The sequence below is a fragment of the Canis lupus genome, chromosome 1 (assembly GCF_011100685.1).
Source record: "Canis lupus familiaris isolate Mischka breed German Shepherd chromosome 1, alternate assembly UU_Cfam_GSD_1.0, whole genome shotgun sequence".
Taxonomy (NCBI): domain Eukaryota; kingdom Metazoa; phylum Chordata; class Mammalia; order Carnivora; family Canidae; genus Canis; species Canis lupus.
In genome coordinates this window covers 99,385,880-99,897,443 of record NC_049222.1, presented here as the reverse complement: position 1 = coordinate 99,897,443, position 511,564 = coordinate 99,385,880, and the positions used below count along the sequence as shown (strand labels likewise).

Below are 511,564 nucleotides of genomic sequence, written 5' to 3'. Positions count from 1 at the left end.
CATCACCCCTAAAACATTTCTTGTACACCTTTAAAGGCCAACCTTCCCTGCCCCCAGCACCAGGCAACCACCAATCTTTGTGTCACTGAGTTTGCATTTCACTTCACTATTTGTGTCACTTCGCTATTAGTTTCCAAAATTTCATATAAATGCAATTATTTAGTGTGTGATACTCATTTATGACTCGCTTTTTATTCAAAATGACTTTGAAATTCATCTGTGTTGTTGCATATGTCAGTAGTCACTGCTCTTTATTGCTGAAGAGCACGACAGTAGTCATTTATGGATAGACCATATTTTAGACATTTATTCACTTGATGGACATGAGGTCTATTTTCAGTTTGAGACTATTATGAATAAAACTATCAACAAGCATGTACAAATCCATATGGACATAAGTTTTCATTTCTCTTGGGTTGAATATGGGAGTGGAATGGCTGGGTTGTATGGTAGCTGTGTATTTTAACTGTTCAAGAATTTGAAAACTGATTTCCAAAGTGTATGTGTTATTTCAAATTTCCACTTGCTGCAAAGGATTTCCAGTTGCTCCACATCTTCCAACACTTGTTGCTGCCAATCATTTTAATTTTAGTCTTTTTAATGAATGCATAGAGGTATCATTGTATTTTAATTAGCATTTCTTTGATGGCTAATGTTGAAAATCCTTTTTCCTTCTTGGCCATGTCACATCTTTCACGAACAATTTGTCTGAGTTTGTTACCATTTTTTATTGGATTACTTGCCTTCTTACAATTTGGTTGTAAATTTGTATTTTCAGAATACAAATCTTTTGTCAGATATCTACTGCAAATATTCTCTCCCATTCTGTATCTTACCTTTTCATTTTCTTAGCAGTGCCAAGAGTTTTTAATTTTGAAAAGCCAAATTTAACTTTTTTTTTTTTTTTTACTTCATTATTTGACCTATTTAAGAAATCTCTTCCTATGGTTCTGGTACATTTTAAATGATTGCTCTGTAATGATATTTACAATTTATCTTATAGCTATCAATCTTTTTAATTTCCTATTCAATTTTGGTCAACTCTGTCTTGCCGTAAAATCATTCATTCTAGGTAGTATTCTTTTTGATCCTATTAATTGATCCAATATCACTTGTGGTTCTTCTTACTCATTACAAATCTTATGTAAATTTTCTATCTCTCTACCTTACTTTAAGTTCATGTGGAGTATCTACTGGGGTTTTTAAATATTTTTCTACTGTAAAAGAGAAAAGATGGATTACTTTACAGAGAACGACAAATATATGATTTCACTCACATATGGAATTTAAGAAACAAAACAGATGAACATAAGGGAAGAAAAGAGACAGAAGTGAACTATAAAAGACTCTTAACTATAGAACAAATTGAGAGTTGAGGAGGGATGTGGGTAGAGGATGGGATAAATGGGTGATGGGCATTAAGGAGGGCACTTGTTCTGTTGAGCACTGGGTGTATAAGTGATGAATCACTAAATTCTACCCCTGAAACCAATATTGCATTATATGTTAACGAACTATAAATAAAAATTTGGGGAAAAAAAGATGGATTACTTTACACATCTTGATGCCTGAATAAATTTAGGCATGCTTTCAGATACAAGATAAACTTAGAATACAATGGCTTATACAAAACCTTTTATTTCGATCACCAAGCAAAAGTCTGGAGGTAACTTGCTATTAGTGTTGACTAAATACTGTCATGACCAGTGTTTCTTTCTCCTACAGTTGAGAAGGTTCCCACTCTCCCAGGCATCATGTGCAAGGCAGGAAGAAGGGTAAATTGATAGCATCAGTTAAAACTACCCCTTTTCTTAGGAAAGCAAAGGTTTTCCCAGAATGCATCTACCAGTGTTTTGATTGTCCTGACCTGAGTCAGTCACCTGGCCACTACCAACTTCAAAAGATGCTAACAAAGTAGTGAGGGAGAAGCACTGGACTTGCTCTGTAAACCAACATGTCTACAATTGTGAAAGTGGCTATCCATGCCCAAGGGAAAAAAAAAATTACTTTCCCAAAAGATATACAACATACACCAAAAAAGACATTTAAAAATGTTATTCCATGAGGTTAACTCAAACTAGAAATTCAGAAACTGTAAAAAAAAAAAAACACATTTAAACATGTAAAAAATAAAATTATGTGAATGGGAAAATATATACAAAGTTAAGAGTCAAGCAATAGTTTTCTTAAAGGACTTATTACCTTTAGCATAAAAAAATAAACCTGTCGCAAATTGACAACAATCCAAAAAGAAAGATGGTTTATAACGTTTATAAAGGCAACTTAGCTAATTAAATGGCCAAGAAACATTTAAAGAGGTATATTAGTATGTAAATTAAAGTAAGTTATCACTTTGAAATCAGAAAACTTCTCAGAGTTAGAGTAACCATTGTTTTTAGTAGAGGGGAAGGGTGGCTTTATATACTGATGTTGGGAAATATGAAATGCTACTCTTATTTATTCCATAGACATCTGACAATTTCTATCAAAATAAGAAAACACAATTCAATCCATCAGTCTGCCAGAAGTAGCTTACAGAAAGAGGAAAAGCTCCAATAGGTAATGGCATGGTTATGACTGCCTATTAGCCCATTACACTATCCCACCTCTTGAGGGTGGTTATGGACCATTTTCTCTAATGACAAAAATGTGAACAGTGGCAGAGAGGGCTGAACAAACTATGACCTGTCCACACCACAGACTTTTTTTCAGCTAGTTAAGTTATTCTTGAGTGCAAAAGATGCAAAACCGTGTAATATAACTCCAGCTTAAGACAATGAAATCACACTCATGTGCGCACATATATTATTAATGATTAAGTAAAAAGAAAACTATGAAGTTGACTACCACTGCTTATTTAGTGACAGACTGTTGGTGCCTGGAGTTGCTATAACTGGACAAAGTGCAGGATTCAAGAGATAAAATATAAGTCATACTTACATGTGTGTTTCAATGTTATTTAATTAAAAGAAAGGTTTTTGTGGGCATTTCTGTCAGTGAGTTGGCACTGCCCTCTGTTGGGTGGGGGCTCCTATCCTGGGTACTGTCCTTTCCTACCTCTACGTTACTTCTACCATGTTGGGGGTCCAGTCCTCACAAGGGAGGGAAAAGGCCTTTTCAGCCTGTACCTTGCTGCTATGGCAGTGCCATGTTTACCCATGCACAGCCCATCTCATCTCATTCACATGCTGGCCTCAGTCCGCTACAGTGTTTCAGTCCCATGCTGAAACTGTCATCTGCATTTTGGGAAATAAGGACAGCATAAAGGCCTTGAAAGTGGTGGAAGAAAAGGTAGAAGCCTTCAAATTTCATTTCCCTTGAATTGTAATATTTTTCTAAATAATAGAAAATTAGGGGATCCCTGGGTGGCTCGTTAGTTTATCACCTGCCTTTGGCCCAGGGCACGATCCTGGAGCCCTGGATCGAGTCCCGCGTCGGGCTCCTGGCATGAAGCCTGCTTCTCCCTCCTCCTGTGTCTCTGCCTCTCTCTCTCTGTCTATCATGAATAAATAAATCTTTAAAAAAAATAGAAAATTAGCTGTCTTACTCATAGAATCTGGTTGCTTTTTGCCAATATTGCTGATAAACAAATGGAGCAAAATGTTAACAGATGAATTTGGGTAAAGGGTTACTATGTAATTTTTCTGCCCTTCCTATTATCGAAACACTGTTCTATATGTTTGAAACCATTCCTAAATAAAAAGTTAAGAAAAAAAAAAAAGGCAATTATTGGGCTGGCCTATTATCCCAACTGGTTTAAGACATGGACATGAAACTTAACCAATGAACAAAATGAAATTTATTCCTTATAAAATGCTTCTATGGGAAAAGCTCTTCCAGTTTCCTCCTGATATTAATTTTATGGCATTTTAAGAAAATGATGTATCCTCATAAAAGTTATTCTCCTCCATTTTTATGATGTCTGGTAAGATATAAACTGTACACAAAGACTTTTTAAAATACAACTCGGGGCACCTGGATGGCTCAGCTGGTTAAGCATCTGCCTTCAGCACAGGTCACGATCCCAGGGTCTCTGGGATCGAGCCCTACATCAGGCTCCCTGCTTAGCGAGGAGCCTGCTTCTCCCTCTCCCTCTGCTGCTCTCTCTCAAATAAAACAAAAACTCTCTTAAAAAAATAAAGAAATAAAATACAACAACTCTGTCAAAGGAGTAACTTGTTCAAACTCAGAGAAGTGTTTATCATTTTCAGGAAATACAATTTCACTCATGCAAATACTGAAAATTGATTTCTGAATGAAGCTATTTCCACATGAAATACATTTGCAACAGAGATTTTGTAACTTCCATGTGGTTCTCCAGTAATTGCTTTTATAGGTTTCTCTCTCTAAAATGAGTTTCTGAGGAAAAATCAACTTCTGATCTGTTATTTCTCTCATATAGGAATTTGCTCTTCAAAAAGTTAACTTTTCACTTTAAGGATGATTTTTTAGTTATTGTATACATAAGTTTTCTTTCCAGCATGAATTCTCTGCTATTCTCTGTAATGATGTAATGATTTGTAAATGAAGCCCTACTCACATTTAGTAAGACAGAAAATTACTCTCTCCTATGAATTATCTGATGCATGATTAAATGTTGGGTTGAATGAGTTTTCTTACTTTTTTTTAACTCACAGAATGAAAGGTTTTAAAAATTACTTTTTAATTTAAAAATTTAGATTATAAAATTGTTTTTAAAAAGCTTTGCTATAAATATAAATGAACTGTATTATAGTAGTGGCATAAAAAGATATGTCTATTTCACACTACTCTCCCTGGTAAGGTCCTTACTGCACATGCCTTCAATTTTTACCAACCTTGGAATTCCATCTAAGTAAGATTTAGCTCTCCCATTTAACACCTAACTGTCCATCATCCATTCCCAAATCAATTCCCAGTCCCTCTTCAAATATGTGGAGGCCAGTAAAAGGAAGTCTTCCTTTCTCCTAGATGTTACTACCCTGTTGACAAAAGGTAATGTTTCTTCTTTTTTCAGCTCAATAATGTAGAACTGTATTTTTTTAAATGTGCCTGGGGAGGTGCCTAGGTGGCTCAGTTGGCTGAGTGTCTGAGTCTCTGCCTGCAACTCATGTCATGATCTCAGGGTCCTGGGATCGAGTCCTGCTCAGTGGGGAGGCTACTTCTCCCTCTCCCTCTGCTGCTCCTTCTGTTTGTGCTCTCTCTCAAAATAAATAAATAAGGGACCCCTGGTGGCTCAGTGGTTGAGCATCTGTCTTTGGCTCAGGGAGTGATTTTGCGGTCCCAGGATGGAATCCCGCATTGGGATCCCCAATGGTGCGCTCTGCCTACATCTCTGCCTCTCTTTCTCTGTGTCTCTCATGAACAAATAAATAAAATCTTAAAAAAAAAAAAAAAAAATTTTTTTTTTTTTAAAGTAAGTAACGGGATCCCTGGGTGGCGCAGCGGTTTGGCGCCTGCCTTTGGCCCAGGGCGCGATCCCGGAGACCCGGGATTGAGTCCCACATCGGGTTCCCGGTGCATGGAGCCTGCTTCTCCCTCTGCCTGTGTCTCTGCCTCTCTCTCTCTCTCTCTGTGTGACTATCATAAATAAATAAAAATTAAGAAAAAAAATTAAAAAAAAAATTAAGTAACGTGTCTGGGAATAAAAAGGTTGAGAATCACTATCTCAATAATCCTTTTAATTAATCTTTGAAATCCTTATTCTCAAACCCCTGGGCTGTTAGACCAGTTTTCATTAACTTCACTTCCTATTTACCATCCAAAGGGGGAAAAAAACATACTATTAAAAAAGAAACACAAGAGTCTCTTAGTCAATCTCTTTTTGCTAAAGTCTGGCAACTACCATAATAAAATTTGACACTACCAAAAAAAGGTAATTTCCCCTTATGTATCAAAGTTCACAAAATCTGAAACAAACAGTAAATGTCTTAACTTTTACCACCAAAAGAAATGGGAATAGTGTCACAAATCAGAACACTTTCATTTTTTAGTTTGGAAAGTTTTGGTAATTAAAACTAAAAATGGTGGAAGAAAATATTAAATATATTTAATTTTGTGATGGCACTGAGAGCTACCAAGAAGTAAGAAACTACAGGAATAAGATTAAAGATAAGACATAACCTCTGGGGATGCCTGGGTGGCTCAATGGTTGAGCATCTGCCTTCGGCTCAGGGCATGATACTGGGGTCCTGAGATCAAGTCCTGCATCGGGCTCCCTGCAGGGAGTCTGCTTCTCCCTTTGCCTCTGTCTCTAGCTCTGTCTCTCATGAATAAATAAAATCTTAAAAAAAAAAAAAAAAAGACAGACCTCTGGAATTTAGGGCTATTTATTAAAAAGAGGTGTTTGCAGGGATGCCTGGGTGACTTGGTTAAATGTCTGCTTTTGGTTCAGGCCGTGGTCCCAGGGTCCCTGGATCGAGCCCCGAGTTGGGCTCTCTGCTAAGCGGGGAATCTGCTTCTCTTTCTCCCGGTCTGCTGCTTGGCCTACTTGTACTCTCTCTGCCTCTCTCTTTCTCTCTCTCTCTGTCAAATAAATAAATATGATCTTCAAAAAAAAAAAAGTGTGCTCATTTTTAAAGCAAATACTGGGCAAGAAAGGTTAAAGTTTTTGACAAGCTTATGGGGCCTCTTAGACAAATTAAGTTCCTTCCCAGAATGAGATATCTGGCAAAGTCCACGTCTCTAGGGTATCCCCTAGAAATAAGAGTGAAAAACACCAGACAAGCCATCATGGAGACTGGAGCCCAGTTTTACACACTGTCACTACAAGACTGGAGAAAAACAAGCAGGGGTGCTCATGCTCTCACCTAGCCACCTGTTAAGAGTGAAAAGCAAATCTCTGGAAGAAGATATCAACCAGACCATCTCAGTATCTCTACAATTGTTAGTTTATAGTATCTGGTCATTGATTTAAAATCATCAGGTATAAGAGAAGATAAGCATCACTAAATCTGAAATAACTAATGGAGAAAAGTTAATGGGGATGTAAATAATAGGGTTATTTCTAGACAAGCAGAGCAAGGTAATGAAGCTGAAGAATACATAGATAATATCAAGAAATTTCCAAAAATGTGAAGAAAAAAAAAACTTACTAAACTAAGGATTTAAAAAACACTCCAAACCCCAAACAAATACATAGAAAATCATACCTAGGCATTTCAATGTGTGATTTTTGGCAGCCTAAGACATGAATTTTTTTAAAAGATTTTGTTTATTCATGAGAGACACAGAGAGAGGCAGAGACGAAGGCAGAGGGAGAAGCAGGCTGCCTGCAGGACCCCAGGATCACGACCTGAGCCAAAGGCAGATGCTCAACCACTGAGCCATCCAGGTGCCTGATAAGACTAAATTTTGAAGGAGCTAGAGAAAAGGGGGTAAAAGCACATTACCTTCAAAGGTAATTACATTGAAAGCTTATTTTCCAACAAAACAGTGAAACACAGACTTTAACAAAATATATTCAAGATACTAACAGAAAAGAACTGTGTGCTTAGGATCTTATATTGAGTAAAAATATCTTTCAAAAATGAAAGCAAAATAAAGACATCTTCCAAAGAACAAAATTTGTCACTAGGAAGCACACACTAAAAAAAAAATTGCTAACGGGTCTTCTTCAGTCAGTAGAAAAAAAAAATATTCTAGAATGAAACTTGAAGGAAAAGAAGGAATAAAAAAGTAATAAAAAGGGTAAGTATGAGGATTAATCTAGATGAATATCGACTCTGAGACAATAACCACGACATCAACTACATAAAAATCCAAATGCATAACATTAACACCATGTAACTCAAGAGGGAAATAAAGGAGCTACTTTAGTAGCTGCTCACCTCGTCCAGAGAGTGATATGGGTACTAATTTATATCAGCCTTCAATAAGTGAAGTATACGTACGGTATTAACTTCTGATGTAGTAAATCTTAAGGCAAAAAATTATCAGTATCAATAAAAATGGACATTTCATGATGATTAGGGTTCAAGTAACCAGGAAGAGTTCTAAATTTGAATGTATGTAAAAACAAAGACTCAAAATATAGAAAACTAAAAAGGAGAGACAATTTCATGAATATTCTGGAAGATAAAACACTTCTTTTAGAATCTGATGGAATAAATCTGTAAGAATAGAAAGAGGGTTCAAAACACAGTAAGATTAATTTGTAGAGTCTGAGAGGGGACAGGAAGAGTACTCTTCCAAATGTGCAATTCTGTCTTCTAAGAAGACAAACTCAAAGGCAAACAGTAGTGTCCAAAGATAATGTAGCATGTGATGACTATGTAGAGAATGTATTAACAAAATTAGAAGGAAAGAATTCTAGGTTTTGAAACCCATTTTCTTAATTTGTCTCTTTTCCAAACAGAAATCAGTAAAAATTACAGATTTCTGTGGATGAGGCTAAGACTTTTATATCTGTGACCCAAGGCTTAGTCGCATGGTCTCAGGGCCAGTTCTAAGGTAACAAATAAATAGTCTGTAGAGCTGCTGCTTACCTCATTGGTCACTTTGGGGATGGATATAAGCTGGCAGAACTTTATGCCTCTTAGGTGTGAGTTACCTGTGCCATGGCAGGGAATTATTAAGTAAGGAAACATACTGGATAACTAAAGAGGCCTGTTAATGTTCAAGTAAGCCTGTGGTTCTAATTTGCCAATCTCAAAGTCAAATAAAAAAAAATGTTTATCCGAATTTCTACACACTGATACTGTAAAAAATAAATAATAGTGACTTCCTGAAGGAAAAAAGGAGGTCCTTCCTTTGTGTCTTTTATGTCAATTTTCACAAAAACTTCTGATTTCTCTTAGTTACAGGCTTGAATTGTCTATACTTTTGCCCTCATTTCAGCATCCTTAGACAATGAAAAATTTTCTTAGCACTCTACTCATTAAGAAATTACTTTGGTCAATAGGGAATACAGCCCTGAATTTATAAAGCTTTTTATCCATAACATGAAACAAAGTCTACCAAGTCCTCTGCTGGCATATTTACTATTATTTGCAGGAGTCCAGTAATTAACTATGGCCCAAACACATTGTTTAAGCACTTTCTTCAGTGTCTTCCTCCATACATGTAATTAGACACCAGTTCTGTGATCCAGACATTCACGCTTCTGACCAGAGATATGGTGGCTTGGTCACCTCCTGCTTCATAGTGAAGCAGTAGCCTCTCACTACTTTGTATCCCCACACCATGACTGCGGCACCGAGCACTCTACTTCCCCAGAATCAGATTTCTGACATACACTGAGCTGTGGCCTCCAGTGTAAGGTTTTCCTAAAGTCATTGCCTTTATAGGGTTTCTGTCTGGCATGAATTTTCTGGTGTTTAATAAGATTTGATCTGATGGTGAAGGCTTTTCCACACTCAGCACATATAAATGGTTTCTCTCCAGTGTGAATTCGATGATGTTCATGAAGTTGTGACTTCTTAATGAAGGCCTTCCCACAGTCACTGCATTCATAGGGTTTCTCTCCAGTATGAATTCTTCGATGCCTATTTAAGTGTGATTTCTGGATAAAGGATTTCCCACATTCTGTACAAATATAGGGCTTCTCTCCTGTATGAATTCTCTGATGCATAATTAGCGTTGATTTCCTTGCAAAGGCTTTCCCACATTCGCTGCACTCATAGTGTCTCTCTCCGGTATGAGACTGCTGATGTATATGGAGACCTGACTTCCGAGTAAAGGCTTTTCCACAGTCACTACATTTATAGGGTTTCTCCCCAGTATGAATTTTCTGGTGTGTAAAGAGATTCGATCTGTCAGTGAAGGCCTTTCCACACTCTGCACATCTGTAGGGTTTCTCTCCTGTGTGAATTTGCTGATGCACATGGAGTTGTGACTTCTTTGTGAAGGATTTCCCACAGTCACTGCACTCATAGGGTTTCTCTCCAGTATGAATTCTCTCATGGGTAATAAAGTGTGACTTGTGGAAGAAGGCTTTCCCACACTCAGTACATACATAGGGCTTTTCTCCTCTGTGAATTCTCTGATGCATACTTAGTGTTGACTTCTGGATGAAGGCTTTCCCACATTCACTGCATTCATAATGTCTCTCTCCAGTGTGGCATTTCTGATGTATCCTGAGCCGTGACTTCCAGGTGAATGATTTTCCGCAATCACTGCATTTATAGGGTTTCTCTCCAGTATGAATTTTTTGGTGTTTAATTAGATTTGACCTGTCAGTAAAGGCCTTTGCACATTCAGTACATATATAAGGTCTCTCTCCAGTATGAATTTTCTGGTGTATAATGAGATTTGTCTTGTGAGTGAAGACCTTCCCACATTCTGTACATATAAAGGGATTCTCTCCTGTGTGAATTCGCTGATGCACATGGAGTTGTGACTTCTTTATAAAGGATTTTCCACAGTCACTGCACTTGTAAGGTTTCTCTCCAGTATGAATTCTCTCATGTGTAATAAAATGTGACTTCCGGATAAAGGCTTTCCCACATTCAGTACACACATACGGTTTTTCTCCTGTGTGAATTTTCTGATGCATACTCAGAGTTGATTTCCTTGTGAAGGCTTTTCCACATTCAGTACATTCAAAGTGTTTCTCTCCAGTATGGATTTTTTTATGTACATTGAGATTTGAATTCTGAGAGACATTTTCCCCACATTCGCTGTATTCATAGGGTTTTTCTCCAATATGAATTCCCTGGCATCTGAACAGATCTGACTTCTGGATAAAGGCTTTTCCATATTCACTGCATTTACAGTGATTCTCCTCAGTGTGAGTTTTCTCAGGATTTGACTTGAGGGAAAAGTCCTTTTCATATTCAGTGCATGTGCAGGGTTTCCCTCCTACAGAAGCCTTTTGAGCAACAGCAAGTTGGAGCTTCTGACTGAAGACTGTCTCACATTTGCTGCATTGATGCTGTTTCTCTTCAGTATAAATACTCTGGCATGCAAAGAGGTGTGACTTCCTGGTGAAAATTTTTACATAATCAGAAAATAAACTGAGATTCTCCCCAGTACGAATTTTTTGATGTTGAATGAGAGCTTGCTCATGACTCAGAAGTTTCTTACACTGGTTATATTCACAAGCATGTGTTTCTGTATGAGAATCCATATGAGTAAAAATATTACCACATCCAATAATCTTATCAAGATTTTCTGCTGCATTGTTTCTATAATCACATAAGCTTACAATAGGCTTCAAACTCCTTCCAAATGAGTCATAGTTCTGGAGTTTTTTTCTCGCAGGAACAAGGTATGTGTTTACATGATCAATTTTCTGAGTGCTTTTATATTCACAGTCTCTCTCATTAAATAGTGTTCCCTTGTTGATAAACGTGACATGATCTGCACTTGTGTTCTGGTTTTCCTCACATCTCCTTATCTGTTTATCATCTTGCCACAATTCTTCTAAAATGGAATATGGGTCACCGCTTGTGAAAAGATTAATTCTCTCAAACTGGATGGAAACTTCTTCAGACATTCCATGCTGTGAAGTTTCAAAACCAATATCTCCATCTAAGAAAGAAGGAAAAAATAAAATGTACAATGAACAGTTAAGAGAACACAAAAGGCAGAATACATATAGTTAATTAAGGAATAGAGAGAACTGTAAGAGACTTTATATAACAAATATATGTAAAAACATGTATGAGTAGTAATAAATTCATATATAAAATATAGCAATAAAATGAATACTTATCTCACGTTTACTAAATAAGAAGCAGTAGCATTTAGATATGCCAGGCATTGCTCTAAGTTCTATAACTAATTCATTTAATCATCACAACCCCTGCTCTTCGTATCAGTACTGTCTGTATTTTACAGATGAGGAAACTAAGCCACAGAAGAGTCAGGTATTTGCCAAATACCAAATGTTTAGAGAAGATTTAAAGTAAAGCCGCATCAGCTCTATGTATGTAGCAGAACTACATAGTAAGCTGTCAGAGGAACAAAGTAACAAACTGTGTGGCTTAAAAGAAGTATGTGGAGCTTCTGGGTTGGTGAACACATGGATATTTGGAGACAGCAGCATGCCTGGAGAGGGCATGAAAGCTGGCCCTATGCATCTTTTCCATCTGGCTCTTCCTAAGTTTTTATCCTTTTTATAATACCTGGTGATCTAAAAGAGCTCATCATTCACCTGTCAGAGATTCCTGACTATCAGTGCATCCCATGGGGAAAATGCACCACCCCTGCACAATCAGACTCTTGTGTATACACTGTGCTCTCAGCAATGCCGTCCAGCCTGGCCTAGCGGTCCGATACCTTCTGCTCATGGACCAGCTATGAAAAGGGACAGAGCCCCAAAACAAGCTAGACAAGTCGCAGACAAACAGACCTGGCCAGTAACCAGAGAGAAAAACAAAGAGTCAAAAGTTAAAAAAGAGAGAGAGAGAGACAGCAAAAGTGAAGTCTCAAGGCCTCTTGGAGATCACTCCAGGAGTCATGAAAATATATGATTAGGCTTAACCCATGGGTTTCTACTGCTGAATTCCCAACACTAATAGGGAAGAAACCTTTCAGCATCTCTGAGCAAGGCTTTCCTAGTATGGGTTTATCGGACTGTTGAAACCTCCAAGCTCACTCTTAGGTAAGGTCAGAAGAACACACAGCAGGGTCTTGGGAAAAGAGGCTCTAAACAGTGTTAACCTTAAAAATAAAACTGTGGGGATGCCTAGGTGGCTCAGCGGTTAAACCTCTGCCTTTGGCTCAGGGCATGATCCCGCGGTCCCCGGATCGAGTTCCTCATGGGGCTCCCTGCATGGAGCCTGCTTCTCTCTCTGCCTCTGTCTCTGCCTCTCTCTTTCATGAATAAATAAATAAAATCTAAAAAAAAAAAAAAAAAAAAAGTATGTGAGTCTATATTCTTGTTATCTTTATTATTCTTAATCCTTCAACCACTAATTCATCTATTTTCGCTTCCTCATCAATCACTGTGTCCTAAATATCAATTGATTCATGTAGAGTAAAGCTATTTTTTTAAAGATGTATTTATTTGAGGGGATCCCTGGGTGGCTCAGCGGTTCAGTGCCTGCCTTTGGCCCAGGGTGTGATCCTGGAGGCTCGGGATCAAGTCCCGCGTCAGGCTCCCGGCGTGGAGCCTGCTTCTCCCTCTGCCTGTGTCTCTGCTTCTATCATGAATAAATAAATAAAATCTTTTAAAAAATAATAAATAAAAATATATTTGAGAAAGAGCACACATCTGTGAGTGGCGATGGGGGAAGTAACAAAGGTGGAGGGAGAGGAACAAGCTAACTCCACACCAAGTGCAGAGCCTGAAGCAGGGCTCAATCTAATGACCCCAGATCATGTCTTCAGCTGAAATCAAGAGTCAGTTGCTGAACCAACTGAGCCACCGAGCACCCCTAGAGTAAAACTATTATAGCTTCATTCATTCTGACTTAGCCAACTGACAAAAAATGTCTATGATTCAATCCTTTGTTCTAGTTTGGGGTGCAGAGATATATGTGCTCAACAGGAGGCATGTAACAAGAGAAAGGAATAGCTGCCTGATTCAGGGCCTGAAAGTCTTCCATCAGAACCTGTCCTCTCTCTTCAGCAGTATGAAGTTTGTAACCAAATTCATGGCTGCCCCTGAACAACAGCCTCATTTATGGTGAGGTGAAGCCAAGTAATTCAGTTCTTACCAGTCAAATGGGAGTAAAAATTATGTTTGTTGTGACAAAGCCCATGTCTTAAGGATATAGGCGTGTGTCCACAACCCTCTTCTCTTCCTGCTGACTGTATTCCAGACTGTGGCACCCAGCTCTGTGGCTGGTAATGTCATAAGCACAGTTTAGAAATCTATGGCCCCCAGACTAAATCCAGGCCTCCACCCAAAAGCTAGAAATGGATTTTACATTTTTGAATGGTTAAAAAAAAAAATAAAAGAATTACATGACACATGAAAAATACATGAAATCCAAATTTCATATATTTAATAAATATATAATAAAGTTTTTATTGTTCTTTTATTTTATTACTCATTCATTGATGTAGTACCTATAGCTGTTTTGGGGCAACAACAGCAAAACCAAGTAGTAATGACAGCAATCATATGGCTCACAAAGCCTGAAATAATGACGTCCGAGCCTTTACAGAAAATGTTTGCCAACCTCTGCTCTAGGGGATGGCCGTGTAATGACTTGGAAGCTGTCATGTGATGCTGGGCCAATGTTTATGTTCACTATGTTTATGTTCACTATTTCTTGGGGTCTCTTGGTGATAGGAGCTTGGCTTTCTCCAATACACTATTCTTGCCCAGAATAAGATCATTAATATTCCAAATTCTGGAAGAGCATATAAGACATAGTAACTTCTCAGTAAATATTTATATAAAAAATAGATACTATTATCTTATTCTACTAGAGTTCTTGAATATAGACACAGTCTAACCTCATATGCATTTTCTTCTGCCTCCAGGGCCCTGTCATGTCCCAGGACATATTCTTTAGATGCTATTTTATATTTTTACTCACACACATTAATGGCTTTTATTAATCCTAAGAACATCTAATAATGGAATCCTGAACATGGATTTTGATCTTTGGCAATCTTTCATATTCTTTAGCTTACAAACCTATTATTATTTTTTTTTACAAACCTATTATTACATCTGACAACATTTACATTACTATCAACAATGTTCAGTGTAAAAATTTATTTACGTACTAAAAAGTTTAATTATTCCTGTTACCACTGATTCAACTGCTATTTCAGTAAAATAAAGCATCATAATTTCAGGTCAATAAAATGTGAATATGCAAACTATCTTCCCACTTGTCACTAAAGTCTCTTTTATTGCTAAATCTAAACATATACAGTTGACCCTTAAACAACACAGGTTTGTACTGCATGGGTCCACTTATGCATGGATTTTTTTCAAAAAACACAGTAAAGTACTATAAATTTATTTTCCTTATGATTTTCTAATTACATTTTCTTTTCTCTAGCTTAATTTGTTGTAAGAATACTGCATGTAATACATCTAACATGCAAAATATGTGTTAAATGACTGTTTATGTTACCAATAAGGCTGCTGGTTAACAGAAGACTATTAGTAGCTAGGTTTTGGGGCAAAGTTACATGTGGATTCATAACTATATGAAGGGTCATATAGCCTCACGCTGTCCATGGATCAACTATATTTTTTTCCCCATTCAGCTATTTTTTCTGATCCTCTGTTCCTATTCAAAATTCATTACTCTTTCACAGATCATCTGGGGTCCTTCTTTTCTTTAACTCAAAAACAAAGACCAGATATTCTGAGCCACTCATATTCATACTTAACTGGCACATATGTGCACTGTAACCAACGCTTAATGCACAATGGCTGACATTTTAAACATTTCATGCAGTTATTTTTCCTTTCCTAATATAATTATTGGCCCTTAGAATTGTTCCTAGCAGAAAAAATTTTTACATTGCTCACAAAGAGAAAAATAACCTTCTCAGCTCATCACATAAATTCAAGAATTTAATTTTGTTAAATAATTCTCTACAGAAACATTTAAATGAAAAACGGGGAGAAGATTCAGTTATCACATAATTTAATGTAGTTTTGTCTGTTTCTGTGGACTGCTGAATTAGAAAAGGAAAAAGCCATGTATGCTGTACTGGTCATGTACACACTCAAGGGGAAGTGAAGACTAAACAAAAGAATAAGTATCTGAATAGGCAGACAGATTGCAAAACAAATAGATGCAGGGGGATCATTAAAAAACATTAGAACAGGGCAGCCTGGATGGCTCGGTGGTTTAGCACTGCCTTCAGCCCAAGGCATGATCGTGGAGACCCTGGGTAGAGTCCCACGTCAGGCTCCCTGCATGGAGCCTGCTTCTCCCTCTGCCTGTGTCTCTGCCTCCCAATCTCTTTCCCTCTCTCTTATGAATAAAATCTTAAAAAAAAAAAAATTAGAACAAAGTAAACATAATCATGGGCACTAAACACAGACAATATGAATTGCAAATATGAGGCAATATGAATTGCAAACTACTTTCTTTAGTTTACAAACCCACTGAGAGAAATATTTTTCAGGTGTTATATAATAGGCAGTACATTTAGTGTGGCTCCATATAGCTATGACAGGATAAACACGGTGTTTTTGTTTTATTTATTTATTTATTTATTTATTTATTTATTTATTTATTTATTTAGAAAGCGTGAGTACAAGCGGGGAGGGGGCAGAGGGGAAGGGACAGGTACGAGGAGACTTGGTGCTGAGCATGGAGACTGATGTGGGGCTCAATCATGACCTGTGCCAAAATCAACAGTCAGAAGCTCAGCCAACTGAGCCACCTAGGCACTCCAAACATGGTGTTTTAAGCAGTGAAATCTATTAGTAGCACCTAAGATAAACTAGTGAAAAAAGCAGGGTGGGGAGGATTAGCCCATCCAAATAGGGTTAGAATAACCTAAAAGCATGAGAAAATATAGACATGGTTTTGAGTAATATCACAGGAAAGTAAGAGGAAGAGGGCATCCAAATTATATTTTTTAGAAGATAAACGTTACTATAAAGGGCAGAAAGAATTATTTGAGAAGATGAGCCATAGGGAAAATAAAAAACTGCCAAGAGAACCTGACAAAATTTTGAAAAGAGAGTGCTCTGCTTTTAGCATGCTGTACTATACCTGCTCTTCCTTCACATAACTGGCCACCTGAGGGGCCCTTATATGCAAAAGCTATCACTCATTACCCTGAGTATTCTATACAAGGGCCAATGGCTGATTGAGACACACACCAATGGTGACACCGTATTTGTTTCCCTGAGCTAAGCCTAATGCTGGTCACAAGTTATGTGGGAACTGAGACACTTAATTCAATCTGAGACACACATCTGTCCCTAAATGCTAATAACTTTCAAGTGGGATGGTTATATATATGATAGAGGCTTATAGGACTTATGAAATGCAGCATAAAGCAGTTCAGCTCAAAGTATGTAGTCATCAGCAGGCAGGGGAGCCTGATATTAAGAGAAGAAAAAGACTCCTGTGGTGGTAGGGACCGTCTAGACATCCTACTCACTGAACCATCTGTTAAGTCATCTGTAGAGGAAGAATGGACCCCCACTCCAATTTGGTTCAGATGTCAAGAGTGATTATGCAACACACACACCAATAAGGTATGAAACCATTTGTTACTTAGTAACGAAATTTTTTTTTTTTTTTTTTTTTTTTTTAGTAATGAAACTTTCAAGGGAGAGCTCCCAAGCAGGCTCAAAGTAGATTGAGAGAGAGGAAAAGGACTGGGTTTTTTAATGGTGTTTGCAGAGTGAGGCCAGGCTGACTGCTCCTATGCAGCTTCCCATCAGCACCAAGGGAGGGAGCACTTGGGCTTTCTTATTGGTTTGCCTAGATGTGAGACTGAAGGATGAGACTTAGAGGATGTCAGCAGTCAAACATGGAAAATGAACTCAGATGTGACACCTAAAGCAAAGCTACAAAACCCAAATCGGGGCATCCCAGGTGTCTCAGCAGTTTAGCACCGCCTTCAGCCCAGGGCGTGATCCTGGAGACCCAGGATCAAGTCCCACGTCAGGCTCCCTGCATGAAGCCTGCTTCTCCCTCTGCCTCTCTTTCTCTCTCTCTCTCTAATAATAAATAAAATCTTAAAAAAAAAATCAACAAGTAGAACCAAAGCTAAAAAGCTTCTGCAACAGTAAAAGAAATAGACAACAAAATGAAAATACATGGAATGGGAGAAGATATTTACAAACCATATACCTGATAAGAGGTTAATATCCAAAATATATCTTAAAAACTCACACCTCAAGAGCAAAAAATCAAATAACCCAATTAAAAAATGGGCAAAGGACAAGAATTCTCTATCCAGCAAGGCTATTGTTGAAAATAGAAAGAGGACTAAAGAGGTTCCTAGACAAACAAAAACTGAAGGAGTTCATAACCACTAAACCAGTTGTGCAAGAAATATTAAAGGAGACTCTCAGAACACCTGGGTGGCTCATTAAGCGTCTGCCTTTAGCTCAGGGTGTAATCCTGGAGTCCTGGGATTGAGTCCCGCATTGGGCTCCCTGAATGGAGCCTGACTTCTCCCTCTGCCTCTGTCTCTGCCTCTGCATCTCTCCTGAATAGATAAATAAAATCTTTAAAAAAAAAAAAAAAAAAAAACACTCTCAGTGGAAAGAAGAGGCCAAAAGTGACAAAGACTAGGAAGGAACATAGAAAATCTCCAGAAATAACAACAAAACAAATAATAAAATGCCACTAAATACATATATATCAATAATCACTCTGAATGTAAATGGAATAAACTCTCCAATCAAAAGATACAGGGTGTCATAATGGATAAAAAGCAAGACCCATCTATATGTTGCCTATGAGAGACTCATTTTAGACCTAAAGACACCTGCAGATTGAGAGTGAGGGGATGGAGAACCATTAACCATGTGAATAAATGTCTAAAGAAAGCCAGAGTAGCAGTACTTAAAGCAGACAAACTAGATTTTAAACCAAAGACTAGGGGCACCCAGGTGGCTCAATCAGTTAAGTGTCCAACTCCTGATTTCAGCTCAAGTCATGATCTCAGGGTTGTAAGACTGAGTCCTTCATTTGGCTCATGTGCTGGGCATGGAGCCTGCTTGGGATTCCTCTCACCTTCTGTCCACTAAAAACGTAAAATAAAATACAAACCAAAGACAATAACAAGAGATGAAGAAGAAGAATACCATATCATAATTAAGGGGTCTATCCATCACAAGATCATGTAATACTTATGCCCCCAACCTGGGAGAATACCCTTGGCACCTGAGTGGCTCCAGTCGTTAAGCATCTGCCTTGGGGTCGGGTAGTGATCTCAGGTCCTGGGATGGAGTCCCACATCAGGCTCCCTGTTCAGCAGGGAGTCTGCTTCTCCCTCTCCCTCTGCCCTTTCACTTCCCTCCACTAGTGCTCGCTCTCTCTTGCACTCTCTCTCTCTCTCAAATAAAGAAAAAAATAAAATCTAAAAAGAAAGAAAGAAAGAAGAAAGAGAGAGAGAGAGAGAGAGAGAAAGAAAGAAAGAAAGAAAGAAAGAAAGAAAGAAAGAAAGAAAGAAAAAAGAAAGAAAGAAAGAAAGAAGAAATAGGTGATGGGGATTAAGGAGTGCTCTTGTGGTGAGCACTGGGTGCTAAATAAATGTTGACTATATTGTACTGCTGAAGTAATATGACACTGTAGGTTAACTACTGGAATTTAAATAAACACTGAAAAAATATAAATAAATATCATCTAAATCAGAAAATAAATGGGTGAAGGACCTGAGTGGATATTTCTCCAAAGAAGATATGTAAAAAGGCTGACTGGTACATGAAAAGATGCTCAATCACCATTAGGGGAATGTGAATTAAAACTACAAGAGGGGATCCCTGGGTGGCTCAGCGGTTTGGCGCCTGTCTTTGGCCCAGGACGCGATCCTGGAGTCCCGGGATCGAGTCCCACGTCGGGCTCCCAGCATGCAGCCTGCTTCTCCCTCCTCCTGTGTCTCTGCCTCTCTCTCTCTCATAAAAAAAAAATAAATAAATATTAAAAAAAAATACTACTATGAGAGGGCAGCCCCAGTGGCGCAATGGTTTAGTGCCGCCTGCGCCGCCTGCAGCGTGATCCTGGAGACCCTGGATCGAATCCCACATCAGGCTCTCTGTATGATGCCTGCTTCTCCCTCTGCCTGTGTCTCTGCCTCTCTGTCTAAATAAATAAATAAATAAGTAAATAAGTAAATAAGTAAATAAATATCTTAAAAAAAAAATTGGGATCCCTGGGTGGCGCAGCGGTTTGGCGCCTGCCTTTGGCCCAGGGCGCGATCCTGGAGACCCGGGATCGAATCCCACATCGGGCTCCCGGTGTATGGAGCCTGCTTCTCCCTCTGTCTGTGTCTCTGCCTCTCTCTCTCTCTCACTGTGTGCTTATCATAAATAAAATAAAATTAAAAAAAAAAAAAAAAAAAAAAAAAAAAAAAAAACTACTATGAGAGGTGGGGTGCCTGAGTGGCTCAGTGGTTGAGCGTCTGCCTTGGGCTCAGGGTGTGATCCAGGGATCTGGGATGGAGTCCCACAGCAGGCTCCTTGCAGGAACCCTGCTTCTCCCTCTGCCTATGTCTCTGCCTCTCTCTGTGTCTCTCATGAATAAATAAATTTTAAAAATCTTAAAAAAAAAATACAATGAGAGGGGCGCCTAGGTGGCTCAGTGGTTGAGGGTCTGCCTTTGGCTCAGGGCTTGATCCCAGACTCCCAGGATCAAGTCCCACATTAGGCTCCCTGCACAGAGCCTGCTTCTCCCTCTGCCTGTGTCTCTGCCTCTCTGTGTCTCTCATGAATAAATAAAATCTTAAAAAAAAAAAAACTACAATGAGATACCACCTCATGCCTGTTAGAAATTTCCATCTTCAAAAAGACAAAAAGATAAATAAATTTAAAAAAAAAGACAAAAGATAACAAATGCTGGCATGGATATGTAGAAAAGGGAATTCTTATGTACCATTGGTGGGATTGTAAACTGGAGTAGCCACTATATATAGAGGATCATCAATAATTAAAAATAGAACTACTATATGATCTAGCAATTCCACTTCTGGGAATATATCCAAAGGAAAAAAAATGCTAATTTGAAAAGATATTTGCAACCCCACATTCACTATAGATATATTTGTAATAGTCAAGACATGGTAACTTAAGTGTCCATCAATGAACGAATGAATAGATAAAGTTGTAATGTATATATACAATGGAATATTATTCAGCCATAAAAAAATAAGGAAATCCTACCATTTGCAACAACGTGGGTGGATCCTGAAAACATTATGCTAAGTGAGATTAAGTCAGCGAAAGACAAATACTACATAGTCTCACTTACATGTGTAATCTAAAAAAAAAAACAAAAAACAAATTGGGCAGCCCGGGTGGCTCAGCAGTTTGGTACCACCTTCAGTCCAGGGCATAATCCTGGAGACCTGGGACTGAGTCCCATATCAGGCTCCCTGCGTGGAGCCTGCTTCTCCCTCTGCCTGTGTCTCTGCGTCTTTCTGTGTCTCTCATGAATAAATAAATAAAATCTTAAAAAAATAAATAAATAAAAATTAATAATAAAAAACTCAAATTCATAAAAAAGGAGATCAGACTTGTGGTTACCAGAGGCAGAGGGCCTCGGAGAGAAAGTGGAGGGAGGTGGTCAAAGGTACAAGCCCCCAGCTATAAGTGCTAGGGATATTATGCACAGCACAGTGACTAGAGCTAACATTGCTGTACAGCATATAGAAAAGCTGTTAAGAGTAGATCCTAAATTCTCATCAAAAAGAAAAAACAATTTCCCCCTTTTTTCTTTTTTTTTAATTGTATCTGTATGAGAAGATGGATTTATCTGAGCCTATGGTGGTAATCATTTCATAATATATGCAAATCAAATCATGTAGTATGCCTTAAATTTATACAGTGATATTTATCAGTTATTTCTCAATAAAACTGGAAAGAGTAATAAAGTCAGAATCTATTACTAGATACATGATGAGATTTTCAAAATATTTTACTAGAGAAACACAAAGTAGTAATTTAGAAATTATAATCTATTGGATTGGCCAAATTATTAGAAATTATTAGAAACAGAGGCAGGGATACAGAAAAACTGATATTCTTGTATTGTATTATAGAAGGACATATCTAATCTAGAAAATAATGTGGTCATACTCCATCAAATAAAATATTATAACCCAATTATAGGCAATCCTATTACTCTTTCCAAAGAAATTCTCATCCCCAAAGAATAGTTCATGAAGAAATTTATTACAATACTAATTGTAATAGTGGGAAGCTGGGCAAGTAAAATGTGATATATATCCAAAGTATGGAAGGATATGCATCAGTTAGGAGCAATGAATTTTTCTAAAAAACACTTTGCAACATGAATCAATTTGGTGCTAAGAGGAAAAAAATAAACTGAGTAGGACATACAGCATAGTACCATTTCTACAAATTAAAAAGTATCAACAATTTAAATTTTACAAATACCCTACAAATTCAAGGATAGATAGCAAGCATATCAACTACATGAGAGCAGTTACCTCTAAGGATAACAACAAACATGAGGAGTGAGAGTTAAAAGGGAAAAACAAAAAAACAAAATGGGGGGTTAAATACATTATGATAAAATTAAATAAAAACTAAGGAATACAATCAACTCAATTTCCTGTTAACAAAGTACAACTTTTTGTAAAATGTCAAAGTAAATTAGTTAGAAAGATCAACTCAGTGTTGTATTACACTAGCCAAAAAAAAAGAAAATGTCAGAACACATAACTACTAGTGTCCTATTTAGCAAAAAGCTGCCTCCTACATGTAGTAATGGTACCCTCAAAGTTGACAGAGGAGAGGCATGGGAGATAATAAAGGAAGGCTATCTCTAAATGGCAATTCTGAAACACTCAGGGAAAGAGAGAAAATGAAAAACAACTTACAAGAATATGTCCCACAGTAATTTTTTAAAATGGTGAAACATGGGGATCCCTGGGTGGCGCAGCGGTTTGGCGCCTGCCTTTGGCCCAGGGCACGATCCGGGAGACCCTGGATCGAATCCCACGTCAGGCTCCCGGTGCATGGAGCCTGCTTCTCCCTCTGCCTGTGTCTCTGCCTCTCTCTCTCTCTCTGTGTGACTATCATAAATAAATAAATAAAAATTAAAAAGAAAAAATAAAATAAAAAATAAAATAAAATGGTGAAACAATTAGTTTCTGAATGTGTAAGAAAAGGATTGAAGACCTTGATATGATGAAAGTAAAAAGAATAAAAATGCTAGAGAAAGGGAGAAGAAGCATAAAGCAGGATCCTAGATCCAAAGTACCAGTAATTACAGCACATTCCCTCCTACAAAGATAAAGACACTAATCCAGGAAGAGGCCTTGTGTGGGGAGGGCCTTCAGATGTCCAGGGGAGTAGACCAACTAGTTACCAAAGCAGCACATCAACAGTGCTTCACAGCTGAAGCCTCTGCCAGTCCAGGGGAGGTTCACTCACACTGCTTCCCCCTCTCCTGGTTTTTTCCTACTCACCATGATGACTGTGACTGCAGATGTCACCAGCCAGCATACGTAGCACCTCTTGCTCCAAGTTGAAAATGACTTCTGGTTTGGGAACTTGACACCCTATTAACAGGAAATGGTAGAAGACTTGGTTTCAGAGGCCATTCAGTGAGACATTCATTTACTTTTCAGAAAAGTTCATGCAGAACAAAGGTATATTTCATAATACCCCAAAGGGATAATTTTTTTCCCAAAGGGATAATTAATAACATAGGACAAAATGACAAAACTATTACACATTTCAGATGTCCTGCAGTCTTTAGAACTCCCACATACCTCAGAAATCCCAAATAATTAAAAAAAATTCCACTGAGAATGAAAATATACTCAAACAGCCCAGCCTTATTCCCAGTGGAGCTGTGCTTACCCACTGAGATCAAGTTGAAATAGTTTTCCAGCATTACATCCCTGTATAGGCTTTTCTGAGCAAGGTCCAATTGTTGCCATTCCTCCCTGCTGAAGTCTACTGTTACATCCTTGAATGACACTGATCCCTGAAAAACACATTCCTATTCAATGTGAAGGATGAGGATTGAAGAATGGAAATAAGATATTTAGGAACTTACTTTTAATGATTTTTAACATATTACAACAAATAAGGTCCTCACTAAACACATATTATTATTTTGAAGGAAAAAATAAATCATTAAAAATATGCCATTCTTTCTGTGGTACTGATGATATTCTGGGTAGTTTTGGTCTTGTTTTCACTGGTGTGCTGGTTTCAAAGAAATAAGCTGTGAAAATTCATAACTGTAAATCTATGATTTGTGCATTTTCTAGGCCATGTCATTAACACTTTGTGTGAACAATAAAATATATTCTGCCATTCATTTTGAATAAGTCCATTCTTTCTTTAAAAAAGATTTTAGGGCAGCCCTGGTGGCACAGCGGTACGCCGCCTGCAGCCCAGGGTGTGATCCTGGAGACCCGGGATCGAGTCCCACATCAGGCTCTCTGTATGGTGCCTGCTTCTCCCTCTGCCTGTGTCTCTGCCTCTCTCTCTCTCTCTGTCTCTACGAATAAATAAATAATCTTTTAAAAAATAAATAAATAAAATAAAATAAAAAAGATTTTAAAAAAGGTTTTTTCTCCCAAAACAGTGTGGTACTAGCATAAAGAGAAACATATACATCAATGGAATGTAACTGAGAATCCACATGTAAACCCTCATATTCATAGTCAATTGATGTTTAACAAGGGTGTCAGAACAATTTAAAATTAAAAAAAAAAAAGTTTTTAACAAACAGTGCTGGGACAAGTGGATATCCACAGGTAAAAGGATGAAGTTGGACCACTACTTCATATCATAAAAAAATTAGCTTAGGGCTCAGCCATCTGGGTGGCTCAGTCAGTTAAGTATCTGCCTTCGGCTCAGGTCATGTCCTGCTTTCTGCTCAGTGGGGAACCTGTTGCTCCCTCTCCTCCCGGCTTGTGCTCTGTCACTATCTTTGACTTTGGCTCTCATATAAATAAGTAAAATCTTAAAAAAAAATTAGCTCAAAGTGGATCAAAGGCCTAAATGTTCTCATCTTTAGCCAAATTTTTTTTTCTTTAGCCAAATTTACAATTAAATAAAAGAGTAAATCTTTTTGACACTGGATTTGACAATAACTCCTTAGACATAAAAATCAAAAGCACAAGCAAAGAAAAAAAAAATAAACTGGACTTCATTAAAATTAAAACCTTTAAAAAAAATTAAAACCTTTGTGCTTAAAAAGACTATCATGAAAAGAGTGAAAGGACAACCCAAAAACTGGGATATGAGTTTTATAAATTATATGTCCAAAAGGGACTTGTATCTAGACTATATAAAGAACTCTTATAACTCAATAAAAAATAAATAATCCAATTAAAATGGGTAAAGGATCTGAATATACATTTCTTCAAAGATATGCAAATGGCCAAAATGCACATGGAAATATCCTCAATATCTTTAGTCATAAGGGATACAGAAATCCAAATTCATTGAAGTGACTATAATAAAAAAGATGCTCAAATTCATTGAGGTGACTATAATAAAAAAGATGCTCAATATTGTTTGTCATCAGGGAAAAATACCCCCTAGGATGGCTTCAATAAAAATTACATAATAATAAACATCAGTGAGGAAGTAGAAAAACTGGAATCTTCATGTGCCGATGGTAAAAATGTAAAATGGAACGCCACTTTGCACAACAGTGGCAATTCCTCAAAAAGTTAAACAGAGTTATAATATGACCCAAGAGATCCACTTCTAGGCATATACCCTATAGAAATGAAAACATCTGTCCACATAAAGCTTGCACATGAATGTTCATAATAGCATTATTCATAATATTAAAAAATAGAACAACCTAATGTCTGTGAACTAATTATGGCTAAAAAGAAATGTGCTATATCCATACAACAGAATGTCATTCAGCCATAAAAAGGAATGAAGTACTGATATATGCTACAGTGTGGACGAATCTTGAAGTAAAAGTCACAAAAAGCCAGATATTCTATGATTCCATTAATATAAAATGTTTAGAACAGGAGTACTTATTATTATAGAAATATTAGTAACTGTCTAGGGATAGGAGGAAGGGGAGGTTAGCGGAAATATTCTAAAACTGATGTTGGTTACACAACTCTGTGAATATACTAAAAACCAATGAACATATACTTTAAATGGACGAACTGTATGGTATATAAAAAGGGCTCTTTGAGGCACTGCCATCTCCAGATGGGACACAAGAGCTTTTGGGAGTCCGGTGTTTCTTCCAAGCATAACTATAAATGCCAGATGAATACTGAAATCATCTGTTTTAAAGTACAAGAAAGCTATTAGGGGCTAAGACTCTGGAGAGAACATTAAAAATTTAAGCTGATGTATGTAGCCACTTTTATACAGGAAGTATTTATCAATTCTAGGTGTTAGCAAAGATAAGAATCCACCTTTGAACCAGTAGAAGGCTGTAGCTGGATGATAGAGAAACCAGGACTCAAACACACACCAGTTTTCCCCTTGAGACATCTGCCAAATTCTAGGGCTACATGGGCAAAAGACTAAAAACCAGATAGCATCTGAAAAAGCAAAGCAAAATTTCAGTAGTCTGGAAAGAAAACATAGTTGGGCATCTGCCAGGAGGGTGTACAAAGGACAAACCGGGCTCTCAGCAGAAAATCCTGGATGGTCAAGATGAACCAGAGGTTAAGGCTTCAACTCAGCCTTGATCCAACACTGTGCCTGACTGGATAAAGGTGCCAAGAAAAAGATGAATCCTCTGTTGAGAAAAATTACCATCATCCAGATCCTTTACAATGCTTCATACCCTGTTTCTCTCTCTCTCTCTCTCTCTCTCTCTCTCACACACACACACACACTCTCTCTCTCTCTCTCTCACTCTCCTAGGTATACCAAAGATAGGTTTAAATGGCCAAAATCAGGTAAAAAAAATATTCAATAAAAATGGTCCAACAGGCAACTGGAGATAGATAAAAAGATGGAGAATTTCATCAAAGAATTAGGATTTATAATATAGAATCAAGGGACGCCTGGGTGGCTTAGCAGTTGAGCATATTGTTTTCAGCTCGGAGCGTGATCCCAGGGTCCCAGGATCAAGTCCTACATTAGGCTCCCTGCATGAAGCCTGCTTCTCCCTCTGCCTATGTATCTGCCCACCCCCATCTCTCTCTCTCTCATGAATAAATAAAATCTTAAAAAAAAAAAAAACAGAATCAAATGAAAATTCAAGTTAAAACATTTAATACATTAAATCAAGAACTGAGATAGGTATAACAGCAGAATACAGAATTAATAAAATAGAAGACAAGAAAATGGAAGCTATCCAAACTGAATCACAGAGATTTTTTTAATGAAAATAAACACAAAATCATGTGACATGTGTCAAATATATGACACAGTGAAAAGGAATAATATATTGTAGTCTGAAAAGACTAGGGGGGAGAGTGTGAGGCAAAAGCAGTATTTGAGAGTATCAGTGAACAACATCAACCCAAAGATTCAAGAAGCTCCTCAAATCCAACTTTATAAAACTGTAAATACTGACTGCAAAAAAACAGTAATAGTAATATCTAGCAATTTTTAAAACATAGTAGAATTTAAATGCATGAAAATACTAATGCAAAAGTGAGATAGTAAATGAAATTAAGGTGATTTAGAATCCTAGAATTATTGAGAAAGGAGTATACATAATAATGTGTTAAAGAGGGATGCCTGGGTGGCTCAATGGTTGAGCATCTGCCTTTGGCTCAGGTTGTGATCCTGAGACACAGGGATCGAGTCGCATATAGGGCAGCGAGTCTGCCTCTCCCTCTGCCTATGTCTCTGCCTCTCTTTCTGTGTCTTTCATGAATAAATATATCTTAAAAAAAATAATGATTTAAAGATGAATATTATATCTATGCTAACAAATAAAAGAATGTATATAATGAGCAAGTTAACTAAGGAAAAGTAGAATTTTGAATAACTTAAAAGAAGATCAAGAAAGGAATGGGGAAATAATATTAAATTAATGGTTCAAATGCAAAACTAATAATAAGTATATATAAATGCAAGTATATCAGCCATTACATTAAACATAAATGTACTAAACATTCAAGATAAAGCAAAGATTGAATAAATCCCACTTAATCATGGTGAATGAGCCCTTGAGTGTATTGTTGAATGCAATTTGGTAATATTTTGCTGAGGATTTCTGCATCTATGTTCATCAAAGTTATTGGCCTAAAGTTTTCCTTTTTGTAGTGTCTTTGGTTTTAGTAGCAAGGTAATGCTGTCCTTTTAGGATGTGTTTGGAAGCTTTCCTTCCTCTTCTGTTTTTTGGTATAGTTGGAGAAGAGTAGGTATTAACTCTTTTAAATGTTTGCTAGAATTCACATGTGGTCCCAGATTTTTGTCTCTTGGGAGTTTTTTTCATTATCAGTTCAATTTCATTACTAGTAATTGAAATTTTACTGTTTTAGATTTCAGGGGCAAGACAAGGCTATTCACTTTCACCACTTCTATTCAACATAGTATGGAAGTCCAGGACATAGCAATTAGAAAGAAAAAAGAAAAGGCATCCAAACGATAAGGAAGAAATAAAACTGTCACTATTTGCAGATGACATGGTACTATACATAGAAAACCCTAAAGACTCCACCAAAAAAAATATTAGAAATAAATTCAGTAAAGCAGGTACAAAATTAATATACAAAAAGTACAGATATTGGTTATGTTTCTCTACACTAACAACTATCAGAAAGAAAAATTAATGGGCAGCCCCGGTGGCTCAGCGGTTTAGCGCCACTTTCAGCCCAAGGCCTGATCCTGGAGACCTGGGATCGAAACCTGCGTCAAGCTCCCTACATGGAGCCTGCTTCTCCCTCTGCCTGTGTCTCTGCCTCTCTCTCTCTCCGTGTCTCTCATGAATAAATAAAATCTAGAAAGAAAGAAAGAAAGAAAGAAAGAAAGAAAGAAAGAAAGAAAGAAAGAAAGAAAGAAAGAGAAAGATAAAGAAATTACTTACAATTGCATCAAAAAGAATAAAATGTCTAAAAAAATGAATAAAATGTCTAGGAATAGGAATAAACTTAACAGAAGAAGTGAAAGACCTGTACCCTGAAAACTATAGAACATTGATGAAAGAAAGACACTGAAGACAACACAAATAGAAAAACATACCATGCTCATGGATTGGAAGAATATTGTTCAAATTCCATATTACCCAAAGCAATCAGTAGATTCAATGTAATTTCTATTAAAATGTCAAAAGTATTTTTCACAGATCTACAATAAGACCAAAATTTTTATGGAACCACAAAATATCCTGAATAGTAAAAGCAATCAAAGAACGAAGGTGGGAGGTATTACAATCCAATATTTTAAGAGATACTACAAATCTGTAGTAATCAAAACAGTTCAATAGTAGCACAAAAATAGACACATAGGTCAATGAAACAGAAAGAGAACCCAGAAATAAACCCATGATTATATGGTTAATTAATCTATAACAAAAGGGACAAGAATATACAATAGGGAAAAGCCAGTCTCTTCAATAAACAGTGTTGGAAAAACAGGACAGCTACATGCAAAAGAATGAAACTGGACCATACTCTTACACCATACACAAAAACAAATTCAAAATGTATTAAAGACCTGAATGTGAGACCTTAAACCATAAAACTCCTAGAAGAGAACATAGGCAATAATCTTTTTGACAATGGCTTTACCAACACTTTAGATATGTCTCCTTAGGCAAAGGAAACAAAAGCAAAAATAAACTATTAGGACTACAACAAAATAAAAAAGTTCTACACAGGGAAGGAAAGATCAACAAAATGAAAAGGTAACCTAGTGAATGAGAGAAGATATTTGCAAACGGTATATCCAATAAGGGGTTAATATCCAAAATATATAAAGAACTTAGACAACTCAACACCAAAAAAACCCAAATAATGATTAAAAATAGAGGACCGGAATACACATTTTTCCAAAAAAGATATACATAGTCAACAGCATAAAAAAAAGGTCAACATAACTAATCATGAGGGAAATAAAAACCAAAACTATAATGACTTATCATCTCATACCTGTCAGAATGGCTAGTATCAAAAAGAAGAAATAACAAGTGTTGATGAGGATGTGCACTGTTGGTGAGAATGCAAACTGATGGAGCCACTCCAGGAAACAGTATGGGGGCAGCCCAGGTGGCTCGGGGGTTTAGCACTCCCCTCAGCCCAGGGCATGATCGTGGAGACCCGGGATCAAGTCCCACGTCAGGCTCCCTGCATGGAGCCTGCTTCTCCCTCTGCCTGTGTCTCTGCCTCTCTATCTCTCTGTGTCTCTCATGAATAAACAAACAGAATCTTTAAAGAAAAGAAAAAGAAAACAGTATGGAGGTTCCTCAAAAGAATAAAAACAGGAATACCATATAATCCAGTCACCCACTGAGTATTTACCCAAAGAAAACAAAAACACTAATTCAGAAAGATACATGTACCCCTATGTTTACTGCAGCATTATTTACAACAGTCAAGTTAGAGATGCAATCCCAGTGTCCATATCGATAAATGAATGAGTAAAGATGTAGTGGGGCACCTGGGTGGCTTAGTAAGTTGAGCTTTCGACTTTTGGTTTCAGCTTGGGTCATGACCTCAGTGTCATGAGATTGAGCCCTGTGTTGGGCTCCCTGGTCAGCAGGGAGTCTGCTTGGGAATTTCCTTCTCCCTCTCTTTCTGCCCCTCCCCAGGCTCACACATATTCTCTCTATATATAAAAAATAAATGAACATGGGAATCCATGGGTGGCTCAGCAGTTTAGCACCTGCCTTGGACTCAGAGTGTGATCCTAGAGTCCTGGGATCGAGTCCCACATCGGGCTCCCTGCATGGAGCCTGCTTCTCCCTCTGCCTGTGTCTCTGCCTCTCTCTCTGTCTCTCATGAATAAATAAATAAAATCTTTAAAAAATAAATAAATGAAAAAAGTCTTTTAAAAACTTGTTAAAAAATATATATATATATAATATAACATATAATGGAATATCACTCAGAAACCAAAAAGAATAAGATCTTGCCATTTGTGACAACATGGATGGACCTAGAGGGTATTCTACTAAGTGAAACAAGTCAGAGAAAAACAAATACCATTTGCAATCTAAAAAACAAAACAAAGCAGAAATAAACCCATAAATACGGAGAACTAATGGTTGACAGAGGGTAGGGGTAGAATGGGTGAAGGGGGGTGGGAGGTACAGACTTCCAGTTATGGAATGAGTAAGTCATGAGGATAAAAAGTACAGCATAGGGAATAGAGCCAATAGTATCATGACAGCGTTATATGGTGACAGATGGTAGCTACATTTGTGGTAAGCATACCACAATGTATAGCCTTGTCAAATCACTGTGTTGTACAGCTGAAGCCAATGTAATATTGTGTGTCAATAAAAAAATAAAATAACGCATGCTTGGGTGGCTCCACGGTTGAGCACCTGCCTTTGGCCCAGGGCATCATCCTGGAGTCCAGGATCGAGTCCTGCATTGGGCTACCTGCATGGAGTCTGCTTCTCCCTCTGTCTGGTCTCTCTCTCTCTCTCTCTCTCTGTCTCTCATGAGTAAATAAATAAAATGTTTAAAAAATAAAATAAAATAAAATAAAATAAAATAAAATAAAATAAAATAAAATCAAAGATTGAGACTTCTCGTTCTTAGAAATAAATAAAAGGAGTACGTGCTATTTTTCCTGCTATTTACCCAAAACCTAGAAAAAAACATAAAACATTTATCCACATCCTTGGTTTCCTCTCGACAGCTTTCTTGACAGTGAAACTAATTTTGGCATCTTTTGGAATCTTGATAGCCTGAAAATTGCCCAAGTCATCAAGTCTGGTTCCTTTTTTGTTTAACAGCTGTCTTCTCAATCCATCTTAACAGTCACCTATCACTATAATCAGGAAGAAGAAACTTGGCTACATCTTTAATCTTTTGCTTGGAAATCTCTTCAGAGAAAAATCCACGTTCACTACTATAAATGTTTTCCACATAACTCCAGGACAAACACATCTAGGCTTTCTGCCACTGCACAACAGAGTTGTGACATGTTTCCAGTGACATGCTCCTCAGTTCCTTGCAGCCATCACCAGCAGCACCTGGAATACTCACTTCTACCAAGAATTTGTTTATAACACTTTAGGTATTCTCTAAAACAACACAGGTTTCTCCTACTGTGCTCCTCACCTCTTTCTGAGTCCTCCAGCAGAGTGGTTAACATATTTCTACTACCAGTCCATTTAGGGAAGCCTAGGCTCTTGCTATCCTGTTCTTCAAAATTCTTACAGTTTCTGCCCACTACTGAATTCCAAATCTACTTCCTAATCTACTTCCACATTTTTAGGTGTTTATTACAGTAGCAACCCACTACCAGGGACCAAAATCTGCAATGGTTTCCTACTGCTGCAGCAATATACCACAAATTTAAAACAACACAAATTTATTATCTCATGGTTTTGAAGGCCAGAAGTTCAATATGGATCTTACTGGGCTAAAATCAAGATGTTGGGATCCCTGGGTGGCGCAGCGGTTTGGCGCCTGCCTTTGGCCCAGGGCGCGATCCTGGAGACCCGGGATCGAATCCCACGTCGGGCTCCTGGTGCATGGAGCCTGCTTCTCCCTCTGCCTATGTCTCTGCCTCTCTCTCTCTCTCTCTCTCTCTCTCTGTGTGACTATCATAATAAATTAAAAATAAATAAATAAATAAATAAAATAAAATAAATAAAATAAAATAAATAAAATAAAATAATAAAATAAAATAAATATAAAATAAAATAAATATAAAATAAATAAAATAAATAAAATAAAATAAAATAAAACAAAACAAAACAAAATAAAATAAAATAAAATCAAGATGTTTGCAGTGCTCATTCCTCCTGGACACTCAAAGGGAGAATTCGTTTCCTTGACCTACACAACTTCTAGGGGCTCATGGCCTCGTCCTCTATCTTCAAAGCCAGCCAAGTGTCATCTTCCAATCTCTCCCTGCCTCCTGCCTCCCTCTCTCACTTATAAGGACCCATGTGACTACACAGGGCCCACCCAGAAAACCCAGTATAATCTCCCTAATTAAAAATCCTTAATTTAGGGATGCCTGGGTGGCTCAGCGGTTGAGCATCTGCCTTCAGCTCAGGGCGTGATCCCGGGTCCTGGGATTGAGTCCCACATTGGGCTTCCAGCGAGGAGCCCACTTCTCCCTCTGCCTATGTCTCTACTTCTCTCTTATGAAAAAAAAAAAAATTTCCTTAATTTAGCCACATCTGTAGAGTCCTTCTGCCATGTGAGGCAACATATTCACACTTTCCAGTGGACATCTTTGGGGGCAATTATTCTTATTACCACATCTAGTAAGAGAAAATGAGATGGTAAAAGTAAAAACAATGGCTTCAAAATCGTGAGTAAAAGTGATTTACAATCTAGAATTTACACCCAACCCAACTATAAAGTTACTGAGTGTAAAATAAAGACATTTCCAGATAGGCAAGGTCTCAAAAAATTGACTTCCTCCACACACTTTATAGAGAGCTACTGTACGACAGGCTCTAAAAATGAAAGAATAAATCAAGAAGGAGCCTAAAACAAGAGATCCAACACTTAAGCGACATGAGAGGAATTCCTAGGACTATGCCAAAGGGAAGCCCCAAGTCAGTAGCTGAGTATCAAACTTTGAGCAGGTCAAAGACTATGAGTGAAGTTTCTTTAGAGATGAAATGAAGAGCCTATATTCTAAAGCCAAATTCCTTGGCTTCCACCTGACTTCAACACTTACTAGTGGTGCAATCTTGGGCAAGTTACTTACCCTTTCTGTGGATGTTTCCTCCTCTGTAAAGTGAGGATAATGATTATAGATACCTCATAGGAGTTGTAATTAAATTAGTTAATAGAGAGAGTGCTTATAGTGCCTGGTAAACAGCAAGCAGTATAATAAGGCTTGTGATTACCATTACTGTTATTATCTAATATATTTTAACATATTGAAAAGATTTTTCTATACCTGGGAAGATTTATGGAATTAATCATTTTATAATCACAAGGTACACATATGTAGAAAATGAAACAAACAATTAAACCAAACAATTACTGATTACAGGCAAAACAAAAAGTAGTGCACAAAAGGTAAAGTAAATGGCTCACCTGTGAATATAATTAAAATACTCTTCATAATAAATACAGCCTATTGACTTACCTAAAACTATGGCATTCCTATCATAAGGGGACATAAGAAATGTGCATGTGAATGTTGAGGGACTAAGTGTCTCAAAGGTAGTTAAATTCTTATTTTCCAGTCAGTAGATACTGCCTAAACCTGAAAGCCAAGAAGTACCAATATAAATATATGAAAGTCAGTACTAAAATACACAGTTCAATTGAGTTCACAGAGCTAGAATTTGAGAGCTAAGCAAATACAAGCCTAATTTCATGATATTCAAAATGAAATACCTACTTTTAAAAGTTAAAATCCAAGGAACACAGAGGTAAATATAATTGAAAAAAATGTGTAAGAGTATGCTTAATATAAAATAAGTACTTCTTTAAAAAAAAGAATCAGTGGAAAAAAAAAAAAAAAAAGAATCAGTGAACTGACTTCCATTCCTGGAAAGATGGGAATAGATGTACTTGTCCCTTCTCAACCCACTAAGTACATCTAAAAACCACAGACATCATCCATAAACCAAATATGAGAAGACTCTGTAAGCTGAAGAAAACATGGTGAACTGGCTAAGGACCTCAGGAACCAAGTAACTACACAGCATGAGTTCCTGAAACTGCTTCATACAGCCTTACAGATGCTAGGAAAGCCTACAACCAGCCACCAACAAGAGAACACAGAGAGCTCAAAGAAAAATATACTCTCTCTGGCTAAAAGACCAGCAAAGGGGCAACCTAGAAATGCAGAAAACTTTTATGCAGAACATACTCCAGCCAGACACAACAAATTAAAAAAAGAAACTTTGGGCCTAATCCCACACCCATTAGCAAAGAACCAGTGAGTAGCCTAGATTCCCACTCTTGCCTAGCTAAAGACAGAGATGCTCCTTTCACACTCCAGAGGTTGGTGTGGGAAAAAGCCAGGTGGGGAGTTGGAACTTTCATCCATACACAGTAGTAATAAAATTAGATCAGTATCCCTCATAAATATGAAATAAAAATACTTAACAAAGTATTAGCACATACAAATACACAGAAAGAAGTATATGCCATGAGCAAATAGGATTTATTCAAAGGTTGCAAGGCTGGCTCAAGATGTGAAAATGTAATCAATCAATATAATCCATCACAGCAGTAGGCTAAAGAACCAAAGAAACAAAATACCATATCAATTGATGCAGAAAAACCACCTAACAAAATTCAACACTCATTCATCATAAAGCCTCAAAACTCTGCTTTATAAGGTAGTCCCTGGACAAGGACCAATGACATCCTGTGAGAATGCCAATCCTATTAAATAAGAATCTGAAGTCATATGAAGTGTGAGAAGCACTGCTTTCTAAGAACAGAAAACCTGTCAGTGCACTTCTACTAACAGAGCTGTTGCTGAAGACACAGTTCTGTCTCCATCCACCTGAAGAGCTGTCAAAATTTTTCTCAAATATCAAGAACCAGGATATCTTTACTACAGATGAAATAAATTACTTATCAACAATATGAACCAGCATCTCATTTCCATTATTGCTAGGTCTTTCAGGAAGATCAGAGATAATCTTTCAGTTCAAAGTTCACAGCTGCATAAAACCACACAAGTCACATGTTTCTACACTCCAAGCTTGACCTGGACTTAATAGTCACTTCATTTTTGTTCCCTGATCTTAGTTTTTATTTATTTATGCTTCTGTGTCTTACTATGTAGATTATTAAATGGTTCCTAAAATCCACTAGAAAATAAAGCAACAAATAAATATATGAAGAAATAAGAACTCACCAGGGACTTAGTCATTTCTGGCTCTTCTGGGAAAGAGGCAGAGATCTGAGAAAAGAGATAGAGGGACAGATGAGAAAAGGAAGTGTGCCACACATGGACACATACATCACTTAGCATCCATGTATCTGACCCAAAAACTTACTTCTAGAACTGTATCATAAAAAAAATCATCCTGTATTGCACAAAAATTTAATTGCAGATGTCTTACCACAGCATGGCTAATAACAAAATATAAAAGCCAGAACATCTTAATATCCAATAATTGTAGACTGCTTAATTTATAGGCTATCCTGAGAACATAAAGTTATATAAAATTAAATTACAGTAGAAAAACATGTTAAACTGACAAGTAAAATGATGTACGAAACAGTATGTTTCCATTTTCACTGAATATTGTGTGTACATACACATGCACACATACATGCGTATACAGGTATATGAAAATATTCACGCACAAAAAAGAAAATTAACTGGAAGGAAATATACTACCATATTTACGGATATATTATTTGGGTGATGGTAAAATTACAGGTAATTTTTATATTCTTCTTATTTGCTAGTAAAAAACAAAGTAACTTTTTAAAGACTATAATGAGTTTGCTCTGAGCTTCTGTGAATAGCCCATCCCAACTAGTGAGAACATTCACAGGAAAGACCAAAGAGAGAGCCTACAGCTTTTTCACTTTTCTCCTTTGCTTACAGTTTTTTTTTTTTTTTAAGATTTTATGTATTTATTCATGAGAGATAGAGAAAGAGGCACAGGCAAAGGAAGAAGCAGACTCCCTGTGGAGAGCCCGATGAGGGACTGGATCCCAGGACCCCAGGATCACGCCCTGAGTCAAAGGCAGACACTCAACTACTGAGCCACCCAGAAGTCCCTTGCTTACAGTTCTTAAAAGGGTACCTTCAACTGAAACTTTTTCTTGGCTACAATGTGGTAAGTGGATTTGGTTCTAGTTAATAACAAACCTTAAAAGCTGATCTGAGTCACTTATTTTCCAATATTTTTACTTTTTTTTTTTTTTTTTGAAATATTTTATTTATTTATTTAGGATAGTCACAGAATGAGAGAGAGAGAGGCAGAGACACAGGCAGAGGGAGAAGCAGGCTCCATGCACCGGGAGCCCGACGTGGGATTCGATCCCGGGTCTCCAGGATCGCGCCCTGGGCCAAAGGCAGGCGCCAAACCGCTGCGCCACCCAGGGATCCCTATTTTTACTTTTTTATTTAAAAATCTTTGTTTTGGGACACCTGGGTGGCTCAGCAGCTGAGTGTCTGCCTTTAGCCCAGGGCATGGGCTGAGACACTCTGCGCCTCTCTCTGTGTCTCTCATGAATAAATAAATGAAATCTTAAAAATAAACAAACAAACAGAATAGAATAGAATAAAAATCTTTCCTTCTCTCTCTCTCCCTTCTTTTTTTTTAGTAGGCTCCACAACCCACATGGAGTCCAATGGTAGGGCGTGATATCAAGGTCTGAGCTGAGATCAAGAGCCAGATGCTTAACTGACTGAGCCAGCCAGGCACTGGCTAAATTTTTTTAAAGTCTATGCCCAAGGGACGTCAGGGTGGCTCAGCGGTTGAGCATCTGCCTTCGGCTCAGGATGTGATCCTGGAGTTCCAGGATCAGGTCCTGAATCAGACTCCCTGGGAGGAGCCTGCTTCTCCCTCTGCCTGCGTCTCTGCCTCTGTGTGTCTCTTATGAGTAAGTAAATAAAATCTTTAAAAAAATGTCTATGCCCAATGTGGGGCTCAAACTCAGGACCCCTAGATACTGACTGAGCCAACCAGGTGCCTCTTTCCAAAATTTTAATGAGTTTTCTAACACAAAGAAGAGTTAAATGATTAGTTCAAAAAACACATACATACCTCCCACCTAATTTCAACAGTTAGTATTTTGCCATATTTGCTTAATTTTTCTATATACACATAAAGTCACAAGTAGATGTATGTATGTGTACACATTTTTTACTGAATCATTTGAAAGTTGCAGATGTCATGACACTTCATGACTAAATACTTTACATAAATCTCTGAAAAGATCATTATACCTGAGAAAATAACTAGTAATTCTATATCATTTTAATTTTCTGCTCATATTCAAAATACCCCAATTATCTCAGAAAGACCTTTTCTTGCTGTTGTGTTTGGAAGCAGGCTTTAATCAAAACTCACACACTAGTCATTTTACTATTAGTCATTGGCTATTTTATCTTAGACCTGCCCTACAATATTTTTTTATGACAGATCATTAAGATTTACTTTTGCTTTTATCTTTTATATTAGAGGTATTCCTATTAAACACTTTTTTCTTTTTTAATATTTTATTTATTTATTCATTCATGAGAAAGAGAGAGGCAGAGACATAGGCAAAGGGAGAAGCAGGCTCCCTGTAGGGAGCCCAATGCAGTACTTGATCCCAGGACCCCAGGATCACTCCCTGAGCCGAAGGCAGACACTCAAACACTGAGCCACCCAGGTGCCCCTAGTCACTAACATAAACATTTTAGTTACTTCTTTGTTAATTTTCAAACTATGCATAATGTAGATAAAATACATAAATATTAGGTATCTAGAACTTCTCCCTTCTTCACACACATGTGCATCTGTCATTCAGATCAAGATAGGGAACATTTCCAAAACCTTTGGAAAGTGTTAGAGATTCAAATTATTATTTTTGAAACCTATAAAGCATTTCTGCTGTCTTTCCTATATAGCTATTCCAAACACTTCATAAAGGAGTTTCTCTTTTCCTCTTTTTATAATATTCCAGCTAATAAACGAAGGAATGGTAGAAATGAAAATGTCCATCTCGCATCCCTAATGAAGTAGTGGGCCTAGGAAACAATCAACAACTGCTCACATCACACACAGAAAAGACAACCAGACATTGTGTGCTTCTTGATGGAAGTACACACCACCACTTAAGAAGTAGTCTTATCTCAAAATAAAAAAGGAACCGGAGTCTGACTAAGCCTCTAAATCTACCTACCAATCCAATCTACATGAAATGGTATTTTTAAATTATAATCTTTTAAGGTATGATAATAGCACAGCAGCTATTTTTAATTAAAGTACTTATTTTTAGGTTTATATATTGAAATATTTATAAGTGAAATGACATGTTTGAGATTTGCTTTAAAATAATCCAGAAGAGAGCAGCCCGGGTGGCCCAATGGTTTAGCACTGCCTTCAGCCCAGGGTGTGACCCTGGAGACCTGGGATCAAGTCCCACGTCAGGCTCCCTGCATGGAGCCTGCTTCTCCCTCTGTGTCTGCCTGTCTCTCTCTGTGCCTCTCATGAATAAATAAATAAAATCTTTAAAAGATAATAATAGGGGATCCCTGGGTGGCTCAGAGGTTTAGCACCTGCCTTCAGCCCAGGACATGATCCTGGAGACCCCAGATCGAGTCCCACATCGGGCTCCCTGCATGGAGCCTGCTTCTCCCTCTGCCTGTGTCTCTGCCTCTCTCTCTCTCTCTCTCTCTCTCTCATTCTATGTCTCTCATGAATAATAATAAATAAATAAAATTTTTAAAAAAATAAAATAAAATAAAATAATAATAATAATCCAGAAGAGAAATGATATGGGGAAAGGAAGGTGTAGATGACAAATGACTAGGTATGACTTGGTAAGTGTGGAATTATCACATTGACGCCCACTGACCTGAAGTCAGTGGATTCTTCAGAGATTCTTGAAGGCTCACTGAATGCTCTAACATCAAGGCTCTGTGGAAACACAAATGGATCCTGCAAAGAGAGCACCACATGGTGACAGCCACTCAGCTGTCCTCCCAAGAGCCTCATACAGTGTGGAACAGGTGGCACACGGGACAATAAGAAGTACAGAGCCAAAGCAATGGATGTTTAAATCCCAGCTCTTACATCTTCTAGCTGTGACAATCTGGAGAACTCACTTCTGTTCCAGTTTCTCCATCTTCATACTTTCTAAACAAACTTATACTTAAAAAGCACTCAGCCCACGTGCAGCACATAAATTCTTATTATACATTAGCTACTGCTATTATTGCAGTATCAGCAATCCACGCAGAATGCATTTTACTATATCAGAGGTCATCGGACTTTAGAGTCTGCTCAAGTCATCACCTAGTTCCTCACTCCCACTCCTCAATGTGCTCCACTGTCCGCTGCTCCACAGTGACCTTCCTCAGAAGCCATTATTCACACCTCAGAATCACTGGTTCCCTCATCTTGCTGCCCACAGACCCCGAATCACTCATTCTACAGTTCCTGATCACAGAGCCTCCAATGGCCCTGGCTCTCCACCAATCAATCCCATGCCCTATAAAGGAAAAAAACTCATTTATGTGTTCTATTCTCAATATTTCTGGTCACCAAATGTGTATGTGTTGGAAGTTGGCAGAGAAAGGGACCTCCACGCTATGCAATTCTGCAACACCAGCACAGTGTCCTACAATTTAACTCAATTCTGACATCAACACCTTGGAGTTAGCATCAGATCACACAGGTTGAGGGCTCAGTCCTACAAGAGTACTCCCTACTCCAGCTTCAGATGCCAATCTGAAGTCTAGGTTGTTATTTGTACTTTATCAATTGGCTAAATCAGAGGTTCCCTGGACCCCCAGCTTGTGGGGGGTTCCACTAATTTGCTAGAGCAGCTCACAGAACTCAGGATAACATTTAACTTACTGGATTAACAATTTATTATAAAAGAACATACCTCGGGAACAACCAGATGGAAGAAACGCATAGGGCAAGGTATATGGGAAAGGGTGCCCCTCTCTCCCATGTGCTCAACCCAGAAACTCTCCAAACTCTACGTTTTGGGGGCTTTATGGAAGCTTTATTCATACAGATGATTAATTAAATAACTGGCCATTGGTGATGGACTCAACCTCCATCCAGGGGATGGGTTTCAAGTTCCAACCCTCTAATCACATGGTTAGTTCCTTTCTCAACCAGCCGCCATCTAGTGGCTATCTGAGGGCTTTCCAAAAATTACTTCATTAACATAAACTCAGGTGTGGTTCAAAGGAATTTATTATGAATAATAAAAACATTCATTCACATTCATTTCTCTGGAGTTATTCCAGGAGCCAGGAACAAAAGGTGCTCCTATAGCTCTTACCATTTAGGAAATTACAAAGGTTTTAGGAGCTCTGTGCTGTGAACCACAGACGAAGTTTAAAATATCTATTTCTTATTATATCACAATATGGGATAACTGTGATCCCATATTATATCACAATGGGAGCATAGGCTCCCATTACTGGCCTCCACACTTTTATCACTACCCACCATGCATCTCCATCAACCATCCTAAGAGTCCCAATCCCAGACACACCTGCACCTACAACAGGCCCAAGAAAGCACTCAAACACACTTACCATCACTCACACACCACTAGGCCTATACCATTAGCCTTCCTCACAAACTTACACACACATGTACACACACACACACACACACACACAAACATATAAGGAACCCAATGAATGTACAAATCTGGGGATATTCTTGAATTTTATTATTTTTTTTTAAATAAAGATTTTATTTATTTATTCACGAGAGACACAGAGAGAGAGAGAAAGGCAGAGACACAGGCAGGAGAAGCAGGCTCCATGCAGGGGGCCCGATGTGGGACTCGATCCCAGGTCTCCAGGGTCACGCCCTGGGCTGAAGGCAGCACTAAACCACTGGCCACTCAGGCTGCCCCCTATTCTTGAATTTTATTTTATTTTATTTTTTTATTCTTAAATTTTAAAGACAAATTAAAAAATTGAAAACACATAAATCTAATGTGCATGTGAAATAATAGGTCATCTACAGAGAAAATTTTCCAAAAATCAAGATTCTTCACCTGCAGTAATGAAAATTAAGTATCAGAAATATCATCTAAAAGATCATTTCTCTGTTAGGGCCAGAGAAAGAAACAAAGTGCTTTTCAAAAAGCACTTACAAAAACAAACAAACAAACAAACAAAAAAACCAAAAAGCACTTGCAGACTATCTCTATCTGAGGAAAATATAAAGTATTACAAATATATATAAAATGAATCAGATAAGAAATCCCAAATAGAAAAATACTGTTTGGGGCACATGGGTGGCTCAGTCAGTTAAGTGTATGCCTTCAGCTCAGGTCATGATCCGGTAAGATAAAAGCACTGCGGGGGGGGGGAGTGAGGGGGTTGGGGGGTGGGGGGGGTGTCTTCTGGGATGAAGCCTGGTGGGAAGGGCTCTCTGCGAGAGTCTGCTCCTCCCTCAGCCCCCTCCCCCCACTTCTACTCTCTCAAATAACACTTAAAAAAGAAAAAAGTTAACAATTATTTTTCAAGAAATATAATTATAAAAAAGGACGATGACAGTGATGCAATGAGGCCATTAAAGGAAAATTAATAATACCCTAGGAGAAAATATTTCTAATTACCTCAGGAAAAGACAGATGTTATGTAGAGTGTAAGATGAAAACAATAAACAGAAATTTCATGAATTTTCTGAAAGTAGAAAGTATGAAAAAGAAAAGGAAATGTAGAAAATAATGACTTAAATAGTGAACATTAAAATGGAAGATACAGGGATGCATGGGTGGCTCAGCGGTTGAGCGTCTGCCTTCAGCTCAGGGCGTGTCCCAAAGTCCCAGGATAGATTCCCACATTGGGTTCTTCGCAGGGAGCCTGCATCTTCCTCTGCCTGTGTCTCTGCCTCTCTCTCTGCATGTCTCTCATGAATAAATAAAATCTTTAAAAATAATAATAAAATAAAATGGAAGATACAAAATCAGGTAAACCATTACAACATTAAACTGAAGAGAGAAAATGATCCTACTGACAAACAGAGACTATATGTTGGATTTGGAAAAACCAAAATGTATCTATTTATTTACAGGTAGTTAACATAAACAATGAGACAAATATGAATACAAAATAAAGCCCTGGGCAAGATTACATTATCAAAATGAGATAAAAACAAAAGAAGGACGGCAATATGAGTATCAAAGTGAAATTCGAAGTTAATGTGCTTTTTTGTTGAAAAGAGGGATTCTATAATAATAGCATTTGATAAATGAAAAAAAATGATACAAAATACATTAACCATTACATGTACGTATGCCTGCACCCAAAATACATACCTGAACCCAAAACACATATGAATAAAACTAGCAAAAAACAAAACACCCATAGATCTATAAAGTGAACCTTCAGTGAGAGATTGTTGTTTTTTAGAATACAATAAATCAAGTGGACCAAAAACTAAAAAAGAGGAAAAAGATTTAAAACTACAAGTAGACTATTTAATATACATAGAGAACTCGGCAACATACAAACAAAATACACTCTTTCTCTTATATCCATTGAACAAAGTTTACTGTATAAGTCAAAGAAAATCTTGATACATTTTTAAATATTGATACTTTACAGGCTACATTTTGCTACAACACAGTCAACTTGAAAATAAAACAGATCTTAATACTTTGGAAATGAAGAAAGTCTCCTAAATAACTCAGGATCAAAAAACATCAAATTTAAATTAGACACCTGATAGGGGTGCTGACAGGCTCAGTCTGAAGAGCATGATCTTGGGGTTGTGACTTCAAGCCCCATGTTGGGTGCAAAGATTACTTTAAAAAAGAAAAAGAAGGGACGCCTGGTGGCTCCCGGGTTGAGTGTCTGCCTTTGGCTCAGGGCGAGATCGTGGAGTACCGGGATCAAGTCCACCCACATCAGGCTTCCTGCATGGAGCCTGCTTCTCCCTCTGCCATCTCTCTTTCTGTGTCTCTCATAAAGAAAGAAAAGAAAGGAAAAGAAAAAAAAAAAGGAAGAAAAGAAAAGGCACCAGTTAAGCCTCCCACTCTTGATTTTGGCTCAGGTCATGATCTCAGGGTTGTGGGAGAGGGAAGTCTGCCACCCCCTTCTCACACTCTCTCTCTCTAAATCTTCAAAAAAAACATAAAAAAACTATACACTTCATAAATTGATATAAAGGAAATTTTATACTCCTATAAGTATGCAGCATAAAACTGAAAAAATAAGGGGAAGAATGACAATTTACATCAAAAAGTGAAAAAATAAGAGAAAGTATCTTTTAAAAAGGGAGAGACTAAATTAGTATAAAAACAGTAGAGATGGGGCACATAGGTAGCTCAGTCATTTGGGTGTGCGGCTCCTGATTTCTGCCAGGGTCATGATCTCAGGGTCCTGGGATGGGGCCTCCCCTGGGACTCCTTAGAGTAGCGCGCCTGAAATTCTCTCCCTCTCCCTCTGCCCCTCCTACCCCTCTTGTGGACACCTGCTCTCTCTCTAAACAGATAAATCTTTAAGAAGAAAAAAGAAGTAGAGATTATAAAGACAACCATGGTCCTTTAAACTGGTCCATACTTTAAATGTACTTTTAAATGGTCCATAAAATAAAATTTGAGACGTTTAATAATAAAAAAAAGAAAGAAAAACATATTATGAGTAGCAAAGTAGCTCCTAATCTGGGTAACAGATCAAAATGAGGTAAATGAAAATTTATGCTTCATGGCAATAATTTTTAAATCTCTAGCAAAATATAGCACAAATAAATCATAAATATTCCTAAACCAAAAAGCCTAAAAAACAGAGGATATCAATTAATGTCTAACATCACTCATCCCTCAGACTCCCCACTATTCAGTCTCCACAGTTATCCACTCCCACTGACCCTACAAACCCCGCCCCGCCCCCGCCGACCGACCGACGGAGACCCCGGGGACGCGGGCCTGCCCCAGCCGACCGACCGACGGAGACCCCGGGGACCCGGGCCTGCCCCCGCCGACCAACCGACGGAGACCCCGAGGACCCCGACTCGCCCCCGCTGACGGAGACCCCATGGGCTCCATTATTTCATCCACTGCCGGCTCTCATCACTGACCCGATGCTAATCACAGACATCAGACACGTTTCTCCGCTCAGCTCCCGACGTTCCCACCGCTGTACTCACCTGCCCCTCACCCACGCTCTCTTAGGACCGTGGCCATTTACCTCAGGCAGTGACTAAACCTGGCCGACTTCCTTTCTCGCTCTCTCTCAGTCCCTGCGGGACTCCTTCAGCTGCCGCCTGGGTGTGCGCATGCTCCGCAGCTGCTGCTTGGCGGGAGGTCTCCCCACTCAACATGGCTCTCTGCTAAAATCGGCCCCCTCCAAATGGCTGACTCAGCCCAACATGGCGGCAATCGTCAGCCAGGCCTGCGGGCGGCCATGTTGAAGTGACGTGAGACTTCGTCGCTCAGAGCCGTCAGGCGGCTAGCGGCGGCCCGGCTCTGGCAGTAAGCCAGAAAACCGGAGCCTCTTCCTCAGAGCTGCCTAAGGCCTTTCTGCGTGCGCGTCTGCGCGCAGCACCATTTGAGCCAATCAGCAATTACAGAACACCCCAAAACAGTAGGGTACGCATTCTATTCAAGCACCTTTGGAGCGTTTATCGCGGTTTATTTTAACTTGGGCCATAAAACAAATCTTACAAAATTTAAGAACTGAAATCGTACAGGCTCTGTTCTCTGGACACAGTGGCATCAGTAGAAATTGGGAACTAAAAGACAACGGGAAGTTAACGCTTGTAAATTAACACAGTTCTAAGTAACCCATAGACCAAAAGAAGAAGTCTCAAGAATTTTAGAATACACTGAAATGAATGAAAATAAAAACGCAGTATCTCAAAATGTGTAGGTTGTAGCTAAGGCAGTGGTGAGAGGAAATTCTGTACCAGGGAAAATTGCAAAGGTTTACATTACATAGGAACAAAATTCTCGAATCAACTGCCTACACTCCCACCTCAATAAACTAAAAAAGGAAGAGCAATAAACCTGTAGTAAGAAGGAAGGAAATAATAAAAAGTAGAAACAAACAAAAAAAAAGTAGAAACAATGAAATTGAAAAACAGTAGAAAACAAGGTGGGCGGGGGTTGAGGGGGGGTGACTGGGTGACCCGCACTGAGGAGGGCCCTTGATGGGGGATGAGCGCTGGGTGTTATACATGTTGGGAAATCGAACTTCAATAAAAAACAAATGAAAAAAAAAGTTGAAATGAGTATGTAGAAGAGGTATGTGCCCTCCTGTTTTCATTTCAGCATTATTCACAACAGCCAAAAATAAACAACCAAAGTGTTCATCAACACACAAATGGATGAAGAAATGAGGTACATATACGCAGTGGAATATTTCGCCACAACAAAAGGAAATGCCATTTGCAACAATATGGCTGGGACTTATTTAAATCAGAGAAAGACAAGTAGTGTATGTTCTCACTTTTATTTGGAATCCAAGAAATGAAAAAACAAAAACGAACCTGAAATCAAAGATACAGAGAATAGATTGGTGGTTGCCAAAGGTTGGGAGAGGAGGGTGCTGAAGATTCTCAAAAGGTGCCTACTTCCATTTATAAATAAACCTGGAGCTAAAATGCACAGCATGGTGACTATAGTTAATAATACAGTAGTGCATATTTGAAAGTTACTAGGAGAATAGAACTTAGAAGTTCTCAATTGTAAAAAATAAAATAAAATTGTAACTCTGTGGTGATATGTTAGACTTATAATGGTGATTACTTTGCAATATATGCTATAGCAAATAATGTTATGCACTTGAAACTAGTTATATGTCCATTATATTTCAATTAAAAATGTAATGATGTGAGATAATGGATATGTTAACTAACCTTATTTTTGAAATGGTTTTATTTATGTTTAAGATATTATTCATTCATTCATGAGACACAGAGACATTGGCAGAGGGAGAAGCAGGCTCCATGCAGGGAGCCCAATGCAGGACTCTGGGATCACAGCTTGAGCCGAAGACAGACACTCAACCACTCAGCCACCCAGGCATCACGTGATGGCTTTATGATATATATGTGCACTAAATCATCACATTGTACATTTTAAACTTACACAACATTATATGTCAATTAGATCTCAGTAAAGCTGGAGGATGGATTCAAACTCAAAAACAGTTACTAAAAAATGATACAAATAGATTAAAAGTAATAGAGAAAGCTATAGCACACTAAATAACACTAAAAGAAAACTAGGACGCTTGGGTGGCTCAGTGATGGATCATCTGCCTTCCACCCAGGGCATGATCCCAGGGTCCTGGGATTGATTTCCACATCAGGCTCCCTGCATTACCTTTTGCTTTGCCAATGGATTTCAGGATGCTTTAGCAAGGACATGCAGTGAAAAAGGAAAACCAGCAGGCCTTGTCATCCTTGAGGAAGTGGGACAGAAAAGGAGCATTTAGAGAACATCTACTTGAGGAAGACCAAAATCTCCTAGGAAGCTATGGGACAGAACATCTTGTGACTTGATTTTGCAAACTGGAGATAATGAAACAAAGTTTATCTTTAAAAAATAAAGGATTACATTTGCAACTTTGCAGTATTTCTTGGAGATGACAATGATTAGGCTCTATCATCTAACAATGATTTCCTTGTTATGGAAAATCTTAAATACACATGTCACAAGCACACTACAAAGGCACACACACAGAGTCCACTTTATCCAGTCCTCAGGCAAGATTAACATAATTGTAAACTCAATGATATTTCACTACATGTTTAACTTGGCTCCTTACATGTCTCATCAAGCAAAGCACAAGATAAAGTCACACGACAAACAAGATAGAACAAAAGGTAGAAGGTTAATGAACCACATGTGAAGTCAGTCTGTGAGTGAGCAGTTGAAGGAAGGCCTCAGTCCAGTCTAGGTCAGCCCTCGGCACACACTGCTTACGTTCATGCAGTGGAGGATCTTTTCTGTTCTGAGATCAGTTCAGCAGAGCCTTCCGTGGCAGCTGCCTTTTAGATACGGTCAGATGTGAAAGAGTCAGCGTCTGGAAAGTTTGACAGTTTGCTGCAAAAATCTTATTTTTTTTTTAAGATTTATTTAAGCAACCTCTACATCCGTCATGGGCTCAAGCTCACAACACTGAAATCAAGAGTCTCATGCTCCACCAACTGAGACAGTCAGGCACTCCCAAATACCCCCCATTTATTTATTTATTTATTTATTTATTTATTTATTATTTTTTAAAGATTTTGTTTATTTATTCATAGAGATACAGAGAGAGAGAGAGAGAGAGAGAGGCAGAGACACAGACAAAGGGAGAAGCAGGCTCCGTGCAGGGGGCCCGATGTGGGACTTGATCCCGGGTCTCCAGGATCATATCCCGGGCTGCAGGCAGTGCCAAACCGCTGGGCCACTCAGGTTGCCCTGGGCCTCCCACCTGGGTTGCCCAATCGCCCCCTTTTAAAGGACTTAATTAGTCTTGGACTTTTACAGACACCCTCTGGTTCTGCTGATTATCAGTCAGCCTGTGCTGGTTTGGATGACATCTGGTCTGAGCCGCAGTGTCTTTGGCCGCTTGCATCATTGCTTGACATGAGTGACCATCTTGCTCTCTACAGAACACAAAATAGAAGAGTTTCAGGAACTTCCATATATCACCAGCTTCAACCGTCGTCAGTTTGTGTGATTGTTGTGTATTGGGTAAAATTTTCTCCATGAGATTGGATAACTAGAGTCTAGAGAGGCTCATTCAGTGGTTTACATTTTTGGCAGTTTCCAGCAATGAATCAAGGAACTTCCTCATACACATGGATGTGGTCAGGAAGCGAGCATTCTGGCGGTAGGAGTACTGGGTTGAAGTGTTTTCAAGATGCTGATGAATGTAATGAACCTGACTTTTCCATGAACAGTATGAGAAACTGCCTACCATGCTAGCCACTGTGTTGCAAGGGGTATGTCTGTGCACACTTTTACATTCTTGGATTGCCCTGTCAGAGCACATAAATTGGCTGGATCACAGAACCAGAGAATGGGTCCCTGGGGTGGGAGACACAACGTTTTTTTTTTTTGTTTGTTTGTTTGTTTGTTTTAAGATTGTATTTATTTATTTGAGATAGAGAGCACACAAAAGGTAGGGAGAGGCAGAGAGGGAGGGAGAAGCAGACTTCCTACTGAGTAGGGAGCCTGACATGGGACCCCGAGATCATGACCTGAACTGAAGTCAAGTGTTTAACTGACTGAGGCACCCAGGTGCCATGAGACATCTTTTTACTGTAACCCTTTCTTTCTACTTTGTAAATTTTGTGGCTGTGCTTGTGAATCTGTATGTTTTACTATGCATTTATTATTCAAAAAGATAAAGTATTTGACCAATCTAATGGGTTGTATCTCATTATAATTTGCATTTCTTAATGGCTTTTGAGTTTGAACATCTTTTGTATGTATTTATTAACCATTTATATTTCTGTTTCTGTTGATTGCATTTCCTTGGCCTATTATTTTGTGTGTTTTTTAAAGATTTTATTTATTTTGGGGGGAGAGAGAGAGAGAGCACAAGCCGGCGGGGAGGAGGAGCAGAGGGAGAAGCAGACTACTAGGACCCTGAGATCATGACCTGAGCTGAAGGTAGACCCTTAACTGACTGAGCCACTCAGGCACCCCTGTGGGGTTTATTTTTTTATTGAATGATAGAAACACATATTTTGAATAATCACTCACCTTCCTTACTTTGAATTAATTCCAGGTGTTTTCTCCTATGTGGTCAGTCATCTTATTTTATTGAAAGTTTTTTCACCTGGATTTAATCTTTTTCATTGTTGTTGGTATATAGAACTCAATGCGGGATCCTTGGGCGGCGCAGCAGTTTGGCGCCTGCCTTTGGCCCAGGGCGTGATCCTGGAGACCCGGGATCGAATCCCATGTTGGGCTCCCGGTGCATGAAGCCTGCTTATGTCTCTGCCTCTCTCTCTCTCTCTCTCTCTGTGTGACTATCATAAATAAATAAAAATAAAAAAAAAGAACTCAATGCATTTTTTAATAGAGGAAGGTGAGTTTGTTTCTCTAATATTAACAAAAATTTTATAAGAAAAATTACTAGAATAATGCATGGAGTGGTATAGGCATCTCTACTTCTGTTAGGTCAAAAGAAAGGAAGGAAGGCAAGAACAGAAAGGAAACAAACCTTCAAAGAAATTTGCTTTTTGGTCTACAGTCAATATGAAGAGGTGACCTTTGGAGCCACAAAGAAAGATTAAATCATAGTTGATTATGCTTGTTCCTCAAGGAGTCAGTCTAACTGAGCAGTAGTAAGCAACAACTCAAATGTCCACATAGAGCATCAGGTCCCTAAACAAGGCCTTCTTCCAGTTCCTCTGGTTCTTCCACCAAAGACATGTCTATCAGGGAAATCCTAGAAAATGTCCCCACCGTTTGAGGATGAGAACATCCACACATGTCAAGAGCAGAGGATTACTGGAAAGAAATGGGGAGTATTCCTTGCTAAAGATGCTAAGACTGCAAAACGATGGTGTTCTTTTGTTTCTGCCTTGGCAGTGGGCTGATGCTGAAGTCAACTGGGATATAGTAATTCTGGTTTGAACATGGAGCATCCTTGAGGTTAAACAAGTACCCAGCTTTGTGTGGGTTGGTGAGGCAGCAAAGGTCAGGCTGATGCGGGCTGGCTGGGTCCACAGACCCAGAGGGGATCTCACAGGACCTGCCAAGAGGGTGCTTGGCTTTGTGCAGTATAGAAATTGAATGTGAGCTGAGAGGATGTGAGAGCAGAGTTTATGGAAGACCTAGAGGGAACAGATACACAGAGGGTCCAGGAGACTCAGAAAGGAAAGAAGAGTGAGTCTCCTCTTTGCTTGGTGTCTGGGGTTTTCCTTGAGGGTTGAGGTCTGGTGCATGTGTCCTCTCAGGTATCCAGGAACAAAGATAAGTGTTTAGGTGTCCTCCATAAGTCACTTGTACTCCAGAACCAGGGGTCTCAAGGATTCAGTGGTCTTGGTATGATGACCCAGTGACTCCACTAGGTCACTCCTTAGGTATTATCTATTGTGCTGGAAGACTTCAAAGAAATAATTCCTTGACCTTTATAAGGAGGAAATGCATTATCTGTACTATAAGGCATGTGCAAGGTGAGGGTGCAGGTCCCAGCCGTACAGCATTCCAGGAAAGACAGGACTATGTATGGAGCCAGTGAAAAGACCAGTGGCACCAGGGGCTGGGGGACAGAGAGGGACGAAAATGTGGGACACATAGGGTTTCTAGGGAATGAAAATATGTGATGCCATGATGATGCAAACATGTCCTTGTACATTTGTCCAGACCCACAGCATATCTACCACTGAGAGTGAATCTGTGGACTCTGGGTGATGATTATGATGTGTCTGTGGAGGTTTGCCAGTTGTAACAAACGTACCATCTGATGTACCATCTGGTAGGAAATGTGCTAGCTGAGGAGGCTGTGAGTGGGGGGACGAGGTATATGGGAAATCTCTGCACTTTCCCCTCAACTTTTCTATAATCCTAAAACTGCTCTAAAAAAGTCTTAATAAAAAACTAAAAATTGGGGTACATGGGTGGCTGAGTCAGCCAAGCCATATCTACCTTCAGCTCACATCGTGATTCCGGGGTCCTGGGGTTGAGTCTCAGACCAGGCTCCATGCTCAGCAGGGAGTCTGCTTCTTTCTCTCCCTCTGCCCCTCCTCCTGCTCATGCTCTCTCTCTCTCTCTCAAATAAATATGTTTTAAAAACTATTAAAGATTACCACAAACTGAATAATATTTTTTAAAGAAAATAATTACCACAAACTGAGTGGCTTAAACAACAGAAACTTACTGTCTTTCAGTCTGGACACCAGAAGCCCAAAATCAAGGTGTTGACGGGGTTGGTTTCTCCTGTAGGCTCGAGGGAGGATCTGTGCTTTGCTTCCCTCCTGGCTTCTGGTGGTTTGCTGGCTATCGTTGGGCTTCCTTGTTTGTAAATCTCTGCCTTCCTTGTTACATAGTGTGTTTCCCTATGTCCAGTTTCCCCTTTTCAGAAGGACGACAGCCATATTGGATCAGGGGTGTACCTTACTGCAACATGACCTCATTTTAACTAATCACATTTGCAGTGACTATTTCTGGATAAGATCACATTCTGAGGTATTGGGGGTTAGAACTCAATGTACATAAATAAAAGAGTATCACTCGGCCATAACAAGAATGAAGCTTTGCCATTTCCAACAGCCTGGATGGACTTAGGGGGTATGATGCCAAGTGGGATAAGTCACACAAAGAAAGACAAATACCATATGATTTCACTCATATGTGGAATCTAGAAAGCAAAACAAATGAACAATCAAAAGAAAAACAGACTCATAGATACAGGAAACAAACATTGGTGAACAGAGTGGGGTGAGATAAGGGGGGGGTGGAATCAAGTGGCACAAGCCTCTAGTTATAAATAAGTCATGGGGTTGGAAAGAACAACACAGTGAACACAGTCAGTAATACTGTAACTTTGGTGATATCTGGCAGCTAAACTTCTCATAGGGATCATTTCATAATGTACAACAATATTGAATCACTATGATGAGTGCCTGAAACTCATAGGCTATTGTATGTCAATTATACTTTGAAAAAATGGAAAATAAAAAATAAAGAATATACTTTGATTGAAAAAAAAGAATATACTTGGCTGGCAATGGAATGTTGGAAAATGTGAGAAATAGAGGTAAGCTTCATAGTTCTGAAAACATCAAAGAATGGATGGAGTTATGAGTAATAGAATGGATAGTTATAGACCCGTAAAGGGGAATCTGTACAATGAGGCAATTACATGGACATTAAAAAAATTAAAACTAGGGTCTTCTCTGTCTTATCTAGATATTCTAGCAAAAACCTACTACAACAGATTACCTAAAGTAAGTACACTACTGATTTTCTTATCTTTGCTAGTCTAGTATTGCCTTACTGTTATTATGATTGTTGAATTACTATTCAGATGATACAGATAATGGGTTACATACAACATTGATCTATAATGTGTTTCAAAGAAAGTGAAAAATATTTAAAATTCTGAAAAATATAATAGAAAAAGAAATGAGGATGAAAACCAAATGTATATTTCTTACTATAAATTACAATATCACACCTCAGAATGGGAGAAAAATTTATCTCATATGTCTTAAAAGGGGCTTGTATCCAGAATACATAAAGTACTGCTACAACTCAACAATAAAAAGACAACCCAATTTAAAATGAGCAAAAGATGAACAGACATTTCTCCAAATAAGATACAAAATGACCAACAAGCACATGAGAAGGTGCTTAATATCATTAGTTATCAGGAAAATGCAACCAAGATCACCATGAGGTCCCCCTTCCCTTCTAGGACAGCTGAGACCCAAAGACAGGGAACAGGTTGTGTTGGCAAAGATGTGGCGAAGCTGGAACCATAGATGACGTTAGGGGAATAGAAAATGGTGCAGCTGCTTGGGAAAACAGTTTTGGACATTTCTCAAAAATTGAAGCACAGGGGCACTTGGGTGGCTCTGTCGGTGATGCGGGTGCAGCACCTGCCTTTGGTTCAGGTCATGATCCTGGAGTCCTGGTAGGGCTCCCTGCGCAGCGGGGACTCTGTTTCTTCCTCTGCGCCCCCCCCCCCACGTGGTTGCTCCTGTGCTCGCCATCTCTAACTCTCAAATAAGTAAAATCTTTTAAAAAATTAAAAAATGAAGACACCTCACAGGAAGGGACCCGACTGATGGTCCGGAGAGAGAAGGATAAATGAAAATTTAAGACACATGACTCCCTCTCCAATGGTCAGACTAATGGGAAGGGTGGGAGGAAGAGGGACCAATGCCAAAATTCCTAGATCTCGGTCCCAAGTGTGGGCTCAGCAGCAGTGCCCAAGCCGACCTCACTCCGCCTCCCGTAGAGGCTGGAAAGGAAGGGGCACAGGCTCCACCCCCGGATGGGATGGTGCCCCTTTTACAACCCAAGGGCACCTTATCTGGACAGGGCCCTGGCCCTCACAGGGCAGGAGGATGCCTGCTGGAACCATTCACTGACCGAGCTGCTTCATGGAATGTGTGTGAGCACAGGCAAACAGGGCAGCCACTCCCTGCAGGAGAAGGAGCACAAAAGGCAGAGCTGCCAGCCTTGACCAGAGTCCTAGAACTTTCTGGGGAGAAAAACATAAACATTTTTACTGGCTCTAAGGAGGCTTGGAAAGAGAGGATTCCTGGCCTCCAGTAACAGGACACAAACACACTTAGGACATTTTAAATCAGCAGGTGGTCCTTCTTCTGTGAGTCAAGGTAGCTCATCCAGGACACCAAGGGATGGACTCCCAGGAAGGCAGGAACCAGAGGAACGGCAGATTTGGATCCGGGTAGCCTGAATCCTTCAGAAAGACTCGTCAGAAGGAAGGCTCATGATACTGCATGGGATGAAGAAAGAGCCTGAGGAAGGGGGTTTACGGTAGCCCTGCTTTATCATAGACCGTGACACTCATGGGCTGTCCTGCTGCCCAAGCTCTGGCGTGCCCCAACCCAAGGCCGCGCGGGAGGGAACCAGCCAGAGCATGACTGACAGATGTGAACTGTGTGCTTGAAACAGTCCTGAAAAAAAAAAAAAAAAAAAAAAAAGAAACAGTCCTGAGCCTAAAAGATGTCCCTGTCACAGGGGAACCTTCCTACTGAGGATGACGAACAGACCGGCCAGACGCCAAGGATAATGGGGCAGCCCAGGGTCTTTGCTGGGTTTGGGACCCCCTCTCGGGGTTGGTGGGGTCCCACCACGTGCACAGAAGACGCCTCTGATGTCGCAAAACTTCTATGAAAAGAAGTAATTCCTGGGGCTCCTGGGTGGCTTGGTGGTGGAGTGTCTGCCTTTAGCTCAGGGCATGACCCCAGGGTCCTGGGATGGAGTCCCACATCGGGCTCCCCACAGGGAGCCTTCTTCTCCCTCTGCCTGTGTCTCTGCCTCTCTCTCTGTGTCTCTCACAAATAAATAAATAAAATATTAAAAAAAGAAATAATTACTGAGTTTGGACCACCAACACTGTGGAGAGTGATAACAGCCCTTCCTTCACTTGTGTCCGAAGTGACTCAACAAGTGAGGAAAGCTCAGCAACTCACGTCCTCTGCATGCGTCTGGAAGCCCCATCAGCTGGCAACATCATTGAGGTGACTTGCACCCTGAAGAGGCCTTCGGCCCAAATGTCAGGAAACCCACTCGAAATGGGATCAAGTATCATCTCCTCCAAATATGGGTTGTTCCCCAAAGTGGGCGTCACTGAGCCTGCAGGGGACACACTCTCAGACCATGTAACGGGCCCCGCGCTCATGTGGGTACAGTGGAAACCAAGCAAACAGTATATACAGCGATGGTACCAGGTGCTGCTTGGCTACAGTCTGCTCTTCCCAGCAAGGAGCCCTCCCATTCTTCCCGTCCCTCCAGTCCGGGGATAAGGTGTTTCTAAAAGCCCAGAAGAAATGAGGACCTGACCATCAGGGGGCAGAAGAGTGGACAGGACCCCAAGATGTGTCACTGACCATGTACATCTGTTAAACGTGCAGGTGTGACATTCTGGGCCCCGAGCACCAGGGTGAACAGAGCACCGCCTGAAGGGGAGAAGCCTGTGGCCGCTCTTCTGGAAGTCACTGGACGGCCACCGTCCTGTAGGCCTCTGGGAAGACAGAACACCTACCTCTCCTCTGTTGTGCCCCTGACCTAGAGAAACATCATGGACAGTCCGCCTGGTGGCTCCTCATCCAGAGCCCTTGTTTCTTTCTTACCCTGGAGCTCGCAAATGGCTGGAAGGAGAAATTAAACTCCTCCCCTTGGATCCTGGTTCAATCACCCCCCAGACAGGGGTGTGTTTCATTCTAGGGGGAGAGAGACCCCCTGGACACAGACAGCTGTGGTTTCTTCTGCTTGTGGTCAGTGTAGCTCCCCGAGATGACTCACGTGCTTTGGGACTTCCCAGGAGTAGTCCATGGCATTTCTTTGTGTGCATCTGCTTCCCTGGTGAGGGTTGCAGCTCACCAATTTGCCAGTGTGGGACCCAAGGAATTTAACAAAAATCCCCTACCCCTGGACAAGCAGAGCAGGACTAACTCCATTTTGTGCTACACCCGCCATCTCATGTATAACCCCCACATGACCTGCTTATTGCTTAAGGCACTCCCCCACCCTAGTCAAGCTGCTGAGCATACCCTTACCGGAAACCGGCTCATATAGGAATGCGGAACCCCTAACCACCAAAGAATGTAAACCCCACCTTTTGCCCGCCAAATCTGTGCGCCAATTCTGACCAGAGTGATAGGCTAGTTCAAATGGTCACTATAGGGTAAATTGTTATAAAACTGCTATGCCTCTTAACCTCGGGGTCCAAGTCCCTGCTCTGCTGTGTCGGGTATACTTGGACCCAAACTCAAGTTTGCAAATAAACCCTCGTGCGCTTGCATCAGTGTTGGCTCCTTGGTGGTTTCTTGGATACGCAATCTTGGGCACAACAGCCAGCTCCCAGGTTAGAGCTGCAGTGATACATCAGCACAGGTGGACGTAAGTACAGAGAAAACCAGGCTGCAAGCCACTCAGCTGCCAGATGTCTACACCGCCACTCCTCACGTCTCCAAGGCGACTGGGACTGGTTTGCTGACCGAGTCTATGGGACACCTGCTGGTACTGGATCCGTTTTAGAAGGATGATAACCCTGGGCTCATATGTACTGTGACTGTTCTGGGAACAGCCCGGGGATAAGGTTAGTGACCTCACACACGGGAATGGCTCTAGGACCCCCTGCACTGGAACAAAGGACCAGAAGTTACACCCTGAGTGGTGTTGACTCCTTGTACTGCAGAGTCACTCCGCACCCTACCAGTTCCCAAGGATGGACCCGCACCCATAGTTCATACAAACGCAGTGAAGGACTGATGGGGATCTGTGACAGCTGCCCTGTGAGGGCACACCCGCTTTAAGCCTGCCCTGTGTCTGCCGCAGAGCCAACCCTGGGACCCTGTGGACCACTGGCCTTGAGGAAACAAGGGACCAGAGTTTCAGAAGATAAGGCCTGACAGTACTCAGAAGCTACCCCAGTGATCTGGTGTCCCCAAAGTGAGACAGCGGGCAGCTGATTCCTGGCAGCACAGAGGAACTTGGAAGCCCTGAAGGACAGATGACTGGCTAACCCCCGTGCCCCTGCTCACAGCTTTGACCCAGGCCCCCGCCTGCTGGATGGGGAGGGTGGTGGCCTTGCAGACATCTGTCTTCTCTCTTCCCCAGTTGCTGGCTTCCTAAATAAAATGATCTCTCTTTTTCCCCCAATGCTTGAATCTTGATAATTTCTGAGAGGTGCTCTGCTGATCCCAGGTTGGAACCGGAGCTGCAGGGCCATAGAGACAATTCTCAACTTTTCACGCTGGTGGGCCCTGCTCCTGGGCTGCCAGCCAAGGTCAGGATAACTTCCCCAAACCTCAGAGCAGGGCTGTTTCTGCCCCAAGCACACGCTGCATCCGTGTTGGTAGCAGATAACCTACAAGAAACATGTCAAATAAAGATAAGAGTAAACGTCTGGGTTCCATTCCTGTGTCTCCAAAGCCCGCAGCCTTGCATATACTAGAAGTATAAGATAAAGTCTGAATTTTCTGAAATGTTCTTCATCAGGGTGACTTGTGACTCTTAGCTTAGGCTCTGCTCACAACCAGCTAGGGGAGGGCTGTGGAGCGTCTACACTGGCAGGTGGCCTTCATGGGTGCAAGAGGCTCAGAGACAGTGGCCTTGAGTCACAGGAGAGGATGATGTTAAGGCTGTCAGCACAAGGTGACATCAGAGTCGCGTTCTTTGTCCTGCTGAGGGAGACTGTCTGAAGCCCAGGAGCCTCTACACCCTGCCCGTCCTGGGGTGTCAGCCATGAGCTCTCAGGAAGTTCAGTGAGACCCACGGACAGACACAGAGACAGAGAGAGACGGAGTTGGGAACGAGGTTCCTTTTTGTTGTGATGGGAGGTGGGAGAAGCCATGGTGAGGCCCCAGAAGCAAGCCAGGCTGAGCCCAGCCCAGAGCCGTCCTACATCAATAGAAGCCCGTGGAGAGCCATAGAACTCCCCAATTGCCATGCTTCCTCCATGGCGCCCGAAGGGCAGGCTTGGAGTTTTCTAAGAGATCGTCTTGCCTGCGACTCCCAGCCTGGGGAGGAGCCCCTTTTCCTGCTCGCCCACTTGAAGGTCTACAGGGTCTGAGCTCAGGCATCCTGGGTTTCTGCAGCTTGTCCCATCCCTTTCCATAAGCGCATTTTGTGGTAAAGCACCGATCTCAGGATAACCAAGCGGGTCCTCCTGGTTTGCCTGGACAGGTGGTGGCAAAGTGTGGGTCCTTGACGGGGAACCCACGTGACCTGGAAGGTGCAGGCCATCCCATCTGAGTTTTGGGTGCTGGCATTTCCTGCAGTGCACAGGAGTGATGGGACATTGCCTCTGCGCTCATGAGCCCGGGGCTTCTACGGTTTTGTTTGCAGTGTGATTTCATTAAATCAACTAGGTAATGGATAGTGACCTAGAATATGTTGCCAAGGCTTAGTTAGGACAGCGTGTGCACCGCTCTGTAGAAAGGTGCCCAAGGAGACTGTAGCTTGTCCCTTCCGTGGTACAAGAACCCTGTTAGTTCTGGAGAAAGCGGTGATGCTCAGGGTGGGGGTGGGTGTGCTTCTTATAGGGACTCCTCACATGTCACTCTGCAATCCCAAGCTTATGAGGGTCAAGGGAGCTGGTGGTCTCCAGCGACACCAAGCTGGCCACAAGACCAGAGAAAGACCCCGCCCACTCCCTCCCCCATCAGGCTCCTCTGTTTCTGGAGATCTTGCTTAATTGTAATCAGTGACCATTTGGGCTGCTTGTTTTTCTCTTCCTCAGCTTTAAATTCCGGCTCTTAAGTTTATGATCACCGATAAAAGAGCGAGCCCTTGAAACTCTAGGTCCCCACCGTGGACCGCAGTGAACATGGAACCCCAGGCAAGCTCGCTGCTTCCTGGGATGTGCGGCTCATACACTTTTTTCTCACTGTGCCTGATGTTTATCGCTGAGTGTCCTGCAATTTTAAGAGCCACATAAGCTGGTCCAGTCACGACACTGGTTATGGACAGGCTGGGACCAGTATTTCTAATTTATGTAACCGTTAACTTCACGGATATAATTGTCTTGCACTTGGAATGTTTGACAGTTGTTTTAGGAGGTGTGAGAGGCTCCAGCAAAGGCACAGCAGATGCTTCTGCCAATTTCTCTTGCCTCCAGCCAGAGGTTCTCTGCTTCCAAAAGCCCCTGTGATTAGACTGGGGCCTAATAGATAAATCAGGAGCATCTATAACCTTAGGGCCTATAGCTCTAATCACATCTGCAGTTTCTGTGGCATCTACTATATTTGTAGGTTCCAGGGTTAAGGTGTAGGTAGGTATCTTTGGGGGCTAGTCTACCTATCCCACTAGGGATAGAATTTCTCCTGTTTCCTCACAGAAAATGATGTTTTGGCTCTTACATTTAGTCCTCTAAATATATTTTTATTGTGGCAAAATACACGAGTCTGTTATGTTTATATTTTGATGCATTTTGAGTTAATTTTTGCATATGGAGAGGTATAGGCTGAGGTTCTGTGTGTGCATGTCTACTACATCAATCTGCTTGTTCCAATACCATTTTGGGAAAAGATTATCCTTTTCCTAATGATGTCTTTGGCATCATTAAAAAAAAATATATATATAGATTTTTTTCTGGATTCTCTGTTCCAATGATCTATTTATATCTTTATGCCAATACCATAGTTTTAATTATTATAGTTTTCAATTAGCAATAATTGTGCGCTTCAGATAAACCTCATTGGCTACAATACTTCCACTGTGCGAAGCTAATTATTAGAGTCTTGTAATCAGATTATTTAAGTCCTCTAACTTTTTACTTCTCTTTCAAAGTTTATTTGGCTTTTAAATCCTTTGCATTTCCACATAATTTTTATTTTTTTTTAAAGATCTTATGTATTTATTCATAAGAGACAGAGAGAGAGAGAGAGGCAGAGACACAGGCAGAGGGAGCAGGCTCCATGCAGGGAGCCTGACGTGGGACTCGATTTCACATCTCCAGGATCAGGCCCTGGGCTGCAGGCGGTTCTAAACCGCTGAGCCACCTGGGCTGCCCGCCACATAATTTTTAAATAAGCCTGCTAATGCCTATAGAAAAAAACCCTGCTGGGATTTTAAAGAACTTTTAATTTAAATTTCAGTAGTTAACATACACTGTAATATTAGTTTCAGGCGTACGGCATAGTGATTCATCACTTACATACATCACCTGGTGCTCATCACAGCAGGTGCATTCCTTCAGCCCCATCACCTGTTCTCCTGCCCGCCACGGCCCTCCCCTCTGGCACACTGTATTCTCTGTAGTTAAGTCTATTTATCTGTTTCTTTTTTCCATTTGCTCGATTGTTTTGTTTCTTAAATTCCACATAAGTGAAATCATACGGTATTTGAATTTCTTTATTTCACTTACCATAATATTTTGCTGGGATTTTGATTGAGATTACATTGAATCTATATATCAGTTGGGGAGAATTCTGAGTTTTGGGTCTGGAGATCCATGACTTTGTTACGAACTGAATTGTTCCTTCAAAATTCATGTTGCAGCCCTAATGAACATGCTTTGTCCTCTTTGGTCTGCGACAGTTTCTCAGACATTCCTTGTTTTTGATGACCTTGATGGTTCTGAGTCAGGTACTGTGTGGAACGTCTCTCAATTTGGGTTTGTCTGAGGTGTTCCTCATGGTTAGACTGGGTGACTGGTTATCGGGGGCCACATTTATAGTCATTTATAGAAGTATGGACTCATGGAAGTTTATTTTATTCTTTGGATTTTAATCCAATACTTAATTATTTTTTTGTTCAAACCATTCCGGCTTTGGCCAGCGGGAGCTCTTTCAGGCTGGCTTCTCTCCCTTTGACAGTAAAAGGATCTTAAAATTGTGGTAACGGATACCTAAAATTTACCAACCACTTTTACTGGAACAGTTTAGAAGTACTAACGATATTCACAGGTGTGACCTTTAGAACTTCTTCCTCTTGCAAACCTGTCCTGTCCGGTGGAACAATCCCCCTCCCCGTCCTGCTGCAGCCATGGTTGGACTTGACCTCATTCAATGAGCTTGGCTCCTCTGGAGACCTCAGAAGTGGAATACTGGAACACTTGTCTCTTTGGCTTGTTCTAGTCACCGTAACGTCCTGCAGGCTCATCCTTCTTTTTAGACACTGGATGCTATTCAACTGCACGTGTATACTAGATAATAACGCTGCAGTTAACCTGGGTGTGCTGAATACCTCCTTCAAGACCCAGCCTTCAGTTCTCTGGGGTATTGGTTCAGGTAACTGGATTATCTGTTTTTTTTTTTTTTTTTTAAGGATTTTATTTATTTATTCATGAGACACACACACACACACACACACACACAGAGAGAGAGAGAGAGAGAGAGAGAGAGGCAGAGACATAGGCAGAGGGAGAAGCAGGCTCCATTCAGGGAGTCTGATGTGGGGCTCGATCCCAGGTCTCCAGGATCAGGCCCTGGGCTGCAGGCGGCGCTAAACTGCTGAGCCACCTGGGCTGGCCATCTGTTAAGTTTTTGAGGGACTTCCGTACTCCGTTTCCCACAGTGACCACATTTTATATTCTCACCAACCGTGCACAGGAGTTCCAATTTCTCTGATCCTGGCCAACACTTGTTCTTTTGTTTTTTTTCTCTCCAACTCTGTGGAGTTGAAATACATTTATTGCAGCAGGCAGAGACGCGCCCGTTCAGCTCCCCTCCAGGAGACCTGGGTGCAGGAGGACAGCTGGTGGACAGCCTCCTACCACTGTACTTTTTCAAATCCAACTGAGGTGTCTGTGTGGTGGCTGCGCTGTGCCCCACTGGCATCTGGCCACGGACTGACCAAGGTGGGTGTGACAAGCCAGGTCATGTCTGCCCAGCTCTGGATTCTTCCTATGAGGAACCCCTGACCAAGACGTTCCCAGGGCTGCCCTACAGTCTGGGCTTTTTCTAAAAACGTCTCTGTCCACGTGTGCCAGACCCACATGCACGTCCCACCCATCCCCACCTTTACCCATCATCTGTGTTCCCCCAATAAACTCCTGCAGCTGATTCTGTCTTGGCATCTGCTTCTCTGAAAGAGGATTTGGGGAAGAAGTGAAATTAAATGTTCAGCAGTGTCTCAACAAAGAAGTCACTATGAAGTTTTTGTGTTCTTTAAAGATTACACATTCCAAGTTTCATTCGACTATGGAAGGATATATTATTTCTAACACATTTATTGTCTGAGAGAAAATTTATTTATTGTTCTAATTTACTGAAGCTTAACGTATTCCATCAAATTACCCAGGAAAATCCAGGTAGCAGATATTTAACACATTCCTTCAAGACATCTCAAACAAATTTTAAAATGCCACAGAATGATAAATATCTGCCATTGAAATCACTTCCATGCTGTGCAAGTGCAGAAGTGAGCGGAGGTGCGGCCTGCCCCCAACCTGGCTGCGCGGGATACAGGCACTTGTGTATGTGAGGTGCCAAGTCACCCGAGGAATCAGTCCCATTTCCACTGTGTACCCAAAGTAGCAAATCATACATGCACCTGAAAAGAACACCTTCCGTGTGTGCCGGGGATAGGCTGACTCCACCACGAGGATGATGACCGTTAGAAGTCTGCCGTCGTCGGTAATACAGAAACATACACAGTCTTCATGTTCAAAGCCTTCATGGGGATTTCTTCTGTAATTTCTAGAATAGAAAGAGGATTAAACAAAATTAATTTTCTACCTATTCTGTATGAATATTGAAAATCCGTTGACTGCCTGTGTGTGGAATTTGGCCTTTTCGGGCTGTGGGGGAGACCCGCTAGGCTTCTGGGACTTCCTGAGCGATGGGAGTACTTTGCTACAGGGGTTGCTGAATGTCCCTGAGGGTTTCTGTTGGTGAGGTGACTCCAGGTGGAGGCAGCCACGCCACAAAGACGAGCTACATGATGTACGGGTGGAAGCTTTCACTCACATGCTATCAGCCGACATGGCATAACTTTGTGGGCAATGACCCAATGGTGCCTATGTAATGAAGCCTCACTGCAAATGCTGGACCCCCAGCCCCAGGGGAGCTGCCTGGTTGGTAACACAGCATGGGCACCACTGTTCATGCTTTGGAGCCAGGAGGAGGGAACACTGCTCATGGCTCCCTAGGAGATGACAGCTTGAAGCTGCGTGTTTGGACCCCTCCCAGATTCTGTACCTTTTCCTATAACAAATGTGGCCCTAAGTGCAATAGTTTCCATGAGTTCTGTAAATCTTGCTAGTATATTATCAAGCCCAAGGGTGATTCTGGAAAACCCTCCGAACTTATAGTTGGTGACAGAAGTGACAAGGTCTTATGTGGCCTCTTCCCTGCGTTTGTCAAAGTCGCCTAACTCCCTACAGTTTGGGTGAGAAGTCTTGGGCTGACCTTCTGGAATAAAGCCCCTCAACCCAATAGCCCTGTGCACTGACCCAGACATCCACACCCCCGCCCCAAACAGGTGTTTTCCTCATCGTTCTCCAGAGATTAACTCCTTACAGCAGGAGGAATTGCCGTGTAGGTCTACAAAGTACGAGAACACGATAAGCCTGTAACATCTTACGAGGACCAAACACATAAAACAGAGGGCGCCTGGGGGGGCTCAGTTGGTTTGGCGTCTCCCTTGTTTCAGGTCATGATCTTAGGGTCCTGGGATAGGGCCCTGCATGGGGCTCCCTGTTCAGCGGGGAGTCTGCTTCTCCCTCTCCCTCTCCTCATGCTCTTGCTTTCTCTCAAAATATTTTTTTTTCTTTCTCTCAAATAAAATCTTAAAAACACACGAAATAGATGAAAACTCAGAGAGAGAGAGAGGAAAGAAAAAACTTAAAGTGCTCTTCACCCACTGGGGGGCATTTTGCTTCTAGCAGATCTGAATTCAAAGGGAAGGACCAATGTCCCAGCAGGAATGCTGGACATCTGTCCTGAAGCTGCCTCCTCATAGATGACTACAGGGTCTGAGATGATACCGAGCATCTTGTGGAACAAGAAGGAAACCATTATATGATCCTTGCAATTTACCAAATTAGCACTATTTTACAAAAGACAACTTTGAGAGGAAAAACACAATGAAAATGAGGCAGGGCAGAGACACTGGGTTGCACAGAGCCCCAGGCTTCTCGGTGACCTTGGGTGGGCCACTGAGCTTTCGTGGTCTCACGGATGCAACTTGCCTCACCAACCTCAGGGCATTGCTCTGTGAGTCACAGGTCGAATTCCCACAAGTGTGGCTCTGCCCTGGTCAGTGTTGGCCAGGTGCCTGCATGTGCACAGAACCAGAGACGATGCCTCTCCATGTCTACAGCGTGGCTGCACCTGGGACTGGTGCACTTGGGGATAAGGAAGAGGTAAGAGTCTCAAAGTTTCACCTGCGTGGAACAAGACAGGACGCTGAGCTTTACTACCAACCACACAGAAGAACCAGGTATGTCGGAGGCAAAGTGGAAGGAGCCTGTTGATGGCAGGACAGTCTGTGGGCATCACCAGAGGCAGACAAGGGCCAGAACAGACAGGATCTCATGCGTCAAGTGACAATCTGACGCATTAGCTAATGGTGAGCCCCAGGGGACTCTGAGTGAGGACACTGTCACGGGAGGAATGCACAGGAGGACAGCTCTGGTGGAGACGGAGGATGGGACCCTAAGCCAGGGAGGGCTGAGGACACAGGGAACCCTGACAGCAAACTGGAGGTAGAGAGGAACCCAGGTGCAGAGGAGGCTCCAGTCCTCAACAATGTAGCAGAAAACTTTTAAGTGTAATAGAAAACTAAGACAGACAGACAGACAGACAGAAAGAAAGAAAGAAAGAAAGAGAAAAGGAAGGAAGGAAAGAAAAGAAAAGAAAAGAAAAAAAAAAGAAAAGAAAAGAAAAGAAAAACCGAGCAAGGAAAGAAAAATGAGGAAAATCTTTAGGCCAAAAATCATGAATTCCAAGAGGTACCTGAACATTTTGGTTTTCTGGCTGTCCTGGTGGCCCAAAACTTTGGCCCTAAAGGTATCAAAGTGAGACAAGAAAAAGCCTGGGGTCTATGGCTTGGGAAGTCCAATGAACTGGATCCACTACCTGCCCCTCTTGCCCCCTGAATAAGGAGCCCATGGCCAGAGTGCTTTCAAACAGATCCTTCTGTTTGAAAGATAGTCAAGAAGATGCAGTGGGTCTAATCACAGCCTTCCAGAGGATATGCCCACGTTCCTCCTGTGACCACAGAGGCAGAGGTCAGGGGGACAGGGTCACAAGTCCAGGACACTTGGAACCACCAAAGTGTGAAGAGGCCAAGGCCAAATTCTGCCCTGGAGCCTCAAAAACAATGCGGCCCTGCTGACACTAGGCCTCTGGCCTCCAGAACCGAGGACACTCGGTTTCACGGCCCCTGCTTATGGTGATGTGTTGGGGCCGGTCTCAGCAAACCGTATGAGAACCTGCCTCACTCTGCCTGGCTGTGGGGCCGGGACAGACAGGACACAGCCCCGTGAGGCTCTGGTCCTCCTCTATCCAAACACCCCCGTGGCCCCAAGTAACTGAAGTGAAATTGGCCTGCACTGACAGTGTCCCCAGACAACAGAAATGTTCCTTTAAATGGGGTTTAAACAGAAACACCACAAACCGCTGTTGTCAGGACTCTAGAAACAACCAAAGTTACACAGCAACCATTCGAATCCGCATTGAGAAGGCAACCTGCAGGGACAGGTCTGTGGTTGTCACACGTGTGCCTGGCCGCCAGGCCCTCATGTCCTCATGTCCTGAGGTCCCCATGGGCTCAGGAGGAACTGAGCAAAGTCACCCTGGGTCCTAACCCGATCAGGGGCTGCCTGCGGAGCTCACATGGGGTGCTTGTCTCCACTCTGGAACTCACTCAGGGAGGAAAAGCGCAGCATTGCTTGAAAACGCCGTTGGGCAAAGTCCACAGCTGCCAGGGTGCGAGGTTGCCGCTGCAGCCTGTGACAGCTGACTGCAGGCTCACAGCCTGGCTGGAAAGCCTCCAGGATGGCATCTCCTGGAACAGCCACCCAGCTCTGAAAACCAGGCGTTCTGTGCCATTCAGGAAGCTGTACGTGTGCCCAGGGCAGGATGCACGCACACAAGGGGCCCAGGAAGACGCCAAGCTTTCAGCTATGAAAATAATAGCTTTTCTAGCCAAATGTGCCTAATGATCAGAGCAGGAGCAGCTTGGTGGAGCCAAGGGCAGTGAAGACACTCTGAATAACCAAAGCACAGGGAGTCCACACCCCGGGAGGGCCTTGGGCCAGGATGCAAGGACACAACGGGAATGCAGAGCTGCGTGCTACCCCGTGTCTGCTTTGCAACTCCACTTTTTCTTTTCCACAGGACTTAAAAAACAAATACATAAGACACAATTAAAAATTTATGTTTTGAGGCACACAAAGCAGGTTCTGCAGAGTATAAATGGGAGCAGAACTGTACAGGCACAGAGATTCTGCAAATGAAGTCAAACGGTCAAACTGGTGTTGACTCAAACCAGATGGCTGCTAATTCAGGATGTTATCTGTAATCCCCATGGGAAATACTTAAGAACATAGCAAAAAAGAAACACACAAAAGGAAGAGGGAAGGGACTCAAGACAGGGGCTCTCTGAGGAGGAACAAAGGGCCCTTTTACCGAAACACGTACACCTGGGCACAAACCAAAGACAGGACGGAACGCACAGAGGTGTCAGATGCCATCAGAGCATCCAGCTGACCGCAGGTTGCGAGGCTGAGTTGTGGTGACAGAAGCAAGTGATGGGCACACAGAAGAGCTGTCTGGGGAAAGGGTCCCAGTGGCAGCCACACCATGTGGAGTGCCTGATGTGCACCCGGGAGGAAGGGAGGGAACGGGCTGCTGACGATGGGGCAGTGAGACCTGAGTGGGTTTGGGGAGAGGTGCAACAGTCCTTCCCAGGCGACTGGGCCGGGCTCTCCACTCTGATGTGCTTGCTGCGAAAAGCCTTTGTGCGTGCTTTTCACGCTATGGAGGCACAATGCCAGTTACCAGCTTCCCACCAACTGCTGTACTGTCATCATTCTAAAAGAGTGATCTTAGAACCAGCAAATCGTACTAATTTATCAAGAAGCATGTGTTTTTAATAACTACCAACATAATTTTAAGGTTTTCTTTCTTTTTTTTAAGATTTTAATTATTTATTCATGAGATACAGAGGAGAGAGAGAGAGAGAGAGAGAGAGAGAGAGAGGGGCAGAGACACAGGCAGAGGGAGAACGTGGAGCAGGGAGCCCAATGTGGGACTTAATTCCAGGACTCCAGGATCAGGCCCTGGGCCGAAGGCGGCGCCAAACCGCCAAGCCACCCAGGGATCCCTTAAGGTTATTTTCTTTCTTTCTTTCTTTTTTTTTTTTTTTTTTTAATTTTTATTTATTTATGATAGTCACAGAGAGAGAGAGAGGCAGAGACACAGTCAGAGGGAGAAGCAGGCTCCATGCACCGGGAGCCCGATGTGGGATTCGATCCCGGGTCTCCAGGATCGCGCCCTGGGCCAAAGGCAGGCGCCAAACCGCTGCGCCACCCAGGGATCCCCTTTTAGGTTATTTTCAAAGCAAAAAGCAATCATCCTTCTAATTATTATTCTAACGCTCTAGTTGGCAGATTTCTGGAGAAAGAGCCAAAGGAAAAAAATTTTAAAAAAGACAATAGAAAACAAGGAATAAAGCAGATGTAGCAGGTACTGTGATCTCACCATGTGTCTGAGTCTCGTTCAGAAACAGCTTGAGCTTCCTGCTGCGAAGACCAAACACCTTGGCTGCTTCATACAGGAGGCCCTGGTGGGTAAGTCCATTCTGCCCAGGCGGGTTTTCCAGCAGGAGTGTGCCCACTGTTCCCTTCACACACTCTGCGCAAGAGAGCACCACTGGGTCAGCTTCTGAGAGCTGGGTGCCCCGCCACCCCAGCTGCAGGCCACGTGCAGGGCAGAGGCTCCCAGAGCCAGCAGGGCCTGGGAGCTGGTGTCCAGTCTGCAAGGGGGCGGCGGGGGGAGGGGGCAGCGGAATTAGCAACAGGTCTGAACACTTGTGGCTGGGGAAGAGCTACTCCATGAGCACATGCAGTACACGATGAGTGCCCAGAGCCCAAGGGAGACTACACATCCATCTAGCCTGCTGACCGGAGCACAGATGTGCACAACAGATTTCAGGATGCTTCCCAGAAAAAAATAAGGCAAAATTAAGCATTTCAGTGGCTCTGCATTTAATACCACTTCATTTAGCAGTAACACTCCCTGACTGTGCAGATGGAGGGATTTCCACACAAACACACCATGAGAAACAAGCCCGTTTGTGCCCCCGGGGAGCATAGGAGCGCACCTTATGCTGTGGGAGAGGTGGACTGAGAAAGGAAGTCCTGCCACCCAGCACCCCACGACCCCACAACCCGCCAACTGCCTGCGCAGCTGTTGGCAGCTGGGGGGGAGGGCCCACCTTGCGGGCCTGCGTTCAGGAGCTGTAGGTTGATGTAACGGCAGAGTGCAGTGCTGGGGCCGTCCACTACAGCGGGGGCTGACCCTGCCGCCACGCGAAGTGTTTTTCCACTAATACTCAGTAAATCAGTCTGGTTTTGTATTTCTAGAAGTAACAACAAAAACAGCAATGACAAATCACTCAGGGTATATAATGCAGAGCTGAAGTCATTCACTTATTAAACTATACTTTTGCAGTGATGTTTTCTACCTAATTTCTCTTTGTCAAAGAGAAATAGGATAAAATGACATGCAAATAGCAGGAAATTTGAATGTTGCAAAACAGACTGCATAATAACTTAAAAGCATATGGCAGATTGTTTTTTCTCCTTTAGTATGTTCTCTGATATTATAGATCCTCTTAAAATCTCCTACATGCTAAACTTCACTGTGAAAAAAGGCATTATAATAAAAAAATGATAATTACAGTCAGAAGAGAATAATTTTGACCCATAAACACATGTGAAAAATAGGACATACAAACACACACAGATCTCATTTATCTAAAACTGAACACTGCTTAGGGTGATAAACATGGGTGGGCTGAATGGGACGAGCCACACAGCTGGGGCAGGTCCCCGGGGAGTAGGGGTGTAGGGCATCTGCTCCGGACCCACACCCGTGGCTCCCTTAGTTGCCCTGGGCCTGGTCACAGAGGTAACAACATCTGGCACCTCAGGCCTGCCCTATTCTCTGCCTGTCTGGCAGCTCCACCTTTAGGCTATGTAGAAGTTCCTGAAAATGAGCATCTGGATTCTTACTAAAGAGCAGGTACTCATCTCCCATAGCTGCCATTAGGAACCACAACCCTGGGGCTCACGACATCAGGCAACTAGTCTCAGAGGCGAGACATCAAAATTGAGGTGTTCCGTGGGCCCTGGCCCCTTGGAAGCCCACGGGGTGGCCCTGCCCCTTGTGTCCCTACTTCCTGGAGGCTCCCAGCCTTCTGTTTGCACCTCCCCAATTTCAGCTCTGCCTTTGTCATCACATGGCCCTGACCCCAGTGCTCCTGGCGACACCCTCTTACCTCATCACGCTGGCAATGACCTTGTCCCCAAAGATCACATTTGGTAGAATGCAAGGGACGAACTAACAGGTCTCTCTCCTAATTTAGCTTGTCCTACTGATGATCTGGGTCTCGCAAGACACAGGCACTAGTGCTTAGTGAGGTCAAGGCACAGCAGGGAGTGGGCAGGATGGGAGGGTCCATCTCCTGAGGGCTGCAGGGACTAGGGCGGGTCTGCAGGTTGAGGAGTCACCATCCCAGTTGGGCTGCTGAGGGCCAGGCCTGCTCGGATGTGGGAGGAGGCATGGCTGTGGGGCCACCGCATGTCCCAGGACAGCTGACCCTTTCCACATACCCACTGCACCATGGAGGACAGCCAGCTCAGAATTCCGTACACCAAAAATACTAGTAATGATGCTCTTCAGCTTTAAAACATCCAACCTGTTATCGCCTTTTGGGTTTTCCAGAAGCAATACTCCACCTAAAGAACCACAAGTATGAGTGAAACTGAGGGAAAAACAAAAGTTAAATTTGAAAGAGAACTCCAGGACAACCCAGCACCTGTATGTCCTCTCTGGTCAATGTCTGCTTCTGTCCCTTCCCCATCATCTGTGAGTGGTGAGAGTTCATTGTGTACCCTGGACACCCCCAGGGCTGGAAATGGTTTGCAAGGACCTGCCTTGTAGCTCACGCTTTTATCCTTTCCACAGGATCTTTCACAGAGCAGAATTTTAAATTTTAAGGAAGTTCAATTTATTGACCTTTTTCCTTTTAGGGGCGTAGCTCCAGGGCTTCACTTGCATACCGACACCAAAGGCTCTGGTACCACAAAATGAAAAGATGCCTCAACTCACCTGCGTTTGCTCCTTTCTAGAAGTTGCAGGCAACATGTGGGCAGGCAACATGTTGGCCTATTTCCGGGTTCTCCCCACCGAGGACATGGGCCTGTGCTTGCACTACGCTCACGCCACCATCATCTGAGACATCCTGAAACTTGGTGCAGCAGTTTCTCCCATTCTTGTCTTACTTTTCAAAGTTGTTTTAGCTATTTTATTTCCTTTTTTTTTCCAGAGACATTTTAGGATATTTTCTGTGTCTACAAAAAATGTTGCTGAGGTTTGATCAGAATTGAGTTAAACCTGTGTATTAATTTGGGGAGAACTGATGTGTTTATTACTACATTGACTCTTACAATCTGTGAATACAGCATGTCTGTTTTTCCATCAGTAATTTATAGATTTGGGCAAACAAGTCCTGTACATGTTTTACCGGATTTACACTTAAGTGTCTCTTTTTTGAGCAACTGTAAATGGTATCACACTTTAAATATCATTCTGTTTGTTGCTAGTGTACAAAAATTGAATTGACTTTTGTATGTTTAACTTTGAAAACAAATCCCACCAATTAATGCACGAACCCAGAAGGTATATACAACACCAAAAATACTTTAAAACAATAAATTTAAAGATCATTTGTAGTTTTTTTTTCTCACAATGTGAGTGCTTTCAGCCTAAAGGTCAATTACAAACCAGATCACGTGAAGGCAGCACCTGTAAGGATCCTGGGAAAATACCGTTGCTAGAGTGGGGCCCAGCAGTCCTGGCAGTCGGCAGATGGGGACATAGGCCCCATCTGTCCTGTTGCTGCTCCTGCTGCTGCCCTGTAACTGAGGGTGACACAGAACCCTGGCCTGTGGACACCACGATGCACACCCACTGCCCGTCCAATCACCTCCTTCCACAGGATCGCGGACACAGCATGGAACCATAGTAACAGTCTAGGGACCATTGTCACGGGCCCGAAGTAAACACTACCACCAGGTGCTACCTGGTGACAGTGCTGGTGGGCAATCCAGTGCAGGGGTCCCAGGACATACACGTTAATCTGCAAAGTCATTGGGAGTGTCTCCATAGACCATCATGTTCTCTTCATACAGGGCCAATCTTATTTCATCCCTTCCAATCTCTATGCCCTTTCTTTTCTTGCTTTAGTCCAGGGTAATGCAGAGTCAGAGCAGTGAGAATAGGCACCCTTGCCCTGATCTTGGATAGAAAACATTCAATCTCTTCCCTTTAAGTATAATGTCACCGGCAGGCTTATGTGTAGATGTCCACATTTTTCTCCATGTTTTTCTTAGTTGTTTCTTTAAAATCATGAATGGATGTTGAATTTTGTCAAATGCTTTTTCTGTAACAATTGATATTTTAACCTGTTAATATGGTGGATTCATGTGACTGGTGTTTGGATGCTGAGCCAGTCTTATATCCTTTGAATAAACCCCACCTATCAAAATTCTCTGTATTTATAGCTGTATTCTATTTCATAATGTTTTGTATTATCTATATCTGGCTTTGGTCTCAATGCTACCTTAATAAAGTGAGTTGGTGTTTTTTTCCTCTTCTTTTTTCCAGAAGAATCTGTGTAGAATTGGTGTTAATTTTTTTCCAGTCTGGTTGAATTCTCTAGCAAAATCCTTTGTGTCCAACTTTAAGAAATTTTAAAAAATGATACTTTTATTTTTCTCCTCAGATCATCCTCCCCCTCCCTTTTAAAAAGATTTATTTATTTATTCATGAGAGACACAGACTGAGAGAGAGGCAGAGACATCGTCAGAGGGAGAAGCAGGCTCCTCGCAGGGAGCCCAATGAGGCACTCGATCCTGGATCCCAGGATCACGACCTAAGCTGAAGGCAGGTGCCCAACCACTGAGCCACTGGGAGTCCATTTCCTCCCTTTTCTAAGACAAACTTACCATGAACTTTGTTTCTCAAGTCCATGTTTATCTATATACAACAAATAAATGAATTCACACATGAATGCTGCCCCACTGTATGACTAACTGTGAAACTTGCTTCTTTCATTAGAAATATTTTTGAAATAGAAAAACTTACAGATATAGTACATTCAACTAGTATGTAGTACTCACTTTCTGATGGACGTGTGCACTACGCAACATTCTCAGTGATGGTCTTAGACTCAACCAGATAAGCGAACTTTCTGTTGAGCTTCTATTTTTATTATTATTTTTAATTATTTATTTATTCATGAGAGAGACAGAGAGAGAGAGAGAGATAGGGGCAGAGACATAGGCAGAGGGAGAAGCAGGTTCACCGTGGGGCCCAATGTAGGACTCAATCCCGGATCTCAGGATCATGACCTGAGCCGAAGGCAGCTGTCCAACTGCTTAGCCACGCAGGCATCCCTCTGGAGAGCTTTTAAATTACAAATTCAATCTCCTTAATAGCTAAGAGCTGCTGAAATGATCTATTTTATATTGGGTGAGTTGAGGTGGTTTGTGCTTTTGAAGAATTGGCTCATTTCACTCAAGTTGTCAAATTTATGTGTGGAGAGCTCTCCCTGGGATTCACGTATCTGATTTCTGCAGTCTGTACTGATATCTGGTCTTTGCTCATGTTGGTAAATAGTGTCTTTTAAAGCAATCTCACCAGATGCTTATTAATTTTGTTATTGATTCTATTTTTTCAAAGAACCACACGGTTTCATTGATTTTCTCTACTGTTCTCTTTTTCAATTGTATGGATTCCTGCTCTTATTGTTTTTTAAAGATTTATGGGGCACCTGTGTGGCTTAGTCAGTGAAGCATCTGCCTTCGGCTCAGGTCATGATCTCAGGGTCCTGGGATCCCTGCTCAGTGGGGAGTCTGCTTCTCCTTCTGACTTTCCCCCTTCTTGTGCTCCCTCTCACTCTCTCATTAATAAATAAAATCTATTTTAGAGAGAGAGCAGGTGTGAGGGGGAAGGGGCAGAGACACAGGGAAAGAAGCAGATTCTGCTGAGGATAGAGCCCAACATGGGGCTCGATCCCACGACTCTTGAGATCAAGACCTGAGTCAAAAATAAGAGTCAGATGCTTAATTGATGGAAATAACCAGGTGCCCCTTCTTGCTTTCTTTGATTAACATTTGTATGGTATGTCTTTTCAATTTACTCATACTGTTACATTTGAAGACTTCTTTATATACGGCATATAGTTGGTAACGTATTTTATCCTAAGTCTGCCAATCTCTATTAATTGGTTTATTCAGAACCATTTACCTTTAGTGTAATTATTATTATTTAAAAGTAACCTCTATGCCCAAGGTGGGACTTGAACTAACAGCCTGGAGAGGAAGAGTCACATATTCCCCCTGACTGGGCCAGCCAGGTCCTTCTCCTATTTAGTGTAATTACTGATGGTAAGCTTAAGCTCTCTCTGTCCTATTTTCTGCTTTTGTTGTTTTCTTTTTCTAACCTTCCTATGGGTTATGGGAACATATTTTAGAATTCCATTTTATTTCTGTAGTGTTTCTGTGTGAATCTCCAGGAACAGGCTTAGTGGTGGCACCAGGTGTTACCTCATATACACACAACAACTGGCCTGCTGTCGGCATTTGGCCAGTTTGAGGGAAGCACAGAAACCTGACCTATTTTCACATCACTTTGCTCTTTCCTACTTTTAATTTTCTTAAATGTTTTTTGTGTATACACAAAAATATAGTTTTTGTTATAACCACCAAATAATTTAGAAAATTCAAGGGGGAAATCCTGTTGAATTTACCTATATTTTGACTTTTTCTATTGTTTCTTCTGTCCTGATGTCCCCACATTTCTTCTTTTGTCTTTTTTTTTTTTTAAAGATTTTATTTATGAGAAACACAGAGAGAGAGAGAGAGAGGCAAAGACACAGGCAGAGGGAGAAGCAGGCTCCGTGCGGGAAGCCCGATGTGGGACTCGATCCCAGGACCCTGGGATCACACTCCGAGCCAAAGGCAGATGCTCAACCGCTGAGCTACCCAGGTGTCCCAGTCTTTTCTTTGTTTTAAGAATTTCCTCTACCGGGATCCCTGGGTGGCGCAGCGGTTTGGCGCCTGCCTTTGGCCCAGGGAGCGATCCTGGAGACCCAGGATCGAGTCCCACGTTGGGCTCCCGGTGCACGGAGCCTGCTTCTCCCTCTGCCTGTGTCTCTGCCTCTCTCTCCCTCTGTGTGACTATCATAAATTAAAAAAAAAAATTTTAAGAGAAAAAAAAAAAAGAATTTCCTCTACCTATTCTTTCAGGTTAAGTCATACTAGTAAAGAGTTTAGTCTCCCTTCATTTGGGGATGTCTTGATTCACCATGAAAAGTATTTTTCTTGATACCAAATTCTGGGTCAAAAGCACTCTTCTTCCAGCATTATTCTGCCTTCTAGCCTCCAGGGTTTCTGATGAGATCCAATAGTGTTCTAATTGTTTCCCCCTGTTAGGTTAGGGGAGCATATTTCTCTTGCTGCTTTCAGCATGTCTTCTTTCTCTTCAGTTTTCAGGGCTTTGAGTACACCATGTATTGATGTGAATTCTTTTGGGTTTATGGGGCATAGGCTTCTTGAATCTATAGGTGCTCATGTACTGCCAAACTTAGGAAGTTTTCAGCCATTATTTCTCTGAATACTTGTTCAGTCCTGTCGTTCCTTCTAGTTCTCCCAAAATTCAGTGACAGAATATTAAACTTCTGTTAATAGCCCACTGAACCTTCAGACTGTTCATTTTATTCAAATTTTTTAAAAAAATTCTCTTCTGTCCAGAATAGTAGTTTCTATTGCTCTATCTTCCAGTCAATGCGAACACAATTCTGTCATTGTAACCATCCACTGTGTTTTGTATTCTAGTCTTGTATTTATCAGTTTTAAATTTTTCATTGGATTCTTGATATCCATTCCTTTGCTGAGACTTCCTATTCTCATTTATTTCTTTTGTGTTTATAATTGCCCCATGGAAAACTTTTATTATGCTGCTTTATGCTCTGCGAGATTAAAAAAAATTTTTTTTTAAGTAGGCTCCATCCTGGGGAGCCAAACATGGGGCTTGAACTCCCTATCCTGAGATCAAGACCTGACCTGAGATCAAGAGTTGGATGCTTAACAGACTGAGCCACCCAGGTAACCCTCTGTCAGATAACTTTAATATTTCTGTCATATTGGTGTTCATATGTATTGTCTTTTTTCATTCAGCTAAAGATCTTCCCCATTGTTGATATGATGACTAATTTTCAATTAAAACTTGGATGTGAAAAAAAACCCCATACTTGGATGTGTCAGGTCCTGAGACTCTGGTTCTTATTTAAGTCATCTATTTTAGATGACTTTGTTCGACAACACACTGGCAGGGGGAAAAGGCACTGGTGGGAGAAGTCTAAGCTCCCAGTTCAGCTGCAGGGTCACAGAGGTCAGGATTCCTCAACACTGCAGGGGTAAGGGGCAAGATGAGAGAGTTCCTACACTCCTGTAAGCCTCAACGGGTACCTCCCTGGCCTCCAAGAGGAGGGGTGACTTATTACTGCTCCTGTGGCCTCATAGATACCTCAGCGGCATGGTGGGACTATGTGGCTTCATTACCCCTGGGTGTTGGTGAGGGGAGGAATGCCTTGTTACTACTGCCTGGTAGGAATGGAAGTTCAGGCTCCCACATGATCTTACTCATAGTACTGGGCAGAGGGGCTTCTTACTGCCTAAGGAGGGTAAACGTCCCAGCTCACTGTGTTTGTTTCTCTGACACCACGATGGTGGTAGCCGTCTGAGGCTCTGACAAAAGTCTAGGCTTCCCACTTGGTCTTTGCTGGTGGGAATGCCAGTGGGGCCATAGTTTCTTCTGTTGTGTTCGGTTGGAGTAGAACAGATACTGTCTAGAAGTTTTCTGTCTTGCTAGGGGGCACCTTTCCTGGTCCTCCGTCTAAAGAGGAATTTTGTTTGAGCGTTTTGTCTGCACTAGGCATTTCCAGGTTGCTGGCTCCTTTAGCTCCAAGTCTGGGATACATGAGGCAAAAAGAAAAATCAGCCTTCTTCCCTCCCCCTTGAAAAGTCCTCTGACATTTGTTTTTATATATCCTACCCAGGGTGTTTGGTTGTATGCTGAGGGAAGAATAGGGAAAAGTATGTCTTTTCTTATCTTCCTGGAAGTGCAAGTCCAATCATTTACTTTTGTGGATTCCTTCCGATGGCAATTAGACAGAAAGTTATATGATTTTACTAATTCTCTTATAATAGCCTCAAAGACATTCAAAGGTTTAACTAAAAAGTAAAGTACAAGCCATGGATTCATTTACTCTTACCTTGCTCGCTGCCATTTGCATAAATGTTAAGATTGACATATGCACAAACAGGACCAGGCAGGGAGGATCCTCTGGTGAGTGTAATTTCCAGGGCAGAACCCTTTAACTGAGCACATGAGAGTATGTGACTGAGTAATTGGAGCATCGACCACAGTGTCACCAAGAGTTCCATACAATTCTGAGAGCATATTCACTCTCATCATGAAATAGGCAAAGCTATGACTTTTCCCTTTGTTTCTCTTTGCACCTTGTTCTTTTAAAAATACACAAAACAGAAAATGAAACCATCTTGTACCTTGCCCCACTGAAAAGCCCAACAGTGACACCCAGCCCCTGCCTGTTGGTATAATCTGCCCCCCAGAAAGGAGTGAGACAAGGGGTAAATGATGGAGTCAATGAATGATACAGAAAAGAACTCCCTCCCTTGTTATAAATGACCTATTTCTGAATTATGGCCAGTATCTTCCATGTCTTGGTATTAGATTTTCATAGTTGCATCTAAAATGTGCCAATAGGAAATGGAACTGTAATTTTATGTACGACCTACTACCAGAAAAGTTAATTGCTCAAGTCAACTGCTATTTGCTTTTAAGTCAGCCACAGGATCCACAATAGTAACGTCTCTGGTTTTAGGTAAAGCAGGCCCATGGCCCCTGGTCCCCTGACAGTATTCCCCAGGAGAACAGCTCCATCATCCCTGCCTCTACTCCCTGACACCCCTCCCGGGCCCCACCTGTACCCCAGCACAGAGGATGACACCAATCAATACTGGGGGGAGAATATCAAAGGGTCACCCCATCAACAATATAAAATCTAACCTTAAGTCTCTTCACAGCTCAACAGAACCCAGAACTCACCTGCATTTCTTCTTGAATAATGATTTTATCAGACACTGGAACTGGATACGGTTTCAAGGGAGCTTTTATGGTGGCAAATATGAACTCCATGTGGCTTTCGATAACATTATTCAGATACTTCCCTTCAGACTTTGCTTTATAATAAACTGTTATTTCATCAGTCGGAACCAGATTGCACTAAAAGCACATACAGAAAAATTTAAAGGGAAACACATTTGTTAATCAAAATGTATAGTGCTGAACAGAGCTGACACTCCTGTGCTCCTGCCCAATGTTCCTCGGAAACAAAGGAGTGACTGAGCAAAAAAGCACTCCCCACTCCCGAAGCTCTGAGCTGAGGCAGAGCTTACATGCATCCTGTCACCAGCTGGAGTGGACTCCTGCGACCTGGAACTGCAGGTCTCAGACACCCAGCCTGAGGAGGACGGGTGGCAGGTGCAGGAGCCCCTCCTCAGGGTTGAGGGGTGGGAGCTGCTGGCTCCCTCTCCTGGTGGGCAGGCAAGAGGCCTGTGCACCTGCCCTGGCTCCCAGCTCCCTTGTGAGGAAGAACCACCCTTTTGTCCAGATCCAACAATGTCTCCCTGAGCTAGGAGCCCTTCCTCAGATACCCACTGCCATCTCCAACATTCTGTGCCTTTCAGGAGGCACATCCAGATGATGATTCTGTAGAAACCCTGAAGAACTGACAGAGGTGGACAAGGCATAGGTTGGCTGAAAGCTCCTGGTCAGAGAAACAAAAAAGCCACGTCCAGTTTGCGGTGAATGAGAAGGGGGTGGAAGGGGCCTACTTTTCCTGCAGAGCACAATGGGAACGGACCGCAGATGAGTGGCTAATTTTCATTACTCAATTACAATGGTTTATACTACCTGCCTCTCCTGTCCTCCCCCACAACCAAAAAACCAAACAAAACTCCCAATTAGCTTGTTTTTAACGGGACAAACTCACCTTTTTGCGAAGTTTCTGGATGCGATTGATGACCTCCCGAGCCACTCCTTCATCTACCATTGACTGGTCGGGGGTGACATCTAAGAGAACCAAAGCCTGTAGGAATTAACAGTGCACAGCATGACAATCAAACAAGGAGGAATGGTTCTCTTAAACTCAGCAAAATGGTCTAGGAGTTAAATTCTGAGAAGTATGTCATGTAACACTATTTATTCATCCACATGAGCAAAGGAGATAGTTAAACTAGTTTTATTATGGTTCAGGTGCTTCTTTGTAAAGAGTTATTTCTTCCACCAGGACTGGTCCAGCGCCTCCTTTTCTTTGCAGGTGCCACTCAAGGAGATGTGGGAGTGAGTCTCCTGTGGAACTGCTCATCTGTGTGATGAGGAGTCCAGCAGTCACTGCCCTTGCAGGAAGTGGGGTCAAGGGCTGCACGGCTTGTCACGCTGGGCTTGATGGTCCATCAGTGTGAATCAAGACATGGTTCTACAAGGACTACAACAAGTTTGACAGGACTTAAAACACATCTTCTTGACTTTGCCTACTTCCTACGCCATCTGTGGTGAAATATGTCGATGACGATGTGGTATCACAGCTGGCACAGAGAAGGATACACTTGTAAATCAAGCACCAGTCCCACAGACGTTTCTGAGAAAACTTTATCAGGAAGGTAAACAACTTGATCCACTTCACGGCAGCAAGGTAGGACAGAGCCCCCCCCAGCCTTTAGAACATGAACCATGTCAGCAATCTCAGAAGACTAGGATACTTCTTTCAGTGACTCTTCATGCTGGCCGCCATCAGGGTATGTACACATTCTCCTGGCCTCCTCTCCTAGCTTCTTCCCTGGTGGCTCCTCATGTTGTCTGCTCACATGGAGCTTGGCCTACATCTAATTCAAGCCACTGTGAAAGGCTTGAGCAGTCTGAGGAGGCTGGCCTTCCTCACATGGTAATCGCCATGCCCCCTGCACATGGCCTGTTACCCACAGAGGGGCTTCCACAAGCTCCCCAACTCCCACCCTGCAGATCTTATGAACTGTCTGCCCAGAGAAGGCTGGTCAAGAGCAGAGAGAGATACTCTGACCCATCACAACAAAAAGCGCTGGCCCTAGAATCCAGAACTGCTGCACACCCTCCTCTAGGGCATCCTTCCTTCGCCTGTCTCCACGCCAGGATTTGGAAAGGAGCTCTTTGCTCAGTTCTACCAGATAACCTGTGAGGCACAAGAGTAAGAACTAGCTTACTTCACTGTCTCTATAACTGGCTCATTCCTTGAAGGGTAGGGTTACATCTTGTTCATTTCTGTAGGGCCCAACACATGGAACAATTACAGGCAGAAGTCATAAAATGTCTATTTACACACATGTTAAAAATGTGCACATGTTAAGAGCAAACAATGAAGTAATTTGACAAAGCCCATCTAAAATGAATACCTGGTTTATTTACTCTGAGATAAGCTGTCAACACTCAGGAAAGGCACAGGTAAATACTTTTTCCTCTTCTGTTACCTTCTGGTAAAGAAACGGGGTAGGAAGGAGACATACCTGGGCATCTGAGTGTGCTTCATACTGCGTCGTCCCTCCTGTTTTCTGATCAAAGGTGTACATGAGGCGGATGTCCTCTTCATGCAGCTCATGGCCTTCGACAACAATGGTCCCTGTCGGAGAAGCAAATGCCACTGTCAGCCAGTCCCTCTGTGTCCTCCTCCTCACACCAACCACCTGCAGTACCATCATCCCAAATTTTAAAACTTCACCACATCAAGTTGTAGAGACTTGGAGGGGTCATGTTCTCCCGACTCACGTCATCATTGCAGTCAAGGATGCAACAGACTTCCTACACTTCCGCATACTGCCTTGAAGACAATTAAATCATTGCTAACATCTACCCATGTAAACAGGCACCCAGGTCCAAAGGCATATGCCCCAAGATGATGTGTCCCCACATCATAAACACAGAGTAGAATGATGCACGGAAGAAGGCAGGCTTAACAGTCCAGGAGGACCCAGGCTCTCCCCTCACTGGCTGTAGGACCTTGGTGCTCCACTGTCTGCTGAGCAGAGTGGGGAACAGGATGAAGTAAGCAGTGTCAAGGTCTGGGTGCCATCCTCCCACAACAGGCAGAATGCATGAAGAGTGGGAGATGGCAATTTTCCCAGATTTCAGGGAAGCCTGCTGCAGTCACCCACAATGATCTTGGTCCCTGAGCACTGGGCTGTCATTTTGACTACGTCACTCTGTTCTGAAAACTACTCTGCTTTTCATCAGCGTAGAAATCCATTCAGAAAGTAGTTTAGAGGGACACCTGGGTAGCTCAGTGGTTGAGCATCTGCCTTTGGCTCAGGATATGACCCTGGGGTCCTGGGATGGAGTCCTACATCAGGCTCCCCACAGGGATCTGCTTCTCCCTCTACCTGTGTCTCTGCCTTTCTTTCTGTGTCTCTTATGAATAAATAAAATCTTAAAAACAAAAACAAAAAAAGTAATGACTCAACTTTTAGTCACTAGCTTATATTTTATAAAAAAAGAATATGGGGCCTCTACGGGACATTTATCCCAATTCCCCATAAGCATTCATCTGAATTCTGAGTCCTTCCATCTTTCCTCATGACTTTTAATTTCAGAAGGAGCCCAGGCAATCAAACACCTCGTGCCCCAAGATGGCTGCACGAGGTCAAGCAGCCATAGCAAGACGCGAGTTCTACTCGTGGCAGAGCTGAGAATTCCTGGGCACCTGCAAAGTCCCTCGAAGGAAAGGACAGGGGCGAAGTCCCCTTTGCTAACCTCCTTCTGTTGTCCTAGACTTTTCCTTCGGGGCACGTAACAAAACTACCATTGTTTCCACAAATCATCAATGGGGGGTTAGGACGATGTCTGTCGCACTCATTTCTGGGTTCCCAATGCCAGCCAAACATGAGGGCTTTACAAAGTATTTGCTAAATTAGTCTAAATCCAGTCTTGCTCAAATAAGAGACCAAACTATGAATTCTTGATGTCTTAGAGAAATCATGATAAGTTCTGTACAGTTCTCCCTAGAAGCAGCTCCAAACCTATTGCTAAGTTCCTTTCTCAAAATCTACTTTATCTTTTCTGTCAAATGTATTCCGGTCTTCATTCACACATTTCTAAAAACCATCATGTTTTTTCTTCACAAGCAATGACTTTGATACCAGGGGCTCTGCTCTCCCTCTCACTAGGGTAGTTTCTAGGCTTCTATGAGCAGGTGCAGGTTCAGTGTAACCGAAGGTCGACCCACCTGGTTCAGTCATTCTACCTAGAAATTCAGCCCAAAGGAATTGATTCCACAGAACAGTGATGTGTGAAAATGCTCACTGCCGTACTACTGCCAATAGTAGAAGAATGGAAACAATCCAAAGAGCAAACATGCATCCCCACGAAGGAAAACCATTGCAATAGTTCTCAAAAGAGCTCTTTACAGACTAATGATGCATATAGAGTAAAAATTGTAAAATAATAAAGTGAATGTGGAATATAAAAATATAAGCATGAAAAACATATTTACAATTACAGTGTGGTCTCCACTTTGTGAAGCTGTGCTTAGTGACTGTCTGCATACCAGAATTTTTATGTTGCCCAGCACCAGCAGAGAGTAGGCACTCAGTCTGCAGTAAATGGATGGGTGATGGCTCAGGGATCATTTTCAGCCTTTCCTTTTTCTACATTATCAAAATTACGTTATAAACTTTTTTATAACCAGAAGGGGCTGTGACAATGTAGGTCAAGCAGGAGCCCAGGGGTGAGGTACGCCAGGTGGGGGCCACGGATGGTGCGGGCAGAGCAGACACCCACCACTCTCCTGGAAGCACTCCAGCTCCTCACTGCTCAGCTGCTTGATGGCCGCCATGACTGCCCGGAAGGCTCCCTTCAGACGCTTCCCTAGGACCATGTGATCAGGTTCTGCCCTGAGGCGAATGCCATACTTGTTTTTATCTGTAGACAAGGTAACCTCTCGAACATTCAATTCCTGTAATTGGTAGCCAAGATGAAACAGCAAGTGGGAGATGAAAACACACGTCCACAAAAACTTGCATGCAAACGTTGCTGAAAACATTAGTCACAACAGTCAAAAAGTGGAACCACCCTAACGTCCACCAACTGGGAAAGTATAAACAACATGTCATCTATCCACACAAGGGAATATTACTTAGCAAAATAAAGGACTGAGGCTCCGACACAGGCTATACCATGAATGACCCTTGGTGTCACGTGAAGGAAGCCAGCCTCAAAAGACCACTTGCTGTCGGGTTCTGTTTACATGTAATATCCAGAGCATGTGGTTTCCAGGGCATGGAGGGCTCTTGAAGGCAAAAATGGCATGTGAATGCTAATGGGTACTGGGCTTCTTTTTGGGGTGATGACAATATCATAAAATTTTAATGGCTGTACAACTCTATAAATAAATAAATTAAAGATATTTCTTGTCCCAGGACACCTGGGTGGCTCAGTGGTTGAGTGTTTGCCTTTGGCTCAGGGCATGATCCTATGGTCCTGAGATCGAGTCCGACATGAGGCTCCCTGTAGGGAGCCTGCTTCTCCCTCTGCCTGTCTCTCTGCCTCTCTGTGTGTCTCTCATGAATAAATAAAATCTTAAAAAAAAAAAATCTTTCTTGTCCAGAGCATTCAAGACAATTGAGCAAAACTCAATTAAGAAGATTCTAGACTTAGAGGAGCGCCTGGGTGGCTCAGTTGGTTAAGGGTCTGACTCTTGGTTTTGGCTCAAGTCCTGATCTCAGAGTCGTGAGATCCAGCCCTGTGTCAGACTCCACACTCAGCGGGGAGTCTGCCTGAGACTCTCTTTCCCTCCTTCACCCTCTAAGTAAATAAAATCTTAATAACAAAAATGAAACACTGCCAGGTCAAAAAATGCAAGTTGAAGACTATAAACATGGCCCTTTTTAGCACAAAGACAATGGCATGTGCACACATGTATATGTGTGTGTGTGTGTGTGTGTATGCACAGCACTCCAACAGCCTGGTGGGGAACGCCTCATGAACATCCCCAGGCTGGGTAGGTGGGAAGGGACTCACCCTGTACCCGATGCCAGAGTGTGAGCTGCTCACAACCAACGCATGCCCACTTGTTACTTGATGATTTGAAGGAATAGTTTTTTGGGTAATTATCAAAGGGTACTTTGGAGAAGGTAAGTGGATGAAGATGCTCAGTGACCCAACCAAGGTAAAGAAATCCACTGATCTTGGAATTGCTTTTAGACAATTACGATTACATTGTAAAAATGCAAAACCCCATGCTGACTCTGAGCAACGTGTGAGATTCCGTGGACGGTTAGGTACGTGGAGCTGCTGATGTATGGGAGGAAGAGTGCCAGCCCTGATGATCTTCTCAAAGACAGACATCTATTCAGATGAAACAGATGAACCAGCACTCTTACCTCAATGATATACTTCTCCAGAGACCTGATCTCATGAAGAGCTTCCGGATCCTGATGGATAACCACGATTTCTTTCAAAGGATACTAGGAGGAAGGGGACAAGGAGTTTACCAAGCAGCCAACCCTTGAAACTGCATGAAAGGAAAATGTTACATGTTTTATTCAAATCTCAAGCTCCAGACTGCTCAGGCTTACCCAGCACTAAGTCTTTCACACCCTATAGTGGAACAAAAACCAATGTCCTTCCTGGAAGTGCTCTCTTTTAAGAAAATATTCCAAAGGTCTAATTATTTGGGCCTGTGCACAGAAAATATGATAAGGCGTCAAACCTTTATTGGAATGGTTCTGCGGTCTCGAATCACTCGTCCCAGTTCAATCACAGACTGCATCCGAGACACTGCGCTCTCCGTGCTCTTGTCAATCAGCTCCTCTCTGGTGGCAGAGTTGGGGTGTGAGGGAGTCCCCAGGGGAGGCCAGTGACAGGCCTCCAGTGACAGTATCAGTGACAGGCATACAGAGTGAGGAGGGGAGGCTGGTGGGGAGGCTGATTCTTACCGAACGTGGGGCAGCATGAGGTAGTGGATGCTCTGTGTGTCCTTGTCCTGGACAGAAACAGGGTCGATAAGCAGCTTTAGATTCTGGTACATCAACTCGGTGAGGAAAGGTGTATAGGGGGCCTGCACGAGGACAGAGGGAGGCATGTCATTCACACACAGCCATTGCTAACTGACCTCAGGGAGAGGAAAACAGCAGCTCTGCACGCACGCGTGGGGACGTGCCTGTATTCCACACGCCATCGGGAGACAAATGGCCTTTCTGACCTTGGTGGGAGGGACCCTGTGTGGCACAGCAGCAGAGGTACAGCCGGGGCCCCAGTGCATCCCTCAGGGAATCTGTAATCAAAACAGGAGCCCGGCCATGACCAAACATCCTCACACCTTAGAAACCTTGTCGCCGAGCTGGGGAAATGCTTCCTAGGGTGAAGGGGAGTGAGGTCAGATTCCTGCTCGTGTGTGTTCAGGGAGCGAAGGGAAGGATCATGCCATCAGGCTGGAGCAGCAGTGACAGGACACAGGGAACCCAAACTGGCACCTTCACTTGTGTATCACTGAGTATTTCAATTGGTAGGAACACGTTCCAAGTAAAACATCATTTGTGATGTGTTTGTTTGGTTAGCTACACTTTCAGGAGCTTCCCTGTTACATCAGCAGGAGCCGCATAAAGACGAGGCACATGCTCATAGGGAGCTGTGGCTCTGCCATCTCAAGGCCAGCACGCTGGCCCTAAGTGCTCTATAGTGGTGGACAGGAAGAGCCAGCTCTGGCAGCACATCTCTCTTAGCCCTTGCTGACATAGAGGAGACACAAGATTTCTGGATGGGGCTAGAGATTTAGGTTGTTTGATGATTCCCTCTACGTCTGGGTCTGTGAGATGAGCCCAGACTAGCCTCAGACCGAGGGCACTGCCACAACGGCTTACCATCAGTCTGCACAGAGACAGCAGGACACTGAACAAGGTCTCCAGGGCCGTAACACAGTCCTCCACCCCGTTTTCACCCTAGTGAAGGAGACCGTGAGAATCTGGTCAGGTGAATGAAGAGCAGTGGCCCAGAGAGCACAAGGCACAGGCTGGCAGAGGTGGATAGGCAGGAGGCTGGCGTGGGCCCTGCGCTCCCCACCTCTGAGGGCCTGGAGGCTGTGCACATACAACACATGCAGAAGGTTACAAACAGGAAGTTTAAATTACTTTTAGAGAAGATTTCTTATTTTAAAAAAAACATATATACTGTGTGTTTTTAAGAAATAATGACACTAATTCATCGTAGGAAAAACACTAGTAAAGGTTATAAATTACAGAAGTCAACCATAGTGAAGTTCCAGACACAGGTGATGTGAACCGTGTAGAGAGAGGAGTGAGCCCCTCTGCACATGGGTGTGTGGTGTGATCAATTTTAACAAAAATGAAATCACTATTTTGTGAAGGGCTTTCGTCATTCACCCATTGGGAGTAGACTGGCAGGCAGGGGCTCCATCACTTGGCCCGTCCCCAGAGGGCAACTGTCCGCACATACTGGCCCTCTAGAGGATGACACAAGGGGCCCCTCCTGAGATCACAGCCAGCCCTGCTGACATCTGTATGAGTTTACATGAGTTTCTTCTGTGTTTTAAAAGAATTTGTGGAGCTGAGTCCTGTATGGCCCTGAGACTCTCACTCCAGCAGGACATGTCCTGAGCTGTCTTGAAGGTTTGCAAGTGGACTTCTAGAACTTACAGGCTCCTATCTATCAAATGGTGATAAATACAGCTTATGTATAATGTGAAAAGGAGAAGGAGAAAGAGCTTCAGAACGCAGAGCATTTGGAAGGCCTCCGTTCTCTCAACAGTCACCCTCCCACAGTCCTGCCGCTCCCAGCAGCAGCCTTTGGGCACTCACCTTCAACCTTCTGCGGTTCATCCTGACGTACCAGTTGGTGAGGACATCCACAAACTTGACCAGGCGAGGTACCACGGTATACAGCCTGTAGGCTGAGAACAATGACCAGGCGGTGAGAACAGCTGAGCATATTGGGGCAGCAAGGGCCCTGCCACCGCAGGGGAGGCAGGAAGAATCAAAGCCACACCGCACTGACGGCATTGCCCAAGGTGTGCTATGTGGCTATCAGGGTGTCCAGGCATGCACACCACCACCCTGTGAGTGCCTACAGGCTCCCGTGATCAATGAGGAAAACAGAAGCCCAGGACCCAGGGTGGGGAGGCTCAGGCTGCATGCCGCACGGCTCCCTGTGGCCCCGTTTCCTGGTGTGGTGCGGGGAGGCAGCACCACCAAAGCCTGATTTCCTTGCACTGGGCTGCCCTGAATATCTGTGAGGACATGCTAAATGCATTGACACCCCTGAGGCTGAAGCACAGCACAGGCCAGGGCTTTCCAAGCAGAGCCACTTTGTCAATGTGAGGATAGTCCGGCTGACCCATGGGGCAGGTGGACCCCAACCCCCTCCAGAGAAAGCCCGGCCCAGCTGTCAGCAGAATGGGCTCCCCAGAGGCTATAGAACAGGAAAGACAGCTGGGATGGGTGGTAGAGGACAGACGTGAGGGCTTCTGAGGAACCCAGGGGGTGATCAGGAAGGGGTGCTCAGCCAGTCTTGTTGAAGCTGTGGGCCTATTTTTAGGATTCCCCATCCACCTCTCTGTTAACTGATACTCCCCATTACATACACACTGCAAAACCAAGAGTGAGACCAACAATTACAAACAAATATAACTTGTATTGATAAGTGTTCAGTGACCAGGCCTCTGGTCCAGACCTCCATGACGAGAAGCCACCAAGGCAGAGGGCAGCTCACCAAGACCAGAATTGAGGCGCCAGCGGCCTGGCCTCAAGGAGACAGGTGACTTCCAGGGCTCATCATGCCCCTCACCTTCTAGGAGGCCAGAACTCCCTGTGCTTAGGTGTCGACCCTTGGAGGGCACACCGAGGCCTCACAGCATGGCTGCTGGGCTCCCTGATGAGAACTGCAGACCCCCAGGTCCTCAGAACCCTGAGGGCTTGAGGGACAGAGCTGGCAGACCATGGCACCGGGAACCCTGCAGAGGCCGTGGACACAACGGCTGCTTGACCTCTGGTTCCCAGGGAGACAGACCCCAGCCGGCACACACGAGCTCAGGCATGGCTAGGCCCTGCTGTCCCCAGGTGTCCTTGGATAGTACCCACCGTAAGGAACAGATTAGGTGGGTTAGAACCATGGAAGCCCATGTGGTGCCTGTGGCAGGCAGGGTGAGGCTGAGACCAGTGTGTTTCTGCAAGTCTTAACAAAAATAACATTTGAAATGTTGAAAGAAACAACCAATAACCTACTGCTCTATATGTCTCAAAATGTCTATAAAACTTCCTGTTTTAAAAAAAAACAACATGGATAAATATGAAAGGGCAATCAGAGGAGAGCTCTTCTTTCCAGGAGGACAGCCCAGGAGTCATACCTGCCATTTCCGTCTCAAAGAACCCAACCAGCGACTGCATGCAGGACAGGACCCACCGGTCTGTGACGTTAGCGCTTTCTCTAGCTGTGTTCTCGTTGTAGATGAATTCCATTTCTTCTTCCTGGAAAGTGACAATTATTGCATCGATCTGCACACTTAGGGGAAAATACCGTATAGAAATGAACACTTCACGTCACCCAAAAGTAGGCCCCCAGAGCAATCCACAAGACCTTGGACCTCACTGGCAATTTAAATTTCTAATTCTCAGCAACGCTTTCTAAATAAGCTTTAAACAGGATATTAAGTCCCCAGTTAATGAATTGCATTTTTACTGAACTAAATAGAATTTAGGAAAAAATTATTTCTCTGTACCAGTGATTACAAGTTGAGAAATACTCCAAAATCTTTTAAATGCAGGGTTTAGTCACTTTAAACCTGATGAAGGAAAGCTAGTAAGGCTGCTAGGATGGGATGATTGCCTATAGACTGAACACACACACTTGGAATTAAGGTCTCTGCTAAAATTGTCCATTTTACCCAGAATGCTCTGTCGGACTGGCATTTCCTTTACAAAACCCTCCTTGGGCTGAAGGTGTGCCTCACGTCCCCTCATGCAGCAGCAATGCCAGGCTGGCGGGACTGCAGCCCTGATCCAAGCGTGCTGATGGAGCTGGCCTCTGGCCCCCACACCCCTGCTTGTGCTCCCAAGCCCCACATGAACAGAGGCCCACTTGGCCAGGAGGTGGCAACAACAGAGGCAGGAGCGATACCAGGGCCCAGGGAGAAGCCTGCGGTGGGAGAGGAGCAGATATATTCACAGCTTAGGCTTCCAGCCAATTTCTGGAAAGGAATAACGTTGCATGATGTAAGGGATGCGTGGTACTGGGGTCTGACCCCAGGGGAGCCCTGAGAGCAGAGGCAGGGCAGCCTCCCAGGCCAGGACTCAAGTGCACACACACCACAACCCCCGTTTCCCTAATAACCAGTGGAACGTCTCTCACTTTCAGAGTCTGGACCGAGATGCCCCCTCAGAGCCCTGCGTGCAGCAGCCTCACCCTACCCCCACCAGCCCTGGCTCCATGACGGGAGGCAAGTGGGGCAATGAACGAACCTCCAATGCGGCTCTTCTGTAGGGGATGCATGACAGCCCCCAGTGGCTCTGATCCCTACCCACAGGGACTGCTTGTCGCGCCCCCATGGAGCAATGACCTGAGCAAACCCACTTGACCCACACCTTCTGCAGCCTCAGCACGTTCTGGATGAAGAAACGGTAGGCATTGTACCAAGGGAGCAGCACATCCTTCAGGACATCACGCACACCCTCCTCCTTAAATCGCAGGTTTTCTGCTCTCACCACTGGGGAGTTGATCAGATATAATCTGAATGAGGAGAAACGTTAAATAGAAGAGGAATATACAGATTAAAACAAGTACTATTACTAGACTTGTTGATACTGAAAACACCAAAATCAGCATTTTTTTAATATAAAAGGAGAGAATTATGAATACTCTTCTTATGGTCAATGTAAAACTGACAGAACTCTTACTCTGTGCAAGAGACCAGCGGATACTAAGGGGAGACCTAACCCCATATGGATGGGGCCCTCGAGCAACCAGGAAGCAGGCCCTGTGCTCGTATGCATGCGGGCCTTGGGTGGACCAAGAGGGAGCAGTGCGGCCCCCCTCCCAGGACGCCATGCACAGGCACGGGATTCACAGAAGAGCAGCCACCAGTGGGCTCCCAGAAGGAAGAGGTGGGGATGTTGCCAGACATCCTATGGACAGTCCCACTGCGAAGACTTCTCTGGCTCAGGTTGCCGGTGTGCCAGGGGTGGTCTAATAGCTAACTGGGGGGTCGGACACCCCGTGAACTACTCCGGGGCAGCCTGAATGTGCTCAGGCATAGCCCCTGGGTGTGGGTCTTGTGTCTGCCACAGGACAATGCGGAATGAGACCGTGGTGGCTCCTTTCCCCACACTTTGTGGGCATGACCAGGACTAACATTTCAACAATGGCTCACGTTTCTCTAAAAGCATTTCAGGGGCAGCCCCGGTGGCTCAGTGATTTAGCACCGCCTTCCGCCCAGGGAATGATCGTGGAGACCCAGGATCGAGTCCCTCGTCGGGCTCCTTGCATGGGGCCTGCTTCTCCCTCTGCCTGTGCCTCTGCCCCCCTCTCTCTCTTTGTCTTTCATGATTAAATAAATAAAATCTTTTTTTTTTTTTTTAAAAAAAAAAAGCGTTTCAGTATTAATGTTTAATTGCTCTAGCATAAATATGCTCACAGGGCTCTTTTGAGGAGTATGTACAGAAATGAAATAAATGGACGAGATGGCGAGCTGGGGCAGGAGTGAGGCAGAGGCCCAAGTAGCCAGCCTGGGAACAGCACAGGTCTTGGTCCTCACAACACCTCTGGGCTTCCAAGCACTCGTTAGTGAGAAACTGCCTTGTGGGTTTGGAGCCAACACCACACCAATGTAACCATCCCCATAACAGACACAGAGCTTGAAAGAGCTAAGAATACTTAGCTCTTAGTTCCAAATCTATGGAACACGATTAACAGGAACAGGTGATGCTTACATAAAAAGGATATGAGACACAAGGCAGAGGGCTGGCATTACCTGAGGGCGTCAGCACCGTATTTATGGATGATTGAAAGTGGATCCGGATAATTCTTTTTTCGTTTGCTCATCTTCTGACCATCACTTGAAAAACAAAAGAGAGATGCTGATTGTCTCTTTATATATGGTCCCAGGTTATGTGCAGATTGGGACACAGAATTGCTAGTGGGATCAGACACAGCAACACCCAAGCTTCTCTCTGAACCCCGTGGTGATTCAGCTAAGAACACAGGTTCAGCAGCTATTTCAGAGAAATGAAAACTCACATCAATGCAAAAACTTGTGACGGGAGCTCACAGCTCTATTCACGGTCTGGGCAGTGAGGAGGGATGGAGGACACAGCATCTGGAACCATCCCCAGAGGATCCCACTGAGTGGGAAAGCCCGTCCCTAAGGTCACAGGTCACATACGTGAAATGACAGAACTAGGAGAGAGGGAGCAGGTAGCGGCTGCCAGAGACCAGGGTGACGAAGGACCATACCAGGAACCTGGACCTTGCTGGTAAATACAAGCCAACATGGCAGCACATGAGGATGTGCAAGTGGGCAGTGTCAGGAGGACTGGGGCCGGACAGCCTGGCCCAGTGCTGAACACCGGATTTGAAAAAACCTGATGTTCGGGGCAACCTGAGCAGGCACAGCACACAAGGGCTGTCATGGTCTCCTAGCTGCATGCAAACCTAAATTCAATAACATTTTCAATGAAAAAAAAAAAAAACGCCACAGAGCAGACTGTAGAGCCAGACTCTCTGGGTATGAAACACGAATTTACCATCGTTTGCTGTGTGACTTTGATCAAGATGCTTAATTTTTCTGTCCCTCAAATTCCTCAGATGTCAAACTTGGGCAAGAAAAGAATCCACCTCAACAGTTGTGGGGCTTTGATGAGAAAAGATGCACATCTGCTACAGGGCCTACACGGTGTCGGGGCCATCACCCCTCGGACAGGATATGAGGCATGGTACTCACAGCAATGTCTTTTCTTATTAATTTCTGTTTTTACCATTAAGACTATAGGCAATAGAAGAAAAAAAAAAGACTCCCCATAATCCTGGAGAGCTCTGGAAGCCAGGGCTACAGGCACCCATGTACTTGGTCCAATTCTCAACGACCACTGTAACTTTATCACCAGCACTACCACAGGATGCACACCTGCCCCGCCCCTGTTAGCCTAGCTGTCCAACCGCCCCTCCCCTGGGGATGAGAAGTGAGTGGCATGGGGTATGCTGGAGAGGGAGCACAGAGACATAGTGATGGCAGAGTTAGGGCGAGCCCAAGTGCCCGTGTGCACAGAGAGTGGCTGCCAGAGCAGAGGGGGCTGGGCTGGGACCAGGACCAGCCTCTACACAACGTGCACCTGCCTTGCCAGGACCAGCCCGTTCACAATCACGTTCCTGAAAGGCGGCTGTCCAAAGAGAGCAGTGGCCAGCACCAGCAAGGTGTAAAACCTGGAAAAATCCAAAGAAACATATCAGTGACAAGAGAAAGGGAACTTAAGCATTCCTAGGTTTATTTACTGGACTGAATTTCTTTCTTTCTTTCTTTCTTTCTTTCTTTCTTTCTTTCTTTCTTTCTTTCTTTCTTTCTTTCTTTCTTTCTTTCTTATTTATTTATTTATTTTATTTATGATAGTCACACACAGAGAGAGAGAGAGAGAGAGGCAAAGACATAGGCAGAGGGAGAAGCAGGCTCCATGCAGGGAGCCTGATGTGGGACTCAATCCCGGGTCTCCAGGATCGTGCCCTGGGCCAAAGGCAGGCGCCAAATCGCTGCGCCACCCAGGGATCCCTGGACTGAATTTCTACTTCAGATTGGTTACACTTAATTATCCTTTATAGCAAAGGTTCTTAATCTGGTAACACATCAGAATCACCCAGGTGTGCTGAAAAATCACACAGGACCAACCACAAACCAGTCAGGTTAGAAAAAAATAAAATGTATTTAAAGCAAATGAAGGCCTGGAGTGAGATACTGGCCCCAGCAGCTGAGGACAGTACTGCCTCCTCGCCAGCACTGGCTGGCGGCCACAAGGCAGACCAGGGACAGGACTGGGCGGCCGGTCAGGACCTCCAGCTACACTGGGCTGGAAATGCAGAGACACATGTGACCTCAGCACAAGGTCACATGGGACAGTTTGATGACAAAACATGCAGAAGATGTTCTCACGTTGGACATCAGAAGGCCTGAGTCTGCAGGAGCACAGATGATGTCTCTGCTGTTGCCTTGCTAGCTAGCCTGTTCCCTTGAATCTACCACAGCCCTACAGCCACCCCAGGACGTGGATGGACCGAATAGGTGGGACAGGCAGCCCAAGTGTGATGGAAGGGGAGGGAGGCAGCGAGCACACAGCGACCATGTGAGGATGGTGAATGGCTGGCAGCCATCACCAGTCCTCAGACAGCTTAGGGGCAAGGCATCTGGCCTCCCCTAAGAAGGGTTTTGGACCTGTTCCTAAAAGAAAAATGGGGTGGACACTGAAAATAACACCTTCTGGAACATTAAGGCTGGAATTCAATCAATTTGGGATGTCCACAGCAGGGTGTAAGGAGACAACGACAACATTCCTCAGATACTTCTGCAACATCACTAATGACGGCATAGTTAGAACTAATGACCAGCTGAGCTTCTCATCCACAAGGAGAAAGTACCTCACCTTCCACCTCAGAAAATGAGGGCATCGCTTTCACCAGGCACGAGACAAACCAACGCCAAAACCCTCCCCACTGTAGTGTGTCCTTCTTCCCCAGCCCGGAATTTTTGGAATGGTAATTTTATAAGGTTATCTTTAACATCGGAGTACAATTCCAGTGAACCCTTAGGTCAGCATCCAAACCACTGGACATTAAGTACTCATTAAATATTTGCAAATGACTTAAACAGGTTAAGAACGCACACTGGTCTGTATCACTTAATCTTCAAGGATATGAAATCTATTCCAAAATCTCAATAAAATAATGCAAACTCTGAAACCACAGCTTCACTGTAGTGAGAGATCCCAACCCCAAAAAATCTTGAACAGTGCATGGGGCGGTGAGGGGCAGAGGGCAGGAGCAGAACCTGTCTTGTTTGACACAATCTCTGCAGCACCCAGCTGATAAACGCCAGGTGCTCAGGGCGAAATCGAATCAGTAGAATGACTAAAGGAACAAGGAACGTACCATCCTCTGGTCTGGTCAATGCCTTCAGCGATGAAGTCTGCAGGGAACGCATCATCAAACTCCCTTTTGTTTTCAAAAGGATAATGAACTTGAGCATAGGGCATGCTGCCACTCTCGAACCAACAGTCAAACACTTCGGAGATGCGCCGCAACACTCCTTTCCCGCAGTGAGAAGGGATGGTCAGGTGGTCAATACTGAGAACGAAGCAAAGACACTTCTATGAATTTTAACCACAGAAGATCTTATAGTTTAATAGCCGAGAAGAAACACAGCCCGACAAGATGACATACACATCTGCAAACGGGCGTGCTGGTAGCCCCACAGGTCTTTAGAGGTACTGGGAGGGCTCCCCTGGGGTTCAGACCCATGTTGCCCCACAGTTGACTCTAGCACAGAGCCCACCTCCCCAGCAGTGCAGGAGCCATCAGCAGGCAATTAAGGGGATGAGTGGTTGACTTCTGCACACAGCACTGCCACCTGCTCCAGAGACCATGTCGGCACTCTCTGAAGGGCAGGACAGGTGTGACCCCAGCGCTCACAAACTGACCTCTCTCTGTGGAGATCAGAGACCTTTGCTCCCGTCAGTTCTTCCAGTTCTGCCACCGACCCGATGCAGACTACCTGTCAGGGCAAAGTTGAAGGGGAAGGGAACCTCAGAGCCAAAGACCACACAGCTTCTGTCTATGCAACACTCATGCTCGGCTCGGAAACCTCTGACCTTCAGGACAGGTGTCACCAATGTGGCTCACACTCACCTGAGACTGCAGGTCACCGAAGGGGTGAGTGGGCTCCACTATTCCACACCTGCCACTGTCTTAGGAGTCCCTACTCAGAGAGGACCTCACGACATCTCCAGACGCATACCTGCTGAGAGCTTACTAGGCTCAAATCTCTGCCCAGTGTAACCAGGGTAAGTGAGATGCCTAGACTGTGACTCTGAGACATCTCACCGTCTTCCTGGCACATGAATTTGGCTCTTTAATCTGGAATCTTTCCAAATCAAAGCTAGAACTAAATGACTGTGCATGGACTGGATCAAACCAGTGAGATCACAAGACATCACTCAGGGTTACGCCCAGGCAAGAAGGCTGCCCTCTGTGCAGCTGGGGCCCGACAGGGTTGACATGCTGGCAGCCTGAGTAGGAGCTGCGGTGGGTTCTTGCCCAGGGCGCCTGCCAGCTCAAGAACATAACATCCTCAGCCCTTCCTCTTCAGTCCTGAAAGGTCTGACTCCGCAGATTCCCGGCCATCCTCCATGTCCCTGTGCCCTAAGTGTGTCCGTGCTGGACAGAGGCTGCATGGCGTACATCTAGACCCATACACGTATTTATACACACAACCACTTGATTTTACAAATTCAAGGTTGGCAATGCTTTGGTAATGTTTTTTATCTGCTACAAGGAGGGTTTCACATGATATGACTCAGTGCAGGTCTGATCATCAGTTCCTCACAACGAGAGAAAACGGGGTGAGCAACAGAAGAAAAACAATTCAACCTGTGGATTTCCCTGAGAAAAATACAAACTGCATTCTTTTGGAGGGAGATTTACAAAAGTTATATTTAATGAAAATAAAGTAAACTTAAACCCCCAAATAAATTCTTATTTATACAATTCTAGGGAGAAATAAAGAGAAACAGATGAAATAAGAAAGGAGCAAAGAAAGAACTAATCCACATGCACTAACGAAGTGCTTTAGCCAAAATCAACACAAGAACGCATGGCCTCTGTCTCACCTCCTCGAAGTCATCGCTGACCCACAGGGGGATGGGCGTGCCCCAGTATCTGTTTCTGGAAACTGCCCAGTCACGTGCATCTTTCAGCCAATTTCCAAATCGCTTTTCTCGCACGAACTCTGGGACCCTGCAATAAACAGGTCAGACGGCCACCCCGAGACGTTAGTAAGTAAACCTGTGGAGATCCACATGACTCTCTGTGTACGCTCTGTGGGCTGACGCTGCCCTGGATGCTGTGCTCACTCCTGCGGAGACAGCACAGAAAGCTCACAGCGCTGCCTCTATCTGAATTCACCTGCTCTGGAACAAGAACCCCACAGCACACATGCTCCCCTGTACTGCTCCCTGGTGAGGGGATGGCTTCAGCCCTTGGCCAGTCACTGCGATCCAGCCAGCTGCCTCATGCAGACTCGTCTTTCAGGGCATCCACACAACACTGCTTTCATGGACGCTCATGAGTAGGGCTTCTGTCCCTACATGACAGGCTGGGCTATGAGTGGTGGTTGGTGGCTGCCTCCTCAGGTTCCCGGGTGGTCCACGTGGTAGCCTTCACCCTGTAGCCCCCTTCCCTCCATGCCCCTCCCCCAAGGTTTCGAGTGCCTGGGACTAGTCACAGCTTATCCTGTGAGGTTCAGCTCTGCAGGAAATCCTTCCAAGCAGCAGCTGAGGTCGGGCACCCCAGCTGTGCCCCGAATTATAAAGGTCAGTTTATGGGTCTGCACCATCACAAGGCCACAGCCTAATAGTCTACCTCCTGCACTTCACACAGTAGGGCAACTGAAGAACTTCCAAGGAATAAAAAATGAAAAACTGTTTTCTTGAGCAATCAGGATCAATCTGCTGGAAAGTATAGAAAACCTATAGCTCATGGGGCACCTGGGTGGCTCAGTTGGTTAAGTTTCCGACTCCTGATTTCAGTACAGGTTGTGATCTCAGGGTTGTGAGAGGGAGCCCCGTGTCGGGCTGGGCGCTCAGTCTGTGCAGTCTGCTTAAGATTACCTCCCTGTCCTCCCTTCCTCATGCTTACTCTTTCTCAAAACAGACAAAAAGAAAGAAAGCTATAGTTCATAATCCTTTCCTTTTATTGCCCCCAGATTCTCCCTATTCTTCGAAAACGAATACAGTGTTTAAGTCAGGCTGGGTTCTTGTGGAAGTAGGAAGCAGTGATTGAAACTGTCTTCTGTGATATGCAGCTTCAGCCCTGCAGGCTGGAGTAACCCCTCCCTGCGGGTCACATCCTAGCTGAGAGAGGCTCCTGTGCCCGCAGTGCCCATCAGCATGGTCTACGACTCAGCACACATCAAAAGCAGGAAGTACAAATGGCTTCTGTAGGTATAATAAAAAATGAACATTTATCCTGAAAATGACAGTTATTTAAAGCTAACAGAAAACAGAAATCCTCCCTCCGCAGGCCTTATCATAGGAAGGATGCTACTTCTCTTATGTAATATTTAAATTATTTTGTGGTCCCGAAAACACAGAATAAAAAATAGCTTTATAGCACACAATGGAAGATGGCTATTATAGTTATTATGAGCTTGCAAGTGTAAGCCAGTGCCCCCTAAGCAGGGGACAGGACACTGAAGACACACATCTTGCTGCTCACCAGTAACACAGGTCGTTGTTCTGCAGGAGTTGGTCCACCATGTGCTCCACGCGCACGAACCAGCTAGGCACAGCCTTGTAAATCAGGGGAGTATCTGACCTGGAGGAGCAGAAGTGCAGGGCACGGCTGGTCAGACGGAGGCACAAGGGCACTCATGGCAACACCAACTTTTAGTTTCTTACTGATGCCACCGCCACGACCACCACCTCTTTGGCCTTCTGCTAATACTCTTTTTCTTTTCCTTTTTTTTTTTTTTTAATTTGCTAATATTAATGCCTGTGTCCTTGGCACTGGTCATCTTCCTCCATAACACCAAGGTAAAAACCATAAAAAAACAAGAAAGGAAGTATAGTTCTGCTGGCGTATGACAGGTGTCTAAGAAATGACGTCAGCGGGATCCCTGGGTGGCGCAGCGGTTTGGCGCCTGCCTTTGGCCCAGGGCGTGATCCTGGAGACACGGGATCGAATCCCATATCGGGCTCCCGATGCATGGAGCCTGCTTCTCCCTCTGCCTGTGTCTCTGCCTCTCTCTCTCTCTCTGTGACTATCATAAGTAAATAAATAAAAATTTAAAAAAAAAAAAAAAAAAAAAAAAAAAAAAAAAAGAAATGACGTCAGCATCAGCAATGAGGCAATGTGGGAAGAAGCTTGATACCACCGAGCATTCCACTTCCATGCCTGTTGGCATGGCAAGGTCTTGGAATCTAACCTGTGTCATGTTCTCTCTCTTGCCAGGTTCTAGCACAAAATTTTAGAGATGTCTCATCCTAAAGAAATGTGGCCCCAACATAAAACATTTGTACATGTTGACACTTCTCAGACAAGTGTTGAGGAAAACAGTAACCGTACATTCATGGACTCAAGAGGGCAGGCTGCCAACACTAGCCCTACAGGGTACAAATGGGAGGGGAACCACAGACGGACAGAAGGGGCACATGCACTATGTGTCCCCTACAGGCTGCAAGCTCGAGCTGGGGGTCTTCCCTTTGTCTCACCTCCAGCAGAACGGGTAGCTGTGAGTGAGGGTGCTGGCAATGAGAAGCCGGCCTCTTTCCTTCAGGGTCCTGATTATGTTTTTGTCAGCATCCTGTTAAAAAAAAAAAAATCTAGCCATTAAAATATCCTGCGATACTTAGTAACACAAGATAATTAAGTGTATCATTGCAATCTGATATTCTGATGTCTCTACCATAAATAAAAGGTAGAAATCATACATGGATTATAAAATACTCAGTCTACTTAGGCACACACTAAGTTTTGGTGTTGAATAAGCACTTCCATACCATGTGAGGTAGTGAGGTCTTCCAGCAGCGATGGCCCTGAAGCCACAGAAGCTGCTTCAGTGCCTGGTTTCACAGATTCCTGCCTGTGAAACTACAGCATGCTCCTCTGAAGACACTAGACCCTTCAGGATAATACCTATCTTTTCTGGTTATATGAGCCAAGGCAAAACAAACAAAAGAAAAACAACTTCTTAGGAAAAAAAAATACAGATACTGGAATCTACTTAATAAAAAGCTGATTAAAGAAAGACACGTGATGACAGAGACACATACCTTCACATACTGTCCCATGAAATCTGTCACTTCTGCTGTGAAACAGCCTGAGGCATCCACAGGGCAAACAGGGGGAGAGTCTTTCTGAATGATGTTGAAGTCCATACAGACCCGATAGTCGTCCTGGGGAGAAAGGGAATGAGATAGGAGTGTGGGTGGTGATAGATTTACAAGAAAATGCTTCAGTATTCTGACACAGAACTGTAATCAACTTTAATTATCCTCTTAGCTGAAGTTAATTCAGGATCATTTGGACAATCCTGGAGCCTTACAGTTGGACAGGGATTACATCATCTCCCTAGCCATTACCTCACAGACCCCTATATACAGCAGGGCATCCATTAAGGGAGGAGTAAGATGACACACATGTATCCGTGGTGAACACAGACACAAAAATGCTCAATATTCACAAACTCCACTCAACACTATAGTAAAAGAATCATTCAGCACAATCAAGTGGGATTCAATCTGGGGATGCAAGAATGGTTCAGTATCCACGAATCAATCAACATGATATATACCTCATTAACAAAATGAAAGGTAAAAACCATATGATCCCCTCAATAGATACAGAAAAAGCATTCCACAAAATTCAACACCCACCTGTGAAAAAAACAAAGTGGGTTGAGAGGGAACATACCTCAACATAACTGAGGCCATATATGAAAAATCCACACACAACTAACATTATACTAAAATGGTGAAAAACTGACAGCTCTTCCTAAGATCAGAAACAAGACAAGGATGTCCATCCACTTCCACCACTTCTATTCATCACAGAACTGAAGTCCTAGCCACAGAAGCCAGACAACAAGAAATGAGATATCCATATTGGTAAGAAAGAAGTTAAACTGCCACTTGGCAGATGACATGATGACTACAGAAAACTCTAAAGACTCCACCAGGGCAGCCCTGGTGGTGCAGCGGTTTAGCGCTGCCTGCAGCCCGGGGTTTGATCCTGGGGACCCTGGATCGAGTCCCACATCAGGCTCCCTGCATGGAGCTTGCTTCTCCCTCTGCCTGTGCCTGTGCCCCCCCCCCCCTCTCTCTCTCTGTGTCTCTATGAATAAATAAATAAAATCATTAAAAAAAAAAAAAGACTCCACCAAAAAAACTATTAGAATGAAATCAGTAAAGTTGCAGGATGCAGAATTAATATACCTATTCTATCTAAATCAACCTAACGACAGCCTTAATTTCTCATTACTATTTTTCGACTCCCGATCAGCACCCTTGATAGCACTCACAACATGACTTTTACCACTCATGTTAATAGCAAGCCAATTCCACCTATCAAAAGAACCTTTAACTCGAAAATCTGATATTTCTATACACTAATAATGTAGTAGAAAAATTAGGAAGGCAATCCCATTTATAATTGTACCAAAGGTAACAAAATACCTACAAATAAACAACCAAGGAGGTGAAAGACCTGTACTCTGAAAACTCTATGTTATTGATAAAAGAAATTAAAGATAACACAAAGAAATCAAAGAAATGGAAAGACATTCCATACTCATAGACTGAAAGAACGAAATAGTTAAAACGTCCATACTACCTAAAGCAATCTACAGAGTTAATGCAATGCCTATCAAAACATCAACAGCGTTTTTCATAGAACTAGAACAAATAATATTAAAATTTGCTTGAACCACAAAAGATATCAAATAGCCAAGGAAATCTTGAGAAAGAACAAAGCTGGAAGTGTCACAACCCCAGATTTCAAGGTATTCTACAAAGTCGTACTAATCAAAACAGCATGGTACAGGCACAAAAATAGACTCAGATCCAGGCAACAGAATAGAGAGCCCAGAAACAAAGCTGTGCTTATATGGTCAATTAATCTATGACAAAGCAGGAAGAAATATACGAAAGGGAAAAGCCAGTCTCTTCAATAAATGGTATTGGGAAAACATGACAGCCACATGCAGAAGAGAGTGAAACCGGACCACTTTCTTACACTATGCACAAAAGTAAAGTCAAAATGTATTTAAGACCTAAAGGTGAGACCTGAAACCATAAAACTCCTAAAAGAAAAAGACCGTAATCTCTTGAACAACAGCCATGGCAACATATATACAGCTATGTCTCCCCGGTCAAGGGATTCAAAAGCAAGGAAACCATAAATAAAATAAAAGGCAGCCTACTCAATGGGAAGACATATTTGCAAATAACATATCTGATTAAGGGTTAGTATCTAAAATATATAAAGAACTTATATAACTCAATTCCATAAAAGCAAACAATCCTATTAAAAAATGAAGACCTGAAGAAACATTTTTCCAAAGAAGACATTCAGATGCCAACAGACATGTAAAAATGTGCTCAACATCACTCATTAGGGAAATGCAAATCTGAATCATAATGAGGTATCACCTTACACCTCTCAGGATGGCTAGAATTAAGATGATAAGAAATGATAAGTGCTAGGGAGGATGAGGAGAAAAAGAAACCGTTGTGCACTGTTGGTGGGAATGTAAATTGATGCGACCATTCAAGAAATCACCATGGAGATTCCTCAAAAAATTAAAAACAGAAATATCATGCAGTCTAGCAAATCCAGTCCTATTCACCTGAAGGAAATGAAAATACTAGTTAAAAATGTATATTTCACCCCCATGTTTACTGCAGCATGATTTACAATAGCCACGATACGGAAGCAGCCCACATGTCCAACAGATGAATGGATAAAGAAGATGTAGTGTATATGTACAATGGAATATTACTCAGCCATCAAAAGGAATGAGACCTCGCCATACCTGACAACACGGATGGAACCAGAGGGTTATGTTAAATGAAATAAATCAAACACAAATATCATGATTTCACTCACATGTGAAGCCTAAAAAACCAAAAAAAAAAAAAAAAAAAAGAGCATATCCAGTATATGCCAAATTCATTTTAATAGGAAAACCTAATTCACAATCAAAACCAGGAAGTTTTCTTTTTATTATTTACTACCAGTGTAGTTATGAATGACTAACATCTGGCTAGTACAGTATTATCAAGAATGCTTCCATCACTTGAACACTGGACAGGTATTAGGCGATACCAAGGAAGAGTTCACTTTATTGGGTACAACAATGGCAAGGTGCCAGTATTAAAAATAAAAGTCCTAACCAGGCATAGATGTGTACGGAAGCACCTGCAGATGAAGACTGTGATGTTGAGGATTTGTTTCAAAACCCTCAGACCAAGATGGAGAAGGTGTGGGAGGAAGAGGAGAAGGAAGACAGAAGAATCAGAATTCCCAAATGCTGATAATTAGTGCAGGTGGAAGATGTGAACCTAAGATTTATTCCAGTATCTCTTTACTTCTGTGTATATTTAAAGATATTCATATTAAAAATCTCTGCAGAGGTTACATATGAAAGCAAAATGATGGAGTTAGTCGGTCCCCGGTGGATGTTTTAGTCACATACAAATTACATCCAAAGGATTGCATTTTTAGAAAAATTACTCTGGGTAAAATTTAAACTTAACCACACCACCCAGCTCTGAGGGGTCAAGCTCTGCCCTGTCAGCAAAGTATTTACTTGCGAACACAGTGCAGGTGTGCAACTCTCCACACACTGACTTTGTGGTGACAGCGTGACTTGACACCCTTTCCAGAGCTTACAGAACCACACGCTGAAGAGAGCAGAGTGCAGCTGAGGAAGTGGTGATAGAAGGAAGACACAGAGTGCCTTTCAGGGAGACACCCGGGACTGGACTCACTATTCTGAGAGCTTAGCTCAGGTGAAAACACACTGCACACAGAGGTTTGATATTGGGGGCAGTGGGCCTGCAGAGCTGGACCCCACAGTGTGCCCATAATGAGGAGCATGAGACACACACACACACACACGACTCAGGCCATGACCCTCCCTTCCCACAGACATGCCTGCAAAACTTCTACTCACAGCCCCGAAGTAAGGAGCCTGGTGTACCACTCCGGTGCCCTCCTCCTCCCGCACGTAGCTGTCAGCAAGCACCGTGAAAGCACCATTCTCCTTGAGCTGGAATAGACACAAGAGCAGGCAAAATCAATGAAACACCAGCACATCTTATATTAATTTCGTAACAGTGTTTGGCAAGAATCTAAAAAAAAATTTTTTTTAAAATTTTATTTAAGTAAATCTCTGCACCCAACGTGGGGCTCGAATTCTTGACCCCAAGGTCAAGAACCACCTGGCTCTAACCACTGAACAAGCGAGGTGTCCCTGACAAAATTTTTAACAGGCAAAATTATTTTCAGAAACAAGACAGAATAATTTGGTTTGGGAAGAAATATACTAAGTCTTTTCTATGATAATTATCTGAAGACTTGCAGAGAAAAAGTTCTAACTTCTTAGTCACAAAACAGGGCTTTTGGGATGCCTGAGTAGCTTAGCAGTTGAGCGACTGCCTTTGGCTCAGGGCATGATCCTGGAGTTCCGGGACTGAGTTCCACATCGGGCTCCCTGCATGGAGCCTGTTTCTCCCTCTGCCTGTGTCTCTCATGAATAAATAAAATCTTAAAAAATAAAACAAAACAAAACAACAAAAAAAGGCAAAACGGGGCTTTTCCTGACTTCTCTCAACCTCCCCTACACCCGGTGTGCAGCTTCTCATGCACAACTCCAGGGTGCCCTTAGTCACCTTCCTGTCAGCCCCACTATAAGGCAAACCAAGGGCACTAGAGTGACAAGTTCTAGCTAAAGGTGCTCCATGTGCTGTGGTACGGAGGAAGCACTATTTCTACATAAAATGCTGCAGACCTACTTCTACCTTTACCTCTTCCTTTCTCTTTCCACACACGGGTTCAGCCAAATCCATCCTTCACTTTCTTGTCTTTCTGCCTTTGTAAAAAGTACTTTCAGAAATGATGTTCACACTTAATCACATCTAATCCGGTGATCTTGTGAAAAAGGCACCAGTATTCCAATGATCCAAAAATACTGAATCAAACTCAGAACAAAGATGAAATGGTTTGTCCAAATCACACAACTAACAGTGACAAACACTGGGCTTGAGTCAAGGTCTCCTGGCTCTAATACAATGTCATCTTCATCTATGTTACAGCTCTTCAATTCTTTAGCAGTTGTCTAAAACCAAACTTGGAAAAGTAGCCACGAATGTCTCACTGTTGTAACCTACACCACCTGGAAATATTGTTGCCTGAAAGGTATGTCTTCAAGCATTCAAACATGGAGTGGGAGCATGTGTGCCCTTGGAGTCTGAGGAACAAGTAGGAAGTGTTTCTAGTGGATGTAGATGAACCCCCGTGGCGTCCTGCCTCTCTGTCCAGCTCCAGACACTGCCCTGCCAAGGCCGAGCAGTCAGCAGTCACAGCACCTGCTCTCACAGCTCCCACCTGATAGTTCAGAACACACGTATCTTAGGTTTACACCACACCACTTTGCCTACGACAAAGATTTTCTAGCACCTGCCTAAAATGCTGAAGGCCCCAGAAATTCAGGAAGCTACTGAATGGAGTATGTGGCAGGTGCACATTCCAGACACACCTCTAAGCCCCAAGTTCCTGTCTGGAGTGTCTGGGTGGTGCATGTGCTGAGAGCACAGAGCTCTCTGGGTTCTCAACAGGGTCTGTGGTCAGAAAGATCAAGAGCCACAGATTTAGTGAGAGAGTTTAAGACAAAACAAATCCAACCTAAAACAAAATATGTTAAAATATGCAACAGAAGAACATAATAATGATATTTTTCAGGAGAAACCAGAGGCATTACAAAAGATGTTTTTTCAGATGGTCTGTGAGTTCAGCCTTGAGAATGGGTTGTACTTGAGCACATCTGATGTAACAAAGGTGAGGGATCTTTTTAAACAAGAGGAAAACTTAATGAAATCAAAGGCAGGGAGGGAAGAAAAAGGAAGGGCCAGTTTGACAGAAGCAAAGGGTACGTTTGCAGCAACATCAGAGGATGTGGTTCGGAAGCAGGTCGGCTACAAGGAGAACACTTAAGAGCAGGGGGTGGCAAGTGGCGGCAGGCTCTCAGGGAGCAGAAACCCACAGATGACCCTTGAACAACGTGGGATGCGGATCTACTTAAACACATTGTTCTAAGAGTGGATGGCAAAAGCCACAAGGCATTTGTTTATAACTGCCCAGCCCAGGCTTCAGGGAACCAGAATGAAGGCAACGAATGCAGAGGTCACACCTGCTGCCCGGAGTACTTGGGGAGCCTGCCGAGGCTGTCAGCAGCCCCGGGGCCCTGAGGCCAGGCAGTGTTGAAGGTCCTGTAGTGACAGGGCGGTGGGTCCAGCACCTGCAAGAGGCTAGGCTACAGAACGGGCCCTCAGGGCAGGCACAGCCTTGTGCAGGGAGACCCACATCCCTGGCACCCCTGCTTCCGAGTTCTCTGGGACCTGGACTCTGGGGCTGCATTGGGGGAGCCTGGCACAGGCTCCTCCCTAGCGGGTGCTCCACCCCATATGTGGCCACAGCTGCTGAGCCAAGGCCTCCAGGATGTGAGACACTGCCTTCCCAACAGTCACCCGTTCTCGCTGGGTGCACCAACATGGGGATTATTTTTTCTTTTCTCGTGAAGAAGCTTTTATTCCTAGTTTCCCAAGAGACTTAAACACAGGGGAGCTGAGTTTTATTAACAGACTTTTTAGTACTTGCTGAGATGCTGCCTTTCTCCTTTTGCCTATTTAAGTAGTGAACTGCATCACACATCCCCAAATATGATTCTGTAAACATTCCTACTTCTCTACATCATGCTGCAGTTCTAGCGTACACCATATTCGACTGAGCAATTGTTCTAGGAAGTGCTACGTCTATACTTGTAAGTTAATTGATATTTGTGCACAAATGCTAACTTTTTCAGGCTTATGTATCATTGTTCTGCTAACCTCATACTATATAAAAGCTGGCTTTCTCTATTCTAGGACAGAATAAAAAATGGACATGGTTTTTAAGAAAGATGTGTTTGGGCTTTGGACTTTTGTGTCTTTTTGTGGAGAAAAACTTTTATACATACTTAATGGTTGGGAAAACAGAGTGTTCAGAACTGCTTAAAACACCAAGAAGTTTTTTCAACAAATATATGTATACCACTGAAAATATTACTTCGTGTTTTCTCTTCATGATTTTTTTAATAATACTTTTTGTCTTGTTTACTTTAACAGTATAGCATATAACACATATAAAATATAAAATGTGTTAACCGCTTGTGTTATTGGCAAGGCTTCCAGTCAAGAGTAGGGTGTTTGTAGCTATGTGTGGGGGAGTCAAAAGTCACTGTAGGTGAGGCTGGTGCCTCTGATCCCCCCATGTTGTTCAAGGGCCAACTGCAACTGGGAGATGAGAAACATGGGAAAACACTCAAAGTGAACAAAAATGAAGAGACAGATGTCAGCAGTGTTGTGGACAGAGTCCAAATGGCAGAGGTCACTGCAATAACCAAACTCCATCCTTGAATAGACAGGGATCAATGGGAAATTCCTGATGACCCTAATCTTTTGGTGGTGGTGGTGGGGCTTGCAACTGCAGCCATGGATTCTCTGTTATCAGAAAATGAAAACTGCCCAAAACAGCTTTGTGAGTCTTAAGAAAACTAAGTTACCACATGTATGAGCTTTGCCTTCATGCCTAGATCTAAAAACCCACCTCATCAGTCTCCTTAAAATGAACTGTTTATTGTTACACACAGGTTTTATTCTTAGCACTACCTTAAACTTATAAAACAAACCAAAAATCCCAATAAATTTGGATGATATGTAGACTATAAACAGTAAAAATATACAAACTTAAGTGTTTCCTTTTATAATTTGAGAAAAGTATTAAAATCATTCTGATAGGATTATTAAAACAAGAGAGCAACACAAGCACAGTTTAAACTTTGTTACTACTCAGACTCTGCGTGCAGACAGCAACGCAGTGACCCCCACTGCAGTAGTCAGTGACCCTGACCCAGGTAGGCAGCACCTGCACAGCACGGTCCTAAGCTTACCTGCACAAAGTAGTCAAACAGCGGCCTGTACTTCTTGCCTTTGAGATAGCTACCGGGAAATCTAGAAAAAGGAGAAAGGCAAACTCATAATTAGACTAAAATCCTCAAAGAAATGAAACTGCAGGCACATCAGGTTACAACTGGCTCCTGGTTTATTTGTTTCTTTGTTGTTAATGCTGAAATGTATGAGCTGAACCCACTCAGTAACATCAACTGAACTTGAACAACAGAGCTTACAGGGAATAAAGTCTCACCTTTCAAAGTTAACACACGCATGTACACAAATCAATCTGTATATTCACCTTTCGAGGATCTCGTAGTCTGTCTCCACCTTATAGAGGGCTAGTAATCTGGCTTCCATCAAGATGAGTAACTTTCCTCTGGTGACATCTACAAGAGCAAGGGAAGAAGTGGACTTCAGTGACATTCAGACTGGCTGGGTCTAGACACGCACCAGTACGCTCCTCCTCATGGGGTCCTGTGTTGCTGCACCCGTGTGCTCAGGGCACCAGTGCACACTGCTTGCCAGATGCAAAAATGCCAAAAACAGCACATGCACTTAACTGAACTTCTCTCCATTTTATGGAAACTTATTTTCTCCAACCAAAGGTAATATATGTGAAGGCTTAAAATTTGTAACATTAATAAACAAAAAACTCCTTGAGTAAAAGTCTTAGCTAATCTCTCTTCCCCGCAGGACACTACCATCTGAATGTCGCCCCTCCAGATATTTTTCTAAGTGTACACTACCAGACATCTTAGGTGAATGGCTACTTTAAAAAAAATTATGGGATACAATTCAGTACAGTTTTCATTTTGTCTACACATACTATATTGTGAACATCTTTCCATATGTTAGCACAGATTGCCCTTCCTCATTTTTCTAAATAGCCACCTGGTACTCCATTCTAAGGAAGTACACATCATTTTTAACATATCACCTAATACTAGACACTGAAGTTATTTTCAGATTGTTACTACTGTGAATAACATTGCACGTATATTTGTACCCTTACTAGAGTATTTCTGGAGGATGCTATCCTGGGAACAGAAAAGCTAGAATAAATGTAGACACATTTACAATTTAATAGCAAATGATGACTCACCTTACAAATACAGACTATTTTAAAGTCCTACCTGTAAAGTATGATACACCCAAGGATTTTTTTCCCCAGGTTTTTATTTAAGTAATGTCTACACCCAACTTGGGGCTTGAACTCATGACCCCGAGATCAATAATTGCACGCTCTTCCAACTGAGCCAGCCAGGCGCCTCTGATATAACCAAGGATTTGTTAAAGTCTGTGACATATGCTCAGTTCACTATAAGAAACATCAGTATCTATAGATCACTGTGAAGGCCTTTGCAATTCACTGAAAAGTTACTATGAACAACACTGTCACCCACTAGCACCAGCAACACCAGTGTCTGTCAGCAGAGTCAACATTTTCTGTATAAAACTTAGGACACATGGTCCAGCAAGTAGGCGAGTCGCATGTAGGCAGAGGAAGGACAGTATTGAACTGTCTGCCTGATGGCCCCCCAGGCTATAGGCTCACTAGAGAAGGGCCATATCCCCAGGGATACACCGGGATCTCCCCCTGCCTGGAGAGGCTTTGTGCCCACGGCTGAGAGCACGAGAAGCTAGCTGCTGGTCCTATCAGCATCCAGGCCACTGCTAAGTAATAAAAACACATGGTTTCCAGGCCTGCACCTCCAGGGTTCCTTTCCCCATAAGCTGTTGTAAATCATGTAAATCATGTCACCTATCTTGTATGGTTGTGTCTTTCTGGCTACAATTTTCCCTTCTTTTCCCTGGCTTTTCCTCCTTTCATCAACTATCTAAACCTGAAGGTCTTTTTTCATATAAATCTCTATGGAAAGAGCTTCATCAGGACTTTGGTGAACTCTCTCCAGTTCTGGTACCAGATTTATAGTAACTATGTATTTCAGTCTTAGTCCTCCTTCCTGGCATGGCTCCTAAAACCCTTGTTATTTCCTAAGTGATAACTGCCATTAAGGTGTCCTTTGTCATACGGATGAGGGGACTTTTGAAAAGCCCCCAGTTCACCTAAGGGTGGAGTTTAATCACCAACAGCCAGAGATTTAACGTAATTAAGTCATGAAGTAACATCACTTAGTGAGGGCAACCCACTCCAGCTCCATGGTAGGAAGAAGCTCTTGTGCTCAGGACCCTTCTAGACCTCACCCCATGTACCTCACTGGATGATTCCTGTGTATCCTTTATATCCTTTCACAATAAACCACTACAATGTTTCCCGAGATTTTTTTAATGTTTGTAAACATTTTATTTATTTATTCATGAGAGACACAGAGAGAGAGGCAGAGACACAGCCAGGGGGAGAAGCAGGTTCCCTATGGGGAGCCTGATGCAGGACTCAATCCAAGGACCCCAGGATCACGACTTGAGCCAAAGGCAGGCACTCAACCACTGAGCCACCCAGGTGCCTTTGTTTCCCTGAGTTATGAGCCTGTCTAGCAAATTAATCCAAATCAAGGAGAGATCATGGTAATATTAGAAGCACAGAACTTGCAACTGGCATCTGCAGTGAGGCTGTGGGGGGATGCCATGTAGGCCTGAACCCTTAACCAGTGTGATCTGATGCTATCTCCAGGTAGCTAGTGTCTGAATGACGTTAACTGGTTGGTGGTAATGAAAAAATACACATCAGAGATTCCTAGCAATGATGAGACACCACCTCTATCAATCTCCAGATCCTCATCTGCTAATAGGGGCATGATGTGTAAAAGTATTAAAACCTGGAAATTACAAGGACCATTTATTTATATCTACTATTTTAATTTTTACGTGCATTTCTTTTTCAGGTTATTTTAAAGATTATTCTTCTGTTTAAGTCTAACACTTTTTCAAAAACTTCTATTTTTACTCCAAAAGAAATGTAAGCTTTGATTCTATCCCAAAATAAGTTAAAATGATCTCCTCCATATCCATCATAAACAATCAGGCCCACACTTACCTTTAATCTTCACATACTGCATTTCTGGATTAACACACAGGGCCAGGTTACTAGGCAGAGTCCAAGGAGTGGTTGTCCAGGCCACCAAAGACACATTTTCGTCTTCCTCCAAAGGGAAAGTTATAAACACTGAAGGGTCTTGAACATCCTGAAATAAAATGATATAAGATACTGTTTTACAAAATCCGTAACAGTAAGATACCGAAGAAAAGAACTGATCCTAAAGAATAAATAGATTTCCAGAATAAAAACCAGTTGCCATATTTATAAAAAGAAAATATAAATTCCAAATACTTTTTTTATATTTTTATATATTTTTTATTATTTTTAAATTTATTTCTTTATTCATGAGAGACACAGAAAGAGGCAGAGAGACACAGGTAGAGACACAGGCAGAGGGAGAAGCAGGCTCCATGTAAGAAGCCTAACGCAGGACTTGATCCCGGGACTGCAGGATCACGCCCTGGGCCGAAGGCAGGCACTAAACTGCTGAGCCACCCAAGGATCCCTATTTTTTTTAATATTTTTAAAAAATGTTTTAACAATGACCTTACCTTACCTTAGTCATCACAAGTAAAACACTTTAAGTATATTAAGAGGAATACGGATTACAGGTTTCACTATTATAATGATCTATTTTTATAATAAATCCATAATAGGTTAGGTCAAAAATAATTGTTTTAGAAGACAGAGTTATTCTTTATTCCAAACTATAAAGATGAGTCATTTTAAAACACCATGTACTTAAGTTGCAATATGCCAATATTAATTCAGTTCATTAAGTAAAAAATTGGTTCCACCTCTATGGTAACACGAAAATATCAAGGATTTAAAAATATTTAATAAATAGCTCCAGAGTAGAAAAGCTTATCTTCTGATTCCAACAAACTAACTGCATTCTAAATAAAGTGCCCTGAGAAATATGAGCTCTATAAGCTTCACCTCATTCACATGTGAACTGTCAAACAAACCTGAAGGAAGTGCCGGCCTGCATGCCTCGAGGGCCAGTGTCATGAATCAGACACCATGGCACTGTTCTAAAGCTGCAGATGGAGCATCCAAGCAAAACACATACCCTATGATTCTCTTTTGCTGAAAATGACATTACTAGGACCATTAACAGATTAATAGTCTACAGATTAGATGGTACAACCTACAGATTAGATGGTAATATTTTATCAATGTTGATTCTCTAATTTCAATTATTTAAGAATATGGATTTTAAGAAATATATACTTAAACCTTTACAGGAAAAGGGACATCATATCCTCAACCTGCTCTCCAAGGGCCCTGGGCTCCCACCATGCCCTGGAGAGCGGAGAACACAGACAAGGTGGAAGAGGGTGACTATCATGAAAGGTAAACATTCCTATAAGTCTAAAATTATGTCAGAAGTAAAAACAAAAACAAACCTTCGCTGCAACCAACACAGAATGTAGAATGGCTAGAGACAGGAGGCAGAAAACGCTAAGTGGGGCAAGATTACAGAGTAACCAGATCTGTCTGGCAGGAGCACAGATCAGGACACCCAGCTTGGAGAAGTGCGCTGGTACCTCTGAGAGTGGGAGAAGGCAAACCATGGTGCCTGGGCCAACCCAGATGGTCACCTGTGTTCTCACACCCCAGGAGCTAGGAATGGTTTTGACAAGAGTTGAATACTTGCAACAGAGATCATCCGCCCACAAGGCCTGAAGTACTATCTGGCACTTCACAGTTTGCCCACCCCAATACTAGAGCTCAATGTTAAGTACACACTATGACCCAGTAATTCCACTCCTGGGCATGTAACCCATAGAAGAAATGTGCATGAATGCTCCCCAAAGACAACTTCTAGAATGTTCACAGTAGCACTACTGATAAGATTCCCAAACTGGAAATTACCTAAATGCCCATCAATGGTACTGTGGGTAAATTAAGGGCTAGGCAGTATTAAAATGATGATTTACAAGTACACACAACACAGATGACTTTTCACAAATATAATCTTGAACAAGAGAAGCCAGACACAAAAAAGAATGTAAGGTACAAGTCATTTATATATAGTACAATGTCTAAAAATTTACACAACATAAAAAAAATTTTTTTAAACACAATTGGTTTACCTTGTGGAACAGCTGGAAGTACTCTATCCTGTAAGTCAGTTTACCTCTGCACAGCTTGCTCATCCCAAGAGAATGTACTTGTTTACTTACAGAAGAGTCTGCCCCCTGTGAACTCTAGAAGCTCACAAGCTAGTATGGGGATCTAACGTAGAAATCTAGAAGCCAAAGAACACTTCAGCAGAAGTACACAAGGGTTAAGCTAAAATGTTCTTAGCAACACTGTCTGCCCCCAGTAAGAAAAAGGGCTATACCCTTCAAAACAACTCACACGGTCTATCAAAAGAAGGAAGACAATGGGGACGCCTGGGTGGCTCAGCAGTTGAGCATCTTGCCTTCAGCTCAGGGTGTGATCCTGGAGTCCTGGATTGAGTCCACATCGGTCTCCCTGCATGGAGCCTGCTTCTCCCTCTGCCTGTGTCTCTGCCTGTCTCTCTGTGTCTCTCATGAATAAATAAATAAGGGTCTTAAAGAAAAAAAGAAGACATTGCAATCTATTTGTTCTACAAAACACTACATAGCAGATAAAAATAAACTTTTTTTTAAAAAGATTTATTTATTTATTTATGATAGACATAAAGAGAGAGAGAGAGAGAGAGAGAGAGGCAGAGACACAGGAGGAGGGAGAAGCAGGCTCCATGCTGGGAGCCCGACGTGGGACTCGATCCCGGGACTCCAGGATCGTGCCCCGGGCCAAAGGCAGGCGCTAAACTGCTGAGCCACACAGGGATCCCCGATAAAAATTAACTTAAAGCTACATGTATCAGACAAAGAATCTTTAAAACATACTATTTCCTATGAAAGGCAAGGTACAGAGTGAGTACTATGGATGAGATTAAAGATAGGCCTAAGAATGCTACGCACTGTTTGTGAATATATAGGCAGACAGTAAACGTATAAAAATGAGAATGGAAAGAAATATCAAATTCACAGTGGTTCCTCTCAGGTTGTGAGGAAGGACGTGGGGAAGAGAAAGGTGCTATAAATCTGTAAATTGTGGACTACTCACTTGCACAGAAGCTAGAATAAAAGATCCGTAGCTACACACAACACGGATGGCTGTCACAAACATCATGCTGAGAGAGAAAAGCCAGACACAACAAATGCCATTGTCAACACTGACCTCTCTTAAAGATGCACATGCTGAATGAAGGACACCAACAAACACAAGATGAAGTACAAATCTACAAAACACTGAGGACTACAGAGACATAATTAGCAAAATTCACTGTAGGAAACTCTAGAAGATAAAACCTGTTTCCTAAACAATGATTTGCATGGAAAGAAAAAGGGGGAAAGAGAGGAAGTCGAGACCATAGATGAAAACAGAAAGACATTTGCTTTCATGCATGGACCTTCCTTAGATCCCAATGAAAACGACCTCAGGGCAGCCTGGGTGGCTCAGCGGTTTAGTGCTGCCTTTGGCTCGTGGCCTGGTCCAGGAGACCCAGGATCAAGTCCCACATCGGGCTCCCTGCATGGAGCCTGCTTCTCTCTGCCTGTGTCTCTGCCTCTCTCTCTCTCTCTCTCTCTCTGTGTCTCTCATGAATAAATAAATAAAATCTTTTAAAAAAAGAAAACAACATCAAAGAACCGAAGGAAAAAGGTATTTGAGAGACAACGAAATATAAACACTGATGACATCTAGGAATTAAACCTTTAGAATATTACATATCAAGGATGACTGAGAACTTTTTTTTTATAATGGTAATGTTAAAAAATAAACATTTCTTGTGTTTTAAACAATGTACAAAAAAAACAAATTTCAGACAAATGAGTGTCCTTTAAAAACAATGAGGACCAGCTCAAGTCTGAGGAATGACCTCCTGAATATACACCCATGGTTCAGACTCAACTTATTGCCGTTATGCCTGTGGAGAGAAGATAAAGCAGTGAGTGTGCTTTGGTGATAAGACCCATCTAAACTCTATCAGAGCAGTGATGTGGTGACTCCCTTCATCCGAAAAAAGATCCTAATACTATCAACCAAGAACAAATCAGATTTGCTTCCAAATTCAACAAATGAATAACACGAAATCTCAGACAAGGCATTCTCATCCAAGCCAAGAACTCTTTCAAAAGCAGTGACTGGAGGGAAACAGGGCAGAGGCACAAAGATACAGTGGAAGCAAGCAGAGTCTGTCACATGAGGACACAACACTCCCAATCCCACAGGGGAAAGAATCCCTCACTTTCACTCTGCATACAGCCTCAGCTCAGTGACCAGTACATTAGCAGCACTCCATAAGAATCGTCAACCTGACAGATTCCCCAGGCTAACATTTCTCACTGGGACTAGTTCCTGGGATTACAACCCTTCGACTTCCCTGTGCATAAGTTAACACCCAATGACATCACACGCACCTTGTAGTTCTGGTGAGACTCGAAGTTGGACAGTGGAGTGTTGCACGCGGTGGAGAAAGGCATGACTTTCACGCCTCTATATACAAGGCCTTTGTCATAGAGCTGTTTGAAGACCCACCTAGCAATGAAAGACACCATTTTACAACGATACAACCAAAATCCCATCTCCCCAAACTCATTTATGCCAGTTTGTCTACATTCTATCAGCTAACCATGTCTCTCAACTGGCTACCAGCTGGTAAATTAGGACAGAATCGTATCAAATATTGTGTACATTAAAAGTGGTAATAACTGTACATGGAAAGATGTTCATGACTTGAGTTGTGTGAGAAAAGCAATTGACACCATATTGTACACTGAGGTACTCAATGGGTAAAACTGTACATATCCATATACTTATTACATTTTTTAGAGATGCTGAAAAAGATTTTTACCAATTGTTAACTATGGTTGGGATTTCAGAGTTTTTGCTTTTCTTAATAGTTTTCTGGTGTATTGCTTAAATTTTACTATAATAGATAGTTTTATAAGGCAATTTAAAAAGCATAAACCAATTGGGATTAGGGTATTTCTATAGTTAGTTAAAAACTTTTATTAAACATTAACCATGTTGTTTTATGCTAAATGTACCAAGGTGCTGATATGGCAATGGTAACAGTTATCCTGGGGTTTCCTGTGGGGAATACTCACCAGTCCCAGCTGGATGTCAGGAAGCATTGGTGGGAACCCTTAATTCTGCCTTTATGCATAATTTTTATAATCCAATTCCTATGTGCTTGGTATAATAAATGAATTAAAACGTTCTCATTTGCTAAAATACATTTTTATGGGAAAATGTGCATATTTTTTCATAGTATTGTTTGGCTTTAAATAAAGATTAAAAATGTTTTATATAAAGTTTCCCAAGTTTATAATTTTTTTCATTGAGGCAAAATTAACATGTAGCATCATATTAGATTCAGGCATACAATGTGAGGATTTGATATTAGAACACACTGCAAAGTCATCACCATAGTAAGTTTAGTTACTGTCTACCACCAAGGTCACAGTAACTTTGTTTTATAATGAGAACTTCAAGACTCATGAAGCACTACTATATTACTGACTATAGTCACCATGCTGTATGCTACATCTCCATGGTTTATTTTGTATCTGAAAGTCTGTACTTCTCAACCCCTTCTACCCACTGCCCACAGCCAATCCCTCTTCCCTCTGGCAAACACCATTCTGCTATGTCTGAGTTTTGTTTTTTTAGATTCCACATGTAAGTGAAATCATATGGTATTTGTCTTTGTGACTTAGGTCCCTTAGTGTAATACCTTCACGGTCCACCTATGTTGTCACAAATAGCAAGAATTACTCTTTATTATGGCTTGAGGATATTTTATATAGTTTACACACACATCTTTTTCTTTTTAGAGGGAAAGGATGGGGGGTTGAAAGAGAATCTTAAACAGGCTGTACTCAGTGTGGAGCCTGATGTGGGGCTTGATCTCACAACCCTGAGGTCATGACCTAAGCCAAAATCAAAAGTCAGACCCTTAATTGACTGAGCCACCATAACCTTCTCTCCCATATCTTTTAAAAAATATTTTCTTTTATTTGAGAGAGAGGAGAGACAGAAAACGAACACCCTTGCGAGCAGAGTGTCAGAGGGGGGAAGAGAGAGAGAGTTTCAAGCAGACTCTACCAGAGTCCGACTCAGGGCTCGAGCTCACTGACTCAGATCATGACCTGAGCCATAATCAACAGTTTGACACTTAACTGACTGAGCCACGCAGGCACCCCCTCACCCCACTTCTTTTTTATCTATTTATCCATCAACGCACTCTTAGACATCATTTCCTGGCTACTGTACAGAACACTGTGATGAACATAATGGCACATATACCTTTTTGAATTTGTGTTTTCTTTCTTTTTTTGGAAAAATACCCAGAAGTACAATTACTGACCACGATATTTCTAATTTTTTTGAGGACCCTCCATACTATTTTCCATAGTATCTATACCAATCTGCATTCTCACCCACAGTTCATCATTCCTTTTTCTCCACATCCTCACCAACACTTGTCATTTGTCTTTTCGGATAGAAGCCATTCTGACAAATATAAGGTAATATTTCATTGTGGTTTTGATTTACATATATATATTTTTTGGATTTATATTTTCCTCATGATTAGTGATGTTAAGTATTTTTTCAGGTTTGTTGGCATTTGCATGTCTTCTCTGGAAAAATATATCTTCAGGTCCTCAGCCCATTAACTCAGATTTTCTTGTGCTACTGAGTTTTTTTTTTTTTTTTTAATTTTTATTTATTTATGATAGTCACAGAGAGAGAGGGAGAGAGAGAGAGAGAGAGAGAGAGAGAGAGAGGCAGAGACACAGGCAGAGGGAGAAGCAGGCTCCATGCACCGGGAGCCCGACGTGGGATTCGATCCCGGGTCTCCAGGATCGCGCCCTGGGCCAAAGGCAGGCGCTAAACCGCTGTGCCACCCAGGGATCCCCTGCTACTGAGTTTTATAAGTTCTTTACGTACTTTGGATATTAATCCTTTACCAAATACAAATTACAAATTTATTTTCTCCCATTCAAGGCGTTGTCATTTCATTTTATTGATGGCTTCTTTTGCTGTATAGAAGCTCTTTCGTTTGATGTAATTTCATTTGGTTTTTGCTTTGACTGCCAGTCTTTTGGAGTCATATCCAAAATGATTGCTAGGATGGATGCATAGTTTACTGCCTAAGGTTTCTTCTACGGTTTCAGGTCTTATATTCAAATCTTTAATCCATCTGAGTTAATTTTATCATTTTAAAAAAAATTTTTTTAAGATTTATTTATTTATGATAGACATAGAAAGAGAGAGAGAGGCAGAGACACAGGAGGGAGAAGCAGGCTCCATGCCAGGAGCCTGGTGCGGGACTCAATCCCGGGACTCCAGGATCGCGCCCTGGGCCAAAGGCAGGCGCTAAACCGCTGAGCCACCCAGGGATCCCCTGAGTTAATTTTATGTATAAGACACTAGTCTAGATTCATTCTTTTGCATGTGGCTGTCCAGCTTTCCCAGCTCCATTTATTAAAGCGATTGTCCATTCTCCATTGTACATTCTTGGCTCTTTTGTCATAGATTAATTAACCATGTAAGCCTGGGTTAATTTCTGGGTTTTCTATTCTGTTCCATTTATATGTCTGATTTTACACCAATAGTGTACTGTTTTGATTACTATAGCTTTGTAAAATAGTTTGAAATAAAAAAGCAGGACACCTTTAGCTTTGTTCTTCTTTCTCAAGATGGCTTTTGCTTTTTGGCGTCTTTGTGGTTCCATAGAAATTTGGGGATTGGGATTTTTTTCTTGGTGGCTATAAAGGTTTAACAATATGATTTCTATTTTAAAAGAGCCACCTCTTAGTTTCAATGATCTTTTCTACTCTTTTTAGTTTTTATTTCATTTACTTCTGCATTTTTTTTTTTTTAAGATTTTAGTTATTTATGAGAGACAGAGAGAGAGAGAGGCAGAGACACAGGCAGAGGGAGAAGCAGGCTCCATGCAGGGAGCCTGATGCGGGACTTGATCCCAGGACCCCGGGACCAAGCCCCAAGCTGAAGGTAGACGCTCAACCACTGAGCCACCCAGGTGTACCTTCTGCACTTATCTTTATTCTTTCTTTCTTCCTACTAATGTTTGGCGTTCTGTTCTACTTTCCAGTTCTTGTAAGTGTAAAGTTAGATTGAGAGTTTTCTTGTTTGTTAAATAGGCCTGTATCACTACCAGTTTTCCTCTCAGAATTGCTTTTGCTATTTCCCATAGATTAGTTATGTTGTATTTCCATTCTCATTTCTCTCAAAGTGTTTTTTAATTTCTCCTTTTAATTTTCTAATTTCTTCATTGACCCACTGGTTGCTTAGTAACACATTAATCTCCACATATTTGTGGCTTTTCCAGTCTTTTTCTCTTGTAATGGATTTTTTAGTTCTATACCACATGGTCAGAAAACAGGCTTGATGTGATTTTAATATTCTTTTTTTAAAAAGATTTTATTTATTTATTCATGACAGACACAGAGAGAGAGAGAGAGAGGCAGAGACACAGGCAGAGGGAGAAGCAGGCTCCATGCAGAGAGCCCGAAGTGGGACTCGATCCCGGGTCTCCAGGATCACGCCCTGGGCTGAAGGCTGTGCTAAACCGCTGGGCCACCGGGCTGCCCTGATTTTAATATTCTTAAATTTATTAAGACCTGTTTTGTGAGTATCATGTGATCTATCCTGGAAAAGTTTCCATGCGCAATTAAGAATGTGTGTTCTGTTGTTTGTTCTATATATATCTGTTAAGTCCACTTGGTCTGCTGTGTCGTTTAAGTCTAATGTTTCCTTATTGGATTTGTTTGGAAATAATTGGGTTATTAGAGTCCCATACTATTGCTGCATTGTTAATTTCTACCTTTAGGTCTGACAATATTCATACTATATATTTAGATGCTCCTCTTCTGGCTCTATAAACATTTGTCATTGTTAGATCTTCTTGTTAGATTGGTGCTTTTCTCATACGGTGCCATTGTCTCTTATTACACAGTCTTTTTTAAGTCTTTTTCTGGTATGTATAGCTACCCCAACTTTCTTTTGGTTTCCATTTGCATGGAACATCTTTTTTCATCCCTTCACTTTCAGTCTGTTTCCTTACATGTGAGGTGAGGTGAGTCTCTCTCTCTCTTTTTTTAAAGATTATTTATTCATGAGAGAGACAGAGAGAGGCACAGACATAGGTAGAGGGAGAAGCAGACTCCCTGCAGGGAGCCTGATGTGGGACTTGATTCCAGTACCCCGGGATCTTGGCCTGAGCCAAAGGCAGACACTTGACCACTGAGCCACCCAGGCATCCCTGAGGTGAGTTGTAGGCAATATATAGATAGGTCTTATTTTTTTTAATACATTCAGCCACTCTGTTTTTAGATTGATGATTTTAGTCCATTTACATTTAATTACTGATAGGTATGTGCTTACTGTCATTTTGTTGTTTTCCAGCTTTTTGTAGTTCTATTGTTCCTTTCTTCTTGTCTCTCTTCCTTTATGATTGATGACTTTCTTTAGTATTATGCTTAAGATTCTTCTTTGATCTTTTTTGTATTTGCTATAGGTTTTTGCTTTGTGAATACCATGAGGCTCACATGTAATAGCTTATATATGTAGTGGTCTATTTTAAGTTGATAATAACCTCAGTTTGAACGCATTCTAAAACTACATTTTCACTCTTCCCACTGCACATGTTGTATGTTTTTGATGTCACATTTTACATCTTTTTATTTTGTGTATTGCCTAATTATTTATGTTTTACTTTTGTCTTTTAACCTTCACACTAGCCTCATTTAAGCACTCAACAGCCCTAATCCAGAGCATTAATAGTACTTTTTTCTCCCCAGGTGTTTAATCCGAATCCTAGTTTTTAGAGTTTCTCTAATCATGAGAATTCTGGCTGCTCAGTGAATGAGAAGCCCCCTCTCCAAAGTCTCTGGCATGTCAAGTCATAGGGTCAGAGAACTGCCCACCAAGGTATCTAGCTCCTCAAAGGCAAAGGACTTGTGCCAACCATGTACAATAGATCAGATCTTGACTGACAGAAATGTAAGCAGGTAGACAGGAAGGCAGTAAGAGCCACAAGAGCCTACAATGCAGCACCAAGTGCACTGTAACAAACAGCTTTGCAACTCACCTGTCATTATGCATAATTTAATAAAAGTAGAACTTCCTTAAGGCCTGAGGTATGTACTTAGGGCACTCTGAAATCATAATAATAGTGCCCATTTGTCCAGTAAGGATATGTAATGATTCTCATTCTGTTTTAGGATTCTCATTCAGCTATTAGGACTTTGGAATTGCAACACTTGTTTTATAATAGTAAAAAGAGGGGGATCCCTAGGTGGCTGAGTGGTTTAGGCCCTGCCTTTGGCCCAGGGCCTGGTCCTGAAGTCCCGGGATCGGGTCCCGTGTCGGGCTCCCCACATGGAGCCTGCTTCTCCCTCTGCCTGTGTCTCTGCCTCTTTCTCTCTCTGTGTCTCTCATGAATAAATAAATAAAATCTTAAAAAAAAAAAAATAGTAAAAAGAAGTAACGTTCATTCTAAAAGTGCTATGCAAGTGATTACACTATACAACTTATCTCAGTATAAAATTCACGTACACAATCTCTTAGACTTAATTATTTAAAAAACAAAACAGGGTTCCCTGGGTGGCGCAGCGGTTTGGCGCCTGCCTTTGGCCTGGGGTGCGATCCTGGAGACCCGGGATCGAATCCCACATTGGGCTCCCGGTGCATGGAGCCTGCTTCTCCCTCTGCCTATGTCTCTGCCTCTCTCTCTCTCACTGTGTGACTATCATAAATAAATAAATAAAAATTAAAAAACAAAACAAAACAAAAACAAACAGAAAACTACTTCTGAAACTTACTTTCCAAAATTTGGTTCTAATTTGGCAAAAACAAACAAACCTTTAATTGACATCAGGCCATTTACATTCTTTATCAGCTTGGCATGAACAATTGTGTGTTATGATTGAAAAATTCTAATGTATTTGATTACAGGTTGCTGCTTAACCTGTTGGAGCCATTATATACCACAGAATATTATGTGTATCCTATTATCTTAGCAGAATCCAAACTTTACTGAGTTAAAAAAAAAATCTAGAGGCTGAAAGAGATAAACAGTTGGTACACAGAGGGTTCTTAGGATAGTGAAAATACTCTGTATGATGCTAGAATGATGCCTATATGTCATCCACCCAAACTCAAAGAATGCACAACACCCAGAGTGAACCTTAATGCAAACTATGGAGTTTGGGTGGTGGTGATGTGTCAATGCATGTTCACCAATGGCAACAAATGTCCCACTCTGGTGGGGATGTTTGTAGTGGAGGAGGCTGTACATGTATAGGTGCAAGGGAATATGGGAAATCTCTGTACCTTCCTCTCAATTTTGCTGTGAAATTAAAAGTGCTCTAAAAAAATAAAATAAAGCTTTAAAAACAAACAAAAATCAGCCCCAAAATTTTAAATAAATAATTGTGAATCTGAAAGAATGATTCATGCTAGACAATCTCTGTGCTAAGCAATAAACAGAATATTCATTATATTTACACTTCAAGTAAACCTACCAGACAGATTCCATGAATTGTGGATACAGAGTTTTGTAGTCATTGTCAAAGTCAATCCATCGGCCAAGTCTGGTAACAGTGGACTTTAAAAATATGAATATTGGAGTTATTAGAAAATGATAATTGTTACTGTGCATCAGTGTATTTCATTTCTATCATCACCACATACAATGATTTTGGGAAAACAAAATAACCAATGTTTCAATTAAATCTATATTGTAAACAGCATACTACGTAAGATTAAGAAACAGTTTTCTTGGCATTCATTCTACATGCAGATGATGTTACTTACAAATATTAATATTTCTTCATAAAAGTCTACCCAAACTACCATTTGGCAAATAGCATAGGTATAATTGTTGCTGGCAAGAATCATCATGGATGCTAAAATTCATAAAGAAAAGTATAAGAAATAGGATATTTGTAAAGACTTTCCCCATAGCATACTTAATTAGAAAGGAAAAATTACAAACTAACAATGGAGAAACCTAGCATATTAATCTTAGTGAAGAAAATTATTATCACGAATGAGGCAGGCCTCCTGGGAACAGCAGACCAAGAAGGGCATGATGTCACTTCTGAGCATTCTTTTTTTTTTTTTTTTTTAATTTTTATTTATTTATGATAGTCACAGAGAGAGAGAGAGAGAGGCAGAGGGAGAAGCAGGCTCCATGCACCGGGAGCCCGACGTGGGATTCGATCCCGGGTCTCCAGGATCATGCCCTGGGCCAAAGGCAGGCGCCAAACCGCTGCACCACCCAGGGATCCCACTTCTGAGCATTCTTGTCAAAAATGCATACATAGGGCAGCCCAGGTGGCTCAGCGGTTTGGTGCCGCCTTCAGCCCAGCGCCTGATTCTGGAGACCCGGGATCAAGTCCCACGTCAGGCTCCCTGCATGGAGGCTGCTTCTCCCTCTGCCTGTGTCTCTGCCTCTCTCTCTCTCTGTGTCTCTCATGAATAAATAAATAAGTCTTTAAAAGAAAAAAATGCATACATAACCTAACATAATCATGAGAAGACATCTGACTTTGGGGGACTTGCTACAAAATAACTGGTCTGTACTCTTTAAAGTGACAAGGTCAGGTGCCTGGTTGGTTCAGTGGGAAGAGCATGTGATCCTTGATCTTGGGAGTTGTGAGCTCGAACCTCATGTTGGGTGTAGAGATTAAGTAAGTAAATAACACTTAAAAAAATAATAAAAAGACACAAAAGTGACAAGGACTGAGGGAATCCTTCAGATTGAAGTAAAATAAAGAGGAATAACAACTACATGCAACGTGTGTTCTTAGACCAGGATCTGGATCAGAAATTATTTTGGAACAAGGGGGTTAAATCTGAAGAAGGTCTATTACATTGTATCTGTTAATTTCTTGCTTTTGAAAATTATGATTATTGAAGGTGTTAGAATTTGGGACGTAAGAGAGGAGTATAGAGGAATTCTGTTTCTGAAATTTTCTAATAAGTCTGAATTATTTCAAAATGAAAAGTTAAAAAAATTTTTTTAAGGGACGCCTGGGTGGCTTAGTGGTTGAGCATCTGTGTTTGGCTCAGGGCGTGATCCTGGGTCTGGGGATTGAGTCCCACATCAGGCTCCTTATGATAAGCCTGCTTCTCCCTCTGTCTATGTCTCTGCCTCTCTCTCTGTGTCTCTCATGAATAAATGAATCTTAAAAAAAAAATTTTCTTTAAGAAAAAAAAAAAAGCCACATGCATATTACATTCATTAGATTTTTTTCCCCCTGACAACCAGGCAAGAAAGTCTGACTGAACAAAGTTAGGTTAAAAAATGTTACTTTTAATAAAAAAATTTAAAAATTAAAGTTAGGGAGAGAATTGAGGAGTTCTGATTTTCAGGTTGATGAAATCAGATTTTATTTATCAAGGAAGAGAAGCTACTCAAAATTCTGAGCAGAGAAGACCATGATGAGCAGGCTCACGGGGGAGAGAACCTGGCAGGCTGAGTGCAAAAAACCAGAACACGAGCCCCATCGGAAGATGGTTAAATGCAGGAAGGCAGGTAGGAGGCCAGGGATTAGGCTGGAGGAATGCAATGACCAGATAAGACCCTGAAGAAGAAAGACTTGATAGGATATGGCACTTGATTTGATCGTGAGGATAATATGTGCAGCCTAGGAGACTACTACTGTCGGCAGAACAGGGAAATCTGAATAACAACAAATTTGAGAAGACAAAGTGGTAAGAGAGTGAGAGTCAGACATGTTTTTAAGATCTACAGACACACTAGCTGGAGAACCAGGGAGGAAAGGGGTCCCCTGCTCCTCTACCCTTTAGAACAAGAGAGGCTGGAGCTCTGTCAGCCATTCACAGGACTTATGAACAGCAGCAGGTAGGATGAGAGTCAAATTAATAGTACACTGAAGCCAAACTGGAATTGTTTTTAACACCTGAATTTTTTTACTGTGACATTCAAGTTAATTTACTTTCTAGGACAGCCTGATTCCTGTCATACACAGTGAGTAGGTGGAGACTAAACACTGAAGAAAGTCGAGCATATAGAAACCAGAAGAGAGGGTGCAGTTTAACCTAACAGCTTAATAGGGTTGGAGGTGGAAGCAAAAATACTTCTTTAAAGAGGATGGTCAATCCTCTTATGTCACAACCTCATACAAACAGCCATACTTTTGGACATATCTCATAAAAAGCACCAAAGGAGTGCAAACCTTTTCAATTCCCATTTAAAAATTAAAGTTTTCGTTCATCTTACTGAAAATAACCCAACATACCTTCCACTCAGTAGAATATCTCATCACAATTGCTCGGCACTGATTGTTATACTCTACAATCCCCATTTTGGCTACATCTTCTGGTCCTCTGATTCCCAGTGTCTTATCAATTTCATATTCCTGAAAATTTGCAATAAGATTGTTAATATCCCTGCCCTATAAAATAAATGCAATTCAGCAACTCTAGAAAATAACACAGATTTTAAAAAATTCGGTCTAAAAAAATCTATAGAGAAAGCAAACTATAAATAGTATTGTAGAAACAAAGTACATTATAGAAAAAATTCACCATACTTTAATATACTATATGATAAAATCCAATGGTTATTAAAAAATCAGATTATTATAAGGCTGGTGACCCAAACATACCACAGGTAAGCCATGACAATCCCATCCAAATCTTCTGTCAACGTGAAACCCACTCTGGTGAGCATATCTGGTAACTATATCTTTAATTGTCCCTGCAAGTATATGTCCATAGTGAGGCAGTCCAGTTGCAAAAGGAGGCCCATCATAGAATGTAAATCTAAGAGAGATAATAAAAATGTGTTAAATTAATTTAAAACAGCAAAAATTTAGGACATTTTTCTATAGACAGCTCCTATCACAGTCTTCAGGGAGAAGAAAAGCAGCAAGACCAGAAAATTCACAGACGTGAATGGTTAGTTATTTACTGAAAGGTTCTGCCTTCAAAAAAGCTAGTTATGGTGGAGCTGGGATGACTTCCAATCAGGCTACCCACACTTTGTTTATGAGTTACATGACATAAAGGGGGTTATTCATCCCGATCCTGAGTTACCTCATCAGTAAAACAGGAACAAGCACCTATCTCATAGTTTTTGAACACAGAGACATATGAAGAAAACAATAAAGAAATGACTGGTTTTTAAGTGAATGGAGACTACAAAGGCAGGATGTACTCCAACAGGAAGCTAAGACCAGTCTAGTGCTTAAATGAGGGTGGTAACAATGAGAAAAGAGTGATTAAAAAAAAAACCTCTATTTAGACCTAAGAGAGCAGCATCTACTCTCATTTAAAACTTATCCACTGGGGATCCCTGGGTGGCTCAGCGATTTAGCACCTGCCTTTGGTTCAGGGCATGATCCTGGAGTCCCAGGATCGTGTCCCATGTCAGGCTCCCTGCATGGAGCCTCCTTCTCCCTCCTCCTGTGTCTCTGCCTCTCTCTCTCATAAATAAATAAATAAATCTTTAAAAAATAAAATAAATAAATAAAAAAATTAGAAACTCATCCATTCAACACATAACTACTGCTGCAAGTACCTGCTACATAGAGAGCTAGGTGACTGGGAGCACAAGGAAGGATAACGTTTCTGCCTTCATGAACTCAGTCTAAGAAATGACTGTTTTTAAGGATTCTACCATTACGAAAGAAATTCACATACTTTGGCTTATGTTTAGATTGCGTTAAGCATTCTTGAAAACAATTAAATTCGGACCAGAACTGCAAGATTTTCTCTTCTTCAGCAGGAAAATTGATGTTTTCTGGAACTTGCTGAACCATTTTGTTGTTGCTGCAAGAGAAAATCAAGTGTATTACTTTCAACAGAGAAGTCTAGGAATAGCAGAGGGGTATATGTTAAAATGAGGGTTGGTATTACTATCCATGACACTACAGGATACTGTAAAATAAACATTATAGCTTTTTTGAAATACAGTACACAAACCAATTCTGTGGGTGCAACCATGAGCATGCTTTAATTCCAGAACATCTTCACCAATGCCCTGCCTGCTCTACTCCAAAAGCCCGGATATGTTTGTTAGTAGTCATTCCCTACTCCCTTCTTGCCCAGCTCCCTGGCAACCATTAATCTGCTTTCTGCTCTGAGTTTTCCTATTCAGGACATTTCATATAAATGGAATCATGTGTCTAGCTTCTCAGAATTGTGTTTTCAAAGTTCATCTATGTTGTAACATGTCTTCATACTTCATTACTTTTTATGGCTGAATAAGTATTTCATTGTACACATATGCTGCAGTGTTTATCCATTCATCAGTTCGTGGACATTAGAAATGTTTCCACTTTCCGGCTACAATGAACATGCCTGCTATTAACATTCAGCTGTAAGTTTTTGTGTGGACATGTTTTCAGTTCTCTTGGGTATATACCCAGGAGTGGAATCGCTGGATCATATGGTAACTGTTTAACTTTTGAGAAACTACCAAAAAAATGGGGATCCCTGGGTGGCTCAGTGGTTTAGTGCCTGCCTTTGGCCCGGACGTGATCTTGGAGTTCAGGATTGACTCCCACATCAGGCTCCCTGCATGGAGCTTACTTCTCCCTCTGGCTGTGTCTCTGCCTCTCTCCCTCCCTCTCTCTCTCTCATGAATAAATAAATTAAAATCTAAAAAAAAAAAAAAAAGAGAGAGAGAGAGAAACTACCAAAAAATGTTTTCTAAAGCTGCTGCTCATATTACTTTCTTCCAGCAGTGAATACATATTTCAGTTTTCAGACTCCTGGGTGGCTCAGTGGTTGAGTGTCTGCCTTCGGCTCAGGGCGTGATTCCGGGGTCCTGGGATTGAGTCCCTCATCGGGCTCCCTGCATGGAGCCTGTTTCTCCCTCTGCCTGTGTCTCTGCCTGTCTCGCTGTGTCTCTAATGAATAAATAAAATCTTAAAAAAAAAAAAAAGTATTTCATTTTTTCTACATCCTCACTCCTGACTATCCATTTTTGGATTATAGGAAATTCTAGTGGGTATGAAGTGGTATCTCGTTATGATTTTGATTTATATTTCCTTAATAATTAGTGATGTTGACCACATTTTCATATGCTTATTGGCAATATTTGTATCTTACTTGGAGACATTACCATTTGTCCTTTGTCCAATGTTTAAACTGGGTTCATACTTCAATGTCTAAGTATAATATTATAATATAATATTAAGTTCTTTTGTTTTATTTTTTAAAGATTTTTTATTTATTTACGACAGAGAGAGAGAGAGAGAGAGGCAGAGACACAGACAGAGGGAGAAGCAGGCTGCGTGCCGGAAGCCCGACGTGGGACTCAATCCCTGGTCTCCAGGATCACGCCCTGGGCCAAAAAACAGTGCTAAACCACTGGGCCACCAGGGCTGCCCTGGGTTGTCTTTAAATTGTTGAGTTCTAAGAGTTCTTCATATATTCTAGACGAAAGTCCCTAATTGTTACAGAATTTGCATAAAACTTTCTCCCTTTCTATGGGTTGTCTTTTTTTTTTTTTTTTTTTTTTTTTTTTTAAAGATTTTATTGGGCAGCCCTGGTGGCTCAGCGGTTTAGTGCCACCTTCAGCCCGGGGCCTGATCCTGGAGACCTGGGATCGAGTCCCGCTTCAGACTCCCTGCATGGAGTCTGCTTCTCCCTCTGCCTCTCTCTCCTCTCTGTGTATTCTCATGAACAAATAAATAAAATCTTAAAAAAAATAAAGATTTTATTTATTCACTTGAGAGAGCGTAAGCAGGGGGAGGGGCAGAGAAAGAGGAGCAGCAGTCTCCCAGCAGAGCAGGGAGCTCACCATGGGGCTTGATCCCAGGACCCTAAGATAACAACCTGAGCTAAAGGCAGACGCTGAACCAAATGAGCCACCCAGGTGCCCCAGTACTTTCTGATTATTGTAAAACTTGTTTTAAAATCATATTCTCCACTTATTTCTTAAGTATAATATAACATTAAAAAATTGTAGATAATATACTTCTAAGAAGAAACAAAAAAATCTTGTAAGTTCTATGTAAGCACACTAAAAATTCATTAATAACCTGAAAAAGTAAATCTCATTGTAGGTAAGAATTCTTACCCACACTCACAGGACAGAAAACACTTCTGTTGAGATAACGTCATTTCTTTTAGGAGAACAAGTAAAATCTAAAAAAAATTTAAAGCTAAAAAGATGAAGACTTCTATAGGCAAGTAATTGCCAGCTCATTCCAATTTTCTCTTTTATCCCTTTTATTGCTTACTCATGCTTTTTACAAAAGACAAGCTGTATACATTCTGGATTTAGTCCCAGTGAGAGAAGTCTTATAGTGGCTTTTTAGAGTCTTAATAACCATTGCAGAAACACTTTATCAATCTGGGGCTTAATTTTATAGTGAGCATCCTACAGCCCATTCCTCCTCAAAGCCTATTTATTCTTACATAATAATTCTAATAAGGTTGGTGACCAGGTTTCTAAGCCAACATCAGATTAAAAGGGGACAAGACTGTAATAAGAAAATAACAGAGAAACTAGAGAATCTTAAAAACTCAAGAACTTTAACAGTCCAGGAACAAAGGGACCTATATACTTAAATTCTGAAAACATCAAAACCTAAGCACAGTAACTGATCCACGCCATCCAAAAAAAACCTTTTAAATATATAAAATTTTTAATTTTTAAGCTTTTTTTTTTTTTTTTAAACCAGCAGTGTCTCTCCTTTTCCTTCATTTATTTTTGAGATGTGACGCTGTCTTTTGGTTTATATTAGGAAAGAAAAATAAGAAAAGAACATGGGGGCCATTTAATGAATCCAGGCATCCATTTCTGACTAAGTGTGTCATTAACTGGTATTAAATAGGAGTTGAACGGCATTTTGGATCTTCAGATCTTGTTACAATGTCTGGCCTTTCATGGATGGAAAGGGTACTAGTCTGTGCACTTAATGATTTATGAGGGGTCCACCTGAAACTGAAGGAGCTTCATCTGAAGATTAACATCTTTGGGAACCAACACATTTCTGTCACTTCTCACTCGTCAAGGCCAGTTCTATGGGTACTGACTGCAGCAGAATCACCAGAACCACCTTGGACTGAGAAGTAAGAAGCTGCATTTTAACAAGATTCTAGAGGGTTAGCATGCACATTAAAGTTTGTAAGTCATACTCTTGAACTGTTCTGTTATTCAGGATAACGTACCTGAAATTAATTAATTAGTTTTTGAGAAAATGAGATTTAAGCTTTGGGTGAAGATGGCTCATAAATTTTACAAACTTTCTAGGGAGCTTCTATTCCCCAAAGTATTTTTTTTTAAGTTTTATTTATTTATTCATGAGAGACACACAGAGAAGAGAGGCAGACTCCATGCAGAGAGCCCGATATGGGACTCAATCCCAGGACCCCAGGATCACACGCCAGGCCGAAGACAGGCACTCAACTGCTGAACCACCCAGGCATCCCTATTCCCCAAAGTATTAAGGACCACTGCATTATTATGCCAAACACAAACTCAACATAATGGCACAGAGGACCATGTATCAGTGACCGGGCTATGGCGGCTGCTGAGGAGAAACAGCCCCCATGCATAAATCACAGGATTGCTCTGGCCCTTCACATCCACTGGAGAGCTGTACCTGCAAACAGCATCCAGTATCCACAGGGCATGGGGTGTGGGGAGCAGGAGGGAGATTAGTAACCAGGCTGTGCTAAGGGTAGCAGTCTCCTCTTACCACAATCCTCACCCGCCAATCTTCTGTATTCCAGACTCTCCCAGATCTCCCTAGTGTCAACCTTCTACTTAGAAATTTCTAGATACCCTCCTTGATTTTTACTTGTGTTTACGTCAATAGATCTTAAAAATGCATACAAAAATATCTTTAAAATAAATATCCATGGGGTGCCTTGGGTGGCTCAGTCAGTTAAGCACCTGACTCTTGATTTCAGCTCAGGTAATGATCTCAGGGTCTGAGATCATGCCCTTCAGCGGGCTCCATGCTGGGCATGGAGCCTCCATAAGATTCTCTCTCTCCCTCTCCCTGTTTCTCCCCTGCGCTCTCATCTTCTAAAAACATAACAAAATACAATACAAATTTAAGCTCCTCCTTGCCACAATTGCTTCCGTGTGCACTAGCAGTTCCACTATTCCTTCCCATTATCTGAAATCTGAGTCCCCCTAATAGTACCAGATAATTTCCACATCCAATTGATCACCAAGGTCATGTCAATCTGACCTTTAATTCTATTTCTGTTCTCTCTACTGCCCAGGTCTTCATAATATGTCACATTAAGTCAAACTGAACCCCAGAGGCAGGTCTATCTCTAGCCTTTTCTCAGTGTAGTCATATCCTTTTAACATATACCCTGCAGATATACTTACACAAATGTATAAAATATGCACAAAGATGTTAACTGAAGCATTGTTCCTACAAATAAATATGTGAAAACAACTTAAATATCCATGAATAAGTAAAAGAAGAGACTTAAAACATAAATATGTAAATAACACCCATGTTTAAGTAATTTTGTATTTGAATTTAGAAGGCTACACCTACCAAACTACTATGGGAGTGGAGTACGGCATCAAAAAACGGGTCTTTACTTATTACCTCATACCACTCTTCTTCTTCTTCTTCTTTTTTGATATATATTCGCTTTATTACAAAACTTTTAAAATAAAGAGAAAAGTAAATACGGTATACCTGACATACCACCTTCCTAATGGAGCTCTGAAAGTATCATTTTCGTATTAAAAAAAACTCAGTCACTCCTCTCTCCCCAAAAATATTATGCACAGACTTTTCCTCCTGACTTTTCCTCTTACAAAACTCCAGCTCCAGGTACATCTGTCTCGGACGCGGCTGGGAAACAAAACCCCTTTCCTGATCTGCTCTCCTGCATCTGGACCTCTCTCCACGCACTCCAGCGCCACCTTGCTGAAATGTCGCTGAAAGGATGCTCGCTCCTCCTCAGAATAGCCCTCCCTGAGTCTGTTTCTCTTACACACTGTGGTCTGCTCCACACTCTCCAGGATCTCCAGCTGCAAGCCCGGTGCCCGCAGAAGCGCCTGCAGAAGCACGTGTACCGTCAGGGTTCAGTGTTTGTCTGAAGGAATCGCTGGGCCAGCGCCCTTATTTCCATCAGTGATACTGACTCTTGATTTCAGTTCACGTCATGATCTCGAGGTGGTGAGGTCAGGCTCCCCGCTTATGCGGAGCCGGCTTTAGACTCTCTTCATCTCCACCCCCGCGTCCCTTCCCCGGTCGTTGGGGCTCTCTCAAATAAATAAATCTTAAAAAACAAAATCAAATTCCAAAGCCAATGCTGGAAGGGTTGTGCCGGGAGGAGCCCGTGAAGTAGACTAGACTGAAAAGGGAGGAGTACCACCACGCGTTCCCGCAAGCCACTTCGCCCGGCCTCCCAACGTAGCAAACTACCACATCGGATTCTCGCAGCCAGCCGGCCCCCCCCCGGCAGGCGCGGCGGGGCGGCGGTGCTGAAGGGGCCCGCGGGCAGGGCAGGGGGAGTGACCTGGGGCGACCCCGCGGGCAGGGCACGGGGTTGGAGTACGTGGGGCGACGCCGCGGAGAGGGCCGGGTGACCTGGGGGCGTCCCCGCGGGCAGGGGTACCGAAGAGGACCGCGCGCAGGGCGTAGGTACCTGAAGGGCCCGGGTGCGGGCGCGCCAAGAAAGAACCGCGTGCACGCCGCGTCGGGCGTCCGGAGGTGATGCAACGCTCTGACAGCGCCCGGCAGGGAGGAGAGGCTGGTCTGCGCCGGCCAACCAGCGTGCGCCGCCCGCCACCCATCAACAAGCCGAATGCCGATTGGTTGTACGGGCCCCGGCCACGCCCACCCTGACGCGCGCGACGGTACGCTCTGGGAAGGCGGCCGTGCGCTCCAGCGGAACGGCAGTCTGTGGGCGGTGTCGGGCTCGGGGCTGGGGACTGTGCGTATTCAGGCATGGAAATCGGGCGGCTGTGCCGTGCAGCCCCGACCTGCGTGACCATTGAAGGGTTCAGGGTTGCGGGGCCACCTGCGACGGGCCACTGGTACTGCGGGGAGGGGGCACCTGCGGGCGGGTTACCGGCACAGCCCTCGAGGGGCCCCGCAGCCCTCCGGAGTCCCTGCGTCCTCCTGTACAGCCATGGTTCACGAGCCTCACGCACACAGTAACACAATAGAAGGGAAGGAAATGCTTCTTGTTGACCAGGTTTAGTTATCCCTGTCTTAACATTTCCTGTGATGAAAATATGTATTTGCTGCTTTATCGATCTGCTCGTTTAGTTTATTGTCAGTGCCATGGGTCTGCTGGCACTGGATCTGCTAGTTCAAAACCAAAGGGAAGCTGGAGCGGAAGGGCAGTGGGCTTCAGGCTTTGGCACCAGAGACTGAAGGAGAGGGGAGGCCTTACAAATGCAGAGCAATCCTGCAGCAGCTTCCTGCATCCCTGGGCGAGTTTGTGCAAGCATTTGTTCACAGTCCCACTCCAGGATGAGAGTTGGGGTCTCGTGGCCTTGCTCAAGGGGGAAACTCTAGTCAGGAACTCAGCTGGGCACCTACATCTACTAGTGTTTCTTCAGCTTATTAACCAGAAGGACTCCACTCTGTGTTGTTCATTTTTATCATCTGTCCAGCCATTCCAGATTAGAGCAGGAAAGAAGGCTCCTGGATAGATGCCTTGAGGAGAAAAGGTGGGGATGACAGTTCTGATAATTTGAAAGTTGGATTGAGAAACAACTTTATGGCACTGTTGAAAAGTGATAAGGCTAAATCCAGAAGTTGAGCGAGTGTGTGTGTGGGAGGGAGATTCTAGGAAAAAAGTTAAATGTGGTCAACATCCACAACTCAGATCAGAGTCGAATCTCAATTGTTAGAGTAGGAAGTCAATAGGTAATGGGGTACCTGGGTGATGGGCATTAAGGAGAGCACGTGATGTTATGAGTGCTGGCTGTTATATGCAAGTGTTGCTTGTCTGAAATGTCTTGCATTTCAGTTAGTTGTTCATCAGGACACAAGTACAGAACTCAGGCTGATTTGTATTCAACTTCTTTAAAAAAAAAAGGCAAAATGGAGGTAAAGTATATTCTATACAATCAGAAATAAGTATGTCAAGTAGTCTATAATTCACACAAAGCTGAACTGGCAAACAAAAGTGCTCTTACTCATACATTTAAAAAGACTATGTAAAACCTGCGTTAGAAGATACCCAGTAGTTAATGAGAAATTAACTAGATGATGATATATAGAGATATATATATATATATAGAGAGAGATGATATATAAAAAATATTTTGGGGGATTATCTTATGCTTTGTTGAAAAAAAATTCAGGTTATTTTTTGAAAAATTACTTAGGAAGAGATACAAAGGAAATCTACAGAAAAAGACAATGATATCCATCAAGCACATTTTAATACTCCTTCACTATGAATTCTTTCTCACTTAAAATTATTTTCTGCATCACCCAATTTCCATAGGCGAGGCTTCTTCACATTCATATCAAAACCAATGCTGACATTTATTATTTTGGTTTCACTCTCCTTTTGGCATCTTTATGTTTCTTCCGACAGTCCTATAAAAACATCAAGCCTTTGTTAAAAATAAATGTGAATCATTTTCAAGGTGTTCAGTAGCTATAAAAATAAAATTCAGGTTATTCAATGTTAGAATTATGTAAACCACTATGGGAGTGCTCACTTTGAACAGAGTATTCAAACTTTCTAAATGTCTGCCATGGAAACTGTATTTTAGTCTTCCAAAAATCTCGTGATTTACTGATACTTAAGTGTGGCTGGAGCTCGGGTCCCTAAGTTGGCTGTTCTGCAGGCTGCTAACCTGCACCAGGTGTGTCGTGACCTAAACAGTGCCCCTCTGTGCGCTGGAACTGAGCATTTAAGTCATGGTCTCAGGTACTACCCTTTGTGTCTGAAATATTACACCAGGCAAATACTAACAAAATAGCACATTTTAGGAGACAGTCAATACAGAGATAGTTACTCACCATTCGCAAGTTGTTTGTTCTAGTCTCCCAAGAATTCCTGCTAATATTACTTCCCACTCCTCTCCAGAATAAATCAGAACCTACAAGCAGGAGATTAATGCCTTTAAAATGGATGATACACTAGCGCTGGCATTATCAAGGGCTTCAATTCTAGTTAACACCATTTCCCCCCCTAATTTGTTAGTTTTAAGAATATATATCCATTTTTTTACAAAATGAAAATAGAGAGGGACACCAGGATGGCTCAGTGGTTGAGCATCTGCCTTCGGCTCAGGGCATGATTCTGGGGTCCTGGGATCAAGTCCCGCATCAGGCTCCCTATGGGGAGCCTGTTTCTCCCTCTGCCTATGTCTCTGCCTCTCTCATGAATAAAAAAATAAAATCAAAATGAAAAGAAGAACCAAAATGAAAATATAGAACTTCTAGGATTTTACTGTTTATGTATTACTATTATGTATCTTGGTTTCTGTTTGTGCTAGGCTTTAAGAAAAGAATTCACCAAGAGCCTGAACTTTCAGGGTCCTAAAAACAGTTTTGCAGGTCTGGAATCTAAGCAAGTTCCCATAACAAAGAAGCCCTTGTTGATGATAATTGATGGGGGAACAGAGGACTAGCTGAGGACAAAGCACAAGTCCCAGGCAGCACATAGACAAATCCTTGCAACAGGCAGAGGGACATTCCTCTATGGACTCAACTGTCTTGATGTTAATACTTTGCTGAGGGCAGAAGGCAATCTTAGCCCGACCCCCAGGATCCTGTTAGTATACTTTAACTATACTAACTACTTTAACTATAAAGGAGTATAAAAACTCCTTTATAAATTTCCTTTATCTCTAACCTCCCAAGATACATGTTGGTGATCGTCCCCCAAGCACATGGCCCACCCATATACATCTGAAAGGTCTCATGACTCAGGTTTTATTAGACGGAGGTAAGTGACCTCTTCCTAACAATAGCTATCCTGCCTCAAGGTCCTGGAAACCTGGCTTCCAAAATTCCTTACAGAGTATGCTATTTCCAAACCCCTCCCAACTCCCAGGTATATAATTAGCCACCCCTCACAGGCCCAGGGCAGCAGCTCTTCCTGCCCATGGGTCCTGTCCCCATATTTAATAAGGCCACCATTTCATATCAAAGACATCTCAAGAATTCTTTCTTGGTCGCCAACTCTGGACTTCACCCCACTAAATCTCACCTATATTCCAAAATTTCATCAATAACGAACGAGGGAGGGAGGTGTGAGTGGGAGCTCTGTCTTCCAGGGCTTAACAAGTCCATCAGCATCAGCCTAACAGGGACCGCTAAACCACACGGCATTGCAAAGGGTCACAATTTTTGCCAAATGCTTCTTTCCTGGATGTGTGTTTCTGTATTGGAATGTGTAGTGGTGAGAGCTGTACTGTTTCCTGTTTTATACCATTTAATGGAGAAATGGACTTACCACCAAGTCTTTCATCATTCTTAGAAAAAAAGAAAAATCTAGTGCTCTCTTTTTCAGGTAATGATACTTCTCTGAAGCAAAAGAGGAGAGAGAGAAACAGATACTGGTTAGTTTATTTCAGTATTTCAGATGAAATGTTTCCACTGCAAATATAAGTGAACCATTCCTTAAATAGATCTCATCTCTATTTGCTCATTTTGGTTTAAAGTGACTCTGCCTTGTCTCCATTCAGGATTCCTCTCTTGTATCTGAAACTCTGGTAACAAAGACTGTTTGAAGTCCCACACTGGTTGCGACGGTCTCAACCCACTATTGCTACCCCAACCAGCCAGTGTTTCCTGTGGGATGGCTCCGGGGTCCTCCTTCCAGACCAGGGACTTCATACCCCCCAATCCAGTGCTACCCAGTTTGAAGGAAGAGGAAACATGCTTCCCATCACAAAAAAGGCTAGAGAACTCTAAAGGAGCCGAGAAGGAAATTACGTTGTCTTGTGGATCCTTCCATCAGCAGGTCTGAGGCTTTCTGCAGAAAGAAACTGCTTACCTGGACTTCCTGCCTTCTGTTTCTTCAGCAACATCCTCCTCTCCGGAGCTGCTGTCTTGGAAATGAGAGGCTCCCTGCCAGACAACCTTCCCGGTTTTCACTGCCTCGGCTCTGTAGGTATCTGTGTTGTCATGGCAACAGAAGGGGACAGGGCTGTAGCCACACACACTCATTTGGTCACTTTCACCATGCACATATATCTCTAAGTGTCCAGGATCTTAACCATTAATTTAAAATAGGTAGCATCTTTTTAGATTTTTAAATACGAATTGAGAGAAGGTGTCCTATATTTGGCATTGCCAGGGTGATCTGATAAGGAATATGATAATACTATAAAAAGACATAAAAACCAAAGGTTTATAAACAGGCAACATAATTTAAAAGAAGGAACCCAAAGAGTAGCACTTGTGCTAGCAAGAGAAGCTTAAAATAGAGCACAATGCAGTGAACACAGGTTTCCCTCCTGTATTCATCACTGAGGAAAGGAATGTATGTTTACACTTTCTGGAGCTGCTGAAAGTTGTGCACAGTGCCCCAGGTTCCCCAAGCACCAAAGTCATACCTCCTAGGTCACGGAGGGGTCTCATCGCTCATTCCAAGGCCAGTTTCTCTCACCTGGCTCTCGGCTGCAGGAATTACCGTCAATATCACAGCAGCTCCACTCAAGAGTTTGCAACTGACCCTGGTCCTCAAACGGACAACATGGGCCAAAGCATGCTGTCAACAGAGCATACGGTGACTGTACCACCGTATCTTATTTACAACTAATTTTGAAAAACTGGACCACTGTACCTCCTGTTGGAGGAGCACAGAACTGACATGAAGTACTGAGTGCTGATCTTCACATACACCGTGTGTATGTGAGCATGTACTCTTCTGGAGTTTACAGTGAACTTCCAGGAACGCTCTTTCCACTGTGAACACCAGAGGAGGAACAGTGGTCTCTCTTACCAGGGGAGACTGTCCCTAAGTAACAGGCATTGCTAACTTTGGCTCATGTTGGCCTTTACAGGTAAACTTCCTGAAATGGAATGCAAAATTGTATGTTTGTTGTTTTCTTCAGGTTCTGGCCCACTTCCATGGAGAATGTCTGAAACAACTGGCATATGGATGACAAAGTAGACCCGTCTAGAGCCAAGGAGTGTGTTTCCTCCTTTCCCTACCAGATGGCACTGGCTTCCCACAGGTCCTGGCTTTTCTAACTGCAAGTAAGCCATGAAGCTATTTAGATGAAGGGCATACTATATACTCTTGGGGATTGTTTCTACTCAGAAGAAGGCAGGCTGCACGTTACTCTCTGGCTTCCCTTGGTGTCACACTGAGCTCCTGCTATGTTGTTTTTGGCCATATGACACCGAATCTTATATTGTTCATCTGATGGAAGAAAAAAATTCCTCCCTCTGCTAATGTTGCACCATTACACTTAACGTAGAATCAATCACGTTCAAGCTGCCTGAAGGGAAAGTGTTAAAAAAAAATTAAAAAGTACCTTCTTTTACATCTTTAACATCTGAATCGAAAAAGGAGAAGGTGAAGCTGCTAGGCTGCTCAGCCCCAGTCGTCAGAGTGGTGGGGTTATGGACTTCCACTTTCTCACCATCACGAGTCTCATTAGAGGGTGTGTTGTCTGTTGTTTCACTGGAAACTTTTGTAGCTTGAAATATTTCTTTTAAGTCCGCAGCAATGCTATAATACATCTCCTTAGACACCTCAGGCAGCTTCTCGGCCTCCTCCCTTTGCTTCCTCCGTTTTGCTTTACTGCAGTGACATTTACAGACACATCACAAATAGACCATCAGTTGCCAGAAATTACAAGAAATTACCTTGGAAAACAAATCTCATTCTTTCAACAACCAAGAGGATTCACATATAAGACTCTATTCATAAAAGCAGAAACTGACCAATAAGCTTTTAATACACAAAACTATGCCAAGCAACTCCAAACATTATACACAAATCAAATCATCCTTTCCTCTGCACTACATTCCAGAAATCACACCTGAGATATTAGCTTTAAGCAACAAAATCACTTAACTACAACATGCCTGTTACTCACTACAAAACAAACATGCTTAAACCGTTAACTTCTAAGTTCTAAAATGCTGTTTTACAAAATTGGTGTAAAAAGATTGTCATAATTAAATTTCAAAAATGAATTATAAACATGCTAAGTCTATCTTGATATGAAATGCTGTTGTTACTATATTCCTGCTCTGCATTTATTTTCTTTGATCTCAGACAAAACCTTACATAGCTGTTTCCAACAATGAGTTTTGAGCTATTAAAAGATTAAAATCCGGGCAGCCTGGGTGGCTCAGCAGTTTAGCACTGCCTTCAGCCCAGGGCCTGATCCTGGAGACCCGGGATCGAGTCCCACGTCAGGCTCCCTGCATGAAGCCTGCTTCTCCCTCTGCCTGTGTCTCTGCCTGTCTTTCATGAATAAAATCTTAAAAAAATTAAAATCCTTTTTCCTATTATAGTCCACTCCACATATCATGAATAATACTGGGCCAAAATTCTAACTGTATTACCTAGAATAGTAAGTGAACAAGATGTCCTAAATGGTTATCTTATTGGGAGAGACTATCATGGAAAGAAATTATTTTTTTTAAAAAAAGATTTTACTTATTTATTCATGAGAGACACAGAGAGAGAGAGAGGCAGAGACACAGGCAGAGGGAGAAACAAGGCTCCATGCAGGAAGCCCGACCTGGGACTCGATCCTGGATCTCCAGGATCACACCCTGGCTGAAGGTGGCGCTAAACCAATGAGCTACCTGGGCTGCCCTGGAAAGAAATTTTTAATACTTCATTTAAAACACCAACCTGCTAGGATTTAAGACAGAGATGCCCATGAAACTGAGCTCTATGAAAAATGGTGTACTTTAGGCAGTTCCATGAGATTATCCTTGAACTACTATGTGGTGGTTTTAAAAGTGGTCCGAAGACCCTTTGATCCTTTTTCCTTAAGATGTGGAATTCCGCCATTCCCTAACATGGGCTGGGCTTCATGGACCTTGAGGAACGCAATGAGGCAGATGTGAAGGGTGTGTGACTACTGAGGGTCACAGAAGGCACCACAGCATTCTTGTGCTCTCCCCTGCACATCGCCGGCTTTGGGGGGAGCCCCTGCCATGCTGGAAGAGCATGCAAGTGCCCACACGTAAGGCAAGCACCTGAGGCCTCCAGCCAACAGACATGTGGGTGGGTCATCCTGCAGGAAGTCTTCTGAGAGCGTGAGCCACAACTACCCAGTGAAGCACCCCTAAATTCCTGACCCACAGAAAATAGGACCTAAAAGGACACTAAGGTAAATGCTGTTGGAACCCAGATGGAAGGGATCCTTGCTCTGCTACGGCACAAAGCTGGACAGCACTGTGTCGCCTCCATTAAAGGAGAACTTGGGAAATGCCTACAAATAGGGAATGAGCTAGGAAGACGTCTGGGAGGGTCTGAAGGTATCTGCTGGTTTCTTCTTGCTGCCTGTGGTACAAAGTGGGCAGACAGTGAAACTAAAGACTTTCTTATAGGAGCTTGGACCTCATGGTTTGGGAGACCCCTAATTTCTAGAAGGCAAATGACATGAAATCTAAGTAATGGCTTCTAAGCAAAGATTCAATCTAAGACACAGGAAAACATGGTCTAAAGCAGGTGCTGGCGGGATCCCTGGGTGGCGCAGCGGTTTGGCGCCTGCCTTTGGCCCAGGGCGCAATCCTGGAGACCCGGGATCGAATCCCACATCGGGCTCCCAGTGCATGGAGCCTGCTTCTCCCTCTGCCTGTGTCTCTCTGCCTCTCTCTCTCTCTGTGACTATCATGAATAAATAAATAAAATCTTTAAAAAAAAAAAAAATAAAAATAAAGCAGGTGCTGGCAAACTATGCCCAAGAACCAGATCCAGGCTGCTGCCTAACTATATGTGGACTGCAGATTAAGAATATCTTTTATGCTTTGAAATGGCTGGAAAAATAAAAACACGATTTTGTGACATGGATAGATTATGTGAGTGTAAACGCGTCTGGCTAATACTTTTATTAGAACACAGCCTCCTTCACTTTGCTTCTGATCAGCTGTGGCCATTTCCTTTCATGAAGGCAGAGCAGAGTCACCACAACAGACAAAATGCTTCCTGTCTGATCTGTAACAGAGAAATCTATAGACCCCAGTCTAAATAGAAAGGAAATTCCTTTGTTAAGACCCTCGTCATAGCTCAAAAACCTCAACCATCTGACCAATAAAACTCCTAAAGACTTTACAGGTGGCGTCTCAGCAGAAGCCCACAGTAAAATAGCTTCTCTCAGAAATGACTGGTGGCTGTGGTTTCTGCCTCATGAGAGTAAACCTCAAGAAGATTCACAGGAGGCCCTCCAATAGTTTAAGAGAAATAGGTTAGCGGAAACACCAGCTTGGATCAACAGGTATAAAGGCATTCTACAGTGGTGAGGCTTTTGGATTCCCACATTTCTACAAGCAAAGAGCAGGCTGAGAAAAATCACTAAGTCACCAACACATGCCACCATTCACTAAAACAAAAGGATGATTCAGAAGGCAGAGTCAAGAACCACAGAGAATTATTACCAGGCCTGTGGTTCTAGCCAAAAACTGCTCACACTTCCCGGTCTGGACCTTAGAGTTGCTGTGGGCCAGTGACCCCCATGCCTCCTGCTTCCCTCAGGTGAACAGCGGGGCTGACAGCAGCCATCCTGAGCCTGTGCCACCACTGTATGTTTGTGGAGGGAAAGGTGTGACTTGTCCCTGTAAGCTCACAGTCCTTTTGTCTCTCATCAGAAGAGCTGTACTAAAGGAGCCATGACCATTGGGCCTCATCTGCCTCTAGATCTGATTTGGATGAGAGGACCCCAGACTGTGAACAGATACTGTACAAGTGAGGCTTCTGGGGCCTCAGGGAGGGGTGAGTGTATCCTGCATGTGGCAAGAATGTATACACAATCTGTGGCCGGCCAATGGGCAGATTATGGCAGTCTCAAGTATGTCCACAAATTCCTCATTACTTCTCCCCTTAAGAGGTGTAGTTTCCAAGCCCCCCACCCCCATCACAGTATATGGGCTGGAGTTGGTGACTTGTTTCAAGAAAACTGAATAAGGCAGATTGTCAAGACTGAAGGCTATGGCCTCCTCCTTCTCTTTGGGTCATCTGCTCTGGGAGACACCAATCCCAAACAGCCTTCACTTAGTTCTCCGAATGGCAGCATTCACTGTAAATACAACGCAGTCAGCAGAACTAAAAGGTTACTATCAATACATTACGGTTAACTCAACTCAAGCTTTGTTCTCACTTTCCCATTTTCTTCACCAAATGTCTTTTTTATTCCAGGTTCTAACTCAGGATACCGCATGGTCCTTAGTGATTTTAATGGTAGGAAAATAAAGGCACTAAACCAGGCAGAGTAGTGGTTGCTCCAAGTATTCGCAGTTTTTAACAAACTGATAGTGTGACAGCAGATGCGCAGGAAACAGCAGCTCTATCACACTACAGCAGAGTAGGCGACTGAATCGCTGCCCCCAGAAAGATATGTCCAGGCCCTAATTTCTAAAACCTGTGAATATTCCCTTATTTGGAAAAAGGTCTTTGTAGAGTTATTAACTACCTCACAAAGAGGAGATTTTCCAGGATTATCCCTAAGTGCAATCACAAGTGTCCCCATAATAGACACAAAGATGAAAGACACAGAACAGGAGGCCATGGCAGCCGCAGTGAAGGGATGCCATGGACTGCTGGCGGTCAGTGGAGGCCAGGAGTGAGGTGGGACACAGATGTTTGCCCCCGGCCTCCTAAGAGAACACAGTTCTTCTAATACCCTTGATCTCAGGCTCCTAGTCTCCAGAAATGCGAGAAGATACCTTCTGTGGTTTTCAGCAAGTCTATGGTGATGTGTTACCACAGACAAGAGACAGTAATACAAGATGGGGACACCACACGGGCCCAGGAACATGTGTCACTTATATGCAGGAGATCCCTTTGTTTAAAGGGAAGCCTTTTTCCACCATGACAATAGTTTCACTCTAACTTTTCCCTCCCTGGTCCTAAACTAGATACGATGCGGACCAATGGGTGGAGATGGGTTACTGTCTATTTCTCTCCTTGTCTGAAATGAGATTAGTTTCTATGATCCTGCTACAGAGAGAAGTACCTGATTTACCTTTCCTTTGGTTTATCATTGCTCTTCCTCTCGTAAGTGGAGTGGTCATGCCTTGTTGGATCATAACGTACGACGTCCCTGTGTACATAACGGACATGAATAAGTTGGCAGAGAGAAATCAGAACATAATGCAAAAAAATTAATAGCAAGTTATAATTCTACATTGGGACAATTCCAGTTTTTTTTTTTTTTTTTACAATTCCAGTTTTTGAGCAAGACAAAACCACATACTCAAAGAAGAGTATCAGAATCTTATCAGAAAGTCGTATCTTAAGTTACCTAGTTTGGAGTTTCTCTGAATCTTTTTTTAACATTAAAAATTATTTCACACATACTAAAATACAGATAAAGCTGGATTTGCATAAAATATTTTATATTTTATAATTAATTAAATTAAAATTAATTATAAAATATAATTAAACATAAATTAAATTTAATTTAATTATATTTTAAGTATTTTAGTAGTGAAAATAGGGGGAAGTGAGTAAAAGTATAGAAAAGTGGGGGTGCCTGGCTGGCTCAGTCTGTAATGCACATGACTCTTAATCTCCAGATAGTGAGTTTATGTTCCCTGTTGGGCGAAGAGCTTAAAGAAAAGCAAACAAAGCCCCCCCCCCCAAAACAAAAAAACCAGAGAAGTGATCACATGTTGGTGACTGGAGAAGCCGGTGTACCAGGGTTTTAATACAACAGTTTCTACAAATTTTGCGTTTAAAATTTTCTGTGATGATAAGTTACATTTATATAGCTTTACAGTTAATATTGAAACCACTGCCCAGCTGCTTCACTTGAAAGCAATGCCGCTCTGATATCTAAGCACAAAAATAGAGAAAAAATTTTAGTTTCTTGAAGTGAGCCACTGGGTCAACGATAAGTATATTTTTGAGGGTCTGATACATTTTGCCAACTGCCCTCCCTAGGATGTTAAAATGGCCTCATTTTTTTTTTTTAATGGCCTAGTTTTAAACTGAGTTCAATTAGGCATTTATGTCCAAGGAAAATAGGGTGTAACAGACAAGAACATAAACCACACCTAAATTTCTTGGCAGCTACTGATCCTTTGTGCATAGAGTTGCTCAAGGTGGTGTGCAAAACACTCTGCACGACGTTCAGGGCTTTGAGCTTCTCTGCAGCAAGCTCCTCTTCCTCGGCTGTTTTCTTCTCATTTACCTCTTAGAGGAAAAGGGACATTTAGTAATCTCTTGGCAAACAACTTGAGGAACCTCAATCATCAATTATCAAGTATCAAACATGGGCAAAGCACGTTCAGACAGGAGAAAAATCCAAACCCATTTTCCTAAGCTTCCCAACCCCATGACCCTCAGCGCCACAGGGAATCCAGAAGTCACATGACCAACAAATGAAAAGTCCCATTTCCACCTGTAATTATGAAAACAATCTGCATTTGATGGCTTTCAGTGACAAGTTAAAGTTTTTAAGGTAAAGATCCATAATGTAACATAGCAAGATGCCAATCACAAAACCATGGAGATTACAGACTCTGACTTTCTAACACTCTAAAAACCTATTTTATATTACATGTCAACTTAAAAATGGAAGATAGTGATGGATGGCAACTCTCCTAACACGTTGTGAGACAGTTCCTCGGCCTTTGATTCAGTAATAAATGCTGCAGGAAGAGCTATGTGTCCTACACACGCAGGGCATCATGGACCCAAACGCTGTTACACTGTTATCTTCAACGACAAGAAACGCAAACATCATACAACAAACACAGCTAGTCTGGATTACAGACCAAAATACAGAGAAGCCTGGAAGATCCCTGAACTCACTGCAGAAGATAAGCAACTAAGTAGATACCTGAATAAAACACTAGTTTAAGTAAGTTCTCTATAGAAATCCCCCACGTGTCTAAGGATTCAAAGGAGGTAGACACTATGTTCAATTGCATCAAGAAATGCTTTATAAACCAGGTGTAGTCTAAGGCAGGAAAGAAAAGTGGATCCCTTGAGGGGGTGTCTGCCAGGTGTAGGAAACAAAATGAACACATACATTGAAGAAAATGCAGTGTTGATAGTATATTAGGTTGAATCACGTGAATGTGCTAATATGCGACAACTTTCACTTTGAAAAATGGCAATTTTCGGGGATCCCTGGGTGGCGCAGCGGTTTAGCGCCTGCCTTTGGCCCAGGGTGCGATCCTGGAGACCCGGGATCGAATCCCACGTCGGGCTTCCGGTGCATGGAGCCTGCTTTTCCCTCTGCCTGTGTCTCTGCCTCTCTCTCTCTCTGTGTGACTATCATAAATAAATAAAAATTAAAAAAAAAAAAGGAAAAATGGCAATTTTCATTTTGACCTGTGTCACTTGCCTGCAGAAGAGTCATTGTGATTCACAAAAAATTAAGCCTGAAAAGTTGGGAGGGAATGAAATAAAAGGTCCTCTGACTGTGCTAAGGATGGATGTGCCACCAGCAGAAACAGGGGGGTCTGAGCTGCTGGAGAGAGAACCACAGGTGGCTTGCATAGCATTACTGCGGGCAGGGACACCAGTGAGAAACGTCCATCAGGCGCTGGGAACAGAACAGTCTGGAGCAGAGGAGACCCACATGTGGAAACAACTCATGGACAAGGAGAGGCTGAAGCCACAGGGAACCTAAGGACCTCAGGAAGCATCTTAACCTAGAAGCAAAGGGAATGAGGAGGAAAATGAGGGGAGTTAGGCTGCAACAGGAGCAGGGGGAAGAGAACATCTCAAAGTGGTCAATAGCAACAGAAGCAACAGAAGCCACAGGCAGGCTGCAGAGGTGGAAGCCTGCGGTAACGCCAGGGCTCTTGACAAACCAGGCATCCACAGCTGTGAGGGAACACAGATCCAAGAGGCCAAAGCTCAGAAGGCAATCTCCAGTCACAGCACCCAAAGCAGCTATTCCATGGCTCAGAAACACAAGTTGGTGTGGTGTGGACCCTGGAAAAATTACTCTCTGAACCTTGGTTTTCAGAGACATAGACTACATAGAATACTCACCTCAAAGAATCAGAGTGTGCATTTTCAATAAAAAGCCACCGCTTCTGAATTACATGTACTTTATGCTTTAATTTCAAGTTTAGAATGAAAAAGATGGGAGTGGCAACTAGAAAGCTGGCAGGGTGGAAGGAATGGCTTTTCTGGGGACCCAAGACCTAACTGTGTTCCGGGAAGAAGGGCAGCACAAGCCTCACGGTTCCAGGTCTTGAGTGCAGTTTCTTGTCAACCACCTGACTTCACAGGGACCCCCAGCTCTGACATCAGGACTGTTGGGACAGTGAGATATTTACCTTCCTGCTCCTCTTCACTGTCACTCTCCAGAAATCGGGAGTCCATGCGGAATCTGTGGTCGGTGCCGAAGTGAGACTGCAAGTCCATGAGCTACACAGACACACAAACAGCTCAGCTGGGAGCCATGTTCCCATGACCATGCTCTTACACAAGACCCTGCATGTGCCCCTCCCACACCCTGGAGTCCCGGACAGCAGCTCTACCCGGGTGGATCCAGCGCACCACAAACAAGGACATGTTGCAGGTGGGATTATCTGGTCTTCACTAACCTTCTGCCCAGCTCTGCCCTCAAACTGAGGTTTAATTTGGAACCTGTGACTATCATCTTCGGATCCAGATTGTTCATCCTCGCTGCTATCAAACAGCCTCCCAGCTGCTCTGCTTATGGACTCCTGGAACAGAGATGCACATAGTGGACACACACAGGAGTGCTCATTAACAACTGAGGCAATCTGCAATCTTCCTCTCCCATTTAAGAACCAGTAACCAGGATGCATCTCCCAGGAAAGGGTAGATGGTTAGTATAGAAACTCCTAACTCAAGCACATTGGCATGGCCTCTTGGGTCACTAAGCGGGGAGCTCTGAGGACAGCTGGATTGGGGGTGGGGGGGGGCACTGTCTGCAGGGTTTCACTAGTAGTGATGCTGCCTGGCAGATTATGTGAGGGGAGATTCATATGGGGGGGAAGTCTCCAAGGCCCCAGGTGTTGGTGCGAATGGTGGTCGGAGGTGCCCTGGGGGCTCAGGAGGACCTCATGTTGAATGTGGCCGTTGTCAGGAGGCCCTGGTAGCCAAGAGTGGTGGAATGCCCACAAGGACGTCCTCAGCTACCTACCTCCATGGGCTCCTCACCCAGATGGCTTTGCTCCTCTGTGTCACTGTCAGAGTCAAAAATGATGTGTGTTGGCTTATTCTCTGGATGACCATCCTAGAGGAGTGGACAAAGGTATCAAACCATAAGACAGCCCCTTGTCTCCTTTCCTGGCCAAGGCCCTGTCTCATTCCTTAGTGTGAATGCCACCACCCACTTGTTTCCTAAGATGGAAAATTAAGACTTCTTGCCCAGTTGGTCCTCAAGTTAGTTCCAAGTGTGGACCTTCCTGGTACCTTTTAAGTCTATTCCCACTGTCACTGCCTTGGTTCTGGCTCATGACCTCCCCTGTTGTTAGGGCCTGAACCATTTTTCCCAGGTCGAGGCTGGCTACTGTTTTCTGTGAGGGACCAGAGAGAAAATATTTTGGGTTTTGTAGGCTACATATAATCCTGGTCTTATATTTTCTTCTTTAAAATGCTTTATAAACATAGAAAGCATTCTTGGCTTGGAGGCTATACCACAACGGGCCCTGGGCTGGATGCCTATGAGCTGTAGTGTGTGGATTTCTGTTTCAATATATACATACGAATCTTCACTCCCTTCTTTCCACAGCCACAGAACAAAGTCCCACATCCAGAGCCTTCCCACCACTTGCCCTGCTCTTCACTCCAGCATCCTCGTCCCCGTACATCTCAGTTACACTGACTGCAAACTCTCCTTTGTACAAACTGCCCCCGTCTTCCCCCGAATGTCTTTCCTTTCCTTTCCTTTCCCACCCTTCTGCCTCCATCAGCCAGTTCCCATAGATCCCTCTACCTTAGACTCTGTTCAGGCTGAGGGAGCCCCCTACCACTCCTCCCAGCTGACTTGCTGGGGTGCATGGGCACTCTTCTCTCTGGCTCCCATGGGCCTGAACTGCGGCTCTGTGCCCACAACACCATGAGCCAATGGCTGCCAGAGGCAGGGACCTCAATCCTCATTCCACAGGCCTAGCACTGCTATGATGGCCGGGACTTCACAGACATGGTTGTTGAAAGAATGGGTAAAGTCAGCATAGAGAATCTTAGCAGAATATATATGTGAATTCTGACACATTAGGACACGTCACAGAATTACACCAGTTATAGCTTCCAAAGGAAAAGAAATCACAAATAAAACCTTAAAATGTTTTCAGTGAACAGAATTCAATCTTGATTTCTCTGGTATAAAGATACAAGGTGACAAAAGCTTCTGACTCAAGGAACACAGCATGAGAAGGGTGGGTGCTGGGATGCCTCCACAGGAAGGAAGGGTGGACTTGTGGTGCCCAGACCAGGAGCGCACTCACCAAGTCCGCCAGCGCATTATGAACCAGCTTCTTCCGCACTTCCTTAGCTTTCTGCCTTGCGTCCAAGGCTGCCAAACGCTTCTGATTGTCTTCAGCATGCTTCTCCTTAGCATCAACACTGGACCAACTGTTCACACCAAGAGGGAAGCTGGCATTGCTTTCCTGAGCGTCTCTTTTGGAAGAGTCCCCTGGTGCTTTCCCAGTCGCTGGCTGGCCACTCTGTCCGGAGCCCTCTCCAGCCTCCCTGGTCCTGTGGCAGCAGTCTTCATCAAAGCCTACCGTGGGGATCTTTGTACCAATACTTAAGGATCTCTCATCTTTTAATGGCAACAGACTAGAAATAGGATTTCTACGTTCCACTTCCAAACTGCTAGGGGACACCATCTTGTGATCCTGGCTCTTGAAAGCAGACTGTCTCTTTCGAGGCTGAGTTTGGTTTGGGTCATTTGTCTTCCTTGCATGTTGGAGAAGAGTTATTTTGCTTGATGAGCCATAGGCAGGTGGACACCCCTTCTCCACAGACATGCTGCCGGGACCAAGTTTCAAGGAATTCTGATCTGTATTTACATTGTCAGAGGCAACATTCTCTTTTAAGGGTTTTCTTACTGATTCTTTTCCATAGAGACAGCCCACCCCCTTGAAAGCCTGGAATTTTGGCTTTAAGTTGTTTTCCTTTGATTTCTGTTTTTCACAAGTATTCTCTTCTCCTTCTAAAAGGGCAGCCACAATCTCCTCGGGACGGATACACGGCCGGGCTCTGTGCAGGCCACCTGGAGTCCTGTCAGCCTTGGTGGTGGTTTCCTGGCCACTGCTCTCAGGATCTTCTGGAGACTGAAGGTCACCACAAGCCAGCTGTTCCAGATCAGCTAACGTGAGCTGCACACGGAGGCAGTTTTTCATCATGGCGTCATACTCCTCATCTCCCGAAGACTCAGAGAATTCTGACTCAGAACCTGCATCTTCCCTGCTGCTACAGTGGGGTATAACCCTGGCACCAATGGCTTGCTCTGGGTTAGTCTTCCTTTTTTGTGCTTTAACACAATGATCCGAAAGCTCACAGTTTCTTCTATTTTTCAAAAATGTTTTCTTGCATGCAGACCTTTCCATCTGTGAAAACTCTGTGTTTTTGATCTTACCAGCCTTTTTCTTTGCTGTGACAATCTCATCTGTATCTCCTGAATCATAGTTGATTTCATTTCCTAGGACATTACCTTCCCCATCCTGGCAGGAGACGCCACTGATGCCTAACGCTGTTACAGAAGGCAGCTTTTGGACACCTGACTTGAAGTCCCCTCGTACGACTTCAAATGGCTCATCTGCAGAGTCACCCACTGAGGACCATGTGGTTTTCCCCAGGCTTTCCTCCCGAGCAATCACTAGTCTTATCTCCTCTTCAGAATCAGTATCGTCATCAGACATATGATCTCTGCTCCTGGCAGCTCCCATGCCAGAGGTCTGAACAAATACGTTTTTAAGTTTCTGGCAGTGAGAAGCAGGGGGATGGGGTGACTGAGTAGTGATAGGTTTACAGGGCACTTCCTGTGCTGCCTCTTGCTGTGTGGGATGTGGACTCCTCCGGACCGTGTGGGGTCTGGCTCTCACAGCTGGAGATGCAGCAGGTGCCTCATTCTGCACTTTGACTCTCTTCTGGGGGGGGCTGTGAACAGCACAGAACTCCCCTCGTTGCTTCTTATTCATAGGGTTATCCCCGCCTTCCAGTTCCCAGGTGAGGCTGGAGACAGGGGTGGCATGTGTGACATCCTCTGCAATCTTCTTTAGGTTGTGGCAGTATTTCGATGGGTCATACTTCATGATGTTACCACAAGTCAAGGAATAAAACAGAAGCACCAGATTTTAGGAAAACCCATCACTGTGGTGAAGTACAAGGAGGAGTCTGATCTTGAGCAGCTCCCTTACTTGGCCTGCCCACCCTTTCTCAAGCAATATGGGCACTTCCCTGGGTGACCTCAGGTCTGTGAAACTGGCATGTCCAGAGTTGAAACCGAGCAACATCATGGTTCACCCGCAGGAAAAGGAAACCTGTTCAGGTTATATTCCAGGCACAGGGGCCACAAGCAGTTCTCTGTGAACCTGTACTGATACCATAAAGCAGAGCAAGGGGCATGAGCAGGGCACAGCTGGGTGTTGCACATCCTTCACTCCAACTGTGCTTGGCCATTCCTGCCTCCTCAGTACTGGCTCATTCTAGCTCTGATTCTCCCAGCTCAGTAACATCCATTCCATATTCTGGTCACTCTCCGCATTTTGTAGGTTTTTTTTTTTTTTTAAGATTTTATTTATTTATTCATGAGAGACACAGAAAGAGAGGCAGAGACACAGGCAGAGGGAGAAGCAGGCTCCATGCAGGGAGCCTGACGTGGGACTTGATCCCGGGTCTCCAGAGCCACAGGCAAAGGGAAAAGCAGGCTCCATGCAGGGAGCCTGACGTGGGACTTGATCCCGGGTCTCCAGGATCCAGCCCTGGGCTGAAGGCGGCGCTAAACTGCTGAGCCCCATTTTGTAGATATTTATTAGAAAGCTAGTAATTCTCTTCCAGGCCTGTTTTGTTGCTAACATTGTCCAGAAAAATTCTAGTTAACGTCAAAGTGTTGTGAGGACAGCTAGCATTTGCTGATTTTCTAAAACATGAATAGGCAAGCATATGGTGCTTTGGGAGATCACTCCTAATGACAACTAAATTAGCCTTTGGTAACTACTGAAGGCACACCAAATATGTGAGATGTGCCAGGCGGTGTCTCTTGTTGCCCAACTTCACACTCTCCTTGAATGTCCTCCTCTTGCTGTTGGTGGCTGCTACACAGGGAAGGCTGAGAAGATGTCAGCTTTCCTTGACATTAGGGGCCCTGGCAGGGGAGCAGGAACAGGTGTGGCCAGGCCTCCAGGGGCCCCAGGTAGCACAGCAGCTGTGAGTAATGAGGACATACCTCTGGTTCTCTGGGTGGTAGTGGTCTGCTGCAGTGGACACCCTGACCATCAGCTGCTTGCTCCTTCAGCACCTGTTTATCCCAGTTGTATATACCACATCCCCTCTGGAATATCTGGAGCTGCTTTTGCTTCCCTGACTGGCACACAAGGTTACAGCTCTATCCACAAGTCTGTGATGCTAGGAATTCAAGGTCCTGGACAATCTGACTTCATTTCCTCAAGGGAACAGGTATCCTCATTTGCGCATCCAGGGTACACATGACTTCAACTCACCATTCTCCTGCCCATCTATCTACATGTTCCTACCTACCACCTTCCCTCTGCCTGGTCTTCTTCCTATCACATTCTGCTATGCAAACCATACCTCCTCCAATGCCTTCTTTCACTACAGCCGAGCTGCCTCACCCTTCTGTAGTACCGACGGAATGGCCCTGAATCATGTCAAACGAGTTAACAGGTTCAAGTGCTTTGACAAATGTCACTTATGTCACTCACTAGTATAAAACCTCTTTACACTCTCACTTGCCTCTCATTATTTCACACTGGTAAGCAGGTAGGTCTTATCTTGCCTAGAGATGTAGAACATAAAAATTTAAGCATCTAAAATTTACTGACAGAGGCAGTGAAATTCTAATGGGATGAAGTGAACTTCTGTAAGTATCCGCTGCTGTGGTAAATAATAGTTACTTTGAAAGGCCAACCGAAAGGATATTTTACGCTTATGTTGATTCTTTAGATGAAGGACAGGTAAGACTCTTCCAAATTTACTCACAACCCAATTCTAAAAGAAAAAAAAAAGAATACATTTACTATGTATGTCAGAAATGGAAAAAAATAACTGCATTGCATAAACATAACTTTAAAAATCAAACTTACAGTAAGTCATGATTACTGTTGGGTTTTGTCTTTGATGATGAAACATGAGTTTTCAAAAAGAGTGTATGAGTAAAGAAAAACAAGGACAAGTGGGGCAGCTATGAGTCTCATATAAATCATGTAGAACGCAACAAAAACACCAATCATTAAAAGTTGTAGCCTCACCACATATGTCCCTTGGGAGACCCACCTTCACTTAGATTTTGATTTCTTCCTGTAAGATGAGGGAGAACTGTGCTTACTGGAGACTTGTAAACACACTCTGAAAACCATAGAGCACTGCCTGGGTTGTGCTTCAAAGCAAGGGAAAAAGCAACTGCTCTAGACACAGCACCCATGGTCACACAGACTGAGGACTTGGTTCCTGGGCTACTCAGGCTGCCAGTAGAGACTCACTTTGTGCCCTGGCACTTCTGTTCCTGGCACAGCTTTCATATGGAAATCCACCACTTTCATCTTTTCCAAAAAGCTGGTATTGTCTATTGTTGATTTCTCTTTCTTTGCTTTTGCTTCTTCTCTTTCTTGGGCCAATCTGAATAAATATAAATAAATAAAAGAGTTGAAAGCTAACCATGCTCTCAACAACGGGTTTTTTTTTTTTTTTCTTTTTTTTTTAAAATCCTGTAAAGCTGTTTGACTTCATAGTGATTATTCAGGACCTCTCAATTTTCCCCTTCCATCCTCAATCGCTCCACTCTTTATGAGAAAGAGTTGCCTTTCAGAACCCAATCTGCCAAGTCCTGATTATTTCCACCTTCTAAATGGAAAGAATGTAGAATGCCATCTCAAGCTTCCAATTCAAACTCCCCCAACTTATTCAGGCCTGGGCAGCTACACTGACCATCCTCATGGGCTTCTTTGCCTCTGGTCTGTCTCCTTTATGTTCCACCTTCCAGAATGACAGAGTCATGCTTTTTTTTTTTTTTTTTTTTTTAAAGATTTTATTTATTTATTCATGATAGTCACACAGAGAGAGACAGAGAGGCAGAGACACAGGCAGAGGGAGAAGCAGGCTCCATGCAGGGAGCCCGACATGGGATTCGATCTCGGGTCTCCAGGATCGCACCCCGGGCCAAAGGCAGGCGCCAAACCGCTGCGCCACCCAGGGATCCCAGAGTCATGCTTTTTAAGCATGCATGCCCAGATATTCCCAAGCAGCAGCACTACATGCTCACCCTGCTCAGAACTAGGGCTCTACCTCCTGCAGAGTAGGCACTGAATTGCTAATGGATAAAGTCCCATCACTACCTTGTTCACAGAGGCCCTGAGCTGAAAAGCCATGTCAGATTCTCACCGTCCTTCAAACTATGCCTTCCGTAGTCTACTTCCCATTTCCTGGTCCTAGAACAACTTAATCAACTATTCTGGTTACGCCAGCTATACATCCCTAAACTGGTTCCTATTTGGAAAGTTCCCAAACCCACAGAATCTCTCTCCTTGAGAATAGTATCTCTCAGGATCTTAATATGCTCTAATGGTTATTACAATACCTTATTATTATTTTTTTTTATGATAGTCTCAGAGAGAGAGAGAGAGAGAGGGGCAGAGACATAGGCAGAGGGAGAAGCAGGCTCCCTGCACCGGGAGCCCGATGTGGGATTCGATCCCCGGTCTTCAGGATCGCGCCCTGGGCCAAAGGCAGGCGCCAAACTGCTGCGCCACCCAGGGATCCCTACAATACCTTATTTTTAAGTCACTTGCAAAATTAACCTTATGCCTCTCATACAGGGACTTCCTATTATCTTTGTGTCTTTGTATGATTGTATCATAAACAGCCAAAATCAACAGAAGTGATTTGGTAGCGTCTACTAAAATTCTAAATGTACATAAGCCTATGATATAGCAACTCCTCTGTGGACATAAACCCAAAACCCCCTTGCACTATGTAAGACCATCCTCAAGGTTCATCTATTATGAGAAGTGGAAAAGTCTAAATGTCCATCATCAGAGGGGGACAACCCTGTGGTATAGTCTATTTTCTAAAACAGTGCTAAATCATTACAAAAAAGGGGGATCATCTACAGCCTCACAGAAGGTTGTGTTTACAAAGATAAAGTAGGTAAATATAAATATACCCTAAGTTGAAACATATGTTGGGGCTCCTGGGTGGCTCAGTGAGTTAAGCATCTGACTTTGGCTCAGGTCGTGATCTCAAGGCCCTGGGATTGAGTCCCGAGTTGGACTCCCTGCTCAGTGGGGAGTCTGCTCCTCTCTCTCTGCCTTCTGCTACCCTTACCTGTGTATTCTGTGTCAAATGAATAAATAAAATCTTAAAAAAAAACCCCAAAAAACAACATATGTAAACATACTGCATTTTTTTGTGCATCTGGGGTTGTAGGGAGTCACAGTTGAAAGGGATTTTAGGGCAGCCTGGGTGGCTCAGTGGTTTAGCACCGCCTTCAGCCCAGGGTGTGATCCTGGAGACCTGGGATCGAGTCCCATGTCGGGCTCCCTGCATGGAGCCTGCTTCTCCCTCTGCCTGTGTCTGTGCCTCTCTGTCTCTCATGAATAAATAAATCAAATCTTAAAAAAAAAAAAAAGGGATTTTAGCTCTACTTGTAATGTTTGAATGTTAAGATTGCAGTAACACACTACTTGATAGTTTCAAATCAATTATGTAAATGTATAAAACCACTTACAATATAATGAAATAGGGTTTAAATTCATGCAGAACATATCTTACCTGTGCAAAAAACTTTCTTTTGCCAGTTGAATTTGTAGTGTTCCACCTTTCCATTTTGTTTTATTTAAAATAGACATACCTATAAAGCACAGAATTATTACCCAAATACACAGTGATGCAGAAATATATGGCAGGATGTGCCTTTTCTAATTAGCTAGTACCAAAAAAGCACACTTGTTTATCACAAAGAGGCACAGAAGAGATACAGCAAACAGGACCAAGGAAGAAAAGGCCTAGATCCTGGTGTCAGCTCTGTGACCCACCAAGGAGTCCTTAAGTTCTCTATCAACCAGTGTTCCTGGAAGAACTGAATAAAGCAAACATGTAAAACATAGAGCGAAATTTATCATTCTTCCACAAAGATATGCTAGGAACCTCAGGTGAATGACATTTATTTGACATTTCATCGTTATCACTCCTACTAAAACTATAAAACATGAATTAATTTTAGAGAGTGAATCAGAAAACACTGAAATCCTGTAGAACTTCATTGTCTCACGCTAATTATTGCTATGTAACTTGCAAATAAATTAGCTGCAGACGACTAAACTGGGTTTCAACTGCTACGCCCCAAAAGCTGATTCTTATTACCTACCATCAACTTCATTAATAATAACCACAAACAGAAGTTTCTATGTTTTCGGTACTACACTAAGCACAAATGTTTTACTCAATTTAAACTTTATGGTGATGACATCAGCAGTATCTCTGTCACATTTCAGATAAGTAAACTGGGGCTTCTAGGTTAAACAATTTGTCACAAGTCACATAGCAGAGCTGTTCTTAACCACCACTTATTTCTCACTAAGTAAGAGGATACATCAAAAATTTTTTTTTTTTTTTTTGGCAAATGAGAACACAGAAGGCTGATGGCTCTCTTTCTCCATTAGCATGTTTTCTTTTCAGTGTCTTGACTTTGCAGCCTCTAATAAGTCGCACACATTACTGATAGAGATTTCATAATTTTAAGAATATGGTCTTACAAGGGCATGCTGTAAAGCCCCCCTAAGGATGATTAATGACAAGAATATGCTGCCTGAGAAATGAACACACCAGGAAAGGAAGAGATTGGCATAATATTCAATGTTTAACAGTTTCTATGAACATGTGTTCTCTTGTCTAAAATATCTGAGAATACCATGTTTGAGCAATGATCTGCCATATATCTGCTGCCGCCAAATGGGATGGACCTAAATCTGCTGAGTTGTAGGATGTTGGGATTCTCTTGACCATGGCTATTCCTCTGGATGTTTCTCAAGTGGTGGTTAAGGTTTAGATTTAGTACCAAAGTTATTCTAAGTTATACAGTGACATCAACTGGCAAATAGAAAGAATAGAACAATCTTACTTACATTTGTTCAGGTTTTCTTCTGCCACTCTGATGTTGATATATGCAAAGACTTTCTGTGGGTTTCCTTAAAAAAAAAAAAAAAAGGATTAAACTTTTACCCGCAGAACAATGTAAAAATGATTAAGTTTTTAACTTAGAACGATGATCTTTGGAATCTCACTTTTTTCAAAGAAAAATCTTGTTTTTCATTGGATACAAAGATTGCATTTTTGTATGCACATATCAAAATATTTCAAAAGAAAAAGAAGGGTTAAGCAGTTAAAGTTTCAATTGTATGTTACAGTCTAACAGGACACCTGGTAAATATTAGAATTTTAGCTTTGTAAATGGAAAGCTGCATGTTTCAGAAAGCAGATGTTTTGCAATTTAGAATGCCTTTTGACTTCAGAAATGTAAACCTGGGCCAGTTCCACATTTTATATCACACCTTCGCAGCAGGGGCTGTACACACACCACTCCGTCCTAGGGCTTCCCTACTCTATGACACATCAGAGGGATTGAACAGGCCTTAAGGACCCACGAGGACGAGTTACCTTGGTCATCTCTCCGAGTGATCATCTCCACCTCGGAAACGTCCCCGAATCTGCTGAACCGGTCCCGAAGGTCCGCGGAGGTCACGTCCCGGCCGAGGCCGCCCACGAACAGGCGCTTTACCGCGTCGTCTGCCTTCATATCCTGCCGGGAAAACACGTCTCCACCCACTCGAAACGGTCTCCTACTTCTTGTCACTTCCGCAGCAAACCCCTGCTCCTTTCCCCGCACCTCCAGATCACATGGGTCGCCAGGACCTGGGTCTCCCTCCGAATTTTATCCGGGGACACTCTGCTCAGGCCCTGAGTCCGTGTCCTGGGAACGCACTTCGTAACCGCAGTCGTACACCCGCGCAGACGCGGACACACTTCCCCGCCACTGATGTGTGCAGCTGTTAGTGTTTTCCCTTCATTCGTTCGCCCACTTGGAGCGCAACCGGTGGAGACGAGACGTGGCCTGGGCACCGACCGGTGCTCCTCCGTCCGTGACGGGCACACGGGGGAAGCAGGTCCCGCGCGGCCACACCGCGGGCGTCTGCCGAGCGAGGCGAGGACAGGCCGTTTTTCCACAGCTCGCGCGGCGGCGGCTCAGGTAGGGTGAATCCGCGCTCAAGCACACCGTGACCACCCACTCTGATCTCAGAGCCCGGCAGGCTGCACCGGGAAGGGTGCTGGAAAGCCCTTCTGGGGTTAGAGGGCACGGACCCTGCCCTCCCCGACGACTGCCAGACCCCCACCGCACCACGCGCGACTCCGAACAGCGCCCAGAGCCGCGCTAGAGCTCGGGGCGTGAGCTACCGCCCCCAGCTTTCCAGGGGCCTCCCCCCGCCCTTCCCTCCCAAAGACCCAGAGACGACCCCGCCCCCTCCCGCACCCCAAGTCCACTTCACCACCGCGCGGTCCACGCCCCACGGTGCTCAGGTCCCTAACTTCTAGTCACGTGGCCCAATAGGCGCCGTCTGTCTTCCTTCCTCCCGGATTTCCAATCCAGCTTCCCAGGGTTCCGCTACCGTACTCAGTTCCCGCGTACTCTTCGTTTGCGGCCCTCTGGAGTGCCGTGAGGCCGCCATCATCCTGCCCTCAATGTCCTCAGGACTCCAAACCGAAAATCCCTAATTCCTACTATTCAACCATCGCCTCGGATTCTTTGATTCCTGGACCAGCATGGCGAAAGTGAAGGAGCGGACGGAAAAGCTCGAGGCTCCGGGTCACGTGGTCCCGGAAGCTCCGCTCGCCCTTGCGACTCGCCCGGGCGGCTCCACAGTCCACTCGGAGAGGGGGAGGCTGCCGCGCCCTCGGGCTTCGTGTGGGAGCCAGCCCTTTATGTGCGGGGGCAGGGACGGCTGGGGCCGGCTGAGGCGAGGAGGGCAGCGAGGGCGGCAAGCCCGAGATTCTGCGCGCGCGAACCTGGCACGCCTGGGGCTCCCGCCGCCCCGCCCCCGCCCCCCCCGCCGAGCTTCGGGATGGTTCGAGCCGGCGGCGCGCGAGGCTTGAAGCGCTGGGTACGCCCGCGTCTCTCAGGCCGCAGCTACTTAGTGCCGCTCCATGGACGCCCAGAGGGCGGAGGTCTGCGCCCTGGAGGCCGAGATCGCGGCCCTGCGGCGGGCGTGCGAGGAGCCGCGGGCGGCGGGGGAAGACGCTGGGCTTGTGCAGTACGTGCCCGCGGGCACTGGGGGCGGGCGAAGGTCTGCGGGCGGCGCACCCGTCGCCGTCTCCCCGGCGCCGCCGTAGCCGAGGGTCGAGCTGGCAAAGGAAAGCGGAGCCTTGGCCGGTTCTTCCCAGGCCCTGGCGGGCGGAGGCGCGGAGGAATAACTGAGAAAACAGGGTGGGAGACTGCAGGACCGCGGCGGGGGCGGTGCGGGCGTGTGTGTGGAGGGGGCCGCCCGCGGGTGTGTGTGTGTAGGCCCCACCCCAGGAGATGCCGCGGCCCTTCGGGCATCACCTCTTACCGCCTAACACACCTGAGGAAGGTACCGTGTGACCTGTTAGGAGTAAGAAGTCCGGCTTAGGGGAGGCCGGTTGCCTGCGCGCAGTCTGGGGAGATCAGGTCGCAGAGGGTTTGGAACCTGGGAACCTAACTTGGAAGCCCAGCCCCCTTCCTGGAGGGTCCGTGAGTGTCAGGATGCACCTGCTTTCTCTAACTTGCAAACGGTTGGAAGGAAACTGATCTTCGTTTTCTCAGTGGACCCTGATTTGATAGGTGTAGAGACCTCCTCCTGAGCCAACTCAGAGAGGGCCACAGAAAGCGGGGAGGAGGACGAGTGCGGCCGGAAGTGCTCAGGTGCAGGGTGGGATGGGGACAGTGAAGGTAGCCGGAACTGGGCAAAGGGAGAGGAGAGCCCGTGACCCGGGACACCTGTGTTCTTTGGCGGTGCGAGGTGCGAGCGGGGTGCCAATGAGCTGAGGCCCCTTGCTGCGCTGGGGTGCTCCCCAGTTGGAAGCGTTACTGTTACCTGGCAGTTACGTAGAAATAGAAATCCTGGGCCCACCCCACCTGATGAGTCCTGTGCTTTTTAACACCCCACCCCCCGCACGCATGCGCGCGCGCACACACACACACGCGCGCACACACACACACACACAGTTTTATGCATATTTGAAAGTTTGTGAAGCAGCTAGACTCCTGGCCACAAGATTGTCAGTGTTAGCCCAGTGAGGTGTGTAGACCACTCATGCAATATGCCTTCTCAAACATCCAGTCGGGAAGGGAAGACAGATCCAGATTGTGGGAGATACTACATGTTCAGGATTTTGGTTATTTTTTTTTATTATTTTATTTGATAGAGAAAGAGCATGAGCTGGGGGGGGGGGAGCGGCAGGCAGAGGCAGAGGGACAAGCGGGCCACAGTGGGTGTACCATTTTACATTCCCACCAACAGTGCGTGGGGGTTCCATGTTTTCGACATTCTCCCCAATATTGTTTTTTTCCTGGTTTTCTTTTTTGATAGTAGTTATTCTAATAGGTGTGAGGTCCATTCTCTAATGATTAGTGATACTGAACATCTGTGTTTATTGGCTATCGTTTCGTACCGGTCACAGCCTCTCTGTAGTAATGCTATTGATTAGAAATGCCTGGAGCCAGTGAGCTTCCCAGAGACCTTTCTCCTTTCCAAACCTGTAGTGATTGGACTGAACCTTGTGCTTCTTAGGATTGCAAGATACCCTTCCGCAAGAACCTTTAGAAAACTTTGAAGAAAAAAAATAGTTTATTATTAATGATACTGGAGTGTACAAGACATGCCATGGGGGCCACACAACCAGGTTATTGGTGCAGACAGAACAAGATAATAGGGATGCGGTTCTGCTTTTACTGGCGTTGAGGGTGGGGGGCCTAGAGTTTCAAGGGCTCAGACTTTATTGGTGAACTTAAACATAAGAGTAGGACTATAAGCACAGGAAGAGAAAAAAACAAGTGGCCCAAATGGTCAGTTATTGAAATTAACCAAGATCTCTAAAGGAATTTTCAGTGTGGGAAGGCAACCTGGCTTTTGAGACCTGTGGCTGGCGCTATTTATTGGCAATAGCAGATGCCTCTGCAATCAGAGTTTGTCAGGTAGTTGCTTCAGGATAAGAAAAGCCAACTGTCAGGTCCTACATTGTCATTCTTATATCCTCTTTGGGGGAATGTCTGTTCAAGTCTTTTGCCCACTTTCAAACAGGTTGGTTTTTGTTGCTTTAGAAGTACTTGATATATTTGGAAATTAAAACCATATCAGATACATGATTAGCAAATAGGAGATTTTCTCATTCTGTGAATTGCTTTTTTTACTCTCTTGATAGTGACATGTTGTAAAATTTTTAAAACGTTCATGAAGTCCAATTTGTCTATTCTTTCTTTTGTTACATCTGCCTTTGCTGCTTATATCCAAGAAATCATTACCCAAAGCCCATGTTATGAAACTTCTGTCCAATATTTTGTTCTAAGAGTTTGTTTTAGGTTTTACATTTAGATGTTTGATCCAATGTGATATTAGGGAAGGGTCCAAATTCATACTTTTGCATATAGATATTCAGTTTTTCCAGCACCATTGGAATGGTATTAGTAAGCTTGTCAAAAATCATGTGATCTGGGGCACCTGGGTGACTCAGTGGTTGAGTGTGTCTGCCTTTGGCTCAGGGTGTGATCCCTGAGTCCCAGGATCGAGTCCCACATCGGGCTTCCTGTATGGAGCCTGCTTCCCTCTCTGCCTCTCTCTCTGTGTCTCTCATGAATAAATAAAATCTTTTTTAAAAAATCATGTGATCATATATGTGAGGGTTTATTTGTAGGTTCTTTTATTTCTAACCCATTCATTCATCTGTCTTTATGCTAATACTACTACACTGTTTTGATTAGCTCTCAGTTTTGAAGTCAGGAAGTACGAGTCCTCCAGTTTTGTTCTTAATCAAGATTATTTTGGCTATTTGGGATCCCTTGAAATTCCATCTGAATTTTATGATGGGTTTTTCTTTTCTGCAAAAATTCTCATTGGGAATTTGGTAGGGATTGCATTGAGTCTATAGATTGCTTGTGGGTAATACTGATATTTTATTACCTATTTATATTGTCTTCTAATTCATTAAACTAAGATGTGTTTTTATTTATGTGAAACGATTTTTTCAGTGATGTTTTGTGATTTTTTTTTTTTTTTTAAGATTTTATTTATTCATGACAGACACACAGAGAGAGGCAGAGATACGGGCAGAGGGAGAAGCAGGCTCCATGCAGGGAGCCTGTTGTGGGACTTGATCCTGGGTCTCCAGGATCACACCCCCGGCTGAAGGCAGCGCCAAACTGCTGGGCCACCGGGGCTGCCCTGTTTTGTGATTTTCATTGTACAAATATTTTACCTTCCTAAGGTAAATTCTCTTTTTTATTAAAGATTTTATTTATTTTGAGAGAGAAAGAGCGCCAGTAGAGGGGAGGGGGACAGGGAGAAGCAGACTCCCTGCTGAGCAGGGAGCCTGATGTGGGACTTGATCCCAGGATTCTGAGATCGTGACCTGAGCCAAAGGCAGCTGGTAAATTCCTTTTTAAGGTTAATTCCTAAGTAAGGTTTTTGATGCTGTTGTAAATGGAATTGTTTTTGTAATTTGCCTTTCAGATTGTTCATTGTTGGTTTATAGAAATGCATCTGAGTTTTGCGTGGTGACTTTATATCCTGATACTTAGCTGAATTCATTTATTGTAGCATTTTTTTGTGTGTGTATGGAATCTTTAGGCTTTTGAACATATAAGATATTATCTGTAAACAGAGATAATTTTACTTCCTTTCCAATTTGGATGTCTTTTATTTCTGTTTCTTGCCTAATTGCTCTATCTAGGATTTCCAGAACCATGTTTTAGTGGTGAAAGTGGACATCCTTATCTTTTTTGCTATATGGCTTTTATTATTTTAAGATAATTTCCTTCTGTTCCTAGTTTTTGAGTATATTATCATTGAAATGTGTTAAATTTTGTCAAATGCTTTTTATCCATTAATTGAGATAACCGTGTCTTTTTTCTCCCCTTCTTTCTGTTAATGTATATTACATTGATCTATTTTCCTATGTGGAACCATCTTTGCATTACAGAAATAAATCTCGTTTGGTCATGATGTGTAATCTCTTTTATATGCTGCTGCTTTTGATTTACTGCTTCTGTTAAGGGTTTTTACATTAATGTTCATAAGTAATTTTGGTCTGTAGTTTTCTTGGAATGTCTTTGTCTGACTTTGGTATCAAGGTTGTGCTGGCCTAATAAATGAGTTACAAATTGTTCCTTCCCCAACTTTTTGAAGAAGTTTGGAAAGGATTGGTTAGTGTTTATTTAAATGTATAATACAATTAACTCATGTAGTTATCAGGTCTAGAACTTTTCTTTTTTGGAGATTTTTTGATTATGGATTCAGTCAGACTAATTATAAGTATTCATATTTCTTATCTCATGATTTAATCTTGGTAGGGTTTGTGTTTCTAGGAATTTAGCCATTTCATGTAGGTTATCCAATGTATTGGCATATAGTTATTCATAATACTCCCATAATCCTTTTTATTTTTGTAGAATTGGTGATGTCTCTATTTTCATTTCTGATTTTAGTAATTTGAGTCTATTTTTGTTTTGTTTTCTTTTTAAGTAAACTCTACACCCAGCATGGGGCTCGAACTCATGACCCCAAGATCAAGAGTCCCATGCTCTACCACCTGAGCCAGTGAGGTGCCCATTATCACTCTTTTTTAGTCCCATCTAGGTTAAGTTTTGTCAGTTTTACTGATCCTTTCAAAGAGCCAACCTTTGGTTTCATTCATTTTCTCTGTTTTTCTGTTATCTTTCATTTCTCTCTGCTCTAACTTTTATTATCTTTTTCTTTCTGTTATCTTTGGTTTAGTTCATTTTTTTTTCAGTTGTAATATTAGGTTGTTGATTTGGGATTTTGTTCTTTAAGTGTTTGCGTTACAAATGCCACTGCTCCCCTATCACCATCTGTTCCGTCCCCCAGCATCTTTTCCCATGTCTCTTAAATTCTGATATTTTGTATTTTCATTTTTGTCTTCAAGTATTTTCTCATTTCCCTTGTGGTTTCATCTTGAGTCTTTTGATTGTTTAAAAGTATGTTAACTTCCACAATTTTGTGAATTTTTCAGTTTCCCTTCTGTTATTGATAATCTATCCTTATACCATTGTGGTTGGAGAAGATACTTTGTATGATAACTATATTTTAAAATACGTAGAGATTTATTTTGCTACCCAGTCCTGGAAAATGTCCCACATGCACTTGAGAAGAATTTATTTGTCTGTTAGATTTGTCTGTTGTGTAGAATGTTCTGTATACATCTATTAGGTCTAATTGGCTTATTGTGTTATTTCACTACTCTCCTTAACTCTCTGTAGTTGTTCTGTACATTATTGTAAGTGGGATATTGAAGTCTCCAATTATTATTTTAGTTTTTATTGAGGTATAGTTGACATATAAGATTATCTTAGTTTCAGGTGTACAATATAATGATTTGATATTTGTACAAATTGCAAAATGATATGACACTAAGTCTGGTTAATGTCCATACACACATAGTTACAAGTTTTTTTTTATATGAAATTTTAAGATTTACTATTTTATCAGCCTTCAGATATCAGTACACTATTAAGTATAGTCATTATGCTGTACAGTACATCCCCAGGCTTTTAAAATTTTATAAATGGAAATTTGTACCCTTTGACCACCTTCACCCATTTTCCCAAACCCCTCATCCTTGCCCCTGGCAACCATCAGTCTACTCTATTTCTATGAGTTCGGGATTTTTAAGATTCCACATATCAGTGGGATCATATGTTTGTCTATCTTGATATGACTTAATTCATTTAACATAATGCCCTCAGGGTCCATCCATGTAGTCACAAATGGAAAGATTTGCTTATGTGGCTGAATATTTCAGTTTTATGATATCCACTACATCTTTGTTCATTTATCTGCTGACAGTTAAGTTCTCAATACTTCTGCAGTGAACATGAGGATGCATATTATCTTACTGAGTTAGTGTTTTAGTTTCATTCAGGTAAGTACCCAGAAGTGGAATTGCTGTCTCACATGGTTAGTTCTATTTTTAATTTTTTGAGGAAACTTCATACTGTTTTCTATATTGGTGACACCACTTTATATTACTATCAACAATGCAAAAAGATTCGCTTGTGTCCACATTCTCACTAACTCTTTATTTCTTGTGTTTATGATAATCCATTTTGACAAGTGTGAGGAGATATACCTCATTGTGGTTTTGATTTGCATTTTTGTCATGATTAGTGATGTTGAAAACCTTTTGTATGTACCTCTTTGCCAGATGTATATCTTCTTTGGAAAAATACCTATTCAGATTCTCTGCCCCGACCGCACCCCCTCTTATTTTTTAGAGAGGGAGAGAATGTATAGTGCATGTGTGAGGGGGGAGTGTAGGGAGGGGCAGGAGGAGATGGAGAAGAGAGACTCTTAAGCAGTGTGGAACTGGACGCCACGTCAATCTCTTCACCCTGAAATCATAACCTGGACCAAAATCAAGAGGCAGACACTTAACTGAGCCACCCAGGCATCCCATCTGTCCATTTTTTTTTTAATGTTTATTTATTTATGATATTCACAGAGAGAGAGGCAGAGACACAGGCAGAGGGAGAAGCAGGCTCCATGCACCGGAAGCCCGATGTGGGATTCGATCCCGGGTCTCCAGGATCGCGCCCAGGGCCAAAGGCAGGCGCCAAACCCCTGCGCCACCCAGGGATCCCCCATCTGTCCATTTTTTAATCAGATTTTTTTTCTTTTACTACTGAGTTATGTGAATTCTTTATATTTTTTGGATATTAACTCCTTGGCAGATAACATGACTTGCAAATATTTTCTCCCATTCCATAGTTAGCCTTTATTTTACTGATTTCCTTTGCTGTAGAGGAATTGTTCAGTTGATGTAGTCCCACATGTTGATTTCTGCTTTTGTTGTATTTTCTTTTGATATGTAATCCAAAAAGTCCGTGCCAAGACAGATACAGAGAGTTTACTGCCATTACTTTCTTTTAGGAGTTTCATAGTTTCTGGTCTTATGTTCAAGTCTTTAGTGCATTTTGAGTTAATTTTTGTATGTAGTGTAAGATAGTGGTCCAGTTTCATTCTTTTGTATTGGCTACCCAGTTTTCCTACTTTTGTTGAAGAAACCATTCTTTTCCTGTTGTGTATTCTTGGCTCCTTTGTTGTAAATTAATTGACTCTATATGAATGCATTTATTTCTGGATTCTTTATTCTGTTCCGTTGATCTTTGTGTCTGTTTTTATGCCAATAATATATGTGTATATATGTATATATTATATATATGTACATATATATAAACACATTTTTTAGTATCACGTTATTTTGACTATAGCTTTGTAATATAGCGTGAGATCAGGAAGTGTGATGCCTCTAGCATTGCTTTTTTTTTTTTTTTTAAGATTTTATTTATTCATTCATGAGAGAGACAGAGAGAGAGAGAGGCAGAGACACACAGGCAGAGGGAGAAGCAGGCTTCATGCAGGGAGCCTGATGTGGGACTTGATCCCAGGACTCCAGGATCATGCCCTGGGCCAAAGGCAGGCGCTAAACCGCTGAGCCACCCAGGGATCCCCTGGCATTTTACTTTGTCAAAATAGTTTGAGCTATTTGGATTCTTTGTACTTCTATAAACACGTTAGAATTGTCTTTTCTATGTCTTTTGAAAAATTCCATTGGCATTTTGATGGGGATTACATTGAACTTGTAGATTGCTTTGGGTAGTATAGACATTTTAGTGATATTACTTATTCCAGTCCATTAATATGGATATCTTTACATTTATTTGTGCCTTCAGTTTCTTTCATCAATGTCTTACAGTTTTCAGGGTACAGATTTTCACTTCTTTGGTTAAATTTATTCCTAGGTATGTTGTTATTCTTGATGCAATTATAAATGGGATTGTTTTCTGAATTTCTCTTTCTGATGGTTATTAGTATATAGAAACACAACAGACTTCTGTGTATTGCTTTTAATAACTTTACTGAATGTGTTTATTCTAACTTTTTTTTTTGGAGATTCTTTCGGGTTTTCTGTATAGAATATCATGTTATCTTCAAATAGTGACAGTTTTACTTTTCCAGTTGGATTTCTTTTATTTTTCTTTCCTGATTGCTCTGACTTCTACTGACTACTACTTCTACTGACTTCAACTTCTATGTTGAACAAAAGTGGCAAGAATGGGCATCCTCGCCTTGATCTTGGAAGAAAAGTTTTCAGCTTTTTGAGTGTGATGTTAACTGTTGCTTTGTCATATATGGCCTTTATTAAGTTAAAGTATACTCCCTCTGTGCCTACTATTGAGAGGTTTTACCATAAATGGATGTTGAATTTTGTCATAATGCTTTTTCAGCATCAATTGAGATGATCGTATGATTATTATCCTTAAGTTTGTTATATATCAGCTTGTTTGTTGTGAATGTTGAACCATCTTTGCATTCCTGGACTAAATTCCACTTGATCAGGGACACCTGGGTGGCTCAGCTGTCGAGCATCTGCCTTTGGCTCAGGGCATAATCCTGGGGTCCTGGAATCGAGTCCTACATTGGACTCCCTACAGGGAGCCTGCTTCTCTCTCTGCCTATGTCGCTGCCTCTCTCTTTGTGTCTCTCATGAATAAATAAATTTTTTAATAAATAAATTTCATTTGATCATGGTGTGTGATCCTTTTAACGTTGAACTCAGTTTGCTAATATTTTGTTGGGCATTTTTGCGTCTGTGCTCATCAGGGATACTGGCTTGTAATTTTCTTACAGTTTTCATGTCTGGTTTTGATATGAGGGTAATCCTATCCTCGTAAGATGAGTTTGTAAGCGTTTGTTCCTCTTCTGTTATTTGAAAGAGTTTGGGAAGGGTCAGTGTTAATTTTCTTAAAAATTATTGGTTGAATTCCCCAGTGAAGCTGTCGAGTTTTAGACCTTACTTTGTAGGTAGAGTTTGATTACTAACTAAATGTTCTGTTAATTGGTCTATTTACTTTTTTTTTGTTTTTTTTCTTTAAAGATTTTATTTACTTATTTGAGAGAGCGAGAACTCTAGTGAGCAAGAGAGTGAGCATGAGCAGGGGTGCGAGGCAGAGGCAGGGGGAGAGGGAGAGGGAGAAGCAGACTCCCTGGACCTTGACTTAGGGCTTGATACCAGGACCCTCAGATCACAACCCAAATTGAAGGCAGACACTTAACTGAGCCACCCAGACACCTCTATGTGCATTTTCTGTTCTCTATGATTTGGTCTTGGGAGTTGTATGTTCCGGGGAATTTTCTTCTGGGTTGGCCAATATGTTGGTGTATTATTTTTTTATAGTGTTACTATCTTTGGTATTTCTGTAGTGTCAGTTGTAACATCTCCTTTAATTTATGATTTTATTTGCATTCTCTCTTAGTAATTCTAGATAATTTTTTATGTATTTTTTCAAAAATCAAGCTTTCAACCTTTTTTTTTTTTTTTTTTTTGAGTCTGTTTGTCACCATTCCATTCTGCCTCCCCCTCCACCTCTCTGGCCAGCAGCCTGGATCTTTGTTATATCATTCCTTCTAACTTTGGGCTTCATTCATCTACTTTGTCTAGTTTCTTGAGGTATAAAATCAGGTTGTTTATTTGAGATTCTTGTTTCTTAATTAAGGTAGGTGTTTACTGCTATGAACTTTCCTCTTAGGACTGTTTTTGCTGCAGCCCATGAGTTTTTTTATGCTGTATTTTCATTTCTCTCAAGGTTTTTTGGACTTCACTTTTGATTTTTTTTCTTTGACCCATTGGTTGCTCAGTGTAGTATATTGTTTAATCCCCATGTATTTGTGAATTGTCCAGTGTTCTGCTTGTGATTTCTAGGTTCAAGCATTGTGTTTGAAAAAGTTGGTTGATATGATCTCAGTCTTAAATTAGTTAAGTCATGTTTTATGTTTAACATATGACCTCTCTTGGAGAATGTTCCATTTCTGCTTGAAAAGAACTAGGTGGAGGGCAGCCTGGGTGACTCAGCGGTTTAGCACCGCCTTCAGCCCAGGCTGTGATCCTGGAGACTTGGGATCAAGTCCCATGTCGGGCTCCTTGCATGGAGCCTGCTTCTCCCTCTGCCTGTGTCCCTGCCCCTCTCTCTCTCTCTCTCTCTCTCTCTCTCTGTGTGTCTCTCATGAATAAATAAATAAAATCCTAAAAAAAAAAAAGAAGGAACTAGGTGGAATGTTCTGTATATTTTGTATTTATGGCTATATGTTAATTTGAATATTTTAATTTGATAACTTCAAATGCATTGTAAAGCTCTGTTTTTACTCTTCTATCGCACATTTCATGTTTTTGATATTTATTTTATTATTTTTAAGATTTAAAAATCTTAAAGGAATTCCCTTTAACATTTCTTGTAAGGCCAGTCTGGTGGTGAATTCCTTTAACTTGTCTAAAAAAAGCTCTCTTTTAGTTCTGAAAGACAACTTGGCCAGAATGAGTATTGTTAATTGGTATTTTTTCACTCTCATTATTTTATATATATCATACCACTTTCTTCTAGCCTACAATGTTTTTGCTGAAGTCTGCTTATAGTCTTATGGGGTTCCCTAGTACGAAACAAGTTTTCTTTCTTTTGCTGCTTTGAAGATTCTGTCCTTTAACATCTGATACTTTGTAAAATGTCTTGGTATGGGTTTTTGGGTTCATCTAATTTGGTTTACTTAGGCTTACTAGATCTGGATCCCTCTTTCTTTCTCCAGAGAAAAGAAAGGTAAATTTTCAGTTCTTCAAATAAATTTTCTGCCTCTTTCTCTCTCCTTCTTCTAGGACCCCTAAACTCAAATGTTCGTTTGTTTTTTGTGCATAACCCCACTAAGCTACCTTCTTTTTGTTTTATTCTTTTTACTTTTTTGCTGCTCTATTTGGATGATATCCACAGCTCTGTCTTCAAGTTTACTGATACTTCTTTATCTAGTCTGATGTTAAACTTCTCTGTTGAATAATGTAGTACATTTATTGTAGTCAAGCTGCTCTGCAACTTCTATTTAGTATCTTATGCTTTCTCCCTCTTGTTGAAATTCTCACTGTTTGACCAATCTCCGTTTCATTTAGATCTGTTTCTGAGATTTTGTCTTATTTTTTCATTTTGAACATATTTTTCTGTTTCATTTTCTATGACTGCTGGTTTCTTTGCCCTAGATAAAAGAGCCATATTTTTGCAGTTTTTGTAGGTGTGGCTTCATGTAATAGATGAGCTTTTTTTTCAGTCCTGCTCTTGGTCTTGGTTGTCTCTCAAACCTTTGTGATTGTCTTAGCAGTCTATTCTATTCTTAGTGATTATCAAGAACTCAAGGTATGACAAGATTTGTCAGTGTCTGAAAGTGGGGACAGTCAGCTGCCAGATTCAGGCTGATTTGAACCAGACTTTCAGGCAGCAACTTTTAAAGTATGTGAATATGCCTCTTTCAGAGGAAGGACAAGGAACTGGGTGGGTGTTTCTATGTACTGAGTATTAATGATATGATAGCCAGGCAAGAAATGTTTGTTTACTACTTCCTTGGTCACCATAACAAATGCAATAGTAGTGAAAAAGTTTGAGATACTGTGATAATTACCAAAATGTGATACAGAGACACAAAATGTGCAAATACTGTTGGAAAAGATGGGACCATTAAACTTGTTCAACACGGGGTTGCCACAAATCTTTAGTAAAAAAATGTAATATTTGGGAAGCACAACAAAGCAAAGCACAGTTGGATGAGGTATACATACGATTGTTGCTTCACAGTTTTTTGTTTGTTTTTTGCACTTTGATTATATAGGCCCACTGTCTTCTGTCATCCAAAATTTCTTTTTTTTTAATTTAATATTTTATTTATTTGAGGGGGAGAGAGCACAAGCAGAGGGAGAATGAGAGGAAGAGGCAGACTCCCTGCTGAGCAGAGAACCTGATGCAGGACTTGATCCCAAGACCTAAGATCATGACCTGAGCCAAAGGCAGATGCTTCACTGACTTGAGCCCCCTAGGAACCCCTGATCCAAAATTTCTGAGAGGAGGTCTCCTATGTTATTGAGGAACCATTGTATGTGATGGTTTGCTTTTTTCTTGATGCTTTCAAGGTTTGTCTTTATGCGTGGCTTTTGAAAATTTGACTACATCTGGTGTGAGTCTCTTTGAGTTCATTCTGGAGTTTGTTGAATGTCTTGTATTTTCATATTAATGTCATTCATAAAATTTGGGAAGTTTTCAATCATTATTTCTTCTGTTGGTCTAACTCTTTCTGTCTTCTGGGGACTCCTATGTTGCGTATGTTGGTTCTTTTGTTGGTGTCCCATACAATCCTTTATTTATTTATTTTTTTTAAATTTTTATTTATTTATGATAGTCACACAGAGAGAGAGAGAGAGAGAGGCAGAGACACAGGCAGAGGGAGAAGCAGGCTCCATGCACCGGGAGCCCGACGTGGGACTCGATCCCGGGTCTCCAGGATCGCGCCCTGGGCCAAAGGCAGGCGATAAACCGCTGCACCACCCAGGGATCCCCAATCCTTTATACTTTGTTCCTCTCTTCAGTCTTTTTTCTTTCTGGACCTCAGCCTCAATAATGTCTGTTGTCTTATCTTCAGAATCACTGATTCCTCTGCCTGCTTACATGTGCCTTTGAATCACTCTAGTGAATTTTTCATTTTAGTTATTGTGCCTTTCGGCTCCAGAATTCCTTTTTGGTTTCTTTTTAGGATTTTAAAAATCTCTTTATTGAACTTTCCATTTGGTTCACACATCATTTTCTTAATTTTCTTCATATCCTCTATCTTTGAGTATTTTCAGGACTGTTGTCTTAAAGTCGTTGTATAATATATCTGCCATTAAGTCTTTCTCAGGGACAAATCTTGTTAAAGTTTTTTTTTTGAAGGTCATACTTTGTTTCTTTGGATGCCTTGTAATTTTGTTGTTGTTGAGCACTGGACATTTTAATCTAATAAGGTGGTGACTTTGGAAATCTGATTTCCCACCCCATCCCTATGGCTTGCTGTTTTAGTGGTTTTTGTTTGCTTGCTTGTTTAGCTTTGTTAATTTTTAGGCTGTGTGCTGAAGATAAGCCTGAGGTGCAAACTTAATTGTCTTCTTAGGTCTTTTCTGAGCCTTTCCTTGGGCATGTGTAGTCACTTTCAAGTTTTCCTTATATATTAGTCAATTTTGAATGTCTTAATCTTTAATGTGTGACTTAAATGGGGAAAAGCCAACAATAAGGGGGGGAGAAAACAGCAGTGGTTCTTTAACTCTCCTGGATCTCACCTTAGATGGAGTGGAGTAACAAAGGGAAAAGCAGCAGCATCAAGGCTATCTCTTTGTACCTTTCTGGTCAGAAGCGGCAATCAGCACAGATACCCAGTATTTGGTGGACAGAGTCTGTTTTTGCCTCTTGCTTTTCTAAAGCATGTGCACCCTGCTTCAGGAACATGTACACAGCTTTGCGCCTGTTGTTGGAGTGAGGGATACATAGCTACTACTGTGCTAAGAGCTGAAATTGCCCAAAAGTCACTGCAGTTAACTTCAAGCCTTCCCCTGGAAGTTGTAGGCCTTCAGCAGACTCCACAGGTTTACAAATTTGATCATACAGATTTTGTCAGTGTAATTATTGTTTAGGTGAGGTAGCGGATTCCTGGTGCTCCCTTCTCCACCAGCTTCCCAGAATCCTAGATCATTGATTTTTAAAATCAGGTCTTTTGTAGATCTCTTTTAACAGAGAAAATTTCCTTGTGGAACTCTTAATTTTGACCAAGAAAAATTATGCTAAGTTGAAATTAACAAATGATAAAACTGGGATGCCTGGGTGGCTCAGCGGTTGAGCGTCTGCCTTGAGCTCAGGGCATGATCCCAGGATCTGGGATCGAGTCCCACATCGGGCTCCCTGCGAGGAGCCTGCTTCTCCTTCTGCCTCTCTCTCCTGTCTCTCTGTGTCTCTCATGAATAAATAAAGTAAATCTTTAAAAAAATGATAAAACTACAAAGCCAATAATGCATGTAACTCCAAATCATTGAAACTCATGACATTAATTGAAGTGCAGTAATGATATTTTGCTCAGAGTAAATCACTGCTATGAGAATATGCAGTTTGTCTATTTTTGGTGTATGGTAAAATATATATAACATAAAACTTATTGTTCTAGCCTTTTTAAAGTATGCAATTCAGTTGCACTAATAAGTTCTTTCACATTGTCATGCATCCAACACCACTGTCCATCTCTAGAACTTTTTCATCATCCCAAAGTGAAACTCTGTATTTAAACAATAACTCCCCATTCTTTCCTTTCTCAGCCATATTCTTTTTTATGGATTCTATGTATCTATCTTTCAATGTGATACTTTAATTCTTTTATCAGTTTGCTCTGTCAGAAATACCTTGAAGTTTTTTTCATTTATAGTTTTCTGTGATACTTGGTATTTACTTGGCAGGAATTTATCATTTGTACATGAAGACTGCTTCTTGGTTTCATTTATTTTCTCAGCTTGAAGTAATTTTTTTTAAAAGGATTTTATTTATTTAGAGAGCACACATGCAAGTGTAGGGAGGGGCAGAGGAAGAAGGAGAGAGAGAATCCTAAGCAGACTCCTTGCTTATTAGCAAGGAGCCTGATGTGGGGCTCAATCACCTGACCCTGAGATCTTGACCTGAGCGAAAATCAAGAGGCGGATGCTTAACTGAGCCACCCAGGCATCTCTTAAAGTAATTTTTATTTTTATTTTTATTTTTATTTTTATTTTTTTAAAGATTTTATTTATTCATGAGAGACACAGAGAGAGAGAGAGAAGCAGAGACACAGGCAGAGGGAGAAGCAGGCTCAATGCAGGGAGTCCGACGTGGGACTCGATCCTGGGACTCCAGGATCATGCCCTGGGCTGAAGGCAGGTGCTAAACTGCTGCCCCCAGTGCCACCGAGGCTGCCCCAGAGTACTCTTGATATACTTTATTTTACAGTTGTTTGTAATAGGTAGAAATATAGTGATATAATTAAGTTAGCTTTGTGTTAATTTGAGATTAAAGATTACACTGTTAATAGCTACTTTGGTTTTGAGAAAAATGAGATAGTTTTTGTGGGAAGAGAGTAAGAAAATGGAAATGGTTTAAGAAATTTGTAGTTATTAGGTAAAGTATTTGTTAGTGGTTTCTTCATTGGAGTAATTATTTACTCTATTTGCTTTTTAGAAAATCACTTCGAGAAATATATCCATCAGATTCTGAAGGATGGGCCTCTTCGAAAGATCTGCAAAGTCATCTTGAACATTTAGAATCAGAACTTCTTTTTCTAAGCACACTTACTGGTATCAATATAAGAAATTACTCTATGAAGACAGAGGACTTAACAAGCACTGAGAAGACAGAAAAGAGTAAGCATTAATTTTAATTTAGAAGTGATATTAAAGCTTACGTTATGCATAGGAAACTGGTTGTCATGACATTAAATCAGAATTCTGCAAGGTAAGGTTACCTGGGGGGCTCAGTCAGTGTCCGACTCTTTATTTTGCCCCAGGTGGTTATGATCTCAGGGTAGTGGGATTATTCCCTGTGTTGGGCCCTGTGCTCTGTGGGGAGTCTGCTTGGGATTCTCTCTCCCCCTCTCCCCCATGGGTTCTCTCTCTTAAAAATGAATATATCTTAAAAAATAAAATTCTTTAAGGTAACTATTTGTGTGGTTGTGGTAAACTTGTTTTGTCAAGTATCTTTTTAACATTATGGTGTGCATTATACTGTTCTAAAGCTGTCTGAGGAAGATACTAAGAAAGACACAGGCTTTGTCATTGTGTCTTAATAGTCAAGTAATAGAAATAATTACTGGAAATTGAAAGAAGAACAGCACCATTAATTTGTAAATCTTAGGAGTTCACCACTGATAATGAGAGCTGCCTCATCTATTGTGCTCTTAGTCTCATTGACTAAGTTTTATTGCCAAGGATCTGTGATGCACTAACTCATAAAGGGAAGCTAATTCAGCTGTGCATTGGAATTTGGGAGCTTTGGACAAGAGTATCATCTTTTAAAGAAGGTATCACTTTTGGGGGGGCCTGGGTGACTCAGTTGTTTAAGCATCTGCTTCCGACCTCAGGTTATGATCCTGGGGTCCTGGGATTGAGCCCCATATCAGGCTCCCTGCCCAGCGAGAAGTCTGCTTCTCCATCTCCCTCAGCCTCCGTCCTCCTACCCTGGCTTGTACTCTCTCTCTTTCTAATAAATAAAATGTTAAGAGAAAAAAATAAAGGAGTCACTTTTGGAATTGCTTCCTGATTTTTCCACTGATATAACCCCCATGACAGGGATCATGAGTTGATCCTCCAAGGGTCTTGGGTAGCTCATCTCAGTGGAAGTCTGAAATATATACAGAAATGGGTGACAGAATTTAGGCACTTGAGATACTTGAAAGGAAGAGATGGAATACAGAGAGGATGGGAGAGTGAGGTTAGGCCAGGTATAAGTTTATTAGTGTAGAAATCTTAGTTTTCCCACTTTGAGTCTTCCTGAGTTGACCCTCATCTGCAGAGGTACTTCGTGCTGCCTGTTCAGAATGCTTTTGAATGTACTTAATACTGAGCTTCCCCCATTGCTAACTTAGGTTTTAATTTTCATAAGTCTGCTAGCTTAGTTCTTTTCTGTGTGATATCTAGCTCCTCCATTTGATTTTCAGCTTCCGAACTTAACTTACTCTCCTTTTTCTTCTTTATCCTTGCAGAGTTGTGCTCTTCTAAGAATGCCTTTGTTAGCAAAATTAGATGATTTAAAGTCAGACTAGTGGTTATCTCTTGGGGGGTGGGTAGTATATAACCTGGCCAAGGGGATGAGGCAATTTTATGGTGTATTTTTAAATTTCTGTATCTTTTATCTCGGTCGTGGTTACATAGGAAACATCTCAAAAAGTATGGAGTTGTATGCTCAGGAATAGGGCATCTTACGCATTGAAGTATAAATTTTGAAAGGTAAAAGATAAATAGGTGGATTCCATTTAGTGTTTTTAAGTAGAATCAGAGAGTGTTGGAAAAAACCCAATCCAACAGTTATGATTCAAACTTGTGTAGGATTATAGTAGCTTGCTTGCTTCCTTCCTTTGAGAGCTCAAGTGGGGAGAGGGGCAAAGGAAGAGAGAGAATCTTTTTTTTTTTTTTTTTTTGGAGAGGGGAGAGAGAATCTTAAGCAGGCTCCATGCTCAGACGTGGGGCTTGATCTCCCGACCCTAAGATCATGACCTGAGCTGAAATCAGGAGTTGGAAACTCAACTGACTGAGCCACCGAGATACCCCTATACTAGCATGTTTTACTATAATCTTTAGTATAGGGCAGCCCAGTTGGCTCAGCGGTTTAGTGCCGCCTTCAGTCCAGGGCCTGATCCTGGAGACCTGGGATCGAGTCCCACGTCGGGCTCCCTGCATGGAGCCTGCTTCTCCCTCTGCCTGTGTCTCTGCCTCTCTCTCTCTCTCTCTCTCTCTCTCTGTGTCTCTTATGAATTAATAAATAAAAAATCTTAAAAAAATCTTTAGTATAATTGAGAAGTTAGATTAAAAGTAACAAGTTAACTTTGCAGAAGTAAATCAGTTTGGTACATGTTTTCCAGGTATTTGCAATGTAAATACTAATATGCACTCTCATACATATACCCGTATGTATTATACATTTTCACACAAAATTAAATAATAGATATTTGAAGGAAACTTACTTGCAAATAAATTTTTTTTTTTCTGATCAATAGGTATAAAGAAAGTTCTGCAGAAACACAGATTATCAGGAAATTGCCACATGATTACATTTCAACTTGAATTTGAGATTCTGGAAATCCAGGTAAATGGAGTATATTGTGGTAACAGAGGTTCTGCTGCTGTGATTAGGCAGTTCCCACACCCCAGCCTTAAGCAGTGGCTGAGCTGAGGAGAAGTTCATGGTTCAGGACCTTCTTGTACACTTGTGCAAAGTGATACCATTTTAACAGTATAACTGCTCTGGCAATTGCATATGAAAGAGTCTTGTTGATGTTCTATGTGTTTTATTGGAAGGCAGATAGCAAGTTTCTCCTACTCTCTCAGAGCAAGTCCCGATGTCATGGCAATAGTCCTGGATGCCCTCCGTGGTTTATGCCAGCTATCTATTATTTATTAGTTATCTGCTGGTGCTTAGCAAATTTCCCCAAAATTTAATAGCTTAAAACAACAAAATGTTTATCTCACTCATTTTTCTGTGGAGCAGGTGTTTGGGAGCAGCTGAGTTGGGAGTTCCTGTTCAGAGCCTCTCATTTGGAACCACAATCACCTGAAGACTCTTTGGGGCTGTGGCTTAGATTCCAAATTAGTTTGTGGTTATTCTAAGTTATACAGGACTGCTAAGACACAACACAGGAACAAGATACTTGTCTGAGAACATCTGTACTGGCTAAGACTTTGCATAAAATCAGAAAGCAGACAGAATGATAATGTGCAGCGTATGTCCAGAGTTGGGCAGAACAGGGTCAGAAACCTTCAAAATATGGCTCTAAGAATTGTGAGATCCAGACATGATTTCAAGAATTGACTTGGCCCAGGCACAAACTTTGATAGCAGAAAACAGTTCAACCAGTTGGTTTTGTAAACTAGGCCTACTTGGAGTATGTGTAAAAGACACACAGGGACAGGCAGGCAGGCTCTCTTGGCCTCAACTTACTGGATAACCAAAGCAGATGTAGACCAGTTGGCATAACCCAAGTCCTACAGACAAGATGCTTGCTTACATTCATAGTCATGTGCTAGAATTCCTGATCCTTGTCCTCAGCCACAAAAACAGCCCTAAATTTTAAGGTGTCAGCCCCCTCAACTGGCCAAGAGTGCTTACTTTCAGTTATCTGGGCTGTCCCTATCCCTGGTTGCCACCTCTGGCCCTGGCAGACTGAGAAGGGGCTGAGGGATGTCTAGGCCCCTCATCTGATGACGGAGCTCCCAACTTGCTCCCACCTCAGCAGTGTTCTCCCTTTAACACTGCTGAAGTGACTAAGAACATTCATAGTGTACCATTGCCAAAGCTGGTTGAGCAGGATATGACACAGGGCATGGGAGGTAAACATTTCCAGGTTGTCACCAGGCCTTAGGACTATGTCGGGTCACCAAGGTGAAATTACTATTCTGCATTACCTCAAAGATCATCTGTCAAAGACTGAAATAGAATGTGGATGCAAATGGATTGATCTCATTTGGGATAGAGTCTGTGCCAGGACCCCCATGCTTCTCTTTTGGGTTCCCCAGGAACTCCTGGATGTTGTCCCATTGCAAAGGGTTGCGTAGTTATACCAGCTGAATTTTTTCTCTGTGGTGCTAATGAGATCTTAAAGTCAGAATGGTGATATACCACATACTCCCCTGCATTCTAGCCTCCATTAATGACTTGGGCCTACAGTCCATGTCAGGTTGGTGGAATCATAGGCCCAAGGTCCATCTCCATGTCTGAGAAATCTGTACTGACAGTGTAGACATTGCCCGGGAGACTTCTCAGGAGCATCCTAGTAGCCTTGGGGTCCTGTGGACTATATTTGCTATTGGTGTTTATCTTTTACAGTTGTTCCATGGGTTATCTGGAGAGTAGCTAGACTGTTAGCAAAACTAGGCTCATCCTTGGGAAGCTTGTCCATAAGTCCAGCTGAAAAGAGGTTAGTCCTCTGAAATTGAGGTGAACCAGCTGCTCAGTAGAGCTATACATTCCAGAATGGATTATCCCCAAAGATTGACTAGCCTGTTCATTAGTGAGGCTATGGTCTAAGAGATAAAATAGACTGCAGTTTTTAAACTTCATTTTGTTTAAGTTGCATATTTTGCTTACCTTAAGCCTCTGAAGGAAAATATCCGTGGTAGTTTGGTCCCATTATGAGTCAGCTCAAGGATGACATCACAATTTGGGGATATATTTTGTACTACGATGTGCTGCATTGGCATTCTCATCATGAATTGGCACTGGGCAACTTCTATAGTGATCTGGCTTGCCGGTCCTGTGTGGCTACGTGAAGCAATACACACAAGACGGGAGCCTTGTGGGCTTTGCTGCAGTGACCATGTTCCCTGCCTTCTACCGGGCAATGGTGGCACCACTCCATACCTAATGTCGTTATTAATAGTATATTGAGCTTAATATTATGATCTCCTACCACCAAAGCATGATTGAAAATTTTGTGACAATTTAGTAATGGCTTAAAGGTATACTACCATTTCACATGCTAAATAAGAATTAGTTGAGTTGCATACAACAGAAAACTTAAAGGTAGATCAAAGTATTAGAAGTACTAGAGGTTTCTCTGTTGCTTACACAAAATTATAAGCTAAGTTTTCAAGACCTGGTATGGTGACTTTATGAGTTTCAGGCTCTGCCATTACCCATGTGGCTTCCAAATCATGGTGTGATGATCACTTCAGGTGTTGGGGAGGGGGTAGGGCAAACAAGGGCTTATCTTTTCTGTTGAAGGATACTTTCTAGAAGTTGCAACATCCATCATTTCACCTGCATTCTATTGGCCAATAATGTATCAAGGGAGCCTGAAAATTCAGGTTGCATTATACATGGTCTTGAGAACAGTGAAAAATTGGTGCAAGAAAGAAGTATAAGTATTGGGAACTATCAGTAGTTTCTGTCCAATGTGCTTTGCGGTATGCAGGGAAAAAAAAATCTACAAGAGGAACAGTTGATATTCTTTGATAGACAAAGAGTACAGGAACTGGTAAATCTCTAAAATACTGGTAAGTTGTTATTCACATTTCAAAATAATAGGAATCTTTGAACTGCTCAGTTTTACTGAATTTGCTGCAGACTTTCCCTGGCTATATGTTAAAAATACTTGGTGTCTCTCTTTCCAATTTTATGATTTTTCTTGAGAAACAGATTGCTAAGTAAGATGTTGCAAATAGGGCAGCCCGGGTGGCTCAGTGGTTTAGTGCCACTTTCAGCCCAGGGCCTGATCCTGGAGACCTGGGATCGAGTCCCACATCAGGCTCCCTGCATGGAGCCTCCTTCTCCCTCTGCCTTGTGTCTCTGCCTCTCTCTCTCTCCCCCTGTGTCCCGCATGAATAAATAAATGAAATCTTAAAAAAAAAAAAAAAAAGAAAAAGAAAAAGAAAAAGATGTTACAAATAAACAACTCTCGAGTAAGGAAGGTTTTAGGATTAAGTCACATGTGGGACTCCTGGGCTTTTCTGGAGAAGTAGGAATCAAGGGACTATCTATATTTCTTTGTCGCTTGGAATTCAAATGTAATGAGCTGATGAGAATTTTTAAAAACTTAGTACGTAAAGGCAAATCCTCACATATTCTAGGCTTACTTGTGTAAATATGCCTTTAGAGTAGTAGAGTTTCTAGGTCATAGGAGATGTACATGTAAATCCTGGTATTACCAAAATGCCTTCTAAAATGGTTTTACCGTTTTACACATTGGGCAGATTTTTATAGTTGAGACTAATAGGGAAAAAAGTGAAGATACAATCTTCTGTGATCCTAAACATTTTTTTAAAACAGAATTTCCACTAGAGGGAGATGTTTAACCACTAGAAAATTTTATCATTTAGGTTAGTTTTTAATTATCCTGCTTAGAAAATATTGTTTAAATAAAATCACAGTAATACAATGTGAGAACCATAAGTGACCTTATAGACTATTAACCCCAACCCCCTTAGTTTATAGGGAAATACATCAAGGGAGCTTGAATGATTATCCATCTTGTCGCAGCTGTTATTATCAGAGGTCACTGGAATATACAATTCCATTCTCTGGATATACTGTCTGGTGTGAGAACATCAGAATTAACATGTGTCAGTGTTTAAATTCCATGCAGTATAATAAATTAGTTCAATGTCAGTTTGTAGGGAAAATGGCTAAGAATGTTTTTATAACTACTCTTCCTGAAACCCAGTAAAACAGAATGATTCCAAAGTAGAGAATTTTTTTTTTTAAGATTTTATTTATTCATGAGAGACACATACACACACACACACACACACAGAGAGAGAGAGAGAGAGAGAGAGAGAGAGAGAGGCGCGAGACATAGGCAGAGGGAGAAAGCAGGCTCCATGCAGGAAGCCTGATGTGGGACTTGACTTGGGTCTCCAGGATCAGGCTGTGGGCTGAAGGCGGCACTATACTGCTGAGCCACCCAGGCTGCCTGAGAAATTTTTAATTAATATCTGGTCTTGGCACATCCTCAACTACCAGAACTATTAAAAATAGAGATTCTTGCGTGGCTCAGTTGTTTGAGCATCCAGCTCTTCATTTGAGCTCAGATCATGATCTCATAGTTCTGGGATTGGGCCCTGCATTAGGTTCCATGCTCAGCATTGAGTCTACTAGTCCCTCTCCCTCTGCTGTTGCCCACTGCAAGCTCTCTCTCTCTCCCTCTCAAAAAAAAAAAATCATAAATAAATAAAATAGGCTCCTTGAATACTGATAAAAATTTGAGAGACAATCAAGAGCTAGGGCAATATTGAACGATAAGTTTCATTTTCTGTGTAAGGCCAACCATACAAGACTGGGAGAAGCAGTTGTTTCATGTGATGCATAGAAACCAATGTAGAAAGTCAAGGAAAGGGGAACCTGGGTGGCTCAGTCAATTAAGCATCTGCCTTCAGCTCAGGTCTAGGTCTCAGGGCCTTGGGATTGAGCCCCATGTCGGGCTCCCTGCTCAGTGGGGAGTGTGCTTCTGTCTCCCTCTGCCCCTCCCCACTGCTCATTCTTTCTCTCTTTCTCAGATTAAAAAAAAAAAAATGAAGAAACAAAGGAATTATATTCCAAACTAAGAAAAAGATAAAACTTTAGAAAAAACCTTGATCAAATGGAGATAATAATTTACAGAAAGGAGATTAAAGTAACAATCAGAATGATGCTCACTGCACTTGGGAGAAGAATGGGTGAACACAGTGAGAACTTCAAAGAGGGGAGAAAAAAAGCATTCAAAACAGAAATGACAATTGAATATAATAACTGCATTGAAAAATACAGTAGAGGGGTTCAACATCAGACTAAATTAAATAGATGAAAGGATCAGTGAACTTGAATACAGGGCAGAGGAACAGACCCAATCAGAGAAGCAAAAAGAAATAAGAAATAAAGGAAAGATAGCTTAAGGGTCTTATGGGACAAGATCAAGTGAACTGACATTGGCATTATAGGAATCTCAGAAGAAAGAAAAAGGGGCAGAAAATTTATGTGAAGAAATAATCAGCAGAAACTTCTCTAACTTTGAGAGAGAAACAGACCTCCAGACCCAGGAATCCCAAAAAGTTCCAAAGAAGATGAACTTAAAAAAGACCAAGGCACATTATTATTAAAATGTCAAAAGTTAAAAAAGGAGGGCATCTTAAAGCAACAAGAGAAAAGCAGTTTGTTAATAACAAGGAAACCCCCTCATTAGACTTTTAGCAGATTTTTCAGTGGAAATGTTTCAGGCCAGGAGGGAGTATCACAGTTTATTCAAAGTTCTGAAAAAGAAAAATTCCCAATCAGGAATACTTTCCCTTACAAAGTCATTCAGATTGAAGGAGAGAGAAAAGTTTTCCTGATAGACAAAACCTAGAGTTGACCACTGACCTTAATAAGAAATGTTAAAGGGACTACTTCATTAAGCTGAAAAGAAAGGGTCCTTATTAGTGCATGGAAACATGAAAGTATGAATCTCCTGGTAAAGGCAAATCTATAGTAAAAGTAGTGAGTTAATCACTTAACATATGTAGTGTGAAAGTTAAAAAAAAAAAAAAGATGGAAATATAATTAGTTAAGGGATACTCATGATAAAAAGATGTAAACTTATTTGGATAAGTAAAAATGTAGAGCTTTATTATGTGTTCAAACTTAAGTTGTTATCAACTTAGACTTATAAATACAAGTTATATGTAAGTAACCACAAACCATTAACCTGTAGTAGATATCCAAAAGATAATGGGAAAATGATCTAAGTGTGCCACTAAAGAAAGTCAAACCACAAGATAAGAGAGAAAGAGAAGAAGAAAGGAACTGAGAAACTGTAAAACAGCCAGAAAATAACAAAATGACGGTAAGTACTTACCTATTAATTACTTTAAATGTAGAGTGACTAAATTCTCTAATCAAAAAATGTAGAGTGGCTATATGAATTAAAAAAAAACAAGACCCATCTATACATTGCCTACAAGAGACTCACTTCAGTCCTAAGGGCAAACATACACTGAAAGTAAAGGGATAGATGGAAAAAGATATTCATGTATATGGAAACCAAAAGAAAGTTGGGATAGCTATACTTACATCAGACAAAATAGCTTTAAGATTCATAAGAAACAAAGAAGAGTGTTATATAACAACAAAGGGGTTAATAAACATGAGGATAAAACATTTGTAAATATTTGTGTACCCAAAATAGGAGCACCTAAATATATGGCAAATATTAACAGACCTAATGTGAGAAATGGACGGCAGTACAGTAATAGTAGCGGACCTTAATACCCCCCTTACATCAATGGGTAGATCATCTAGATAGAAAATCAGTAGGGAAACCTGGGCTTTAAATGACAGGTTAGACCAGATGGACTTAACATACACATACAGAACATTCCATTCACAAACAACAGAATACATTCTTCTCAAGTGCACATGGAACGTTCTCCAGGATAGATTAAATGTTCTGTCACAAAACAAGTCTCGACAGTTTAAGATGATTAGCAAGTATCTTTTCTGACCACAGTTGCAAGAACAAAACTGGAAACTTCACAAATGTGTGGAGATTAAACAGCATGCTATGAAAAAATTTATAGGTTAACTAAGTAAATGAGAAATAATAAAATACCTTGAGACAAGGGGAAATAAAAGTACAACATAGCAAAGTTATAGGATACAGCTAAAGAAATTCTAAGAGGGAAGTTCATAGCTATGAATTTATACTTCAAGAACAAAAATTTTTAGACAACCTACCTTAATACCTCAGTGGCCTAGAAAATAAGAACAAATGGAGCCCAAGTTGGAAGGAAATAATAAAGCTTAAAGCAGAAATAAATGAGTCTAAAAAGGCAGTAGAAAGGACAAATGAAACTAAGAGCAAGTTCTTTGAAAGATAAACAAAAATACGCAAACCTTTGGTTAGACTCACCAAGTAAAAAGAGAACTCCATCAGAAGTGAGAGATGTTAAAGCTGAAACCACAAAAATAGAAAGGAAAATATGAAAATAATACAATGATATGCCAACAAATTGAACAATCTAAAAGAAATGGATCAATTCCCAGAAACCTATAACCCCCAAGACTGAGTTAAGAAGCAATAATCTGAAGAGACTGATTACTGGTAAGATTAAATCAGGAATTGAAAACCTTCCAACAAACAAAAGTTCAAGACCAGAAAGGTTTACTGGTGATTTCTACTAAATATTCAAAGAAAAATTAATATCAAACTTTCTCTAATAAAAGAAAAAAGAGGGAAGGCTCATGAATTCATTTTAGGAGCCCTGCATTACCCTGATACCAAAATCAGACAAGGCCCACAAGAAAATAAAATTACATGCCAATATCTGCAATGAACCTAAATGCAGAAACCCTCAACAAAATATTAACAAACTGAATTCAACAGTATGTTAAAAGGATCATACATCTTGGTTAAGTGGGGTTAATTCCAAGGTGCAAAAATGATTTAATAATTGCAGTAATCAATGTGATATATCACATGAACAAAATGAAGAATAGAAATCACATGATCATCTCAATAGAGACAGAAAAGACATTTTACAAAAATCAAACATCCCTTTTTTATGTAAACTCCCAGGAAATTAGGTATAGAGGGAACATACCACAACATAATAAAGGCATATATTAAAAACCCACATCATAGTCAGTAGTGAAGAGATGAAAGCTTTTCCTCTGAGGTCAGAAACAGGACAGGAATGCTTACCCACGCCACTTTTATTCAATATAGTATTGGAAATCCTAGCCAGAGCAGTTAGGGAAGAAACAGGAGTAAAAGGAATTCACATTGGAAAGGAAGAAGTAAAATTGTCACTATTTGAAGATGACATGGTACTCTCTCTATATATAAATCTCTAAAAAATCCAGCAAGAAATTATTAGAACTAATAAATGAATTCAGTAAAATTATAAGATACAAAATCAATATACAAAAATCTGTTTCTGTACACTAATAATAACCTATGAGGAAGAAAAATTAAAAAACAATTGCATCAAAAAGATTGAAACATCTAGAGATACACATAACCAAGGAGATCAAAGACCTGAAAACTATTAAGACACTGATGAGAGAAATTAAGAAGACACAAATAAGTGGGAAGATAGTCTGTGCTCATGGATTGGGAGAATTAATATTTTTTAAATGTCCATGGTACTGAAAGGAATCTATGAATTCAAGTCCGATCTCTGTCAAAATTCCAGTGGGAGTTTTCGCAAAAATAGAAAACAGAATTCTAAAAATGGGTATGGAACCACAGAAGATCCCTAATAGCCAATGAAATCTTGTGAAAGAACAAACCTGGTAGCATGATGCTTCCTGATTTCAAGTTGTATTACAAAGCTGTAGTAATCAAAACAGTATGGTATTGACATGAAAAGATTAATAGAATTGAGAACCCAGAAGTAAACCCACACTTATGTGGTAAATTAATTTGATAGTCAAAAACATACAGTGGGGAAAGGACTGCTAAATGGTGTTCAGAAACCTGGACAGAGGGATCCCTGGGTGGCGCAGCAGTTTGGCGCCTGCCTTTGGCCCAGGGCACGATCCTGGAGACCCGGGATCGAATCCCACGTCGGGCTCCCGGTGCATGAGCCTGCTTCTCCCTCTGCCTGTGTCTCTGCCCCTCTCTCTCTCTCTGTGTGTGTGTGACTATCAAAAAAAAAAAAAAAAAAAAGAGAAACCTGGTCAGACACATGTAAAAGAGTGAGACTGGAACACTGCCTTAGAACATAGACAAAATTGAACTCAAGATGGGTTAAAGGCTTGAATGTAAGATTGGAAACCATAAATATCCTAGGAGAAAACGTAGGTGGTGAGCTCCTTGACGTACCCTGGTGTGGATTTTTTTGTTTGATACCAAAAGCCAAAACAACAAAAGCAAAAATCAACAAGTAGGACATCAGACCAAAACATTTCCCTACAGCAAAGGAAACCATCAACAGAATGAAAAGTCAGCCTACCGAATGGGAGAAAATATTGCCAATTCATTTGTTGGGGTTGGGGTTCGGGTTGATACCCAAAATCTGTAAAGAACTACTATAACTCGGCATCTGGGTGTCTCAGTGGTTGAGCTTCTCTCTTTGACACAGGGCATGATCCCAGGGTCCTTGGATCGAGGCCCATGTCGGGCTTCCTGCAGGGAACCTGCTTCTCCCTCTGCCTGTTTCTTTGCCTCTCTCTCGGTCTCTCTCTCTCTCAAGAATAAATAAATAAAATCTTAAAAAAAAAAAACCTCACATAACTCAATTACAGAATAACTAGTTTGTTTTAAAAATGAGCAGAGAAAAAGGAAAAAATTAAAAATAAATAAAAATGAGCAGAGAAAAAGAAAAAAAATAAATAAATAAAAATGAGCAGAGGACCTGAATAGACATTTTTCAAAGAAGACCTACTGATGGCCAAACAGATATGTGAAAACATGAAAAAGTCAATGAATAGAAATCAGTACTACAATGAAATATCACCACATACCTATTAGGATGGCTATTATCAAGAAGACAAGAAATAAAAAGTAATGGCCAGGATGGAAAGGGAAGCCTTATGTACTGTTGGTGGGAATGTAAGTTCATGTGGTCAGTATGGAAAAGAGTATGGAGGTTCCTTCAGAGGTTAAAAATAGAACTACCACATGATCCAGCAGTTCCACTTCCAGGTATTTATCTGAAGGAAAAAAAAAAACACTAAAAAAGATATCTGTACTCTCATGCTCATTGCATTATTTACAGTAGCCAAGATATGGAAACAACCCAAGTATCCATACACAGATGAATGAGTAAAGAAAATGTGATACATATATTGGAATATTATTCATTTATTAAAAAAGAATGAGGGGTTCCTTGGTGTCTCAGTTAAGCGTCTACCTTCAGCTCAGGTCATGAATCCAAGATCATGAGATCCAGCCCCATGTTGGGCCCCCTGCTCAGAAGGAAGGCTGCTTCTCCCTTTCCCTTTGCTTGTCCCCTCCCAGCTTATGTGCACATATGTATGCATGTGCGCGCACACACGCTCTCTCAGATTAAAAAAAAAAATCTTGAAAAACAATAAAATCTTGCCGTTTGTGATAACCTAGATGGACTATAAGAGCATTGTGCTAAGTGAAATAAGTTAGGAAAAGACAAATACCATATGATCTCACTTATATGTAGAATCTAAGAAAGCCAAAAACATTAAAAAAATGACAAAGCTCAAAGATAAAGAGATCAGATTCATGGTTGCCAGAGGCCGGGTACTGGGGTTGTGTGCAATGTGGGTGAAGAGACTGAAAAGGTGCAAAATTTTAGCTTTAAATTAGTCATGGGGACCCATGGCAACTGTAGTTAATACTTAATTGCTTATTTCAAAATTGCTAAGTGGTTAAACCTTAAAACATCATTTAACAAAAAATTTGTGGTGTGCCTGGCTGGCTCAGTCAGTGGAGCATGAGACTGTTGGTCTTTGGGTTGTAAATTCAAGCCCCATGTTGGGTGTAGAGATTACTTAAAAATAAAATCTTACAAAAAAAATTGTAAGTATATATTGTGATGAATGTTAATTAGACTTTGGTGAACATTTTGCAATATATACATATACTGAGTCATTATGTTGTATACCTGAAATATGTTCTTTGTCAGTTATACATTAGTAAAAAATAATATAATCCCATATCACAGGCTCTAAGGAAAATGTACCTGATATATTGACATTCAAACCCAAATGAAAAAAAACATTGATGTCTGATGCAGTGTGCTAAATTTATTAGCAGTATATAAATTATGGAAAGTTAATAGGATCTTTTCCTGATGTCTGTACCCACAATTCTTAAGTTTTAGAGAAAAATGAGAACTATAGACTTAAGTTGACTGGCTTCTTTCACTTAAGGTGATTGATGTTTTCAGGGTTTGTTCATGTAGATATCATTACTTCATTCTTTTCATTTTGTGATTGAATAATATTCCATAGTGTGGATATATGACAATTTTGTTACTCATTTATAAGTTGATGGGCATTTGGGCTGTTTTCATCTTTTGGATATTAATGTTGCTGTAATCATTCATGTGTAAGTGTATAAGAAGGCATATATTTTCATTTGGCTGTATATCTAAGAATAGAATAGAATTACTGGGTCAAATGGAATGACCTGATGATGACTAATGATGTTAGGAATTATTTCAGTTGCTGTCTGCCCATTTGTACTTCTTTGAAGATATATCTATTTGAGGTCTTTTGCCCAGTTTTTAATTGGGTTGTCATTTTATTTTGAGTTGTAAGAGTGTCTATGGAATTTGTTTTTGATTAGATATGGTGGTAGATGCACACAGACAGCCAGTCTACCTAAACTGTAGCTGTTCCTAACAGTTTCCACTGTATCTTCAGGCAGCTGAAAAACTAAACAAAGATATCAGTTTCTATTTCTCTAGCCACTAAAAGTACAGAGACAAGTCAGAGAGTGCCCAGACAAATGGGAAGTGTCAAGAAGTGTCCACTGACTTTGTTCTTAGGAAACACTGAAAGTTGCTAGATCTATTCCCATGAACACATAGTAGCCCCAGACAAGAGCGCAAATGTGGTGCCAAGTGTTTTTAATCTTCATTTAGGAGTTATGCAAACATACTGTCATGAAACGAATTAATAAGGAAGTGAAGATAAGTTCATTTTGAAAGAATCCAGGAAATACAGGAACACACTCTATAAACCTGCTCTTACTATCAGATGAAAACATGTAAAGAAAATTGAATAGGAGGAAAGAGAGCCGAGAGAAAGAAAGAAGCAGCAGCTGATTATTGTGCTGAGAACTACTTTGGAAATAACCAGGAGGTGTATATAGAGGACAATCTTGAAAAATCACCTGCAAGAGCAATTGAAAAGAATCATCTGGAAGACCATGAAGAGTCAATATGATTTTTATGAAAACAGGAAAAGAAACAAGATAGGCAACTATAGAAGAAAAATTACTAACGGAGAAAACCTGAATTTATAGATAAAAATATTTTTTATTTCACAATCCCCAGTATTGAATATAGAATTGTTTCTGGGTTTTGTAATAGGCAGCCAGTCTTTTTTTTTTTTTTTTTTTTAAGATTTTTTAATTTATTCATGAGAGACACAGAGAGAGAGAGAGAGAGACAGAGACAGAGACACAGGCAGAGGGAGAAGCAGGCTCCATGCAGGGAGCCTGACGTGGGACTCAATTCCTCCATCTCCAGGATCAGGCCCTGGGCTGAAGGCGGTGCTAAACTGCTGAGCCACCTGGGCTGGCAGCCACAGTCTTTGTGCTCATTCCTTGCTATCTTAAGATCAACGCTTGAAGTCAAACTGCTGGTACAGAGAATATGCATATTTTAAAATATGCATTGTCAAACTGATTTTATAGGTAAAAATTTTATCTCCTTGGTTTAATTCACATTTGTCTTTTTCCTAGTGAGATTGAATATTTTTTTCCACGTAAGTTTTTACATTTGAGTTTTTATTTTTTATTTTTATTTTTTTTAAATTTTACTTATTTTTTTATGAGAGACAGAGGCAGACACAGGCAGAGGGAGAAGCAGGCTCCATGCAGGGAGCCCGATGTGGGACTCGATCCCAGGTCCCCAGGATCACACCCTGGGCTGAAGGCAGACGCTAAACCATTGAGCCACCCAGGGATCCCCTTCGTTTGAGTTTTTAATTCATGTATTTTACTTTAGTTCTTTTCAGTTTTCATTTCCCATTGTCATGTTTATGGTAAAAAATCTTCATTCGTTTATTTTTTCTTTTTTAGTTGTAAAGTCATTTATATATAAATATTGAGTTTTTTATGTGATTATATTTGCTTATGTTTTTTCTATTTGCTTAGAAAGTTCTTTATTCAGTAATCAGTTAAATGTCTGTATTTTCTGTTAATATTTATGGTCTTAGTGTTTACATTTAAGTAAGTCATTTGGAGTTCATTTTGGTTTTTGGTCTGGAGTAAAGATCTGATTTTATTTTTTTAACAAATAACCAATAATTTCCATGCCTTTTCTTGATTACCTTTCCTATTGCCTGATGGCATTTCATTTTGCATGTTTTAAAACTATTTTTGTCTTTATATTTAAATGTTTATTGCGTTCTGATATATAAACTTTTTTATTTTAGAATAAGGAGAGTTTGTCTTCTGTTATTACTGACCTCAACATAATAATGGAGCCCACCGAATATTCAGAATTAAGTGAATTTGTGTCTAGGTAAGATATTGTAAATTTTTATTTTTTTAGGGATTGTTTTCACTCTACAGTTTTAAGTTTACCCTTTCTTTTTTTGATAAGTAAATATCAAAATGTCTCTGAAAGTATAACATTATAATGGCTTATATTTATTTCATATATATGGCTTATATATTAAGCCCATAGTCTCTATATCCTTTTTTCATTCAATGAAAATGTGTTACAGATTAACTGTGTGCTTGGCATTAAAATGTGAGGAAGAACAGATAAAATCTTTGATACATGTGGGGTTTATAGCCTATTGGTGAAGTTGTAAGGTAAATAATGGTAGAAATCTAAAATTGTGGCTGTGCTCAGTGCTGCTGAGAAGAGTTACATAATGTTATTGAAGCCTGCATCAGGAATCTGACTTTTGTGGAGAATACAGACAGCATCATTTCCTGAAAATTGAGCCAACATCTGAAAAATGTGTAGGTGTAAACTAACAAAGAGGTCCTCGACACAATAGTTGTGTGTAGGCACTGTGCAAGGAGGGAGCATGCTGTCAGTGAGCAACTGACAGGAGGTGAGAGTGACTGGAGCAGGGTGCCAGCTGGGGCGTGCTCTGACATGAGGCCTGCCAAGTACGTGAGGCCCTAGGAGATGGACCCCCAGAGTTTTCTGCCAGTGGGTAGAAGTTAAAGCCTTGCACTCGAGGAATGAGATTGCCTATGGAGAGAATAGAGAGAAATAGGGGACCGTGTGGAATTCTGACTGTACTGCTGAAGGAAGAGAGGGTCCAGTAGAGAAACTGGACTAGGAACAACCGTATGAGAGGTGGGAGGAAAACTAGGAATGTGGTGTTGACGACTGACAACTGGAGTGGCAGTTTTTCTTCCACATCTTTGAAGATACTCCTCCTGTGTCTTCTGGATTATATAGGTCATGACAAGAAGTCTGCTGTAATTGTTAATTTTGTCTTTTGGGACTTGAAACCTTTTAATGTTTTTCCACAGTTTGTGTTATTTTTAGGGTGTGTTAGTGTGAAAATTCTAAACCACAGCTTTTCAAATACTTCTTCTGTCCTGTTTTCTATTCTTCTGCAGTGCTCATTGCACATATATCAGGGCATTTGGTATATTGTCTCAGGGTTTGAATGCTTTGTTCTATTTCTTTTACTCTTTCTTTTTTCTTTGCATTTATTTCAGTTTGGATAATTTCTATTACTCTATCTTTGAGTTCACAGATTCTTTCCTTAGCTGAAGTCCCACCTGCCAGTGAGCCCATTGAAAGAATTCTTCACCTCTAATATCATGTTTTTAAAGATTTATTTATTTTTCATGAGAGACACAGAGAGAGGCAGAGACAGAGGCAGAGGGAGAAGCAGGCTTCTTCTGAGCCCAGTGTGGAACTGGATCCCTGAGCTTCAGGATCATGCCCTGAACCTAAGGCAGACAGACACTCAACCTCTGAGCCACCCAGGCATCCCACTGAGCCACCCAGGCGTCCCTAATGTTATGTTTTTATTTCTAGGATTTTCATTTAATTTTTTTTTTTTTAAGATTTTATTTATTCATGAGAGACAGAGGCAGAGAAACACAGGCAGAGGGAGAAACAGGCTTCCTACAGGGAGCCCGATGTGGGACTCGATCCCAGGTCTCTGAGATCATACCCTGGGCTGAAGGCAAACGCTCAGCCGCTGAGCTATCCAGGTGTCCCTCATTTAATTTTTAATTTCTCTCTCTCTACTGAAATTCCCCACTTGTTGATGCATTTGTACAACTTTTCCACTAGGTCTTTTAACATATTGATCATAGCTATTTTTTCTTTAGTGTTTCATTTTGGAAGTTTTCATATCTATGTAAAAATAATAGTATAAGTAACCTGTAGCTGCACACCTTCAACAATTATCAATATCTTACCAATCTTATTTCATATCTTGGCACACACATTTTAAAAGTTTTAATTTTGAAATAATTATAGATTCACAAGAAGTTATTAAACATTTTTTTCAAGGAGATTCTACATATCCTTCATCGAGCCTCTGACAATGGTTATGTCTCATGTCATTAAAGTATATCCACACGTCCAGAAAATTGACATTAAAAAAAAAAAAAAAGAAAATTGACATTAGTAAAACCCATAGAGCTTTTTCAGGTTTTACTATTTTTATAAACACTTATGTATGTGTGTTCTATGCAATTTTATCACTTCTGTAGCTTTGTAAATCTACCACCACATTCAAGATACAATACTGTTTCATATATCTTTGTACTAGATCCTTTTCCCTCCCTCATTTTTAAAATTATGGTAAAATACATATAACTACCTTCTAACCATTTTTAAGGGTACAGTTCAGTAGTGTTAAATACATTCAGGATTTTTTTTTTTTAAGATTTTATTTATCTAAGAGAGCACAAGTGGGGAGAGAGAGAAGTGCTGAGCAGGAAGCCTGATGCAGCACTCGATCCCAGGATTCTCTGGGATCATGACCTGAAGGTAGACGATGAACCACCCAGGCACCCCCAGAATGTATTTAACTGTGTGTGCACCATGATCTATCTTCATAACCCTTTCATCTTGTAAAACTGAAACTCAATATGCATCAGTCACTTCCCATCTTCCTCTCCACTCAGCCCCTGGCACCTTCCATTCTTATTTTTGTCTTTTTGACTTCTGATCAAGGTTATTTTAATATCCCTGTCTGATAGTGCCAATGTCTGGGTCATCTTTGAACCTGATTCTGCTGAATCTGGGTTTTTTTTTTTTTTTTTTTCCTGAATTTTTGTATGTTATGATTTTTCTTTTCTTTTTTTTCTTTTCTTTTCTTTCCTTTTCTTTTCTTTTTTCTTTTCTTTTCTTTTCTTTTCTTTCTTTCTTTCTTTCTTTCTTTCTTTCTTTCTTTCTTTCTTTCTTAGATTTTATTTACTTTTTCATGAGAGACACAGAGAGAGAGAGGCAGAGACATAGAGGAAGAAGCAGGTGGGACTTGATTCTGGAACTCTGGGATCATCACCTGAGCTGAAGGCAGATGTTCAACCACTGAGCCACCCAGGCATCCCTCTTTCTTTTTTTTTAATTGTATAATGGACATTATCTGTGGAAAACAGAGACTGAAGCAAATAGTGTTTATGTTGAGAAGTGGACACATTTCTTTTATCATGCTGTTAGTGTGAGGTTAATCAAAGGTTTTCAGCAGTTGAGCTGTGTTTGGGATTTTGATTGTTTTCCTTGTCTTCAGGCTCCATATCACCATAGGTTTCAAATTCTTCCAGCTGTGGATGCAAATTCAAGTTCAGTTCTTCCTTATGCTTAGAATGGGGTTTTGGGAGCTGGAGGGTTCTCCTCGGTGTTCCAGGAGCTTTCTGCCCTTTTTTTTTTTTTTTTTTAAAGATTTTATTTATTCATTCATTTATTTATTCAGACAGAGAGAGAGAGAGAGAGAGAGAGAGGCAGAGACACAGGCAAAGGGAGAAGCAGGTTCCATGCAGGGAGCCCAATGTGGGTCTTGATCCTGGGTCCCCAGGATCACACCCTGGGCTGAAGTTGGCGCTAAATCGCTGAGCCACCTGGGCTGCCCTCTTTCTGCCTTTCTTATGGGAACGTCTCTCCACACACTGGACGTTCCCCCAGTAGCAGTTGTAGATGCTTATTACTCGTGCTATGCTCACGGTAGGAATAATGGGACTTCTGTATTTTCATGATCCACCGCCACTCTGGGCTCCTCAGTGTTCCTGCTTCTCCTCCCAGTGTAGCCAAAGCCAGCCTGCATCTGGGCTTGGTCTTGGGCAGGAGAGAGTTCCTTGTCCCTCTCCTCGTGGGTAGCAGATGGATGCTTGGTATTAGTGTGGGACCCTGGGCCCAGTGGGTCTCTGGGCCCTCCCAGGGAACAGGTGGTCTCTGCCACTGCCCCTCTTCCTGAAGCAGTGGATCTTTGTCTTGGTAACAGGAGTGTTTTCTGTCCTTCTACCAAAGTCGGATGGGTTTGACTTGTGCTCCTCCCTTGGAAGGAAGGGATTTTTTTCTTCATTGCTTTGCTGCCTCTTTTTTAGTGGTTCAGGGATTTTGGTACCCATAAGAGAAGAGTTCTAGCCTCATTTGGTTCCCTAGCAGTGACTGATCACCTCTTCATTTCTGTGCCATGGACAGGACCCTGGTTTCTCTGGTGGTGTCCCTTTGTGCCTGGGGTTCCTATCTATTCCAAAAAGACATGCTATCTCATACATGTCCCTAAGGTTTGCTGAAATAGAAGCTAATTTCTTGCTACCTGTTTGTATGGGGGGGCTTCTATCCTCCCCTAAGTTTAGCCAAGAGTGAACAATTTGTGTCATGTCTTTCCTTTGAGGGAGAAAATTTTTATTTACTTGGTTGCTTTGTGACTTTGGGTCTCTAATGGACTCAAGAAAGGGTATGGTTTTATGGAATATTCAGATTGGCTTGATATTATGTGCTGATGGTCTTCTCTGAGGCTTTTTATATCCTAAGTAGAAGCGGAGCTCTTTATTGATTTTTTTTTTTTTCCCTAATTCTCATTCCAGAATTTGGGACACACTATTCATCTTCTGCATCTGTTTTACCCTTTACACTTTCTATTTCTTTGTATCTTTGTATTTATTCATGATTGTTCAGATCTGTATTTCAGTTCAGAAATTATTTCTTTATGTTCTGACTAATTTGCTTTTTAACTCCCATCCACTGAATTTTCATTTTCATGGGCAGTTCTTGTCATTTGTAAAAGTTGTGTCTTTTAAAAATATTCCTGTTTTTTTTAAATACATTTTTAACAGTTTTTCCTATAATTATTCTAGATTATCTCCTTACATATATATTCCAGTAAAGCACAATTATTTATTCAAATTATGTCTCCTCTGCTATTCAGCCCATCTGTTGGTCTTTCATCTCACTGTCAGGACTGGTCATTTCTCAGTTATTTTTTATAATTTACCTTCTCTCTCTTTTCAGAAATATTTAGGGACGCCTGGGTAGCTCAGTGGTTAAGCATCTGCCTTTGGCTCAGGGCGTGATCCTGAGGTCCTGGGATCGAGTCCCACATTGGGGTCCCCGCAGGGGTCTGCTTCTCTCTCTGCCTATGTTTCTGCCTCTCTCTCTCTCTGTGTCTTTCATGATAAATAAAATCTCTCTATATATGTTCTGATGATTGTTGGTCTGTTCTTCGTCTGTATAGTTTTTATCTTTTCTGAATGGAATTACATGGTGTGTAAACTTTAAGACTGGCTTATTTCACTCAAGGTAATACCTTTGAGATTCATCCGTGTTTTTGCATGTACCAATAGGTTTTTCCTTTTTATGGCTCAATAGTAGTGTATTGTATGAGAATTCCACAGCTTATCCATTTACCCTTTGAGGGACATTGGGTTGTTTCCCATTTTTTGTTATTATGAATAGAAATGCTGTAAACATTTGTGCATAGCGCTTTGTGTGAATGTGAGTTTTCAGTTCTCTTAGGCAAGTATAGGCAAACTGGTTCACAGACCAGCTGCCTAATTTTTTAGAAGTTTTATTGGAAAAAAAAAAAAAAGAAGTTTTATTGGAATACAGTCATGCCCATTTCTTTGTGTATTGTCTATAGTCACTTTGATGGTACAGTGGCAGAGTGAGATAATTATGACAGAGACCATGTAGCCAGCATGCCTGAAATATTTACTCTCTGACCTATTAGAGAACATTTATGGACTTATATCAGATGAATACCTGGAAGTTGGATTCTTGGGTCATATGTAGGTGTACATTTTAAGTACATTAAGAAATGGCCAAGGGGGATCCCTGGGTGGCGCAGCGGTTTGGCACCTGCCTTTGGCCCAGGGCGCGATCCTGGAGACCCGGGATCGAATCCCACATCGGGCTCCCGGTGCATGGAGCCTGCTTCTCCCTCTGCCTATGTCTCTGCCTCTCTCTCTCTCTCTCTCTCTCTGTGACTATCATAAATAATAAATTTTAAAAAAAGAAAAAAAGAAATGGCCAAGATGGTTTTCCAAAGGCTTGTGCCATTTTACATTCTTACCAGCAGTGTATGAGAGCTCTGCATGCTCTTCCAACACATGGTATTTGTGTGTGCCTGAATCAAGCCATACTAGTGGGAGGGTAGTATATCTCATTTTCCTAATAGTGTGAGCATCTTTACATGTGCTCAGTTGCCATCTGTTTCTCCTTAGGAAGTTCTTATTTAGTCTTCCACTCAGGGCTTCATTGGGTTTTTGGTTTTCTTACTATTGTTTTGAAAGTTCTTTATATATTCTCCATACAAGTCCTTTGTCATATATGTGATTTTCAGATATTTTCTCCCATTCTGTAGCTTATCTTTTGTTTTGTTTTAAAAGATTTTTTTTTTAAAGTAAAATTTGATTTATTCTTGACACACAGAGAGAGAGGCAGAGACACAGGCAGAGGGAGAAGCAGGCTCTCCTCAGGGAGCCTGATGTGAGACTTGATCCCAGGACCTCAGGATCATGACCTGAGCCAAAGGCAGATGCTCAACCACTGAGCCACCCAGGTGTCCCTGTTTTAAAAGATTTAATTATTTTAGAAAGAGAGCATGAGCAGGAGGAGGGACAGAGGGAGAGAGAATCTCAAGCACACTCTCCACTGAGCATGGAGCCTGATGTGGGTCTCAATCCCAGGACCCTGAGATCGTTACCTGAGCCTAAATCAAGAGTCATACACTTAACCCACTGAGCCACCCAGGGACCCCTGTCCTTTCATTTTCTTAACATTATCCTTCGAAGAGCAAAATATTTTTATTTTAAAAAGATTTTATATACTTTTGGTATGTCTGTCACTTTACGTAACCTCAGGTCATAAAAATTCTTACATTTAAAAAAATATACTTTTATGTTTAGATCTATGATTCATTTACATTTAATATAATCGTTGAAATATTTTGATTGAGGTCTACCCAGTTAGTAGTGATATTCTGTTGTGTTGTTTTGTTCTTCTGTTTTCCTTTCATATGTTTTCTGGATAATTTGAATATTTTTATTAGTTTTTTTTTTTTTTTTTTTAAGTAAACTCTACCCCCAGCATGGGGCTTGAAGTCATGACCCCAACATCAAAACTCACATACTGTATTGACTGAATCAGCCAGGCATTCTTATTTGAATTTTTTTTTTAAGATTTTATTCATTTTTGAGAGAGAGAGAGAGAGAGAGAGAGAGAGGCAATGGCAGAGAGAGAAGCAGGCTCCAACAGAGCAGGGATCCTGATGGGGGACTTGATTGATCCCATAACCCCAAGATCATGACCTGAGCCAAAGGCAGATGCTTAACTCACTAGGCCACCCAGGCACCTCTTTTTTTAAAAGATTTTATTTACTTGAAGGTGTTTGCACAAATGGGGGGAGGGGCAAAGGTAGAGGGAGAAGTAGACTTCCTGCTGAGCAGAGAATCTAACACTGGGTTGGATCCCAGGACCCTGGGATCATGACCTGAGCTGAAGGCAGATCTTTATTGACTGAGCCACCTAGACACCTGTGATTGATTATTTTTTAATATTTTATAGTAATTTGTTTTTTTGCTATATTTTTTACATGTTACTTAAATATATATATTTCTTCTTCTGGGTCTCTGAATACATGAATATAAAACCTCTGGCTTGTCTCACATGTCTCTGAGGCTCTGTTCTTTTTTTTTCAATCTTTTCCTTCTGTGTTTACTCAGATTGGCTGGTTTCTGTGTGCTTACCACCACAATGAGGATATTGAACAGTTCCATCAGCACAGATCCTGCTGTGATCATCACTAGGATTTTGCCTTAAAAATGTCAAATAAATGAAATTTCATAGAGACTGGTCTCTTAGCATAAAGTAAATGAATTGAGATTCATCCATCTTTTCATTTCTGAGTAGTATTTCATATACTGATACTAGCATGTTTATCCATTCACTCATTGGAGGACATTTGGGCTATTTCCAGTTCTCAATGATTATAAATAGAACTGTAAATATTCATTAGAGGTGTTTGTATGATGTAAGTTTTTCTCTTGGGTAAAAACCAGAAGTGGGATTGCTGGGTTATGTGATTGCCATGTTTAAATTTATGATAAACTGGCACATTGTTTACCAAAGTGACCATACCATATTGCATTCCCACCAGCAAGATCTGAGAGTGAATATTAATATTTTAGTGAATAATTCTGTATTCTTCTGATTTTAGATCTACTTAAACTTTAGAATCTTTATTCTACATTTCTCTTTATGTTTTGCATTATCCTTAAGAAAAAGACATTTGGCATTATTTTACTCTTCTGACTATTCTAGTTCAAATTGAAATGTGTCACTGCCAAAATTCTGTGAAAGAAATCCATGACATCTGTTTAACATTTAGTGAAGTTTGGACTATGCTTGGGAAAAATAGATAAATTACAATCACTCTTTAAACTGTAAGAGCCAACACATACACAGTGTCTTTTGATAATGGAAAACTGTGTGCTGTAATAGTTTGTCCTTCATGGAGATGCGAATGGGGGTGAAGGGACTGCGACTCAGTACACTTTTAAATAAAGTTCTGTGTTTAATCAATGTAATAGGTCAGGCTCTCTGACTGTCTAGTGTCTGTAGTGTGTGTGTGTGTGTGTTTAAACTTGGAGTGTTGGTATTTTTAAGTTTTTTTTCCTTGGCTACCTTCCTCATTCAGAGCTTATTTTTGCTTCCTTACCTGATGGAGATTAAAATATGTCACTTTGGCCTGTAAGCTGTAATGATGCAGCTGCTGCTTTTTATGGTCCTATATTCTTTGGAAAGTAATTTGTTCTCTCACATGTTAAAAAGGTATTAGTACCAGAGTAAAACTGAACACTTAATCTCCAGTTTTCCTGTCCAATAGATGCTTACGGAGCTGTGTATTAATGCACCTACTTTTTGTTTTCTTCATTTTCCTTGTCTGTTTTTTTTTTTTTTGTTTTGTTTTTTGTTTTTGTTTTTTTGTTATTCCTCAGTTCCGGTTTCCTGATTTCTTTTGGATTATTTAAATATTATTTTACAATTGCATTTTAATTTTATTGACTGACTTTGGCCATATGTGGGTTTTTGTCTGTTCTATTGGCTGCCTCAGGATTTTGCAGCATGTATACCCTAACTCTCAGTGGTCTGGTTAGATTGAGTACAATCTGGAAGCTTTAAGCCACATACATCCCTTTCTCCCTTTCATCCATGCTAACTGTTGTGGTTTTCATAGGAATTATGTTCACACATACATGTTGAAAACCCATCACTAGTGCTTTCTCACTTTTGATCATCATAAATAATTTTAAAAACTTAAGAGAAGACTAATAGTTTTGTTGTATTTTCCCAGATTTTTACTGTTTCTTCTGCTATTCCTGATGGAGCCTTTTTAGAACACATTGCATTTATCATGGCTCTTTTCTCCTATATACTTAGTGTACATTTCTAAGAATAGTGATACTCCCTTACATTCACAGCACAGTAATTGACTTCGTAAATTGACATTGATCCAATACTTTCTTCTAATTTGCCATCTCTATTCCCATTTGTTAGTTGATCTGATGATGTCATATTTTGCATTTTCTTTTCCCCTGTTACATGATCCAATCTAGTGTCAAGTATTGCATTTAATTGTCATGACTTTATAGATTTCTTTAATTTGGAGCAACTCCAGAGCCTTACTTTGTTTCATTATTTTTGCCATCTTTGCAAAATACAGTTCTTCTATCTTTCCTATCCCAAATTAAAATGTTGCTTATTTTGTCTTTGACTTTTTTTCACAATCAGTTGCTGTTATGTGTTTTCAAGCAAAATACTATACAGCTAATATTTTGTACTTCTTAGTTCTCTGCCCTTGTAGGTGGCAGTAATTTTCATTGAGTCATACCGTTGCTTGATTCTCCACTGTATCATCAGTGGTTTGGGTTTTTTTGTTTTGTTTTGTTTTTTTTTCCCTCTCTTGTAATAATAGGCAGTCTGTGGGCAAACACTTATGACCATGCAGATTCTACTCTTCATTGAAATTTCTACCTAGATTTAGCCCCTAGTAATTCTTGTGTGATCGCTCTTTGTTGTGATGGTTGCAAAATGGTGATATTTCAACTCTAGCTCTTCCTCCACTTATCTCAATAGATACTAAGCCTTGTGCTTAAGAAATAGATCTCCTTTCTCCCCTACATGTGTGTTTGTGTACATGCCTGTTTATTATAGTATGGTTTCATTATTTTTTAGAATATTTATAAATCCTTACTCTTCTTTATTAATTTTGGTGTTTAAATTATCTTAGACTTGACCAGTAGGAACGTCTTCAAACTGGCTCCTGAATCCATGTGATACTCCCTCATCATAGTTTTCTTTTCTTTTTTTTTTTTTAAGATTTTATTTATTTATTCATGAGTGACAGAGAGAAAGGCAGAGGGAGGAGTAGGCTCCATGCAGGGAGCCCGACATGGTACTCGATCCCGGGTCTCCAGGATCACGCCCTGGGCCAAAGGCAGGCGCCAAACCGCTGCGCCACCCAGGGATCCCAAGAGATTCTTAATCATAGGAAACAAAGTGAGGGTCACTGGAGGGGAGTGTGGTGGGGGGATCGGTAAACAGGTGATGGGCATGAAGGAGGGTACGTGATGGGATGAGCACTAGGTCTTATATAAGACTGATGAATCGCTGAACTCTGCCTCTGAAACTAATACTACATTATATGTTAAGTAATTAAATTTGAATAAAATCAAAACAAAAACTAAGACTCCTTCCCAGTGAACTATTATTTGACCTGTTTTACTTAGTTCTCTGAAAGAGCTCACTTGACATACTCTATTTACTGGACCTGATGTAGAGCTCATCCAGTGCAAAAGACTTTTCTTTGGGAGCATTTGTTGAAGATATATATATATATATTTTACTTTAGAATTATTTATTTTAGATTTTATAACATTAATTTAAATTCCATAAATATTATTAATATTCTACAAGTAAAGTATTAACATCCACTAAGTTTTATCTCTCCATCCAATTAATTTAAGTTTTATCTCTTCATTCTTTCTTTAAAAAATCATTGAAGTCTACTTGGAGATAAGGCATAGTGTGGACACAGGCCAGTCATCATAACCTAATCATATCGTGTCAGATATAGAAATAACAAACTTTTTGTTGGGTACGCTGAAAAAAATTTTTTTCTACTAGTTCTGTTTGTGCATTCAGTGGGAAAACCGAAATTTGCCTTGGAGCTGAATCTACTTTGTCTTTTTTTTTTTTTTTTTTGGTGTTGAATTTACCAACATACAGAATAACCCCCAGTGCCCGTCACCCAATCACTCCCACCCCCCGCCCTCCTCCCCTTCTACCACCCCTAGTTCGTTTCCCAGAGTTAGCAGTCTTTACGTTATGTCTCCCTTTCTGATATTTCCCACACATTTCTTCTCCCTTCCCTTATATTCCCTTTCACTATTATTTATATTCCCCACATGAATGAGAACATATAATGTTTGTCCTTCTCCGACTGACTTACTTCACTCAGCATAATACCCTCCAGTTCCATCCATGTTGAAGCAAATGGTGGGTATTTGTCATTTCTAATAGCTGAGTAATATTCCATTGTATACATAAGCCACATCTTCTTTATCCACTCATCTTTCGATGGACACCGAGGCTCCTTCCACAGTTGGCTATCGTGGCCATTGCTGCTATAAACATCGGGGTGCAGGTGTTCTGGCGTTTCATTGCATCCGTATCTTTGGGGTAAATCCCCAACAGTGCAATTGCTGGGTCGTAGGGCAGGTCTATTTTTAACTCTTTGAGGAACCTCCACACAGTTTTCCAGAGTGGCTGCACCAGTTCACATTCCCACCAACAGTGTAAGAGGGTTCCCTTTTCTCCGCATCCTCTCCAACATTTGTTGTTTCCTGCCTTGTTAATTTGCCCCATTCTCACTGGTGTGAGGTGGTATCTCATTGTGGTTTTGATTTGTATTTCCCTGATGGCAAGTGATGCAGAGCATTTTCTCATATGCATGTTGTCTATGTCTTCCTCTGTGAGATTTCTGTTCATGTCTTTTGCCCATTTCATGATTGGATTGTTTGTTTCTTTGGTGTTGAGTTTAATAAGTTCTTTATAGATCTTGGAAACTAGCCCTTTATCTGATATGCCATTTGCAAATATCTTCTCCCATTCTGTAGGTTGTCTTTGAGTTTTGTTGACTGTATCCTTTGCTGTGCAAAAGCTTCTTATCTTGATGAAGTCCCAATAGTTCATTTTTGCTTTTGTTTCTTTTGCCTTCGTGGATGTATCTTGCAAGAAGTTACTATGGCCGAGTTCAAAAAGGGTGTTGCCTGTGTTCTTCTCTAGGATTTTGATGGAATCTTGTCTCACATTTAGATCTTTCATCCATTTTGAGTTTATCTTTGTGTATGGTGAAAGAGAGTGGTCTAGTTTCATTCTTCTGCATGTGGCTGTCCAATTTTCCCAGCACCATTTATTGAAGAGACTGTCTTTCTTCCAATGGATAGTCTTTCCTCCTTTTTGTTTTTTTGTTTTTTTTTTTTTTTTAGTCTTTCCTCCTTTATCGAATATTAGTTGACCATAAAGTTCAGGGTCCACTTCTGGGTTCTCTATTCTGTTCCATTGATCTATGTGTCTGTTTTTGTGCCAGTACCACACTGTCTTGATGACCACAGCTTTGTAGTACAACCTGAAATCTGGCATTGTGATGCCCCCAGATATGGTTTTCTTTTTTAAAATTCCCCTGGCTATTCGGGTATTCGGGGTCTTTTCTGATTCCACACTGTTGAAGATATTTTGAAGCAGTTTTATTTATTTTTTATTTTTTAAAGGTTTATTTATTTATTTATGATGGGGGGGGGCAGAGACACAGGAGGAGGGAGAAGCAGGCTCCATGCCAGGAGCCCGACGTGGGACTTGATCCCGGGACTCCAGGATCGCGCGCGCCCTGGGCCAAAGGCAGGCGCTAAACCGTTGAAGCAGTTTTAAACTTTATGGTTGCCTGAGGTGGAGCATTAACAGTTGGGGGAATTAATAGGTTAAGTAAAAATCTTAAAAGGAAAAGCTAGAGCATGGGATCACCATAAAGACTTTGAAACTTCTGATATATTTCTGAGAATCTGGAACATCAGTGTGTGTATGTCGAGGGTCGTCTTCATGTGCAGGAGACACTTGAGATGGCATTGACTACTTTTTTCACTCCTGGTTGATTGTGAGGTTCTGTGGAAGTAGCAAGTGAAGGCAAAAGGAGCTTTGTCATTCACCTTGCTGAGTGCTGAAGATGTGCCCCACGGCATACAGAGAGTCCCTTGGCAGAGACTGAGAGACACATAGGTTCTAGGAGATAGAATAAATCTTTGTCACATAGTAGCTGAGCAGAGACTTGAGTAGCCACACAGCAGAGTATAGACTGTAAAGATTTGTTCAGAAAAGTTACTGTACAAACAAAAAGAACAAAAAAACACAACAAGCCCTGGAGAGAAGGGGAATCTGATTTAAAGAATTATTACTATATTTAAAATGTTCAGTTTTCAACAAAAATTAGAAGACCTGCAAAACAAAAACCAAAACAAGAAAGTATGGCCTGGTGAAAAAAAGCAATTAATCAATAGAAACTGTCCCTGAGGAAATCCAGATGTAGGACTTCATCTTTTTAATATTTTTTAAAGGGGGGAGTGGGGGAGGAACAAGTGGAGGTTGGAGGTATATAGGAGGAACAAAGAGAGAAAGAATTTTTTTTTTTTAAAGATTTGAGAGTTAGGGGTGAAGGGGTAGAGGGAAAGAGAGAAAGAGAATTCCAAGCAGATTCTCCACCAATCACAGGGCTGAATTTGGGGTACAATCTTGTGACCCTGAGATCATGACCTAAGTTGAAATCAAGAGTTGGTTGCTCAATCCACTGAGCCACCCAGGTGCCGTTGGATTTGCCAGACTTTAAATTAGGTATTTTAAAAATGTTCAAGGAGCTAAAGGAAACTATGTGAATGATAATATTTTTTAGCTCCAGGTCTTTTTCCCTGTTCCTTATGAGACTGATGACATGAAGGTTAAACCTTTCATTATTATTTCACAACTTCTAGAAGAACTCTTTTTTCCCCAAAATCTGTTTTCTTTGTTGATACTGGATAATTTCTGTTAATATATCTTTCGGTTCACAGAATCTTTCCCCTACCACCTCCATTCTGCTATTGAACTCATTTGGTGAGATTTGTATTTAAATTATTGTATTTTTGGGATGCCTAGGTGGCTCGGTTGGTTAAGCGTCTGCCTTGGGCTCAGGTCATGATATCTAGGTTCTGGGATGGAGTCCTGTGTCAGGCTCCCTGCTCATCAGGGGGTTTGCTTTTCCCTCTCACTCTGTCCCCCACTCATGCTCTCTCTCTCTCAAATAAATAAAAACGAAATAAAAATAAAAAGTTATTGTATTTTTCAGTTCTAAATTATTTATTTGACTTTTTAAAAAAAATTATTTCTGTAAAAATGTTATTTTTACATTTTTTCAACAATATTCATGATAGCTTGTTGTAGCATTTTAATGATTTTTACAATGGATTTTAAGAGTATTCATTCTGGGAACCAGACACCTATCAGATACAGGTTTTCCAAATGCCACCATGTAATTTGTCTTTTTACTACTACTTTTTACTATTTTGATAAATATCTTTTGCACAAAAGTTTTAAGTTTTATAAAGTCTACATTATTTTTTATTTTGATGTTCATCATTTTACTGTTATATTTAAGAAACCATAGCCAAATTCAAGGTTTAAATATTTGCTTCTCTGCATTCTTTTTATTTTTAAAAAAGATTTTATTTATTCATGAGAGAGAGAGAGAGGCAGAGATACAGGCAGAGGGAGAAGCAGGCTCCATGCAGGGAGCCCGATGTGGTACTCGATCCTGGGACTCTAGGATCATACCCTGGGCTGAAGGCAGGCGCTAAACCGCTGAGCCACCCAGGGATCCCTCTTTTTAGAGTTTTATACTTTAGTTCTGTATTTAGTCCTTTGATCCATTTTGAGTTAATTTTTGCATATGGTGTAAAAGTAAAGGTGCCACTTTAAATCTTTTGCAGTTAAACATCCTCTCATCCCTGCGTGTTTTTGAAGGGAATATTCTTACACCATTGAATGGTTTTGGCACCCTTGTCAAACAAATTGAACATAGATCATTATTTTATTTCTGGACTTAATTTTATTCCAGTTATCTATATGTTTATGTTTTTACTGATTCCATACTTTTTTTTTTTTAAGATTTTACTTATTTATTCATAGAGAGAGAGAGAGAGGGAGGGAGGCAGAGACACAGGCAGAGGGAGAAGCAGGCACCAGGCGGGGAGCCTGACGAGGGACTTGATCCCAGGTCTCCAGGATCACTCCCTGGGCTGCAGGTGGCGCTAAACCGCTTGCCACCGGGGCTGCCCTCCATACTGTCTTGACAACTGTTGATTTGTAGTATGTTTTGATGTAGGGAAGTAGGAGTCCTCCTTCCCTATTTCTCCTCCTTTTTTGAGATTGTTTTGAATTCCTATGAATTTTAAGGTTGGATTTCTATTTGTGCAAAAAGAGGCCATGGGGATTTTGATAGGGATTGCATTGAATCTGTAGACAACTTTGAAATATATTTACATCTAATAGTGTTAAGTCTCCTGACGATGAACACAGATTGTTTTTTTTTACAAAAATATTGATTGATTGATTGAGAGAGAGAGAGAGAGAGAGAGAGAGAGAGTGTGTGTGTGTGTGTGTGTGTGTGAGACCACAAGCAGGGGGAGGGGCAATCTCCAGCAGACTCTAGGCTTACTTAAATATCTTTCAGTAATGTTTTGAAGTTTGCAGTATACAAGTTTTGATGACCTTGGATGGATTTATTCCTATGTGTTTCATTCTTTTGGATGGCATTATAAATTGAGTTTTTTTTTTTTTTGAGTTGTTTTATTTTCTTTTTTTTTTTTTTTTTTTTGTTTTTTTTTTGTTTTATTTTCATATCGTTCATCACTTGTATAGAAATGTAAGTGATGGGCAGCCCAGGTGGCTCAGTGGTTTAGTGCCACTTTCAGCCCAGGGCCTGATCCTGGAGACCCCAGATCGAGTCCTGCATTGGGCTTCCTCATGGAGCCTGCTTCTCCCTCTGCCTGTGTCTCTGCCTCTCTCTCTCTGTCTGTCTCATGAATAAATAAAATCTTTAAAAATATATATATATATATATATATAAGTGATTACATTTGTCTGTATTTAAGGGTGTCAATTCATAATTTTCTTCCTTTGTGATGTCTTTGTCTGGCTTTTGTATCGGAACAGTGCTGGCCTCGTGTTCTTTTTCTCTTTTTACTTTTCTTTCAGAGTCTGAGAATGATTAATGTTATTTCTTCCATAAGTGTTTAGGAGAGTTCACCAGTGAAAACATCTGGTCCTGGACATTTCTTTTTTGGGAAACTTCAGTGATTGATTCTGTCTCTTTACTTGTTACAAGTGTATTCAGATTTTCTATTTCTTCTTGAGTCAGTTTTGGTAGTTTGTATATTGTTAAGAGTTTGCAGATTTCATTCAGGTTATCTAATTTAGTTGCCATACATTGTTTATAGCATTCTCCTGTAATCCTTTTTATTTCTGTAAGATCATTAATAATATTGCCCAGATTCATTTCTGATTTTGGTAATTTGAATTGTCTTTTTTTCTTAGTCCACCTAACTAAAAAGGTGGTCAGTTTTAAAATTTTTTTTTTCCAAAAAACAAATACAAATTTTGGTTTTGTTTATTTTTCTGTTCTCTATTGCATTATATCTGTTTTAGTCTTTACTATTTCTTTCCTTCTACCAGCAGTTTTCGGTTTGCTTTTCTGTTTTTCTAGAGTATAAAGTAAGGCTATTGATAGGACTTTCCTTCTTTTTTTTTAATATTGGTGTTTATAGTTATAAATTTTTCTCTTTCCACTGCTTTTGCTCTATATAAGTTTTCTATCTTGTGTTTTCATTTGTGTCAGATTATTTTCTAATTTTCTTTGTTATTCTTTGATCCATTGGTTGTTGAAGAGTATGTCTAATTTCCACATATTGGTGAATTTTTCATTTTTCCTTATCAACTCCCTAATTTTATGCCATTGTAGTTGGAAAAGATATTTTGTATGATTTTATCTTCTAAAAGTATATCAAGACTTGTTTTGTGATCAAACAAAACATATGGTCTGTCCTGAGAATGTTTCATGTGCACTTGAGAACAATATGTATTATGCTGTTGTTGGGTGGCATGGTTCTTATGTCTGTTGAATCTAATGGTTTATACTGTTGCTCAGATCCTATATTTTCTTAGTGATCTTCTGTCTAGTTGTATCTGTTGATAAAAGTAGGGCATTGAAATGTCCAGTTGTCACGGAACTGCTTATTTCTCCCTTTAATTCTGTCGGGTGATCCTTTATATATTTCGGGATCCTTTGTTAGAGCAAAGGATCTTATATATTTATAAGATATGTTTGTATCCTCTTGATGAATTGACCCCTGTATCAGTATATAATGTAATTCTTTGCCTCTTGTAACAATTTTTTATTTAAATTCTGTTTTGTCAGATTATAGTATAGTCACCCCAGCTCTCTTTTGGTTATTATTTGCATGGAGTATCTTTTTTAAGCCTTTTACCTTTTTTTTTTTTTTTTAAAGATTTTATTTATTTATTCATGATAGTCACACACAGAGAGAGAGAGAGGCAGAGACACAGGCAGAGGGAGCCCGACGTGGGATTCCGATCCCAGGTCTCCAGGATCACGCCCCGGGCCAAAGGCAGGTGCCAAACCGCTGCGCTACCCAGGGATCCCGCCTTTTACTTTTTTAATCTTTAGTGTATGTATATGTCTCCAAAATGAGTTTCTTATGGACAGCATACAGATGGATCATATTTTTATTTTTTTATTTTGTTTTTTCGATCATATTTTTATTTTTATTTTTTAATTTTTTTTTAAATATGGAATGCTTCACGAATTTGCGTGTCATCCTTGTGCAGGGGCCATGCTAATCTTCTCTGTATCGTTCCAATTTTAGTATATGTGCTGCCAAAGCGAGCACTCAATCATATTTTTAAAAATTCATTCTGCCAATTGGACTTTTAGTTGGAGAGTTTAATCCACTTATGTTTAAAAATAATTAATGATGAAGAAGTATATGCTTCTGACATTTTGCTGTTTGTTGTCTATGTGCCATGACATTTTTATTCCTCTATTACTAACTTCTTCTATGTTGAATTGATTTTCATAGTCCCCCCCCCCGCCCCGTTTTTAAGATTTTATTTATTTATTCATGAGAGGCAGAGACACAGGCAGAGGGAGAAGCAGGCTCTCTGCGTGGAGCCTGATATGGGACTTGATCCCAGGACCCCGGGATCATGCCCTGAGCAGAAGGCAGACGCTCAACCACGGAGCCACCCTGGGGTCCCCAGAGTGCCCCATTTTGATTCCTCTTTCCTTTCTTATTTGTGTAGTTTTTAGTTACTGTCTGGTTCCCTTAAGAATTACAATTAACATCTTAGACTTGTAACAACCTAGTGTGAATGAATATCAACTTATTTTCAGAGGTATGCAAAAACTGTTTCCTTCTCTTTCCTTCTCTTGTATATTGTTAGGATGATAGATTACACTTTTATACATAGCATTCTCATTAACATAAATTTCACATTATTGCTCTATGCATTTTTTTATTTTTATTTTTTTAAGATTTTATTTATTCATGAGAGAGAGAGAGAGAGAGAGAGAGAGGCAGAGACACAGGCAGAGGGAGAAGCAGGCTCCATGCAGGGAGCCTGACCTAGGACTTGATCCCGGGTCTCCAGGATCGCTCCCTGGGCTGAAGGTGGCGCTAAACTGCTGAGCCACCCAGGCTGCCCGTAACTCAAAGTCTTAGGGAGAAATAAAGAACACTGGTTAAACAGGTAAATTACAAATATAATATTAATGTACTTTTGATTTATAACCCCACTTTTTTCCTATATGATTTAAAAACAAATGCATAGGGACAGCCCGGGTAGCTCAGCAGTTTAGCGCTGCCTTCAGCCCGGGGCCTGATCCTGGAGCCCTGGGATTGAGTCCTATGTTGGGCTCCCTGCATGGAGCCTGCTTCTCCCTCTGCCTGTGTTCTCTGCCTTTCTGTCTCTGTGTCTCTCATGAATAAATAAAATCTTTAAAAAAAAAAAAAAAAAAACGACTTTGAGTTACTATGCAGTATTCTCTCATTGTAGCCTGAAGGATTTCTTTAGCATTTCTTGTAGGTCAGGTATATTAATCATGAAGTCCCTCAGCTTTTTGATACCAGGGAATGTCTTGATTTATCCTTCATTCCTAAATGGTAGTTTTGCCAGACATAGAAATTTTGGTTAACTCTTTTTCTTTTAGCACTTTGTCATCCCAATGTCTCTGTCCTTCATGGTTGTTGATGATAAATCAGCAATTAATTTTACTCATGATTCCTTATCTGATGAGTTACATCTTGTCATTCTGAGGATTCTCTGCTGAAATATTTCCAACCCTTTAGTGAATTTTTCATATCATTTTTGGCAATTTTTGGCTCTAAGATTTTTGTTTCCTTTTTCTAATGTCTCTTAATTAATATTCCTTGTCATACATATTATTCTTTTGGTTTCCTTGAGTTCTGTGAGCATATTGAGGACATGTTGATTTAAAGTCTGTGTAGTGGGATGCCTGGGTGGCTCAGCAGTTTAGTGCCTGCCTTCGGCCCAGGGAGTGATCCTGGAGTCTCTGGATCGAGTCCCACATCTGGCTCCCTGCATGGAGCCTGCTTCTCCCTCTGCCTCTCTCTCTGTGTGTCTCTCATGAGTAAATAAAATCTTTAGTAATAATAATAAAGTCTGTGTAGTAGTTCCATTTGTTCGTGTTTCCTTGAGGACAGTTTCTTTTAACTTTTTTTTCTTCTTGTAGCTGTGTCATTTTATTGCAAGCTTAAATTTTTTGTGGTTGTTGAATGTGGACATTTTTTTTTAAAATTTTTTATTTATCTATGATAGTAGTCACACAGAGAGAGAGAGAGAAAGAGGCAGAGACACAGGCAGAGGGAGAAGCAGGCTCCATGCACCGGGAGCCCGATGTGGGATTCGATCCTGGGTCTCCAGGACCGCGCCCTGGGCCAAAGGCAGGCGCCAAACCGCTGCGCCACCCAGGGATCCCGAATGTGGACATTTTGAATATTCACACACACACACGAAAAAACCAAAAGCAAAAATATTTTCTCTCTGGTCTCTGCATTCTGGCTGTGTGTTGGGACATTGCTTTTGCACTTAGTGAGGCCTTTCCACACTCTGCCTTTGCCTTGATTCCCTGTTTGTCTTGAGCTTAAAGACGGCCAGACATGAAAGTGTGTGATTGTCTCAGGTCTTTCCTGATTATACTTCCTGCCCTGTATATTCGTGTGGTTTTCCAGTTCCTCCTTATTCCTTATTTTCTAAAGATTCTCACTCTACACCATTTCCTCCCTTGGCTTTCAACGTGTCTGTTGTTTCTCTTATTGTTATTTTGTGCCAGTTGGCACTGGCTTCTTCGTTTGACTCTCAGTATCTTTGAGAAATGTCCTCTGCAAGGTTATGTGTTGAGGAAAGTTATGAGTTATGTGGAGAATTATCAGGCCCCTTCCATTAGTCTTCAGGGACCCTACAGACCAATCCAAACAAACAGAACTCAATTGGGAACACAAAAGAAACACAGTTCTTTGGGAACAAGGTCCAGTGTGCTGTGGCCAAGATGAGGTTCCACAGAGAAAGCAGGATGCTCGGGTTGTAGACATGGTTAGCATAAGCTAGAACACTACAGCCTTTCCTTCTGGTTGTGTGTGTGCTGCGTTGCTATAAACATTTTACTATCTTCCCAATTTCCCATAAGTGTGATTCTGACCGGTATGTGGGGATTTTTGGTGTTACTGGGGAAGGACTGTCCTCAGTCTCTACTTTGCCATTTTAGCAGTTGTCCTTGTCAACACAGTTTTATTCAGACCCATATCCTGGCTCACTCTTATGGTCGATAGTTTAAGGGCTGTTATAGTTTATGGACTGTTGTGGTTTGCCCCTCTCATATATGGCCCTGAGGCCACTCTGAATTCTGGGCAGTATTCTGCTGTGTATTTCAGTTCTTGGTATTTTTGCTTCATTGTTTCTGGTCAGTTTTGTGTGAGGGCCACTCAGTAGTGATCTCAGGACTTCATACACAGATGTAAAGGATCCCTTTCTAAGTTCCTTCTCCCTGATTTTCCCCACTCTGTGCTTGGGATCACTTAGTAGAGGGTGGGAAAGGTTAACAAAGCATCTTGCCGTGTTTGCAGGAGCCATTCTGGTGGAGGGTGGGGACGGCATCTCCTCTTGTCTTGGTTTTGCTTGGTGTCAGGTCGGGCAAGTAGACACATCCTCTTTCCACAGTCTCCCAGCTGCAGCATTCCATCAGGAGGTGACAATTCTGCTTCTTTGCTGGCTTTTGCTTCTTGTCAGCAGTGCCAGTTGGCTGGTTGGGAGGAAGGGGAACCCCTTGGGTGTTAGGGTTCTGTTCTGCATGCCCACACTCCCACCACCACTTCAAAAATTTTATTCCCTAATTTTTGAAAACTTTTGCCATTAAGTAATAAATCATGGAGGAAACTTAAAACATTATGTTCAGTGGATTAAATTGCTTGATTTTGAATGTTGGATTTTTTTTAAAACTAAGGTTTAGTTGGCATATAACACTGTCTTCATTTTAGGTGTAGAGCATAATGATTCAATATATAATATATTGTAAAATCATTACAGTAAGACTGATTAACATCCAACACCACAATTTGTTTTTCTGAAGAGAACTTTTAACGTTTATACTTTGAGCAACTTTTAAATAAATATATAATATGGTAATATTAACTATAGTCACCATGCTGAATGTTACATCCCCATGACTCATTTATTTTTCTAAATGCATGTTTGATCACCTTCACTCATTTTGTCCACTCCCCACTCCTCCCTCTGGCAACCACCAATCTTAGTCTCTGTATCTGTTTGTTTCTTTAAGATCTCACATGTAATTAATATTATGTGATATTTGTCTTTGTGTGATTTTATTTCACTTTAACAGAATGCCTTCAGGGTCCCATTATGTTGTTGCAAATGACAGGATTGCCTTCTTACTTATGGCTGAATAATTTTCCATTGTGTTTATTATATACCAGAATTTCTTTATCTGTCCATTCATTGATAGGCAGTTATGTGGTTTCCATGTCTTGGCTATTGTATATAATGTTGCCAGTGGACTTGGAGGTGCAGATACCTTTTTGAGTTAGTGTATTCATTTATCTTAGATACCCAGAAGTGGAATTGCTGGACCATGTGGTACTTCTAATTTTAATTTTTTGAGGAACTTCCACACTTTTTTCCACAGTACAGCAATGTATATTCCTATAAATTGCCCCAGTTTGTGTTATTCCACCAACAGTGCATGAGGATTCTTTTTTCCACATCCTCACCAACACCTGTTGTTTCTTGTCTTTTTGATACTGTTCTGATAGGTACACGGTGATCTCTTGTGGTTTTGATTTCCATTTTTCCAAATGTGATGTTGAGCCTTTTTTCATGTGTCTGCTGGCCATTTGTGTATCTTCTCTGGAAAAATGTCTATTCAGATCCTCTGCCTATTTTGTAATCTGATTGTAGTTTTTTGCTATTGAGTTTTATGAGTTCCTTTTTTTCTTTTCCTTTTTTTTTTTTGTGGGGGGAGGTGCAAAAAGATGGTTTTATTAAAGCACAGTGATAGGACCCTTGGGCAGAAAGAACTGTACTGGGATTGTGAGGAGCTATTCAAAATTTGAGTTCTTTGTATATTTTGGTTATCTACTCTTTATCAGATACATGTTTTGCCAATATGTTTTCCCTTCAATAGGTTGCCTTTTCATTTTATGGTTGATTTCCTTTGCTGTGCAGAAGTTTTTTAGTTTGATATGATCCTTATTTTGGTTTTGGTTTTGTTGCCTTAGCTTTTGGTGTTAAACCCAAAAATGCATCACCAACAGCAGTGTACCTCCTTTACTCGTTTTATACGACCCCTGTTGGCTAGAGGGAATAATCTGTTCTTGAGAGAGAGACAAGCAGAAAACGAGGAAGAGAACGAGAAGAGAGCAGAGAAGGAGACAGAGCAGCGAAGAGCGAACAGAAAAAGAGAAGGAAAAGAAAAAGAAAAAAGTACAAAAGAGAAAGAAAAGACAAGAAACAGAGAAAAGAAAAAAGAAGTAAGAAAATAAACAGAGACAAGAGCAAGACACAGAAACGAAAACCAACGCACACGCAAAAGATCAAGCACTCTAACAGCCACTCTAACACCCTACCCTCACCGTTCCCTCCCCTCTCCTCTCCTCTCCTCCTTCTTTTCACTCCAACCTTTGGCAGTTCTGAGTCACAGTCTGCTGTGGCATCCAGATTGGGATATACAGGAGGCAAAAGTAAACCCCAAGGAACTTATCACCCAATCCTCCCTTAATTCCTGAAGTTTCTTACCCATTCCTGTCCTCCTTTGTCCACATTTCAGAGTCTTCCGATATTTGCTTTGTGTGTTAATGGCCATGTTTCTAACTTCTAATTGGAATGTTCAGGTGGAGTGTGCTATTCCATCATGACTAGTATGGGAACTCAACTCCCACAATCATTTATTGAATGAATGGATAAGTGAATACGCTCATTTTGCCTACAAATTGCTTATTTTTAAGCAATTTGTAAAACAATAGGTAGAGTATTAAGAGCATCGAGATAAATTCCATGGGAGCTCGCAGAAAATAGGAATGAAATTATTTCTAGCTATTTTGAAATAGGACATGGTGTGGGGGTGAGGTCATTGTTCAGACAATAATCTCTGACACCAACTGGAATGTCCTGTAATTCAATTCAGTCTTGTCACCAACTACTCAGATTTAGTGCAGACCTGCCAGGTTAATGACAAAGTCCTGAACAAGACTGCCCGTTTCAGACGCCATACACAAGCATCAGGGACCATCTGTACTTCCCACAGCCCACTCAGATTTGCTAGTTTGTCAGAGGGACTAAGAAAACTCACTGAGAGTATTATAGTAAAGATTATCATTTTATTGTAAAAGCTATACCCAGGAATAGGCAGATGGAAGCAGTCTGTAAGTCAAGATATGGGGCAGGTTGAGTGGGTTGGAGAAGGAAAAACCTAGAGGTTCTAGGCCCTCTCCCTGTGGAATCTAAGCATATCAGCCTCCTGGCACATCAGTATGTTCACCAACCAGAAAGCTCCACTGAGCTTTATTGTGTAGAATTTTTGTTCAGTTTTCATTACAGTGGCATAGTTGATGGGATGATTGGCCTGGTGATGAAACTACTCCAGCCCCCTGTCCTTTCTGGAGGTCTGGTTGGCCCAAATTTCAAACCTGCTAAGCATGTGGTTAGTCTTTGTGGTGGCCAGCCCCCATCCTGAGGCTATCTAGGGGCCACCAGTTGTCACCTCATTAACATAAGAGATACATACTTGTCACTAAGGAATTCCAAGTGTTTTGGAAGCTCTATGCCCAAAACAAGGGATATAGACCAGAAATAGTCTTTATTTATTTTTTTAAGCTTTTATTTATTTATTCATCAGAGACGCAGAGAGACAGAGACACAGGCAGAGGGAGAAGCAGGCCTCCCGCAAGGAGCCCAACATGGGACTTGATCCCAGATCCCGGGATCATGCCCCAACTCAAAGGCAGATGCTCAACTACTGAGCCACCCAGGCGTCCCTAGTCTTTAATTATATACCATGGTCATCAAATAGAATTCAAGGACAATGTGGTATTTGAGTGATATCTTAAAAGATGAATAAATAGGATTTAAACATTTTAAGATGGGGCAAATGGCATTTCAGACTGAGAAATTAGAATTAGCAACCACACAGGGGCACATACTCAAGATTTCAAAATACAGAAATATATCAAGTACTTTTTTTAGCTTTAGGGTATATAAAAAATAAGATTAAAAATGCCAGGATGAGGCATTCATTTAGGATATTTATGAATCCTAGAATCTTCTATTCCTACAGAGCAGAAGAAAGAAGAGATCTATTGATGTTTTTCCGAAGCCTACGCTTTTTTGTGGAGTGGTGTGACTATCGTAAGCGCACATTTCAACACTTGAAGGTGAGTTTGAAGTTTTTACATTTAAATATATTTGAAAAGTGAAGCTAGTTTAAATTTAAACATAGCCAAAAAGTGAAGCTGGTATTAATTTGGGGATTTAACATAACATTCTTTCCTTAAAGTTTTCAAACAATAGAAAATATTTTCATTGGCTTCTGGAATTTGCAGTTATTTGAAATAAATGAGGTCTTAGGAATGCCTTTGTACAAACCAGTGAGTCATTTGTATTATGGGATATCTGGAAAGAAGCAGTTATATTCTTATTTTATACACATTTTGAAAAATTAATCTGTCAAGGGCACTTGAAGTAAAATACAAATGCTGAAAAGAATGTAATCATAGTGGTCTTATCACCTAGCACTATAATCTTTACTTCCGGAGTCATACTCTGTGTATTTTGAGTTTCTAATTATTGTATATTTCAGGTTTAAGTATTGAAACCTGATTCTGGTATAGTAATGCCTCTTAAGTCTAATACGGATACATTCAAGGACTTCCTTTTATTCTGTTTTCTGGCATAACTAGAATTATGTTTGGCTGCATTATAATCCATCACGTTCTACTTAGTTGGATGGCAGCAATATTGACAGCAGTGGTCCACACAAAATCCACTTCTGAAAGAGTCGGAATAGTATCTCAAAAGGCTAACTAATAATGCTTCATGACTATTGTTTTTATCACTGGTACTATTTATTTGGATTCTTTTTTATTATCATTATTACTATTACCACTACTACTGTTATTATTTGCATTCTGTTTGGTTGAGCTAGTAAAACCTGTCAGGCACAGAATTTTTCTTAGGATGAAATATGCCTATACCTTGTACTGTGGTCCCTGGAGGAATTCTCTTACTGTTGTTTACTGGCATGTGCTCTTGCATGAGAACAGTGAAATAACTGCTTCACAACAACTGGTAAAATACAGTCATGATTGGGAGTATGCTGGCGGTGGTGGTAATGCACCACCTAACTAGCTGGTTTACTTCTACATTTGAATAGGCTGTGGGAATTGTGAGTGCTAGTCCCATTTATAAAGTTAATTTGCCTCTAGGTGCTTTCAAGGCAGGTGTAAAAGTGTGAAGGATTTAGTACTTCTGTGAGCTGGTCTTTGTTGGTGATACTTCACTAGAATGGAAAGAAAGTCACTCTGTTATGCAGCCATCACCGATATTTATCTCCAGAACTTCTTAGGTCTCAAACCGCAACTGTTCCCACTAAGTACTAACTTGGCATTCCCTCCTCTCCCAGCTCCTGGAAATCACCATTCCATTTTCTGTTTCTGTGAATTTCTAGGTATCTCATTTAAGCAGAATCATAAAATCTAATACGTTTTGTTTGGTTTATTTTTCTCAGTATAATATTCTCAAGGTTTATCCATTTTGTAGCGCAGTGAAGAATTTCCTTACTTTCTAAGGCTGAATAATAATCCTTCCACTGTATGGATATCCCTCATTTTGTTTATTCATTCATCTTTTGATGGACATTTGCTTTATTTCTATCTTTGGATTATTGTGAATAATGCATCTGTGAACATTAGTGTACGGATACCTGTTCAAGTCCTGCTTTCAGTTCTAGCACATAAATACCTGTAAATGGAATTGTTGGGTCATATATGGTAATTCTGTCCAATTTTCTGAAGCACCTCATATTCTCTTCCACAGTGGTTATATTATTTTACATTCCCAATAACAATGCATAAAGCTTCCAGTTTCTCCACATACTTGCCAATGTTTTGGGTCTTTGTTTTAATTTTTGGGGCTCATAGCCAATCTAATGGATGTAAAGTAGTATTTTCATTGTGATTTTGATTTGCATTTACCTAATGATTAGTGATGGTTGAGCATCTTTTCATGTGCATAGATCTTATTTGTGCCATTGATAGATCTTTGGAGAGATGCCTATTTAAATTCTTGGCCAATTTTTTGGGACATCTGGGTGACTCAGCAGTTGAGCATCTGCCTTTGGTTCAATCCTGGAGTCATGGGATGGAGTCTTATATGAGGGCTCTCCGCAGGGAACCTGTTTTTCCCTCTGCCTATGTCTCTGTCTCTTTCTGTGTCTGTCATGAATAAATAAATCTTAAAAAAAAATTAAGCCATATTTAAAAAAAATAAATTCTTTGCCCATTTTTAAATTGGTTTTTTTTTCTTGTTGAGTTATAGGAGATTAAAAAATATATTCTAGATACTAATCTTTTATCAAATATATAATTGACAAATATTTTTCCCCATTCTTTGGATTGTCTTTTCATTTGATAGTATCCTTTGATGTGCAAAAATTTTTAATTTTGATGACATCTAGTTTATTGATTTTTGTTGTTATCTGTGATTTTGCTGTCATATCCAAGAAATCATTGTCAAATTCAATGTCATAAAGACATTGAATAGCTTAAGCTTGTAAATTTAAGTTTAGGTGTTTGATCCAATTTGAGTTAAACTTTTTTTTTAAAGATTTTATTTATTTATTGACACACAAAGAGAGGCAGAGACACAGACAGAGGGAGAGGGAGAAGCAGGCTTCATGCAGGGAGCCTGATGTGGGACTTGATCACCAGTCTCCAGGATCACACCCCAGGCTGCAGGCGGCGCCAAACCCGCTGCGCCACCGGGGCTGCCCTGAGTTAAACTTTTGTATACATTATAAAGCTAGGGGTCCACCTGCATTCTTTTGCATGTGGATATCTGATTTTCCTAGGTTGACACCTTTGTTGAAAGTCATTTGACTGTAAATGCAAAGTTTTGTTTCTTGGATCCCTGATCTCTTCTGTTGTTTTATATGTTCCTGTCCAGGCCAGTACCACACTTTTGATTAATGTAGCTTTGTAATTCACTTTTGAAATGAGAAAGTGTGAGTTCTCCAATCTTATTCTTTTCTAATTTCTTTTGCCTATTTGGAGTCCCTTGAGATTCCTTATGAATTTTAGCGTGGGCTTTTCTGTTTCTTCAAAATATGTAATTGGGGCTTTGATAGGGACTATGCTGAGTCTGGATTGCAGTGAGTGATGCGGACATAGTAACTGTTCTGTCTTCCAGCCCATAGACACAGGGTGTCCCCCCTGTTGGCACACGGCTTCTTTAGTTTCAGGAATGTTTGTAAGGGTAAATTATTTTTAGACCCTAATTTTTTTTTTTAAGATTTTATTTATTCATGAGAGACACACAGAGAGAGGCAAAGACATAGACAGAGGGAGAAGCAGGCTCCCTGTGGGAACCCAGTGCAAGACTTGATCCCAGGACTCTGGGATCACGCCCTGAGCCGAAGGCAGATGCTCAACCGCTGAGCCACCCAGTGTTCCTAAACCTTAATTTTTTAAATTATCAGTGTCAAGAATGAATACCATTTCTTTAAGATATTGGGATCAACAAAATTTTACTTTCCCTTATTCCTTTATTTGTGACCAAATGGCATATATGAGGTTGTCAGGTACTTCTATTCATATCTTCTTATGTGGAAGTCTGAAATAGTCTTTTAAGATAATTCTGTAATTCAGACCTCCTACCAGTGTTCTTTCCTAATTATTTTATGCAAATCACATTCTTTTGAATTCTCTAAAATTTGAGTTACTTTGGTTTTTTTTCCCCCTCTCTAATTTGTTAGGTAAAGAGTGAGAGAAACATGAGAGATGTCTCCTCTGACCACTTTTCCTGGTGTTAGTCCCACCACTCAGCTCTCCTTTTTATCAAATTTATTTTTCCAGATAAAGTTATAATTTGTTTCCATTTATTTATTCAAAATTGTGATAAAAATTCTATTTATCCCCAATAAAACAGAGCCCTTGGTTTAAATGAATTTTATTTTGCACTATTCATGCATATTCAGTTCAGATGTGCTCACTATTATGCTAGGTACATTGGAAGTATAAAGAGAATATTGGATGTGTTTAGTGAGCTTTCAGAAAAATGAGGCATGCACACAAAATAATGAGAAACTAGTATATAGTTAATGATTACTATCAAAATAAATGAGTTAATAACTAGTATAGGGGTAATTATTATGACCTTAAGAGATCACAGATGTTTTAATGAAAAAGTCTCATCTTTTGGTCAACCTTGACAAATGGGAGAAAGATTGAAAAACAGATAGGAGCTTATTCTACTTAAGGAAAGCCAGAAACAAATGTTTAAAAATATGAATAGCTATTTGTTCTGGGAATGGTAAATGGAGACCAACTTGATTCTAATGTATGATTTATGTTGGAAACAGTATTGGAAATTTTTATGTGCATAGTTCAGACTCATGTGTCCAAAGCACTCGTAGTTTTGGAAGTAACCCCAGTGCAGTGTGGGGACTTTTGAGTGGGTTTTGGGCAAGAGGGAAGGTTATTTTAGGAACTTTAATCCTGCAGCGTTGTTCCATCATGAGTCATCCCTATTAGAGTGCAGATGAATTCACACTGTGAAATGATCAGTTAATCCTGAGTCTTTAGAAAATGTTGTTCCAAAGCTTTCTTGTGAAGATACAGTCAGTTTGCATGACTGTGGTGTGCAGTAACACCATAAAATGAACTGTTTTCATGTCTTAGGTTTGAACAGATTTAACCACGAGATTCTCATTGCTATGGTGGTAAAAAAGGATTCCTCAGTACCTGTCATATTTGAAAGCCTTTACAATGAGGAACTTCATAGCTATTTTTTGAGAAATAGAATGGACATTTAACTTCTTCGTTTTGTTTTATGAGCGTACTGATTGTGGTCTGCTTGACTCCTTAAAATGTTTTATGGTAGACTTGGAATGTTAATATTTACAGGAAGGAAAATTTTGTACTGTTTTATTAAAGCCTTTAACTGTATGACTACAAAGCAAAATAACTTTGCATATTACTCTATTAGGTCTTTATCAGAGAGTAAAATTATGCTTTATTTGGAAAGGTTTGCCTAGATAGGAGAGTAATACCCTGAGAAATAGGGTATATAATAGGTATATAATAGCTGCCTTAATAGAGGGAAAACAGAGTTCCTACTTCATAATGAATAATGTGTGAATCATAAAAGAAAAATGGGAGATCACTGGAAATACTTAGTTTTTCAAAGTTTTTGGAACTTCTTCCTTAAATGCTTTAGGGATCCAGTAAAGGCCAGGAAAGACAAATAGTTGAAAGTTTCTTGGACTTAATCCTTTCATTTCAATATTAATGGAAATAATGCTTCTTAAATTTGGGTATTTATATGAAAAACATACCTTTTAAATGGCAGTATGGTATAAACTATAAGGATTTTATAATGCTGTTTAAATATTTTTACATTACTTTGTTTTGAACTTTGGATTCAATTTTGCTTATTATGCGTAAGATTTTGAACATCCTTGTTTAAAACATAAAGTTCCTCATAGTGGGATACAAAATTAATATTAAATATTTATGCTCCTTTAGACATTGTTGAGACAGATTACATGCATGTGTATACTTTGGTTTATATGCTGCATTGGTAGTGGCTAAAAGTATGACCCTACAGGCAATCTTTTCAAGCAGATAAAACTGTTGGGATGCTTTCCCAGGACAATGGGGTTGCCCTCCAGGCGTATCTCTTCAATGCGGTCCCGAATATAACGGGTGTCATTAGCCTTGCAGAATGTATCATCTGTGATTGAAGTTATGTTGTTAAACTGAAAAATAGAAGGGAAAAATTGTTCAGAAGTTTGAAATCAACCTTTTGTATGCTATGTAATAGGATCTTGCAGAATATTCTATCTAAAAATTGATTTTGAAAATATTGTGTATCCTGTGTATCCTCGTAATAATAAAACTCTTTCAGCACGACCAGAGTCTCCCTCCAATCCCCGCCTTTTTACACCTATGGTATTATGTTGGAAGAACACATTACGTATTACTCAGAGTAATATCCATGTGGCAGAAAATTCTAAGCATAAATAAGATTATACTAGCTAGAGAAACCATCCCATTCTAGAGTGTCAATTCAAAATGGGTACCATGTCCTTAAAAATTCCTTAAAAAAGTAAAAAGGACAAATGTGAATTCTTGTGTTGATGAAAGACCAATTTTAGCTTAGTTTTTTTTTTTTTTAAGATTTTATTTATTTATTCATGAGACACACACACAGAGGCAGAGACAGAGACACAGGCAGAGGGAGAAGCAGGCTCCATGCAGGGAGCCCGATGTGGGACTCAGTCCTGGGACTCCAGGATCACACCCTGGGCGGAAGGCAGATGTTAAAACCCCTGAGCCACCCAGGCCTCCCCATGTGTCAGATTAACTGGGAGATGCTAAATGCACACCTGACAACAGACTGTACTCTAACAATAGGCCTTATACCTAGGTTGCTGATCCTTTCTTGGTTCTCTGGACAGCTGGGGCTTTCAGGCAGGTGAATGAGCTGGACTCTAAATATAGTAATATTTCGATAGGCAAAATTTACATGTGAATAAATGAATTTCCTAGTGAGTTCCAAGACTGACCAGTAGTAATTTAAATTAAAGTCAGATATTGTGAAAGGAGCAATCCTACCTGTAGATGAATTACACGGAGACTTTCTGGTAAATTAAGAGGCACAGATTCCAGGGCATTGTGGTCCAAGTAGAGGAAGGAGAGGTGGTTGAGTTTCTGTAAGGAAAAGGTACTTGGCTTGAGCGTCACTGAGGTCAGTACATTACTTTCACAGGACTCCTGCTGTGTACACATGTACATGCATATACATGTGTGTACCTGTGTACATGAATATATATATGTGTGTATACAAGTGTATACAGGTATTGGTGTAACACCTATCAGTGCTATTAATTGCTGGTTTGGTAGTTATTTGGTTTTGAGGATTTTTTTGTTTTCAGAAGTAGTGTATTTTCGTCCTTTAAGAAGGATGATAATGCCCTCCTGCATCCCCACATTTCTCTCTGCTCATCTGACCTGATTTCTAGCAAAATGAATACAGACATATCTTAGAGGTATTGTGGGTTCAGTCCCAGACCACCACAATAAAACAAATATTACAATACAGTGAGTCCAGTGAATTTCTTGGTTTCCTGTTGTATATTAAGGGTACATTTACACTATACTGCAGTCTATGAAGTGTGCAGTAGTGTTAAGTCTAACAGTGTACATATCCTAATTAAAGAATACAGCTAAAAGCTAACCATCATCTGAGCTTTCAGTGAGTTGTAATTCCTAATGACAGATCACCATAACACATGTAATAATAATAAAAAAGCTTAAATTATTGCAAGAATTAGCAAAATGTGCAGAGACACAGTGAGCAAATGCTGTTGGAAAAGTGGCGCCAGTGGACTTGCTCCATGCAGGGTTGGCACAGACTTTCAGTTTGTAAAAACACAGTCTCTGTGAAGCACAGTAAAATGACGCACAATAAAATGATGTGTGCCCATGCTCCTAACTGATGTGCTTGTTAGTAAGATGTTTCCCAGAGCAATTTATTAAATACTTTAGTGAGGTTTGACTTTTTCCCTGGAAAGGTCTATGTTGAATTACTCTTCATGATCAGCAAGCTCATTGCTGTGTATTGTTTTATGATTTCAAGATGAAATGCAAGTGTAAAATTCAGAATATTCAAACCCTTCTTTTGTGAAGTGTTGATCCACTCCTTTTTGGTCTTTACTATTCGTTAGTCCATGGCTTACCAGTCGGAATCACATAGCTTCACATTATATGGATTTTTTTATTTGTTTGTTTTTAATGTGAGTCCTGTTTTGAAAAGTCTCCTGATAATCCCTTAACTTTTGAGGAACTCTGATGTGCCTTTAGAATAATGTCCCTTACAGCTGAAAAAGAACTCCTTAAGTGTAAACAAAAAAAAAAAAAAAAAAAGAAAAAAGAAGAAAGAAAAATGGAGTATTTTTACATCTTCTGACAGATTATTCATTTGTGGACAAATTGTACATTTGTGTGATTATCATTAACTTTATAATACTTGATAGAGTTTCTATTAGTTGTTATCACTAGAAGCCACAAACTTCCCTTTTGATGAGGTCTGCTGCCAAAAGTAGCACGATCATCTTTTTATCTGGGGTTCCTCCCAGGACCGGGAGCGGGTTATCACCTGTGCAGGACTGGGCTGAAACAGTGATTTCTCCATAGGCTGTGCATTTGGACACAGCCTAGCTACCTTACCTTTTTCCCGTACCTGTATCTTGAGTTATTAAATTAAGAAATGTATTTAATGTTAGTACATATAGGATTTTATACTAGTTGTGATTATTAGAATTCAAAAGAAAGTCTATAGAATTTTATGGGCTAATATTTTTCAGTAGTAAAAGTAAAATTCAGTGTTTATTTTTGGAGCAATAATTTTCTGGCATGTGTAAATTACTAATATGGTAAGGAAAAGAAACACAGGAAAACTCCCATTTTGAGGTTTTATAGCATTCTGGTGCCATGAGGGTACAAACCACATCTGTGTAAATGAGTATTTGCTGTGTGAACAGGTGAAAAAGCTGCAACACAATGTAGTCCCACGAAACAAGGTAAAGTTATGTACTCCAAGCGAGGTGCACAAAAACTAGATTGAATGAGCCCAATAATAGGACTATTTATTGTGGAAATAATGTCTTCATTTATGAAATTAAAATAGTTTTTAAATATAAAAATTTTAGAACAGTATTTCTTTTATCATATCATCATTGGTTGTATAAAACTGATACTGTGTTTGGTCATAATATAAAATACTTACTTTGAAAGTATTTGCTTTGATTCCTCTACTCTTGATTTTGTTGTATTTTGCATTAAATAAAGTGAGCTTAGGAGGAAGAACTGGAAGTTTCAACAGTTGATTTTCAGCTAGTGTAAGTTCTTCTAACAGAGAAAGTTTTGAAAAAGTACCATCTTCTATATCTTCAATCAGATTTCCCGTAAAATCAAGTCGTCTTAAGTTAGCTTGAAGGAAAAATACACAGAAAATATACAAAAAATTTGAAGTTAAAGTTTCATTTATGTGGACTGAAGAAAAGCATTGGTTTAACAGGTCATTCAAATATCTTTTATTTTTAGTATCTAATAGGGTGTAATTAGTAGATCAGTAAACATTGTTGAACTCAAGGTGAGCATCTGCTCTGTGCCTGGCCCTGATGGCCTTTCTCACTCAAGTCCTGGAATCTCAGGGTTGGAAGGAAACTTAAAGTTCATAGTGTCCTTCCATCCTTCTGTGTTTGAATTCTCAGGATGCTGAGGCAGTTTGAAACAAATTCTGGTTGCAAATCATAGGAAGTAAGCATAATATTTGATTGAATAGAATCATGTAGGTATATTTTGGACTTTACACCAGCATGTTGCATTGTGAGTGTAGGTATGTTATCTTAATCTCTCTATACCTTACTGCTTAATAACAACAAATAGGAACATTCCCTAATTTGTTAAAGTGATGCAGACACAGACATTCAGTTTATGTGTTTGACTTTTATATGTCTAGGATGGTAAGGAAATGAAGTCACTTCTCATTCATTATTTGTGGTGGTCCCTGCAAACACTGAGTTAATGACTATGGACCATTGCTCCCTGGGAATATACAGGGTTGGGTTCCTATGAGCCTCTGGTCACACATTTACATCAACCAATTGGTACAAAATTCTATGCATGTTTCTGTTGAAAAGCACTGTAGTTAGTATGTATTAGTGATACGTTAACATTGAACTCATCATGACCATGAGCACTGCAGCTCACGCTGGAATGAAGATGACCTCACACAGTGTCTTTGTGAGCAGCTTGAGCACTGCACTTGGGGACCACGTTAAATAGGAAAAAGCACAGCAGTTTGGAAGGTGTGATGCTCAGAAGACTGGACAGGACACTTTACAGTGTAAGAGCTGATACAGGATGGCAGAGGTCACTTTGTTTGACATTGGCTGGGTAACCCAGGTGTGTTGCCACCATGCACATGTCTACATATAGAGACTTTGGGTCACAAATTTTACCAAGTAGGTGAGTTTGAAAGTGTACATCCACAACTAAAGAGGCAAAATTGTCCTTGGACCGGTTGGGAGCTACCAGTTACAGCGTGAATGCTCTTAAGGTGGGTCTCCTAAATGTGCAGTGGGCCAGTGTGCGTTTCTGGGCGTGATTTTCTTCAGACGCACCTGACAACATAGCAGGCGAGAGGATTCTTTAGAAGTTGTGATCTAGGCCTGGGACTTGGCAATACAGAAGTGGGGCAATGTGGTGCACTCACGGCAGGGGCCCTAGAGGCCAGCATCCCAGAAAGGGGTTAAAAAATGCATTAGCTCCACATGGGAATTGTGTGAGGAATTTGGTGCTGGTTTGTGACCATGCCTGGGCCTCTCCTCAGACCTAAATTGAAATCTCTGGAGACTAGGGCCTGGTAGCAGTATTTTTATTTTTAGTACACAGCCAGGTTTAAGAACCCTGAGTTAGAGTACAGAAAAGCAGACTCTATGCTTGTGGTGAAGGTAGCACTGTGAATCAGTTATTGGGATTAGAGAAGCACTCCAACTATGCTGGTGCTCCTGCCGGGCTGAGGCAAACGAGTCTCAAAGTCCTGAGGTTGAGAAGGCATAGTTGCCCAAATGTTAGATGGGCTGTCAACATAGACATCGAAGTCACCAATAAAGAAAGATGAGAGGGGACACTTGAATGGATAGGAGATGAACCAACAAACCAGTCGATTTTTGTGGGAAGTATGTCGATACTTAAATACTCCAGCAGTGACTACCCTAGATGTGATGGGCCACAAGTGCCTAAAAATGTGTGTTTATATGAGGTTAATACTAACGTGAGTTAAAATGAATTATTTAAAATTAACTTACGTATATCTGCAAAATCTCTCGCAGTCAGCTTTTTAATTTTGTTGAATCGTGCATAAAGATAGGCTGATTCCTTTGGCAAGGGTGGTACAGCATCAATGTCAACTTCTTCACAGTATACAGAACCACTTAAGCAAACACACAACAAGCACGTGGGCATTTCTAAATTGGGAAACAAAACCATAAAAATACAAACTGATATGCTTTTATCCAGCTTCCACTGTGCATGATTATTTTGAAATTCATCTATTATCACATGTATCAGCAGTCCATTCCTTTTTATTATAGAGTAGTATTTCATGGTATTAATATAGTCCTTCCTTATGGGTTTTTGGTTTTCAGGTTCAGCCAGGTTTTCTGGCTATTTCCTGGGAAACCTGCTGTGAACATTTATGTAGAAGTCTGTGTGGATGTAATTGCTTTTGTTTCTCTAGGGAGAATAGGCTAGATCAGAGTGGCTGAGCACCTGCAGAGGAAAGCCCCACACTGTGTTCCATACAGGTTGTGCCGTATCACAGTCCTTCGGCAGTGCCTGAGAATTCTAGGTTCTCCACGTCCTCCTTGGCATTTAGTTTGATCAGACTTTTTAATTTAGCCATTCCAGGGAGGTATGTTGTGGTATCTCATGTTCTAATTTATATTTTCACAATGACGAATAAGTTGAGCAATTTTTTTATAAACTTATTTGCCTTCCACATATTTTCATGGTAAAGTGGTCATATCTTTTGACTATTTTTATTTATTTTTTTAAAAGATTTTTATTTATTCATCAGAGAGAGAGAGGCAGAGACACAGGCAGAGGGAGAAGCAGGCTCCATGCAGGAGCCTGACGTGGGACTCGATCCTGGGTCTCCAGGATCACGCCGTGGGCTGCAGGTGGCACTAAACCGCTGCGCCACCAGGGCTGCCCTCTTTTGCCTATTTTTAAAATGATTTTTTGTATTGTTATTGAATTATGAGTATATATTGTAGGTATAAGTTGTCACATTTCTGTTTTGCAAATCTTTTCCTCCGTGTGGCTTGTCTTATTTTCTTATCAATGTCTTTTGACTGGGAAACATTCTTTTGCTTCCACATTTTTACTTAAATTCTAGTAAGTTAATACATAGTGTAATATTGGTTGCAGGAATAGAATTCAGTGATTCATCACTCACATACAACACCCAGTGTTCCTCACAAGTGCCCTCCTTAATGCCCATTCCCCATCTAGCTCCTCCCCCACCCACTTCCCTCCATCAACCCTCGGTTTGTTCTCTAGAGTTAAGAGTCTCTTATGGTTTGCTTCCCTCTCTCTTCCTTTTTTTTTTTTTTTTTTTTTTTACTTCCCATATGTTCATCTTTTTTTGTTTCCTAAATTTCCCTTATGGGTGAAATCATATGGCATTTGTCTTTCTCTGACTCCTTTCACTTAGCGTAATACCCTCTAACTCCATCCACATCATTGCAAATAGCAAGATTTCATTCTTTCCGATGGCTGAGTAATGTTCCATCATATGTATGTGTGTGTGTATATATATATATATATATATATATATATATACACACACACACACACACACACACACGCACACCACATCTTCTGTCGATGGACATTTGGGCTCTTTCCATAGTTTGGCTTTTGTTGATATGCTGTTATAAACATCAGGGTGCATGTGCCCCTTCTAATATGTATTTTTTTTTTCTGTATTTTTGTATCTTTTGAGTAAATTCCCAGTAGTGCAATTGCTGGGTCATAGGGTAGCTCTATTTTTAACTTCTTGAGGAACCTCCACACTGTTCTCCACAGTGGCTACACCAGTTTCCATTCCCAGCAACAGTGCAGGAGGGTTCCCCTTTTTCCTCATCCCTACAATCATCTTTTGTTTCTGGTCTTGTTGATTTTAGTTACTCTGCCAGTTGTGAGGTGATTTCTTATTGTGGTTTTAATTTGAATTTTCCTCATGCCAAGTGATGTTGAGCATCTTTTCATGTGTCTGTTAGCCATTTGTGTGTCTTCTTTGGAAAAGTGTCTATTCATATCTTCTGTCCATTTCTTAACTATATTATTTGCTTTTTGGGTGTTGAGTTGGTAAATTCTTTATAAATTTTGGATACTAACCCTTTATCAGATTATGTCATTTGCGCATGACATCTCCCGTTTCCTATGCTGCCTCTTAGTTTTATTGTTTCCTTCTCTATGTAGAAGCTTTTTATGTTGACCAAGTCCCAATCATTCATTTTTGCATGTTTCCTTTGCCTCTGGCAGCATGGCTAATAAGAAGTTGCTGTGGCTGAGGTCAAAGAGGTTTCTTCCTGTGTTCTCTAGGATTTTGATGGTTTCTTGTCTCACATTTAGATCTTTCATCTTTTTTTTTTTTTTAAAGATTTTACTTATTTTTAGAGGGAGAGTGTTGTGTGTAAATGGGGGGAGGGGCAGAGGGAGAAGGGGAGAGAGAATCACAAGCAGACTCCACACCAAGTGTGGAGCCCAAATGGGGCTCTATTACACAATCCCAAGATCACCACCAGAGCAGAAACCAAGAGTCAGACATTCAACCCACTAAGCCACCCAGGCACCCCAGGTCTTTCATCCATTTTGAATTTATTTTTGTGTGTGGTTTAAGCAAGTGGCCTAATTTCGTTCTTTTGCATGTTACTGTCCAGTTTTTCCAGCACCATTTGTTCAAGAGACTTTTTTCCATTGGATATTTTTTCCTGCTCTGTCAAAGATTGGTTGACCATATGGTTGTGGGTCGTCCATTTCTGGGTTCTGTATTCTGTTCTGTTGATCTATGTGTGTGCTTTTATGCCTGTAAAATACTGTCTTGATGACCACAGCTTTTTTTTTTTTTTTTTAAGATTTTATTTATTTATTCATAGAGACACAGAGAGAGAGAGGCAGAGACACAGGCAGAGGGAGAAGCAGGCTCCATGCAGAGAGCCCGACGTGGGACTCGATCCAGGGTCTCCAGGATCACTCCCTGGGCTGTAGGCGGCACTAAACCGCTGTGCCACTGGGGCTGCCCATGACCACAGCTTTGTAATATGACTTTGTAGTCTGAAGTTGTGAGGCCTCCAGCTTTGCTTTGGTTTTTCAGAATTGTTTTGGCTATTTGAGGTCTTCTGTGGTTCCATACAAATTTTAGGATTGTTTCTTCTAGCTCTGTTGGTATTTTGATAGAGATTGCATTAAATATATAGATAGCTTTGGGGAGTATAGACATTTTAACGTTTGTTCTAGGAACAAACATGATCATGAAATTTTTTCCCATTTTGTTGTGTCGTCTTCAATTTCTTGCATAAGTGTTCTATAGTTTTCAGAGTACAGATCTTTTACCTCTTGGGTTTATTCCTGGGTATCTTACTATTTTTGGTTCATTTGTAAATAGGATCAATTCCTTGATTTCTTTTACTGCTGCTTCATTATTGGTGTAGAGAAATGCAACAGATTTCTGTATGTTGGTTTCATATCCTGCGACTTTGCTGAATTTGTGTCAATTTTAGCAATTTTTTGGTGGAGTCTTTCAGGTTTTCTACATAGAGTATCATGTTGCCTGAAAATAGTGAGTTTGATTTCTTCCTTGCTGATTTGGATGCCTTTATTTCTTTTTGTTGTATGATTACTGTGATGAGGATTTCCAGTACTGTGTTAAAATAGTAATGGTGAGAGTGGACATCCTGTCATGTTCCTTACTGTAGGGGGAGGGCTCCGAATTTTTCCTCATTGAGGATGATACTAGCTCTGAGTTTTTTGTATGTGGCTTTGATGATGTTGAGGCTTGTTCCTTCTGTACATTTTATATTTTAATGAAGAACAGTTAATTCCTTTATAGTTGTACTTTTTGTGTTGTATTTAAGAGATCTTTGCAACACTACATTATTATCCTTTTTTTTTAATTATATAGGGTAAGCTCTTGATATTTAGGTTTGGGGTCCATTTTTAGTTAATTTTTATATATGGTCTCGGAAAGAGTCAAAGCTCTTTTTTTTTTTTTTTTAACCTAGAACTACCTGACTTTTCAGCATCATTTTTTGAAAAGATTATCTTTCCCCCAGTATGTTGCATTGGCTTTAGTGTAAAAAACCAGTTGACCCTATTGTCTAAATATATTCCTGGATACTTCTTGTTTATTTTTTTTAATTTTTTTTAAAGATTTTATTTATTCATGAGAATACACAGAGAGGAGATAGAGGCAGGGACACAGGCAGAGGGAGAAGCAGGCTCCATGCCGGGAGCTTGATGTGGGACTCTATCCTGGGTCTCCAGGATCACGCCCTGAGCTGTAGGTGGCGCTAAACCGCTGAGCCACCGGGGCTGCCCCTTCTTGTTTATTTTTATGCTAATATACAATTTTGTGCTTCCTGTAGCATTTTAGGTACTGTAAATCCTCCAACTGTATTCTTCAATACTGTTAGGCCTATTCTGAGTTCCTTGCATTTCCACATCACTTTCAGTCAGCTTCTTGATTTCAAAAAGCCTGCTAAAAATTTAATTGTTATTGAGTTAAATATGCAAATTGTGAAAAATTGGGGCACTTAGGTGGCTCAGTGATTGAGGACTGTGATTGAGTGATTGCCTTCAGCTCAGATCATGATCCCAGGGTCCTGGGATTGATTCCACATCAGGCTCCCCACAGAGAGCCTGCTTCTCCCTCTGCCTGTGTCTCTGCCTCTGTGTGTGTGTGTGTCTCTCATGAATAAATAAATAAAATCTTTAGGAAAAAAAAAGTCAATTACCTGTTGCTCCATGGGCTAAGATGGACATTGTGTTAGTAGGCACAAAAGTGATGTGAATCTTCTCCATCTGCCTCAGAGCTCATGGGTAACCAGGTACAGTGCCATCCAGCAGTAATGTTTTGCAAGGAATGATTTTTCCTGAGCAGTAAATCTCCACCATGGGCTTAAAATATTCCATCACCCATGTTGTAAACAGATGTGCTGTCCCCGGCTTTGTTGTTCCATGTAAAGCACGTCGGTGGAGGAGATCTGGCATGATTGCCAAGGGCTGCTTTTCAGAAGGGTCAATGAACATTGGCTTCCACTTAAAGTCACTGGCTGCATTAGCCCCTAACAAAGTCTACCTGTCCTTTGAAGCTTTGCAGCAGACATTGCCTTCTTTCTAGCTGTGAAAGTCCTAGATGGCATCTTCCCACAGAAGACTGTTTCATCTGTATGGAAAATCTGTAGTTGAGTGTGAGCACCTCCGTGCACTCTCTTCACTGGATCTTCGGGATCACTGGCTGCAGCTTTTCTGTCAGCACTCGCTGCTTCACCTTGCACGTTTACATGATGGAGACAGCTTCTGTCCTTACCCCCGCCACCTTCTGCCAGCTTCCAGCTTTCCTTCTGCAGCTTCCTCACAGCTGCTCAGCCTGTGCACAACTGAAGAGTCAGGGCCTGGCTCTGGGTGAGGCTTTGGCGGAAGGGAATGTTGTTACTGGTTTGAGCTTCCATCCAGACCAGACTCTCCATGTCAGCAGTGAGGCTGTTTCACTTTCTCATCATTCAAGGGAGTTCAAGGGAGTAGCCCTTGGAATGTCCTTCAAGAACATTTCCTTTGCCTTCAGACCTGGGCTCCTCGTTTTGCACAAGAGGCCTTGGTTCTGGCCTGTCTTGGGTTTTGACGGGTGTTCGGGGGAAGGTTCATGTCTAGCTTTCGATGGAAAGTGAGAGATGTGTGACTCTTCCTTTCACTTGAATGCTTGGAGGCCACAGTAGGGTCATCCATTGTCTTAATGTCAGTAGGGTCATGTCTCAGGGCCTAGAGGGGCTCCAAGAGGAGTAGAGAGATGGGGGGATGGCTGGTCCCTGGAGCAGTCAGAGCACATACAACATTTATCAGTCACGTTGCCTGTTTTCTATGGGCATGGCTCATGGTACCCCCACATCATGGTGTTGACATTAAAGATCACTGATCACAGGTCACCGTTACAAATAAATGGACAAGGTTGAAATATTTTGAGAGTTCCCGAAGTGTGACACACAGGCATGAAGTGAGCAAATGCTGTTGGAAAAATGGTGCTGGTAGACTGGTGCCACACAGGGTTGCCATAATTAAAAAATAAAAATAAGAAATGCAAAATTTGCAGAGTAGAGTAAAACGGGGGTCTGTACCTCTGTGTCCAAACTATGGTCTTCTATTGTAGTCCAGCACCACCATGCTCACTCTGGCCTTCCCCGCCTTACCACATTTATAGCAATTTCTCCCACTCTGAGAAACCTGGCTCTCATTATCCAGGGTAGTATTTTACTCAGTACTAGTAATTTACCCAGTGTAGTGTTTACCCAGCACTCACACATTAGTTTCATTATTGTTGACCTGTAATGCAGTAGAAAACAAACCTGGAATTGTACTGTTTGTCCATTCTATTTTGTCTTTAGCCTGAAGTCCTATAGTCAAAATCCTGTGTTTAAGGGTCACTTGGATTAAATTTGTTTCCTTTTAGTGTGTTATGTTATTCATTTAAAATGAAATTGTTTCCAATTGTATGCCAATTCTATCTCATCTTTGTTGATTTTTATTTATAAATGTATTTGTTAGTTTACCTGTGTGAAATATAGCCTTGTTCTCAAATCAAATCTATACAGAAAGTGTATACTCAGGGAAGTCCCAGACCCTCCTGCCCCCCATCTCTCTCTCCTTTCCACCACTGGTCCCTTCTGTGACAGGTTGCCTTTCTTGAGTTTCTTCTCACACAAGTGAGCTGATGTATTCTTTCTTTTTTTTTTTTTTTTAATTTTTTAAAATTTATTTATGATAGTCACACACAGAGAGAGAGAGAGGCAGAGACATAGGCAGAGGGAGAAGCAGGCTCCATGCACCGGGAGCCTGATGTGAGATTCGATCCCGGGTCTCCAGGATTGCGCCCTGGGCCAAAGGCAGGCGCCAAACCACTGCGCCACCCAGGGATCCCTGATGTATTCTTTCATCTCTTTTCTTCGATGAAAGGCAGCATGCCATAGTCTTTTGCACTTTGATGAGAGGTGTTTTTTTTTTTTTTTTCCATGTAATATATTCTGGAAATCACTTCTTGTTCATAGAGATCTTCCCTATTCATTTTTATAATTGAGTAGTATTCACCGGTGTAGATTTTTTGATAAATATTTTATTCATTTATGAAAGACACACAGAGAGAGGCAGAGACAGAGAGAGAGGGAGAAGCAGGCTCCATGCAGGGAGCCCGACGTGGGACTCCATCCTGGGACCCCAGGGTTACTCCCTGGACTGAAGGCAGGCGCTAAACCGCTGAGCCACCCAGGGATCCCCCTCCCTGGTGTAGATTTGCTATACTTCATCCAAGCTGTCTTCATTGTATGGATTGTTAGATTGTTTCCAGAATTTTGCATTTGTGAGCAGTGCTTCTGTGATGGTATGTATGTATATTCTTCCTTTCAGAGGTATATTTGTAGGGTAAATTCCTAGAAGTTGATTGCTATATCACAAAGTAAATGCATGTTTGGTTCTGTTAGATATTTTTTTTAACTCCTGTCGAAAGATATTATACTAATTTGTATTCCTCCCAGCAATATATGAGGGTTTCTGATACTCCATGGCCTTGCCAGTGGTATAATATAACAGCTTTAATTTGTGGCTATCAGGTTAAAAATTTATATCTCAGGGCAATTTAAACTTACATTTCTCTATGTGTGAGATAGAACATCTTTTCACATGTTTAAGGGTCATTTTTATGTCACTTTTTGAATTGTCCTCATATTTTTTGCTGTTTTTTCCAATGGATTTTTAGTCAATTTTTTCCTGGATTTTTATGTGTTATTTATAAATTAGAGATACTAACTTTATTTCTCTCAGGTTTCAGTTGTGTTTGACTTCATTTATGATGATGCTCTTTACCACGAAAACATTTGATTTCATCAAGTCAAATTTATTGATCTTTTTTAGTATTTTGTCTGGATTTTGAGGCATCCCACACCCAGATTATCGTCTCATATTTGCATTGTTTCACTTTTTACATGTAGACCCTAATTTATATGGAGGGATTTGTTTTTCTGAGTAAAGTATGGATCTAATTTTTGTCTCTTCAGTTGACCACTCAGTTGTCCAACACCAGTTTTTAAAAATTTTTTTGTTTTCATTTATTTATCTAAAGACTTTATTTGAGAGAGAGCGAACATGAGCAAGCGAGCAAGAGCAGGAGTAGAGGCAGGGGGAGAGGGAGAGGCAGACTCCTTGCTGAGCAAGGAGCCTGACCGTGGTGGAGCTCGATCCTAGGACCCTGAGATCATGACCCGAGCTGAAGGCAGACGCTTCACGACTGACCACCCAGGTGCCCCTAAAGTTCTTATTTATATTCCAGTTAGTTAACAGCCTTGTTTTTTAACAATCACCATGATTTGAAGCCCCTAGCAGCTCCGTTGGTGGAGCCTTGGTCTCTTGATCTCAGGGTTGTGAGTTTGAGCCTCTATGTTAGGTGTAGAGATGACTTAAAAATAAAATCTTTAAAAATACCATCTTTACTTCAGTGATTTAAGGTGACTTCTCTATGATATACTAAATTTCTATATGTATTTCTATTTCTGAACTTTCTGTACTTGCACCAGTATTACATGTATTTAAACACAGAGACTTTGTGTTCTATTATGAGATACATCTGGTTCCTGAGGACAACTGTCATGTTTCTGTGAGTCTCTGGCTATTTGTGCAAATTTGATTTTTCCATGTGAACTTGAGAATCAACTTCACCACCTTTTAAAGGAGGTTATTGTAAATTTAGGGAGAGCTGACATCTTTATGATACAGAATCATCCTATTCAAGAGCAAGGGATGTCTTTCCAATTAGTGTGTGTGTTTTTTTAATGTTGTCATGTGAAATGCTGTTCTTTGATAGATCAAAAATAAATACATAGGAACAATTAAGAAAGATGTTATTTTATAATTTTCTGTTTTCATTGAAGTGTATATTATTTATATATATAGCCATCTCTGTGTCTTCTGTAAGTTTGTTGCAATTAAGAATTCATTTTATTTCCATTATCCTCAGGTTGCACATAGTATTTGCAGATCATTGTTGCTAAGTCACTGTTTCTGAAATTGATTTTATGCAGATGGAAGCACACAGTGTGTACTCGGGACTCGGATTGTTCTTGAATGTTCCTGCCCCTGATTCTCACTCATAGCACGGGGTGGCAGTGGATGTCCCAACTAACACACCAGCTGACTTTATCATTGGAGATAAAAGTCCACTGTTTGAATTTAATATAGCTTGAGGTCATTTTTTATACCATAAAGAATAAATTTCCATTATCTATTTATTTATTATTAAAATGCTCCTTTTAAGATAATTAGATGAGAGGGTATGCACACTTACCATCATTTTCCTTCTTGAGGGGTGGTAGCATTACACGCTCATCTTTTTGTAATTGAAGACTTTTCTCTTCAGGTAGTATAGTTTCTTTTTCCTATTAGAAAAGTAAAAAATTGTTATTAGGTTTGAAAAAGCCTAATTTTGAGTTTTAACTTAAGGTTATGGGGTGCCTGGGTGGCTCAATGGGTTGAGCATTCCAACTCTTGGTTTCAGCTCAGGTTGTGATCTCAGGATCATGGGATGGAACCCCACGTTGGGCTCCACGCTCAGCAGGGAGTCTGCTCGGGATTCTTTCTCCCTCTCCTTCTACCCCTCCTCACCTCTCTCAAATAAATAAATCTTAAAACTAAAGAGCGTAGGATCACAGATAGCACCTGTCTTCTCATGGTCATAGTGGCACTCCTTTGTGCTGCATACATAATTCCACTTCATCATTCATTAACTTATAAGGCAAATATTTGTGTAGCTTGTTTTCACTCCAGACTGTCAACTCCTTGAGTATAAGAAAGAACCAGGTCTGTTTTTTGTTTGTTTGTTTGTTTGTTTGTTTTTTAAATCTCCAAAAGCTGAACTCTGTGCCTCCTAATTAATATATTGAAATTCCAAATGGGAGCTGAAAGGGGCTCTCTGACTCAGAATTTAGTTTTTCTGAAGTGAAACTTGAAATGAGATCCTCTTTATGTAGGGTAGGTCTTTTAATTGTTCTTTATGGTCTTGCCTTAATTGAGTTCCTGATGGCAGATTTTACCATGTTCAGCAGGATTGAAGCACAAGTCATGGTGCATGTGCTGGGCACTGAGCAGGCTTTTGGCTTCTTCTGCATGTGGCCCATCATTACCTACATGCCTGCAGTACACCTGGCCCTTTTATTCTTTCTGCCTGCCCCACTGGGACCTCCAGTCCAGGCTGTTAGCCCTGGGGGTCCATATCACTCTCTCCTATCCTGGAAGGGAACATTTTCTGCCATTAGACTTAATGTAGATGGCGTGGGGCCACAGTGTGTACTCTCTGAAAGCACATTTGCCTTCCATCTCCATCTTAACTCCTTTTTCCTCCCACATGGCTTCCGCTTGAACAGCCCCTTCACTCTGAATCTGTATATTAAGTGCTGTTGAATTTTAATCCACAAATATGAGTTCCTACATTTATATTAAGAGCAGAACTTCTAAAGCAATGTGAAGAGAAACAAAGAACTTACTACTTTTTAGAGACCATGGAATTTTGAAATTATTTTCTTAACTTAAAGATTCCAATCATCCATGTAAGCCAATAGTTTATTTTTATGATAAGCACTTTTAAAAAGAATTTCTGAAGCTATGACTAGTGGTACCAATCCTTTTTGTCTTAATATTAGGCAAATATAATACCAGCATATTAACTCCATTGAAAGAAATTATAGTGTTAACATTTGGTCCTGTGTACTAAAAAAGAAAAAAAAAACAACATTGTTATATATTTGGCTGCCTTTCTCATTTTCCATTCTATGTGTGCACGTGTGCATGGCACACATGCATACACAGAGTAGGCAGGAGCAGATACTTATGTGCTGCATTAACTTTTTCCTTACCCAGCTTTCATTTCTGTGTGCCAAGAAAACCACAAGTAATTACTCAGCCCATGCAAGTGGAGTATGAAAGATGTGATATGAAGTCATCCCTGCAGAATATTAACTGAAGGACAATTACAGTCACTTCGTACAAATTGTTAGTCTAAATTGTTGAAACTGATTAAAAATTAAGCCTCACATTGAGGCGTTTTTCATTTTTTGTTACCATATGTAAGTTATTGTGAAATGCTGTAGAAACCAAAATAAGCAGTATTTATTTCCACGAACCACTTCTTTCTAAAATAATAAACCTTAAGCTGGTAATCCAAGATTATTTCTCCTAATACACATTTCTTCTATTTTATTTTGAGGCAATATAATACACAAATATAGGGCATTGTATAACACTACTTATAAATCTTCAACCAGTAAGAGATCATCTTAAATTTTATGTTGGTTGCTATAGATACTGTTTGGTTACAATAGATTCTTTTTATTAATTTGGGAGACATGCATACTTTAAAAATATAATCTTGGGGATATTTTGAATTACTTTCATTTAAAGTGCTTTTTCTTTCCCTTTACCTTATCAGACACATTAGAAAAAAACCTATGCATTTAAATGGGTGACTAATTTAGAAGTTTAATTTAGGGTAGAAATAAAGTACCTTAATATTTTTTCCATCCAGATATTTGTCCTCAAAGTCTTGACTAAACAAGGTTTCTTCAAAATTATCTGTTCCATAATCATAGGTCATGCGTGAGTCCTGCAGAGTTGGTGGTGCTGGCTCTGTCAGAGGTATAAACAGGAGCAGGAAAAGTGTAGACTGCAGAGTCTTCATGTCAGCAAAGTCAAGGTGACTGGAAGTTAATAAAGCTAGTGGCCTGCTGACTGTGGGACAATGCTCTCTTTTTCCCTGGAAGTAAAAACGCAGACCATCGAAGCAATATTTAAAAGCTTAGAGGACTTTTGGCAGGGTATACTCAGTAGGGGCCAGAGAACAATATTTAACCCTTAGTGATCTTTAATTAGATGCTAAAAGTTTTCATGTATCAGTGACGTTCTTAAAAATAGTTTCAGAAAGTGGTTTTATTTATTTTTCTGTCAAAACCCAAGCAATGTTGAAAATTTCAGTTTGTTAATAATTAGGTGCTTTAAACAAGGGTACTTGTATGCAATTGAAGTCTTAGGATACCTGTAGTTTAAATAGTTAAAATGAAGACTCATGATCCTGTCTCATGTGAGTTAAAAATATCATATTTCAACTTTGCTATTTTATAAGAACTCTTGATTTGTAATGGTAGGAATAGAAATAAGTTCCAAGAGTTTTAAAACTTTAAATTTAACATGAAAAGTAATCATTAACACTTCTAGGTGATAAAGCATATGGGAAAAGCCATAATTTTAATTTTCTTAGTCTTGTAATTTTCATTGACATCATTATTTTTAGTTAATAGCATTGCTTTTGGAATTTATACTATGAAAAACACAGTACTGCAGACTAGAAAAAATACAGAATTTAATCAAGGATTTTGAGGAAGATTCTCTTAGGCTTCTCAGTGATGCGCATTTCAGAGTTTTAAAGTAATTTCAGACAGAATCAGAGTTGCTGGTGCTGCATTGTAGATGCCAGCTTGTCAAAAATTAGTGGCTAAAAAGCCTGGTTTTGTGACTTTTGCAGCAAGGTTCTTGCCTGCAGGGATGTTAAAATTATCTAGTGACATATTTAAGTGCTTGTTACAATTGTTCAAGGTAACTGAAACTTAAAAAATTAGAGGTGGCCTTTGCATTTATCAAGACTGTTCGATGAATCCCACATCTTAACAAATGATATTTAAAAGAATATGTGAAAGAAGAGCCTACCGTTGTAGCTTTTTTGAAGCTTTTTGTGGTTTTCCTCAATAGAAGTTCATGCGTGTGTATTAGCCCCAAGTGGTAGGTGAAGGAGGAAAGCTGTGGATCAGTTTCAAACTGCTGCATGGAGTTTCAGGGCCCAGCAGCTTTAAATGCAGTTTGCATGTGGTAGAGATCCTTGCCAACATTCTTTCTCTGGGGTGAAATGTAGTGTGTTGTACTGGAGAGCTGTGCTTAAAACATTTTCAACTGCCGTGCTTGGTCTGCTTCTAATTACCGTAAGCTTGTGTTATTTTTCACATGTGTACCTTGTGTAATGAGCACTAAGGTTTCATGAGTATTATTTGTAAAGACGACATAGCTTTAAAGTCCTGCTTTTTATTTTAATGCTTTCCCAGAAGATAAAAACTTCTGCTTTTTCAATGAAATAAAACACCAAATCAAAACCTAGTTTGTGCTCTTAATTTTATGAGGGGTAAAAATATTGCTGTAGTACCATAATTAGTATATAGTCAAGAAATTTCCAATGCAAAAATTACTTTTAGTATAAATTATCATGTAGTTTAATCATTTGGGGCCCCCCTCCTTTATTTTAGTTACATGTAATAAAAATCCAAGTCTGAGAAATCAGCTTTTAAAAAATACATTTGATTTGTAATTCAGAGTTTTGATAGTAAAGATAGCTTCGTTTGCTAAAATAAGGAAACTATAAAAATCATTTAAATTGTAAATTTGATTTTTAAAAGTTTAAATGGTATTTTAGATAACTATATATGACCATCGTAAAGATTCACTTTCATTTTATCACTCTTTGGTGCTCTTAGCACTCAGGGTAACATTTCTTTCTCCTCTAAACCAAAAATCCAATAGATATGGGTATGAATAAATTTTATTATAAAACAGAAAAGAATACCAGTTTGTTCTTTTCTATTTAAAATTGTCTTTAGAGTCTTTCAAATTATAGCCTGGAAAATCTAAGACTTGAATGCTCATGATTTTATTTGAATGTGAATTATTTTGTATTTTGTTGTGATATTCTCTGGTTTGGGCTGATAGAAATTGACAATTTTATGGCTTTAAGGATACAATAAAATATTCAGAGTCTTTGCAAATATCTTAAAATGAAACAGCAAATACTGGTTAGTTTGTTTTGCACTGTGTGGCAGATTTGTTGGGAAGTGAACAGGATAGATGTTAAATGTCAGATTTAGAGAATCCTAGAGATGGGACGCTTTACTAATGTCAAATACAGTGTGATCCTTTGTACTACAGAAAATTATAGTGTGAGTTATAACATCTCTCCTTGGGAAGTCATGACCAGTGAATACAGTTTTATTGGTATTCATCCATGAAGTAAATTTATTGGGCACCAGTTTCTGCCAGAAGTGCAGACAAATGCACTCAGACTACTAAAATGCCATTTCTCCCCTGAAGGCACTTCCCTGGTTTGCAGTGATCTGGAACAAGTTAACTTCTTTGGACTTCAGTGTTTTTATCTGTTGTACTGTAGTTACTGCCGAGTTTTTCCAACCTCCGCGCTATTGAAATCTTGGAGTAGATCATTCTTTGTGGTGCGTTGTAGGACATTTTGCAGCATCCCCACTCTCTGCCCACTAGATGCCAGTAGCATTCCTCCACCCCTCGCCCCCATCAGCTGTGACAAACCAGTATCATCTCAATACTTTGTCCCTTTGAATGACCAAACACATACTTATAAATCACAGCACGGCAATCCATCCCCTGGTCCTTGAACACGGGTCCCTCACCGCCAAACAATGATAAAAGTCAAAAGATGCTGGTGCACTACCAGAATCCCATTCAGTCATTAATAACTGTTCAGTCATGGGGATCCCTGGGTGGCTCAGCAGTTTAGCGCCTGCCTTTGGCCCAGGGTGCAATCCTGGAATTCCGGGATTGAGTCCCACATCGGGCTCCCGGCATGGAGCCTGCTTCTTCCTCTGCCTGTGTCTCTGCCTCTCTCTATCTCTCTAATTCTATCATGAATAAATAGATAAAATCTTTAAAAAAAACTGTTCAGTCCATGCTCATATTCTCATATCTTATGAAAATGTCTCCCAGGGCAAGGCCACTTAGGTTTGCAGGCTTCTGTGCCAACTGGTCAGGTTCTAAAAGCAGGAGTGGTCTCAGTAACGTCCTTTCAGGTATCTGGTATCATCGAGCTGAGACAGTGTCTCTTGCTCTGAGCCTCTGTCTGGGTGTCTGGGTAACGCTGGATTTCCCTCATTACATAACATACTTATTCATTCCCTTACCTTTAGCTACTGCTTTTTATTCTCTCTGTTTATACCCAAACTTCCCCATCTCAGAGAGGGGTATTGGATCAGGCTCCTGTCCTGGTCTAGGTTGCAGGCAGCAGTACTGGCATGGTGAGTCCGTCCCCTTCAGTCCACTTCTGTTCAGATGAGGTTAGGCACATTCAGCACTGGAGGTTCATTTTACCACCAGGAAGCGCAGTGTTGCTCATGGTTAGCCCCACTTTTATCAGGTGGGTGAAGGCACATTTTGCCCCATTAGGCCCCTAGGAATTCCACTGGAAAGGCTGTAGACATGGAATCGTCCTTGCTTCCAACCCTTGTAGTGGCAGCCCTGGTCCACTGTGTCAGTTAGGGGGAGAAAAGAAAAAGCTGAGGTGATGTAGAGAACAAAGAGCAAAGGCACCTCCCCCCCCACTCTTTCCCAGATCCACCAGAAAACACATAAATGTATCCAGTGGGGACACTCCTTTAGCCACATTCATGTTCACGTTGAGGTGAGCACACCTGTGCAGGCTTGTAAGCCAACCTTTCCTGTTTTAGACAACCAATGTTTAATTGCCCATCCTAGTGCTCTATAAAATTCTTTCCGTAAGCTGTTTCTCTCTGCTTGCGGTTGGACATTAGGTGAGTTCCTTGGTCTGAGGAGAGGACAGCTGGCTGTGGAGTATTTTCTTTTCTGGTTTTCTGTATCACTCTGAACGTTTGCATCTATCACCAGGTCAGCAAAGCCCAGTCCAGAGTCAGTACCTCTTCCTGTCAGGAACCCTTGATAGCCTCCAAGGTGACCACATCGGGGTGCGTTCTCAGACACGTCAGGACCTTTCCATAGGGTCTCTGCTACACAGCACCTGTAGCCTCTGTCTCTCCTGTTGCCAGAACAGTTCATATCGGCATTTTGTGCCTCAGAGGGTGCAAGAGATTCTAGATTCAGCCAGTCTCTGCAGTGCTGCAGTCCCCCCAAATGTACTCATTTCCTAGGCCCAGGTGGCTGTCTCTAGGGAGCACTTGGGGATGGATGCATGTCGAATCTACTCATCTTCCAAAACTAGAAGACAGGTTTTCTGGTGGGTATTGACATGTCCAACATTAATACACTTCTAAAATACCCACAGTTATTTCCGTAGAGCTGTGTTCCATATGGACATTCCTGTTAGTAGGCCAAGATTCCAATGCCGTTCTGCCTGACCATATGGCTGGGCTATTGGACACTGCTCATGAATGAGTAAAAATCTATACATAGGATCTCTTAACATTGTTTGATTCCTCATCACTGCTATAAAAACAGCATGCAGCTCCACACACCACACTGATCTGTTTTTATATTCTCTAGTCAGGTTGGTGGCCTTCCAGACAGGATGTTGTCCATTCACCTTGGAACTGTTGTCCATAAACCAGGCAGCTCTGTTCTTCAGTAGAGAGCTGTCCATAGGGCACTGTCCACGTGACAGTGGAGTGCAGCCCTCTGCACAGCTCCAGAATCAGTCCTGGGGGCATGGAAAAGCGGTTCCCTGCTCATAAGAATCTCCTCCTTGCATTTCCGGGCACTGCCATCCCCATTAGGGAGTTCCTGCAGCAGCATCCTAGACATGCTAGTAAAGCCCCTCAAATACTAATTCTCTTGTCCAAAGTTCTTACAGTCAGCCCTGGGAGGCCCTCACAGGCTCTTGCCATAGGACCTATTCTAGGCTTCACAAAGGGTCATGGCACAGAGAATTGTCCCTACCAGCACTCCATCTTTGGAAGTTCCAAACACTTAAGCTTACCAGTTTATTAAAGGTTGTGACAAAGGAACTGACTCCACAGTGAATTGAAGAGATGCAGAGGACAGAGTCTAGGGAAGGCATAGAGCTTAGGTGCACCACAATTCTGGCATCTTCTTCTGTTCAACTGGAAGCCCCAGTTACCCATCCTGGGTTTTTATGGAGGCTTCCTTACATAGTCCTAATTGACTAAGTCATTGGCCATTGGCCAAGTCAACCTCTAGCTGATTTATCTCCCCTCCCCCCAGATTGCACGTGGCTTTGGGACTGAAGTTCATTTGGTTCTTCTGGCAGCCCCCAAAGTCATCTTCATTAACATAACAAAAGACGTCTTAATCACCCTCTGTGATTAGGAAAGGGGTTTTGGGAGCTGTGAGCCATGAACCATGAATATAAAGACCCAATATATTTCTTACAAATCACAGTATCCTACCCTGGAGGGCCGAATTGCTGCCACTGAGAATCGCTGAGTTACTAGATATTTATAGTTCCTTTTAGGCAACATTCTAGGACTTTATGGAAAGTCTATGATTTGATCTCCATCTCAAATCTTCTTTTGCCTGAAGCCTAGTTAGTCATGTGGTGAGATGAGATAAAGATGAGAACCCAAGTATTTACCAGACTGAAGGGTGAACTTTAATGAGGGGAGAGTTATGACTTGATGTGAGGAAGGGTTCATGTTAAAAACATACTGTACTAGTGAGTTTTTCCAAGTAGTACCTACATCCCTGTATAGCAAATTCGCAGCCAAAGTTTGTAAAGTAATGTAAGCTCCATGTAATTTTCATGAGATGTGATATTTACTTGCTAGACAGTTATATTTATTTAGGAATTTGGGACATATAAGAAACTTTAGATTTTTTAGCTGTTATGGTTTAATTTTGTTTCCAGCTGCTGTTAAACTTTATTTCCAGGATTTGGAAAAAAAAAATGGTTTTGGAATCAGGAAACCAGGGTTTTAGTTCTAGCTGTCCTTCAGGTCCTATGAATTCTTTGCAACAGTAAAAGTATACAGTAGAGACAAGATTGATTTCTTCTGTTTTTCCCCTTGGATTTGGCTAAGTGTGTTACATGATATGCACACATCTGCATTTTAGTTTAGTGGTCCCAACCTGAGGAATAAAGGGAAAATGTAGAGGGTTTCCGGTATGTAAGCACAAGCTAACCATTTTCAACCAGTTTTATTGTGAGTAAATTTATGAAATATCCTTTATGTCCTTTAAAAAACTAGTTGTATATTATGCCTTTGTATGTTAACTAAACCTGGTTCATGGAGTGCTTTGGATTTGTCAGTGGTCACAAATACAGTTCAGCCTAGTAGCTAATTAATACTTTTATGTGTAATAAGAAAACAGATGAATTTTCATCCCCCCCCCCCTTTGTAAATACTAGATCAACTGGTTTTGCCTATAGCTATGGTAGATAGTTGTGCAGTCTTGATGTGCTGGTTAGTGAAGTACTTTATTCTTCACTTTCTCTGACGGAAAGCATTGGGTTCTGTTTTTTAATGAGAGATACTTGGGGTGGGTATGCATTCCTCAGGGTCATTTTCAGGTAGCAAAGATGGTGTTAACCTGCTTCCTCCTTGGGCCCTGCAGCTGGGTAACCTGTTTACAGACACACCCCTGAACTCTTCTTGAAACCATGAGCTACTTTACCACGTCCTGACCAGAAATAAAATTAGGGTATCCGTCTGTGCTCACATCGGCTTTCATAGTTACTGCCATGTTAGATTTTCTTTCTTCCTTGTGTTAGAATGAGTTGATCTTAATTTCTTCATTAAACTTTTTATTAACAGCTTTATTGAGACAATTCACATCTCATGCAGTTCACCCTTTAAAAATCTATGAATCATTTTTAGTATTTTTAGATTTGTACAGCCATCACCACAGTCAATTTTAGAACATTTTTCCACATTCCCTCTCTTCCCCACCCCTGCAGTCCCAGGCAACCAAAACTCTGTCTTTATAGATTTGCCTGTTCTGGGCATTTCACTGAAATGGAATCATACTATATGTAGTCTTCTGTGATTGAGTTTTCACTTTGCATGATGTGTTCATGGTTCATCTATGTGGTAGAATGATGTATCAGTACTTCATTTCTTCTCTTGGCTGAATAATACTTCGTTTTGTGTACAGGACCACATTTATCCATTCTTCAGCTGGACATTTGGGCGCTTTCTACTTTTTGGCTATTAATGGATAGTGCTGCTCTGAACATTTGTTTATATATTTCTGTGTGAACATGTGTGTTGTTTAGTTCTCTTGAGTATGTATCTAGGAGTAGAATTGCTGCATTGTAAGTGACTCTGATTTTTTGAACTGCAGACTGCTTTCCAAAACAGCTGCACCATAGGATGTCCCACCAGCAGTGTGTGAGTGTTCTACTTTCTCTGCCTCCTTGCTAATAACATCTGTTATGTGTCTTTTAAGTTCTAGCCATCCCAGTGAGTGAGAGAGGATCTCTCATTAGGGTTTTCATTTATATTTCCCGGATGGCCTCTCATTAGATTTTAAATTGCTTTAGGTTAGAAATAGTTGTATCTCTTTTATCTCCTAAAACACTCATAGTATTTTACAATATTAGCTCATAATATTTAAATTTATAAGCCTATTTTTAAAAATTTCAATAAAGGGGGAGGTGTTCCTTAATTTTTTTTAACCTGTGTTGAAAGTGTGCTTTGTCCACCTTCCCAGCATTTTGCTCTGCTACCCTCACCCTTGTATCTTGAGATGTCACAGGTGCACATAGTTCTGTTTCTTGCCCTTATTGCTAAGCCTTACACACCAGCTGCTTTGATGAATGTTAATTAAATGAATGAATAGAGTGTTGTTTGTGTTCATTATGAATTGTTGAGGTTGTTCTTGGGGACAGGTGGGTGTTCTGTTTCTGCTAAATGCTAATAACTTCTCAAAGAAATAAAGAGCATTAGGGGCTTCATTTTGCACTCTTATCTCTAGCAAAATAAAGACTCACCACTTGAAAACTTAAAATAAAGTTTCACTTGTCTGGTCCTGGCCCGTTGTCCAAATTGTTACCATTTGTTGTTTGGGTTCCCCTTGTAGGTCAGCCCATCTGTGTTTATTCTTCATCTGAGAGACTGAAATGTTAGCTGGTAAATCAGGAGAGTTCATCGCAGCACTTCTATCATCTTCATTACAAGGCATACTTAAAATACTTCAAAATGATAGATTAAATAATAGGTGCTTCTAAGGTTTTAAAGAAAATATCAAAGCTTGTCCAAATTGTAAAGGAACTCTATTCAACTTTAGCACTAATTAAATAAATCCTGGCTGATGCACATATATGTTTCTACTGTACTGTGCTAGGAAAATGAAAGTGTTTTAATAATGCTGGTATATTGTGTACTAAATTAACCTTATGGGCAAAGCAGTTATTTATTAGCAAATCTTTATGTAACAACCAAAAAATTTTCGTGAGTTTACTCTAAAAACATTTATCCCAGTTAAAATGGAGGACAGATTCTTTTGGACAATTGCTGAAATCTGCTAAAATACAGATTGTGATGAGACAGTTTGGTAGTTTTTCAGTTATCCTAATACAGATTGGAGAATTTTGTTGCTTTGGTGCTCTGAGAGAAAAAACCAGTTGATTTTATGAAACCACATGTCTTGAATCCTTAGTAGAATGGCCTCTTTGAAAATCAGGAGCATGCTCTATTGCTCTAAGTGGTAAGGCCAGGAAAGTGGATGTCATGGTGATAAGATTTCACATAAAAGTGTGAAAGCTCAAGTGCCCCCCTCAGTCACTTGAGCTTTCACACTTTTATGTGAAATCTTGATGGGATGAGCACTGGGTGTTATGCTACATGTTGGCAAATTGAACTCCAATAAAAAAATATATATATACAAAAACAGTGTGAAAGCTTTCTGGGAGTCAGGACAAAGAAAGTAATTTACTCCTAAGCGAATGGCTTCCTCTTATATGAATGTAAGCCCAGGCAGCTCAACCCTGTCCTCTGCTAGTTCTCGGCTTCTGGTGCTACTGTTTTCATCACTCTTAGAACAGTTACTATTACTAGAGATGGCATACTTGCTTTTTTTTTTTTTTTTTCAGCTTTCAAGTTTAGTTTTTTATTCCCACTTGTCATTTTAATTTATATTTCCAAAGACTGGTATCCTCTTAAGTAAGTTTGAATCCTATGTAATGATGCCAGTGTTAGCAACAACTTAAATTCAGTCTGATCTAATACTAATACATGATTCTAGGTATATTACTGTGAGCCTTCCATGTTCAGTTAAACTTATATTGAATAATAATGTATAAAATCATAACCGTATACCTATATAGTTTCTTGCCATTCTTAACTTCCATAGTAGTGATGGTCAGTGTTTTCTTCTGTTTCTTCTTGTTCTGGACCTTCTTGGTGATCCTCATGTTCTTCACTATCAGCATCATCCTGAAATCTGAAAACTTGGGTCTTCAGTTGTATTGTTTGACCATTACTGCTTCTTTGCTCACCATAATAAATAGTGTGTATATAAGGGAAGCAGAGGGAAATGTATGAGGTTATTGGCTCTTTTAGCTTATTTTGGTCCAAACGAATGTATGTTAAATGGTGGTAATGCAGTGGGTCAACAGACGGACACATCACTGTAACATTGATACCTGAAAAATAAAAAATAAAGATTAATCCTGCTGCATTACATCTGGAGTCCTACATTGGATTTTATTAAAATATGAGATACAGTCTTATTAATTAAAATACTTACAGGTAGAATTAAGTTTAATTAGTTTTTACAGTAATCAAATAATAAAATGAAGAAAATTACAGATAAATTATATGTTATCAAAGTAAATGATGGCTTTCAGAGCACACTTATCATGATGAGCACAGTGTGATGTATGGAAGCGCTGAATCACTGTGTTGTATACCTGGAACTAATACAGCACTGTGTGCTAACTATACTGGAATTAAAAATTTTTTAAATGATAGGTTCATTGCTATTTAGTTATTTATTATGTAGTAAATTCTTAGTAGAAATAATCTCAAAAAGAAAAAAGTAAAAATCACTTATAGTCCCAACTACTCAGGATACTCCTCTTTTTTCCTTATACTCTACAGTACTACTTGTCAGTGTTCATATTGATAACATTTAATAGGAAAGGCTATCAACTTTATAACACACTTTCTGAGGCCAGTTTCGGCCATTTCCCCAGCTACTTCAAATTAACTGTTTTCAGCAACATGTAAAGCATAGAGTTTGAAAAAGATTTGTTCTTTAAAAGGTCAGCATACTATCCTGTCTTTAAAAATAATGAAATTTTACATACTTTCGATTTCATTGTTCTGTAGGTATAGGTGTTGTAAATTTCTTGGAATATAAAATGCTTGCTTCAGTTTGTTGTGTCCAACATTGAGCTCTATTAGGTTGGAAAGATTAAAAATATTATATGGGATATCTTGTAGTTTGTTGTGTGACATTCGTACAGCCTGAAGTTTGGGAAGTTCGTTGAAGTAATTTTCTGGTATAGAAGAAATTGAATTATTTTCTAAAGATAGGTACATCAGTGAAGAAGGCAGACCAGGAGGCATTGATTTCAATCTGTTATTACATAGGTTGAGCTGCATTAATTTTTCCATTTTGGCAAGTATTTTTTCTTGTAACATGGAATCCTCAAGCTGATTATAACAGAGATCAAGCATTGTCAGGTTCACTAGCCCATCCATGGCGTTTGTCTGCAATCTGGAGATCTCATTGTAGCCAAGAAGAAGTCTTTCCAAAGACTTGGGGAGAGGAAATGGAAAGTCTTCTAAATTGTTATGCTGTAAGTGAAGTTGTAGTAGATTTGGCAACTTAGCAAACACACCAAGATCAATCTTTTGAGAAGTAATTTTGTTGTGGCTGAGGTTGATTTCTTTAAGATGTGTTGCATTAATGAATGAATCTGTAGTCACAGCCTCAATTTCATTGAATTGAAGGTAGACTTGCTGTATGTGTGCTGGGACACGTGGGATAGTCTTGAGTTTGCGATTGTCACAGTACATTGATGATGGAAAATTGGGTGGACAGAAACATTCAGTGGCACAGCCTAACATATGCTGATGAAAAGGAACTTGAAAGTCCTCATTTTGATGAAATGGAAATTCTGGTTGGTAGACATCATCTGGTTCTTGATCATAATCTTCATCCCATTGATAACTTTCATACTGGCAATATACTTTGACTCCAAAAAAGAAGAAAAGGACACATGCTCGACTTAGAAAGCCCATGTTCTTTTTTTGTCCTATTACAAAAGAAAGCAAATATATTGTGGGAAAAGTGAGTAAATCCTAGAATAATTTTTGTATAAATAAACAATTGCATAAAATGTGTAATATCTGTATTAAAATATATAAAAGACTGTCCAAAATAAATGGGCAATACTCAAACCAAAATTAATGTTTAAGTACCAATAAGATGGTATTTAAAAAAAAGTCACATTTTGCATTGAATCGGACTACATACCCAGCTTTGAAGAGAATCCTAGTTTGTCTTGCTTACTATATATTCACGGTGATAACACAACTTCACTCAGCCTCAAAGCTAGGTACTCCCTCCACTGAAAATGCTGAGTGTTCCACTATTTGGTCCCTTCAGCAATGGACACTACCTATGAGAGGAGACAGTCTTGGTCTTGGTTAATATTAACCAACCTTTTCGTTTTTTGTTTTTTTTTTATAAATTTATTTTCTATTGGTGTTCAATTTGCCAACATATAGAATAACACCCAGACCAACCTTTTCCCACTGTAACTTCTGTTTGCTGATGCTCTTTTCTGCCCTTAGAAAAACATGAAACATTCCCTTTTATGTAAGAGCTTGAGATATTAAAAATAGCTATCATGTTTCCTCTCAGTGTTTCTGTCTAAGCCTAATCATGACTTCAAATTTTCCCCCATGAAACCATTTCCAGAATCCAATTATTTTGTCTCTGACTCTACTTGAATAACTGCTTCAAATCCCAAATACAATATTTACAGTCTACAAACTTCTATCTTCTAATAGGTTATTCTGTATATTTTCTTCTTTCCACTAATATTTTTGAGTTAAATCCTAGATAAACAGATATTGAAAACACGCTGTCTTGTCTCCCAGGAGTTGAGGTTTGGTGGAAAATCAGAAAGACGTGCACAGTACAGGGAGTAGGAGGGTGTATGGCAGGTACGATTGAAAGGAGGGAGCACTGAGCTTGAGAAAGGCTGTTAATGTGAAGTCGTGGTGAGTGATGGTTGCTGTACTGGACGAGGAGCCTGAAGACCTTTATTTCCGGCCTGTCACTTAGAATGGTCAAGCCACTTAACATATCTACCTCTTGCCTCATCAAGAAAATGAGAAATGTAATTACTTGTCCGCTTAACTCAACCGTGGTTGTGACAGTCGTGTGAGATATGCATGGACAAGTGCTTTGCAAATTAGAAAGTGATCCAGGTGGAATAAGTTTGTTATTTAGGTAAAAGTTAAAAGAAAAGGAAAAAAAAAAAAAGAACATACCTCGGATTCTGAGGCTGTTTTTTTCTCCCTCTCCCATTCTGTGTTTCATGAGAATTAACATCAACGTGCCCTTGTGTGTTGTGGAATGACTTATCTCCTATTCTATTAGCCATTAGAATAGTACGAGCTAGTTTTCATCATTGAGATAATTGGAAAAAATAGTTATGTAAATCATTGTCTCTGACAGATCCCATTTGAGAAAGTCTGCCCTAGACCCTAACATCTTAGATTCTTGTATATTTTCTTGTCATAAACAAAAAATGTGTCAAGTGTAATTATGTGTTTATGTGGGATTTGGAGTCAATATTTAAGTAGTGTCAGGGACCCTTGTTCTTTTTTTTCCCCTCGCATATACCCAGAACATGGGCCTTCCCACCCAAACTTTATAGCCTTCTCCACGTAATGGCTCCAACTGCAGTGATTCCTCAGTTTCAGTGGGATCTAAATACATGGATCCTGCTGTGTTTTCATTGCCCATCATTCATACTTCCCAGCACACTTGGTTCCTCTTGGTGGCCTGGACCCCACAGTTGGCAGACATCACTGTTGTCCCTCGTTTGCTCACACCCTAGACCCTCTGGCCCCTTTCATCCTTGTATTCTTCCAGTAAACTCCAACTCCATTCCTTCAGTTGTCTGTCTACTTGCAGCTTGACTCACGCAGCAGAATAAGTGGAGAGGAAACAGACCATGCCAGGTGGTCTCACTTTAAATTCATAACCACTCAGTACTGCTCAGGATATGTCCTTACTGCATTCCTTTTCCTTGCTCCTAGATGAGCCTCTAAAGCTCCATTCTCTACCAGTATTGGATGATGACGTTGCGAACTTTTTTTTTTTTTGTCAAGAGAATAGATCAAACAAAACAATCATTTCTTCATATATATATGAATATATATATTTATATATAGTTATATTTATATATATTTATATATATAGTTATATTTAATCTCATCCCTACCTATAGAATATGTCAAAATTGCAATGGTTTTATCTTTCAAAACAATCTGTGATTTTGAAACTCATAGTTTTCTTTTACAAATCTAAATAGACTACATGCATTGTTCCTTCTTATCCATGGGATTCGTGGAGGATGTGACGTTTGATAGCCTTTGAAGGAATATTAGGGTTGTTATAGAGAAAGACCAGGAAGATTTCCAGATAGAAGAGATGAGCAAAACACATAACAATAAAGAGCAGGGTGTTTGGAAAATAGTGGTTAGCTGTTGAAGGAGCAAAGTAAGACTGTTAGAGCTAATCTGGACCAGAATGTACAGGATCTGAATTCTAACTTATGGAATCTGCACTCAGGGAATGAACACCTAATTTAATTCATTCATGTAGTTGAGTCGTGATCTTTACACTGTATTGTTTGTGAGTGAAGTAGGAAAGAGTCCCATGGGGAGTGTGGTCTCACCCAAGGGCATTGTTTAGCACTTGCTAACCCCACTGGGTGCCGGGAAGCTCTCAGTAGGTGTGTTGCATTCATTAGTGACCTGTGCTAGATGTATGTGAACATGGCTAGTCAACCACCTTACAAATAGTAGTAGTTACTTAGTTTGCTGGTTTACTTCACTTAATGATTGTCTGCAGTTCTGGGGGCGAGACACTGTATTTGGTGGGGAACACAGAAATGAAAATGTGAAGACGTGGTCCCCTCTGTGGAGAGCGTATAGTTTATGGAGAGACCCAACATGGCAAACCGTATTCTCAGACAGAGGGACATCAGGTTTACTGCCTAGAGCCCAGTGCTGCGGGTACAGTGGCTTAACCCTGCTTTGAGCATAGTCTTTATAAGTATCATTCGGTCCAGATCTTGGAAGATTAGCAGGAATGGATATAGAACATGCTATACATTTTACTCACTAGTTGATAATATTTTGTGTGTTAAATCTGTAGTATTTTATGGTACTCATTATAGTGAAGCGTATTAACTTTTTAAAGTACATATGCCGGGGCAGCCCCGGTGGCGCAGCGGTTTGGCGCCGCCTGCAGCCCAGGGTGTGATCCTGGAGACCCTGGATCGAGTCCCACGTCAGGCTCTTTGTATGATGCCTGCTTCTCCCTCTGCCTGTGTCTCTGCCTCTCTGTGTGTGTGTGTCTATCATGAATAAATAAATAAAATCTTAAAAAAAAAATAAAGTACATATGCCTCAGTGATACCTCAGTCTTACTGCACCAGGGGATTCTACTGTAAGGTTGCTGTGTTTCACAAAGGTATACAGAGAAGCAGAGGCATGCAGCTATGGGGTGCGGGGGTGAGGGAGCAGTCGGGCACAGAGGGGGATCTCGGAAGCTGCCTGTTGCCAGATGAATTTCAAAATGAGCATTGCTCATCAGAGCTCTGAATTTCATCCTTGTATTAAGAATATTAGCAATAATCAATTAGTAACCTTACATTTGAGGGTGAAAGTCATGACTCTATTCAACAACTATGAGAAGTTACTGGGGGAAAAGGAGACCTGGGGGGTACTTTTGATCCTGCACTTAATTGTGTACCTTTGACTTGGGATCAAGACCTCATGATGGGAGTCTTTCTGAAAATACAGGGATTCTTTAGTGTTGACAGCTTTTGGTCTTCTTGGCTACCTGTGGAGACAGACTTTCCCTAAGGACAGTTTCTCTTCTGAATCATCAGGACCTTGGCTCTCTGCAGCCCAGCCTGGTCCCACTTCCTTTGACCAAGTCCAGTTTTCTGGTCTGAAATCAATCCCGTCTCCATCCACAGGCCCATTATTTCCTGTTCATCTTAGTCTTCAACTTCATCAATGGTGAGTCCCAGTTCTAATGACATCTTTATTTATTTTTTTTATCCAAACTTTCCGTTCAACTGATCTCTTCCCAGCCATTTGCTAAGCATATTTTTATTACTTCCGCATTTTATGATCTACAATTTATGTCTTGTTCCCTATAGGATAGCTCATAGCAAAACAGTCAGTCCTCCCACTTCCTGACCTAATTTCTGGCAGAATCTAGTACAATGCACAGCGTATAAGTGCTCAAATATTTGTTGAATGGATAATTAGATTAGTAAGTTACAGATTACATCCTGTCAGCGATGCTTATCGCCACTAATACTGATTTTTTCTAGGTATAGAAATGGTTTCTTTAAATGGACACGGTCACAGAAAACATGGCTGTTCTCTCCTAGTGGTATCTCCATCACAGCATGCTATTCCCATTACACATAGCAGTAAAAAATTAACAGATGTGAAAAGGAATCTTTAAAGCAAAGGAAAATATATGTTACCAGTTTTAAAAAATATCCAGTAATGTGAATTTTTTCATATTATAGCTATAAATGTTTCTATATTATAACATTTCTCTTGGGAAAAAGCACTTGGTGCTTTCTTAAGAAAGTTCTAATTAAAATGAGGTCAAACTTTGTTCTCAAATATTTGAAGTACTTGTAAAGCCTCATTGCATTTTACTATTTTAAAGACAATCATTTTATTGGTATGCCATAGAAACTAGGATATAAGAAGCCAGGATATTAGTATATGGACTCAGATTTTTTTCCGAAGCAGTTTTAAATTTAACTCTATAAAAGTAAAGTAGTATACATCCCTATTACACCCAGGGCCTAAGGAAGTAATAAGACTCTTTTGCTGTTAAAAATATGAAAGTTTCAAAATTACTTTTAGCCATAATATATTTAAATCTTAGTTAACTGGAACCCAAGAAACTGTTTCTTTAGTACCAGATAGAGCACTCACATCTTCCCTTTCAGAAAGAGGCAAAAGAAAGCAAAACTACATTGGTAGCAGGGATTTGGTTAACAGAAATTTTAAGAAAATTTCTAGTGAAATCTGTACAAATACCCTTCTTCCCTGCAAGCAGAATCTGTCACCCTGCTCAGATGTATGGCTCACAAGTATTTGCCAGTTTCTGTCTTTTAAAGTTGAGAGTGCGAGAAGAGACAGTGATGCCATTAACTTAAGAATCTTTCATTCTGAATCAAAAAAAAAAAAAAATCTAAACAAAGATTATTTATTGGGTAAATCTTAAATTAGAAAATTAAAACCACTATATTCTTTCTCTGAATATTTTTGCTAATCAAAGTTTTAATGTAGCTTTTATCAGATATTGCTTCCAAATACTGCTTTTATGATGGCTGCAATCTATTTTAATGTTAAACAAATCAAATATACTTAGAAAGTTTTAACAGTAGGAACAGTTTCTTTATAAAAAAATTGAAAATTATTTTATCATCATACCTGTTGAGTTTGCTTTAGTTTTCAGGGGTTGATGAATTTGCAAATCCTGTAAATTGAATCAGCTATTCCTAAATTCTTTAACTGAGTCTCTTAAAAATCCACAGTAACTGTGTGTCCAGACAGGGCTGTCCTTGAATTACTGTAGCAATTTAAGCAAATATAATCTGCTTGGAAAACACTTGGGTTGAATTAAAATTATGTATTTCTTTTCATTATCCAAAACTTTGTGGATTCAAATTGAGATGCTTGTGCTGTTGGTCAGATTGATGTGGCTTATGTCCCTTTCTTTTCCCCTTAATTTTGGTTTGAGGTGTGGCAAGAATTTCCTCTAATATGAAAAGCAAACAGAACTAAATGAAACAGCATGTACTGATTACTGTTTTTATTTTCATTTTCATGCCAAAGAATTCTCCAAATTAAGGTCCCCTGTAACATGGAGCTCATGTCCCAGCAATTTAAGGTGGAACTCAGATCTTGAAATGTTGCTTGTCTGAAATCTTTTGTTCACACCAGGGCTTCCCTTCATGAAGACAAAGAACCAAGGTTAGAAACATAAAGCATTTCATATCCAGCTTACTATTTTTTTAAAGATTTTATTTATTTGTGTGAGAACGAGAGAGTGAGCAAGCATGAGCGGGAGGAGAGGCATAGGGAGAAGGAGAAACAGACTCTCCTCTGAGCAGGGAGCCCCCCATGTGGGACTTGATCCCAGGACCCTAGGATCATGACCTGAGCTGAAGGCAGTCGCTTAACCACCTGAGCCACCCAGGCCCTCCTCTAGTTTACTTTTTAAATGAAGGGATGTATCATTAGTGACACATTAAATATATAACTTTTCCACACAAAGAATTTACCTTCTTTTCTATTTGCTATCACCGTTCTCACCTTTATCTTAAACATATGCACTAGAATGCCTGCTACTAACTTTTGAAACAAACACTAATCTGGTGATGGAATTTAGTGTTTTGCACTCAGAAGATAGATCTCTGATTTGCCTCTTTAGGTTAGTACAAAAAATAATTTTATAGTATTGACTAAAATGGCATTAGGAACTTCTGTTGACTGACTTTTATTTCCTTTATTTTGTAGATACAGAAAATCTCATTTCACTGAGTTTTTTCTCCTGAGGAGTAGTGATTAACAGCTTAAATGCTAAATTTTTTTACTAGTGTTTTCATGGTTTAAACAGAAAGTTAAACTTGTACTTCTTGGCAGTGAACTTTGAGTTTGTGCTTTGGAAGACTCTTTAATGTTTGTACAAACTAATAAGGTAAAGTGAATTCTGGAATTTATTTTTGTGTCCTCAAATAGTGTTTACCACTAGGTTTTTACAAAGAAATCACAGGGTTTATTTTGTTATACTTTAGGTTTTTTAAAAGCATGCTGTGTTTCAAGTGATGCTTGGCAGTACTGTACAAATCTTGTCTATTATTTGAGACACTGGTATGTGAAACATGGCAGACTGTATTTGGGCCAAGATTTCATTTTGTTACTGATCTTGTCCATATGTTTTCTATTAGTCTTTGTTCTTAAACCTCAGGCTTCCATACTAAGTAAGAGAGAGCAAATATGTGAATTTTTCCAAGAATTTAAGTTTATGTGCCCTCACAGTTCTTTTGGAAGATGAACGTAAAATCAAAAGCTTAATTTTCATAGAATTCTTCATTTAACACTGTGATGTGGACTTGTGATCATGATTGTTGTTCATGTTCCTAACACATGTGGAAAGAATATTTATCAGTAGATAGCTGGAGTACTTAGAATCACAAGTCTAGGAAATCTGAAAGAGGTGGATGGTGTCCAGGAAGTTTAGGTTGGGAGGCAGGAGAGTATGGGGAGCACTGGTTCAAGTCAGACCTTATAGGAAAAGTAGACGCTCTAAGTGATTCTGATAGTTCATTGTTTCAGTTTGGTGCGTATAATTGCAGCAATTGAAGAGAGAAGTCCATTGAATTGATGTAAAGTCTAAATTATATTCTATGATGATAATTTGATTGAAGTAGATATAGTACCTTCATAGCTGAGTTAACTAGTGCTGGCGGAAAAAGGCCAAACAGATCTGCTTAGTTGTGGAAATTTAGGGATTTTTTCATTATGCTCATTCAGCTAACATTTATTTAGCACCTGATTTGTTCAAAGCAGTTTAAGTATTGGGGACTCAGCAGCACAACTGCCTGTTGACATGGAACAGGAAAACAGAATAAACATATGAAGTCGTGCAGAGCACAGTGAAGAAGAATAAAGCAAAAGATGAGTGAGCATGAGCACAGTGTCAGTTCTCACCCTCCTGCTCTGGAACAGAGTGGTTACCTATCTGTGTGACCAGTGGAGGAGCCCAGCGTCTCCCTGCTGGAGGGAGGCTACAGATAAGGGGGTGCACATGGTAATAGGTCAGAACTGGAGACATCGATATGAACCCGTGTTCAGCTTAATACATACACTGGTGGCTCCATCTAGAAATGTCTGTAGACATGTGTGTGTACATGGGCCGGTGTACACACACCTGTCTCCTTGCCATAGGCTGGGAAGGCATAGAGGCAGTGACTCTCCAGCAGCAGCAAAAACCCAGCACACAGATCTTGGCTTCTTTTTTTTTTTTTTTTTTTTAAGATTTTATATATTTATTGAGAGAGAGCGAGTGCACATGCCAGGGGTGGGGTCAGAGGGAGAGGGAAAGAAAATCTCAAGCAGACTCAGCGCTGACCACAGAGCCCCCAATAGGGTTCAGTCACAGGACTCTGAGGTCATGACCTGAGCCCAAATCAAGAGTTGGATGCTTAACTGACTGAGCCACTCAGGTGCCTCCCAGATCTTGGCTTCTAACACCTTCTGCAATTAAAAAACAAAACAAAACAAAACAAAAAGAAACAGCCTTCTTGAAGAAATGGCTGATTCCAGGACTGGGGCATGGAGCATACAAGATGAGCCTTGGATACCTTACAAGCACCAGAAAGTAAGGAGTTGCTAAGAAAGAAAGGGATATGGGAAATCTATGTACCTTCTCAGTTTGCCATGAACCTAAAAACTGCCTTAAAAGATAAAGTCTATTTAATACATTTTTAAGAAAGGGAGTTAGTATTTTAGGTAGTTTAGCAGAGACCTGAGCATAGTAAGGGAGCAAGCCAAGTTGGTATCAAAATGGAAAAGACAGTATGGCTGGGGCTGAGTGATTTGGGCAGGGAGAGGGTACACTTGGAGAGGCAGCCAGTGCCAGCATTATGGTTATCATAGGCTTCTGACATGCGTGGAGGCCTCAGCCTCGTGGCATTCCACATAAAATCACGTTTCATAGGAGGCACACTCGACTGCTTCTGTCAGAGCCTTCAGGCAGCCCTACGGAAGTAATCCAGTACTAGCTACCACTTGTGCCCAGCGGAGTCTGTCTTTGTCCCTCTAACCCGTGTGGGCTGTGAGGAGTGTCCACCCTTAATGCTTTCAATTTCCCACATTGTTCTCTTTTCCCATAAATGATGTCCCCGTCCTAGCTTCACCCACGGTCTGATGTAAGCCAGAAGGTTGGGAGTTGTTGAAATGAGCGCGTCCCAAAATGTGTAGGAGACCCATCAGTGTGTGAATTGCCAGGGCTGCTAATTTAAAACTCAGGTGGCAGCAGCTCTGTACCTCAGACCCACAGAACCAGCAGCTCTGGATGCTCCCCAGCAACTTACATTTTTAACAAATGTCCCAGGTGCCGTGAAAACTTGAGAACCACTGATCTAAATCACCTTCTTTCCCTCACTTTCAAATTGGATCTGTTACTGAGTCCTTTGAGATCTAGCACAGCAGTATCTATTTGGTATGGTCTACCCTGCCACCATCTTTTTTCCAGGGACTGACACTTCTCCCTCAGATGTTTCAGTAGTCTCTTGATTCATCTCCCTGTGTTCTCCTTCTCCTTCTCCACTCCAATATTCATTATAGACTTATTAAAATAAGTCTAATTGTACAGAGCTTTTGCATAAAATCCTCTGGTGTTGCCTCATATTTTAAAATAAATTCCAAACAGGGGCATCTGGGTGGCTCGGTCGGTTAGACCACCATGATCAGGTCATGATCTCAAGAGTCCTGGGACTGAGCACTGTGGGACCCCACGCTCAGTGGGAAGTTGGCCTGAGGATTCTCACTTTCTCTCTCTCTCCTTCTGTCTCTGCCCCCCTCCCCTCACCCTATCTCTCCCTAAAATAAATAAATAAATCTTAAAAATAAATTCCAAACCTAAGGGCACCTGCCTATCTCGGTCAGTAGAGCATGTGACTCATGATCTCTGGATTGTGAGTTTAAGCCCCATGTTGAGCATAGATCTTAATAAATAAATGAATTAAATGTAGTGCTTGCTTATTTATTTACTTAATTAAAAAACTAAAAATAAATCCCAAACATGAACTTCTCCTTTGGGAAAGCCCTGACAGCCTACCTCTTGCCTGTTCTTGTCCTTGGACCAGTTGACTTGTGTGTCTGGGCTGCTTTCTGGCCTCAAGCTGCCCCGCTCCTTCCTGTTCCTTCAGATACCAGCTGGATGTCCTACAATTCAACTCAATTCTGACTCTGTCTGCCCAGAGTTAGCATCACATGCAACATGTTAAGGACTCAGTCCCACAAAACTGCCCCACTTTGGGTGCCAGTCACAACTAGGAGGTCTCCAGTTTCCCACCGCCCCCTCTGTAGGGTAGATTATTTGCTATAATGTCTCACAGAACTCAGATGCTTATGTTTATTGGTTTATTATTTAACGAGGAACGTGGTCAAGGATACAGGTGTACAGCCAGGTGAAGGGATATATGATATGAGGTCTGGAGGGGCCCTGAGCCCAGGAGCTTCTGTCCCCTTGGAATTGCGGTATGCTCTACTCTCAGCTCATGGATGTGCCTGCCAACCTGAAATCTTTCTGAACCCTGTACTTTAGGGGGTTTTGTGGAGGCTTCCTCATGCAATTGTGATGGGTGAATTAACCCAATCTCTAGCCCTTCTCCTTCATCAGAACAGAGTGGGTGGAGGGGCTGAAAGTTCCAAGCTTCTAGTCCTGGATGGTCTTTCTCATGACCAGCCCTCATCCATAAGCCATCAGGGAGTCCACTCCAGAGTCCCCTCCTTAGAATGAATGATATTCCCGTCGCCCAGGAAATTCCAAGTGGTTTTGGAGCTCTGTATCAGGAACTGGGGGCAGACACCAAATATGTATTTCTTATGTCATAAGGGTACAACCACAAAAACTCCTCCTGCAGCTTCTGTCTCCAACCACCAGGTTCCCATCCCAGCAGCCACTGCTAAGGACCACCACACTGTATGACTCTAGGGACACTTCTCACTCTGTTAAGACCTTTGGTAGAATATAGTGTTGTCATTTTCTTGTGAATCTTTCCAGAGATATCTGATATACCCAGAAGCAAATATGTATATTTTAAAATTGCCATTTTTTAAAAGAATTCTTGCATGAAATTTTCAGTGTTTCTAGGTCTTTGCTTAATACATTGATGCAGTTAATAACACTTTGTATGTCATTGCACATCTGTGCAACTATATTTGAGGGTTACATCTGCAGGCTGGGCATGCACGTATGTAGTTGCTCTCCACAGAATGCCAAGGGCCTGTGTAAAATCCTCCTTCGTATAGTGTATCAAGGTTTTGTCTTTGGTGATCTGCTAGGTTAAATGACTCTTACTGTGAGTCTGTTTGAATCTCTCTCGTATTTTACAGCTGTGTGTGCTTTTTTCTGGAGCTATCTGTATCTTTTGCTTTTCTTTTCTGTTGTGTTTTATAGGTCTTCTCTGAGTTTTAGGATTTCTCTACAAGGGAAGTTAGGTCTATGTGCCGTCACTCAAAACCATTGTTTTCTAGTTTATCATTTGTCTTTGGCTTTGCTCTTGACAGTCTTGCCGCGAAGACTATATTGTTGAGCTTTGTGTCAGAGTCAGAATTACCTCCCCCACTTCTACATGATCAGAAAAGTTTTCCATTGGTTTGCACACTGTCTTCTAGGACCACTGTTGTTTTTTTGTTTTGTCTTGTTTTTTGTTTTTGCATTTAAATCTCTGCTTTGTTAGAATTTATAGTTCTTGTAAAGTGTTACCTCCTGTTTTGTAGGCAGCTCTGCCCATGTCCCAGCAGCATTAATTGAACAGCCGCCTCCCCTGTCCAGTGTGAAAGCCCCCCCACTTCCCCGTTCCCACAGCTGACGGAGTCGTTTTTGGACTTTTCGTTCTTTTCCCTTGAGCTGTCTGTTAACTATCAGGTTATTTTATAAAACCATCCTTAATGTGGTCCCTGGTGTTGATTTATCCAATATCTTGCATTCTACTATAATCAGTACTCCTTGATAGATTTTGTTTTTTAATTAAAATGTTATTTTGAGATAGTTATAGACACATACATTTGTAAGAAATAGTACAGAGAGGGGCATCTGGGTGTCTCAGTGGTTGAAGATCTGCCTTTGGCTCAGGGCATGACCCTGGGGTCCTGGGATCGAGTCCTGCATTGGGCTCCCTGCAGGGAGCCTGCTTCTTCCTCTGCCTATGTCTCTGCCTCTCTCTCTGTCTTTCATGAATAAATAAAATCTTTAAATTAAAAAAAAAAGGAAAAGAAGAGAAATAGTACAGAGAGATCTTATGTATGCTCTGCCCAGTTTCCTCTAATGATAACATTTTGCACAACTGTGGTATGTTATCCCAACCAGGATATTGGGGGTGATACAGTCGAAGAGAGAACATTTATGATCCCTGCAGGGATTCCACATGTTCTGCCTTTATAAGCACAGAAATCTTTGTTGTTTTTTTTTCCCTCCCATCCCTAGCTCCCGGCACCTCTAATCTGTTTCTAAAATTTGTTCAAGAATGTTATAAAACTGGAACAATGTAATGTGTAACCTTTTGGAATTGACTTTTTTCACTCAGCATAATTCTCTGGACATTCATCCAGGTTGTTGATCAAGTTGTATATTAATAGTTCATTCCTTTTTATTAATGAGTACTATTCCATCATAAGGATGTGCACAGTTGGGTTACCCCCTCATCTGTGGAAGCCCATCTGGTTGCTCCAGTCTGGGGCTATTCCTAATAAAGTTGCTGTTAACAGTCATAGACAGGTTTTTATGTGAACATCAGTCTTCATCTTTCTCAGGGAAATGCCTGGGAGTGTAATTGCTAAGTCATATGGTAAACAAATGTTTAGTTTGAAAAAATTTTTTGGAGTGACTACACCATTTTAAATTCCCACTCGCCAAGAATGAGAGATCATACATCCTCCTCAGCATCTGGTGCTACCTTGAAATCAGAAAGATTCCTCCCTTTTTTTCTGAATTGTTTTTGGCTCTTCTGATGCTTTTGCCTTTCCACATAAGTTTTGGAATAATCTTGTCTATATCTACAAAAAGTCTTGCTGGAATTTTGATAAGACTGAAATTAAACCTGTATATCAAATTTTGCCCTTTTTTAAATGATTTTATTTTTAAGTGATCTCTACATTGAATGTGGATCTTATAACCCAAAGATCAAGGATTACACTGTTCCACCAACTGAGCCAGCCCAGCGCCCCTTGCCTGTTTTTAACTAGGTTGTTTGTCTTATTATGAGTGTGAGGGTTCTTTATGTATTCTGAATACAGGTTCTTTTATCAGATATACGGCTTGCAATCTTTTTTTCTTCCCATCCATGGCAGAGATTTTCATTTTCTAAATAGTGTCTTTTGACATACACATTAATTTTGTAAAGCTCAAATTATATTTTTCTTTTATGACTGTTTTATGGCTTTTGGTGTCAAGGCTAGAATTAATTGGCTAAACGGTTAAAGATTTTTTATGTTCTCACAGAATTTTGTAGTTTGATCTTTTATATTTAGGTCTGTGATCTATTTTGAGTTAGTTTTTGTATGTGTTGTGGGGTCAGGGTCTGAGTTCAGTTTTTGTACATCAATATTCAACTTCTGAGGACAGTATGTTGAAAAGATGATTAATTACCCCATTGAGTTACCTGGATATCTTTGTCAAAAATCTATTAACCATGAATGCAAAGGTTTGTTTCTAGATCCTCAGTTCTGCCCCATTGCTGGCTTCCTGCTTATAGCAGGTTTACAGAATATTGTGCCATTAGGTATCACACACCCTCCAACTTTGTTCTTTTCCCAAATCATTTTCATTATTGCAAAGCCTTTGTGTTTCTCTGTGATTTGGGGGATTAGTGTGTGCATGTGTACCTTCATAAGTTAGCAGGATGATTGAGTGCTGGTATTGGAACATGGCATTTAAAATGTTTACTTTAAAAAATAAAATAAAAATAAAATGTTTACTTTGTTGTTGCCATATGTATGGACTTGGTAAATGCTAGAGGCTGCTGTTTTTTTTTTTTTTTTTTAAGATTTTATTTATTTATTTATGAGAGAGAGAGAGAGAGAGAGAGAGAGAGAGGCAGAGACACAGGCAGAGGGAGAAGCAAGCTCCGGGCAGGGAGCCTGATGTGAGACTCGATCCTGGAACTCCAGGATCACGCCCTGGGCCAAAGGCAGGAGCTAAACCTCTGAGCCACCCCAGGGATCCCCTGGGTTATTTTATTTTTTTCTTTTTTCTTGTAAGAGCTTACAGTCTTGTGAGGATACTTAGATATTTTATAAGTATACGAAGCATAATGCTGCTTATCGAATTTTTCATATATTCCATTCCTTTGTTTTCCTAAGTGTATTTTTTACTAGACCATGTATGACAATTTCTGCTTCTAGATAAGTGTCATTGTTTACCTTTTTAAAATGTGAAAGTAGGGCAGCCCGGGTGGCTCAGTGGTTTAGCGCCACCTTTGGTCCAGGGCGTGATCCTGGAGACCAAGGATCGAGTCCCATGTCGGGCTCTCTGCGTGGAGCCTGCTTCTCCCTCTGCCTGTCTCTGTCTCTCTCTGTCTCTCTGTCTCTCTGTCTCTCTCTCTGTCTCTCATGAATAAATAAATAAAATTTAAAAAAAATAAAATGTGAAAGTAGTGTTTAACACTATTTTAAGATATGTCTAGTTCTTATCTTTACTTTCAGACTTCTGCAGCATCTTAGAATAAGACTGCCCTCCCATGGTGAAAATCTGTCTAATATCTAGAAATATCTAGAAATGTATCTTTTTAAAGATAATGTGAGGAATTAGAGATAGGCTTTTCTGTGGACTCAGAATGGACAGAGACTGTAGAATCCCCATAGTTGTAGGATCACAGCTGCTAACCAACACCAGAGGCTTGTCAGGAGGTATAACGACACCTATTCCCTCAGGGGAAGCGGCTCACTCATCCTAGAAATTTAAATGAGGCTGCTTTTAGATCCAAAGTTCTGTCATTCCCTTTGTTCTGTATGCCACCTTATCTTTGTCTTTCTCTTATTTGGAAGAGACCACTTCATAGCCAACCCTTTGCTTTAATTCCATCTTAGAATTCTTGGAGTCACCTTTGAGACTTGGTAGTTGACATCCTCTGTGTGTTCTCTGTGGAATTATATAATATTGCTGCAAGTACCCTTTAGGTGAGAGGAATGCATTCATTTCTTCAGAGTACTGAAATGATTAGACATATGGATTAGAGGGGTATCTATGGACCCAGGAAGCAGAACTGTCTTTACTTTTGTTTACTCAGGTTAACAGTTATGAAGAAAAATTATAAAAAGTTTTTAAGGAGAGAGCTGTGCTGCTGCTGGTGAAGTTCTGATTAGAGCAGTGAGTTAATAAACAGTGTTTACTTGGAGAGGTGGAAGTGTGGACTGAGAAGGGCGCAGGAGAGCCTCTGGCGTGATGAGCATGTTTGTCTCCTGGTCCACATCATGTAACACACAAAAATTAACTGAAAATGGAACACAAACTTAAAAGTAAGAGCCGAGATTCCTGAATATTAGGAGAAAGCATAGATGTCAGTTTTTATGGCCTTGGATTAGACAACAGTTTCTCAGCTGTGACACCAAAAGCACAATAAACAAAAGAAATTTAATCAAAACCAAAATTTAATTTTTTTTCTGTGCCAAAGGATATCATCAAGAAGGTAGAAAAACAACCTAGAAAATGGGAGAAAAATATTGCAAGTCAAATGTCTGAGAAAGGACTTGGGTCTGGAATAGATGGAGAACCAGACAGCTTAGTAATAATAACAGCAACAACCAATTTAAAAATGAGTCAAGGATCTGAACAGATATTTCTGCAAAGAAGATAACAAATGATCACTAAACACCAGAAGAGATGCTTCACATCACATCACCAGTCATCAGGGAAATGCAAATCAGAACCATAGTGAGTTACCACATTGCAGTCCCTCTAGCATGGCTGCAGTGAAAAAGGTGACTACAACAAAAATAAATGGCGAGACAGTCACTAGTGTTGGTGAGGGTGTGAGGAAATTGCAACCTTTGTGTGTTGCTGATGGGAATGTAAAATGGCACAGCCACTATGGAAAGTAGTCTGCAATGCCTCAAAAAGTTCAACACAAAACTACTGTTTTACCTGCCAGTTACACCTCTAAGTATGTATCCAAGAAAAATGAAGACAGATGTCTACACAAATCTTGCAATGCACCAGTATTTATAGCAATATTATTCGTAATAGCCAAGGAATGGAAACAACTTGTATGTCCACCACCTGATCAGTAAATGTGGGCTGTCCAGGTAGTGGCATGTTACTCAGTGATAAACACAGCTGCAGCATGGATAGATCTTGAAAAAAGCTGAGTAGAAGATGCCAGACACAAAACACTACATCCTGAATGATTCCAAAGTATCCAGAATAGGAAAACCCAGGGAGCCAGAACGTGGATTTGCAGTTACCTAATGCAGGAATTACCTTCAGCAGGTAAAGAGTTTCTTTTTGGAGTGATGAAATGTTACAAAATTGATTGTGGTGATGATGCTAACCCCAAATACAGTAAAAAACCATTGAACTAGGGCACCTGGGTTGCTCAGTTGGTTAAGCATCCAACTCTTGATCAGGGCCCAGGTCATGATCTCAGGGTATTGAGATCCAGCCCAGTGTGGGGCTCTTTGCTCAGCGGGACATCTGCTTGAGATTCTCTCTGTCCCTCTACCCCCTCCTTATTTATGCACATGCATTTGGTTTTTAAATCAACCAATTAATCAATCTTAAAAAAAAAAAAAAAGAACCGTGTGCTTTAAATTTGTGAATTGTATGATATGTGGATTGTTTCTCAATAAAGCTGTTATTAAAATAGCATTGGGAACATGAATAGGATTGGCTATGAGTTGATAAGTTTTGAAACTGAGAAGTACATGGAAGTTCATTATATTGTTTTGTCTACTTTTGTTCCTATTGTATATTTTCCTGAACAAATAAGACTCAAGATACAAGTCTTTTATTTATTTATGTATCTGTGTATCTATGTATGTATGTATGTATCTATCTTCTTTTTTAAGATTTTACTTATGGGATGCCTGGGTGGCTCAGTGGTTGGGGATCGAGTTCTGCATCAGGCTCCCTGCAAGGAGCCTGCTTCTCCCTCTGTCTATGTCTCTGCCTCTCTCTCTCTCTCTCTGTGTCTCTCATGAAAGAATAAATAAATCTTTAAAAAAATTTTTACTTATTTGAGAGAGAGTGTGTGAGCAAGTGGAGGGGGAGGGAGAGGGAGAAGCAGACTCCACACTGAGCAGGGAGCCTAAAGTGGGAGCTTGATCCTAGGACCCCAGGATCATGACCTGAGCTGAAGGTGTGAACAACACACTCAACTGACTGAGCCCAAGATGCAAGTCTTAATATCAGGACTTCATGACCTGTTGTGCTCTGCATGGAAAGCTATGAATGGCACATTGCTTTTTGCCTTGACCTAATTTGTCCCTGTGTTTCTGCCTCTTCAGCCCCCTACGCTCTTCCTCTGTCCGTGGAAAGGTTCATCTTAAAGAGGTTCTCTTTATTTCCATGTTCACACCTGGAAAAGCACACCTTGCTTCCCCACTCCTTAGCTGAATTGGGAGGAGAGTCTTTTTCAGAGATCCCCAGATCCTGTGATAAAACTGTCCTCAGTCTCCACGATAACAGTGAATGCCTTAGGGGTGCTGCCCCCAGGTATTATAGAGCACAGGGCCCAGAGGAGAGCTGGGGGGGGGGGGTTCTGCCCCCTGGGTGTTGTAGAGCATATGGCCCGCGGGAGAGCTGGGGGGACAGGGTGCTGCCCCCAGGTGTCATAGAGCACAGGGCCCGCAGGAGATCTGGGGGTACGGGGTGCTGCCCCTTGGGTGTTGTAGAGCACAGGGCCTGCGGGAGAGCTAGGGGGACAGGGTGCTGCCCCCTGGGTGCGTAGAGCATCTGGCCCGTGGGAGAGCTGGGGGATGGGGTGCTGTCCCCAGGTGTCGTAGAGCATATGGCCTGTGGGAGAGCTGGGGGGACAGGGTGCTACCAGGAAGAGATGTGCAGGATGAAAACACATCATGTTCTTATGGTAAGGATAGAAGTTTTTCCTTTGCCCTCAGTGATTTAATTCAGAAACCTGTATTGAGCCAAGGCTGTGTGCTCACCTTAGGTGCGGGGTGAACACAGATGAGGAAGCAGTGCTTGTACCCGGGATGGCTAAAGCCCTCTGGAGAATGTGAGAAAGATCAAGGGAATAATCTGAGCTAAGTTAGATTGTGATTAGTGCAAAGGAGAAGCACACAATATTAGGGAGATTTGGGTGGGGTGTGAGAAGCACCTCTGCTCTGGTTGAATCCAGGAAGAACTAGCGAGTGATTTATGACACAGACATTTGAGGTTTTGTATGATTTTGGTGAACGCAAAGATGGCATGAACAAGTACAGAGAAGCCAGAAAGTACAGAGTATATTGGAGAAACAGTAAGTTATCTTGGGCTGGGGCATAAAATGATATTAGCATGGAATAAAAAGTTTAAAGATCATTGTTTGAATAGATGAGGTTAAGAGTACATTTGTTGTGATGAGCGTTGATAATGTATCAGAATTATTGAATCACTGTATTGTATACCTGAAGCTAATGTAACATTGTATGTTAACTACTGGAACTAAAATTTTTAAGAAATAACAATATTTTTAGAATCATTATTTTCAAATGGAGATCATGGGACAGTCCTGAAAGGTAGGTTAAGAAGTTTTTGTAATTCAGTGATCAGTGAGAACAATCTTAGGCTTTCGACGCGGGGACTGACTGTAATGAATCCAGCCTGCATGCAGGTCTGTTTGGTGGGTCATGTTAGGGTTGGATTGGCAAAATGAGTCCAGGAACCCATTTTAATATTCCACCTAGAAAATGAAACCGTTGTGAAATAGTGCATGAGAATGACCAGGAGGGACAGGCAAAACGGCAGGAATAACCCAAGCAACTGGGGAAGAAAAGGCCAAGAGGGATGGTGAGAATCTGAGGACATCGTTGAGGATTGATTTTGTTGGAGTGTTCAAGCTCCCGATGTTTGGGTCTGCTTTTAAGAGTTAGTTTCTGCCCAGCAAGGCCCACATTTGAGAAGTGGGCTCCAGAGTTAAAGGTTATGGCTGAATAAGTAGAAATAGACAAGACTGCTGGGGGGCAGAGGCAAGAGGCCAACAGAAGAATATTGGGGGATGCTAGTCATGAAAGAGCAGCCTGGAAGATGGGGTCTTGGAGGCTAAGTAGCAAAGAGCCTCCAGAAGTAAGCAGCCTACACAGTTTTGTAAGAATGAGAGCTGATCGAGGAGTGTGCCATCAAGGGTAAAGGCCAGGACCCAGGCCTAGATCCATGCCAGATGTTTATGCTTGTTTTCCAGTTTCCACACCTAAAATACAAGTACAGGTACCTGCCTCATAGCAGTTAGTAGGTGCAGGTGAAAGTGTTCTTTAAGCACCAGTTAGTATTGTTCAAGGTTATTCACACAGTATGATTTTGGGAAAAGAGAATTGGTAAGTCAGGTACAATAGGTTGAGGACCATGTGAACATAGAGGTAATGAGGACAGAAGGAAGGCATTTCTTTCCAAGGAAAAAAAAGATGGAATTTTGAAGGAAAGAGAAATAGTGCAATAGTTTAAGGAGGAACACAATTGATTTTAAAAAAGCTTTAGTGGTACCTTTAGCTTTCATGCTGGGGTGGTGCAGCATGTTAAGCATCCAACTTTTGGTTTCAGCTCAGGTCCTGATTTCAGGGTTCAGACCTGCATCGGGCTCCACCTTTGTCACAGTGGCTGCTTAAGATTCTTTCTCCCTTTCCCTCTGTGCCTCCTGCTCGTGCTCACTCTCTCTCTCAAATAAATAAATCTTAAAAAAATAATAAACTTTAGTTTTGATGACTTCAAGTGATTTTCAAAAAGTATTATTTTTTTTCCATAAATTCAATGATTATTTTTATTATACTATTTGGGAAAAAATATGGATGCATGGATGGTCTTTGAGATTTTTTCTATCTTGAGGTTCTTAATAAACCCAGTAAGTTGTAGTGATTTTTTCCCAAATTTTAGTGGATTTAAAGTGAGTAATATTTTGTGTTTACCGTAGAATGGGTTTGTGGTAGAAAACTTTAATTCAGTTTGGTTGTTTATGATTTTTACTAGTGATTCATTTTTTGGTAAGCTTACAACCAAAAGTGGTTAGCAGCTGTAGGATGAAAAACAACATTAACAACAGGAAATTAACTGCAGTGATTTCAGGAATCATTTCCCACATTTAAAAATTTTTGTTCTTTTTAGAAAAAGATGAGCTTAGCTACTTTAAGCTCTGCTACTGAGATAATAGACTGATCTGTTTAGATGATTCTAACCTTTTTTTTTTTTTGAAGATTTTATTTATGTATTCATTCATGAAAAACACAGAGAGATAGAGAGAGAGAGAGGTGTGGAGAAGCAAGCTCCATGCAGGGAGCCTGATGTGGGACTCGATCCCAGGTCTCCAGAATCAGGACTTGGGCTGAAGGCAGCGCCAAACCGCTGAGCCACCAGGGCTGCCCAGATGATTCTAACCTAATATTAACTTTATTAATAGAATTATTACTTTTAAGACTTGGATTCCTACTATTTCAGTGAACATTTGACTTTTACTTATGTTCTTATAAGTGGCTAAATTTTATTTTTATGATATATTATAGAAAAATGAATTATTGAAACTATTGGAACTTTAGAATATTTTAATATTAAAATGATTATTGTACTATATTCTCTTTATGTTAACAGCTTCTTAATCTTTGTCTTATTAGTCAGTAATATAATACTCATATTTGATGAACATTTATGGATTACAGAGCAGCTTAACACACTTTTTTAAAATTTAAGTATAGTTGGGACGCCTGGGTGGCTCAGCAGTTGAGCCATCTGCCTTTGGCTCAGGGTGTGATCCTGGGGTCCTGGGATTGAGTCCCACATCGGGCTCCCCACACGGAGCCTACTTCTCCTTCTGCCTGTGTCTCTGCCTCTCTCTGTAGGTCTCTCATGAATAAATAAAATATTTAAAAATAAATACATAAATAATAAATTTAAGTATAGTTGGCACACAGTATTCTATTTGTTTCAGATGTACAGCATAGTGATTTAACAAGTCTGTACATTACTCATTGCTTACCTTGGTAAGTGTAGTCACTGTCTGCACACATTATTGCAGCATCATTGACTACATTCCCTGTGTTGTGCTTCTCATCCCTGTGACTGACTTATATTATAACTGGAACTCTGTACCTCATCCCCTTATTTGTTTTACTCATCGATCTACCCACCTCCCCTCAGGCAACCACTAATTCATTCTTTGTATTTAAGTCTATTTGTTCATTTGTTTTATAAGTCCATACATAAGTGAAATCATGCAGTGTTTGTCTTTCTGACTTATTTTACTTAGCATAATACCCTCAAGGTCTGTTCATGTTGTCAATTGTACAATATCATGGTTTGTTATGGCTGAGTAATATCCCGTTGTACATATACACCACATCTTCTTTATCCATTCATCGTTTGACATGTGGGCTGCTTCCGTTTCATGGCTATTGTAAATCATGCTGCAGTAAACACAGGGGTGTGTATATCTTTACAAATTAGTTTTCTTTTCTTTGGGTAAATACCCAATAGAGGAATTACTGGATTATACGGTATTTTGACATTTAATTTTGAGAGACTTCCATACTGTTTCCCATATTGGCTACATGAATTTACATTCCCACCAAGAGTGCATGAAGGTTTCTTTTTCTTCTCCTCTTCACCAACACTTACTATTTCTCGTCTTCTTAATTCTAGCCATCCTGACAGGTGTGAGGTGATATCTCATTATGATTTAGCTTTGTATTTCCCTGATGAATAATGTCGAACATATTTTCATGTGTCTGTTGGCATTTATATGTCTTCTATGGAAAAAAAATCTCTCAGGTCCTCTGCGTATTTTTTAATAGGATGGTTTCCTCTTTTGGGTGTTGAATTAATAAATAAGTTCTTTACATATTTTGGATGCTAACCCTTTATCAGATATATCATTTGCGAATATCTCCTCCCATTCTGAAGGTTGCCTTTTCGTTGATGGTTTCCTTTGGTGTGCAGAGGTTTTTTATTTTGATGTAGTCCCAATAGTTTGTTTTTGCTTTTGTTTTCTTTGGCTCTATATTTATAGACATGTTGCTATGGCTAATGTTCAAGAGATTACTGCCTTTATTTTCTTTCAGGAATTTTATGGTTTCAGGTCTCAAAATCAAGTTTTTAATGCATTTTGACTTTATTTTTGTATATGGTATAAGAAAGTGGCCCAGTTTCATTATTTTTTGCATATAGCTGTCTTGTTTTCCCAGAACTGTTTATTGAAGGAACTTTCTTTTCCCTGTTGCATATTCTTGTCTCCTTTGTTATAATTGACCATATAAGCAGCTTTATTTCTGGGCTCATATTTTGTTCCATGGATCTGAGTCTATTTTTGTGCCTGTACCATACTTTTTTAATTAGTACAGCTTTGTGTAGTATACCTTGAAATTTGGAATTGTGATACCTCTAGCTTTATTCTTTCTCAAGATTACTTTGGCTATTTAGAGTCTTCTGTGGCACCATGCAAATTCTAGTTTTATTTGTTGTTGTTCTATGAAAATTCATATATGTTTTGTAATTTAATCTAAATGGCAATCTTACTGATAAGTATTGTCACCACTACCCTTTGTCGACGAGGAGACAGACTCAAAGAGATTGTGACTTGCCAGGACTATAAATGGAACTGGATTTCTGGTTTTGTTCCTCCAGCTCAAAGCTCTACATCCCTGGAGTCATCCTGTCATATCACTACTGGTGGTTAACTTTTATTTTCTTTATTTTCTTTACTTTTTTAAAGTAGGCCCCACACCCAACATGGAGCCCAATGTGGAGCTTGAATTGATGACCCTGAGATCAAAACTTGGGCTGAGATCAGGAGCTGGAAGCTTAACCAGCTGAGCCACTCAGGCACTTTCATTGTATTAATCAAACTTTGATCTTGTCCCTATAGTTTTATAAAACAAAAGTAGCTGCTTTGCTCCAGGTTTCCAAATTTGGGTCAGAATTTAGAAATTAAGTAAATTTCCTGTAAAACATTGTTCTCAATCAGTTGCCTTTGGACTCCACCCTCACTACTTGCACTTCCCTGCCCCAACTCTCAGTGTCTGCAGACATTGTTGGTTGTTGCATGTGGGGCTAGGCACGCGGGTGCTGCTGGCATTTTGTGGGCAGAGACCAAAGGAAAAGACAGTCCACCCCCTATCCCAATCCCAGAACAGTCCAGCCATGGGTGCCAACAGTGCCAAAGTTGGGGACCCTTGCCAGGAAGAATAGACCTATTTACTCATTCCTGACCGGGATGGTCAAACCCTCCGCTCCACCTTACATATATGGAATATTTTTCTACTACCCTCAAAATTATTTAAAATCTAGTTTTTGTGGTAGTTTAAAATAAAGGTGATTTTGGGGATCCCTGGGTAGCTCAGCGGTTTAGCGCCTGCCTTTGGCCCAGGGCGCGATCCTGGAGTCCCGGGATCGAGTTCCGCGTTGGGCTCATGGCATGGAGCCTGCTTGTCCCTCTGCCTGTGTCTCTGCCTCTCTCTCTCTCTCTATGTCTATCATTCATTCATTCATTCATTCATAAATAAATAAATAAATAAATCTTTAAAAAAAATAAAGGTGATTTTGTTTCATAGCACAAGCATAATTTGGAGTATTTCAGTAATGGTCCTATGCGAAAGCATGAATACTATGCTAAAAGTGTTATATATATGTTATAGTTTTCTGAAAAAATAGTTTTTATTCCTGGATAGGAGAAGAAAAATTAAACCAAAGCACAAGTATTTTATTTCAAGCCAATATTTTAATTTTTTTTTAATTTTCTAGTTCTGCCTATGTTGAATGTAAATAAAAAATACATAGGATACTCTTAGCTTTTATATAGACCTTTAGTTTCTTTGTGTTTTGCTTCGTACTCTGTACAGTTGTATCAGTTGTGTTTACAGAGTTGTTTCCTTTATCATACTTGAGTAGACAATTTGTGTAGAATGGACAATGTCTAGACTCCTCCAGCCAAGGTCTTACAAGGGACATCTTGAAAGTACTTAGCTTTGAGGTGACATTGCCCTATGACCCAACAATTAACGTATTGTTGAAAGCTTATAATAACTGAGATAATAAAGACTGTGAATTACAGATTTTATATAAACACTCATGTATTTTTATGGAGGTTTTATAATCAGGTAATAATAATTAAATTAAAAAAACTTTGTGCTATAATCTGAAACCAGATGTTATGAATAGCATCTGTCAAATTGATAATAAACACGGAAGGCCTTATTATAAGGAGTTTAACATAAAGACAGTAAAGCTCTAAGATAGGAGAATGTGAATAAGATTATATGAAACCATACTTCAACATTAACAGAAAGAAGTATTACAGTACTACTCGAGTTATTAAAGAAAGAATAAGAAGAGTGTAATGTACTCTTCTCGTAACCATTCTTGTCAATCTTGGTTTGCTAACATAACAGCAAATAAAAGAGCACAAATTTTGCTAAGTCAAGCATTCCAATTACAGTACAGTTCTTTTTTAAATGCACTTGATAACAAAGTGTTAAAAACTGAATGTGTTATTTTTTTTGTTACTGAGAAAAGAATGTTCAAGCATATGATTTATACAAAATCATTTGTATACAAAAGGAAACTGCAGTAGATGCTTGTTTCTCTTGATCCTGATGTAGCAATAGTTTTGCAAAATTCTGTTGAAATTTTTTGTCATAAAGTAAGTCAGACTTACCATTTAGGAATAGTTTTTGCTTGTTTGCATAATACCACCATTTTTAATAGAGTTCAAGTATTCCAAATGTAACACTTCTTAAATTTTATATTAAATGGATATTACTAATTACTACTTTCTGAAGTTCCCGAGCTGAACGCTCATTCTGCTCACAACACAGCGGAAAGTTGCAGGCTGCACTTCCCAGTACCTCACCGGATTGTTGGATAAACTTATCGCACTGTATAAAGATTTCTTCATCTTCGGTACTGTTGGGCAGAAGTCATTCACTCCCACTTTTGTAATTGAATTAGAGTGAAGGAAGATTATCTGTGGCAGGAGAAAAGAATGGATTAAAAGTACACAATAAATATAAAATTAAGAGTTTCATTTTATAGTCCACATTTGATCATGGGTTCATTTGTCCATTTATTTCACACTGATTTGAATGTATTTCTCTTAAAATATATCTTTTTATGCTTGTTAAATATTTATGATATGTAGATATCTTTTGTGATGCACAGAAGTGCTGTGGGAGTGTAGCACATCAGAGTTGTCCTGCTGTGGCCCAGAGCACATGCCTCCCTCCTCCTCTCCTCTTACCTATGTAGCGGGGTGTGTGTGTGCACTTACTGAAGTGCCATGTTTACAATACTGTGTTTTAAAAGTACTAATGATGAGCAGAAGAATGAAATTCAGTGCTCCCAAGATTAGGTTTTGTAAATATGAATTGTTAGCATTTTCTTTGATCAAGGCAAAGAAATGTAAAGCTGCTTTTTTGTAAGTTGCTTTATAGAAAATATGTCTGTTAACAACTTGAATACATATGTGTAATACAGAATCAGTAGTCAAATCTTTATTTGCACCAATGAAAAAAAGAGATTTATAACTATGTATATGTCTTGTGACGCCTGGATGGCTCAGCGGTTGAGTGCCTGCCTTCAGCCCAGGGCAAGGTCATGGTGCCCCAGGATCGAGACCTACATTGGGCTCCCCACATGGAGCATGCTTCTCCCTCTGCCTGTGCCTCTGCCTCTCTCTCTCTCTCTCTCTCTCTCTCTGTGTGTGTGTCTCATGAATAAATATAACTATGTATATGTCTTTTAAATTATTGCTCAGAATGGACAGTATAGGGTCTTCCCTCCATCCCCTTTAACAGCCCCTTAAATTCTTTGGTCTTTTTGGCAACTGAGATTTCTGAGAGAAATTGAAGCCTTTTGCAGGCAAAGCTAAGGTACCAGTTCTGGCTAGCGTTACCTCTACATTGTGCTTTCCATTATAGTGAGATTGATCTGAGCCCCCTCCCCGTGCCATCTGTCAGTGTTGGGGATTCTGTGACAGGTGCTTTGTATGGTTCATGCATGTTTCATGTGTTCTTCTTTAGAGTTCTCTTTTTTTCTGTGTTCTAATTCTATTCATTAAAAAAAAAAACAATGAAAAAAAAATAAATAAAAAATAAAAAAAAAACAATGCTAGCCAGAATATAGGTAGATTTTAAGAGCAGCCAGAAGTTGGAATCAGAGTAAATTCTTAACTTGTGAATAAAGAATGCAAATTGGGGGTAGCTTAAGAAAGGAAAGACTCAGGTTATGCTCACTAGTTAGATATTTAAATGCAGCATTTGAAAAAGTAAAACTCATAGCCTTGAGATGAACATCTGCTTATATCCCTTCCATTTTGATGGCTTTTGTCTCAGAGAACTGTAGTGAATAAAACTTATTTAAAGATAAATTGGGAAGAAATCTAGAAAAAGCAAGGGATTCAAGGCCCAGTTTTTATTTCAATGTGGTTTTGCTTCTTGGAAGATGAGGATGTTGTAAATCAAGGAAAACCCATGAGAAAAGTGGACTAAAGTGAAATGGGATTAAGTAGGGATTCTTAATTTGAGGAACATAGATAAAAATCTGGGAGATCTGTGAAACTCCTAAAATTATGTACAAAATATTGTCTTCATTTTTTGTTCTTGGGAGAATCTAAAACTTTATCAGATGCTTCAAGGACTCTAGTGTCCCTCCCACCTAGTCAGGAGTTGCTAGATTCAAACAAAAAGGTTCCTAACAAAAGAAATGTGAATCTATGACACTCCAAATATTGACTTTTGATTATTCTGACCTCAAGTTTTAAAAATCATATATACTTCTAATCTAGCACCGCACTGGTAATGAAAATGCCTGGGATCTTGTCCACATGATCTTCATGAAATGTTTCCAGAATGAAAGGATAGATGATCCTCCTCGGATTACTCCTAACCAGTTATGCCTTTGCATAGCCCCTGCCACCCCTGAAACCTGAAGTTAGCCAAACCTGAAGTTAGCCTAATGTTGCCAACAGTAGCTGTGGCTTCAGCAGTAGGAGAACATGGAGGATGGAAGGGTACCTGAGCATTTTAGCTACAGTCTGCTTAGAAGCCAGATCTTAAGAACACCTCTCGGGCAACCTGCAGAGTCATCCATGTGAGTTACCCTTGCTGTTTGCCTGGTGTGTGCTTCAGATACTCGTATGTCTCACAAAAACAAAGGAGAGTATTAGTATCTACAAACCACAAGTGCAAGAGCATCTTACCTGCAGGTACTTGAGCTCCTGTAATCCTGACGGGATTTTCTTCAGTTTGTTATTCTCCAAGTGTATTTCTCTGACTCGTGGTATATTAGCAAGACTTCCATTTTCGATATCTGCGATTCTGTTGTTTCCGAGGCCCAGCCTAAACGTGGTGTGAATTGCATCAACTCTTAAGCAGATGTTGATAGTTGGCTGAAGATACCACAGTTGTGTGGGAAATAGAAGCTGGACCCATCTGTGCTCATAGAAAGGTACTTCATGCTTGCACTTCCTAACCTATCTCCAGCTGTGATGGCTGTCCTTCTCCTCCACTATCACTAAACTCTGTAGCTAACCTTTACCAACCAGAAGGACATCTGAAAAGTTCTTTCCCTTATTTCACTTGCTATCCCTCTACCATCCCCACGACAGAGTAAGGAATAGCTATCCCTGTTCATTTTATCTTCGTGACACTGACAGACTTGATTAGGTCCCTCTGCTTCCCCCAGGGGTCTCATTAGTATCTCTATTGTATCACTACCACTTCTGAGTTGGGGTTAGAAGAGTTTTTACCTTTGCAGGTCTTTATAGCGTTTAAAATCCTCGAGTTCCACAGTTGAAATTTTATTATAGTCTAAGTGAAGCTCCAGTAAAGTTGATGGTAGTTCTAGGAGTAAGAAAAGAGAGCGACATGTTAGATTGAGTAAAGCCAAGCCCCCATGGATTATTTATGTACTTGTTAGGTTTCACGCTGTAGACTTAGGCAGTCTTTAAGGGATCATTTTTTTCGACGTTTTATTATGAAAAATTTCAAGCACATGCAGAAATAGAAGCTACTGTCATGAGTCACCACACTGTAGTGTCCAGTTTTCCACATGTCTTTCATCCACCATGTTATTTGTCTGTCATTGGCTTGTTCATGGATTTGTTTTTCTTCATTCACTTGTTTTTTGCTGGAGTATTTAAAATCAAATTCCATACATATTGTCATTTCATCTGTAAAGGCATCACCAGATGTCATCAACTCATCAGGTCCTCTTGTGTCTACATAACCATCTTGTCAGTGTTTTGGCTAATGGGATTTGAGGTGATACTTCAAATACGTTGTTTTACAGTTGATTTGTTCAGGTTGGGATCCAAATACAACTTTGCGGAATGCATTGGGTTCCCCCATCTCTTAAAATTTCCTCTATTATTAAATATACACTTCTTCCTTTTTCCCTGTCTTGCATTGATTTCTTTCAGATACTGATTTGAGATACTTATTTGTGGATTGGACTAATGATGGCTTCCACATATCATTTATTTTATGAACTAGTGGTTAGATGTAGAGATGGGATTAAATTTAATAGATCAGCCTTTCACCTGAGGATCTTAGGGTTTGTTGATGAGTACTATAAGATCATTGTTTCTTTATGACTGTGAAAATGGTGATTTTCTGATTTTTTTCATGCATAATGCATTTATCAGGTAGGACTCATATCTAAAGAATTTTCCTGCATCAATTATTTAGTGACTATGTAATACAATTTTTACAGAAAAGGCAGCATAAATGCTTGCTTCTTTTAAGTAATGAATTGGTGCAATGCCCAGAGATAACCAGTGAAATTTTTTTTTGGTATTTTTATGAACACATGGGTTTTTACTCTGTTTGATATATTGGATCCATAAAGAGAAGCATCCACAGTGTAACCTGGCACATGCGGGGTACCTGATGACTGTGGGTACCTTCTTCTCTCAGCCCTGTATGTTCTGACCGCAGCCCTCCCCAGATCAACCAGAAAATTAAATCACACCTTATTTTATTAGGCTTATATATATGTATATATAATGTGTTACTTGTCAACAATGGGTTCTAGTTCGCTACCTGGGGAAAGTATTCTTTTTTCCAACTCTTATTAAAACATTTCCTTCCTTTATTAGTGGTTAAGACTGTTGAAGGTAATTGAAGCATCCTTATAAATATCAGTACTCTTGCTGGCTGAATTTATGTTGATTCCAGAGTCTACTTTGGGTTTTAAAAGTAAAAAAACTAGAGAGCAAGAAAACAATTCTAAACTGAGAGAGTAAAATAAATAAATAAATAAATAAATAAATAAATAAATAAATAAATAATAAATAAATAAACTGAGAGAGTTCTGATTTCTTGAATTCTGATGCTTGACTCCAATATGTCAAAGAAAGGAGGGGAGGTTCTGTTTCAGAGAACTTACTTATATACTAGTTGAGTAAATCCATCACACATACAGAAGTCAATAAAAAAGTATCAGAGTGTTCCAGCCTATTGTAGAATATGTTGTAGCAACTCAGAGAAATCTGTTCATGTTTTTTTTTAACTTTTAATTTTTTTAAAGACTTTATTTATTTATTCATGAGAGAGAGAGAGAGGCAGAGACACAGGCAGAGGGAGAAGCAAGCTCCATGCAGGGAGCCCGATGTGGGACTTGATCCCTGGACCCAAGATCATGCCCTGAGCAGAAGGCAGATTCTTAACCACTGAGCCAACCAGGCGTCCCAAATCTGTTCATGTTGAGCAGTCAGGGAAACTTTTCGGAAGAGGGTTTGTAGAACTTGAGGGGACTGTTCCCTTCGCTAGGGTGTGGAGAAAGTAGATAGCCCGAGAGAAAAGGGGAGCCCCTGGAGGGTAAATGAGCAATGTAGGAGTTTGGGTGAGAGCTCAGTAACCATCAGCAAACCCTAGCGTGCTTCATGCTTTTGCACAGATATTTCTATTCCCACGCGGTCAAACTGGTGCCTTCTTGGGACACCTGGGTGGCTCAGCGATTGAGCACATGCCCCTGGCTCAGGGCATGATCCGCGGTCTCAGGATCAAGTCCCACACCAGGCTCCCTGCCTGGAGCCTGCTTCTCCCTCTGCCTGCGTCTCTGCCTTTCTCTCTCTCTGTCTTTGATGAATAAATAAATAAAATCTTAAAAAAAAAAAAATAGGTGCCTTCTCTCCTCCATGCAGTACTCTTCTGTAGCAGAGTTTTCCAAATGAACCAGGAGAAGGGCACACATTTCACTCAACTTGTGTTAATGTGTCAGGTCTCACTTGTAAGGGCCCTCGGGACCTCTGCCTAATTTCATCCTGTCGTGAGGGGTAGTGATGATCAGATTTCAGCAGTCAGCCTTCACATTTTAGCAAATAAATGATAAAAACTTAACTGGCTTTTTTTTTTTAATTTTTATTTATTTATGATAGTCACAGAGAGAGAGAGAGAGAGAGAGGCAGAGACACAGGCAGAGGGAGAAGTAGGCTCCATGCACCGGGAGCCCGACATGGGATTCGATCCCGGGTCTCCAGGATCGCACCCTGGGCCAAAGGCAGGTGCTAAACCACTGCGCCACCCAGGGATCCCTTAACTGGCTTTTGAATGTGGTAAAGACCTTGAAAGAGTAGTTATATAAGTTGAGAGATTTAATTCCAATTTAAATTTCCAAAGATAGTGGCACCTGGGTGGCTCATTTGGTTAAAGCTTTTGCCTCTGGCTCAGGTCATGATCTCAGGGTCCTGGGATCAAGTCCTGCTTCGGGCTCCCTGCTCCATGGGGAGCCTGCTTCTCCCTCTTCCTCTGCCCTTCCCCCTGCTTGTGCTTTCCCTCTCCATCAAATAAATAAAAATTTTTAAATAAATTAATTTCTAACGATGGGATACATTCCTTAAGCCTTTGGAAAAATCTTGAAAACATCATGAGAAGTTAAACCTTCATTTTTAAGGTACACTGAAAATTGAAGAGAATTGCTCTCAGGATGTGTTGCAGGGCAGGAGAGGCTGCTGTTGGGCATAGCCCTGGGGCAATGATTGCCAGTCTTTCTCCTCCCTGACCCTCCTGTCCTGCCCTTTGCCTACCCCTCTCTTTCATCTGCTATCAGCTTGTCAGAGGCATTTTATGTATGAAACCTGTTAGGTGGCATATATTTGTGTTGGTGGTGGTGTAAAGATGAGAAGTAAATCATTTTGGGTATCTTGTTGAAAAACCGCCATCTTATGGAAAGCTAAATAAGGCAGCTTTTTAATTGTGTCATTCTGAATTAAACTGATTTTTTCCTGTATAAACAAATTGTCTTTCCACTTTTGTTTTATATGATTTTCCTCCTAAGTGGAAGATCACCACTTGATTCCTAAGAGCAGCTTTGTTTAGTCCTTTAACTTAAGAGTTGATGTTTGTTAATCTTCTGGATCAGGTGAATAGTAGAAAAAAATTTCGATGAAGTATCTGCTTTTTCTGTGGACACTGAAGGACAAAGCTGTTTGCAAGGAAACTATACTATTAACCACAGGGATTATTTCTGACTCAGGTCATCATCATAGCAGAGAGAAAGCACCCCTGTCAGAGAAGAGGAACAGATTCTGAGTAGGGTTCCCAAGAAAGGAGAACCTCTCCAGCTTATTGCCACACTGAGAGCTTTCAGTAAAACATTAGAAAACTGATCCAGTAGCAAATTTAAGGAGCATTTTATTTTGAAGCACTAGGCTTTAGGTTCTGTCATAAAGAGCAAGTCTCCATCGTGTCAGGCTGGGGCATTCACTGGGTGCTTGTGAATTAATGGTACAGACCTTTCTGTGCATTGGCCCATTAATATGCACAGCACCTGAGTGGATAAACGGGATACAGGGTGCACACACTCCCCCCAACCCCCAAATCCAGTGTCTGCCCTGGTCTACCCTCCAGGCCCCTTCCCCAACCACTGCTGCATGGCTGGGGAAGGTCCTCTGGCCCCTTGCATCTTCCCTGACCACCTTCTCTAGAGAATGTGCACCTTTAGCAGATACTTCACAGAATGACGGGTATAAATGAGCAAATGTTAGGAGGGAGAAGCAATAAAAAGTTCATACTTCTTAATGTTTATTCTCATTGGGGAGACAAAAAGATTCTGTTCTCACTGGAGGGGGAAAAAGGCACTATGTAGGGCTCTTTATGTTTGTGAAAAAACAGGAAATGTCACAGTACCCTGACCACACACACTGATATAAAGGATTCTGACTGACTTGTGGTTTTGACAGTGTATACAGTTTACAGTAATACATTTCATGGTCATTTAAAGGTGACAATGTTTTAAAATACCTTATCTTAAATAAATACAAACCTTTAGGAATTGAGGTGAGTTTTGCTTCTGCAATTCTGATATGGAACACTGTCACTCCTTCAAATGCCCCTGGTTCAATCCCATTATTATCCAGAGGGTTTGCGCTCATTTCTGTGGAGACAAATGACATAAGTTAGCATGCAGCCATTGTGTTTGGAGGAGACCTAGTGCAGGCACAGACATCCCAAGAACATTGAGAAGTTCGAGTTTTATCCTGCACCTTTTTCACTCCGGGTGTTAATTTCTGTGTCTATCTGTTCCCCTTTCTGTTGCTGTCAGTAAAAGACGGCTTTGTAATACATATGCTTATGTTACAGTAGATTAATACTAGAGTAGATTTCTTATATACAATATAAAAGATTTTTGCTTTGAATTACTAAGTCAGTGACTTGTTATCAACTTTGTTCTGACCATGAGCATGATATTTTGTTATATTAATATTACATTAGAAAAAAGATAATCCCTCATAACTTAAAACATTTGTTTTCCAGTATACATTTGTCACCTAAGCTTTTAAAATTATTACTCAATTAGAAATTATTTGATTAACAAATATAAGTTTGAGGAGATGTCAGTAAGTGAAACTATTTGGTAAATGCCAGGCATTTGCCTGACCTAAGTGAGGAAGTGAATGAGAATATCGATCTAGAATTTTAAATGAATCTTTGAGAGGGAGGTGGCATGATTAGATAGTGGGCATTAGAAGTAAAATATGGTGGAGTTTACAATGTCACAGGAAATCCTAAGCTCAGCAGTCTTAAAGCAGGTATTGTAAATTAGATATACACTGCAAATAATCTCTGAATTAATTTTGTACATTGTATTAGAGTAGTTTATATAATACATTAAAAATACTACCTTTTTTGGTGTAAGCATAACTATTATTTTTGTTTAAAATACTACCTTTAAATTAAAGTCAAATAACAGATTTTGCCAGTTAGGAAGAAGTCAGAAAACTGAAACCACAATAGGTGTTTCAAAGGGGATTCTTGAGAGAGTGTGTTACAAATGTCATATTTTTTTAAGGGCTATAAGTGCTGTTTGATACTTTGATTTATAAATGGCTTAGCTAAATAAAGATTTTTAGATTTAAAAAGTTAATTTTGGAAATTACGAGTCTTAAACAAATTGTTGGTAATGAAGATCTCTATCTTTGCATATTGCATATAATTCCAGAATGTCTCATCCAATTGCATAAACTTACCTAGAACATGTAAAGTATTCATTCCTTTGAATGTCTCCTTTTGTATTTTCTTAACTTTGTTATCATGAATTCTGAGTTCTGCTAGTGACTTAGGAAGATTAAATGGTATTTCGCTTAGTTGATTGTGGGACAGATAGAGCCTCCTCAACTTCTTTGTGGTTAGAAAGGCTTTTGGGTGAATCTTTGTTAGCTTATTGTTGTTCAGAATCAAAGCCTAGATAAAGCATAAAGAGTGACACCATATTATGAAGTGGACATGATTTACCAATATTCTGCAGTGATTAGCCACTTGTGGAAACCCCTGCAAATTACATCATTCACATACTTTATTAACTATGTAAATAATTCCCCAGTCCAATCTAACCAAAAACAGATATTTACTACTGAGTTGGAACAGAGTGGTTCCGGGCCTTTGATTTATCTTTCAGTAGGTGATGTGTTCATGCAGTCAGGCCCTCCCTCTCTGGTGCCCCATTTCCCTTCATAGAAGTGATTGATGGTATTGTTTCTAAATATCTCTTGAGGGGGTTCCTGGGTGGCTCAGTTGGCTAGGCCTCGGACTCTTGGTTTTCAGCTCAGGTCCTGATCTCAGGGTCCTGGGATTGAGTCCCACTTGGGTCTGCCTGCTTGAGGATTCTCTCTCCCTTTGCTCCTCTTCTATCCCACCCCCCACTCAGCACACATACTTGCAAATAAATATCTATTCAGCCACACCAAATATGTTTTTGTATGATTTTTATCACCTTTTAAAACCTTAACCTCTTTTATGTTTGCTAATGCGAAGTATTTTTCCCAGAGTGGAGGCCTATAGGAGTAAACTGCTACAACGTGCCCTTGGCATGCAGGCATATCTCAGACACTGGGGAGGCAGCAGAGCTCCTGAGAAATGCCTCAACCCCTTCAAGGGCCCCATAAGAGCAGCCTCGGAGCAGCTCCACTCCCAGACAGCAGCCCAGCTCTGCAGCGTCCAGAGTCAAACCCATGAGACGTGTGGACGGCGCCTGAGCTCAGTGCCTGGGTGCGCTGGGCGACAGGGGCTACACCATGTGTCCCAAGAGCCATAGCTGGTGGCTTCATTCCTAGGGACCTTTCATCCCTCTGCTTCCTTTAAAGAGCAGCTCTAGAATTGTTCCGTTGATGAATTTTGTCACCAATGCCATCCTATCCCAACCTTCCCCATGTTTCCAGACTTGATATATGCCCTTATAGTGTTACTCACGGGATGCTTCTTCCACAGAAGAAATACACATGCTTTGGGAGCTAAACTCCCTTCATTATTCTCTTTACTGTAGGCTTTTTTTTTTTAAAGATTTTATTTATTCATTCATGAGAGACACAGAGAGAGAGAGAGGCAAAGGCACAGGCAGAGGGAGAAGCAGGCTCCATGCAGGGAGCCCAACATGGGACTCGATCCTGGGTCTCCAGGATCACATCTTGGGCCGAAGATGGCGCTAAATTGCTCGGCCACCAGGGCTGCCCAACTTTTTTTTTTTTTTTTTTTCAAGTAGGCTCTACATGAAGTGGGGAGCCTGATGCGGGGCTTGTGCTCATGACCTCAATATCTAGACCTGAGCCAAGATCAAGAGTTGGACAGTCCACAGACTGAGCCAGCCAGGAGCCCTATGGACCCCTCTCTGCCCCTCCTCTCAGGCGAACTGTCCGTTGCAGGTTTCACCTGGAGCAAGGTTGGCTGCAGAACTGGAATCAGGAACGTGTCCATTTAAGTGTGTGCTCTTCCCCTTTGGCTGTGCTGATGTCTGGGGAAGAGTGGAGTTAGAACTTGCTGAGTCCTTACTCAAGCCTATGATACTAAGTTGGCAGAAGTGCTCTCTCTCCTTTACCATGGAGGGAAGGGAGGGACCTTTGTCCTGTTGGGCCCTGTATCCTGCTGTTCTGCCACGGTGGGCACTTGTTTAGGCCACCCCTGCCAGGGCTGCCAAAGGGAGTGTGTACCTCAGTAAGATTCAGCTGTGTGCATGGCAGTTGTTTGTATCCTCCCCGTGGGATGTGCAGTTGCCAGAGGGGCCTAAAAGGAAGTGTGAGGAATGCAGAATGGAGTGAGTGCAGATGGAGGGCCACCTGGGGCTACCCCTGCACCCTGGCTTAGCAGAGTATCTCCAGTCACAGCAGACTTGCAGTGTTGGCCTTCACATGGAAGTTCCAGAAGTGGCAGTCACAGAGCCCCCAGCAGTGCTTCCAGAGCCGTCTCAGGTGCACTCATTCCCCTGAAGAGCTGCTCTGAATCCCATAGCTTTGTTACAGCTGTTTCACAGTAGGGGAAGGCCAGGCTGAGCAAGGCAAGGCACTGTCCTGGTGCCTACTTCTGATGGGGTTATGGTTTGAGCCGGGCCGGCCTGACTCCAGAAGCTACTACCCCTCCCACACAGTGCCACATAAACTGACCAGATGGAAACTAAGGGCTAACACAGCTCCTGACACCTTTCAGTCTCCTTTCTCAGTGAATAATGGGAGCACAAGTGGGCCAAGTCCCTGAGATACTCCAAAAAATGTAATAAAATTATATGACAAATGAAATTTTAAACTCTTTATGATATTAGTATTGAATACAGCATTGGGGGCACTTGGGTGGCTCAGTGGTTGAGCATCTGCTCTTGGCTTGGGGTGTGACCCCAGAGTCTGGGGATCGAGTCCTGCAGGGCTCCCTGCACAGAGCCTGCCTCTCCCTCTGCCTGTGTCTCTGCCTTTCTCTGTGTCTCTCATGAATAAATAAAAATCTTTAAAAAACAACAACAACAACAAAAAAAAAAACAACTTGAGTACAACATTAATTTATTCTTGCAGTTGTGTAGCTCAATTTAAAGTTGAAGAAGCATTCATAGGCTGTATTCTTTTGAGAATTAATAATGGCCTTGCCATTCTCCAGAAACGTCTGTGATCTGAAGTTGGTGGGATGAACTGGATAGGTTCTTGGTGGGATTGTCCTAATATTTAAGTGGCACCTCAGTTATAAGATAAATACATGCTCTTCCAAACGTTCTTTTTTTAATACGAAAACTTTATTACATAGGGAGCCCTACCAGATCTAAGCTGTGTGCACACTATATTTGAAGGGGAAGGAGCAGTCATGGCCCTTGGGAGCCCAGTCCTGGCAGCACAGGAAAGCATGGCTCTGCCGGCAGGGTAGAGCACATTCCTTGTCCTTGTGCAGCTGACAGGAACTGTTTGCACTGTAGGACTGAATAGTTCCCTTTCCCTGCCTGCTGGGGCGGGTCCTCAGGGTCCATGTGCTGACCCAAAGGTGATGGGAAGGCAGGGCGGCCCTGAAGAGGACAGGAGGAGAATAGGCCTACATGGGTGGCTGATATGGCGTCTCCGCCTTCTCCTCTCAGTGCTATAGCTGCCCTGGACATGACAGGCCTTATATTTCCGCCCTCCAGCACAGCACGAGAATGTGCAAACATGGCCTCAAAGGGCAACCTCCACCCTCCCACCGTGGGGAGGGGAAGAATGGATACACCCTCCCATGGCTGTGATGTGTGGAATCAGGCTCTTCCCAAACCCAGGTCCAAAATAAATTAGAAATTTTACTTGCTAGAATCTGGAGGCTTTAAGTGTTACATAGAAAACCAAGAATCCTTTAAATCTTGGAAAATTAAAATATTAATAATTATAAGGGAAAATTATTTTTCATTTTTAAAGTCCGAGGGAAAAAAGCCATACAAGATTATTAATTAGATACAATACATTTCCTACTGTCAGATTTATGCTGTCTTCAGATAAGTCAATAGATTTTCTTATACTGTATGCTAGTGAGTTCTTAGAAATAATCATCATCTTAATCATTTTAGTGTATAGTGACTGATTACCTAAGTAGATCACAAGCCCATTTTAGGACCATTTACTTAAATTCTTAGCTCCTTGCCTTTCACTTGGCTTTTGTTTTAATTAACATCACTTGAATTAAATTGAATTAATTCTAATTTCTCATGAACTAGAACACTACTTAATATCAGGGATTTTGTCATTATTCACACACAGAAAAGTAAGACTTGTTTACACAAAATATGAGTAATCCTTTTAGCAGTGATAGAGATTTTCACTTAAATATGAACATATATTCTTACGTAAAGTGAAGTGAGTCCTTTAAAATCATTTTCTTTGATTTCCTTAATTTTATTGTTTTGAAGATCAATCATTTGAGTATCAAATGGAATGTTGCTTGGGACGGAGGACAAACCTGAGAAATAAACAAACATGTTATTCACACATTATATGCTGAGGAGGAGTTTTCTAATATAATAGAAATACATGTTTGTTAAAATCCATGGTTAGCATTACGAAACAACAAACACATTACTCTTTGGAAAGGCTTGAAGACCTTTCCAGGTAACTTATGTATTTTTGCAAGGTGTCTAGCTGGGTCTAGCTGTCACTGCTCCTTTGCACAAGGTGACAGATAAGGAGGTAAATTAAGGTGTGCTAATGCAACGGCAGGCAGGTGACCGCCACTAACAGGCAGCATCTGCTGATGCACTTGGGCTGAGGAGCAGGAACATTCTCTGCTGCTTCTCTGGCTGTAGTAGGGCTGAACTGGAACCTGTGGGTTTTGATCATTTTAAGAAGCCTCAACATGTAGGAAGTTGTGCTTAGAAAATTAATTATTCTCATGTACATTCTTGAGAATGTTACTGCATATTTCCTTTAATAATGAACTCCTCTACTCAGTTATTTGATTTACAAAAACTTACTCCTCCTTAACTCCCTGTTGATGTCTGGATGTGCAATAGACCTTTGCTGAAACCCTCCCCCTCATTGCTTTGGCTGGAAGCTCCCTGGGCACCCCCCTGTCAGTTAGCACTCCTCCTTGCAGGTTCAATAGTGGCTTTCTTTCTTTCAGCTCAGGTTAGGGTACAGTTGCATTGTGCTCTCTGGGTAGGTGCTCAGTCATGTTAGTTACATTACTAAAGACTTCATTGTTTTTTCCTGTCTTGAATTCAGTAACAGAGTAGGAAATTACCAAGAGCGGTACATGGTGCATTTCTTCCTTACTTTTCAGGCTTTCCCTAGATGGCCAAGCATTCCCACCCTGCTTGTTGTCAGACAGGCCATTACAGTAGTTAGGCTTGACAAACATGGGGCCTTCTTTTTTCCCCCAACATTTATTGTAGAGATGTTCAAGCATTCAGAAGAGTTGAAAGAATTTTACAGTGAAAACCCCACATTCTTTCTACCATCAACATTTTACTACACTTACCATTCACTCATCAATTCATCTTTTTTTATGCATTTTACAGGGAGTTTCAGATGTTAGTATGCTTTCGGGGGAGCCATCCTTGCTCCTTTAAAGAGCAGGAGTATATTTAAAAGCCCTGGGGAAGGGTTTAGTATCAAAATACTGGGAATGTCAGCACTTGACTCTGAAGCCCTGAGTACTTTTCCCTCCATAGTTTACAGTGATGACTCACTCTTTTGCTTTTACTAAGTTTAACCATAGATAAAAAGGCGGGGGGACTTGGCAGGTTACCAAGGTAGTTGTTTTGTTAGGAGATGATATTGGTCTTAGGAAATGAAGTAGAAGGTCTTAGAGGAAGCTGGCAGCTCTGCAGAAAGCGAGCACTGGATAACTTAGACTTGTACAGACCTTGCTCACCCCACCCTTGATAAAATTGGAAGCTCTGAAAAGAGATTCATTTACTGAGGGAGAAAGAGTGATAGGGCTCCAGACCCTATTCATGGTTGTCCTCACCTGAGAGAGGTGAGGTATGTACCGCCCACAGTGCTGTATCAGACTCTTACAGATAATTCATAGGTAAATTTTGTCAGGTAGATTTTTTTCAAAGCTAAATATCTAAGAGACTGTGCAAGGAACACACAGTTTCCAGCCAGATGGCTGAGGTAGTAGTTGGGTTTTTTCTCAGTTCTGTGGTGACAGTCACATCCTAGAACAGAGCTGCACAGTGTTTCCACCCAGGTCTACAAGTGGGAGCAGGTGTGGAGGCTACCACACGAGGATGGTCTGTGCCAGAGATGAGTGTCTCCCTGGTCACTCTTCCCCAGAGCCTGTCTAGTTTGCATGCAGCTGCGTTAAAGTGGATATATACGTTTTCATCCTGACTTTTGCCTTACAAAGTGCTTTCACTTGCACTAACTCTACATACTTATGGTGAGTTTTTCCTGCCTGTGATGCAGCTCAGAAACAATGGCACATTCTGCTGTTTCTTAACCCTGGCCTATCTTTGCCCCATCTGTTCTGGCTCTTGCATTTCTCCTCTCTACTGCTCTTCCCATTCTGATGTGCTTCTACTCAAGCCATTCTTGGACCTTACTTGCAGCTTGTCATCTCTTCCTCATAAGATATCAAGACATTCCCAGTGATACTAGCTTATCATAAGCTTCTTTTTTAATTAATGCTTTTTGCTCCCTTCTCTCAGTTGTCCCTCAAACATGTACCTTATTGAAGTCTCCACAGTGGATTGTAACAAGCTTTGACATTGCCACAAATGCCGTGGCAGTGGGAAGTAAGTCTAAAGCTGTCAGAGGCACCAGCTGCTCACATGTACCCTAGAAGTGGCCGTCATGGGCCTCCAGGCTCAAAATGACAGATGTGTGCCACACCTTGGTTTCCCACAGTGGGGCAGGTCTGAGCATTCCCCTCTTCTGGAAATGGCCAGGTACAGTGACCCCTGGTGTGCATTCCCCATCACACCTCTTCCTGAGTGGGGTATCAGGGTACCCCTCTATCTTTCTCATGAAGAGAGCATTTTCACTAGAAATATTTTAAAAAATAAAGTACTCAGAGAATTCTGCATTTTTAAGACTTTAGAAAGTGATTTAGTTCAATCACTTCAAGACAGTTCTAAGTCTAAATCATTCAAAACAAAGAACATTGACTTTAAAATGTCTAGATTAGAGATTTCACAAACTCTATAACCTGTTTATTGTTCTAGACAGGCTATTTGTAGGATATTAGTAGGAAGCACACTGTCAACCTGCTGACATCCTGAAATGAAACCAGTGATGTCCATTCTCTCTGAGGGAAATTGAACCATTTTGATTCAAATTTGAGAAGGGAATGATGTTCTGTATATGAAATTCCCACTGCTTCCCTTGGTGTTCTGGATTTTTAAGATAAGTTTGGATGTACTTTGGGTTTGTTGTATTTTCAAAAAACTTAAATGAAAAATTGCTTTACAATTAGCTGATTTTTGAAATTTCAGTGAGGATTCCTCCTGTCCTTTTAATTTTGTCAATGGTATTTTCTCCAGAACAAGTTGCGAAATGTTCTTACCTAGATCAGAGCAGTGTACAACTCTTGAGTAGCACTGGCATCCAAATGGACATGTTGGGAACAGATCAAAGGGGAAGAAGGGGTTAATTGGCTCTCTTGTTGGAAAAAGAGAGTTGTCATCATCAGGGTCGCCATCCATTTCATCTTCCGTGTCCTTCAACATCATGTTCTTCAGCATCATGTATGAAGGACGAGATGATGGCTTGGCAGAGCACAACACCAGGAGCACGAGGAACACGCACTCCTTCATATCGTCTCGTGTCAGGGCCCAGCCTACGACTGAGGAGACACTGAGATTAAGTTAAAGTTTAAACAGAATCCGTTTTTGCATCTGAGCATTTCTCAGAGCTGGTAAGGGCGCAACAAAATGGCATTCTGACCTGTTGCTAGGATGAGAGTAAATTTATAAAAAGTTCTTAGAAAGCAGTTTGCAAGTATGCATTGGAAGTTTTAAAAATATCTTTATTTTTCATCCATTAATTCTTTTTGTAATCTAGTCTAGGGAAATAATTCTAATGTGCATAAAGATGTCCATCACAGAATTATATGTAAAGCAAAAAGTTAAAGATAATACTAATGATTAAAGCAAAATAGTAAAATAAGGTATATGTATCCCACGGAATACTTTTGAACCCATAGAATATTTACACAGAAGCTTAAGAATATTGGGGTGCCTGGATGACTCATTCGGTGAAGCATGTGCCTTTGGCTCAGGTCGTCATCCCGGGGTCCTGAGATCGAGCCCCACATCAGGCTTCCTGCTCAGCAGAACGTCTGCTTCTCCCTCTGCACCTCCCTGCTGCTTGTGTGCATACATTTTCTGTCCGTCTCTCAAATAAATAAATAAAATCTTTAAAAAAATATGGAGCATTGTAATTTTGAAATTACAAAAAGGCAAATATAAAACAATCCACATGTAAAGTATACTCACACTCAAACAAAAACTTGTCACAGATATAGCTAATTGACAATCCTGGGTAGTAAAACGAATGACATGAGTCGTCTTTCTTTTTTTTCCCCCCTAACTTATAATGGCTGATAAGTACTACTCTAATACCTAGGAAATTAATGAGTGCTTTTAACAACAGAAACAGATGATCATACTTGACTCCCTACTCCCCATATCTTTGCATTACCTTAATATCTATGTCCCTTTTTAAGTAAAACCCACATGTCCCCTTGGCCTCACATCTGGAAGTCATCTATAATGACCCCTCTCTCCCCACTGCCAGCCTCACTCTCAGACTTGGTCACTTTTTCCACAGTGTACTTGGATTTCCTCCTTCTAATCTGAACATTGTCTAATACCTGATCCAGAGCATCTGAGGGCCAGCCTTTCTTACTCTTTTCTTACCCATCTTCCTACTGAGTTCTATTTGTTTGGTTTTTTGAGGGGCGGGGTTGTTTTCAGTTGTATTTTTAAAGCCCACACAAAACTGGAACAAATGATTCAGAACCTTCTGAGCATAGATCTGTTTTCATCTCATGGCAGATTTTCACATAGGTGTGTTTACATATTATGGTTTTGTAACTATCATTTGTGAAGCATAGTCTTTGTAATTTTTGAAAATTAAAAGCATTATGAAATCATCTAAAACAGACTTATGCTGGTCTTCTCTTTGGGGCATGTCATTGGCGGCATACAGATGCCCATTGGTAGGGCCGTGCCCTGGCCAGAGGGCGTGCACACCCTCCCAAGATGCCCCTTAGCTAGGTCCCCAGCAGTGCAGCTGGCCTGCTGTGCCTGAACACCACCGCGCCTTAGCTACCCAGGACTTCCAGACTCAGTCCAAGCTGGTCCAGTCTCAGGAAGACCTGGTTCTCCAAATCCTTGAATCACACCAGCTGCTTTCAGTTTCCCAGAACCCAGAAATCAGCTTTAACCTCTCTCCATGGCCTTGCTCTTTCTGGACTTAGGCATTAGAAATGAATTAAAGTGTTCATCTGTATGTGATATGCCTTTTAATCACTAGGAGAAGATGAAAAATTCTATCATTAGTTATTAACCTGACAATTAACGTTATTTAACTTTTAGAAATCAAAATGGCAATGTGAACACTTTTTCCACAGGGTAGCTGGATGTCACCAGCCAGATACGTGAGATTTCTCTGTGCTAACCCACACTTGATTACACTAAGGACAGGACATTCCTGAGAATGGCCAACACTTTTAATAATTCACTTCAGAACCAGCCCTGGCCTCCTCCTACTTCCCTGCCTTATGGAAGCATCAATGCACGTGATTCCAGACACGCCCCCACGTTAACAGGGAGGCACAGGAGGCTTCTAGAGCTTCAGTGCCCCCTACCCCCAAGGCCAAATAACCAAAAGAATTAGAACCCGAGGTAGAGCTCACACTCCCAGCCTGTTGTCTGCGTTTTCTCCTGCCGACTATGTGGGAGCACACTCTTGCATCCTAAAATGCAGTGGCCTCGCCCACACACTCTGTCCTCTCTCCTTCTCCAGCCAGTCTGCACAAGAAGGGGTGCGTGTACTGCTTGGGCTGGGGGAGCAGGTGTGGGCGTGGCTGTGTGGTCAGACTAAGCGGTGCAGAAAGCCTGTGCTGGCAGTGTCTGTCAGCTGGCCCAGGGATGGACAGGTTCCCACTGTGTGTCCGGTCCCCCAGGAACCCTGACATGGGCACCTGGGAAGGTCAGCTGGGCTCCATTTCCACTATTATTTCTGCTTACTGCATACCCAACTTTGATCCACTGTGTTTCTTGACCTTAGGCTTCTGTGTGATTCCTGGTTCCCAGCTTCACTTTGACCTTCCAGAATCCCCATTCCCCAGCTCCTTCAGCCCTGGATGGGTCCTTAGCCACCCCAAAGCTTGTCCCTGGTACCATCTTATTCTTTAACGTTGCTCTGCAGCTCTGTCTTCTATGTCCACAGCTGCCCCTGGCTCTGCTCTTGCTTTAGGTTGTTGCAGTGTCCCAGTGGGCATCTGTCAGGGCCCTGCTGTGTACCAGCCACAGTGTTAAGGTGCAGAATCTGTGAGGTAAAAGCCCCTCCCTCCTCTTCTTCCTTCTCTTCTTTCCCTCCTCAAAAAATAAAATCACAGCTCCTGATCTGTTACTCTCAGCCAAGCATGGGCTTGTTGTAAAAGCCAATGCTGGAATGTCAGGAGCATTCATGGAAAAACTAACAAATGCTTAAGTTAGTAAAGAGAGCTGAACTCCAAGTAGGCCGTGCTGACTGTGTGCCCTGTGGCCGGCACTTTGGAGGTATCTCCAGGTGTGTGGTCCCCAGACTTTAGAGCAGAATTCTTCACGAGAGGTCTGTTTACTCCTCATACCCTCAGTTTACTGTTAGAGACCAATGGATATAAAACCATCTATAAAACACACACTAAGAGAGTGAAGGATTATTTTTCCTCTTTTTAGGGGCATATTTTTAAAATTATGTTGGTTTTTAGATAGTTTAAATAACAGCCTGCTGACAGAATTTGCTCTAGTCCTCCATATATTTTTGCCTTTTCCCACAACTTCTGTAGCATCAGACATTGTGTACAATCAAGACTCAGCAGTGCCCACCTGGGGAATCCTTGGGGGACATGGTTTCCTGAGTCCTACCACCAATTACCCTGGTCCATGGGAGATGAGGAGTTTAATCAAGAGTTATTTTTAAATTGCTGGGTTGAGTTTTAGTACTTTCTTAGAGAAGAGTAGATACACGGGCTTGTAGGTTCCCAGTCTAGACCAGAGAAATCTATGTAACATGAATTCTACCTGAAATGATAGACCTAAGAAAACCATAGAACCTTAACAAATATACTTAATAAGAGAAACATGTCAGAGCTCCAAAAAGTAGGAAGCCAGGAACACTTCTGGGCTTTCCCTGGCCTGGCCATGGGGTTGGGGACTGGCCTGACTCCCCCTGCCCAAACCAAGCAGTGCCTAGGAGCCAGGTGGAGGCTAGGTCTGGTGTGTCTAGTCAAGAGGGACAGCAGCAGTGTGAGGCGGCCACACACAGGTGAAGGGGAGGGGCAAGCCAGGCTTCAGGGCTGCAGACCAGCCCACCCATGGGGTCAGGAGGTCCCTGCCCCGGAGCAGGTGGGGACACTGGCTGCTAGAGCATGCGGTGGCAGGTCTGTGGTTGCTGGCCGGTGGAGCAGCACCCTTGTTCCTGCATCCTTGTTGAGGGAGGGGACCTGTGGAGGCCTAGTTGAAACTCCCTTCAGGTGCTGGAGCCTCCCTGGAGCATGCTGGGTCAGTTAGCGTGTCCTCTCTCTACTTGCATAACTCCAGGGAGTGCTCCTCGAGGGGCATCTGTTCCACTGTTGTCCATCTGTGCTTGATGGGAAATCCTTTATATTGAGACCAGAAGTGCCTTCTCTCTGTGCTACTGCTGACTTCTGTTAGCCATATAAGATTAATATGACCTTAGCACTCTTTTACATCCTGGCTCCTTAAGAGAAGTCAGGTGAGCCTTGATTCCATGAGGAATTCACCATTTACACCATTCATCTGAGGTGATAAAGTACAAGTGAGGGTAGGCCCCAAACTTTGCCCTATTCTACTTGACCAATTTATATCTGTGGAAAAATATTGGGATGTCCAGGAGGGAATGCTGTATAGCAGTGTTTTTCCCTATTATTTCAGAAAGAATATGGAATATTATTTAAAATAATGTGACTTCTGGTTGTCTTATTTTTTAATTTTTGAGTTTATTATATTTAGGCTTAAGTTCTTATTTGATTAGATTGGGCAGTAGTTAAATTAGGCTATTTTTTAAACTTTGTGTTTTGTTCTCAGGAAGACTCAGTGTTTCCCCAGTTTATACCAGTTTTACCAGAGTTTATTACTCATGGAAAGCTTTGGACTTTGGTTTCAAGTTTCTTTTAATCAGAATACTATCTGGAATAGTATTTCAGTGCTACTGCTGTTCTTAATAAGCCCTGGCTCATTGGAGCCAGGAAGGGCCTCTGAGACATTGCTCCCACTTTTACAGCAGAGGGGCCAAGGCCAGCCTCCTCACTCTGCATTGCCCTCCCCCTCTGGCCCCCCGTGGCTCCCCCAGGCAGGCCCAATCCCACAGTGACTTCCAGACAGTAACCAGACTCCCTTCAGAGAGGACAGGCACGCGGTTTGGCTGGGTTGTCAGGACTGGAAATGGAGCTAAGAAGTAGCTTTCTGAATTTGCATAAACTCCTATTTTCCACTTAAATGTTCCACAAACTTAGAATGGAAAATTTGTCTAAGTGAAATGGTATTTCCTCTCAGACGCTATTATTAGGAAAATAAGTTACTGTGTTTTTAAATCCCGTGCTTAAAGGTCTGCAGCTTTTCCCCTTGGCTGACCCATCCCTATCAGTTCGAGAGTGCCAGGAGTAGTTTTCAGGATGTAAATGTGACCAAAGGTGTGCTACCAGAGGGCATCGGGCTGGGGCTGGGTCAGTCAAGGCTGAGCCCTATGTGTGAGCAAGCAAGGAGGTGCAGCATCCAGACATGCACGGGGACACTTACAGGACCTTCTGGAAGGAAACGGACACCTTTAAAGACCACAGTATCCTTAAAGACATAATTATCTTTACCCCAGAAGTATCAATTGCGTCTGATAAAAAACTGTTGGCTGCCTTTCCTCTTAATCCAGTTTTTGATCCTCCTCAGTTTTTCAGTACATCTTAACAAAAACTCCTACCCTTTTGTTCTCTACCATCTCCTACGGTGCCTTGAGACTTGTGTGTGTAAAGTTAATCTGACCTTGTAAAGTTAATCAGGCTTCAGATCAGGTACCCAAATATTCTTTTTTTAGTGGAGTAGCTGGTGGAAACAAAGACTTTCTTCCACTACACTGTGTTGCGAAATACCAAAAACGAATTAAAAACATGAAGGTACTTTCACATGTGTGTGGGCTTGTGTGATTTCTTTGCAGTTTCTTTTTAAACAACTCAGTGATTCTTGGTGGGATTGAAAAAAAATGACAACACTTGATTCTTAGAGAGAGACAGAGCCCTGGGGTTTCTCTGTGACTTGAGCTGTGGCTGCCACACCTCTGAGCACGCTGACCAGACGGAATGCTCTGCGTCAAGTGAGCGAGTAGAGTATCAAGTACACGGTTTAATTTCTCATCATGTAAGACTTAATTTAAGAATTTACTTTGGGAGAGGAAAGAGGAAATCTTTATTTTAAATTCTGGCAAAGGAGTTCTGTGAAAAGAAGTTTCTGATCTTTCCTATTGGATATGGCGCTAGTTGAAGGATTGCAGATAACTATTCTTTCTTGGAATTAGATGAACTCCCCATTAACTGTCCAAGGCCATCTTATTGCATAAGAATAAGGAAGACATTTATCAAGAAAAATAGGAGACTTCAAATGTGTACATGAAACTGATATTTGAATAATTCATACATTTTGAAAGAAGTATTAACTGTCTGACTCCATGTATCTGTGATAGCCCTGAACTTCATCATCATTAATTATTTTAAGATCATGTTACTCTCCTAAAAGAACATTGTATGTACAAGATGTTTAGGCGATTTTTAAAATCAGTCATATTTACATTTATGGTGAAACATAATAACAGGTTTTCATTTAACTGTAAAAGTCAGTTACATGAAAATAAATCCACCCCATATAAAATTCTAAGTTATGTATTTAAGTACTGATTTTTAAGGGATTATGCAGATAAACTCAATCATATAATTTGCAAGCATTTATGTTAATAACATTAATGTCCCCTTAGTAGCAACTGTAAAATAATTGTTCCCTGTACATGAAAAAAAGGCTTGAAAACCTACCTTGTAAGAAGAGGGTCAGTCCTCTTGCGCAGAAGCTCCCAGCACGTACTGCGTCTTTGTAGTGTCACTGCTCCCAGGTGCTGGGGAAGGAGAGGTGAGAAGGGGTCACATGAACGGAGGAACACACTGCTCCGGAGCTTGCTGTGGCTGCGCCCTGGCCGACACCAGAATACACTGCTTCCACAGATTAGCCCATGGTAGTACTAAGGGGCGAGATTAAAACTTGTTACTGCTCATGTGTTTTCCATCACTGTTTGTATCGTAGCCAAGACTTCTAGCTAAACTCTAGACGTCTACTGGAAGATTCTGAAGAAAAAATGAGAGTTTAATAATGCATGGCAACTGGCCATTGAAAGTGCAGTCAAAGTCACTCAAGAAATACCTGATTTGAAAAAACACTTTATGAAATTCTTACATGAACAAATACTGATATATTACAAATTTAAAAATCACTCACTCCTATAGACTAACAAGATATTTACAAATCTTGGTAAAAAGTACTAACATCACTGAAGTGTAAACCCAGCTCCAAATACACCTGAGAGGGGGCCATGCTGCTGCCTCGTTCTGATAGCTGAAGCCATCACACCAAGCATACTCACCCAGACTTTGCACAGGTGGGCCAGGTCCCTGCACACTGGGCCCTGCCTAAGTCCCTGGCCCTATATGAGGAGCGACTAGGACCCGCGGCTCCAGGGCACCCCAGCTTGGACTTTCCCTCTCCAGGGTAGATCAGCTGTCACCACGGGCATTTAGGGGCACATGGCAGCAGGAGGACACCATTGTCTGGAAGGACAGTGTTCACTCACATTACCATTCACTCCTGGGAGAATGCCCAGTTCCCATAGCAGCTGGGACCTCATCCCTCCAGAGAGGCCTCTTTCTGTACCACCAGTGCCAGGTACTTGCAAGCAGTCTCTTGATGCCTGGATTTGGGGACCAGCCTGTCTATAAAGTGTGTCTCCCAGGGTTCGCTGAGTCAACTCTCCTGTCCTTTGCCACCACCCCAAGAAGTGGCACACGTCATAGTGAAGCAGCCATGGCCACAGGGAGCGTGTGGTGCCCCTGGGTGTGGGCGGTCAGTCCCCATAAAGAAGATGCACTTCCTTGGAGCTCGAGTGTGTGGCCTCCCAGAGCTGCAGGTCTGCTCTGGCTTAGAATCCTGTTTGGAAAAAAAAAAAAAAAAAAAAAAAGAATCCTGTTTGGTTCTGGTGCACGTGCTCCCATTTATTCTGTTGTGTGTAGTTCCTGTGTGTATGTGTTGAGTAACTGAGGCATCCTGAGGGTTGGACCACACATACTAACCTGGGTTTCATCAGAGCAGAGTTCTGTTGTCCTGCATCATGTGTTGTTTTGTTTTTTGACTTTCACAAGTCTGTATTACAATAATAAATACATAAGCACATCGCACTGGTACAGCTCGGCCACAAACCGGGTATGGGTCGGGAACCTGCCACCCCCTGTCAGTGAGGCTGTGGCAGCTTGCTCTGGGTCTAGCTTTCTTCACCTGGCATGCAGTGTTTTGGGGTCTGTTCCAGTGCAGTAGTCCATTTCTTGGTACTGTGCGGTGTGCTGGTGTGTACGACTGCGCCCCCAGTCAGAGCTCACATGTATGTTCCCTCGGGGTGCACCTGGGAGCACTCAGGTGTGCTTCAGTCTGTCGCAGGGCTCTTGTGTGTTTCTGTTTGGAATTGCTGTTCTTAGCGTGAGGGGGTTTGCAGCACTCCTGACAGGTGGAGCCTTGCCAGCCTGTGGCTCCTGTTTTTCACCTGGCAGCCCTGGGCAGGGGTGAGTAGTAGCTGCTCCTCCATGGGACAAGGGCTCCCTGCCTCTCTGCCTCTGCCTCACATCTAGAGAGCGGGAGGCTCTTCTCTGACACTGCTTTGCTGACAGTGTGTCATAGCCCCTTCCCCCTCTGCTGCGAGCCCCCCCGCCATGTCTGCCCTTGCACCTGGCTTCAATCTTTGGTTAGAGGTGTGGGGAAAGAAGCAGGCCCAGGAGCGGTGCTGGGGTGGGGGTGCCAGGCTGCTCTGCCCTATTCTGTGAACTCAGCTCCCCGGCCCTGCGGGAAGGCCTGCAAACACCACCACAGAGACGCTGCAGGTTTTCTCCTGCACCTGTGCTATAGTCATTCCAGACACCACCATGTGCTTCATCTCCCTAAAGTGTCGCGAGGAGAAAATCTTCCAGTTTTGGTTCTGGTAGACGTCCTTCGGTGGGACCTGATTCTTTTCTACACGTTTGTTATCTTTATTGTTTTTTTTCCTTCATCAGGCTTTGCTCTAAACATTGGAGAATTAGTTTTACTCTATCAAAACGGTATTGTTAGAAATTATGAATAATCTGCATATTCTTATAAACAAAACAGAACAAGTGATATTCTCTACACTGGCATTTTATGAACAGAAATGCTGATGATCACAGAAGGAACCTCACCACCGATTTCCTGTATAGCCTGATCTATTCCAACCATAGTGAAAATAAAAATAAATTGCTTAAGCCAAACTTGCATATAATTTTTTTTAAGATTTATTTATTTCAGAGAGAGAGGGCATGAATAGAAGGGGGAGAGGGAGAGAGGATCTCCAGCAGACACCCCGTTGAGTGTGGAGCTCAACATGGGGCACAGTCCCATGACCCCGAGATCATGACCTGAACCAAAACCAAAAGTCAAACACTTAATCAACTGCGCCATGCAAGCATACTTGTGTATAATTTCTCCGACCCCTTCCTGACCTCCTCCTCGTTGGGAAATAGGGAGCAGTGGTCATGGCCCAAACAAAGGAGAACTGGAAAGGCCATTGGGAATCATTGGCAAATTTCGAATGAAGTGGGTGGAGAGGGAGGAGGGTGTCTGTGGCCTCAGGAGACACCTTCCCAAGCCCAGGAATCACCAGGAGGTTGAGCTGTGTGATGTCTGTTCCGGCAACGTCTGGTAAGCTCTTCCTTCTGAGAGCATTGGGGTGGACTGTGGGGCATCTCCCCCAGTTGCTACAAGGACTTGTGTGGTTGATCACTCATTCCACAAAATGCTATGAATGCTGTGAGGAAAAGCAGGGAAGAGCTGTGGGGGAAGCCTGGCAGGACGTGAGGGAGTTTACCCTGCAAGTACGATTTTAGGAATGCTCAGAGCTATCAAACCTGAGGATATAAATACTGTAATCTGGAGGCTGTTGTGGGGGGGGCACTCAGGGTGGACTGGGCTCTGTGGTTTAGGATTAATTACTTACACTGCAGGTCATGATCTGTGCACAGTATTCAGACTGCAGATGTGTTTTGTTTGGAGCATATGGTATTTTTAAAAAACAGGAAGTTTTATGTCAAAGTCCAAATTTATAGCGTATCTTAAAAAACCAGTCTAACAAAGCTGGCCCTGACCTCCTGTGCAGTTCCAGCAATTGTCTGAACTGAGGCAGCAGCCTCCTTCCTGCAGGCTCCTGGTCCCGGGTCCCAGTCTTCTTGCCCTCCACTACCCCCTGTGCCTTTAGCCCATTGCAGGGTTTGCTCTGAAAATGAGTTAATGACATAAGTTGTCATTTAAAATGAATTGAGGGATCCCTGGGTGGCGCAGCGGTTTAGCGCCTGCCTTTGGCCCAGGGCGCGATCCTGGAGACCCGGGATCGAATCCCACATCGGGCTCCCGGTGCATGGAGCCTGCTTCTCCCTCTGCCTATGTCTCTGCCTCTCTCTCTCTCTCTCTCTGACTATCATAAATTAATAAAAATTAAAAAAATAAATAAAAGTTTAAAAAAAATAAAATGAATTGAATTTATTAATATTGAAGGACTTACTGCAATACGTTTTACAATATTGTATGGTTGTCAGATATTTTTAAATAATGCCTCAAAAGTCTGTTTACCTTGGGGAGTGAGGACAGATAATAGTTTTATTTTACTTTATTTTATAAGATTTTATTTTATTTTATAAGATTGATTTATTTATTGGATTTTATTTTTATTTTATTTCATGGGATTTTATTTTTATTTTATTTTATAGGATTTTATTTTATTTTATGGGATTTTATTCATGAGAGACACAGAAAAAGGTAGAGACACAGGCAAAGGAGAAGCAGGCTCCCTGTAGGGAGCCTGATGTGGGCCTCGATCACAGAACTCCAAGATCACGTCCCAAGCCAAAGGCAGATGCTCAATCACTGAGTCACAAAGGCGTCCTAATAGTTTTATTTTATTTATTTATTTTTTTAATTTTTTTTTATTTTTTATAGTTTTATTTTAAATAAACTTTTTAGCTCTTCCCACTGAGAAAACCCAGAAGTTCATGCATCTGACTTCCAAATCTGTGTTTCTAAAGACCGTTTCCCACTAGAAGGACCAAGGCTCCTAGGAGAAATGACAAGTAACAGGTTGGGGTCAGGGAAGGCGTAAGATATGCTTGAAACATCTAACACCAGCCAGCACCAGAGTGTACAGAGTTTACTGTGGATGCACGGATGGAGCGCAGAAGCTAGCGGGAAGACACAGCATGACCCCCTTACAACGCACAAGGATGGCCCTGACAGTAGCATGTCACATGCAAAGTCCTGTAATAACAGAAAAGAGAGTCAAAGGGACAACAGTTTTCCTGTAGAAGAATGTTAGCTGGTCAAAAGAGAAGGAAGCAGAGCTGGAAATTCACCTGCGGGGCCCCTCCAGAATGCTAACAGGTTTAGGCAAAGATAGTCTGTGGATGCTCAGACAACTACGTGGAGAGTTACTGGATGGTGAGAGACTCACACAGACCCAAAGTCTTACCTTATAGATTGTGTCTAACGACCAGGGGGAGGTGCTGGCCCCTCAACCAGATATCCCAGAATCACCAGTAACACGCCTGCCCAACATCACTTGTGTGGGATTCCTGCCAGATATGTACATCTAACCAGACAAATGCAGGTCAGGGGACATTTTACAAGATAGCTGGCTGGGGGATGCTTCAAAACAGCGAGGGGGCAACACTCCCCTGGACAAGGGTGCTGCTGTAGGTCGCTCACAGGAGACTGGGGGTCCACATGTGAACTATTCACACACACAGCCTCCAAGCATGTGATTGGGACTGGGGAACGCTGAGTGCGACAGTCCTGAGTCAGTGTTGTATTTCCTGTGTTTGGTAATGTGAGTGATTGTGATCATTGTCCCACGGTGACGTCAGAAGCTGTGTTCTCAGGGGTTTTCTCCTCCGGTCGTGGATGATGGTGTTGTGACATCTGCATTCAGATGCTCTAGCCTGTCCCCTGCAAATTCTTATGTGTGCATAGACGTGGACATAGGAGAAAGAGATAAAATGAATGGACAAAATAGTATTAATTGGTTAATGTATGAAGAGTGTAGAGATGTTTGTTGTTTTGATCTTTCAACTTTTCTATGGCCTTAAAAGTATTGCTAAGTAACTGGGGAGTGGGGAGGCAATTTGCCTTAATTTTAACTGATTTATCCTTACCTCAATTTACATGTAAAATTTTAAGTAAGCTGTCACCCTACATAGGGTTTCCTACCCAGGCTCAAGGAATCCGCAGAGAATTGAAAAGGCTTTATAAATCTCTTGATAGATGTGAAGTATGAGTTAGATTGTTTTTCTGCATGGAGGGATCGTCATTGGTTTACTGTATCCTCGATATGATTTGAAGGGGTCCATCCTTCAAATAGTTAAGAACTACTGCCCTAGAATTAGTATTTTAGACAGTATAAATTTGTAATTGTGAACAGAATTCTCAACTTATGTAAAACAAATCAACCTTTAGCAGATTCCAACTTATAAAAAGATTTGCTTCTATCAATTGATAGTTTATTTGACCACAGAGACTCTGTTACTTAGAAACACACCATGACATTTCAATAGCATGATGCATTCCTTTTCTGTTCCAAACTAAGACGTGTTTAGTGCAATCACATGTTATTTTTAATGCAATCTGCTTTCCCTTGTGTGGATTCACATTCTTCACATTTTGTGTAAAGGAAAAACTATGCTTGACTCTAAATTTTGATTGTATCCATTTTCATGTAGAGCGAAATGTAACTTCAAAGAAGAAATAATCATGCCTTTAATTTTCATTTGTGTGATCACTGAGACCTATTTGTAGAGTTAGAAACTCTACACACTTCTTTGCAAATAGCAGTGTGTGACAGACCAAATTCCAGCATGGCTCACAGTCTCAACCATCCCCGTTCAGCGTGTCAAGGCAGAGACATGTGAATAACATGTTAGAGGACCCCGAGGTGTTCGGGCGCACGTGCTCAGATGTGTGCAAACACACGACTGCCCTGCCCTGTTGACAGCAGTCTCTGCTGTCTCTTTAGACCCTTTACAAACTCCCGTGTGCTGTTGGATTAGGTTCTGTAGGAGCTATTGCTCACAGGGAAGCTGTGAGATACACACTCCCCTGGAGAACCGGCTGGGGGATGGGGAGGCCAAGGCTACAGACCCCTCGTGGTTCATCTCTGAGGTCGGAATCTTATCTGCAGGACATGTTCCTTGATCACATACTCTTCTAGTTTGACTGGTTATTTTAAATAGTTTTTCCCCCATTTTAGGTGTTATAAGTAATCACAGTGAATCACGTTTATAAGTCAGACTTACTCTTCTTTTTTGTAATAATCAGGATTTTTTTCAAATCAGTTTCTAAATCACTCCCAAGTCTGTGATGAAAAGTAATTTTGACTCTATTGAATCCCACACTGTGTGTTTCTGGAGACCCTGGCTGAGCATACTCTATGTTGCTTTTGCTCTTCTAGAGGGTGCGAGCAAAGGCTCCAAGCTTGGGAGGGCCACTGACGTGCCACAGCATGCCACTGGAGCCTGGCCCTCCTCAGAGTGTGTGCTGACCCCTGGCCCAGTGCAATATGCCCACTCCTTTTTCCACCCCGTTAAGGAATTGATTACCTTGAATAATTAATATCTACCATAGTAAGAGACCAGGCCACCTTGAGCGAGTCACTGAACCTGCCTGTCTGCCAGTTTCCTGATACCTGTCACTGCAGGAACAGATGTCCACCCTGTGCCCAGCACGTCATGGATGTTCCCTCATTTGACCTTTCCAGCAGCCTAGAAAAGTAGATGGTGGTCCCTCTAATGTCATGGGTGAGGAGACTGGAAATCAGAGTCTAAGTTATATGACCAAGTCCACAGCTAATAAGGGCTCCAGGTCAGAGCCAGCATACTTGTTCTTGATTTTTAGCTACAAGAGACATACATAAAAATAGAGAGAAAGATACCTCATGTTTCAATAGACTTCGGGATTTGCAGACCCTGGAGTCCTCTTGTGTAAGTTAGAGCTGACCGGAAACTTCTGTTTCCATGTGTGGATTTTTTGTGTTTTATTTTGTTTTTAGAGAAGGAGTGGGGAGGAGAGACAGGAGAGAGAGAGAGAGTCTTAAGCAGGCAGCATGCCCAGCCAGAGCCTAACGAGTAACTCAGTGTCATGGTCCTGAGATCATCACCTGAGCTGAAATCCAGAGTCGGACATTTAACCCACTGTGCCACCCAGACAGACACCCCTCATGCACACTTCTAATATTTACGAATTTTAAGTTGACTGAGGATCTGTGTTCACATTCAACTATGGACAGAAGAATAATTCAGTCATCTTCAGTCTGTAAATGTGTCTCTTACAAGGAAACTGTTTTCTAAATAAGAGAAGGAGGCAGAATAGATGTCAGAGAGGGTTTTAACCACCCTTTGAGGTTTCACTGAAACAGCAGAATTTGAGTAGTTCCTTCTTTTATGTCAGCATCCATGAACCTAGTAATTCTTGGTATATTTAAATGATGGCTTTCCAGAACATAGTCAGTGTTGTTGTTATGCAGAACAATCATATTCCCAGTCGTCAAAGCAATGCTTAGTTGTTTATGAGATACTCTGTGTTTTCTGATTGTCCGTGTTAGGAAATATTAATAAGATAAATTATTAATTTTAGGACCCTATACAAATCTTTTTCAGTTCAGCTTCTCACTTTTCCTTTAAAAGTCCTCAAAGTTTGCAGAAGCCTTTCTGTTTTGTTCAGGAGTGGTATTGATTTCAATGCTGGAGGGCTTGTGAGCTGATCAGTTGAGACCTGGCATCAGCAGTCATTTAGCACCAACTTGGTGCACAGAGTGGAGGAATCCAAGAAACAGCTTGTCTCTGTTCTTCTAGTTTTACAACTTTTTTTTTTTTGAGAAACACGATATATCCCCTCTCCGTCTACATGCAGTACCCCATATGCAATAAATACTCAGTGCGCACCTAACTTTTGTTATAAAATCTGTCACCAGGGTGGTGGCACATATCCCCAGCGCCAGGTGGGAAGGGGGCACATTGTGCAGAGCCCGGCTTCTAGATGCATCTTGTCTTGTTCCCCAGAAGCACCATGTGGTCAGACCGCATGGCTCAGGTCAGATGAAGACTGGCTGTGGGCTTGGCTCCTCCTCTCCCTTTTGCTTTTGGCAGCCAGTGCCCACTAGGCTTCAGCTCCCCTACCCGTCTTGTCACAGGCCCCTCAGAGTTGTCCTTGCCTATGAATTCCCGTTTTTCCCCACTCCTCCTACCACTCTGCCTGCACTCTGTGGCAACCCCCAAATTCATCACGTTCCGGCCCAAACTGTTCCTGTCAGCCTCTCTGCCACGTTCTCTCTGGCTCCCTTCTCTTCTGTGTCTTAGCTGGCAGTCAGACGTCCCAGCATATTTCTGCACAAGTCTCTGCCACACCTGTTCCTGTTTCTGCTCGTCCTCCTGTCACCTGTGCCGGTCGCACCAGCCATGAGGTGCTTGTTCATGCCCCTTCCCGACACCAGTGCTCACGATGGTCCTCCCTCAGATCTCACAAGACCCTCACTTGTCCTTGTGGTCGGTCAGCTCTCCTGAGCCTCCTGACTCCACTCATCCCTCTACTCCTCTGGCTCAGGTCTCGTGTCAAAGCCCCTCAAGCATGGTGCTCTTTCCTCCTCTAAATTCAGTGCCAGTTACCCCCTTGTTACACTATAGGCTTTGTTACCCCAGATCAAAATTTGTCAATTCAGGGAAACCATTTCTGCCTACAGCACATAACACTATGCTTAATGCAGTGTGTGCCTCCTGTAAAAATGGTGGTGTTTATCCTTTAGCTATATATCCAATCATCTGTGTTTTAAATTTTCACATACTTACCAAATCTAAAGATATCTTAAAGCAAGTGTTATGATTTCTTAACACTTCCCAATGAATTTTTTTAAAGATTTATTTATGTGAGAGAGCATGTCAGTGGGGGGGGAGGGCAGAGGGAGAGAGGGTGTCCAGCAGACTCCCTGCTGAGCGTAGAGCCCAACACGGGGTTTGATCTCACCACCCTGAGATCATGACCTTAGCCAAGTTCAGGACTCGGATGTTTAACCGACTGCACTACCCAGGGGCCCCCGAATGAATTTAAAGATCTATACTACATACCATTGAACAGTTACTGAAATAATCATCTTTTTGTATGTGAATGGGCCAGTCATGCTGAGCTCACTGCTCTGGGAAGTGTCCATACATACCAGAGGACAGTGTGCAGACACAGATTTCAACTAGTGCTGTGGGTAATTTTTGTCATGTTTTTTCAATTTAATTGAAGTATAATTAACAAACAGTATTAGTTTCAAGTGTAGAGAATTCAATATTCTCTATACATTATTCAGTGCTCATCATGATAAACATGCTCTTAATCCCCTTCACGTAGTTCACCCCTCCCTCTCACTCACCTCCCCTCTGTCAGCCAGTTTGTTTTATGTTTTAATCAGAGTCTGATTTTTTGTTTCTCTCTCCTTCCTTCCTCTCTCCCTTCATTAATTTTTCTTTAATTCCACATATTAGTGAAATCATATGGTATATGTCTTAGTCTGGCTTATTTCACCTAGCATTACACCCTGTAGATCTGTCCATGTTGTTGCACATGGCAGGATTTCATTCTTTCTACGGCTGAGTGATATTCCATTGTACATACACACCACATCTTTATTCATTCATCTATTGGACACATGGGCTGCTTTCATATCATAGCTATGTAAATCATGCTGCAGTAAACATAAGGGTACATATATCTTTTCAAATTAGTGTTTTCATTTTCTTTGGGTAAATACCCAAGAGTGGAATTACTGGATCATATGGTATTTCTATTTTTAATTTTTTAAGGTACCTCCATACTGTTTCCATAGAGGCTGCACCAATTCGCATCCCCACCAACAGTGCACAAGGGCTCCTTTTACTCCACATCCTCACCAACACTTGTTATTTCTTGTCTTATTGATTTTAGTCTTCTAACAGGTGTGAAATGATATATCATTGTGGTTTTGATTTGCATTTCCCTAATGAGTAATTTTGAGCATCTTTTGATGTGTCTGTTGGCCATCTCCACATCTTCTTTAGAGAAATGTCTATGCAGATCCTCTGCCCTTTACAATCGGATTATTTGTTTTTGGGGTGTTGGGTTATGTAAGTTCTTTATGTTTTTAGATATCAATCTGTTATCATTTATATCATTTGCAAATAACTTATCCCATTCAATGGGTTGCCTTTTTGTTTTGTTGATTGTTTCCTTTGTTACTCAAAACCTTTTTATTTTGGTGTAGTCCCAGTAGTTTAGTTTTGCTTTTATTTTCCTTGCCTCAGGAGACATATCCAGAAAAAATACTTCTATGATTGACAAATCATAGTCAAAAGTCAAAGAAATGACTGCCTGTGTTTTCTTCTAGGAGTTTTATGGTCTCACATTTAGATTTCTAATCCATTTTGTGTTTATTTTTGTGTATGGGATAAGAAAGTAGTCCAGTCCGTTCTTTTTTATATAACTGTCCAGTTTTCTCACCATTTGTTGAAGAGACTCTTTTTTCCACATTGTATATTCTTCTTTGTTGTAGATTAATTGGCCATATGAGGATTTATTTCTGGGAGTAGGATTGTTTAGGTTGATTAGTTTTATTTTTAATTTCGTAGAGGGGGGGAGAGGAAGGGGAGGGGAGGGAGGGGAGAGGGAGGGAGAGGGAGAGGGGAGGGATGAGGAGGGAGTACTAGCGAGTAGGCAGAGATGCTCCTTGTAAGCGATGTAACGCCTACAGAGACGACGATCAGCTCCTCTCCTCTCCTCTCCTCTCCTCTCCTCTCCTTTTCTCTTCTTCTCTCTTTTCTCTTCATAGGGAGTGAGAGCAAGTGCAAGCTCTCAGGAGGAGCAGAGGGAGAGGGAGAAAGTGAATCCCAAGCAGGCTCCACACCCAGCACAGAAGCTGACACTGGGCTTGATCTCAAAACCCTAAGATTATGACTTGAGCCGAAACCAAGAGTCAGACATTTAACCAACTGAGCCACCTAGGCACCCCTCAACGTGTCTGTTTCCATTTTGATTCCTACAGCTTTGTAGTATATCTTGAAATCTGGGACTGTGATAGTTCTAGCTTTGGCTTTGTTCCTTCTCAAGATTGCTTTAACTATTTGGGGTCTTTTGGGGTTCTGTACAAATTTTAGGATTATTCTAGTTCTATGACAAATGGTGTTGATATTTTGGTAGGAATTGTATTAAATCTGTAGATTGCTTTGGGTAGTATGGACTTTTTTTAAAAACAATATTGGTTCTTCCAAGCCATTGACAATGGAATGTCCTTCCATTTGTATTGTCTTCAATTTCTTTCCTCAGTGTTTTATTGATCTTGGAGTACGGGTTTTTCTCGTACACTCGAAAAACAAAGTTTTTCCTCTTTGGTTAAGTTTATTCAGTGTTTTATTGATCTTGGAGTACGGGTTTTTCTCGTACACTCGAAAAACAAAGTTTTTCCTCTTTGGTTAAGTTTATTCCTAGATATTTTATTTTAGGTGCAACTGTAAATGGGATTGTTTTCTTAATTTCTCTTTTTGTTGCTTCATTATTAGTTTATAGGAAAGCAACAGATTATTATATATTAATTTTGTATCCTCTGATTTTACTGTATTCATTTACCAGTTCTAGTAGTTTTATGGTGAAATCTTTTGGGTTTTCTATATATAGTATGTCATCTGCAAATAATGAAACTTTTACTTCTTCACAAATTTGGATGCCTTGTACTCCTTTTTTCTTGTCTGATTGCCATGGCTAGTAATTCCCAATACTATGTTGAATAAAAGTAGAGAGATTGAATATCCTTGTCTTGTTCCCGACCTTAGAGGGAAAGCTCTCACTTTTCCCCCTTGAATATGATGTTTGCTGTGGGTTTTTCATATATGGTCTTATTAGGTTGAGGTATATTCCCTCTAAGCCTATTTTGTTGAGGTTTTTTTTTTTTTTTTTTTAAAGATTTTGTTTATTTGAGAGAGAGATAACAAGAGCAAATATGAGCAGGGGGAGGGACAGAGAGAGAGGGAGAGCAGGGAGCCCAATATGGGGCTTGATCCTAGGACCCCAAGATCATGACCTGTCCCAAAGGCAGATACTGAACCGACTGACCAAGCTGCCCAGGCACCCCTGTTGAGAGTTTTAATTATGAATTGATGTTGTGCTTTATCAGATGCATTTTCTGCATCTATTGAGATGGTCATATGATTTTAATCCTTTTTCTTAGTGATGTCATGTATCCCATTGATTGATTTACAAATATTGAAGCACCCTTTAAATCTCACTTAATTGTGGTGAATAACTTTTTTTTAATATATTGTAGGTTTTAAGTGCTAATATTTTGAAGATTTTTGTATCTCTGTTCATCAGAGATACTAATATATAATTTTCAAATAATAGTAGGGGACCTTAACCACCCACTTAAATCAATGCACAGATAATCCAGACCAAAAATCAACACAGAAATAGTGTCTGTGAACAGCACATTAGACCAGATAGACCTAACAGATATATTCAGAACATTCCATTCAAAACCAGCAGAATACACATTCCTTTTCAAGTACACATGGAGCATTCTCCAAAATAAGTCATGTTTTAGGTCACAAAACAAGCCTCAAAAAAATTCCAAAAAGATTGAAATCGTATGATATATTTTATCCGACCATGATGCTGTGAAACTAGGAATCAATCACAAGAAAAAATCTGAAAAGAACACCGAATACATGGAGACTAAATAACATGCTGCTAAACAATGAATGAGTCAACCAAGAAATCAAAGAGGAAATCAGAAAGTAAATGAAAACACACTTGAAACACAATCCAAGATCATTGGGATGCGGCAAAAGCTGTTCTAAGAGGGAAAGTTAGAGCAATACAGGCCTCCCACAAGAAAGAAGAAAAATCTCAGTCAACCTAACCTTACACCCAAGGGAGTTAAAAAAGAAAAATAAAACCCAAAACCAATAGAAGGAAGGAGATACTAAAGACTAGAACAGAAATAAGTAAAATAGAGACTAAAAAGCAATACAACAGATCAATGAAACCAGAAGCTGGTTTTTTTGAAAAGGTAAACAAAATTGATAAACCTTTTGCCAGAAAAAATGAGACAGGACTTGGGACTCCTGGATGGCTCAGTAGTGGGTGTTTCCCTTTGGCTTGGGGCGTGATCCTGGGGTCCCGGGATCAAGACCCACATTAGGCTCCCTGCATCGAGCTTGCTTCTCCCTCTGCCTGTGTCTCTGCCTCTCTCTCTCTCTCTCTCTGTGTGTGTGTGTGTCTCATGAATAAATAAAGTCTTTAAAAAATATAATGAGACAGGACTCAAATCAGAAATGAGAGAGAATGCATAATAACTGACATCACAGAAATAGGATTATAAGAGAATATTATGAAAAATTATTTGCCAGCAAATTAGACAACCCAGAAGAAATGGATAAATTCCTAGACTCCTATAACCTCCCAAAAAGGAGTCAGGAAGAAGTAGAAAATTTGAGCATACCAATAACTAGCAAAGACATTGAATCACTCACTAATCAAAAAACTCCCCAAAACAAACAAGTCCAGGACCAGATGGCTTCACAGGTGAATTCTACCAAACATTTAAAGAAGAGCTATTACCTATTCTTCTCAAACTATTCCACGAAAGTAAAAGAGGAAGGAAAGCTTCCAAATTCATTCTATGAGGCCAGCATTACCCTGATACCAAAGCCAGACAAAGACACTACAAAAACTGAATTTTTCTTTTTTTTCTATGTTAATGAAAGCAGTCATCTTACAGAGTAATTAACTTGTCTTGGTGAGGCAGACTCCCTAGGTGATGTGTGGAATCAGTGGACAGCGCCAACCCACAGAGAGGGCGTTATATCTTGCTCACCCCATTGGCAGCACCCACCATACCAGGTGCCCAGTGCCCACTCAGGTGTCTAGACTTTCCACTTTTTGGACTTCAGTCAGAAGGAAGCAGAGTAAGCCAGGTTCAGACACATACCCTGTGTTGCTTCCAAGTGACGCCCACCCTTGCTGCAGCGTCCTCATCTGTGTTCCCAAAGTAAGAGGGCAGCAGTCCCACCCCATTGTGGTGGAACTGGGCAGAAGGTTAGGGAAGGATCAGGTGCACGTTTGGTGAATCTTAAAACTTGGTTTGTGATTCAGATGGCCCCTGTCTCTTGGTTCTTAAGGAAAGGAAGAGAGGCAGGAGCATCTAATCTGAAGGTAGCAAATCTCTTGGTTCTTAAGGAAAGGAAGAGAGGCAGGAGCATCTAATCTGAAGGTAGCAAAGTTGCTTTGTCTGAAGGAGAGTCTGTGTAGTCTTCAGGGACACTTCCACCCCAGGGCACCACAAACCCGTGACTCACCATGCTGGAAAACCACTGATCTGTTCCAGACACATTATTTTATAATTGAACCAAGGGATCCCAGACAAGTAGAATAACTGTATAATTAATCATTGGAAATCAAGGTGGGTACCCAGGCCTAATTGCTGGTGTAGTTATTTCCTTATAATTCCAGGCTTTATGTGTCTTTGACCATGTCATATCTTTAGTGCTTTTTGTAATAATCTTAAGTCATATCTCAAAATTTAAAATATAGTTAGCGTTCTTTGTATATATGTGCAAAGATGACACAGCATGAATATTTTAGGTCATAGCTATACCAGAACTTTCCTAGTGTACATATGTGTTAGTAATTACAACATATTTCTGAAGCCAAACAGAACATCTGTTTTGTTTTTAACATTATATTGTGAAGATCATTTGCTTTAAAGACATTTATCTTTTTTTTTTTTTAATGGAATTAAAACTTCCTATCCAGGACATGATGAAATTTCAAGACTGAACAAATTCAGTGCTAGACATATTTTTTTGTATTTTAAGTTTAAAATCAGAAATAAAAGTGTCTTCCAACTAAAGAGCAATGCTTTCTCCAGTCACTCTGAATTTCAGCCTTCCTAGAGATTCTGTTCTTGTCAGAGTGTCCCAGTTACACAGTGGGGTTGTAATTACACCAGGGCCTGGGCTCCCTCCAAGGCTGCAGTGGTGGCAGTGCCTCACTGTGGTTCATGGGGCTTGCACACTCTCAAGACCCAGGATCTGTGGGCTAAGGACCCCAGCATGTTTCGCCACATCACCACCCTGTTCTCCTGATTTCATTGTACCTGATGTTACTGTCTCTGTAATGTCCTGCTTATTTCCCCTACCACACCATGTCTTCCCAGAAAGGAGAGACCTTGTCAGTTTATTATCCTTGTCTCTCTCTAGAACAGCATCTGGAACACAGAGTCCAGTCAGAATGAGAAATGAGTGAAGGAATGGCTCAGTATCCATCTGCACTGTCCCCGGATGCAAATTCTGTTGACTCCCCTTAAACTTTGCTGCCCAGTCTGCCTTAAACAATTGATGTCAGTGCATTTATATTCACATGGCAGGAAGTGTATTAGAAGGGTTCTTGTCAAAGGGATGAGTAACTGTATGTTCTTGTGCTTACCTGTCTCTTATGTTCAATGTAGCCAATTTAAATTAGCAATCTCTTACTTTCCTAAACTGGTTATAAATCTCAACTTTTTGTTCTATAAGATTCTACTTCTGCTCTTAGCCACCTGCCCTGATTCTAACAGTCTTCATTGTATTATTATTATTATTATTATTCATGTTATAATATCAAAATCCTAGCTATTATGAGAGGGTGCTGAAAAGGAAGAGCTAAGAAATAAAATTAGCTTGGGGTGCCTGGCTGACTTAGTTGGTGGAATATGTGACTCTTGATCTCAGGGTTGTGAGTTCGAGCCCCTCACTGGGTGTGGAGATTACTTAAAATCTTTAAAAAAAAATAAGGGGCATCAGGGTGGCACAGTTGGTTGAGCATCAGACTCTAGGCTTCGGCTCAAATCATGATCTCAGGGTTGTGAGATCGAGCTTAGTGGCAGGCTCTGTGTTCGGAAAGGAGTCTGCTTGGGATTCTCTTCCTCTGCCCCTCCCCACTGCCTGTGCAACCTCCCCCACCCTCTGTGTCTCTCAAGAATGAATGAATGAATGAATGAATGAATGAATGAATCTTTTTGAAAATAATAAATAGAATTAGCTTAAATGGGATAAAATCAAACTCACATCTTTGAAAGTTCAGGAAACTTGCTTCGGTGAATATGGAATATGCTGGTGGCTGTCACTTTTATCTGAGAGATTGGTTATAAGTGCATTCATCTGCATGCCACACAAGATATTTCCCTTGCTCCCTGGTTGTCTGACGGCCTGTGAAGTGGGGCAACTCTCTTCCTCAGTTGGAGAGAGTGCTATTATGAGATCAAGTCACTGAAGTTGAAAAGTTAGAGTGACCTAAGTATAAGCTCCTAGTCTGATATTTTGTAGACACAAAACTGAGAGCAGCAAGAGAAGTCAACACATTTTCTGTATGTGTCCTTTATAAATTATTCTAGAAATAAGCACAAAAGATTATTGCATAATGAAAATTTTAATACCATATGGTTTTGGTAAGTTCTAGTATATAGTAAATACTGAGCTTGATGTTAAATTGAACTAAATAAAAGGATACTTTTGAACACATTAGGGCACAAAAGGTAGGTGCTAACAATGACCAGTGTAGCAAAAATTTTCAAAAGTGCATGCCTTATGGTTATATTCATAAGGTTGTAGCAAGGACAATTAATATGTTTTAAGCAAATCCACTACTTTCCATAAAATCTTTTGATCTTGAATAAAGAATAATGAGGGTGATCTTAAAATATTGTTTAATTTTTTAGACTGACAGAAATTTTTAACTTGGAATAGTTTCAAAAATTTGTGTAGAATTCACATACACTCTTTTCCCAGCTTCTTCTAATGTTAGTAACCAATATGTAACCACACTACAGTTCTCAAAACCAAGAAATTAACATGACAGTAGTGTTTTAATTTCACATGTGTGATTAACAGAAGGTACTAGATAAGGCCAATCATTAAGTACATTTTTACCAATAATTATAGCATAGCATCTTATAGAAAATGAATAGGTTATTGTTTTAACAGTAGGATCATTAACAGAACACTAATTCATAAATTCCATCTATTCTTTTTTTCTTGCCATACACTTCTCGGTCTTGAACCATAACACATGTAATTTTTAAAGGGACTTGGAGGGTTTCAGTTAACAGCAATACTCAGGTCAGCTGTAAAGAACATGATTATTTTGTTCCAGATTTTCCCAGTCTTAGTCCACAGTGAATAACATCCTGTTCTCTAAGGAAGCTTGTAGTGAGAGGGCTTTTTTCTGGAGTGTGAAGCTGAAGCTTTCACTAAAACTGCTAGTGAAGTAACCTTGGGGTAGGTGTTGGTTGTTTTCTGTGTGGGGTGGCTGGCCGGGTGGGTGCTCCTTATCAATGACAAGAGTGGCTACAGCACATGCAGGAATACGAGTTAGATGAACAAAAACCTGGAATCACTTGATATTTTGTGGCTTAAGAACTATACTTGAGTATGATCTTATGCACGAAAATGCATAGGATGATATTTCTCTTGTTTTAATATAATTGTTTTCAAGGTGAAGATGTTCCAGGGTCGAATCTCCATCTTCTTCAGCATTGCAAATTTGTTCTGGAAGAATATTCCTGAGGAAAAATAGATGTACAAGTCATAAATGGTCCAAGCAATATTCAGGCTTTATCATTTAGGAGTTAGTTGTACATTTGTTTAAAATTTTTGTTTTTAAAATAAAATTGGATCTTTTTCTTAGACACTAGAAAAAATTTCAAATATGCCAAAGATGTAAATGTGAAAAATGAAGCTATAGGAGTATAATAAAGTATGTCCTGGGAGTGTGAAAAAAAATCTCCCTTGACTCACAAATGAGAAACACTAAAAGAAAAGATTAATAAATTGGCTACAGGTCTTTAAAAAATGCAAAGTTAAAAGACATGAAAAACTAGGAGAATGTTTTTGCAACTTACAGTTATAGGGCTAATATCCAAAGCCCTCCTCAAAACCTATGGAGAGAAAGGAGAAGAGGGGCAAATGCTTGGCTAACCAGTTCACTGAATAAAAAAATGAAATTACGTGGGAACATGATAGAGACACTTAGTTTCATTCATGAGAAGAGAAATGCAAACTTCAAGTACCCTGGCACACCACTGCCACTTACCAGATTTGCCTTAACACAAAAACACTCAAAAGCTCATCAACATGGTCTGGTCCTGGGGCTGTGCAGGACCACACACCGTGGTGGGAGCTCAGGATAGCACAGCCCCACATACAGGGACCAGGAAGCATCACCTCCCTTCGCTCAGCTTAGGAACCTATCGCAGAGTGAGACCAGGAAAATGTAAAATGCTGTCCAAACAAAGTTAGGCATCATGGCATTATTTGTAGTAGTAAAAGAAGGGAAACAGGTAAGGAGCTGGTTAAATGAAATAATCATGTAATGGAATACTGGTCACTTGTAAAAAGAATAAGGAAATTCTCTATACTTGTAAGGAGCAGATATGCTGATAATTACGGAATGTAAAAAGTAAAAACACTAGAGAGAGAGAGAAAAGAAAAATTTTTCTGTGTCATAATTTGTGTTGGAATTGTGGGAGGGGATGGGAAATATGAATCTGCACGTATGCTTATGTCTGCAAAAAGAAATACTGGGGAAAGGTACAAATTAATTTTAAAAGAATTAAACGCTGGGGAATGATGGAATATAGTATATGGGACCATAGAAGAAAGACTTCTCTTCATATACCTTTTTACAGTTCCAACTTTGGAATTATATAAACATTTAACATAGTAACAGTAACATTAAATAGGAAATTACAATTTCTAAAAACCAAAAACAAACCCCTGATCTGATTATCAGGTTGTTGATGTGTTGTCACAGAGAAAACCACTGTATTTCTGCCACAGGCCCTCATGGAACATAGGCTAAAGACTAAGAGAACGCTCCTGAAAACATTGTTTTCTTCATTTGATACTTTTGTAGTCATAATACTAGCATTCTCACTTTGAAACTGTATTTTGTATATTGTAAGATAAAAGTTAATTTTTTTGGGAACCTAGATTCCCAGTAGAAGATAAACAAAACAAAGAAAGAAATTGAATCTATATGGTTACATTTGAATTGAGAACATTAGTATGAAGTCTTGTTCTTTTTCTTTACAAAATATATATTTCCTGACAGTTCACTATAAGGCCTCTCTCTCTCTCTCTCTCATGAATAAATAAATAAAATCTTTTTTTTTTTTTTTTTTTTAAAAAGGCCTCGAAACAGAAGAGGGACGTGTCTGGTCCCCAGCCTGGGTGTGTGAGTGCTGCTTGCAGTGAGGGGGTGTGGGGCCCTCCGGAAGAAAGCCCTACACAGGGCTCCCACTGGCCAAAGAGTGGGGTTTAAGAACAGTAGTTATCGTTGATTAAAACATTCCACATGTATTAAACTATAAGTTAACATTGATTCTCCAGAGAGAGAAAGTCAAAAACAAAATAATAAAAGAGAAGCAGTTAGGCACCAACTTCTTTTTGTTCCCCCTGAGACATCTGCTATTAACATTTTTATATATTGCATGGTCCTTCCCATTCATACATAATACATATCTATCATTTTTTCAGTTGTATAAAGACAGAATTAACATACAACATGATACTACTTTAATGTATACAACATGATTTGATATTTGTATATATTCAGAATGATCATCATCACATTGTTTAGCTCACATCTGTCTCCTCACATAGTCAGATATTTCTAACCAGCTTCTGGTCTGATTGGACATTTAAAGAAAGACCTGAGCATTTATCTTACCTTTCAGAGTAACAAAGTGGCCCTAGCTGATGGGGAAAAAATCCTTGACAAAGGGATTCTAGCTACCAAATGTGTAAAAGGTAACAAAAGAGCCAGTCGCCATTTCCTTGCCCCTCAGGAAGTAAGAGTTTGCAGCAAAGTCATCTGTGAGTGAGACCGCTGGTTCAAAGGTGGAGGAAAACAATATTCATGGAGGTTCCAGACTGCGACCACCTGAATCCCAGCACAGCGGGACCCCTGTGTGTGTCCTCACGCAGTAGCAAGGAAGCACTCAGCCACATGGCTTTTCACAACCTCTTACAAAGCCTCCCCACTCCCACCCATGATTCTTTTCCTCTTGTTTTTTTAGGAGTTTGTGTTTAGAGACCTTCATTCTCTTCAGGCAGACAGGAAACTGTGTCCCCAAAAGTGAGAGAAGCTGAGTCTCAATAATTTTATTCAGAATTTTACCTTCAGAAAAAAATCTGGATAGATCAGTTTATATATTTGGGTTTTATGCTCTACCGATTAGTTCTTAAAATCACACGTTAGTAGAAGCTGGTTCCCAGTATTATGTAGTCATGTTCTTTTCTAAAGGATTTTTACTGTGAAAGTTTGCAAATGTACACACATGTAGGAAAGAGCTATGATGGATCGTCGTGTACCTATCACCCCCCTTCAGTCATTACAAATGTGTTCCAGTGTTGTTTAATGTGATCTCTTTCCTTTTTCCCCTTATAAGTAAATCCCAGACATCATATCATGCATGATTGTGTAATCATATCCTCTGTCAACTATAACAATTTAAATCAATACTTGAAAAGGCCAAAATTTACCGTATCTTGTTGTTGTTCAACCTCAGAAAATGTAGTGCTTTCATTTCTCGTACCCCTGGTGGTATAGATTTTAAGTCATTGTGATCCAGAAACAGCTCTCTGAGAGAATGATACGCCCCATAGAAGGAGACTTGGTCCACACCATCATCTGAGAGTCTATTAAATGACAAGTACAGATACTCCAGGCCTGGCTCCATGTGGCCAAACACGTAGCCTGGGATGCGGTCGATTTGGTTCCCAAGGAGCACAAGGTGCAGTAGCGACTTGGGCAGGTAGGATGGGACGTGGTAGAGCTTGTTGTAAGAGAGATCAATGGACTCGAGATTTCTGCAGCAGAGAAGGGTGAGAGGGGGGAGCATAAGGCAGGAACCATTAACTCCGGGCTCGGACAGGTCCACTTGGGATGCTTGGCCCTCTTCCCACCACCACCTGGTTGGCCGTAGAGATTCCTGTGTCAGGTGGCTGTGTGCAGCCTGCTCCATTACCAGGAGCATCAGGTTCAGACACAGCCACTCTCTTCTAGGGTCAAACATGAATCAGAAATGGAGTCCAGGGATCCCTAGATGGCTCAGAGGTTTAGTGCCTGCCTTCAGCCCAGAGCGTGGTCCTGGAGTCCTAGGATCAAGTCCCACATCAGGCTCCCTGCATGGAGCCTGCTTCTCTCTCTGCCTATGTCTCTGCCTCTCTTTCTCTTTCTCTCTCTCTCTCTCTCTCATGAATAAATAAATAAATAAAATCTTTAAAAAAAAAATAAAAGAAAGAAAGAAATGAAGTCCAGAGTCCTGGCTGTTGTCAAGTTGCCTCTGCCTGAGATCACCCCTGGTTCCAGCAAGGACATGGTGGTGGTGTGGAATCTGCACTCTTGCTCCACACCTGCTCTCATGGCCTGGCATCTGGGGCTTGCAGAGAAATGAGATCTGGGAAAGGTGGCTGCCTGGCTTCTGAATTGCCCTGCCACCACCACGTCCTGCTGGGCCCTGCTGAACCTTGACACCCTTCATCCCTCTCTCCTGCCCTCGTGCCCTCACCACACAGCCTGCCAGGCTCCCTGCCGTGGCCTGTCCTGCTCCTCCTAATAGGCAGGACCCCTGTGTCCTTGCCAGGAAGATGGACCTTACGTCCAACCTTCCCTATCAGGTCAATCACCCTTGAGTCTATTTTATGAGATAGAGAAATGGTTTGAAGGAATGAAGACAGTGTGACATAGGACAAGGGAACCCTGAGAGGCCATGGTGGGGTGAGGCTGGGGGCTCTTACGTCCTCCTCAGGGGCAGAGGTGGTCTCCCTTCAGCTTCATGACCAGCTATGAGGTGGACAGACCTTGGGTAACTCACTACTTGGGGTCATGGCAGGGTGAGCAGAGCAGCAGTGACCATGGTCGCCCCAACCCCAGTCCTGCTGTAAATGATAGGAGCTCAAGCATGGGGCCAAGTTGTGGGGAGGGAGAGGGGCGCCATCAGTAAATGCACTTCCCCAGGGCTGGACCCTAACCTCTCCACCGTGCAGAAACTGCAGAAACCCTGAAGCCAAAGAGCATTGTGTACTCACTCTTGATTTATCCAGGCTAAAGGAGCAATCCTGTTTTCTTCAAGTTTATTGTAACGTAGCACAATGATGTTGATCTTTCTGGTGTGGTTGAAACAGATCTCCGTTATTTCTTCAATGTGGTTGTTTTCTAGGTATAATTCCTGTAATGATGAGAAGAGACTGTTTTCCTTTGTGTTGGTTGGTACATATATTGAGTTTCATAGACACGGAGATGGTACTGTGGACTGTTCTCATTAGTATTATCTGGAGAGTCTTCTGCTGTGCTTCTGGGTGAACTCATAAGTTGTCCTTTTAGTGAAATAAAAGGTACTGTCTTTCATGGTCATGGAATTAAACGAGTTTTTTAAACTATGTAATGTTGCAAAATGCAGCATACCATAATTGTATAAAGCACTCTAATTTACAAAACTCATTCATGTAAATTATGTCATTTGGGCTTCAAAACCCTAGAAAATGGGTAGAAATGACCATTCCTGGTCAGTAGCTGAGATGCTCAGGCCTGGAGAGAGGATGAGGCATGTGGTCCCACACCTGATGCCCAGGAGATACATGTCCCCACCAAAACCCAGCTCTAGGGAGTCCATGCTGCCGGCCAGCTTTTAGATTTGCTTGTATTATATAATTAATTAAAAATTAATTAAGAGCCTTCATTTAATATCAGGGTCAAGTTTGCTAGAGCTGTTCTGTTCTTTTTTTCTTTTTTTTTTAAGATTTTATTTATTCATGAGAGACACAGAGAGTAGAGAGAGAGAGAGAGAGAGACAGAGACAGAGAAACAGGCAGAGGGAGAAGCAGGCCCCAAGCAGGGAGCCCGACGTGGGACTCGATCCTGGGTCTCCAGGATCACGCCCTGGGCCAAAGGCAGCGCTAAACCGCTAAGCCACCCGGGCTGCCCTAGAGCTGTTACTTTCTTTTTTCTTTTTTTTTTCTTTTTTTTAAGAAAAATTTTTTATTTTATTTATTTTTTTTTAAGATTTATTTATTTATTCATTCAGAGAGAGCGAAGAGAGAGGCAGACACAGGCAGAGGGAGAAGCAGGCTCCATGCAGGAAGCCTGATGTGGGACTTGATCCTGGGTCTCCAGGATCATACCCCAGGCTGCAGGCGGCGCTAAACCGCTGTGCCACCGGGGCTGCCCCAAGAAAAATTTTTTAAAATTTTATTTATTTATTCATGAAAGACACACAGAGAGGCAGAGACATAGGCAGAGGGAGAAACAGGCTCCATGCAAGGAGCCTGATGTGGGACTTGATCCCAGGACTCCAGGATCACACCCTGAGCCCAGGGCAGGCGCTTAACCACCGAGCCAACCAGGCGTCCCTAGAGCTGTTATTTTCAACAGTGAGCTGCCTTCAGGTTAAATTCAGTTAGCGTTACTGGGAGTTCTTCACTCAAGAACCTGGGAGATGAGAAATAGACATTGATCTATGTCCTCATTCTCTATTCCTGTTGTAGTAATTTTCCCTTATTTTCATTTAATTTTGTGATGTGTTAAATATGAAGAAGGCAATTTCTAGCTTTTTGCTTTTAACTTCATATGTGTTTAGGGGTGAATCAAATCAGCGGTCCCGGACTTGATTGCATATTAGAATCACATGTGAGCTTCTTAAAGCGTAACTTCCAACCTAAATGTACTGCAGTCAGAGCACACTCATCCACACACGGGACTCTGTGACTGTGCGGCAGGGTCCTGGAAGGAGAGTGCACAGGCCTGCATGTACGCTGCCTCCCATGCCAGTGACTGGGGTCTCTGGAAAGAAAATCATGCACGGATGGAGACACATTGCTGCTCCGTATTATTCAGGTTGTGTTTTGTGTGCATACATTATGTATTAAAACCTTAATGTAAAAAGTTAAAAATTACTGATCCCAGCCTCCAAAGAACCTGATGGAGGATATATGGGGTAGGATAAGGAGTCTGTATTTCTTTAGAATCCAAGAGATTCTGACATAAAGCCTAGTATCAGAACCTCATTTTTACAATTTTGATAAATTCTAAACTGATATGTTTAACAAGATAGGAAGACAAAGAAAGGAAGTGCTATGGCACTATGTCAGACCGAGGCCGCCAGCTGTGGGGAGGCTCCATCCTGCATTCCTGCCGAGGAATCCTGTGTGTGCCCTCTGCTCTCAGGGCAGGAAGTCTGGCGCACTGGTCAGTGAGGGCCCCAGACTGTGTGCAGTGTGTCCCCTGCTGCAGCCAGAAAGGCCACACTCCTGGGCCCAGGGTGGGAAAGGCCGCATTCAGCCTTGGGGTGGGGGGGTGGAATTCTGTTTAAATTCTCAGCCCATCTTCTCTGTGCTCTCCCCAAGAGCTGTCAGTAAGACCAATTTTCCACTTTATCAAGGGTCACTACTAATAATTATAATTTTGACTCACAGTTTGAAGAAACAACAGTGCTCAAATTATAGCAAATTCAGTATACAGCCCCCAAACATCACAGTGTGATGTTGTGTGTTTAACCTACATCACAGTAATCTTTTAGAATAGTACTGTTTGTCTTATTGAAGCATGTTGTACTTAAAATGTAGCACATTGTTGGAAAGATACAGATACCTCAATAGAAGCAGGAAGACCCTGTGGTATAATTCTGAATTTATTTCTTCCCAGACGTAGGTAGGACAGACTCTTCAAAGATTTGAAAGCCAAGGGATTGACATTGGTTTCACTGAGATTGTTTCCTTCCAGTTCTAAGGTGACCAGTTGATTTAGGTCTGTAAAAAATAAAACCTAATTATCAGAATATTAGGAAAATCAAAGAACCATGCAGTTTCTGTATCTTTCAAAATGTCATGTGAGATGTTCAGCTTATTTGGATGGTGGATGTTGCTTCTTTCCTGGTATCGCCCATGGTGAGTCTTCTCCCAAGTGCTCTGTGCACCCCAGATGCCCTGCTCAGCCGGGACCAAATGCTGGCCGCACGTGGTCCAAGGGAGAGGCCCGCTGAGCAGTCACCATGCTATAGGATGTCTAAGGAACAGAAGCTGAGCGGCCCACCCCCCCAGGGCAGCGAGGGCCAACTGGGGACTCAGGACACAGGTGGGCAAGAAGTAGAAGGTTGCGGAGGTCATTTAAACATTTGCAAAGACATGGACGCGCATATGACACAGCAGCATTAAAATTAGGGGTGCAAGGGGAACATGGGGGCACAATGCCTGGCAAATGTCAGTCTCTGAACAAGGGAGTTACAGCAATGAATTTCTGTCACACTTGTTCAAGTCCTGGCAGCCAAATGGATGTTTGGAAAGAAGGATCAAGAATTGTCCATGCACTTGAACTGAGATACCAAGAAAGTCTTTTTTACAAACAAGTTTCCCTGCATTGTTTCTCCTGGCCTCAGGAGTGGTATGATCCAGATCACTTGGAATTCTACAGGAGAATGAACAGCTCAGCAGTGATGATACCCAGAGGCATCTGAGTCAGACATTCAGGGTGTAACTTTGGAGTTTGTTCAGTAGCCAAGACTTCCAGAATAGGAATGTTTTCATCTTCAACTCAGGTCATGGGCATTGCACTGAACACCCTGTACGGCTCTGTTCCTGCTTCCAGGCTTATCAGAGAAACAAGACGTGATCCAAGCAAGAGCAAGGCACAGTACCATCAGGGGTGGGGTGGGAGAGTGGGTGGGGCTGGGCTTCCAGGGACAGGAGGGTGTAGGTACAAGAGGGGAGGCGGAGGCAGCCAGGTAGACACGAGCAGGTCAGAACCCACGTGTCTGTGCTTAGCGGAGGAGCGGGGCCAGCCCTGCGCTGGCCATCTGCAAATAGGGCGCAGGCAGTAAGGCCTAGCTTTCCTCTGCAGGCAGTGACAGTACGACTAAAACACGCACCTGACAGATGTGTTTAGCATCAGAGGAAGTAGGAAGCCCAAGCAATAAACTGAGAAGTGGTTATATTTTCTCATATTCATTTGATTTCCAAAACTAAAGATACTGAGCATCCAGCATATTTATCTAGTACGTAGTTGAGGTTTTGAAATGTAATGGAAGTTTTCCCATGAAAAACAAGTAATAAAAGTAGACTAATGGTCAGTATGTGATATGAGAGAGATGAGAGACATGGCACACTGTGTAGATTCATGATATCATACATCAGTTTACAGTTCCTCTCTGGTTTACGCATGTATCATGTGTTTAGGGAACATAGGTGTGTGTCCTCCTGTGACAGGAGACAGGGTGGGGCTAGAGCAGCTTCCCATAGGTCAGGTGTGGGAGACAGGAGTTTATACGCAGGATGTCTTCCCGCTGTAGGGCGGGGAGCAACATGGGGTCACGGACATGGCAGGCTGCAGTCCCTAGGTATCTAGAGTGGGTGCCAGCTGCACGTGCTCCCCACAGCACCTGATAACCTCTGTTTCTACACACCTTTGCGCCTGCTGTTTCTCCCCCTGGAGCGCCCCTCCTCTGCTCCTTATGGAGCTATTTGTAATGTGACATCTGCCACAAGAGCACATGGAAGAACAGCAGGCTGCTGGTGGCCAAGCCAGGGCCTCCTTGCAGCCAGAGCAGCATCTAGCAATGGGGAGGCTGCGGTCAGGTGCACCCTGCGTGCTGGCAGCTGCTTCACAGTCCAGGTGGTGGGCTCAGTGCAGGGTGTGGAGGCTGTGTGGGCACAGTGACCTGAGCCCCTGCTCATGGCCAAGGCCTGCGTGGTCCTTTGACTATGGAGACAGGAAGGGGGTGCATGCAGAGAAGCACCAGCCGGGAGTGTGTGAGCACCCCTTCCAAGTAGGGGCTTCTGTTCTGTGACCTGTCATCTTGAAAACGCAACAAGGTGAGCAGTTCACCCACAGCCCGTCAGTATGCTGCTCTTCCAGCCTCTGCCTCACCTCACAGTCGAAAACTGTGCTTTCTAATGTCCTTTCCATATGACAAAGCCCATCGCAATTTGTGTTTATTGATGTTTCATGTGTACCCTGCAATCCATCTGGAAACAGAGTATTTCCATAACTCTGTAATTTTCAGACTTGGCAATTCTTGGTATTGTGTTTTTTCCCATCATCAGAACTGTTTTGTTCCTATGAAGTTTTTTGGGAGTGAAAAGAAATAATGAAATTGCATTATTCTGCTTCTGGCTTGGGTTATGAACATCAACATAAAAATATTTCAAATCAAATAGGTAGAAAGTGTGGGACACCGCACCTCAGAAGCTGCTAGACTGCTGGGAGGGTAGAAGGTAACGTTTGCTGTGTTTGTCTGGAGAAGCATGTAATCCCACCACCGACCCTGGCTAGCATTTGGGAAAAGTTAATGTCGTTGCCTCTTTTGTGCCGAGTTCACAATGTGACCACTTCAGTTCAGTTTGGTCCAGAGTCAGCCATCAGAGGAGAAAATAAGTTTCATCAACTTAAATGGTAAAGTGGCCAAAAATACTTATCAGCTGTTCATATGGCCGTGGTGCCCATAAAGTTCCCACGTGACCACAGGAGAAAGGCCCTAAGGGCATGTGTGAACTGGATGTTACATACCTGATAAGCTTTCCTCACTGACAGCCTGCAGACCATTCTCATTGATTTTAAGTTCTTCTAATGCAGACGGCAGTTCTGAAGGAATCTCTGCCAGGTTGTTTCCATCCAGATTCAGGCGCATTAATTTCTTCAGACGCTTAAAAAGCAAATCTCAAGATTACTTTTTCATGTGGTCACAGACGTACAGTTGCACGTCTGCTTCAGGAGTCAGAGTGCAGTGACACCTTCGCCTTACACACCTGCGTGCCCTGTCTCAGGCCCTCATAAGCTGTGTGTTCTCCCCTCCACTCCCCCTTTCTGTACTGTGGCTTTAGTGAGCGGGACAAAGCTGTCTCTGCTAGACCACTCATACTCTGCTAGATCTTAGGTTTCCACCTTCTCAGCCTGAGACACAAAGCTAATTAGGTAGTTCGGTAATCTGAATCTCATGGATGCTGGCAGTGAGAGCAGTCGTGTGAATCCTTACCAGGTACTGTATGCTAAGTAGAAACAGTGGTAAAACAGCACTAATGATTGCAGAAGTGCATCAGGACGGTAGATCGTTCCTCTGTGGCACCCACACGGCCTGGTGGGTATGTGCCCATCTGCCTAACTGCCTGCCCCACTACAGTGAAGCATGGCAGCTGGTGGGTTTGGGCGATGCCTCACAGATGATTCAGCTCCAGGCATTCAGTCAGGCTTCAGCAGTTTGAGAATGGGACAGAGGATCCCAAAAACAGAAAGGGAGGGAGATGCTCTCCCATGAATCTTTCTGATCAAACAAGAAACGTGAGTCCCAGTTGTCATGTGACAAGGACTCTGCATCTGCGGCTTGAACGTGGACACCAGCCCAGGAGTTGTACGAAGGGCTCTAAAGGGGGGAAAGTTTGCCTAGGCTCATTGTCTTTCCCCCACTATTCCCTGTGCTGATTTTCATCTGAGCCCACTTGTGTTTCCAGAACCTCCTCTGGCTCACGTGTTCATCAGGTCCTGCCCACAACACAAAGTAATATAGCTCTTTCTGGCCTGAGAATGTTAACAGTTTCCAGAGAAGCTCTCCTTTGTTCTCAGAAATACCTCACATACTAAGAGATCATATTTCAATATATTTTCAGCTGCTTGGGGAGAAACTGCTCTATAAGTTCAAAACATTAGTTCTGTCACTTTTGCTGTTGTAGCTGCTCTAAGGGTGAAGCATAGAAAAACCAGCTAGAATCACGTAAACAACAGACTGTACTCAAGGTAAACCGTGAAGGCGTTAGGAATGTCGAAGAGGGAACTTTCTTGACTTAGGAGCACACTACAGTGCAAACATGTTCCTTTCGCTCCCTTCCCTTCTGCCAGCACAGAGCTGTCCACAGGGATCTTTCCTCACCAGGTGGAGCATGTATATTTACCTTGAATGCTTTGGGACCTATGCCTGGGGAGGTGATGTTATTTTTGCTCAGATCAAGCCTTTCCAGATTTGGCAATCCATTGAATGCTTCGTCGGGAATGGCGGTGATGGAATTGCCTAGAAAACACAGCAGTGTGGTTTTGGCCTCTGTGTGCACATGTGCAAGGCTGCATACGTGTATTCATGAATGTACATAGACAGCAGGGGAGCTCTACTCAGAGGAGAAAGTAATACCCATAACAAGGACAGCATCTGTACGAGCAAATGCAAATGTAGAAAACACCATCCTGGGGCCTCCAGTCACAGGCTTGTTGTGCTGGTGGCCTTCCTGTTTTAGGTGAAGCTGCTGTGAGGACAGCTAGACAACTGTTAGCATTTTATAACAGAGATGTGTTTCTGGAAGCTTACATAGAAACTGATTTTCCCACTGACGTGTCCCTGGGCCAGAAATCCCACACTGTCACCCATGGGATGCTGTCATCTCACTTACCTTGCTGAAATTTCCTTCTCTAGATGAGGAGCGCAGGGGGCTCCAGATCTAATGTTGTAATTACATGGCTTCAGTCTATACAACTTCCTACATGCTTTACATTTATGGGGTTTGGTTAAGTGGCTAGTTGATGATTTAAAACCCAGACTGTAAGTAAGCTTAACAGAAACAGTCCTATAAGAACCATGTGGTGACCTTCTCAAAACCAAGACCACGTGACTGAGCATAAGTCTTTCGTATTTCATAAGACCTCAGGCTTCCACAGATTGGGATTTCTTATGGTGGGGCCTGACATCCCCACTGGGGCAGGGAGGATATTGCTAGTGTCTGAGCTGCTGGGCATGAGAGATTTCCCTATGGGGTCGTGTGAGCATGGTGTCCTCTCAAAGACTGGCCATCCTGAACCAAGCTGTCAGATGTCATCTATTGAATATGTATTTATAAGTTTACTTATTATTTCCTGGCAGTTTATTTCTGTGACTGCCCCTGAGACACGTCTGAAACCCCATTCAGATTCTCGCACCCCAGCGTCTTCAGAGTGCAGCTGGGCTGTGGGTCTTGTCTCACAGATGGACACACACCCGGGGTTCCCACCAACCAGCCTCACACCCCCTGGCCCTGCCATTCCTCTGCTCAGGACCATTCCATACCCACATGAATGGCTGCAATGAGGGAAAGACAAGTGGCAGGATGCAGGACAGCAGGAACCCTCCTGCATCTCTGGCAGGAAAGCCACAGCCCCCTTGGGAAGTATGGGGTAGCTTCCTTGAAAGCTAAATGTGCCTTTACTCTGTCACTCAGCATTTCCACTCCTTGGTGTGCACCTTATGAGCAGAAGCCTAGTCCACACAGACCTATGTGTGGATGTTTATAGAGCTGTATGTATGGTTGCCTCAAACTGGGAGTGACCCCAATGCCCCTCAGGGTCACCGGCACCTGTGGTCCATCTGCATAAGCACAACACACTCAGCAGTGGGGAGGACCAGCTCCTGAGGAGGCGGGGTCCTGGGTGACCCTCCACGGTGACGCAGTAGGAAAGGGCCAAGCCCTGGAGACCCATCACTTCAGCAGAGCCCAGGGCAGGTCGCAGGAGGGGCGACCGTGGGTCCTGACTGTGTGGGTGGTTCTGCAACTGTACGCATCAGCCAAAGCTCAGAGAATAACTTGCTAAAAATAAGTTTTACTGCATGTAAATTATACCTCAGCAAAGCTGACTTTAGGGGAAAAAGTCAGTGGGAAATCCTGATTTGGTTTGGGGAACTTTGCTTTGTACCTAACTATGCTATTTGTTCTGCAAAGTTTATATATGTAATTGTGGATGTGAAGTTAGTCTGTTTGGGATCAACTCATATCATGAGATTAAAAATACGATGTTCACAAGGCAAGGCGAGTGAGTTACTTGGAAAGCACAAAGCAGAAGAGACATCCCCATGTCTTACCAGAGAGCTCCAGGCTTGTTATCTCTGGTCCTGTCAGTGGTGGTATCTGCAAGAGGCCAGCACTGATGCAGCTGATGGTCCTGTAGGACAGGGAGCACCCGCTCGGCACAGACGGCATGCCCCGGGGAGGAGGGGGACCCCGGGGTCTGGACCACACCCTGAACATGTCTCCTCTGATGGTGCCCTCCTCCTCCTCCTCCTCCTCCTCAGCCTCCTCCTCCTCCTCCTCCTCAGCCTCCTTGTCCTCCTCAGCCTCCTCCCTTGCTGGATGTCCCTGCTGATGGGCTGGCCTCCCCACTGCTCGTGGTCTCCCTGCCGCTCCTCTGCTCTGCTCCTCAGCAAGAGATCTTCCCTGCCCCCCAGGTCCAAGGGTCTTTTTCTTTTGCTCCTTATCTTTATCTTCTTTAATTTCTTCTTCATTCTCCTCAAATTGAAGTTCCTCTTTTTGTAGTGCTTGATCCATTTCCACCTGGTGAGGTGAGTTGGTAGGTTCTGTTTGTTCTGAAGAATCACCAGAAAATTCACTCCTATCACTTAATGCTGTACCAGTGAGCTGCAGATGGGAGGTTGCTGGCCATGCGGGGAGGATACAGCAGGGGTGAAGTGTAACATTAGTCAAAGGAAAAATCATAGTGAAAGTCAGGTTAGTAAATATTATTCCCTCCAGGTATTTGAGTGCAATTTAAAGGTAAAGTGCATTTTTGAAATTTTTGCTTAAGTAATTTTAAAACCAATTTTATAAGATTTGTTTTAAGCAATTTTTTTTTCCTGTGGCCTTAATATTTATTTTTACTAAAACATCTTTCTACCTGGTAATAAAGAGGGAATAATACTGCCACATGATGCAAAATGGGAAGTACTACCTGTGTGAGGTTTCCCTACGATGAGAGGTGACCTTTATAATAGATACTGTTCAATTTATCGGGGTTTTGATCATGTAAGAGTCAGATAAAAAACTGAAACATGTATTTACTTACTTGTGCTACTGGAACTGGCTTATGTTTGTAGATTTGTTGCTATTTTTGTCTGATTTTCTTTCAGCCTCATAGGCCCAAAAGCATCTTCTGAAATTCAGGATTATAGAAAGTTCTCCTGTTTCTCCCTTCCAGACTCTCTACTTAAATTTTTACTGCTTGACACTTAGGGGAGGCCTCCTAGATCCAGATAATGCTGTTTTGGGTTAGAGGTGCACACAACCGTCCTTTCAAAAGTTCTACAATGATGGGAGCAGAGTGACCTGCAGCCAGTGTCACCTGCATGTGTGTTTAGCAAAAAGGGGGGCAGGCCCACTGGTGACAGGAGCGCGGGGAGAAGGGGGCCCCATGCGTGCGGGTCTGCTGGGTCGTTGCTCTGCTGTTGTTTGATACTGTATGCAAATCACCCAAGAAAGGGACTCAGGAGATAGGCCTGCTTGACGAATACTTGAGATTTCAACCCAGTATATATTATAAAGTCGGTTATTTTCACATCCTTCACAGCACATGCAGGAGGAAAATAGGAAAGAATAAGGGACAGGAAGCTGAAGCGATCATATTGAAACATTTACAGTCCTTCCTGTACATCCAAGTTTATTTTTCCAAAATAACCTCAATATTTCAAGATTATTACAAGGCCTTTGAGCCCTGTCTGCTCATTCCTGAATCCTACCTGTGTGTTTGCTGACACTATTAGAGGCACAGCCCCCGAGTGAGACAGGCAGTCGTATGCGCTAGCATACAGCTAGCTCCTAAGTGCTCTGAAGTCCTCCTGGTACCCACCCCATGGCCGTCCTGTGTGCATGGAAACAAGCTGCCTTGACTATAGACAAGAGAAAATGCCCATTCCTTCCCACGAATTTACCACCCATTTGTCTCTTTCTTGAGGCACTGGCTGGGCTCTTCTTGGGGGCGTCCGCTGTCCCCGAGTATGAGCCATGGAGAGCAGGAGCTGGTGAGTGCCCTGCAGGCCCCAGGGCTTTCCTGTAGGGCCAAGCACCAGCACTTGTCCGCTTTCCTGAGTGGTAATGAGTGCAGGTTGCAGATGGCAGGAGACACTGGGCTTTGTTCTCTCGAAGTGTAAACCCCCTTCCCTGTGTTCATCAGGAGTCTTTGGTTGTCCTTCATTGCAGTCTTAACCTATGTGTGCACTGAGTTGGATTAGGGGAGCAACTCCATGCAGGGAGCCAAGCCATGCTCTTCCCTTGCACAGCACAGGGTGTTGTGGGCTCTGCAGACTGTCCCTGCCCCTTAGAGGGGTTCCTGATGGAGCCAGAACTACACAGGCAAGATCTGTATTTCTGTTCCCTACCATAGATTTTCCCAAATACCTGGTATGTTTATCATTACTTGCCAGTACTCTAAGTACCTTGATACTAGTTTACCATAATCTAAAAGTTAAGGTAGTAACAAAAACAACAGAATTGAAGACTGTCACATGTGTTACTTTGTTGTGGGTAAATACTTGTACCTGCGTCAGAGCAGACAGAGCAGCACTCCCCTTCAGGCCTAACTGTCTGGGGGCACGTCAGAGGGTGGCACGTCATCTCATCACAAAGCACTCTTCCATTTGAGCAGAGGCAGGTAGTGCACGGCTCAGGAGACCACACCGCTCTGTTGTACATGGTCATCCCATTCACCAGACAGTGTCCCTTCTTTCCTAGAAGAGAAGTGGGAGCATAGTAAGTTCCTCATATGGTTGCCAGTACGGTGGATGAGGGTGAGCACAGTGTCGAGTTGAACGGATAGGATCACACCAGGGTGCGTTTTCACATGGGGTAAATAGACCCCAGATACGTGACCCCATAGGGGCTTCTGCGTGCTCTGCTTTCAGCCTGTGGTTTAGGCTCTGAGCTGTACCTCTGTACCATATCTGTCTGGGTGACTTAGTTATATAGCAGCACCCCTTCCCCCCCAGATCTCAGCAGTTCCTCCTCTGTGCCATGTGTCCACTGTGGGCACACTGGGGCTGCGGTAGTGATGGTCACAGAGACAGCAGCTTCTGCATCTCCAAAGCAGAGGGAGGGATGGGAGGTTGTGAATCCCACACAAGCCCTAAAAGTGCCTCAGTACCTTGACCAAAACAAATGATGCAGCCTTACCTAAATTCAGAAGAGACATGGCGTGGTAGTTCCCTTGGGTGCCAGAGGGCAGAGAGCAAGAACGACACCAATGATGAGCCCACGTCTCACTCCTGCCAGTGTGCAGACGGGGAAGGCAGAGCCAGGCATTGCAACTGACCGTTTCTTTAGAGTTACTGTGTTACTGAAAACTAGCTCACACATCATTGGTGTCGTTCCTGTGAATTGTTTTCAGTACAGTGATTTCTCTATGTCCAGGGTTGTAGACATGTGGACAAGTGTGTCAACCAAGGGAGCCATCAGACAGCCTGCCTTGATTGGAATGTGAGAGCAGATGCCGCCTTCCAAACTAGAATCCCCAAGTCCCACCTGTGGGTGGGCTCTCACATTCATTCTCCCCATCCCCTCCTTTCCCTCACCATTCAGGACCTACCCAGCAGTTTCATCTGCATAAGATAAATTCAGTGGCTTAACTTTTTGGTTGAAAATAGTTAACAGCTATCTATTCATAGAATCATCTGAATAATTTGTTTCTGTGTCCCAGATGCTCTATCATTATAAATGAAAAAGCAAGTTACAACCTTACTAGGTATATTATCTGTATTATGAATCCAGCTATTTGAAATACATGGCATAGGAAATACTAGAAAATAATAGACCAAAATAGTAACTATGATTTTATAAATATAGTTGTGGGATAGCTATAATTTTGTATTTAATTAAATTCTATAAATGAAATTTTAAATTATTTCAAAACTTATTATAGACTAAACCAAAAGATAGAGTATCTTGATATTATAATAATTTGAAAATATGTATTTAGTATATATTAATTTGAAAATATAACCTAAAATTATAATATATTAATAACCATATAATAACTTGAAAAAATTTTTTGGAAAATTATCTTCATGGAGGTTCTGTTTCTCTTCCCTCCCCTACTGGTTTCTTACCTGGTAACACATTATAACTTGATTCTACTCCAAGAATACTTAAAAAGGAGTCAGACTTTTCCTCTGTGCTATAATCCAGGTTAAGCACAGGAATTGTTGCTATTGGTGTGACCACTGTCTGCTGGATCCCCAGCTGCCTGCTGGATCTGCGGCTGGGAGAGGAGCTTTTCCTCAATCTCCTGTAATACACCCTCCTCCTTTGTTTCCTAGGTGTTTCTTCATTTTGTCCAAAATCAGTTTGAAAAACGATAAGCAGAAGGACACAAAGCAGACCTGCAAACTTCATGCTTGCCTTTTTCACCATCCAATTTCTAGAATGAAAAGGAAGCAGAATTTTGGATTTAGTAGTGCCTAATTTTTAGCTTTGAAAATTGGCTTATTGCTTGTGTGCCTCAACAGCATCTTGGAGAAATGACACACATAATATGTGGACTATGTGCTGTTGTGTTACTGCCAAATCAGAATCTAGAATTCTTCTATCAGAATCTAAGAACTTTTAATATCTTTACCTCTAGATCAGACATAAGGCAACTTTTTTCTATTAAAAACCAGATATTAAATATTTTAGGCTTTACAGGTTACACATTGTGTGTCACAGCTACTCCACTTGGCTCTTACAGTGTGAGAACAGACAGTGGTACACAAACGGGTGTGCTAGTAAAGCTCCAATTACTAGACCGTTTGCTTGGCCTCTAAGCTGTGCTTTGGTGAGCTATCTCTGGACAGCTGTGCTGTGTCCTCAGGTTACCCAGGGTTGCTCTACCTGTATGCCAGGTCATCCTCTGACTTGCCCCACCCTCGGCCCTGTCCCTTGCTCTGCTCTTTGGTTCTTCTGTCCTCTGGCTTTATAATTTCCTTTGTTAGGAAGAAGGGGCATGACTGCACCCTGTAAAAATAACAGCCAACTAGCGTCAGTTGTAAAGATGTAAGACAGACAAAGAGAAACTCTTAAGTAACTGGTCTCAAGAGCACCACAGGACCTTGCATGTTGTAAAGGTGAAAAAGGTATTGGTGAAATGAATACTCATACATCTGGTGCTGAAGACCACATGTGGTTGTGGCAGTGTGGTTAAACACATTCGTCCAGGCCCTGTGAAGTCAGGTAGCAGAGAAAATACAGAGAAACCTTCCACAAGGTGATTGATTGTAGGGGCTGGTTAAAGGACTCACCTGGCCACAACTTTGACCATGGTTAGTCCTGCAAGGAAGTCTGCATGGCATCTATTCCCCTTTAAACTGAGAGCCGGTGTCTCCCCCGTGGCCTCTGCCTGGCAGCTCTCCCCTCTGCTGTTCACTCAGGTTCCCTCGCTGTCAGTACCCCAAGATGGAGGAGAACCTAAAACCTCAGGGATGCTAAGGACCTAGGATCATTAGCTTAAGTGGCAGCCTTGCTTGGTGATGAGATTTACCCCTCCTCACAGCCTGCCTCACTGAGTGACACCTCTGTCGGTCAGAGCAAAACTGTTAACATTTCAGAAAATGTCACCCTGGAAGGAATGGTAAAGGGTTTAAGGTGATGCATGTACAGAGATTAAAATTCCAAGCTGCAGAGGAGGGATTTTGAAGGCTCAAAGGGTCAAAACCTTGGCCATAGACTGTGAACCCAGCAATCTTGCTGGGACCTTAGGAAATAGGCCCCGTAAGCTTTGGGTTCAACCTTTCTGTGTGAAATAAAATGCTCTGCTGACATCAGACACTACTATGTTACAGGTCTGCTTTGAAAATCTGTGGGCAGGTTGTAGGAACCCCAAAGGGCATCTGAATGGAAAACCATGTACAGGGAAGTGAGTTGAGGCCTTCCTCATGCCACAGTGCCTACCCCCTAAATGTACAGGAACTGAGGATGATCAGTGTCAGTCTAGCCAAATATTGTGACTTCTACCAGTAGAAACCTATAATGGTTGTAGCAAACACAAGGTTGCCACCACGGGTCTTTGCCTAAGTACAGATGTCACACACATTCTCCATATGTACATCACCAAGAGGTCAAGAATGTGAGCACTCTTCATCGGGGTTGCCATCCCCGCATTGCTGACATTCCTTCCAGTTGTGTAATTAGTGACCAGAGTGGATCCAAGGGGCAGCGACTCCTAGAGAAGCTAAAAGTTAGTTCATGGTCACCTCATAGAGAACCCATCAGCCATTATAGCAGTTTTGTGACTTCTGCTTCTAGCCAAAATGGGGTAACAGAGACACCACCCAAGATAACTTATTAAAATTAGGACAAAAACATGAGGCTATGTTTTTCAAACATTAGACATGAAGCAGCATAGGACATTGACCTCTGGATGGGGCGGGAGGGCAAACAAGTCCAAGGTAAGCCTCTCTTCATGCTGCAGCTCAGGAAGGGGACCCAGCAAAGTCCTGGTTTCCCTGGGGCGAGAGTTTGCAGAGCAGATAGTAGAGAGGAGAGCTGCCCCCACAAAGCCTTCCAGAGACCTCAAGTCTTCAGCTGAATTCTGATTAGTATGTCTGCGTGAGTGAACTTCTCAACACGGCAGAAAGAACTACTGTACACAAAAGGGAAAATCTCTGGGGCTTGTAAAAGATGGCCAGAGTTTGGGTGCCCACCAGTCAGCCTGGGAAACCTGCACAGGGCATCAGATAAAGTGTTCAGAAGGGCCCTGGCACAACAAGAGAAACAGTCCACCCCAGACTAATGAACAGCATGCATCTCTGAAGGACCACACTGTATGCAATAATGTGACCATGTTCCAGATCACCCAGTAGGTGTTTGGGAGTCTGGTGAAAACTAAGGCACACAAAGGTGGAGGAAAAATGGTCCATAAAGATTATGTTCATATAATAATACTGTATTTGGGGGGGGGTTACAACATAAGTAGAATTAAAATGTATGAGAACAGAAGCATAAAGGAGGAAAGAGGAGATGTGCACATACTGTGGTAAGGTTCTTTTCTATGAAGTGGAATAATATCCCTTGAAGATAAGCTATAATAAGTTATTATTTTTTAAAAGATTTTATTATTTATTCATGAAAGACACAGAGGAGAGAGAGAGAGGCAGAGACACAGGCAGAGGGAGAAGCAGGCTCCATGCAGGGAACCCGATGTGGGACTTAATCCCGGGACTCCAGGATCACACCCTCGGCCAAAGGTAGGTGCTAAAGCACTGAGCTACCCAGGGATTCCCAAGCTATAATAAGTTAAAGATGCATATGCTTGAAACCCTAAGATAACCACTAAACAAAAAAAGAGTTATAGTAAATAAGGCAATAAAAGAGATCGAATGGAGTAATAAAAATTATCCAAAACATATTTATAGAACACATTAAATGTAAATTAGTTAAATGCCACAATTAAAAAGCATAGACTATCAGGTTAGATTTTTTTTTAAAGCATGACCCAACTTTTGCTGCCTGTAAGAAACTCATGCTAAAATAAAGATGCAAAGGGGTTAAAATTAAAAGGGTGGGAAATTTTTATATTGTGGTAACACTAATCAAAAGAAAAATGGAGTGTCTGTATTAACATAAATTCAAGTAGATAATCATATTGCCAAGCATGAGGAAAGCCTTGCATAATGTTAAAGGGATCTATTCTTCCCGAAGACAAAACAATCTCAAACCTTTATATGCTCAATAATACAGTTTCCAAATAGCATGAAGGTGCAAGTGGAACTACAGAAAGAAGATAATCTACAGTCAACATCCACAATTTCTACTCTGCTGTCTCATACAGATTTTAAAAATAGTAGATAGTAGTTAAAACACTGAAATGGGGGTGCCTGAGTGGCTCAGTTGGTTGAGCATCTGACTCTTGATTTTGGCTCAGGTCATGATCTCAGGGTTGTGAGACTGAGCCCTGCATGAGGCTCTGTGCTGAGCATGGAGTCTGCTTGGGATTCTCTCTCCCTCTGTCCCACCCTCCCACTCACATTCTCTCTCAAACAAAAAAAACAATGAGATACCACTGGACATCTATACGTCTATTAGAATGGCCAATATAAAAAAACACCAGACAACACAAAATGCTAAGAAGGATATAGAGCCAGCAGGAACTCAACATTCGTGGCTGGAGGGAATGCAGACTGGCACAGGCACTTTGGAAGATAGTGTGGCAGTTTCTTAGAAACTGAACACACTCTTACCATGTAACCCAGCAATCATGCTCCTCAGTATTTACCCAAGGGCCTGAAAACATGTTCACACAAAATCCTGCATGCGGATGTTTACAGCAAACTTAGAAGCAACCAAGATGTCCTTCAGTAGGTAGGTGGATAAACAGTGGTCGATCTACTCAAGGGAATATTAATAAGCACTAAAAAAAAATGAACCATTAGGCCATGAAAAGTTGGCTTTTTTCACTTAGTGAAAGAAGCCAATCTGAAAAGGCTAATATTGTAATATTCCAACTCTGTGACATTCTGGAAAAGGCAAAACTGTAGACACAGTAAAAATGAGTTGCTGCCAGGAATTGGTGCCAGGAGGGGAAGGATGAATAGATGGAGCACAGAGAATTTTTAGGGCACAGTCAGAATACTCTGTATGGTACCATAATGATGGACACCTATTGTGACACTTTTGTCCAGATCCATAGAATGTACGCCATCAAGAGTGAACTGTAATGAAAATTATGGACTTGATAATGATGTGTCAATGTAGTTTTGTGAGTTGCAACTTTCTGTGAACCTAAATTTGATCATTGTCATATATAAAAACATGCTAACACCGTGCTTAATTTTGAAATACAGTGTTTTCCCATTAAGATCAGGAACATGGGGCAGCCCGGGTGGCCACCTTCAGCTCAGGGCATGAGACCTGGGATCAAGTCCCATGTCAGGCTCCCTGCATGGAGCATGCTTCTCCCTCTGCCTGCTTCTCCCTCTTCTTGTGTCTCTGCCTCTCTCTGTTTCTCAAATAAATAAATAAAATCTTTAAAAAAAAAAAATCAGGAACATGAAAGGATGTCTGGTCTCACGACCCATAGTCAACATTTTATTGGGTGTTCTAGCTGGTACAGTAACATAAGACCAAGAAATAAAATGCATCCAGACTGGAAAAGAAATTGATGTTTCACAAATGTCTTATTCATGTATGTAGAAATCCTATGCCAACAAAAAAAGCTGCAGCTGAGTTTATAGCAAGGTTTCAGGATATAAGATCAATATATAGAAATCAAGATTAATTCAATATGCTAACAACAATGAGAAAGTTAAGTTAAAAATACAACATCATTTAAAATAAAAAGGCATTAAAATGTGAAATACTTAGAGATACTTCTGACAAAAGACGTAAAGGATTGCAATCCTGAAAACTATGAAGTATGGCTGAGGTAAATGGAAAAGGCACCTATATAGGGAATATATACAGTGTATATAGGTTATATGACTCAGGTTTGAATTCTCAATTCTATAAAGTTAATCTATAGGTTTGTCACAAAGCTGGCCAAAATTCCAACAGGGCCTTTTTGTTTTGTTGTTTTTTAATGGTAAGGTGATTCTAAAATTTTTATGTAAATGTGAAGAGCCTAGAATAGCCAAAGCAACCTTGGAAGAGAGAGAGAAACACATTTGGAGGATTATCACTATAAAGTGAAGAAGTAGCGGTAGTGTGATGCTGGTGTTGGGACAAAATGGACGGTTCAGAAGGAGACCAAACCTGCACAGGCAGTTGGGAGAGCAATCTAATGCCAGAGCGATCTAATGTAGAGAGGAGGATCTTTTCAGCACATGGTACCTAGAGTAAGTGCATAGTCATGTATAATACAGAAAATCGATCATAAATGAATATAAGAGCAAAAAGTATAAAACTTGTAGAAGAAAATATAAGAAAAATTCTGATGACCTTGGATTTAGCAAAGATTACTTAAGTATGCAATAAAAAGCAAGAAATACATTTTTAATTGGACTTCATCAAAATTGAAAGCTTTTTCTCTTCACTGTTAACAATAGGATACTACCACATACTGGGGAAAATGTTTGCAAAATATATATTCAGGAAGGAACATGTATCAAGAGTAAAGAAGTCTTGCAATTCAATCATGAAAAGAAAACTCCGTTTTTAAAAGCCCAAAGTTTTGAACACAGTCACCAAAGAAGATTCACAAATGGCAAAGAAGCACATGAGAAGGTGTTCAAAACCATTCGTCATTAGGGAAATGCAGATTAAAACCTCAGTGAGATAGCAATGCACATCAATTGGAACAACTTAAAAGAGACAGGCTGTGGCAGGTGCTGACAAGTACATGGAGTGACTAGAATTCACTTACAATGCTGTTGGTAATGCAAAACCACATGAACATTTCTGGAAAACAGTTTGGCAGTTTCTTCAAAAGTGCAGCATTCACCTACTATTTACCCAGCCATTCTGCTGCTAGATGTTCACCCAAGAGAAACGAAAACATATGTCCACACACTGACTTAATTGTGAATGTTCATGGCAGCTTGCTTTTTGCTCTAGACAAAAAGGGGAAGCCATCCAAATGTCTAGCAGTGTGTTAGTAGATAAACAAATGGTACCATATCCATACAGTGGAATACTACATAGCAGCAACACTGGATAAACCTCAGAATAATTATGTTGAATAAAAGAAATCTTATACAGAGGGCGTATACATGATTCCATTTGTAGGAGACGCAAACTTTTCTGCACGGAAATGTATCTGTGCTTGCTTCAGCAGGAATGGGGGTGAGTTAGCAGTTAGGCATGTGTAGGAGATTACCAAGGGTCATGGGGAAGCTTTTGGGGATGGTGGGTATATTCATTTTCTTGATTGTGGTTATGGTTTTACGTGTGCACTTCAAGCGCACTTTAATTTTCAACGGTCCTCGCCATTGTATTTGGATTGGGGTACTGCCTTGATGTCAGGGTAAGAGGGTGGCTGTTTGGGGTCACATCTAAGTCATAATGAACAGAATCCCCACTGGTGGGAACCTCCTAGTGATGCTGTATGGCCTCACACTTCCCTCAGACACAGGTGGAATCCTGTCATGGGGGACTATGGGGACCAGGCTCTGGGGTTCATGGGTCAGATCCATGCTCAGAACATTGGGAGACTAGAAGCCAAATAGAGTCATCTGTTGCTTGTTTCTAAATACAGCCGACAAGCTAAAGTGGCTTTTATGTTTTTTTAAATGGCTTTAAAATTTTAAAGAAGAATAATTGACAGATCATATGAAATTAAGATTTCAGTACTCCTACATAAAGTTTTACAGGAGCAGTCATGCTCAATTATCTGTGTGTTACTTTGGGCGACTTTTCCATTAAAGGGCGTGGTTGAGTAGTTGAACAGATGCTAACAGACGGCCTGCAAATATAAATACTGTGTGCAGGACAAGCTTGCCAGCCCACCACTGACAGTAGTGCTTTTCAGCCAGGGACACGTTTGTCCCCGGGGACATTTGGTAGTGTGTGGACTCCCCTCCTAGTCACCAATGAGAGGGGCACTCTTGACTCCCCATGTGTGGGGGTTTTCCCACAGAGCCCAGGACCACCCATCGTGACAGGGCCCTGGCAGCCCACCATGTCAGTGTCTACATAAAGAAGCCTGGTTTAGAGGAGCAGATATAGAGGTTTTTAATAAGACAGCCGCACACTGCTTACAGGCACAGTCTAATGAATCATGACTAGGTGGGGTCTTTAGTGATAACTTATAAACAAACCATTTCCATACGGTGATCTCTTTGCCATGGTTTTTTCCTGTTTAGATGCCGTTTTCTTTTGCTCTCATTTCCAAGTCTTATATGCTCATGTGACGGGAACTGAATGGTCCTTGAATGATCCTACTTCCGGTTTGAATTCTGTTGTGCTCAGGTGCAGCTGTGTTTCTCAGCAACCTCGGGCATTTATAAGGGTGCTCCACTGTGTACCACGCAGACCTGCCCCGAGTCCTACAAGTCTCCTTCCCCAGGACTGGCAGACTGTTTGGTGCTCAGGTCGCTCTGGCTGCACGTTCTTCGCTAGGGTGGGCTCCAGTTTGTTGTCCATAGGAAAGCCCAGAAGAGATCTAAAGATACAAGCTGTGGGAGTGCCTGGCTGGCTTAGTTTGAAGAATGTGTGACCCTTGATATTGGAGTCCTGAGTTCAAACCCCATGTTGGAGTAGAAATGACTTAAATAAATAAATGTATTTAAAAATTAAATTAAAAAATAAAGATACAAGCCATGTTCACACACTTTCCTCTCTCCAGAGTTTATAGTTTTTTTAAACATCTTCCTTAGATGTTTAAATGTGTTAAAGTAGTATATATATTTTAAAAACAAAACAATGTATATGTTTATAAGGCAGAAAAAAAATACATTGCCTTAATCATAATTCATAGTTTGGTACAAGGACAGGCACACTTTTTCTTCCAAGGTTCAGAAGGTAAATATTTTAGGCTTCGTGGGCCAACTGTCTCTGTTGAAACTACTCAGCTTTGTTGTTGCTGCCCAAAGTAGGCTCCAGGCGGTAAGTAAACAGAATGGCGTGACTATGTTCTCATGGTACCTTGTTTAAAAAACAGAATTTGTCTTAAGGGACCTAGTTTTCCACTCTCTAGTTCAGTGCATTTTTTGTGACCCCTCTAAACATATATAAACTCATATATTTAAACATAAATGGAATTGTTTACTATATCTTATGCTACAACCTATTTTCCCTTCACTCATGAATGTAAACTGTGGACATATATGTCGATATATATAAATCCATCTAGTCTGTCCACTCTATTTTCATTCCATAAGTTATTTAACAATTTGGTGACAGATATTTAAATTCTTTGCCAGGTTTTCACTGTTACAAATATTCTCATGCAGATATCTTTTGGAAGTTTTTTGTTTTTTTTTTTTAAGATTTTATTTATTTATGAGAGACACAAAGATAGAGGCAGAGACACAGGCAGAAAGAGAAGCAGGCACCATGCAGGGAGCCCGATGTGGGACTCGATCCCGGGGCTCCAGGATCATGCCCTGGGCTGAGGACAGGCACTAAACCGCTGAGTCACCCAGGGATCCCATTTTGGAAGTATTTTTGTGTTCTTTTAATTTTCAGTTTAAAAATAATAATAGAGTCTCCTTTGTTTTTGAACAATATTATCCCTCGGATTTATTTTTGGATACAGTGTAATATTTATAAGTCATTTGTCTTATTTATTATTGTATTTTGAGACTGTTGTAGGTATATTCAAATTATATAGAACAATTATAGAATTATAATTATAGAATTGTTACATCTTTCTGGTGCTTTTATTATTAGGTACTTTTTATATCTCTAGTAGTTGTTTTTGCATAAAATCTACTTTATTTGGTAACTTAGATGCTTTCCTTTGGTACACATCTGCTTGATATAATTGTTGCATCATTTTACTGTTAATTTTACTATAGTCTTATATTTTCAATATACTTACTATTACATACCATGGAGTTTTTTAAATGCAATCTGACAATCTTTGTCTTTTAATTGGAGCATTTAGTCTGTTTATACCTAATGTAACGCTTGACATGTTTGGGCTTAAGTCTGTTTTCCAGCTTTGTCTTGCCTGTTCTGTGGTTCATTTGTGGGATTTTTTTGATATTTGTTTTTTGTTTTTGTTTTTTTGTATTTTTGCTTGCTTTTTTTTTTTTTTTTTTTTTTTTTTTTTTTTTTTTTTTTTTTTTAAATTTTTTTTTTTTTATTATTTATTTATGATAGTCACAGAGAGAGAGAGAGGCAGAGACACAGGCAGAGGGAGAAGCAGGCTCCATGCACCGGGAGCCCGACGTGGGATTCGATCCCGGGTCTCCAGGATCGCGCCCTGGGCCAAAGGCAGGCGCCAAACCGCTGCGCCACCCAGGGATCCCTTTTGCTTGCTTTTTAAAATTGATTACTGAGTTTTTATTGTTCTATTACTAATTTACACTTTTTACTGTTTTTTTTTTTTTTTTAATTTATTTTTTTATTGGTGTTCAATTTACTAACATACAGAATAACACCCAGTGCCCGTCACCCATTCACTCCCACCCCCCGCCCTCCTCCCCTTCTACCACCCCTAGTTCGTTTCCCAGAGTTAGCAGTCTTTATGTTCTGTCTCCCTTTCTGATATTTCCCACACATTTCTTCTCCCTTCCCTTATTTTCCCTTTCACTATTATTTATATTCCCCAAATGAATGAGAACATATCTCTGGAAAACTGTGTGGAGGTTCCTCAAACAGTTAAAAATATACCTGCCCTACGACCCAGCAATTGCACTGTTGGGGATTTACCCCAAAGATACAAATGCAATGAAACGCCGGGACACCTGCACCCCGATGTTTCTAGCAGCAATGGCCACGATAGCCAAACTGTGGAAGGAGCCTCGGTGTCCAACGAAAGATGAATGGACAGAGAAGGACAAACTGTTTTGTTCTTTGTAGAGACGACCACATACATCTTAACTTATCAAGTCTTAGTATAGATATGAACTAGTACCTTTCCCTCTTCCTGGACGATGCAAGGGCCAGGACAGCTCCACCTCCAGTCACCACATCTTAGCATGGTTGCTGTATCCATCATGTTATGTTAAGTCCTCAGAAGACGATGATAGTGATTGTTCATTTAGGTCAGGCTCTCTCAACCATAGCACTATTAACATTTGGGTTAGATATTCTTTTTTCGTGGCAGGCTGGCCTTTGCATATTTAGTAGCATCCCTGGCCTCTACTCAGTAGAAACAACCAGCACCTTCTCCTCCATGATGATGAGCAAACACATCAGCAGGTATATCCTGGGGGATGGAGGGATTGTCCTGCCCCCACTGAAAACCACTGCTTTAGAATCACCTAAACATTTATCCTTTTGTTTCTATTTATTCTGTTCCACAGGGCCAGTCTTCTGTCAGGGTTATATTCTTTCTGATTGAAGAACACTTTTTAGTAATTGCTTTAATGCAGGACTGCTAGCGACCAGTTCTTTTTGTGTGTGTATCTGAAAAGATTTATATTTTATGTCATTCTGAAAGAATTTATTTGCTAGACATGAAAGTGTAGGTTGACAAGTTTTTTTGTTTCAGCATTATGAAGATTTCATTCCAACATCTTGTTTCCTTAGTGTTTATTCCATAGTCATCTGCCAACTTGATGATTTCCCCTTTATTATTAATATTTTTTATTTCTCCTTTAAAAGTAACTTTTTTCCTGGCTGCTATTGAGATATTGTCCTTGGCTTTGGTTTCCAGCTGTTTTGCTCTATTGTACAGATTTTCTTGTTTTTATCCTTTTTGGGACTTAGAGCATTTCTTGAATCTGTGGCCTCATGTTCATTAAATTTGGAGGCTTGTCAGCCCTCATTAAATTTGGAGATTTGTCAGCCCTCATCTCTACCTAATACTGTCCCACTTCGGTCTTGTTTCTATTCACCGCCAAGCTTGCAGGTGTGATGGCTTCCCCGTGTCTGCTCTCTCGTCGTCTTCACCCTGACACTCCATGAATTATTCTGGTCATTCCTTTAACCTCTGTCCCAGGTTACTGTCTCCCCAGCAGAAATCCATCCATTGACACCTTGTTTCTGTTATTGTGGGGTTTCGTTTTTAAGTTTTCAGGGACTTTTCATTGTTTCTGATTCTCAGTGTCATTCTTATCCTTTAACTATTTGAACATGTTAATCACATTTTTTTAAAACTCTGTGTCTGAAAACTCCCATTTTCTGGACGCTTGAGTTGTCTGTTTCTATTGTCTGTTATTTCCTTGGAGCTGTAGTCTTGATCTGTTTCTTTGTATGCCTCATGGTTTTTGATTGCGCATCAGCTGTTGTATAAGCCTTGGATGATACATTCTTTATCCCAGAAGGATTTACATCTGCTTCAGGCATGAAGTTAAGCACCAGCAGGTATAGACTGAGTGACGTGAAGTGCAGCCTCACTGTACCTAGTTACTGATGAAACTGGTCTCAAACCAAAGCCTGGGGACTACACCGCATCACCCTCCCTTCACCCTGCTGCTGTCATGGCCCTGTTCCTAGATGGGGTTTTTTTGTTGTGTTTGTTTTTAAAGATTTCACATAAATATTTAAGAGAGAGTTAGAGCCTACACACAGGTGCAGCAGGGTGGGGAAGAGCAGAGGAAGAGAGAAAACCTCAAGGAGATGCGTCACTGAGCACAGAGCCTGATACAGGCTCCATCCCATGACCCTGAGATCATGACCTGAGCAGAAATCAAGAGTCAGACACTCAACCCACTGAGCCTACCCAGGTGCCCCAGTTCCTAGAGTTTTATCTCTTGCCTCCTGAGGCTGATTGATTGATTTTAAGATTTTATTTACTTATTCGAGAGAGACACAGAGGCAGACACAGGCAGAGGGAGAAACAGGCTCCCTGCGGGGAACCTGATGTGGGACTCGATCTCAGGACCCTGGGATCACTCTCTGAACTGAAGGCAGATGCTCAGCCCCTGAGCCACCCAGGCATCCCCCCGAAGCTGTTTTAAAGCTACACAGAAATTCTTAGGCTGCCTCTTCTGGACCTTCCTTCTAGATGCCTTTAGAAGAAAAGCTGTTCAAAAGCTGGTTTGTTTCAGTTCTATCCCAAATATTAGTCTTGCTCTTTTCCTCTCTGATTATTCTCAGCAGCTTCTGCCCTGAAATGCTTAGTCTGCATTATCAGAACCAGAAGTTCCGTCGGATTACTTTTTTTTCCTGCTATAATATATCCTCTTTCTCTAAAAGAATGTTTTGAGTTTTAAAATGTTTGAAATTTTAAGTCAGAATATATCATTGTTTAGTTGGAAGTAGAATAATGATTTCAAAATTGTTTTCCTCTAAAATGTTAGCTGTTGCCCATTCGCTTCTAGGTCGGGTGTTACTGATGAGAAGTCTAAGTTAAATGTCAGTCTCATCTCTTTGTAACAAATCTCTTCCCCCCCTTGCAATATTTTCACCTCATCTTTAATATTCAAAGTCTTTCTGTAATGAGTAGGATTGTTTTCAGTTTTGGGTTTAATTTGTTCTTGAGATCTTTTAAATATACGGACATCTTGCTCTTCCACCCAAGCTCTCCTTTGCTCATCCTCTTCCTGGTCTGAGGGGCTTCTCCCCTCTTACCTCCTAGGACAGCTGCATACTCCCCTGGCCTTTGTTTGCGAGAGATCTTCTGTTACTTTTGGGGTGTAGTGAGAGGAGAGCGGGCGCCGTCCACTAGGTTTGTCCTCTTCAAAGTCACTGATTCTTTTTATAACTCCAACTGCCAAGTCCTCCTCCCAGGCCCTTCACCCACGGACTACCCTCTGACGCACCACCGCTTCACTCCAACTCCACAAGGAGCAGCCTGTCTTGTCTGCTAACCTCAGCATGCAGACCTTTGCTCAGTATGTATGTCCAGGAATTACTGTCTCTTCAAAACCTCTGCTGGAGGTCACTGAGATGAAACTACATTAAAACACATTTATGTAATTTACCCTAGTTTTAGGAGAACTAACATGTGAAGGGTATGCATGTTAGCCACCGGGCAGTTGATATGGTAAAAGATTCGAGAGTGAGCAGACAGGTTGGCACGGGGCCTGAGTGGGCTGCAGGGGGGCAGAGGGTGAGGAGTTGGGCTAGAGGTGGGGATGTGGGCTCTGATGGAGAGCGTCGTGGCTGCGCCTCGTGTGCAGCAAGTTCTCAAAATTGTCTTGCATTGACAGCCGTCTGTACAGACTCCCCATTCTGAAATGGGTGAGAGTTATGAGGAGCTCAGCCCTGGACAGGGGCTCTGGGGACACTCCAGGAGGGTCTCGGTGTCCATAGTCCCAGGGCCTTACCTGGACTCGCCCTCCCCCAGCATCCCTGCCCTGGAGATATCTCCCTTAGGCTTTCTCTTCCCTCCCCCAAATTGGCTCACCTTTATTTATCCAGAAATCTAAATACATGTACAAAAATAAATTTACGGAGATATCTCAATTTTAACAAAGTCCGAATCTAAGTAGTCTCATTGAAATGTTTAAAATATTTTTACAAAATGGCCTCAAAATACTGATTTTATAATTGATGCCTAGGCCTTTGTTATTTTCAGTGATTTATAGACCTTTTCATTGCATTTAATACTTTAATCATCTTTACAACTGAGTAAATATGTTTCTAGAGGTAAAATTTTATGGTACTCTAATCACAGTAGGTATTATTTTGATCAAGTAAATTTTTCTTTCTAGCACTTCCTGTTCTATCCTGACATAAATACCATCTGTAAGTCTTGGTTAACTTACTGTTTTTCTCCATGTAAAGTTTTTCATCAACTGTCTTAAGTAAGTTTTAGAATATTAAATTGAGAATTTTAAACTTTTACACAAAACAAAATGTCTGTTGTCTCTTTTAACTTTACTCAACAGGCTTAAAAATGAGAAACATTTTTAATTAATACTTTGTGTTCTTTTAGGTCTTAAAAATAAAGAATATAATTTTCAAATCAACTTTTATACTTCTATTGAACATGTAATTCTATTTAAACATATAAGAATAAATTTAATCCTAATTCCATAAAAGTTCAAAATACTTGGGAAGTATTCATCCTGAAAAAAACAAGTAAGCAGCATAATGCACACTTTAAGCTTTTAAAATCTATTAGTAAGAGCTAATATCCTCAAGTGTTAAACACATTTGCAACATAAAACGCCCAAATATTAAAACCATTCCACATGCTTTAGTAGAAACTTAAAATTTAAAACTTTTTTACCTGAAATTCTAAACTAAGTAGGTTTTGCTTGGTGTCATTTAAGTCTCCAGCTGAAAATGAAACAAAACCAGAGCTTTCTTTAAAACAAAGAAAGAGGATTGTTGAGAAATGTTAACTGACTTCTTAGTAAAATCTAAAATAACTGCTTCCCTTGGGGATAAATGCTTTTCAGATCTTTGTGCGAACAGCCAAGAGAGTAACCAGGGAAGATGGTTACCAAGGGAAATATTTTTTCTAAATTGCAGAAGAAGCAGAAAGCAGGGAAAGCGTTAGTCTGGAGGCCAGGAAGGCGGGGCTGGAAGCACAGTAGAGGCTGATTAAGAATGTGGTTTCCATTGACTGTTTGCATTTAAGGAAATCTTAAAGCTCACACCCGCCAACGTGATACCACTTGAGCTTTACCAGACTACAGAGACGCCATTGTTGCCACGTTGACGACTGTGCATTCCCGGGATGCCTTCAGTAGCATTCACTGGCTCCTCTGTGCCTGCTCCCTCAGTCCAGAAGGCAGTGTTGTTAACAAAGCAAAACAAATCAAAGAGCTGTTACATATTAATGTCATTGAAATTATGTAACTTCCAACCTTGAGGCCATAACAGGAGAATGTGCAAAGGAGCTTTGAGCCTTCTGATCATGGTTACTCTGGCGAATTGGTTGTCTACTTTGGCCTAGGTTTTTTTTTTAAACTACAATTGAGCAGGTCAAAGATCAGTCAGGGTTCCAGACTTGCCCCACATTCCCCCTCCCACTTATGGGGACCTTGGATGAATTACTTTGTTTCTGATTAAAGTTTATTCTTCTGTACAACTGAGATGATAGTATCTACCTTTAGAATTTTGTGGCAAATAAAATCAGTAACGTATGCAAAATGCCTGTCATAGGCTAGGTAATTATATAATGGCTATTTTAAAAATTATTTTTTATTTTTTTAAAGATTTTATTTATCTGAGACAGAGAGTGCAGAGCAAGAGAGAGCAAGGGGGAGCAGCAGAGGGAGCAGGAGAGGTCTGTGTTACCAGGGAAAGGTGTGCTGCCACAAAGCTATGTGGAGAGGTGGATACTTGTTACAGAGGCCTGCAAAGTTGTCCACAATGTCCCAGAGGAAAAGAGGACAGAACTGTGCATGTGCTGTGTTATCTTACCTTCCTCTAATGCAAAGAGTGAGCACCCTTCTGCAGAACAAACAAGAATAAGTAAATCTCAGATTATTAATAATGGTTCTTTCTGAGTGATGGAATTATGCAGGGACTTTACTATGTAATCTATGTTTTTATAACATTTTGAGCTTTTCATAACCAGATCAGAAAAAGAATAACTTTTTAAAAGAATTTAAACAACCAGAAAGAAGTGACTTGAAGTAGCATTGCGGAGGAAGAGCAATAGTTGGCATGATGCAAGGACAGAGGGGCTGCAGAGACCAGGACTCTTGTTTCTGAGGTCCCGGCTCTAACATTTTGTGGCTTAATTGACTGTTACATGAATCCTTCTGCAGAAACTATTTTAACCACATAGTACATGGAAAATACTGGTATTGGAGGTCTCCTCCCCTTTATTACTGCAGCCTTAACCATGTCCTGAAACTCGGCTCCGACAGCTGCTCTGCAGTTTGGCGTTGACCCCACTCAGGATGCGAGTGGGTCTCTGGCACCCAGGCCACAGGGGCAGCCAGCCTGGGTTCAGCTCCAGAACATGTGTTTGAGGAAAGTCCGCTTTGGAGAATTTTTACCCCTGTGGTGTGGAGTACCAGTGAGTTAGTTTTTCTTATAAGGGTGTGGTTGTTTTCCATGTGACAACCTTGTAGGTAGCACCTCAATACAGCTAAATTTTGGAAATTTTACAGAGGTCCCTCTCAGAAATGGGTGTTCCCTCCTGGGATCTGTTTTGTCTCCCTTCCTATGCCAACGATGCCTTCAGCTAATTCACACCAAGACACGACAGTTGCTTCATTTGCTGGCCCTGATTTAGGTCTGAGGAATATTCACATGTAAGTGGAGGGCTAGTGTGTGAATGTGCCCGTGACATCGTCAATGTGCCCCTTCCTGAGTCATTGCCCGTGTTTCTTCAAAGATTCTGTAATGTGTACGATTACCATAAACATATAGAATGCCCAATTCGCTGTTGCTTTTTTTTTTTTTTAATGATTTTCATATTCTGGAACAGGTAATACAAATACATACAAGTAGCATAGATTTTAAAAGTGCATGGTTTTTTGTATCAAATACTGGCAGGTTGGGTGGTTCTACCTGCATCAAAGACAAAATTCTTGATCACTATAAGAATTTAAAATTACCAGTGTGGTGTAAACAACATTTGGAGCCTCTGGGTAGCTTCCTGCCTTGGGGTAGTCTGCCAGAAATGTCAAGGAGCAAAATTATCAATGAAATAGAAAACAGTTTTACAGCCTATAGTATCTACAGTGCCAAAAGCTGGGTTTGTTTTTTAATAGACCTAATAAAATCAGTAGCAAGGCCGATGAAGGAACAGAGGGTGAGTACAGGTCACCAGTGTGAGGACTTGAAAACGTCATATAGGTTCTGAGAGCAGGTAAAAGAACACAAAGAGGACATTATCGACAGCTTTAATGCCAGCAAAGCTAGATGATCTGACAATTCCTAGAAAATACAATTTAATAAAACTGTCAGAAATAGAAAATCAGAATTGTCTATTAAGGGAGTCAAATTCATAGTTTCAAATCTTCCCACAAAGAATATCACAGGCCTGTATAATTGATCAAATTTTATCAGACAGTGTTTTAAGGCTCGTATAACCATGTAACAGCCTACAAGAATATTACAAGAAAGGAAAAGTATCAATCATAGTATGTATGAGCATAGATTCACAAAACAAAATATTAACAAACCAAATCAGCAATATATTTTGGGTAATACGTCATGAGTACATTGGGCTTATTCAAGAAATACCTGCTTGATTTAAGGATAAAACCCAAACTAAAAACACAGCACAACAAAACAAAAAATCCAAACATAATACGATCATGTTACTATTTAAAGAAGAAAAAAAGCAAGCTTTTGCATCCTAGTGATGGGAGAAATTCCTTAGACTGACAATATCTACAAAACAGCATACTTCCACCCCTAGCTGTGTGCCCGTGAGGAGATGAAATACATATCCACACGAGAATTTATCCATGAATTTCTAATTTCATTGCTATGCTGTTCATAACAGCCAACATGTGGAAATAGCCCAAATGTCCCATCTGATGAATGTGGTCCATGCACACAGTGGAATATTTTTCAGCAACAAAAAGGAAGAAGGCACTGATACTTGTTCCATGTGGATAAACATCAAAAACACGATGCTCAGCGCAAGCAGCCAGTCACAGGAGGACACATACTGTAAGATTCCATTTATGTGAAGTGTCCAGAACAAGCAAATCCATGGTGGGGAATGGATGAGTGGTCTCTGGGGTGGCAGGGTAGAGACAGGGTTGCTTTATGGGGTGACCACAGTTGTCAGAAATAGGCAGTAGGGATGACTCCCCACTAGGAATGTACTAAAAACCACTAAATTGTATACTTTAAAAGGGTGACTTTTATGGTATGTAAATTATATCTCAGTAAAGTTGTTATTTAAAAAATATTCAGTGGTGAAATACTGAAATTTTCCCCTTTCTGGGAACAAGACGAGGAGGCTCATGATGGTCCTGGCCAGTGGAGGAGAGCAAGAAAAAGAAGAAAGGAAAAAGATACAACAAACAAATTAAGTAATGGAAGGAAAAAAATTCTTATTAGTCCCAGATGATATGGTTATATATGTAGAAAATCAAAAATAATTTTCAGGGATCCCTGGGTGGCGCAGCGGTTTGGCGCCTGCCTTCGGCCCAGGGCGCAATCCTGGAGACCCGGGATCGAATCCCACATCGGGCTCCCGGTGCATGGAGCCTGCTTCTCCCTCTGCCTGTGTCTCTGCCTCTCTCTCTCTCTCTCTCTGTGACTATCATAAATAAATAAAAATTAAAAAAAAAAATTTAAAAAAAAAAAAAAAAAAAAAAAAAAAAAAAAAATAATTTTCAGAGAAATCATTAAATCCTATAACGTGTGTTCCAGATACACAATATATAAAAATCAGTTGTTTCTTTCTACAGTTAGAGAATGAAAGGAAAGAAAGATTTGCTTTAAAATAGCAAATATATTAAAAAATATAACAAGTATTTAGGAATAAATCTAAGCAATTATGAGCAAGGTCTCTTTAGAGAAAATGTTGAAAGAAATTAAAGAAGCAGCATGAGGAAGGAGGTCCCACCCTCGGGGGACAAGACACTATTTCTACTTAAACTGATGGGAGTTGATACAGTTTTAACCTGAATCGTAATAGTTTATAAACCCCCCCCTTTTTCCAGTGGAACCTGACAAATTCTAAAAGGTATATGGAACATGAGGATGAAAGGATAGCCAAGCCATTGTTGAAGCAGAACAAAGCAGAAGACTTTCCCCCATTTCTAGTTCTTATGAGAAGGAGCTGGGGTAATTAGGATGGTTTGGTTGTGACCGTTGGTGCAACTGGTCCATTCGGCTCCTTGTTGCATGAGAGCAGTGGCCCTGCCAGGCATGGGGTTGCCTCGCTTCAGCTGGTTGTTTGCAGGGACTGAGAAAGGGAACCCGAGAGACTGTACGTGGGAAGCGGCTATGTCCTGCTGCAGCCTGTATGTGTGCACAGAGGTACAGACAGGCTGATGTGGGCTCTGGCGTAAACCAACACACACACCCCCTTTCTCACCAGCACACCTGCCGCCTGAGCTGCTGGGTGAGGTTACGCATCCACACAGCTGGTAAGACATTCTGCTGGGTCCCAGATACACAGACTTGACCATTGTATCCCATTGATTCTCCTTTTTGGAGGTGGTTTGTGAAGCCACAGGACCTTGGGGGTCCGTCCTTCTTGGGGGCTCCCCTTCTCCCAAGTGATCAGGCTTAGAGTGGCCCACGTGGGCTGCCAGAGAGCTCTAGGTCAGCTCTCTGGGCCCAGCACCCACATCTCCATGCTGGACGTGCCAGGTGAGAAGGCAAGGATGCCGGGTGCTGAAGCCTGGATGGGAGGCAAAAATCTGATGGAGTCCAGTTCCTTATTTTGAGACTTGAGTAAAGCATCCAGAGTGACATTCCCTGCTTTGCTGTAAGGAACGTTTAGTCCGAGAGACTGGAAAGGATGAAGGGAGTGAGAGGGGTTCAGATAAAGGCTCATGTGCAATATTTCAAACGTGCGGCATTACACACCAAGCTTGTGAGGGCTACAATCAATGATGTTGGGCTCCGTTCTCTTCCCCTCTCATGTATCCTTTATAATGACCCAGAGAGCTGGGATCACACTTAGAATCCTGAACTCCTCAGAGTTTGCATCCGTGAGAACATGGTGATGTGGTGGCTCAGGGAGGAGCAGGCGCTGAGTTGCGACACTTCCCTTCTACCTGGTGTTGTGTGATGCCCCGAGCCGTGAACACCCAGCCCATACAGGCAAATCCTGTGGGCCAGGGTCACCCACAGCATTGCAGTGTGTCCTCAGGGTGACCAAGCCAGGGAAGGGGCTTGCGAGGCCCCTGGAAACAAAACCAGTTGGGCTGGAGCTCTGGGTGTCAGTGGCCAGAGGAGGGCCCCATCCAGAGACCCCCTCTCACCCAGGACTAAGGGTGGGACTAAGATTGGAAGCCAAGGAGGATCATCAGTGGAAACCATAGTATTTAAGGAAGACAACACTATGGGTGGAGAAGTCCAGGTATGTAAGGACTTGCATGTATGGTTTTGTTGTGACACAGCTCAGCTCCCCAGGATGACCTCTATGATGCCACCTGTTTTTAAATGTACTTTGCTCCTGAGATTAGGGGAATGCTCTTGAGAGTGCGACTCAAACCAAGGACACCCTTCTGCGATAATCTGGTTTGGGGGATGTGGAAGCACAGCAGGCCGAACTGGGAGGGGCGAGCAGGTTTGCATACAGGACTGCACAGTGTCTCCATGAGCTTGGGTGTCCTAGCTTGCTCCTGATGTGAATTCACACCTCCCAGTGCCCATCCTTTGGCACTTGTGGCCTGAATCGGGGTGACTCACCTGTCTTGAGAGAGTGACTGTAAGCACAGGTGTTGGACATGGCCCCTGTCTCAGAGGCATCATGGTGGAGCCTGATGCATGGTGTCCTTGGAGCAGGAGTGTGGCACTGGGCAGGCCTGATTTGTTCTTCGCTGACTGGCACACTTGAGTTTCCTATGTCTCATCTGGCTGTCCTCAGCACCCTGTCTGTCCCTTCTTCCCACTTTCTCAAGTTCTAGAAAAGTATAGGAAGCACCTCTCCGCTTTCCCTCCCACCTGTCCCTCATGCAGCAGCGATGCTGGTATCTGTCATGGAAGGGCCCTGCTAATGGTCCTCCTGGCCAGCCTTCTCCTGTCTTGTCATCATCTTACTGGCTTCCTGATCCTTGGAAGTAAATCTTTTCTTCCCTCTTGCTGCTTTTCTTTCTCATCATCTTTTACTGGCCCCCTGTCAACCTGTCTTTGCTTTCCCCAGTGATCTTGTTCCTTCACTGAGCCCACATGATCAAGCACTGGTCACATTGCTCTAACACATGCCCATGAGCCACAGATCTGTCCTAAGCTCTGAAAGAGATGCAAGATTTATGTATCTGCTGGTTGAAAGATTTTAAAAGTTCAATTTTCTGCTTTTTATAGCTGTTTATTTAGGTTTAGGTTTGGTTGGAGACATGCATTTATATCATGTCCCTGAAGCCAGCGTATTGTTTTGCTTCTCCAAACCAACCTGTTGTTACACTTGTAATATTCTGACCAGAGTTCAAGACAACAGTTACAAGAGAAATTTTGTACCAAAAAGCCCCTCATATTTGGTATTTATAATTTAATTTCCATTCTTAAAAACTATAGTCAGTCATTTTTTGCCATAAGAGTGTACATTCAATGTTAAAGGTGGAATGCACGTCACTCGGCACTTAAATAGTTCTGTTGAATTTTAAAATAACCTTGGACAGACATTCCCAGGACATCCCCTGGTAGAATGCAGTCCTCCCTGTTCCCTGCACACCAGGCAGGACAGAACGGCAGGGCAGCGAAGGATGGACAGTGAGGGCTTCAGCACTGGGCCCGGTGTGCTCTGGGTGCCTTGCACCTACCAGCTCTGTAGGCCCTCTGGCCCGATGGCACACAGCCTACCCTCCAATCTACAAAGGAGGACAGCTGAGGCACTCCCAAACCTGAGGACACTAGAGCTTCTTGGACTTGAATAGCTCTCCTGGCTTGCTGGGATGTGGGGGACCAGCGACTCTGAGCTGGTCCGGTCTCGTGTTCCACCACTGTTCAGCTGGAGCTGCTGGTCCGCTGGCCTCCTAGTGCTCCACCCTGGGACCTGACTAGACCACGCTGGGTGCCACCCGGGCAGCGGCAGCCCTCCTCTCTGCACGGCTCCCCATGCCTGTCAGGCCATGAGAGGCAGCTGCTAGGGGGTGAGAGCCAGAGTGCTGGGGCCTGGATAGCAGAGGGAGTGACCGTCACCACCAGTGGTCAGGGCCCAGCTGGCATGGGGAGCTGCCCCCAGCGAGGGTCGGTGGCCAGGCCACACCCTCCTCAGGGGCAGGGTCTTGCCCTCCCCTCACGTGCTTCTCCTTGGCACTTTAGACGTGGCGTTCCTGCTTTGGGAGGAGCCGCTGCAGCCACAGCCTCCAGAACTAGCCTTTTCCTGTATTTGTCCTGCAGAGACTCTGAAACCCATGCTTAGCGTGAGGTTTGTGAGAAGATGACACATGGCAGTTTTAACATTTGCTGGGAATGGGGATTCTTTTCCACTGATACACTGTCTGAGGGACGTGGCCACAGACCAGAGCAACCACAATGTTTACAAAGATATTTAGTAAAAATGAAGGCTTTGGCAACCAGTGTTGCCCATCACTCTTGGGGGATAAAGTGAAGCTCGCCTGAGGTTTAATAAATCAGAACAAAGTATGTTTGTCCACGACCTCATTTTTTCCTCATTACTGGTGGGTGATGTCATGTTTTCATTTCCATTTGAATCTTTGTGTCCAGGAGTAGGAAAAAATTCATATTCACCTCATTTATTATGCCGTATTTCCATTCTTAAGGAGAAAGCTTAATTTTAATTCTGCCAGAAATATGGATACAGTCTTCAAACTGTTGTTAAGGATTTATGGGATTTTTGTAAGACTAGTGTTCTGGAAATTACTGACTTTTTTGTATATGTGCAAAGATACTGCTTTTGATATAAGTTCTCATTTTGCCCAAATGAAATGCTGATTTTAAAAAGAAGAAGACTAACCCCTCTCCCCAAATTATAGCAGAATAGAAAATTTAGATATTACTAGAAAATGTAAAGCCTAAAATCATCCATAAGCATACCAACTGTTGAGGCAAGTAATGCATATATAACACTACCTGAAATGCAATGCCCGTCTTTATCCTGCATCTTTCTGCCAGTGAAGGGTTCAGGTGTCACCTCCATCTAGCCTCAATGCTGTAAGTAGCAGTGAAAGCAAACGAAGATCCCCCTTATGTGAGCTTGAGCCTGCGCTTTCTGATGCCTGCTCTTCCCACACCCTCATAGAGGCCCCCATTTCCAGGCAGCTCTCCCCTGGCACCTGGCTACCCTACTCCGTCTTCCCCAAGTGGTGTGTAAACTCAAGGACGCACACATGTGTGTGTTGGTGATTCAGTTCAACAAGTTTTTACTGAGTGAGTCTCAAGCTCGTTGCTGAAATCTCTCAATGATAAAGGCTAACATAGTTCTTCCTTAGAGTTGATTAGAGTCATGTCTGCTAAGGAATCAGACAATGGCTGCCTCTGTGTTGGACATGTGATGATTTCTGTGGCAGGAATGTGGTACGTGATGGAAATGGGCAGGGGACACCTGTGTGGAGCTTTCAGAGCTGGGTCAGCAGCATGCAGCACGTGGCCCACCTCCACCCGACTCAGGCCTCTAGGTCTTTTCAACCCTGTCTCATCCCTGATGGTCCCTCCTCCTCCTTCTCCTAACCTTAGGCTATAATTTCTCTCCAGGTGAATGTGATCGCCTGGTAATCTCTGGCTGCTTTCTTGACTTGTCTGTATGTCTGGCATAGTCTCAAGCCTAACAGATGCAAGTTTGTTAAATATGACTGCAGTCACATGTAAACTGAAACTCAAAGGTTACTTAAGCATCAGATACAGATGGGTAAGGTGAAGGACGAGGCTCTCGTCAAGAGTGCAGTGTAGGGGAAGGGTCTGCCATGAAACTCATGGGTGGTGGGAAACAAAGGCAATCGTGAGTTCTGCAGGCTTGAGTCCAGGAGAACAGCAGTTAGATCCCCAGAGACTTTGAAAGTGATGTTGAAGGTCTGGGGCTTTACCCAGAAGCAGCAGGGCAGGAGCATAACCAGTTCTGCATTTCAGAAAGAGAACTGAATAGCCTGGCTTCTGAAGTGAAAGGACCACTGTAGTGGTTCAAGACAGAGGAAGGGGAGTTTGAGAGAGCTTTTACTTACTGCCGTCAAAATAACAAAGTAGGTTTGTATTTGTTGGTGTGGCTACATTGAGTGGCAAGAGCAATCATACACAGTGTATATGGGAGATACATTTTATTGAGCGTTTGGTATATACCATACCAGTCAATATATGTAAAGAACTTCAGAAATCAATAGGGAAAGATAACCAGTAAAATAAGAGGGAAGTAGTTTGAACAGACTGTTCACAGAAATAAGAGTTCAAATTAAACACATGTAAATGTTCCACTTCAGTAGTAAAGTAAGAGAAAATATTTTCTTTTAAGATTTATTTATTCATAGATCAAGTATGAGCGCGGGGAGGGGCAGAGACAGGAAGAGGTACATGTGAAGCCCCATGTGGGGCTCAATTTCTGGATCATGACCTGAGGGGAAACCAGGAATCTGACGCATAACCAACTGAGCCACCCTGGCATCCCAAGGAAAAAATGTATTTAAAATCACCATGAGATACCACTGCATAACTACCAGCATGACTAATAGTAAAAATACTGACAGGATCAGCTGTTAGGGATGAGTACCCCCTTCCCCGCTCATGCGCACTTGGTCTTTCTAATAAATAAAATTACACACACAAAAAAAGAACACGCACTAGAACAACACAGCATTATTCATAATAGCCCAAATGTTATTTAACAGTAGAATGGGAAAAAATGATAAATTGGTATATTCATGTCATGAAATATCACTGAGAATTGGAAAGAACAGACAATATGGAGTTATGCACAGCATAGTGGAAAATTCTCACCAATAGAATCCTGGGGAATAGAAGCCACACTAGAAGCAATATGTTTTATGAATCTGTCTACACAGGGTTTAAAACTGGGTGAAGCTGAAGACAGGCTTTAGGGTTGCACAATTATGTGGAAACTGTAAAGAAATAGGAGGAAGTTACTTTCATTAAAGTCAAGGTAGTTGGGGTACCTGGGTGGCTCAGTCAGTTAAGTGCTGCCTTCAGCTCAGGTCATGATCTCAGGGTCGTGGGATCGAGTTCTGCATCAGGCTCCCTGCTCAGCGGGGAGTCTGCTTCTCCCTCTCTCTGCCTCTCCTCATCACTTGTTCTCTGTCACTCTCAAATAAATAAAATCTTTAAAAGAAAAAAAAAGTCAAGGTAATTGTTGCTGTCAGAGGAAAGTGAAGGTATGTGATTGGGCAGAGGGTGCAGCGACCCCTGGGGTGCCAGCCAGACCGCTCGCTACATGTGCATTACACTCATGCGTTCTCCTACATTCTTTATACATGTTCCATTCACTCTTTAAGATTTGGTCTCAAGAAACCAAATCAAATCCAAGCAGGAAAAAAAAAAAATCCCACCTAAATACATTATAGTGAAACTGCAGATACCAAAGAGAAGAACAACATCGGTAGAACAGCCAGCGGGAGAACAAATTCCAATTCACCTTCAAAGTAGCAAACTGACTTTTCTGCAGCAGCTGTGTAAACCAGAAACCAGTCCACTGATAACTTCAATATACTGAGAAAATGCAATCAAACCTGCTACATTCGGCAAAAAAAAAATCTTTCAAAAATGAAAGTGAAGTATATGTACACTCCTGTGTTCATTGTAACATTACCACAGTAGCCAAGACAGAAACTACCTGGTGTCCTTTGACAGAGGAATGGATAAAGAAAATGTGGCCCACACACATACACACACACAATGGGATGTCATGTAGCCCTGAGGAGAATGAAATCCTGCCGTTTCTGACAACACCAACAGACCTTTAGGGCATTCATGACGCTAGGTGAGACAAGTTAGACCAAGAGAGACCAACGTCACCTAGTCTCATGTGGAATCTAAAAAGATGATCAAACTCATCAGTACAGAGAGCAGACAGGTGTTGCCAGGGATGGGGGCTGAGAGGCTGGGGAAATGGTGGAGGGGTCAGAAGGTTCGGACTTCAGTGAGGGGGGGTCAGTCCTGGGGGTGCGGGGCAAGTATCGTTACTTGAAACTTGCTCAGAGAGTAGATCCTCAAAGTTCTCATCACAGGATGTTGACTAGACTTAACATGGTTGTTGTTCATGATACATACAAGCATCAGATCACTCGTCCTACCCCTGAATGCCTGCCAACACGTTGTGTTTCCATTACATCTTCAGGAAACTGGGAAAACGTGAAAGAAAAAGACAATGTAGGCTCTCCTGTCAGAGCAAAAGGATATTCTTCAGGTAGAGGGAAAACGATCCCAGAAGGAAGATTTGAGATACAAGAGGCAGTAAAGAGCAAAGAATATGGTAAATACATCAAACAATGACTGTATAATAAAATCCAAAGAATGCAGAGGTCTGTGTTTTTAAGCTAGAATTTAAGAATACACAGCAGTACAAGAGTGAGTGAGAGTGCTGTTGTGCAGTCATTTGTTCACAGAGAGGACAGAGACTGATGTTGTCTCCAAGGAGCAGAGCATGACCAAGTGTCTCAGGTTGGACAAGCGGAAAAAGAGGTGTGACTTCCCAGCCCAGGGTGAAGGTAGGGGGGATGTTTAAAAAGCTCAGAAAGAAGGCAAAGAGCAAAAAATTTAACAGAAGTCTGTTGTGGTGAGACTTTTAAACTACAGCAGAACAAAGAGGTTGTGAGCTTTCTCCACAAGAAAATAAGTATAAAGCTGAAAAAACTGTTTAAAAACTGTTTCAGGACTCTCGAGATTGACCAACGGTGAAAATGAGTAATTTGGAGCCTGCTTCAGTCCTTTCCTTTCACATCCCTGTTCACTCCTGTCCTAGATAGTTGTCTTCCATGTTCACCCTGAATCCACATGGTCACTAAGAGAGCTAGGACTGTTGTGTTTGTGGAGACACTGGCTAAAGTCTAGAAGCCCACGTCCCAAGACTGTGTCCGGAAGGACACCCTCGTCTCAGAGGGCAGCAGGGACCTCGGGGGCCGGGGACCAGAAGTGGGGTGGCCTTCACGCTCCAGGCAGCCCTTACATAGGACACTCCCCTTGCTCTCTCTGTGCATCTTCATCCTGCAAACCAGCTCCTGCTGTGTGGACAGGCATGTGGGCAGGACTCAGCCCAAGCCTGGAAACCCTCAGTGTGAGCAACTGCCCAGATGGGTGGTCTGACCCTGGGTCATCTTTCTCCAGAGAACCTGATGGGGCCTGACTGCGTTCCACACTCACCCTGGTCCTGTCAGCTGCGATTTCCGGGGTCAAGGTCAAGTGCAGTCGGACAAGTTCAGCCAGGCAGTGGTGATATGAGGGAGTGCGCACGTGTGTGTGTGTACGTGTGCATGTCTGCGTGTGTGTGTGCGCGTGTTCCACAAAAGAACTTGCACAGAGCCTGTCCAAGGGGAAGCTTTGGTAGCAAAAAGAAAAGACTTAATATGACTTTCTTCCAATCAGTGTTTATGTTCACTTGGTGAGGGAGACGTGTGTTGATGCTTTGTTGTGTGGCCTATGGCAAACTTTGTACCTGTTAAGCTGTGAGTATTTATTGATTTATTTCCTTTTAGCTTGATTTATTTATAACAGTATTTATAAGTAATTATAGACATCTTTTTTTTAAGATTTATTTATTTATTCATTCATGAGAGAGAGAGAGAGAGAGAGAGGCAGAGACACAGGCAGAGAGAGAAGCAGGCTCCATGCAGGGAGCCTGATGTGGGACTTGATCCTGGGACTCCAGGATCACGCCCTGGGCGGAAGGCAGGTGCTAAACTGCTGAGCCACCCAGGCTGTGTTCTGATTATAGAAATCTTTTTTTTTTTTTTTAAGATTTTATTTATTTATTCATTCATGAGAAACAGAGAAAGAGGCAGAGACACAGGAAGAGGGAGAAGTAGGCTCCATGCAGGGAGCCCGATATGGGACCCTTGTATGGGACTCGATCCCGGGTCTCCAGGATCACGCCCCGGGCCAAAGGCAGCGCTAAACCGCTGAGCCACCTGGGCTGCCCTGATTATAGAAACTTTGCATGGCTTATGGCTCTCTCAGGAGAATTGTCCTTTAATCATATTCAGGATTGTAAATGCTTTATTTCATCCTTGGCATTTTTCTGAATATATACTTAAATTACTGAGAGGTGTTTTTTTTTCTTGAGGGTGGTTAAAAACCATTAGTCATAATATACAAAGAGCAAACTCCTTAATGGATGAGGGTTGTTTTGCTTTTAGACTAATTTCAAGCAGGCTCTATGAAACAATAATTCCATTCTGAAATCAGGATGATAGCAGCCATGCCATCATCTGTTTATGACACTGTGTCATTTGGTGTCTGTAATTCAGAACAGCAAAAGTAAATTTTTAATGTTTTCATGGTGGAAATACCTTATTTGTGTCTGTGGAGGGCAGGATAGGCCAGTAGAGCCCTGGGCCATGGCCAAACTTTCTGTCCCTGGGGCAGAGGCTCCCCTTTGTTTCGGCTCTTGACCCATCTTGAGCCTCGCTCGGGCCCTGTGTCAAGTGGGAAATGAAGCCAAATCGAACTGCTCTGCCTGCCCTGTCCTCGTGTTCTCTCGGGGGGCCGCTCTCTTGGTTCCTCTGCACCCCCGTCCATCACGCAGCTGCGTCCACTGTGTCCACCGTGGGCAGCGATTCCAGGTGTGTGTTCACTTGGTTCCAGCCACTGTTGGCGTTCTAGATCAGAGGAGGCCTCTCCCAAGTATGTGCTTCACATGCTTTGAGCACAGAGTAGGTGCTCAGGGTTTGTTTCCATGTTAGTTGTAGCCAACTAGGCCCATGGTCTGTTGTGCAGGCATCTGTGCCAGGAGGTGCAGTAGTCACTAATGTCTTGTGCCAAGTGTTTCCTGAACTCCTGGAGGTTTTATGCTAAAGCAAGTACCTAAAAACTTCCCTGTTTTTACTTTCTTGTTTAAAACTTTGATTCTCAGTCATCCTCCCAGACTTCCCTTTTATTCCCTTTCACTCTTACAGGTTGTGTATATTCATGAATGGGGCAACACATTTGCAAAAGCTAGCAAGCCAGCTGGGGGGGGGGGGGGGGTATGTCACAGAAGGTCTTGAATACACATCTTACGGATTTTATTTATTTATTTGAGGGAGAGGGGAAGCAGACTCCTCAGAGCCTGACACAGGGCCGGGTCTCACGGCCCAAGATCATGACCTGAGCCAAAATCAAGAGCTGGATGCTCCACAGACTATGCCAGCCTTGTGCTCCTTGAATACATATTTTAGAGATTCAGCCTTTATTCTCAACTCCACAAAAAAAATCACTTTACATTCTTGAGGGAGGACACTGTTGGAGAGATGTGAATGCTGTTTAGAGAATCAAGAAATTAGTGATAATATGTAACAAGGAGCCGGACCCTATTCTGATACTGGACTGCTGACCAGTCTCCAACCTTGGCCTCCTCCCCCTGCACATCTGCTCCCTACTGGTGCCAGCGCATTCGCCCGGCCATAGTGAGAGCCAGAGCCAGTCACACACGCTCCCCAGGACCCTCACTGTAGGAGTCAGAACTCAGTCATGCCCTCTGGTGATGTGTGGCACTGTCAGTCCTGATGTTCACACTGAGTTCTTGTGTCCGGAGAACGGCCTTATGCCCTAGGAGAGCGCCCAGAGACACAAGGTGCCAGTGGGTAGACACCCATTTGGTGCCCACACCTGCCCTCCCCTGAGGAGATTCCCACCACCACCACCACCGTGTGCTGATACACCCCTGATCCGTGCACATGGTGGATAGGCCACAGCCACTAAAGGAACGCAGGAAAAGCTCTGCAGTACACATTGTTGGGCAAAGAATGAGAGAAAACAGTGGGTGTAGTGTGATCTGATTTATTAAAATTCTTTATATTGAGCTGTTTTAACCTGAGGGATGATCTTCATACACCTGTGAATCTTTAGTCACTCATCAAATGCACACTGCCCTGTGACCACCCGCACAATCAAGAACTCCCTCCATCTTCACAAATTCCCTGGTGACCCGTGGCGGTCGGTCAGTCTCTGTCCTCACCTCCAGCCCCTGGCAACCATCCAGCTCTTTTGTGAACCTGTAATTTTGTCATTTCCAGACTCCCATACGGTACGCAGGCTTTCCAGTGTGGGTCTTTGAGCAGAATGTGCTTGAATAACGCACAGTGTATGCATGTCCATGGCCAGGCGATGGGCCTTACCAGTGGAAGGACATTAGGATGATTAACATTAAAGCTTCTATAAACGTTTTAGTATTTTTGTGTGAACATTAATGTTTCTTTATTGAAGTGAAATTGGCCTATAACATTATATTAGTTCTGCGTGTACAACATAATGATCTAATACTTGTCTACAGTGCAGGATCATCTCCACGGTGACTCTAACGTCCATCAACGCGCTGGGTATACACAGATTGCTTTTTCTTGTGATGAGAACTTTTAAGTTCTTGTAGCAGCTTTCAAACATGTAACACTGTGCTATTAACTGTGATCACTGTGCTGTGCATAATGTCCCCGGGACTTGGAACTGGAAGTTTGTACCTCTGAGCCCTTCTGAACATAAGCTTTACTTTACTTGTATAAATACTGGACAGGGGCCTGCTGGCCACACGGTGAGTATGTTTGCTAGAGCAGCTGCACCATCATGCATCCCCGCCAGCAGCTTCTGCTCCACGATTCCTCTATTGGCTGTGGGGCTAGGGAAGTGTGCAGGTGGGAGAAGAACCGTAAGACACTCACTATGGAGGGGTTGAGGCCTGGAATTGGTGATGAGGGGGCAGTCTGATCTTTAACCACTTAACTGCCATAGTGGGAATGTGGTGTTAACACCTGCATAATGTAAGAGAAAGGGAAATGGGGGTATTTCTTACCAAAAAGAAGAGTGGGATGCTTCTAGAAATAGGATGAGATAATACACCTGTTTCCTGCCCACCCACCCACCCCCATTTGAAATGTACAGAAATTTTGGATTAAGTTTAACATGTTTTAAGTATGTTGTTAAATTAAAAAAAAAGAAGAGTAGGAAATGAGGTGAGAAACGAAAGCCAGGGCAGGTCCCCAGGGCTGCAGGGGGCCAGGTAGGAGGAGATGCCCGGAAGGAAGGTAGGCTGTGGCCACGGACAGTTACAGCCCTTCCTGCAGAACTGACACATGAGAAAATGAACCCGCTGAAGCTAGTGCATGTTAAAAACTACACATTAATTGAAAAAACAAACTTGCATTAAGTGAGAATTCTAGAACCCTGGACAAAAACTCTGAGGTAGAAGCTTAAGGTCATCAACATAATAACTGAACAACTAGAAATCTAATTCAGATATAGGACAGGTCTTTACAAAAACCTATTTAAAAAAAGAAATTGATATGTGCTTTTTAAAAGTGTCATTGAATTTTTAAAATCTTAAAGCCAGTGGATAAATCAAACAACAGGTTAAACATTGCTACAGAGAAAATTAGGAGATTTATTTGAAAAAATCATCTGAAACAACAAAGGATCATTAGATAGAAAATGTGAGTTGGGTTAAGAAGCCTGGATCAGCAGGCCCTGCTCCGGGTCCCGGAGGGGAGGTGATGCATCACAGACAGCAGAGGCCTTGTTGGGCTCCCTCCATGCAGGGGCGTTGGGGTGGCAGGATGGACAGACGGTCTGTGTCCTTCCGGCTTGTGGGCAGACATGGCATCTGGTAACTAAGCACCATTACAACTCTGCTTCCTGCACAAATGGATCATTCCAGAATTCTAGGGGAATTCCCACGCTGCTTCACCACGTGGCTGCTCCATGTTACGTTCCCCTGTGCCACACTCGCACTAACACTTGCCCCTTTCTTTTAAAGTTTATTTATTCGTGTGACCTCTACCCCTGATGTGACTCAAACTCAGGACCCCGAAATCAGGAGTTGCATGCTCTTCCAAATGAACCACCAGGTGTCCGTCTCTTTCTTATTGTAGCTGGTCTAGTGGGTGTGAAGGGATTCTGTAAGCTTTTATGGTAGATTTTATCCTAAGCATCCTAGAAATTTTTTTTTATGGAACTATCCTGTCTCAAGCTGTTTATGAATAATTTAAAATTATTACTGAATGCCTTTCTAAACTACCTTATCTTACAAGGTACAGTTGTAATGTAAGTTGAGAATAACCGTATGTTCATATATCCTGAGTCTACCAGCTTTGATTCTGGCTTTGACTATGATGCTTTTAATGTGTTTAAAATAGTGTATTTGCCTGATAAACACAAACTGCACAGTATGACCATCACTGTCTACCGCCCCCCCCCCCAAAAAAAAAGTGCTGATTATATTTTCCCCAAGAACTTAAAAGTTTAGTTATTCAGGAGAAGCGTGTTTGAGGTAATTGTCCACCTCCTGTGATTGATTAGTCACGCTTTCCCTCGTCCATAACCATGTTTCCATACAGCAGGTCTTGAGGCTGTCCACCAGCCCTCTGCAAGAGTGTCATCACCACGATTGCATACAAAGGTGTGGACGGAAAGGAACCAGTGTGTGCAGGTGGCCCTGGAAGGCCAAGCCAGTCCAGTCCCGGGGTCCGTGGGGCACCCTTGGGCTAAGGGCCGTCTCCCTCCTGTTCTGCAGGATGAGAACAAATATAACAAACTGTTAACTATTGTTCTAAGTTTTTTTTCCAGAATCAAGCTTTGTTATCTATGCATTTTCTTGCTTTATGAGGACAGTTAACCCCATCTGGTTGGCATCCTGTGTGTGGCACTTGTACAAAAAGAACCCTCCTTTTGTTACAAAAGTGTAAATGCTGTGCTTACAGCTACTTGATTTTAAAAACAGCTTAGAATTTGTATTTGTCCAAGGCTGAAATACCACTTTTAGGAAACTGGAATCTGTCCTTTGGCTGTTTCGTCTTAAAAAAAAAAAAAAAAAGAAATGGTCAACCTAGCTGTGACCCGGCCTCTGGTTCCACTTCCCGCTGCTGCCAACTGCACCGTGGATGCTGCGGCCTCTGGGGCCCTGGGGCCTGAGCTCCCCTCCAGCCCTTCTGCTCAGCAGCACTCTGTTCCCAGTACAGCTCAATATTCTTCAGGCCTTTCCCACTTCAGCCTCGGCCTCTGATCAGCTGAATTATTCACAGAAGAAGTTTAAGAAAGATAAATAAAAGCTTATAGACGCGCAAACATTTTTACATTCGGATTTTCATGCAGCAAAGATTTCTAAGTTTCAGGTTTTGGCCCTTTTATATCAAATGTGATCCAACTAATTCTAGTTCAACAAAATCATGTGGATTGTGTTTTCAGAATAGAGAGTGTTAGGCAATTGAGCTTTTGTGTAAATGAGCCAACAGGGAGTCAACAGGAAAATCTCCATGTTTTCAGACAACTTTAAGCTTTTCCACACGTTGAAATACCAGGAGAGTGGTAATGTCCTGAAGACATGACTCAGAATGCACAGAAAAGCAATAAACACTGTGCATTTTTCCAGGGAAAAATAAAAAAAATACCTACTGAAAGGTGTGCCCTTGTGATCAGTCATGAGCCAGGAAAAGGCTCGAAAGCCCCCAAAACAGTAACTCAGGGACCTCTGTCCCAAGAGAGGCTTCCAGGTGCTCGTCCTGCAGGAGGATCAGTTCCTGGCACCAAGCCCTGGAGTATCCGTGTAAGGACTGACTGCGTGTAGGGTCACTGCTCCTCCGGGCACACATGAGTGCCGAGAAGACCCAGACCACTGAGTGGACCTCCGGATGAAGGAGGGACGATGCGTCCTTTACCGAGGTTGTGGTAGCACAGGGGGGCCCCTCTGTCTGCCTTCTCTGCTAGAGCGAAGCGTCACGCGCTCAGGGATGCTCTCTTCCTTGGTTTTACTTTGATAGAAATACAAGGGCACACATTGTAAACGTGCTGTTGGATAATTGTTCACAGAATGAACCTGCAGGGCCACCAGCCGGATGGGGAAGCAGAGCGCGAGCAGCCCCCAAACCCCCTCCCCGCAGGGCCAAAGCCTGCCACCCCGCCACCACGGAGCGTGACTGTGCTGTGTCTGGGCATCTCTCCACGTGGAGCGTGGCCTTCTGTTCTGCGAGTGAGCCACAGTGTATTCACCCAGGACTCTGTTCTGGGGCCTCCCGGGTTCTGGCATTTGTAAATAGCGCTGCTTCCCACATGTCTCCCGGTGACGCGGGTACAGACTTAGATTGGGTGGGACTGCAAAGCTCTGGGGAGACACATTCAGCTTCAGGGGCATTGCCTGCAACATGGGAGGGCTATCATCATACCATGTCCAGACCTGCCTTGTCACTTGTTTGCAGCCATCCAGGTGTATTGTGACGTCCCAGCACGGTTTTTGCTGCATCTCCCTGGTGTTCAGGAAATGAACTGTCCTTTATCAGGACATAGCCACGGTTTAGCAGAGTGTCCAGGGTTTTTATTAGAACTCTCTTTTTTTTTTTTTTTATTTATGATAGTCACAGAGAGAGAAAGAGAGAGAGGCAGAGACATAGGCAGAGGGAGAAGCAGGCTCCTTGCACCGGGAGCCTGATGTGGGATTCGATCCCGGGTCTCCAGGATCGCGCCCTGGGCCAAAGGCAGGCACCAAACCGCTGCGCCACCCAGGGATCCCTAGAACTCTCTTAACACAGGTGACCGAGGATTGGGACAGAAACCTAACTCACACAGGCTGAGCAGAAAGGGAGTGAGTGGCTCCGGGAGCAATATGGGCTGGAATGGCTCAAACGGTCCAAGAAAGGGTCACCCAAGCGTGGGGTCGCACCGAGGTGGAGGATGAGCCCCCACAGGCACCTGCCAGGGCAGCATGCAACCTTGCACAGCCTGGAGGAGCTGCTTGTGACCCCCTAGTCTCCCTTTAGCCGAGGGGCCCTGCGGGCAAAGGCTCGGTCCACCTGTTAGTTGGTGCAGGTTGGTCATCGGCCGTTTGTGAGGAGCTCATAGTCTGTGAGGATGATCTCCTGAATGGGCAGGTCGGCAGCCCACAGCCGCCCCCATGTGGGTCAGGCCAGGTCATCATGTAAGCATGCAGGAACGTGAAGCATGTTTACAGGAGCTGCTTGAGCAGGAGAAAGCAATTCAGGACAAGAAGGAAAATCCTCTGCCCTCATTTCCCCAAGAGAAACTCCGTGATGAAAATAGGGATCAGCACGCATTCTTGGTCTGAAGAGACACCAATAGGTCCAAGTGTTTTCCGTGTTCTCACGTGTTCTGAGTCTCTGGTCAAGCCCAAGGCCACACGGCCTCCCCCCACCCTGCCCAGTCCGGCGGTGACAGTGCTGCTGGGTCAGCCACGGGGCCTGTGGACCTTGTTCTAGGACCAAAGAGCAACTGTGCTTCCCCCTTGGAGTGACAGATGGGAGCCCCGTGTGAACCTTGCAGGACGGCGGCTGCCCTGTTGGGTTTTCCTCCCTCTCCCCCTCATCTCAGCTGCCCCGTGGGATCCAGGCTGGGAGTCCTGAGGCTGGAAAAGGATGGTAAGTAAAAACTGAGGAAACTGGACCAAGTATAGGTGCCAGTTATGAAAGGGATGTGTCGATACGGGTTCGTAGTCCTGGCAAACGTGCCGCCTCACGTTGGATGGAAATCCTGTGGGAACTGCACCCCGTCGACCCCATTCCTGTCTATCTGACACTGTCCTCAAAGTAAGGTTTATTTGTTGTTTTAATTTGGTAGAGGATCTTGGAAGATCCTCTGCATAGAGGCCTGCGGCAGGACTGTCCCAAGTCGGCGTGCAGCCTTGAGCTGGACTTCGGGGTCACCTGTGGTCAGGAGCCCGGCTCAGCTTGGCTGCCCTAGGGGCTCTGCATGTGTGTCTCTGAGGCATGTTTTTCTTATTCTTCAAATGGGCGTCATTGTAAACCCCGCCTCATGAAGGGATCCTGCAATTCAACATGTAGAGATGACACAGAACTTGGGCTACTTGGGCCATCCTGCACACAGGAGGGACAGGCCCACCCAGTCCATTGTCATCAGCTCTGTGTGTAAAATAAATCTACATATGTCACCCCAGGGCTGCCTGCGGGGCTCAGGCAGGTGGGCACCCAGCTCTTGATTTCGGCTCAGGTTGTGACCCAGGTCCTGGGATGGAGTCTCTTTCTCTCTCTGCACCCCCCCAATAAGTAAATAAGATATTAATAAAGTTACTCTTAAATTCTATATCCAAACTAATCATCAAGTTTAATTAAAAATACCGTGGGAGCCCTGGAAGGCTCAGCCGTGGAGTGTCTGCCTTCAGCTCAGGTCGTGATTCCCAGGTCCTAGGATTGAGTCCCACATCAGGCTCCCTGCAGGGAGCCTGCTTCTCGCTCTGCCTGTGTCTCTGCCTCTCTGTGTCTCTCATGAATAAATAAATGTTTAAAAAAACATCGTTAACTATGAGAGGCCTCAGACGTCAAGGATGGAAACACATGGCCTTCCCTGGGCCTGCCCAGCACTCCTGGAATGGCCGCAGAGGACGCACAGGGGCAGGCATGCATAGAGGAGGCAGCAGGCAGAGTGGGGGCACCCCATGAAGACAGGACACAGAGGCCCCACCACAGAAAGGCTGAGTCTGTCCTGTGGAGCCTGTGCAAGGGGAAGGTGGCCCCACAGCGACAGAGGGTCGTCTGAGGAAGAAAGGAATGCCAGGAAAACAGCACATTCAGTAAGAGACGGGAAGACACACATTCCCCATAGGGTTGGGAGCCGGGCCATGTCCTCACCTGGCCTGTGCTGTGGAGCATGTGAGCAGCCTTGAAGGACGCTCGTGTTTCCCAGTAGACGTTTGTGTGGCTGCTGTCAGGGTTGTGTTGCCAGCATGAACCCCGGTACCAGCTGATTGTAATAACAGGGTCCCCTGTGTTATGACTGTTTAAACTTAGGATCTGCTCTGTGGTGGAACGTTCACAAGCTCAGGTTGGGACCTGACAGCCTGAAGTTTGAATCAGTTTATTGTGTCATGTGGAGTGACTGTCAGGATTTCCTCCTGAATGCCTGTCAGGCTCATTGGAATGTGCGCTCTGCTGGTTGCGGCGCGCGGCAGGTGTGAGGCCGGCGTGAGGCCCGCGTGGTGCATGCACATTGGGGACATGAGGCCCTCGGGTAAAGGTGAATTGTGTGTGGCCGTTTGTGTGTGAGATTTGTATTTTTGTCAGATAAACTTAAGACCTTAAAAAGTCAAAGTGAGGAAAAAAATTAAATGAGACCCTCGTAACTATCAAGCCAGTATCGATGTTTTGGGCAATGTTCCTGTGACATTTATGAGATAACGAGAGTTCACACCTTAGTGATGATGAAATCACCTGTGAATATTTAGATTGTTACTTCCGTTATCCACGTGCATGTTGTTCTTTTGCAAGCACGATTGCATATTCACACTTACACGAAGGGAAACTTGTGAAATTACCTCTAAAGATTAGTTTCTAGCATGTTTCCATTTACACGTGTGTATTCAGCTTCTTAATGACCATTTCTGATGATTTTAAAAGAAACTAGTGTGGCTCGCCTTTGTGATGACTGCTCGAGGAGGGGCCGCGCGCTCGCAGGGGCTCCGTCCACGCCAGCCGGGCGAGGGCTCTGGCCTCACACCCCAACGCATTGCTGCGCACGGACCACCACACGCTCCCCAGCTGGTTTCTCAAATGGGGGAGAACAGTGTTTGTAGATGGTTCTCCCTATGCATCCCGTAGCCTTCTGCTCCTCCTCCCATTGATGTTTCCCGGATGAGGTGCTTGTGGCCACACCTCATGCTGTCACCTCTCATGCTGGCAACGGCTTGGTTTCCTAAAAGTGCTGCTTGCTGTGGAGAGGGGGCATGGACAGGTTTGGAGGCCTGTGGGACAGACGGGCCCTCCTCACCCTGAGCTGGATGGACAGGGGGTGGGTGATACGGATGGCGTGTCCCCGGTGCGCTGGGCCCCCGCCCCTGGGAGCTGCTCTCAGAACCAGGGGATTGTGCAGGGGACACTGTGCATCTGGACTTTCTGGGGGGCCGTTGGGCTGTTGACAGGAGAACAGCACTCTCCACCTCACGGACTGAACGGGCTCTACAACGCCCCTGGGCTGGGCCGTGCACAACACGCTGTTGTCTGGGCAGAAGCCCTGCGGATGCAAGGTCAGACCCAGGATAAATAAAACTGAAACAGGCAACTGTAAATGTGCAACTGAGGGGTTTTTGAGAAATTTTTTTTAGCTTAATACAAGTAAAATGAAATACAAAAAATGTAGCAGAAACTATAGGGAAATAGAAAGAAACATGGTTATGGGACCCAGGAATTTAGGCTAGAAGGCTGCCCTGTGAAGGTCTCAAGACTGTCCTGCAACCGACACAGCAGCACAGACAGGGCTCGCACCTCTGCTGGAGGCCTGGGGATGAGGGGGGGCTTGGGGACAGTGAGTCAAAAGGAAGAAAGCGGAGCAGGTGGCATCCTGGGCCCTCAGGAACAGAGGTGCTGAGGCCCCTGTGGCACAGATGCTCCCCGGTCACTGGGTTCAACAGTCGTCCCCAGGGTCGCTTCCCAAGAGGAGATGGCGTCACACAGGTGATTGTGGCACAGTTCCCTCCCAACTCAGTGTCGGGGCGGGGGGGGGGGGGGGGGGAGGTGTGCACCCACCAGACAGAGGGTGCACCTGCGCCTCCGGGACCTCATCATGGCCACATGGGTTTGAATTTTGTATCATTTTCACCAAAAGCACCAAATCTGCTTTTGATTTTTTTTCCCCATTTACAAATGTAAACAGTGTGGGAACTGGCTGCTACAGGCTTGACATGGATGTGCAGCCCTTCCTGACAGCCAGGGACCCTTCACGGGGACTTTCTGTCGGAAAACCCCCATGTCCTCACTTCTGACGGGCTGGGTCCCTGGGATTCCCGGTCCCTGCCAAGAGCCCCAGAGCAAGACAGAGGATGGGGGAGGGCAGCTCTGGATGGGCTGGGGCCAGACACCACCTGCAGACGCCGGGGGCTGGGAGCAGGTCAGCTGGTGGTGTTACTAACACATGTTCCCTGTGCCCGGCCAGCAGTTGGCCAGAGCTGCTCAGCATTTCCCAGTTGGTTTCTGGGGCGGTTCCTGGGTGTGGGGCTGGGAGCCTGCATCTGAGGGTGGGCAGGGACCCATGGGGGCTGGGGGCTCACCCCAGATCCCCGGCACAGACAGCAGGGATGTTTCTAGGAGCACAGCCAGGAAAGCTGGGCAGCATGGACTCCCCTCCTGGCTGTTTTCTTGCACGACAGAGTCTAGTCTGCTGGTCTTCCCATGTCCGTAACGGGAACATGTGAGAGGAGGCCTCCTGCCATGGAGCTTGGGGCGCAGGCTCGGCATACCCGCTGTACACTGGGGCCTGGGTGCAGGGGCCTGGGCCATTGTCCCAGGCGCTGGTGCTGTGATGGGTCTCCTCCCCAGAACTGCCCCAGTGGCCCTCTGTCCTCTGAGCAAGCCGCCACCATCTGAGACACCCCCTCACCCCGGCCAAGAGAACGGATCCCGTGGCCAGCATGTCACCCAGAGAATGCTCAGCGTCATCCTATGATGGGAACATATGCACTCTCCTGCCTGAGCCTTCTTTCCGGGCAAAGGCACCTGGTGCCGTCAGGAGTGGGGAGACCGTAGGTGAGCTGGTGCCGGGGATCCCCCGAAGGAAGGGGGCCCAGGGATCCCATGCTTGTCAGGGTCTCATTGTGCATCCCCCTGGCCGGTCCCCCCAAGCTCCTTCCCCAGGAGGGCATGCCGGTGGGCCCATCCGTGGGCACAGTTGCCCTGGCACCCCCTCCCTGCTCCTGGGGAGGCCTCATTCTGTCTCTCTCCTTCCTTGGGCCCGTGGGGCTGTCCTCCCTGACCAGAGCCGGCACAAGTCCCCAGGCCTGCCTGCCCACCCACCACACAGCAGCCCTGGCACATCTTTCAGGGAGTCTGTGCTGGCCCAAGCCCACTGGCTCTGGGTGCCCCCACCTCCCCTCATTCGGGCCTGAACCCCAGGGCCACTTGCTTGGCCCTCACCACAGGGTCCCTGCACCCAGCACGGTGCCAAGCAGGCCCTCAGGGAGAGCGCCCTGAGCTGAGAGGGTATAGCTGCCCCAGCCCCAACACTGGAGGAACTTCCTGTGGAAACAGTCTTGTTCTCATAGGATAATATGCACTCGCTTCGCTGGCTTGCTGAGTCCTGACAGATGCCTTTGTAGCCCATACCCCACTCCCCAGGACCTCTGTTCCCCCTGCAGGCTCGTGTCCATGCTCCTGTGTGGGTGACGCTGCTGGACGTCCCTGTGCAGATGGCCCGGGTGGTCTGCACACCTGCGGTGGGGACCGGCCTCGTTTCTGGGTTGGGGCCCTGATGAGTGAACAGTTGCATACAGTTCTCTGGGCACGTCTTGGGTTCTCTCAGGAGAATACTCAGGCTGATCATGCGGTACGTGCTAGGTATCTAACCCTTAAGCCACCAGACCCACGGTTCCCACCAGCAACGGTTGATGCTGAGCTTACCACACATCTTTCCCTAAACTTGGTATTTTAGTCTTTCTCTTGTTAGCACCACGCACCCACCAGGGTGGCTATCTCGCTGGATGTCATTTGCGTTTCCCCAGTGAGCACCAATACCTCCATTATCCTGCCACATCTCTTCTTCGGTGAGGTATCTTTAAATCCTTCCACCATTACATGCTTTGGGTTGTCTTGTTAATGAGTTTTTAGTGGCCTTTCCGCGTAGCCCGAGGCTGATAATTTCTTTTTTTTTTTTTTTTTTTGATAATTTCTAATTCTAATGAAGCTAATATATCAGTTACCAATTTATTTTTCTTTTACGGATCCTGGTTTTGTATCTGAGAAATCTTTAACCCAGAACTACAAGGATTTTTTTTTTTTTTTTTAAATTCATGATAGTTATGGAGAGAGGAGAGAGAGGCAGAGACACATGAGGAGGGAGAAGCAGGCTCCATGCCGGGAGCCTGATGCGGGACTCTATCCCGGGACTCCGGGATCGCGCCCTGGGCCAAAGGCAGGCGCTAAACCGCTGAGCCACCCAGGGATCCCCCAGAACTATAAGGATTTTTAAATTTTTCATAAGTTTTATGGTTTTCACTCTTACATTCAGATCTGTGATCCATTTGTGTATGAGAGAAGCATGGAGGCTCATTTTTCTACATAAATACATTCAGTCATCCTAGCACCATCTGTTGGAAAGTCTGGGCTGTTTCGTCCTTTGGTGAAACCTCACACATTTCTGGACCAGCCATTTTCAAATACAAGATGTTACTAACACATAACCAGAACCAATTAAATGGGGAAGGAACAGTCTTTTCCACAACTAATATGGAGACAGCTGGACAGTCACAGTTTGGAGAATGAACGTGGCCTGTGGCCTGCCTCTCACCAGCTACAGAGAGGTAAACATGGAGCAAAGAAATAATTTTAAAAGCTGAAAATATAAAAACTCTTAGAAAAAAAACAAGTGTCAATCTCTGTGACTTGGGCTCAGCAGTGGTTTCTTAGCTGTGGCACCAGAAGCACAAGAAGACAATAGATAAATTGGACTTCGTCAACATTGAAAACTTTATGCAGGTGACACCAGTAAGGACATGAAAAGACAGTCCACACAATGGGAGAAATCCACAGTCTGACAGGTGCTTTGTATCCAGACTATATAAAAAGCTACTATAGGGACTCCTGGGTGGCTCAGTGGTTGAGCATCTGTCTTTGGCTCAGGGCGTGATCCCAGAGTTCTGGGATCGAGTTCCACGTCGGGCTCCCCATGGGGCACCTGCTTCTCCCTATGTCTCTGCCTTCTCTTTGTGTCTCTCATGAATAAATAAAAAAAAAATCTTTAAAAAAAAAGCTATTATAATCAATAATAAAAATAGCCCAGTTTGAAAATTAGGCAAAGGATCTGAACACACATCTCCCCAGAGAAGGCGAGGATGACCAGGGAGCCCATGTGAGGAGGCTCAGCAATCATGTCCATCCCTGACAACCAGCGACCAGCAGACCCACGGTGATCTCCCACCAGGAGGGCGGCGCTGTTTAAACCCATCAGCAAGGACATGAGCAATAAGGACGGTCCAGCGCTGCCCATAGAATCCTACAAACGAGGGGGTGGAGCCCCACACGGCTCAGCGGCCACCCCTCCAGTGCATAACTACGAGGTAGAACACAGGTGCCCACGGCACCCACAGCAGCATCATCTCCAGGAGCCAGAGCTCAGCCATCCACAGGGGGTGTTACCGGGCAGCAAGAAGGGCACTGGCACCCACACGGTGGGCACATGCCCTGAAAACATGCACAGGAGAGGCTGGTCACACGGGTCAGCGCCTGGGGCACACGGCAGGTGTCGGCTCGGGGCTTCCGTGTGTGTGGACACTCGGGTGCATCTCAGCTTCATGTGTAAGGGGGAGGCAGGCAGGGTGCCCTGCGCCTTCCCGCCTTCCCCTCTGGGCTCAGCGCATGAGGCTGGGCCTCTCCAGTCTGCTCCTGAAGACTCTGTTCCCTTAGGACCAGCCACCACTTCAACTGCACAGCAAGTCTCGGGCTTGGAAGGGTCTGACCCCAAACCAGCATCCCTGCAGCCGCCACCGGCTGGCACAGACCCCCAGGCATGGGGCAAACATCCGAAAAGATACCCATGTCGAATCCCCACTTAGAATGAAGACTGATGCCCCGTGTGCAGAGCACCCACATCGCAAAGCCTCTTCCTGGCCTTCTCACCACCAGGAAAGCACAACTCCCATCACACAGTAACACACGTGGCCCGAAGTCGCTGCTGAAGTGCACTCGTTGGCCTCAGAGCTGCAGCAGCCGCGTACCAGGGTTCACGAGACCCATCTCTGGGCACCACTGGCCGCCTGGGGTCTGTCCCACGCCACTTCCTTCACATGTGTGCTTCTGCCCCAAGCGCCTGAGGTCACCAGGCAAGCGTAAGAGGCCAGTGTGTAGGTGAGAGGGAGCTTGCCCCCGGCCGCACGCAGCCCCATGCACTCTGCACAAACACCAAGTGCCTGACCTCCTCCTTGTGTCAGCATTTCTACTGATTATTTTATTTTTATTTTATAAGCGAGAGGGAGGGAGGCAGGCTTAGTGAACACTGCCGCCTCCTGCTGGTGAGGTGGCCTTGCCCCTGGGCCCCGGCCCTGCGGTGCTTGAGTATCCTCCGGGTGTCCCTCCTGCAGCTGTTACTAATTTAGAAGAGCTTGAGGTCTACAAATCAACCAGCACTTTCACTTAAAACACGTAGGTATATATTTTCTCATACGCAGTTTTACTGAAATTAGAAACTGTAAGTTTAAACCAGGCCGAGCCCAGGGTTTGGTCAGAATGGCCTGGTGTTTGGACGTGTTCTTGCTCCGTCGGCATCTTTCACATGTGGGTCTGGGAGCTCTGGCTCCACAGGCTGCTCCTGGAGAGGCTATGCCACATCTTTGTCCCCACAAGACCTCGTTCTGCACACGCAGCACGTGTGTCCTTAGCAGTCTGAAGCTTCGGTTCTGCCATCCACCCCACCAGCCTGGCCACTCTGTCCCATGAGGATCCAGGGAGCGAGGGCAGGCTCACATCTGACCTCAGGTCGCCCAGTGGACGGAGGGAAAGAAGACGTCCCCCATGCAGCCTGGGAGCCCACGGGCCCTCTGCCACAGGCCATGCTCAGGTGCTGGTTCTGGGAGAGTAGAGCTCCCCATGCCCCTGTGGCTTTTCTAGAATATTAGGCAGAGGGGAAAGCTGAGCCTGCCTTATAGTCGCAAGCCTAGAAATCTATGAAATTCCACTTTCTTTCCTTCTCAGAAAACCTTAGACTCTAGGATGGCATGTGGTCTCATGAAGCGGACTTGGCACAGCTGTTGAGATCCCGTTAGCAGAGTGGTGGGCACACTTCTGGGGGAGACTGACACAAGGTCACTGTGGCGCCCACCCCCCGCTCAGATGGGCAGGGTGGGAGGTCATGGTGGCAGGGGCCTGCCCGGGCGCTTCTGCGTGAGGGGCTAGTCAGGCCAAGTGCTGAAGCTGCAGAGAACGAGGGGTGCAGGTCACCCAGGTCTCCAAGGAGCAGGACCATAGAGGGGCCTGGGGAGGATGCTGTTCCCTAATCTGCTGACCTGCGGGGAAGAGCATGTGGGGGCCATGCAGATGTGGAAGGATCTGGAATGGGTCGGCCGGGTCGGAGGATGGGGTCACCTGTGGGGACCAGCAGAGGGGCCCTGACAGTGCGACAGATGTCAAACTCGAGGGAGTGGAATTGAGAGCAGAGTTTATGGAGGGTCCGCGTGCCAGCATGTGGACAGTATGTCCGGATGCATGGAAAGGAGGCGGGAGTCCCGTGTTGTTCAGGGTCTCCTGCAGATATCCGGGAACTGACGGAACAGAGACAAGGGACCAGGTGTCACTCCTTGGAGCCAGGGGTGGGTGCACGGGAACATGCCTGGGAGAGATCCAGTCACACGCCCTGGCCCAGCCCTAGCTGGCCCTAGACGCACTACTCCAGGGAAATCCTGCCTCCTTGTCCCTCATGAGGATGTGCCGTCTGCACCGTGGGGCTTGTGTGGCGTGGAGCCTGCATGGTGTGGGGACCAGGACAGTCCCGCAGCAGGCCTCAGCCAGGGCACTGCAACACGCGTGGATGGACGCCGCTTGAGTGCCCCATTCCTGCCTCATCTCCCCCAGGACAAGTACCCGGAAGTCGTGCACCTCCCAGAGGGGGCCGCGTCCAGCTGCATGGGGGTCCGGAGCGCCTGCCAGCCAGGGTGAGTGTGGACGCCCCACAGGGCAGCCTCCCCAGCACCCAGATGAGGGGTCCAAGTGGTAGAATGCGAGTGTCAGGTGACCTGGAGACAACAGAACTGTGAGGGCGAGGGCAGTGCAGCCGCAGCTGTGGTGCTAGGCCCTCTGCAGACCAGGCTCTGTCCTCACTGGCTGGCTGCGGGAAAGGCAGAGAGGACCCCTGGGGCCCGTGTGTGCATGTGGGGACCCCGCCCCCCACGCACCTGAGGCATGTGCACAGCCTACACGTTTTGTTTTCAGACCTTAAAATGGCTCCATAACTGCGGGCTTCTTGGACGTCCTGCGTCCGTCAGCATCACCCCAGAGCGAGCTCCTGTGGGCTCGGGTAGCTGTGTGCACTTCGGCCTCGGTGCTTCTGCTCCGTTAGCAGTGTATTCCTGCCGCCTCCAGGTCTTGGGCATTTGGGTTCTGACCCCTGAGTCCATGGGCCCTGTGCTGGCAGCAGGAGCCTGGGGGTAGCAGCTCGACTTCCTGTCGCTGCTGCTTCTCAGAGCAGCACACATCCCTGTTGCTCTACATCATGGACGGAACAGCATTCTGCTGGGTCTTGGGGTCTGTTCCCTCTTTGTTGGTGGGCAGATGTATGCAGGGGCACCTGCTCGGGGAGGGTGACAGTGCCACATTGTTGACACTTCACAGATTCCAAACAGCACTTAGGGATGGATTTCACATCTTCCAGGTTCGAGCTGGTCGTCGTTTGGAGGATGCACATGGAGGAAGAAGGGAAGGTTTTTCCGAAGCTGGATCTTCTCCCCAAAGTGCCACAGCAAGGTAGGGGCCCACAGGGGAAGTGCTGAGGACTTATGTGCCCAACTGACACCTGCTTCTGGCATCTGGTTTTCATGGCAAGAATCAAAAGTTGGAAATCTCTGTGTACAGTTTACATCCATTTACCAGTAATTGAAAGTAGAGGTGAGAAGGGACAGTTCCCAGCCCTGGCGTGCAAGTCCGTGCCTGGTCCATGCCTGGCTCACAGTCATGACAGTTGTCAAGGGGTGGAGGCGTTGGGGGAAGCCTTGGCGGAGCGTCTCAGCCACATGTTCTCCCTGCAGCCCTGGAGCTAGACCAGCACCACGTCCTGGAGACTGCGCCCCTCCGCTTCAGAACCCTGCTGGGTGTGCTGGGCATCGAAGCTGCTCTAGAAAGCCTGATAACATCTCTGTGCCCAGCAGACAACCAGTTTCCGGCAAACACGCAGGTGTGTGATTTCATTCCACATAAAGAGTTACCGGCTTCCAGAGAAAAACCACGCCTTTAGGACACAGTGTCTGTGCAGTTTCGGCACATGATATATAAGCTGACGGGATGTGGAAAAATAAACATGACTATTTGAAAACAAAATGCCAGACATGGATCATATGCCTGGCAGGCTTGGTTGGGGGTGCATGCAACTCTTGATCTTGGGGTCGTGAGGTGAGCCCCACGTTGGTAATAGATTACGAAAAAAAAATTAAAAGAAAAGCTTAACTTTTCAGAAAGTACAGAAGTGTCCATCCTTGGATCTGGGGGAGCAGCTGGTCCCCTCTCACCAAGTCTGAGGGTGGAGGCGTCCTGAGGGTTGGCCCTCCCCTTGCCACGCAGGGGCCACAGTCCTTAGACATTCCAGACACCAGGGCGACACACCACCCACCTTGCCACCCTGCTCTGCCCCCCACTCTTTCTTTGTGGTCTTCACATAGAAGTGGAGTAATCAGCTTAAAAAATGCAGTAATGCAGCCTTGTCCCCTCATACGAAGCCTCTGCATTGAAGGGCCTTCCCCCACCACACCCCAGGGCAGCACCCCAGGCAAGCCCACCTCACACACACCAGCAACACAGATGCTTCCATCCTCCCATGTCCTTGTGGGGGCATCTCACCAGCTGCCTGCCCCCCAGTGCACACAGAGGAGCCACAAGTCATTGGCACCTTTTTGAACCTTCAAGTGTGGAAGATGTAAATGTTAGAACAACGTTGAATAAATTCTGAGAGCTGGTTTGATTCAAACAAGTATAATTCTCAAGTTATCACAAAATTCCCCACAAAAATTTACAATCAGCAAAATATTATTTTTCATGTAGCATTTTCATACAATCCCGTGGTTTCACTATTATAATCTTATGTTACAATAAACCTTCATTAGTCCCTCAAAACGATGATATAAATAATCTGTACAACCTACCATGGAATAAAAAACCGAAGCCAAGATTCCCCACAGTTTTCATAGCAGCCGGGCACACCCACGGTGACCCCAACGAGAACCCTCTTGGTGCCAGCCAGAAGTCACTCATCTTGAGGGAGCAGGGATGCATCACACTGGCTCCGGCGGGGCTCCCTGCACACCCAGAGCGCCTGGCGTGGAGTCGCCTTGACCCCCGCTCTGGGCAGCAGCGACCACACTGGGGCAGGAACACCTCATCTCCACTGAAGTAAAAGAGAAAATCATTGAGCTAAAAAGAGACTCAGTGCTCATGTGAGTGGTGTCTGCCCGTGACCTGAGTCCCACTCCCCGATGACCCTGTGCAGAGCCGTGGCCGTGGCACCTCCACAGAGACCCCGAGTCCACAACAGCTCAGGACCAACGTTCACACCAGCCACCTGCCTGTGGGCAGCACAGCGCCCACAACATCTGTGCTGACCAGAGGCTCGCACAGAAAACAGTGACCACGTAACTCGGCTGGGACAGGTCCAGTAGTATCCATGTTTTCCTTCAAGTCCAAACTATAAGATGTATGGGACAATTCAAGTTTTCTACGTTAGCATGTGGTGGTAGGAGCGCCAAACCTTGGGTCTTAAGGCTTTGACATCAGAGATTAAACATGAGCCCCAGGTGGGGAGGAAGGGGTGGGGACACGGCGCACGAGCCCCCACCTCCTCATCCCGGAGGGTGCGTCTGCTGACCTTCCATTCCCGGTCCCCCAGACGCAGTCCCGCCTGCACAAGGGCTAAACAGCAACCATGTTCACAGCCAGAGGTCTCCCAGCACAACAGAACAGCGCTCTCGTCCAACCCTCGCATTGTGTGTTCGAGGCTCCGAGACCCCGAAGGAAGCGCTTAGACCTTATGGAGGACTAACGTGCAGTCCTCGCTCTCCTTGAACCTGGGCGACATCATGGCCGTGTCTTTGGCGTGTACAGTCTTTGAATAGAAGTTGGCTATCTTGCCATCCAGTTTGTATTGGTGAGGAATGCTCTCGTAGGGCTTGAGGTCAAGGTCCAGCACAGACACAGAGAAAGCAAACCTGGATCTCGATGAAAGGACCACAGGCCTTTGATCGGAGCTGCAAAGGAAAGAGCAGCTTGAAGACACACGGACCCCAAACCCCCACCCTGCTCAGGGCTCACGCCCTGTGATGCCCACCAGGAGCACACAGGCCCAGCCTTTCCCCAGCCCGCCGCAGTAAACTTCCTTCACGCACTTTTCCCCACATCTGCTGAGAAGCCCATTTGTTCCCTGAGGCTCCTCACCTCTGGGGAGAGAGATCTGGTTTCGTGCCTTAGTCTCACATCTTATCTGCAGTGTTTGATGTTTTGTTTTTAAGGCTTAGTTTTGTGTTTTCTAAACATCAGAATAGTCATGTGCTTATGACAAAAAACGAACAATTATTTGTATTAAAACCAACCACTGAGAGGCCAGTTTTGAACTCCGTACTAAAACTGCTGTGTATCCATCTCACTCAGCCCTCAGAGGCTCACGTCCGGCGACTGGTTAAATACATAAGCTTAGATAAGCCCAAGAAAAATACTCAGGAGTCCTAGTTTCCCCACACTTCCTACTCTTCTAGATTTGGAAGGCATCCCAAATACCACGAATTTCCCAAGCTCCTGCCTGGGAGGAGGGGAAAATGAACACACTCCTGTTCTAAGGAAGCTAATCAAGGCCGAGGCTCTCACTTTCCATGCCTGCTCCCAAGTGCTCCTTGTGGGGAGAGGGCATCCGGACTCAGCCGCTGGGGTCCCAGCCATGACCCAACCGGCGCTCAAGCTACACAACATGTCGCTGTGTCCAGCACAACCTCCCGTGAGCCCAGGGCTCCACTCCCAACGCCGGACTCTTCCACGCTGCCCCACGGGGCTCCGGGGCCTGTATTCCACCCCTGCCCCGACAGCATCTGCCAAGCAGCTGGTGGGGCCTGCCAGGCCCCGGCCAGCCCCGTGCATTCCTGAGGGCAGGCCTGTTTCAGGAAGGGCAGCGGGTGACCTCTGCATGCTCCTGTCATGTGACCGCATCAGTGCACGGCAGGCACTTCCTCACGGGATCACGGGGGTCCTCAACTAAACAGAACAGCCTCTGTGTGTGCCACACCCTCTGAACATCCCTATGTGTTTCCTCTCTGCTCTGTGCCTGCCAGGGAACAGCAGCCCTGGGAATGTTTAGTTCAAAAAGGGGTGGCTGGCAGCCAACGATAAGGTCATCCTGACCCAGGAACACATGTCAGAAGAATGTAGAACATTCCACAAACACTGTGTGGGGTTTGGCACCACGAGGATCACTGCTGACGACGCCATCTAATTAGCAAAAAAAGATTATCAGGTTCATCCTGAATTCCTAAAAAAAAAGGAAGGGGAGGGGACCAGACACAATACTAACATCCAAAGAGACCTACCAACAGGAAGCCGGATGGCAGACGTGCTGCCCCATAGGCAAAGTGAGGGCCAAGGAGGCTCCTCTGGCCTCCACACATCAGTGGGCACGTGGGGCTTTGAGAGGAATTTCTACCATAGGATCCAAACTGCTGCTAAGTCTTTGGAGTATATTCTTAGAAAATCATAGTAGTCTCTAATAGGACATTGTAAGTTATTCTCTCTAAATGTCTTTCCAACTGAATCACAAGCTTATAGAGGTGCCTGCGTGGCTGAGTCAGTGAAGCATCTGCTTTCAGCTCAGGTCATGATCTCAGTGTCTCAGGATCGCACCCCCATGTCGTCTCCCTGCTTGGTGGGGAGTCTGCTTCTCCTCCCCCTCCCCCTGGCTCATGGCCTCTCTCATAGTCGCTTGCTCTCAAAAAAAATCTTTAAAAAAAAAATCACAAACGTATAGAGAGCAAGCAGTTAAGCAAACCGCGGTGCACGATTAGGTGTGAGGGGACAGCAGAAGCAGCTCACCTCGCATCCTGCAGGCAAGGGGAGAGCGCAATCATGATGGAGCAGTCCTTCGCAGTCATGGCCACCCGGTACTGCTGCACCTGTGGGGACGGAGAGGTCAGCACCAGGACCGCACCCCACCACAGTCCAGGAACCAGCTGCAAAACCCCCTTTGTTTTTCGAAGTTTCACATTATCATTTGAATTTGTTAGATTGAACAGCTCTCACTCACTACTAATCAAGGAAATGCAAATTATACCAAACATTTTTCACTTATCAGATGCACAAAACTACAAATATAGTCAGACACAGAATGGAGAATGGAAGGGCTAGACTTTCACTTTGAGTAAAGCCTGTGTCTTCAGGGCCAGCCCAACTGCGGCACAACCAGAGGAAGCTGGGGAACCGTGAACCCTGTCTTCAGGTTAGCAGCCTTCCAGGACCTGCAGCCCTGCTTCAAAGAGATGAGTCACCAAAACTGGGGTGAGAGGACCCCCGACTTGCTAGGGCTTCCCTGGCCCCCAGCAGAAGCAAACCCAAGATCTCCTCTGGAAGAAGACACTATCCCAGGCCTTACAAATAATTTCTAAAGAACTGTAAAATACAGTGACTGGCACACAAATTAAAATATGCAGGTATAACACATGACATGAGTGAAAATGTGCAAAAATATCCCAGTCCCAGGTCAGCAGACCTACACATGGTCCCCAACTGCTATAGGTACCAGACAGATATGCTGCTCTGGTCAAAGAATAAAAGACAAAATTAAGAATGAGAGGAGAGCTGGAGACTATAGACTATATGTGAATTCTAGAACTGAAAAAATATAAAAATCAATATTAAGAATTTAAGAGATAGTTTTAACAGATTAGGAAAAATTCAAGAGACTTGCTACACTGGAAGATAGATCCAAGGAAAAATATCCAGAATGAAGCATGTTAAGTAAAATAGCTGGAAAATACGAAGGAAACGGACAGAAATCAAATTTGAAGATGTTAATAAGGCCAAATATTTTCCAAAACTGAGTAAAGACATCAAGCCACAGACTCAAGAATGACTCTAAAAAAACAAAATCACTTTTACACATCACAAAACAAACACAAGGCTGAGTCACTAGCAGACCTACACAGAGGAGACACAAGGGTATCTTCAGACAACATCATCCCAGAGGTAAAAGCTCTGGGGTGCAGGGCCAAGCAAGAGCAACACGAGAAACATGTTGGTAAAAGGACATGGACTGTATAAACGGTAATCATCTCCTTGAGTTTAAAACAAGAGAATACACAGCAATAGGATTTAAGTCAGGGGGACAGTAAAATACACTCTAAGAATTTTCTTGTCCAAAAACAGAGTGAAGGTGCTAGAGGTCAACCGCTTGCTGCAAAGGTTAGGATAACCACTAAGAGAGAAAAAGCAAGAGACTCAGAAACTTCCAACAGACAGGAGAAATGGTGTGATAAAAAAATAATAACAATAACCTGAAAGAAAAGAAACCTAATAAAGCAGGCGGTAAAAATTAAACCCAAGTAAAAAAATATCAAACCATGATAAATGGTTAATTGCAAACACAAATATTAAAAACAGAAAAAGAGGGGATCCCTGGGTGGCTCAGCAGTTTAGCACCTGGCTTCGGCCCAGGGCGTGATCCTGAAGTCCCAGGATCGAATCCCATATCAGGCTCCTTGCACAGAGCCTACCTTTCCCTCTGCCTCTTTCTCTCTCATGAATAAATAAATAAAATTTTAAAAAAGCAAAAACAAAAAAACAAGAAAAACAAAAACAGAAAAAGATAATGCAGTGCAAATATTAACCAAAAGAACCTAGATAAGTTACACTGGTATCAAAGGAAACTTTACAGAGATAAGGGCATTGAAAATTATAAATGACACTTGAAAATGAAAATTTTTATTTACCAGAGGGTTTAACAATTACAAATTTAAGGAAGCTGATAATATAGCCTGCCTCAAAATAACTAACAGAAAATTCCATAATTATTATGTAAAACTTCAAAACATCTTCCTTTTGGAAGAAGCAGACAGTAAAATAAGGTTATAAAAGATCTGAACACATTCTGACCTAATGGGAAGATATAAAACATTGCACAACAATTTGAGAAGACACCTTTTTTCCAAGTATGCACAGAAGCATTTTTTAAATATATTGACCTTTATATATAAAACAAATTACAACATATTTCAAAGGATCAAGAGCTAATCTCAGATTTCAAAGGACCATATGGACTGTGTTCTCCCACCATAATGGAATGTTGCTAGTAGTCGATACAAAAAAGATTATGAGGGGCGCCTGGATGCCCATTTAAGGAAAAAATGATACAGTTCTTTCTTCACCTCTTCCAGAGAACCGGAAAATGAGCAAACATTCTTCATATGTTTAATGAGGCAGGCATACTGTCAATACCAAGACTTAACAAAGATATTACAAAAAATATCACCCACAAACATGTATGCAAAAAAAAAAGAAACACCTTAATTAAAATATTTGTTATTTGTATAAAAAATAAATAACCCCAAAAACCTACAACAAATAACTTAGTGGTAAAATGGTTTCTCTGAGAATGGGAATGAGACTAGATTTCTAACTGTCATAACTACATACAGCTAAGCAAACCAAAGTAAAAGGCATAAGGATTAGAAAGCAAATAATCAAATTCATAGACATATGATTCCATATAACCAAAATCCAAAAGCTCTAAGTGAATGGTTAGAATCAGTGAGTTTAGCAAGGTTGACATATAAAAGGTCAAATAGAAAAACCAATTGCATTCCTCTATATCCCAAACACTTTAAAATGAAATATAAAAATGTCTTTATTTTATCTTAGAGTGCGTGCACATGGAGGGGCAAGGGAGAGTAAATAAGGACAAAGAGACTCTCCGCTGAACAGGAAACCTGTGAGGCTCGATCCCAGCACCCTGAGATCATGACCTAAGCCCCAACCAAGAGTCAGACACTTAACCGAGCCACCCAGGGGCCCCTAAAATGAAATATTTTAAAAGAGAGGCCCCTGGTTGGCTCAGTCAGTGAAGCATCTGCCTTCAGCTCAGATCATGGTCCTGGGGTCCTGGGATGAGCCTCATGTCTGGCTCCCTGCTGAGCAGGGAGGACAGCTTCTCCGGTTCCCTCTGCCTGCTGCTGCCCCTGCTTGTGTGAGTTCTCTCTCAAAATCTTTTTTAAGAAATATTTTAGGGGCACCTGGTGGCTCAATGTTTGAGCATCTGCCTTTGGCTCAGGTCATGATCCTGTGGTCCCTGGATCAAGTCCCATATCAGGCTCCCCGCATGGAGCCTGCTTCTCCCACTGCCTGTTTCTCTGCCTCTGTGTGTGTGTTTCTCATGAATAAATAAATACGCTCTTTAAAAAATATATTTTAAAACATACCATTTATATCTAAAACCATCAAATATCTAGGAGTACATCTAATAAAATATAAGACCCCTCTAAAGAAAATCCCAGGGAATCCCAGAGGCTCAGTGGTTTAGTGCCTACCTTCCACCCAGGGCGTGATACTGGAGTCCAGGGATGGAGTCAGGCTTCCTGCATGGAGCCTGCTTCTCCCTCTGCCTGTGTCTCTGCCCCTTCTCTGTATCATGAATAAATAAAATCTTGAAAGGAAAGAAAGAGAGAGAGAAAGAGAGAGAGAAAGAAAGAAAATCCTAAAACACTTTTATTAGTTTTCAATAACACCTAAAATAATAGAAAATGCCCATGTTGGAAGACTCAATATTGTATAGTTGTTAGCTCCTGTTGTCATTTTAATGCCAAACCAATCAAAATCCCAACAGGTTTGTTACTGCTTTTCCTTGTAGAACTGAACAAGTTAATTCCAAGATCTATGTACACAAGCAAAGGTTAAGATTACAAGGAAAAGGATATTCTTGCAGAAGGTAAAAGGATTTGCTCTACTGGGTATCAAGGCTTGTTTTGACTCTAGTGATAAGGATAATTCCTGTGATTCTGGGAAAATTCCATATGAAAATAAAATAAAACCCTACCTCATGCCATACCCACCAAATGAGATAGGCAAAACAATAAAGGTTTCTTAATACCTGGAGGACCCTAAGATAGATAAAATATAAACACTTTTTTTTTTTTTTTAAAGATTTTACTTATTTATTCATGAGAGACAGAGAGACACAGGCAGAGGGAGAAGCAGGCTCCACTCAGGGAGCCCAACATGGGACTTGATCCTGGGTCTCCAGGATCAGGCTCTGGGCTGAAAGTGGCACTAAACCGCTAAGCCACCTGGGCTGTGCTGCCCAATATAAACACTTCTTAAGAAAGACATAAATTAAACTACCTTAAAATTATGAACTTCCGAATTCTTTTTTTTTAAAGGAATTTATTTATTTTTTAAAGATTTTATTTATTTATTCATGAGAGACACAGAGAGAGAGAGAGAGAGAGGCGCAGAGACACAGGCAGAGGGAGAAGCAGGTTCCATGCAAGGAGCCGGATGTGGGACTTGATCCTGGGTCTCCAGGATCACACCCCGGGCTGCAGGCAGCGCTAAACCACTGCGCCACCAGGGCTGCCCGAACTTCCGAATTCTTAAAAGTATTCCAGTGAGAGAGTAGAGTAACAAACTACAGTCAAAGACACCAGTAGCATATATATCTGACAAAGGGCTTCTATCCAGAATACATAAAGAACTCCTACAAATCAGTAAGAAAAAGAGTCATACAAAACCTGGGCAAGAGGCTTCACGCAAAACACAGATGGCCAATAAACATATGAAAGGGTGCTTAATCTCATCATCACAACAAGCCACCACTAGTCACCAGAATGGCTAAAAAAGCCACAGCCAAGTGGTGGAGAAGATGAGGAGTGATGGGAACTACTCTAGTCAGTTGTAGGGAATATAAGGAGGTAACTGTTTTGCAGTATCTCCTAAAGCTAATATGCTCAAATCTCTGGCCCAGAAATTCCACTCCTAGGAACACATCCAAGAGAAACATGTAACATGTACACCAAGAGATCTGGGTAAGAATGTTTTATAAGCAGCTTTATCCACAGCAGCCCAAAACAGAGAACCCAAACATCCATCAACAGTAACATGGATAAAGCATGGTATATCTATTCAGTGATCACTATAAAGCAATGCAAGTATAGAAATGCACACAGTAACATGAGTGAATCTTACAAACAGTATATAGAGTTGTTTTTCCTTCTTTAAAAAAAGGTAGAATTCCATATATAAAGCTCAAAAGCAAAACTAAACTCAAGAAATATAAGTCAATACAACAGTTCTTGGAAGAAAAGAAAGAGGAATAAGTAGCAGAATAACAACAGGGATTATGTTTGGCTCCCAGTGTTCTACATCCAGACATAAGTAATTCCACAAGAGTTTGCTTTGTGACACATCACTGGGCCGTGCTATATTTCACAATATAAATGGTTGAGAATAAAAGTTTAGAAAATTAAAATCCTAAATATTGGTAACAAATAGCGTTTTGGGGGGCATGCAGGAAGAGGGCCCTCAACTGTTGCAAGAAGGAACATAAATTGCCAGAATCTTTTTGGAAGGACAATACTGACAGAATCTATTATCAATCTAGCAATTTTACTTCCAATAATGTACTTCACAGATATGCCTAGGTGCATGAGGATTAAAGTACAAAAATGAGGGATCCCTGGGTGGCGCAGCGGTTTGGCGCCTGCCTTTGGCCCAGGGCACGATCCTGGAGACCCGGGATCGAATCCCACATCGGGCTCCCGGTGCATGGAGCCTGCTTCTCCCTCTGCCTGTGTCTCTGCCTCTCTCTCTCTCTCTGTGACTATCATAAATAAATAAAAAAATTTTTTAAAAAAAGTACAAAAATGGGAATGTCAACATTATTTTTAATAATAACAAATTAAAAACAATACCCAAATAAATGACAGTAACATGACCATACTACAGAGAATGTCACTTTCAGGGAATACAGAGGATTTCCAGGGGCCCTCCCACAAAACAACTAAATCCCTATAAACATACCTTTCAGGGACACTTGGAGGGCTCAATCAGTTAAGCCTCTGACTCCGGCTCAGGGTGTGATCTCAGAGGCCAGAGATTCAGCCCCACATGAAGCTCCCTGCTCAACCGGGAGTCGGCTTCTCCCTCTCCCCCTTTACCTCTCTCCCAGGTCATGCTCACTCACTCACTCTCTGTCTCTCAAATAAATAAATAAAAATCTTTTAAAAAAAAAAAAACCTTCTTTCAGTACACTTTCAGCCTGCTAAAGATAAGGGAAATCGGAAATCGCTAATTCAATCCCCTCTTCTTGCCATTCACCCCTAAAAGAGCCAAAACTAGGGTTTTGAGCAAGGAGCAAATAAGTCTCAGCTGTTCTGCAGGCAGATGTCAGTGGAAGCACTGCTTCTAGGAATAAGCCCCAGTTAGTATGGGGTCTAAACAGATTTCTCTCTTAAGCCACAGCTTAAGAAGCTCTGTATCTTCCCTAGAGGAAAGCATCTCCTATTTGGGTCCCCAGGATTCCCACAGATTAAAGACCAAACACGAACTCACAATCATGGACCACTAAAAACCCAAGCAGACAATACAGCATTGATGAATCAGCCAAAACAACACAGAAATTATCTCTGAAGTTTTATTATCTGATATCAAGTAAAGAACATGAATAGCTTCAAAGATTGTTTAAAGAAGTAAAAGATGGAATTTAAAATTGAGCAAGTAACGAGGAACTATCAAAAATACCAAGCAGATATGGAAATGGACCAAACAGAACTTTGAGAAATAAAAATATAACTACTGAAACAGGAAAAACTCAACAAACTAGCAGATTAGACACAAGTGAAGAAAGACTGCATGGATAGGAGGGCAAAACTGAAGAAATACCTAGAATGTATTACAAAAAGATGAAAAATAGGAAGTACAGTTATGATATGTGAGAAGATAAAATGAGGTTTGCTCTATATCTAGAGTCCCTGAAGAAGAGAACAGGATAATGGAGAAAATATGTGAAGAGAAAATGGCTGAGAATTTTCCAGAAATCATAGAAGATATAAATCCACAAATAGAGGAAGCACATGTTCATAGAGAGCTGCATAAATGAATACAAGGTACCCCATACCTAATCACAATGCACTAAAATGTCCAATAATGAGAACGACAAGCTCCTAAAACAGGCATAGGAAACACTCCCCTCCCGAGAAAAGGACAGTTAGAAGACCTGTCAGCAGCACACTCCCTGGTCAGATGATGTTCCACAGAATGGTTTAACACTAGGAGAAAAACACTGAACCCCTTCTTACATAGAAAAAATTTCAGGGATCCCTGGGTGGCGCAGTGGTTTAGCGCCTGCCTTTGGCCCAGGGCGCGATCCTGGAGACCCGGGATCAAATCCCACGTCAGGCTCCCGGGGCATGGAGCCTGCTTCTCCCTCTGCCTGTGTCTCTGCCTCTCTCTCTCTCTCTCTGTGACTATCATAAATAAATAAAAATTAAAAAAAAAAAAAGAAAAGAAAAAATTTCAATACTGTGGAGAATTATAAACATATCCAGATAAACAGAGTGTAGAATTTTCCAAAAGACTTTCACTACGTTACTAATGTAATTTCTAAAGGGTTTACTTGAAGAAGAGAAAAACCAGATTTTAGGCCAATAAATTCTACAACTTAGATAAAAGAGACAAATTCCTAAAAAGACACAAACTATCAGAACTGACTCAAGAAGAAATAGACAATATCATCAAATCTCTAACAAATAAGGAGACTGAACTGGGCATCAAAACACCAACTACAAAGCTAGGTGGAGGTGCAGGTGGCATCACCATTGAATTCTATCAAATATTGAAAGAAAAATTAACATCAGTCATTCTCAAACCCCTCCAGAAAGTGAGAGGCTACAACATTTCCTAGATCACTTGACAATGCCAGTATTACCTGATACCAAAACCAAATGCAAACTCCAAACTGGTATCTCTTATGAATACGGATGCAATAATCCTCAACAATATAACAGCAAATTCAATCTAGCAACATACACAAAAGATCATATGCCATGACCAAGTGAAAATTATACCAGGAATGTGAGGTTGGTTTTAACATCCAAAAACAAAGTAATATTATGCCCTGTCTACCAAAAAAATAAACACAATAATCTCAGTTGCTGCAGAAAAGACATTTAATAAACTCTAACATCATGGGATCCCTGGGTGGCACAGCGGTTTGGCGCCTGCCTTTGGCCCAGGGCGCAATCCTGGAGACCCGGGATCGAATCCCACGTCGGGCTCCCGGTGCATGGAGCCTGCTTCTCCCTCTGCCTGTGTCTCTGCCTCATTCTCTCTCTCTCTCTCTCTCTGTGACTATCACAAATAAATAAAAATTTAAAAAAAATTAAAAAAAATAAACTCTAACATCCTTTCTGATAAAAACACTCAACAAAATAGGAAAAGAAGGTACCCTTTTTTTTTTTTTTCATTTTTAAAGAAGGTACCTTCTTCAACCTGATAAGGGATATCTGTGAAAAACCCACAGCTAACATTATATATACATAATGATGAAAGACTGAACACTGTCCCAACAAGACTAGGAACAGATTAGAGACGCCTGTTCTTGCAACATCTATTCCACACTATACTAAAGATTCTAGCAAGGGCAGCTATGCAGGAAAAAAACTTAAAAGGCATCTAAATTGGAAACGGAGAAAATTTTCTTCATGCTCACTCAGATGACCTTATGTAGAGAGAATTCTAAGGAATCTACTAAAAATCTGTCAGAACTAATAAAGGAATTCAGCAAGGTTGCAAGCTGCAAGATCACTATACAAAATTAAACTGTATCTCTATACACTTGCAACAATGAATCAGAAAAGAGAATTAAGAAAAATACATTTACAACATCAAGAAAAATAAAACTTAGGAATAAACTCAAAGTACAAAATGCAAGCTCTAAAAACTACAAATGATGGTTGAAAGAAAATCAAATATCTAAATACATTGAAAAAGATCCCATGTTAACAAATTGGAAGACTTGCTATTGTAATGATGGCCATTCTAACCAAAGTGATCTACAGTTTCACCACAACCCCTGTCACCATCCCAGCTGGCTTCTCTGTAGAAACTGGTGTGCTGATTCTAAGATTCATATAGAATCACCACCAGGGGCTCCAAATAGCAAAAACAATCTTGAAAAAAAGAATAGCAAAATTGGACAACTTACACTTCCCAATTTCAAAACTTACTAAAAAGCAATAGTAACCCAGACATAAATATAAACATGTAAGTCAAAGTATAAACACAAACAAACAAAAGTATAAACACAACATATAGATCAAAGGAACAAGACTGAGCATTCAGAAATAAACCCATATATCTATTGTCAACTGATTTGAACAGGGGTGCCAAGACCATTCTGTGGGGGAAAAAAAATAAGTCTTTTCAACAAATGTTGCTGGCACAACTGGACATTCACATGCCAAGAATGAAGCTGGAACCCTACATCAAATCATGTACAAATATTAACTCAGAATGGACCCAAGAATTAACATAAGAGATTAAACTATAAAACTCTTTGAAGAGGGGTGCCTGGGTGGCTCAATGGCTGAGCATCTGCCTTTGGCTCAGGATGTGATCCTATAAGGAGCCTGCTTCTCCCTCTGCCTGTGTCTCTGTCTCTTTCTCTGTCTCTCATGAATAAATAAATAAAATCTTTAACAACAACATCAAAAAGAATTTAGAAGAAAACAGGAAAATATTCATGAGTTTGGATTTAGCAATGGATTCTTAGCTATTACAGCAAAAGCATGACTACAAGAAAAAAATGGATAAATTAAACATCAAAATCAAAACCATTTTTGTATCAAGGGGCATTTTCAGAAAGTAAAAAGACAACAGAATGAAGAAAATTATTTGCATATCATATCTGATAAGGGTCTACTACCCACAGTACACAGAATTTTTTTTTTTTAGATGTTATTTATTTATTCATGAGAGAGACAGAGAGGCAGAGACACAGACAGAGGGAGAAGCAGGCTCCCTGTAGGGAGCCTGATGTGGAACTCGATCCCAAGACCCCGGGATCACACCCTGAGCCAAAGGCAGATGCTCAACTCTAAGCCACCCAGGTATCCCTGTGTACAGAATTCTTATAGCTCAACAAGACAAATTACATCATTAAAAGTGAGGCAAACCCTCACACATTGCTGGTGGGGACATAAAATGAGACAGCCAGTCTGGAACTGTCTGGCAAATCCCAATAAAATTAAACATATGTTACCATTTCACCCAGCAATTCCACTCCTAAGTATTACCTGAGAAAAGTAAAAATATGCACACAACGATTTGTACCCTAATATTTACAGCAGTGTTATTCATAATCTACAAAATGTCCATCAATAATAAATGGGGGCAGCCCGGGTGGCTCAGCAGTTTAGCACTGCCTTCGGCCCAGGGCATGATCCTGGAGACCAGGGATCGATTCCCACGTCGGGCTCCCTACATGGAGCCTGCTTCTCCCTCTGCCTGTGTCTTTGCCTCTCTCTCTCTCTCTGTGTCTCATGAGTAAATAAATAAAAAATTTTAAAAATAATAATAATAAATGGATAAAATGTATCTACAGAATGGAGTACTCTCCAGCTGTAAAAAGGAATGAAATATAGATACATGATGCTATGAAGCAGATGGACCTGGAAAACATGCTAAGTGAAGGAGGCCAGTCATAAGTTATATCTTAATAAAGCTGTTACAGAAAAAAGAGGAAACAGGAAAGATCAGAGATGCAAGAACGTTGGGCAAAGATACGAGTAAGCAATTCTGTGAACTGCGATTTTAGAGAACAAGACAAGAGGAATCGAGACCACAGCTGCACAAGAGGTGGGAGAGAAGTGGCAAGGACGTAGCTCCTCCCCTGGAGGTCCACGTGGTGCTATGTCACCAATTAGCATCAGACTCGGAAGGCGCAGAGCAGGCTAGAAAAGTCAGCACCACAGGGAAAGGAATAGCATGCAGCTTCCCAAGCAGCAGGGCAACACATGACATGAAAGCTAAAAGGCGGGGCAGCCCCCGGTTGGCGCAGCGGTTTAGCGCTGCCTGCAGTCTGGGGTGTGATCCTGGAGATCCAGGATTGAGTCCCACATCGGGCTCCTTGCATGGAGCCTGCTTCTCCCTCTGCCTGTGTCTCTGCCTCTCTCTCTCTGTTTGTCTCTCATGAATAAATAAATAAAATCTTAAGGAAAACCAAAACTTTCCTTAAAAAAAAAAAAAAAGAAAGCTAAAAGGGTCAGGCGCTGGGGGCTCCGTCAGCTGAACGTCTGTCTTGGGCTTGGGTCACGATCTTGGGGCGCATGGGGCTCTCTGCTCAGCAGGGCATCTGCATCTCCCTCCCCCTGCCCTTCCTCCCTATTCACATGCACTCTGTCAAATAAACAAAATCTTTAGGAAAAAACTGACAAGCAAAAGCACAGAGGTCAGGAAACTCTAGGCCAGGGGCCTACTGCACCTCGCACCTGTTTCTGTGAAGTTTTACTAGAACGCAGCTGCTCTCGTTCGGTGTGCCCATGGCTACAAGTGCAAGCAGGTGCAACAAAAGGCCAGCTGATCTGCACAGTCTTGAGTGTCTGCCCTTTAGAGAACAAGCCCATGGACTCCGGATTCCACACACCAGGGGGCCAGGGTCTCCCTGGGTGGCAGTAAATAAAGGCAGCGACCCCTCCTCAGAGCTACAGGGCTTCTTTCAACAAGCCCTTGAAAGAATGAAGTCTGTAGCCTCAGAATGTTCTCACCCTGCTCCACCGCTTCCCTTCACAATCACCCTCCTCAGAATCCAACCCCCAGAGCCTAAGTCCCCAAAACAGAGAGGTGGCGGCTGGCATCCCCAAACAGACACCTCCAGCCGCTAGTGAGCGATGCAGAGAATGGGGCCGTCCCCCAGAGAGGCGGGGGGGGGGGGGGGGGTGCCTAGAAACACATGGCTGACCATGGAGACGTACCACCTCGGTCATGGCAGGTTCACGTGCAGGGGGGTGACAAATAACGCAGATCCTGAGGACCCCGTACCGAGCCTCCCCCAATGGTGACATCTTGGAAAAACTACAGTGACACTGCTCCACTCTGTGACCTTAGTCCAGTCCGTGTGCACACACATGGGTGTGGTCACATGTAGGCCCACATGCACCACCACAGGGAGGCGGAGCACTGTCACCACCTGAATGCCCCAGGCTGGCCTGGTGGAGCCATACCCGCCCTCCTCCCACCCCCCCACCAACCAGAGCCACCGCTCACCACTCTCATGTCAAGAATGTCATAGAAACAGTCCTAGTGTGTGAGATTCTGGGACTGGTTTTGTCACCTTGCACAGTTCCCTGGAGACCCAGCCAGGCCATCTGTTGCTCAGCACGGCCTGTGTATGCAACCTGCTGTGGGCTGCCTTGTGGACCACCTGCTGCTGGACACGGGCTGTGCCCAGTGCTCAGGGCTGTGAGCGTGAGCAGTCCCCTCTCCGCGGCCCAGGCCCAGGAGTGAGGCCGGTGGGTAGGGCATTTGCAGGTGGCAGGTGAGAGGCTGCCACTGCTTCCCCAGGTGACTTCCTCCCTGCCCCCAGCAGGGATGAGTTAGCCGTCTCTGTGCCTGCACTAGCCCAGCCTGGTGCTCACTTTATGCACTCTGGTCAGCGTAAGGACTGCCTGAGTCCCTCACCAAAGATTAGGTTTACATATGAGGTTAAAAACAGAAATAAAAAAATAATCCGTGTTTATCTCGTAGCAATTCTGAAACCTAGAGAAACGTACATAAAAGAAGTCAAACACCCGCTTCTGTGGAAAATGGCAGCAGTGGGTTACCTGGTCCTCAATCCCTGTGCCCAAGCCGCAGACAACATGGGAGATTCTGTGGCTCTACTCTGGTGCAAGGACTCCATGTGTGGCTGCCTCCTGCCCTGAGTGCCTCAGGGCATGGCCCCCAACCTCCTCTATCCTCTTCCTTGGCACCACAACAGCCCCGGAAGAGGAAGCAACCAACGCCCAGTGGGGACCAGACAAAGGTGGGGGCCGGCAGGCAAGCCTAGGGCTGCAGGCAGCCACCCCCTCGCACAGAGACAGCCTCTGGGCAGCGCACCACCCGTGCCGCGCTCCAAACCCGGACAGCCCGGGGTGGCCTGCGATCTCCCTCCTACTGACATTTTTAAACGCAAATCATAAATGGCAGAACAGTATCAGCTATCAGAATATTTTTTAAACCAATGTGTGACAATCCCTGCCTCCAGGAGGACAAAGCACAAAACCTCAGGAGCAGCAGCTAAAGGAAATGTGGGGTGTCTGCAGCCACCGCAGTGAGAGAGACAAGTGCCCTGGTTCTCTCAGGGCAACGTCGAGGGTCCTGCTGACCCGACAGTGGCTATTTCCACACTCACAGTGGAGGAAACACTGAATTTCAGTCAGAGGCAAGTGAAAATTAAGATGCAGTTTTCTTGCTCTCCATGTCCCAGGAACCTTGATCCCCCTCGGGGCAGGGCTAGGCCTGGGTTCGGTGGGGAGCCCCAGTGGGGGCTGCAGGGGGAGGGACATACATGGGGGAAGGAAATCTTCCTCTCCTGAAAGCTGAGGTGTGGGTCACCACCACCCGGGCCCCTGCAAAAACGCCACTGTGGAACTCCCCAGGGTTTGTGTGGTAAACCTCAGAAGCCGGGAAGGGAAGCGACGCATCCTGGGAAAGCTCCAAGTCTGCGTTAAATCAGAACCTATGGGGATCCCTGGGTGGCGCAGCGGTTTGGCGCCTGCCTTTGGCCCAGGGCGGGATCCTGGAGACCCGGGATCGAATCCCACGTCAGGCTCCCCGTGCATGAAGCCTGTTTCTCCCTCTGCCTATGTCTCTGCCTCTCTTTCTCTCTCTGTGTGACTATCATAAATAAATAAAAAAAATAAAAAATAAAAAAAGAATAAATAAATAAATAAATAAATAAATAAATAAATAAATCAATCAATCAGAGCCTATGGAGCACAAGTGTTTCCAGAAGGGTTGGCCCACCTTCGTCAGCGCAAAGGCCACCGTCCCGTCATCCTCAGTGGAAAGATCAAGCAGCTTCTGGTAAAACGCGTCATCATAAGGCCCATCTATTTGCAACATTTTTCTGAAGGAGAAAGCACAAAAAACCAGATGGCAGAGCTGCCTGGAGAGGGTTTCTTAAACGGCTAACAATTCAACAATCGCACCCCTGCCTTTAAACATCTAAAAATCCACATCTTCCTAACACTAGGCTTTGTCTGAAGCAAGAGTTTTAAAAGAGCAAGAGCACAACAGGAGCCTAGGCTGTGTCACCTAGGCATCCAGGCCAGAGGCACAGGGAGCAGGGGGCGGAGGGGGGTGCAGACTGGGGGACACCACAGCCGGCCCCATGCCTGTGGCCCCTGCGACCGCAGGACCCTGTCCAGGAAGGCCCGCCAGCCAGGGCAGGAGCTGCTGGTCAGCTGTGGAGCAGCACTGCCCCCTGCAGGCTCAGCCGACACAGGACAGGGTCGGGTCTTCATAGGAGCAGAGTCCGGGGCAGGGCAGGTGGTCTTCCTGCTGGGATGACCCAGGATGCTCAGAGCCCGGGCCTCACCTCTGCTCAGGGAACTCCTCCAGGTACCGCTCGACCCGCCGGTACAGGGGGTAGAGGCCTTCGATGTCCAGCAAGTCCAACATCTGCACCTGGAGGGTTTTGTACAGAAGACAGCCCTTCGGTAACCCCGAGCACTCCGGGCTGTTTTTTCCTACCAAGAACATCAGGAAAACAAGAGGTTTACGGTCAAGGACCGAAGGAAGCCTGGGCATGGGCCGCACCTGCCTCACGGAGCTGCTGGGGTGCCAGGCCAGGCGCCAGACACAGCAAGGGACCTGCGTGTCTGTGCACTTCTCATGGTCAAACATCAGCCCCAACCTCCGTGCCTCGACGGCCCTCTGCCTACGCAAGCAAGCCAGGCATGAAGTGTAAAATCACAAGCACATCCTCCCCTGCAAGGCCGTGTCTGCGGAGCCCAGGGTCACACAGGACAGTGGGCAGAACCGCCCAACATGCCACGGCAGGGCAGTCAGCACAGGGTTAGTAGGGCACCAGGGCATCCGTGAGTCCTGGCCCCTCTCCCCTCAAGGGGAGACACTCTGACCTCTGACATCCCACTGCTGGCAGGACCCACTTGGCCACACGACCACGTGAGAGCACAGACCCATGGGGGACCAACGCGGAATGCCTACCTCATCATCAGTAAAAATTCAAGAACTACAACTGTGGACACACATTTGGTAATTAGGCCAAAATACCAGGTTCCAGGGTGGCTGTGTGGCCTCAGACACACTCCAGGGTCCTGCTGACGCCACATGTCCAGGAGGGGCCAGGGGAGCAGTCCCTGGGGCTCTCCACACCCACCACATGCTGCCATCTGCTCAGAAGCCCAAATGTGGGCATAATTCCACAATTTTCTGAAATGATCACGTATCACTTTTTCAAGAAAAAGGCTAAAAAATGTGTTTGAGAACAACTCGCAGGAGCAGCAGACGGCTGGTGCCATGCAGTCCCGGGGTAACTGCTTGGCCAGTACAGCAGCACCCACACTGTGCAGGAACAGGCTGCTGCCCTCGTGCCACCCCATGGGGCCTTCAACCCAAAACAGGAATGAGGAGCGTTCCTCGTCGGTGCCGAAGGAGGTCCTGACTCGGCTCCCGTGCACAGGCCACAGGCAGCCCAGGGACAACAAGGAGCCCGAGAACACTCAGCACAAACCCAGGTGGGCCGCCGAGCTGCCTCTAAGCTGGGACACCCCACCCTGGGGCCTGGAGCTGCAGGCCCCCAGGAGATACTCCCCTGCAGGGTGGCCAGGCAGGCCCACAGGCCAGTGGGGAGGTACTCAGCAAACTACAGGGACACACAGACACAGGGTGGTGTTTTGGGGGAGGCCCCAGATCCCCAGGGAAGGTGAGGCAGGAGCGTCCCCAGCAGGGTGGCCGCAGGGAGGCCCTGATGGCCCAAGCTGCTCCCGTGAGAGCTCCGTGAGGCCAGGCAGGACCCTGGCAGGTACCCCCCATCCCCCAGAGCCCTCCCCGCCCGGCCTACCTTGGCGGCTCCTGCTGAAAGGGCTGGCTTCACAGACACGGGGACCCCGTAGCCCAGGCCCCCGCCACAGGGTCCCTGCCCGGCCCTTGTCGGAGCCGCTCAGCAGCACCCGGGTGATGACGTGCACCAGGTCCCGGATCACAGCCCTCGTGCAGTGGGACCCGCCAGCCAGGCCGTTAGAAGGGAAGAAAAAGGGCTTCAGGTGGTGTGCGAGCTCCGTCCAGTCAGCCACAGGGCTGCGGGCATCTGTGCAGCCATAGATCAGCTCACCATTCTTCAAGAGGAGAGACAGGGACCCGTCACCCCCATGGCCATGCCCACTGTGCAGGATGGGTGCCTGTCTGGGCCCTGCACACCATGACCCTCCAGGGAAACTGCCCCCATGCGCACTGCATCGCTGACCAACGTGGAAAAGAACAAAGGAAAGAGAACCTCAGGCAAGCACCACCCGAAGCCCAAACCCCAGAAGACTCATGCCTGGTATTCAAGGAGCCCCGTGACCCCCGTGCTCTCCGAAGACAGGGTCAGCATGACCCTGAGTGAGTAGTCAGGGGCACCTGTATCTGGGGACCTCTGTCCTTCCTGCAGGCGGAGAGGCCACCCATGTTGTCAGTGTGGATAGCCTCATCCCCAAGACCATCACTGCCTTTAAACCATGTCCAGCAAAGAAACTCTCATGGCGCCAACATTCCCAGGGCAGCAAGCAGGGACCCCTGGGGGGCTGTCCTATAACCCCTCGGGGCCTGATCCCTGCACGCTGAGCAGCAGCCACCCCCAGGTGTGACCAACTCCTTGTCCCCTGGTTCCCTTACCTGAAAGATGAGGTCAACAACCTCAGGACAGTCCAGGTCCCTCAACACTCAGCCTGTAGCTGTCCCCCGTGGGGCAGGACTTCCCTCCTAACCCTTCTCAAGTCACAGGCCATGCTGGGCAGCCCCAGGAGGCCAGAAAGCATGGCACCCTACCCACCCTGTCAGGGACACAACCCTGGAGCACCGCCTCTGGTCCTGACCAGGCCGTCAGTGGCCTCAAGAGGGAGCCTGAGCCAGCTGCGGGGACAGAGGATGAGCCTGCCCTGTCCCCAGGTAGCACACAACATGTCAGTCCACAAAGTGTGTACTGGGCCCTCCTCATACCTCTGGGTCCTAGGATCCAGGAGCATGTGTGATGCCCCCACTGCCCCACTTGGGTCTCCGGTCACGTCAGAGCAAGAGGCACACGACTTGGGTGTCTGACGACCATGAGGCCCAGGAAAACCATCACAAGACCACTGACCCAAGATGGGCCTTTGGCAGGAAGGCGGCACACGAAAGGGCGAGCAGGAGCTCTAGGGCCGAGGCAGGGGGGCGGGGCCAGGCCATGTGCTAGCAGGACCAGGCACCGGAGGCTGCCACCAAGAGAGGGGCCAGGGCTAGGCCTGCGGTCTGGGGCAGGAGACACCGCAGCCCCCATGCAGTGGCGGCAACCCCCCCCGCCGCCCCCAGGCCTGTGAGGCTGAGGGACTGGACGGCGAGGCCCCTTCTCACCCACATCTCAAATCCATGGAAACACAACTCTTACCTTAAATATCTTTAAGTTGTTCTGGGCCTCATGCAACAAGCTCTTCAAGGCAAAGTGCATCCTCTGCTTATTTCTAAAAGGAGAAGACACTGCTAATAGAATCACATGCAGTCTTTGCTTTCACCAGCCCACAGCTCAGGGGACGGGACGTGCTGCTGGGAGCCTAAGAGGAACCTCAGGCTCTGTGGGCTAAGGAGCCATCTTAGTGGGGGAGGCCGCCCATCACTGCCCCCAAACCCCTCCACTCCCCAGCTGCTGCCTCCCACAGCTCACCTGTGGGAGCCAAGAGCCCGGAGCTCTGCCCAGGGCCCTAGACACCAGCAGGAGAGGGCCCCGCTCCCTGTACCCCACCCCCCAGAGGTGGCACTACCAAGGTGTGCTCTCTTACCCTGAGTAGAGATCAAGGGGACAGTATTTGCTTATCTGCTTCCACTTCCCAGTTTCCACCTGTTAAAGCAGCAAGTGGAGTAAATGACTGATGGGCAGCACTGGGCAAACGCCTCCGTGAGCTGACAGGGTGCTGAGGGGCCCAGCAGAAGCCACAGCCGCAGCCAGGGCTTCACCCCAAACTCAGGAGCTCTAGCCCCACTCTCCACAGGAGCAGGGAAGCTGGCAGCAGGGACCTTCTCAAAATGACACAGCTAAATTATGGTAATCAGATGAACAAATCTTTAAAGTTGCAATATTCATGAAGAGGAGAGTGTGGCTAACAAATAATTTCATATTTTCAGAGAGAAGATAAATTGGCACAACCTTTTGAAAGTTAACCTGCTGGTTTCCATCAAATTTTAAATGTGGGTACCCCCTGACTTGGCAAATCTCTGAGGAGTCACAAGATCAAGGATGTTCACTGCAGCTTGACTCTAATAGCGAGATCTGGAAACAACTTGGCAGCACATCTGCTCCATGGACCAGAACATAGAAAGCCACATGCTGGGCAGCCCAGGTGGCTCAGTGGTTTAGCACTGCCTTTGGCCCAGGGCCTGATCCTGAAGACCCGGGATCGAGTCCCACGTCAGGCTCCCTGCATGGAGCCTGATTCTCCCTCTGCCTGTGTCTCTGCCTCTTTCTCTCTCTCTCTCTCTCATGAATAAATAAAATCCTAAAAAAAAAAAAAAAAAAAAAGGCGGCCATATGCTAAATGAAGGAATGAATAAATGATAGCCAGCTACTTACAGGAAAAAGACAAAATGAAAAATCACCAACATTTACTCAAGGAAAAAAGCAATTTGTATAAGTGGAAATGATGTTACTTTGCTTAAAAAAAAAAAAAACTGTCTCCATATGTGCATATATCCAAATATATGTTGAAAAAGCCTTGAAGGATACACAATAGTCCTCAAGGATTAGTTAAGTGAAAAAAGCAATTAACAAAACAACATATAGTGAGACCCCGTATTTGCTTTATAAAAGTATGTGTCCATGCACACATAAGTACACGCTAGAATACACATGGGAAAAAGCATCATCTCATTTCCAGCTGGGTAACATGTATATTTATGTTGACAGAGAGAGAAGTCTGGAAGGATGTGGAAACTGACTGGGTTACCTCTGGGAAATCAGGTGACCTAATTCCTACAATTCCGTATCTTACCAGTTAAATGAACAGATACTGCTTCATAGTAAAAAGCAGTTCTAAAAATCCATCAAATGAATAGTGACAATGAAAATCATCTCCTAAAAGGAACAGCTCAAGTTGTTAACACCACAAGAAAAGGTGAGGTGAGTCAGTAAAAGTGGGGAGTAAAGAACTCTGGAAAAGTCTCTCCTCCATAAGGGCAAGGAGAAAATGGTCAGAATCAAAACTTTCAGAATTCTGAAAAGTAACCAAAGGCTTACAACACTCTGGGGACCATTTACTCAAGAAAAATGACCACATCTAAAAACAGTGAAGTTTGTGGTATTTTTAATGCTCTATCCACTCTTCTAATTCCAAGGAAATCTTAAAAACCAACAGCCCCAGGGCAGCCCTGATGGCTCAGCAGTTTAGCACCATCTTCAGCCCAGGGTGTGATCCTGGAGACCCAGGATTGAGTCCCACATCGGGCTCCCTGCATGGAGCCTGCTTCTCCCTCTGCCTGTGTCTCTGCCTCTATCTCTGTGTCTCGTGAATAAATAAATTAAAATCTTAAAAAAAAAAAAAAAACAGCCCCGATGCTGGTAAAAACAGAAGCCCAGCAGCCACCACAGGTGCTGAACCAAGCAGGAGTTTCTCCAAACTCTCATTCTCAAAGAATGGTCATTATGTGACCTCTCTTCATTTCCCATCTTCATTACCTGACTCAGAGCTTTCCAGGTGCAAAAGGGACATTCTCCCAAGTGGCATTTGTGAAAACCATCAGAGGCAACTGTTTAACTTCATGGCTACCTGAGAGAGTGGATGACAGTTGTAGCAAACAATTAGGCTAACCTAAAGCTAAAAAAGAAAACGCTGAGGAATGAGATATACACAGGGCTTTGGAAAGCTCCAGCATGACCTGAGCATCTACAAGACCATGCACAGGCTCTGGAAAGACCTTAAAAAGGCCCTCACCTTCTGCTGATCTGAGAATCTGAGGAAGTGAAGGCTAAGTAGAGTTGCAAGCGCCTGGCTGAGTGTTGACGGTGGCCCCGTGTACACACAGAGGCTCTGAGCAAAGACTTATTAGTTGCAGGAATTCAAGGAAATCTAGGTGCTGAAAGACTGTCAACCAAAAGTTCATCTATAAAACTATCCTTTGAAATGAAGGAGTAATTAAGACACGGCCAGATAAATGGTAACTAAAAAAACCAAATGTGTTCACTAACCTGCCCTACAAGAGTAAAACTTCAGGCTGAAAAGAACACTTAGATAGTAACTTGAATTCACATGAAGAAATAAAGAGCACAGTGCTAAAGGAACTACACAGGTAGGTAAACATAAAAGACAATATATATTCTTTTTATAACTTTTTATCCCATCCCCTTTTAAAAATAGAATGTCCCTCACCTGGCCAAAGGAATCTGTACTGACGAGCAAAATAAATATAAAGATTAATTTTTTTTGTATAAAGATTAATTTACACGGGGGGAGGCAACAAAGCTACAAGAGGCAGAGTTTTTGTACACCAGTGAAATTAAATTGCTATTAACTGAGCTAGACTGTTTAGCTTACGATGTTAAACGAGTAACTAGACAGAAAATCAACAACAAAACATAAGACTTGAACCACACACTGAACCAGTTAGACCTAATAAACATCTAGAGGACACTTTACCCCAAAACAGCAGAATACACATTCTAATCAAGTAAACATGGAACATTCTCAAGGGGGCATGAAGTCATGCAAATGTTCTCCAAACTCAGTGGAATGAAATTAGAAATCAATAGCAAAAAACAAAACAAAATTTTCTTGAGAAACTTACAAATATGAGATATCTAAACACATTCCTAATCATCAATGAGTCAAAGAAATCAACAGGGAAATCAGAAAATTGAGATAGAATGAAAATACAACATACCAAAATTTATGGGAGGCAGAAAGAGCAGTGCTTACGTGGAAATTTATACTTGTAAAATACCTAAATGAAAAAGAAGAAAAACCTTCAATCAATAACCTAAGTTTCTACACTCACCAACTAGAAAAATAAGGCCAACCTGAGTCCAATGCAGATAAAGGGGAAAAAAGAGTAAAGATTAGTGCAGAGACAGATGAAATGAAGAACAGGGGGTAAAATGAAGAAAAAGAACAAAATCAAAAGCTGTTTCTTGAAAAGATCAACTATTACAATCCCTTGGCCAGATCAAAAAAATATCTGAAAAAAATTAATGAAAGAACGGATATTACTCCCAACCTTGCAGAAATAAAAAAGAATTTTATAGGAGTATTATGAATCAACAAATTAGATGAAATGCACACATTTTTAAAAACACACAACTACCAAAACTGAGGGAGAAATAGAGAATCTGAACAGAATAACAGTAAGAGACTGAATCAGTAATCAAAAATCTCCCAAAAAAGGAAACCCCAGGACCAGATGACTTCACTTGTTAATTCTATCAAATGATTAAAGAAGAATCAAGACCGATATTCAAACTCTTCCAAAAATTAGAAGGGAGAGAAGGAAACACTTCCTAACTTGGTTCTGTGAACCCAAAGTTACCACCTTGGTACCAAAATCAGACAAAACTTCACTAGAAAAGAATACTGCAGGCCAACATCTCTTAAGAAAAAACCTTCAAGGGGATCCCTGGGTGGCTCAGCAGTTTAGGGCCTGCCTTCAGCCCAGGGTGTGATCCTGGAGTCCCGGGATCAAGTCCTGGAGTCCCGGGATCGAGTCCCTGCATGGAGTCTGCTTCTCCCTCTGCCTATGTCTCTCTGCCTCTCTCTCTCTCTCTCTCTCGGTCTCTCATGAAAATAAATAAAATCTTCTAAAAAAAGAAAGAAAAAGAAAAAACCTTCAATAAAAACTAACAAACCAAATTTAGCAGCACATTTAAGGGACTACATACCCACAATAAAAATGAACTTTATCCCAGCAATACAAGGGTGGTTCAACATGTGAAAGCCAATCAATATAATAGAAAGGAAAGCACCTCATGATTATCTCAATAAATGTAGGACAAAATCTAACATTCTTTTATGATTAAAAAAAAAAGAAAAAACTCAAAACAAATGTCTACGACCAGCTCACAATGAATGTTACACTCAGTGATGCAAGACAAAGCTTCCGTCTGAGATCAGGAACAAGATAAGGATGTCCACTCGTGCTTCTACTACAAGCTCTAACCAGATCAATTAGGGAAGAAAAACAAAGGGCACCCAGATTAGAAAGACCAAGTAAAACTATCCCTCTTTGCAAGTGATCTGGTCATGTACACAGAAAATTCTAAAAAATCACCACCACCAAAAAAAAAAAAAAAAAAAAAACAGAGCAAAGAAACAGGTTCATCAAGGATGGCAGGATATCAATATACAAAAAACAGGTGCATTTCTCACCTCACACTCATTAGAATGGCTGCTATCAGAAAACAGAAGCAAGTGTTGATAAGGGTGTGGAGAAAGTGGAACTCTGATGTACCCTGGCAGGAAATTAGAAGGGAGAGAAGGGAGAGAAGGAAACACTTCCTAACTTGGTTCTGTGAACCCAAAGTTACCACCTTGGTACCAAAATCAGACAAAACTTCAAAATGGTTTTGAAGGTCCAGGTGCTGTGGAAAACAGTATGGTGGTTCCCTGTAATTAAAAATAAAGTTACCGGGCAGCCCAGGTGGCTCAGTGGTTTAGCACCACCTTCAGCCCAGGGCGTGATCCTGGAGACCCAGGATCGAGTCCCATATCAGGCTCCCTGCATGGAGCCTGCTTCTCCCTCTGCCTGTGTCTCCGCCTCTCTCTCTATGCCTCTCTATGCCTCTCATGAACAAATAAATAAAACCTTTAAAAAAACAAAGTTACCATATGACCAACAATCGTACTTCTGGGGTATACAGTCAAGAGAACCGAAAGGAGAATTTCAGAGATATTTGCACACCCATGTTCAAAAGAGCAGGATTCACAAAAGCCAAAAGACAGCAACTCAGTGTGTATCACTGGATAAATGGATTAAAAATGTGGTATATATAATCATGGACTATTAGTCTTAAAAAGGAAGGGAATTCTGACATATTTCACAATGTGGAAAACCTTGAGAACATAAATGAAATGAATCAGTCACAAAAGGACAAATAGTGTATAATTCCATTTATCTGAAGCAGCTACAGTAGTGAAATTCAGAGGCAGAAACTAGGATGATGGTTGGCAGGAGCTGAGGAAAAGGAAATACGGAGTTGTTTAACAGTTTCAGTTTGGGATGATGAAAAATTCTGGAGATGGGTGGTGGTGATGGCTGCACAACAATGTAACTTAATGGTTAACATGGTAAGTTTTATGTTATATATTTTTAATTGTGAAATACACATATTTAAAAAATCAATTGTTTTTATGTAATAACCTTAAAATGAAATAAAAAATTACAAGAGCATCCAAAATAATAAAATACTTAGAGATAAATTTAACAAAAGAAGTCTAAGAGGGATGGCTGGGTGGCTCAGTGATTGAGCGTCTGACTCTGACTCAAGGTGTGACCCCGGGCTCCTGGGATCAAGTCCCCCATTGGGCTCCCTGCAGGAAGCCTGCTTCTCCCTCTGCCTGTGTGTCTCTGCCTCTCTCTCTCTCTCTGTCTCTCATGAATAAATGTTTTCTTTTTAAAGCCTAAGACTTAGACACTGAAAACTATAAAACATCACTGAATGAAATTAAAATCCTAAATAAAGGAAAAAACATCCTGTGTTCACAAAATACAGAGGTGGCAATACCTCCTAAATTGATTTGCAATTCAGTGGGATCCCTATCAATTCCCTGAGAAGCTAGACATCTAAATTGGAAAAGAGGGGATCCCTGGGTGGCTCAGCAGTTTAGCGCCTGCCTTTGGCCCAGGACACGATCCTGGAGTCCCGGGATCGAGTCCCGCGTCGGGCTCCCGGCATGGAGCCTGTTTCTCCCTCTGCCTGTGTCTCTGCCTCACTCACTCTCTATGTCTATCATGAATAAATAAATAAAATCTTAAAAAAATAATAAATAAATTGGAAAAGAAAATTCTATTCAGAGATGACATGATCCTCTACTTAAAAAATTCCAAAGAATCTACAAGAAAACCTCTCAGCGAGCTGCAGGTACAAGATCAATATACAAAAATCAGTTGTGCTTCAGGGCTCTTGGGTAGCTCTGTCCGTCAAGTGTCTGTCCTCAGCTCAGGTCATGATCTCAGAGTCCTGGGATTGAGTCCTGCATTGGACTCCCTGCTCAGTGAGGAGTCTGCTTCTCCCTCTCCCTCTGCCTCCCTGCTTGTGCTCTCACTCTAATAAGTGGATAAAATTTTCAAAAAAATTGTTTCTATAAACCAGCAATAAACAGTCTGAGAAGAAAATTAAAGTAATTCCATTTATCATATTTACAATATCCTGAAAGAATAAAATACATAGAAATATATTTACCCCAAGTGGTAAAAGACTTGCACCCTAAAAGCTATAAAATGTTGCTGAAACTTTAAGACCTAAATAAGTGGAAAAACGGCCTGTGTTCACGGATTTTAAGTCTTAATACTGTTAAGATGGCAATACCACTACCCAAAGTGATCTACAAGCTCCTGCGATTGTCAAAAACCTCAATCTTTTCTTGCAAAAATGAAAAATCCAATCCTCAAAATCATATGTAAGTATAAGGAGTCCCAAAAAGCCAACACAATCTTGAAAAAGAACAAAGCAGGAGAACTCAAACTTGATTTCAAAACTGACTGCAAAGCTATAGAATCAAAACAAAGCACCAGGCTGGCATAAGGACTGACACAGAGGCCGCTGGTACAGAACAGGGAGCCCAGACACAAGCCACATTTACAGCCAAAACATCTCTGATGAGGGAGCCAAGACCATTCAATAGAGAAAGGACAGTCCTTTCAACAAATGGTACTGGGAAAACTAGAAGTAAATGCAAAAGAAATTGGAGACTTATCTCCTTTCAAATACAAGAATTAACATAAAATGGATCAAAACCATAAGGGAAAAGCTTCATGACCTTGGATTAGGCAATGATTTCTTAGCTATTGACACCAAAAGCACAGACAAGAAAAGGAAAAACACACAAACTAAACTTTAGTAAGATTAAAAACTTTTGTGCATCAGAGGACACTATCAACAGAGTAAAGATAATTGACAGGATGGGAGAAGATACTTGCGAATCACACATCTGATAAAGAATACCCAAAAGATATACAGAACCCCTAAAACTCAACAAAAAATAACCCACTTCATAATGGGTAAAGGACTTGAACTGATGTTCCTCAAAAGAAAACATATCAATGGCCGATAAGCACATGAAAATATAGGCAACATCAGTAAACCATCAGAGAAGCGCAGATGAAAACCATAGGGAGGTGCCACTTCATGCCCCCCCGGGGTCCCCCATAATCACAGAGACACTGCAAGTGCCCGCAAAGATGTGGGGAGATCAGACCCTCAGACATTGCTGGCAGGAATACAAAATGGCGCACAAGCTATGAAAAACAGCTTGACATTTGCTAAAAAAAACTAAACACAATCTCTCTGAGACCCAGCAATTCCACTCCTAGGACTCAGCCCAGGAGAAATGAAAGCAGTGATGCAAACAAGCACATGTACATGCATGTTCACAGCAGCACCACTCACAACAGCCGGAAGGCAGAAACAACCCACATGGCCATCAAGAGATGAATGATACAATGGAACAGTGTTCAAGCTGAGGCCACGGGGGCCGGGATTCCATCCATGTGAAATGTCCAGAACAGGCTGATCCACAGGGCAGGTGGCTACCAGGGTCTGGCCGGACGGGGTCTGGGGAGTGGCTGCTAATGGGGACAGGATGCTTTGTGGGGTGATAAAATTATTCTGAAATTTGAGTGATGATGGCAGCACCATCATGCAAAGTCACTAAAATCCACTGAATTATGCACTTTAAATAGGTGAACTTAAGATATGTGAACTACATCTCAATTTGAGATTAAAAAAAAAAGGTGAACATGAACTACTTATGAAAGAAAAAGTAAAGGAAAAAAGGAGGATCTACACTTTCTTTTACTCATCCGGCCACACCTGGAACCCACGCTGGCCCTGGGGCCCCAGGCAGACACTGTTGGCCGCGCATCTCACCTTGAGGCGCTGGTGCATGCAGTAACGGCACACTTTGTGCTTCACCTCGTGCATAACATCACTTGAGAAAGGAATAAACCCACATTTTGGCTGCAAAATAAACAAGGAAGAAAAAAACGTTTAGGGATAAATCCTAAAAAATCCATTCAGGAGACAAGAGGACAGATAAGATACTGGAGGAATCAGTCAATCTGTCCCCAAAAGCTGCTTTTATCTGCACCCCCGGCAGGAGTGGGCACCTGCCTCCTCACAGCACATAAAATCTTTGCCACTACAGAGTCTGAGGCCAGAGCTCTCGTGGGGAAAGCAGAGGTGCCCTACCAGTGGCCAGAGGACAATGCAGGGCAGCTTTGCATTTCTTCTGTGACAGGACGCGACAAGAAGGCCTATAGGAGTGCAGTCTGCCCCAGCTCGAAATAGCAGCCCTGTTCCCTGAGATACAGGCTGACCAGGAAGGCTCATCCACAGCTGTTGGGCTCCCAGAACACCCACTGCCATCCAACATTCATTCATTCAAGAGTGAGCAAGCACACACACGTGAGCAGGGGGCAGAGGAGCAGAGAAAGAAAGCACATCAAGCAGGCTCCACGCCCAGCACAGAGCCCCACACAGGGCTCGGTCTCATGGCCGCAAGGTCACAGCCCCAGCTGAGGTCATGGGTCCAACGCCTCACTGAGCCACCCAGGCACCCCCATCTGCTGCCTTCAGGGCACAGACAATGAGTGCCTGGTGTCAGCACTCTGAGGACCCAGCACACTCACCCTGTGGTTGGGCGAATAGGACATCAGTCCCCACAGAGCACCAAGGGGATACGACCCAGGAATCACAGCCTGGGACATCTGGGAGGCTTCCCTGGGTGGGGGACATGGGGGGGGGACACAGGCACATTGGGCAGCAAAGCTGATGCCATGCCCTGGCTCTCCTGCATGGCGGGCGGGGGGGAGGGGAGGGGGAAGGATGTGCCTCTGGAAGAGTAACATGAGGCTCTCTCCTCTCTCCTGGGTAGGACGCAAAGGAAGGGCATGGCCACCCATCAAACAGGTGGCATCTGAACAAGCTCCTAGTGGGAGCTCCTGGAGGGCCTTGCACAGTGTCACCCAGCAGCCAAGGGGCTCAGCTTAGGAGGGGATGGGGCCTGGCAGGCAGCTCCCCCCAGGGAAGCAGGGAGGGCAGAACCAGCACAGTCCTTTCTGGTGGCCACTGGCCAGGGCTGGTCCCCAGCTGGCCCCATGGGAAGCACCAGACATGGGCATCAACCTGTGGATCTGGCCAGTGGGAAGCACCAGAGCAGCAGGTGAGGTGACAGATGCGAAGGAGGGGGAGCAAGCAGACTCTGTGAGAGGTGGGACCAGAATGGGGGGGAGGGGAAGGGAGGCCCTGTGGGCCAGGGAGGAGGGGATGGGGCTGGGGAGGAGGGGGGAGGGAAGGCTGAGCGGGGAAGACACTGAGGGGAGCAGGCGCGGAGGGGAGCCTTGGCTAGCTGCACCCTGCACTACGGGCAGCAGACACAGATGTCTACCCTGAACCCACCCCCACCCTCTCCCCCTCCGTGGACACAGTTCACCTTGATCTCCACACACAGAATCGGCCGGTGCTCTGCAAAACAGTAGGTCTGAAGTCGGGCTAGGTTGGGAAGGCACAGGGCATAACCACTCAGAGTGTCCAGGTCCTTGTCACAGCGAGATTCTGGAAGAGCCAAGAGAAGCTGTAAGACTTGGGCGCAGGACTCAGAGATGGCTGCTAGCTACATGGGGACCTCTGCAGGGGAGGCTCAGCCCTGCCCTAGAGGCTGCGGCCCCAGGCTCCTGGGGTCCTGCCAGGTTTATCTAGGGCCTCTGGATCACACAAGTATGACACTGTGCTCCATGGGGGAGGGGAGGCGCAGGCCCTGTAGAGTGGCCAGCGCCCTCCCTGTGTGCAGTCACACCCTGTGGGAGAAGCCAGCCCCGCACATGTGGGGCCGGCAGAAAGGCTGCCTGGGAGCTCACCATCTCCCAAATGCACCCGAGTGCCCCACTGCCCTTGTCTGGGTGTCATCTGCATCCTGCGGGACGAGAAGCCTTAGCCATGAGGCCACAGAGAGGTCCAGGTCCTTCTAGCAAACCAGCAGACCTGAGGTCACTGTGGGGGCCCCCAAACATGCAGGGGCCTCATGCTCCCCACCACCGCTGGGCGCAGGCCAGCCGAGCAGGACGCAGCCTCAGGGCCCAGGGCGGGGGACTGTCCCCTGTTCAGGCAACAAGGCCAATCGGAAGGCGTTACCACAAGGGCAGTTCTCACGACTGTACATGGCACACATTTAGACAGTCGTTTCAAATGTAGGCTGATGCAGAGCCCCCAGAGCACGCCTGTCTGTCCCCACCCCGAGGGGAGTGGCCAAGACCCAGCCCAGCCTCCTTCCCCCGCCAGGGAGCCCCGCTCCACAGAGAAGACCAGAAGCCTTCTCCCTCACAACCACAGGACCAGACATCAGCTGGCGCTGCTTCAGGAGGCAGCAGGGCCTCCGTCCACACCTCGGGCACCACATCCAGTCCCTGAAAGGAAAAGCTCTGATGCACTTATTGTCGTTACTGCCACCAACAAGTGCAGGAAGGCATGGGGGCAAAGAGGGAAGCTCCACCCACTGAAATTCACGACCCTCCACTGCCCACAAGAGGACGGGCAGGCAGGTGGACAGACAGGAGGACGAGTGGGCCTATGGACGGGCGGGCAGGCAGGTAGAAGGGCAGCAGGCAGGAGGACGGGCAGGCAGGTGGATTCCAGCTTCTGGGAGATGGTCCTCAGGGCAGCTGACCCCACAGCGCCCAGGCAGCCCCGTCCCCTCCCCGCGTCCACACTGCACCAGCTCCCTTGGCCCCCTGTGTGGGGCATGGCTCAGACGAGCTCCTAGCACTTCAGGCTGAGATGAAGTTTCTGGCAAAACTGCTGAAAACTACATTGACCTCATACAAATCGTTGTCAAACATGTTCCAAATGTAATATTTAAATCACCAACAATAAATAAATAAATAAATACATACATACATACATAAATACATAAAATAAATCACCAACAAGAGCTGCAGGTGGAAGGCTTACCTGGTCTCTCGGACTGGATCTTCACACAGAGCTGCTTCACGAAATCTAACGGCAGCTGCACCACTTCCTGTAACAACATGTAGGAAACACTCGGCGCGCCAGACAACAGCGAGAATGTGCCCACGCCACAGAACTGCATGCTCAAAAATGGTTAAAATGGTTAATTTTATGTTACGTATATTTTCCCATAGTAACAAATGACTCAGTATGTGAGTTCAGTAGGAAAAACTGCTGTTATCTTAAGGACACAAACAGACAGACGCAAAGGTTCCTGCGCAGGAAGCGACAGGCTTCCACGTGAAAGGTGCACCCCCAGCAGATTACCGTGCCTGCACCCTGGCACCCACACCAGCTGAGGCCACTGTGAGGGGAGCGCAGCAAGCAGCGGACAGGACCCATGGGGAGCCATAAGTGATGCAGCTACTCCCAGCCCCGAGTCCACCCACCACCCTGCCACGTCAGACACCAGGTAAAAGTAGAACTGCATTTCTTCCAACAACTTTAAATTCCCAATTTTATGATGTTAGTTCTGTTTTAAGGATCCTTAACACCAGGCTACATTTACCAAGCCTTCACTCAGCCTCCTGAGCCTGCATGGACCAAGCCATCCTGCCAGATGGACGGACTGAGGGCGGTCATCAGCAGGGCAGGTGGCCAGCACCACACAAAGTACTAACTGAGGACTCCCTCCCCAGATGTGCTCAGCGGATGGCGTAGCCCACCAGCTTGCCCGCTGACAGGCACCTGCCCTGGAGGGGATGCAGGGATGGCTGCAGAGGAGGCATGTCCGTGGGGTGGATGTTCCCAGAATGTGACCTAGCAGGCTCCCTCATTCGCCCAGAGCCCCGTCCACCTGGGACAAACACAACCCGACCTGGAGCCAGAGCGCCCCCCTGGGCCCTGGGGGCACATCCTGACGCTGTTCCACCTGCCAGTCCCCGTCAGCTGGAACCCCCAGCTCCCCACTGCCCTCGGCACAGATCCTCCCAGGAAAAAGGCCCAGAGCCCTCCATGTGCGGTAAGGCAGAGGAATCACCCTCTCCTCCACGCTGGGAATCAGCATGGCTGCATCCACTCAGACACCATCCAGGCTGGTCAGACACACCGGGCCCCCATAGCCAGGGGTTTCCTGCCTTCACAGCTGAACTGAACTGTGGGGGGCCCCAGGAGGACCACAGGGGCACCCCCACCGGTGCAGCCCCACCCCCCACCCCAGGGTGATCTAGGAGGCCAGCAGGGGGCTGTAGGAAGGAGACATAACCCCAGGACAGCATATCCCCCAGACTGGGACCTGGGCAGCCAGGGTCAGGTCGTAGGGACACACCCCTTCCCGTGAGCCCACACTGGGTAGGGCTGAAGCTCCTCAGCCAACACCGCCCCACCAGCTCCCCAGGGGGCCAACCTGGGGCAGATCCCCCCCCCCTCACCGGGAGCTGCACCAAGCTGGAGCGCCCCCCATAATGGCGGGGTGGCAGGGACCAGGGGTCCCGGCAGACGCAGTCTTAAGCGGTCTCTCCGAACCTCCTGCTTCTCAGCTAGAAAATAGGAAGAGAACTAGTGGCTCTGATCCTGCCGTGTAGCACAGAGAGAAGCACGCAGGACAGGAACACGGGGTTGTCACGAAGCACAGAGGTCCAAATGACGGTGAATAAGCAGGTACTCTTAATGGTACTCCTGATATAGAATGGGCCTGTGAACTCTCACTGTGTAAATAAGTCACTCACCCCACAATGGACGTAGCTCTCCCCCAAAAACTCTCTCATGACGTTCTTGCTGAAGTCCACTATGTTCTGTAGGTGCTCAAAGATCTCTTCTGACGTCTGTAAAACACAAACACAAGGAGGCCTGGATGGCGGGGATCACACTACACAGAGGGAGGTCCCGTCCCACAGCCCAGGCCCCTGTCCTCCTCCACCCAGGACACACCCTCTGACAAATGAGACTCTGAAAATCTCTCTGGGCCCAAAACCACTAGGTATTTGGATTTATCCTCAGCACCCAGATGTAGAGTACCTCCTCCCCAGTCAGGGGCATTACCCCACAGGCTGTGAGGTTTGGGAGAGAAAGGAAATCAGTGAATCCCTCCCTCTGGCCCAGGATGGCAAGTCCCAGGGGGAACGGCAGGGCCAGAGGGGCCAGCAGGCTGCGGATGCTCATAGGGTCCCAGATCACGAGCAGACCGAGGCTGGTGTGGGAGGAACGCCTGACAGGAGACCCCGGGGTGCCCAGAGGCACTGACAGCTGTGGCCAGAGCTCCTGGCATCAGGCTCCCCATCTTAGTCCCCTCTCCCCGTGGCCGGGGTCACGTCATGCAAGTCATAAAACAATTATAAACTACTGCCTTGGAAGATGCTAACCCAGTGAACCTGCAGGAAAGGCTGACGAGGCACCCAGAGAACGTGGCCTCTCCGGGTGTGCACGGCTCGGGGTGGGGGGTGGTGCAAGCTGCCTGGACAAGGCTCTGGTTTCCACTCTGATCCCAAAGGGAACACACCACCCTGCATGCTTCTCGCCGGCCTGGGGTCTCCTCGTTCCATGCTGACCACACCAGCTCTAGCTCCGCCCCCCTGCAGCAGCCCCCCAACAGTGCCCCAGCCTCCCTCTATGAGGCTGACCTCACCTACGACCTTCATTTCCACAGTCATCCACTTCTGCCGGCCAGCTACATCTCTGACCCGGGCGTTGACTCATCCCTCCCGCATCTGCAGAGCCCAGCTTCCACCCCCCAGCCTGCTCTTTGTAACCACCCCTGCCGCTTCCCACCTGGGGGGAGACAGACTCTGCTCCAGGTGGGGTGGGGTGAGGAGCAGAGCAGCACCCACCGACTGTGCAGGCCAGAAACCCGACACGCCACCTGCCAGCCTGCTGCCACCTGCCGGAACTCTGACCAGCATATACCCATAGCACAGCACGGAGCCCAGCCCCAGGGTTCTGCCCACCCTTGGCTCAGCACCCACAGTCTCCCCAGGGGGGCCCACAGTGACCCGGGGTCAGAACACTGGCTCTGCAGGAACTATGGACAGCCCACTTTTGCACTGATTGCTGCGTCACATTTGAATGTCTACAATCAGCACTAATACTTCCATATCAGGAAAATAAATCAATTTTATTAAATAACTGTTTTAATGACAGGTTGGCAAACCCACCAATCTTACCTTCTTCCTGCTTGGAGGGAACTTCAGGAAACGCAGCACCACACAACGCTATTGGGAAATAAAACGAAGTCCGGTCAGTGCGCGCCCAAGTCTGGGGCCACGGGGTGGCTGTGGGGAGGGCAAACAGGGACGGGACACCTCTGGCCAGCTCATGTCCAGGAATCAACCTCAAGGAAATAACTGCAGTGCACAGACACGGGAGTGTGGTTAATTCCAAGTAAACTGGAAATGACCCAAGGTGCCAACAATGGCACCAGGGCTGAACACAGCTGGACCCGTCCACAGCGTGGGGCGCCGGAAACTAAGACCAACGTCCACAGACACAGGTGCAGCCATCATCCACTGGTGAACGAGCAAGGGGTACACACGGCATATATGACACACGCACGGGTGAGAGGCATATGGGCAAAGTTCCGCTCATGTCAAGTTCAAAAGCTGGGAAGACCAAGACTTGATGGCGACCCCGCAGGTGGTGGGACCATCCCTGACGAACGTTCTAGAAAGGCCTGGTCACCGGATGACGGGTCCAGATACTCTGTAATACACTTACAATCCAGGCACATTCTGTAGATTTGTTACACTTCGTTTTTAAAAGTTCAGAAGATAAAAAGTTTTTTTTTTTTTTTTTTTTTTTTTAAGATTTACTTATTTATTCATGAGAGACACATAGAGAAACAGGCAGAGGGAGAAGCAGACTCCATGCGGGGAGCCAACATGGGACTCAATCCCAGGTCTCCAAGATCACACCCTGGGCTGAAGGCGGCGCTAAACCACTGAGCCACCCAAGCTGCCCGATAAAAAGTTTTAAACAAAATATGTGCACACTCAGTTTGTATGGAACCGTCTGAATGGACTCAACAGCAGTGATGGTATCTCCAGGGAGCAACTACTGGAATTTCTTCACATCCAGCACAAAATGCCGGGAAGGTGGAGAGAAAGGGAGGGACTGGGGAGACCCTGCAGGAAAAGGAGGGCCCTCCACCCCGTTCATGCCCTCAAGGACACCACGCAGGAATCTAGGATTCCCACAGACATGACACATGCATATCAAACCCCCCGAAGCCCACACTGGAGGACACGACTTGTCACTCAGGAAGGGGACAGAAGCGTTCGCTGCTTCCAAGGGAGCAAGTCTGTTCCAGGCAGCCTGGGAGACACACCTGTGAGCCAGCAAGAACCCAGCTCTGCTCCAAACACTAAGACCCTAACGGCGCAGCCTCACCTGGTCCAACTGGCGGAGGGCTCTGCAGCCCTGACGCAGGGGCGAAGGGTTTTCTACCCGTTGATGCTGTGAGAGCGGGTGAAAAAGTGGGAAACACAAAAGGAAATGTAGGATTCATAAGCATAAAAATGAAAGTACATCAAAGTGGTGACAAAATGATCTTCTTAGTGGGAAAATACTATGTGCTCTTCACTGCCTTTCCTCCGATATTCTGTGTTTTCTGGGCAGAGACAGCAAGCAGTGATTAGGATCAAATAAGAATGAAAAACCACAAAATCCAACACGCTAAAGGGGTCCTGAGACACCCAAGGGAAGGAACCTGTGGCCGAATCGAGGCTCTAGGGCCCTGGGCACAGACGAGGTTGGAGTGCACCCGCAGGTGCCAGCAAGGAAGCCGTCTTAGGCTCAAGACACGCCTGGAAGACCCCAAGGCAGTGGGGACCAGGCAACTCACGGGAAAGGCTCAGCCCTCAGTGCGGGGGAGTCAGGCCAGCCCTGCCTCTCGGGAGGCCCCGCCGAAGCTCAGAATGCCCACCCGCAGGACGCTGGGGGCACAAGAGTCGCACAGCCTCACACAGGGCAGGTCGTGGGCCAAGCCGCGGGAGGGCTGCGTGGGACAGCAGGGGCCCACACAGGCAGGACTCTCCTCATCAGCTCCGACTGCCTTGTCTGCACCCACCGCTGCCACAGTCAGGGATTCGAGCAGTGGGGCTGGGGACAGGACAGTGGAGCTGGGCCGACATCAGGGGGCTGATATCTGGGGGCCGCGGTAGAAGGGACCCTGGGGTGGTCTCCCTGAAGGGATGGGAAACCCAAGAGCCAGAAGAGAAACAGAAGGGTCTGAACACACAGTGAGGGCATCCCAGAGAAGCATGAGCAAGTATGCAGGGAGCCCTCAAAGCTCCCAGAGGCCCCCCAGGTGTCCAAACACACTCACAGCAAGGTGGGGGACCCCATTCTGAACCCTGGTCCTCCTGCAGGAGACATAGAAACCTTGCTGAACTCCCTAATCAACAGGGCAACTGCTGTACCCAGGAAGCGCGAGGCAGGAGGGGAAGCCTGCAAGCCACCCTGGAGACCTGGCCCTGGGGCCCACCCGCCCAGCCCAGGGAGCCAGGAAGGCCAGCTCAGCTCCCCAGGGGGCAGGGCTGGAAACCGCCAGAAAGAATATGGTTTGGAAATAACAAAGCCTAATGTGTGAGCCCAAGTGACCCAGGGGGCAAATCACAGCCAGGGCCATGCAGAGCTCACTGTTGAGGCCTCCCCAGGAAAGGAATCCCATCGGCTGCATCGACCTGGACAACCATCACTAAACATCCCAAATACAGAATAAGTTACTTGTTAAAAAATATATATACTAGAAGGAACAAAAACTTAAGATTCTTTGAACTAGATTCAGCAGAAAACTAAAGAAGGGAGTGGCCAGGACTTGGGAATGTGCCATATTCCAACACACAAACCCAAAATAGCACAGTTCTCGTCTGCCAGGACGTTTGCTCTACGGACAGAAACCCTGGACCCAAGACAGAAGGCGACGGCCCCAACTGCTCAAAGCTCGCATCGCAGGGACCCAGACACACACTCTGGGCATCAAAACGCTGCAGATACAGGATCCAACACCCCCGCAGGATCTCAGAAGGAAGCCTGTCAAACCGGAAAAGGCAGAAACAAGCTGCTTCCCTCGCACGTTTGCAGAAGACCCTACTTGGGAGGTCGTTCATGTCTGCCTGCCAACAGAGAGCAAGGCGTCCCTGGAGCTGTGAGGACCCTGAGGTGAGGACGCTTCAGAGATGGCATATAGGCCAGGCCCCCAGGGACCTTCGCAGGTCAGGGCAGACCCGAAGCCACCGAGACAAGAAGGCACAGAGGGTGAGTGCAGGAGCAGCAGAGGCAGGAATCCCACAAGACAGCTGGCGAGGGTGGCCACAGCCTGACCACAGCTCCGTGAGGGCACAGGTATAACCGCTGCTAGAACAGTGACAGCGTCCTCGGGCTGCGGTGGGGGAGGACAGCACACGCCCACTGGGGAGATGCCCTTGTCCAGGACCCCTCCATGGGGTGGGTGCCTAGAGTCCCAGCGGTACAGTGCTGGGCAGGCCCCAGCATCAGAGTAGCACGAAGGGCCAGCGCTGGACCCAGGGGTGCTGAGTGCCAGGCCCAGGGCAGCAGATGTGAGCCCTTGGCCCACTGAGGAGGGACCACCTGGAAGCACCCTGTGAGGAACCAGCCTCCCCCCAGGGCTCACTGCCCAGACCTCCGGAGCCCACACGTCCTCCTGCACACCTGGGCCCCGCAGTTCACAATCCTGCCCCCTCAGAGCCTCCCCACCTGCCAGCCAGAAGCTCTTCCACCCCATGTTCCTTCAGGGCGGACCCTGGGGCACAGGACTGGCTGGCTGTTCTGTTGCAGGAGGGGAGGGAATGCGCTCTCCCAACCTGGAGAACCTGGCGAAACTGCCCCTGCCCTGGGAAGGCGTGAGATGAGTCTGGGGTGCTCACCCCTGCACACTCGGCCTCCCCTGCGCTGCCTCCCGGGCTCTGCCCCACACCTCAAGGTCCACGAGAAGCAGGAGGCCTCCCTGCGTTCAAGAGGCGCAACCAGAAACTTCAGCAGATAGGAGTCCTTCCCCACCACACCCACAACCACTAGGAAGGAGTGAGCGCAGAACCAGTTCGGACTCACACTGAGCAAGAAGGGCATGGGTCCAGGGAGGCATGACCGTGAGGTCAAGAGAGAGAGAGAAAGGAAAACCAGCCTGGGCTGATAACATGACCGTGCAGCACCGGCCTCCCAGGAACTGGAACGAAGGTGTTTGTTCTGAGGGGCTGAGGGGCACCAGTCAACACCGCCCCGCCAACACCACAACCGCCCACCAAGAATGGCTCTCTAGCTGAGCCTTGTGGGTCACCGGTGTGAAGACGTGGAGCAAAGCCCCCTGATGTGCTAACGGGGGAAAAAAAACCCAGACAGACTCCAGCGGCCACCAGGTGACTGCAGGTCCCCTCGGGGTCACCCCGCACAGCCGGGCAGAACCCCCGGAGGAGCTGCCGACTGGCGTCCAGGGGGATGACCTTCTCTCGGTTCTCCTGCACCCCACCGGCTGCCTCCTCCTTCCAGCGAGTCCACGCTGGGGACTCCGCAAAGGCGGACAGTGCGCCGGGCGACAACGGGAGGGCTGGGATGGCACCAAACTCTTACCCCCTGGGGGACCCAGGACTCTTCCCCTGCCCCCCACCCCAGCCTGGTGGTAGCAGCAAATCGTCGTGGGGGGCGGAAGGCCACACAGACCCATGAACTTTCCTCCCCAGGTCAGTCCCGGGGGTGTCCTCACGGGATTACGAGAAACCCTTTACGTTCCACCGGTTGGGAGACGCGCCCGCGCGAGGCCCCATTACCAGCAGCAGCTGCAGCAACGCCCCAGGCCCCTGGATGCTTCCTGCAGCGCTGCCCGACCCCCTCCCGAGCCGCCCGGACACCCTCTAGGCCACCCCGACCCCCACGCCAGCCTCCCCGGGGCGGCCTCCGGGCGGGCCGCTCGGAGCTGGCACCGCGTGCGTCCGGGGCGGGGGAAGGGTGCTGGGGGAGGTGTAGGACCGCGGGGGCGGAAGGTGGGGGACGGGGGGCTGGCGGGTCGTGGAGCCCACCCTGGGGGACGCGGAACGCCCCGGGACGGGGTGAGGGCCCGGGACCGCGCCGACCTTCCGCCGCTCACCTGCGCGTGGGCCACCACCAGGCTCTTGTTGCCTTCACCGTGGTAGCCCCATTCATTCTCGTCCATCTTCCCCTCGTCCATTCCCCGGTGCTGCCCTGGCGCCTCTCGCGGCCCCGAGCTGGGGGCCGCCCGTCCGCCTGGGCACCAGCCGCCGCCGTCGGGGGAGGAGCCCCTGTCAGCCACGGCCTCGCCTCGACCCTGCCGCCCCGACTCCCAGGCTCCAGCCGCCGGAAGCCACGCCCCCGGTGGCTGCCATGGCTGAGCCGGGCAACTTCCGGGTTTGCTCCCGCTTCTCCTCCATTGATCATTGCGGCGGAAGGGCAGGGAGCCATCTTTGATGCTGGCAGAGTGACTCATTTCCGGAGCGCGGATTTCAGAATCGGAAAGGTTCCGGCTCGGGCGCCGGAAGTGAGGCAAGCGGGAGGGGACCGGCGGCTGTCTGGCGCCCAAGACTGGCTTGACGGGGAGTAGAGATCCGGCGGGCCGGGAAGTGGGGCGGGGAGAGGGGGTGGGCGCGCTGGCCGGCCGGGCCAGCAAGCGGGGATAGGGGCACGCAGGCGGGCCGGCGCTGGGGGTGGTCCATGAGCCTCGTCTGCTCCGTCGGGCAAGCCCCGCAAGGCCCTTGGCGTGTCTGAGCTCCCGCTTCTTTTTCTGTAACAAGGCATGTGACTCACCTCAGGCGGGTGGTTCTCCGTTTGCTTGTTACCTGACGCGGAGTCAGCCGGGCAGTCCCGTGCGGTGGGGTGGGGGAGACCGCGGGCGGGGGAGGCGCCCTGCAGGCGGAGCGGGCTTCTCGGAGCCCTGAGCGCTAGGCCGGGGCGTGAACCCCCTGCTTAGGGGGGATGGGGGTCGGCTGGGCCGGGAGGCTCGGTACAGGCCGCCCCCTCCTCCCGCAGCGCCCACCCCATGGCCTCCTGGGCCGCAGTCACCGAAAGAGGAGCGGTTCCCACTCTCAAGACCACTTTCTTCTCCGAAGATGACTGATGCCTCAGAAAGCTGTTAATGCGGGTTGTGTGTGTGTGCATGTTTGCCGTTATTAAGAATACCTTTACTTTGTTTTTTTAAGATTTTATTTATTCATGAGAGACGCAGAGGGAGAAGCAGGCTCCATGCTGGGAGCCCGGGGACTCGATCCTGGGGCCGTGGGATCCCACCCTGGGGGCCAAAGGCAGACGCTCAACCGCTGAGCCACCCAGGCGTCCCTACCTTTCCTTTAAAAATAAACATTACACTTTTGGGGGCCTGGGTGGCACAGTGGATTGACGTCCAACTCTTGATGTGCGCTCTGGTCGTGACCTCTGTGTGGGATTGGGCTTCACTCCAGGGCGCTCCCTAAAATAAATGGATAGATCTTTGTACATAAACATTACATTTTCAAAAACATATTTCCCAGTGTTAACTGTTTTACAATTTTGCAAATTTCCTTTAAGTTTGGATTCACAGAAGATTGCTGGATGCTCACATCTGTTTCTACAATTTAATCTGTTGCAATACACTGCGTTGAGGTATAGGAGGAAAATCCAGCCTCAGAATCGTTCAACACAAAAGGAGCTACAGACCCAGCTGTGAGGATGGCATAGACACCACTGGGCACCCAGCAGGGCCTCACAGAACAGCAATAAGACAGAAGCCAGTGAGTCAGGAAAACCAGCTGTGGCCTTGAGGGTTGACCCAGGTAGAAGGCTGCTCGGGAACCCCCCAGAGATGATTGAAAGCAGAGTAGAAACGGCCCACTCAGGATGGAAGTAGTCCACAAGGGAGACTGACTGAAAGCCTTCACACACCCTCACAAGGCCAGGGGACCCCAAACATGTCTGAGATTGAGTTTCTCAGCATCTGTGAACAGAGAATTAGGATCACACTAAGTATTAAGACATTTCCTTAAGGAAGCTTCTGCAGTGTTGAAAATGTTCTCGACCTGGGCCTTTGCTTCTCAAAAAGAATTTTATCACACTGTAAGTACTAGCATATGGTGATGATAAAAAGATTAAATTTGGGGGGCATCTGGGTGGCTCTGGTTAAGCATCTGCCTTCTGCTCAGGCCTGGGATCAAGTGTCCTGGGATCAAGTCCCACATCGGGCTCCCCACAGGGAGCCTGCTTCTCCCGTGTGTGTCTCTGCCTCTCTCTCTGGGCCTCTCATGAATAAATAAATAAAATCTTAAAGATTACATGTTGGTTTCACAATTGTTTTTAAATTCTCCACAGATGCACCTGGTAGACCATGCCCACCCCACACCACCTAGTCCCCAGCTTGGTATATATATTGCTGACGACAGGCAGAGACAGTGCTTTGAAAGCAGCACAGTAACAACATGGATGAAAGTGGATCCACCTGCACAGGCTGGAGGACAAGGAGGAAAGGCTAGAAAAGCATTAGGAGAAGTACCTCGTCCTCTATTCAGCCCATGTGGTCTGACTTAAGTTATCCTTATTCCTAGTCTCAAGGCTGGCTTATAACCTCAGCCTGTGTGTAGTCAAGAGCTGTATTTTCAAGGAATTACATCAACCCAGGGATTGGTTCAGGGGGTGCAAAGATGATGCAGATTCACCCAGTGAAGCTCACCCCTTTGGCTTGTGTTGAAGCGACCATGGGGAGAGTCACCCTCAGCTGGGTGACTAAGAAGCCAGGAGCCATCCAGAAACAAGATGGCAAAAACACTGGGAAGTAGGGGCCAGTGATGAGTACCTCCTGTTGCTGCTGTTGTGTGAGTCTGGAGCCTTCACAGTTAGGTCTGAAGCATGGGTACAGCCACATGTATCCCTTGATGTGACGTAAGCTGCTGAGAGGGCAAGTCACCTCTGGTGTTTCCCTCCAAAACCTGTAACCCCGTTTAATCATAAGAAAAACACCAAACAGACCCAAATTGAGGGATGTTCCACAGAATATCAGACCAGGATTTCTCAAAGTTTCTGGAACATGGGAGACATAGACCACGGGAGCCTAAGGAGACATTGCGTTACCTCTAAACGCAATGTGGGATCTGAAAAGGATGCTGGTAGGAAAAATGGTAAACTCCAAATAGTTTAGTTGGATCAATGTTAATTTCTTCATTCTGGGAAACAAACCATAATTAGGTACAACATGCTGGGGACTCAGTGTCTTGCAGCATCTGTATAAATCCAAAATAAAAAGTTTACTTACAAAAAAGGAATTCATTTTTCAGCGTTTGTAATTACTTAATTATGTATTTTAAGATATATCAGACTGGCAAAATAGAAGCAATCTTTACAACGTTTGCCCCAGGTGATGGGAAAGGGACAGACCGGACACGCGCTATTGGGGGAGCGGGATCTGGCTTGTTGGGGCTCAATTTGGCCACATCAGTAAAAGCAGTCACAGCTAATCCTCTGACTCACCATTTCCATGCCTAAAAACCACCCTACAAAACCCTCAAATACACAGAGTGTTTGTACAAGCACCTGGACAGGACATGGTTCCCAGCGTGGGCACCTCAACAGGCCCAGGCTGCGCTGACCACTGCTGCAGGAGACAAGGCTCTGCAGGCCTGTTCTAACAGGTTCCCCAGGTGGCTCTCAAGCACTGAATCATGGTGTACTCGAGCATCACAGCCAGTGAGAAAATGAGTCACAAATGCGCTGGCGTGAGTGCTGCTCCAAGTCTGCAGTTGTGAAGCAAATGTGTGTGTGTAAATACAAAGAAGAGGGGATGGAAATTATTCTGTCTGGGAGGAGGTAAGAGGGAGAAGCAAGAAAGCAATGCCACTTTCCTCATATATTGTTGATTCGGAGAATGTATTCATGAAGCACTTCTACAATAAAATTTAAATGAATACATTCTCTATACTTAATTTATTTTTAACTGAGGTAGATCCATCACTGTGTGCATGTGAAAGATGGCCATGTATGTAAAGTACAAGAATGAATGTGTCTGAATAGGAAAGTAAATAAAAATATATGTGCCTTACTTAGACTGAGGTTTTCTTTGGGGATCAGACCATGATGAGGAGCACTGCATTTTTCTGTAACATTTGAATTTGGCATTAAAGACATGAGTGTGACCTTTGTAATTAGGAGGAGAGGGGCATCCTGCTTGCAGTGGCCTTGAGGCGCTCAAGTACCAGAAATGGGGCACCTGTTCTGGAGCATGAACCTCGAGATACTCCGGTCACCTGAACTCATCATGGGCACAATCCTGCTATCCTGACCAATCCCATCAACTCCAACATGCCCTAAACTGATACTGAGTCGGGGCGCCTTCCTGGCACACAGCCCCTTCTCATGCAAAGATATGAGTGATGCTGAACATGCTGTTCCTGCACTGGTCACATTCCCAGGATCTGCTGTCCAGAGCGTCTGTTCTCTGTCCACCTGCTCACCTCCCTCTCCAACTTTTACCTTCCAGGGAAATCCAGGCAAGGAGGTGATTGTGCCACAGCATGACCAAGGAGGTCATCTAACCCTCCTAATGAGGGCATCGTTGTCATCTCTGAACACAGAAAAGCACTAGCCATCAAGGACAAGATCGATAACTTTATCTACGTTAAAAATTAAAGGTATCCAGAGTAGTCAAATTCAGAGACAAAGTAGAAGGTGGGTGCCAGGGGCTGAGGGAGGATGAACAATTAGTGTTTAATGGAGACAGGGGTCCAGTTTGGGAAGATGCAAAAGTTCTGAAGATGGGTGGTATGAATGTTGTACAACATGAATGTACTTAATGCCACTGAATTTAAAAATGATTAAAATGGTAAATTTTAAGTTACAAATATTTTACCACAATAAAAAGAAATTAAAATCTCTGCACAATAGTTCAGAAAATGGCAATGCACGTAGCTGACCAAAAAATACTATTGGAAACATCTAAATTATCCATCAAAGGAATACTATGCAGCCATTACAAAGAACAATCTCCACGACACATTGTTGAGTGAAAAAAAGTAAACTATAAGATACTGGGTATACCATGATGCCACTGGTATAAGAAATATGTAATATGACCTCCTGGCCGTCTTGTCAGAAAGCACAAAATTTTTTATCTTGGCGTCATGAGTTCAAGCCCCACATTGGGCATGGAGCCTATTAAATATAGATAGATAGATAGATAGATAGATAGATAGATAGATAGATAATAGATAAACACATAATCAGTCAAATATTCCCATGAGTATACACTATCTCTGAGATAATACACAAACTAGTAACAGTTACATATTATAAATAAAATGTGGTGAAAATAAAATCTTTACTCTGCATATCCTTGTTTTCCTTCCTGAATTTTGAATATATGGATGTTACCCATTAAAAATATAGAGGAATTCTAGTTTCCAGTCTTGCATTAGAATGCTGGGAAGTTGTTTCTCTGTCCTTCCAAAAGGCAAACAACTGAACAAAAATCGACAAGTCTCTGTCAGAGAAGTGAGGTCACAGGACAAGCTGCCGCCAGAGAAACAAGACAAACCGGCAGACACAGGGAAGCACAAATACCAGGATAGAAATGCTCAAATACCTGCAGAAGTCAGTGCTGGGCCTGAAAACCTGAACTATAATGATCTCATTGCTGGAGGCTCCATGTGGACAACACTGAAGAATAAAAACTCCCGGGGACCCAGCCATTGGGACCTCTGCACTTTTATGAGGGTACCTCCAAAAGGCCATCAGGGTCTTACTGTCAACTCTGAAGAAAAGGATCCCCTTGTGCTCATGGCAGGCAGGGGTAAAGTAACCATTTTGAAATATGCAGAGCATCCTGCTCTTCCTAAAAAGATCCACCTTCAGAAGAAACTATTTTACGAGGCCTCACCTATTGGGGTTTTATCAGAGTCTAAGCAACCTGGGAGAAGGCACATACCCATGCTCCACCCCTTTACCCTTCCATGGGGAGACGGAAATACCCAGCTCCAGCCTCCTCCAGCCATCCTGTCCCACACATGGTGGGGAAAACCCTGAGGGATGTGTGCAGGTCAGAGCTCAGTCGCCAGGCCCACAAAAGACTGAGATCTAATCATACCCTATAGATCCCTTGCCCTGCTCCCATACTCGACACTATACCACTGAAGGTATTGACTAGAGTTCCTTTTGCCCAATACATCATGCCTGGGTCTCAGGGAAAACCTACAAGGTATAACACAAAGACAAAACATGGTCTAAAGTGACAGAGCAAGTATCAGCACCAGACTCACAAATGGCAGGAATGTTGGAAGAATCAGAATGGGGAAGATGTGGTCTACAAACAATAGGATATTCCTCAGCCATCAGAAAGGACGAATACCCACCATTTGCTTCGACATGGATGCAACTGGAGAGCATGATGCTGAGTCAATCGGAGTAAGTCAGTCAATCGGAGTAAGTAAGTCAATCGGAGAAGGACAATCATATGATTTCACTCATACGGGGAATATAAGAAATAGTGAAAGAGATTATAAGGGAAAGGAGGGGAACTGAGTGGGTAAAATTAGAGAGGGAGACAAACCATGAAAGACTCTGGACTCTGGAAAACGAAAAAAGGGTTTTGGAAAGGGGGGTGGAGGGGTAACTGGGTGACGGGCACTAAGGGGGGCACTTGATGGGGTGAGCACTAGGTTACTACATGTTGGCAAATTGAATTTAAATAAAAAAGAATCAGAATGGGGGATTTTAAATAAGTAGGATTAATATGCTAAAGTCACAGCTGGAAGAGCTGACAACATGTAAGAACAGATGGGTCATGTAAACAGATGGAAAATCTAAGAAAAAATTCTGGAAATGCTAGAGACCACCAAAAGTAAGCCAGAGAATGCCTGTGACTGCCTCATCAGTAGACGGGACTCAGCAGATGACGAAGCCTCTGGGCACGAGCATGTGCCAACAGTCTCCCAAAGTAAAGAGCAAAGAGCAGAAAAGACTGTGACAATGCCACTGAATATCCAACACAGCTACAAAGGATGTAACATGTGCATAGGGCAACCACTCAAACAAGGAAAATGAGAGAAAGGAACAGAAACTATAGCTGAAGCAATAATGACAGAGACTTTTGCTCCAAATTAATGTCAGACACCAAACCACAGATCCAGGATGCTCAGAGGACCCCAAACAGGATAAATGCCAAAATGAAGTGACACCTTAGCAGAGGACATTTAAACTGCAGGAAAAATAGCCTGCCTAAAGAGGAGGGAAGGTAAAAATGATGTTGGACTCCTCCTCAGAAACTGTGGGGATTGGGCAGCCCGGGTGGCTCGGCGGTTTAGCACAGCCTTCGGCCCGGGGCATGATCCCGGAGACCCCAGATTGAGTCCCACGTCGGGCTCCCTGAGTGGAGCCTACTTCTCCCTCTGCCTGTGTCTCTGCCTCTGTCTCTCATGCTCTCTCTCTCTCTGTCTCTGTCTCTCATGAATAAATAAATAAAATTTTTTTAAATTTTTTTTTTAAATTTATGATAGTCACAGAGAGAGAAAGAGAGAGAGGCAGAGACATAGACAGAGGGAGAAGAAGGCTCCATGCACCGGGAGCACGACGTGGGATTCGATCCTGGGTCTCCAGGATCGCGCCCTGGGCCAAAGGCAGGCGCTAAACTGCTGCGCCACCCAGGATTCCCTAAATAAATAAAATCTTAAAAAAAAAAAAACCTCTGCCCTACAAAAGACACTGCCAAGAGAATGAGAAGACAGTAAAACTGGGAGAAAATATTTGTAAAAATATGTCTGGTAGAAAGACTTATCCAAAATAGACAAAGAATTCTTAAAACTCGATAAGAAAGCTAAAAACTATTTAAAAAATAAGCAAAGATCTGAGCAGTCACCTCACCAGAGGAGATATAGAGATGGCAAACACAGGAAAAGATGCTCCATATATGTCACCAGAAAAATGAAAATTAAAACAAGAGACTACTGCATACCTGTTAAAAGGGCAAAAATTGAAAAACACTGACAGCAACAAATGCTGATGAAAATGTGGAGCGAGCAACAGGAGCTCTAATCATGGCAGGTGGGAAAGCAAAATGGCACAGCCACTTTGGAAAAATAATTTCACAGAAAACTAAACCTTACCATATAATTCAACTATTGTGCTCATTGTTATTTATCCAAGTGAGTTGAAAATCTACATATATATATACACAAAAACCTGTAGCTTTGTTCAATATTACAAAATGTGGAAGTAACCAGGATGTCCTTCAGTAGGTGAGTAAATACACTGTGGTATGTCCAAACATTTGAATATTACTTAGCACTGAAACAGAAATGAGGTATCAAACCATGAAATGTCTGTAGGAAACTTAAATGCATTTTACTAAGTGAAAAAAGCCAATATAAAAAGGCTCAATACTGTTTGGTTCCCATTTTATTAGATTCTATTAGATTCTACAAAAACAAAACAATGGAAACTAAAAAAAAAAAAAAAAAATTGGTGGTTGTCCAGGGTTTGGAGGGAGGGAGTGATGAACCAGCAGAGCACAGAGGATTTTCAGAGCAATGAAATCATTCCTTTTTTTTTTTAAGAGATTTAGTTATTTATTTATGATAGACACACAGAAAGAGAGAGAGAGAGAGGCAGAGACACAGGCAGAGAGAGAAGCAGGCTCCATGCCAGAAGCCCGACGCGGAACTTGATCCCGGGACTCCAGGATCGCGCCTTGGGCCAAAGGCAGGCGCCAAACTGCTGAGCCACTCAGGGATCCCCGAAATCATTCTTTTTGATATGATGATGAAGGGTAGATACGAGTCACAATCCACAGAATATACAGGACCAAGAGTGAACCTGAATGTAAACCATGGGTTTAATGGGACAATGAAATAGTCTATTTTTAGCCTTCCCACAAAGGAAAGCTGAGAACAGGATGGCTTCACTGAGGAATTCTACAGAACATTAAGAGAGGTTAACCCCAGTCCTTCTCAAACACTTCCAAGAAATAGGTGGACAAGGAACACTTCCCAACTCATTTTCAGAGGCCAGTTTTATGCTGATACAAAAGCCCAACAAAGACACAGCAAGAAAGGAAAACTAGAGACAGGGATGCCTGGGTGGCTCAGTGATTGAGCGACTGCCTTTGGTTCAGGGCGTGTTCCCGAGGTCCTGGGATCAAGTCCCACATTGGGCTCCCCACAGGGAGCCTGCTTCTTCCTCTGCCTGTGTCTCTGCCTCTCTGTGTGTGTCTCTCATGAGTAAATAAATAAAATCTTAAAAAAAAAAAGGAAAACTAGAGATAAGTGTCCCTCATGAATATAAATGCAAAGTTAACAACAGACTAGCACACCAAATCCAGCAGCACATTACAGTGATTATACACTGTGACCAACCGGGATCTTATTCCAGGAATCTAAGAGTGGTTCAGCATATTAAAGTCATGTAATAATGTCACTGATAGAATGAAAGAGAAAAAAAACGCATGACCATCTCAATAGATGCAGAGTTCACTTGAAAAACCCCAACATCCTTTCACAAAAGAAAATACCCAACCACTTAGGAATAAAAGGGAATTCTTCAGGCTGATAAAGGTCATCTATGAAAACTCACAGCTAACGTCATGCTCAATAGTCAAAGATTGAAAGCTTCCTCCCTAAACATCAGAAACAAGTCAATGATGTCCTCTCTCACCGTTTCTATTCAACATTGTTCTGGAAATCCCACTTGGGAATTTAGGCAAGAAAATGAAATAAAAGGCATGCTGATTGGAAAGCAAGAAGTAAAACTATATTCCCAGAGGACATTATTTTATATATATATATATATATATATATATATATATATATATATATATATATAAAACTCCAAGGAATACACACACACAATATTAGTTAGTACATGAGTTCAACAAAGTAGTAGGAAAAAATACAAAAATCAGTTTCATTTCCATTAACTAGATTAGTAACAAATATGAAAATGAAATTAAGACAATTTCAAAAATATTAATAGGAATATTTTGAAATTTACTACAAATTTATAATAATCAGAACAGTACAGTAGTGGCATAAAAATAAACCCTTGAGTGTATGGTCAAATGATTTTTGACAATAGTGCCATGAGGAAAGAACAGTTTTTTCAACAAATGGTGCTAGAAAACTGTAGTTCTATATGCAAAAGAATGAATTTCATCCTTTATCTTACCCCATATACAAAAATTAACTCAAAGTGGGTCAAAGAACTAAAAGTAAGAGCTTTTGTTCCTTAAGTTCCACATATGAGTGAAATCTAATGGTATTTGCCTTTCTCTGACTTATTTCCCTTAGCATAATACCCTCTAGTTCCATCCATGTCATTGCAAAGGCAAGATTTCATTCTTTTTTTTATGGCTGAATAATATAATAGGGGGAAAAAAAGAAAGGGAGGAAACCAAGAAGCAGACACCTAACTATAGAGAACAAACTAATAGTTACCAGACCAGAGGTGAGTGGGTGATGGATAGAACAGCTCATGGGGATTATTGTTTTTTGCCCACTTCCTCACTTTTTTTGTAATTTAAATTTTGGGGGCAGCTGGGTGGCTCTGTTGGCTAAGCATCTGCCTTTGGCTTGGGTCATGATTTCAGGGTCCTGGGATTGAGCCCCACCTCAGGCTCCCTGCTCAACCGGGAGCCTGCTTCTCCCTCTCCCTCTGCCCTTCCCCCTTGCTTGTGTTTTATGTTGTCTCTCGCTCTCTATCTCACATAAATAAATAAATAAATAAATAAATAAATAAATAAATAAATAAATAAATAAATAAAATCTTTTAAAAATATATAAATTTTGTAGTTAATATATAGTGCAATATTCATTTCTGGAGTAGAATTCAGTGATCCATCACTTAATACAACACCCAGGGCTCCTGACAAGTGCCCTCCTTAATACTCTTCGCCCATTTAGCCCATCCCCCACCCGCCTCCCTCCATCAGGTGATGAAGATTAAGGAGGGCACTTGTGATGAGCACTAGGTGATGTATGGAAGTGTTGAATCACTAAATTGTACGCCTGAAACTAATAGGACACTGTATGCTAACTACCTGGAATTTACATGAAAATTTTTTAAAAATAAAATAAAACAAAAAAAAATAAAATAAAATAAAACTAAGAGCTAACACTATAAAACTCAAAAGACTACAAAGGGCAAAAGCTTTGTAACATTGGATTTAGCGATGATTCTTGGATGTGACATAAAAGCACAGGCAACAATGGGACACCTGGGGAGCTCAGTCGGTTGAGAGTCCAACTCCTGGTTTCAGGTCAGGTCATGATATCACAGTCATGAGATGGAGCCCTGATTTGGGTTCATGCTCAGGATGGAGTCTTCCTGAGACTCTGTCAATCTCTCTCTCTCTCTCCTTCTACCCCTCCCCCATCATGCATATGCACACACTCTGTCTCTAAAATAAATAAATAAAATCTTTAGGAAAAAAAACCACAGGCAACAGAAGAAAAAAGAAGATAAGTTGGACTTCATCAAAATTTAAAATTTTTGTGTCCAAAGACACAATTATGAGAGTGAAAACACAGCTCACAGAATGGGAAAAAATATTTGATGAGAGATCAATATCTAGAGTATACAAAAACTCCAACAACAAATAAACAACCCAATTTAAAAATGGGCAAAGAGATGTCCTCAAAAAAAGATATAAAATCACCAATAAGTACATGAGAAAAGGATCAGCATCACTAATGTTAGGAAAAAACAAACCAAAACCACAATGAGACACCACTTCACACCTACTAGGATGGTCATTATTTTTTTTATTTTTTATTTTTTAAAGATTTTATTTATTTATTCATGAGAGACACAGAGAGACTGAGGCACAGATACAGGCAGAGGGAGAAGCAGGCTCCATGCAGGGAGCCCGATGCAGGACTCGATCCCGGGTCTCCAGAATCACACCCTGGGCTGAAGGCAGTGCTAAACTGCTGAGCTACCCGGGATGCCCATTATTTTTTTTAAAAAAACAGAAAACAAGTGTTGGCAAGTACGTGGGGAAATTGGAATACCTGTGCACTGCTCATAGGACAGCAGGAATGCAAAATGGTATAGCTGCTTTTGAAAATAGTATAGGGGTTCCTTCCTCAAAAAATTAAAAATTACCATATGACCAGCAATACCACTTTAGGGTGTATATCTAAGGAAACTGAAGCAGGGACTAGAACAGACATTTGTGTATCAATGTTAATAGCATTAATCACAGTAACAAAAAAGGTGGAAACAATCAGTTGTCTACCAACAGGTGAATAGATGAACAAAATATGGTATAAAGGAATGAAATTATGACATATGCTACCACATAGATAAACCTTGAATACATTGTGAGTGAAAATAATACAGGCAAAGAAAAGGCTATTTATAATATGATTCTATTTATGTGAAATACATAGAATAATCAAATTCATAGAGACAAGGCAGCCTGGGTGTCTCAGTGGTTTAGTGCCACCTTCGGCCCAGGGCGTGATCCTGGAGTCCTGGGATCGAGTCCCACGTCAGGGTCCCTGCATGGAGCCTGCTTCTCCCTCTGCCTGTGTCTCTGCCTGTGTCTCTGCCTCTGTCTCTTTCTGTCTCTCTGTCTCAAATGAGTAAATAAATAAAATATTTTAAAAAAATAAAAAATAAATAAAACTAAGCTTTATGCCCAACACAGTGCTTGAACTTGCAACTCTGAGGTCAACCCTTGCATGCTCTTCTGACAGAGCCAACCAGGTGTCCCTACACAACACCTTTTTTATCCATTCATCTATCCACGGACACTTGGGTTGCTTCCATAAAAATATGTGAACAGTGCTTCAGTAAACATAATGGTGCACTTATCTTTTAGAATTAGTGTTTTTATTTTCTTTGGGTAAATACCCAGCAAAGGAATTACTGGATCATATGGTATTTCTCTTTAATTTTTTGAGGAATCTCCATACTGTTTTCCATAGAGGTTGCACCAATTCATATCCCCACCTACAGTGCACAAGGGCTCCTTTTTCTCCACATCTTCGTCAACACTTGTTATTTCTTGTATTTTTTATTCTAGCCATCCTGACTAGAGGTGAGGTGGTATCTCATTGAGGTTCTGATTTGCATTTCCCTGATAATTAGTGATGTTGAGCATCTTTTTATGTGTGTTTGTTGGCCATCTGCATGTTTTCTTTGGAAATGTCTCTTCAGGTCCTCTGTCCATTTTTAATAGGATTACTTGGGAGGTTGTTTTGGTGTGGGGTTGTGTAAGTTCCTATTTATTTTTAAAAGATTTGTTTATTTGAGAAAAAGAGCAAGGGCAGGGGCAGAGGGAGAGGGGGAGGGAGAGAATTCTCAAGTGGATATAGCATTGCTGAATGCAGAGCATGCTGAATGCAGAGCCTAACACAGGGCTTGGTCCCAGGACCCTGAGATCATGACCTGAGGTGAAATCTGAAATCCAGAGTCAGTCACTTAACCAAATGAGCCACCCAGCTTCCCATAAGTTATTTATATATTTTATATATTAACTCCTTATTGGTCATATCATTTGCAAATACCTGCTTTTACTCAGTAGTTGCCTTTCTGTTTGGTTGATGTCTTTCTTTGCTGTGCAAAAGCTTTCTATTGTTGTGTAGTATCAATTGTTTAATTTTGCTTTTGCTTCCCTTGCCTGAGGAGACATGGCGAGACAAATGTTAAGGCCAATGTAAGAGAAATTACTGTTTCTTATAGGAGTTCCATGGCTTTAGGCCCGATATTTAAGTCTTAAATCCATTTCTGAGTTTACTTTTATGGATGGTGTAAGAAAGTGGTCCGGTTTCATTCTTCTGCATGTGGCTGTCCAGTTTTGCCAACACCGTTTGTTGAAGAGTCTGGCTTTTCTCTGTCATATATTGTCTCCTTTGTTGTAGATTGACCATATACATGTGGCTATATTTCTGGAGTCTCTATCTTGTCTCATGGATTCATTTGTCATTTTGTGCCAGTAAAATCTGCTTTAATTACTATAGCTTTGTCGTATCTCTCAAAGTCTGGGATTGTGATACCTCTAGCTTTGTTTTTTTTTTCCTCTCAAGATTGCTTTGGCTATTCAGGGTCTTCTGTGGATCCACACAAATTTTAGGATTATTTGTTCTAGTTCTGTGAAAAGTACTGTCGGCATTTGGATAGGGACTGCATTGAACCTGTAGATACTACTGGGTAGTATGGGCTTTTAACAATATTCTTTCAAATTCATGAGCATGGACTACCTTTCCATTAGTTTGTGTCATCAGATTTTTAAAGAATTTATTTATTTATTTATTTATTTATTTATTTAGGCGGGGGGGGGGGGGAGAGAGAGAGAGAGAGAGAGAGAGAGAATGTGTGCACGAGCACGGGGAGGGGCAGGGGGAGAGGAGAAGCAGGCTCCCTGTGGTGAGCCTGATGTATGACTGGATCCCAGGACCCTGAGATCATGACCTGAGCCAAAGGCAGATGCTCAACCACTGAGCCACTCAGGTGCTCTGTTCAATTTTTTTTCATAAATGTTTTATAGTTTTCAGACTACAAGTCTTTCACCTCCTTGGTTAAGTTTAATCCTAGGTATTTGATTTCTTTGGTGCAATTGTAAATGAAACTGTTGTCTTAATTTCTCTTTCTGCTACTTTATTAGTGTATAAAGATGCAACTAATTTCTGTGTATTGTTTGTACTCTGCAACCATATGAATTCACTTATTCTAATAGTGGAGTCTAGGGGTTTTTTGGTTTTTTTGTTTGTTTGTTTTTGGTTTGTTTTTCCTGTAAGTATGCTCCATGCCCAACATGGGGCTTAAACTCATGACCTTGGGATCATGATCTACCGACTGAGCCTTCCAGGCACCCACCCCAGGGTTTTCTGTATATATATCATGTCATCTGCAAATAGCAAAAGTTTTACTTCTTTCTTACCAATTTGGATGTCTTTTATTTTCCTTTTCTGATCACTGTGGTAGGACTAACAGTACTATGTTGAATAAAAATGGTGAGAGCAGGCATCCTTGTCTTGTCCTTAATCTTAAAAGAAAAGCTTTTATATTTTCACCACTGAGTATGATGCTAGCAGTGGGTTTTTCTTATATGGCCTTTATTATCTTGAGGTATATTCTAAACCCATGTTGTTAAGAGTTTTGATCATGAATCGATGTTGAATTTGGTCAAATGCTTTTTCTGCAACTATTGAGGTGATCATGTTTTTTTAACCTCATGCATCACATTGACTGATTTCCAAACATTAAACCACCCTTGCATCCCCAGAATAAATCCCACTTGATCATGGTGTATGATCCTTTTAATGTAGTGTTGAATGCAGTTTGTGAATACTTGGTGAGGATTTTTGCATCCATGTGTATCAGTGATATTGGCCTATAGTTTTCTTTTCTGCAGTATCTTTGACGGATTTTGGTTTCATAGCAGTGCTTGCCTTGTAAAAAAAAGATTTTTTTTAGATTCTATTTATTTATTCATGAGAGACACAGAGAGAGGGGCAGAGACACAGACAGAGGGAGAAACTGGCTCCATGCAGGGAGCCTGATGAGAGACTCAATCCTGGGACCCCAGGGTCATGACCTGAGCTGAAGAGAGACGCTCAACCAGAGCCACCCAGATGTCCTCCTCTCTCTCTCTTTAGATTGTAAAGTGCATTTGGAGGCATTTGTTCCTCCCCTATTTTTTGGAATAGTTTAACTCTTCTTTAAGCATTTGGTAGAATTCACCCGTGAATCCAGCTGGTCCTCGACTTTTGTTCATTCGGAGTTTTTTAATAGCTAACTCAATTTCATTGCCAGCAATTAGTCTGTTCATATTTGTATTTCTTCCTATTGTCCAATTTGTTGGCACATAATTTTCCATACTGGTTTTATATAATCCATTATATTTCTGTGATATTGGTTGTTACTTCTCTTCCTTTCAATATAATTTATTTGGGTCCTTTTTCTTGATGAGTCTTGCTAAAGGTTCATCAAGATTGTTTCTCTTTCCAAAGAACCAGCTCTTGGTTTCATTGATCTTTTCTATGTTTTTGGTTTGGGGTTTTTGTTTTTTGTTTTGGTCTCTATTTCATTTTTTCTGCTCTTTATTATTTCTTCTGCTAACATTAGGTTTTGTTTGTTCTTCTAGTTCTTTTAAGTACAAGGTTAGATTGTTTGAGATTTTTCTTATTCCTTGAGGCGGGCCTGTATTACAACAAATTTCACACTTAGAATTGCTTTCGCTATATCCCAAAGATTTTGGACCACTGTGTTTTCATTTTCATTTGTCTGAATGTGTTTTTTATTTTCAATTTGGTTTCCTCATTGACCCACTTATTATTTAGTATCATACGTTTTCTTATCATTGAGTTTTAATTCTTTGTATACTTTGGATAATAGCCATTTATGATATTTTCTCCAAGGCTGGGGGTTATCTTGTAATTCTTTTAACCATGTCCTTAGCATAGCAGAAGTTTTTAATTTTAATGAAATTCAGCTTATCAACTATTTATTTTATGGACTGTGATTTTGATATTGTATCTAAAGTCAATGACATGTCCGAAGTCATAGATTTTATGTTACCTTGTAGGAGTTTTATGGTTTTGTGTTTTACATTTAAGTCTATGATCCATTTTGAGTTAATTTTTGTAAATTAACTGCCTACATTCATTTTTTTAAATGTTGTCCTGTTTCTCAACATATGTTGAAAAGACTGTTTTCTCCACTGAATCACCTTTCTTCCTTTGTAAATGATCAGCTCCCTATATTTTTGTTGGTCTACTTTGAGGCTCTGTATTCAGCTTCACTGATCTGTTTGCCAATACATGTCACACAATCTTGATTACTGTAGCTTTATAGTAAGTGCAGAAATTGGGTATTCCCTCTTCTTTTATCTTCTAGAAGAGACTATAGAGAACTGATGTAAGTTTTTTTCTTAAATTTTTTGTAGAATTTATTTTTGTTTACTTTTATTTATTTACTCATGAGAGACACAGAGAGACAGAGACACAGGCAGGGGGAGAAGCAGGCTCCATGCAGGGAGCCCGATGCGGGACTCGATCCCAGGACTCCAGGATCACGCCCTGGACCGAAGGCAGTGCTAAACCGCTGAGCCACCCAGGCTCCCCAATTTTTGGTAGAATTTACGTGAAACCATCTTGGTCTTGTGCCATCGTGGAGAGTTATTATTGATTCAATATCTTTAATAAATACAGGCCAATTTAAATGGTTAGTTTCTTGTGTGAGTTTGGGCAGATTGCATCTTACAAGGAACTACTCTTCTTAACCTAGGGTATCAAATAGATAATGAGTAAAAAATGGGTCCATCTCATTTAGGTTATCAAATAGAGTTGTTCATAGTATTCCTTCACTGTTCTTTTATCCAGCTGTAGTGATGCCCTTTCTGTTCATTTCTGATATGAACAATCCGTTTTCTCTTCTTCTTAGCCTGATTAGACACTTAGGTATTTTAGTAATTTTTTCAAATAAGCAGCTTTTGGTTTCATTAACTTTTCTCTGCTGATTCCTATTTCAATTTCATTGATTGCTGCTCCAATTTTTATTTTTCTTCTGCTTACTTTAAATGTTAAGAATTCCTCTCTTAGCAACCAAGTGTACAATACTGTTAACTGTAGTTACCATGCTGTACGTTTATAACCAGAGGTTTGTACCCTTTGACCACTTTTACCCATTTTTCCCTACTCGCTCACCTTTGCCCCTCGCAACCATCAATTACTTTTATCTAGGAGTTTGGATTTTTAAGATTGCACATATAAGTGAGATCATACAGTATTTGTCTTGCTCTGCTTTATTTCACTGAGCATCAAGGGCCACCAATATTGTCAAAAGGAAATGGCAGGACTTCCTTTTTTTAGTTAAGGAATAATATTCCATCATATATGTATATATACATATATACATACACACATATATATGCTGCATTTAAAAATTTTAATTCCAGCATAATTAGCATACAGTGGTAGTTTCAGGTGTATAATATGGTTCAACAGTTTTATACATTACTCAGTACTTAAGTGTTTTCTTAATCCTCTTCACTTATTTCACCCATTCCTCCCCACTCACTCCCCCACCTCCTCTCTGTTAACCACGTTTGTTCTCTATATCTAAGTCTGGTTTTTGTCTTTTTTTGTTCATTTGTTTCTCAAATTCCACATGAGTGAAATCATATGGTATGTCTTTCCCTGACTTTATTTCACTTAGCATTATACCCTCTAGATCCATGTTGTTGCAAACCGCAATATTTCATTCTTTTTATGGCTGAGCAAATATTCCACTGTATATATACCAGATTTTGTTATCCCTCCATCAATCTATGGGCACTCAGATTGTTTCCACGTGGCTATTGTGAACAATGCTGCAATGAATATAGTAATACAAGTATCATTTTTGAGATACAGATTTTATTACCTCTGGATATACACTGAGAAGTGAAATTGCTGGATTACATTGTAGTTCTATTTTTAATTTTTCTTTTATTATTTTTTAAGATTTTGTTTATTTATTCATGAGAGACACAGAGAGAGAAGCAGAGACAGAGGCAGAGGGAGAAACAGGCTCCACGCAGGGAGCCTGATGTGGGTTTCAATCCCGGATCCTGGGATCACGCCCTGAGCCAAAGGCAGATGCACAACCGCTGAGCCACCCAGTTGTCCATATTTTTTATTTTGTAAAGGAACTGTCATACTGTTGTCCACAGTGGCTGTGCCAGTCCACACTCCCAAAGACAAGTGACAAACTTTCCTTTTTCTCCACATCCTTGCCAACGCCTGTTATCCTTTGTATTTTCAACAATAGCCATTCTAATGTGTGTGGTGAAATTTCATAGTGGTTTTAATCTGCACTTCTCTGATGATTAGTGATTCTGAGCACCTTCTCATTTGTGAAATCCCGCGACTCCAGGGTCATGCCCTGAGCTGAAGGCAGGCACTTTAACCGCTGAGCCACTCAGGCATTCCAAGGAGCTTTCTCCTTATGGTTTCTTCTACAAATTTTATAACTTGAGGTTTTACAACTTAATTATTGATTTTAGATCTTTTTTAAAAAAAGATTCTAAGAGAGAGAGAGAGAGGCAGAGACATAGGCAGAGGGAGAAGCACGCTCCCTGTGGGGAGCCCCATGTGGGACTCCATCCCAGGACCCCAGGACCATGCCCTGAACTGAAAGCAGATGCTCAACCACTGAGCCACCCAGGTGTCCCTCTTTCAGCGTTTTTAAAGTCTTTCTTAGATCATTCCATCTCTCTGCTTCTATTACCCATCTGTTACTACATGGTGTCTAACTTTTTCCATTACTGCTCTCAACATTAGTCAACATCACTTTAAAAATCCTGGTCTGATACGTCCAACATTTCTGCTATATTGGAGTCTGATTCTGATACTTACTCGGTCTTTTCAGAGTGTTTGAGGTTTTATTTTTTTCCTTTTAATTTTATTATGCTTAAGTCTGTTGAAAGCCAGACCGATGCGCTGGGGAAAGGGAACTACAGTAAATAGGCATTAGTAATATACTGGCAAGGTGGCGGCAAGAGGAAGCATTCCACAGGCTTACAACCAGGTCTGTGATTCGACCACCTGTGTCCCTGGGCTCTGAACTCCACAAGGGCTTCACAGTTGTTTTTTTGTTTTTCATTCCTTCAGGGAGTAAAGATGGCCAGAGGGGACCGGAGATGGGGATTTCCCTTCCTGCAGGTCACCTAGGCCATGGTAAAATAATTTGTCCTGAGAGGAGGGCTGGTTAAGAGCAGCATGCTCTAGGATATTTCAAAATGTCTCCTTTTCCCCTTCTGCTGCAGGAGAGAAGCCTGAGGGGACTCATCCGTGACACCCACGGTGAGAATCCTGCAGAGCACTGCTGGAGGTAAAACTCAACCTAAGTGTGAGGGTCCCCTATGCTGGGGCCCTCCTGGACTTTGCACTGCACTGAGCTTTCAGCAATCTGCCAATTACAGTTCAGGTTTTCCTGCCCAGGTTATAACTGGTCTGGTAAGTTGTAATTCTCTGTATCTGTAATTTTGGGGAGTGGCGTGTCCTGTGACCTCACTCCTCTGATAGATCCAAGAAGGGTGGTTGTTTGTTCAGCTTTTCACTTGTTAGGAAAGTGATCACTAAACTCCATACAAGTTGGACCAGAAACTAGAGGTTCTCTTGGAAGATTTTTTTTTTAAGATTTTATTTCTTTATTCATGAGAGACACAGAGAGAGGCAGAGACACAGGCAGAGGGAGAAGCAGGCTCCACTCAGGGAGCCTGATGTGGGACTCGATCCCGGGACCTCAGGATCACACCCCGGGCCGAAGGCAGGCAGTAAACCACTGAGCCACCCAGGGATCCCCCGATTCTTGGAAGATTTTTTGAGTACTGACTCAATTTCTCTTTTTACATAAGATTATTTCCTCTGGAGTCAGTTTTTGTATTTGGTGTGATTCAAGTGACTTTTCAATTCATCAAGGTTATCTAATTTGTTAGCACTGTTATAATCTGCTTTATTCGCACCAGGCCGTAATATCCCCACTCTCATCACTGAGGTCAGTAATTTGAGTCATCTCTGTTTTCTAGTCTAGCTAAAAGTTTGTCAATTTGTCCATCTTTTATAGGAAATAACTTTGTTTTCATTGATATTTTTCCTATTGACTTTTCTATTTCATTCATCTCTGCTCTATTATTTCCTTCTTTCTGCTGCATTCTGGTTTAGGTTATCTATGTTTTTAGTGTATAAATGTTCATAAAACTTTTTGATAATCCTTTATATTTCTGTAAAATCACAAGTAATTTTCCCATTTTCATTTCTGACTTTTAGTAGTCTTTTTTTCATGGTGTAAAGGTCCATCATTTTGCTGATCTTTTCAAAGAAACAGCTTTTGGTTTTGTTGATTTTCACCATTTCCCCCCACTGCTTATTTCATTATGTCCACTCTATCCTTACCATTTCCTTTCCTCTGGATGCTTTGGGCTTAGTTTGTTCTCTTCTTCAATTTCCTTAAGAGATTAGGTAATTGATTCGAGGTCTTCTTTTCTTCTTCATATCTTCTTTGGCTCATTTTTTTTTTAAGATTTTATTTATTTATTCATGAGAGACACAGAGAGAGGCAGACACATGCAGAGGGAGAAGCAGGCTCCATTGCAGGGAGCCCGATCTGGGACTCCATCCTGGGACCCCGGGATCACGACCTGAGCCGAAGGCATATATGCTCAACCGCTGAGCCACCCAGGCGTCCCTGACTAAATATCAAGTACAGTTTCGTTTACACCTATCTGTGGATTTCACAATTTCATTGTTATTATTTTATTCTATTAACATTGGACAATTTAATGTGTATGATTTCAATCTTTACTGTTTTGTGGTTTAACATGTGATTGATATCCTGGAGAAAGTTCCATACGCACTTAATAAGAATGTGTATTCTGTCGTGGGTTGGTGTGTTCTCTAGGTGTATTAGGTCCAGCAGGCTTATAGAGTTGGTATTTTTTCTCTTTTTTTTGTTGATATTGCATCTTGTTCTATTATTGAAAGTGAGATACTGAAGTCTCCAACTCTTGTTGAACCTTCCCCCTTCAATTCTGGCAGTTTTTGCTTAGTAGGTTTTTGGGCTCTGTTGTTTGGTGCATTTATAATTGTTATAACTTATTGGTGAATTAACTATTTTATTATTATATACCTTCATCTCTCATAATTTTTGTCTTCTAGTCTGTTTTGTCTGATATTACTATGTGGCTACTGTTTGCAGGAAATATCTTTTTCCATTCTTTTACATTCAACTGGTATGTATTTTTAAATCTAAAGCAAGTCACTTAGGAATGCACAGCTCAATCAGTGTGAGAAATCACTGCAACATGGCAAGTAAATCTATCCCAGCTCTGGTCTCTGTTGTATGTTTCCACTTCATAATGTAGAATACATAGTGCCGATACTCAGAGTTACCCCTAGGAGAAGAGTGGGTGTAGAGTGTGCAGTTTACAGAACTCCAGCCGTGGACACTTCTTTGCACTCTTCTATATTGTGTGTTACCCTTAACACCCTTGGGTAAATAAATCTTAATTCCCTACTTGAGAGTAAGATGAACAAAAGGGATCCTGACTTGCGAGTATGTGATGGATTCTATTGTTGTCTCCTTCTAGGAGACCCAGGTGGGGGTGTGCTCATGGCATCAATGCAGTGAGACCTTTTCTTTGGGTGAGGTACTATAGCATTGCCTTTTCCTGCTTAGAAGCAGCTCTCTGTGTGTGTGTGTGTGTGGGGGGGTAATTTTCCCACCTCAGGGACCCGGGTTTACAAAAGCAAGGTTAACAGATGACTGAGGTGAACTCATAAGAGCCAGGGTGCTTGCCTATAAGAAATCTGACAAAATGGTAACACACAGCCCTTCCAGCCCCACTGTTCACACACAGCTGAAGGGTGAGCATGTGCAGAGGAAAATCTGAGAGTAGCCCACTCCTGCCATGATCCCCCTCCAGGTGACACCAGAATGTAGGCACATCTGTTGTCGCAGGAGGCTCCTAAGGGCAGGATGCAGCCTAGAGCCTCACTGGGGCTGGCGGATGGAGGCATCCTATTGATAATACGATGTGGGGGGGCCCAGGGAAATTTGTAGCTACTGGTCATACAATCTGTGTTCACTGTGTGCAAACGTGGGCTGTACTTTAGGATGGGTGCTGTTTCTTTTTCTTTTTTTTAAATTTTTATTTATTTATTTATGATAGTCACAGAGAGAGAGAGAGAGAGAGAGAGAGAGAGAGAGGGGCAGAGACAGGTAGAGGGAGAAGCAGGCCCCATGCACCAGAAGCCCGACGTGGGACTCGATCCCAGATCTCCAGGATCGCGCCCCGGGCCAAAGGCAGGCGCTAAACCGCTGCGCCACCCAGGGATCCCGGGTGCCGTTTCCTAAATGCCAACAATGGTTTGGTTAAAAAGCGGACTTAAGTTCATACTCCCATAGGACAAAGGCCCAGCTCCATGGCCTGGCACCCCAGACCCTGGGGAAGACGACAGTCACAGCAAGAACCACATCATTGTCACCTGAGCACCTTCCACATGCCAGTTACCCAGGGCTTGATGAAATTTCACAGTAACCTCTGAGCCAAGAACCATCATCCCTAACCTACAGAAGGGAAACAGGCTCAGAAAAAAGTCAGCCTGGTATGTGAGCACTGAAAGAGGGCAATTCAACCAAAGGTCTGTCTTTAAGCTGGAGCTGTTGTTTCTAGCTCTGGGAACCGGCTAGGGACTGGGGTGAAAACCACTGCAGGGAGATGGAGGAGGCAGTGGGAATGGAGACATTCCTTCTTGAAAGGAAGGCCAAGGCCAACTGCTCTCCCCCCATCCCCTGCAAGAGGCTGCCACTCCACCCCTGAAATGAAGAACCAGAGCATGCTGAGGGATAGAGAAGGCCTCATCATCTGTGCTTGTGGGTCAAATAAGCAAATGATGGGACTGGGCCAGTCACATGCGCCGTGCACAAGATGGTACCTGCCCGGCCCAGCCCACAGCCAATATCCCCTCCTCCTCCAGATCTGTCATGGGCTGTCTTCCACCGGTTCCAGGGGCCTGGTGGGCGGCATGGGCAGCAGGGGAGCAAGATTCCTTCTAGCTGCTGAGTTAGAAAAATGAGTCTCTTTCAAAAGGTTTCAAGCTGAACACGGGTTCAGGCAGCCACTACCCAAGCCAGACGGGGATCCTGAGGGAGGAGCCCTGCAGCGAGCACCAGTCAAGTGGAGACCTTGAGTAGAAAGAGGCGTCCTGGAAAGAGGCCGTCCCTCAGGCCTGACTGATGAGGGCAGAAGGACCGGTGCCAGAGCGCCCCCAGGACCCCGTTCCCTCAGCCAGGATCTGCCCATCAGCTCACGCCAGGACAGGCTCAGCAAGCCTCACAAACATTCCTGCAGGTGAACATAGCTTTGCAACAACCAGGAATTCTTGCCTGACTCTACTGACCCCCGGGGTCACACAGCACAAATCTGGACAGCAAAGGACCCCACCTCATCCAAATCTCTGCTCCTTGGGAGGGACAGCAAAGGTGGAGTGTCCTTAGTGCCACACTGCTGGGTACTCATGACACCCAAGACCCATGCCTCCCCTCTGCCCACACCTCCTGAAATGGGCCCCAGGCTGCTTCCACTTCCTACCCCAGGGTTACTGACACACTGGTTGTGTTTCAGGCCCTGGAATCACATTGCCTGGCTGGACCCCCCATCACCAGAAGTAGGGGTCAGAGCAGCCACAGAGAACAAGTCTTGTGCTTTTGTATTATTCTTTATTTATTGGTCCTACCAACGTGACCCTTACCAGGCCCACAGTTCCTATGTGCACTGGCTTTTCAGACATCCGTGCCGCACGGCCATGTCCCAAGTCGAGACCAAATGCTCCTTCCTACTCCTTTCCATGCTCTGCCTCACTTTCTCAGAATCTGAAGGATGTTTGTTTGTGTCTGTGTAAAGGTTCCTTGGCAGGAGAACATGCATATGATCTTAAAATAAAGACAACATTCTGACACTAAGATAATGCACAGAAAAAAATACAGTACTCAGACGTCATTGCAAATAAATACCCCATACAGATGAAGTTATCGTAAATGTAACATTATTTCTTATGAATCAACACTGTAACAGAGGTGAGAACAGGGGTCCCTAGAACTAGGAATAAGAAATGTTTATTCCAGGAAACAGAATTCTTTTATTCTTGCTACTTTTATATTATTATAATTTGTCCTTTATTTTGGAGGAGGGAGGATGCGCTCTTCCTCCCTGAGTACCAATTTTACCGAGGCACCGCCTCACTCAGCAAACCCCACGGGATACAGCCCGGGATTGCCCGGGGGCTTTATTGAGTTCTGTTTCCTGAAACTAACAGTGATTAGTTACACCAAGCAAGAGAATATAGAACGTCTCTCCCTCACATCTGCAAAGAACGCTGCGGCAGCCCCTGCCGGCGCCCCGCCCCCCGCTCTTCACAAACGTGGTATGCTGTTCGCACCACTTGCTCAGCTTGTCCCGCAGGTCCATTTGGTTCCCAAAGCACACACGACGGGCGTGTGTTCACTTTCCTTTTCTCAGCTCCTGAATTTGCAAGGATCCACACGGTAAAGAATCACTGACTAACAGAATTTTGCACAATTGCTGTTTTCTTTCCCTCGATGAAGATGCCCAGGTTCCGGCGTGAAGGCGTGCGCCTGTTCACACCTGCTGCTCCACATTGGCCTTCAACATCCCCGTCTAGCTCTGCACTGTCCATTTAGAGCTCACCCTATGCTGGGACACCTCCCTTCACTGATGAAGGCACTGCTGGCAATGATTAATTACTAACAAAAAGGCGTTGAAACAGAACACCCTGAAAATTGACGGCTGTAGGATTTTCTAAGTGTACCACAATCTGGCACAAAAACCAGAGTAACAAAACAATTCCAATTTGGAATTTCACTGGTACAGTTGTATAAAATTCTGTTAATCAGTCATGCTTCCCAATGTCCTAAAACCCAGAAGATTCTGGAATTTGTAGGTAATACTACTCACTCAATAATTTATTTTTTGTTTTCAAGTCCCTATTACTGTTTAACCAGAGCAAAGGTCAAGTTTTCTTCTTGTTACATTGAACTATTCCTAAGAATAATAATAATACAATATGAAAAACCCCAGAATCGGAATACCCTGGATTTCTTAATGAACATGGCATTTAAAATCTGTAATTTCAAACGTGAACCATAATGCCGTTTGACCTAAAAGGCTGCTGAACCACAGCGTGGATACATTTCGCCGAGCTCTTTGCCGGGTCGAGGCCTTCACCTAAACCTAGAGCTACATGCTAGGAAAACACATCCGGGCCCCGTGCTGATGTCAGATCAACACGGCGGGAGCTAAGTGGAGCGCTACAGGACCACGAGACAGACCACGGCATCTGAGACCGTCTCTATGGGGGGATTAAGGAAGCAAATATAATATCAAAATATCAAAAGTGCACAGGTTGATCAGATAAAAAAGGGCATCTGTAACAGGGAGACCCCAGTGTTGAGCGTTTCTAGCGGGTTTCTAAGCGAGCCTGATGGCCGCTGTCCAAGCAGGTTCTTCAGCGCGGCACAAAGGCCTTCCAGGCAGCAGCTGGCGGCATTCTCAATTAAAGCTTTTTTTCCTCTGCCATTAAACACTCAGGGAATGCTAATTTGGAAAGAACTGCAGTGGCATATCCAAACACGTTTCTAAGTGGACTTTTGGGCTGCCCTTCCTTCCTCTGCGTGGGCCCACGGGAGGGGGAGGGGCTGCAGCGTGACAGGGCCGCGGCCGAGTCCTCCCGGCAGCTACTCTACAGCTGAAAACGGGAGAAAACAAGACAGCGTTAGAACTGGCACCAGTCAGACAACCGAAGCTCTGGCTGGGCAGGATGTGGTGCGTTAGTTGGCGGCAGAGAAGACCCGCATGTGTTAGGAGGGGCCGCCAGCCCCGGATGCCTCTGGAAGACGCCTGCAGGTATGGAGAGAAGCTGCGGCCAGGCTGGGCAGAGGGCAGAAGCGGCGTGCAGGGCCAGCGGGCAGCCATGCCCCCGGAAGACCTGCTTGCAGAGGGGTCAGCCTACCCCTCCAGGGGGTGGGGGCATCTGAGACCTGACATCCCATCAGCAAAGCAGTACAGAGCTGGGGACAGGCGCGACCTGGCCCGCATCTCTTGACTGCTGGTCAGCCGAAGCCAAGGCGGTTGGAACTGCACCTGGAAGCTGGTGGGGCCCAAGGGGGGAGTGGGGTGAGGGGCTGCGTGATGCCCTCTGGCCACAGGGCTCTTCAGGGAAATGACTGCAGCTTTATTCCTCTAACCCCCACAGGGCCACAGGGAGAGAAATACTGAGAAGTCCTGCTTCCGTCTGATGCAGCCTCTGGGGATGGGGTGTCCAGCCGCTGTTGCTGCCTGTCCCCACCTCCAGGTCTGTGTAGCTGTTAAGGATCCCTTCCTGTCCTGGGTGAGGCTCTGGCTACAGATGTGGGAGTCCCTCATTTTAGCCCCTCACTGGGGGTGTCCAGAGCCCTGTTTCAGGGGGTCTGATGGTAGGCAGAGGGTGAAGAACCCCTCCCCCCCCGATGGCCAGGGACACCCTACCTATGAAGGGACGGGCTTCCTGTGAGGATAGGGTCTGGCCAGGCACTTACAAAGGTTTTCTCATGAGAAAACCCTACGCCTTGGTCCTGCCAGTGCATCACCCCGCAGGCCACCTGACGGGTGTGCGATCTCAGGGAGGCTGCACCTGCTGAGTTCGGGACCCGGGTGCCTAGGCACCTGTGCACCACGCGAGCAGGAGTAGTGCTGTGTGCATGTGTGCCTGGGCGGGAGGATGCGGGGCTCGGGGTGTGGGGAGGACTGTGGACTTGTGTCCCAAACACAATGTGCAGTGAGATGCCACACAAACTGCAAAGGAATCCTCTCTGTAAACTGTGCCCGACTCTCTGGCTGGGGCCCCTAACACTGCTTCTGGCACCAGGGCTGCATTACACACATGCAGGGAACATGCAAGTTTCCTCTCAGGCTCCGTCCACCCCCCACACCCCACGGGAGCCAACGGCGCACGGGCCCCGGGAAGCCACGCGGCTCTGACCCCTGTGACCCCTCTCCCCACCAGGAGAGTGGCTGCCAGGAGGGGTCCCAAGGGCTGAGGACAGACACAGAAATCACAGGGTCCAGGTGGAAGAGCGCACCGCCTCGGCCAAGTCCTTCCCTCTGTGCATTAGTCACGGTTAAGACCAGCCTAGCACCGCGGTCCCACTGCTGCTGGGTTAGTGGAGGTGAAGCAGAGGGTGACGTGCGGCAGGGTAGCTGCAGCTGCGGCCCCCGTAACCCTAATCGCAGTAAATGTTATACTTCTCGCCACAGAGCACCTGGGTGGTGAGCCCGGCACCCTCGGCCCTGTCGCTGGCACAGGCGCAGGTGTGACTTACGCTCGGGGTGCCTGGCTTGGCCTTGGAGGTGGCCTTGGCGCGACCCCGCCGGGTCTGCTCATGATCCAGCTCGAGCAGTTCCAGCCGCTGGGTGAGTGCCAGCTTCTGCTGGATGGCCATGCGCAGCAGGGAGTTGAGTGTCTTCTTCTCGTCCTCTGCGGCCGCCAGCTGCCGCTGCATCTCATCCAGCTGTGTGATGTACTCGTCACACCTGTGGGGGCACCAGGGGCGAGGGCGTGGCTGAAGCAGCGCAAGGCTGAGGACCGGAGGGAGGCCTGGGCAGGGGGAGGGGGCTCCGAAGCGTCCTACTCACTGGGCTGGAGGGAAGCGGCTGCCCCCCAGCTCTCTGGGAAGTGCGCCCCAGCTGGTTTCCACCATGGGAACTGGGAGGTGGTGCCTGCCCTTCAGGCCCCAGGTGGCCGAGGGGTGCCTGGCCCTCACAGGTGAGCCCAGGCAGGATCCAGCTTGTTTCTGGAACCATGGGTGCACAGTAGGTACTTAGCAAGTGACCCGACGGATAAGCAGAGTACAGGCAGGTGCGCATGTCCTCTCGCCCTACGGGGCTGGGAGACAAACGCCCCCTCCAGGTCCGTCCCTCACCTCCACCTGTCCTTCCTCCCTGAGTCTGTGACCTCAGCTGTGTGTGAGAAGCCAAGTTCTTAAATGAAATGGCACGGAAGCGAGGGTGGCCAGGCCACCCGGGGTGAGGCACTGACCGTGAGGCCCCTTCAAGCTCTGCCCCCAGGACAGGGAGCCTCTGGGGAAGCCAGGAATATCCTACAACTTGAGGAACAGCAGCCTCTGACCAGATTCCAGCCCCACCTCACCCACAGCCTCAAGGGCCCTTCTGGACCACGAGGGCCCGTGCCTGCCCGACACCAGCCAGCAGGGGGGCATCGTGCCCCTCAGCGCAAACACCTGAACCCAGGCCCCCGGGCAGGCCTGCCCTGACTTCCTGGCACAGGCACCTGGGCTGCCGCGTCCACAGCTGGCTGCCCTCCCCAGCTCAATCCCAGCTGGCAGCTCACACCCCAGGGTCCACTGCTGTCAGGCAGGGAACCTTCCTGGGGAATCTGTAGACTTCTGCCGGGTTCTGAGGGTGGACTCCGCCCTCACGCTGCCAGCCCACCTTGGGCCGTGGGCTCTCAGCCTCCTCCTGTTGCATGCAAAGTGCAGGCGACACTGCAGACAACAACCCTGGGGGCTTCCACCTGGGGCCAGAGCCGTGGGCATTACCTGGTGGCAAACATGGCTCGCAGGGAGGAGAAGGTGGCCGCATCTTCCTTCAGGGCCTTCAGCTCGTTACGCAGTTTCATCATGGTCTCGGTCACCATGGCCTTCTCGTTCTCGTACTTGCTCTTCAGATTGGCCAGAGCCACCTCCGCTGTCTGGGGGTCAGACACACAAAGGGCAGGGGGTTGAGACACATGGGGAGGGGCCCTCCGTCTCCTCGAGCTGCTGTCCGAGGCCCAGGGAGGGACAAGACCCGCCCGCCCAGCTGCACACCTGCTTGTTCGCCTTGAGCACCGTGCGCAGCGTGGTGATCTGCTCCCGCTTGGTGCTCAGCAGTGACTTCAGCTTGAGGATCTCCTCCATGAGTGCCTCCCGGTCCTTGTCTGCAGCAGGGCCCAGCTCCTGGGAGGCCAGGCGCTGCCGCGACAGCTCCGTGGTGCGGTCCACGGCCGCCTGCAGATGCCTGATCTGGTCGCGGATGATGGCGATCAGGTTATAGATGTTCATGGGCTCCCGGCGTGGGTCACTCAGAGGGGAGGGCAGAGAGGGGCTGGGCGAGGGGCTGCTGTCCCCCGCCCCACCTTCCGTGGCTGGCGGCCCTTTGGGTAGGACGGGTGAGCGGCGCCCACGGGCTTCAGGGCTGCAGTGGCCAGCGCCAGCCGGGCCCTCTCGGTAGTAGTCCAGCACGACGCGAGTGGGAGTCTCGTTGTTGCACATGCACACATGGTGGTACAGGTTGGCCAGCTCTTCACTGAAGGTCACCAGCTCGTCCTGGGCCACGCTCAGGCTGCCCTGTGTCTCACCCGCAACGTCACTCACCTTCTTCAGCTCTGCCTGCAGCCGGGCCAGCAGCTCGCGATCCTGGCGGCTGGCCTTCTCTAGCAGGGAGACCTTCTCAGTGAGCGCCTGGCTCTCAGCCTCGTGGCGGCCCTTCTCCTCAGCATGCCGGGCCTCACCGGCCTCATGCTCACCACGCAGGGCTTTCAGCTGCTCGCGGAGCTCACCTGCCTCTGCCAGGGCCACACGATACTTGCAAGCCAAAATCTCAGGCCCATTGATGTCCACCTCATAGTAGTCCCCGTCCTCATGGCTGTCACGCTCCTTCTCGCTGTCCAGGGCTGTCCGCCGCTCCTTGCTGGCCTGCAAGCGCCGCAGGGCGGTAAGGTTCTCTGTGAGGCGGCTCACTTCCTCGCGCTGCTCCGAAAGGGCCCCCCGCGCCTGCTCCAGCTGCTTCTGTGTGTCCTGCAGTGATGCCAGCAGGCCCACCTTCTCCCGCTCCATCTGCAAGAGCACAAGAGCCCCATCATCAGCCCACCGGAGCCCAGAAAGACCCAGTGGTGACCCCGCCGGCACCACAGCTATCCCCCTGCAGGTCTGTGCTGTGTGTAATGAGGGTGCCATGTGTGGGGCCTCGATGGGCCCCTCCTTGGAGATGTGTGGTAAATGGGGGTGGGCCATGCTACAGATCCCAGAACTCTGTTCTATACAGGGCGGGAAACTCTGACATGACATGTCCAGAGGACGCAGCTGCAGGAGATCGCCTGTGAGCCCTATGAGGCAGCAGGAGGGAACCTGCAGAAACCCAGGCTGTACCTCCCCTCAGCTCTGCAGCTCCACTGATGCTAGCAGTGTAGACTCCATAATAAATACTAGCAAGAGGGGAATGGGGCACCATGAGAGCAGAGCTGGAGCAGGGAATGTGCACAGCCGCCTCAAGGCCCTGTGGCTGGGACGACCCTGGCCACCCGCACCTGCATCAGCTGCTGCTTCAGCTTCTGGATCTCAGAGATGTTGAGCTCGCTGAGGAGGTCAGACACCAGGCTGGGGGAGGGCGGGGCGAGACCGTCCTTGGAGGGCGTGGAGGTCCGGTTGTCCAGCGGCAGCTTGGCCAGGCTGGCATGTTCGAAGCCGTTGGCCAGGGCCTCTGTGTCGTCACCGAGCTTGAGGCCATCCAGGGAGACATGCAGGTGGCTGGTGTAGAGAGAGTCGTTGATGCTCATGTAGTGTGACAGCTCCTTGCGGAGGCTGAGCTTCTGCTCCCGCTCCGTCTTTAGGGTCTCCAGCGCCTCCTCCAGCTGCCGCTCCGAGATCTCCTTGAGCCTGATGGCATCCTCCAGCTGGCTGTTGAGGTACTCAGTCTCCTCCTCCAGACGCTTGATCTCGTGCTTGAGGCCCTCAAACTCCACCTGGGGAAAGAGCGACAGCGTCTTGTGCCTGCACAAAGGGGAGGCAACAACAGGGCTCAGAGCGCCACTGTCAGCAGAGCCAGGATGCTCCTCAGAGCCACAGATGCCACGGAAACCAGAACGCATGTCTCTGCTGCAAATGCTGCAGATGTCAGGCTACTTACAATGTTACTAACTGCGTCCTGACTGTAGATTCCACAAAGTTACTTAGTGAACATTAATTGTTAATTGAATATTTTAACAAATATAAAACATGTACCACGACCATCACTTGTATTCCGGAATCCAGAGGGACCCCGACCCGGAGGCTCCCCAGGGGAAGCGGAGGTGGGGAAAGAATCCAGAGCTGCATGTATCTGGAGGTGGATGAGGGGGTAAGTGCGGACAGACACCAGTGCCTGCAGTGGGGACTTGGGAGTCTATGGGAAATTTAAAAAAAACATTTCTTATTCCAAAAAAACAAAAACATTTCTTATTCTGTCATATTGGTGCAAGAAATAAGGAACAGACCACTTATATGTGGGCCCGAGAGGACCTTAGGGACTCACAACTTGGGGCAGGGGGAGGCCCGGGGAGGGGCCAGCCTCCACCACCTGCCACCAGGGCCTAGTCCAGCATCACGGCAAGTCTGTTGTGTGGCCCGAAGCAGGCGCTCTGTGCCTGGTGTCATGCTGCCGACATAAACACCCGGGCCATGCCCCCCACACAGATGGAAACGTCCAGGGAGGTTAGGGGATCCTGGGGACATAGGTGGCAGGTGTGGCCCTGGGATACCACCTGGATGTCCCATCAGCAGTGGCAGTGACCTTCCTTACCCCGCTGTCAAAGAAGCCTTCTCTCATCCCACCTATTGCCGGGGTGTCCGAGCCCTGACACGTCCCTGCTGGTCCTCACTGCCCATCGGCACCTCCTGGTCAGGACCTCAGACAAGGGGCTGGCAGACCACGGACAGTGGGAGGGACGGGTCCAGGGCTCCAGGGGTCATGGGTGCATCCTGCTACTGCTGCGGACAGATGGAGCTGGACAGCCTGCCCCTGGGCTCCGGTGTCCCCTCTGCTTCACCTCTGGTATTTGTTTCCTCAGGGGCTGACTGGGGACCCCATGGCCACCCCCCACCCCGCATCCACGCCACGCGGCCCTAAGCTGGGCTGTGGGGAAGGCAGGGGCGTGCCATGGAGCACGGAGGCCGTAGCCAGATACTTGCCTGGTTCTGCCTAAGCACAGACACCTGCTTCTGCAGGCTGATGTTCTCCTCCTCCAGCTCCGAGTAGTCCTGCAGCAGGCGAGCCTCGCGGAACTTGTACTCCTTAATGTCATCCCGCAGGCGGCCACGCTGGGTCTCCACATTCTGGTTGATCTGTGTGGGCAGTGGCCACGAAAGTGACTTAGGGCCCTGGGGAGCCGGGAAGTGTGCCCCAGGTGTGCCCTCGGACTCAGCACCGTGCCCCACTGCTTGTATCCGAGAAACGAAAATGCAGGTCCACACGGTACCAAGTATGCAAACTCCCCAGAAGCCCGCCTGACAAACAGGGAAACAACACGTGGTCGGTCCACACAATGGGGTGTCATGTAGCCATAAGAAGAAGGTGATGCCACAGCTGTGACGTGCAGGAACCTGGGACCCCCACCACAAGAGAAGGAGACCAGATGCATGGTTATGGTTGTGTGACTCCAGGTGTTCAGAACAGACCGACCTGCAGGCAGAGGAGGAGGAGAAGGGGCGGGCACCGGGGGCAGTGACGGAGCATCCAGAGTGCACCTGGGATGGTACCTGACGTGTGCACAGGTTAAGTGAGTAGTCAGGGATGTGGATTATCTCAGGGAAGGGGCTTGAGGATTCAGGGTCAACACTGACGTGAGGCAAGTGTGGCAACCAGGACTCAGGGATTCCTAGCCTGCTGCCACAAGCGCCCTGACCAGGGCCTGGCTGGGTCCCCTGGCCTCCATCCTGGGACATTCTGGGCTGTCCTGTTGTGTCGCAGGGCAGTGAGTGGCTCCCCGAGCCCTGTCCACTGGGCCAGCTCCCTTCTGTGCCGAAACAAATGGCCATGCTGACAGCCCACCCTGACCTCCTGGACCCTCTGCACCCCAGAACCGAGCGCCAGGCTGTACATGGGAAGCTGCACACTGGCTTTGCCCTTGACCGAAATGTAACCTGCATGCTGCAGAGCATCTGCCAATGGCGCGCTGTGGCTTCAGCAGGCCCAGAGTGAGTTACCTCACTTCCCGTGCACATGCAGTACGTGCTGGCCCATCCCCCTTGCCTTCGCCCACACTCGTGGGACAAGGCCTGACGTGGCCCCTGGAGGGGTGGGAGCCAAGGCCTAAAACCCACCCAGGCCACAGGTTTGCACATCACGACCCACAGGCCGTGGTGAGACCCATGAGCAGCTCCCCCTGTGGCCTGGGCAGATCCAGCCTTCCCCATGCAGTGTGACATGCCCATGAGGTCTATGGGGTCCCCAGAAGTCACCCCACCCTCCTCCAGGGACAGCACAGCCTCCAAGCATAAGCCCTGGGGCTGACAGAGGGCACGTGAGTCCTGTGGGCAGTGAAGGGAGTCCCCAGCTCACAAGCTGGCCCCAAACACCACGTGGCAGGGCAGGCGAGGGAGCACCATCCACTGACGTGAGACCCAGATGCCTGCATTTTGGGCCCAAATTGGACACGGCAACTCTGCCAAGCACACGCCCAACTCTGAGCACTCAAACCAGTTCCAACTGGCCACTGGGTGGTTTGGTTCCCCCAAAGAAGCATCTTCTTCCAGGTGGCCTGTCAACTGCAGCCCTGAGGACAGGCACAGGCAGAAAGCAGGGGACGTCCTGTCCTGACAGGCCAGAGAAGGTGGGCGCGGGAGGACCAGAACTCGGGGGCCTGGCAGGCTCCCTCTCCGTGCCCTCGAAGCCTCCAACCCGGCACCTAGCACACTCATGCCTCAGCCCCCAGGCGCCCTGAGTGGGAGTAGACCCTCCCCTTCCATGAGGAAACCATGCAGAGGCGAACGCACGGACACATGGAACTGTGCAAAGACAAACACACACCCACGCACTCTGGGCAAAATGCTGTCCTCACACGGGCCAAGCCAGGCCTCTACTCACCAGCCCTGTCCACCCCAAGAAGGACTGAGGCCCCCAAGTGGGTGTATGGGGGGTGAGCAGTGAGGTCATGCCAAGGAGACTCCCTGCCTGGAAGGTTCCAAAGCAGTGCTGATGCCCTAGGCCATGGGTCCTGCCACCTGGAGCATGGCCACTGGACTCTGGGTATGGGGAAAGAGTAGCAGGACAGGGAATACAGGGCCCAGCCCTCACGAGGGGCCTGTGACAACTGCACAAGCCAGCCAAAGGACATGGAGGGGTCTTGGGGCTTGGGGGGGGGTGTCTCCCCTCCCACCCCAGCAGGTTCTAGGCAGGTTAGCAGCAACAGCCCAGGCGGGACCTGCTGTCTCCAGGCAGACACCGCAGCTGGTCTGGTCAAGCAATGTGGCATCTGCAGGGACATGGATGCTGCCACAGCTGCTGTGGCCAGAAGGAGGGCCGGCCCTTGGCGGGGACAGGAGGGGGCAGCCAGGGACCTTCTCCTGGTCCAGAGACCCCCAAGCACCTGGCAGGTGTGTCCCGTGTGCAGCTGCAGAGACCAAGGCTGGCCTGAGTTCACCTGAGCCAGCCGTCCAGGCAGGGGGTCCACCTGTAGACACGCGGCCTAGACCCCCAACCCCCTGGGGGCTGTGCACCTCCTGGTGGGGTCGGTTCCCAGGAGACCCACCCTCTTCCTCCTCTGTGTGGGACTCCACCCCTGCTGCCTCACCTACACACCACAACCCCCACCTGGAGCCTGGCAAGGCTGCTCCTGACCCCTACCCGCCCTTCCAGCCAGCTCCAGGCACCACCAGGCAGCAACCAAGCCTCCCTGGCTCCTGCCCTGGGTTCCAGGGCACAGAATTCCACTGGGATGTCTGTCATTTACTCCAGGGCTCAAGGCACGTGCAGTCCACCTGGGGCAGCAAGGACAGGGCCCCTGGGCAGAAAGGTCACCTGGGAGGGCCCCACTGGGCAGGTGAGGTGGACTGCCTCCAGCCCAGCCTCTCAAGGGCAGCCCCCCCTTGCCAAACAAGGACCCCCTTCCCCTCCCCCAGCGAATCCCTGGAAGGCCTCAGTCTGTGCACCAGACCTGACTGCCTCCAACCAACTGCTCCCCAGCCACCCCAGATTCTGCTTCTCCATCTCCAAAATGGGTCTCAAGGCCTTGTCCCAGGACAGATGCTAGCTGGGCCCATCCACACAAGTGAAGAGGTCAGAGGTCAGGACCTAGGGCTACCAGCCCAACCCTAGGCATGCGGACAAACCACCTGCTCCTTAGTTCCCCCCACCCCCACAGGGTCACCGAAAGGACAAGTTCTGGAGCAGCTGGAACCATCCCATGTGCTGAGCACACCTCACACAAATTGCACTACAGAGGCCACGAGGTCCTCCCGGAAAGCCGGCATTAAGCTGTTGGGGTTTGGTCAGAGGGCATGGTACAGCTGGCATAGCATGAAATGGGCATGGCAGCTGGACCGGGCACTGGGAACTACAGCTACCCTCAAAGAGGGGATGCCCCAGGGGGTGACCCCGCACAGCTTGCACGTCACACCAAGGCAGGTGGAGAGTGGCCTCCTGGGGGCAGTGCATGTCATTACATGCATGTAGTCCTGGCTCCTCCACCAGGCCTGGCCGTGGGTGCCAGCCTCATGGGGAGAGGGGACGGCCACTTCAGAGGCCAGGAGGGAGCCTGGCACAGCAGCTCAGGGCAGCCACATGCCCAGGACCAGCATAAGAGCGATAGGAACAGGGTGCGGATGGGGCTGGGCCTGTGGGGCGGGAGGCAGGGCCCTGAGAGAAAAAGGTGGCTGAGCGTGCATGGGGTGGGGAGTGGCCGGCTTCCTCCTGAAGCACCAACAGGAATGACAGGAATCCCAGCCCCACAAACCTGCTTCCTACAGGACCAGTTGAGCTCATGTCCTGACACCCAAAGCCAGGAGTCAGCAGCTTACCGGGGCTCTCCCCATGGCTCAGACATGAGGAGCCAAACAGCCCTGGCCAGGTGAGGCCACCTGGTGGGGCGAGGCTGCAACCACCTTGGTGAGGTCACCCTGCATTCCCAGAGGCCCTCCCCTCACCCCCACCGTGGTAATCCCGGTAATCCCACGGGAAGAAATGAACTCACGAACTCTGGCTCCACACATCTGAGGCCTGCCCACCCCCTGGATCCAAGCCCAGTTCTTCCCAGGCCTGCAGACCTGCATGAACTGTGACCCCAAGCCAGGGTAGGTGACCGTTCTCCACTGCTGCCAGCCCCTGGGCTGCGTCTCACACCACAGGAGCCCCCTGCCAGCCTCGGGTGGCCCTGATGTCGAAGCGTGGACCTCAGAACCACCCGTCCATCTGGTCGGCTGTCCCTGCCCCCAAAGTACACAGGGCAGAGAGCAGGTCCCCGTGGCCCAGAACGAGGCCCCTCGCTCTTGCTGATGAGAAGCCAGGGGCCTTAGGCCACGGCCAGAACAGCCCCCACAGACTCCAGGCCACACCCACTGCCCCGAGCTCGCTCACCCCCCTTGAGGATGGCCACATGCGGAAGGCACGACACACCTGCCCTGCCCTCCCCTGGGCTCGCCGGTACCTCCTTCAGCTCCTGCGCCACGGATGCCAGGCGCTCATTCTCCGACTGTGTGTTGGTGAGCACGTTCCGCAGCTGCTTCAGCTCCGTCTGCAGCTCCAGCACCTTTCGCACGTAGTACTGTTCCTTGGAGGCCGACTCCTGGATCAGACTCTCCTCCCGGCTCTCACCATCCGCGGCCACCTTCTTGTGGTTCGTGTGCGCCTGTCCAAACGCCTGCGCAGAGACCAGATTCTCGTAAGACAGAGGCCGCCGCCTGCAAGCCCTGAGGAGGACACCCCGGTGGGGACACTAGGGTTGGGGGGGATACAGGGGGTGGGCCATGGACGAGGGAGTGCAGGACACCTGAGGGCTACACAGGGCAGCAGGGCTAGTGGTCAGGTGGGAACAGAGCCAGGGAGGAGTGAGGTGGGGCTGATGGCCAAGTGGGGCCAGGCAAGGAATGACCCAGACGATGAGGTGGCCCTGGGACCCCCAGCAGCACGGACCCTTTCGGGAGTCAGGCTGCTGACCCAGGAGTGGGGCAGAGAAGTCCTGTCCTAGGACCAGGGCAGATCTGAGGCCCACATAGCACCCCTCTGCCCCACTTCAGATGGAGAAACAGGCCAGGGCGGCCTGGGAGGGTGTGAGCCCAGGTGTGGGCCAAGAGAGGAGATGGGAAGGTGAACCAGTCGACAGACCAGCGTGTGTGCCCCAGCGGGAGACCCCGCCCACCTGCCCAGTGTCTGGAGGAGAGCTGAGAGGACGCCCTAACCCCACCAGGCCCAGAGGGGAGAAGATGCCCCCATCCCCACCCCATCCCCATCCCCACCCCCACCCCAGGCCAAGGGAGGGCTCCCAGGGAGGAGGCGGGTACACCTGGCATGGTGTAGCCGACCAGTCTCAGCCTAGGCCCAAGACCAGTCACCAGGACAACCCCCATGGGCCTCCCCCCTCACTGGCTACCCCATGCAGACTCCTTACAGCCTCCCTGCTCACTGGGAGGGCTCTTGAAGAAGGAAGAGTTGATGTCTTTATTTCTTGAAAGAAACGGGCATTTTCACTTATTTCACTATCTGAGATGAAACCTAGGAATTCTGTCCAAGAAAACTGGGAAAACAGGCATAAGGGGAAGGCTGTTACTGCACAGGACCACCTTCTGACATAAAGAACCAAACCGTAGAAAGCTGGTGGGGCCTGGCTAAAGGAAGCACAGTCTGGTTGGGGTCAGCATTCTGTGAAAACGCCCATTTCTTTTCAAACCAAGTCAGCTCTGCTCTGAGACTCCGGGTGCTGTCCTCTTCTGTCTCAGTAGATAAAAAGTCTACACAGGACTTGCCCAGCCTGGGCAGTGGCCCTGACCCCTAGCTGCACAGCAGCCTGGGGTAAGCAAAACCTACCTAACTTCTGGAAGCAGAGCAAGGACCTGACCCACAGGGCAGGTGTGCTGGAGAGCCCCGGCCAGCTGAGGGCTTCCCCCTGAGCCTGCAGACAAGCCCAACCAGGTGGCCAGGGCCAATTACACGCACAGCCTCAAATTGGAGTGTGGACATCCCACTGGGTGTGGAGTCAACCATTAGAGGCTGTCCCAAGGCCAGACAGCTCAACGCGGTGATGCATGCAAGCGTGTGCACATGCACGTCCAGGCCTGCCAGCCATCCAGGCCTGCCAGCCACGGCCCAGAGACTGGTACCTCCTGCTGAGCTAAGAGGACAGTCACAGGGACTGGGAGTGGCTCCTCATGCAAAAGTGATCATTAACTGGGAACTTTGTGTCAATTTTCAAGTCATAGGACAACCAAGTAGTGAGGCACAGGGCACAAGCAAGCTCCAGGACAGCCCTCATCTGCCTCAAAGGGCCCGTGGCCATGGTGCTGGAGGAGATGGTGGGGAGCAGGCCAGGAGGCCTTCAGGGAGGAGGCAGTGCTGCAAGACGGTGGACAAGGCAGCAAAGGCAGCAGACCTGCGGACAGAGGGGACAGTCAGTGCGAACCTGTGAGGGCACCACCCAGGTGGACCACATGGAGTCACCAGCGGCGGGGGCAAGGAGGTGGAGCAGGTTGTGACCTACACAGCTGTAGGCTTCAGACCACATCCCCGAACAACGCACAGGAATAACAACAGCACCATCTCGCACTCAGGGAAACCAGCAGGCCACAGCAGTGAGCATGGCTCAGACTGGCGCCATGGTAGCTGGGGGCTCAGGATGCAGGCCGAAGCCGGCACACACGGGGCGGCGACCCTGAGGCCATGGAAGGTATGCAAGATGGAATCACAGAGTGATGCGAGGGGAGCACTCACTGCAGGGATTAGCAGCCGTCCACGATGCAGAATAGACTGGCAGGCTGAAGACACAACTGTGGGTTACCCAGGGTAGGCGGAGCCCCAGGGAAGAGGAGGGTGAGGACAGAATACGCACTAGAACCCAGAATGGTCTAAGACATCCAGAATTACACGTAGTGGCGCGTCCAGCCCTGAGCACAAGTAACATGAGAGAAACCACACGAAACTCCCTAAAGCCGGCATAGCAGAAGAAACACTAAAACCACCCAGAGGGATAAGCAGTACAAGATGATATCAGATTTCTCCGGCTATGGGACACAGCAGAATCACCCTGAGAAAAAACAAAGCAAACCCATTACCGAGAGCGCTCTGCCCATGAACCTCCACAAACAGCCATGAGATGAAGACAAGGGCTTGAAAGGACTGAGCACCTGCAGACCTGAATGACCAAGACATTCAATAAAATCCTTCAGGCAGAAGAAAAACAATACCAGATGGAAATCTAGATTTAGGAAGAGGAGTGAAAAGCACCAGAATTGATAATTACGGAATAAATATAAGAGACTTACTGTTCTTATTAAATTCCTTTTTTTTTTTAAATTATTAAATTCCTTTAAAAGATAATTAACCAGGGACTCAGTGCCATCTGAATCAAACTGCCAATGGCTTTTTTTGCAGAAATGGAAATTCATATAGGATTGCAAGGGGTCCAGAACAGCTAAAACAATATTGAAAACAAAACAGGAAGATTCAAATTCTCTATTTCAAAAACTTTATATAATGCTACTGTGACAATGACCGTGTGGTACTGGCATAAGACAATCCAGACCAATGCAACACAAGAGTCCAGAAATAAACTGTTGCATATGCGGCCAATTATTTTTGACAACAGTAAAAAGATAATTCAGTGATGAAAGAATAGTTTTCAAAAAATGGACATCCACATGCAAAACAATGAAGGTGAATCCCTACCTCACATCATATATACAAATCAACCCAAAATGGATCAGAAACCTAAATGCAAGAACTACAACTAAAACTTTCTGAAAAGGGGCATACATCTGCGTGGCTCAGTGATGGAGCATCTGCCTTCGGCTCAGGTTGTGATCCTAGAGTCCCAGGATCGAGTCCCACATCGGGCTCCCTGCATGGAGCCTGCTTCTCCCTCTACCTGTGTCTCTGCCTCTCTCTCTCAGTCCTCACAAATAAATTTAAAAAATCTTAAAAAAAAAAACTCTCAGAAAAAAAAAAAACAGGGATTAATCTTCATGAACTTATTGGCAATGGGTTTTTAACATGTGACACCATAAGCATGAGCAAAAACAACAAAAATAAACTGACTTCATAAAAATTAAAACATTTGGTATTAAACGTTTATTAAATATGGCACCAAAGAACATCATCAAGTGGAAAGACAAGCTACACAATAGGAGAAAATACTTTAAAAGAAAACCATTAATTTATTTATGAGAGAGAGGATTGGGGGGGAGGGAGAGAGAGAAAGAGAGTCTCAAGCAGACTCCTCTCCGAGCAGCGCTCGACATGGGGCTCAGTCTCACAACCCTGAGATCATGACCTGAGCTGAAATCAAGTGTCAGACACCTAATTCACTGAGCCACCCAGGGGCTCAGGAGAACATACTTTTAAATCTTCTATCTGATAAGGTTCTACTGTCTAGAATATATAAAGAATGCCTGTAACTCAACAATAAAAACACAGCCTAATTTAAAAATGGACAAAGAATTTGAATAGACATTTCTCCAAAATATAAATAAACGAGGGGGCAGCCTGGGTGGTTCAGCGGTTTAGCACCTGCCTTCAGCCCAGGGCATGATCCTGAAGACCCGGGATTGAGTCCCACATCAGGCTCCCTGCATGGAGCCTACTCCACGCTCTGCCTGTGTCTCTGCCTCTCTCTCTCAAGAATAAATAAAAAAATAATCTTAAAAAAATAAATAAAAGACAAATAAGCTCAAGAGAAGACACTCAATGTAAGCAGACAATAGGGAAATGGAAGGCAAGTCAAAAGCATAATGAGATAACTGTAATGGAGGATAAAATAAGGAAAATAACAAGTGCTAGCAAAAATATGGAAGAACCAGAACCCTCATGTATTGCTGGTGGGAATGGAAAATGATGCAGCTGCTGTGAAAACCAGCCTGGCAGACCCTCGAAAAGTTAAACAGAGTATCATATGGTCCTACAATTCACTCCTGGGCATAAACCCAAAAGAAATTAAAATATACATCCATATGAAAACTTGAATGCTAATTTTCATAATAGCCAAAAAGTAAAGACAACGCAAAAATCTACTAACTGATAAATGGATAAACAAAATGTGGCCTATCGGGATCCCTTGGTGGCGCAGCGGTTTGGCGCCTGCCTTTGGCCCAGGGCGCGATCCTGGAGACCTGGGATCGAATCCCACGTCAGGCTCCCGGTGCATGGAGCCTGCTTCTCCCTCTGCCTGTGTCTCTGCCTCTCTCTCTCTCTCTGTGTGACTATCATAAATAAATTTTTAAAAAAATGTGGCCTATCTATACAACAAAATATCAGTAATAAGTCAGAATGAATTACTGATACACAGTACAACATACATGGACTCTGAAAATATTCTGTTATATGAAAAAAAAAAAAGTCACAAAGGACTACATATTGTATGATTCCATTTATGTGAAATATCCAAACTGGGCAAATCTATAGAGAGTGTACACAGATTGGTGGTTGCTCAAGGCTGGAGATGGAGCTGGAAGGGGTGACAGCTAAGGCTCAGAATATCTTTTTTTTTTTAAGATATTTATTTTTTGAGAGAGAAAGAGAGAGATTGCGAGCACTAGCAAGGGGAGAGGGGCAAAGGGAGACAGAGAAGCAGACTCCCCACTGAGCAGAGAGCCTGACTCAGGGCTCAATCCCAGGGCCCTGAGAACATGACCTGAGCCCAAGGCAGAGGCTTAACTGACGGAGCCACCCAGGTGCCCCAGCTCAGGGTATCTTTCGACTAATGAAAATATTCTAAAATTGGTCATGGTATCAATGCACAACTCTATGAATACACTAGAAGCCAATAAATTGTACATTTCTTTGGATTGTACGTTTTTTAAAAAGATTTTATTTTTAAGTAATCTCTGCACCCAACATGGGGCTTGAACCCACAACCCCGAGATCAAGAGTCACACACTCCACTGATGGGGCCAGCCAGATATCCCTGAGTTGTACTTTTTTTTTTTTATTTAAAAAATTTTTTTAATGAGAGAGAGAGAGAGAGAGAGAATGCAGCAGAGACACAGGCAGAGGAAGAAGCAGGCTCCATGCAGGGAGCCTGATGTGGGATTCGATCCTGGGTCTCCAGGATCAGGCCCCTGGGCTGAAGGCGGCGCTAAACCGCTGAGCTACCCGGGCTGCCCTTAGTTGTACATTTTATTTTATTTTATTTTTTTGAGTTGTATATTTCAAATGAGTTAACTGCATGGTATGTTAATTATATAAATAAATAAAGCTGTTAAAAATAAAGTTGTTTACAAATATTAAAGAATAGAAAAAGATAAACTATGCTAATACCCATCAAAAGAAACCTAGAATGCTTCTATTGATATTAGATAAAGTAGATTTCACTGCAAAGAATATTACCACAAATAGAGGGTTATTTCATGAGAATGAGGCTAATTACAAAAAATATAATTCTAAATGTGTATGCACCTAATAACAGAGCTTCAAAATACATGAAGCAAAAACTAATAGATCTCCAAGAATAAATAGATCCAAAATTTTAGTTGGAAGCCTCCAAAGTCATCTCTCAGTTACTCAGACTGAGAAGACAAAAGTATCAGTAGTAGGACATAAACAATACAAACAACACTATTGACTAAACTGGCCCAAGGGACATGTAAGGAACCCCAACCAACGGCAAGAGCTCACACATTCTTTTCAGGGACACATGGAACATTGACCCAGACGGGCCGTATTCTGGGACATTAAACACATCTCAAAATTAAAAGGATTCAGGCCATACAAAGTAGGTGCTCTACCCACAGAAAATTAAATGAAAAATCAGTAACAGAAAGATCTGTTCAGAAAATCCCTACACAGGGCAGCCCTGGTGGCTTAGCGGTTTAGCAGCGCCTTCAGCCTGGGGCATGATCCTGGAGACTCAGGATGGAGTCCTACGTCAGGCTCCCTGCATGGAGTCTGCTTCTCCCTCTGCCTGTGTCTCTGCCTCTCTCTCTCTCTCACATGAATGAATGAATGAATGAATAAAATATTAAAAAAAAAAGAAAATCTCTACATATTTGGCAATTAAACAACATACTTCTAAATAATGCATGGATTAAAGATGAAATACTTTTTAAGTATTTTTTCTTAAAGATTTATTTATTTAATCATGAGAGACAAACAGAGAGAGAGACAGACAGACAGAGGCAGAGACACAGAGGGAGAAGCAGGCTCCCATGCAGGGAGCCTGATGCGGGACTCGATCCCGGATCCCAGAATCACAACCTGAGCTGAAGGCAGACACCCAACCACTGAGCCACCCAGGCATCCCCTTTCTAAGTATTTTTAACAGAATAAAAATGAAATGAATATGAGAATTTGTAGGATGCCACTAAAGCAAGTATTTAGGATATTTATAGCACTACATGACTATTTAGAAAAAAACAATCCAAAACCTTAGCTTTCACATTACAAACTAGACCAGGTACTGTGTATGGGGCTTGAAGGCAGAGCTAACAGCCTTGCAGTGCTGAGGAGTAGCGTCCAGTGTTCACTCCAGCTCCCCAAACCTGCTTCTCTCCAGAGTTTTGCCCAAATGGTCCCAGGGCCTCCCAGGCCAAGGGATAAAGGTTTTCAAGACCTGCCTGATGGCTGCCACCCTCTTATCTCCTCATCCTAGGTATCAGGTTCCCTTGTATTGAACACAGAACTAACAACCCTACTGGAGCATGGATTGCACCCTCTCCACAGGCTGTGTGCTCCTCAGGGAGGACGGTTTCTCATTTATGGTGGGTCTTTGGGCCCATGTGCTGTGTGACAAGAGTTTAGCCAGTCACACGGTCTCCCTTCTCAGCCAGGTGCCTGTGTATTAACTCAGACACTCAACCAACACTGGACAGCATGGGCGGGGGACAGAGAAAGAGATGAGCACACACTGCCTAAAATCCTCTCGAGCACTCACCCTCTGGTGGGGGTGTGTGTGAGTCATACATCCAACTACTCAGGAAAACAGCAGGTGCTAATGCTAAGCACATACCTGTACTATGTATATGTTCTGCCAAAGCAAGCACATACATACCTGTTCTATGACCCTCAATTCCCACTTGGAAGAGAAATACCTACATGTGTGTATGAAAAGATATGTTTTTTTTTTAATTTTTATTTATTTATGATAGTCACACACACAGAGAAAGAGAGAGAGGCAGAGACATAGGCAGAGGGAGAAGCAGGCTCCATGCACCGGGAGCCCGACGTGGGATTCGATCCCGGGTCTCCAGGATCGCGCCCTGGGCCAAAAGCAGGCGCCAAACCGCTGCACCACCCAGGGATCCCTGAAAAGATATGTTTATAGGAATATGATTTACAAAAGCCTCAGACCAGACAGCTCCCAGCAGTCTGTCGATAGAAAGTATGTGATCCAGTCACATGATGGAATACTACACAGAAATTAAAATTAGTAGGTCACTGTTACACAGACAACAGATGAATCTCACATCATGTTGGAAGGAGCCAGACACAATAAATAGAGCAAATACTGTGTGACTCCATTGATACACACAGCTTTAAGGATAAGTAAGATGAATCTATGCTGCTAGAAGTCTGGACAGGGGTGGCCTCTGGTTGGGATGGGCCCTCGAGGAAGGCTTGTAAGGCTGGAGGGTTCCAATTCTTGATGTGCTATGTTCAGCTTATGAAATTTCACACTTATGACTTGTGCTCTATTTCCTCCCAATTAAAAGTAAAAATAAAAATAAAACTCTAGAAGAAGAGCAAATGTAATTCGAAGAAAAAAAGGCCAAAGTAGGGGACACTCAGGTGGCTCAGCGGTAGAGCATCTGCCTTTGGCTCAGGGCATGACCCCGGGGTCCTGGGATCGAGTCCCTCATCAGGCTCCCCGCAGGGAGCCTGCTTCTCCCTCTGCCTTATCTCTGCCTCTCTCTGTGTCTCTCATGAATAAATAAATTAAATATTAAAAAAAAAAGACCAGAGTAGAAATCAGTGATATAGAAAAAAAGATAAAGAAAATCAATGAAATCAAAAGCAAGTTCATTGAAAAGGTCAGTCAAATTGATAAACTACCCAGCCTAATGAGGGTTGGGGGCAGATGATGGATACCAAGAATGAATGGTGACAGCACTACAAACACTAAAACTAATAGGGGAATATTATTAACACCTTTACACTAATAACTTTGACGACTTAGTTGAAATGGACAAATTCTTTAAAAGACAAACCACTGAGTCTGCTCAAGAAGAAACAGATAATCTAGAGGGCATTAGGTGAAGTGAAGTAAATCAGACAGAAATACTACATGATCTCTCCTCTATGTGGCATCTGAAAAAAACCAAGAGCCATGCTCATAGATACAGAGAATGGATTAGTGGTTACCAAAGGCAAAGAGCTTTGAAATAGGCAGAGGTTAAAAAACAAAAGAAAGCAATTTTTTAAAAAGATTGATTGATTGATTGATTGATGATAGACATAGAGAGAGAAAGAGAGAGAGGCAGAGACACATGAGGAGGGAGAAGCAGGCTCCATGCCAGGAGCCCAACGCGGGACTCGATCCCGGGACTCCAGGATCACGCCCTGGGCCAAAGGCAGGCGCTAACCCGCTAAGCCACCCAGGGATCCCCCTACAAAAAGCAATTTTAAAAAAGCTAATAAAAAAAAAAAAAAAAAAAAGCTAACTGTATTGAGTTTTCCTTAAGTTCTTTATTTACCATCCTCACCATTTTTAAGTGTACAGTCCAGTAGTGTTGATGACATTCACACTGCTGTACAATATGTCTCCAGAACTCTTCATTTTTTTTTAAAAGGACAATGCAAAGACAAGACACAGACTGAAAGAAAATCTACACAAATCACAATCTGATAAAGGACTTCTTTCCAAAATATAAGAGCTCTCAAAACTGAGTAAGAGAAACTACCCCATAAAATACGAGCAAAAGAACTGAACAGATGTTTCCTGTAGAAAGACACATGTGTGGGAAAGGAGGGCACGAGATGCTCAGAGGACAGTGACTGGGGAGATGCCTCTCATACTCCAGGAACTTGGGGATGAAGACACCTGCCCCCCACTGAGGCCGGCACATGCCACCCTGCTGCCAGGGTATGGACAGGCAGGAAACCTGGCAGCTTCTTCAAGGGGTATGCAGACACCTGATATGAGGCACAGCCGTCCACCCCAGGTCATCATCCAAGAGCAGCGACAACGGTGTGCAGACTGAGCGTCCCGCAGGAAGGCCTGTGATACCTGCCAATCCTCCTGAAGCAGCATGGGGAGGGCGTCGGATCCATGCCGGCCCCTCTCCGTCAGCGACACCCCTCCAGCTGTTTACCCCAGGTGTCCTACCCCAGCTAGGAGGCCCCATCCCTGTGCTCACTGCTCAGCTCACAGGCCAGAGGCCGGGAATCTGAGGTGAAGGCCATGCCCCTGTCCCGCTCCCACCACCTGAATCTCTGCTGATCAAAGCATGCCCCAACACCCAGCACCACCTGGAAACCTGCTTCCCCCCCCAGGAAGTGCTCGGAGCAGCAGTGTGCACCCTGACGGCATGTGAGGCTGTGGGCGTGCTCGTCCTGCCCTGCCTTGCTCCTCTCAGGCCAGTGTTCACTGAACGCCCCAAACTTCCCTGGCTGCTATGAGGAAGAAAGCTGATGCCTTCCTGGACCGCAGGATGCACGTCTGGGCTTGGAGGTACCCAAAGCCGTGCTGGGGTGATGTTCCCAGAGGGGCACACCCTGCCCACAGTCCTGAAGTGCCCGGGCCAGGCGAGCTCCAGCGTGGCCGGGCACACCCAGGCGTGAGGTCACGGGCAGCTGTACACACGTTCATCCTTGCCATGTGGACACAGCACACACACCTGTACTCAGGGCCACATGTGGCAGGGGAGGCTGGGCTTGCCAGGCAAGGAGGGGTTCCTGGGGCAGGGGCAGTGGGGGGGGGGGGGCGGCAGCAGGAGCACATGTCGGGCAGGGCAATCCCCAGGGGCCATGAGACTTTAGCAGCGGGGAGTACCTTCCCCAGGGGGCTGGACGGTGGCGCAGGGTTGTGGGAGGACCAGGGCCCAGGGGATGTGGGATAGCAAGGGGCAGGCCCTCCCCACACCGTCCTCACCTGCCTGGTACGCAACCACCGCAGGCCCAGCATGCCACAGCCTCTTCACAGGCTGGGCGGGCAGTGACCACGAGGGGCGTGTGATCCTCCATCGGTCCCCGCTGGCACACAGGAGGCTCCAGACCCTTGGCCCCCACTGGGCCCCCACAACCTAGTGTGGCTGAGATGCACAGACAAGGGCCAAGCGCTTCTCCTGAGCAGGGGACAAGCAGCCTGGCCCTGGGAGGGAGGGGGGGTTGCTGCAGCCCTGCCAGCCACCCCTGCCCAAGCCTGGTTCTGTAGGCAAAGCTGCACCAAAACGGAAGCTGGGGTCACTGCCCTGGGTCCACGGGCACTAGAGGGAGGGCTTGGAGGGTCTCTGAGCCCCAGGTCCACACACGGTCAGCGACCCCGATGGGCGTGGAGAGTTGGCTGCCCGCAGGGTGTAGGGGACAAGGATGGGAGGGTGGGGATGTGGGGGCAAGCAGGAAGAGACCCCAAGCTGCTTTGCACTCTGGGCACCAGATCTGTGCTTGCCAGGCCCCCAGGGAACACCTGTAGCTCCAGAGCAGGGACCTACTGCAGGTAGGGTCTGTCTGTCCCAGTGCTGTCTGCAGGCTGAAGGCCTAGGAGGCCGGAGGGCAGAAACCGGACCACCCCGCCCATTCCTGTTCCGCTGCCGCCCACACTGAATCCAAGCTCATCCCTTCCAGAGACACACCCAAAATTGATGTTTCCCAGCAGCTGGATGTCCCTCAGCCAAAGGGACACATGAAATCACCACCACACAGGCCCGGGGGCTGCGGCAACGGCTCCCAACTCCATCCTGTGGGGCAACAGCAGCCACAAATGGCACAGAGCTGTAAACTCTCTTGCCAGTCCAGGCTGAACGGCATGATGTGGCCTCAAGATGTAGTCTGCTGACCCCTGGTCTAAGCCAGCAGCTCATCACCCGCAGCCACTTGTGTGGCTTGTTATACAAGACTTAGAAGCGTACGTAGAAGGTCTGTCCCCAAGTCCAGCCTGGGCAAGGCTGTGCATCGGTCAGGTTTGGAGCGGGAGGGCTCTAGGGTCAGGGATGCGTTAGGAATAAGCCCAGAGGCAGGACTCAGCTAACTGGGAGGAGCCCTGGACAAGAAGCTCCCCCTCAGCCATGGCCAACCCCAGCACCTGGCCGACAGGGGAGTGGGGATCAGTACAGGGGGTGCTCGCTGCACCCTGGGCCCGTGCGACATGTCTGACCCAGCGCTGGGGCAGCTGGGAACCATGCCGGTGCAAGAGGCCTCGTGAAGCTAGAAGAGCAGCCCCACAAGGGACCGCCCCACGCGTGTGGTCAGCCAGTCCCCGGGGCCCTGGAGGGCATTCTGCTCTGCAGTAGCCACGCAGTCTGTCCCCCAAAGGGAGCGACCATGAGCTGGCCACCACCCTGGCCCATGGAGGCCGGCCCCTGGTTTCTCACATATGTACGTGGGGCCCAGAAACAGGTCTGTGTGAGGAGACAGAACCCAAACACTTAAAAACTGATCTCTTCAATAATATTCATACCCAAGAGGGCCTATAGGACAAATAGCAGGAAATGTATCCTCTCAGCACATGGGGATCGCCACCCGAGCAGCACTGTGCTGTGGGAGGGGGATACACTAAAAATACTCTGTAAGGATAAACACAAACACAGACTCAATAAGGTAAACAGACCCATCTCAAGGGAGGTGTCACAACAAAGGCTCAAAGCACAATAAAAAAGCAAAAGCAAGTGGGCTGGTGTATTTTGTCCACCTGGAGACGGTCTTACCCAGGGTGGTGGCCTACGTGGGGCACCTGCCTCTGAATCAGGCAACCAGAGGCCAGTGCCCCCGCCTGCCCTGTGCACCTCAGGAGGGTATGCTCACCAGGGCAGGGCCAGGGCTGCATCCCGAGCCTTGTGTCCACGGCCACAGCCACTACCAGCATGAGGGGGACAGGGGGCGGTCACCCAGAGCTCGGTGAGCACGCCAGAACTCCTACAGGAGCTCCCACCCTCCCCCACTGGGGGCCCAAGGACACATCGACCTGCCCTGGGAGCGCCAATCCAGCGGCATCAACACCATTCAGTTACAAAGACACAGATGGGCTACCTGAAGGGTCAGCTTCAGCAAGCCTGCTAGAAGTCGGCCATGCAGTGCAATGCAAGGTGAGCTACAGACATTCCTGCCACAGCCAAACTGACGTGCGAAAGGGAAATTAGAGAGCAGCCGCACGAAGGCACACTCAGTACGATTGGTGGCGTCTCCAGCAAACCTCTGCAAGAATGCACGTGGTCACTGTCTTTACATCCTAACACGAGCACCTGAGCCGAGGTAAGTCCACCCGGGGAAGATGTAAAGATAGTGGACAGGCCCTGGGGTCCTGGCCCTAAAAAGGACAAGGCCAGGGAATCTGTCCTGGGTCAGAGAGGCAAGGATGCAAGTGGATGGCTTTACTTTGGAAGCGCACGGAGGAGCAGCCCCAGGAAATCCCCAACCCTCCCCAGGTAAACTGCTGAGGAGCACCTAACAGGGACAATTGATGTATAATTCCAACAGCAGAAAACCTTAACCCTTGGATGCTACTTCACCTAGAAACACAAGACTTAGTCGTAGGAAAGGACAACTCTGATGAGAGGTGTGAGTGCCACAGGGTCATGGGGAGCATGCACCACGCCACAGGCAGCACCTCCATGAGACTGGAGGAAGCTGCCCCGACCATCCGGGGTCACTGTAGAGCATGGTGAACTTTACGCTGACCGTTAGCAAGCAGGACTCCCCTGTGCCTCCTAAGACGACTGAAAGGTATGATCCATGTACCATCATACTTACTCTGTCAATGGGTATGATTCCGGGTATTTCAGTATATTCCCCGAGGGGTGCAGCCACCACCAACATGACTTCCACGCTCTCCTCACCCACTAGCGGTCACCCCCTAGCTCCCCTGCCCCAACTCCAAAACCACCAGTGTCCTTTCTGTGTCCGCAGGTTTGCCCATTCAGGACCTCTCACGGAGGGCAAACTTTACCCGACATGACCCCTGTACCCTGCCTCTCACGGGGCATCACGTTCCAAGGATGGTGCACGAGGGGCGGGTACCAGCGCTTCACCTCGGGGCTGCCTGGGATGATGTGGCTGTTAACACTCACGCGGCGTCTGTGTTCATGGGTACACACATAGGAGCAACGCTAACTCTGTGTTTAACGCCCCAGGGAACCGCCACACTGTCTGCCAAGGCTGTCTCACCATACCACTTTCCACCAGCCAAGGGTAGGTTCTGATGTCCCCACATCATCATCAACACTTGCCTCGGTCTTTGATGCACTGTCCCATGGGCGTGAGGGCCCCTCCTGTTAAAGACCCAAACACTGACAACACTGGCCACCAGTCCTCACTAACATGCCTTTGCCATATCATCTCCCTTAACACCAGTCTCAAAGTCCTCAGGAGGATTCCACCTCATGTCTTTTTGGAGGAAGAAAGTAAGGCCCCAGGGGAGGAGGCCTCAGCTGTCCACGGCAGGGGACCACTGGGCCACCTCAACCCTTGGCCGCTCCTCCCTCTGTGCCAGCATCAGAACCACTCACGGCCCGATGACAGGAGGACCTGTACCCAGACCACTACAAACTCCAATGCATCAGTAAGAGAAAGGCAGACACGTTACAGAAACCTTGGTGAGGGTCCCCAACAGGCTCTTCATAAAGGACTGCCTCCGAATGGCCAGGCGACAAAGGCTTGGGGCAGGGGCCAAGAAAAGTACTGCAGCCAGTAAGCGTCCAGGACAGACATCCCCGAGGGAGGCCCAAGGACATGGTGCTCACGTAGCACCTGGAACAGGGTGGCTCCAAAGCCCTGCCCCCAGCCCCGCTCAGCACAGTGGCTCTGCTCCCTTCCAGCTTCTGTCTAGGAAGGAGCTGCCACAGATGGAGAGGCCTGGGAGCCTGAGCACCTCACAGTCTGTGCCAACGGGGGCCCATCAGCTTCTATCTCATGGGAAACACCTCCTTGCACGGGGGGGGGGGGGGGGGGGGGGGGGGGGGGAAGCAGACTCAGAGCAACTGACTCCCTGTCATGTCCCAGGTGGCACTGCCTGGGAAGGCACAACCATCACCTGGCCCCGATGATAGCCTTGACTCAAATCACTTGGGGAGCCAGAAACATGCATTCACAGGTGCAGGCTCACCTGCTAGGTGGCCCTTCCCATCTCAGGGGCTTGGGCCTGGAATGCTGCAGTTCTCCAGGGCAGCGACCATTAATCCCCAGATCTGGCTGGGGCTGGTCACACTGGTCCTCAGCCCCACTTCTCAGGAGGAGATTATCTCCTCCTAGCACACAGCCCTGCACCCAGGCGCTGGGTCATGGAAGCAGCAGAGCCTGAGGAGGGCCTGGTCCCAGGGGACCAGGTGGGGCTATCTGTGTAGTCTATTGGAAGAGGTAAGAGCACAGGTGCAGAGAACCTGGCACACCAGTGACTCCGACACCCCCAGGGGCAGGTGCTGGTGGCCCTGATAACTACCTGGCACCTTGCTCAGGCAGAAAGCCCACAGTGGACAGACAAGCTAACCCTGCCAAGGGCCAGCAGGGCTGCTGGGGCCAGGCAGGGTGGATGGCCCCCGCTGGTGACCCTCCTGCCGGGGCAGCCATGGGAACACAAACTACTCTGTCTCCTCACAGGTGAGCTACACACCAATGTCAGAAACAAGATGGCTTACAGGACACAATCTTGTGGACAGCAGCTAGAGTCGCTCTGGACTCTTCCATCCTATGAGATCAGAGGGAGATCAGACCCTGACTAATGCAGTCCACCACTGGAAGAAGCATTTAGTGAATCCCAACAAGTGGGAGACCAGACAGCCAGCCTGAGCAGCTTCCGGGAGCCCCAGAGAGAGAAACAACAGAAGGGGGGGCCAAGCTCCCATACAAGGACAGAACCCAGAGGCCTGTGACACCCTTGCAGGGTCCCCACTAGCCACCTCTCAGAGCCAGGGTATCAGCAGGGTCTATGTGGCGGCTGGGGTGAGGGCAGGGCTCAAGTGCAGTGAGCCCCACCCTGGGACCTTCCAGTCCAACAGCAGCCTAAGGCCAGCACTCTTAACATTCCAGGTCACAGAGGACATAGCTGGGGAGGGGGCACCCAAACCCCCACATACACCGTGTGGGCTGGGTAGGAGGGAGGGAGACCTGGCCTACGGGAACACAAACACCAGTGGGCCCAGGGCACCCGTGCCCAGTGGCTAGTGGGCACCACCTCAGTGGGGTCAGGGTGCCCGTGCCCGGCAGCTGGTGGGCACCCCCTCGGTGGGATCAGGGCGCCCATGCCCAGCGGCTGGTGGGCACCCCCCCCCGGTGAGGTCAGGGCACCTGTGCCCGGCAGTACCTCCTCGGTGGGGTCAGGGCGCCCGTGCCTGGCAAGTGGCAGATGCTCAGTAAATGCCTACGGATGAAGAACAGGTTAGACATGGGGACACTGCGGGGTGGGGGGCCCATACCAGAAGTGGGTGGGTGGGTGGGGACTACAGGCCAGTGAATAGACAGGTGCTAGCAGGTCAGCTGGGATGGCTGGTGAGGGGCCTGTTACAGTCTACTGTGGGTTCCAGGGCAGCTGGAGGGCGGGGGGGGGGGGGGGGGCTGTATGCACACTCACACAAACTCTGCCTGGCTGACCAGGGACCCCTCCCATCCCAGGCAGTCCATGTGTGACATCTGCCCCCATCAACCCATCCTCCCACTGGGTCGCTTCTGGCCTCAGTTCTCCCTTGGAGCACCCATACACTGGTTGTGGGGGTCAGACAAACCAGACTGAGGACAGACACCCACATGGGAACAGAACGTGGCTGCCTCGGATGGATGTCACCCCCAACCCGCCCACATTTGTCCCATCGCCAACCACGCACCCCAGCTGCCCTGGGCAGCGTCCAAACATTAAGCTGCTTTTAGAACACTGGGAATCCACTCCTGGGCGGGAGGGATTTAGCCAGAATCGGGTGCATTTAGAGAAGATTACACCCTAATTGCCTCAGTGTCAGCAGGCAGGCTCCTGGCCAGCTGAGCCCCAGGGCTGGCGACGGTCCCCTGGGACCCTGGCTCTACCACCCGGGGACCTAGAGGCCAGTCCTAGCGCCAGGGGACAAGCCCCTGTGTTCCTGCAGCAGCTGGGCGCCCAACACAAACCTCATTCAACAGCTTGCAGCCATGGCAGGAAGGGCAGTGGTCCAGTGGCCATCTGCCCCAAGCCCCCAGGACGGCTTGGCCTAGAAATACCAGGAGAGCAGTCTGCACTGGGAATCTGAGCATCTCCATGATGAGCCCCATGTACAAGGGACACCCAGCAAGCCACAGGGTCAGCCAGTGGGCAGAGCTTCCACCTCGGGACCCAGGGTTCTGCAACCTTGGGACAGATGGTCTACGGCTTTGGCCAGAGGGACACAGTAGGCCTCAGGGGTGAGTACCCCCCACACCTGGCTCTCTGTCATGGTCACCGGCAGGGTTGGCCCCAGGTGCCCCCAAGGAACCAATGCAGGATCACTGGCCACGAGGGGCTCCCACGCCTAAGGAGAGAGGACACTGCTCCACATGGGGACACAGCCTCACCCTCCATGCCACACACCTTGGGACTGGGCAGAGGGGTAAGGCTGGCAGGGCCCTCCTGTGCTGTGACACACATACATGCACACGAGCCACCCTCACCCTCCAAGATGCTGGGGACCATTGTACAGCCTGTGACAACAGCACCAGCATGGCTCACATGCAGCAGCCACCCCAACTTCAGCCCACTGCCCTGCTCCTCTGGCTTCTCCAAGATCCATGGCCACAACTAGGTCCTAAAAATAGGGAGGCATTCCAGACCTGAGCTGGTGCAAGCACAGGTGCTTGACCCAAACACCTGCACACAGACGATTACAGCAGCTTTGCCAGCCAGTAATCGTGCAAAACTAGAAGTGACCAAGATGCCCGGCTTCAATGGATGAACAAACTGTGGCTACATCCATGGAAAAATGTGTGCAAACTTTAAAATATCATTTAGAAGGTTGGGGGACCCTTGGAAGGAATGCAGAACGTGCTTAAACAATCTACCTGTACTTCAGATGGATGAAGCCACCTCACCGAAGGGGACAGGGGACACGGTGCTGGCTCAAGCAACTGACTTGGCAATAAGCAGAGTGTAGAGGACCAAAAGCATCGAGGCATTGTGCTCCAGGTCAGCAGCACCCAGCACCAGCACCCAGGACTGGAGCACCCTGTAGCACCAGAGAGAAGGAAGGAGGGACGGAGCAACGGAATAATCACAACCGTGAGTGTGGAAGTGAGGCACTCCACAGAGCACAGGGAAAGATGTGTGCTGGGCAGCCAGAGCATGTGCGAGCCCCGCCTGGGCTAACCATAAATGCAGGGCGTTCCTGAAGACCTGTCTCAAGGCCAGTGAAGATGAGGAGCAGGCTCAGGGTGGAGCCCGGCACCGGCACCCAAGGAGGGGCCAGACCTAGGGGCCTAATGGGCTGGAAAGAGGTTTCCAGGGGGTGGTGGCCACATGAATGACAGCGGTGGCACCAAACCCCAACAGGTGTGTGTATGTCACCCTTCTGGAGAGAGCGAGCAGCCCGTGGGGCAAGTAGCCCGTGGGACACCTGGAGGAACAGGTGTCAGGTCCAGCCACTGGCTACTCCACATTCTTCCCAACTACTGCCTGGGTCAAGTGCACAGGCTAGTAAGCTGATCACTGGGCTGGTTTATCAGGAGTAAAGTCAACTCTCACTGAGTGGGACCCAAAGGGAAGGAAAATCCCATGAAGACGCTGTCCTGTGGCAGCCTTCAAAGACAAGGGCACAAGGACACAGAGAGGTGCTGGTTATTTTGCTTTATAACCACGTGCATTCTCTTGCTTTCTGTCAAGATCTAATAAAGGATTACCCTAAACCGACAAGAGACCATGAGCAACCTCATGAGCTGAAGACCGGGGCATGCAGAGGCACACACACATCCCCACGGCTCAGGGGACACTCTAAAGGATGGACACCTGATAAAACCAGTAACACACAATCAAGACAGTGAGATAACTGCACAGATCGATGGACACAACGGAGCAACTGAATAGGCCCATCCATGGCGATTGGACCTTGCAGAGGAGCACAGGAAACACAACAGAGCAAAAATCAGTCTAGTCTCTTCAATAATCAGAGACCCCACGCAAAAAAGCAAGTCTGGGCCTGACCTAAACATAAAAGGCAAACCTCAGAGCTTCCAGAGAAAAATGCAGCAGAGGAGTCGGTGTGATCTTGGGTTTAGTGATGCAAATCTTAGCACTGAGAGCACAACCCACAAAAGCAAAAGGACACAAAAATTAAAACCACTCCAGACGTGGTTTTGAGAGAAAAAAAGACCAGCTGCAGACTGGGAGAAATGACCTGCAAACGAGGACTTGTGTCCTTAAACAGTAAGAAACAACTCAGTTTTCAAAATAGCAAAAAATGAGAGCTATACCTTACCAGGGACACACAGATGGCCAACAAGCCTGCGACACGCTGCTGCGCATCTGGTGTCATCAGGGAAGTGGCAGTAAGATGCAACTCGCGCTTACTGGAGTGGCTAAACCCTGGAGCACTGACGATGCCCAGCGCTGGTGAGGATGCAGAACAGCAGGCACGTGCAGTCAGGCTGTGGGACACTGGCTGGCACAGCCATTCCGAGGAGACTGGTGGTCTCCTGCACAACTGAGCATATTCCACACAGCAACTACATGCCCAGGTGTTGACCCAAACACCTGCACACGGACGATTACAGCAGCTTTGCCAGCCAGTAATCGTGCAAAACTGGAAGTGACCAAGATGCCCGGCTTCAATGGATAAACAAACTGTGGTTACATCCATGGAAAAAATGTGTGCAAACTTTAAAATATCATTTAGAAGGTTGGGGGACTCTGGGAAGGAATGCAGAACGTGCTTAAACAATCTACCTGTACTTCAGATGGATGAAGCCATCTCACCGAAGGGGACAGGGGACACGGTGCTGGCTCAAGCAACTGACTTGGCAATAAGCAGAGTGTAGAGGACCAAAGGCATAGAGGCATTGTGCTCCAGGTCAGCAGCACCCAGCACCAGCACCCAGGACTGGAGCACCTTGCAGAACCAGAGAGAAGGAGGGAGGGACGGAGCAACGGAACAATCACGACCATGAGTACGTCCACCGGGTGCAGGACAGACGGGAGAGTGCCAGGGGCCGAAGCTGAACAAGTGGACAACAAAGTAGAGCAGGGATCCCTGGGTGGCACAGCGGTTTAACGCCTGCCTTTGGCCCAAGGCGCGATCCTGAAGACCCGGGATCGAATCCCACATCGGGCTCCCGGTGCATGGAGCCTGCTTCTCTCTCTGCCTGTGTCTCTGCCTCTCTCTCTCTCTCTGTGTGACTATCATAAAAAAAAAAAAAAAAAAAAAAAAAAACAAAGTAGAGCAGCTACTGGATCATAACACAAACATCACAAAGTACCTGTGGGCCAACAGCAATATAAACCAGGAAACGGGTCCCTAAATGAATGGGAAGAGACGGGTCTCCCACTCAGATATGTAGAAGCTTCCGGCCAGGAGGGCTCTGGAAGGGGGGGGGGGCGCCCTGGCTGTGGAGACTTGACACCCCCAGCCAGGCATGGGGTGAGAAGAGCACCTCACTCCTGCAGCCCTCCTCCCAGAAACCCATCACCCCATCCCAACCATGAGAAATCCCAGCTGAGGGACATCCAGCAAAACACCTGCCTGGCATCCCTCAAAGCTGTCAAGGTCACCACAAACAAAGGAAGCCTGAGGAACTACCCAACCAGGAAGAGTCTGAGGATAAGTGAGGTCTGTCCCGTGGGACCCCACATTGGGTCCTGCAGCAGGAAAAGGACAGCTGCTGTTTTCCGGGGACAAGACTGCACATGAGCGAAGGCTGAACTCCCACCAGCCCCTACTGTTCCTCAAACATCACCCATTTCTGGAACAAATTCGCATTTTCAAAGCAGGTTGTTGTCGCAGAACGGACTGTGTCACCACGCTGGCCACGATGGTAAAGGGACATGGGTGTTGATGAGAACTGGCTTGGGGACTTCTGGGGGGCTGCCCTCCCTAATCTGGGTAAGTCTCTGCAGCAAGTGCCAGGGGGACAGCACACAGCCTGCCTGGCTCAGCCCTGCTCCGTCCAGGGCCGACATTCCCTCTGAGCACCCCGGGTCACAGTACTAGGACCTTTGGGGGACCCCCAGGTGGCTGAACAAGCAGGACTCCGGTAGGACATATGGGCTGGGGTGCGAGGGGGAAGGAGAGAGGAGGGCCCAGGGAACCCCAGGCAGCACACGACAGGTCCCAGGGCCCTCCCCACGCCATGACTGCCAGGACTTCAGGGATGCGCTGACCTCAAACAAGGAGACTGAGGCCTAGGGAGGGGACCGTGGGGGGTCACATCAAGCTTGGCTGACATACAGCTGGGCTGTGGGCTCCCCCACCACAGGCCCACACCCGTGGAATGGGGACAAGCATGGCCCCACTGTGCTGGGTTACAGGGAGCTGGCATCTCTGTGCATCAGTCAGGGCACACCCTGGGTGCTCATGAGCACTGGCGGGCAGGTGGGGTGCACAAGGCCAGTCTGACGAACGTGCCGGACAGGCCACAACTGCCCAGCGAGCCAGGCCAGCGCTGGCTGAGGGCACAGTCCTGCCAATTTTGTAAAGAAGAAAAAGGAACAGAAAGACAAGCGTGGGGCTCCAGGGAGACGGGAGGCAGTTGGGGGCCCCAGGACGGGCATCCAGAGGACCCTGCTTGGCTCCTGACACCAGCAGGGCGCCGGCACCACAACATCTCAGGGCCATACAGGAAGTCCCACCACTGACTGCACCTGAGGGGATTGTGATGATGCTAAGGGGCTGTTAATGTTGCCAGGTGTGAAGATTTACCTGAGGGCTATCAAACATTTAACTTACATTTTATTAAAAAAGAGTTCCTCCTTCCAGAGAAGCTAGGCCCAGGAAGAGGCTGTTGGAGCCGGAGCCGCAGGCAAGAGACCCCGAGGGCGAGCCGCATGCATCCCTCTGCCCGGGCTCTGCCCGGGATGTCCTCTGCAGCAGGGGCACGAGGCAGACAACTGCCTTCACCACGACCGAGTCCATGGACACAGCGCCAGGAGTGGAAGTGCACAGCGTCCTCCGAACTGGCGGAAACCAGGGCTCTGCACGACAGCGAAGCCTGCTTGCCCACAGCCCAAGCGTGACACTGCGGGGCCTCCACAGCCGTGATGGGCCCAGCTTCTCTCCTCCCACGACTGCCACCCCACGCCCCAGCACACACTGCCTATCCTGCGCCCGCTTGGCTCACAGTGATTTATGGTCTACAAAGGAGGCCGGGCCCCAGACCTCCCTGCCGCCACCTGCCTGAGCAACGCGGCGCTGGTCCCCCTCAGGGCAGAGCCTGCAAGCCCCTGGTGGCCCCTGCCCACCAGGCACTCCACAGTACTAAGGAGAAGCAAGTCTCTCTGCACCCCAATGCGTGCAGCAGCACGTCACCTGGTGCACCAATGTGGAGAAGCGATTCACGAACAGGACAGAAGGTCCTCCTGCCTCACAGGAAGGGCCAGGATGCCCAGCAAGCCCATGTGCACCTACCCGTGCCCTCCAGGGGTGCCGGCTCCCTGCCCGGACCACAGGAACCTGCCCCGCCTGGCAGGCAGAGACGTGGGTGAGGGGCACCCGGCTCTCCGGTCCACCCCTCCTGAAGCCAGGCAGACGCTGGGCCCACGTCACTTCAGCACCTCCCGCTGCTGGGGCCATAGCCCTGAGGCTCCTGCCCACCCCTCCTCTTGGGAAGTGGCTCTGTCACACAAGCCACCAGATGGGACAGGAGGGGCCATGAGGGCCACGCAGGACCCTGGCACTTAGGGCAACGGGAGGGCCCTTCAGTTTGCTCTCCAATTCCTGCTCGACACAGCTCCATAAGCAGCAAGGTGGGTACATCTAGCAGCGCAGCCACAAGGGCCGAGTGGTCCCTGTCCTCGGACACCCAGTGCCTCCCGTGGGCAGGGCAGCCAGCACCCCCAGGGACCCCGCATACCCCCAGGCAGCCAGCACTGGAGGGCATGGGTCCCCCAGAAGACTCCAGCCCAAGGCCTCTGCTCCACCCTCTAGAACATCCCCACAGGCTTCAGCCAAGTCAGGGCTCCTCTGATCCCCATGCAAACACCCAACGAGGCCTCTAACCACCCCGTCCTCAGCAGGAACAGGGACCAGTCACACAGGCTCACAGCCCTGAGCAAAACTCAACTCTGTGCCTTGGTTTCCCCAGCTGTAGGATGGACATGACGAGGTGGTGGCCCCAAGGGCTGGTGTGGGGGCTGTAGCCGCCTGTAGGGCACAGGGAGGCGTTCCCAGCATCCTCCTCCGTCGGATGAATCCAACCCACATCCATAGCTTCCCAGCAAAGAGCCCAATGCAACCCTGTGCCGAGGACCCCATCCTAGGCGTCACTTCACTGTCACCATCCGCTGAGAGCAGACAGAGAAGGAAGGAGTTGAGTGCCGGAGACAGCAGCTGCCCCCACCAGCTCCACCCTGGCCCTTCAGCTCAGCAGGACCAGAGGGACTCGGGGAGGCAGGCTCAGGCGAGTCCAGAGGGAAGCACCCAGGCCTCCAGGGTGGGAGGCGGAGGGCTGTGGAGGTTGAGGGCAGGCTAAGCCAGGCCCTGGGCCACAGGCAGCAGCAGGCTCTGCCGCCCAGGACACGGGACCATGGGGACAGCAGGCCCAAGGGAAGTGGAGGGAAGGAGCTGACAATGCTGCATGGCAAGCACTAAGTAAGCACTTACTGTATGCTGGGCACCGTGCCCAGCCCGTGACAAACCACAGCTCACCAATTCCACCTGCTGCATCCTGGGCCCCAAGTACATGGCACACACGAGATCCCAGGGTGGCCCCCAAGGCAGCGAGGGTATCCACACCCCACCCTCCTGCCCTGAGACTACATTCACCTGGGGCCCTGGCCTGAGGCCCACTCTCCAGCCCCCACACCCCTGGGGTACCTGCCTGAGCCCAGCACAACAGCCCCCTTGTCCACAGCAGGGCAGATAGAGTGAGGTGAGGACACGGCCACTCAGGACAGGAAACACATGGCTGACCACACGGCTGACCACAGGCCACTGGTTCTCTCTCCCTAGAGTAGGGAGGGGACAGTTGGACTCAGGGTGGCCTGGGCCTTATCAGGACACATTCAATCACGAGCAAAATGCTTAGGCCCAAAGGGCCAGCAGGTACCGGCCCACTACACATACACACGTACACACCATGGTGTCAGGACACACACTTGCCAGGTTACAGAGGCTGCACGGCCACCACATGGCCCCCTCCCTGTCCTGAGCCCCAGCACAAAGTCACTCACCTGTGAGCAACCAGCCTGCTCCCCTCCCCCCAGACGGGACCACCTGCAAGAGCACAAACACCTCTGTTTGAAATACAATTTGTCAGTGACTGAAACAACTTTAGTTCCAGAAATTGTTTTAAAAGAACAAAAAAAGCTCACCTCTCTACAAGATAAAAAAAAAAAAAGACTCAACAAAATTTGTCTCCTTAAATCTTAATTTTTAAAATAAGAGTTAATCCAGGCCAGACCCGACTACAATGAAACTGACTGAGGAGAGGCTGCGCTGGCACAGCTGAGAGGGACCCGGCTGAGTTTCCCGCATCATGCCTCACTCTGATGCGCCTTCCTGGGCTTCTGCCAGGATTTAGGCTGCTCGGTGTGCCCCTCACCTACAGCAGGGGGATGAGGGAGGGAACAGGGGCAGGCCAGTAGAGCCATGTGTCCGAGACCCAGGGCCCCACTCGTGCAGCAGCTAGGAGGGGACGTCCAGGGAAGCAGGCAGGTGCTGGACGAGCGCATGTGGAGACTGGCACACCATCCTCCCACACCCCCCCTCCCCCGGGACCCACCCTCCAGACACACCCCACGAAACAGAGCCAACATTCCTGCGCTGGTCAAACACTTGTGTCTGTCACAGCAAGGAGCTGACGACGGAAGGGCCCCCACGTGGGGACTGGTTCTCTGCTGCAGTCCGTCCCCGTCCATTCTTTGAGTGGACATGAATGTGAACTTGTGAACACAGACAGGGACTGTGCTTGGGGCTGGGCGGGGGTGGGGAGGTGCTCAGCAGGCTGGGGGAGGGGAGGGCCCAAGGTGCTCCTGCTCCACCTTCTCACAGCCCTCTGCCCCCCTCCACTGCAGGTGCGTCCCCTCACCCCACTACCATGGAGCCTTTGTGGGAGGGCCGGTGCCACCCCTCTGGCAGACAAAGTGTCAGCCAAACCTGGCTCGGAGGAGGCACCAAGACCTGCTGACAGGTGACAGGCCATGGGTCCCCTGCCCCACTGTCAGTCAGCTTCCTGATACTAATAACCCAACACCTGCTCTGCCTTGCACAGATCCAAGCACCTGTGCAAACACGCTCTCCTCCTCGCTCTCAGAAGGGGATCCTACCAGTGTCCTCAGTGAACCAGGGAGGCTCTGGATAGGACAGGCGCCTACCTGAGGCCCCTGGGAGCAGACATGGCAGGAGGTGGGCATCAGCGAGGCAGCAAGAGTGCTGGACCCCAAGACCGAGGACCAAAGGCCACATGGAAAAGGGAAGTGTCAGGTGGGGAAGGGGCCCCGCCTTTTCAACCATACAATCCTCAGACCAACTCTGGATGCTGGGGGGGGGGGGGGTGCAATGCTGTAGCAGGAGAAGCCAAGGCTCCAGCTCACAATCAACACCAGCAAGGAGCTGGGCCTGGATCCAAACCTGGATGCTCCGCCCACAAAGCAACTTCTCCCCGCTCCAGAGGGCTGCAAAGCGGGGAGACCCCGGAGAGCCCCGCCGTTCAAGTCACCAGAACGACTTCATGAAGGCTGGCCCAGCTCTCCCCAGGGGCTCACGGACAGCCTGGGGTCCCGCCTCAGCCCGGGGCCGAAATGACAGCGGAGACACAGGCTCCTCCGCGGATAAATACCCACCGAGCTGTCGCCGGCCCTGGGACGGCAGCCAAGGCAGCCGAGGCAGGAAGTAGGCGGGAGAGGTAACCGGGGGGCCGTGGCGGAGCTGCGCCCAGGGGGGACCGGGGGATCCCGGCCGTCGTGGACGACCACACCGGAGGCCAGCCTGCCGCGGCCCTGCCCCCAGGCCACCGGGTCCAGCCCTGGCCTCCCCCCGCCGCGGCCCTGCCTGCAGCCCACGCCCCCACACTCCCACCCCCCGTGCCGAGGCCTGTAGCCGCAGCACACACGGCCCCGCCCGCAGCCCCTGCCCGCCGAGGCCCGTCCACCATGCCCCGGGGGGCTGCAGGGCTGGCCGGGGTCGGCCCGGCCCGGGGTTGGGGCTCCGCTCGGCGGGGAAGGGGGGGGGGGGTCCCGGCCCGGCCGCCTCACCTCCTTGAGCTGCTCCATCTCGCCGCGGATAGCCTCGTAGTCCACCTCGAGCTCCTCGAACTGCAGCTTGAGCTGGTGCTTCTCCTCCAGCACCGCCAGCCCGTACTCGGCCGCCTGGATCTTTTCGCGCGTGGTCTCGGCCAGCTCGTGCGACAGCCGCTTCACTTCGGCACGCAGCCACTCGGGCTGCGCCTCCATCACCAGCCGAGCGTACTCCTCCTCCTCCGACGGCGCCGACATGGTGGCCAGCGGCCGGCTAGCGCTGCTGCCGGCGAAGCTCAGGCCGGGTTCTCGACCCCTGCCGCCGCTGCTGCCGCCGCCGCCGCCGCCGCCCAGCCCGACGGCGCCCGGGCCGCCGCCGCGCAGCCGTAGTGCGCGCCGCGCCGCGTGGGGCACTGTGGGGGCCGTAGTCCCGCCCGCCCCGACTACAAGGCCCGTCGTGCCCCGCGCCGCCGGGCTCGGCCGTGATTGGCCTGCGGCTTGCGCTCGCGCGGGCCCCTTCTAACGCTTTTGCCTCAGTCACCGCCCCGCGCCCACTACAAGACCCGTCGTGCTCCACGCCACCGCCGGCCGTGACTGACCAACGCTGTGGCTTCCGCCGCCGCCCCCCGAGGTATTGTGGGGGCTGTAGTACCGCCGCAGGCCGCAGTGGGCGACTGTCCTGCCAGCAGAGAGTGGTGCGCCGCTGCCGGGGAGGCTGGCCGGCACAGAGTATCTTCTTTCGCTTCTTCCAGCAGTGTCGTAGTTTTCAGTCTACAAGCCCCTGCGTCCTTGGTTTACTCCGTCAGTCGTGTTTATGCTGTTGTCCGTGGCGCTGTTTTGTTCGTTTCCGACGAGCTCGTGCAGGGCTGTGTGTGCAAATGCGCGGGGTTCCTGCGTGTGTTGGTTTGTCGTCCTCTCACGGTGCTGGACTCCTTCGTGAGCGCTGACAGCGTGTCCGGGCTTTCTCTCTGTAAGATCTTACTTTCGCTGTCGGGTGTGGACACCTTGGCTGACTGCTGTGGCCGGAACTTGTACTCGGTGGACAGACGTGGGGACTGCGGGCGTCCTTGTCTGACCTCCGGAAGGAGCGCTCAGTTGTACACCGAGACAGCGGGCTTCCCTGGGCTCCTCCCGCGTGTGGAGGAAGCTCCCTTCTCCTAGCCTGTTTATCATAAAGGTGCTAGACTTGACTACATGGTCTTCCGCATCCATTGAGATGATCATGTGAATTTCCCCCTTTATTCTGTAATGTGGTGTCTTACATTGCTTGATTTTCTTTCTTTTTTTTCTTAAGATTCTATTCATGTGAGAGAAAGAGCAGGAGCAAGGGGACGGGCAGAGGGAGAGGGAGAAAGCGGACTCCCCGCTAAGCAGGGACCTCCCCCCAACGTGGGGCTCCTTTCCAGGACCCCGGGATCATGACCCGAGCTGACGGCAGACGCTTCACCCGCGGAGCCACCCCGGTGCGCCCCCTACGTTGGTTGATGTTCTTATGTTGAACCATCCTTGCATTATGGGAATAAATCCCATTTGGTTGGACTGTATAATTCTTTCAATAAGCAGCAGAATTTGGTTGGTTAGTGTTTTGTTGAGGATTTTTATATTAGCATTCAAAAGAAATAAATGAAAAAAAAAAAGACTCGTAAAGAAGGTATTCTTAAAGACGTATGAAAATTATCCAACTCTCCTGGTTAAGAAGATGGAGCTAAGTGGAACTGGATGTCATACAATGTTAAGCGGTGGCAGAAACAGAAGAGAGGGTCCCTGTGCACTCATCTCTGGAGCCAGCCTTGCTGGATCCTTGCATGCTGCCCACACAACCGGAGGAGCCGTGGAATCACCACGGTTTGAATGAGGGTGGGAGTATCGGGAGTCATTTTTCCTCTAACATTCTTTAAAAGGAATTATTGTTAATTTTAGGTGTGATTAATACATAAGAAAATGCCCTTTGGGATATAAATGCACCCAAAGTGCTTATGGGTGGAGCACAGGATGCTTTGAGTTTATTCCAGAAAAAGGGGCAATGAGGTTGATGAAAGAAGCACTTGTTGGTGGCAGTTGGAGTGGAGTGAGTGCACACACTATTGTTGTGCTCTAGACTTTTGTATCTATTTTGAAATTCTAATAAAAATGTTCATATGTTTCCATGTTGGAATGATATTATCTTCATTTAAAAAAAAAAAAAGAATCATTTCCCTCTGTCTGCTCTAATGTGCCAGGCTGCCATATGAGTATCCCTTGACTTCTAGGAAGCTGCCCATGCCAGGGATAGATGCATGACCAGCAAACACGATCTGACCTCATGCTTTGACCTACTTCTTATTTTAAGTTAATCTATTGGTATCCCATTTATCAGTTGCTCTCATGTGCCTGCCTACATAAGCATTTTGAAAATGCTGTTATGGTTTTAGGTAATATGCATATTTTTAGAAATAGGGGCACATGGCTGGCTCAGTTGATAGAACATGTGACTTGATCTCAGGTTTGTGAGTTCGAGTCCCATGTTAGGTGTAGAGATTGCTTAAAATTTTTTTAATCCAAAAAAATGTTAAAAAATAAAAGAACATGGGCAGCCCCAGTGGCTCAGCGGTTTGGCGCCACCTTCAGTCCAGGGCGTGATCCTGGAGACCCAGGATGGAGTCCCACATCGGGTTCCTTGAATGGAGCCTGCTTCTCCCTCTGCCTGCATCTCTGACTCTCTCTGTGTCTCTCATGAATAAATAAATTCTAAAAAAATAAATAAAAAACATAAACTATACACCTATCAGAATGGCTAATATAAAAAAAAACAGTGGCAGCAACAAATGCTGGCAAAGATGCAGAGAAATGATCACTCATACATTGCCTTCCAGAGAGCTATTTGTCCTTTTCCTATACAACTGAATGTGCTCTTGCCACAGGACCCAGTAATTTCATTCCTGGACACTTAAATGAGAATTTGTATTCATATAAAATTGTGCACACAAATGTTCACAGCAGCCTTATTTGTAAAAATCCCAAACCGGAAACCATCCAAAATATCTTCCATTAGGTTAATGGTTAAAAAACAAAACAAAACACTGTGGTACATCTGTATCATGAAATACTACTGAGTAATAAAAGGAATGAGCTATGCAACACACAGCAACCTGGGTAAATATTCAGAGAATTACGCTGAGTGAAAAAAACCACTCCCAAAGTTTTCACAATGTGTGATTCCATTCATATGATGGTCTTGAAGTGACAAAATTAAGGAAATGGAGAACATGTTGCCAGAAGTTGGGGTTGGGGATGATGTGTGAGGATATAAAAGGCAACATGGGGGATGTGGTCATGGACATGTTCTGTTTCTTGCTCTGATGTGTAACACAAATACCAGTGATAAAATTGCACAGAACACACACTCAGTGAGTACACATAAAAGTACACATAGTGAGATCTGAATTAGATGGGTGGCTTGTATCCATCCCAGCCTCCTGGTGGTGATATTGTACTAGCGTTACAAGAAACATAACTGAGAAATATAAACAGAAAGTACACTATGGCTTTTATCTGATGAGCAAGGTCTTAATTCAAAGTTCTCATTTTTGTCAGAGATAAAAGAAACGAATGATATGAAAATTACGCCTATTTGTACATGAAAAAAATACATGGAGAAAAGTAAGCCCCCCTCAAAGAGATGATATACAAGCATATATTTCTTCTCATTTAAAAAAAGTGATAATGTGTGATGCTCACCGGTTCCTCTCAGCAAACACTTTCGTGGCTGCATACTTCTCCGTGGTTTACGTGAGCCATCTGTCCACTCCACCGAAGGACACGTAGGTTGTTTCTGGTCTTTTACAAATACACCGGTGTAGCAGTAGTGTGCTCATCCACCACCTATAGGGCTGACATGACTCTCTTGTATTGGAAGGAGGACAGTACAGTTGGTAAAGTTGCTGAGTTAATATTGTCACGACTGCAGTGATATAGCTGCTGAGAGGGAGCTGCTTTGGGCGCCTTTCCCAGTTGGCTTTCTGCCTGGGACCCCTCTGTCCCTTGAGCTTTCCTGCTGGGACCTCACCTCTCTCTCAGATGGCCAGTGGTGGGGGTTCTCTCGCTTGAACCAGGACGGCTCTGGCAGGGGCCATCGCATCGGGATTATCATCCAACAGTTGAGATCGTCTGCAAGAACCTCCACTCCTGCAAAGAGCCCCTTTGCCTTTTGAAGCTCTGACATACTCCTCAAATTAATCTTAGATTTCACACAATCCCTATCAAAATTCCAGCTGGTGGGGATCTCTGGGTAGCTCAGCGGTTTAGCGCCTGCCTTCGATCCAGGGTGTGATCCTGGAGTCCCAGGATCGAGTCCCACATCAGGCTCCCTGCATGGAGCCTGCTTCTCCCTCTGCCCGTGTCTCTGCCTCTCTCTCTCTCTCTGTGTGTGTGTGTATGTCTCATGAATGAATAAATAAAATATTTTAAAAATGTTTTAAAAAATTCCAGCTGGCTTTTTTTTTCTTCAGAAATTAATCAATAGAATAAAATCGAGAGTACAGAAATTAACCTACACTTTTATGGTGCATTGATTTTCAGCAAATCCTTTAGGGACAATAGGAAATCCACACACAAAAGAATGAAGTCGGAACCCTGTCTTACACCAGATGTGAAATTAAATGGATCAAATACCTAAATAGAAGAGTAAAGCTACGATGCTGTTAGAAGAGAACATAGGTATAAATCTTTGTGACTTTGGTTTCTTAGATGCAACACCACAAGTACAAGCAAAAAGAAAAAATAAATAAATAAAGTGGACTTCATCAAACTTAAAATCTGTGCTCCAGAGGACACTGTTAAGAACAGAAGGGAGAAAGTCTTTCAAATGATGAGGTCTGACCCCCAGAACTCCTGAATGCAGGTGGACTTGGAAGCCAACTTTGGGGACTCTGGCTGCCAGTGCCCTCTGCTAGCTGCACACAGCTGTGGACCCGTGGACCTAGGAGGCTGGGGATAGAGGGTTCCCAGGGGAAGGAGAAGAGGGGTGCAGGAGGGAGAACAGGGTGGAAGGAGGAGAAATCTTCCTTCGGGAGCATTGCATGTCCACACCAGCTGGGGCCATTCAATACAAACACCTCAAACTGGGCGGCTTACACAACCGACCTTTATTTCTCACCATCCAAGAGGCTGTCCAAGATCAGGGTGCCAGCATGGTTGGGATCTGGTGAGGCCTCTCCAGCCTTTCCCTGTGTTCTCTTGCAGCAGAGAGAGTGAGCTCTGGTGCCCCTTCTTCTCCTAAAGGCACTAACCCTTTAGGATTGAGGCCCCACCCTAGTCACCTCATTTAACCTTTATCACCTCCTCTAGGCCCTATCTCTGCCATCACACCAGGGGTTAGGGTTTGGACGTAAGAATTTTAGATGGAAACAAGTCAGGCCACAGCAACAGGAATAATAGGAGTCCAAGGTGGGGAAGTAGGAGATCTTAATGTCATCTGGTCACAGGAATTCAGCTAGACAGCTATCAGAGCATTTGGAACACCTGCAAACTCAGCCAGGGATCTAAGAATTGCTGCAACTCTCCAAGTGGAAATGTGACCACTTTCTGCAAGATAGGAGGTGCGGAGAAGTGAATCTGAGGTGGTATATGGGAAGATAAACTGCAGGACCGGGAGCCTCCGTTAGCCGGCACCCAGAAGTGATAGAGTCATGGGGCACAGAGTCAGGACTCTGCGAAATCTGCTGGAGCAAGTACATCCCTGCCTGCAAGGCGCTCAGGTGGTAAACAAGGGTGGAATTCGAGGTGGGACAGCGTGGTCCGGGATCCCTAGGGTCACAGAAAGAACAGGGGTGCCTGGGTGTCAGAGCAGGGGAACCAGCTGCAATCAGCCCAGGAGTGGGCTTTCAGCTCCATGTGGCCACAAGCCTAGGACCTCCAGGCGGTCCGACAAACGCTGTCCGAGCTGTGGCCCTGCAAGCGCAGAACTGCAGCCAGCCGCCCCCTCCCTGCTCCTCGCCCCCCAGGCAGGGGCAGCACAGGTGCACACTACAGGGATCTGAAGGGTTTGGAGACTCGAAAGAAGGGTCGCATGCCTGAGATAGAAACACTCAGTCCCAGGCTGAGTAAGCTGTGGGGCCAAAGACCAGGGAGACAGGAGCGTTGACAACTCAAGCATCCACCATAAGAAACTGAAAAAGGAAGAACAAATCAATTGTAAAGCAAATAGAAGGAAAGAAATAATAAAGATTAAAAGCAAAAATCAATAGGAAAACAAATCAATAATCAATGAAACCTAAAGTTGATTCCAGGAAAAGACCACAAAATTGACAAACCCTTAGCTATATATTAACTGAGAAATAAAAAATAAGACACAAATTACCAAAACCAGAAAGGGAAAAATGGACTTCAAAGCTGACCTTACAGGGCACCTGGGGGGCTGAGTCGTTTAAGCGTCTGCCTTCAGCTCAGGTCATGATCCCAGGGTCCTGGGATTGAGTCCCATGTCGGGCTCTCTGCTCAGTGGGGAGTCTGCTTCTCCCTCTCCCTCTGCCACTCCCCCTGCTTGTGCTCTCTTGCCCTCCCTCTCTCTGTCAATAAAAAAAAGAAAAAGAAAAAGAAAGAAAGAAAAAAAAAAAAAAGAAACCTGACCTTACAGAAATCAACATGGCTGTGAGAGAATATCCTGAACTACTTATAGGAATAAATTAGACATGGGGCAGCCCAGGTTGGCTCAGCGGTTTAGTGCTGCCTTCAGCCCAGACCCAGGGCCTGATCCTGGAGACCTGGGATTGAGTCCCACGTCAGACTCCCTTCTGGAGCCTGCTTCTTTCTCTGCCTGTGTCTCTGCCTCTCTCTCTCTCTCTCTCTCTCTCTGTCTCTCATGAATAAATAAATAAAATCTTTTTAAAAATGGAATAAATTAGACAACTTATTAAAGCAGATTAATTCTTAGAAAAACACAAATTACCAAAATTGACTCAAGAAGAAGTAGAATATCTGAATAAACCTGTAACAAGAAAACTAATTAATTCAAATTAATTTAATTTAGTTTAAAACTTTTTGCAAAAAAAAAATCATAACCCCAATGACATTACTGGCCAATTTTGTCAAACATTTAAAGAAGGAATATTAAAACATCAAAAATTATTCTAGAAAAGTGAGAAAGGAGCCTTCCCACCTCTTCAATGAGGCCATTGTGACCCTGATACCAAAGCCAGACAAAGACATCACAAGAAAAAACTTTTTAGAATGATATCCAGTCTGATCATATTCACAAAATTCCTAAAGATTTATTAATTTTTTTATTTTAAAGAGAGAGTGTGCACACATGCAAGTGGATGGAAGGAGGGCTAGAGGGAGAGAGAATCTCAGGCAGATTCCTTGCTGAGCGCATAGCCCATGTTGGGCTCCATCTCAAGACCCCAAGATTATGACTTGAGCTGGGATTACATAGTTTTTAACTATGTCAAGAGCTGGACACTCAACCAACGGGGCCATCCCCTAGTCACAATATTTCTTAACAAAATATTCCCAAGCTAAATTCAGCAATACATGAAAAGGATTATACACCATGACCATGTGAGGTTTGTTCTAAGATAATTCTAACATCTGAAAATCAATTAATGTGATACAATAAAATATCATATATTCATCTCAATTCATGCAGAAAATAAAACATTTGGGAAATCCAGCACACATTCACAATAAAAAGTTCCAATGATGCAGGAGTAGAAGGAAAATGAAAGACTGAATGCTCCCCTCCTGACATGGGAACAAGGGAAGAAAACCTACTTCACCACTGACAAGTTTCAGAGAACTTGAATCCCTGGTCCATTAGTAGAAGGAATTTTAAGTTGCACAACCACTCTGAAAATTAGTTAAGCAGTTTCTTAAAAACACCAAACCCCCCAAACTCTAAATATACACTTACTATAGAAATCCATAATCACATTTTCTGACATTTATTTCAGAGAACCATTTGCTGAAAAGACTATCTTTCCCCCATGAACTCCCTTGGCATCTTTGTGGAAAACCATTTGACTATATCTGGATCTATGTCTATTCTTTTTTTTTTTAAGATTTTATTTATTTATCTATTCATTCATTCATTCATGCATGCATGCATTCATGAGAGACACACAGAGAAAGAGAGAGGCAGAGACACAGGCAGAGGGAGAAGCAGGCTCCACACAGGGAGCTCAACGTGGGACTCAATCCTGGGTCTCCAGGATCACACCCGGGCCGAAGGCAGTGTTAACTGCTGAGCCACCCAGGCTGTCCTATGTCAATTCTTGATTCTGTCCCAAGGCAGCAATATCACACTACCCTGATTATTATAACTATATAATAAATCTCAAAATCGGGTTAAGTCTTCCCTTTCTGTTATTGTTTTTAAAGTTGTTTTGATTAATCTAGGTCCTTTGTATTTTTTTCAAACTTAGAATTATCTTGTTAATTTCTACAAAAACTCCTTTCGGGGTTTTGATGGGGATTGGGTTGAACTATACAACAGTTTTGGGAAGAATTGAGCTTTAAGATCCATAAACAAAGTATATTTATTATTTAGTCTTTGACTTTTTTTTCTGAGCACTGTTTTATAGTTTTCAGTGTATAAGTCATGCATATGTTTTGCTAAATGTATCCCTACGTAGTTCCTATTTTTGATGCTATTGTAAATAGCATTTTAAAATCTAAAATTTCCCATTTTTTGTTGCTGTTATATAAATAATTGATCTGTGTATATTTATCTTGTATCTCACCACTGTAGTAAACTCATTTAGTTCCTTTTTTTGTAGATTATGTAGGATTTATAGATTATGTAGGATTTTCTATATAGTCAGTCATGATGACTCCAAGTAAAGGTAGTTTTACATCTTCCTTTCCAGTATGGATGTCTTTTACAGGAACACAAGTGGTGAGAGCAGACATTCTCATGTTGTTTCTGATTGCAGGCAGAAAGCATTCAGTCTTTCACTATGAAATATGTTGGTTGTTTACTGCCTGTGCCCTTTCCCATGTTGAAGAAGTTCCCTCTCATTCTTACTTTGCCAAGGATTTTTAATTTTCACAGTTGGATTTTGCCAAATGCTCTTTCTGCATCTATTGAGATGATCGAACAGTTTTTATTTCCTAGTCTGTTAATGGGGTAAATTATATTGAACGATTTTTGAACATTTAACCAACTGTGCATTCTTGGAGGATCCTACTTGGTTGTGATGTGTTGTCTTTTTATATATTATTTGATTCTCTAAAATTTTGCTACAGATTTTCACACGTTGATCTGTAGTTTTCATATCTTGTGTTTTAGTATGGTTTTGGGGTCAGAATAACACTGGCCTTGTGGACTGCATTAGTTCACATGTTTGAGAGAGCTTATGTAGAATTGGTGCTATTTTTTCGTTAAAGATTTGGTTGGATTCCCCAGAGGTGCCTGGGTGGCTTAGTAAGCTAAGCATCTGACTTTTTGTTACAGCTCAGGTTGTGATCTCAGGGCTGTGGGATCAAGCCCTGCATTGGGCTTTGTGCTCAGCTCAGAGCCTGCTTGAGATTCTCCGTCTCCCTTTCCCCCACCCCTGCTCACGCACATGTGCAAACCGCCCCCCTCCCTCTCTCTCAAGAAAAAGAAAATTGGGCTGGATTCCCCAGTGAAGCTGTTTGGCCTTGCAGTTGGTGTGAGAATGTTTTTAACTACAAGTTCAGATACCTACAGGGTTACCCTAATGAACACTTTCTTCCTGAGTAATCTTTGGTAGCTTTATTTCATGTAAGTTGTCAAACACATTGACATGAAATGTTTTATATTATTCTCTTATTTTAAAACATTTGTTGCATCTGTAAGAATATCACCTCTCTCATTCTTGATATTGGTAATTTATTGTTTCCTTCTCCCCCACCAAATCAGTGTGTCCAGAAGTTTTTCAATTTTATTCTCAGAGAACCAGTTTTTGGTTTCACTTATATTTTCTCTTGTTTATGTCTTAACAGTTTCTGTTTTTTATTATTTCCTCTCTTCTGCTTATTTAATGCTGAATTTGATCTTCTTTTATTTCCATTTTTGTAAGGTCAAAGCTGAGTGGGTCATTGACTTGAGTCCCTTCTATTTTTCTCTTAATAAGAGTTTTTGTACTGTAAATTCCTTTCTGAGGATTGCTGAAAACTGTATTCCTAAAATTTAGGTATACTGCAGGGTTTTTTTTTTCACTCAAGCCAAAATTTTTTTTTTTTAATTTTTTTTTTATTTATTTATGATAGTCACAGAGAGAGAGAGAGAGAGAGAGAGAGAGAGGCAGAGACACAGGCAGAAGGAGAAGCAGGCTTCATGCACCGGGAGCCTGATGTGGGATTCGATCCCGGGTCTCCAGGATCGCGCCCTGGGCCAAAGGCAGGCGCCAAACCGCTGCGCCACCCAGGGATCCCAAGCCAAAATATTTTATGCTTTTCTTTTTTACATCTTCCTACCAACAGGCTGTTTTTAGAAGTGCATTATTTAGTTTCCAAGTATTTTGGTGATTTTCCAGATATCCTTCTAACATTTATCTCTAATGTAACTCTATTGTGATCAGAGAACATGCTTTGTGTGATTTAAGTTATTTTCCACTTATTGACACCTGTTTTATAGCCCAGAACATGGTGTCTTCTGGTTTAAGTTCCTTGTGCACTGGAGAAGAACGCGGTTCTGCTGTTGCTGGAGGAAGTGCTTATAAACATCCAGTGGGTGAGTGGTTGGTCAGAGAGCTCAAGCCTTCTGTGAAACTCCTTATCACTGTCATGATTCATCCTTTCTCCTCGAGGGTTTCAATCTGGCCTGACTTCCTTCTGCCTGAACAACATAAAACAACACAGCCTGTGCTGCAGGTCTTCTGGGGATGAATTCTTTCAGTTTTACTGTATCTAAAACAGTGTTTGGTTTGACTTAGTCTTCAAATTACTTTTGCTGGGTTAAAAACATGGGGTGTCAGCCCCGCCGTTGCCCTCAAGGCTTCAAGGATGTGTGGTTCTGCCTCCCACTTGTTTCTGGAAGAAGTACGCAGTCATTTTTTCTGAGTCCTTGTGTATGTAACACGTTTTACTTCCGACTGTTTTTGAGATTTCCCAATATCACTGATTTGAGCAATCTGTTTATGACTTGTCTTGCGCTCTTCTTCCAACCCCCCCTTTCTCTTCCTGCTGGGGCTGACTGAGCTTCTCAGACCTCTGGGTCCAGTGTGGACACCAAGGGGCCTGGGGGCGTCTACAGCTTGCAGAATGTGTAGCAGCCTCCCTGCCCCCTGCCCCCTGGGTGCCAGGGCTACTTCCTAGCTGCCTCCAGACACTGAAAAATGTCCTCAAGGATAACATCACCCCCAGCTGGAATTACTGGCTTAGAGTTTTTATCAGATTTGGAAATTTTGCTGTGTTACTTTTTCTGTAATGCTCTCTTCCTCTGCTCTTCTGGGGGATGCCAAACGGTTGTGCTCCAGTGAACGGGGCCGCCCCTGGCTCATTGATGCAGCCCTGATGTCAGTCTTTTCACTTCATGTTTCACTTTGGATAGTTTCCATTTCTGTTTCTTCAAGTTCATCCATCTTTTCTTCCGTGTTATCCAATCTTGTATGAATCCCATCCAGTGTATTTTCATCTTGAATAGCTCGATTTGGTTTTTTTCATATTTCCCCTCTCTCTCCTAACATGTTTGCTCCATGAGTAATATGCTTATGATCATTTATTCAAAATTCTTATCTGCTAATCCTTATATCTGTCATTACTATTTTTAATTTTTACATTTTTTATTAGCTGACTTTTTTTCCTTGCAGTACCATACACAGTGAGGCTCACCTTGTTGGGCAGGAGCTATTTTTGGGTTTCTGTGAACATTAGTGGGTCTTCCTTGGGAATGCATCTGAGTCCCTTGGAGTGGTCTGAATTTTCAAGGCTGGCTCTTAAGCAATGTTTTCTGGGGCCAGAGCACTTTTATTTTAGGGCTGATCCTGCCACACCCCCAAGGAATGCCCCTCCCAGCACCCTGCCCTGTGGGGGGAAGCATGTCTTCTCCTCTGCCTGGTGGAGCAGAGATGGCTCCCGGCCCCACAGACCTTGGTGACATACCGGCCCCTTGCTGGTGGCTCCCTCTGCTCACATACGACTCAGAGTTCAGCACTCCAGGTGACCCTCCACCCCTCAGAACTCACTCCTCTCCCTGCCTTCTACCCTGCAAACCCCAAGCACCTGCCTCTGACTCAGGTGGACCACCTGCCTTCCAGGGGGCACCCTGGCTGTCTCCTCAGTAAGCTGTGGTCACTGCCCTTCACCTGCGAGCCAGTGTCAGAAAGCAATTGTTTCCTAGACTTCATCTGTTCTTATGTTTACTCTGCTTTGGAAGCAGAAATCATTCTTTAAATACTTACTTTTGGGTCACCTGGGTGGCTCAGTGGTTGGTTGAGCATCTGCCTTTGGCTCAGGGTGTGACCTCGGGGTCCTGGGATCGAGTCCCACATGGGGCTCCCCATAGGGAGCCTGCTTCTGCCTCTGCCTGTGTCCCTGCCTCTCTCTGTGTGTCTCTCATGAATAAATAAAAACACTAATTTTAATTTAACTTTAATTTCTACATGACTTTTTAAAACTGTTTCCTATTTCCACCTTTAAATATATTTATATAGAACTATGTAGCTTCTAAGCACAATTTTAAAAGTGTGCATGGTTTTCAAAAATCTGACAGCTTTAGTATTTTTGCTTAAATGCCTAAAATTAGCAAGGGGAGTGTCTGATCAGGTTTTGGCAGACTTTAGTATAGGAAATAAGTTGTGAGTATTTGTAGGTTAAACAGTTATCTCTCTGCAGGTTAATATACCCCATGTTCAATGTCCAACTTCCATGTAAGAATTCTAGATGAATTCTGCAGTAACGTGCACCTTCTTTCTGAGACACACGCAGCTAGCTGCCTTCCTTCCTAGCGGCATCTGGAGCTGCACTTACTGTACCCAACGGGCTGATGGCTGGCCTCACTTGGTGCAGAAGAGGCACATTCGGCTTTGAAGCACAACACAAAGACTCGGGTCCCTATTACTTTAAAGCTCCAAACTACACATTTCCTTTTAAGCTAAAATAAGATGCAGTGTTTTTGTAAGGGTTTTAATATGTGCAGCTGGAATATGATTCATTTTTGAAGACTACAGACAATAAGGAAACAAAAATAAATCAAAGGAGCAGTCACTGCCTAACCATCTTAGGGTGGTAGGTGGTGTGCGAGCGAGCTCTCTCCGTCCCCCAATTACTAGTTTGTACATTTTCCCTGTTATCATGTCTGTCTAGATTTTGGGAAGCAGAGAGAAGTATGAAACTTTTAATCAGGGTGGCACTCCAAGGTGTTGATAACAATGGTAACAAACCCCCTGGGCCCAAACAAAATTCGGTTTGGATGGTGGATATTTTGCTCAGTAAGAGCCGTTAGCAGAACTTACTGGAAACACAATCTCTATGTTGGTAGCTTGACTAGTCCTGTGAGTACTGTCCGAACGGCCGGGTGTTGTAAGTGAGACCCAGAGGACCCTCCCCATCGGGGCTGCTCCTCTCCAGATTCAGACGTAGAACCTGAGGAGGTTAGCCTTTCCCTGATCCACAGGGAAACCTGGTTCCTCTCAGACTTTGCTAAGACTAGAGTCATTTGGAATTCAAGTTTTATGCTGGGCCTGGTTGTTTTCCTCCTTAGTCCCTTGGTCTTATGGGATCAATAAAAGCTAGGTAGCATGGTTATAAACTAAATCTGTGTATTAAGTTCCTTCTCAGAGTCACTGAGAAGACGGGTCCTATGTTATAAATGCAGCACGTGGGGGATCCCTGGGTTGCTCAGTGGTTTGGCGCCTGTCTTTGGCCCAGGGTGTGATCCTGGAGTCCCGGGATCAAATCCTACATCAGGCTTCCTGCATGGAGCCTGCTTCTCCCTCTGCCTGTGTCTCTGCCTCTCTCTGTGTGTGTCTCTCATGAATAAATAAATAAATAAAATCTTTAAAAAAAAAAAATAGGGATCCCTGGGTGGCGCAGCGGTTTGGCGCCTGCCTTTGGCCCAGGGTGCGATCCTGGAGACCCGGGATCGAATCCCACATCGGGCTCCGGGTGCATGGAGCCTGCTTCTCCCTCTGCCTATGTCTCTGCCTCTCTCTCTCTCTGTGTGTGTGACTATCACAAATAATAAATAAAATAAAAAATTAAAAAATTAAAAAAAAATAAACGTGGCACGTTAGGCAGTAAATCCAGTGAAGGGAGAGAAACAACTTGTTCACTTCCTCTGCCGCAAGCAGTCCACAGCAGTCATGAGCGTGGGGCGCCCCGCGGGCTTCAGCAAACCTGACCAACCATTGAGAGTGAGGAATCCCTCTCGTCACTCCGTCCCCCGCATCTGTGACCCCGGTCACCCCTCATCACCTCCTACTTTCTTCTTCAACTTTTGAGCCTAAACTCTTCAGCTTGGACTATCGATACAGAAAACAGGCAAGGGTAAGCAGGCGTCAGTGAAGGTCTCGCGCAGCTTGCAACCCTGGGAAGATCCCTGAGACCTGAGGGGTGCGCGGCTGCCTCAGCGCCTTCGAGCCTCCTTCCAGGTTCCTCGGAGACGCACACTCTCCCGCAGCCCCGCTCGTCATTAGGAGGCATGTCAGTCGGTCCGGCCAGGGTCCTGTCCTCTGAGGAGGTGGGGGACAGGCTGGGACATAGGAGCCCCTAAGGCACCCCCCGCCCCCAAACTGCTCCCGGCAGTGGAGATGCGGAGACCGAGGGAGGAAGAGACAGGGGACAAACCAACACGGCACCAGAATTGGAGGCCACACGCTCCTGGTGAGACCTCGTAAAGATGATGGTGACCAACCTCTGAGCTCCGTTCCCTGCGCTCACCCTACAGCCTTTGTCTCTCTTCCCTCTTCTCACCTGCATTTAATAAATGCTCACTCACCCTTGGGTGTCACGGGATGGCTCTTCAGCTCCGGGAGATGTGGCCCCCGCGACCCTGTAACACCCAGCCCGTTGGAAGCTGAAGGGCCAGGCAGTGAAGGCGGCGTGTATCTGGCTAAGTCGCTTCGGGTCTGGTAAAGTGGTTTCCCAATTGTGCAGCCTTCACTCTGAGCTCATCTCGGCCCCGTGTTTTCTCACGAAAGTCTACGGTTTGTTATCCTCTGACTTCATTGACTTTAGTAACAAGAGTCAAACCCTGAGCTCTGCCCTGTTTCTCTCCTCCGAGGGGGAGGCTGACTAGAAGTCTGACCTTCAGGTTAGTGAGGGGCGCTCAGCCTCCTGTGCTCCCCTGGCCCGTCTAACCCCGGCTCCCCTGGGCCACCCCACTCCGCTGTGCTGTGACCCTGTCCAGGTCCTCCCTCCACGGCTTCCCCCGTCTGGCCCCCCATAGAGCGTGCGCTGTGCCCCAGGTCCTGGCCCCCAGGAGCAGTGACCCTTTCTGAGCGAGTGTCCCCGGAATTCCGTGTGGGCTCCTGTCTCCTCCCGTGAAGTGTCTGGGCCTAGCCCCCAGCAGAAGCTGGTGGGAAGCAGTCAGTTCACCCTACTCTTTCACCTTGGCCGTCAGCTGGGGTCTGGGTCCCTAACTGCTTCCACTTTGGGAGCAGCTCCCCTCTGTCCCCAGGACCTCCCGTCATCCTGGAGGGACACTGCCACCTTCTGACACCTCCAGAGCCCAAACAGATGGCACCGTGGCCTCAGTTTCTCAGGCCTTGCCCCATGACACGGCCCCTCGCCCGCGGGCTTCTCGTGGGAGCAGGCCTGCCCTGACTGCCATCCTCAGGCCCCTGAAGAAACAAAAGCCAACTGAGGAAATCTGAGGATCTGATTGACTCTACTCAACAATTGGCGAATCGGGAAGCATCCCGTCTAGCAACTGGGAAGGAGCAGCAAGGGGGCTACAAACAGGAAAGACTTCTAAAGGCAGGACAGAGTCACACAGATCATTTCAGGCAAGGCCACTTCCTTTCGGGGGACAAAAGGGTCTTCTTAGGTGCAGGACCTCATGGCCTGGCTGGGGAGTCCCACACCAACACTCCTGAGGAGGATGCCACTGCAATCAGGGTGGGTACTAAGTCCTGGTGGTGACGGCGGGCGGCGGGTGGGGGCAGCACAGGGGACACCTCAACAGTACTCAGCTCACGCTGTCCTCTGCACCAGCCCGCCCTGACTGCCTGTTTGCTGGTGGCCACCATCAAGTGAGGAGAAGCTTTGCCTTCTCTGAGTGTTTAGAGCAGCGTTGACAAAGTCTCCACAAAGGACCAGGTAGTAGATGTTTGGGCATCGAGGGCCACACAGTCTCTGTTGCAAGTACTCAAGTTGTCCCTTTACTGCCAAGCGGTGTAGACACTCATGGATGGGTGTGGCCGTGTTCCAATAAGTATTCATAAACACTGAAATCTGAATTTCATATAATTTATGTGTGCCATGGAACCTTCTTCTTTTAATTTTTTTCAACCATTTCTAAATGTAAGAGCCGCTTTAGTAGGGGACGTGGCAGCAAAACAGGAGGCAGGCCAGCTGTGCTCTGGAGGAAGGAGCCACAGAGGAGACACAGAGCAGGAGCACGGGTGTCCCGCTATCCAAAAGGAGAGGGCTACCCCAAAACTCCTGAAAATTTCCCAGACTCAAAAAATAACCCCTCTAAGCCCTTTTTGATGCTTTAGGGACACATCTTGCTAACAGATGCATAAAGCATATGGAGACACAGTTCAAAGCTCCGGCGGCCAGATGCTGATGTGCTGAGCGTGGTTCCCCAGGAGCTGGCAGGGCCACCCTCGGTGGTCGCTGCAATACAAACATGGAAAGCTATTTTTGATCTTGATTTTTTTTCCTAAAAGTGACAGTTCTTTTCAGGTTTCTTTTCATCAGTGAAAGAAGGTACTGATGTAGGTCTTTGGTAAAAGCAGAGTGGCCTACTGTAAACTATTTAAACGTGGGGACTTGGGATACCTGGGTGGTTCAGTGGTTAAGCATATGCCTTCAGCTCTGGGCATGATCCTGGAGACCTGGGATCGAGTCCCACATTGGGCTCCCCTCATGAAGCCTGCTCCCTCTGCCTATGTCTCTGCCTCTCTCTCTGTGTCTCTCATGAATAAATCAATAAAATCTTAAAAAAATAAAAATAAAACATGGGGACACCTATGTATAAACGATCTGTCCACCTGGGAAAGGAAGTATCCCCAGAGAGAAATAGTGGACAGCTCTGACCTTCTCGCATCACTCTCCACATATTTGTGGAGCCCACGTGGGCTGGCATGGGCCTCCCCCACACCCCCTTTCTTACAGCTCCCTCCCCAACCAGGCTGCTGGCAGGGGCTGTCGCTCTGCCCCTCTATGCCTCACCAGGAGCTGCCCACATCCGTCAAACAGAATTCAGATGGGGGGGCTCCCTGCCTTACAGCCCTCAGCACCCACTGTGGGGCTCTGGGTCCTGTCCTCAAGAAAAACTCTGGCTGTACATGTAGGGTACAGCCTAAAGGTTGGGGGGTTAATCAGACAGCAGTCTGGTTGCCTGGAACAGGGTGAGCCTGGACTCTGGGGAGGGAGACCATGATGCAGATGGCATATTCAAGTAGTTTGTGTATTTAAGACGTACTTCTGTGGACTTAGAGCTTGTTATTTTATTTTATTTTATTTTATTATTTTATTTTATTTATTCATGAGAGACACAGAGAGAGACGCAGAGACATAGGCAGAGAGAGAAGTAGGCTCCATGCAGGGAGGCTGAGTAGGACTTAATCCCGGGATCCCAGGATCACAACCTGAGCCAAAGGCAGACGCTTAACCGCTGAGCCCCCCAGGTGCTCCTAGAGCTTGTTATTTCCAAGGTAACCTTCCTAAGGGTTTATTTTCATCCACCTTAGGTTAAATACACAGACTTTGGCTGATCTTAAAAGGAGGAAAAGGGCTGTTCAAACAGGAGCTAATGGTAGCAAATGCTCATAAACCATGCTGGTCATAAAGCCCAAGTTTCTAATGGATGAAAGTACTAGTTGGTATCCTATAAACTTGTATAATAATAATGACTATCAGGAATAAAAATCAGGAACTATACCTGCTGAACTGTTTAGTTGGATCATTATAGCAGCAATCAGAAAGCTATGATTATTTGTAGGTGACGAGAATGTGTATCTGGAAAGCCCATGAGAACCAAACCTAATAATAAGCAGGTGAATTCAGGAAGGTTATATGGTGCAACATTAACAGATGGGCACTGATAGTTTTATAATATGAATAACAGGTTTAATACATTAAACATCCCATTTACAAGAGTGACTTAAAAAATACCTAATTGGAAACTTAACAAAAATGTGCAAGACCACATAGTAAAGGATTGACTCAGTGGGTGTGGGGTGCTCAAAACAATGGCCCTTGACTGGCTCTTGGCAGATAACCTCTGAGCCTTTGGAATATCTGGTCTCATAAGAATGTCTTTACTTCCCTGGAGTCTTGGGCAGTGCTAGATCCTTGATGCTAACAACATGATTTATGGGGCCTGCCTGTTTCTGTTTGCTTGGGGCTCTGCACCTTGCTGTCAATCTGGTCTCTGGAGCAGCTGGAGCCAAGTAGTTAGGGTGCCGCATGCCTACATGACAGAACTCCAGTCAAATTCCTGGGCACCAAGCCTCTAGGGTTAGCTTCCCTGGTTGGCAACACTTTGCACATGTTGTCACTTATCATTATGGAGAATTAAGTGCTGTCCTGGGAGAGAACAACTGGAAGCCTGTGTCTGGTTTTCCTGGATTTCCCCTTTTTATTTTTCTTTGCTGATTTCAATCTGTGTTTGTTACCTATAATAACTCATAACTGTGACATAACAGTTTTCCTGGGTCCTATAAGTCCATTTAGCAAATCATCAAAACTGAGAGAGGCCTTGGGGACCCGTGACACAGTTGGTGCCTTAAGTGGGGTTTGCTGTACTAATCCTAGCTTACTGAAACACAGTGAAAGTGTTCTTTGGGAAAAGGAAGGGTGACTTTAGCCCTTGGTAGCTACTGAGTCATTCAGGGTATGAAACAGTAGCTGTGCTGAGATCAATTACTAGACATAAAAGTTACCAATGGAATTTAGGACTGATAGACCCAACTCCCAAGAAGCGGCCTCACTAGAGATATAAGAGAACGCAAAACAAGAAGAAACAAGCTATATATATAACTCTTTGGTTGTTGTTGTCTGCACAGAGTGCGGGTGGTCCTTTCTGAAGCCTGACAAAGATGGCGGAAGTGGAGCAGAAGAAGAAGTGCATCTTTCACAAGTTCACTTACTGTGGCATGGACCTTGGCCAGCTGTTGGACATATTTCCTGAGCAGCTGATCCAACTGTACAGTGCCCAGCAGTGGTGGATACTGAACTGGGGTTTACAGAGGAAGCAGCCCTCACTGCTGAAGCACCTGTCCAAGGCCAAGAAGGAAGCTCCTCTCATGGGAAAGCCTGAGGTGGTTAAGACACACCTGTGGGACATGATCATGCTGCCCAAGATGGGGGCCAGCATGGTTGGTGTCTATTACAGCAAGATCTTCAACCAGGTGGAAATCAAGCCTGAGATGATTGGGCACTACCAGGGTGAGTTCTCCAACACCTGCAATCCTGTGAAGTACGGCAGGCCTGGCATCAGGCCACTCACTCCTCGAGGTTCACCCCTCTCAAGTATCCTATTTGGCCAATAAAGACACAGACTTTTCTAAAGAAGGAGGAGGAGGAGGAGAGGGAGGAGGAGGGTAAGGAGAAGAGGAAAGGATGTGAAGGAGAGTGTTTAATGGGGAACCTCACGCCAAACTTGGATTTCTGCTGATCCGAGCTACAGCTGCTAGCTTCTGGAATGCTACCAAAGAGGGAGACTATGTTGGAACAACAGATAACAAGCACTTCTAAGACTTCTTGGCCACCAAGAAGGTAGTCCAGGTGGCTGGGGGACAAAATTAAGAAATTATTGAAACTGAGGAGTATAATGTGATGGAATTGTCCCATCGTGTGGATTAGGGTCATCACCTTTCCCTTTTTGGTCTTACCAAAAAGATAATTAGAATAATGAGAGTTGGGGAATGACAAAGAGGATAGTCAAGGGACTTTCCACAGCAGCATGGAAATCTTTGAACTGTTATTAATAAAGCAGACTTCAGTGGGATTGAAACAAATATCTTCATGCAGCACTAATGGAGGTTGGGTGTACCGATGGGACCCTATGCAGTCCCCCCACAGTGAAAATCCCTAAAAGAGTCCTCTCTATTTACTCTAGTTTGGAGGAATTGGAAAAGCCAGAAGGCAGATGACCATGAGAAATATGGGCTGGAATCACTAAGGGTAACAGTCCAGCAAATTATTTGAGATCAGGGTTATTGAAAGAGTCAGGGTCTTTTGACCCAATCTCCAGCTAGGGGCCCAAGGCCATCTGCATCTGTGTGGGTAAGATAACTGGATATTGGAGAACGAATTTTTCTAGGACACTTTGATGGGAGACCCCAATGCATTGTGATTCCCAATCCTGGTGGTGAGGTCCTGATGGGGCTACAGTTAGATGGGAAGGCTATGAAGATGCAGTGATTGACAGGTTGATGGGGTTATGGTGTCAGTTTGGAGGAAAATTGGAATATGTGTATAGACTTTATGTGAAGTGGTTGCATTTCCTTTACCTAAATGTGCTAATTGATAGATGTTATGTCTGATTAGGAGTTATTTTTTCTATCCCCAATACTGAAAAACAAGACAACTGGACATGTTAATGGAACCCATGGAATTGCTTGAGCCCATAGAACTTGTTAATTCCCACTTTAACTAATGACGTAGTAGAAGCTGGAGTAATGGCACAAGTTCTCTGCACAACAGCGCTGTGTGGTCCATGGAGAAGGAGGATGGCTCTAGATGAGCCTAGACGGGAACTATGGCAAAAGGACATGAGTGCCACCCAGTGGCAGCCACAGGGATTTTGGACCAGAACATTTCCAGATTCAGAGACAAGATCTACGCTGTTTGAGATAAGGCTACTAGCTTGCCATTGGGCATTAATTGAAACCGCCCCAATGACTGAAGGTGTAAAATAATCCTGAAACCTGAAATACCCATAATCTGTTGGATGGATGTCAGAGACACCCTTCAATAAGGCAGGCAGTACCCGGAAGTGCTCCACACAACATGGAATGGTTTACACAGGAGCACGCTGCTGCAGGTGCAAGGAGGTGCTCATATTCATTTGCAGGTGGGCCAACTTCAGAACCGCCTCAGGAGCGGCTGGGCCTGCAGGTCTCTATTCACCAACAAACAGCTGTCTGGTTTACAGAGGGCAGCTCAGGGTCCGGCTTCCCATTAACGTCCTGGTTGGAAGGTCAGTGCACTACAGTTGAGTGCTGGAGACCCTCTGGTGTTGCATGCATCAACTCTGCTGAATTGCATGGTGCTCACCTTGGTGGAAGAACTGAACATTAACCAATAAATGTCACTCCGTGTGGGTTTTTACTGACTGAGAGGCTGTGGCCAATGTTTCAGCCACATGGTCAGGCAGGTGGGCCATGGAAAACTGGACTGTTAAAGAGAGGTCCGTGTAAACACGGCCCTATGAAATCACACAAAAGTAGGACACCTCAATGCCCGTATGAAGATCCATTCCCAGGATTGGATGGTTATCAGAAGGGGCACGTGGACACTCTGGTGAGCTCACTTGCGAGGGTAGACTCATGCGTCTGCTCCAGAAACCTGACGAAGTCCAGCCGCAGCCTGCAACCTGGTGACCTCACTGTGGTCACACCATGTGATGTGACCGGGACTGCCCTCTGTCCCAGTGGAACCCCAGTGGTGTGACTGTTGGGCTACATTTCCTGAAAGTGTGGGAGCCGCTGCCTGCTGGGCCACTGTGCAGCCCTCCAACTCCCAGCAGACGACTGCCACTCAACCTCAAATGGTGGTGATGGGACAGAGAGGTCCCTGGTAATCATGGACACAGGCAGCAGAGTCATAGCTGATATGACACGTGCACACAGTCACCGTTTCCTGGGGTGGACAGCTGAAGGACAGAATAGGGACCCAGGGGGAAGCAATGGGGATCATGTGGGGGGTGCCGATGCCCTTGGGGGGCCACCCGCCCTGAATAAGGCAGGCAGCAGGAGGCCTTGTGGCCTAGACAGACTAAATTGAACCTCGACATGGCCACCACTTGTCTTCTGTTGAGAACGTCCTCTGTGATTCTTACTAGATTTGTTCATTAACAAAGAACCACGGGCATCGTGTGATGTGGTCCGCCTCGTTGGTGAATCAACTGCCCCGTGTAGGTAAGTAACACAGGTGCTGGTGATCAAACATATAGGAAAATTGACTGAAAGCCTCCTCAGGATACCTTGGTGATGGGCAATGAGGACTTCAGGCAGGGGGCGGGGTGTGGGGGTTGGCCAGGAAAGGGCTACTCCAGTGGGGTCGGGACACCCAAATCCTGCACACTTCAGAGGCCCCCAACTTTGTGTCTTGCAGCCTTGCTGCACTCGACAACCTCCCACAGGCACCTTCTATGGAGCCTTCGTCCTTCTTGTTTCTGTAGAACGGGTAGTAATGACACCACTTCCATTTATGGTGCTAGTGGCTTGAGTCTTCTCTCTTTTTATCCTAGTCCTCTTAGCTGAGAGTTTGTCAGATGTGTTGATCTTTTAAAGAACCACCTTTGGGGGCACTTGGCTGGCTCAGTTGATGAGACTCTTGGTCTCAGGGTGGTGAGTTCCAGCCCCATGCTGGGCTTAGAGATTTCTTAAAAACAAAATCATTAAAAACAACTTGAAGAACCAACTTTGGGTTTCACTCATTTTCTTTCCCATTCTTTCATTCTCTGTTTTGTTTCTCTCCATTCTTGTCTTTAATGTTTCCTTCCTTCTATGAGCTTTGAGTTCAGTTTGTTCTTCTTTCTCCAGTTCCTTAAGACATGCAGTTTGTTGTTTTTTTGAGACTCTTGTTCTTTGATGTGTGGATGTCCAGCTGTACATCTCCATCATGGCATTGGTGCCATGCCCAGTGGTCTCTGAACACCATGTTTGTTTTCATCTGTCTCAAGATACTGATTTCCCTTGTGATTTATCTTTGAGTTATTGGTTGTTTAAAAGTGAGTTTAATTTCCAGATGGTTGTGAAAATTAGTTTACTTTATTGATTGAGTTTCATCCCATTTAGAATGAAAAAGATACTTTCTATGATTTTAACCCTTAAAAACTTACTAAGACTTATTATTGCCCCTTGGCTGATGCTGATCCACATCGTCTTTCTGTAATATATACTAACCATGTGCATAACAGTGTTTCCTCTTGAATCCTTGAACCTGAACGTATCATGGGAACCCCCCCAACACAAAGACCTATACATTTTTTTTAAGCGACATAAAAACAACAACAACATGTGAACAAAGAGGAAACTACCAAGTTCTTGGACAGGAAGACTCAAAGGAATAAAAATGCCAAGCCCCTCTGAGTTATTTCCTAGATTAACTCAGCTCTGATTTTAAAAAAACAAACGCTATTAGGAATTGTTGTTTGTTATTTTAAGCCTACAAAGATGATTTTAAAATCTAAATTGGGGGTGGGAGAGGAAAAACGAGCAGCCAGGACATTTTTGAAAAAGAACAGCAACTGGGGACCTCAGACATCAAAACACAGCATGGTGCTTAGTACCTAAGACAATGTGGAATAGACAGCCAATGGCACAGAACGGTCAGAAAATAGTCCCAGATACACACAGAATTTAGAATACAATAAAGGTTGCATTTCAAATCCATATGCTGCTAGAGAAATTACATTTTCAAGAAAAAAAGTGAATTCATATATCATGCCATATACAGAGGATACACTACACATGAATCTAAGATTTAAATGAAAAAAATCATAAAGCTCACTGCGCTATGACCTGGTATGGACACAGCTTTTCTAATGATGTCACAGAGCCTGGAAGCTCTGAACAGAAAGGCTCGATACCTTTGGCTACATCAAAGTGAGATACTACTTGGCAAACATCCCATAAAATTGAAAGACACGACAAACTTGGAAAATGTACAACTTATTTTATACTTAAAGGGCTATATCTTTAATAAGCAAGAGTTCCTATAAATCCATGGAGACTAATACCCAATGGAAAACTGGACAAAAGACATGACTATTCTTAGTGCCTGAGTGGTTTGGTTGGCTTGCACCTCTGCCGTATGCTGTGCTTTGGGCCGGCCCTGGTCCAAGGAGGGTGAGAGAGTTTTGAGGCCAACTTGAAACCATTCTGCAGACTAGTGTTAGTCGTAGGTGATTTGCAGCCTGAAGCAGCTACTCAGCTGAGCCCAGGCTGTGTCCACCATAGTAGACAGTTGATCTCCAGACCTACAAGCAAGAAAGACTCACTTGCTGTGACCCCAGGAGTCTGGGGATGGTATGTTAATCAGTGATACCGTGGCAAGAGCTAATAAATGTATCTGTGAGAACACACTATGAGAATTCACCGCAGTATTTTTTTGTTTCTTTGTAAAAGCAGTAGATTGAAAACCTAAATGTCATCCATCAAGAGGTGACTGGGGGTCACCTGGGTGGCTTAGTGGTTGAGCATCTGCCTTGGGCTCAGGCGTGATCCTGGGGTTCCAGGATTGAGTCCTGCATCAGTCTCACTGCGTGGAACCTACTTCTCCCTCTGCCTGTGTCTCTGCCTCTTTTTCTGTGTCTCTCATGAATAAATAAATAAATCTTTTAAAAAAAAAAAGAGGTGACTGGATTAATTAACCCATCCATAAATGGGTTTGCCTGCAACAAAAAAGATTAAAGAAGCTCCATGATTACTGGTACTGAAAGGTCCCCAAGATATCTGCCCAGTGATAAAAGCAAAGCACAGTGCTGTGTAGGGTACATGAATATCTGTGTGAAAAAGGGAAGGGGGAAATGATTAAATCATATCAAGTTGTGTATACCTACCCTGAGACAATCGCTGGAAAAATAGAGTAATAACAGTGTTTCCTGATGGAGGGATAGGAGCTAGGTGAACAGAGGGACACAGGGAGATGTTAAAACTGAAGTTATTTGTAAATGGAGTACAAAAAATAAATCTAGCTAATACACTTATTTTTAGTAAAATATGAGAAAAATTATAAGTGAAAAGGCCAGGGGGAATTTTTCCACAGTAGACCTTTTAAAAAATTAAAACAATTAATATTTGAAGCATATCAAATAGCCAATTAATTTTTGCAAACTCCACCTACAAATAAATCTAGTTTTAATAAGTATCTGTTCAGTAAATTCTGGTGTGCAGCTCAAAAGAATACTGTACCACAAGTCAAAGCTTATTTATCTGGGAGAAATGACCAAGTAACTTAGTGACAAAACAGTTTACGCAAGTCTGTTTCATTTCCACTTAACTTTGAATGCTTAAGTTTTTCACTGGTTGGAAATTATAATATTTCAGGGAGCATCAGTAACTATGCTGATTTCTTCTACATATTCTAGAAAGCTTTTGTGATTTTTGAGAATGCATAATTTCTTATCCATGTGTCTGAACTACCGATTTTCTTTTTTATTCTACAATTTTTTTCACTTGGGTTTTTGATCTAGAAGAGATCCTCAATATAATTGATTTTTATTTTATTTGTATTTTTTAAAAATATTTTATTTATTCATGAGAGACACACACACAGAGAGGCAGAGACACAGGCAGAGGGAGAAGCAGGCTCTCTGAGGGGAGCCCAATGTGGGACTTGATCCCAGGACCCTGGGGTCTCAACCTGAGCTGAAGGCAAACGCTCAACCAGTGAGCCACCCAGGCATCCCTATATAATTGATTTTTAAAACTGTGGCTGATATAAATGATCCGCATGAACTACTGTTATATAAATTATTGTTTTATGTCAAACTTCAGTTTTATGTAACTCACAAAAAATTCACAGTATTTTTTCTTACCAGACTTGTATTTTGCCAAGTAGTTTGATGAGCTATTGTAATCACAAATTAATAAATTCTCCTGGATGCCACATGGAACACACACACAATCCCCCAGCAGCCGGCCCAGGGGCTCCTTGCAGCTCTGCAGGCCTCAGCGTCCCCATCTGTGTGTGGTGGACAATGGGACCTACCTTGCAGGTGTCCGTGGGGTCCCACTGGGTGGTGACCAGTCCCATCCCACCTACAACGTCGCCATGGGACATGGGATGTTCCCCCTCGGAAGGGATGGTGTTTGCCTTCTCCCTTCCAGACCGCAGCACACAGTGGCTAAGGTAGAGCGGGGAGGTGGCCGCTACGCTGCTTCCTGGCTGTGTGACCTGGGGTGCTCTGCTCACGTCTCTGAGCCTCTGTGGTCCTGGTGCAGGGCCTCTTGGCTCTGGGGAAGGGCCTAGAGCTCCTGTGTCACAGTACCCAGTGCAGGGCAGATGCCGCAGAAGCCCGCGCAGGTGCAATGGAGCCCTACCGTTCACTCTCACCTCCTGAGGACACCAAGTGTCTTCACTGGGGATGGACACAGCCACAGTCTGGCCTGACACCTTTTGGCTTCTGGACACCATGTTGGGGGGAAGGAAGTGTGCCCCACCCCATCTCCTTGGCTGGGCTCTGTGCGGCCTGCTGGGGAGCAGGAGACCCTGTGCTGACCACGCTGACCGGGGCAGGGGCTGGGGCCTGGGGTGCAACTGACCCTGGGCATTGGCACTAGGCCAGCAGCCTAGAGCCACGCTGGGTCCCGGGAACCCACATAGGTTCCCGTGGTGTGTGCGTCACTCCCTCACACAGGTTACAGGTGAGAAGCACGGGTGCTCAGCTACCCCCTGTGCAGGGTTCACTGGATGAGTCCAGCTCTGGGAGGAGGCTGGCAGGCATTGGGCAGGTCAGGGCCCAGCCAGGGGATCTCTGAAGGGTGGGTGGTCTCAATACCCCCGTTACCTGCCTGTCTCCAGATGTGCATCCTGCTGCTCCCTGGCGCCGACCTCTGCTCTGACTATTGGCTCATCACTGTACAAGCTGTTGGACATGGCTCCTCGGCCCCACGGGGGCCCCTCTTGCAGCCCCCAGGCAGCCAGTAGTAGTCACGGTTGTCCTCACAGGGATGCCCACTCACCATCTGGCCCAAGACTGTTCACTTGGCTTCTGTCTTTGCACATTCTGTTCCCACCTGAGAATGCTTGTCCCCCAGTCCTCTGGCTAATGACCGCTCATCATCAAGACTCAGGAGCTGCCTCGCCAGGCTGGCATAGCGCCCCTGCCCCTGCTGCACGGCTCTGCCCACTGCTGTATACCTGTGTGGTTGCCCTTACCTGCTCTGCTCCACGCACACCGGGGGCCACAGACCCTCTGCACTGCCCACTCATCCTTCACAGTCGTCAGGCCTCTGCACCCGTCTGCACCTGCACATGCACCTGGCTGAGTGTTCTGCTGTCTGGGGACATTTTTGCAGCTGGTTCCAAGCAGGGGGCCCTTTCCTCCCCCTTGCGGCCATCCTGGGCTTGGCTTGCAGGACTCTGCCAGGAATGAGCTTCAACATACAGGCTGCATGACTTTGCGTACCTGGAGTTAGCTAAATGCTCTCATATTTGCATTTGAAGCCGGCATCACACACTCTAAAGATTAAGTGGAAGTCATGCTAATAATTTAAAATTTAAATTTTCTTTATTTTGAATGAAATTAAATAATAAATATAAGATATTATGACAAGTCAAGAGTCGGCTGTGGCAGAAAGGACAAAGCTCTGTATGGCCTTCTTCTCTTACATGCCTTTTATTTTTTTAATTCTTTAAAAAGATTTTGTTTATTTATTCATGAGACAGAGAGGCAGAGAAGCAGGCTCCATGCAGGGAGCCCAATGTGGGATTTGATCCCGGGTCTCCAGGATCACGCCCTGGGCTGAAGGCAGCGCTAAACCGCTGAGCTACCCAGGCCGCCTCTTGCATGCCTTTTAAACACTAGGCTCATGTGTTCATTCTGCTCAAGCCCCTGCAAGCTGCTTTGCCCCCAGCTTACCTTTGTTAATTCATCTGCGATGACAAGTGTAGATTTGGTACTTGGTCATTTCCTGCTGTTGTGCTGCTTTCCATTGAGTTAAAATACCGCAGCGCCTTCATGTCATCTCCAAATCATGGATGTGTGACTGCGACAATGAAAAGCAGCACTTCAGTGAACCTTCCTGCCCAGCGGCCCCATGAGCAAGTGCCAGCTCCTGCCCCACCCCTGCACCCAGAAGACCTGCCGCTGCCCCGGGGTGGGCTCCACTCCCACTGCCAGGTCACTGCAGCCTGCTTTCATCCACACCACCCCCCGTTCTGCTTGTCACCTGTCCACGTCTCTGCCAGAACCTCATTCCCGCTTATCTTCACCTGGACTCACACAGAGGCTATTGTCTACCATGTGTGTTCCTGTGGCCGCCAGCGGTGAACCCCCCCCAAACCTGGGGACACAGATGGAAATCAAACTATTCTCAGAGGCCGGGAGCCAGAGGTCTGGGCCAGGGCCGCTCCCTGCATCTCCCTGCCATCCTGGGGTTTGTCTGCCCACATGAGGCTTCCCCGTGGAGGTCTGGGCACCGCTCCCCTTTCTCCGGAGACGACCCGCGTCAGCATTCAGCCAGGAGGAGCTCAGTCCAGGTCCTTCACTCAATCACACCTGCAAGGACGCTTTCTCCAAGTGCGTCCCATTCATGGGTTCAAGTTGGGCCCTGGGCCATTCCTCGCTGGGGCCAGTTCTACCTGCTGCACCCATCTTGGACTTTGTTGTTGTTGTTTTTTGATCTGAGTTCTTGGACTTTTAGTGTTTTAGATGAATTTTTGAATCAGTTTCTCTACTTCTGAGAAAAAGCCTGTACTCATTTTCTCTGGTGACCACATCACATCAGCTGACACGTACAGGTTCCAAACAGCATGGACTAGATCCTGGGGCGAAGAGCAGCTGCATCAGGACTGCACCCCAGGGTTCTGGGGGTCTTCCCCGCTCATTCCAGTGGCCCTCCTTTTGGTCGTAGGTTCGAGCTCTCTGCTCTCTTGCCACAGGTCATCCGGACCCGCAGTATGGGCGCTGCAGCCCCAGTCCCCCCCATCCCGGCTCCTTGGCGCCAGTTTCAGTCTACCCCAGGCGCCCCAGGCTCAAGTCAGCGTGAGGACACGGGCGCACCCAGGGCTGCAGGACAGTAGGCGAGTTGTGCCCGAGGCTGCAGCGGCTGGGGAGCGCCTGCACCGCCTGCCAGGCCCAGCCCAGGGAGAAGTGTGCAGCTGTGGGGAGCTGTCCCCGAGGACGGGACGACCCCGGGTTCCCAGGCACCAAGAGCCTCACCCCAACTGTGGCTCCTGTCCCTGACTCGGCAAGGTGTCGCTCTCATGTGGGCATGTGTGTGTGTGTCCCCACTGACCAGACCAGAGTCGGCCTGCGGTGGCCCAGCATGGCTGCCCATGTCTTGTTGGGCCCTGGCTCTGGCCCACACAGCATCACACTCACACCATCACACCCACGCCATCACACTCACACATCACACACGCACCATCACACGCTATCACACTCACACCACACACACCATCACACACACACCATCACACACACAGTATCACTCACACCATCATACTCACATTACACACAGCATCACACATGCACCATCACATACACAGCATCACTCTCACACCATCACACACACACCATCACAGGCACAAGCCTCCACACAAAGCCCCTGGCACCCAATGGGCACCTCAATACCCTGAGGCCTCTGCTCAGTGCCCACACCCCACAGAAGGGCTCACTGTGGATAGAGTGTTTGAAACTCCCAGCTTCATCAGGACCTTCTAGAAAGTCTGTAGAGTGAGGGTGGGCAGCAGAGGGTCGGGGACAATAGTAGGATGTTTCCCAGTCTTTGTGGACCACAGGCCCGGCTGTGGTCCCAGGGCACCCTGCCCGGCCCCCTCTTGTTGCCATGGTGATGGCGGGCATCCCTGCTGCTCCGCCTCCTGCTGGCTGGGGAGCCTGGGGCTTTGTGGGGCTGGCCCGGGGCCAGGCAGGGGGGGCGAGGCAGGGGGACCGCCTGCGGTGGCGCCTGAGGAGGCCTCGCCCACCCAGGGCTGCAGGCTTGGGGGTGTCTCCAGTAAAGGGAATCCTGGCGCTGCCTGTTTGCTGCTTCATCTCTTCCTCCCCAGGGAAGGAGGTGAGTAGGCTGCTGTCCGAGGGGAGATCCTGGGGGCTCATGTCCCAGAATCCTGGGGGACCGCAGGTTCCAGGATGGCGGGGCAGACTGAGCGCCTCTGCATGATGTGTGACTCGGGGACGAGGTTTCCCTCATCCAGGCGGGGGCCAGGGAGTTCCGGGGTGTCCTGGCCTTGCACACCATCATCCAGGACACGTGCGCGGGTTGGTGCTGCGCGAGACCTGTCATCCCTGGGCCTCCCCAGCCGGCTCTTCTCATGGCCTTTACACAGATAGAGGGAGGGGGTGTGTGCCTTACAATGCCACTGCCTCAGGTTGCCGCGGGAATGGGGACCCTGGTTCAGATGCTGGGTTGTTTAAAAACAAAAACGATTTTTGAGAGCAATTTTAGGTTCACAGGAAAATGGAGGGAAGTGCAGAACTTTCCCATGTGCCCCCCACCGCCGCCTCCCCAACTGGCAGCTCCCTCAAGGGAGGGGAAGCCTGGCACAGGTGACCCACCCATGCTCACCCATCGCCCAGAGCCCACACTCCGTCAGGGTCACTCCTGGGGGCCTTGGGACAGGTGTGTCGTGACATGTGGCTGTACTTACTAGGCCAGGAGCCTCTGTGCCCCCGGCAGCCACTGACCACGGGCTTTCTCCAGGGTATCACATAGCGGGGGACCATGCAGGGTGTCACCTTAGTCATATCCATTAGATTTCCCCACGTTTCCCTCTTTCTTACTCACTTTCTTTCATTAGGAAAACCGCCCAATGTGGGCGGGGGGAACTTTTCTTTAAGACGCCAAGCTGGGGCAGCCCTGGTGCACCAGCGGTTTAGTGCCACCTTCAGCCCTGGGTGTGATCCTGGAGACCCGGGATTGAGTCCCATGTCAGGCTCCTTGCATGGAGCCTGCTTCTCCCTCTGCCTGTGCCTCTCTCTCTCTCTCTCATAAATAAATAAACAAAATCTTAAAAAAAAAAAAAAAAAAAAGACACCAGGGTGTCCCCGGCCCTTTAGTGGCATGGATCAGGGCACCAGGTGCTAGGGCGACTTCCTGGGGGGCGGGGGGTGTGGAGTGAAGAGAATGAGTGTGCACACGCACTCTGATCGCATCTTGAACTATGGTAAGACGGCCCAGGCCTGGACAGACAGCTAAGCACATCTGGGGCTGGGTTCCCTGCTGGCCTGGCCGTGGGGCGGTGGGCAGCTGGAGCCCCCCTGGCTTTAGACGCAGGGCCTCCTCTGGGTCCCGCAGGCCCAGAGCCCCCTCCTTGGGCAGAGCTGTGGTCGGGAGCCCCTCAGTGACCTGTGGACCCGAGGACAGAGCTACTCTGCCTTGTTACACAGGAAGGGCCCGCCTGGCTCCTGCCCTACTAGGGCCCCCAGCCCTGTGGGTCCATCCTCCCCATCCCTCTGTCCCTTGGGTCTCTGCAGGAACAAGGGACAGGGCCCAGCATGGGCGAGGGCTGGCGCCCCCTGCCTGCCTGGTAGGCCGGAGCTGGACGGAATCCCTACTGGCTTTCTAGAGCTGCAGCTGGGGCTTTTAGAATGAGTTTATGCAAGACAGGGCTCCAAGGATGAATGACGGCCTTTTGTTTGCCAGTAATTAATTTCCAGTGAGCCCCTCCCCCCCACTCCTGCACCCCCCCTTCTCCTCCCCTCCCTCCCTCGCCTTCCCCACCCCTCGCCCTCCCATCCCCCATCTCTTCCTCCTCCCTCCTCTTCCCCGCCCCCCACCCGTGCTAGGGCTGCTGTGAGCGGATTCCCACCCTCCCTAGCCTGAGAGAATCAGAGCTGTGAAGTCTGACCTTTGGTTAATCAGGAGCTGACACTAAGGGCCCTAATGGGAGACGGTGGGTCCCATGACCGTGGCTCCGATGATGGTGGACCCTGTGCTAGGGATCTGAGTCTGAGTGCGGGGTGGCCACCCCTTAGTGCCCTACTTCTTGTCTCTACAGGCAGACCTTGGAGATATTGTGGGTTTGCTTCCAGACCAGGGCAATAAAGCCAACATTGCAATCAAGTGAGTCAAGCGAAATTTTTGGTTTCCAGGTGCACATAAAGTTGTGTTTACAGGGTCCCATAGTCTGTGAAGTGGCTCATGCCTTCATTAAAAATATTGTTGTAAAATGCCAACCCTCATCTGAGCTTTCAGCGAACCTTGATCTTTTTGCTGGTGGAGGGTCTTGCCTGATGTTCATCTGCTGACCCCTGAGGGTGCTGGTGCTGAAGGCTGGGTGACTGGCCATTTCTGAAAATAAGACAACCTGACGTTTGCTGTATGGATTGACACTTCTTTCAAAACACCCTCTCCATAGCCTGGGCTGCTGTTTGAGAGCATTTTACCCACAATAGAACTTCATTTAAAACTGGAGTCCCTCCTAGCAAACCCTGCCACTGCTTTACAGTTCAGTTCATGTGATATTCTAAATCCTTCATTGTCATTTCAACAGTCTTCACGGCATCTTCACCAGGAGTAGGTCCCATCCCAAGAACTCACTTTGTTTGCTCAGCCATAAGAAGCAACTCCTTGTCTGTTCAAGTTTTATCACAAGATAGGGGAAGTTCAGTCCCATCTTCAAACCATCCTTGTGATTCTGGTTCTTTTGCTGTTCCCACATCTGCAGTGACTTCCTCCACTGAAGTCCTGAACCTCTCAAAGCCATCCATGAGCTGGAATCAACTTCTTCCAAACTCCTGCTCGTATGATAGTTTGACCTTTTCCTATAACTGACGAATGTTCTTAATGCTATTTAGGATGGTGGATCCTTTCCGGGAT

General features: G+C 44.0%; 10 protein-coding genes, 3 non-coding genes and 1 pseudogene across 34 annotated transcripts; 2 read left to right on the top strand and 12 right to left on the bottom strand.

Moving 5' to 3' along the window:
* Positions 1-8,589: 8,589 nt before the first annotated feature.
* Positions 8,590-44,658, bottom strand: ZNF484 (zinc finger protein 484). 9 transcript variants are annotated; one of them, XM_038527415.1, is made up of 6 exons: positions 44,376-44,658; positions 39,100-39,161; positions 35,432-35,476; positions 23,366-23,507; positions 22,969-23,061; positions 8,590-11,451 (listed from the first exon to the last, which is right to left on the bottom strand). In XM_038527415.1, exons 3-6 carry the CDS (start codon positions 35,444-35,446, stop codon positions 9,143-9,145), a joined length of 2,559 nt encoding a protein of 852 aa, XP_038383343.1. In that variant the 5' UTR covers positions 35,447-35,476; positions 39,100-39,161; positions 44,376-44,658; the 3' UTR covers positions 8,590-9,142. The 9 variants fall into 9 exon arrangements, with proteins under 9 accessions (XP_038383343.1, XP_038383346.1, XP_038383344.1 ...); XM_038527418.1 differs by having other exon boundaries at positions 23,366-23,492; positions 44,376-44,657; XM_038527416.1 differs by lacking the exon at positions 39,100-39,161 and having other exon boundaries at positions 44,417-44,658.
* A 14,300-nt stretch (positions 44,659-58,958) lies between these two features.
* Positions 58,959-59,104, bottom strand: LOC119869944. The gene has a single exon (XR_005354909.1). It is a non-coding gene; the product is annotated as a U4 spliceosomal RNA (small nuclear RNA).
* A 2,443-nt stretch (positions 59,105-61,547) lies between these two features.
* On the bottom strand, positions 61,548-130,515 carry IARS1 (isoleucyl-tRNA synthetase 1). 4 transcript variants are annotated; one of them, XM_038527395.1, is made up of 34 exons: positions 130,383-130,515; positions 124,443-124,571; positions 123,407-123,563; positions 123,038-123,157; positions 120,293-120,375; positions 113,156-113,273; positions 108,693-108,840; positions 105,996-106,083; positions 105,694-105,754; positions 101,662-101,757; positions 97,760-97,882; positions 97,199-97,290; positions 96,204-96,302; positions 94,598-94,724; positions 93,410-93,483; positions 92,862-93,056; positions 91,065-91,151; positions 89,704-89,787; positions 88,319-88,463; positions 87,085-87,205; positions 85,541-85,632; positions 84,587-84,664; positions 83,663-83,784; positions 83,437-83,539; positions 83,108-83,191; positions 81,507-81,681; positions 79,241-79,353; positions 77,695-77,790; positions 76,749-76,925; positions 75,892-75,997; positions 69,164-69,289; positions 67,765-67,908; positions 67,029-67,181; positions 61,936-62,018 (listed from the first exon to the last, which is right to left on the bottom strand). In XM_038527395.1, the coding sequence occupies exons 2-34, from the start codon at positions 124,559-124,561 to the stop codon at positions 61,936-61,938; spliced, it is 3,789 nt and encodes a 1,262-aa protein (XP_038383323.1). In that variant the 5' UTR covers positions 124,562-124,571; positions 130,383-130,515. The 4 variants fall into 4 exon arrangements, with proteins under 4 accessions (XP_038383325.1, XP_038383322.1, XP_038383323.1 ...); XM_038527396.1 differs by lacking the exon at positions 130,383-130,515 and adding an exon at positions 129,726-129,747; XM_038527397.1 differs by lacking the exon at positions 69,164-69,289 and having other exon boundaries at positions 61,548-62,018.
* On the bottom strand, positions 128,257-128,388 carry LOC119869926. The gene has a single exon (XR_005354905.1). It is a non-coding gene; the product is annotated as a small nucleolar RNA SNORA84 (small nucleolar RNA).
* Positions 130,516-132,116: 1,601 nt separating the features above from the next.
* Positions 132,117-155,505, bottom strand: NOL8 (nucleolar protein 8). Of its 3 annotated transcripts, XM_038527398.1 has the most exons (17): positions 154,906-155,505; positions 154,677-154,818; positions 154,145-154,207; positions 152,793-152,871; positions 150,506-150,641; positions 149,946-150,014; positions 146,288-148,102; positions 144,982-145,074; positions 144,416-144,538; positions 144,146-144,236; positions 141,902-142,040; positions 140,869-140,946; positions 136,198-136,466; positions 134,709-134,829; positions 134,166-134,236; positions 132,725-132,804; positions 132,117-132,295 (listed from the first exon to the last, which is right to left on the bottom strand). In XM_038527398.1, the coding sequence occupies exons 2-17, from the start codon at positions 154,813-154,815 to the stop codon at positions 132,245-132,247; spliced, it is 3,417 nt and encodes a 1,138-aa protein (XP_038383326.1). In that variant the 5' UTR covers positions 154,816-154,818; positions 154,906-155,505; the 3' UTR covers positions 132,117-132,244. The 3 variants fall into 3 exon arrangements, with proteins under 3 accessions (XP_038383326.1, XP_038383327.1, XP_038383328.1); XM_038527399.1 differs by lacking the exons at positions 152,793-152,871; positions 154,906-155,505 and having other exon boundaries at positions 154,677-154,693; XM_038527400.1 differs by lacking the exons at positions 152,793-152,871; positions 154,145-154,207; positions 154,677-154,818; positions 154,906-155,505 and having other exon boundaries at positions 146,288-148,103; positions 150,506-150,557.
* A 661-nt stretch (positions 155,506-156,166) lies between these two features.
* Positions 156,167-374,986, top strand: CENPP (centromere protein P). 3 transcript variants are annotated; one of them, XM_038527412.1, is made up of 9 exons: positions 156,167-156,325; positions 171,349-171,530; positions 173,879-173,967; positions 187,417-187,505; positions 212,443-212,539; positions 250,215-250,257; positions 373,389-373,468; positions 374,185-374,276; positions 374,558-374,986. In XM_038527412.1, the coding sequence occupies exons 1-9, from the start codon at positions 156,219-156,221 to the stop codon at positions 374,709-374,711; spliced, it is 933 nt and encodes a 310-aa protein (XP_038383340.1). In that variant the 5' UTR covers positions 156,167-156,218; the 3' UTR covers positions 374,712-374,986. The 3 variants fall into 3 exon arrangements, with proteins under 3 accessions (XP_038383340.1, XP_038383339.1, XP_038383341.1); XM_038527411.1 differs by lacking the exon at positions 250,215-250,257; XM_038527413.1 differs by lacking the exons at positions 156,167-156,325; positions 250,215-250,257 and adding an exon at positions 166,802-166,911.
* LOC119869950 lies at positions 205,359-205,465 on the bottom strand. Its single transcript, XR_005354911.1, has one exon. It is a non-coding gene; the product is annotated as a U6 spliceosomal RNA (small nuclear RNA).
* Positions 216,314-236,123, bottom strand: OGN (osteoglycin). Its single transcript, XM_038527410.1, has 7 exons — positions 235,967-236,123; positions 234,771-235,019; positions 232,560-232,650; positions 223,258-223,416; positions 221,172-221,374; positions 218,999-219,094; positions 216,314-218,139 (listed from the first exon to the last, which is right to left on the bottom strand). The coding sequence occupies exons 1-7, from the start codon at positions 236,081-236,083 to the stop codon at positions 217,969-217,971; spliced, it is 1,086 nt and encodes a 361-aa protein (XP_038383338.1). The 5' UTR covers positions 236,084-236,123; the 3' UTR covers positions 216,314-217,968.
* OMD (osteomodulin) lies at positions 241,765-252,005 on the bottom strand. Its single transcript, XM_038527408.1, has 3 exons — positions 251,704-252,005; positions 245,289-246,242; positions 241,765-244,622 (listed from the first exon to the last, which is right to left on the bottom strand). The coding sequence occupies exons 2-3, from the start codon at positions 246,226-246,228 to the stop codon at positions 244,318-244,320; spliced, it is 1,245 nt and encodes a 414-aa protein (XP_038383336.1). The 5' UTR covers positions 246,229-246,242; positions 251,704-252,005; the 3' UTR covers positions 241,765-244,317.
* Positions 269,893-293,901, bottom strand: ASPN (asporin). The gene is made up of 8 exons (XM_038527409.1): positions 293,647-293,901; positions 286,909-287,187; positions 283,745-283,857; positions 279,660-279,873; positions 278,456-278,566; positions 273,939-274,032; positions 273,390-273,528; positions 269,893-271,157 (listed from the first exon to the last, which is right to left on the bottom strand). Exons 2-8 carry the CDS (start codon positions 287,156-287,158, stop codon positions 270,960-270,962), a joined length of 1,119 nt encoding a protein of 372 aa, XP_038383337.1. The 5' UTR covers positions 287,159-287,187; positions 293,647-293,901; the 3' UTR covers positions 269,893-270,959.
* ECM2 (extracellular matrix protein 2) lies at positions 310,372-344,014 on the bottom strand. Of its 6 annotated transcripts, none has more exons than XM_038527401.1 (11): positions 343,829-343,996; positions 343,427-343,476; positions 328,833-329,143; positions 327,270-327,458; positions 324,825-325,394; positions 322,897-323,012; positions 321,521-321,656; positions 318,611-318,768; positions 316,054-316,193; positions 314,506-314,832; positions 310,372-311,522 (listed from the first exon to the last, which is right to left on the bottom strand). In XM_038527401.1, exons 3-11 carry the CDS (start codon positions 329,134-329,136, stop codon positions 311,354-311,356), a joined length of 2,109 nt encoding a protein of 702 aa, XP_038383329.1. In that variant the 5' UTR covers positions 329,137-329,143; positions 343,427-343,476; positions 343,829-343,996; the 3' UTR covers positions 310,372-311,353. The 6 variants fall into 6 exon arrangements, with proteins under 6 accessions (XP_038383329.1, XP_038383332.1, XP_038383333.1 ...); XM_038527404.1 differs by having other exon boundaries at positions 324,825-325,325; XM_038527405.1 differs by lacking the exon at positions 314,506-314,832 and having other exon boundaries at positions 343,829-344,014.
* Positions 374,987-375,478: 492 nt separating the features above from the next.
* On the bottom strand, positions 375,479-416,246 carry IPPK (inositol-pentakisphosphate 2-kinase). The gene is made up of 13 exons (XM_038527407.1): positions 416,009-416,246; positions 411,075-411,122; positions 409,644-409,739; positions 407,920-407,986; positions 406,406-406,527; positions 404,842-404,931; positions 396,554-396,612; positions 396,166-396,238; positions 394,606-394,879; positions 393,118-393,268; positions 392,544-392,646; positions 378,588-378,667; positions 375,479-376,762 (listed from the first exon to the last, which is right to left on the bottom strand). Exons 1-13 carry the CDS (start codon positions 416,087-416,089, stop codon positions 376,537-376,539), a joined length of 1,470 nt encoding a protein of 489 aa, XP_038383335.1. The 5' UTR covers positions 416,090-416,246; the 3' UTR covers positions 375,479-376,536.
* A 23,825-nt stretch (positions 416,247-440,071) lies between these two features.
* Positions 440,072-479,138, bottom strand: BICD2 (BICD cargo adaptor 2). 2 transcript variants are annotated; one of them, XM_038527393.1, is made up of 8 exons: positions 478,794-479,138; positions 452,820-453,032; positions 448,369-448,521; positions 446,730-447,164; positions 445,252-446,259; positions 444,982-445,133; positions 443,746-443,956; positions 440,072-442,133 (listed from the first exon to the last, which is right to left on the bottom strand). In XM_038527393.1, exons 1-8 carry the CDS (start codon positions 479,031-479,033, stop codon positions 442,128-442,130), a joined length of 2,418 nt encoding a protein of 805 aa, XP_038383321.1. In that variant the 5' UTR covers positions 479,034-479,138; the 3' UTR covers positions 440,072-442,127. The 2 variants fall into 2 exon arrangements, with proteins under 2 accessions (XP_038383321.1, XP_038383320.1); XM_038527392.1 differs by having other exon boundaries at positions 440,072-443,956.
* A 127-nt stretch (positions 479,139-479,265) lies between these two features.
* On the top strand, positions 479,266-503,235 carry LOC119870863 (annotated as a pseudogene).
* Positions 503,236-511,564: the final 8,329 nt, after the last annotated feature.

Excerpts from the sequence above, each read along its gene's own strand:
- ASPN (XM_038527409.1), bottom strand. The coding sequence starts at position 287,158 with ATGAAGGAGTGCGTGTTCCTCGTGCTCCTGGTGTTGTGCTCTGCCAAG. Across the intron at positions 274,033-278,455 it reads ACTCACCTCAATTCCTAAAG|AACTACCATCAACTTTACTG; the intron begins GTTTGTATTTAT and ends TCTTACTCCTAG. Across the intron at positions 271,158-273,389 it reads AGGAGCTCAAGTACCTGCAG|ATAATCTTCCTTCACTCTAA; the intron begins GTAAGATGCTCT and ends CTCCTGCCACAG.
- OMD (XM_038527408.1), bottom strand. The coding sequence starts at position 246,228 with ATGGGCTTTCTAAGTCGAGCATGTGTCCTTTTCTTCTTTTTTGGAGTC. Across the intron at positions 244,623-245,288 it reads ACAGAACAATGAAATCGAAA|GTATCAATGTTACAGTGATG; the intron begins GTATGTAAAATT and ends TTTATTTTTCAG.
- CENPP (XM_038527411.1), top strand. The coding sequence starts at position 156,219 with ATGGACGCCCAGAGGGCGGAGGTCTGCGCCCTGGAGGCCGAGATCGCG. Across the intron at positions 156,326-171,348 it reads GAAGACGCTGGGCTTGTGCA|AAAATCACTTCGAGAAATAT; the intron begins GTACGTGCCCGC and ends TTTGCTTTTTAG. Across the intron at positions 374,277-374,557 it reads CCCCAAAGTGCCACAGCAAG|CCCTGGAGCTAGACCAGCAC; the intron begins GTAGGGGCCCAC and ends TTCTCCCTGCAG.
- ECM2 (XM_038527403.1), bottom strand. The coding sequence starts at position 329,136 with ATGGTGAAAAAGGCAAGCATGAAGTTTGCAGGTCTGCTTTGTGTCCTT. Across the intron at positions 321,657-322,896 it reads TAGGTCCCAAAGCATTCAAG|CGTCTGAAGAAATTAATGCG; the intron begins GTAAATATACAT and ends TTGCTTTTTAAG. Across the intron at positions 314,833-316,053 it reads TTAGCCTGGATAAATCAAGA|AAATCTCGAGTCCATTGATC; the intron begins GTGAGTACACAA and ends TCTCTGCTGCAG.
- IPPK (XM_038527407.1), bottom strand. The coding sequence starts at position 416,089 with ATGGACGAGGGGAAGATGGACGAGAATGAATGGGGCTACCACGGTGAA. Across the intron at positions 409,740-411,074 it reads TCCCTCCAAGCAGGAAGAAG|ACGTCAGAAGAGATCTTTGA; the intron begins GTAAGATTGGTG and ends TGTGTTTTACAG. Across the intron at positions 406,528-407,919 it reads GATCCAGTCCGAGAGACCAG|AATCTCGCTGTGACAAGGAC; the intron begins GTAAGCCTTCCA and ends TGGCTCTTCCAG.
- ZNF484 (XM_038527415.1), bottom strand. Across the intron at positions 23,062-23,365 it reads TTTCAACTTGATCTCAGTGG|GGTGTCAAGTTCCCAAACCA; the intron begins GTAAGCACAGCT and ends TCCTGTTAATAG. Across the intron at positions 11,452-22,968 it reads CTGCAGTCACAGTCATCATG|ATGGAGATATTGGTTTTGAA; the intron begins GTGAGTAGGAAA and ends CTTCTTTCTTAG.
- NOL8 (XM_038527398.1), bottom strand. The coding sequence starts at position 154,815 with ATGAAGGCAGACGACGCGGTAAAGCGCCTGTTCGTGGGCGGCCTCGGC. Across the intron at positions 150,015-150,505 it reads CAGAAGTGCCAGGGCACAAA|AATTGGGTTGTGAGTAAATT; the intron begins GTGAGTCTCTAC and ends TTTTTCTTTTAG. Across the intron at positions 144,539-144,981 it reads TGGGTGAGGAGCCCATGGAG|GAGTCCATAAGCAGAGCAGC; the intron begins GTAGGTAGCTGA and ends TCTCTGTTCCAG.
- BICD2 (XM_038527392.1), bottom strand. The coding sequence starts at position 479,033 with ATGTCGGCGCCGTCGGAGGAGGAGGAGTACGCTCGGCTGGTGATGGAG. Across the intron at positions 447,165-448,368 it reads CTGTGCTTAGGCAGAACCAG|GTGGAGTTTGAGGGCCTCAA; the intron begins GCAAGTATCTGG and ends CTCTTTCCCCAG. Across the intron at positions 446,260-446,729 it reads TGAAGCAGCAGCTGATGCAG|ATGGAGCGGGAGAAGGTGGG; the intron begins GTGCGGGTGGCC and ends GTGCTCTTGCAG.
- OGN (XM_038527410.1), bottom strand. The coding sequence starts at position 236,083 with ATGCAGCAGTTTGAAACTGATCCACAGCTTTCCTCCTTCACCTACCAC. Across the intron at positions 223,417-232,559 it reads CCTCAAGAAGGAAAATGATG|AAATGCCCACGTGCTTGTTG; the intron begins GTAAGTGTGCAT and ends TTCCCAATTTAG. Across the intron at positions 218,140-218,998 it reads TCCGTGTAATTCATCTACAG|TTTAACAACATAACTTCAAT; the intron begins GTAGGATTGCTC and ends TCTATTTTTCAG.
- IARS1 (XM_038527395.1), bottom strand. The coding sequence starts at position 124,561 with ATGGTTCAGCAAGTTCCAGAAAACATCAATTTTCCTGCTGAAGAAGAG. Across the intron at positions 83,192-83,436 it reads GCAGAACCATTCCAATAAAG|TATCCTTTGAAAGAAATCGT; the intron begins GTTTGACGCCTT and ends CCTTCCTCCTAG. Across the intron at positions 76,926-77,694 it reads TCCAGAAACTTCGCAAAAAG|TGCAATCTGGTTCCGACTGA; the intron begins GTGAGTTTGTCC and ends ATGTGCTTTTAG.